This window comes from Neofelis nebulosa, chromosome 3, assembly GCF_028018385.1.
Source record: "Neofelis nebulosa isolate mNeoNeb1 chromosome 3, mNeoNeb1.pri, whole genome shotgun sequence".
Lineage (NCBI taxonomy): Eukaryota > Metazoa > Chordata > Mammalia > Carnivora > Felidae > Neofelis > Neofelis nebulosa.
The window spans coordinates 194,386,585-194,963,300 of record NC_080784.1 but is presented as its reverse complement, the minus strand read 5'-3'; the positions used below and the strand labels follow the sequence as shown (position 1 = coordinate 194,963,300).

Genomic DNA, 576,716 nt, shown 5'->3' with positions numbered 1-576,716 from the left:
GTGCAAGTCAACCTTGGCCTCTCCAGACGCTGACCTTTGCCTTGACCATGCTGGACTCAGGCCGCCTGAAGCTGGGGCTCTGAGGGATGAGTTTCCTGTGGGGAAGGGAGATGGAAGGAGGTCAGAGAGTCTGAACAAATAGTCCAGGGGTGAAGGGCACTGCCCCATGTGCATCTGAGTCCTGAGTGAGTGTGGATCGAAAGCTGACTCCATAAGAACAGCCATAAGAACACGAGCCAGTCTTCTTACCTGGTTCACGTCAGGAAGCAGGAAGTCTGTGTATTTTCTGTTAATGGATTACACCAACAGGCCCATCCAGACTTTGCTGGGCATAACAGCAGCCTCTCACGTATTTTTATATAATATATATAATGAATTATGTATATTACATATATAACTATATATAATACATTTGTGTGTATGTATATATATATATATGTTATGTGTGTGTATATATATATATATATATGCATATATATATGTAATATATTTTTTCCCAGCATCGTGTTATTCATAAGACTTTCCTTGATTTTGACGAGATCGAAGTAACCATTTTACCATGATCCTAGCCATCATTCTCTTTTCTATCGTTCTTTGGGGATTTTTGAGTGACACTTTTTTTTTTTTTTTTTTTTTTTTTAAGTATCGTTTAGAATTGCTTTTTTTGGTGCTTGAGATTCCTGAGTGACTGTGTGGCTCTCTAAATGGAAGACTTTAATATGCATCTGAGTGCTTTTCTCTGTTCTTTCCAACCCCGGAGCTAAATCATGTTATCTGCCTCCGTGCTGGAGTCATGTCACAGATTTGGGCTATCTATGGAAGTTCAACATCAGATATGTAGGAGTGTATAAAAGAGGCAGCACGGTGTAAGAAGAGCAAGCTGGCTGGCATTCAAGAAGCTGACCTTTACTATGTGGCCCAAGCCTTTCGAAAATAATCTTTCTGAACCTCGGTTTAGGCAGCTGTATAATGGGAAGGTTAGGATGGGTCAGTGGTGGTCAATTTTTTAAAATACAGGAGTTGAAACTCCCTGTCTCGTTCTTTAACTCTTCCCATCAATCCTTTTCAGTACAAGGATTTGTCCTCACAGGCCCCTGCTCCTATATTCTTATTTCCCTGACTCTATCCACAGTTGATTCATTTTCTTTCATTCTGTAAAACTTCCAGTTCAAAAGTTACCCCCTGAGAGAGGCCCTTCTAGTCAGTCTAAGTTGTTGAAGTTGTCCTGTCCCCTAAAATCATCCTGTTTGTGCATATGTTGTATACATTGTCTGTCTCCCCCGTGAAGGCTGGAATCTCATGTGTCTCCGTCACTGCTGGACCGTCTGAACTTCAAGTGCCTGGCGTATAGCAAAGTGCTCAACATCTATGTTAAGGTGAAAGAATAACATACTTTTCACAGAATTAACCTCCCTCCGTGCATTCTTTGCTATGATAGTTTAATGTCTTTTTAAAGTCTTAATTTACTGGGGCGCCTGGGTGGCGCAGTCGGTTAAGCGTCCGACTTCAGCCAGGTCACGATCTCGCGGTCCGTGAGTTCGAGCCCCGCGTCAGGCTCTGGGCTGATGGCTCGGAGCCTGGAGCCTGTTTCCGATTCTGTGTCTCCCTCTCTCTCTGTCCCTCCCCCGTTCATGCTCTGTCTCTCTCTGTCCCAAAAATAAATAAATAAACGTTGAAAAAAAAAAAAATTAAAGTCTTAATTTACTTATTTTGAGAGAGTGAGAGAGAGAGAGAGAAAAAGAGAGAGAGCGAGCGAGCGTTCACAGGTTGGGGAGGGGCAGAAAGAGAGGGAGAGAGAATCCCAATCAGGCTCTGCCCTGTCAGCACGGAGCCCTACCCGGGGCTCAAACCCACGAACTGTGTGATCATGAGCCGAGCCAAAACCAAGTGTCAGACACTTAACCAACTGAGCCACCCAGGCATCACAGTAGAGTTTAATGTCTGAATTTCACCAACTTCAGGGTCGTGAGAGGTGGGGAGAGTGTGATGGCTTTTGTATTCTTGTCAGTCTGTCTCCCGGTCTTCTGGTCTAGGCTATGTGGGAATCTCCGGAATCCGAGAGTGAGGCCGGGTGCCATGGGTGGGTTGAATAATCCAGTTGCCTTCTGGCTGCACTGAAGCACTGACAGGGCTCTTGTGACCATCTCTGGCGGAGCAGCTGGAGGACCCAGTGATCATCTCTCGTGGAGGAGAAATCACTGGAAGAATCTGCTATTGCTCCTTATGTCAAACGATTAGTGTAAGTGATTCAGAGTTCACACCATCAGTATTTGGGGGGAAAGAAGGGTGCTAGCATTACTTACATATAAGTCTCATACTAATAAACTGAGGTCAGGGAACAGCTGCTTTCTTCACTTCCTCAGAGAAAGTTCTGCATTCTTCCAAACTCTTCTATACCATACACAACAAAGTATACCAGTCAGCCAGCAAATATTTCTTGCACGCTTCCTCGCCACGTGACATGCTGTGATGATGGAAAATCTCTTGTCATAACCTCCCTCAACTTAAAAGCACCCAGGAAGCCCTTCATGGATAGATTTTTAGAATGATTAAATGGGATCCCAAGCCGGGCTTTAGTATAAGTGCTGGATTTATCAAAAACATCTATCGTTCTTAAATGGTGTCACAAAGTTGTCACTTTCTACCTTTCATTTTTCAAATCAACACCCAAAGGGGTTTGTTCACCTCTTAAAAAATTGGCTCGTGAAATGTAATCCTCTGGTGGTGGCTTGCTAAGGTCACATGGTCCAAGTATTATGGCAAAAATCATAGGCACTCTTGTCTGAGATAAGAGATTAGCATCTTGCTATAAGGTTTTTTTTTTTTTTAATCCAAATGAGTTCTCTTTAGTAAAAGAGAAAAGCATGTGCAAACCTCAAGCAAACCTTATAAAGTTCATACTTCAGAGTGACTCTTTTCTTAAAAGGAAAGTTTTATTTTCTAAGGAGAAAGAAGACCGTAACAGACAACTGGGTACTTTTTCTTTCCACTTCTTGGTCCGTATTATTAGTAGAAATTGCCATCTTATTTCTAGTAGGATCACGAGCTCTGATCAGTAATAACCTGGAGTTTCACAGCTTTGGCAACAGCTTACCCATCCCCATGCCCTTTCTACAGAAAAAAGAGCAAAGGAAAACACTCGACAATCTCAGAAGCACAAGATAAGTTGGGAGAAACATTTCCAACTCATGTCCCAGGCAAACGACTAATTAGGGAACTGTAAGAGAAAGATCCAGGGTTTCAAAACCTTCACTCCTGGTCTCTCCATCCTCTGATGCTACTACTGTACTCACAACCCTCTGACACCAGGTGTCTCGCAATTCTGTGACACCAGCTGCGTGTCCTACAGTGTAGCCCAAATCCAATGCTGTCTACTGGGAAATAGCGTCAGATCCCACAGGGTAAGGGTTCAGTCCCGTGAGACTGCCTCTACGCTCCACTTCAGACACAAATCCAGCCGGTCAAGTCCAGCTGGTCACCTGTGCTTCTGACTGATCGGCTATAAATCAGAAGTCCCCATGACCTCCTCCTTGGGTTTGATTAATTTGCTGGGGGCAGGGGGCGCTCATAGAACTCAAGAAAAGTGTTTACTTGTCGTTTATGTTTAAGTTTATTATAAAAGGATATGCTAAAGGATACAGTTGCACATCCAGATGGAAGGCACGCATAGGACAAGGTATGTGGGAAGGGCACGGAGTTTCCATGACCTCTCCAGGCATGGCATTCTCCCTACACCCCTACTGGTTCACCAACCCGAAAACTCTCTTAACCTGTGCTTTTGAGATTTTTATCTTCATCACATACGCCTGATCCATCATTAACTCCATTTTCACCCCATCTCCCTTCGCTGGAGAATGGGAGGGGAAGTTGAAAATTCCAAATTTCGAATCATGGTTTGTTCTTTCTGGTGACCAGCCCCCACCCAGGAGCCCACCAAGAGTCCCCTCATTAGAACAAAAGATACTCCCATCACCAAGAAATCCCAAAGGATTTAAGAACTTGGCATCGGGAAGCAGAATGAAAAACCAAACATTAGAACAAAGCAAGCTCCTAGTGTTCTTATTACTTACAAAATTACAAGGGTTTTAGGAGCTCTGGGTCAGGAACTGGCTGCAGAGATCAATATACGTGTTTTCTATTATTTCACACTCACCATCAGAAGACAAAAAGGCAAAGGATGTGAACTGAGAGAAAAAAAAGATATAAATGGAAATCTAAACCATGTGAAAAATGTTCTACTTACTCCAACAAAGAGAACCGCAAATTAAAACTATTGAGGAAATGTCATTATTCACCTTCTAGACGGGCAAAAATCCAAAATTTAGAGCCACAGGAGAGCAAGTACTTTCATATATACCCGGAAGCAGTGCAAATTTGCACAAGTCTACAAAAGACAATTTGGAAGCAGCTCTGAAATTTACAAATGCATGCATTCTTTGACCTGGTCCTTCTACTTCTAGGAATTTATCCAACATTTATGCTCCTCTGTGGGAGAAACGCTGTCTGTGCAAGGTTATTCTTTGCATCATTATTTGTACTTGCAGAAGATGCCTAAATGTCCATCAGGAAGGGGCTGTTAAATAAATTTTTATTCATCTGCACAATGAAGTTCTTCGTGTATATTTATAAGAAGATTGCCGAGATGTATTTATTAAAGAAAAAGTAACGTGCAGAAAGTATATAGTAGTCTATCGCGTTTCAAAAAAGGATAAGAACTTCTATCTTTGCATGTATTACTAGTAGGCAGTTAAGTATTTGCTTGTATACGGGTGAAATGGGTAAAGGTGGTCAAAAGGTACAAACTTCCTGGTATGAAATAAATAAACAATGGAAATGTAATGGGCAGCACGACGGCTATAATTAATAACAGGGTACTGCATATTTGAAAGTTGCTAAGAGAGTAGATCTTAAAAGTTCTCATCATTAGAAAAGTGTGTAACTAGGTTGGTGATGGATGTTAATTAGGTGTATTGTGGTGATCATTTCGCAATTTATGTGCATATCAAATCATGTTGTATACCTGAGACCAAGAGAATGTTATACAACAACTACATCGCAGTAAAAGAGAAAAAACACTGACCCCTATGAATCGGGTACCTTATTCATCCCATTGTACAGATAAGAGCACTGAAACTCAGAGAGGCGAAGCTATTTGCTCAAGGTGAGACAGTGGCAGAGATGGAATGTGAGTTCAGATCTGTCAGATGCTAAAAGCCATGTTCTTAGATATTTATCTGCATGGCAAACTGTGTCACCCCTCTGAGACTCAGTTTATTCAGTTCATTCTTTTTTTTTTTTTAATGTTTATTTATTTGAGAGAGAGAGAGAGAGAGAGAGAGAGAGTGAGTGCACCAGCAGGGGAGTGACAGAGAGAGAGGGAGACACAGAACTCAAAGCAGGCTCCAGGCTCCAAGCTGTGAGCACAGCCCAACATGGGGCTCGAACTTACAAACTGTGAGATCGTGACTGGCGCCGAAGTTGGACATTCAACCAACTGAGACATTCAAGCACCCCCAGTTGTTTCAACTGTTAAATAGGGGCATGGATCCATCTCACTAAAATCCTAACGTTGTTTGGAATATGGTCATATATTTTTGAAAAATAAACTAGATTTCTAGAAAATACAAAAAGTAATATATGCTAGTAAAAAAAGAAGTCCAAGAGAGTGAAAGGCAATTATTTTCTTGTTTTTATTTTTTTCTGATTTTTTATTTATTTTTGAGAGAGTGAGAGAGAGAGACAGTGCGAGTGGGAAAGGTGCAGAGAGAGAGGGAGACTCAGAATCTGAAGCAGGCTCCAGGTTCTGAGCTGTCAGTACAGAGCCCAGCACAGGGCGGGGCTCTAACTCATGAACCGTGAGATCATGACCTGAGTTCTGTCCTTCCCAGTGTACCCTCCACTGTGCCGACGGTGTGATTCCTCATGCCCAGATCAACTGTGCCCACCATTGGCTTGAAATGCTTTGAGCTGCTCCACTGCCCTCTGAATCACGTCCAGATTGCTCAGTGCAGCACATAGTCCACTGTGATGTGGTCCCCCACTGTGATGTGGTCCCCCACTGTGATGTGGTCCTGACCTCGTCTCTCCCAGCCCTGTCTCCCTGAACGTGATTCTCCAGCTCTCTTATACCACTTGAGTCTGGCCCATCAGCCTAAAGCTGGTGCTAAAGCCCATGCCTCTGGGCTTTTCTGCCCCATCTCCCCTTCCCTCTTGCTCAGGCCACCCCAACATTTCAGACATGGCTGTGATGTTCTCTTTTTGGTGGACTTCCTCAAGGACCCACTCTCCCCTATCCCACCGCAGGCTAATTTCAGTGCCCTCTTCTATCCTCCTGAACTACTCCATATATGTCCTTGGGAAAAGTGGGGGGGTGGGGAGTTCAAGTTTGGTGCTAGAGAGAACTTATTCTCTCTTATTCCATCTACTACTCCATATCTTGGTGACTTTTGGTCAACTACTCAACCTGGCTATAACCCTGTGATCTCGTCTATAAAATGAGTTAATAATCTTATTTTTCATGATCACCAGGTGGCTCAAACAGGACAATGTATATCAAGCCTGATTCACAATGTCTGACTCCAAATAAGCTCTCGGCCAGAGCACCTCCTGCTGTAGGTATTATTGCAGGTGTTTTCCCTCTATTGCCACTACTGGAGCATTTCTATTTCCCCCATCAAAATATCTGTTGATGTGTTTTGTTCCTTTGGGTTTTCCCTTTGCCACAGAGAGACCATCTTCCATCATCTCTGCATCTCCTGTGCTCAGTGAAGAGTATACCTCTTATTAGGCACCCCGAAGATCTTTACTGAAATCAACCTATAAGGGGCGCCTGGGTGGCTCAGTTGGCTAAACATCTGACTTCAGCTCAGGTCATGATCTCACAGTTCATGAGTTCGAGCCCTGCGTTGGGCTCTGTGCTGACAGCTCGGAGTCCGGAGCCTGCTTCAGAGTCTGTCTCCCTCTTTCTCTGCCCCTCCTCCACTCACACTCTGTCTCTCTCTCTCAAAAAGACAAACATTAAAAGATAAAACATAAAATATGTAATATACAATACCATAACCCAGTCATAATAATGGTGGTGATGGCAATGTATATTTGCACAGCTTTGCAGCTTAACAAGGCACTTTGGCATACTTTTTATTCCTCACTTCATTTTTCGTTACCAAAGAGCATCCATTATTTACCAATGCTCCCACTTAAATGAAAAATGCATTACTTACTGCATCAGTTTACATGTACCTAAGAAATGTATCTGTGGGCTCTTTGATGAATTTGACCTATAATCTGATTATATAAGAAAACATCTCTGCAGGGGCTCCCTGAAGAAACAGGAAAGAACACAGGAGATGAGGAAGAGCTGATGGTATGGAACTCAGCCGGTGCAGGGAGGGGGTGGTGTCGTTAATGAAGAAGAAGAAGAAGAAGGAGAAGGAGAAGGAGAAGGAGAAGGAGAAGGAGAAGGAGAAGGAGAAGGAGAAGGAGAAGGAAAAAACGACGACAGAGGATTTTTGTCTAAAATGAGAAAAGAGGAGAGAGAAAACCAGCTGCATTTATACAAGATAGTATGATTTGCTTCCATTTATGGGCATAATGGGGAAAAATAACTTGAACGTCGGGGTTAAAATTGGGTTGAATTGAGAAGAAATCCAGCTGGATACAATGGCAGATCTGAACTAAAATGTAAGGTGTCGTTGAGATGGCATTAGAAATGTGAGGAAAATGGTCATACTTCAGGATGGGTGATTGCTCTGTGACCCAGAGGAGTCTGGGGTAGATACTCATTTCAACTTGCCTGGTTTCCAGCCTATTAGAGCTCACAGAGAACTCGGTTTTGTTGGTCTCACTCTGTGCCAGGTAAATGGAGGGCTGGACTGGCCTTCCATGGCAATCCGTGTACGAGGATGCCTGTGCCTCTCCACCAATATTTCCCAATCCTGGTGACGCTGCCGATCGGTATAAATTGAAGCACCGCCTGCTTCACCTCCACTTTGTCACTCAACTTGCTGTTATCTGTCACCCAACGGTATCACAATTCTCGTCTAGCCATGACAGAGACCTTGATGCCATTCTCTTCCCTCCTTTTCTCTCAACTTCCTTATCCAGTCCATCAGCAAGTGTGTCCATTTTACCCCCTAAATATGTCTTTGATCTGAGCACTTCTTTCCTTCTCCACTCCCAGGATGTTGGTCCAAACTTCCAACATCTTTTGTATCTAATTGGGCTGTCTGCTTCCTCTCATGCCTTTTGTGTATATATATATATATATATATATATATATATATATATATATATATATATAGTTTACTTATTTAGTTGAGAGAGAGAGAAAGAGAGAGAGAGAATCTCAAACAGTCTCTGCACTGTCAGCTCAGAGCCTGATGTGGGGCTCGATCTCACAAACTATGAGATCATGACCTGAGCCAAAATCAAGAGTTGGATACTGAACTGACTGAGCACCCCATGCATACCCAGTTTCCTAATGGTAGCCATAAGGAGCTCTTAAAACTGAAATCAGGCCTTCAGTGGCTTGAAAACCAAGTGTCCTTTGGCCTACCAACCCTGCATCACGTGACTCACACCCTCCACTCCAACCCCTGCTCCTATCATTTTCCCTCTCATCTAACACACTCTAGCCCCAGCCTCCACTCAGGGTTTTCATTTGGGCATGCATATTCCATTCACTAGTCACAGTTGGGGTTCCCAAGACTTCCTCTCCCAACCTCTCTTGAGTCCTCAATCCTTCAGGTCCATATACACAATCCCAAGGTATCCAACCTTGACCACCAATGTTCTGACTCCCTCACACCCCCCACAGACATGGTTACCTCTGCCTGAAACACTGGTCCCTCCCCCCTCCATTCCCTCCTTGCTAGAATGGTGAAGAGAGACAAATCTAGACCATCTTGAAGTCCCATTTCTCCCCCCACGTAGAGGCTTGTTAGTAGCTGGCATAGTAGGTCTGCCTTCCTCTCTTCCCATGCACGTGCTGCCGTGGATCCAGTCCACCTGTGTGGGGGTGGAAATGAGTGCTCGGGAGGTTGCATGCCTTGTGCTACTTCTCCACATTTTAGCTTCTCCCCAAGAAGCCCATTTCATATACTTACAATGCATGGCCCTAGTGTGTGTGTGTCCGATGACCGGCTTCATCTCATTCCCATCTCTAGAATATACACTACACAGGGGGCAGGGCACCCACCTGGCTACATTTACCTCCATCTTCTCCCCTCCTCCTCGCAAAGTGATCAAGCGTGCTGACTCTGGCACCCAACAACCAGTGCACAATCTTGCCCGAAAACTTACTAGATGTGTCAACTTGAAAAAGTGACTTCAAATCTCTGTGTCTCCTTTTTATCCTCTGTAAAATGGGAAAAGTAACAGAAACTGTGTCTTAGGCTCTTGAGGATTAAATGAGTTAGCATACATCAAACACTTAGGACAGTGCCAGACACTTGGAAGGTCCTATGTCAGTTTGGATTTCCCTTTTCATCATAGATGCTCAATAAATATAGGAAAGAATGAACAAACAAACTATGTAAGTATCACCTCTTCCATGAGGCCGTCCCTGAAATCCCAGCTAAAGCAGGTTCTTCTCCATCAGGGCACATTGTCACGGTTTGTCCTTTTTCCTTTGTGTCTTCATCTCAGGGGTCTCTCTCCGTGACTAGGTGTGAACACTCCAAAGACCAGTCCCTGTTTGCTCCATTGAGTCATTTTCCACACAGTGCCCAGCATATGGTGTTGCTCAAGATCAAGTACTTAATGAAAGAAATGGCACACAAAAAATGGAAAGCTTGTGGAGTTTGTCCAAGTGACTGTGTTTCAGTAATGCAGGACATTGGAGGCCAAGATTGGATACTCTGGGATTGCATGTACATGGACCAACATGGCTTTGGTGATACAGGGGAGCTTTGGGGACCTACATGCAAATGATTACAGGAACTGATAAACTTGAAGGTCCATGTTTCTGCCTTTCAAGTCAGAACAGAATCACCTGTGTCTAAGGTCACGGTCATGGTCTTTGGACTCAGAACTAGTTGTGAATCTTGGGTCTGCCACCTAAGACCATGTGACCATGTGACCTAAGGCAAATGCCTTAGAATTTTTGGGCCTCAGTTTCTCTGTCTACATGATGGTGTATCATTGCCATTGATCTCACTGTTGTAAGGATTAAATAAGAGAATACATGTGATTTGCTTAGGATATATTAGTATCAATTATTTTTTAGTTTTATTTTTTTACATTTGTTTATTTTTGAGAGACAGAGCACAAGCAGGAGAGGGGCAGAGAGAGAACGAGACACAGCATCCGAAGCAGGCTCAGGCTCTGAGCTGTCAGCACAGAGCCTGACATGGGGCTCGAACCCACAAACTGCGAGATCCTGACCTGAGCTGAAATCGAGTCAGCTGCTTAACAGACTGAGCCACTGGGTGCCCCAGCATCAATCTTATGTGTGCCTCCTTCTCTCAGAAAAGAGAGAAGCAAGAGAGGAGAAAACAGAGTATGACAAATAACGACACTTCAGAAGCACCCAGAGGAGGGGTAAATGGCACAGCAGAGTAGAGGAAGCAGAGCCTCAGTGCCCACAGGGATGGGTGAGGGCATAAAGTGAGCCTATGTTGGCCCCGTAGAACCCAAGAAAATTTGAGGACTTGGAAGCACCATGAACTGCTGAAGGCCAGAGGTGAGGACCAAGACTGAAAACACCAGAATGAAAAAAAAAGAAAAAGAAAAAAGAAAACACCAGAATGGCTTGGAAGTCTGACACATAACAGTGAGACCCTAGATCCCCTTCCTCTTGCTGCCAGGAGACAGCCCTTCTTCCCTCCTCCATGGACCGGAGGTTTGGTCTCAGGCCTTGAGGACGCTAGTCTGAGTGCAGTGAAAAGAGAGGAATCAGGTTGAAAGAAGAGGCATCGAGTGAAAGTCTGTAGACTGAATGCTGAGACACTGGAGCCCACCTCCAGTCCCTGCTTCCTGACTCATTTCCAGAACATCAGCCAGGGACCGTCCATCCTTCTCCGATCACCGCCAATGCACGCAAGGAGATCACAGATTCTTTGGAGATATGGGACTGCTGAAGAGAAGAACTGCTACAGATGTGGACACCCTGGCCACGCAGAAGTCTCCCTGCTGAAAAACCCAGTTTGCCTCCAAAGCATCTCGGCGAGGCTCACCAGTACAGAGCTGCCACTCGTGTTTCCGTGGCTCATTCTCTCATTAGCACATCACTCGACACTCGAAAAATTCCAGAAAGATGCCAACATGAAAGACAGAAATCAAAACAAAAAAAGAAACTCAGAAGAAATAAAGACAAAAAAGAAGGCAAAAGAACATTTAAAAAGTTGTATTGTTAACATCTTTAAGGATATAGGGAAGATACTGAATCCATGAAAAAGACAGGATGACTTAAAAAAGGAACAATAAGAAAGGAATAACTCTTCGATTTAAAAAATATAATAGCTAAAGTGAAAAATTAAATAGAAAGATTGGTACAAATGTCAAGAAAATCTTTCAAAAACTGGAGCTAAAATCAAAGAGGTGAACAATAGAATAGAAGAAATGGGAAAAATTAGAGAACCGACCTATGGAATCGAATATCCACCTAACAGGGATTCCAGAAAGAGTAAAATGAAGAAAAACTGGCAGGAAATTTTCAGAGAAATAGTACTGAGAACTTTCTCAGAATAGAAAGACATTGCTTTTCATATTGAAGGCCCCCCTCCCATCCCCATCATGGTGAATGAAAAGAGACCCACGGCAAGGCACAACAGCAAGAAATTTTAGACTACCAGTGAAAATGAGAAGAATTGATGTTTTTAGATGAAAAAGCAAATCAATACAAAAAAATTAGGTTCAGAATGGCATCAGAGAGTACAAGACAAAGAGCAATGTTCTCAAAATTCTGAAGGACATTTATCATTTTCAACAAATAATTCTCCATGAAGTCACCTTTTAATCAAGCCTGAGTATAAACTAAAGCTATTTTTAAGCAGTAAAGGATTTAAAATTTTATTTCCCATGCACCATTCTTATGAAGCTATTGGAAGATGTATTTCAGCAAAACCAAGGAATAGGAAAACACAGGACCCAGGGGATCCAACAGAGAGGGAGTGGAAGGAAGTTCTAGATCATAGCTATTGAGTCCTCCTGGGGATTCATCCAGTCTAAGTTCAGATTTCCAGACACGCACAGATATAGGAAACCAGGAAGAGCCCAGTACACTCGAGGCGTTGGAGAGATAGATGTGGGGGGCCCAGAAGGATGAGGCAATTAAAGGTCACAGAGTATAATATCAACATGCTGCCTGGAGAACTCTGGAGAGGTACAGAGGGTCACCTCCCTCAAATATACATCTGAGTAGCAACCCATACGAGTCTGTGTGGAAGCCATTCAAGACCAAGGAAAGAGCCACCCAAAAAGATTACAGGGAGCAGTGTCCAGAGCTTATACAGGAGTGGGAATTATGCCATTTTTTCCCCGACAGCCAAAGCAGAAAACCTCATAATTTACAAGGCATTTGTGATAAGAGTTTTGCAAGAATATCTATCACCCAATCAAAAATTATCAGGTATGCAAAGAAACAAAAACATGTGACCCAAAATTAGGAGAAATATCAATCAATTGAAACTGATTCAGAAGCAACCCAGATGATACAATTGGTAGAGAGAGCATTAGAAGTTACTACATCTGCATTCCATATGTCTAAGGAGCCAGAGGATCACTGAACGCGTGAAGGAGAGACATAGCAGGGATTTTAAAAAGACCCAAATCAAAATTCTAGATACGAAAATGATAATGTCTGAGATGAAAAACACACTAGACGGGATTAACAGCAGATTAGGCACCGTGCAAACCTTACTCAAAGATCACCTTGATTATTTAATAGCTACAACATATTTTTAAAATCCTGGAGGAAGCAGTTTCCCTACCTTAATTCTCATTTATAATCAACATCGGACTTTCCTATTGACAATACCTGTGAGTTATTAAGAAATAATTCGGCATTGATGTTAAGAAACCTGGCATGTCCTTCATCAAAATAGACTCTTTTCAGGCCATGGGGATAAATGCTACCGGTTTAATGATACTAAGTGGTTGGCTCATTAGCTCGTCAGGAATAAATCCCCTTTTCCAAATACCTGCATGTCATGTTTTTAGCCTTTTGTGCTACAGATAAAAGAATCTAGTGGGCAAGGCCAGGGATTTGGAGGTCTGGTTTTCAGTAACATTCAATAACTATGTATTGAATGTGTTGTGTTTTCCAGGCATGATGTGAGGTGCTGAGGACCCACTGGTGAGCACGTCATAGCACCCATGTCTCACGATGCTCAGAATGTAATGGCAGGAGACACACAGGAAACTTGCTGTTCTGACAGCATGATAAAGCTAAAACTGGAGAGAAGAGGTGCTCATGGGAGCCTGTAGGGAAGCATCTCTTCAGATTTGGAAGCCAGAGAAGACTTGCCTGAGGAAATGAGGTCTCCTATGGAAGCAGAAAGATGAACGGGGGTCCATACATTGGAGAACTGGAAGAAGATGGTTCTGGGAGAGGAATTAACCACAGTCTCACTCAAGAGCAGGCAGGGCATCCATAGGAAACTGTAAGGTACTCAGTGTGGTAAGAAGTTTGAGACTGGATTCAGTGAGAGCTACGCTGGGGGAGGTTCAGTTTGGGTATTGTCCTGAAGGAAAGGGAAGGAATTAAAGGGATTTAGAATGTAATCACGCTTACTTTTTAAAATATTGATGCAGTATGTAGTGTCAGAATGGAAGAGAGGGATGCCACAATAATCCAGGTGAAATGAGATGTCAAACACAACTTGGACAAAAGCTGCAAGCATGGGGGGAAATGGACACTTTAAAAAAAACATTTATTTACTTTAAGTAATCTCTACACCCAATGTGGGGCTCGAACACACAACCCTGAGATCAAGAGTCTCTGCTCCTCCTACTGAGCCAGCCAGGTGCCCCAAGAAATGGACACTTTCAAGGGAAACTCAGGAACTGGATTCAACGAATGTGGCGATTGGTAACTAATGGGAGGTGGAGAGAGTTCGAGGAATCATAGGTCTTTGTCGGCCAGAAGATCTATAAGCCCCATCCCTGGATCAGTCTATCCAGCTTCCTCCGTTGAGTGCCCACCTGGTTCCTGGTCACTACTGCTACTGTGGACCAGTGTGTGTTTAGGTTCCTGGTCTTTGAACTCACCTGGGTCTTCAATGTTTCCTGGTAACACTTGTGCATTTCTTGGGTCAGCTCTCTTTCCAGTTCTCTGCAGTGTTCCACACACCTCCACTCTCCTTAAAGCCTCCACCCAACATCATACCCTTTTTGGTTCACAGACTCACCTCCTATTTTCTAAAAACAATCAAGGGAAGCCACATTGATGTCCTTTACCTCCTCGCCCCATGTGCTCATCTGTCCTTGAAGCTTTGCCTTCAAGGATTCCCATGCTCTGTTATGAGGATAAGCCCATGCTGTGCACCACCAGATGGCCTCCCTTCCTACCTGAGACATCTGCTCTAGTGCTCCCTTAATTATCTCCTCCCTCTTCAGCTTCCCTTCTTCCCATCCTCACCTAAATATTCCCAAGCTTCTGCCACCTTGCAAGACCCCCTCTTGAGTCTTTCTGGTTTCCATAACTTTATCTTTCCATTATGGTTTCCTAAAGACCTGGCAACCTTCTCTCTCACCACTTCTGATGTCCCATTGACTCCTCAGCCACCTGAGGCCATCACTGCCTTTGGTGGGCTAAAGCCAATGGGTATTTTCTTAGCCTTTATATTACTTTTCATAAAGAAGCAGTATTTAACATGGTTGAAACTGCTGGACACTTCCTTAAAATTCTCTCATCCCTTTGCTGTTCCTTTTGGTGAGTTTGCCTGCCTGTCTCTTCCTCTGCTGAAACATAGAATGTTGATATTACCTAGGGATTTGTGTCCAGGACACTTTCTTCACTATTTAAAGGATTTCAAAATTATCTGACTTTCTATTATTTACACAATGAATGCATGAATGTATCTCTTTAAAACCATCAATCACTTCAGATAAAGCCCAAGTTCCCTTAAAATACCACCCTTGTTCCTCTCTACACTGTGGAGGTGACTGGGGCTATTCTTTGGTGAGATTCATTCTTGATTATTTTTTACATCGGGACCACCTATATGATGCAGGATAATCTCCCATTTTCAGATCCATAATTTACTCATCTGCAAAGTCTTTTTTCCATGTGAAGAAATATATTCACAATTTCCAGGCATTAGAAAGTGGATATCTCTTGAAGGCCATTCTCTTGCCCACCTCAAACCCCATAGATTGCCGTCATTTCTTCTTCCATCTTAACACCCTCTCCCTGGCCGTCTTCCTCATTCTTATGGGTGACGCCACACTTGCATCTCCAGCTCCAGATGGAACTATCAGGCCGTCTCCCCTATGATGTCCCACAGCTCCTGGAACTCATGCTCTTTCCCACCTTTAGGTCTTTACACGCTTGGCTATCTTGACATGAACACTCTTGTCTCCTTCTGTCAAGTAACATGATCTTCTTTGTCCTTCAAGGTGCAAAGCATGTGTATTCTTCTCTAGGAAGCTTTTTTCTCAGATTAGTTTTTATATACTTCAGAACTATGCCTATTTTAATTTTCATTCTGTATTGTAAATGCCCGTGTTTACGTGTCAACTTTCTGTGTTTAATCACTCCTCCTAAACCCAGTGTTTGGACAAAGACTCAATAAATATCTGTTGACTATGTTAGGTCAGAAAGAACAGTCCTTGTAGCCTGAACTTATTTTTGAATATTCCCTCAAAGGTGGAGCTGCCTCCAGTTTTCCAATCCAGAAACTTCCAACATTTCCCTACTGATACAGTCGAGGAAGAAGGGATTGCAAATTTGCCTTCATGCCACCTCTCGGTTGACCTCAGATCTTGTCAGATGCCTCTCTCCTTACAGCGACTTGCTCTAAGGACCTAGTAAGTTTGCCTTCTCTTTTCCACTTCAGGATGAGACATATCCTGCTCCTGGATGTCACTAGGTGCAGATCCTGTATTATTCCTTGGTGGCTTGTCTATCTTTGCCCATCTATGCAAATACTCTCTTTATGATCCTCTTCTTAACCTATCCAACTTGAATATGCTCTCTGCTTCTTGTCAAATGGGCAGTGGGCATACTGAATCAGTAACAAGGTTTCAATATTTAGAGTCTGTATCTCAGCACTCAGTTAATATTTATGGAATGAGTATTGAATATTCTATGATAAATATTACAAAGGTTGTTTACTTTTGTCGTGTCATGCGGTAATCATGGAATGTGATACTGGACCTGATCTTAAACATCTCCCAGCTAAGATCCATCATTTTATCTAACAGGACTTTTAGCGTGGCTTATGGCAGCACTGGAGTGTGAAAAAGCGGGATGAGGAAAGACCTTGGAGTTACATAGCCTTGGGTTTGTATCCTAGAGCCACTACTTAGTGGCTTGGGGACTTGAGCATACTCAGTTTTATTAATTACAAAATGAAGACAATAATAATTAAGTCATTGCGTTATTTGAGAAGATTAGATGAGCTAATGCATCTGAGTTCCCAGGCACAGAATGTAGCACTTGGCACTCACTGACCACCATTATCAGCAGAACCCAGATTTCCAGTTCAAGGCACACATTCCATTCCCCCACTGGGCCAATGAAACTGAAAAGAACATGAGAGAGTTCAATAGATAGAAAGGACTTGTGTGTCCCAGCTTCTAGTGTGAACTTCTTTGCTGCTAGATTGGCGATAGGGTGAAGGAGGTTTGCATTTGGTTCCCAGGCTTCTTTTCCTCCAGATCCTGATTTGACATTTGTGTCTTCTCCTCTTTTTTTTCATCTTGCCTTTTTTTTTTTTTGACCTTTTTTGATTTATTTAAATTCAAGTTAGTCAACATATGGTGTAGTATTGGTTTCATGAGTAGAAACCAGTGATCCATCACTTACATACAACACCCAGTGCTCATCCCAACAAGTGCCCTGTTTATTTATTTATTTTTATTTATTTATTTATTTATTTATTTATTTATTTATTTATTTTTTAATATAAGAAATTTACTGTCAAATTGGTTTCCATACAACACCCAGTGCTCATCCCAAAAGGTGCCCTCCTCAATACCCATCACCCACCCTGCCCTCCCTCCCACCCCCCATCAACCCTCAGTTTGTTCTCAGTTTTTAACAGTCTCTTATGCTTTGGCTCTCTCCCACTCTAACCTCTTTTTTTTTTTTTTTTCCCTTCCCCTCCCCCATGGGTTTCTGTTACGTTTCTCAGGATCCACATAAGAGTGAAACCATATGGTATCTGTCTTTCTCTGTATGGCTTATTTCACTTAGCATCACACTCTCCAGTTCCATCCACGTTGCTACAAAAGGCCATATTTCATTCTTTCTCATTGCCACGTAGTATTCCATTGTGTATATAAACCACAATTTCTTTATCCATTCATCAGTTGATGGACATTTAGGCTCTTTCCATAATTTGGCGATTGTTGAGAGTGCTGCTATAAACATTGGGGTACAAGTGCCCCTATGCATCAGTACTCCTGTATCCCTTGGATAAATTCCTAGCAGTGCTATTGCTGGGTCATAGGGTAGGTCTATTTTTAATTTTCTGAGGAACCTCCACACTGCTTTCCAGAGCGGCTGCACCAATTTGCATTCCCACCAACAGTGCAAGAGGGTTCCCGTCTCTCCACATCCTCTCCAGCATCTATAGTCTCCTGATTTCTTCATTTTGGCCACTCTGACTGGCGTGAGGTGGTATCTGAGTGTGGTTTTGATTTGTATTTCCCTGATGAGGAGCGACGTTGAACATCTTTTCATGTGCCTGTTGGCCATCCGGATGTCTTCTTTAGAGAAGTGTCTATTCATGTTTTCTGCCCATTTCTTCACTGGGTTATTTGTTTTTCGGGTGTGGAGTTTGATGAGCTCTTTATAGATTTTGGATACTAGCCCTTTGTCCGATGTGTCATTTGCAAATATCTTTTCCCATTCTGTTGGTTGCCTTTTAGTTTTGTTGGTTGTTTCCTTTGCTGTGCAGAAGCTTTTTATCTTCATAAGGTCCCAGTAATTCACTTTTGCTTTTAATTCCCTTGCCTTTGGGGATGTGCCGAGTAAGAGATTGCTACGGCTGAGGTCAGAGAGGTCTTTTCCTGCTTTCTCCTCTAAGGTTTTGATGGTTTCCTGTCTCACATTCAGGTCCTTTATCCATTTTGAGTTTATTTTTGTGAATGGTGTGAGAAAGTGGTCTAGTTTCAACCTTCTGCATGTTGCTGTCCAGTTCTCCCAGCACCATTTGTTAAAGAGACTGTCTTTTTTCCATTGGATGTTCTTTCCTGCTTTGTCAAAAATGAGTTGGCCATACGTTTGTGGGTCTAGTTCTGGGGTTTCTATTCGATTCCATTGGTCTATGTGTCTGTTTTTATGCCAATACCATGCTGTCTTGATGATGACAGCTTTGTAGTAGAGGCTAAAGTCTGGGATTGTGATGCCTCCTGCTTTGGTCTTCTTCTTCAAAATTACTTTGGCTATTCGGGGCCTTTTGTGGTTCCATATGAATTTTAGGATTGCTTGTTCTAGTTTCGAGAAGAATGCTGGTGCAATTTTGATTGGGATTGCATTGAATGTGTAGATAGCTTTGGGTAGTATTGACATTTTGACAATATTTATTCTTCCAATCCATGAGCAGGGAATGTCTTTCCATTTCTTTATATCTTCTTCAATTACCTGCATAAGCTTTCTATAGTTTTCAGCATACAGATCTTTTACATCTTTGGTTAGATTTATTCCTAGGTATTTTATGCTTCTTGGTGCAATTGTGAATGGGATCAGTTTCTTTATTTGTCTTTCTGTTGCTTCATTGTTAGTGTATAAGAATGCAACTGATTTCTGTACATTGATTTTGTATCCGGCAACTTTGCTGAATTCATGTATCAGTTCTAGCAGACTTTTGGTGGAGTCTATCGGAGTTTCCATGTATAATATCATGTCATCTGCAAAAAGCGAAAGCTTGACTTCATCTTTGCCAATTTGGATGCCTTTGATTTCCTTTTGTTGTCTGATTGCTGATGCTAGAACTTCCAGCACTATATTAAACAGCAGCGGTGAGAGTGGGCATCCCTGTCGTGTTCCTGATCTCAGGGAAAAAGCTCTCAGTTTTTCCCCATTGAGGATGATGTTAGCTGTGGGCTTTTCATAAATGGCTTTTATGCTCTTTAAGTATGTTCCTTCTATCCCGACTTTCTCAAGGGTTTTTATTAAGAAAGGGTGCTGGATTTTGTCAAAGGCCTTTTCTGCATCGATTGACAGGATCATATGGTTCTTCTCTTTTTTTTTGTTAATGTGATGTATCACGTTGATCGATTTGCGAATGTTGAACCAGCCCTGCATCCCAGGAATGAATCCCACTTGATCATGGTGAATAATTCTTTTTATATGCTGTTGAATTCGATTTGCTAGTATCTTATTGAGAATTTTTGCATCCATATTCATCAGGGATATTGGCCTGTAGTTCTCTTTTTTTACTGGGTCTCTGTCTGGTTTAGGAATCAAAGTAATGCTGGCTTCATAGAATGAGTCTGGAAGTTTTCCTTCCCTTTCTATTTCTTGGAATAGCTTGAGAAGGATAGGTATTATCTCTGCTTTAAACGTCTGGTAGAACTCCCCTGGGAAGCCATCTGGTCCTGGACTCTTATTTGTTGGGAGATTTTTGATAACCGATTCAATTTCTTCGCTGGTTATGGGTCTGTTCAAGCTTTCTATTTCCTCCTGATTGAGTTTTGGAAGAGTGTGGGTGTTTAGGAATTTGTCCATTTCTTCAAGGTTGTCCAATTTGTTGGCATATAATTTTTCATAGTATTCCCTGATAATTGTTTGTATCTCTGAGGGATTGGTTGTAATCATTCCATTTTCATTCATGATTTTATCTATTTGCGTCATCTCCCTTTTCTTTTTGAGAAGCCTGGCTAGAGGTTTGTCAATTTTGTTTATTTTTTCAAAAAACCAACTCTTGGTTTCGTTGATCTGCTCTACAGTTTTTTTAGATTCTATATTGTTTATTTCTGCTCTGATCTTTATGATTTCTCTTCTTCTGCTGGGTTTAGGCTGCCTTTGCTGTTCTGCTTCTATTTCCTTTAGGTGTGCTGTTAGATTTTGTATTTGGGATTTTTCTTGTTTCTTGAGATAGGCCTGGATTGCAATGTATTTTCCTCTCAGGACTGCCTTCGCTGCGTCCCAAAGCGTTTGGATTGTTGTATTTTCATTTTCGTTTGTTTCCATATATTTTTTAATTTCTTCTCTAATTGCCTGGTTGACCCACTCATTCGTTAGTAGGGTGTTCTTTAACCTCCATGCTTTTGGAGGTTTTCCAGACTTTTTCCTGTGGTTGATTTCAAGCTTCATAGCATTGTGGTCTGAAAGTATGCATGGTATAATTTCAATTCTTGTAAACTTATGAAGGGCTGTTTTGTGACCCAGTATATGATCTATCTTGGAGAATGTTCCATGTGAACTCGAGAAGAAAGTATATTCTGTTGCTTTGGGATGCAGAGTTCTAAATATATCTGTCAAGTCCATCTGATCCAATGTATCATTCAGGGCCCTTGTTTCTTTATTGACTGTGTGTCTAGATGATCTATCCATTTCTGTAAGTGGTGTGTTAAAGTCCCCTGCAATGACCACATTCTTATCAATAAGGTTGCTTATGTTTATGAGTAACTGTTTTATATATCTGGGGGCTCCGGTATTTGGCGCATAGACATTTATAATTGTTAGCTCTTCCTGATGGATAGACCCTGTAATTATTATATAATGCCCTTCTTCATCTCTTGTTACAGCCTTTAATTTAAAGTCTAGTTTGTCTGATATAAGTATGGCTACTCCAGCTTTCTTTTGGCTTCCAGTAGCATGATAAATAGTTCTCCATCCCCTCACTCTCAATCTAAAGGTGTCCTCAGATCTAAAATGAGTCTCTTGTAGACAGCAAATAGATGGGTCTTGTTTTTTTATCCATTCTGATACCCTATGTCTTTTGGTTGGCGCATTTAATCCATTTACATTCAGTGTTATTATAGAAAGATACGGGTTTAGAGTCATTGTGATGTCTGTATGTTTTATGCTTGTAGTGATGTCTCTGGTACTTTGTCTCACAGGATCCCCCTTAGGATCTCTTGTAGGGCTGGTTTCGTGGTGACAAATTCCTTCAGTTTTTGTTTGTTTGGGAAGACCTTTATCTCTCCTTCTATTCTAAATGACAGACTTGCTGGATAAAGGATTCTCGGCTGCATATTTTTTCTGTTTAGCACACTGAAGATATCGTGCCAAGCCTTTCTGGCCTGCCAAGTTTCAAAGGAGAGATCAGTCACGAGTCTTATAGGTCTCCCTTTATATGTGAGGGCACGTTTATCCCTTGCTGCTTTCAGAATTTTCTCTTTATCCTTGTATTTTGCCAGTTTCACTATGATATGTCGTGCAGAAGATCGATTCAAGTTACGTCTGAAGGGAGTTCTCTGTGCCTCTTGGATTTCAATGCCTTTTTCCTTCCCCAGTTCAGGGAAGTTCTCAGCTATAATTTCTTCAAGTACCCCTTCAGCACCTTTCCCTCTCTCTTCCTCCTCTGGGATACCAATTATGCGTATATTATTTCTTTTTAGTGTATCACTTAGTTCTCTAATTTTCCCCTCATACTCCCGGATTTTTTTATCTCTCTTTCTTTCAGCTTCCTCTTTCTCCATAACTTTATCTTCTAGTTCACCTATTCTCTCCTCTGCCTCTTCAATCCGAGCCGTCGTGGTTTCCATTTTGTTTTGCATTTCGTTTAAAGCGTTTTTCAGCTCCTCGTGACTGTGCCTTAGTCCCTTGATCTCTGTAGCAAGAGATTCTCTGCTGTCCTGTATACTGTTTTCAAGCCCAGCGATTAATTTTATGACTATTATTCTAAATTCACTTTCTGTTATATTATTTAAATCCTTTTTGATCAGTTCATTAGCTGTTGTTATTTCCTGGAGATTCTTCTGAGGGGAATTCTTCCGTTTGGTCATTTTGGACAGTCCCTGGAGTGGTGAGGACCCACAGGGCACTTCCCCCGTGCTGTGGTGTATAACTGGAGTTGGTGGGCGGGGCCGCAGTCCGACCTGATGTCTGCCCCCAGCCCACCGCTGGGGCCACAGTCAGACTGGTGTGTGCCTTCTCTTCCCCTCTCCTAGGGGCGGGATTCACTGTGGGGTGGTGTGGCCCGTCTGGTCTACTTGCACACTGCCAGGCTTGTGGTGCTGGGGAGCTGGCGTATTAGCTGGGGTGGGTAGGCAAGGTGCACGGGGGCGGGAGGGGCAGGCTTAGCTCGCTTCTTAGGTGATCCACTTCAGAAGGGGCCCTGTGGCAGCGGGAGGGAGTCAGATCCGCTGCCGGAGGTTTGGCTCCGCAGAAGCACAGAGTTGGGTGTTTGCGCGGAGCGAGCAAGTTCCCTGGCGGGAACTGGTTCTCTTTGGGATTTTGGCTGGGGGATGGGCGGGGGAGATGGCGCTGGCGAGCGCCTTTGTTCCCCGCCAAGCTGAGCTCTGCCGTCCGGGGGCTCAGCAGCTCTCCCTCCCTTTGTCCTCCAGCCTTCCCGCTTTCTGAGCAGAGCTGTTAACTTCTGACCTCCCAGACGCTAAGTCGCGCTTGCTGTCGGAACACAGTCCGTCCGGCCCCTCCGCTTTTGCCAGCCCGACTCGGGGGCTCTGCTTGGCCGGCAAGCCGCCCCTCCGCCCCGGCTCCCTCCCACCAGTCCGTGGAGCGCGCACCGCCTCGCCGCCCTTCCTACCCTCTTCCGTGGGCCTCTCGTCTGCGCTTGGCTCCGGAGACTCCGTTCTGCTAATCCTCTGGCGGTTTTCTGGGTTCTTTAGGCAGGTGTAGGTGGAATCTAAGTGATCAGCAGGACGCGCGGTGAGCCCAGCGTCCTCCTACGCCGCCATCTTCCGGAACCCTCATCTTGCCTTTACAGTTGTTTTTATAACTCTCAAATTATCATTCTCCTAGAAGCCAGACGGAGGGAAAAATGTGGTTCAAGGGTGCTTGATACTTGTTCCCTTGAACCTTCCTTCCTTCCTAACCCCAAGTTTCCTTCTGGCAAGGCTCTTCCCAAGCTGATGGATTCTCCATGAAACAAATGTCCTATGTGAAGGCTTCAGCAAGCTCTTACTTTCAAGGATAGAGTTTGTGGGTCTGCATTCCTAATCCAGCAAATCTCTTGATATAGCAAACATTTCCTGGAGTCTTATTTCCTTCCCAAGTATTTTGGAGCTTGCAAGCTCAGATATAATGAATGGAGCCATTAGAGTGAACAATCACTCAACAGCATAAGTTATTTTAATGGGCCCATCACTTGAAACTAAACTTCCACCATCTGTTCTACCCTTTAACTGCAAATGCAAAAAAGAACACCATTCCCAATGGCATCATAAAAAGTTAGATATAAGTGATTTAAATGCATGTTTTGGTTCTGTATTCAGTGCAATATAGATTTGAAAGAAGGCTCATATTGGATTTATTTTTTTATGGCAAAATCAAAATTCAGAGTAAGAGAGTGTCTCTGCTCACAGAAGAGTGGCTTTTTAGTTGGCATGGGACATATTCTACCATGTGATTGATTGAGTAATTGATTAATCTATTCATTCAAAAATTTTCCCCCAGAACGTATTTATGGAATGCCACCAGGTGCCTGGGATTGTACTAGATACTGGGAATATAGAAGTTTATAGTGATAATTGGCAAGACCTCTGACTCTTCCAAAGGAAAATAAAACATTTCTGATGAGCATAAACATAATATAAAAACCCAAACATAAATTTTGCTTTCTGCTTCAGAGTGGTAATGTGTTAGAACAGAAAATTTGCAATTATTCAGATCTTGGCTTTAAACTCTAAGGGTGCTTGGGTGGCTCAGTCAGCTGAGTGTCCAACTTCAGCTTATGTCATGATCTCAGGGCTTGTGAGTTCAAGCCCTGCGTCGGGCTCTGTGCTGACAGCTCAGAGCCTGGAGCCTGCTTCAGATTCTGTGTCTCCTTCTCTCTCTGCCCCTCCCCTGCTTGCTCTCTCTCTCTCAAAAATAAATTTTAAAAAAACATTAAAAATAAACTCTCAATTCCTCCACAGTAGGAGCTCTCTGAGTCTGTTTCCTTATCTGAGACTTATTCACATATCTACTTCCTCATCTGGAAAATGGGATCAATAACATCTTCCTTATGGGGGTGTTGTGATTGAATGAGTTATATAGACAAAGCTGCTAGCTCGTAGTTGGCGCTTTATAGCGATCCTCTTTCTACTTTCTAATTTCCATTTTTAATAGATTTTGGGAAATTAGTTTTTAGACATAAAATGATAGACTCACCGAACACCCAACTAGGAGTGAGTCTAAGAAATATTCAGCTGTACATTCAATGTTCCTTATTTTATAGACAATCAAATTTAATTTGCAGTGATGTCTAAAACATTGTGTCTAAAATGGTGTCTAAAACAATTCATATACATCAATCACTACACTAACATATTGTGTACCTTATAAAATACATGATAGAAATAAAGAATGAGGTGGTGATGGGGAGCTTGGGTGGCTCAGTCTGTTAAGCATCTGACTTCGGCTCAGGTCATATCTCATGGTTCATGAGTTTGAGCCCCATGTTGGGCTCTGTGCTAACAGCTCAGAGCCTGGAGCCTGCTTTACATTCCATGTCTCCTTCCCTCTCTGCTCCTCTCCCACTCATGCTCTGTCTCTTTCTGTTCCCCAAATATGAATAAACATTAAAAAAAAAAGAAAGAGGTGATGATGAATTGAACAATACTTGTTGTTTCATGAGTTGTGATGGCTTTGTACTATGCTTAAGGCGTACATCCTAGTCTCTCGGGGAGCATTATATACTTAGGTAAAGTTTATTACTAATATGAGTTTTTTTTTTAGAGAGAGAGAGAGAGAGATAATCTTAAGTAGGCTTCATCCCCAGCATACAGCCAGACGCGGGTCTTGATCTCATGACTGTGAGATCATGACCTGAGCCAAAATCAAGAGTCATACGCTTAACCAACTAAGCCACCCAGGTGCCCCTACTGTGAATTTTTAATTCCTCAGTGCAACAATTTTGAAAAATATTTTTGAGAGATGTTTACTGATTTAATTATTTCTATTTTGTAATGGAGCTCACTAAGACTGAATATCAGAGGGGGAAAATTCAGATCTACCATTTTCTTATTTTTCTCTTGTACTTGTGTTATTTTCAATCCAGTTTCCTTGCAGGAGTGTTTTTAGTCCTTTCTCCATTTTGTGATTATTAAGTTGGTTAAAACTGGACCATAAAATGCTCAGAGTCACTTAGCTACCTGCATGTTGGTATACTGGCGGTGAATTGACATGTGAGGAAGCTGCAGGTGTCTCTCGTGCATCACAGAACTTGTTCTCGGGCTTCCCCTGTGGACATTGAGTGGCAGGCATGTGAACCCTCTGACATAAGGGCCAGAGGAGGGTGAGAGTGTCAGTCTTATATCAAATACTAGTAAGGCTTTTCTTTTAAAAGATAACTAATTAAATAATTGCCCCAGTATTATCTTCTTATACCTCAAAAGATGATTTTGCCTGTTTCACTTTGGAAGCCATTGGGTGCAGGGAAGAGGAAAAACCAGAGTCTGAGTCTACTGATTTCCCAATAAGGGTTTTTTCCTTAAAAAAATATAAAGAGCAAATATCAAAATTTGTATTTTTATTGTAGTATAACATGTGTTCATAAAAACGTACATGTTACAAGTATACATCTTTGTACATTTTCCCAGAGTGAACCCACATAACCAACTGTGAAGGTCAGGAATTAGAACCTTCCCAGCCCTCCAGTGTGGTCTTGTGCTTTCTCGTCCCTGCAGATGATTCCTGTCCTGATCTGTTTTTAAATTTTATATTTAGAGAATCATACAATATGAATTATTTTGAGACTGAATTTCTTTTGTCTAATGTTATCTTTGTGAGATTTGTCTGTGTTGGTAGCTAGAAATTTATTCATTTTCTTTGCTATGTAGTCTTTCATTGAGTATACTACTATGTTCTTATCCATTCTGAAGTTGATGAATATTTGAGTTGTTTCTAATGTCTGGCTATTAGGAATAATGCTCCTGAGCCTTCTTATACATTTGGTGTGTATATGCCTGCATTTCTTTTGGATACGTAATTAGGAGATATATGTAGCAGTGAAATTGCTGGGTAGACATATGTTGATCTCTAGAATGTAGAGCAAATATTAATCAACTATTATTATAATAATGAAACACAATTAACCACATCAAAATGAGTTTCTTACAACAGTAAGCATTTAACACTCACAAATCTGTGGGTTGGCTGGGATGCTGATGATCTAAGCTGAACTCAGCTGGACTTAGATCTGATCTGGACATTCAGTTCAGATCTGCTCCATATGTCTGTCATCCTTCTTGGACCCGTGGCTCATCGAGGCACATTTTTTTTTTAACGGCCAACGAAGCCTCTTCTCAAGGCTGGAACCAAGATGGTATTAATTGCTAAAGCACATTTGGAGTCTCTGTGCACATTATGTCCACTAGCATCCATTGAATAACACAAGTCACATGGCCAAACCCAAGAGATGGGAGAAATTCACTCCACCTCCCATAAGGTATATTTGTTAGGGTGTGGATATATGATTCTATTACACAGAAATGAAGAGTTAGAACCCATAATTCAATTAACCACCTAGTCTCGTAAAGCATTCCAACATACCCTGCCAGCAATGGTGTCAGAAAAGTCTCATTATTCCACATCCTCGATATTTGGGATTTTCAGTCTTTTTAAAGGTAGTCATTCAGTGTCATGACTTAATTTATGTCCCTCAAATGATTAATGAGGTTGCATGCCTTCTCATATATTTATTGGCTTTTTCTAAACTGTTTGCTCAAGCCATTTACCCAGTAAAAAGAGTAGGTTGCCAGTCTTTTTTTTATTGATTCATAAGATACATTCTGAAATTAAATCTTTGTTGGTTATCTTTTTTTCACTCTGTGTCTTGTCATTTTACTCTCTTTACTGTGTCTTTGCATGAACAAGTGTTTTTAATTTGAACGTAGTCCAATTTATCAATCCTTCCCTTTATGATTAATACCTTTTACGTCTGGTTTAAGAAATCTTGGCCAACCCTGAGGTCATGAAGATATTCTCCTGTGTTTTCTTGTAAAAGCTTTATTGTTCTCCTTTTCATATTTAGATCTACAGTCTGTCTGGACTAGATTTTTATGTACTTTATGAAGTAATGGTCCAGATTCACATGGATATCTAAGTGACACAATACCATTTATTGAAAAACCATCTTTTCTCTACTGCACTCCCTTGCCATTCTCATGTCAAGTGTCCGTTATGTGTTGCCCATTCCTGGACTCTCCATCCCATTTCACTGGCCTATTTGTCTGTCTTTAAGTCAATACTATGCTCTCTTAATTAGTGTAGCTTCATATTACATCTTGATATCTGACACCATAAATCCTCCAGCTTTGTCCTTCTTTGAGACTGTCTTGATTTTTCTTGACCCTATGTTTCCATTAAAAATATTTAAACCAGCTTGTCAATTTTTATAGCAATCGTTCTGGATATTGATTTAAATTACAGTGATTAACTTGTGGGGAGTTAATCATTACAGCATTTTTTTTCAATCTATGAACATGATATATTCCTCTATTTTTTTAGGTTTTAAAAATGCTTTTCTCAATAGATTTCTCTTAGAGGTCTTGCACCTTTCTTACACCTTCTCTGTTTCGGTTTCTTTTATTCCTAATCATTTGATGTTTTTGATCCTACTGTAAAAAAGTATCTTTTAAATTTAGTAGTTTGTTGTCAGTATATAGAAATAAGATTGAATTTTTATATTAAGTAATTATCCAGTGACCTTGCTAGGTTTGCTTATAAATTCTAATCTCTATATTATTTTAGATTTTGTATATACACAATAATGTTATCTGGGGATAATGACTCTTGCTTCTTTTCCAAACTCTATCTATTTTATTTCTTTATCTTACATTATTACTTTCAGTATCTTACCCTTAGGTAAGATGTTTTCTGAAGTTTTTTTTTTTTTTTTTGTAGGTGGTCTTAATCAAATATAATACATTCCCTGCTAGTCCTAGTTTGCTCAAAGTTTTTAATGGTGAATTTTATCAAATTTTTGCATAATTAACATGCTCATATAGTTTTCTTGTGTTATTCTATTAAATATGATAGATTACATTCATTGATGTTTGACTATTAAGTTAGCTTTATGTTCCTGAACTAAATATGATGTTGTTATAATGTATTAATTATCCTTTTAATGTGTGGCTGGATTTGTTTTGTTAATATTTTGTTTGATATTTTAAAAATTTATGTTCATGTTAGATATTGGTCTCTAATTATTTTCTTGCAATGTCTTTGTCAGGCTTTGGTATCAAAGATGTACTGGCCTTATATAATGACTTGGGAAATGTACCTTCTTTGATGTACTGTCTTTGTCTATACTCTGGAAGAATTTGTATACTATTGATGTTATTTTTTTCTCTAATGTTTGGAAGAATTCACCAGTGAAGTTATCTTGGTCTTGAATTTCTTTATGGAAATATTTAATTACTTTCATATCTTCAGTATGCATAGGAATATTTAGATTATTTCTTCTTGTGTCAGTTTTGATAAGTTTTTTTAATAAATCACTTACTTAAGTTTTCTAATTTATGGAAACAATTGATCAGAAAATTTTGTTAATTTTAGTGTTTATAAGATAATTTAGGTTTTCCATTTATATTACTTTTTTGCAAATTAGCATTTTTTTCTTGATGTGTTTTGCAAGGAATTAACTAATTTTACGAAATTTTCAAGTATCAATGTTTGCATTTATTGATTCTCTTTGCTGAACATTTGTATTGTATTGCATTAATTTCAATATTTTTTCATTATTTTCTTCTTGACATGTCCTCCTTGCTATCATCTTATATCACTGACTTCTAGTCATTCTTCCTACCTGATGTATTTAATTGAAGCTACACATTTTACTATTTGCATGGTTATAGCCACATACCGTAAGTTTTAATGTCTTGAATTTTTACCATCATTTGGCTTAAATTATTCATTTATTTATTTAAAAATATTTATTTTGAGAGAGAGAGAGAGAGCATGAGTGGTGGGGAAAGGCAGAAAGAGAGGGGAGAGAGAATCACAAGCAGGCCCGACATGGGGTTCGATGCCACGAACAGTGAGATCATAATCTGAGCCGAAATCAAGAGTCAAATGCTTACCCATGTGAGCCACCCAGGCGTCCCAGCTTAAATTATATTTTAATATCCATTTTGATTTATTCTTTGTCTCATTAGTTATTTGAGAGTGTAAGTCTTAAATTCAAAATGTTAGGGGATTTTCCAGCTGGCTTTTGTTGTTCTGTTCTTGTTTAATTTCACTATAGTCAAAGAATATATAGTAGTTTAATCATTTTAAATTTGTTGAGACTTACTTTATGGTATAGCATAAATAAATTTTGGCAGCTGTTATATGGGAGTCACAAAAGGATATATTTCCTACACTTGCATTCATTATTTTATGTAAGTCAATTAGGTTCACTATTCTATATATGTTCAAATCTTATGTTTCCTTAAGGACTGTTTTTGATGGCATGTTCTATCAATTACTGAGAGAAATATGTGAAAATCTTCCACTATGATTGTGGTTTTGTATATTTCCCCTTTGAAACTTTTTGTTTTGTTTCGTTTTTTTAATTTTTTGCTTTATATGTTGTGAAGCTATGTTATTTTGTGCATATAAGCTTAGATTTAAAAATATTTTTCTGGTAGGTTGACTCTTTTATCATTACTATATATCCTTTTCTGTATCTAGTAATATTCCATCCTTTAAAATCTACTTTGTTTCCCATATGTCGCATGATACACAGGTTACATTCTTTTACTTTTATCTTTTTGTATTCTTATATTTAAGGAACATCACTGGAAAGGAGCAGAGAGTCAGGTTTGTTTTTGTTTTTGTTTTTTTAAGTACAAACTAACAGTCTTTTTTTTTTAGCTAGAATACTTAATTTGTTGATATCTTATGTAACTAGTGATATATTTGGATTTAAATCTATTATCTCATTACTTGTTTTTTATTTGTCCCACTTTGTGTATTCTCCTTCCTTTCTTGCTTTCTTTTGAATAAAATTTTTTATTATTTCCCTTTCCCCTGCTATTGCTGACAAATTTTACTTTCTTTCTAAGGCTGGGCTCCCTAGAAATACAACCTGAGATGTAGATCCTTTTTTTGAATAGTTTATTGGAGAAGTCTTCTCAGAAGAGAAATACAGGAAGCAGTATGCGGCAGGGGCAAAAGCTAAGCAAGAAAGAGTCTCAGCTTAAAGTCCAGCTTAAAGGAGATCTCAGGGGGACTCTCTGGAGCACAAATTATACTGTGGAGTTAGACCTACCTTCCAGGAAGTGGGCTGGCTATTTGTACCTCTGACTGTCAGATATTGTTCAAGTTCTGTTCTGGTGGCTGGGGAGAGAGTGAGTGTACGTAACATACATTTCCCTGATTTTTTAATGAGGTCAAGTATGTTTTCATGTTTACTGACAATTTATGTTTCTTCTTCTGAAAAATGCTTATTCATATATTTTGCCCATTTTTCTATTGGATTATTGGTCTTTTTCTGTAATTCTTTGTATATTCTATATATTAATTCATTGTCAATTAAGTGTTATAAATTTTTTTCACTCATGTTTTTAAATTTTTTTCTAAGTTTCTTTATTTCTTTTGAGAGACAGAGCACAAGCAAAGGAGGGGCAGAGGGAAGGAGAGAATCCCAAGCAGGCTCCACGCCATCAGCGCAGAGCCTGATATGGGGCTTGAACTCATGAACTATGAGAACATCACCTGAGCAGAGATCAAGACTCAGTCACTTAACCAACTGCACCACCCAGAAGCTCATCATTCATGTCTTTTTATTAACTATATTGCTATTGACAAACAGAATTTCTTGATTTTAATGTGGTTGAATTTAGTAGTCTTTTCATTAGAGATTGTAATTTTTATTTCATATTTTTCTTGTTTAAAAAACTTATTTCGGGGTGCCTGGGTGACTCAGTTGGTTAAACGTCTGACTTAGGCTCAGGTCATGATCTCACAGCTTATGAATTTGAGCCCCACATCAGGCTGTGTGCTGACAGCTCAGAGCCTGGAGCCTGCTTCAGATTCTGTGTCTCCCTCTCTCTCTGCCCCTCCCCTGCTCATGCACTGTCTCTTTCTCTCTTTCTCTCTCTCTCTCTCAAAAATAAGTAAAGGTTAAAAAATTTTTTTTAAAAAGAAACTTATTTCTACCACAAGGTCAAAAAATATTCTTATGGTGTCTTTTAAAAAATTTATAGATATGATTTTTTAAAATGTTTTATTTATTTTTGAGAAAGAGAGCACGAGCGGGGGAGAGGAAGAGAGACAGAGGGAGAGAGAGGATCAGAAGCAGGCTCTGTGCTGACAGCTGTGAGCCTGATGCAGGGCTCCAACTCACAACTTGTGAGATTATGACCTGAGCCGAAGTCAGGTGCTCAAGCGACTGAGCCACCCAGGTATCCCTAGAGTTATGTTTTTAACATGTAAGTCCTTATTTAAATCCTTATCGGGATTTATATATGGTATAAGGTAGAGCTCCAAATTGAGTTGTTCGATGGGAATAACTAATTGTCTCAGCACCTCTTACTAAGCTGTCCAGCTTTTCCCCACTGATCTTTAATACCCCTCCATCATATATCAAGTCTCTATGTATTCTTGGGTTCTCTATGCTGTTCCATGTTCTCTCGTCTATTCCAGGAGTTAATTTATTTATCGCTAATACCATACTGGCTTAACAAATATAACCGTAGTGTAAGTACTGCTTTTTCACAGGGTAAATTTACCTAATTTGTTCTTCAGGATATCTAGATTTTACTTCGTCCAATGTAATCCCATATAACTTTTAGAAATAAATTTTCATGTTCTTAAAAAAGATAATTAAGTGTTTTTGGATTTTTACACTGACACTATAGAGAAAGGTGGCATCTTTATGATATCATGTAATACAATCCATGAACAGATTTTCTTCCACCTATTTAGTTCTCATTTTATATCTTTCAATAAAGCTTTATTATTTTCCTCGTAATAGCTTCACATATTTCTTGTAGATTTATTCCTGTATACATATATAAATGGTAGAGTTTTCAAAATTTATAATTTTATTTTTTATTTTTTTATTTTAAATTTTATTTTTTTAAAATTCACATCCAAATTAGTTTGTATATAGGACAACAATGATTTCAGGAGTAGATTCCTTAATGCCCCTGAGGCATTTAGCCCATCCCCACCCCCCACAACCCCTCCAGCAACCCTCAGTTTGTTCTCCATATTTATGAGTCTCTTCCGTTTTGTCGCCCTCCCTGTTTTTATATTATTTTTGTTTCCCTTCCCTTATGTTCATCTGTTTTGTCTCTTAAAGTCCTCATATAGGTGAAGTCATGATATTTGTCTTTCTCTGACTGACTACTTTCACTTAGCATAATACCATCCAGTTCCATCCACATAGTTGCAAATGGCAAGATTTCATTCTTTTTGATGGCCGAGTAATACTCCATTGTGTGTGTGTGTGTGTGTGTGTGTGTGTGTGTGTATATATATATATATATACATACCATATATATATATACATACCACATCTTCTTTATACATTCATCTATCGATGGACATTTGGGCTCTTTCCATACTTTGGCTATTGTTGATAGTGCTGCTATAAACACTGGGGTGCATGTGTTCCTTCGAAATAGCACCCCTGTATGCCTTGGATAAATGCCTAGTGCAATTGCTGGGTCATAGGGTAGTTCTATTTTTAGTTTTTTGAGGAACCTCCACACTGTTTTCCAGAGTGGCTGCACCAGTTTGCATTCCCACCAACAATGCAAAAAAGATCCTCTTTCTCCACATCCTCGCCAACATCTGTTGTTGCCTGAGTTGTTAATGTTAGCCATTCTGACAGGTGTGAGGTGGTATCTCATTGTAGTTTTGATTTGTATTTCCTTGATGATGAGTGTTGTTGAGCATCTTTTCATGGGTTGGTTGGCCATCTGGATGCCTTCTTTGGAGAAGTGTCTATTCATGTCTTTTGCCCATTTCTTCACTGGATTATTTGTTTTATTGGGTGTTGAGTTTGATAAGTTCTTTATAGGTTTTGGATACTAACCCTTTATCTGATATGTCATTTGCAAATATCTCCTCCCATTCTGTCAGTTGCCTTTTGGTTTTGCTGATTGTTTCCTTCGCTGTGCAGAATATTTTTATTTTGAGGAGGTCCCAGTAGTTCACTTTTGCTTTTGTTTCCCTTGCCTCTGGAGACGTGTTGAGGAAGAATTTGCTGCGGTCAAGGTCAAAGAGGTTTTTGCCTCCTTTCTCCTCGAGGATTTTGATGGCTTCCTATCTTACATTGAGGTGTTTCATCCATTTTGAGTTTATTTTTGTGTCTGGTGTAAGAAAGTGGTCCAGGTTCATTGTTCTGCATGTCGCTGTCCAGTTTTCCCAGCACCACTTGCTGAAGAGACTGTCTTTTATTCCATTGGATATTCTTTCCTGCTTTGTCAAAGATTAGTTGGCCATACATTTGTGGGTCCATTTCTGGGTGCTCTATTCTGTTCCATTGATCTGAGTGTCTGTTCTTGTGCCAGTACCATACTGTCTTGATGATTACAGCTTTGTAGTATAGCTTGAAGTCTGGGATTGTGATGCTTCCTGCTTTGGTTTTCTTTTTCAAGATTGCTTTGGCTATTCGGGGTCTTTTCTGGTTCCATAAAAATTTTGGGATTATTTTTCTAGCTCTGTGAAGAATGCTGGTGTTATTTTGATAGGGATTGCATTGAATATGTAGATTGCTTTGGGTAGTATTGACATTTTAACAATATTTGTTCTTCCTACCCAGGAGCATGGAATATTTTTCCATTTTTGTGTCTTCTTCAATTTCTTTCATAAGCTTTCTATAGTTTTCAGGGTATAGATTTTTCCCCTCTTAGGTTAGATTTATTCCTAGGTATTTTATGGTTTTTTGTGCAACTGTAAATGGGATCGATTCCTTGATTTCTCTTTCTGTTGCTTCATTGTTGGTGTATAGGAATGCAACCGATTTCTGTGCATTGATTTCATATCCTGCACCTTTGTTGAATTCATGGATCAATGCTAGCAGTTTTTTGGTGGAAGCTTTTGGGTTTTCCATATAGAGTATCATGTCATCTGCAAAGAGTGAAAGTTTGACCTCCTCCTGGCCGATTTGGATGCCTTTTATTTCTTTGTGTTGTCTGATTCCAGAGGCTAAGACTTCCAATACTACATTGAATAACAGTGGCGAGAGTGGACATCCCTGTCTTGTTCCTGACCTTAGGAAGAAAGCTCGCAGTTTTTCCCCATTGAGGATGATATTACCTTTGGGACATTCATGTATGGCTTTTATGATCTCGAGGTGTGCTCCTTCTATCCCTACTTCCTTGAGGGTTTTTTTCAAGAAAGGATGTTGTGTTTTGTCAAATGCTTTCTCTGCATCTGTTGAGAGGATCATATGGTTCTTGTCTTTTCTTTTATTGATGTGACAAATCACGTTAATTGTTTTGTGGATATTGAACCAGCCCTGCATCCCAGGTATAAATCCCACTTGCTCGTGGTGAATAATTTTTTTTAATGTATTGTTGGATCTGGTTGGCTAATATCTTGTTGAGGATTTTTACACCCATGTTCATCAGGGAAATTGGTCTATAGTTCTTCTTTTTAGTGTGGTCTCTGTCTGGTTTTGGAATCAAGGTAATGCTGGCTTCATAGAAAGAGTTTGGAAGTTTTCCTTCCATTTCTATTTTTTGGAACAGTTTCAAAAGAATAGGGGTTATCTCTTCCTTAAATGTTTGGTAGAATCCCCCTGGAAAGCCATCTGGCCCTGGACTCTTGTATTTTGGCAGATTTCTTATTACTAATTCGATTTCCTTACTGGTTATGGGTCTGTTCAAATTTTCTATTTCTTCCTGTTTCAGTGTTGGTAGTGTATATGTTTCTAGGAATTTGTCCATTTCTTCCAGATTGCCCATTTTATTGGCATAAAATTGCTCATAATATTCTCTTGTTATTGTTTGTATTTCTGCTGTGTTTGTTGTGATCTCTCCTCTTTCATTCTTGATTTTGTTTATTTGGGTCCTTTCCTTTTTCTTTTTGATCAAACTGGCTAGTGATTTATCAATTTTGTTAATTCTTTCAAAGAGCCAGCTTCTGGTTTCAGTAATCTGTTCTACTGTTTTTATGGTTTCGATAGCATTAATTTCTGCTCTAATCTTTATTATCTCCTGTCTTCTGCTGGTTTTGGGTTTTATTTGCTGTTCATTTTCCAGCTCCTTAAGGCATAAGGTTAGGTTGTGTATCTGAGATCTTTCTTCCTTCATTAGAAAGGCTTGGATTGCTATATATTTTCCTCTTATGACCGCCTTGGCTGCGTCCCAGAGGTTTTGGGTTGTGGTGTTATCATTTTCATTGGCTTCCATATACTGTTTAATTTCTTCTTTAACTTCTTGGTTATCCCATTCATTCTTTATTAGGGTGTTCTTTAGTCTCCAAGTATTTGTTACCTTTCCAAATATTTTCTTGCAGTTGATTTCAAGTTTCATAGTGTTGTGGTCTGAAAATATGCACGGTATGATCTTGATTTTTTGTACTTATTTAGGGCTGATTTGTGTTCCAGTATATGGTCTATTCTGGAGAACATTCCATGTGCACTGGAGAAGAATGTATATTCTGCTGCTTTAGGATGAAATATTCTCAATGTATCTGTTAAGTCCATCTGGTCCAGTGTGTCCTTCAAAGCCATTGTTTCCTTGTTGATTTTTTGATTAGAAGATCTGTCCATTGCTATGAGTGGGGTGTTGAAGTCTCCTACTATTATGGTATTACTGTCAATGAGTTTATGTTTGTGATTACTTGATTTATATATTTGGGTGCTCACACATTTGAGGCATACATGTTTACAATTATTAGGTCTTCTTGGTGGATAGACCCCTTGATTATGATATAATGCCCTTCTGCATCTCTTGATACAGTCTTTATTTTACAGTCTAGATTGTCTGATATAAGTATGGCTACTCCAGCTTTCTTTTGTTGACCATTAGCATGATAGATGGTTCTCCATCCCCTTGCTTTCAATCTGAAGGTGTCTTTAGGTCTAAAGTGGGTATCTTGTAAACAGCATATAGATGGATCTTGTTTTCTTATCCATTCTGTTACCCTATATCTTTTGATTGGAGCATTGAGTCCATTGACGTTTAGAGTGAATACTGAAAGATATGAGTTTATTGCCATTATGTTTCTTGTAGAGTTGGAGTTTCTGGTGGTGTTCTCTGGTCCTTTCTAGTCTTTGTTGCTTTTGGTCTTTTTTTTTTTCATCTTTTCTCGCCTGAGAGAGTCCCCCTTAAAATTTCTTGAAGGGCTGGTTTAGTGGTCACAAACTCCTTTCATTTTTGTTTGTCTGAGAAATTTTTATCTCTGCTTCTATTTTGAATGACAGCCTTGCTGGATAAAGAATTCTTGGCTGTATATTTTTCTGATTCAGCACATTGAATCCATCCTGCCACTCCTTTCTGGCCTGCCAAGTTTCTGTGGATAGGTCTCCTACACACCTGATCTGTCTTCCCTTGTAGGTTAGGGACTTTTTCCCCTTGCTGTTTTCATGATTCTCTCCTTGCCTGAGTATTTTGTGAACTTGGTTGATGGTCGGTTTTTGTTGAATCTAATGGGAGTCCTCTGTGCTTCCTGGATTTTGATGTCTGTGTCTTTCCCCAGGTTAGAAAATTTTTCCACTATGATTTGCTCACATAACCCTTCTACCCCTATTTCTCTCTCTTCCTCTTCTGTGACCCCTATGATTCTGATGTTGTTCCTTTTTAATGAGTCACTGATTTCTCTAATTCTTAAATCGTGCTCTTTTTCCTTAATCTCCCTCTTTTCTTCTGCTTCATTATTCTCTACATGTTTGTCTTCTATATCGCTGATCCTCTGTTCTGCCTCATCCATCCATGCCGCTGTGGCATCCAACCATGATTGCAGCTCAGTTATAGCATTTTTAATTTCATTCTGACTAGGTTTTACACTTTCATCTCCACAGAAAGGGATTCTAATCTATTTTCAACTCCGGCTAGTATTCTTATTATTGTGATTCTAAATTCTGGTTCAGACATCTTGCTTGTATCTGTGTTGGTTAAGTCCCTAGGTGTTGTTTCTTCGTGCTCTTTCTTTTGGGGTGAATTCCTTCATTGTCATTTTGAAGGGAGAAAAGTAATTAATGAGGTAGAAAAATTAAAATTTAAAAAATTAAAATTAAAAAATATTAAAATTATAAAATTAAACACACACACACACACACACACACACACACAAATCGAATAAATGAGGCTTGATCCTAGGTGTGTTTTGGTCTTGGTGTTGAAAGTGGTTTGACAGATTAGAGAAAAAAGGGGGGGGGGGAGAAATTGTTCGAGAAATTGAAAAAATGAATACACTGAAGTAGACTAAAATAGGATGATGGGAGTAAAATATAATTAAGAAAATATACACGAAAGTAAAGAATATAATAGAAAAACTAAAGAAAAATATTTTAGTAAAAGTTAAAAATAAAAATGATTTTTTTTCTCTTTCTGTATTCAAGAAAAGAAAAGAAATGAAAAAGGGAAAAAAAAGGAAATCGTTTAAAAGTTTGAAAAAGTGAATACACTGAAGTAGACTAAAATAAAATGATGGAAGTAAAATAGAATTTGAAAAAAATTACACCAAAGTAAAGAGTATAGTAGAAAAATATTTAAAAAATATATTTCTAATATATTTTGGTCTGTATTCAAGAAAAAGAAAAGAAATGAAAAGAGAAAAAAAAAGAAAGAAAATTGAATAGACCTGCTAACAGATTGAAATAGGACTGAAATTACTTCATTTTCCCCTAGAAGTCAGTGTATGTAGCACTTTATAGTCTATAAACTAAGCCGCTGGTGAGACTTGTGTTCTTGAAGAGCCAGGTTAGCCCAGTGGGGCGGGGCTCAGTGTAATGTCTCCGTTCTCCACTAGATGGCGCTAGCCTACTGGGGTGGATTGTTGCATCGCTTGTAGGTGCGTATGCGCATGTGCGGGAGCAGTGAAAATGGCATCACCCTGGCACCCAGTCTCTAGTATCAGAACTGTGTTCTCCCTGATCAGCAATCGTGCACCTGTCCTCTGTCTTCAGCTTCATCCATTCCCTGCGTTTTCACTGCCTGTGACCAGGCCCCGGGCAGTACCTCTCTCCTGAGTTTTGTCTCAGATACAGGGGTTTTCCCTGGCCCCTTACTTCTGAAGGACTGTGGCTTTGACCCAATCTGCCCCTCTGAGGGAGGGTCTCACCGAGCAATGGCTGCATGCTGGCTGCACCCAGGAACACCTGCTGGACCCTGCTGCTACTGATGCCCTGAGACTGCAGCCAGGTGCCAGCCTACCCCAGAAAAAGTTTGCGAGACAGTGTAGCAGCAGCTTTTCAAGGATTATGGAAAATCACAACACACACCTGGCACCAGACTTCACCCTTAACGACCTGTTCCAGCATCAGAGAAAGTGGCCGTTTTCTGGGGTCTGCTGGGACCAGGTGGCTTCAACAGTCTCTACCAAATGTCCTTCCAGCAGTGGAACCGCTTTTCCCTGTGTCACCTGAGAACCTCCCGGACCCCACTCTGTTCCTGGGGATTCGCCCTTCCCACCAGAGCACCGCCAGGTATCGAGTTGTGGAGTTGCAGCCTTTGCGTTCCCCTTGTTTACAGTCTTAATGGAATTTAAACCCTCTCCTTTCTCCCTTCTTAATTTAGTCCCTGCGGCTGTTTCCAATTTTCCACTGTCTCTCCAGCTGCTTTTGGGGAGGGGTGCTTTTCCCGTATTCTTCCCCCCACCCTGTCTCCATCCTCTTTCTGCCTGCAAAAGCACCTCCCTTCCCGCAGCCTCTCACTCCCCAAGTTCACCTCTCTGTGCCGCGTACCTGCTGAATTCTGTGGTTCAGGTTGTGCAGATTGTTGTGTTAATCCTCCAATCCGTTTTCTAGGTGTGCAGGATGGTTTAGTGTTGGTCTGGCTCTATTTCATGGACGCGAGACACACAGAAAACTTCCATGCTGTTCCGCCATCTTGGCTCCTCCATTCTCAAATTTATAATTTTAAACTGTTGCTGATGTTTAAATTGTTTGGTTTTGATACTGCATTTGCTGAAATTCTACGTTAGTTATAATAATTCATGTGTGTAGTCTTTTGGATTTTCCCATGTCCGTTATTCTCTCATTTATAAATAATGGCTGTTCTGGTTACTTACTGCTACAAAAAAACAAAAAAGAAAACAAAAAAGAGAAACGAAAAACAAAAACTACCCCCAAATTTAGCTGATACAATAAGCATTTTATTATGTTCATGAATTCAGAGAGTCAAAAATTCAGACAGGGCACAGTAGGGATGCCTTTGCTCTATGATAACTGAGGTCTAAATTGGGTTGGCATAGACTAGATGCTGCTGGCATCTTGCATCACCTGGAGACTTTTTAATTTACATATTTGGCACATGGGATGGGATGTTTGAAATCTGGGCTCACCAGAATTCTTTACTAGAATGCCTACTTGTAACTTCTCTGTGAGGCTTCAGTTTCCTCAAGCACACCAGTCTCTGACCATCTGTGGGACCAAAGGCTCTGAACTTTTGATCCTTCCAAAGAATTTCAAAAGGCTGTCCAGTCACACCTTTTCCTGGAAGCAAACGTCCCAATTTTAGCATTTTCTGTCATCCAGAATAGCTGAACATGTCCCAAGTCGTCAGGTCCTGACTCCATTTTGCTTACTAGTTCTTCAACCTATGTCTTTCCATTTTGTTATAGAACCAAGAAGAAACCAGACCTTAAATCTATTCAGCTAGCTGGCCAAGTTCACTGTTTGTGAGTTTTTCTTACACGGAACTGCAGGACACAAGTCAGCTACGCTTTCTGCCACTTTATAAAGAAAGAGTCTCCTTTCCTCTGGCTTCCAATAACGGATTCCTCATTTCTATCCATCTCTCACTGGCAGTTCCTTTAGTATCATATTTCTACTAATAGCCTGTTCTTGATGATTTAGGTGTTCTCTAATAGGATATAACCTTTCTCTCTCATGATTCTTACTTCCTTCTAAGTTCTCACTAACAGAGTAATTCACATCAATATTTCTACTAACTCTTTTCAAAGCCATCCAGGCATTTTTGTTTTATATCATGCTCCTCAAAAAGTTTCTAGTCTCTACTCATTGCATAATTTTAAAGCCACTCACATTTTTAGGTATTTGTTTTAATAGCACCCCACTTCCAGGTACAAAATTTAAGTTAGCTTCCTGTTGTTGCTGTAACAACTTGCAATAAATTTGGTGGCTTGAAACAACGTAAATCTGTTATCTTACAGCTATGGAGATTAGAAGTCTGAAAGGGGTGTCGGTGGGCCACAATAAAGGCATTGGCGGGGTTAAATTCCTTGTGGATACTCTAAGTGAGAATGTATTTTTTTTTTTGCTTTTTCCAGCTTTCAGTGGTGGCTCATACTCCCTTGGCTCTTGGTCCCCTTCCTCCATCTTCAAAGCCAACAGTGTCCACTCAAGTCTTTCTCGCATTGCATCACTCTGTCTCTTTTGCCTCCTTCTTCCTCATTTAAAGACCTGCGCAGTTACACTGGGCCTAAATAATTCAGGATAATCTTTTTATTTGAAGGTCAACCGATTAACAACCCTAATTCCCTCTTGCCCATACTGTTTTATAACATATTCTGCAGATTAAGAGTTTTGGAATTAAGGTGCATACAAACATGCCTACCTCATGTTGCTGTAGGTTTCTGTGAATATTTTTAAACAGTTTTTCATGAATATTTTTTAAACAAATAATTAAGCAAGTGTCTTTGAAATTTCATGAGACGCAGTTGTATATTCATCCACTCATTTATTCATTCATCATGTGCATGTTTTTGGACAACAGTCTTTGTTTTTAGTACCCTGGGAGGTGTCAGTATGGAAACTGTCTCTGAGAGTCACTAGAACATTGTGGGTAACCCCACAGATTCTAAGAACTTAACTGCCTGGGCTTGAATCCAGAACCTCAGCAGAAACACTATTTATGAGCTCTCTGATCTTAAGATATTCTCCCTGAATGCCTTAGTTTCCTTATCTTAACAAAGTGCTTAAGATAATGCCTAGCATATATAAAAAATAGATAATTTTTTTTGAGAGAGAGAGAGAGAGAGTGCAGGGGAGGGGCAGAGAGCAAAGGAGAGAGAGAATCCCAAGCAGGCTCCATGCTTAGCACAGAGCCCAACTCAGGGCTCATGACCTGAGCTAATATTGAGTCAGATGCTTAACTGACTGAGCCACCCAGGTGCCCTGATAAATGTTTGCTTTTATTATCATTTTCATTTTCTGCCCTCAAGGTGCTCAAGGTTTGGCTGTGCCTTCACAAATAAATAAATTGTGACTATTTCCATGATTGAGGCAAATTTTAGATACAATGAGGCTTAATTAATTCTGGCTACACTATAAATTCAATTTTCTGAAAAATGAATTCTTTTCTCCTCCTGCTCTCTAATCTGCCCTTTCTCCTGTGTTCCCACAGGGAATGTTACCACGGTTCTCCATTCATCCATGTTCGAAATCTAAGTGCTATCCCGCTCTTCCCTGGCCCCCATCCCTCACATCTCATTGGTGGTCCGGTCCAGTCAACTTTCTCTCTTTAACATCTAACCTTCCTCTTCCCTTCTTGTCATTCCTCTTGCTATCTCCTCTTCTAGGCGCTCATCACCGTTAACCTCTATGATTTTTAACATTAGCCATGATGGCTGCTGCAGCTCCAGACCCCTCATCCATGTTCGAGTCAGGAAAAAGGAGGAAGAGCAAAAGACTTCTCTTTACATCTTATTGGTCAGAACTGAATCCCATGTTTACTGCTCAACCAACCACTGGAGAAGGAGAATGATTAGTTTAGGCCAGTCATGATTTATTCCCTAGGCTGGAGAGGGGGTTGGCTTTGATAAAGAGACCTCTGCATGTCACTTGAATTGAGGTTCTGTTAGCAGAGAAGAACTAGCAAATGATGTTGGTGCTATAGACTGAATATTGTGCCCCTCAAAATTCATATGTTGAGACCTTATCCCAAATGTGACGGTATTTGGAGGTGGGATCTTTGAGAGGTGATTAGGTGATGAGGGCAGAAGCTTCAGGAATGGGATTAATTCCCTAACAAAAGAGACCCCGGAGAGCTTCCTTGCCCATTCCACAATTCTGTATCTGAGGACACTACAAGATGTTGGCAATCTGTGACCCAGACTAGGTTCTACCAGAACTCGACCCTGCCGGCACCCTGATCTTGGACTTCCAGCTTCCACAGCTGTAACAAATAAATTCTGTTATTTGTAAGCCACCCAGTCTATGGCGTTTTGTTATAGCAGCCTGAACGAAGACAGTTGAATAAGCCACAGCCAGCGTCTGCCACAGTATACACTCCTGATCTGTCCCAGGGACACCTCCCCAAGCTAATATTTCCTCAGTCATTGCTGCACTGCCAATCCTCCTCTCCATCGCCCCCCCCCCCCGCCCCCCAACCTCAATCTGAGCTTCAGGTATAGGTGATTTTCTAAGGTGCCATTGGTGCATTGGTGCCTTTTCTGTCTGTCTGGTGGCCCTCATCTTCCTGGAAGACGTGTCCTTTTCTTTTTGTTTTTTTGATAGCAGGAGAGTGAGAGTGTTCGCGTGTGCACGTCGAGGAGAGGCAGAGAGAGGGAGAGAGAACCTTAAGCAGCCTCCATGCCCAGTACAGAGTCCGATGCAGGGCTCCGTCCCACAACCATGGGATCATGACCTGAGCTGAAATCAAGAGTTGGACACTTAACCAAGTGAGCCACCCCAGGCACCCCTGAAAGACGTGTTCTTACGTTAAAAGAAAACTGGAGCATCAATCCCTTTTGAAGATTTTCTTAGAGCTGTCTGTACTTTCAGTGTGCCAGAGAATGAACTGTATCTCCCCGAAATTTGTATGCTGAAGCCTGAACTACCAACGTGATTTGGAAATGGGGCCTTTGGGAGGTAATTAGATTTCAATAAGGTCATGAGGGTGAGCTCGTCATGTTGAAATTAGTGTCTTTATAAGAGATGCCAGAGAGCTTCTTTTTTCTTTCTCTTTACCCATAAGCACCAAGGGGAGGACAGGTAAGGACACCATGAAAAGGAGATTGTCTGCCAGCCAGGAAGAGCGCTGTCACCAGAAACACACCCCGCCAAGTCTTTGGTCTTGGACTTCCAGCCTCCAGAGCTATGAGAAACAAACTCCTGTTGTCTGAGCCCCCCAGCCTGTGGTATTTTGTTATGGTATCTCTAGGAGACTAGCACATGCTGTAACCCGCACACACTTCTGTCCCAGAAGGTATTGGATTTGTGGCACGTCTCTTTCCCCTCCCTAGACAGTAACCTCCTACAGGGTGGACCAATGTGCTACTGTCTTTGTACCCTCAGCATAGCACCTGGGACAAAGCTGCTCTCTGCCAGTACTTGGCTGCCAAGGAAGTTTCACAGCAGAAGGGATGACTGAACTGACTGGATGGTGAAGCATGAGCAGGCTTGGCTGGAGATGCCATGAAAGAGGCGTCCCAGCAAGAAGGAATAACCTCCCTTTCCTAAATGACCTTTAAGTTCTTCCGTAAGTCATCTCCCCTGATCCTCGTGCCATGAGGTCACTTAGGTCACCCTGCTACGTTTCCACTTTCCTTACACAATAATTTTTTTAAGTTTGTTTACTTATTTATTTTAAGAGAGAGTGCTAGTGGAGGAGGGGCAGAGAGAGGGAGAGAAAGCATCTGAAGCAGGCTCCACGCTGTCAGCGTAGAGCCCCATCCGGGGCTCGAACTCACGAACTGTGAGAACGTGACCTGAGCGGAAACGAGGAGCTGGATGCTTAACCGACGGAGCCACCCAGGCGCTCCCATTATCACAACATTTATTTCCCCCCCATCACCTTCCCTACCTACCCAGTCTCAGCGAAGGGAACCACCACTCATTCACCCAGTTACGCTGAAAACATGGTACTCTTTCCTATTTCTTTTCTTGCCGAAGTTCCCTACCTTCATGACAACAGCATCCCTTGTCAACTCTGCCTCTTTTTCTATCAGCTATGGTCTTGCCAGTGCAAACCAGCCGGGCTCTCACTGTGTCTTCTGCCATCACCTGCCAACTGGCTCCTCTACCGACACTTTCCCTCCTCCCCCCATCTTAGTCCATTCAGGCTGCTATGACAATAATACCATAGAGGGGTGGTTTGTATTTCCCCAGTTCTGGAGGCTGAAGACGTCTCAGATCAGGCTGCTGATGGGTTCGGTGTCTGGTGAGATCTCACCTCCTGATTTCAGATGACCCTCTTCTCCTTGTTTTCTCAAGTGGCAGAAGCAGCCGGGAGCTCTCTGAGGTCTCTTGTATAAGAGCGCTAATCCCATTCATGGGGCTCCGTCCTCATGACTTAATCATGAGGGCCCCACCCCCCTCCCAGGGGCCCCACCTCCTAATATATCACATTGGGGGTTAGGGTTCTGACATATAAATTTTGAAGGGACACAAACATTCAGTCCATCGCACTCCCCACTCCATTCTTCATCCGGCTGCCCAAATTTCCCATTACATTTGGAGCAAAACCCGTATCCTGGTTCCCAAAGCCCTGTGTATTCTGGCCCCTGCTGACCTCTTTGGCCTTTCTCCTGTCCCTTCCTCCCTTGCTTGCAATGCCCCAGTCCTCTTTCCCTTCTTCCTGTTTCTGGCTGTTCCCTCTGCCTGGAAAGCTCTTCCCTGCGGTGTCTCACAGGACAGGCTCCTTCTCAAAATCCACATCTCTTCTCATTCAGATAATGTCACCGGGACACTGAACTGGTAAACAGTGAGGGATTTGCTGCGAGACTTCCTGGCTAAAATTCATTGCTTCTCAGCCGAGGTGCATTAGCAAGTCACTGAAATGGTCTTTGTGTCAGTTTATTTATGAAGGGGTACGATAACAATACAGCCTATCTTAACTTTAAAATGTGTAAGTACTTAGTAGAGACTTGCATATTTAAACAACATGCAAATGTTGGTTGTTACTGTTGTTTCAAATGAAACATCACCGTTTTTTGGAGAAACTTCTTTTAACTACTCAGTCTAAAAAGTAGCCCCACGTCACTGTCTCTCGTATCCGTCAGGTTGAATTCTGCATAAGACCCACAACATCATCTTGTTTATTTCTGCATTGCGTCCTCCTCTGAGAATATGAGCTTCGAAGAGCAGAGGCCATGTTCCTGCTCTGTCTGCAGCATCGGGAACAGAGTCTAGCACGTGGTAGCTTTCAATAAATAAATGCTGAATTGTAATCACACATACACACACACGCACACAGGCGCGCGCACAGGCAGGCACTCTAATGGTATTGGAGTAAGATCCAGACTCCCCGCTTCATCCTACAAGGTGGATGTGACCTCACTCCTGCCCCTCTGACTCCATCTCTGTCCTCCCTTCTCTTACGTCATGGGGCTCCTTCCTGTAATATTATGATTTATAATAAAATATATATACAGTAAATAGATGTATTTAGTCTTTGTCCCAGTTTCTGGCCCACAGCTCCTATAACCCTTGGTGATGAAAACTATCAAGATGCCTTTTGTTATGTTAATGGAGTGACTTTTGGAAAGCACCTAAGGATGGGGGGCTCGTTGCCAGTGGAACCAACCATGTTGATTAGAGTTAAAACTCTCAGTCCTATCCCCCTGACTTCCAGAGAGGGGAGAGGAGCTGTTGAGTTCAATCACCACTGGCCAATGATTTCATCAATCATGCCTGTGTAATGAAGCCTCTATAAAAACCCAAAAAGAAGGAATTAGGAGAGCTTCTGGGCTGGGGCACCAGCACATTTCCCTGAGCCACCAAGCCAGACCCCAAACTCCAGGAGGACAGAAACTCCTTTGTTAGGGATCTTGCCCTATGTTTTTCTTTATCTGCCTGTTGATTCCTATCCTTTAACATCCTTTCTAATAAAATGGTAATCTGAGTAAATGGGTTTCCTCAGTTCTGTGAGCTGCTCTAGCAAATTAATCAAGCCCAAGGAGGGGTCATGGCGACCTCTGATTTATAGCTGATCAGTCAGAAGTGCAGGTGACAACCCAGACTTGTGACTGGCATCTGAAGTGGGGACAGTCTTGTGGAACTGAGCCTTCACTCTGCAGAATCTGATGCTATCTCCTGGTAGATTGAGTCAGAATTGAGTTCAATTGTAGGACAGCCAGCTGGGGTCTAAGAACTGGGGACAGGGGAAAACACCGACGACACTTTGTGACTGGTGTCAGAGTATCACTTCTTTAGTGTAATTTTTTTCCTACATGACTCCATTGAGCACCCTGCAAATTAGCTGCCTGGACTTTGCCCACCTGTCCTAATATCTCTCGATTTGCAGCCAAAGCACAGCTTAGGTCTGTTGCTATAGAGACCCTACTCCAGCGTGTGCCACGACTTCCTCCCTGAGTCCTATTTCTTTCTATACTTTTAATCAGTTCATGTGTCACGCAGCTCCTGTCTCCTGACTACCCCTCCCTTCCAGAACCTTCAAAGGAGTTTCGTGCCATGCTGTTTGGTTACAGATTGAATTCTAGGGACACTGTAAATAATATTAACATACTTCCTGCCATTCTTGTCTTTATCTTCTATACACTGATTATAGCCAACAACTCACCATGGGTGTATGATTCCAATTCTTTTAAGATATAATTATCATTCTATTTGCGCGACCCCCAACCTGGGAGGTAAACAACTAAATCATTGTGATTTTACATGCCCACAGAGATATAAAATGATATGATAATAACTACAAAGCTATTATGTTGGTTAATTACAACTTTAAAACAATGTATTGGTTGAGGGGAAAATAATTAATAAATAGGTGGGAAAGTAGAGAAATTATGGCACCCTGCATAAATATATCTCTGACGACACTCATGTGTAAATACAATCCCTTTACAAACGGGGTTCTGATGTCAAATATGCTTGGAATTACATACCTGGTCCCAGATTGATACGGATGCGGAAAAATGCCTTCAGATGGGAAAATGTAGGGCCAAACTAGAATAGTGAACACGTTAACCCAATTCTTCAAGAAGAAGAAGAAGAAAAAAAAAAAAAACTGGAATAAAATAATTAAGTACCCTTTGCCTTCTAAATGAACGGCATGCAACTGTATCCAATTTCCCCTCTGCTTTCCCTTTGATCTCTTGAAGCTTTCCCTTGGTCAAACCTCTTCTGTTTGAATTGCACTAATTTGTAACTCCGCGTCTTCCATCTGGGGATACAGATTTTCCACGCTGGGCTAACTTTGCCCAGCACCTGGCTGAACATATTGGTTTCGGCATATTTACCCAAATTGTTAGTAAAACATCAGAAACAGTAGGCTCCTGCGAATCAAATCGCGAGCGGAGCCCCTGTCACTTACGCTAATACAATTTAGACCAGAGTCACAAACAGAAGCGCTGCATTTCCATTCACATCAACTTGGATCCACAACCCCGGATTTAGCCCTTCAGGCATCCACAGAGAGGTAGAGAAATGAGGGAGCAGTTCGACTGGTTCCAGCCTCGTGTTTTGTACACATGCAGCAGATAATTTTTCAACTCTTCCCTTTCACCTCGTTTGAACCTCCCCAAGCCCTGTGACTAGCGCTGTGTTGAGAGCGGTTGCCAATCTCATTTCCTGTGGCCTTTTCAAATCCAATCTTTTTTAGCTCCCTCTGTTTGGTTGAGGGATTAGAGCTTCTTAGCCTTAAAGCCAGTTTTGGAATGCGGGTTGAGGGTCGATGAAGAAGAAACTCTTCCCTCCCCCCTTCCATTTCTGTCTGGAAGTATCCTTTTTAATTTACATGTCTGGAAATCGACAAAAGCCTTCTCTCATGGTTGTAGCAGGAAAATGGCCCAGATCCAGCCCAATCCTTTACAGGAAAGATTCCTTGCCTCTGTTCTGCCTTTTGCTGTAGAATTTATTATTGTAATGCCTTATTTACTTACATTTCTGTCCCGTGATAATGAGCTTTTCGGCCTTTAAGATTTAAGGTCGCTGGTCATAGAGGGAAGGCCAAAAAAAGAGACAGAGTTGGGAGGGGTAGAAGGTCTTGCTCAGGACTAGCTTCTTTGTGCTCATCCTGAACATTATTAACCCTTTGGGTCCTCCCCATCCCACCTAAAGAAGTGTGGATTTGTGAGTGAAGCAGACTGTTCTAGCTCAGGGTCTGGCTGCTGTGTCAGAACTGAGGGTGAGGTGAGTCACGCGGTATCCCTTCTAAGGTGGCAACAACAGGAAGTGCTGCTGGAAGAGGAAGGTCTTCAGCTGGACCTGTCATCTTCTGCGGCAGAGAGGAGACCCCTGCTCTCCCTGCCACCCCCCCACTCCCCCCCCTCCCCCCGCCACAGCCAGGAACGGAGGGCCACCCTTCCTTCCTTTCCACTCTCCTGCAGACCCAGCAGCCTTAGGAAACCAAATACCAGGTTTGAATATGATTTTCCAAGGAACGGACTGAATGTGTTTCCATGTTGTTGTGGTTTTGAGTCAGAATCCGTGTGTTTTCTCTGCCAGTACCAGCCAGAGAGGTAATTTTCCACGATATCCATCGGTTCACTCATCTACTTGCTCTTCATTCATTTCTTCATGTGGTCACTTATCGATGCTTGTGCCCAAGTGCCTACCGTCTTCCAGGCCCTGGGCAAGATCTGATGACATACCAGCACATAATGGTGTATCGATTGGGAGATCGATACAAAAGGTAGAAAGAGGCTGGAGAACCACCCCCATTGCAATTCATAACTAGAAGACATTAGTCACCATCCTTATTGGGATGGTGAGAGGGGGTGGAGGGTCACAGAATTCTATCAAGTTAATTAGGCAACCATATATGTTGTTTCAAGAGGTAAGGGTGAGGTAGGCAGGCTTCTGTCTCCTCACATCAGTGATGAGTTGAAAGAAGTTACCTTAAGAAAGGGGGTTGCAGAGGTAGATCCCAGCCAGAAGACTTGGGCTTGGAGCCCCTTTGATATGGCGGGCAAGATGTAAGAGGGTTGCACTGGGTGCCAGGGTCCAGTGTCCTTTTCCGTTTCTCTCCCCATCATAGGAACCTGCTCCCTCTGACTGGGGAAGCCCGTCATGGAACGCTTGATGATATCTGGCATAGCCTTGCCTGCTGTGGCAAGCGCTGGAGGACAGATTGTAACTCTTCTTTGTGGCTAGTGCGTTGACTTATGCCTTAGATTCAGTTAATCAGGAGCAAATGCCTGAGACTTTGCACGACAGGTGATTGATGTAAAGAACAGAGACAGCAGAGCCTCCGTTCTGGTGGCCAGCGGAATAGCTATGATGGAGCGTCTAGCTTCTGGACGACCAGTAGCCACTCTGCCAAGGGCATTGTCAGGGTCCAGTGCCTGCAGCACTGTGAGGCAATGGAGGCAACGTTGTCATTCATCCTTAGAAGGAAATACAATTTTAGGGACTCTTCTGGAAGCACAGACTCAGAAACTACTTTCATAACCTTCCTTGAGCTCCAAAGAATCCAGTATCTTTTCAGTAGATCAATTTTTGATTCTTTGTTTAAATTTGCCAGTGCTTTTCTATCATATTGATAATCTATCGCTGAAGTTTGATTTTCTTTAAAGATACATTCAAGTTCATAGGAACTCATTGCAAATCTTACTTTTAATTTTTTTATTTAAATTTCTTAAAAAAAATTTTTTTTAATGTTTATTTGTTTTTGAGAGACAGAGAGAGACAGAGTGTGAGCAGGGGAGGGACAGAGAGAGAGGGAAACACAGAATCCAAAGCAGGCTCCAGGCTCTGAGCTGTCAGCACAGAGGCTGACTCGGGGCTCAAACTCACAAACTCTGAGATCATGACCTGAGCCAAAGTCTGAAGCTCAACTGACTGAGCCACCCAGGCACCTCTTTTTATTTAAATTTCTAATTAAGCTTTTTGTTTTGTAAAAACAACTATAAAAAAGTTGCAAGAATATTGCACTCTACCTACTGTTTACCTCAAATTCACCCATTGTTAACATTTTTGCCTCATTTTTGGTTTTTCTCTCTCTCTCTCTGCAAACATGCACACATTCTTCTTCTTCTTTACATTATTCTCATTATTATTAGTAGTAGTATTTTTGCTGAACCTGTTATGAAAATCTGACACTTCACCCCCCAATACTTCAACATGATTTTTCTGAAAACAGTGGCATTCTCTAATATAATCACCATGTGATTATCGAACTCAGGAAATTTCAATTTAATACAAACTACTATCCGATATATAGTCCATATTCCACTTTGGTGATTGTCCCAATGCTGCCATTTTCCTCCCCCATCCAGGATTCGGTACGGGATCGTGTACTGTATTTAGTTGTCATGCCTTTTTGATCCTCTTTCTTGTCTTTCTCTGTCTCTGTCTCTGTCTCTCTGTCTTTTTTTAAACATTGACATTTTTGAAGGGCACAGTCTGTTGTTTCGTGGAACGTCTCTTAATTTGAGTTTGTCCGATTGTTTCCTCATGATGTGATTCAGGTTCTGCAGTCACCACTTTTTGACCAGTCCCTTGACTTGGCAACTGTGGTCTCCAATCTCTGACAACCGTGGATCTGTGATTTTGATTGCTGCCATGGGGCCTGATGTGGTAATTCTATTATCTTTGGTCGGATAAGTGACTTTGTAACCTAGAAAGGTATAAAATGTAAATATATACATGATGGAGAAATAAATTTGGCATTTAAAACTTCATGTAAATTGTGATTATACCAGTGTGATAGATAGTTTTGCGGGGTGCCTGGCGGCTCAGTTGGTTAACCAACCGACTCTTGATTTCAGCTCAGGTCACCATCTCACGGTTTGTGAGTTTGAGCCCTGAATCAGGTTCTGCACCAACAGTACGGAGCCTGCTTGGGATTCTCTCTCTTGCCTCTCTCTGCCCCTTCCCCTCACAGTCTCTCTCTCTCTCTCAAAATAAATAAACTTTAAGAAGAGAGAAAGTTTTGTATTCATTGTGCTGTTTGGATAGAAGATGTCTGAAATATTTAAGAGAATCTGAACATTCTAGAGAAACTAGACTTGAGATTCTAATTTAAAATGTTTAGAGGTTTTATCCAATTACATTTGTTTAAAAGCTTAGGAGATTCTACTTTACTGAATTTATACATTGCTTTCAGAGATACTGAAATGCTTAACTATCTCATCTACTCATTTTATAAGTTCCGATTTATTAAAGCTAAGAGAATCTTGGGGCGCCTGGGTGGCTCAGTCGGTCAAGCGACCAACTTTGGCTTAGGTCATGATCTCACGGTTTGTGAGTTCGAGCCCCGTGTCGGGCTCTGTGCTGACAGCTCGGAGCCTGGAGCCCGCTTCGGATTTCTGTGTCTCCCTCTCTCTCTGCCCCTCCCCCACTCATGCTCTGTCTCTCTGTCTCAGAAATAAATACACATTTAAAAAAAAAGTTAAGAGACTCTTGGAAGAGTTAGAGTGATTTTTGTTGTCAGGATAACACATCTGTCTTGTTGACTATTTGAAGTCTTTGAGAAAATGAAATATTTTTTGATATATGGTCATAGTTTGACATGATAAGAGAATTTAATTAATGATGTTTTAGATAACATGAGAGATTTTAATTTGTTAAGTTTGTAACTTTTTGTGACTTTTATTTTATATGTTTAAGAAAATCTGATAAACTTTAAAAATAATGTTCACGGGCTTAGGGATAATTAATCTGTAAAATTTATCAGATAAATTAGTAGAAATAAAAAATAGAACAAATAATAGCATTTCAAAGTTTCACATCCAATTACTAAATTTATAGGCAAATATATTGGGCTTGAAAATTGAATTTAAAGGCTAAAGGAAAGATAGATTCTAAATTTAAAAATTTAAGTATTGACTATTAGTGAAAACCCAAGGCATGGTAAATATTTCTTTTTCACATGCTGATTCTCCCTTGGACACTAAAAAACAATTTAAAACAAACAAATGACAATAACAACAAAAGTTAAATCATTAAAAAATTTGCCAATTGATAGGTGTTAGGTACACAGTCCCTGACCTGATTACTAAGTCATCGGAAAGAGAGACAGAAGGAACCAGGCATAAGATGTAGAAGAGGCACCTAGGCTGGTCTCAGGGAGGAGTAGGGTCAGGGAATGGTCCAGGCGGATGATATCAGAGCTGAGTCTGATACGGGGAACAGGAATCGGCCAGTAGAAGAATGGGACGGCTTTTCCGATGCGAGCAGCAACATGGAGGGCTGATCATTGTGAGTTGCTGGGTTTTTGAGGTGCGACAGAGGCTGTGACTACCAAGATCTAACCAAGGCTCACATTTCATAAGACTCTAAGGATTAACTTCACATTATTCATTTATTTATGGAGGGGCTACTGTGGGCTAGCGTCTGTGTTTCTTGTTGAGTGTAAAAGAAATTGGAAGATCCAGACTGTCTGTATCATGATACTTATTATATTGTACTCTATTGACATATCTACTTGACAAGGCTGAGAGCATCTTTGGGGCAGGGTTACTGATTTACATTTTTCTGTGTCACCAACACTTGGCGTAGAGCCTAGAACATAGGAGGCGCTAGATAATATGACTAAAATAAACCACTAACTAAATAAATAATAGCAAGTAAACCAAGATTTTTTAAAAAAAATTTTAACGTTTATTTATTACTGAGAGACAGAGAGAGACAGAGCATGAGCAGGGGAGGGGCAGAGAGAGGAGGAGACACAGGATCCGAAGCAGGATCCAGGCTCTGAGCTCTCATCACGGAGCCCGACGCGGGGCTCGAACTCACAAACCGTGAGATCGTGACAGGAGCCAAAGTCAGACGCTTAACCGACTGAGCCACCCAGGCACCCCGCAAGTAAACCAAGATGTTAAGTGTGATAAGGATTAAATTTTTCTTCAACACATGTATAGGCAAATATAGTGCTTATTGTGTGCCAGGCATTTTTGTCTAGAAACTTTGATGCATCAGTGAACAAAAATGTCAAATGTCCCCATGTCTTTGGCAGGATTCCCTAGAAGCAGAGCCTGAAGTGGGTGTTCTTGTTGTAGTGATTTACCCAGGAAGTGCTTATAGGATAAGAGGCACAAGGGAAGCAAGATAGGGAGGGGAAAAGAGCTAAGCAAGAATGTGCTTTTAACTGAAAACTAGCCTTAGTTTGATTGCATGGGGAAACTCTGAAGTACAAATAATGTAATAGGATTAGTCTCACCTTGAGAACAAAGGTGACCAGCCTTTCAAACCTCCATATCAACCAGTCATTAACAAAGGTCTGTCCCCAAGAAGGATATAGGATATAATCTCATGGGACTAAAGTTAGTATGTTTGCCCATTTATAGGACACGGAACTACCAAGAGACATCTCCATGGAGGTGGTGGAAAATCACCTCCATGACTAACTTACTTTTTCTCATCTTGTTATATAGCACAAATTTTGTATCTTCATGAGCATTAGGGTCTATTGCCCTTACTGGTATAGAAACTGCTTCCTGTGACTGTTGGCTTACTGCCACAAAGATTTCAAAAATAACCAGGCAGCACTCTTCTGGGTCCCTTGGTGGAAGCATCCCCTTCCTTGGAGACCAGGGCATTTATACCTAGAGTCTGAAATTACAGGCAAAGGAAACCCAAATATCCTAAATAGCTCACCCTTCTCCCACCCCTCATTCTCTCACCCATTTGTTCTGTCCACTGGACACACATCACCATGTAATAGCCATTCGTTTAAAGTGGATACCACATCTTACATACATGCAATGGAGTATTACTCAGCAATCAAAAAGAATGGAATCTTGCCATTTGCAATTACATAGATGGAACTAGAGGTATTATGCTAAGCGAAATTAGTCAGTCAGAGAAAGACATCGTATGGCTTCACTCATATGAGGACTTTAAGAGACAAAACAAATGAACATAAGGGAAAGGAAGCAAAAATAATATAAAAACAGGGAGGGGAACAAAACATAAGAGACTCAAATATGGAGAACAAACAGAGAGTTACTGGAGGGGGTGTGGGAGGGGGGATGGGCTACATGGGTAAGGGGCATTAAGGAATCTACTCCTGAAATCATTGTTGCACTATATCCTAACTAACTTTGATGTAAATTTAAAAAATAAATTAAGGGGCGCCTGGGTGGCTCAGTCAGTTGAGCCTCCGACTTCGGCTCAGGTCATGATCTCACGGTTTGTGAGCTCGAGCCCCGCGTCGGGCTCCTTGCTGACAGCTCAGAGCCTGGAGCCTGCTTTGGCTTCTGTGTCTCCCTCTCTCTCTGACCCTCCCCCGTTCATGCTCTGTCTGTCTCTGTCTCAAAAATAAATAAACATTAAAAAAATTTTAAAAAATAAATTAAATAAAAAAATAAAGTGGATACCACATCTTAAAGAATATCACTCCATCTCCAAGGGTGTCATCTTCAACCTGGCCCCTCAGCGGTACCCTCAAAAAATTGTTTCATCACTTTAACAGGCCAACAGCCTCTGGATGGTTTGCTATCTGGTGGGACTAATGGGTTCCACAGTGATATACCCACCACCATCTTCAAGATATCCAAATGGCCAAGATCCTTTCAGACTATATAATGACAAGGAATGGGAAAATTAACATAGCCCTAGAGCAGCCTGTGAATTTGTACTATTTTATGTCCCATGAGAATATGAACTGCCTCTGATCCTCCTTTTCTGTAGGTTTGGAAAAGAACACATTCATCAGATCAATAGCCATATACTGTGTATCTTAGGCCATATAAATATCCTCTAGTAAAGACGCCGTATCTGGCACAACAGCCACAAATGAGCCTATGCTTGGTTAAGTTTGTGGTAGTCCACGGACATCTACTGTGATCCATCCAGTTTTTGCAATAGCAGATGGTATGTGAAAGTCATGTTACTGGGCAATCATGACTTTCCACTGGGGTAGCTGACTGTAACCTTCTGATTATCCATATTTACAAATTCCTTGGTTATGTATTTTAATCAGCAGACTTGCTATTTGTCCGTCTGCATGGTATTGTCCCTAAGAATTCCATGTTTTCTGAACCATTTCCAAGATCCCTATAGATCATGTGCCCCTGGCTGCCATATGAATCTTGGTGTCCATCATGGTAAATAGGTTCACTTTATTTCTGGTTGCTAAGTGCTGCCATTTGACCTCTTATCATCCTCATTGCTATTAGGAAGCGCAAGTCTGTAGCAGCATCTGCTATCATTAGTCCTGATCTACAGAATAAAACTACTACTCAGTTTTTCACTTCTTGTCACTCTCTCACTAGAGCGTTCTTCATCACCTTGGTAAAAAAAAATTAAAAACATAAAATAAAAATTGTCCTTGGAGCCCTCCCAAGGAGAATGTCTAGTTGGTACATTTTCTGGTCTCAAAGAATAGACGTATTCTGGTATGCCTTCCTCTCTGAGGCTCGTTATTCCTTCCTTCATGGTTTTCTGGTACCTCTCCTTCCTATAAGGTGGGGTCTCCTTTGCCAAGCTCCCAAGAGTTACCCTGGTACTGTGTTACAACCATCACTTGGAGCCTTTGTCAAGATGTTAAATGCTGTATTACAGAGAAGCATCCCATATGGAGCTTTCTATTATCCAGTGTTACATTCTTCTACGTTGGTCCAGCATGCTCAGGATTCACTCCCAGTCATATTCTCTGGCCCTGGCAGTACATGTTTGCTTGGTCCTACAGCTCCTTTAATACACAATCTGTTTCTGGGTTTAGCAAGATTGGCATTTCTTTGGTCATGCCCAGCTAAGAGTCACCCTAATATGGATTGGTGGCCAGCAGCAAAGATGGAAAGATATTCTCATGAGAGAAAGTACTATGTTGTAAAGTATCTGCTTCATTGTAGACTACTGCGTAGTTTCAAGCAAGGGAGATTTCTTTCTTTTAAGAAAGAGGGGTGGACCACTTCTTCAGGGTCAACCATTCAAGAAAATTTGGACATCAGTGTTCTCACATACATCTGTCCAGATACCTCCTTCCCAAGCCTCAGAGTGCTACTATTTTTGTATCCAATGACTTTTTCATTGGATATTTACCTAGGCTGATGATTCAGACCTCTCTGAAATTCTTTAATTCTTGCAATTTAGTCTTGTGCCTGATCTTAAGCAATGTCTGCCTTGTAGCTATCAGAGATAAAGGTCTTTAAATATTGTCAAGAATGCCCTGTGGCTCTCACACTTTGCTTTAGATTGTTGATTAATAGAGCCAACCCTGTCATTTTCTCTTTTAGCAAATCAATGTTGCTTAGGAACAGCTACCTGATTCCATAGTTCTTATAATGATTATTTCCTCTACATGTCTCAAGTCCCAAAGCCATGTACCGGATAGTGTACCTCTTTCCAACTGTCTAAGGTGAGAATCACAGCTATTGCAATACTGGAGTATACCACGAATGGTCTATTTCACACCTAATACCAGTGATGGAGTCTTCATTGCCTTTCATTCGGCGAGTAATCCAATTTGAGAAACCCATCCTTAGAGCTTCTGAGGGGCACCCCAACTGGGTACCCATAGTTCTGGGGCCAACTGTCTTAGTCTGGGTTCCTTGGAAACAGATGATTTATTGGGGACATGCTTTTCAGAAAAGGTGACATGAGGGCTGCAAGATAGGGCAGAAAAAATGCTAAGCAGGAATATAGCATCAACTGACAACTAGCTTCGGTTCCATCTTGTAGGGAAGCTTGGGAAAACAATTTGCACCACTAACTTAGCTCTACCTCAAGGCAATGGGCCAGCTGGTTTTTTATTAAAATTTTTCTTAATGTTTATTTATATTTGAGAGAGAGAGAGAGAGACAGAGAGAGAGAGAGAGAGAGAGACAGAATCTGAAACAGGCTCCAGGTTCTGAGCTGTCAGCACAGAGCCTGACGTGGGGCTTGAACTCATGAGCTGTGAGATCATGACCTGAGCCAAAGTTGGATGCTCAGCTGACTGAGCCACCCAGGCGTCCCTGGGCCAGCATTTTTGTACCTCATGTCAGTCAGTCATTGGTTGTGATCTGCTCAGTAGAGGGAGGACTAGCCTTGTTGGCTGAGGAAAATTCTATAAAAGCCACAGCACGGACGTGACAGGTAAGCGTGGAGTAGATGAAGGGGGTGTGTGTGTGTGTGGTTAACAAGGGTGTTTTGTTGGTGGCGTTCTTTTAAACTATATTAAATATCGCATGTTTATTTGGAATAACCATGTAAGAAGCGAGAATGTAAAGATAAGTGAGAGAGGAGAATTACTGTAGCTGAGTGCCTAAGTGGGAATAGAATGCAGTTTAAAGGTGAATGGGCTTATCTACGCTAGAAGCATGGCATTTCATCCACAATAACAGCAGAGAAGGAGTATCTGTAGATGCTACAGTAGCGTGTGCTCAGGTCTCCAGGAACGTGTCCTGTGAGGCTACCAAGCAGATGCACCAACCCTGAGTGGTGCTTGTCAGAGTGGAATGAAGTCTACTTGACAGAAGCCATGTTTGGTCTGCATTTAGAGCGGAGTGAGTATTGTTTACATAGAAAAAAGGTAAGAGAACAGTTTATATTTTGTGGTTCTCTTGGCTGAGGCATTTTTATTACTTTCCAAATTAAAGCTTCTCTTCTGGAAAATATCCCACAAACATCCTCCTGAACCAAGGGAAACAAAAGAGGTCAACTTTGGTCAAGACCTACTGCACGCCAGCCTAGCAAGGCAAACCCATACCATTGGGTACAGAATGCTGAATTTCCTCCTGGAACTTCCTACTGGAAATCACAAGGTTCAAAAGATGCAGCCCCGTTTTATGACCTGAAGAGCTTTAATCAGGCTGTCTACTCAGGAATAAGATTTCTTTATAATTTTATTAAATCAAATGTTACAACTCCTTCCCCATACACCCCACCAACTTCACTGGTTCCTGTGTACATCGTGTCCTAATTTCACATTTCTTCATTTTGTTGAGCTGATCGTGTCTCCAGTATAATACCTTCCGATGTCTGCCCTGTTGAGTGGATGCCATGTTAGTGATTAACACACTATTAGCATCATGTGCTATAGTCTTGGACTTCCCGACGTCCCACCTAGTCACACAGGACATGCACATCGCCAAAGTAATGGGGATGGAGATGATGTTGATGATGGTGACGGTGAGGTGGAGGGTCGTCGTGTGCGTTCTCAGTGTCTATAGTGTAGTCGGTACATGGTAGACTTTTGATTTTTGATCGGTTGGATGGATGGAGGTAGAATGCATAAATCAATGGATATCCTGAAACCAGAGCCATCAGACACAGTTACCCCTTATGTGGATACACTCTTTTAAGTGTAAAAGAACCCCAAATCTGTTATCCAGCCATTAGCAAGGTGGCTTTGTCTTTCTCTACAGGTAATTATGCTGCCAAGGGCTGGGCTCACTCTTTCCTGTCAGGAGAGGCACGAAAGGAGAGTGATGGGAGGAAAAGAATATGGACTTAGAATGTGAAGACTGGTGTTAAAGCACGATTCGGTTTCCTCCTAGCATTGTTATCTTGGAAGAGTCACTTAACCTCTCTCGGTCTTTCTCCAAATCTGCGAAAGCAAAACAATAACACACTCTGTTGTACGGGATTTTGGTAGGATTACATGAAACAGTACGTGAGCAGGTGGTTTGTGTGCCTAAAGCAACACAGAAATTTGAGCCGCTAGTATTCTCTTTGATGTGGACAATACCAGTGGTCCTCTCTTTGTTGAGTTATTAGGAGCTAAGCTTTTCAGATTTCTTGTCTTTTCATTTCTGCTGAGAAAACATAAAGATAATGTGAATGCTGCTAATGCACAGGAAAATAAGCAGAATAATGAGAACACGTCACCTCTGCAGAACTGAACAGCTTACACAGTGTGTTCCCACACACTGTCTCATTCAGTCCTCACCACAGGCCCAGCCAGTGGATGTCCAAGCCTTTGTGCCCTGGGCATTCCCCTCTGGAGGGAAGGGCTCCATGGGAGCAGAATCGACCCTGCAACTGAATTTCCTGTTCAGAAAGTGGACCAGAGGAACAGTGGCCAGGGCTTGGAGGTCTGCTGTCTGGCTCACTGTTGACACTAACTGGGATGCTTAATTTGATGTCTCAACTTGACTGGGCCACTGGGTGCCTGAACATTTGGTCAAATGTTATTCTAGGTGTGTCTGTGCAAGTGTTTCCGGATGAGATTCACATTTGAATTAGTAGACTGAGTAAAGCAGATTGCCCTCCTTAAGGTGGGTGGGCTTTAGCCAAGCACCTGAAGACATGAATAGAACAGAAAGGCTGAGTAAGAGTGAACTCCACCCACCTGACTGCTTGGAGCTAGGACGTGGCTTTTCTTGAGTCCTGAGCCTGCTGGCTTTTGAACTGGAGCTTACACCATTGGTCTTAGAGGTTCCCAGGCCTCCAGTCTTTGGCATTATGGAAGATTAGATGTTAACTAAAACTCTTGCCCTAATAGCTCATTTAAAAATGCTGGATAGGGGCAACTGGGTGGCTCAGTCTATTGAGTGTCTGACTTCGGCTCAGGTCATGATCTCACAGTCCGTGGGTTCAAGCCTCGCATCAGACTCTGTGCTGACAGCTCGGAACCTGGAGCCTGCTTTGTATTCTGCGTCTCCCTCTCTCTCTGGCCCTCGCCTGGTCATGCTCTCTCTCTCTCTCTCAAAAATAAATAAACATTAAAACAAAAACAAAAACAAAAAATGCTGGATAGAGGTGTCTGGGTGGCTCAGTCGGTTAAGTGTCCAACTTCAGCTCAGGTCATGATCTCCCTGTTCGTGAGTTTGAGTCCCACATCAGGCTCTGTCTCCCTCCCTCTCTACCCCTCCCTGATTGGTGCACTCTCTCTTTCTCTCTCAAAAACAAATAATAATTTTTTTTTTAATGCTGGAAAAAGTTTTTTTAAAATAAATGTTAAGTTTTAGAACAATATTTTTAGCTTTATAAAAACATAGCAGATAGCACAGAGAATTCCCATATACTTCATACCCAGTCTTTCCTAGTATTTAACATCTTACATTGGCATAGAATATTTGCTACAGTTAATTAACCAAATACTGTTTACATTATTTATTGAAGTACATACTTTTTTCAGACTTCCTTAATTTTTACCTACTGTCTTTTTTCTGTTCCAAGCTTCCATGTAAGATACCACATCACAGTTAGTTATGTTTTCTGAGCGTTCTTGTGGCCATAACAGTTTCTCAGACTTTCCTTGTTTTTGATTACTTTGATGCTTTTCAGAATTACCTGTCAGATATTTTATAGGATTGCTCCTCAATTGTATTTGTCTGTCATTATTCTCATGTTCACACTGAGTCAGGAATTTTGGAAGAAAGATCATAAAAGTAAAATGCCATTTTCATCAAATCCTATCAAGGGTACATACTAACAATGTGACTTTATCACAACAACATGACTTTATTATTTGAAGTTGACTTGATTACCTAGAAGAGGTAGTGTTTTCAGATTTTTTTTCATTTAAAAGTTACTCCCTTCACCCTCTCTTTCCATACGCTACCATTTGGAAGGAAGTCACTATGCCCAGCTCACATTCTCCAAGGAGTCCTGGTTCCTTTTCTTGACGAATGGTGTTCAAAACCAAGGTCTGGGTGCTAGGTGTGCTCATGGCTGTTGGAGCGTTGTTACTTTTGGGTCTTCTCAGATGACAAAACAGGGGAATATATGCATGAATATTAATTAATATACACAAAGGTATCTATAAATATTTCTTTTTTTAAACGTTTCTTTATTTTGAGAGGGGGTGAGGGGCAAAGAGAGAGGGAGAGAGAGAATCCCAAGCAGGCTCTGCACTGTCAGTGCACAGCCAACCCAGGGCTCCATCTCACAAACTGTGAGATCATGACCTGAGCTGAAATCAAGGGTCAGACGCTTAACCAACTAAACCACACAGGCTCCTGAAGATATCGATAAATACTTCTATATGTGACCATCTGTATGGATATTCAGCCAAACATGAGCTCATATTGATGTTTCCAACTCCAGTCTATTGTCGGGATCATTCTAGCATTTCCCCTGGTATGCCTGCAATCTTCCACTCCAACGATGAGAAACCACCATTTGCCATCCATATACTTAATTGTTCAACTTATAGACGATCTAATTGTGCTTATGTATAATTTATGGTGCCTTCAGTTTTACAAACTCTACTCATTTCCACATTTACTTAGGTGAGTACCTTCTCCTCTAACCTCTTCAGGAAGGTTGTTTCGTACATCTGTAGTACAGTTAGGTTGTTTTGTCACATTCTGCCTTCCATCCTGGGATTCCTCTGACCACTTACACAGTTTTTAATTGTGCACATTAAGATGAACTCTTGCAAAGTAAAGTTCAATGGATGCTTAGTGTCATATATCCACAGTATCATACTAACTCATACTTGATAGTTTTACCTCCCTAGAAAATATCTGCTTTATCTATTCAACTCCTTCTCTTCTCCTTTGAAACCTGTGGCAACCACTGATCTTTTATTGTATCTATAGTTTTGGTTTTTCTGGAGTGTCATGTAAGTGGAATCATATAGTACTTAGTCTTTACACATTAATTTCTTTCACCTAGGAATATGCATTGAAGATTAATCCATGTATTTTCGTGGCATCACTTTTTTTTATTGCTGAATAATATTTTATTGTACAAATGTACCAGAGTTTCCTTATCCATTTATCTATTGAAAGATGACCTTGATGGTTTCCAGTTTTGGGTAATAATGAAAAAGCTCTATACATATTCATATGCATGTTTTAGGTGGACATAACTTTTCAAATATGTTGGGTAAATACCTAGAAGTGCAATCATTGGATCATATTTAGCTTTGTAAGAAACTGTCAAACTCTTTCCCAGGTGGCAGTACAATTTTGCATTTCTGTGAACAACGGAAGGGGGTTTCTATTGATGTGAATACTCACCAAAAATTGGTAATGTCAGTTTTAAAAAAAGTTTCAGCTATCCTAGTGGGTGTGTGGTGCTATCTCATTGTTGTCTCAATTTGTAATTTCCTTATGACAAATCGTCTTAGTCCATTGGGCTGCTATAATAAAAATACCATAGACGGGGGGCTTATTTATTTCTCACAGTTCTAGAGGCTGGAAAGTCCAAGATCAAGACACTGGCAAATTCAGTGCCTGGTGAGAGCCCATTTCCTGGTTCATGGATGGCTGTCTTCTCTCTGTATCTTCACATGGCAGAAGGGGCAGTGGAGCTGTCTGGGGTCTCTTTGATAAGGATACAAATCCCATTCATGAGGGCTCTATGAATGACCTAATCGCTTCCCAAGGGCCCCACCTCTTAATACTGTCACACTGGGGACTAGGTTTCAACATATGGGTTTTGGGGGAACACAAATATTCAGTTTAAAGCACAATGATTTGAGCAGCTTTTCACGTGCTTATTTGTCATCTGTATATCTTCACTTTTTCAAATGTTTATTTTTGAGAGAGAGAGAAAGAGAGAGAAGGAGGGAGAAAGAGTGTGTGTGTTTGAGCAGAGGAGGGGAAGAGATAGAGACAGACAGAATCTAAAGCAGCCTCCAGTCTCTGAGCTGTCAGCACAGAGCCCTATGTGGGGCTGGAACTCATGAACCGTGAGATCATGGCTTGAGCCAAAGTTGGATGCCTGACCAACTGAGCCACCCAGGTGCCCCATACATATATATCCTTTGATGAGCTGTTTGTTCAGATCCTTTGCCCATTTTTATTTAGGCTTTTAGTTTTCTTATTGTTGAATCTTCAATATCTTTATAAAAATGTTTATTGACTTATTTTGAGAGAAAGAGAGAGAGTGCATGTGTGTGTGTGTATGTGTACGAGCTAGGAAGGGGCAGAGAGAAGGAGAGAGAATCCCAAGCAGGCTCTGCAGTGTCAGTGCAGAGGGGCCCAATCTTACAAACTGTGAGATCGTGACCTGAGCCAAAACCGAGAGTTGGACGCTCCAGTTAAGCCACCCAGATGCCCCAATATGTCTTTTTAAATGCATGATATACTTGCAGGAAGGAAGAAAGGAAATTCTTAAAATGCATGAAATATCAAGAAAATATTATTCCATGGGTAAGCAAACTCTGGAACTAATGTTTTCTCGGGGCATTTTTGTCAATACCTGGAAATCTGGAATTTGGTGTTAATGTGTCATGCAGTGGAGAACGGAAGAGAAAGGCTAGGGCCTAAATAAAGGGAGGTTATATGGAAGATTAATCCTCAGCCCAGGCTCCATCAGATGGAACCTGCAGGAAATGAAAAAACAAAAACAAAATCAAAAACAACATCTAACCAACCAAATCAAAAAGCAAAACAAAGCAAAAAACTTGTTTTACAAAGGAAGTAGCAAAAATTATTTGTTTTTTTTCAAGTCTCTGTATGGATATATGGGGATAGGGAGGAGAAACGATAAGCAGGGGTAGAACCAAGTCTACACTAAGAATCCTAATAATAACTCCAATTCCTGTGGGTATGGGTAAGAATTCACACCATCCGAATGGCTGCACTCACAAAAATCTCCAACTGAAAAGTCGCTTAATTCTTAGTCATATTTTCTATTAAAAAAAAAAATCTCCCTGACAGTATTAACTGTAACTTCCTCTTATCTACCTTCTAGTTCACATATTCTCACTCTGGACTATAAGATCTTCATTAACCTGCTAGAGGCAAATTCCAATTATTTCTGGATGAAAAAAATTTAAACTTAGACCTCAAACAATAATCAAACATACAATTTTATAGAACATGAGCTCTCTCTCTCTCTCTCACACACACACACACACACACACAAACACACACACACACACACACACACATACCACATCACCAAAAGCACAAGCAAAAGAAGCTATCATAAGTCAGACAGAAGATATAAAAAAAAAAAGTGGAATCACATTCCCAAACTGGAATTTTCAGGTATAGAATAAACATATTTAAATGTAAAAAATCTTAGTATTGAAAATATGGTAAAAATATAAGAGGCTACCATAATTGACTCATCATAATTGGAAGGAAGCATATACAACATCTAGAATTTAAAAAGTAAAAGTGAATATTAAAATTCACCAAAAAGATTAATGTAGATTAGACACAACAAAAAAGAGAATAAGTGAGCTGGAAGATAGTTATGAGGGAATTACACAGGATCCACCTCACAGAGACAAGAGAGGTAAATATGAATGAAAATAATAGAATATAAGAATTTAGAAAATCAAACATAAGTCTAATGGGAGTTCCAGAAAGAGATGATGGAGAGAATCTCAGTCATAAAAATAATGAAATCTTGCCAATTGCAACAACGTGGATGGATCTGGAGACTAAAATGCTAAGTAAGATAAATTAGTCAGAGAAAGACAAATCCTATACGATTTCATGCCTATGTAGACATTAAGAAACAAAAGAAATGAACAAATTAAAAAAGGGACAAACCAAAAAACAGACTTTTAAGTATAGAGAACAAACTGATGGCTACCAAAGGAGTGGTAGATGAGGGGATGGGTGAAACAGATGAAGGGGATTAAGAGTACACTTCACGATGACTACTAAGTACTTGCTGAATCACTGTATTGTACACCTAAAACTAATACAACATTGTAGATGCGCCTGAGTGGCTCAGTCTGTTAAGCGTCTGACTCTCGATTTTTGCTCAGGTCATGATCTCCCTGTGAGCCTGACATTGAGCGCTGCACCGACAGTGCTGGGCCTGCTTGCAATTCTCTCTCTCTCCCTCTTCCGCCCTCTCTCTCTTTCTCTCTCAAAATAAATAAATAAACTTTAAAAAATAATATAACACTGCATTTTAACTATACTGGAATTTTAAAAATTGGACAATGACATGCCGTAATTTTTTGTAACAAATTAAAAATTTATTGAGAGACATTAAGAAGAGTTACGTAGACATAACATGTGTATGTATGGAAAATAGTCATGTAAAGATGCTAATTCTTCCCCAAACTGATCAATAGATTGAGTGCAATTCCTATCTCTATCTCAACAAACTTTCTTGTGGAAGATGATAAAAAAAAAAAAAAAAACTTCTAAAATGTTCACGAATGTGCATAGGTTGGGTTCTCCAGGTAACAGCTACCAAGATGGAGTTAGAGGTGTAAGAGGTTCTTTTGGGTGTGATGCCTGTGAACGATAAAGGGAAGAAGGAGAAGCAGTGGACAGGTATGTTGATGGACAGACTAGTGTGTGGATCTGACCTCTGTCAGAAAAGAGAGGAAGAAAGGAGGATAAGGCAGGAAGAGACTGAGTGGGCAGTGCAGCTGTGGGCTATCTCCGCCAGCCCAGAGGGGACCTTGGGAGAATGACTGCTCAGAGAGGAGTCCTACTCCGGCCAGGTCTGGTGAGCCTTTGCTCAACCACCATTGTGCTCAGTTATCGCATGACACCTGACTGCGGAATGCATGGCCTCAGGTTTAAACAGAAGTAGGTTCTGAAGGAACTTACAGCCGGAGACTGTCAGCTGCCTGCACCCCCTATGGCAGGATCTGTCTAGGAAGAGAGATCTGAATAGTGTGCTTTTATGGCTGCCACAGAAGGAAAAGTGCCAAAATTAATCAAGACATTCTTGATGAAATGATGTCCCCCTGGGGTGTACATTTGCCCTTCTAGATATCAAGACTTGTTAAAATAAAGCTACAATAATTAAGGTATTGTGATTTTGATATAGGGATAGTTAGGCAGATCAATGGAAAAAACAGTCTGTCAGATCTGCGCACATTCAGAAGCCTGTTCGATGACTGAGCTGGCCCTGCAGATCAGCGGAGAAAGAATGGAAAATTCTATAAGTGGTGCCAAGACAATTCTTCATCTAGATGGTAAGAAATGAAAATGGATCCTCACTGTATCTCAGACACAAAAATCAATTTCAGATGGATTGAGTACTTAATGTGAATGGCAAAACTTTAAAACTTTTAGAAGAAAATATGGAGAATTCCTTTATGATCTTGAGATAGGAATAATCTCTTTAGATATAAAAAAGCACATACCATAGAGGGAAATACTGATAAATTCAACTACAGTAAAATTGACAACTTTGTTTCATCTAAATACGTTCTAAACAGAGTAAAATGTAATCCATAAACCAAGAGAAGCTATTTTAATACATGTAATCAATAGAGTACTGTTGTATACAATATGTTAAAAAACAAAACAGGGGCGCCTGGGTGGCGCAGTCGGTTAAGCGTCCGACTTCAGCCAGGTCACGATCTCGCGGTCCGTGGGTTCGAGCCCCGCGTCGGGCTCTGGGCTGATGGCCCAGAGCCTGGAGCCTGTTTCCGATTCTGTGTCTCCCTCTCTCTCTGCCCCTCCCCTGTTCATGCTATGTCTCTCTCTGTCCCAAAAATAAATAAAAAATGTTGAAAAAAAATAAAAAACAAAACAAAACAAAACTCTTGAGAATCAACAAGTAAAAAGCCAAATGATCCCAATGGATAAATGAGCTAATGAAGTGAATAGGAATTTCACAAAAGGGGAAACAGAAATGGTCAATAAACACAAGGAACAATGCTTGATCTCCTTAGTAATGAAAAAAAAATGCTAATTCAAATATGAGATAAAATTTCACAACTATTAGATTAGCAACGAAAAACCTCGACAATACCAAGAATGTAGAGTAATGGGAAATCTTGTACCCTGCAAGTGGAAATGTACATTAGCATATCAATTTGGAAAACATTTTGAGATTATCTAATAAAGTTGAAGATGCCTCCATTCTATGACCTTCAGTTCTACTCCTAAATATATATACTGTGACAGTGGTCTTCAAACTGGGTGTGTATATTTCCTGGGACTTCATGAAGATTTCCAGGGGTTTGCAAACACTGGTGACTTTAAGTGAATTAATTTTTATACCTTCAGTATCTATAAATATTCTTTACTAAAATTGTTCTGACAACATGTTTTGGATTAAAAAAAACCCCAAACATCCTGTTGGTTCTCCTTTTCCCAACTCCCCCCTTAAAATCACCCTTGTCGTGTTAGGAAAGAAAGCCTCTCACTAAACTTCTCTTGCTCTGGTGTAAGAGTAAGAGATATTGCTCTACGAAATAAAAATCCTTGGGGGTGGGGGCACCACAGAGGTAATACAAGACATTGTTACTCGGCAGCTTCCTTCAATTAAGACACCATAAACTGTGGCAGAGCTTTGTGATTTTTCTGGTCCTGTAAACTATTCTAAGAGCAAAGTATTGTGTTAGAAATGGGATACTTTGGGGGGCACCTGGGTGGCTCAGTCAGTTAAGCATCCAACTTCAGCTCAGGTCATGATCTCAGAGTTTGTGAGTTCAAGCCCTGAGTCAGGCTCTGTGCTGATAGCTCAGAGCCTGAAGCCTGCTTCAAATTCTGTGTCTCTTTCTTTCTCTGCCCGCCCCCCACCCCTGCCTCCCTCTCTCAAAAATAAATGATGAACATTTAACACATTTATAGCGATGGGATAATTTGGCTTCTATTAGGATGTTCTGCATCCAGCAGAAGTGATAACTATTTTCATTTAATGACATTACCTCTGGAAATCTCTGACTGCTCTCCAAAATACATCAGTCCTATGAGTAACAAAGACGGCGGCACCTTATTTCATCCGGGTAACAAATTCAGAGCAAGGCTGTTATCTCAATAACTTATCTATCTATCTATCCACCTGCCCATCCATTTATCAATCTTAGAGTTACATAACAAAAGTAAAATGTTTGTCAGGGTTTCATAGTAACACATTTATTTAATTTAAGAATGAAGCCAGATTTTCTTCTAACACAAAGTGTATCTGGCCTGGCTGATTGGTTAAAACTAAAGACTTAGTTTATCTGCTCAGTTACCTACTGGATACTATCCCTACATTGATGGAGTTATAGTCTTGCTTCTGAGGTTTCGATAAAAATATCTTAAGAGACCTTGATAAGATAAAAAGCATTTTCTCAAAGATATTGTATCAGCAAAATTTGATGAAAATAAACAGGGGTTATTTTTTCTAACCCTTTTCAACTACATTAGGTTAAGCAAGGTTACTGGAAGTGAAAAAATTATCCATATGATGGATAGTCATTTGATACATCTTTCTGGAATAGATATATGATGAAGCCTCTTTGTTATGTTTCTGAGAAACTGAAAAACTTTATACCTAAATGACTGAACAGCTTTTACAAGTCAAAGAGTTACAATTCTTTACTTTCAACCAAACTGACAAAGGATCCAATCAAGTTGCCAGCTGATGGGTCACTAAAAATAATGTTTACAAATGCTAGGTTTTTGCATACATTTTTCCATGAAATGCTACTGACTTTTTGCATAAAACTTAGAATTCAAAGAAGTGCGTGACTTTTCTGTAATAATATTACATTCATTTCAAGCTTAAATACCCACGGGAATTCTTCTGTGTCTTGAAACTGTCCAGAATGTCCAGAAAGGTGGGAGCAATTCCAGAATCTCTACTAGAGGGAGGCTGTTTTCTCAGCCTGACGGAAGGAGTCCAGACTAGGAGATATCTGGAGATACAGGAAGTCACCTCCCATCTTAGGTTCCCTGAAACAGGGTCGCCCACTGTTTCCTCATCTAGCTTCATCCCCTCCTTTACATCCCCCTCCCTGTCCCACTCCTGCAGAAGATAAAAGCTCATTGGAGAACAGGAATATGTGGAACAAAGTTCCAGCCACTAATGGTTTTTTATTTGGATTGGCCTGATCACAAAGCCTCACCATATTTACAGTATGACAAATATCATAGCCTTTGCAACTATTTAAGCCTCTACTGAAAATTTGTACTTATTTTATTTTTAGAGGCTTACTCAAAACTATTGAGGAACATTTAGCTTTACAAAAGCTTTATGCAGATAGGCAAAAATAAATAAACAAGCAAATGAAATAAAAACTCGAGGAGCATTGCTCTAGGAAAATTCTTGGACATATGCAATAGGACCCCTATATGAGATAGTTTTGGGGGACACCTGAGTGACTCGGTTGAGTGCCCAACTTCAGCTCGGATCATAATCTCATGGTTTGTGTCAGCTGAACTGACACCTCGGAGCCTGAAGCCCGCTTTGGATTCTGTGTCCCCCTTTCTCTCTGCCTCTCCCCTGCTCTCTCTCTCTCTCTCTCTCTCTCTCTCTCTCAAACACAAATAAACAAAAAAAATTTTGGAAGCATTTTTTGTTCATCATAGCAAAATTCTAGAAATAATCAAATGCCCGTCATAATACGGTTACAAAATAATGTATAATATGTTCAAACAATGGAATACCATACAGCAATGAAATTTAAGAAGTGAGAGTTATATTTTTCATTACAGTTCTCAAAACGGAGTGAAAAGAATGAGTTACAAAAGAGTATATACAGTATGATGTTTGTAACCCAAATTTCAGATCCCAGCAAAACTGACCATTATATTGTTTTTGGTTTACCATGGCAAAATCATAAAGAAGAGCAAGAGAATGATCAACATAAAATTCAGGATAGCAGCTTTTTAGGGGGATCGTGAGGAGGGTGAACGCGTCCATTAGTCGTGCGGAGGGACTTTGCAGGCACCGACAATGTTCTATTTGTTAAACTCCAAGGTGGATACTGGGTCCCTATCTTATTGTTATGAAAATTATAAATATGCATCATATTGTTATGTATAAAGTATTCTCCAGTATGCATAATGTTTTAGGAGTATTTTTAGGAGAAAATGGGAGGGAAATTCAGGAGTATCTTAGGCTCAACACTACAGTCAAGGGATAAACGTAGAAGGTAAAATGAGCAAGAAGCAGATGAAAACTCTTTCAGACTGTGACCTTTCATTTTCTTGTTGGGATCTTCTCCTCTTGCCCTCATCCCCACTCAGGAACCTCCAGGCAGCTGGGATGTTGGGCTCAAGAGGGTAGCAAAATTCTTGTTCTACATGGCTTTCTGTCTTGACACAAGACCCTTTCTGGTGGCTGGGTCATAGAAGCAAAGTCATGGTGAGGACGAGGTCTGCAGGAAGTGAGGAACTGAAGCCCTTATCAGAAACCCAACTGGAAGTTAAGGCAGACACAGTGGTGGTCAGGTGTCAGCGGGCTTGCAGGGACAAAAGACTTCCCCCAGACTTGTTGGATTCCAAGACTGTGACAACAAGAGCAATTCCAGATGCCACCAGCCCGTGAGCCTGGGTCCCTCAACCATAGTCTGCCTTGTTTAGAGCCTTCTCAGGACATTCTTGTCAGCATGCACCCTGGGCTTTAAAAGCAGGCTGACCCCTTCACTCACTATGTCCCCAAGTCCATTTTTCTTAACGCCTTGGACCCATTCTTTTTGCTTCCAGAATCCCTTTTGTTCTTGTTTCTTGCTCATCTTTAGTGGATAAATGGGCTTGGAATTGTTGGATTTTCCTATTGTTTTACTCCTTAGACTTGAAAACTGATGTCCGAGTAAGACACCCTGGTTTAACCTCAGCCCTGCCTAAAAATAGTACTTATATAGTCTCACTCCAGCTTTTTCTCCACTTAGGGGCTCTAACTATGAACTCAAGGCTGGTTCTGACTTATTATAGTGTCCTGAAGGAACTCTTCATGCTGGCTCTGAAAGGCACTGAGGAAGCAAGGATTGGCAGTAAATCCACACTGTGCTGTGTTCTCCTCATGATGCCTAAAGAGTCTACTGTGAGGCTAGCTGAGGACTTCAGTGGAATCTGAGCCAAGAACATTGACCTGAGTCATATTTTGTGGAAAGGGAACACAGGGCTAGAATACTTTCTTCAGTATTCCCCTGAATATGCCATGCAGAGAAAGCACAAAATATTGAATAACCGATCCTCCCCTTGGAAAGTCTTAATGGCTCTGAGAAGTCTTGCAATAAAGATAATTTAATTCTGTGTTTGCCAAACATAAAGGATCATGAAAACTCTTCCTTTCTTCCTCCCTCCCTCCATCCCTTCCTTCCTTCCTTCCTTCCTTCCTACCTTCTTGCCCTCCTTACTCTCTTCCTTTCTTTATTTCTCCTCATGTCCCAAAGGACTGGACTTGTTTAGAATATACTTTGGGTAACATAGCTCTACCAATCCACAATAGCAAGAGAGAGGTGGGCTTCACAGACATTGTGCACTGACCAGCCCCTGACCTTGACCTCCTGGTGCACTTGAGGAGGTACAAATCAACAAGCTCTGTGACATCACTGAAAAGAGCATGTTAGAAGGTCACTCTGACAGATGTTCCCCATGATTAGTTGAGTTGGATGAACTCATTATGCCTAATGAGAATGAATTTATGTTACTTTATTGACATAAATTTACCAGTAAAAATGTGGATCCAAATAACAGAATGGTCCCTTTGCACATAGTTCTAGAATCTTTCGACATATTTCCATGATAAATTACTTAATTGGCAACTTCTGTCATTCTGGTGACATTTTGCCTACTGATCATATAACTAGTTCTTGGTTATTGATGCTCTACAACTGAATCATAGGGTAGACATTCCAAAACACCGCATGGTGTTTAAATCATTTATATGTAATCTTAGAGAGCATTCATTCTTTCTATAAACATTAGGAACATCCTGCGATCATAGTTCCACATTAAGCCAGAGAAATAGAGAATGGAACAAACCAGTTTCACTTCCTTAACAAATTTTGAAAAGAGTGAGCCTCCTGCATGCAAATTGGAGAAACAGGGCCTGTTCCTATTCCTTGAGCATTTAGTCAGTCGACATTATTATCTTCATTTGGCAAATGTGGGACGTAAGACTCGGAGACATTCAACTTTTCCAGGATTACTTATGCAGCGAGGTTACACCTGAGAGGAAAATACAAGACACTCGATGCAGGCTGCACACTTAAGTAAGGAGATTTCACACTACTTGAATCAGCAAACTTTACAAATGATGGTAATGCCCAAATGGTGACTTGAGCTAAGAAAGGGCTGCTCAAACCTCCCTGCTGACTGATTTATGGGTCTTTGACAATCCCCTCCCTCCCCCCCAGCAGTGCTGTGATTTAAGGATTTTATGATTCTCGCCAAATACTGTTTGTAGCCAAATTTGGACTCTTTCTGGCAGTCAAGAGCAATGGTGTCCTAACTTTTAAAGAAGCAGTACTTAACCCTTTCTTCAACTGAACTAGTTCACAGATGCCTGACATATAGTAGCTCTAGGAGGGTCTTCTGTGCCCTTTCTCTTCAACTTCTCCTTGCCCTTGGCATTGGTGACTCCAGCGTGTCAATATGAAAGGAGATTGGGACCATTAATCTGATTTTAAAGGGTGCCAGGGACCTGGTCTTACACTATGATTAAATGGAAAAGTTTTATCAAATATAGGTTATTTAGGATTTTATTATATATAATTTATTATTATTATCATTATTATTATAAGTTATATGTTCTATAACTGTATATACTATATATAATAACACATGTTATAGATTATGATGATGATGATGATGATTGTAGGCCTTTATTAGATACAGGCTATTATATGAGTTTTGTTAGATACAGGATTTTATTAGATTATAGGTTATTGTGTCTTGGGTAACCGGTCGGTATATTGGCTAATGAAGGGTTCGTTCACCCAGGTACCCACCTGATGCCACCTTTGTCCCCGAGTCCCTCTGCAAAACCCCGTGGCAAGCAGTTTGGACAGTTTTGGTGTAGGCTTAGAGCCTGGCTCCCAGCTTTTGAAGATGTGCATCCTGTGACCTCGGCAAACCTCTCTCTCCCCCTGAACACATTCTCTGCAGGCACAAAAAGATTCAGCATCTTCCCCCGAGGCTAACCCCCAGGGTTTTCTGAAGATTATGGAAATCAAGTCCACAAAGCCTTCTCTGTTCCTTGGAGAACAGGGAGATGGAGGGAAGATAAGAGAAAAGTTATCCTTAGATGAAATTATTAGGTCTGGCCACACTAGGGTAACATTCCTGAATCCAGCCTGTTGCATTCGAGCTATCAGTTATTTTATGTACAAAAGGGCTCAGAGCCTCCCCCTGCTTCCCCTTGTACCGGGAAAGAATTTGAGAGTGATTGACAGTTTTGTCTTTCTTCTGGCAGCTTTTATATTCTCCTCCTACACCAAACCCAACAGAGATCTGTGGGCCTGAAACACGGAGGCAGAGGAAGTGCGATCATGTGACCAAGAGCTAAGCTTCCATCCTTGACACAGGCTTAGGGGGTGATCCGGCCTGAGACAGGGATTGGTGAATTACTGTAAAGAGAAAGCCTCTTCTAAATGCTCAGACTCCCTGGCTCTCACCACAGGCTTGAAGGATTTGACTGTGAATACTTCTGGAATCCTCCCATCCTTGTTCTTGATTAACCATTGAGAGGACAGTCTACATTTCAGGGAAAATGGCCCTCACTCTGCTGCTCTAAGCAAGAAAAATGAGATATTAAGCATTGTCCACAATATTGGTGAATTGATTGAGTGATTCATTCATTCATTCATTCATTTATGTATCAGGCATTGCGTAAAGCAATGGAGAAACAGAGATTAAAAGAATGACATCAGTACCATGGTTCTTCACCTGGGCTTTAGAGGTCTGTGGACCCCTTGATTTTGTAATCAAAATGCATGCTTATGCTAATATGCATTTATCCAGAGAGAGAATGCAGAACTTCGATCAGGTTCTCAAAAGTTTAAAAGTTGCTGGTTCATGGGAAAGATCTGTTGTAAAGGCTTTTGAGAGAGATAATGGGTAGGATATAGCGGTCCAATCTGAGTTGGGTGGAGAGATGGTGGGGTGTGCACATGAAAATATCAATTCCTGAGGGTGGACAAAGATAGCCAAGTGTCATAGCATCCAGACAGGACAAGCAGCAACAGTTTCTCCTGGGGTGTCTTCACCCAATGCCTGATAATAAAAAACTGAATGCAAACACTTTGTGTGGCAAGACCTATGTATGGCAAACCTATGGAGAAAGAAGTCTGAATGGAGAATCTGGGTCTTAACAGTTCTGAGGAGTCTGGCAATATTCTGCAAAAACAGAGCAAATATGTTTTCCCCACTACCAACACAGAATCACAGTATTCTTTTACAAACGTGCTCTGGACACCTTGACTGCAAAGGGTGAAAAATGTCCCGCCCAGTGGATGTTTGTGGCACCTAAGTGAGCAGTTAGCAATTATCTCCTAAGCCATTTATTGACACCCTCACTTGAGCTCTTTGAGGACAACCACTGTGTCTTATTCACCAGTGTGTTCCCAGTGTCCACCCTGGACACTGCCTGGATGTCCTAGCCCCCGCCCCCCTCCATGAGCTGCGCTCCCCTGCATCCCGCCCTTTTGCGTGTGACTTGTTTCGGCCAATGGAATGTGGCAGGAATAACATCATGCACGTTTTAGAGTCTAGGACTTAAGAGACCTTATAGTTTCTGTCTTTCCGCTCTTGGAACTCTGAGACACCATGTTCAAGTTATCTTACTAGTGAGACCACGGGGAAAGACAGAGGCTGGAGGATTAGAGATTCGGTATGAAGTGAGAGAGAGAGCCAGCCAGACTGCAGGCTTTCTGAGCGTCTGAGCAGAGGATCCAGATGTTGATGTGAAGTCATCTGGTATCCTACAAGCCCGGCTGTGCTGTCCCAGCCAACACCACAGATACGGCGGTTCCAGCCCAGACCTGCCAAAATTGTAGAACGGTGGTCAATTGAATGGTTGTGGATATTGAAACCTCTCAATTTTTAATTTTCATTCACTAAGTTTTGAAGTGATTTATTAAATAAGAACAGATAATTGATATAGTGGCCGATAGACGATACTCAACAAATATGCATTGATGAATGAATGAATGAGCGGATGAATGAATAAAACTGGTATTCCCTCTAACGAGCTGCAGATTACCTATCGGGGATGCCTGGTCAATGGTATGTACTTGATAACCGCTGAGTCTGTGGGACTCACATAAATAGTCCCATCAATTTATACAGTTCTCATTATCTTTATATCAGCGCTCCCTGGTGGATGTCTGGAAAATTCCTTCCTGCTTAACAGGACAAGGAAGGAAGTGTTATGGACAAAGAGTGCACAGAGCTCCAAGGAGGTGGGGATGGCAGGAGCATATGCCCGCCTGGGGTGGCAAGGTTTCAGAGGGGATGGCTTTCGAATGAGGGGGTTTCCTCATCTAAAGCAGCAGAAAGAGCTTTGCAAGCAGTAGAAGCAGAACGTGCAAAGACACCTAAGCTGGAGAGGTTCCGCAGAGTGCTTAGAACCACGAGTATTGTGTGAGACCGCTGTGTTCACCAGACCTTACTGCCCGTTAAGATTGCAGGTTTGTGAGAGAGCAGTGGGTGGGTAGCTGAAGGGAGGTGCCCCTGGGGGAATGAGTGAGACCCTGAGTTTGGGCAGCCTTTTTGATCCATAGGAACAGACCCTTTCTCTAAAGACACAGGCAGCATGGAGGGATTTTAAGCAAGGGTTTGACATGACCTGACAGCTCTCAGGTTTCAAGACTTAAGAAGCCCTCTAGCTTCCCAAGTTCCTGACCCCACGTAACAGGCTCTGCTTTCTTGCTGACACTGGCAGCCGTGCAAAAAGGGCGCTCCTCCAAGGCGACCCCAAGTCCTTGATCCATTCTTTCCCTCCTTGATAGAGATCTTCAAGGGTTTTGTGTTAGGATCGGAACCACTGCTAATTTATGAACTTGCTCGTCAGGTGTTGCTGTGGCTAACAGGCCCCTGGGCCAGCATTTTCCTCATGTGGTCAGAAAGCAAATAAATAGCGCCTCGAGTCTCTATGAATTCCTGCTTACGGATACTGAAGGCATAGAAAACAGTCTTCGGATAAGGCTTTATTTTCGTACATGATTTGGAAATATTTTTGAGTTAGCAAGTTCTGATTTTCTGCACTAACTTTCTGAGGTCTTAGTACAAAACATGAGCAGACTTTTATGAGTGGGGTCAATGTCATTCTGGAATGTGTTAGACTCCTCCAGCCACAGAGTTTGGTTCTCCCTCTGATCCCTGGGATTTATGACATTCTTAATCAAGAAGAAGGAGCTGCAAGATTTCTTCCAATTCAAATGAAGGCAAAATTTATGTGTGGTTGGGTGAATTGGCCATCTCTTTCTAGAAAAGGCCATTTCATTCCCAGTCTTCATTTAAAGTTGGGATTGATTTATCCCCTTGGTTAAGTGCCACACAGTCCGTCCTGAACCAGGGTGTATGTGAGATGTTTATTGTGGCTTGAAGCTGATGCACCTGCTCCCGGTGGGTCCCCCTGTCTTTCCCTTCACCAAACTGCTGCCAAGCTGAGCCGAGGCACGCTCAAAGCAATGCCAATACCAAACCGAGGATAAGCGCAGAGAAATTCAACCTCTACCAAAGCTTCTACAAGATTTTAAATAAGATCTCAGGCTCATTTCCAGTTAAGCATTTTAAAAGCTACTTTTTCCATCTTTGCCATATAGGCTTTGTTAGCATACGCCACCTCCAAACCCTGCTTCTCTCTAAACTCCCTGTAAAATGCTTTTTCAGTGGGATCACCAGAGATTTTCAGTCTTTCCTCCCTTTTCCTTTTGCAGCTTAGCTATTAGGTCAGTCAAAATCTTCCCCTGCTTCTCAGGATCTGGGTGGAGCCGAAGAAGAGCCAGGAGTGAACGTCACCAGAATCTTCCTCCTTCAGCAAGAGGGCGTCAAGATGGTCAGGAGGAGTTCTGAGTTCTGAGCCCAGGCTTTATGAGGTGTTGGTGCTTCTGTGCTTTTTCAGAGCAATGTCGTAAGAACAGGCCAAGATGCCCGTGGGTGAACATGTCTGTGAAGCCATTCTCAACCAGCCAGGCTGCAGCCTACACACCAAATGATCTCAGACCGTGAGCAAACCTAGGGGAGGTCAGCCGAGTCTGGTCCAGGTCAACAGAACCACCCAGATGTCCCACAGAATTGTGAGAATTAATACATGGTTGTTGCTTTAATCCACTGGGTTTGGGGTTGATTTTTGTTAAGCAGCAATATCACAGCAATAGATAGTGAATGATGGCTGTCTACTGTCTTCGTACATCTTGATTCAGTTCAAGACCTAACTTTAATCTCAGCTTATCCCAAGGGACATCTTTGCCTACTCTAGCCTACCTTGATTTTCCTCTCAGCCAAGTTTCTTTACCACAGAAGTAGGTATCAATGTCAACTTTGTCTCGTGACTTTTCCTATTTTTCTCTTGTACTTACGAGGCTCACTGCATTATCTCACTATGCTATCCCCACCAAAATAAGGTCTGATTGTAACATCTCACGCTGTAACGTCATTATGACCCATAGGGAAAAAAAGGACTTTCTAATTGTCTACGTAAAACCAATAACATCGGTTGCTAAATCTAACTCCTGCCTTTTGTTCTACAACAGTGTAGAAACAGTTGAGTGCTACCTAAGGGGAAAAGTGGTCCACCAGGTTAGAATCTGCTCTCTCTACTAGATGGCAAGCTTCCTGGGGTCAGCATCCTTCCTGTTGCCCTTCTGCATCCCCCTCAAGATCTCATGGGGCACCAGGAACATAGGCTGTCATCAATGACTGCTGACTGACCTTCTGATGGGTTCCTTAAAAGGGGTAGAAACTCTCCCTTCTCCTCCCAATCGATGGATATTTGCAATTCTTGCCTGCTTGTTCTCTTTTCCCTCATTTCTCCTTGATTACTGCCAAGGCAGATTCCACCGTCCTAACCCCTGGGAGTCTATTTCATTTCCTAATTACTTTCCCTGCTGAGAACATTCTTGTATTGCTGTATCTAACCCAAATTTCCCTTTCTGTGGCTTCAGGCCATTGCTCCTTACTCTAAATCCTCTGAAAGGAAGAATAATTCCCTTGATTAATTTATATTGTAATCTCAAAGCTGTTTATACATCACAATTTCTGCTTCCCTGGAGTCTCTTTTTGCTAGATTAGAGGAATAAGATTTCTCTCTCTCCATTTCTTCTCTGTACCTAAATTTTTGGTTTATAAACCTCTAAGGTCTTTCTAGGTGCTGTATTTAGAGATTTTTCTTTCCAAACTGATGTAAAAATAATTGCTCTCAATTATTGACTATTTCCTCTACGTGCTAGGCAGTGGACTAAGCATTTTTATACACATTATTTTGTTTGACTCTTTGAATGGGGTAAGGGCTGTTGTTAACCCTATAAAATCCATGAAGAAACTGAAGCTCAGAGAGGTTAAGTAACATCTGAAAGTTCACACAGCTTGTTGGCTGGTTGCATTTTGATCTTTTCACTCTTAAGTGTGGACTCCTAATTGTTGAGCTGTATTCTCTTCAAATATGGCCATTGCTCATGGTCTTTCTATTGATTCTCATCGGGCTACCTACATGACAACATGGTCTCTTTTTCAGCTATTTTTTAAGGATATTGAACATTTAAAAAAAATGTTCATTTATTTGTTTTGGTGAGAGAGAGAGAGAGAGAGAGAGAGCACAGTGGGGAGTAGCAGAGAGAGAGGGAGACACAGAATCCAAAGCAGGCTCCAGGCTCTGAGCTGTCAGCACAGACCCCAACTCAGGGCTCAAACTCCACAAACTGTGAGATCATGACCTGAGCTGAAGTCAGACGCTTAACTGACTGAGCCACCCAGGCACCCCTCAGCTAATTTACTTTTATATGCTTGAGGAAATATGTGCTTTAAGTGAGTCCCGTGATGGGGATTGGAGTATTACTTTGAGCACCAATTGACTCTCCGGGCCTGGAGAGGTTATTTTTCAATCTGTGAGATGAGAGAGTGATCACACTTCTTGTGACGTTCGGAGAAGATAATGTCTGTGATAAATTCCGATCACAATACCCATCAGAGCAACCTGTTTTGTTACTCCGATGGTATATTTTTCTTACTGTTCTTTGTTACTATCTTTATTACTGTTATCGTTAGTTTCCAGAGTGAGAAATTGGAGAATTGGAAGCTTGGTCAACTCAGGAGTATAAAACAGCCTGTGGTTCTGGGGCGCAACAGCTTAATCTGGAATTTAGAATTCCATCCCTGTCTTTTATCCCGGGCACTTGCACGAGCCTCAGTCGATCACTGATGTTCTGGGTCCACCCATTTACTTCTGTGTCACATCATAATTTCCCCTCCTTGTCAGCGGAAAGGTAAATTCCGTTTGCGGGGGAGATCTCTCAACCTCCCAAGATTTCTTTTCTTAAGGACTGGTGAAGTGGTCTTGGGTGAATCTCCAAGGGAAAGGCCATTTCTCAGGGCCAGTCCTTGCTTGCATGTACAGTTGCTCAGTCGTCCCTCCAGCCTCTCCTCCATCGGGAGACTCTCTCTCTTCCCTGCCAGCCTTGGAGAATCAGAGTATTCTTGTTGTTTATTTCTTTAAGAGAGCCAGCAAATGTCTTTAACGTACTTTAATTCTCTCATCTTCAAGGTAGCCATGAAGTTACCTGTTTTTCAGGTAGGATAATATGAGTGAATGAGTATCAGACTAGTTATGAATCTTTAGCCCAAATGCTTGGCCCTTCTGAACACGTTCTCCCTTTCTGTGAAATGAGATTGTTGGACTAGATGAGGGGTTGGAAACGGAGAAAGCTGTCGTGTCTGGACAAGTGTCTCTGATGATTGCAGCAGGCGGGTGTAGGCTTGGTAAAGGGGAGTCACTGCTTACCCCCCACCAATGGGCACCGTGCGGGATGCACACACCTAGGGCTGACAGCTTCTAGATTTTTCCAAAAAAAGTTAGGGATCAGATTTCTTTGTGATGTTCTTGCCTTTTAAATGTGGGGGAAAAAATCAGTTTATAGTAATTCTGAGCAAGACAAAGCTTGGTAGACCAAACAGAGACCTCGGATGTTGAGCAGCCAGGCGAGGCGGCTAAAGTGGCACCTCAGAACGTGCACATGAATTGCCTGGGGATTTGCTGACAGGCAGAATCTGATCCAGGAGGTCTGGCACTTGAGACCTGAGATTGTGGGATGCTAACAGGCTCCCAGGTGATCCAATCCTGCCGGTCCAGGGACCACACAGAAAGTTGCAAGGGGGCTGGATGATCTCAGAGCAACTTCCTTCATCTCAAGCAGTTGGTGGTGATGTTGGGATTCTTAAACCTCATTAGGCCAATCTATACTTGTCTTTTAAATCTGTACTCCACCCACCTGACCGACATCCTTGCCTCTGTCCCTCTGTGTCATGTCCCTATCATACTAAGATCCTGAATTCCCTTTGACCTTAAAGTATTTACAGACTTATTTGGTGATTTTGGATGCTTGGTATTTCTGGATATTGCAAATGATACATCCTGATGTAAGAGCATTGCAGATTTTTTTCCAGGATGATTACACAGGAATTATCATAGGGTATTAAGAGCCCATGAGCAGAGCTGAGATCACTAAATGGGAAACGTGAACATCTTTGTATATCAAATGAGGGTCACAGCTTCAAATTAGGCTTTGGTCTCTCCCGATAAAGCCCTCATAATAAGGCTTGTTCTGGTGACAGGGGACAGAAATTTATTCATTCATCCATTTAATAAATACTTATTCTTTGTCTGTGACATGCTAAGCAATATCCTAGATGCTGGGGATATAACAGTGAGCCAGACAAAATTACTTGTTCTAATGAAGCTACATTTCAGTGAGAGAAACAGATAAGAAGCCAGTAAACAAACAAATAAATAATATAACGTCAAGCAGTAATAAGTGCTGTGAAGAAAAAAAAAATATCAGGGTTAGAAGACAGAGATTGCTAGAAGAGGTGTGTGAGCTATTTTGAAGAGAGTGAGCAGAAAAGTGTCTCTGGGGAGTGGCATTTGAGCAGAACCATAGATAATATGAAGGAGTAAGCCATACCAATTCCTGGAGGAAGAGCATTCCACACAGGAGGAGTAGCCAGTGCTGAGGTCCCAAGGTGGAAGTAAGCCAGGAATACCCAAGAAGCAACAGAAGGCCAGTGTGGCTGAAGCAAAGTCAGCAAGGGCTGAAGTGGCAAGAGGTGAAGTCAGTAAGGGAAACAGGGCTGCTCAGAGCTGTGGGGGGAGGGAAAGACTCAGTTTCATCAAGTGTGGTGAGAGGGTCACGGGACTGGTATGAGCAGGGGGCTAATTCTTCTTGATTTGTGCTTTTTATGAGATTAAGAGGTATAAGAATCAGTCAGCCCACAGACTATTTTTATAAATAAAGGTTTATGGAAACATGGCCACACCCATTAATTTAGTTACAATCCCTGGCTGCTTTTGTACTACAAGGATAGAGCTGAGCAGTTGCTACACAGACCGTATGGGCCACAAAGGACCCATCTTGTGTCAGTTCATCTTCTCCATGGGCACCAGAGACACCTGTCTGAAGTATAAGCCTGAATACGACAGGCCTGCCTCACTTGTGTCGGTGGGTCTCCCTCACTCAGGGCTAAGTCCAAGTTCCTTTTCATGGTGTCCAAATCTTTCATGATCTGGCTTCAGCCTCACCTTAGACTTGCTACACTACGTTAGGAATGTTGAACCTCATGCATTTTTCTCCTGTTTTTCTTTCTGGCTGTTCCCTCAATCTGACATGCTGTCCTTCCCTAGCCCCTACCCTAATCCATTTGGTTCTTATCCATCTTCTAAGGCTCCACCTGGGTGTCTCCTCCTTGACCTGCCCATGCAGCCACTTTCTCCACTGGGATATCCTGCCACCCCCTCCTCAGTTTTCCTTTTGTACTCTTCAAATATTCAGCATTGCATCCCAGGTTTCTGTTCATTTGTCTCTATTCATTAGAATGAGACGAAGTCAAAATGGTTGAAATCATGAGGAAATACCTAGACCCTCGCTGCTGGGAAGGCAGAGGCTGATTGGACTTCACAGTGGACCTAATCTGGAGGCTTCTGCTCAGTTTATCTGTAATTATTTTGGTTCTGTTGTCCTCTGGCTGCTGGCTTCATCTTCAGGTTGAGCAAATCATCACCATCATGGTTTCACTACATCCAATGGCCAGAGAGAGACGGCAAACTTTCCCTCTTTACTTCATTGACTTCTCTGAGGTCATGTGTCTGCTTCTGAACCAGTCTTGGTAATTGGGAAGACCGGGTGCTGAAGGGCTCAGGCCTGGGTTCCTGCACTAATCAACTCACTGGCAAGGCTTACGGGGTTCCTTTAGAACCAGCATCCCCAGTCCTCAAGCTAGAGATGCGGCCATCTTGTTCTGGGGCTCATGAATAACTGAACAATAACAGGAGTCTTTTAAGAAGGAGGAGGGGGCTATAGATGCTGAGCAAGCTGTCAACAGTGTTTTGTGCTGTGCTCAAATCCACTGCTAAATGGATCACCTTGAAGACAGTGATGTGTGATGTTGCCTCTTTCATTTTCATACTCCCAACCCTGGGCACAGCGGCTCACATATAGCAGGTGTTCAGTATAAATATGTGGAATGACTGATTAAAATGACATTAAAACGTAATTTAGTTAGAAGGAAGACAACCTTCAGAGAAAAGCCATACTTTGGCCAAATGCAAAAAAATCAATGTATCTTTCTCAGCACTCTATTCCCTACCTCCATAGCTGATCTTGACCTTTGTTATTCCAGATGATTTCTGTCCTCTTAATTATAGAAATGTCATTATCAGTGATTAAAATTGAGTAGGTACCTACTGAACAAAGGTTCAGAGGACAATGAGTGCGCTAAAAATGCAGGCTGATGGACCACTAATGAAAAGCATATGGAGGCATGGTTTCCACCTTTGCTGGGTGCTGTTGAGGGCAATCGCTCAAATTAAATGCTGAAGGCAGAAACTCACTGAGTTCAGACTATATCCAAATGTTCTGAAGCTGTTGAGTGAATGATTTCTGAGAACTTTAATCACTGTATTTGAAGTCCCTCAGGGGACAAAAACATTTAGACTTAATTAATATTACTTTCGGCACTCTGCATCTCGCCCTGGGCCTGCCGAGTGGTAGTGGAAATCTGTGCAAATCTCTTCTCGTGAGTCACTTTCCGTACTAGCGTTCCAAGGGACGTGAACCTGATCAGAACCAGCCTGTGATTCTGAAGTTGTTCTCAGAGTTAGAAAAAGGGCAGAAACCTGGGCTTGGAAGAAAGGGCAATTCTGGGCACTCCAGGAACTAGACAGATGGTAGACAGATGGCTTTGACCCCACCATGATGTACTCTTTCTCCCACTTGATTTTCCTTCTCTCTGCTTTTGAGCATCCTTCTCTCCCACTGTTTTCTATACAAGACTGGCCTCATAGCATCCACAGCTTTTTGCTTTCATCTTCTCAGGCTGGCTTCCAGAGAGACAGAAACTCTCAGGAAATACCCTGATTGGCCAAAACGTGGATGATGTCCACACAATCTGGACACTTGAGTGGTCATGGGTTAGGTCCGTGATAAGACCAGTCTGGGTTAGTGGTCTACCCTCAGACTAAGTACTGTGTCTAGTGTGCTAAGTTCATGCACCAACTTTTGCCTCAGTTGTAGCAGAGACCATATGGGGAGATGAGCACAGATCCTAGTGATACCGTGTAGCTGCATGACCCTGGACAAGCTGTTTAACCCATTATGCCCCATCTGTTACCTATTTGAAAATGGAGATGATAATAATAATGTGGATATTGTGAGATATATATATATATATATATATATATATATATATATACATATATATATACACACACACACACATTCATTTTTACATTATATATGTATTATATACATACATTTCATACATATAAGTACTACCTATACACTGTGTGTATATGTAAACAGATCATTTGTTTTCATAATGTTATTATTATTGAGGATAATGAAGATGATTGGGGACAAGGGTGGAGACAATAATACAGATATCATTAAAACTAAATATAAATGTGTATAAAATATATGAGGTGAAAAGATGTATATATAATATAGGTAAGCACTAAAGATTTTGTCTGAGTATGTATCTCTGTATATATCTTTATCTGTATGTATGCATGTGTGTATGTAAAACATTCACTAGTTCTCACTTTGTCACAATGTCCACGCTATTATCACCCCCACTGCTTAGAACGGTGCCCAACACATTATACGTGTCACATAAGTATGATGGCTTATTAGCTATGAACCGGGGAAGGACTGGAAGAAGTGGTTCTTCAACAGGAGGGGGGCCTTGGGTCACTGCTTGACCTTACTTGTTTCTCCTAACTGCAGTGCTAAAATTGTGGCCCCGAAGGGTAGCCTTGTCTCTTGGGCTCAGTTGCCTGTCACTGGATCCCATGAACACTGGCCAGATTTGAATTCAGGAGGACTCACTTCTGGGTCATCTGAACCATTCTACTAGGGCATTTTTAATTCTCCTGATTCAGATCAAGCTTGGTGTGTCGGGCCACATCTGCATGGAAAGTCAAGTGTCTTCTCTGTTCTTCACGTGCCATTGCGGTTGTTGGCTCAAAAATGCAACCCTGGGTTGCATTCTCCAGAATGAGGCATTAATGCGTAACGTGTAAGACCTTCTCGTCTCCTGTCTTTGGTGTGAAGGGTCAAGGTTAAAAATACCACAAAAATATTCTGCTTTGTTCAGCCTGTGTCAGACTTGGGAATCAATCACTACACTTGGGATCACTATAGTTACACTTAAGACATCTTCACTCCTTACAAGCACCACGGACAGAATTGGGAGAACAGGTTGAATCAACAAGCGCACAATATTACATGATACTCTTGGCTGACAGAGGCATCTGACAAATCTCATTTCTATTTTCCCAGAGTGAGTGGCCTTGTGAATGAGTCTCCTGGCTCTAAGGACTGAGTAATCTTTAAAAATATATATGGAACTGTGGCGTTCTCTAATTTACAAAATCTTCAGTACTTCTTACAAGTCTTAAAATTTGCAATCCTTATCAGGGCCTAATCTGTCTAATATGGTGTCTTCCAGTCACATGTCACTATTGCATTTAATTTAAATTAAAATTTCAAATGGAGTTTCTTAGTCGCAGTGACCTCATTTCTGGCAAATAGCCACATTTGTTTTGGGCAGTGCAAACATAGAACATTGCTCTTATCCCAGAAAATTCTATTGGATGGTGCTGTTCTGCATAGCCTAGCCTTGACTACCTTACGACATCACCAGGGGGCTCGCATTTCAGACTCTTTCCTATTTTCTCCAATGCACCCAACTCTTTCCACTGTCACTCACACTTCTGCCCTCTCCCCTCTCCACCTCTCTAGCTCAACGAGTCTCTGGCTAAAAGACCCTTTGCGCAGAGAAACCTCCTATGACCCCACCTCCAATCTAAACAAGCTCCTACTGTTAGCCCTTCTCATACTAGCTTGTACTTTTTGTTTATAGTACTTAGATCTATGGAGGTATTTAGGTATTTTCATGGGTGATGCCAAATGTCCCCTTTCAGCTGTAGGCTCATCAGGGCAGCCACACATCACTACTTTAACCCCAGGGCCCAACACATAGTAGGTGCTCAGTAAATATTTGTTGCCCGAATGCACGATTGAATGAGTTCTCCCATGTGCTATCTCCATGAAGTACAATCTTTCCAGTTTCCAGATGATACAGAGGACTTAATTTTCTCTTTCCATGTCCATCTTCTTCCTCCTTTTACTCTGCAAGGGTCACATTCAGATTCCCTTGGAGTTGGCTGGAGCCTCTCTCTGTGGTATGTCTATGCCATCACCACATTATCGACATGTATGGTTTCCTGGGGAAGAAGAAAGGTAAGTTGGCAGAGTAAACTAAACTTTCTTGTCCACAGTCTACAGCTTGTTTATTTTTCATAATAATAATTGGCAGGGTAGAATATTTTAATTTCCCTATATCTACATAATTAATATGTTCACATTAGAAATCAATTATCCTTGATAATTACCATTGGTGCTATGGCTCATAAGCTGAACACTAGTCTTGCTAACGAACTGAATGAGACATAATTTCTTGTTGTTCAAAGAGATGATCAACTCTAATCAGCAGCAAATTCAATCAAAACTTACTGACATCAATTGAAATCATATTAGAGTTTGTAAAAATAGGATAATTATGCTCATCTTGTAAGTTGCAGGTATTGTAACAACTCTAAAATGTGGGCCTATTTGAATAAACGCTTACGTCTGCTGGCTCTACACTAGCAGATGCAGAAACATATAATCTGCATAAATAAATTAAGAGTCTTTTTTCCCCTTCATAGCTCTTTAGTTTTGTAGGATTCAATTAATTCAACATTTTTTTTTTTAATTTAATGAGCTTAGAATAACGGGCTAAGCAGACGCTGCTGTGTAGGGCACTGAGGTAGGGTAGCCCATGATATAGAGTTGTCAGTATGAGTCCTTCTTTTTTATCTTCCTTGATTCATTAAAGAGAAATTTAATAGTGGTTACAATAGTGGATGCTAGAGCATCCACAGAACCTGGCTGGGTTCAGACCCCAGCTTCATACTCAAGAGCTGCATCTTGGCTAAGTGTAGGGAGAGTGCTGGTGCTCGGCTCTCTTGCCCTTGACTCCCTTCACCGTGGATCCCCTAGGATGATACTTAACTAATGACTGGGGAACACAGGAGTGTAGAAGGCTCGTCTCCCTTGTCTTGGGTTGGCAAAACCGAGATCACTTACAGGCAGAGTATAGGTGCAAGATCAGGCCGATGCTCCTCTCTGCAGACTGCCTGATTTCTTACCCTTTGCTTGTCTTCCTCTTCTTCCTGGTCCCACTTTCCCTGCTCTGTTCTGCTAGGCTGAAAGGCAGTTCCTTAACAAATCACTTGTACGTGAATCTTCCTCAGAGGGTCTGCGGCTGGAGAGCCTCATGGAAGACAGCAAGTTCCTTCAATGTCGTGCTTCATTTTCCTTGTCTATCATGTGGGCATAATAACAAGGCTTTGCTCATAGATGGGTGGGAGTTAATTCATGGAAAGCACACACAGCTGTGTCTGACAGGCCCCATGCAGAAGTTAGATGATAGCAATAAAATGATGAGGACTTTATGAAATAACAATTCTGTCCTGATACAGTACACTGTTGTTTAGCAAAGAGATCTGAGGTGATGGGCTTAAATTTTGGATGTGTTGTTGACTGTGTGTCCTTGAATAACTTTCCTTAACCTCTCCGGACCTCTGTTTCCTCATCTTGACGTAGGGATAGTGATGTGATATGTACGTCTGATTCGGCAGTTGTGAGAATTTAAAGACAGAATGATGGTCATAGGGGCAGGATCACGTCGGGCTCATGGCAGGTGCTCGATAAACAGCTGCTTCCACTTATTACACTTGTTGTTATTAATATGCCAAGTATTGGGAGCATCTGCTGTAGCAGGAGTGAGCACCCAAAGATCCGTCCAAACACTCGAAGGACAGAGCTGGCATCATAGAGTGGTTATGACTGTGGCGTGGGACCAGAGAGTCTGGGTTTGAAACCAGCCCCACCACTTACTGCTTGACTTAAGTCGCTCACTCTCTCTCTCTGCTCTGCTTCCTCATCTGTAAATTGGGTTGTTTAAGTATTAAATAGATGCATGTGTCTGAAGCCAGACCCACTTTTCCATTAGACATTGTAGGCATATGGCTGGAGGTTGCAATACTAAATTTTAGGAGCCCAGGAAAATGTTCTAATTTTCTGCAAAACCAAAAGGGAAAAAATGACCTTTCTTGGTGGGAGAGGGTGGGAGAGAGTATTTTTAATATGTGATACCACCTTTATACCAATGCACTCACAAAATATAATTTTCCATTTTTTGTTACTATTATTATTTTCACGGAGGAGGGGACTCATGAAGGCAACGGATGTGCCATTCACGGAAGTTATAATGTGGTCCTTCCTGGTAGGAAGTATTCAGACCAGAGCTTGGCACCATCCAGGGTAGGTATTAAGCGTCCCCACCTCTAGAGGGCTCTGCAGAGTTAACTCAGAGCCCCTGGGGTTGGGGGATGCCCAGTGCACCCACACATTCTGCCCTCCGGCTCTCTTTCCACAAGAACTCCTCTGCTTTATATGCAGCAAGATAAAGAATATACCCTTGACCAGACTTTCTCTTAGGAAGAGTGTCAGGAGAGCTCATGGGTTGGAAAGGTGGACCTCAAAGCAGAGTTGAACATGGATGGATCTGTTTTGGCCAAGACCAGGGAAGACCTCGCTCATAACTCAGGAGTATGTGTCTGCAGTTGGGGGAGGTGGGGCAAGAAGATGATGGGAAATGCTGGTGGGTGGATCCAGTGGGGTAGAAAATTCAGTGTTTGGTGCATGTGAACTCCAGCTGTGACCCTCCACAGCCTTCAGAAAGGTTACCGAATGCACAGACCTTCTCCAGCCGCATCCCTGAGTAGACTCACTCCGGCACATTCGGGACCGCGGGCATAACTGGGTCATGGTGTGATGTGGCGGGGCTGTGGCTGTGAAGAAAGATGACATTACAATTCTTTATTCCATGGGATGCACTTGAATGCCTCGTTTCTGAAAGCATGGTCCAGCAGCGTTAGCAAGGACAGTGTTGGAAGCACAGAATCTTGCACTTTAACAGGACGGGTGACCCATATGAACTTTAAAGTGTGAGAAGCACCGTCCTCACTCAGGGGCTGTGTGGTCACTGATGTACAACTGGATCTGGGACTCCGCCTACTCGGGAGAGGGTGAAATCGCTGTCTATTTCAGAGAAAAGGGAACAGGAAGGAAAAGGGGGGAAAAGGAAGCAGCCCCTAGAGCACCCACTTTTGGTTTAGGTCAGTGTTTCTCAGCCTGAGGGGCTCGTTAAATTCCCCCAAAGACCAGGTAAACCAGAAACCAGGAACAGAGACTGGTATGTTTTAAAAGTTACCCAGGCAATTCTCTTATGTGGCCAGATTCGAAAACCGCGAATCCAGGCCTTAAGCTGAAGGATTAAGTGAAGGAATTTCAGTGTTCATCACCCTGCAGTGGAGAATTCCCGATAAGGCTTTAGGATCAGATCTCCAGCGACAACAACGGGAGAGTTTGCCTGGAGTATCTCTGCACATGTGATGTCAACCACAGACTAAGCGGCTGGTGGAGGGTAGGGAGTTCGCTCTGTGGCCGGCTCGATGGTCCTCATCCTATAGGAGATAAAAACAGCAGGAAGAATCTGGAGCTGCTGAAAAGAAGACCGCTGACTGGCAGGTGTCCTCCAGCTTTGAGCATCTGGGCAAATCTGAGGCAAAGATTTCCTGTAGGAAGACAGGGCATGATGCCGGGTGAGAGTGATGGTCAGATGAGAGGGGGCCTCTGTGCTGCTTATTCCCGGAACTGTTTCAACAGCAAGCTTCCTGTTTTGTGGAAGAAAAGAAAAAAGAAAGATGTGAAGTGGAACTTGAGGATGTATAAAATGGGGTACAAACTACTCTGTAACTTTTGAGGTGGACAAAATGTCACACTTCTGAATTTATTGAATCAACCCTGGCTCAGATTCCCACCTCACCAAGGTCCATGAGAAGCCCTCAAACGGCCATGGAACGGGGCTTGCCTTGGGACTTCTGTGCACTATAACATGGGGAGGGGGCTGAGGTCGCCTATCAGCCAACACTGGTCACGCTCCTTCTGCTGCACAATTCAGGGGTCAGAAGCTGCTCCTGCAGTGGCCCTGGAGGCATCTCTGCTGCCAGCAACTTCAGAGACATGGCTCGGCAGATCCACGCCACGCCTCGGGGACCCTCACTTGGCCTCAGAGTCCCTGTGCTTGGTGGCTTGACTCTCCCTACGAGCCCCCACACAACCTTCATCTGAGGTCCTGTTGTTCCTAGAGTATTTCTGAGGGTGAACCCCCAGCCTCCACCCTGTGTCCTCCCCTTGTTGGACGGACTCCAGCTCTCTGGTAATGAGCCTCTTCTCTTCCGCTCAGAGCACAAGAGCCACCATCCGAGATGGTGGCCACCAGCTCCAGGTGGCTCTGCTGTTGAGCACCTGAACTGTGGCCAGTCCAAACTGCAATGTGCTCTAAGTGTAAAATGCACACCATATTTCGAAGATTTGGTACAAAAGAAATGTAAAACATATGAATAATAATTTTTATGCTGACCCGATGATGAAATAATATTTTAGGGGCGCCTGGGTGGCTCAGTCGGTTAAACATCTGACTTCGGCTCAGGTCATGATCTTCCGGTTTATGAGTTCGAGCCCCATGTCGGGCTCTGTGCTGACAGCTCAGAGCCTGGAGCCTGCTTCCGATTCTGTGTCTCCCTCTCTCTCTGCCCCTCCCCTGTTCACTCTCTGTCTCTTAATAATAAATAAACGTTAAAACAAATTAAAAAAATAATAATTGTAGATATATTGAGTTAAATAAACATAATTAAAATCAATTTTATTTATTTATTTATTTATTTATTTATTTTTACTCTTTAAAGTGTTTTCTAGAAAGGTGAAAATTCACACCTGGCTCACATTACAGGTGACACTTGAACAACAGGAGTTTGGACTGTGTGGATCCACTTACACGTGGATGTTTTTGATAAATACACCGTGGCATTGTAAATATATTTTGTGTTCCTTGTGCTTTTCTTACCAGAACTTTCTTTTCTATAGCTTACTTCATTATAAAACTACAGAATGTAATATGTGAAACATACAAAATATGCATTAATCGACTGTTTATGTTATGGGTAAGGCTTCTGGTCAATAGCAGGCTATTAGTGGCTAATTTTGGGGAGTGAGTAATTACATGTGGATTTTTGACTGCATGGGAGTGGAGGCCCCAATCCTGTGTTGTTCAAGGGTCAACTGTGTTTCCATTGGGCAACACTGCTCTCTGCCCACTCACTTCATGCTGCCCTCCTTAGAATAAAATGCCAGGGCCTGAAGCCACTAACTCAGTCGGCCGGTTCACCCTCCTTCTTGCCCCACCTTTTCCTGGGATCTCAGAACTCCACACAAAGGTGCCTATTGCCCTGGCCACCTTGAGGCATGGGGGGGGGAGGAGAAGTGGGGAGGCCCTTCCATTCCTTCTATCATGTGTCTGTCAGGAGGGGAACAGGGTTACTAAATTGTGAGCAAATGTCTTGGCCTCTTTTATTCTTTTTTTGTTTTTTTAAATATAATTTATTGTCAAATTGGCTAACATACAGCGTGTAAAGTGTAAAGCTCTTGGTTTTTGGGGTAGATTCCCGTGGTTCATCACTTACATACAACACCCAGTCCTCATCCCAACAAGTGCCCTCCTCAATACCCATCACCCATTTTTCCCTCTGTCCCACTCCCCCCCGCCCCATCTATCCTTAATTTGTTCTCTGTATTTAAGAGTCTCTTGCAGTTTGCTTCCCACCCTCTCTGTAACTATTTTTTTTCCCCTTCCTTTCCCCCAAGGTCTTCTGTTAAGTTTCTCAAAATCCAGATATGAGTGAAAACATATATCTGTCCTTCTCTGACTGGCTAATTTCACTCAGCATAATACCCTCCAGTTCCATCCACGTTGCTGCAAATGGCAGGATTTCATTCTTTCTCATTGCCACGTAGTATTCCATTGTATATATAAACCACAGCTTCCTTATCCATTCATCAGTTGATGGGCATTTAGGCTCTTTCCATAATTTGGCTATTGTTGAAAGTGCTGCTATAAACATTGGGGTACGAGTGCCCCTATGCATCAGCACTCCTGTATCCCTGGGGTAAATTCCTAGGAGTGTTATTGCTGGGTCGTAGGGTAGTTCTATTTTTAATTTTGGAGGAACCTCCACACTCTTTTCCAGAGCAGCTGCACCAGTTTGCATTCCCACCAACAGTGCAAGAGGGTTCCCCTTTCTCCACATCCTCACCAGCATCTGTAGTTTCCTGATTTGTTCATTTTAGCTACTCTGACAGGCGTGAACTGATATCTCAGTGTGGCTTTGATTTGTATTTCCCTGATGATGAGTGACATTGAGCATCTTTTCATGTGTCTGTTGGCCATCTGGATGTCTTCTTTGGAAAAGTGTCTATTCATATCCTCTGCCCATTTCTTCACTGGATTATTTGTTTTTCGGGTTTTGAGTTTGGTAAGTTCTCTATAGATTTTGGATACTAACCCTTTATCCAATATGTCATTTGCAAATATCTTTTCCCAGTCTGTTGGTTGCCTTTTAGTTTTGTTGATTATTTCCTTTGCAGTGCAGAAGCTTTTCATCTTGATGAGGTCTCAACAGTTCATTTTTGCTTTTAATTCCCTTGCCTTTGGAGATGCGTTGAGCAAGAAACTCCTGTGGCTGAGGTCAAAGAGGTTGTTGCCTGCTTTCTCCTCTAGGGTTTTGATGGTTTCCTGTCTCACATTTAGGTCTTTAATCCATTTTGAGTTTATTTTTGTGTATGGTGTAAGAAAGTAGTCTAGTTTCATTGTTCTGCATGTCGTTGTCCAGTTCTCCCAGCACCATTTGCTAAAGAGACTGTCTTTTTTCCATTGGATACCCTTTCCTGTTTTGTCAAAGTTTAGTTGGCCATACCTTTGTGGGTGCAACTCTGGGTTCTCTGTTCTATTCCCTTGGTATATGTGTCTGTTTTTGTGCCAATGCCATGCTGTCTTGATGATTACAGCTTGGTAGTAGATTGGCCTCTTTTATGCTTAATCTTATCTCTCATTTTACAGACCAAGAGGCTGAAGCCCAGAGAGGGCAAATGACTTGCCTCAAGCCACAGAGTGAGTTTCAAGAAGGCAGAGCATCCAGGGAAATTTGTCCACACTACAGTGTCTGCTGCCTTCCCCAAAGGCAAGAGGCAGCAACAGGAAGAGTCAGAGAGGGAAGGGAGAACCCATTAGAAGGGGTAATCATGCATCGTGAGTTGCGGGTATTTATGGCCCATGATGACTCTTCCCATCCCCCATCTTGAATTTGTTTTCTTTTTTTTAAAGTTTATTTATTTTGAGAGAGAGAGAGAGAGAGAGAGAGAGAGAGAGAGAGCCCATGTGCAAGCAGGAAGGAACAGAGACAGGGAAAGAGAGAATCCCAAGCGGGGTCCACACTCACTGTGGAACTTGACACAGGGCTTGATCTCACAAATCGTGAGATTATGACCTCAGCTGAAATCAAGAGTCGGATGCTGAACCGACTGAGACACCCGGGCACCCCAAATTTTTCTAATTTAAATGTTTGCTGGCCTCTATTTTTAGTTCTTGTTTTATAGAAACTATTTTGGTCACAGTAGTACATTTGTTTGTTCATTTATCCTTATGATTTTTGCTGAAAATGCTTCAAACTCCTTGGGGAATAAGGCAAGGAACAAACAACAAAAGAAAGCACAAATCACAGGGATTTCCAAGCATCACCTGTGGTGTTGCCTCATGGAAGAGCTCCTGGGAAGAAGACTGAAGCCCGGGCTCTGCCTTGCATGGCACACAGCTGCATACATCCAGGGGACAGGGGAATGACGGGTATGTTTCATTTAATAAAATACAGAGCAGCCTCAGGGTGAAAGGTTATGAGAGCCCTTGGCAGGCCTGGAGAGAAGTTGAAAGACACAGGATCAGGTTAAATTCCCTGCAAGCTTCCATTACAACTTCAGTTTCTTCCCCCTTCCCCACTCCTTGGGGGATAGTGTTGTTTTTCTGCAAGAGAAACTCTAGGAGGAGAGGGTTGTATTTCTCGGAGGAACTTTACCCTTGTTCTTATCTGCAAGCAACAGCAGAGATTTTTAAGGGCAGACCGGGATTTCTTTTTAGGCAGTAATAAAAATCCTTGAAAGTTCCAGCTCACATCATTAGTTCCCCAATACTATCACAGCACGGGAGTTGGAGAAGGGGCCCTGGGCCCCAAGACCTCGTTGCTGGTGCTTGCTGAGAAGATGGCCCATCACGGAATAGTCTGATTACAGAGAGTCAACTCACTGAATCAGCCCTTCCTCAGACCACATCTTTAAAGAGAACTTTTCAGGAAGAGTGGATTAAATAGGTATTCATTAGAAGGCAGATGAATTATCTCATGGGAACTCAGACATTTCATCCTTTAAAAGTCCATAGCATCATGGTCATTGCCATATTTTAGAGCACCTACTTTGTGCTAAGTCATTGAAGTTCATTATCTTGTTGAATCTTCATGGTACTCTGTGAATTGGGCATTATTGTTCCCCTTTTACAGATAAAGAAACTGGGGCTCAGGGAAATAATGACTTGCCTTGGGTTCCACGGCTAGAGGTGAGAGTGTAAAGTTTCAAGCAAGGTCTGCCCACCTTCAAAGTCAGGTGAGATCTGGGAGTAAGACAGGAAGCATGCTGAGGCCCCTTTCAGTTCTAAAATCATCACTACTGATCCTAATATGATTTACAAAAGCAAATTTGATGAACCACATTCCGTCAACACACATTTTCCATCACATTTCTCCATATTTTCATCAAATGGGCATGTTATTGCTAAAAATAAGTAGAGAACATCTTGAGAGAAGGCTAGCTCCCGAGCAGCCCTCCTGAAGGGCCCCTGTTGGGAGCAGACGAATGTCCAGGGAAATACTAAGCCCACAAAGCCCAATCACTTTGTCGAGTGCTCATGGGACCCGTGAGCTCCCCTGTGAGATCTCTTCTGCCCATACAATGCCTCCAAAAACACTTTACCTTTTGGTGCAGTAACCTGGCCCCATTTTTTTTCACTTGGTACTGTGATCCTTCGAGAACCAGCTCCATGTTCTTTCTTCTATAGTGTCTTTTTTGTCTCTTCCTCATCCCTTTGACCTCTAGGAAGACTATCACTTCATTGCTAAGCTCCTAGAACATGCTCTTAATTTCTGGACTGTCCTTGGAGCCAGGACACATGCAACAGAGTGATTTGCAATTGTTGGAAGGTCCCTGCCCAAGGATTCAAAGCCCGTGTGAGGGGTCCCTTCCTCCTGCCAAATGCGGGGACCATTAACAGTGGGAAAGCACACAAATGAGCATTTTGCTGTCTTCCTCTGTCCCCTACTTCATTCCTTCTGCACTACAAGATAAGACATTGTATTTCTAAATGACCAAATCTCTCTAAATTCAGAAAACAAAAGGTAAATTTTATTTTGCTAATGAACTGGACCTCTGCCTAAAGGGATTTTGTGAAGGGCATAGAAGATGGATGTATAGCCAAGAGAAGAGGCCATAGCTCTGAGACTAAGAGATAAAGAGGGTGTGAATAGAAACCCAAGTGGTGATTGGACAACGCTCCTATTTCTCCCCTTCTCCGCCCTTTTGGAAGAATCCTGACTCCTGCTGAGTTGCTGGGCTTTTGTGCTATAGAGATGGGAAAAAAAGAGCCAGAAAGAAAGAAGTCTGAGACCAGCATGGGGGATAAAAGCAAGAACAGGACTATGGAGTCATGGACTTTGAAAGTATTGGAACAGAGAGTCAGCATTGAAGATTGTAGATACACATATCGGCAGGGTGGGACAGGAGAGTAATGGAGAAGAGAAAAGGAAGGGAAAATAATTTTACTAAGCATGGCAATAGACAGCTAATTTGGTCATCTTTAAAGTCCTCTGAGAGGTGTGTAATTGGAATTCAACCTGGTGGCCTTTGTGGCTGGAATGTGTTTCTGCGGGACACTGAGCCTAGACAGATTGCTTGGGGTCCTGAGGTCCGCGTTGGCTGCAGAAGGAAAACAATGGCTATGAGCTGCAGCCCACAGAGAAAGACGGGACGAAAAAGCATGAATTATGGAGAAGCCATGGATGGAGTGAGCAACTTGCCCCTGGGCATTTTTTGCTGGCATGGCCTTTTGTGTGTGGCTTGTTGGCTTCGCAGAGACTGGACATCAGCTGGCCGGGCCAGACCTCTCACTTGACTGCAATGAGTATAACATTTTGTGGGGCACCTGCCTCCGGGGTAGCAAGGACTCTGTCCCTCCGGATGGGTTTGGATGGGGTGACGCTTGCCTGGGGCTGTTTTGGAAGTCAGGGATGGAGAAAGCAGGGTTGTCAGACACAAGCGTGAGAGAGGACTTCCAAAGTCTAAGTGTGGATAGGAGGAGAGGAGGGGGAAAAGGGGAGAGAAGTCCCTGAGAGTCTCAGCAGGGGGTGGAGTGAGCAGTGGAAATTCCATGGTGCTGACACAGCCAAAGGAGCTTTTAAAAACAACATTGTTCTAATGCTCAATTTAAAATTGCTTGTTTTTCCATGATGTAAACCCCTTCTCCATCTCCCCCGGCTCCCCTGCAAATAGTCAATGAAGTGCGCTGTGCACGTGCACTCACAGATCGTTCCTGTGAGCTGTTTCGTGTCATTGCTGGTGAACTTGAGGAAGGATTTGAACTTCACCTCCAGATTAAGATTTGTAGAACACTGTTTCAGCAGAAGCAATATCTCGAAGGCAGAGAAGAGAGAAGGCCATAATAATATGATTGTCACCCTCCCCCCCCAACTCCATTTTTGAAATATTGGCAGAAAGTTTTGGGATTTTTACAGGTTGTAAAATAAAGGTTCTAATCCTATCAAGATTTCAAGAGCCTGGGAGAAAGCAGACATTTCTGGTCACATGTTATTGGATAAGTCTGTCTGTCTGTCTGTCTGTCTGCCTCTTCTCTGTGATCTCTCTCATCTTAAGCCTGTGTACAAGAATCTACATGTAAAGCTATGGGTCGGTTGAGAAAGATTTTATAAAACCCCTTTTAGGGAGTTTTGCCTGCCAAGAGGATAAAGGGGTATATAGAGGCAGTGGATGGGGAGAACCTACTCTACGCATTACAAATGCTTCTCGATTTTTCTATCATGTACAAGGTTTTGGGTAGGGAACCTCTATATAAGATATAGCACCACATAAGTTAGTATATAAGTGAAATGTACATATATGTTTTACCTTAATTTTGCAAAAATTTTGTTCATTGCTAGGTACCATAGCCAGCAAAGCAGAGGCATATTATACCTCAGCTCAGGATTGGTCATATAAATCTTCCAACAAAGCCATCTATCATATCTCATGCCAGGAGTTATTCAGTGTCTTTTATTGCTCATATAAATTGTCTTTATCAATATCTGCCTTCAGGTCCGGCTCTGTTAACCCCTGGGTGCCCACAGCATGTTGCTAGCCTTAGAAATGCACCGTTATCGTTATGGACATGTTAGTATCTAATCTGGCCATATATATTTCAGGCTTTTCTATCTCCATTTGAGTGACCTGGGCGTCTCCCAGAGCTTCCTGATAAAATACTGCTTTCTTTGCTATAGTAGACTTATAGTTTACTTTTAAAATAACTCACTTGAAATTTAATAGGAGGTTTTAAAAGTCACATCTGATTTAAGCCACATAGGTTTCAGCTTTTAAGAACACCCTTGGCACATCAACCTTGGGATTTTCTGAGCTATGGACAGGAAATCCCAGCTTGCCATTGTGTTGTGCCTCATTACTGTAGCAACTATATATCAAAACACGACACAACACAACAAAAAGACAAACTGGAGTAGCCTATTAATAAACTAATTGACCCACGATAAACAACCGAAGTGTCAGAAACTGTGGACACATCTTTTTTTTTGTGGGGGGCACATCTTGTTTTAAAAGTAAAGTGTTGGAGTGGCACTCTCAGGAGAAGGGAAAGAAAACACAAACCCTTTAAGATATGAGCTTATTAGAGGGGCGCCTGGGAGACTCAGTCGGTTAAGCATCTGACTTCGGCTCAGGTCATGATCTTGCAGTTCGTGGGTTTGAGCCCCGCGTGGGGGTCTGTGCTGACAGCTTAGACCCTGAAGCCTGCTTCAGATTCTGTGTCTCCCTCTCTCTCTGCCCCTCCCCTGCTCATGTTCTCTCTCTCTCTCTCTCTCTCTCTCTCAAACATCAAAAATAATTTAAAAAAGATATTAACTTATTAAAGTCAGTGATCTTAAAAAGTGAAGAAATCACCAGATCAATGATCAAGCTGCAATGTAAAACAGTAACTAATGGGGCTTCTGGTTTTTTCCTTGCAAACCTAAGCATCCTCGAGGAAGGAATGGGAAGGGGTTAGGCGAGCATTCAGCTTCACAGGTGAAATCCTGAGCAAGAAGCCTACACCAACATCCTCTCTCACGGATCTCCTGACACTCCTGTGTGAAGATAGCAATATTCCCATAGTACAGATGAGAAAACCGAGGCCCTGGAAGAAGGGGTGGGATATATTGTCACACATCTAAATCTCTTTGGCTTTCAAGCCCAGCATCTTGCTACTCTATCTAGCTACCCCTGTGCCTTTCTGGTACTCACGGTTCAGTCTTTTTAGGCTCCTCTGGATACCCCTTCAAGATTCAGTAATAGATCTCCAAGCAGAGCATTTACATTCTTAAACAGCATCTCAGCTTGACTGGGGAATAAAGAAATAAAGTACAAGTAGCTCACTGCTCAGTCTCCTTTACAGAACAGCATTTGTTTTTGTATGGTGTTGATTTCATAGCGCTCCCTGAAGGCATCCTTGCTGCTCAGGGAGTTCTTCCTGCTGTTCCCCTTGTTGGATTCCACTTTGATTCCTTCCATGGAGAGAAGTCTTGCCTTTAAAGATACACACACACACACACACACACACACACACACACAAACTCTATTCTAACGTGGCCTTGATTTAAAATATGAGGAGAAGTGTCTGGTTTCAGCTCAGGTCATGGTCTCATGATTCATGGGTTCCAGCCCCGCATCAGGCTCTGTGCTGACAGCTCAGAGCCTGGAGCCTGCTTCAGATTCTGTGTCTCCCTCTCTCTCTGCCCCTCTCCTGCTTGTGCTCTGTCTCTCTCCGTCTCTCGAAAATGAATAAATGTTTAAAAAATAGATAAAATAAAATAAAATACGAAGAGAAATTTGCATGCGGTTGTGAGCTCGGAGAGACACAGACACCTCCATGTTCTGCTGGTAAGTATGTTCGTCAATAAAACTATTTTGCAAAGGGATTGTGAAAACCTCTGAGCTTAGTCATTAATTGTGTTTCCAGAAATATATCTTAAAAAACAGTAATCTCAAAGGTAAAAAGCACTTTGTGCATAAAGAGATTCCCTAGTGGTGGTGTTTTTAGTGGTGGTGAAAAAAATAGGCAACAATTTAACTGCCCAACAACTGGATAATGGTTATGTGAACATAATGCATCTACTAATAAACAGGATGGAACCAGTAAAAATGATGTTTATGTATATTTCAACTTTAATGTGACAAATTAAATATATATATTTGCATCATTTTGTCTCCAAATCTAACTAAAGTGACAGTAAAGGGTTAAAAAAAAAACCCGCCAAAACCATAAAACCATTGAGTCCAAGATAATGATACAGGAGACTGAAGCAGGTGGCAGGTATCAGCACATTTCTAAAAGCTGAAGAGATCTACTGCCAGTCACTGGGTTCTGTGGCTGTGAAAGCTGAACCGTAAGTACCCACGGGGGCAAAGATAAGAAGGAAACAGATCCAAGTTACAGAATCCTGGAAAGGTCAGGGACTCATGGCATCAGGTAGCACTGGAGGCAGGGAATGTGATGAGCTGAAAGCAAAAAGTTTGCTTGAAAGTTCTTACGGGAGCAGTAAGAGCCTAGATTGTTTCCCCAACTAGGCAACCACCTTGCCCCATCTGGTAGAAAACTGGGAGCTTGTTCTCTGCAGAGGCTAAACCACATAGACTCCGTACTCTGGACTCTGGGGCCCGAGACATAAGTAAGAAAAGACAGAAGCACTATAATAACAAAAAAATGTGCATTGTGTGGGAGTCTACGTACTCAGCTGCGAAATTCTCCGGCTCCTTTTCCCAACGGTGCTAAGAATGTGAACGAGCAAACCTATAGCCTCTCACAGGAGGTTAGAGAATTCTCCGGGTAGAAACTAGTAAGCCTAGGAAAAAATCTGCAGATACCAACAGCTGTGGAGAAAGTTGCTGAAGGATGGCCACGTCCAAGTCCCATCACTTTGAAGTCTGTTACTTGGTGAAACTTGCCGACGCACAGAGGTTCCAGGCGGCAAACGCCTCAGTCCTGAATAAGGGTGGGTCATCTGCGGCACCTGGGTGGCTCAGTTGGTTGAGCCTCTGACTCCTGAGTTCAGCTCAGCTCATGGTCTCACAGTTTGTGAGTTTGGGCCCCATGTCTGGCTCTGCCCTGATGGCGCGGAGCCTGTTTGGGATTCTCTGTCTCCCTCTCTCTGCTCCTCCCCTGCTCCTATGCTCTCTCTCGAAAATAAATATATATATATTTTAAAAGAGTGGGTCATCTGACATTTGCAGAAAGCATCTAATGTAAAAAAAAAAAAATAGGCACCCAAACACGCCATCAACAGAAAGAAACCCAGAGGCAATAGACACAATGTGGTAACTAGAAAAAAAAATTCATGACACAATCATTAATACTACTTCTTTAGGAAGGTAAGACAAGGTATTATATCCATGAAAAGATTTTAAAGGAATATTCATAAAAGTTTAACAAATAATCTTGGAGACGAAAAATATATATGAGAGTAAGAAGATTAAAATTTAGCGAAACAGTTGGAAGGTAAACTTAAAGCGATCTCCCAGAAAACAGAATATAAAGTGGAAAAAGCAGAGGCAAGTTCCAGGAAGAGCAAATAGAGGAAAATGAAAGGAGGAATCCATGGAAATCATATAAGAAAATCTCCCCGGGATGCCTAGATGGCTCAGTTGGTTAAGCATCCAACTTCAGCTAAGGTCATGATCTCGCAGTTTGTGGGTTTGTGAGTCTGAGCATCGCATTGGGCTTTGTGCTGGCTGACAGCTCAGAGCCCGGAATCTGCTTCGTATTCTGTGTCTCCCTCTCTTTCTTCCCCTTCACTGCTCACACTTTGTTTCTCTCTCTCTCTCTCAAAATAATAAACATTAAAAAAAAATTAAAAAAAAAGAAAGAAAATCTCCCAGATTTTAAAGGGCACAACACAAAGGAGAGCAACAACAACAAAAGAGACCCTTATCAGTGCGTCTTAGAACAAAATTTCAGAACATTGGAGATAAGAAGAAGATCTTAAGTCCTCCAAAGGGAGAAAGCCAGCAAACTTACAGTGTCAGGAATCAGAACGACATCAGACTTCTCAACAGTTGTGCTGGAGGCTGGGAGGCAAAGGAGCAGCTTTAAATTCAGAGGCTAGTTACTCTCCATTCCAGGGTTCTGTGTCCAACAAATGATTATTCAAATGGGGTGCTAGAACAAAGACATTTGCAGCCATTTGAGATCTCAAGAATTTTTCTTCTCATGCTCCCTCTCTCAGAAGAATATGTCCACAACACAAGTGGAATGAGATTAGAAGCTGGGGGGTATGAGATTCTGTAGAGTAAATTTAACACTGCAGAGCAAGGAGAGGCTTCATGGGGTGACTGGAAAGGATGGTTTTACAGCAGCCTTCGAAGGGTACCGAGCGCCAGAAAAGCTGAAGCAGACGGACACTGTAGAGGTTTTCTGACAGAGGTCCGACTGATGGGTGTGTTGAGAGGGGTTCTCAGAGGGTTTGAAAAGGGATTTGTGATAGGTAAACAGAAAATTTAGCAAATTGAATGGAAGGCAATTATTAACTTGAGGGAAAATAAAATGTTTCAGAAGGGAAGCCTAATAATGTATAAATAACATGTACACAAATCAGTCTGATATGAGTAGATCAAATATTGCTATAGAGCTACACCGGAGACACACAGGGAAGGAATGGTGAGTGCGTGTGCGTGTGTGCGTATGTGTGTGTGTGTGTGTGTGTGTTGATGAACATCACAGAGACTGCTGTTTGTCCTCCCATTCCAGTTTTCCGCTGTGAATTTATCAAATTTGCATCTGCAAAGATCCAGAGGTCAAGGCTGGTATGGAAGCTTCGGGGTCCAGCCTGAAGAATCTTGTGGCCTTAGATGATGAACATATGACAGCCTGTGGACAAAAGATCAGGAGGACCTCCTTGAATATTCTAAATAATTTCAGGACTGGAGACTGGGGGAAGGCATCCAAATGATGGTTGCGATTGGCTTTCTCAACACTATATATATAAAGTTTTGATTATATTTTTATTTGATATGCAAAAAAAGCAATAACATCTTTCATGAACCTCAGTATTATGATGGAAATCACACCTAATAAAAAAAAGTAATTGCAATGCCTAGTGGTGAGGGCTGTGATAGATGAGGCAAAGGGTGCTGTGGAGGCAGGCAGGTATAGCCTAATCCAGCCTTCAGAGTCAAATGCTTTATACACAAATCTATGAGCCTCAGCTTGGAAAAGAACAATCTCCAAAGACTAGAGACTGTCAATGTTACTCCATGAAGTACCAGAGGATGAAAATAGAAATAGCAACAAAAAGAGTTCAGATAAATGACTGGGTGATAGTTCTATGGATGTGTATTTTGAGAAGAGATTGAAGATGTTTAGAACACCTTTTCTTAGGAGGGATACATAAAAGTGAACTCTCTGGGTGTCTTCCTATCTTTTAAATTAGACAGCCGACAGTAAACCAAGAACACTAACAAATTAGCCTTTGTGGTAAATGTCAGAGTTGGAAATACAATGTCACCCACTGTGGGCTCCAGAATCACAAGGCTTTGAATCAGAGGAGACCTTAGAATCTTATCCCCTGTCTGAAAGTGATTAAATGGGTTAGTAGTTCCATTTAGCACCTACCGCATTATAATATTTTATTTGTATACATAATGCTATTATATCATAATCCTCCCCATTGGAACTCTTTGGGGGCAAAATGGCCCTATCATCCAACAATTAGCTTTAGATTGTCAAATAGGCCTGTGAACCATAACAAGAGGACTTCAGCCACTTCCCCCAGACATTCTCTTCCTCTTTGTCTCAGAGACCAGACTTGAGGAGTCTAGGTGTCTGGGGAATGGATGTACTTAAAAAAATACTTCTGTAGTGGAAGGGAAGATGAAAGTCACCCTGTAAATCAGATGATCTAGATACACATTGCTCTTCTGTTTGGATTTCCACTTATCATGTCCTGACCTGTAATAAAGTCTTCTTAGAGGTTCCTCTTTGGCATCAGCAAAGACAGGGCCATCCAGAAGAGAACTGAATAAATCTCACCAAACCCCTCATTTTACCAGTGGGAAAAGGTGGGCATGAAGTACAGAAGGATCAAGTGTTCATGGTCATTGAGAGCTGACAGAACATTCCTTTGTTTCTCTATTCTAGCCTCCAAATTGTGAAGATTCCTGTGGTTTGAAATAGGTAGATCTTTTACCATGAAGCTCCAATGCCTCTGGGAACATTCTTTGACTCCAATTTATTCAGTCATTGCCAATTTATCCAATCAACTATTGCCATTTTTGTGCATGATTCACATCAAAAATTAAGTAAACCAAAAAAAAAAAAAAAGAATCCTAGATAATCTATGTAGTGGTCTATTCTTTTTATGTGTATGAATGTACATTCAATCTTGTGGCCATGAACATGAATGAGAAAAATTTTCCTTTTGGAGTGATATTCTACCCTCAGAGGATGTCTGGTTGCCCAGAACACTTCTGAGAAGCATCTGCCATTAGAGCAAGTCTCACAAACAATGATGCATGGACCAACTTCAGCCCACAGCCTATTTTTTGCAAATAAAGTTTTATTGGACCACAGCCACAATCATTCTTTTACATATTGTCTATGGCTGCTTTCTCAAATGGCAGAGTTGAGTAGTTATGGCAGAGACTAAAATATTTATTATCTGGCCCTTTACAGATATTTGCCAGTCCTTGCATTAGAGCATGCTTTCTTTTTGTAGAATATTGGTGCTCCTGTCATACTGACTGATTGTAAATCAGCTCTTTCTACAGTCTTCTTTTCAATTCCTTCCATGATTCTAAACACATCCAGAGAAAAAAAGGTATCGTGAACAGAAGTTTCCAAATGTGACTGATTAGAATTTCTTGGGGGAACATTTACATTAAATGTTTCTGGGCCTGTTCCCAGAGATTGTGATTCAGTAGGTCTGGGTAGAGCCTGGGAAACTTGCTTATATATAAATGATTCTGGTGCACAGGCGGGAGTGAGTAACCCCATGAAAGCACGTGGAAGTTGGAGACGGAATGAACAAGATATGAATACTGACTCAGTCTTACTGTGTCACCATGGGCTAATCACTTCACTGAGACTTGGTTATCTCATCTGTAAAGTGAAAACAACAGTTCTTCCTGCATAGGAATGTTCTGAGGACCAAATGAGATAATGGTTTAAAAATGTCTAGCACTGCACTCACACATAGTAGACACTGGGTTAATGACCGTGTCCTTTCCTCCACTGGAGTCCAGGGCTTTGGAAAGCACCTCAAGCAGATTTTCTTCACTTTGCCTGGTGTGTTCCATTTCTATCTCTGTTTATGTTAATTTTGCTCTTGTCAGACTACACCTGGACCCACAAGACCTTCTCCATATGTATTAAAGCTAAGGGTGGTTTTTGCAAGCTTGTTTCAGGAGACACTCAGGAAGTTGAATGGCCCTAAATGGCTTGTAAGCCACAAGGCTGCCAACAGTCTTGATGAATTTTCTGCTAAAACATAATGAAGCACAAGCTTTTCCAACCTTTCCGATTTTTGTAAAAAACCTTGATGCAAGATGATAGACCTTTTAAATTCCAAAGACAAAACACTGGACAAATTGGGATGCTATTTAATTAGATTCTCTTTCCATAGAAATAAAAAAGACTAATTTTGTCTCTTTGCCTTGACATTCTAAATAATGTCCAGCAAGCAGTCTCTGAGTAGCAGACAAAGTTGAGGCTTTGCCCGTATGTCCTCTTGCCCTGCCCAAGTTGACCAGCAGTCCCAGAAGACTTGCCAGTGGGCTAGCTACTTGCAACCTCAAGTAGCTTTATCTCTCATTTTTTTTTACCTAAAGACTTTCTCTGCACCTCTGGAGCTTGGTTCCAGTAGTCAGACACAATCTGGAAATAAGGGAACCAGGGGAAGGTAAAGTCCTCGGATAATTATTCCAGACCCTCTGCTTCTACTGGGACAATACTGAGGGGTATTCTATATTGTTCTTTAGAGGGTCCCCAGTGGGATTGAGTCTCACTTTCCCAAAGTGCTTATCTACTGTCTAATGTATCCCTTACTATCTTTCTTTTATTTTATGCCTCAGTTTCCCCCACTCCTCACTCGGGCTTTATGGGATCTTCTTCCAGATAAACTACCCGTTCCTAAGTCCTTGTCTCAGGTTCTATGTTTGTCGGAAGTGGGTAGAAAAGGGGCCTTCCTATTCTCTTTAAATCACAATATAAGGAATAATGACAGGCCATATTTGTTGAGTGGTTACTATATATGCCAAGAATTGTTGTAAGGACTTCACACATAATAACTTATTTAATCCACATAAAAATTTCCTGAATCAGGTACAGTTATAATCCCTATTTTATAACAAAAGAAGTTGAAGTATAAAAAGATCAAGTAATTTGCCTAAAGTCACCCAGCTTGTAAGCAGAAGGTAGAAATTTGAACTTGACCAACTTAGCGCTGAAGGCTATGCTTTCCACCACTACTCCAGACTCCTGCTCTGCCAACTCTGATCCAGCCCTTTCCATTGGTGGCTGAGATTCAACAACTGAATAATTGCTTGGGTTAAGGTATGGCCCCTATTAAATTCAAATGTCAAAAGGTCTAATGTATCATTCTGAAGGTATTTATACCTTATACATAGAGAGATATAGCTATTGACTCAGCTGCCTATGGCAGAGACCCAAAATGAAAGAGGCTTAAAGAAACAAGGAAGCTTAGTCCTCTCTTGTACAAAGTCCAAGGTGATCAGATAGCTTTGCTCTGAAAGTTTTCATGGCCCAGACAGCTTTTGTCTCATTCCTCTGACATCTCCATGGCACTATCCTTACCTTCGTGGTCTCCTACATTTCACCATGTATCCATCTGCCAGGCATCAGCAGAGAGGAGAGACTACAGAGAAAGCCTATGCCTTCCTTTAAAGCACATGTCCTAAAAGATTCTCCTATCACTTGTATTCACATCAACTGGCCAGATCTGAGTCACATGAAAGCTGCAAGGGTGGCTGGGCCTGGATGTCTTTAGTGCAGTTGACTCTGAGATCACCTAAAAATTCAGTTCCTGTGTACCTTCTGCTCTTAACCTGATACCTGAGAGAATCTTCCTGATTCAAGCCTAGTACCCGTAACTAATTCTGTCCTGTGATATGGTTGGAGTCTAAAGTGCACCCTTTACTGGTCTCATCAAAAGTCAGTGTCACTGAGGCAACAGTAAAAGCCAGTTGTCTCTGTCTCAGGTTAAACACTCGCTTTTTCTGTCACTTTGTTAATAATACCCACCTGGGTTTCGAAAACCTAGGTTATACTGGTTTTCTGATGTTGGACTAATAACTGAATCTCCCTAAACCAGTTGTCCTCAAGTAGGGTAATTTTACACCCCAGGGGACATTTGTCAATGTCTGGAGACATTTTTGGTTGTCCTAACTAGGGGAAGGGATACTATTGATACCTAGTGAGTAGAGGGAGGGATCCTGCTAAATATCCTACAGTGCACAGGGCATCACTACAATATAAAGAATGATCTGGTCCAAAATGTTATTAGTTCTGAGTTTGATAAGCCCTGCTCTAAGCTTTAGGTTCTTTACAGAAAAATGGGGTGACCATGAGATCTGCTTCATAGTATGTGTGAAGATCCACTCTACTAACACTTGTAAAAGATTTAGCCGAATGCTTGGCCCATGGTAGGTTCCAGACAACCTCTGTCCTCAGGGACCCTTAATCTCCTTGCTTAGCCTGACTTCTCTAGGCTTGTGTTCTTGCAATATTTGATTCACAGCACATACGTCTCTTGGGATGGGAAATGAGGAAAATTAAATTTTATTGAGGAACTGGTAGATGGCAGGATTTCAACATAAACCATTTCATGTAAACCTCTCCCAAACTGTGTGAGGTTGTTATGACTGTCCCTAATTTCCAAATGGGGCAGTGAGGCTCTCGGAGATCGCCGGACGTCCTCATGAAAGCAAAGTTAATCAGTGGGTGTGCAGAGATGGAAAGTCAAAGGTGTTTGACCCCAATACTTGTAGATTTCAAATTTGGCCCCTCTTAGTCCTAGGATGTGGAAAGACTAGGAAGACAGAGAGGATCTGAGGAGCTAGAATGCTCTAGGGAAAGTCAGGAGAGACTAATGTGGGGAGAAAGAGGCAGACACAGGAAGGCATGGAGACAATACAGACTCATGCTTTTACACCAGGCAAGGCTCAAAAAGGTAGTTTCACTGTCACATGTTTAGGAGCTTTGGCCATATTATCTTGCCCACAATATAGTGGGAAGTCTTATCATCTTTTTTCTTTGTTTCATCCTAGGAATTGGGGTCTGTATTAGTTTCTTCGGGCTATCATAAAAATTACCAGAAACTTGGTGACTTAAAAGAAATGTATTCTCTCACAGTTGTGGAGGCCAGAAGTCCAAAATCAAGGTGTCAGCGGGATACCTGAAGGTGTCTGAAGGCTGACAAGGAGAATCGGTCCTTGCCTCTTCTAGCGTCCGGTGGCTGCTGGCGATGCTTGGCTTCTCTTGGTTGGTGACAGCCTTGCAGTGTCTTCTGTCTGGATCTCTGATTCTCTACACGGCCTTCTCAGGAAGACACCGACCACTGGATTATGGCTCATGGCAATCCAATAGGATATAATTAACTTAATTACATCTGCATTGGCCTGATTGCCAAATAAGCTCACATTCACAGATGCAGGGGTTTGGACTTGAACATATCTTTGTTGAGGATACAATTCAATACACATCAGGGTCTAGACAATATTTTTAATGGAAAGAAGCTCAATCACAGTTCCTCAAAATAAATCAAAAGCCGTGGTAACTCAGTGGCAAATTTGGATATATGAGACGGCTCGAAGAACACTCCCAGTATCCTGGCAGTGCTGGTCCTTTCTCGGGACAGGAGGCCTCCACCACCCCAGCCCAAGAATCTCCTTCTTGACACCTACAGTATTTCAATACATGCTAAACATATAAAACCTCCCCTTAGCATTTGGGAAGAATATTTAAAGGTAGCATTCCGTAGGTTTCTGTTCTTGGTTTGTTTGTTTTTCTCCCCCTCCCCTCATGCTTTATTTATTTATTTTTTTAAAAATGTTAATCTGCAAATGCAGATTAGGGTAAGAACCGTTTAACTTTTGGAGGTGATTTTAAAGCAGAAGTCCTCCCCAGTTCTGGTCTGTATATGGCGTCTTTGAACAGAAAATCTTAATCATGCCAATCGAGACCACATCCTTTTACAACAAACTATGCATTATATTTTCCCTTCTAGACAAAGAAGAACATTTATGCAATTAAAATAGGCTGATTGAAAAAATGCGTGTCAGGCACAAGCTTGGATTTATACTTTCAGGCCCAAATGACTGGGAAACATTAAAAAAACTGCAAAACTGAGCAAAAATGGTCTTTTTTTCAGCACATATTTTGAAGAGGAATGAGCAGTTGGCTTTCCCCTCCTCATTAGTCCACTGCAGAGCTGGGGCTGCTCCCTCAGGCCCTAATCAACTTACTCAAACAGGCTGCAAAATCGATCTGACAGCCCATGAAAGGGAGTTTGGAGGTGGGGAGGGAAGCACAAGAGAGAGGCTGATTTCGGTAATGTGGAATTCTGTAATTTCAAGGATTTGCCTTGTGTCAAGGGCTGTGACATCAGCAGGGCCCTCTGATCTTTGGGCTCCAAAATAGTTGTGACAAGGACCCTCTACTCTGTGTGTGTGTGTGTGTGTGTGTGTGTGAGAGAGAGTTAGGGGGTGTCTTCTGAGTCTGAGGCTTGGAAACACTGATTTGAAATGGTGGGAAAGAAAGTTTTCTTTGATTTAAGCCTGAATCCCTTTGAAGTAAAGAACAAAGGCAATTAGCATGTTGATCATTTACTAAATATTAAATATGTTCCGTTTTTTTCTTTCAATCCCCGTAAGAACCCCTGAGTTTCACATTATCGCCCCATTGTACAGATTGGGACACAGAGGCTTGAGAGCAAGAAGCCTACTCAAAATGTAACAGCCAGAAAAGACAGGCAGTGACCATTTAGAAGCACGCTGGCAGTGGTCCTTGAGTTCCCCCAGGACAGGGTTGGAACGGCTGTGGTAGTGCCCCAAGGAAGCTTGAGACAATGACCATTTGTAATAAGTACAAAAATATTTCGATGACTAGCAGACCATATACCAGGTAAACTGGCTGTGCTGGGGAGGAAAGTTAGCTTCCCCTAAGGCAAACCATTTGCAGTGTGTGACTTGGGATTTGAACTCTGCAAAGATAACACTCTCTTTCCAATGTGCCGTCCTCTTGGCTGCTCACTGCGTCCTTTCTGTGAGGACAGTCTTCAGACACGCTGGGGAGGAGAGGCCACTGGCAAACTCTCTCGTGAGGGGTCAGCGATGTCAGAGCCTTTCCTGTGAATATCTTTGTCAAGGTGATGGAGAGATTCTCCAACAACCTTGAGAATGCGGGAAATGAATCACGAGGATCAGAGAGACAGTATTTCAAAAGGGGAAAAGGTGTCCAAAAGGAGAGTTGGATCACTGAAAACCAATATTGCCTACATCTTTCATTTCCCCCAGAGTTAATACTCCCTTTGTGGTGTGGGAAGTACCAAGATAGATGATCCAGATGCTGCTCTGGGGGAAGGTAGGTGTTCTGCTAACAATACTTGGACAAAATACCACTTATAGATTGGATGGTTATGCTACACGTATTGTGAAAACTACAGTGAAGATTTTGTTTCTGCCTCGCACATAAGACGGAGTTTGGACTTGAGCAAATTCATAGTCTTCCGTGGCTTTTTCTTTATGGATTGATGCAGGCACATTAAAACCTATGCCACTTGTATCCATTCTCATATGTATGAAGAGACATACATATGGACACCCCAGAGCTACCAATGAAAAGGTGTGATTAGATATTAAAGGAGAATGCCCTCTCTGTCCTGTTGAAAAGGAAGAGACATGTAAAATCCTTTCATTTTTTTTTCAAGTGAGAGAAAAATCAATATTCCTCTTCAGATGCAAACAGAAATTTACTCACTGTCTCTGAATAAACAAACGAGCAAACAAACAAAAAACCAAGTCCAGAATGGACACATTTGCCTCTCTCTTGCTACGCTACGTTTTCTTTATTGAGCTAGCATCATATCTCCCTTCCTTCATACAGATTCAAGCCCCTTATGTGATAATCACAGAACTGTAGCAGCAGAAGGCAATCGCCAAGGTGCGGTCTGCACATCCTCAATGGTGGGCCAGGTGATCACAGGTGATAGTCAATTACCTTTTCTTGTTTTAACAGCCATGGATTTATTTTAATGAGTATTAAAGCACAGAATTGGAACATCAAGCTGTGATATTACTGCCGAGGACCATGCTAAGCTTTAAAAGTGACTCTATTTATGCTCAATTAAAATATGTTGAGAAAATAATGGCCCAGGTAGTGTGTGGATATAGCAAAGAACATAAATGATTTGGGAGACAATTCTTTCGAGCATTCTCTACCATCGGCTGTAGTCTTAGCAAATAGACAGCCAGCTTCTGCCCACAAGGAAAAAAGGGGACCACAGAGTGAAGCACACATAGGGCAAATATCTCCTTTCCTGAAGTTTGGTCAGCCTGACATGCTGTTCATGTTCTCAAAGTGAAGTCAAGAGCTTGTTCCTGCTGCTTGCCCACAGAGAGCACAAATTCGAGACTTAGATCCTATCACTCCAACTGGAAGAGGAGTTACTTCTACTGTGGAGAACTAGAAGAATATGCAAGAACCCCAGAGCAAGCTCGGCTGGGGTCCTGTGCCAGGTGTTTCTACGCTGGCTGTGTCAGGGGAGGGGACCATGGGGGCTGACCTTGGGCAGGCCAGTGCTCCCTGCATGTGGCAGAAGAGGTAGCAAAAGGCAGAGGGAAAAGAGAAATGTCGCACTAGCCATAAATTAGCTGCGAGCTGTGGAACTCAGTGTTCTGTTTATGAACGTAAATTGGGTGGATCTTTATCTCAACTGTGTTTCTGTTGGAAAGGAAGAAGTGCTTTGCTAAGGAGCGGATTTACACTAAATGTCTAGTATCTTCACCACTGCGTTACTTAAGACTGAATCACTCAGACCTTGGAAAAGATACAGCAGGCTATTGGTTGTTTGGGCTTGACCATGGAGTCTGTCCTTAATGCTAGAAAAATAACAGAGAGGAATATGGGATGGATTTGTTCAGGTGGATAGTTTCCGGGCAGATCATACAGCTGACGCTAGAACCTCTCTTTCCCAAGATCTTGTCTCTGGGAAAAAGAGTCGGGTAAATGACCTCTTAAACCCATCTCAGTATTACCTCCTCCATCAGGTTTTTCCTAACCATATCTTCCCCCTCTCTTTGCTTTTTGTTCTTTCATCTCCTGTATCTCATTAGCTGGACAACTCTTTGGGCGAGCACACTTGCTGATTATGTTTTTGTGTAAGCCGCTCCATGATCATCCCTGCACTCTGTTTGAGGCCCAGATCAGTGCAATGTGTGGAATAATGACACAGAAAAGTGGGAGTGGAATTGCAGAAAATGGAAGAAGTTCAGAGATAGTGTCACACTCAGCAGGATAGGGCCATGTGGCTACAGAACTGCCCAGGAGACAAATGTGCCCAGCTAGCCCTGAGTCAATGTTTGTTGAACACGTTGCGGCTAGTTACTGCTGGCTGAGTGGAGAGGGAAATCCCAAATAACCTTGGCTGTTCTAGATTCAAGGTTTGTCTGACTCCTGCATGATCACAGTGTGCTGATTATTCTGGAGACGATTTAGATTGTCTCTAAAAATACGCCAAGAGATACTTTGTGTTCATGTACCCTTGACATGTCCCTACTCCTTTGAGTTAGGATCATAGGTCTTAACAGTTTTCATATCTCTGCAGATTTTGTAAAATCTAGAGGTTTTATTTGCAAGGTAGCGGTGGCCAAAGGAACCAGATGGAAGAACAGGTGCTCAGGTGTATGTTGCTTGGGAAGTCAGAAAGGAAGCAGTTTGCCTCCCTCCCTCTCTAACTTTATTTTTTCCCCTTCCCCTCCCCCATGGTCTTCTGTTAAGTTTCTCAGGATCCACCTAAGAGTGAACACATATGGTATTTGTCTTTCTCTGTATGGCTTATTTCACTTAGCATCACACTCTCCAGTTCCATCCACGTTGCTACAAAGGGCCATATTTCACACTTTCTCATTGCCAAGTAGTATTCCATTGTGTATATAAACCACAATTTCTTTATCCATTCATCAGTTGATGGACATTTAGGCGATAAAGAGAGAATTTTAAAAGAAGTAAGAGAAGGGGCGCCTGGGTGGCTTAGTTGGTTAAGTGTCCAACTTCGGCTCAGGTCATCATCTCACGGTTCATTAGTTCGAGCCCCACATCGGGCTGTGCTGACAGCTCAGCACAGAGCCTGCTTCGGATTCTGTGTCTCCCTCTTTCTGCCCCTCCCCCATTCACACTCTGTCTCTCTCTCTCTCTCTCTCTCTCTCTCTCTCTGTCTCAAAAATGAATAAACGTTAAAATTTTTTTTAAAGCAGTAAGAGAAAAAAGAACAATTACATATAAGGGAAGCCCCATAAGACTATCAGCTAATTTTTCAGCAGAAACTTCACAAGCCAGATGGGAGTGACATGATATATTCAAAGTGCTGAAAGAAAAAAAAAAAACTTGAAATCCACAATACTCTATCCAGCAAGGCTATTATTCATAATAGAAAGAGAAATAGAATTTCCCAGACAAGTAAAAGTTAAAGGAATTTATGACCATTAAACCAATCCTACAAGAAATTGTTAAAGGGGGTTTATGAATGGAAATAAAAGACCATAAGCAGGAGTAAGAAAAGTAGGTACCACAAAAGCAGTAAAATTAAGTATATCTATAAAAATCAGTCAAGGAAGTCACAAAATAAAAGTGTATAAAGTATGACACCATATACCTTAAACATGCTGGGGATGGGGTGGGGGAGAGGAATAAAGAATGGGTTCAAACTTAAGTAACCATCAACTTAATATGGACTGCTATGTGCATAAGATGTTATATATAAACCTAATCATAACCACAAATCAAAAACCAGTGATGGATATGAAAAAATAAAGAGGAAGGACTCGAGGTATATCACTAAAGAAAGCCATCAAACCATGAGAGAAAAGAGTAAGAGAAGCAAGAACAGAGAACCACAAAAACAACCATAAAACAAGTAACAAAATGTCAATAAGTACGTACCTTTCAATAATCACTTTGAATGTAAATGAACTAAATGCTCCAATCAAAAGCCACAGGGTGACTGAATGGATAAAAAGCAAGCCCCATCTATATGCTGCCTATAAGAGACTCATTTCAGACCTAAAGACATATGCAGATTGAAAGTGAAGGGATGGAAAACCGTCTATCATGCAAATGGAAGTGAAAAGAAAGCTGGGGTAGCAATACCTATGTTAGACAAAATGGACTTTAAAATAAGGCCCTAACAAGAGACAAAGAAGTACACTATATAATCATAAAGAAAACAATCCAACAAGAATTATAACAATTGTACATATTTATGCACCCAACATGGAAACACCCAAGTACAAAAGCAGCTAATAACAAACATTAAAGAAGCAATTGATAGTAATACAATAATAGTAGGAGACTCCAACCTCCCACTCACATCAATGGATAGATCATCCAAACAGAAAATCAGTGAGGAGATAGTGGCTGTGAATTGCATATTGGACTAGATGGGTCTAACAGATATATTCAGAACATTCTATTGTAAAAGAGCAGAGCACACATTCTTTTCAAATGCACACAGAACATTCACCAGAATAGATTACATATTAGGCCACACAAGAGGTCTCAACACATTCAAAAAGACTGAAGTCATGCCATGTATCTTTTCCAACCACAATGCTATGAAACTAGAAATCAGCCACAAGAAAAACTTTGGAAAGAACACAAACACTTGGAGGTTAAATAATATGTTATAAATAATGAATGTGTTAACCAAGAAATCAAAGAGAATATCAAACAATACATAGAGATATAAACTTAACCAAAAAGGTGAAAGACCTGTACTCTGGGAGTACCTGGGTGGCTCAGTTGGTTGAGCATCTGACTCTTTTTTTTTTTTTTAATATTTTTTTAACGTTTATTTATTTTTGAGACAGAGAGAGACACAGCATGAATGGGGAAGGGTCACAGAGAGAGGGAGACACAGAATCTGAAACAGGCTCCAGGCTCTGAGCTGTCAGCACAGAGCCCGACGCGGGGCTCGAACTCATGGACAGAGAGATCATGACCTGAGTTGAAGTCGGATGCTTAACCAACTGAGCCACCCAGGGGCCCCTGAGCATCTGACTCTTGATTTCGGCTCAGGTCATGATCCCAGGGTTGTAGGATTGAACCCTGTGTTGGGCTCTATGCTGAGTGTGGAATCTGTTTGAGATTCTCTTTCTCTTTCTCTCTCTCTCTCTCTCTCTCTCTCTGTCCATCTTCCCCACTTTCAAATATCTTTCTCTCTCTCTAAAATAAATAAATAAATAAATAAATAAATTTAAAGAAAAAAAAGAAAGGAAAACCTGTACTCTGAAAACTGTAAAACACTGATGGAAGAAATTGAAGACAACACACACAAATGAAAAGACATTCCATGCTCATAGATTGGAAGAACAAATATTATTAAAATGTCTATACTACCCAAAGCAATCTATACATTTAATGCAATCCCTATCAAAATAACAACAGCATTTTTCACAGAACAATCCTAAAATTTGTATGGAATCACAATAGACCCCAAATAGCCAAAGAAATCTTGAAAAAGAAAAACAAAACAGGAGCACTGACAATTCCAGACTTTAGGTTATATTACAAAGCTGTAGTAATCAAAACAGTATGGTACTGGCATAAAAACAGACAAGTAGATCAAAAGAACAGAATAGAAAACCCAGAAATAAACCCACAATTATGTGGCCAATCTTTGACAAAGGAGGAAAGAATATCCAAAGGGGGGTTGGGGGACAGTCTTTTCATGGACATCTACATGCAAATGAATGAAACTGGACCACTTTTTTATACCATACACAAAAATAAATTCAAAATAGATTAAGGACCTAAATGTGAGACCTAAAATCATGTCTCTGACATTGGCTGTAGCAACATCTTTCTAGATATGTTTCCTGAGGCAAGGGAAATGAAAACAAAAATAAACTATTGGGACTACATTAAAATGAAAAGCTTCTGCACAGCAAATGAAACAACCAATAAAACAAGGTTTCCAACAAAACTTAGTGCGGAAGGAGAAGATATTTGCAAATGACATGTCCAATGAAGGGTTAGTATCCAAAATATACAAAGAACTTACGCGATTCAAAACCCAAATAATCCAACTGAAAAATGAGCAGAGGTCACAAATAGACATTTCTCCAAAGAAGACCTACAGATGGCCAACAGACACATGAAAAGATGCTCAACATCATTCATCATCAGGGAAACGCAAATCCAAACCACAATGAGATAGCACCTCACCCTTGTCAGAATGGCTACAATCAAAAACCTAGAAACAACAAGTGTTGGTGAGGATATGGAGAGAAAGGAACCCTTGTGCCCTGTGGTTGGGAATGCAAACTGGTGCAGCCACTGTGGAAAACAGTATGGAGCTTCCTCGAAAAGTTAAAAATAGAACTACCCTACAATCCAGTAATCATATTACTGGGCATTTACCCCCTCAGATATAAAAACACTAATTCAAAAAGACATATGCATCCCTATGCTTATTGCAGCATTATTTACAAGAGCCAAATTGTAGAAGCAACCCAAGTGTCCATCAACAGACGAATGGATGAAGAAGAAGTAGGTATATACAATGGAATCTTACTTAGCCATAAAAACCAATGAAATCTTGCCATTGGCAACAACATGTATGGATCTGGAGGGTAAAACGCGAAGTGAAATAGGCAGAGAAAGACAAATACCATACGATTTCACTCCTATGTGGAATTTAAGAAACAAAACAAACAATGGAAAAAAGAGACAAACCGAAAAGTAGCTATACTGGAATTAAAAATAATAATCTATATTAAAAAATCCTTACATTTTATGCCCTGAGGACTTGGGACAGGGCACAGCGTCTGGGGCCATGTGAAGCACAGAATGGAGTGGGAAAGCACGGGTGTTTCTGTTAGCAGATGGGGTTTGAATCCTGCCCGTATCACATAATAATGTGTGTTACCTTAGGCAAGTTGTTTAACCTTTCCAAGGTTCGGTGTTTTTCTATTAGAAAATAGATTTTATTTTTTTTTAATTTATTTATTTATTTTTATTTATTTTGGGGACAGAGAGAGACAGAGCATGAACGGGGGAGGGGCAGAGAGAGAGGGAGACACAGAATCGGAAACAGGCTCCAGGCTCCGAGCCATCGGCCCAGAGCCCGACGCGGGGCTCGAACTCACGGACCGCGAGATCGCGACCTGGCTGAAGTCGGCCGCTTAACCGACTGCGCCACCCAGGCGCCCCTAGAAAATAGATTTTAAAACATTTGGCCCCAGTGCTCAATAGTAACTATTCTGATTATTATTTTAATTCTGGATCTCATCTAATCCTAAAACAACTTCATGAGTGCTATATCAATAGCCCCATTTTACAGATGGGGAAAGCAAGGTAGTGGAGGCTTGGAGAGTATAAGATTGCCCTTGGCCACAAAGAGGCAGAGCTGGGTTTTGAATACATACTCCCAGGCCAATCGCTGACTCCACTAACCCCCATGGGTAACTATGCCTATTGGTAAATTGTGTTCTTTAACCAGAACAAACATGCTGGATGTGTAAATCTGAAAAGTTGTCAACTGCCATTGTCTTCCAAGATGGTGGAAAGACTCAGAAGTATAATTTAAGATGTATTTCCGCCCTCTTCAGTGGAGTGCCATACTGGATCAAAATCCAGTAGCAGTTGAACGTCTAGTTGTCTGGGAGCAGACAAACCACCTTTTCTCCCCAGACTTCAATGTCTTACTTGAAAAAAAGGGAGTTGACCTTCTGGCTCTAACATTCAGTGGAACACAAAAGGGAGAGATGCTTCACTGGGAAAACAGATCTTGTTTTTGGACAATAGAAATAGGGACAGAAACAGGAAGATGATTAGAGCTTGACAGATGAGGAATCCTGAGTTGTAATGTGGGTGCGAGGGAAGAGGAAGACCATGATGGGTGGGGAAAATGGGACAGATGTATGGTTGTTAGGGATTTCATCTAGAAGATTCTCCACAAATCTCAGGAAGCATAAATGATTTTTGAATAGAGAGGAGTGAAATTATTTGACTCAGAAATGTAGACAGGGTACTCCGTGTGTGTGTGTGTGTGTGTGTGTGTGTGTGTGTGTACGTGGGGAAAATTGATAAGCAGGAATGAGCCACAAAGCGAGCCTCTGGTCTCCTTGCTACGGCTGCTAGGAAACACAAGAGTCCATTTTGGTTTTAGGATTGGAGAATATAAATGAAATTTGGATTGCGATCCGAGGGTGGGTGTAAGAACTGGTGAGAATATAATAGACAACTTGCGTTTATGGGATCGGATATGAGTAGCATAAGCTGTAAAAGCAAGATATGAGTCAGTCTCATTTTCTGCGATTCTTCCAGTTACCCCCAGAGGGAAGAGATAATGACTGGGCACATCCATTCCAATAAATAAATAAACACATACACATTTTGCAATGATTGCTTTCTGCCAATATTTAATATACCTCCCAAGTTGGGAATATGGCTCACAGTCTCTCACCATCTTGCCTACCCTGCTGTCTCCCCAGATCCTCTCCTCCTTTGGGGCTGAAGGCTTCATTAATCAGCTGAGACACTGCTACCCACGTATAAAAATACGCACTCGTTCTCTCAATGACTCCCTATCCCCGATTGTGCTAAAAAGGGCCTTCAAGGCCTCAGATAGGGACATTTTTTTTTAATGTTGATGGACTCACAGATATCATAGACTCCAGTGGAGTGCTGACAAGAGAGGGAGGGGACGTCTGTGCCAGTCTGCAAAGAATATGAGTGGGAAGCAGTGAAGACACCCCCCTGGATTGCTATAATGTCTTTCAACTGGAGTGCAAGGGGAGGGTTATCCTTTGTAAGCCGTCCAAACACGTTTCAGTAAATGTTGAGCGTTTGGACTAAAACAGGATCTTGGCTTCACTTTAGCTCCCAATGGCCAGGGAGAAGGGAACACTCTCTCATCGGGTACAGAGGAGAGGAATCTTGGCACTCTGCCTAGAGTGAGGATTTTTCATTTTAGAGAGACAATTTAGGGAGGACATCTCGCAAGAAGCTGTTGATCAGTGAAATGTGCATTTGCTCAATACGCCCTTTGCCTGCTGAGCCCCACCCATCCGTTCCAGATCTTCCTGGCTGGGTCCTGCTCATTTGGCTGCCCGGTAGCCATGTTTGAGACAGTTTGTAGAGGATTTTACTTTGAAGAGTTTCAAAGTAATTCTGCTAATGCAGGAGCTTCTCCTATTTGATGGATCAGAAGGCATTTGAAATCTGCTTTAGCCACAGTTAAGAGCATCAGAAAAAAAAAAAAAAAGCAGGCATTTATAAAACAAAGTTACTATATGCCAGACCCATTCTGAGTACTTTAAAAACATTAACTTATTTAAGACTCACAACAGACAGTCCTTTGAGGTATGTGTATTTATTATTCCTGTTTTTGCAGATGAGAAAAAATGATAAGTGATTTGCTCAAGGTCACATAACTAATAAGTGATGGAGACATTGTTTCATCCTAAGCTGACTCCAGAGTCCACGCTTGTAAGCACACTACTATGTAAGAAATAATACCTACTTTCAAGGCTTGTTCCAATCACATGGAAGAATTAGGATGATTTATATAATAATGTAATATAGGATAAACTCAAATATTTGAGTGTTTCTGTTCATCCTTCTTGATTCAAAAATCAGAATGCCAAGAACTTATATTTTTTCTCTCTCCCCTTCTCTCTCATTTCCGTCCTTCCTTCCTTCTTTCTTCCTTCTCTCCTCCCTTCCTTCCACATTCCAAAAGGCGTCTTAGTGGGATCAAGGATCCAGGCATCTGTGGCAGCCAATGAAAAATAGAAGGCAGGCAGGTGGGCAGGAAGCAGGCAGGAAGCAGACAGGCTCTCTTTTCTCTTTCACTTCCCTTCCCCTCACTTCTGCGCCTCGAGCTCACACTTCCAAAATAATTCATTCACACATAAGCCTTCGTCTCAGACTCTGCTTTCAGAAGAACCCAGGCTAAGACTGTCTTTTCTTCCCAACCTCCCTGTTCTCCCTTCTTCCCTGATTCTTTCCTTTTTCTCAGTGATATTGATTTGTTTTCTCAGATAAAGAAATATTTTGATCTTAGTGGAGTCATCTGGTTGGAAGGCCCAGTTCAATTGCAGAAGGTTTGGAACAGGTACCCCGTTGGTATCCGCTCGCCTCTGTGTCCCACAACCTAACAATCTGGCACATGGCCAGTGTTCAATAAATGTGTATTAAATTAAAAAAAAATTCAGGGGCACCTGGGTGGCTTAGTTGGTTTAGTATCTGACTCTTGGTTTTGGCTCAGGTCATGATCTCAGTCTGTGAGTTTGAGCCCCATGTGGGGCACTGTGGAGACTGCTTGAGATCTCTCTCTCTCTCTCTCTCTCTCTTTCTCCCTCTCTCTCTGCTCCTCCTCACCCCTCTCTCTCAAAATAAATAAATAAACAAAAAAAATGCAAACATGTGGTTAACCCACATTGCCCAATCCACCAAAAACATAAGGTGCAAGGTTAGTTTTAAATTAACAAAGTTAGAAAGTTATGGTGGGTTTTTTTTCTTGTTTTTTACAGCAAAAAGTGTTGTCATGCCACATTTGGAATTTCAGTAGTCTGGGAAGGCAGGAAAAGGAGGGGAGACACTCTGTGATGTATCAGTTTTGCAATGCCAGAACTTTTTTCTGTCCATGCCTCTCAAGTTACAATTTTGAGGATCACTGGTGCACGGATGCTTCTATCTCTTTAAATTCTTAATCCAGACCAACCGCTTAGAATGAACATTGTTCCAGGAGAGACTGTTAGCCAGAGGTGGTGAGGTATAAGGAGGTCAGCTGGTGAGGCTCTGACAAGTGTGTACTATAAAATGAAATCATCCCACCAGAAGATCAGAAGTGATGAATGGAAAGTGAAGAATGGAGATGTGAACAGAAGAGCAAACTGGCCACCTGGCAAGTCGAAAAACCTAGAATAAAGGACTGATTGTGCTTCATATAATAGAAGTAGTCGTGGTCTTATGTGTGGATGGACTGACTTATCATTTGTGTGACAGGTACTCTGCCATGAGCTGCTATAAGTATTATCACAATTAATTACAACTGAAGGCTGTAGTCCATGACCTTTAGAAGGCTACAGGCTTCTTTGATTTCCTTTATTTCATCTCTAACGAAATGAAGCCGTGATCATAAGGCAATGCCCATCAACCTTTTTTTGCTGCCCTTTTATGTTCGAAGACTTTCGTACATTACGGGTTCACTTCTCCCCCAGACAGAGCCAGAAATTCACCTTTCCACATTTCCTGGCTGGAATGTGACTGAGGCTCTGGAACACAAACAACTGCATGCGATTTCGATCTAGACACCAGCTAAGAGAAGATGCCAGTGCTGGGCAGAGTCTGTGCCGGTGAGGCCAGTGACAGGACCCAGCATGCAAAGGTGGCAGGGGCAGAGGTTCTAGAAGCAGCAATGCCATCCGTGTATCTGTGCCCAGAAGTGCCGGTGGGGGCGACGTCACCAGGGCAGCAAACCTCTGCTATAATTTGGACGTTCTTACTAGATCTGTAGGAGTTTTCAAGTGCTGTTCCCAAATTTTCCTAGATGTCTAATTAAACCAGTTAGAATAATTCTGTAACTGATTCCATGCCTTGCTTATATTTCTAATTTCAAAGATGGTGGCCTGAAAAGTCTTTAAAAAGTCCCCCTTCATCATCGATGCATGATATAAAAAATGTAAAAAATAAATATGTTAAAAATGATAAGTAAATGAATAACACCGGCACTTCATGGAAAAGAAACTGTGAAAAATTGTTTGTAGAAGAGATAAGATGTATCAGTCATCTCTTGCTGTGTAACAAATCACCACAAAATATCAGTGACATATGGTAATAAACATTTACTTCTCATTCATGAGCCTGTGGGCCAGCTACCTGGTGTTGTTTCAAGTGATGGGATGTGAGTTGGCTGGCCTATAGCCAATCTAAGTCAGGCTCAGTTTTTTTCTTGGCTTCAGGCAAAGGGTTGGGTTTAGACATTTCCCCCAAGTTTCTCATTTGTCTGGGACCAGGAGCTGCACACGAATGTTCTTTTAAAGAAAGTGGCAAAAGTTTAAGAAAGCAAGATCAACCATGAAAACAAGTCCCTACTCATGTTAGGCTTGCTAATGGCTCATCAGCTAGGGAGACTCACATGGCCATGCCTAATTTCAAAGGTTCAAGTTTGCATACTCGTTCTGTGGAGGTTGGATGTAGAGGGAGTAAATATTCTTTGAATAAGCATGTGATCCCACAGGATATTACAGCAATTAAGGAAGGTTATCATCCAGCCCAGTTCACATACAGGAGAGCCGAAGACTCACTAAATATCTGAGCGAGGCCCTGATTATGAAACAGACTGTAAGCCTAAAAATGATAAAACTGTATATGTAAGGAGATAGAGTGAGAAGTCAAGAATAGGCAGAATACAACTTTTAAAAGCATATTCAGGGGCGCCTGGGTGGCTCGGTCGGTTGAGCGTCCGACTTCGGCTCAGGTCACGATCTCACGGTCCGTGAGTTCGAGCCCTGCGTCGGGCTCTGTGCTGACAGCTCGGAGCCTGGTCCAGTTTCAGATTCTGTGTCTCCCTCTCTCTCTGACCCTCCCCCGTTCATGCTCTGTCTCTCTCTGTCTCAAAAATAAATAAACGTGAAAAAAAAAAGTTAAAAAAAAATAAGAAAAAAAAAGCATATTCAATATTAGCTGAGAGAGAAAGAAGAGGAATGGAGTAATAAATCCAAAAACGGGTGTGGTGAGAAAAGACTAAGCAGGCAACAAACATAACTAGAGATTTTAAAAATGAAAAAAATATGCAACTGTTGAAATGGAAAACTCAACTGAAGCACCCAACAGGATGGGCACCGCTGAACGATGATTTTGTGAGTTTGAATCTGGTGTTTTCATGTAGTAAGTGGATGTTAGATGAATGCATGAATGCGTAAATCAAAAGGAAACCTTATTAGATCATGCAGTACAATGTGTCCTAGTGTTCGACATGTGTCATCGTTCTACGGGGACCAAATCACTCAGTTATATCTACATATCTCTAATCTTTTCCCAGTGCAATCCACCACTGTCTTTGTCCTATTATCCCTGTTTCCCTGTCTCCTCTCATCTACTGCTGCCCTGTCCTGATCTACTGAAAGCATAAGTCACTCTTTTTTGTTTTTAAACTGCTCCTTGGCTTCCGTCTACAGGGCACCGCACACACTCCCAACCTCATCTGCTACCACTGTCCGCATTGACTGCATATCAACTACACTAGCCTTCTCTTACTTCTTCCAGTCCATCAAAATAGTTCTAGACTTGGGACCTCTGCCCAAGCTGCTCCTTCTGTGCGGGATGCTCACATCACTCCTTTTCTCCAACTTGCTTAGCAAATTTCTTCTTTCTCTGGCTGAATGAGTTTAACCTCATCTTAAATATGTCGGCGTAAATATCACATCCCTATTTCCCCAGGCTAGAATAGGTTTCCTCATTATACACTCCCATGGTGCCTGTCGCCTCTCCTTTGTGCCACTTAATCACAGTCATACTTACCCATTATATGCGGTGCTTCCTTTAAAGTCTGTGTCTCAAATGGGACTGCACAACATTTGAGGGTCGGAACTGTGAAGTTTTGTTCAGCGCTGTATTGTGAGCTCGAAACCCAGTGTTGAGGATACGGTAGATGTTTAAGAAATATGAATGTATGCATGTTTAAATAAACAAATCTATCAGGGTATCCCCAGCTGAATTGTAATAAGAGACCACTGAATTTTGTGAACTTACCTTTTGCGATTGAGTAAATCCTACACAGTAATAAAAGGAAGAGCTGTAGGGAATTTTCCAGTATTTGGTTCATCAAAAATAGGAAAATTAATTTGTCCATCATTCTAAGATTGAGGATGAGTTTTTGTCATAATAATGTTGAGCTTTACCAATGAACTAAATGGCCATGTTAGTCGTAGCGCTCTTCAGGAAATACACTCTCCTCCCTCTCCCCCTTAATTATACTATTTTTACACTATCCTCCGCTTCACAGCTTCTATCAAAACTTGGAGTACCTTCAGGAATGTGGCACCAGGCATTTTTAGTTGCCTACCTAACATCCTACCCTCTTTCTTTTTTTTTTAATTTAAAGATCATTCCTTTATTTTGAGAGAAAGTGTGTGCATGAGAGAGGGGGAGGGGCAGAGAGAGAGTGCTAGAGAGCAAGAGAATCCCAAGCAGGCTCCACACTGTCAGTGCAGGGACTGACATGGGGCTCAGACTCATGAACTGTGACATCATGACCCGAGCCAAAATCAAGAGTCAGAGGCTTAACCGACTGAGCCGCCCAGGGGGACCTCCTACCCTATTTCTTTTGGATAAAAGCCTAATTTTGTTCAGACCTTTCAACTGCAGGGCCAATGGCCTTCTAAGGGGCAGCTAGAGTCCCGGTCTTAGGGGTGAGTCTTGATTAGTCTCACCCAACCATGATAATTAATTATGGATGTATTTTAGGCAATTTAGGACTTTGGAAAAGTAGAAAACACACTGATGTTTCACTATACAAATGCAGCCACTTCGAACATTTTTTTGAAATCCCTTCCAATCTTTTTTTTTATTCAATCGTCTTACCCTATATCTTCATCATTTTATAGATTTTTGAGTTCTATTTACTTGTAAAATATTGTAACCTTTTTTCTAAATAATGACACAGTTTTAACTTATTTTCAGTGGTTGAATATTCCATTGAGAAACTGTTTTTCAATGAACAGAATTATGTGTTATTATCTGCATTGGTTTCTCAGGGCTGGGGTAACAAATTACTACAAACTTGTGCCTTGAAACAACGGAAGTATATGTGCTCACAGTTCTGGAGGCTAAAGGTTCAAGATCAAGGTGCCAGCAGGGTTATGCTTTTCCTGGGGGCTCGAAGGGGGAATCTATTCCATGGGCTCTTCCTTGGCTTCCGGTGGCTGCAATCGTTGGTATTCCTTGATTGTAGATGTATCACTCCAACCCTCCATGTTCACGTGGCCTTCTCTCCATGTGTCTCTGTGTCTCTTCTCATACAGACACCAGTCATATTGGATTAGGGGCCACTCTTCTTCAGTGTGACTTCATCTCAACTTGATGACTCCAGAGGTAACATTTGCAGGTGGTGGAGGTTAGGACTTGAACATACCTTTTGGGGAGATAGAATTCAACGTCTCACACCATTGTTCTGAAGTTGAAGAACTGTTACAATTGTTCACTGTTCCATATCCCACACATTTAACATCTTCATTCACAGAGCGTTCCCTAGATCTAGAATTATTGACTTAGGATAGATTCCCCAAAGTGGACTTTGTGGGTCAAAGTATGCAAATAAGCATTTTAAAGTTCCTATGCAAATTGCTTTGTTCCTTTTCAAAACTACCCATGAAATTGCCATTAGTAATACATGAGGGCCTCTGTTTCCCCTCACTTTTTACCCTCACTTTATTTTATTTTATTTTATTAAGACATACACAGATAAAATGGCTGACCAGCCAAAAATAGTATCCCGTAATGATCACTGAGGTCGAACGCTTTCTCAGATTTTATTTACAGCTTCCTTTTTGGTGGATTTTTCTTTCCACTGCTGACTCATCTACGACGGGAGTCTTCGTGCTTTTCTTATCTGCTGTTCACATTTGTTGCATTATTTTTCTTAGTTTGCCAGTTATCACCATATTTTTGTTTTCACCCCACAAACATTTTAGTTGATGTGTAATTGTCTACAAGAGTGATGTTTAAAATGAAAACAAGTACAATGCGAGTCGGAGTCCATCAGGGTGGGTGCTGCCTGCGTGCCCCACCAGGATCGTGTCTGTCCAGCTTTCCTTCCATGAATTATTTTTAGAATAATTCATAGAATTTGCTAGAATAGAAAGTTCCTCCTTCCCAGACAAAGCAATGAAACTGAATTCTCTTTTAATTTTCATGTATATATGTTATATTCTGTAATTAGTCAGAAATGCCTTTTGGTATCCCAAATGAGGTGCTTATTTAAATATCTTGTGTTCCAAATTGTTAGCAATTGTCCCAGACTTGTTTATTGAAAAACTGTAGCTTTTCTGGGAATTGACTTGCGATGAATTCTTTATCATATATTAGAATACAATATATGACGGGACCATTTTTTCTGGGTCATTGTCTCTGATGTTATTTTTGTACCATTGTCACATTCTTTAAAATTTAATCACTTTATAAAATACGGTGTACTTCCCCTTAAAACATTTCTTAAATATCCTGTTTATTTGTTATAGGTTAACCTTAGAATCATTTTGTCAAAGTTAGGTTGGGATTTTTATTACAACTGTAGCAAGCCACACAATAATTGAAGAAGAATTTAAACCTTTGTAACACTCTTCATCACCATGTGGTCTCTCTCTTCTTGTATTCCAGGCTTTTACATCTCTTGTTAAAGTCTCCCTTTATATAGGTCACACAGTTTTTATCACATTATTTATATCATTTTTGTTGCTACTGGAAATAGGCTTTTAAAAATTATTTTATACATTATTTTTGGCAATCTTTGTTTATCTTGGATTCAAGCTCCTAAGTGTTACTAAATTTTGATAGTTTTTACCACATTCTTTTCATTTCTAGATAAGTACGTGATCTATAAAGAAGAAATTTTTCTCTTTGTAATATTGCTATTTGTTATTTTATTTCTTTTTCCTTTGGTCAGAATTCCTCAACCAATGTCAAATAGAATGATAAGAAGCCTGCTTTCTTGGTTCTTGATTTTGATATTTTACCTTAAAGTGACTGCCAACTATTATTATGAAATATATTGCCTTTTTATGGTAAGCAGCTTTTATATTCCTACTTGAATTTTTAAAATAGAAGTTGGTCAGGGCGTCTGGCTGGCTCAGTCAGTTGAGTGTCTGACTCTTGATTTCAGCTCAGGTCATGATCCCAGGGTCATGGGATTGAACCTTGTGTTGGGTTCTCCACTGAGTGTGGAGCCTGCTTGAGATTCTTTCTTTCTCCCTTTCCCCCTGCTCCTCCCCCCGCCTCCAAGATAAAAAAATTCTAAAAATTAAAAATAAGATAGAAATTAGTCACAAATTTTGTCAAGTGTTTTGCACCGTTTATCCAAATGATATAATTTGTGTTGCCTTTGACCTATGGCTGTCATATGTGATAACAGTAGCTTTGTTATTTGCAAACCATTGTTGAAGTCTTAAATTATATCTTGGATATCCCTGTTAAAAAGATACAGTTGAATTACACTTAATATTTCATTTTATTAATTATTAACAATGGTTCGTTACTAATAGAACGAAAGCAATTCTTTACTTTTATCACATGGACCTCATCTTATATAAAATACTTTTATGAGGTAGAGAATTGGTCGGGTGGAAGAACATGGGGCCACTCCAAGATCAAGGTACTACTCATTTACTTATTCATCGATTTGGCATTCATGTATCCCTTTGATGTAAATTCACAAATATTTTCTGAGCAGTTCCTAGTCTGCACAGGACTGGAAAAGTTCCCATCCTGACTCTGTTATTTACTGGCCGTGTGAACTTGGGCATGTTGCCTAACCTTGCAAACCTCCCTTTCCCTCATCTGCAAGATAGGATAATAAATAGCACTGACTGGAGAGTGGATTCAAAAATAGTATCTGCAGAGCTCTTAGTGTCTGCACAAGCAATCTTCATACATGCTATTGCAATGTTGTGATTACCTCCTGGCAACAAACACGAGTAGGTCTGAGTTCATGCCGGGCGGTCGGGGTTATGGGCTACCTGCTTGATCACCCTGTCCTTCCAAGGCCTCTACTTTCCCAAATTGTATATTACTTGTATATTACTCTGCAATGCCAGTCCACTTCCCTTCCTATTCCTCAAATTGGCACATACCCTCCTCATTGCCCACCCATCTTCTCCTCCATGTCAAGTCTGCTAGATAAGAACTAGACTACTTTGAGAATTATAGGAGAAGGGCAGCCTTATAGCCAGGTCACTTGTGTCAGGAGAGTTGATGACTTCTTAGGGAAGTTGACCTGAATATACCAATGGCAGCTTTCTGTTAAATGTAATATCAAGTCAGTATCCTAGAGCTCACTTCTGAGGGTGATCTCACCTGGCTTTTACAACATACATCAGCATCCTCAACTGCAAGGACAATTCAGAATGTTCCTTAGTGCCGTCCAGATAGCCCCTCTCACCAGCTCAGTTTCAGAGGTCTTGGCCTCGACCGCCTGTAAACGAGCGCCCTTTGTGCTGCACATGCTCTGTCAGTATCATCAAGGATGGCCGGCTGTTAGTTTCCTGGTGATTGGGATGGTTTGTTTTATTTTGCAAAAAAGACTTATTGTTCCGACCTCCCCACCTTTGGAGAAGCTTAGCTAAGTTGTCTTGTCTCCTTGGCCTCTGCTCCAGCCCTGTCTAATAAGTCACGTTTCAGAAGGTGCACCTTCAACCCCCCCTCCCTGGCCATGGGTAATTTAGATCTCCCAAGTTGCCGGATGGTATCAGCCTGGGAAACAAGAAGTTTGTTATGTATATTGTGTCAGCTGCAGACATAATTCACTAAACTACCCCAGACACAGGATGTCACCAAGTGACACTTCAATTTACAGTCTCTCAGAGGTCCTGTTGGCAAATAGTGCCAGTGGAAGCTGGGAGGGTTTCAAAAGCTTGGGGCATGTTTTTCAGCCCCTTGGTTCCCCTCCCCTCCCTCCACCTTGCCTCCTCCTTCCCCTTTCTGCGTGGGTTGTGCTGTGTGCCCTCAAGATTCTAAGGCCAATTAGCAGGTTAGAAACTGTCAAGGCATATTGACCTACAAAATCACAGTATTAGCTGTCACCATAATTTCTCATAATATTGAGGCTTATGCCGGCCCTTTCCGCGGCTTTGTTCAAAGCCTGCTGGTGAGAAGGTCATTTATATATTGTAATCAGAATTCTTGAGCTGAGCCATTTTTTAATTATGGCTTAGGTAGAGGGGGTGGGGATTGTGCAGTTTGGGAAAGGAGGCCAGCTGGGAGTTAGCCTCTCTTTGATCACTAGGGTGAGTGATTTGCTTTGATCACGGAGACAACAGTTGAGAAAAGAGCCTGGTCTCTTCCTGAAATTTGCAGGTAAACAGAGCGATCATTTGAACCCATTGTGGAATGAGCAATTCAGATCCCAGACAATGGTCTTCTTTGAACTAGATTTAGGGGCCTATTGATTAACATAGCAAAGGGGACTGGTGACTTTAGTCCAGGAAGGTGGTCAACAGGCCACCAGTTGGTCCTTTGTGGCTGAACTTCCTGGTCTTGCGTGGACCCTTCTGTGGGGCCCAAATGGTGTTTGGGCAAATCGGTGTAAACATGAGCATCACAGGTAACCCCGAAGGGGAGAGGATAACTCATTTTAAAATAGGTGCTTGGAAGTGTAGAAAGATTGCAGGCTTTGGAGTCGGGGGAATCGGAGATAAAAATCCTTGCCTTGGGGCGCCTGGGTGGCGCAGTCGGTTAAGCGTCCGACTTCAGCCAGGTCACGATCTCGCGGTCCGTGAGTTCGAGCCCCGCGTCAGGCTCTGGGCTGATGGCTCGGAGCCTGGAGCCTGTTTCCGATTCTGTGTCTCCCTCTCTCTCTGCCCCTCCCCCGTTCATGCTCTGTCTCTCTCTGTCCCAAAAATAAATAAAAAAACGTTGAAAAAGAAAATTTTAAAAAAATAAAAAAAAATCCTTGCCTCTCCGTTTATCATGTGGTTTCAGAGGGCTAGTTGCTTAAACCCTTCTATGCCTAAATATCTTCCTCTGTACAAATTGGACATAAATACCTCAACGGTTATTTTTAGGGTTTGATGGCTTGCCTTTTGGGAAAGGAGGCCTGCTAGGTGCCAGGCATTCTGGGGAAGAAGAAAATACTGAGGTGTCTGCAAACCGGACTGGAAAATCGTATCCCTATGCCACAGAGAGGAAGCTTTGTGATGTTTTCTCTGCATGCAACTGTTACCTGAATAAATCACTTGATTTTACCCCCAGCAAATGGTTTTAAAGTGATATTTTTCTGAGTTGCGTTCTGATGCAAGAAGTTTCATTTGTTTAAAGAATTTGAGCTTTGGGGGGTTGTAGAGGGCACTGCCACATGGGTGAAACATATAGCCACTCGTGGTCAGTTTTAGAAATATTAGCTGGAACGGGTATTAGGTAGCATTGGAAGTATTTAAATTCTGTTAGTTGTGAATCTGGAGTGTTCGATTTGGTTGGTTCCCCGGGGCAAGACCTTGTAACAGCAGTCAGCTGCTATCTGACTACAACATACAGATAAGTCGCTGCTACCTGTGAGTCATTGTGAAAAAGACATTGGTCCTGAATAAATAAGCCAGTCCCCTTGGGCAGGAAGGCAGAGGCCCAGTGCCTTGAGACTTCTCAGCTTGTTCAGAGAGAGTGGACGCCATCGGAACAGTGGTCCCCCAGACTGCCTTCCAGTCTTCTTATAACTACCCGGAGCTCCGCTTTCGGCCACTTGTATTCTGAGCCACGGCCAATGCATCTTTCATGGAGGCATCACAGAGGCCCGGGAAAGGCAGGGCCACGTGGGGAGGGGACACCTAAAAATTCCTGCCAGGGAAGTGAGGTGTGGGACTCCAAGCCTGGAAGGGCTGCAGGCCTGCAACACTGTCCCAGGCCGCTTCAGTTGAGTCGCTTTTGAACATGTGTGGCATTAATTTTCTAGGGCTTTCATAACAAAATATCACAGATGCAGGGCTTAAACAATAGACATTTATCTCCTCACAGTTCTAGAGGCCAGAAGTCCGAGATCACGGCATGGGTGAGGTTGGTTTCTTCTGAGACCTCTTTCCTTGGGTTGCAAGTGGCCTCCTTTCTAAGGTCTTCCCTCTGTGTGTCCACATCTGTGTCCTTATTCTAAGGACACCAGTTATACAGGATTAGGGCCCACCTTGATGACTTTCTTTTACCCTGGTTACCTCTTTAAAGGCCTTGTCTCTAAATATAGTCACATTCTGAAGTGGGGGTTAGGACTTCAACCTATGAATTGGGGGGGGGGGGGGCGGGGCGCGGGTTACCATCCAGCCCATTATACCTACTACACGTCAGGTGCCTGGGTTAGCCCTTGAGGGGCATTATAGACCAGACCCTGCTGCTGCTCTTGAGGTCCCAGTCTCAGCAAGTTGGTGAGAGCCAGAACAGCGCTCCCATGTTCCGTGACCCGTAGGATGCCAGGGCCTGACTTCTTTCATCTGGCCGTGCTGAACACACCTGTTTGTCAAAATCTGTGTCTTTGGCGCCAGAGACAAAGTTCATTCGGGCATAGTTCGTCTTTTACCCCTGTGACCATTTCATCTCTGTGTCCTCATGAACAGGGCTTTTTGGTGTTCCTACAGGTGTGTGTTGTCCACTTTTATCTCTAAATAATCTTCCTTGGGGCCTCGAACATTCTACTACTTTGCGGCTTCAAATGCGGTCTGCAGACCAGCCACGTCGGCTTCACCCAGAGCTGGTTAGAAACACTGACTCTCAGGACCCATCCGAGATCCACTGAATTGTTATCTAGATTTCTAGCAAGACTCCAAGGTGATTCGTGTGCCCATTAAAGCGTAGAAAGCGCGTTTTTACTGATGTTGGCTCCCTCTGCCTCCGGTCAACCTCTTATGTCCAGCCTCCAGACTTCTACCAACGTCCAGCTGTCTGTTGAGCACCTCTAAGATGTCCCATGGCCCTGGCCAACCGACCTCCATCCTGTCTCCCAGTGCTGCCCCTCTTCCTGCATTTCTGGTTTCAGGGAACAGAGCCCATTACACCACTTGCGTAGGCATTTGAACTTCTCTTTGTCCTGTCTCTGCATGCAATCAATCAAGTCCTGCTGATTTTTTTTTTCTTTTAAAATATTCCCCTCTCTCTCTCTCTCTCTCTCTCTCTCTCTTTTAACAGCACCTGCCCTAGTTTGGGCTTACATCTCTACCCCCTGGACCAGCTAAAGAGACTTCCAATAGATTTATTGGCAGGCAGGTTTTTTGCCCCTTCTACTGTCAATGCTTCTGTCTGTAACCTCCCGCTAAGCCGCCACCCCCTCCCTCCCCCCTTCCCCCCCCCCCCCCCCCCCCGTTGCCTGGCCACACTCATTCTTTAGGACTCAGCTCAGGAATCCTCCCCAGAACCTTTCCTCACCCTACCCCCACCCCTAGGAACCCTTTTCTCTGTTCCCTCAGTAACTCCGCCTCAGTGTCTGCACCTGTGAAATGGGATAAATAGAAATGTTTTAAGGAGTAAATGAGTTAAGTTCATGCAGCAATACTGACGCAGAGTAAATGTTTAATAACTGCTAGTTATTATTTTAGCAACCATTTCATCTTCCTGACAGGCGGTCTGGAAGTTATCCTTCCCTCTGCCTAGAATGTGGTTTCTGAAAGCACGGTGAGGTGGCCACCAGTGTCCATAACAGTGGGATGGATCCAGGGTGGTCTCCGGTCTGAGAGGCCCAGGCTGGACATGACCTCTTGGGAGCAGGATTGAGTCTGAGGCACCTGCGAATCCTGGACCGACTTCCACTTGCGGCCCATAACAGGTGCTCCTTGGATGTTGACCACGCCAGGTGACAGCTGGAAATTTTAGGTGGCTATAGTATTTAAAAAAATAGAGCTACAAATGACTTTGGGGGCATTTCCTAAATGAGGAAGCTGAGGAGGAGAGTGCTGTCAGCTTGGCCAATTTATAGTTTTGAATTTGTGCCCAGAAGCTGTTTGCAGAGAGGGTATTTTTAGAAATGTGAAAATAAATACAATTAAATTAGAGAGATGTGTCAAGTAGTTTTTTTCTTATTAAGACTGTCCTCTGACCATTACAGCTTAGGTAATGACAACTCTTTGAATAATGGTGCCGTATTTCCTAATTAAACAATCAAGGCTCTGCGATCACTACTTTAGTGAAGATGGGGTCAGAAGCCTAGAACCTAAAATAAAAGAGATTTTACATGGACAGAAATGGCAATAAAAATGGAAATATTTTCCCTGTGTCTTATTAACTCTTTGTATCCTACACACCTTGTTTCTCCTCATTTACTTAAACAGCTTTTTGTCCCTTGATGTAAACGTCAGCCCATGGAGTACAGAAAACACAAAGAAAGGTTAGAACCTGGCAGGCTTGCCTGGGTTTGAATCCTGCCTGATCAGCTGTGTGGCCTTACATGGGTCTGTAAACCTTCAGAATCTCAACTTTTCTCTCCTTCAGAACTTAGTATCAGGTCCATAGTCTGCCATGGGAATTAAAATAGATAATGCATGTATAATGAGTAGGTTTTTTTGCTTCATCATAATCAGGGTATAAGGAATATTGCTTTAATTTCTTTTCTAAAATTAAAAAAAATGTTTATTTTTGAGAGAAGAAAGAGAGAGACAGAGTGTGAACAGGGGAGAAGCAGAGAGAGAGGGAGACACAAAATCCAAAGCAGGCTCCAGGCTCCGAGCTGTCAGCACAGAGCCCGATGCAGGGCTCAAACTCACAGACCAAGAGATTGTGACCTGAGCCAAAGTCAGACACTTAACCGACTGAGCCACCCAGGCATCCTTAATTTCTTTTTTTTTTTTTTTTCTAAGCCAAATCAAATGGACCCAACCCATACCAGAATCGGATGAAAAAAAATCCAAATTTTTAGTGACTCCTTCACAGCGTTGTTACAAGTTGGGTGAATGGCTACAGGAGTTTCTCAGGCTGGTGACATCACCCTGAGATTTGTCTTGCTTAGCCCACGTGGGGCCGAGCTCCTCTGGCAGTATATGCTTCCCACTTACGAGCTCGCTTAGCTATGGAGCTGTTGGCCTCAGCTCTCAAGTGTCTGGGAACAAAGGCAAGATCTCAGGCAACCATGCAATCAAGCCACTATTAGTTACGACATCTGGAATTTACTTGAGCATACTTCCTAATACAACATGTGATTGTGTGTGTGTGTGTGTGTGTGTGTGTGTGTGTACCTGTGTGTATTAGACTACCACCCACATGCTACTCACCTCCTGATCAGAAGACCACCCTCCCCCTCTGAAGAACTCTACTGGTACCAGACAGGAGCCCCACGCTCTGATGGAGATAGACACAGATGTCTGTTCCCCTATTGGATCGATCACTTGGGTTTTGCTGAGCAACCTAGTGAATGTCTCAAATAGTATTTTTCTGGTGACATTAGCTTGCTCATCAGAGCGATGCATGTTAGAAATGGATTCTCAGTGGTGATGAGAAGGGTACGTGGATCTGCTAGAACATTCGGGGACACTCTCCAGTGATGATGCCCTGGGCTATCGCTTGCTGGCTCTAGCTCTCTGTCCCTGTTTGTACCACCTGCTTGGCACCTCTCTCCATGCTCCCTGGCCCGGAGCGCCCCCCATGCTCACACAGCTCCCAGGCGTGGAACTGCCACCCACGTGTCTCCCTCGAGCACGTGGCTCCTACTCTCATCTCTCTCAGCCCCATTGCCAGATGGACAGATGGAGCCACCGCAGGGGTCCCACCTGAAAGCCACAGCTGGGATGCCATGTGCTCTTCGTGGTATGGGGAGCCAGAGATCCTGATCCTGCATCACAGCAAGACCACTGGCAAGCTGGTCCAGGCCACAGGGTTGCGCTCTGCATTGTCCTCTGTCCTGCCCATGTAGTCTGACTTGACTTCAGGACTCCTTCAGGACTCCTAGCTGGTGCATGAGTGTGCCTCCCTCTTCAGGGCAGGGCCTTCCCTCTTTCCTCAGCTTACTCACTCTCTCAGCTGTTAACATGAACTGAACGAGCTACTTTCAAAAAAAAGTTTGCCCTAAGGTTACTTCAAAAGTGTTTAACTAATAAACTAAAGGTAGATTTGGATATACAAACATTTAGCTCACAAGCAACTCCTTATCCCCATTCATTCTTCCCGCATTTTTGTTTTTAAAGTGTATTTATTTATTTTGAGAGACAGAAAGAGAGAGCAAGCAGGGGAGGGACAGGGAGAAAGGGAAAGAGAGAATCCCAAGCAGGCTCCAAGCTGTCAATGCAGAGCCTGATGCAGGAATTTAACTCATGACCTGTGAGATCATGACCCGATGAGAAACCAAGAGCCACCCGGGTATTTATGAACTCTTATTCTCTAATAGTTGCTGGGAATGCAGTGGAGCCCCCAGACATACTGCTCGAGCCCTTGAAAAGCTGTGAGTGTTGTAGGACACACTGGTGAGTCAGCCATCAGCACCAACACGATGTGCTAAGTGCCCCAAAGGGGAGTGGGGTGTTGTGGGAGGATGAGGAGAGGTCCTAGAGCGGACGGGGGGCACTATGAATTATACCACTAACAAGGCGCTTTGCAGTGATTTGCTCAGGTCTGATCCCCCCCATAGGTTCTGTAAACTGATGTCAGGTCCAGATATTCTGCTGCTATATCTTGGGGGCAAAGTGTGGTTCTGTGTGACAGACGCACAAAGTGTAAAATGACATGTATTGTTCTGGGAATGTGGCCATGTAAGTTCCGTTCATGGATGGGTCTCACACAGTATTGTTTTTAAACCTGAACTTGAATGAGCAGGAGGGACTTTGAAATGAGACCACCTTGAAAGAATGAAACACCATTGCTAAGACATCCTGGCAACTGAAAGAAAGAAATTCAGCTTGTGGAAGCAGCTGTGGGGGGCCTGTGCACTCAGAGTTTGCCACTCAGAGTTCCAGAGAGTGGATGACTCAGATGGCCGGGTGCCCACAGGCACGTGCATCGGAGCAAGAGGAAATCCAGGTGTTCTAGCCATACCGGGTGTCTTTCAGCCACATCAGAGCCCTGCCCTGGACGTGCGACCAGACAGCTGGACATCTCAGGAGAGGGAGTGTTTTCTTTGAAGATAGATTCGTGCCTGGCTTTCCTGAAGAAGGCTATTTAGGCTCCAAAGCGCCTTTCCCTAGGTTGGGTGATTCATATCGGCAAGGGATTTATACTGATCTCTGTCCACGTACAAAAGAGTTTGATTTTTGCAGGTGCCCCAGGGATATTTCGATGTGGAAAGCATAATGCGCGGAGCTTCAGAAGGGACTTCTGCTCTTTCTGAGGTTCCGTCTTGTTTACCTGACTCAAACAGTGCAGGGGAGGCGGTTCACAGTCACAGACAGACCACACGTGGCTTGGAATCCCAGTCTTTCCGATTATGGGGTCCCCCGAACTTCAACCCCATAGTCAGGGGTGAGTCTGCGAGTGGCAGAGACACCGGGGCTGGCGGGAAGCATGTGAATGTCAGAGACATGGGCACGGGGCCAACTCTGCCTCCAACTGTCTGAGTGCTTCTGGACAAGTTCTTTAACCTCTCTGACCTTCTGTTTCTTTATCTATTACATACGGACGATGATAACTTTCTATGGCTTATGGTAAGGATTAAATGATAAGAAAAATAAAGCAAATGGTACATAACAGATACTGGGGATGCTAGTTCCCTTCCCTTCCTCCCTTCACCTACCCCTCCAGGAGTCCACTGGAAGTGCCAATGCCAGCAGACCAGGGGTAGGTACACTGGGATAAGTTGCTAAATCAATTCAGCAATTTCACTGAATTGGAGGAGAAAATGTAGACTGAAATTAGGCAAATGCTTAGTAAATTAGTTTTGTGAATTCACATGACACCGATTAAGAACTGGGTAGAGTTTTTACTTTCCAGACCGGGTAGTCGGCGAACATAAATCTTAAAGAAAAGACGGGGTCAGTGAGCTCCCCAGCGGGCAGACGGCACATTCTCCCAGCCCTGCCTCTAACCCTACAGACTAGAGAACAACGTCTTTGTCAGACTTGTCCATGTCTCCATACATTATTGTGTGTGACCCTCAGAGAGGGTTCCGGGATTAGATTGGGGAGGAATCATTATCTCTTTTGCAGAAGATGAAAAGAGACACGATGTTTGGGTGTGAGGAGACTCACAGCAGAAAACAGGACCTGCTGCTTCTGGATTCTGCCCTGGTGGCAGGCACTTCTGCTCGGCTGTTCAGAGTCCACACCCCCTCCTTTGTCCTTTGCAAAAGTATGCACGTTTTGTTCACATATTCATCTTTCTGTACTGGGCCGTGAGCGTAACAAGCTGGATCCCACATCCGGATATCCGAAGCCAACGACGGGAAATCTGGGAGGAAAAGGGATGCTAAACAAAGCCGTGTAAGTGGTGGCTCGCAGAAGCCACGGCTCAGGTGCTCAGGGCCGTGTGTGACAGCAGCCTGACGAAGAGCTGAAAGGGCAGGTAGAAGATTTGCATCCTGGTCGAAAGCCATGGTTCTCAAATTTGAGTGTGCATCAGAATCACCTGGAAGGCTTGTGAAAACAGATGTCTGGGATACCCATCCAGAGTCTCTGACTCACGGGTTCACGGGGCAGGGGCCCGTGAACCTGTGAATCTGTTTTCCTGACATGTTCTCAGGTGATGCTGATGTGACTCGTCTGGGAACCACAAGTGGAGAACCGCTGAACTTACGGAGTGGTTCTTAACACTGGCTGTACATTAGGATCCCTGGGGAGCTTAACTAATTCCAAATCCCAGACTGTATCCCAGACCAATTTAATCCAAATCTCTGGGGCTAGGATTTGAGTTCGGTAGTTTATAAAGCTCCCTGGGTGATCACAAAGTGCAACCAAGTATGAGAACTAACTGGGGAGTTTAGAAGGCCTGGGATCAAGGTCCATGTGTGATTGAGGGAGTTGGTTAGGGGATCACATCAGGGATTCTCCTCTATGGAAGAGGGAAGTGTTGTACCATTGTATCGCTCTTCACGGGCAGACATCACACTTACTCTTAATATAGTCTTAATACTCAATCCATTATGAAATTTCAAAAATTAAATAAGTGCATGGGATTTTGTATGTTGGCCCCGAGGAGGCATGGATCATGGTGTGCAGGAAGGGGTTCACGTGGTAGGCTTGATATTGCTCCTTAGATGGGCCTGCTTTTGAGCTGATCCTTGGCTGGCATCCGAGAACTTGGGTTTTAGAGGTTTCCCTATGTTACTAATGGATAAGGCTATTTTGCATGCCTCGGGCATTGCTGTACAGCTCACCTAGATGGCAAACAGTGTGAGTGGTGAACACCTGCTTTCCTCCTGGGAGTGACCAAGTACCTGGTGACCAGCACCCAAGAAAAGCCCTGCACCCTGGGTCTTAAAGGTGCTTCTTTACACAGAACGTGGTGCATATAGTGATGCAGGAAGGAGCACTTTCTACACGAGCATCCCCTTGGGAGGGGAGCATCGAAAGCCTGCCTGTGGACTCGGGTAGACTCCCTCCACAGCGTTATTTTCATGCTGGTCCTGCTGTGCATCTTTTCATTGCAACAGAGCGTAGAGGCAAGAACAACCACCTCTGAGGCCTGTGACTCCTTTCCATCAAGTCACCAAATGTGTGTGTGGAGCTTCCAGAAAAGATGGGTGAAATTGTTTGCATTAAATTAGAGATAAATTTTAATATGTAACATATACTAAATAGGGAGTTTTATGTGCAGACAGTTACCGAACTAGAGAAGGGAGATGATGCAGATTTAATATTCCTAAAACTGCAGCAAGAAGGACTGGGATGACGTCTGGGCAGATGATCGAGGCTAACCCCATCTATGGGAACATCGGGTGACGGATAGGTGGCTTTACCGAGCATGTGAACTTGTCTCTCCTGCTGATGTGGCTGTGACCAGAGAAAAGAAACCAAGGATTCCTGAATCTGTACCCGGTCCTATCCCGTCTCTCACCACACCTTTTCTGTGTGTGATGGCGGAGCCCGTTTTCTGGGTCATTAGCCATCATGACAGGTGGCCACCTGGCTTTCTCTGCCAGACTCTCGATATGACCAAAGAGGGACCAACCGTCCCCACCCGCTCCCTGACGAAGGAGAATAGAATTGAAGAAAGGGTTTCAGAGGTCAAGAATCACTGGCAATACATTCTCTAAAGATCCTCATGACCCTGAAAGTCTGTGATTCAGAGTCCCTGACATTCTGAGTATTGGTCTTCTCATCTGTACGATGGGCACAATGCCTAACCAGCTGCCTCACAGCAGTGGAGAGAAGATGGACGGATGTTCCAAAGAATAACAGATGATCAGAGCTTAGCTAAGACTCTTCATTAACTCTTTGCTGTCAGGCCAGTATAGAAACAAGTTGGCATCTTTGTATGAGTGCCTACCACGTGCTAGACGCCTTGCAGATATTATCTCACTTACCCCCCACAGCTGTTAAAGATGAGAACACTCAGAAGTGAAGGACTTGCTTAGGGTCACTTGGCATCAGTGTTTTAAATATAGATCTTCTCTCATGTACAGTTTCCTGCAGGTATAATAGAATTGATAGCATTTCCTGAGCGCCGACGGTATGCCAGACATCATACATTATCTCATTTAATCCTTGCATCAGTGCTAGGAATGAATCATGGCCGAATCCTCTAATTTCATCCACTCCGAACGCAGCAAGATCCCCATTAAATCATCACCAAGTATGTGCTAAGTTATTAAATCTAAATGCCAGCCCTAGGGTCCTGAACCCAAGCCAAATGACGGTGATGGAGATTGTAAATCCGATTTAGGGCAGCATTGAGATTAAAGCTTTCTTACTGGACAGACTGTAATCTAATTTCACTGACTGAAACCAGCTCTTCCCCCTAGTGCTCCTGGAAATGCGGGTTTCCATCTCCTTCCAAATTGCCAGGCCAACCTCAAAGGTTAAGGGTTTGGTAGTCACATTGGCCTGAGATTGAATCCTAGGGTTGATTATTCCCCCAGGATCCAGGCAAGTTGTTTTAACTCCGTGAGCCAGTTTCCCCGTTTAAACAATGAGGGCATATGCATTAGAAACTATCCTGTTAACTACATAAGATATTCAACAACTAGTCCAGCGAATACACCAACCCATCGGTGCGGGTGACTCTCCACAGAAGTCCCCGGCTGTTCTGGATAACCAGGTGGGAACAGTTCAGAGTCTCTTGGGAGAAGTCAGGGCAAGCTGCCAGTCGAGCCTTTCCCCTATTTCCTCTATTTCAGTTTCCTCACATATGGACTGTGGCCATGACCTTGGAGTGGGTAGAGAGTGATTTGGAGGAGGGAACCAGAAAAAGGAAGTTGGAAAGTGGCCGAGAGTAGCCTGGGAGGACCACCAGCTGGGAGGACCTGTCCTCGAATAATAAGAGGACATTGTAACTGACACCATGAAACCAGAGGGAGGTGACGAAACTACTGAGTGGCCATTCTAGACCAGGTGGTGTGAGAGGGTTGCGGTGAAACTAGGTAGACAGTCTGGGTGTGATCCCAGTTCCATCCCTTACTAGCCGTGTGAGCTGGAGAAGGTTTCCTAGCCTCTCTGCAGCTCCCTCTCTCCATCTGTAAAATGGACGTAACAGTCGCATACACCACATTTCGATGTTGCAAGAATTAAGTGAATTAATGGGGGTTAAGTGCTAACGGGGGTCTGGAAAAGAAAATAAGGTTTTGAGGGAAAGAAATCCTCTGCATGTTCTGACTGTGGGAAACATTCTCTCCGAAGGCAAGTCTAATTAGACAGCATAGACTTCACACTAGGGAGGAAATGTGTGGATGAAGTGAGAGAGAAGGTTTTCATCAACACATCTAGGAATGAAAACCTGTGGATATTCTGGATGTGAAAAATCCTGTGGCAAGAAGCCCAACATCCCTGTATGCAGAGATTCACAACAAGGTGAAATTCTGCCAGTTTGGTGAATTAGGAGAAGCATGTTCTCCCAAAACTAATGATAGAAGGATAATGATGCTAGAGGGTGATATATTTTTATAGGATAGACTTAATTACAAAGTGTATCTGTATCTATATTAACCGTGGATATTAAGCTGTGAAATCTGTGAATAAATGAAATCATCACGACAATAGGGAAAAGTGTACTGGCTATTAATATTGTCATTAATATTACATTTGCACATTTTACTTCATTTGACGATACCACAAACTTCTATTATGCTCCCCAATTCATAAATGAGAATATTGAGGTTAAGAGAGGGAAAGTAAGCAGGCAAAGGCCACGCACGTGAAAGGATTGATTCAGGGCGAGAACGCTAATCTTTCCAACTCCAAATTCAAACTCTCCCGTAAGCCCGCACTTAGGGAAAAAGTGGCAGGTCATGTCACCTGAAACAAGATGAGAATAGAAGAGGTTCTAATGATATACATGGCAATTTCACGGTGTCTCACTAAGTGAGAAAAAAAAAAAAAAAAGCGGAAAAGGAGGAAAGACCAGACCCAGGTTCAGAGCAGCTAACGATCTCTTGTGTAAGGGGAGGGGGGGGGGGTGGAAGAGACAGGAAGGCTGTGCGAGAGCAGCGTGTCCCAACCCGAGGAGGGCTGGTTGCTAAGGCGTCAGGAATTTTGTCGGCCGGCTGACATCCCCGTGGGAGCTTGCAATGACTACCCCAGGAATATTTACACCACTGACGCTGGCAAACATACTGAAAAGATACAAATGAATACAAAATGGTTAACTGTGATGGAAGAGAGACGGGGGAGGGATAAGGAAGAGAAACAAGCTTGCTCGGAATGGACTTTTCTATAGAGCTTTGACCTTTAAATCATGCACGTACATTGCCGTTTAAGAAATTAAAGGAAAAAAAAAAAACTCTTAAATTGAAAATAAACAAAAGGACCCAACCATATGTCAAGTTGGCAGCACAGCCGCACAGAGAACAAATTTATTTCACGGGCCTGCAGAACACCGTAATCCTTAAGGGGAAACCGTCGAAGAATGAAAAGTGGTACCAAGAAACTTTGAACTTTCATACATTTGATAGCAATTTCAGCACTGGTACTCTGGAACTATTTATGCTGTCGGTTAAAGCAAACAACTAATCGTGTTAATGCTCTTAGAAGTCATTGTTTTCACTGGAAGATACAGTTGTAACATCAGATAAAATGTTAAAATTGAAGCATCAAGAAGCCACATGATTTTACAACACACACGTACACAGTCACGGTTGTTCCTATCCCTAGTTATGGAAATGGTAGCAGTAAGCACTCCTCTAGCATTCAGATTATGGCTTCTAATTCAGTTACCCAATAAAAAGCACTGGAGATTCCTAGAAAAACGGCAAATTCCAGCTCTGGGGCCGAGATGAACTTGCAACATCTTATTGTGCCAAAAAGCAAGGAAATTTGCAAAGTTTAACAGTGTAATATAAAAAAGACCCAGGAGTCAGCTTAAAAGTTGTCATAAAATGTTATGGGATTTGAACAGGAAAATGATAATTATTATAGTAGATTAAAACATTTAATCAATAAAAATCCATGAGTCCGTAATAATAGTTTAAAAAGAGAGAGAAAAAAACCTCATTTATTATCATCTGGGGTAACTTTTAAGATAACTGATTACTCTGAAAATCAGTAATTATATGGGCAGCGGTAAACATTTATCCCACCTTTCCAATAGAACCTACGTTTTGCTATTACAAAACAGCCCTATTTGATGAAAGAAATCTCTATTTTATAGGACAACATTAATTAATAAATAGGAGGAATGAGAAAGTAACAAATCTCATTTTATAAACCCTCTGGAAATATTGATTGAAGTGAAGATTGTCTGCGGGCATTAAAACAATAGATGAATGCTTCCTGGAGAACTGGACAATTGAATAGTGCCAAAGAAATATCTCCCAGGTTGCTTTCTGGATGCAAGAAAAACACTGTACAATGATTTGGGTAGGATTCAATCTTAGCCACCACCGCTCCCCCCACCCCCCACCAGTGATGAGTGTATTAGTTTTGCCGGGGCCTGCCATAGCAAAGTGTCACAGACTAGGTGATTTAAAAAGCAGAAATTTTTTTTTTTCTGACCGTTCTGGAGGCTACAAGTATAAGATCTAAATGTCAGTAGGATTAGTTTCTTCCTTGATCTCTCTCCTTTTCTTCTCCATCCTGTATCTTCCCATGGTTGTCCCTCTGTACCTGTCTGTCTCCTAATCTCTTTTTCTTATAAGGGCATTAGTCATAGTGGGTTAGGGCTCATCCTAATGACCTCATGTTAACTCAATTACCTCTTTAAAGACTCTATACCCAAATATAGTCACACTCTAAGGAATTGGAGGTTAGAACTCTGACATGGACCGGGCGTGGGAGAAGGAAGGGACACATTCAGCCTGTAACACATCTTGCACATGGCTGCCTTCTAGATGTTTCCTCAAATGGGAGAAAGAGTTGGGGGGGGGTGAGCTTTCAGTTGTATCTTCTTATAAGGGCACTAATCCCATCATGTGGGCCCCACTCATTCTAATTACCTCCCAAAGATCTCCATCTCCAAATAACATCATAGTGGGGCTTTAGCATACAAATTTTGTGAAGACACAATTCAATCCATAACAATCTCTCCAAAAGCTGATTGATTGTGGTAGTAGATATAGGAAACTACACATGTAATGAAATTGTACAGAACTAAATACACACACACACGCACACACACACACAAACACACACACAAACAGTACAAGGAAAACTTAGGAAATTTGAATAAGATCGGTCATTTGTATAAGAGTGTATGTCCTGCTTGTGATATTGTACAATAGTTTTGCAGTACATTACCATTGAAGGAAATTGGAAAACGGTGAGGAAATTGGAAAATGGTACATAGAATCTCTGTATTATTTCTTACAATTTACAGTTTTCTCAAAATGAAAAGTTTAATTAATAAAAGATAGTTTACTGGGATACCTGGGTGGCTGAGTCAGTTAAGCTTCTGACTCTGGTTTTCTGCTCAGGTCATGATCTCACAGTTAGTGAATTCAAACCCCACATCAGGCTCCGTGCTGACAGTGCAAAGCCTGCTTGGGATTCTCTCTCTCTCCCTCTCTCTCTCTCTTCCTCTCCCCACCTCACTCTCTCTCTGTCTCTCAAAATAAATAAAAAGTTTAAAAAAATAAAGAACATTGAAAAAAGATAGTTCACTGTTTAAATAAAAGTAACAAAGTAGTATGTGATTTGTAACATTACATAAAAGTAAAATGTATGAAGATGATGTCACCCAGGTGGAAGGGGAAACTCAGAGGTAAGAAACATTGTAAGTTTCTTATACTATACATGGAATTGTATACTATCGTTTGAAGGTACACTGATAAGTTAAAGATGTATACAGTCAACCCTAGAGCAACCACTACAACAAAGAGCTATAGATTATAAGCCGAAAAGGAGATACAATGGAATCATGAAAGCATTTAATTCAAAAGTAGACAGAAAGTAAGAGGAAAAAATGGAGCCAACAGCAGATGGGGTGAATAGAAAACAAACAGAAAGTGATAGATTTAAACCTAGTTATATTAAGAATCATTTTAGCACAGGTTATCAGAATGAATAAAACATCAGGTCCCTCGATATCCTGAGTACAGTGAATACACTTTAAACGTAAAGGCACAAATAGGTTGAAAACAAAAAGATGGGAAAAGCCATAAAAGGCTGGCACTAATGAAAGGAGGCCGGAGGATCTGTATTAACTTCAGACAGAGTAGATTTCAGAGGAAAAACTCTTTCCAGGGTTGAAGAAGTCCATTTCGTAATGGTAAAGGGGAATGTTCATCATGAGAACATGCCAATTTAGAAGTTTTAGGCTGCTGATAAGAGGGCATCAAAATATATGAAGCAATAAGTGATAGCACTGAAGGATCAAGATAATCCAGGATTACATCTGGAGATTTCAATACATTTCTTTGTGTAACTGACAGAACAAGGAGACAGAAGACGCATAAGGATGCTGAGGCTTTGAAGATGCCCAGAGATGGCAGAGGCAGGATCCAAACCCAGGCAGTCCTGCACCAGAGTCCTTACCCTCAATCTTTACACGGTTCTGGCCTGTATGTGGTAGCCATCGGGATATTTCACTGTGTCACTGGGTAGACAGGCACAATGGACGCATTCAGAATGAATTCACTGAGCACTGAGCACCAGTCTTCCTGGATTTTCAGACAATTTCTTTCTTCCTTAGGGAGGAGGCTTGGAGGAGATGTTATCTATGCACGGAGCTTGAAGACCAGGTAAGGTTTCCTTTCTTGTGAGGCTGTCATTCTCCTAGAAGAGGAAAGGGCTCCTGCAACAGGCACTGAAGTTGACATGGTCCGTGGCTTGGTCAGTCTCTGGATGAATTTCTTCCTTGGATGAAACACTCTGATATCAAAGGAGTACCTTTGAGCAATTCGCAAAGCACGTAGAGCTGGTCTTACCTGTTGCAGGCTTCCTTCACCTTGCCTGCAGGTTCACATGCTTGGTGGAGGGCTCTCTGCCTCTGGTCCCGCCTTTTGCTTCCCTGCTTTGTGCTTTTAAGAACTTTCATCCTTGAGCTTTAAAGTGCAAACGTCCCTCACCAGGTTGATATGTTTGGGCTTATGACCTCATTATCTACCGCCATGAACACTGTACTAGGGATTCACGTCTCAGATCTGCTGCTTATTAACCATATATTTAGCTACTCTGGATGTCAGTATCATCTCTTTTCAATTGGGTTCACAATGGTGGTTGTGAATATTGAATGAGATTATGTTTCCTACTCAGTACCTGCTCATCTGGCCCTTACCATTGTTTGCTTTTCTTCCTTCCTAATGGATGACAAATAATAAGGAAGAGACCCAGGACCAGAACAGAGAGGAGAGAGAAGAGGCTGGCGGTCCATGTGAAAGAGCCGATTTTCCTCATCTGCATGGTCGTAAGTTGCTTCGTATCTCATTTTTTCCCCTGCCAAAAGCTACCCTGCGTCAATAAAATCAGCTGAAATAAAATTTTTATTTTTTATTTTTTAAGATGCTGCCAGAAAGTCTGCCTCAAGTGATAATATTCCAGGCTACTGCAGAATTCGCTCTAACTTTGCTGAGTATTTGATCTTGGAGCAGAAAATTAGCAAATGGAATTGACAATGCCGCCCATCTCTGAAAGTAGCTGATGGGTTAATTCACTAAGTAAAGGTTTAAACATAACACCTGAGTTATTTCAGAGCCATTTTCCTAAAGAGGCTGGTGGAGCTACTGAAATAGTGTTCTTAAAAGCTTTTTCGGTCCTTCAACCCCCAAGAGATCATTTAAGGAGAAGAATAAAACTTTATGTGATGAAATGAGCACTGGAGGAGAATATGATAAGAAGTGTTTAATGACGACACCAAGTCAAGTGTTTGCTAAATGTGTCCTAAGTGTGTTGACAGGAGAGACGCCACTGAAAATCCACATGGCCATTCAGGAGGGGGGTTCCTGACTGGATCAGAGTCTTATGAAGTTTTGGAAGCCACACTTTTAAATTAAAGCAGTGCAAGAGAAATAATGTCTTCAGAGGAGATGTTTCTAGTCCTGTGAAGATGTGATATTAATCATTCTTCTCTACATTGTCGTGTCAAGATCTATACAGTGGGAACGGTAATAATGCTCACCTCAAAAAGGTTGGTATGAGGATTACATGAGAAAATTAATTTAAATGTCTTAGAATAGTGCCTGGCATACAGTAAGCACTCAAGAAATTAACTAGTCTTAATCTTATTAATTCACTTCTTTCATCAAGCCAGTGTCACCTCCCCCGTGCTTGGTGTTATGGTAAAACATAGTATATTAGTCGGGCTCATAGTTGCAAAACAACAGAATATACTCTAGGTACTTTAGGCAGAAAGGAACTTCTCAAAGGACATGTGGTAGACCGTAGCATCTCTGGGAGGGCCAGCTATTGTCCAACATTGGCAGCTGCTTCCATGGGACTGCTCCAGTGGACCCTCTGCCTTTGCCACTGAGGGGACACCTCTCCATTTGCAGCTATTACTGAAAGCCAATGTCCACCTTGCTGGAATGGCTTTCACATGGTCTCCCCTTCTTCAAGATACTACATCTGAACTGAAATTTCTCATGAGTTTTTCTGACTGGAGGAGCCTAGCTCATGGGCTAGATGCCCAAGCTGCAAGGCAATCTGGAAATGTGAGTTCTAGATTTTAACTTGGAGTAAGATTCCCCAAAAGCCATGACAAACGTCCATTGGACCGAGTCTCTGCCTTCCAAGAGCCCATTCAACTGCCAAAGTCAGAGATACAGATACATGACTACAACATCAGGAGCATGGGAGTTGGTATTACGAGACAGCAAATACTCACTTTCACTCTGCTTGACGCTATGCTTGGCCGTGTGGCTTGCTCTTGTTTGTGGAATTGTGAGTGGAAAGGAGTGTAGTCTGCTGTATCCAAGCAGAGGTCCTAAAAGGTGTCACACATATTCTTCAACTTTTATTTCGTGTTCCCGCCCTCTACCATGAGAGCGTAACGTTCCTGATTAGGGATGGTTCTTCAGCCTTGAGTGAGAAAACACATGGATCAGACCCAGACTCAGTCATAACCGGGCAGAGCCACAGCCCTTGACCCACTGCCGCTGAAATGCAGCCCGAGCAGGAAAGGCATATTTGTATTTATAAATCTTGGCGATGCAGGGATTGTTCTGTACTGGTGTTGCAGACAAAGCTGACTGAAGACACAAGGAGATACAGAAAGATACAGATACATACCAAGTGCTGAAGGAAACTCAGGGAAGGGAATAAGGAACTGGAGACGCCAGGGAAGGCATGATAGAGGAAATAAACCCTGTGAAAACACTTCGGAAGCATTTAGGTTTTATCCAGATAGAAAAGCACGGGGGAGTGTATTTCAGGATGAAATATCCATATGCAAAGGCACGGAGAAGTGAAGTGGTCACTTACGTCCTGGGAAATTCAGTGAGTCACCTTAGCATTTCCAAATTGTAGTAATGTCAGTATCTCCCATCATACCTGCAAGCCACTGGTGCAATTTACCTCACATTTTTGTTCAAATAAATTTACATCCCTGCCTTGTTCCTTTCCTTGGTATCATTATCAATAAAACTATTTCTAAAACCTCAACTTTGTTAGACCGGTCATTTTTTCCGAATACGCAATTAAACTGAATGCTTAACTATTAAAAGTTAAAACTATAGTTTTCCACGTACCACCAATGCCGTGTGCTCGGCATTGTGTTCAACACCCCTGGAGCCTACGAAATATCCTTTCATCCCTGCTGTCTACCGGCAGAACTCCATTTGGTTTGAGGCGGGACTGGGCCTGGCTAAAAGTGTTCACCTCTCCAGACTCTTTTGCAGATATGCCCTGGGAACCCACCTGACCCAGTTCTGGTCGAGGAAATGTGACTCCACTGGGTTGTGTTGGGGGGAAGGCTACTGATTTCCCAATGGAAAAGGACAGATTTAGCTGGCAGGTGCCTTTTGCATGTTATTGCCCTATTTCCTCTTCTCTTCTTTTCTGGAGCGCAGATTCAGTGTCTAAAAGTGTAGCAACACCACGGGCCTGTGAGCGATGAAAGGCACATGCTGAGGATCGCAGGGCGGGAAGATGGCAGGAGCCCGTTGCCTTCCTCCAGCAGCTCCACTAACCCCAGCTCTATTTTCAGTTAAGCCATCACAGGTGAGTGTCTGTTAGATGCAGCTGGATACAATCTCACTGATACATTGGGATCTGGGGAGGCCCTGGGCTTGACCCACAGAGTGAAGTTTGGGAGAGCAGGAGATGATGCCTAAAGGCAGACAAGGGCCGCGTCCCAAAGGGCCTCGCGGAGCAGCCAAGCAGGTGGGGGTTTCATTCTACGGACAACGGAGTGGAACAGCTTGGAAGGCAGCGCTTCTTGGGTGTAAGGCCTAGTCCTAGTCTTCAGTGTTCTTCCTGTCTAAACATCTCGACTGTATTTAGCCCTTCTTCCACTATCATCAAACTCATCTAGGAGCCTTCACTGTAGATCTTGATTCTATATCCAATTACGTTAACTGTGAGCTTGAAGAATCACAACAGCTTTGGACTTCAGTTTGTTTACCCATAACAGACACATGAAAAGATGCTCCACATCACTCATCATCAGGGAAATACCAATCGAAACCACAATGAGATACCACCTCACACCTGTCAGAATGACTAAAGTTAACAACTCAGGAAACAACCGATGTTGGTGAGGATGCGGAGAAAGGGGAGCCCTTTTGCACTGCTGGTGAGAATGCAAACTGGTGCAGCCACTCTGGAAAATAGTATGGAGGGTTCCTCAAAAATTAAAAATAGAACTACCCGATGACCCAGCAATTGCACTACTAGGTATTTACCAAAGGCTGCAAAAATGCTGATTCGAAGGGGCACATGCACCCCAGTGTTCATAGCAGCCCATCAACAATAGCCAAAGTATGCAAAGAGCCCAAATGTCCATTGACTGATGTGGACTGATGAAAGATGAGGTGATGAAGTGAGATTCTCTGTGAGATGTTGTATATCTATCTATCTATCTATCTATCATCTATCTATCTATATGTATATGCATATGCATATGCATATGTATATGTATATGTATATGTATATGTATATGTATAGATATACATGTACATACATGCACACACACATACACACAATGGAATACTACTTGGTGTTGAAAAAGAATGAAATCTTACCATTTGCAATAACATGGATGAACTAAAGTGTATTATGCTAAGTGAAATAAGTCAGTCAGAGAAAGACAAAAATCACATGATTTTACTCTTATGTGGAATTCAAGAAACACAACAGATGAACATAGGGGAAGGGAAGCAAAAAAAATACAAAAATGGAGAGGGAGGCAAACCATAAGAGACACTTAAATACAGAGAACAAACTGACAGTTGTTGGAGGGGAGGTGGGTGGGGGAATGGATTAAATGAGTGATGGGCATTAAGGAGGGCACTTGGGTTGAGCACTCAGTGTCATATGCAAGTGATGAATCACTAAATTCTACTCCCGAAATCATTATTACACTATGTGTTAACTAACTTGCATTTAAATTTTTAAAAATGCCACGGACGCCTATGTTAGTTTCCTGGGGCTGCCATAACAAAGAACTGCATGCTGGGTTCTATGAATATTGTCTCAGAGTCTGGAAGCTGGGAGTCTCTCATCAAGGCATTGACAGAGTTGATTCCTTCTGAGACCTGCAAGGGAGAAATGGTTCCAGGCTTCTCTCCTAGCTTCTGGGGACCTCAGAGATTCCTTGACTTATAGCTGGCATCCTTCCTGTGTCTTCACATCACCTTCTTCTGTATGTGCCTGTCTCTGCAACCAAATTTGTTTCACAAGTACACAGTCATACTGGATTGAAGGCATTCTTGAACATAGACATCTGCAACAACCTTATTTCACCTGCAAAACTAGATCATCTGCAAAAGCCTTATTTCCAGGTGAGGTCACATTCACAGGTATCTTTTTGGAGGACACAACCTGACCCATAACAATGGCCATCTCTTGGGTTTGTTTGTAGTACCTCTCATGCATTGGTATGGATTGGAAAACCGGGGGCTGTGGAGGGTGAAGAATTTCAATGAATGTGTTCTGGTTCTTTGAAGGAAGAGAACATGGCAACCTAAAGAATCAAAGTGATGGAGAAGAAGCCCCAGGCATGAGTCGAGACACTGTCACTCTCTAGCCAGTGTCTGGGAAAGCCATTTCCTTACTTTTGTTTCAGTGTCTATGAGTGTATAATAAACAATCTCAACTGGTCCCCCTCTGCCAAGTGTTTTGATGTTGTTGGATGTTCTGGGACAACACTTTGAACTTCCATTGAAATCTTTCTTTCCCCAGGGCTTTCTGATGTCAAGCCCTGACCTAAGCCAGGTGGGCTCTTGCTGAGGTGTGAGTAGCAAAGAGCATGATTGTGGTAATGAAAGTAACAAGTTTATCATAATAACGGAGCCAATTGGACCACTCTTAGAAAGGTCTGAAATATTATTTATCTAACTGATGAGAGGATTAGCTTGAGCTGAGAGGGTTTCTGTGGAGCACAGCAGTTGATTAACATGGATGATGGGGAATTCTCTACGGTGTGAGCTGTTTGTTGTGAGAAAAATCTCGAGTAAACAGGTGATGAAAATGAAGGACAAGTAACCCCATCCTCTATCCCTAGAAAAGGTGTTCCATTTCTTGTTCAGCTCCTTTAATTGGTTTATGAAAAAAAGGGTTTTTGTTTTCCAGAGTAAAATGTTTTAAATTTGCCTGGATTTATAATCGGTTAAGGAGGTCATCGCCAACTCAAATGTCCAAAGAGCCAGTCATAAGCATATTATGCATAGAAGCAGTGGGCTACACGGAGCGAATTTTATTTCCAAGATGACAGTTTCATTTAAATTCATCTTGCTCATACGTGGAACGGGAGAGGGTTTCCTGTGAAATTAACAAAGCACTATTTCTTATCCTGCCTTTGCTTTTCTAATTAAGGACTCAGATTTGTGGCTGTCCTTCCAGCCAGCTTTACTCTGAACCAGGAGACTCAACTGTTTGGAAACAGAACGTGGGTTCTGGAGTTCAATATTCCTTGATTCCAGTCCAGGTTCTTCCATTTACAAGTGCTGTGACTTTGGAGAGCTCATTTCTGGGACTCAACCATAATATGGAGACAATAAAATAAAGCAGCAAGTTTAAGTTGACCTCTGGAGTGGATGTACAATAAACTTTTAGTCTCCTTTTCCTTTTACAGAATCTTCCTCCCAGGATTTCCTGCACTAGATGAATCTTTGAACCTGCTTGATTTAGTCATTTGTTTGTCTATCTATCTATCTATCTATCTATCATCATCTACTTACCTACCTACCTTCCTATCATCTACCTATAAACATTCATCCATCCATCCGTCCATCTATATTTTGACCGTATTTGACCTTCCCTTTTTCTACCACTCCAAATTTATTCTTCCTGCGTTCTGTCCTAGAAACTCTCTGGACATCTGAAATGTATCAGATAAACCAATTCATGGGAATATTTATAGGCTTAAAAAATAGAACATTTTAAACCTAGGAAGATTTTGGGGATTTTAGTTTATAGCTCTCAGTTTACTTACGAAAACAGGTTGAGTAACATGGGCAATGATTCAGGCTTTAGTGGGAATACCACACCAATTTGTGTAGGTTCTCTGGCCTTGAACACAGTAAATCTAAACAGATAAAGTATTTCTCCATGCTTGTATTTTATCATGAGGAAAGATAATGATGACGATGATGGTGGTGGCGGTGGTAATGGTGCTGATGATAATAATAGGCATTCTTCTCAGCCCTTATCATATCACCAGGACTATACTTCTTTTTTTTTTTAATTTCATTTTACCCTCCACAAAACCCTTGGAGACATATGTTGCGATTTTATATATGAGAAAACTGAGACAAAGAGAGGTTAAGTGATTTGCCTACGGTAACACAGCTGGTACGTGGAAGAATCAAAATTTGAAAATTCCAACTAAAATTCTTTGTTGTCGTTCAAATGCATATGCTTAATCTCTGCCTTCTTTGGCTGGTCTAGTCAGGCCAGAAAGTGATGCTGCTGCTGCTTCTGCTGCTGAGATGATGATGGTTTATGGTGGTGATGATACCACCAAATGCTTATTGAGCATTTACTATATGCCAAGTACAGTTTGGGGTATGTATTAACACATGTAACCTTTACACCATCCCAACGAGGTCAGCACCATTATTATGCCAAGGCACAGAGAGGAAGTTAAGGAACTTGTCTTCCAGCTGGAAAGTGGTAGGCCAGAATTTCAGCACAGGCACTCTGATTTCAGTGACCCCACTCCAAACCACTGCATGGGGCAGCTTATTTTGCAAAGGCCAGGAGTCTTGTAGAGGCTGGGCTGTGAAGCAGAAAGCAAGGCTGTAGAGCAGTTCCCACAGGAAAGCAATGTAGAAAGTGTAGGCAATGTGAGAAAAGTAGGCAAAGGTATCCTGTGAACTCTAATGCACAGTCACGGTTACCATTGCCCATCCTTAGCCTTACCTATGACGTGACCAACAGCAGTCCGTCAGGTCGATTGCCAGTCAAGAAAACTTAGTGGCTGTCCCTGGGATGCAGACTCTATCTTCTGATGGCTCATAACCAGAACAGTCTGGAACGGGGACTGCAGACACAAATACCCATGGGGCCAGGGGAACAACGTGATTGAGTGAAGGTGCGAGGTAAGAAACGTAGCTATTATTTACAGACGAAACCCATAGGAACAGTCTTTACTTCCTAAAAGAAAGAAAAAAGACTGCTCACATGTTTCTTGGCACACAAAATCAGTTCTTCCTTTATTTTCCAACTTTTAAAAGAGAGAATATTGGAAATATCACTTTCTTCATAATTCTCCCTAAAGGGGAGTGATAAATAACCTACCTGTTACACAGCCTTGGAATTGGAGGCAGATGGGACCTGGGGTAAAAGACTGAGTTCTGGACTCATCAGAGGGGGCAGGGTCTACTTAACAATTGATTGTTGGTATGAGTACCCTATATTGGTGAGGATGTCTCGGGAAAACCAAAACACATCAATCATTTTAACATGGAGAATGATAAGGAATAGTTAAGCAGAAATCAGAGAACTGAAAAGGCATAAGGAGGACACTGAGATAATGCTGAGCTGATAACTGCGAGAGCTGCCATGTTGCTGGTGCTGTGGAAATGAGGGTCAGAGAGAGCGGGACCCCTAGAACCTGCAGCTGCGACATCCAATATGGCAGCCACCAGCTCCGTTTGGCTTTTGAATGCTTGAAATGTAGCCAGTCTGAGTTGTGAAATGCTCGGTGTGCAAAATACATGCTGGATTTTAAAGACTCAATATGGAAAAAAAGATGTAAGTTATCTCATTCATGACGTTTTTAATATCGATTACATGTTGAGATCATTGTTTGGATAGATTGAGAGGAGCAAAATTTATTACCAAAATTCATCTCTCCTGCTTTTTTTTTTTTTTTTTAAATCATTTTTAAAGTGGCTACTAGAAAATTTCAAATTACTTCCCTGACTTGCATCTGTAGCTCATTATCCTTCTCTTGGACAACGCTAACCTAGAAGCTGAGAGCAGGGGCCCCATGGAGTTGGGACCCACACATCTGAGAGGGAACGCCAGCTGGCTGGTACCTGTATCCCAGTGAAGGGTCTAACTGCAAAAGTTTGGGAGGTGTGGGAAAACCACAGACTGCAGCCTCTGCCCTGCCAGGGTCAGGAATTGTTACTCGGGTGGCAATGACAGAAGAGAAAGGACCCAGGAAGGTATGTGTTCTTTCTTCCTCCTCCAGCCTTCCAGACTCTCTGTCTCTAGCACCTTCTATCGGCAGAGCCTAACAGGGAACCAGCGGGCACAACGGCAATGTTAGCAGAGTCCTAGTGCCCACGTCATAGACCAGATGATGACAGGATGAGTTTGGGGCATGGAGCCTATGGTTTAATAGGCTTATGGTTTAATAACATCATGCCTGGCACTGTAAGAGTTACTTATTTTTCAAGAGAAGCGACTCTATACTTTTTTTTTATGAGAAATTTTCCTGGTTCTAAATGCTGCTGACTAATTAAATATTTTCCAAAACACTATGCATCCAAAGTACATCTGCAGGTCACATCGCCTATAGGCAATAATCTGGGGACTTAAGTTGAGATGTCCTGAGATCCCCTCCAGCTCTGAGAGTCTATAGTTCAATGAGCATTTAATTGAGTGTAATAAAGATAATAGAAATTCTCTGGAGGAAGAGCACTGTGGGCTGTGGTCAGGGAAGCCTTCCTTGAGTTGAGGAGGCCTGGACTGGGGCCTTGTTGTTCTTTCTGGTAAGCAGACCTTCCTGCAATGTCCCTGGTCAATTATTTGAAGCTTTTTCATCTGCTTGCCTCCAGGAGACTGCAAATACTGGTTCCAGCACTGATTATACCTGAGGGTGAGATTTACTTGGGTTGCAAGCTGGGCTCCTGATCGGGACCCAAACAAGGAGGCCCACTGACAACTCCCAGAATGCCTCAGAGACAAATGATGACTTTCAGAGCAGGAGTGGGGGCTGCGGGGGCATCTCGAAACCGTTCAGACACAGTGGCTCTTCCGTGTTGAGGTATTTTTGTTGTTGTTCCTATCAAAAGGGGGTGAATCTCACGAATAGGAGTGTTTCCATTTCCAACTGTTTGTGCTCGTTTACTGATAAGGGAGCAATAATATGTAATAAATCTTTCAGAAATTAAAATGCTAATGCTAATCTTAAAAGTTTAATAAGGAAGACACTTTAAGTGTGCTTATGCAAATCTAACACGGAATGATTATTAGCATTTTAAAATTCTGAAAATTAGCCTGGATCATAATGTTGTCCAGGCCAGGCTTTCCTCTAAGGGAAAACAATATGCGTTCTGTTGTTTATAGGAAAAAGTAGTAGCAGGTACACTCTCTGATTGATTCACCCCTGATTTTGGCTCCTTCGTCCTGCAAGAACCCCACTCACCCGGATGTCCCCTTCATTCAGGCGTCTTTATTAGAGCCCACTGAAGGCTCCAACTTAAGGAATCTCTACAGCCCCTAGAAGCTTGGAGCTTCTCATTCTCCACGTGTGCGTGTTTCAGTTTGTGCCCTGTGTCTGTGTGGCTGGTTGGAGGCTACTTCTGAGTCTGGTTGGGATAAGCCGATGGTGGCATCTTTAAAGACCCTCTATTCCCTGGACTTTGCTCCAGGGGAGCAAATGCTTCTCTTCTAAATGCTTCTCTTTTGGATAAACTGCTGATACTTGTGACTTGAAGACGAAAGCAGGTCTATTGCCCAAGCTCCAGCTGTGGACAATGCATTAACATGTGAGCAAATGGTGACTGACCCAGAAGATTGGTTGTGACACGGCCAGCCACCTCCAGCGTGACTTGGGATAAACTCAAGCTAACAGGGATGCTTCATGCTGAGTGGTGGCAACATCAACAGACCGATTCCTATTTTTGTGGAAATCTAAATTCAAGACGAACAAGAGAAGGTACCTCATTCAGGGTTTCTTTCTGAAGCAATGATGAGTGTTTTCTTTGATTTTCTGTTGACTTTAGTACATACTCCGATGTCAAAGTTGCTGGAATGCAGTTGTATGGTTGATTTATTCTTTCACATTTGTATTTATTAAAATGTCTAACGTGGGGGTGCCTGGGTGGCTCCATCAGTTAGGCTTCTGACTTCAGCTCAGGTCATTATCTCGCAGTTCACGAGTTCAAGCCCCACGTCAGGCACTGTGCTGACAGCTCAGAGCCTGGAGCCTGTTTCGGATTCTGTGTCTCCCTCGCTCTCTGCCCCTCCCCTGCTTGTGCTCTCTCTCTCTCTCTCTCTCTCTCTCTCAAAACTAAATAAACATTAAAAATTAAAAAAGAATAAAATGGCTAATGTGGGACAATTGCTTTGCTAGACACTGGGCATATGACCAACCACAAAACAGTCTTTATGATCATAGAACACACTCCCTACCAGTGGGGGAAGACAGTAAAAAGATAACTATAAGACAGTATGTACATTCTGTAGTGGAGGAAAGCACAAGATGATATGGAAGCACAGAGAAGGCAACATACCTGGTCTGAGGGAGTCAGGGAAGCTTCTGGAGGAAGTGTGGCATAAACCAAGGACTGACTTATGCATGGGAGATAGCCATAAGAAGGCGGGCCTTTCTATGTGCAATAAACCTCCATTTTCAAAGGTCACCTGTGCATGACCTTGGGTCTTTAAGAACTTTTTCCCTAGTTGACTAGTTCAGAGTCTAGAGCTTAGTGGCCTTAGCGGATAAATCTTTGATGTAGAGAAACTCTGATCCTAGCTTCCCACCCTGCCTCCAGCCTTGTGTTGGATGTGATTAGAAAGTACGGAGGGGTGCCCACAGGCAGTCATTTTAGAGAAGTCAGAAAAAGACAGTGGGTAGCTTGGACCCTTCTCTGACCTGTATGCACAGAACTTCAGGGAAGGACTAGATCTTAGAATATGGAAAAGACAGTGGCACATTCCCAGAAATTGAACAACTCTTTCTAAATTAACCCTGCCCTTTACTAGCCGTGCACTTAGGTACAAGATGAACCACAACCTCAATTTTATCAATCCCTGCCCTTACACAAAAGCTTAATTCAAAACTCCTCTCTTCTCAAGGTAGAATAAATACTTCTTTCTTCCTGTATGCCCATAGCACATTTTCTCTGTGGGTGGCCTCTGGGTGTCTCCAAAACCCTGAGTAGGTTGAGCACCCCTAGAAAGCAAGACCCACTTTTTTTTTCAGGTCCTTGCACACTGTAGGAATTCCAAAAATAATTTTTAAAATGAATTGTTGAGTTGAATTTGACCTACACCACGGCCACCATCCTCCAGACGGTTAACTTGGCTTTTCTGCTTACTGATATTTGGTTAGGAAGGTATCTACAGGTGAAGAGAATGATGGAGAGAATTTGAAACTTTGAGGGTCCAACACGCATATCCCTCCCAAAACTTGGCTGTAGCTCCACATGACATCTATGACAAAAACCTTGGGCTTTGGAGAGTTAACTTCGGTTCTGTTCCATAATCTGTATCTCCTGCTGTGATGTTGTCACAAGGACTACTTTCCTGGATCAGTGTCTTAGGTGACTCTTACCAGAAGAGGTCAAGGGCTATTATAATGGAGTGTGGTGAAAAGCATGCTCTCAATAAATACGAGTTCAGTTCTTATTCTTATCTCACAAATCTGAAGACTTGGAATCTCATCGGTGAACTCAAATGGCAGAATGGTTTTGAGCCTTCTCCTTCTTCCTTTTCTCTCTATCCCTCCTCAATACCATGACCCTCTGAAACCTCACTATGAGTAGTTCATTCCTTTGTAAGTAACACAGTCCTATATTAAAAGACATATTCTCTCCCCTGTGGGGAGTACCATTCAGATCCTATGAACAAGTCTCAAAGATAATTTTTCCTGTTGTTATCAGTATAAAGGCATTGGTCTTGAAGAACATGGAAGGGGTACATTGCTTTGAAAAGGAAGTTCAGATCATAGCACTGGGAATTCAAGTTTCAGCAGGAGGAATATTTGCTTTCTCAAAAACTGTTTAATCTTTGGACCCTAATGTGGGAGTAGGGTAATGGGATGTGTGTGCCCCATACCTCGTGCAAGGACATCCACTGGCTTAGTGCTCCTGACCTCTGTTACCCTTCCTGCCTGGGCAATGGAGTGTCTCACTGGGTCCATGACTCTGAGAAGGTAAACTAGATACAGCCCTCTGTCCTCTCTTTGCTGTCGTGAAGGAAGCACACACTCAGCTGGCTTGGCTTCCTGTCATGTGGTGAAACAGGCTTCCAGGGGATTCTTCAGGTCTGCAGGGCCACCTCTGACTGGCTGGCTAAGTCTCTCTAATTCACTCCAGGAAATCTGAGTGCGTGCAGATGTAAGTCACGTTCTCTGTATCAGCATTTTCCATAATAAGGCTGTATTTTGATAGCCATATAACCTAATTCATATTCAACTCTAAAATGATTGAGAGTTTGGTTGGGAAAGTGGTTCCTTTGGGATTCCCCCACTCTGACATATAAAAATCGTCATTCATAATTCCCCCATTGCCTTTAACCATCAAGAAACCCAGACCCTAAATGGTTAAGTGGTCAACTTAAGTTTACTCATACACAGCAAAATGTAAATAAAATGCAAAGGGATTTTGAAATAACTTTTCTACTTTCCTCGTATAAAGAACTGGTGAAAGCATTTGGCCAGTTGTGAATAAAAGAACATTTTTTATTTGTCATGGTCCCAATTTCTCTTTATTTGTTGCTCAGGCTCAGCTAGCTTTTGCTAGTTTATCCCTATAACTTTCGTCCTGGGTCAGTTACCCGGGGTGTCTGGTCTTCCTTGATTATTGACATGCTGTGAGATTGCAGAACAAAATCTCGGCTTCTGCATACCACTGTTCAAGACGAAAATCTTAAATATGAGCATTTGATGAAAACTCTCTCCAAAAAGGTATTGTCCCTGGAATGGATGCCCTGTGTTTTCATGTGACCCTGCTCATCTCAGGCTCTGACAATGCTCGATGTCTGCCTTTCTTCCTCTCCAGTCTGGCTGGCACTGTGTTTATAGTCCACTCCTCTTGGCAATAAGAGCAACCGTTTGATTGGGGTCTGATCTGAAAATGGATTCCTCCTTTGAGCAGAAACTCAGACGCTATTACATCGGCTATAAAAATGATTAAACATGTTTCCCTCTTTCCCAAGCACAGCAGCTGGAGTTTTATTGTTTAACCACTTCATGCCCACGGTAATGGGGTTACAACTTCATCTCCCGGAGCCTCAGATTTTTCATCCTCGAGGAGCCAAATATATGTTCTCTGGCCTTGAGCCCCTGCTGTCCCCTCTCTTCCTTTCTAAGTGAAGTCGATCTCCATGGAAACAATTGAAGACTAATACTCAATATAGAGAATCATCCATTGCTCTCTGAACAATACAACAAAAATAAAGATTATATTAGGAACAATCTAATACTTACAACAAATTAAGAGGTCTAATGGCAGAATAGAAGTGGAAAGGAAGAGGCCACCCCTCTAAACATATGCTTGAGCTTCTGAATATAAAAATCATGAAGTCCCGAGACAAACATTTATCAGACAAAGGAGCATCAATTTTCATAAGCCTTGGATTTTGTCACTTAATCAATACTTCCTAGGATCAACTCCTGCCAGACTTCAGGGGTACCTTGGCGCCATCCATATTTATGGTAAAAAGGATGCAGGTCAAGTTTGTTCTACTGTGACCTGAGGTTCCTCACGAGAGCAGCTGCAGGTAGGTTCTAGCCTGCTCTCATGTTTCGGGTTCTTTGTGCCCCATCACCATTTGAGATTACTTATTTTCTTTCTTCCCCGACTACATTTCCTGGGACCAATCTTCTGAATAGTCTGTTTGGATCACAAGCCACATCCTGGGCTATAGGAGAGAGTAGAGCACCTTGATTTCTAGTTCTACCAACATTTCGCCCAAGAAAGTAAAGGAAATAGACCATTGTTACTAGAAGGGAGGATAATGGATGCTACAAGACTAGAAGACAATTCAGGTCAGTTACAGAGTGACAGAGAGAGAGAGAGAACAAACGCAGATGCAGGGGGGCTGCATTGAGCCATGACAGAGGGAAGGGATGGTTCATGGACATAGTGGGGAGTGGCCTGGAATACCTCTGGTTTGTCAACCTGGGAGTGTGAGTTTAGTTAGTAGACTGCACCTGACATCTGAGAGACAGGTACACAGCTGCTGTTAAGTTTATATTTCTTTGATTAATGATGGGTTGACCGTTTGCCATGTATTTATTAATAAGCATAGTTTTGTAAATTTTATTATACTCTTGGCCTATTTTTCGTCTCTGAGTTTTGTCATTTTTCCAATTAATAAATGCTTTTTATTTAATAACAATGGTAACCATTTGTGTAATAGATTTGTAATACTTAATTCATCCAGTTAATGATTTCCTTTTGATTTTCATCTTGTGAAGAAGTTTAAAATTTTATAACATAAGATCAAGTAATTTTTTTTCATGCAACTTTCTTGTATTTATACTTGGGAAGTTGGTCTTTTAGATCAGACATATAATAAAGCTATATTTTCTTCTTATTTTATGCTTTTGTGTTATACATTTAGCTCCTTATTCCATATGGAATTTATTTTTTTCTCTTGTGAGTGCTGAGTACTTACAAGTATGTCATTCGCTCATAGTTAGCTAATTGTGGAAATGTCATTTATCAAATAATTTTTCCTCGCTACGAATTTGTGATGTCATTTATGTCATTAATGAGATTCTTAAATATACTAGAGTTTATTTCTTAGCTATGTATTCTGGTTTCACAACCTATCAATTGTCATTAACTCTAGTATTTTTGAATTAGTGATGCTTTATAATTCATTTAAATAGGAAAAAACTCTCCACGTCAGTTGTTCTTATTTTTCCAAAAACTTTTTTAGCACTTGTGCCTGATTGTATTTCTTAAAGAAAGTTGGACTGATGTTTCTCACAAAAATTGATTTTAGAATTTCGATGTGATGTTTGTGTTAATTTGAGATGAACTTACATCTTCCTAGAAACATAATCATAACAGTGCGTAGTATTTAATGAATACTTTTGAAGTCCAAAAGGGCTACCTAAATATGATCTCATTTAATTCTCAAAATGATCTTGTGGAATAGGTACTATTGTGGGATTCATTTGACAAGTGAAGTCTTGAGAAATTATTTACCTTTCCGAAAATTACATAGCTGATTAGAGGAAGAGTCAGGGCTTAGGCTTAGGTCTGTCTCAAGTATTGTGTATGAGAGATCCTCCAATTGCTTTGTGTTATTATTTTTTTTTTCTCTTAGGAGAGTTTTATTATTTTGCCCATAGATATTTTGTGGTTTTATTGTTTCGCCTATAAATATTTTGTGCTTTTAAAATTAAGATTATTCTGGGGCGCCTGGGTGGTTCAGTCGGTTGAGTCTCTGACTTCGTTCGGCCCAGGTCATGACATCGCAGTTTGTGAGTTCAAGCCCCGCTTCGGGCTCTGTGCTGACAGCTCAGAGCCTGGAGCCTGCTTCGGATTCTGTGTCTCCCTCTCTCTCTCTGCCCCTCCCCCTTTTGTGCTCTCGCTCTCTCTCTCTCTCTCTCTCAAAAATAAACATTAACAAATTAAAATAAATAAAATTAAATTAAGACTGTTTCTAGATATTTTATTTGTACTTTCACTTTTGTTTATTCTATTTCTCTATGGCTATTTGTGACATATCTAAATAGTGCTCATTTTTATATTTCTAGTGTACCTGGCCAACTTACCAATCTGTTTAAAATGCTTTCAGCTGCTTGTCTTGGATTTTCACCAGCAAAGGGTGATCATATTGATATTAGTAAGATGGCAACACTTTCCAAATTGATCTACAGATTCAACATGATCCTCATCAAAATTCCAGCTAGCTTCCTTGCACAAATGACAAACTAATTCTAAAATTCATATGGAATTGCAAAGGATCCAGAATATCTAAAACAATTGTATAAAAGGAAAACAAAATTGGAGAAAACACATTCCCTGATATCAAAACTTACTACAAAGATAAAATAATCAAGACAGTGTGGTGCTGGCAGAAAGACAGGCATACAGATTAATGATATAGAATTGAGAATTCAGAAGGAAAAAAAAACACCTCTTACATTTCTGGCTAATTGATTTTCAAGAAGGATGCCAAGATAATTCAACGAAGGAAGGAATAGTCTTTCTAACAAATGGTGCTAGGACGACTGGATATCTCCATGCACAGGAATGAAGAACTTAGACTCTTACCTCATACTGTGTACAGAACTAATTCAAAATGGATGACAGCCCTAAATGTAAAAGCCAGAAGGATAAAACTCTTAGAAGAAAACATAGGCATAAATCTTCATGATCTTGGACTAGATAATAATTTCTACAAATGATCATAAACTCATGAATAGCTCAATACCATCAGCCATTAGAGGAATTCAAATTGAAACCACAATGAGATAACACTTGACATTCACAAGGATGGCTATAATCAAAAAGATAGGCAATAATTAATGTTGGTGAGGATGTGGAGAAATCGGAACCCTCATACATTGCTAGTGGCAATGTAAAATGGTGTAGGCACTTTGGAAAACAGTCTGAAAGTTTCTCAAAGATTAAACATAGCATTACTGTATGACCCAGTGATTCCACTCCTAAGTATATACCCGAGAGAAATTAAACCTATATCCACCTAAAAATTTTGTACACATATGGGCATAGTGACATTATTCACAATAGCCTGAAGTAAAAACAACCCAAATGTTCATCAGTTAATGAATGGTTTATGAATATGTACATCCACTAAGTGGAATATGGTGATAAAGAGAATAAAGCACTGATACATGCTACAACATGGATGAACCTTGAAAACATCATTCTATATGGAAGAAATCAGTCACAAAAGACCACAGATTATATGATTCCACTTTTATGAAATGTCCAGAAGAGGTAGGTTTATAGAGATAGAAAGTGGATTAGTGGTTGCCTAGGGCTTGTGATGGGCTGGCTGTGGGAAAAGCGGAGTGACTGCTTACGGGTATGGGGTTTTGGCGGAGTATGATGAAAATGTTCTAACATTGATTGCAGTTATGGTGGCTCAATTCTATGAATGCACTAAAAAACACCGAACTGTATATTTTAAATAGATACATTATATGTTTTGTAAATTATATTTCAGTAAAGCTGTTGTAAAAAATAATTCTGTATTTTTTTTCTGATAGCCACATCTATCATTTTCTGTCTTGTTATGAAAAGTCAGAGACCCAGCAAATATCACACATGGAAACATGTGCTTTCATGAATGCTGGGCCTGGACACTTAATGATAACCTTCTAGGTAACCTTCTAGGACTGGACCCTGCTAGACTTTAGCGGACCTGGGTTGCCATTTTGTTTGATTAGGCAAAACTTTTAAAATGGCTGACTTTCTTATATTCTTACTATGTGCCTCTTACCTTTTCAGGTATTTTCTTCTACCTATGTTACTTCATTCAATTTCTCAACCATTATCCTCATTTTAATATGTAAATAAATTGAAAAATATTGAATAAACACAATGGGAAAAATAACAGTGAGAGTGTTAATTCTTATAAAAACTTGAGGGGCCCTCAAACACTGTCACTAGATGGAAATTATTAGTTTCAAAGTGTATCATTCTCAAACAACAAAGAATGAATATTAAAGAGTCAAGCTTCAATTCAGAGAATCCCAAAAGCCCAGGGAAATAAAGGTTAGAAAAACAAAATAGAAAATACTCCTAAAAATAACAGAAATTAATTAATTCTTATATCAGTTTGAAGTGAACTTAAATCTCTGAAGAAAAATCATTATAGTGCTTTCAAAAGCACTCTGGGGTCCTATAGTTACACCTAAACTATACAAACTATTACAGAATCCAGAAAAGATAGGGCACTTTCAAGCTCATTCTATGCAGATAGCATAATTCTGATGGCATAATGGAGTAAAAATAGAACAAAGGAAGAAAACAATAGCCTAGTTCCACTCTGAACACAGACCTATGCAGCATAAATGAAATAATAACAAATATCATGTAACAGCATATTAAGAGAATAATCTACCATGACCAAGTAGAATTTAACCTAGTGAAGTTAGGAAATAAATCCACAACATATATCTCACTAATAGCACAACAGGGAAAAGTAAACTTGATGATGTCTTTAGTTGACAAAATGGCATTTGCTGAAATTTAACTTCTCTTGGTGACTGAGTGACAAGGATTAGAAAATCTGAAAATATTGTCTACATATCATAGGATTGACAGCATTATGTTAAATGAAGAAACACATAAGAATCAATTTCATTGAAACCAAGATTAATACAAAAATGCCTGTAATCACCATCATTATTTAACACAGTTTAAATTTTAGCCAGTGCATTAAGCAAAGTAATGAAAACAGAAGATACATCTATTGGAAAGAGAAAATTTTCAATATTCACAGGCAAATTGGTTATACACTTTAAAAAGCACACGAGAATGAAATGAAAAACTATCAGAATTAATGAGAAAATTCAGTAAAGTTGTCCAATGAAGACATCAGTGTACAAAAATCATAGCAATAACCAGAAAATAGAATAGGAAAAAATACCATAGGTTTTTATGAGCAATGGTTTCAACTTTCTTATTTCAAGATAGCATGTGCATAGTAATTTTATTTTTTCCGTGATCCAATTGTTATTTGGGAGAACATCTTAAATTTTTAAATGTCTGGTTAAGAACATTTTGTCTACATTTCTGTTAAACATTTGTGTTATTATATTGTGATCAAAGTAGGCAAACTGTATAGTTACCACACTGGAAAAATGCCTTAAGGCTTTTTTTTTTTTTGGACTTATTGTTTGGAAAGTTTTTGCATATATTACATCAAAACGTGGCATACTTGTTAATTATCTGTCTAAAGATAAATATGTGTCTATTATTTCAACCTGATTACATTATTTAATATTCTATTGTGCGGTATTCAAATTCCTGATTCTAACAGTCTTTATATTTTAATGCTATGTTACTTGTAATATAGTGGCACTTTTAATCAATATAAAATTCACAATTTTTAAGACAGATTTTAACTTGTCTAAAATTAATATTTTTTAAAATGTCTAAATAATCTCTACACCCAATGTAAGGTATGAACCTACAACTTGGACATCACGAGTCTCACGTTCCACCAACTGAGCCAGCCAAGTGTCCCTATTAATATTTTAACTCTCGATTTCTTTTTGTTTATGTGTAACTCATAAATCATTTCCCAGCCTTTTCATTGTCATTGTGGGTCATTTTTACTTTCATGCATCTTTTCTTTATTGCTGAGCATCGATTCTTTCCGTCTCAGTCTCTCTTTTGTGGCTTGCCTTTTAACAGAGGAGTTTAAATTTGTTAAGCTTATTATCATAACTCTTAACCCTGCCCTTGTTTATATTGTCTTGTCTTTTCTAATTTTTATATGTTCTTGAAATTCACTTTATGTCTTTTACCATAAAAATATTAATAATTCGTAATGATAATTGATTTCTTCGTATGTGTTACATCTTACATATCATATCACATTTAATTCACAATATAACCTTTTGAGTCGGAACTATTAAACAGGTTTTTTTTACAGAGAAGGCACAGGGAGTCAGAGAAGGTGACTAATTTGCCTCAGGTCACGGAGCCAATAAGTGTCAAGATCAGGGTATGGACACAGGTCTAACTCTCTCTGGAGTTCAGACGCTTCACAATTCAATATTGTCTACCAAATGTGTGTATTGACAAAACAAAACGAAACCGTCTTTATAGTCTTGGTGTTTAGAGAAGAGAGGTATTTCTAAATTCCTATTTTAATGATTTGCTGTTTTCTTCTACTGCTTTTGTTGTCTTACGTTGAAGTCTTTAATTCACCTGAAATTTTTACATGTGGACTAAAGTAAGATAATCATTTTGAAATGTATAGCCAATCAATTAACTGATATTTAATCCCATCCTTTTCTCATAAATGTAAAATACCCCGAATTCAGATATATGTGCTGATGTGTTTCTGAGCTCCCCTGGTGCGTCCGCTTCCGGGCTCATTTACGCTCCGCTTTGGGATATCTTAGGGTCAGGCTCCCCTCATCGCTCTTCATTTTCAAAAATGTTTTGGACAGTGCCTTCTGTATTTGGTTTTGATGGTTGTAACATCAGTTGTCCTCTGGTTCAAGGGCAGTGGTTAGAAGTCGTGGTAAACTGGGAGTCATTTTAAATCAGAAGTTATCCAGGAACCTCTTTCCTGGGACTACGAAGCAAGAATTAGTCTGGTTCTTTAAACTGTGGAGCCAACCTTGTGCACATATTGAAAGGATGTAAAGAATGAAGGATGTCGGTGGTCTCAACGGCTAGGGAGATTCAATTTGCTAGTGGAGACAATTTACTCTCTTTGAAAGAATAATGGGTTCTCACTTCCTTACACCATACACAAAAATAAGTTCAAAATGGACGAAAGACCTAAATGTAAAACAGAAAACCATCAAGATTCTAGAGGGGAAAACCGGAACAATCTCTTTGACCTCAGCCACAGCAACTTCTTACTAGATATGTCTCCAGAAGCAAAAGAAACAGGCAAAAGTGAACTATTAGGACCTCCTCAAGATAAAAAGCTTCTGTACAGTGAAGGAAACAATCAACAAAATTAAAAGGCAACCGATGGAATGGGAGAAGATATTTGCAAATGACATATCCAATAAAGGGTTAGTATCTGAAATCTATAAAGAACTTATCAAACTCAACACCCAACAACTAAAACACCCAGTGAAGAAATGGGCAGAAGACATGAGCAGACACTTTTCCAAAGAAGCCATCCAGATGGCTAATAGACACATGAAAAGATGCTCAACATCACTCATCATCAAAACCACAATGAGATACCACGTCACACCTGTCAGGGTGGCTAAAACTAACAACTCCGGAATCAACAGATGTTGACGAGCAAGGGGAGAAAGAGGAAACTTTTGCACCGTTGATGACAATGCAAACTGGTGCAGCTGCTCTGGAAAACAGTATGGAGAGTTCCTCAAAAAATTAAAAATAGAACTACCCTACGATCCAGCAATTGCACTACTAGGTATTTATCCAAAGGATACAAAAATGCCGATTCAAAGGGGCACACACACCCCAATGTGTATAGCAGAGCTATCAACCATAGCCAAACTGTGGAAAGACCCCCAAATGTCCATCAACTGATATGAATGGATAAAGACGATGTGGTATATATGTACAATGGAATATACTTGGTCAAAAAGAATTAAATCTTTCCATTTGCAACCACATGGATGAGACTAGAGTGAATTATGTTAAGCAAAATAAGTCAAAGACAGATATGATTTCACCCATATGTGGAATTTAAGAAACACAACAGATGAACATAGGGGACGGGAAGGAAAAATAAAATAAGATAAAAACAGAGAGGGAGGCAAACCATAAGAGACTCTTAAACACAGAGAACAAACTGAGGGTTGCTGGAGGGGAGGTGGGTGGGGGGACGGGCTAACTGGGTGATAAGCATTACCAAGGGAACTTGTTGGGATGAGCACAGGGTGTTATATGTAAGTGATGAATCACTGGGTTCTACTGCTGAAAACAATGCTACACTGTATGTTGACTAACTTGAAATTAAGTTAAAAATAAAATAAAAAGTACTGTGTCCTTCCATTAAAAATGATAACCTGGGGATTATTGCCACCTCATTGTCTGAGTTCTGCAGTGAGAGGTAAGCAACATTCTGTCACTCTTGGGTGGTGGTATTGTGTAGAGGGTTGAGTTAGAGAAGGGCCCACCCTGGAGACGCCTCCCCCCACCCCCCACAACTTTCTTTCCTAATTATTTGTAAAGAATCTCCCAAAGTGCACTTGGCAAATGCAAACTGTCCAAACCCAGTTGCAGAAGTAACTGGATTGAGTGCAAAGGGGCCATAGATATTGCTAACTGCTTTCTGGACTTCAGCAAAACTACAGGCCAGTCATTACGACAGGCTGGATTAGTCTCCATTGCAATGGAAAGGGACGTTTTCATTGGGCCAGCTGGGATAAACCTTGGCTATCTGTGGTAGGTTCCCAATGTCATTTGTCTGAATACTTCCTCACCGGCCAAATGCCATAGCGCACAGCAGCTTTTTCGATCGTTAGCGTGACTGAGCCAGTGGTGTTCTCTTGCAGCCTAGTGACAGTGGGAGAATACAGGTGTAGACCTGACTTGTACAACCAAGACTCTGGTTCTTCAGGATTTTTTCTGGGTTTCACGATCTCTGATGCTTGACTGTTTCTCTTAGTTAACTTTATATATTGCACTTCCCTTGGTCTTATTTAGAATAAGAGTTCAAAGCCATCGATGTAGCAGAGAAAGCACAGGCTGTGAGCCAGTCACACCTGAGATTGCATCTAAGTTCTGTTGCTTATTTGCTCGGGGTCCTTGGGCATTTTCCTTAATGTTTCTTCACCTCAGTTTTCCTACCAGTAAAACAATAACACTAATGCCCCCCTTCCTTCCCAGAGTGGGTGTGTGAGGTGCCTGGAATGCAAAAGATGCTTTGTAGCAGTGCCCACTGATTATGCATTTGTCTGTTTTGCTGCACATATGGGCTGGGCTGCCTGGAAGTGAGGAATTTCCCAGGATGAGGGACATTTAGTGCTAAAATGGGGAAAGGGGAAAGCAGAGTTTTCTATCATAGGAAAACAATCCTGTGAATTCCAGAGACCTCTACCTTTGAAATGCTTTGTGATTTAGGGCAGAAAGGCAAATCCAGGGAAATCTGAGCCCTCCTTTACCTCAGTGGTAGGCTTTGCCAATATTCACACCCTTCTTCTCCCTGAGTGAGCTCCTCAGAACCTCTCCTGGAACAACAGGACTTGCCAATATTGGTCGGTACTGGCTAGAGGAAGTGAAAGGTGTTTGATCCCTTAGATAGTGCCCAGGTTTTCCAAAATTCACTTTTTCTACGAAATAGAAGTTTTCACTTTTGTGACAATGGACTTCAGGTGGGCTTCAGGAGTTAAAGCCGTTTCACAACCGTTTGAGACTTTTTGCAGATCTTTCCGAAAACATTAACACTTTCATAACAGAAGAATTTGCAAACCCCCAAGGAGCGAATACTACTTTTAACAAATTAAGAATTAAAAGAGAAAGAATGGCTTCCTATTGGAGAAGAGCTCAAGATACATCATGTCCACTCTGGAAGAGACACAAAGAACTTCCTTCAAAACAAGTTTGCTTAACTCAGGAATCAATACTTTCCAGAAATTCTTTGGAAGTCATTGAGAAAGAAGAAATGTTTTCTTTGTCCAAGATGGCAAAGTTCTGGAAAGAATAGGAATGGAGGAGAAGGTAGGGCTGGGCAGGGCCATAGACAATGCTTCACCAGTTCCCTTAATTTATAGTTTTAATAACCTTTCAATGCCTTTTCCAGCTTAATGGCTTCAAGTGCTGAAAATACCTTGACGTAAACAGCAAGAGTGCTGATACATTAGGTTTTGTTCAAAACCCAAACTCCTCAATATCCCCAGCGATCAGAGACATCATCTTGACAGCAGTGATGGATAAAAGATGAAGCCAGAGAGCGAATTGTGAGAGTCAGCCAGACACTCAGATGTGGGTGCGTGTATCGATGCATTGTCCCCTCTTGCTCTGTCACGAAGTCATTCCTGCCAACACTCAGTCACAGCATTTGCTGTTTCCCCGAGGGATTTCCTGTGGCATACCAGCAAAAGAACAGGCTTTGGAGTCATGTGTTGGTTCAAACTTGACCTTGGCATTTTCTATCTATGTGACCTTGGGCAAGGTGTTCAACTTCTCTGAGCTTCCTGGACAAAACACCCACATCCTCCGGCTGTGGTAAAGACGAAGTGAGATGCAAAGCAAGACACAGACGTGGTAGAACACAATGAGTGTGAATCAAATGCCTTTAAACTCCTAGAGGTTTTATTCTCTGTGCTTTGTTGATCCTCTGAATAGATTCAGCCTTATATGCTTGGACAGCATTTTATGTACTTGTTCTCTATGCCAAGTGAATTATAAGCACTTTGAGGGTGGGACCAGGTACAGGAATCCCATACAACGCTCAGAATGGTGCTGGGCACGTGGCAAATACCCAATAAGTGAATTTTGATTTAACAAACTCTAATCAACCTTGGACCAGTTTAATGATTATGAAATTCTAATGAGATGTAAAAAAGGGAGTTGACCAGCCATAAATAAATGGCTTAATACATTATGGTATATTCCATTAGTGGGTCATTACGTGGAAATTAAAATCATGTTTTTAAAGAATAGTTAACAGAGGTGGCTCATGAGACGATATTATATGAAAGGGCAGGATACATCATTGTCTATTCTGTATCTTATCAACATTGTAATGTATATGAGCCAAGAATAAAACTGGAAAGATAAGTATCAGAGTATTAGCAATGCTTATATTGGGGCAGTGGAATTACTTTTCTTCTTGTTCCTGTGTGTTCAAATGATCTACAATGAGCATGTATTACTTAATCAGAAACAAACAAACAAACAAACAAAAAACCCTGGTAAATGTTTCTACGGAGAATGGAAAGGTATCCCATTATAAAATGAATTTCTCAAGGATGCTGCCAATCCTGATTTAGGGACATTGATATTGTTGACCTTGTTCCCTCTGCGGCCCACCCTGTGTAGTATCAGTGCAAGTTGTGTCTTCCTATTGCATTAAATGCTCACCTCGAGGTTAAAAAGAAATGGAGAGAGAAAAAATTTCCTGCAGGGACTGGGTCACTTATTTCTAAATCCCTTGTCAGATGCCCTTGAGATTTCAAGGTCTTAAAGGGGGCCTCCCCACTTTGTTCCATTACCAGGTCAGTGGCAATTCTTGATCTCTGGCAGACTCCTCAACAACCCCTGAAAATACACAGCAAATGGTAGAAAGGTGGATGCCAGGACCCCTCTCCCAGGCCAGAGAACACCTCCAAACACCCAACATGCAGACCGTGTACATGACAGTAAGTCTAATAAAGTGGTTCACAGAGTCAAGGTGACATGATGTTGTCACTTGTGACCTCCATGACTTTGGGGAAGCTGTTTAACTGCTCTGAGTACCAGCTGCCAAATGGAGGAGGAGAACTTTACCTTGCCCACAGGAACAGTGCAAAGATTCAATGCGATCCTGCTTGCCACGTTCCTAACCTAATCCACAGAGGCTGACCCACTACCACTAAACCAGTGTGGCTTGCTGAAAGGAGCACTGACTTTGGCCCTGCAAGCCCACTTTAGTACTTACCAGCTATGTGACAAACGGGCTCACCTAACCTGCTTGAACATTAGTCTGCACATCTGTAAAATAGAGCCAATGATGTTGACTTCCGAACGTGGTTTTAAGGAGTAGAGAGCATGGGTGTAATAGATACAGTAGCCTGTGGAAGCCAGCCAGGTGGAGTGCGTGAGATGGGTCAAGTGTGCCACGGTGGACAGCATCCAAGCAGGGTAGTCATGCCTTGACACCAGCCAACTGTCACCATCCAGGGATTCAGAAATGGGAATCTTCGTTAATTTTTTTTGCATTGTTGTTCGATACGATTTGTTAGGAGCAGCACAAAATTTTAATTCCAAAATCAGTTTTGAAGTGTTGGCAAACAATTAGACGTTTCTTCAGGCAACATTGTGTAGGTCACCAGTGGTTGACTAGATTCCCACTTGTTTATTCATACCCTTTGCCATGGGACTTTGCAGGAGGGAGTGTATATTTCCCCACCCCCACCGATGTGAGGCTTATCCTTGCAACTTGCTTCGGCCAGCGGATGCAGGGTGAGCAGGCGTATGTGTGATTTGGCCTAACTTCTTTTCACTTTTTCCAGAGTCTGCCAAGAGAGGAGCATGCCCCTCTGTCCCAGAAAGAGATCTGAGGGGCAGACCTGATGGATGCCCCAGGTAACCGACAGCCCCTTTTTTCTTTTTTCCTTTTGTTTTTACCTGAAGAACACTCCTTTGATAATCTTGTGCCCCCAAATCCTGATCTCAGGCTCTGCTTCTGAGAATCCCAGCCTAAGACACGTGGCCTCCCATAACCTCTTTTTCAAATTCGCCTTTCCAGATTTTGCCAAGATGATAAATTAAAATCACCCAGCACTTAATACACATCCAACAAATGCTGACTTCTTCTCTCATCTTCCTCCCTGGTGGAAAACAAAGTGGAAAAACACGAGGAAATTTCTTTTAAGAAACACGTCCTCAAGTGAATTTTCTGTAGTCTCATATAGCAACTTTTTGGAAAAATGGGCAAGCAAGACATTGATCTTTAAAAATGGAGATAGCAATGCCAACTTTGTGAAGCTTTGGGGATTAGCTGAAATAATATCTGTGGACCTTAAGAAGGGCTGTTTGGTGCAGAATCAACACTTGTGGGGAAGCCACCGCTCCTCCACTTGCCAAGCTGCAGCACAGGCCAGTTCTTGCTTTCTCATTGTTGTGTCCACGGCAAGCATGTGCCCAGCACACAGCAGACTCTCACACATCTGCCCAACTGAACCACAGTGAGCAGGGAAAGGAATCAGACTTTACAAAGGATGGCATGGCTGTCACAATTCCACTCCATTTGGACTCCGGGCAATAAATCCAAGCTCAATACTTCTCATGATCGTGGGCAGATTTCTCCCCCCGCCGCCCCCCCAAGCCCTCGCCAAATGCTCACAAACAGCCAGACTCAGTTGCTTTGGTCGTTAACACAGTTTATTATTGGCACACTTATCAGTAAAGCATACATAAAATACAGCTGTTTTATAACACACGGAGCCACTGTGTCTTTACATGTGTGGAAGAACATATTAATATGCAAATGGAAAAATTAGTTCTCTTATAAAGTTTCACATAAATACACTGGAATTGCCCCAAAGAAGAATCCCCATAAAAGAAACCAGGTGAGGGCTTTACAAAATATTATACAAGAAATATACCATGAAAAGAAACAACAGTCAACTCAGATACAATAAAAAACACAAAAAAGTTTCAGATTTATTAAACTGCCCACAAAATTAATGGATTACATGGCTTGAAAAGATTTGGATCAACAGCAATTTTACAAACGAGTGGGTTCTCGAGGGGCCAGGTGTCTGTCTTTACATAAAAATCTGCCTTGGTGTCTTCGATGACAAAAAGACATTTCTTGTTTCAGCCCTTGGGCTCAATTGAACCAGCTGGGGTTGGAGAACCGACTGACATTAGCTCACCCAATAATTACCCTGCAAGGCCCTCTTAGCTGTTACCCAATGAAAGAAAAGGTGAAGAAAAAAAATAATAATAAGGATACATTTAAATTACTGTCCAAAGGCTGATTTTTTTTCTTTTCTTTTTTTACTGAAACAAGAAACTCTCAGATGCAAGTCAAAAAGCAGAAAATATTTTACAATATTAAAAAGTCATCTGTAGTTAGGGTCGGCATATAACGAGACCCTGAGCACTGAGGGCGTATTGACAATATGGCCTTCGTCGGGGTGGGGTTGGGGGTGGGGTGTAATTAACAAACACGTGGTTAACACCGAGCCCGGAGAAGCGCGAACTTTCGCTCTTTTCATTAAGATCAGTGCCACTCTCTGTGTTACCTGTGAAGGCCTCCAGGGAAGGGTCAGGGAAGTTTATTGGAACGATCCTCTCAATTCAAAAAAGAAAAAAAGAAAGAACAAAGAAACCCAAACTCAGATCATTGTGGTTTAGAAACAGGTATTTGCGTGGAAGAGTTTTTTATTTCTCCTCCTTCCTCTCCTGCAAGCAAGGATCTGCAAGCGTGAGCGTGCCCCACGACCTACTGACGGCGGGTGCGGGTGCGGGTGCGGGTGCGGGTCAGTGTCAGTGTCACTGGGGAGCCTGGGGTGGGGCGTTTTCTGATTTGGTCTCTTGAGCGGCGGGGGGTTTACTGCTCCACGGGCTGCTGTTCCCCAGGGCCGGGGGGCTGTTGAAGTCTTCCTCGTCGTCCACGCCGTTGGCCGCGTCATATTGCGTGTTTTCTAATCTAGTGATTAGCCTTTCGTCCTCGTCCCCAAACTCACCTCCCATCAAGGTTGGTTCGCCTACCACCATCACATCCTGTGAACAGCAGCTGACATTATTACAGGGAAACCTTGGGACAGGGAAGCTCAGCTTAAAACACTAGCGGGAGAAGCTGGGGGGGTCTAGGACAGACACGCTCGTGTACTGTGCACCGGGGGTCAAGTCTCAAAGTCGGGGGGCGGGGGCGAGACGCATATTGGATTTCTACAGGAAATAAACATTGCCTCCTGACGTGGAACAACCACGCGAGTTTATGTCCTTAGTGCGCAGCCTGACACCGGAGAACGAGCAATGCTAGCAATCTGCAGAAATAAAAAAATGGATTTTTCAAGATTAAAAAAATCCACGCTTTTAACTTGCCGACGTTGGGGACTTTTAGAGAGAGGGCTGTGGAACCTTCTGCTGGGTGCTCTCCACTACCTCCAAAAATCCGCCACTTTTTATGTTAGGGCCTCTGAATGGCTTCAGACTAGCAGCCAACAGGGGGAGGGTGCAATTCTGCAGTATTCACGCAACTCATTCCAAATGGCGTTCTCTCTGTCCCAAGGACGGTATACATTTTAATTGAAGGCAGAATCTCTCTTTTTTTCCACTCAGCCAGGCCCTTTTATGCAGCCAATATCCTTGACATTCTGCTACTTAATTATGGTAATTAATTTAGGTAAAGTTTTCGATAAAAACAATGTTCACACTGATTTGACAATTTGCATAGCTAATTAAGTCATTAGCAAAAACCTGCTGATTGCCAACAAGCCCTGAATTTACCATCTGTTATTTCATGGTGCCTGTCACCTATCCCCACACAGGCAACCCTGCCACCAATCTGGGCAGTCAAGAGAACCAGTCTGTCCAGCTGGTGCCATAAAAGGAAGAAGAAGAGCACTAATTATAATTACATTGATGAAGCTGGCAGTCATCAGAAATGGAAGCGTGCAAGAAGAATCCATCTAATCACTCCTTTAAGCACAGATTGTCCTTCCATGCAAACAAGGAAGCCACCTACTGTAGCCGGGAGCATCGTGGAGGCCACAGCTGGAGAGGCCCCGGGGCCAGGGGAGAAGGGGGCATACACAGGGCACGGCTCCGGCCTCTTTGTTCAGAGGGGGCTGTGTGGGGTTGGTGGGTGGCCTGGGCATGGGACAGGACACCTGTCAGGTGATACTGGGTGATACTTGCTGGGCAGGCTGTGAGCAATAATCTACTCAAAAGTGCGGTGACTCCAGGTGAGTGCCCAAGGCCATCAGCTTCCGCCTCTGCCAAAACAAGCAGGGCTGAGCCAGATGCTTTTGGAGACGTAAGGGTGTGTTTCCTGATGCGGAGGCTAATTTGATGAAATGCCTTGGTAACTGGGCGAAAATTTTGTCTTCACTGGGGCAAAAGAGGCTTTCCTGGGACGGTATAGGAGAATACTGCCTTTGGTCAGGAGACGGTCCATTGGGCCCTCCCGTTTCTTTCTAGAATTATGAAGGTGCCAATTGAACAAAACCCTTGCTTGTCACCTGGTTGATTTTGCAGTGGAAAACCTTGTTTGTTTGTTTGTTTGCTTGATTGACTGATTGATTGGTTCCCCTAGAATTATGGGGAGATAATCAATAGATTTCCAAACTGTGTTTTCTGACTAATCGATCTTGTGATTTGATAAACATGATTTTAAAGAGATATGTCCCAGATTAAGTAAATGCCTCAAATATGCGCTGGGTAAACTCAGCAAATATAGGTACTGGCAGGACAATCAGAAGTGTGCTTCGAAGAACGTACTGACTATGCAACGAAGAGCCAGACACGACATTGACATGTGGGGAGACTCATGAGGGCTCAAGGTGAGGTACAACACAGAGACTCTGATTGGCAAGAATGCCGACAGGACTGGAGATGGAATGTGGCCTCCAGAGAGGAGGGGACATTATCGGGTTAGCCATATGACCCGTTGGGGGTGTTCTGGACAAAAAAGTGCCACTTGGTTACAGGCAGTTAGGAGACAGTGCTTATGATCAGGAACAAAGGTGGGGGGGGGGGGAGAATGGGGCAAGATTGGGCAGAGGATGACACGGGTTCATCTCATTTCATGACTTACGTGCAGCACACGTTGAAAGGGTCGGAAAACACATGCATAAGGTGTCACAGGGCAGGGGAAGGGTGTGGGAAGTGACCACATGGGTCCACATTAGTACTGTGAGTCCAAGGTCATCGAGAGAGGCTGGGGCAGTGTGAGGAGGTAAGCGTAATTTGGAAACAGAGGAGAAAAATCAGAAGGCAGCTTAAGCGTGACATTAGAAAAAGTTCTCGACACCCCAGGTGCCTTCATTGCATCAGAAAATAACAGTTATTCAAGAAAAGCACTGTGAAAATAGTGATTTGAATCACTTCAAATGGGACTGATATAGGCTTGTCATGTTGGGAACAGGCATGGATAGTTGTAAGCATCCTAAATTTCAGAGTGATGCCACATTTGCCTTCCTGATTGTACGAGAAAATCCTTAGCCAGATACATAATCCTGTGTGTACCTGTGCGGATGAGTGACAGATGGCAAGCTATGACAGATGTGTGCCGTGGGCTTCTCATGTGCATAGATACCTGAGGCCGCTTAGGCCGCTATGCACGGGGCTCTACCTGCTTCTTCTAAACCTACAGACTCAAAAAGTGGTTCTCTGCTCGGGCAGTCTCACTTGGTTAGCCTCACACAAAACGAACGGAGACACAGTGCACGTTCTGGGCTGCCTCTACCTAGCGGATGTTGGCCCCGTTTTCCCCACCCCCCCATCTTTAAAAATCCCCCCAACGTTCAACATGAGTAGTGAGAGTTGCATTATCCTTCCCGTCTCTGCTATCTCGTGTGTCCCACAGGAGGCAGGGCTGGTCTGTCTGAGGGTAACCCCAGGATGCCCTTCGCTCCCCCTGAGGCAGACCTCTGCTCCTCGCCGGAGGCCTGGAGGCGCCACGCCCATTGTCACATCTTCTCACTAATCCCCCGTGCAAGGACCACCAACCTCTGAGGAGGACTGGAAGTGACTCCTTTCAGGGCCCCTCAATGCTTCTCCTTAAATTGGCCAGAAGGGGTCACTGCTGTTGAATGACACAGGTCTCCATCCCTCCCAGGGTTGAGGCTGCAGTTCGGGATCGCTCCTAGCCCCTGCTCATGGAGTGAGAAGCAGAATCCAAGGATTAAACCCTAGTCCTCGCCGGACACGCACGTTTGCTGCCGTGGCAGCCAGGCGGACCACAGCTGTGGTCACGGTGGCACAGAGAACCTGGCCGTGCCTTCGAACGAGGCAGCCATTGTGCCTGCAGATCGCGTTCTAGTTCAACAGTCAAATCGTGTCGGTAATTCAGTACACAGGGTTAAAAGAGGGGGTCGCTACAAGCCAGACGATGCCTATCGCGGAAGGTCCATTCAGCAAGAGTGCACCCCGAAATGTGCACATTTTCCTAACGTGGCGGTGGCTTTTTCCTGCCCACCCTTGGCCATCTGTAAGCTTGACTTCATTGAAACGTCTTGAATTGCATGGTGCGGGGGTGGTGCTGGCGTTCTGCTCTCGCTTTCTAATGGTGCCTTGTTCTCTCGAAGTCCAAGGGGTCTCACTTCATTAAAAGCCCTCTCGACACAGGGATCCTCCACTAAGATGTAGTTGTTGGCTTGGAGGGTAGGAGCATAAGGGAACGGAACAGACTATGTGCCCTTTAAAATAAAATTGAAATGTTTCCGACGAGGCTAGGGATGTCGAAATCTGTGACACACATACCGCTATTCTACACCTGAGGCAGACATCACCAATGGATGGCCCACCAAACCCAAGGCTTCAGAATCCTGCTCAGTGCCGTACCCTGCTGGCTGACACCGGGAGACTGAGCTGGCAGGAGAGACTGAGCTCTTCAGTGACCGACAGGGCCTGGGTTTTTGTTCTGGTTGTTTAATCTCGGTATTGCTGATATCTGGTACGGTGTGGGGCACATAGTAGGAGCTCAAAACAACTGTTGAACTGAACTGAATTCTTGCAGTCACTGTGCCTTTAAGGAGCAATGCTACAGTTCCAGAGTTCTCTGGAATGCACTTCCATTTGCTAGAGGAAACTAACAAATGTTAGTTTCTAAAACTCCAGGAGTAGATGAATAATAGGCTACTTGTGTGCACTTTGGGGTTGATTTATTTATACCAGGCCATTTTCTCTGTGTATTTTCCAATTTAACCAGAAGTGGGCCTAACTTATTGGTACCTTAATAAAAAGACTCTGTTTTTTTTTTTCTTTGATTTTTTTTTTTTTCTGACTCTTTAGCCAGTTCAGAAAACAGAGGTGAGTCTGGCATTATTTAAAAACTATAATTCCTAGCGGTCTTAAAATTAAAATGGTACCTTCCCCACAGGCTGGCCACTCTCTCCATGACCCTTTCTTTCTAGTGCAGTGATGATGAAAACCATACCCTCTGTCTATGGAAGACAGGAGAAGAGTCTCAGTGGCCCAGGTGATTCTCAGGTACTGATGGGGTTGCCTCTAGCCAAAGAAAACCGACCGATGGAAAGTGGGTAAAAGTGGGTTGGGGCCAGATTTGAAAGACACATTTAGAAGTAAGTGGAGAATCCCCATGAAAGAAGAATCCACTCTCACATGGGGAGAGATATGAGGACAACAGACCAAGACAGGGAAAAAGGTGTGAAAGAGAAAAGGTAAAATTGTACTGGTTGAGGGAAGTAATAAGAAATAGAACACATTTCCGAAGACATGGTATCCAAGGAATAGCCATGAAGCACCACGGAAGTATCAGGGTTCAAACGACAGTCAAACGCCGGGAGACAGGGTGATGTGACAAGGGCAGCAGAGAAGGACACCCACAAGTAATCGTGGAGGGGACGAGGGACGAGAAATGTTTACAGGAGCATGAGAATTTAAAAGCAATAAATGATCTAACACTGGGCTGAGGAATCTGGAGTCAGGAAGGAAGTAGGCAGACAGGACAGAACTTGAAAAAAAAAAAAATGGAGATGAAGAAAGTGCCCACACGGGCAACGCGCTATTTGGGGACACCCGTCAGCTGTCAGCCTCGGAGTTCAAAGAAGCCCCCTTCTAAGCGGCCCATTTCCTCTGTCAAGACCCAGAAATGAAAGAAAGGGTCAAGAGGTCAGGAGAGTTGAGACCAAACCAAGGGCGGACCCTCCCCCTGAGCTAATGAAATGGGTCAAGTGGCATCCACTGAGCTGCGATTTTGGTGGCCGAGTTAATTACCTGAGTCTCAAAATGAGAAGGGCACCCATGTTGGGAAGGCCCAGTCAAATTACAACATGGAGCCTGAACGCCGGAAGCTAGTTTCCAGTGGAGCACAGGGGTCCCCGGGGATGGTGCCGAGGGCCCCTTCTCTGCCGCCAGGCATGGCGCTAAGTGATCTTTTAATTAAACCTTACGTGACACATCTCCTGTCTGTGCCTCTGACGGCTCTGTAATTCAGGTCCCTGTGCAGCACAGACGCTTCATATTCCTTCCTAATTCCCAGTTTGCAGGGGAAGGTTTCCACGGTCGAGCTCCTCCCGCCCACCCTCCCCCTGCCCTTGCCTGGCCCTCCCCCGCCCCCAACCCAGAAGGCAGGAGCGGCTAAAGGGAACTTTCCCTGGGCCCCCAGCAGGCGGAGGACAGGCGGAGGCGGGATTTCGGGCCTAAGAGGAAAGCGAGACTTACAGGTACCTGACTGGACAGACTCAGGTTAGCGGCTGGCGTCTTCTTCTTGCTGCCGGTGCTGTTGGCGGTGTTCCCGGCGCTGCTGTTGGACGTGCTGCTGGTGGAGTTTTTTCTTTTTCTCCGCTTCGTTGTCGGCTGCCGTGTGGGTTCTGCTGCAATACGGACAACGGATGGAGGGTCAGATCTGGGGCAACCGTCACCATACCGGCCCCCCAAGGAAGCTGTGCTTGTAAATGACAAAGAGCAGACTCTACATTGTTGCCGTTTCTTTTAGCTTCACGCTAAGTGAAGGGAGGAAGCCGTGGCTTTATCCTTTAAGCACCAAATGGGTGCAACTCTTTTCTTTGGTCTCTCGATCAAACGATTTGTGCTTCACTGTTCTCTCTACCGTTAGACACGTGCCTGCAGTCTAGTAAATGTATTTTAGGGGCGAGCCGCAAATACCACTGTTAGAGTCGCGTGAAACATGTTATCACCGTTACAGAATTTGAGAAAACCCTTTTCTCTGGACTGTTGGCTCTTTAAGGGGAAAGGAGGGCTCTGCGTTCCCCCGGGGGGCCTCTGAGGAATGACAGAAAGGGTTAAAACGAGTTAAGGTGGTAGGCCAGCATCTCCCAGTCTGCACTTGGTTGCAGGCCAGCGCAGACCTTGAGATGCTCAAGTACAGAAAAGAGGAAGCATGAGTTCTATCAGCTGAGAGTGTCACACGTAGGGTCCCTGGCTCAGTACAGTTCTCAGGTCGCATGGTTTGGACGCCAGCGTTTAAAGAATGCTGCTCATTTCAAAGTTGCTGGGGGCAGAAGGTCGAAGTGTGCTAGGGCCAGCATCTGCACGAAGGGGAACTAGATCTTTGCATCCAAGTCCCGCTTAGAAACAGAGGAAAATGTTGCGGACCCGACAGCTGAACAACGTGTTCGTGGAAGCAGAGGGACGTGTGGTGATGTGGGGCCGGAGGAAGGTTATTTGTTTACATATTAGGTAGTGTGAGTAGTACACAATGTTTTCATGCTCGTAATGGTTTCATCTGCTTCACGTGTTTTATGTCATGACTATCGTATGTTCCTGGCAACTCTGTTAATTCGGTTCTATTCTGATCTTTGTTTTGTAAATGAGAAATCTGCGGAAACTTTTTCCAGGCATTTACTAAGTTGGAAATGTCATGTAAAAGCATCCTTTTTGCTAACCCTCTTTTGAACCAGCGCTGATGGAGAGAAGGTGAGCCAGGGACCCAGCGAGAGAGCCTTGTAGCATTTTCTTAAAACATTTATGTGCTTCTGATGGGCAGTGGGGAGGATTTCCTTTAAGGCTCATTTCAAAGGCCACTTAGTCCACCAAATTACCCCTAACATTTGAGGAAGAAGAGGATTGCGTTCCTATTTATATACCAATTCTTCTTTTGTAAATATTTTGTCTCTTATGTGCAAAGATTTTCTTTTTTCTTTTTTTTTTGTAAACATGATTAATTTTTTTAAGTTTATTTATTTTGAGAGAGAGCACAAGTGAGTGTATGTGTGCAAGCAGGGGAGGGGCAGAAGGGGGGGGGGTTGGAGAGAGAGAATCTCAAGCAGAATCTGCACTGTCAGCACAGAGCCTGACACGGGGCTCGATCTCATAAACTGCGAGATTATGACTTGAGCCAAAATCCGGAGGGAGTCGCATGCTTAACCTACTGAGCCCCCAGGTGCCCCAAAGATCTTCATCAAAGGTCCTAACATGTCTATCTGTAGAGAGTTATGGGTGCTGCTCCTAAAAGTTGTGGAAACAGGAAACAGAATTTTTCCAGCTCATGATGCTGGAAAAGAGCTGAGTGACACATTCAAAGTCAATCAAATACTTAGTTCCCCTGACAAATAGCTTCTTCCATTACCTCAAGAATTAAAACTGACTACTTTTTTTTGGGGGGGGGGGTATCTGTATTCTTTCATGAAATTTGGGGGAAATATATCGAAACTGTGTGCTCTGGATTATTCCCATTGGCAGCAGGTAGCTGAGGTAAGAGAGTCATGAACTCTGGAGACATAAAAACCTATTGTGACACAGGCCTCCTTCATTGATGAGCTATGAGACTGACCTTGGCAAATTACTACTTTAAATTTCAGGCCCTCAGGGCGCCTGGGTGGCTCAGTCTGTTGAGCCACGGACTTCTGCTCAGGTCATGATCTCACTACTCTTGGGATCTTACTGCTCATGGGCTGACAGCTCAGAGCCTGGAGCCTGCTTCGCATTCTGTGTCTCCCTCTCTCTCTGCCCCTCCCCCCTCGTGCTCTGTCTCTCTCTCTCTCTCTCTCTCAAAAATAAACATTAAAAAAAATAAATTTCAGGCCCTGTATATTTAAATAGGAAATAATAAGTACCTCATAAGGTTATAATGAGGATTCGGCAAACGAATGGAAGGTCCGTGAGGGCTGGGATTTCTGTTTCATTCAGGGCTGTACCTCTAGTGACTAGAACAGTGCCTGGCACCTAGGAGGGGCTCAATAAATAACTATTGAATGAATGTTTTAATTAATAAATAATATATAAATTATATATGCATATGTTGGAAAAGACAGGTTCTCAAAGCATTTATTGAGTGAACTATTTTTTCTCATAAAGCCCTATTGATATTGCAAGAGAATATAATTTAAGCACATTTAATGTGTTTGAAAAATAATGCTCTAAATGTCTAAAATTCCTCTAAGAGGGGGATGTAACTATTCTATGTAAAATAATGCCCATTTTCTCAGATGTCTGAATATGTACTTGGCTAAGTCCATCTTCATTTTATAGAAAATGCCTCGCCAATTACCAGTGGAAGGTGACCATTATATTTTGTGATTCAGAAAGCTGTGTGCTTCGTGTTAATAATTACGCTTTATAAAAATAATTTTTAGCGAATGGATACGTTTTGCTTTTATGATCAATGAGGCTCGACACACGCCCGGGAGTAAAAATGTATTAGATAGAATGACAATTAATGATAACTGGAAGCAGTAATTTCAGAACCTCAGCAGGAGACTGTAGTATCGAAACTGCCTTCTAAGGAAGTGAGGAAAATGGAATCTTTTATGTATTCTCTTCATGATCAGAGTACCCTTTGATATTAGATCTATCTTTAAGAATGAAACAATTTATTTATTTTTTTCTGTCTTTCCTTTTTCCCTTCCATCCTCCCTTCCTCCCTCCTTTCGCTCCTATAATTTCTATGATTCTTAAGCAGGCAAACAAACAAAAAAACAAGCAAAATAACAACAGACTGTGAGAAGCCGTCAGTCCTGTCCAGTGGAACAAAGACTAGACCGGGAGACAGGAAACCCTGGTTCTGATTTCGGCTTTGCCAGCGACCTTGGTAACACTGAATAAATCAGTTGGCTTTTGTGGGTCTCAGGTCCCAAGGGAGATTGCAGATGATTCCTAGGGATGTTTTTATTTTACAAATTAGATGTCCGCCAGTCTAAATACCCATAATAAGCTACCTTTCCTGATCACTTTATGCTTCCTTCCTTCCTTCCTTCTCACGTCATTTCATCCCCAAAAGAGGCCTGCCTCGGAAGACGCGTTTTTAGAGCGGGAGGGAGGAACGAGGTCGTACCCGGTGGTGCTACCATTCGCTGCCACTTCTGAAATAAGCAGGTCTTCAGGCAGTCTCGTGGACTGAGGTGGTAAGTCTTATGTCTCGACATCAGCTCCTGCATTGGCTCCAGTATGACACACAACTGCAAAAAAGTGCAAAGACGTTGGCGTTTCGCTACTTGATAATATTATTCGCGGTAAGTAATGTCAACAGCTGGAAACAATTAGAAAGCTTAAAGGTGCTTCTCTTGTTCTGCTGCTTTTGATTTTCTCTGTGCAAGTTTGGAGGAAGAGAAATACTACCAATACCTGATAACGCCCACTTCATTTACTATTATTTATACTGCCATATTATAGCTGAGTGTGATTTATACCCGCACACACGCACGCGTGTGCATATCCAAGGACACATTCTGTACAAACTCTTGGGTGGATGTATGTAGCTCTATTCTGAATTCAAATGATTCTTTCTGGTTAAAGGAAAAAAGCTCTCTTCCGTGGAGCACAGCATGCTCTGATTCCTACCCTGGTTTCTGCTGTTGTTCCTGTTTGTATAACCACACACTGTGAGTTACAATGCTAGTTTATGTAGATTACGTGGCAGTGAAAGCCATCTTTTAAACTCTGGAGAACAAAGTGGCAACTGGAAGTACTTTTTTGATCCTCAGTCGTATCCAGGCCCATGATGAACACTATTTTATTTTTATTCATGTGCTCATTTGTATTTTACACATAATGATAATGTCAGTAACATATGCCCACATTAGTTGAGCGTGGGGGCTTTTTCTGTGGCGCTGCACACTGTTGCTTTCTTCCCTCCTTTGGTTAGATGTTTCAGATTTACTTGGGTCCAAGACATCTGATGACAAAGATTAATGAATGAAACGAGACCGTAAATCCATTTAGGATTGCCTTGAACTTCTCTGAATTCCTTCTCCCGTTAGAAGCTCATCAGAACACTGCCACATGGAGAGTGCCCTATCGAAGAAGACAAAGACCACAACCTGCAATGATGTATCCAGTACTGTTGCAATTACAACCACACAGATATTGGCAATGCACCCTCCCATGTGGAAAAACACTAGTTCATTATGAAAGGCAGATGTGCAATCTCCTCCTTCCTCGGCCCATCGCTCTGACTACCCCCTTCCGTTCTGTCATTACTCAGCAGACACGCTGGCTTTTATCCACTGGTTTCCCTCTCACCTGGAATTCTCCCCTCCCCTCTTCTTGGCCAAGAATGCCCACTCGTCCTTGCGACAAGGTCGCTGCTCCTGTTACGCCTTCGCCTTCATCTCCAGGTTTTGCATCTCCCTACGCAGGCTGAATTGGGTGCCTCTCTATGGTTCTCTCCATGCACCCAGCCCTTTCTGCTTTACGAATGTACTCACCCATGTTTTGCAACTATCTGCTTCTAGTCTTTCTTCCACTTGACCTTGAACTCTTTGAATGCTGAGACTGTGCCTTGTATCTCTGTGTCCCTAGGTTTGGCTCAAGTGAATGGATGCATTTAAGGTGTCTTTAGAAAGACCAGAGGATTTTTCCATGCCAGTGTTCCTGAAAGTATGGTCTAGGTAACACTTCCATCGGAACCAAATGAGTTGATAATTAAAAATGCAGGCTTCTAGGGGCACCTACGTGGCTTAAGTCAGTTAAATGTCTGACTTCCGCTCAGGTCACGATCTCGAGGTTTGTGGGTTTGAGCCCTGCGTGGGGCTCTGTGCTGACAGCTCAGAGCCTGGAGCCTGCTTCCGATTCTGTGTCTCCCTCCCTCTCTCTTTCTTCCCCTCCCCCAATTGTGCTCTGTCTCTCTCTCTCTATCAAAAATAAATAAACATTAAAAAAATGCAGATTTCCAGGTTTTTCCCCTTCTGTTTCACTGGGTCTGGAGCTGGGGTCCTGAATCTGCCTTTTGGAAAAGCATGCCCCTGTCGTATTCTGATACAGACTCCCGAAGTCTGCTGCCCTACATATGTGCTAGGCTTTAGAAAAGATACATATAAACAGCAAGACATGTGCAAATTCCCTGTGGTTTCCAGCTTGAATTCCACTCTCTTCTCACTCAACCCCATTTGCCCATGCTGCTCCTCTCTTCTCAAGCCTAAGCATGATAATCAAGGTTACCTTCATCTAGAAAACATTGTCTGCTCTTTTTACCTAACAATGATCTAAACTTGACCCAAACCGCTAACTCCGTTGAAAGACAACTGTAATCTCTTTCCCATTGCAGTTTCTCAGGAAGAAGAGAGGAAGACTTCAAAGCCTAAATGACACATGTACAGTGTCAGCCAAAGAGACAAAGCCACTCAACCCTAGTGGATCAGGCTGTCAAGTAATGAGATCTGGATGCGTGATGGTACATCTTCAATCTTGTCTATCTTCTTGCTTATTTGGAGTCCTCCCTGAAACGTAAAGTGTTAGTAAGGAAGACCCCATGAAAGAGGGGAGATTCCTGTGCAATGAGCTCCACATTCCCACACCGTGAAGACTCGATGTGGACATTACTCCATTAAGAATTCCTCGCTGGAAATCAAAGTACGTGCAAGCCATAGACGGCCGCAGGTCTCCCCCAACGGCTGATGCTCAGCGGACCAGAGTAAAGGATTCCATAGTCATCTCTACAAACAGAGATAAGGGCGGATTATCCATCAAAGGAGGACCACTGCGAGATGCAGACCGGGTCGGAAGATGTTTGCATCTATTACTAAGCTAGGTTAGTAAGAAAGGAAAAGCTTTCAGGGAAGTTCTAAGGGCTGGGAAAACATTTTTTTAATTAAAAAACCCCACAACGTTAAGTTTTCAGGCCGTTTCCTTTTAGCCCGCTCCCCGTTCTTGAGAAATGGGTGTATAGTGGTGGTAAAATACATAGGAGGCGAGAGGTCTAGGTATGGATTTTAATTCTGCACTAGGTATGCACCCTTGGGGGAGTCCCTGAAGAGTGCCGGGGCTCTGTCTCACCTGCAAAAGAATACCCATCTTGTGAGTTGTTGTGAGAATTTGAGGTAGTACGTCTGACACATCAGAGGTCAACAAACAGTAGATATTACAATTACGTGTTAACACGTACAGCACAGACAGTCAAACAGATGACATTTCTATTACTTCACATCCACAAGCATTTACTGCGCTTTCTTCTAAGTGTCAGGCACTCTTGCTTTGGCGCTGGGGACCTAATGAGGAGAATAGGATCTCTGCCCTCAGGGAGTCTTCGGCCCCCTTCGGAATGATTTCAGGATAGTAAGAAAACTCCCAGAGTTTCCACGTCAAGCATCTCCGGGAATCACATCTCTGTGAAGCAAGTATTTTCGTTACACGACAAGTCAGATGGCCAAAGTGACCTTTGTGGACCCAGAGGGGCCCTGGGCAGGATACATGCTGGCACACAGGAGAGTTGCCTTTATCCTGAGAACCTGCGAGCTCATCATCTACTTCTTTTTGTGGTGCCTTCCTTTCCTTTCCTCTCTGGGCTTTGGGGCAGCATTTTTTTTTTTTTCAGGTGCTAATCCTCAGGATTGATCCCTCCCCCTTTAATGTAAAAATACTTTGCCATCACGGCAACCCACCCCAAAGGAACTCGTATCTCTGAATACTAATCAGGAATCCCTGAAGCCATGTTTTTGCCTTCCAGGGGAGGGTTCCCAGGATGGAGAGGCAGCCCTCCCCTGGATTCCTGTGTGCAAACAAGCGCGCCTGCTGTGGAGGTGCGCTGGCTTTGCTGGGCTGCATGCTGTAGGTGGCAGAACTAACTCAGACAAGAGCCTGCCTTCTCAAGCAGCAAGCCAGTGCCTTCGGGCCACAGCCAAGGCCTGGGGCGTTATGAAACGAGATCAGGAAGACAGCTGGGGGAGCGGGTTCCCGCAGCCACTGGCCAGTTCCTTCTGGAGCCAAGATTCCTGCTGTCCCTGGGGTCTCGGACCCCCCTGGGAAGCTGGTGCAGGCTAGGCAGCCTGCCTCTCGAATTTTGTACAAAATAGCTGGAGGTTTATGAACCCTCTTATACTCCCAACGATAGACTCTAGGGAAAGAGTTCTCTGTGTGTCATAAGTGTAAACCAGGCTACGGTACACGTGCCTTTTGCTCCACCCCATGCACGCACACGCGCGCGCGCACACACGCACATCAGTCGACTGCATGTTAATGGAGCTAAGCATAGTAACAGAGTCCTTTGATTTAGAGGCACAATTTCATATGCAAACTTGGACCTGCTGCAAACGTCTTAGTGGTTGGGTCCCTTTGCCTGAAGAGGAAGGTCCCAGACAGCATTTGAGCAACTTCTGTAGCACCTTGCGTGCAGGGCTCTCATTTAGTTTGGTTTCCTCCAGTGGTGGTGTTGGGGGAGGGGGGGGTACCAGGAGGAATTCTAGAACACTGTGGAAGGGGGCAGGAGTCAGCAAGGCTTGAGATCTCATTTTGAGTACGAAGCCCCTGAACGTTCAGCCCCCACCAGGTCCAGCTAGGATCCCAAAGAAAGCTATCGCCCACCCCAGCAAAGCTGCAAGGACACCTTTTTGCAGATTTAGTGAGAATTTTAAGCTAGGCTTGATCTCCTTATGCTTCTGACTTCATGTTCTGGGATTCTGGCCCCAGCACTGACCCTTGGGTATGGAATCAATGCCTGTAGCTACAACAGTGACTTGCTGGGTGAGTAAAAGGATAGATGGATGGAAGGATGGATAGATGGGTGGATGGATGGATGCGTGGATGGATAATAAACAGCTTGGCCAGATTTATAGCAAGGAGTCATTTGCTAATAGCAGACAAATCAGGCATCGTCCCGGGGGCTTAGAGGTGATGAATTTGTCCATTTGATAAATAACCAATTGCCTCCTCTATACAGAAGGCTTTGCTCAAATGCACATGCATGTACCCAATTACTACATGTCCAGACCAGGTAGGAAGATCTCAGCTAGTCCTGGGACTTGTCACGGTAACAAAGGGCCGAGCAAATGTAGACAGTGTTGTGTTTTGCTTTGTTTTCATCGGACGGTTCTCCCGGAGACATTTGATTCTCCTTGTTCTTCTTGTTCAACTCCCTGCCCAAAGCCAGTCCCAGAAATAGGTGATGCTTGTCAGAGGCAAGCATCTCCTCTGGCGAGGAGAAAGCTAACGCCCTGGGGCTGGCAGTTGGCTAACTCCCAAACCTAGGTCCCGTCTACTGCCAACATTCTGATCCACTCTTTTCTGGATGATGGATGACATCCTCTGAGCCTGAGCCACCTAGTCTTTGTATATAGGTTTGCCCAAGGTTACTCTTTCAGTGCCAGCTCAGGCCTTTCTTCATGTTGTGCTTTTCACCTAGAAGTCCTCCCCTCATTCCCAGTCCTTTTAACCAGAGGTTGGCAAGCTATAGTCTGTAGGCGGAATATGGCCATGCTTACGCAATGTTGGTAGCTGCTTTTGTGAAGTGACACCAGAATTGAATCGTTGTGACAGCATTCATATAGTCCGCAAACCTGAAAATATTTACTATCTGGCCTTTCACAGAAAGATTGCTGACCTCTCTTCTAAACCGGTGCTGCTCAAAGTAGGTGGTCTACAAACTCTTTGTTGTGTTTCTGTGACAGGATAAGCAGCTTGAGGCACAGTGTAATTCAGTTCACTGCTTCCTTCACTAAGAAAATCTTATGTCAAAAAAAAAAAAAAAAAGTCAGATGAACTAAACAATGTGTTCAACGATGCAGTTGATTTATATTCCAGAGCAAGCTTCCTTGAGTTTACAGTCTGGTACTGGCCTGAAAACCACATTTGAGTCATACCAATATGACCATTAATGTCCTCCAAGGTGCAGCTCAAAGCCCACATCTGTCTTTGACCATCCCCACCCACAAGGGACTTCTGCTTCTATAGCACTTATTACGAATCTAGGTACGTCCTCGTGTTTATATTTGCATTAGGAATATTCCTTTCCTGTGGACTTGTTTCATCTGCTTATCTATAGCAAGCCATATTTCACTTTTCTCTCCCTTCTATTTAACACAGTATTAGGCATACTCAAATATTTGCTGAGTCGTAACTTAATAATCACGGTGGAGTATCTAACCTATGCCTGTCCCTGGAGTACGTACCTGACGTATATTAGATCATTAACCCTCACCAGCTACTGACCCACTTTCACAGGTGAGGAAACTCAGACTCAAAGCCATTAAGTCACCTAGAGCTGATAGTAAAGAGTGTGATTCCTATACCGTACCCAAGGTTTTACAGCTATTCGAAGGGCAGAGAAGAGGTTTGTAGTCAAGTCTGCCTGATTCCAATGATGTGTTCTTAACAACAAACTGTTCTGTTATCTACCTTTCTAAATATGAGTGGCTTAAATCGCTACTAAGATACCAAGTTCAAAGGCTCTCTCATTGTGAGGTGCCTGGGTGGCTCAGTCAGTTCAGCGGCTGGCTCTTATGTGCAGGTCAGGTCATGATCTTGCAGTTTGTGAGGTCAAGCTCTGTGATGACAGTGTGGAGCCTGCTTGGTATTTTCTCTCTCTCTTCCTCTCTCTCTGCCCCACTTGTGCATGCTCTCTCTCTCTCTCTCTCTCAAAATAAGTAAATAAACTTAAGAAAAGACCTCTTCCTTAAAACATGCGTGTGCGCGCGCGCACACACACACACACACACACACACACACACATGCTCTCATTGCCTTTATATGGCTCCTTGTACACGGTATTGACCTCTATACAGAGAGGTAGGTCATACACGAGGGGTGCAGGCTTTGGAACCAGATTCATGTGGGTTCAAACCCCCAAGTGTGCCATTTACTACTGTGTTCTTGGCCAAGAATTTAGCCTCTTTGAATCTGTTACCTCATCTGTAAAATGGGGATAATGATACTTATATTTGACAGTTTGAAATAACGTATTTAAATATTTAATGCAATGGCTGGCACAAGGCCAGTACTCAAAGGATGGAAATTGGTATTATGATAAATACTAGTGGCATCAATGGCTCCTCTGAGCCAGATCAATGTGTGATGTGATTGGTTAGCTACTGGGGAGTAAATCAGTTGGTCTCCTTGAGACTTAGGGGGTCACTAGATATAATATTCCAAGGGGTGTTAATTACAATTACATTGCATTTTAGCGGCTGATGTCTCTGATAAAAACCCATTTTTACAATTCAGTGATAAATACAAAATGTTCGAATCCACAAACCAGAGATTTTTTTGCCCCTGCTCCTCTTCCTCCAGTAACTTGCTTCTCTGGCTAAATTTGAATTAAAAAGATACCAGAGTGTGGGGGTGATTAAGAAATAAACTCTTATCTAAGATGAAGGAGTATCTCTTAATTAAGAGACATATCACAGAAATATATTTTACATTAAAACAATAGAAAGATACAGAGAATCTAAAAGAAAAACAAAACGAAACAAAAAAAACCCAAAGCAAAATAAACAGATAATCACACCTAGAAGCAGATAAGAATGAGTAACAGACATCCACATGAGTAAAACCCACTGTGCCTCAGAGGATGAGAAACAAGAGAGAAGGAAATGCTTTCCCTTAGAAGCTAGGCAATTCTAAAACATCAGATTATGATTTGGGTTTATTTCCTGATAGGATTAAAGGTAGATTGGTTGTCAAATTCAAAACATTCTCTCTCTCTCTTTTTTTTATCTGAAGATTCAACCAGGGGAGGCTTTGCCTTTTCTCAACTGTTTTGCAAATTGATTGCAGGGAAAGTTATCACATCCAGCCCTGGAGAAGGCAGCCTCTTCTGCTCTGGGAGAGGAGGTGGGTGGTGGCCCGGGGGAGCTGACTTTCCCCAGCAGCAGCTGCCACCTCAGGAGCCATCCTCCTTCCAGAGCAAGGAGGCCAGCCATGCACATCTCAGTATCTATGCCTTGATCTCCATTTTGAGGCCACCAGAGAGGACTCCTGTGTGCGACCGCTGGCTGCTTTTCTCACCACCCCCACCAGAAAAACGCGGAGCTCGGGAGGCCCCAACAGACTAGCCACACTCAGCGTTTCTGCCGTACCTGTCAGGTCAAGGAACAGAAGGTTCAAGGCCCTGGAAGTACATTCTCTATCCTTCTGATCCTAAGGACTTGATTTTCCCACCATGTCATTTGGTATGGGCACCCCCTTCCATAGTGCCCCTTCCTTCCAGCTCTGTATTGACGAGGACAGACCCCTGCACACTATTTACCAGCTCTTTTGCCAGCAGGCTTCACGTGAGGTTGGGCCGGCTGGAGGCACCAGGGAGAATGGAGGGAAGTGGGTTGGGTTAGTTTCCTAGGGCAGCTGTCACGAAGTGCCACAAACTGGTGGCTTTAGCCAACAGAAATGCATTTTCTGTCAGTTCTGGAGGCTGGGAGTCTGAAACCAAGGTGTTGGAAAGGCCACACTCCCTCCAAAGGCTCTAGGGTAGAATTCTCCCTTGCCTCCCCCAGCTCCTGTTGCCTCCCCCAGCTCCTGGTGTTTCCTGTCTTGTAGCTACGTCACTCCAGTCTCTGCCCCCGTCCTCACGTGGCCCTTTCCTCTATGTCCCCGTGTCTGCTCCTCTTCTGATGAGGACAGTGGCCATTAGATTTCCCAGTAAGGACACACCATGAGGTTCCAGGTGAACATGAATTTTGGGGAGATCCCATTCGATCTACTACATGGGCAAAGAAAGAAGGAAGGGTATTTCTTGTCTTCTCTGGTTCAGACGGCCTCTCCCACAGCTGTCACCAGAGGTCCTATAGCTTCTATCAGGTGGCAGGCAGTAACACCTCTTGCTTTGTCCCCTGGAGTGGCAGTTGCTACTCTTGGGGTTTCTCATCTTCTGCTGGCTTTTCCAGCTCCAACATCTTTGTACATAATTCACCATATTAAATTTCCTCTATGAAATTACTTGGTAATTACTGGATAGACTGATTGACATTGTGGTTTGTAAGAAATTAGGTAATATATAAAAGATGAAGGACTTTGGGTGTAAGGAGGCATCACGTGTAGTGGGGTCGAGCATGCAAATTCAGCTTGGGTTCAGATTCCAGCTATTTAGTAACTGAGTGACCGTGGATGAATTATTCAGTCTCTTGGTGTTTCAGGCTCCCCATCAGGAAAGTTGGGATAACCATAGTAGTCAACTAACTGGGTTGTTAGGAAAAACAAGAAAATCCACTTAAAGTACTTACCTGGGTCCTATTCCTAGCATATGGAATGTGCTCTGTGCGTGTTTATTATGATGGGGTATAACCAAGCTGGGGGCCAGGGGCTTTCTGGAAGACATTTTGAAACTTGTCAAGACATACTTGTTAAAAATTTACAGATGTTTCTTGCCCTATGTATATGTGTATGTATGCACCCAGCCTAAACATTAGACTTTGGTGAAACAAGGGATGTCTCAAATGTTTAGTCAATTTGCGTTTCCTATAAATACCTTGTCCTGACCACGGGGCCATTGCCTCAGATACCCTGTCCAGGTGTTCTGCCAGCATCTCTAAGTTCTACAGCATGGTCCTGGAATGTTTCAAAGGAAAGAGAAAAACTCTGCTTGGAAATACTCTACAATGATTAACAAACATTTAAGGAGTTCTGTCTGTCACTTGTAGGGCTCGGAGTAAATTTCAGGTAAATTTTAAAAATTCTTCTTGACCCAATGGTGTGCCTTTGGATGAGTCAGGTAGTGAAAATGAATACCAGTGGCTCAGGATTATGAAGGGGCCTCCTGCAGACACTGTCTCTTTATTGCCCATGACTGTATTAGTCAGGGTTCTCTAGAGAAATAGAACCAATAGGAAGTGCATGCTTCCTGTGTATTTTAAGGGATTGGCTTTCCCACGATTGTAGGGGGCCAGCAAGTCTGAAATCCAGTTTCCATGGGCTGGAAACTCAGGCAGGAGTCAGTGCTTCAGTCTAGAGGCAGATTTCCTTCTTCTCCAGGAAACCCCAGTTTTGCTTTTAAAACCTTCAACTTCGGGGGCGCCTGGGTGGCTCAGTCAGTTAAGCGGCCGACTTCAGCTCAGGTCATAATCTCACGGTTCCTGAGTTCAAGCCCCGCGTCGGGCTCTGTGCTGACAGCTCAGAGCCTGGAGCCTGTTTCAGATTCTGTGTCTCCCTCTCTCTGACCCTCCCCCGTTCATGCTCTGTCTCTCTCTGTCTCAAAAATAAACTTAAAAAAAAAAAAATTAAAACCTTCAACTTTGTCAACAAAGCTCACCCAACAGTAAATCTATTTTACTTCCAGTCAGCTAGTTATAGATGATAAACACACCTACACAATATCTTCATAGCAAAACCTAGATTAGCATTTGATGAAGTAACTGACACTATAGCTGCTATGAACTGAATTTGGCCCCTCAGATTTATATGTTGAAGCCTAACCACCAATATGACTGTATTTGGAGAGAGGGCTTTTAGGGGGCAGTTAAGGCTAAATAAGACTGTCATCTGACAGACCGGTGGCCTTGTAAGAAGAGGAAGAGACACCAGAGAGCTCTTTCTCCGTGTGCGAATGCTGAGGAAAGACTAAGCAGGAACGCAACAAGAAGGTGGCCATCTGCAAACCAAAAAGAGAGCTCTCACCAGAGTTGAGCCTGTGGTCAGAGTTGACCATGATTTTGGACTTGACGGCCTCCGGAATTATGAGAAAACAGACTTCTCTTGCTTAAGGCACCCAGTCTATGTTTTTTTTTTTTAATTTTATTTTTTTAATTTACACCCAAATTAGTTAGTGTATAGTACAACAATGATTTCAGGAGTAGATTCCTTAATGCCCCTTCCCCATTTAGCCTATCCCCCCTCCCACAATTCACGCACATTGTAATTGTAGTAACTTGGGTAGCAGGGATGTAGTGGCGAACACTGCACAATCCCTCCCTGGAAGCCTCCATCCAGAAGGGAGACAGGTGATAAACGAGATTTCTAGTAACCCTCTGTTTGTTCTCCATATGTAAGAGTCTCTTATGTTTTGTCCCCCTCCCTGTTTTTATATTATTTTTGCTTCCCTTCCCTTGTGTTCATTTGTTTTTGTGTCTTAAAGTCCTCATATGAGTGAAGTCATATGATATTTGTCTTTCTCTAACTAATTTCGCTTAGCATAATACCCTCCGGTTCCATCCATGTAGTTGCAAATGGCAAGATTTCATTCCTTTTGATTGCTGAGTAACACTCCATTGTACATATATACCACATCTTCTTTATCCATTCATCCATCGATGGACATTTGGACTCTTTCCATACTTTGGCTATTGTTGATAGTGCTGCTATAAACATGGGGGTGCATGTGCCCCTTCGAAAGAGCACACCTATATCCCTTGCATAAACACCTAGTAGTGCAATTGCTGGTCGTAGGGTAGTTCTATTTTTAGGTTTTTGAGGAACCTCCATACTGTTTCCCAGAGCGGCTGCACCAGCTTGCATTCCCATATGGTATTTTTTTAAGGCAGACTGAGCAAACTAAGACAATGGCCTAGCTAAGCTGACACATAAAACTTCCAGTTTCCCGCTAGATGGTAAAGAACTGGAAAGCTGGGCTGTGTCCTGTTTCTTTCTTTCATTCATTCATTCATTCATTCATTCATTCATTCATTCAATATTATCTCACACCAAGCAATGGATCTAATGTTTGTGGAATGAATGCATGGTTGAATACATGAATATGACCGGATGGAGAACAAACCCAAAAAAGGTGATTAGACATCCGCAAACAGGTCAGCTCTTGCTTCACGCACGTTGTAATTGTAGTAACTTGGGTAGCAGGGATGTAGCGGTGAACACTGCACAATCCCTCCCTGGAAGCCTCCATCCAGAAGGGAGACAGGTGATAAACGAGACTTCCAAATGGATTGGCTACTATAAAGGAGAAGGATGAGGGCTGTCAGGAAAAGTTGCCAGGAAGAACTGATATTTAAGTTGAGACCTAAAAAAAATGACTGAAGCGTCGGCCAGGCGAAAGAAGAGGCAGCTGGGACAAAAGTTGGGTGGACATCTTCAGCAGGGGGAATACAGATGTGACTGCAAGAGAGGACACGGTGTTGGAGACGGGGAATGATTGGAACGGAATCCTTGGAATGATTGGATTCCATGATGGAATCAGGGAGCCAGCGACAGTGGCGAGGCAGGGGTCAGGTTTGTCAGGGCCTCAGTTTCCGGCCACAGCAGAGCTGAGAGGTGCAGCTGATACAGGCGAGGGCATTCCGCGCATGACGTGGCCCCACCGGTGCCATCAGCGTGGACGCTGCCGTATGGTGCATATCAGACTGTTTCTCTTTCACCCACGTTTCCTAAGCATGAGAAAAGCATCACCACTCTTTTGATGTGTTTGGCTACACAAAAGCACCAAATATCCCCGAAGGCAAATATTGGCTGCTCGGAGGCTCCCGGCGGTGGAGACCGCCCCCCAGGCTGAGTGCCGTTGATCACAGCGCTGGGGGCCTTCGCGCTGGTCCGCGCTGGTCCTCACCGGAAATAGGGAGCATTTGTAGCGTGCTGGTTATTTCTCCCAAGGAACTAAGAGACTGTGCGCTTACAACGAGGTAACATTTAAGCACTAGCATTTATAAATGGGGCCTAATAATCTTAATACTGCGAGCAGGGGAATCTGGATACGGTCCTTGGGAGCCGTCAGTGACAGTTTCCAAGGAACAGGGCTATCTTGTTCGTGCAGTTATAATCCCTCCTGAACATTAACTGTGTGGTGATGCCTGCCTCCCGCCCTGGTACAAATACCCACAAGGCTGTTAAAGACAGCATTGTGCTCTGGGGTGCGGGCCAGCATCCCCATGGCCACCGTTTAGGGCAATGTGGGGATAGGGACTTCTTGGCCCTGAGCACCCAGTGCATGGCTGTGTTTTGAATGCCTGCCTGCCTGCCTGCCTTCTTGGGAGTTTCTGCCAGGCAACGGCCCTCCAGCTCCGCTCCGACTCAAAGGAAGGAGCAATTGTTCAGCAATGCAGCGTTCAGCTGCTCGGTTGCTCCCGCCAGCCACGATCAGGTGCACCTGTGGAGCCTATATATGCAGCCTTGTCCCCACCCAGGAACAGAGGTGAGGTTGGCGAAAAGCAGGGTTCATGCAGACGTCGGCGATGCCGTATGAAAATGGGGTTGGCAGAGATTGGGATGCATTCATTCGTTCACTCATTCAACACATATTTATTGAACTTGTACTAGGTGCCCCCTGTTTGGTCCAGCTGCTCAGATTACGGTAAACAGAAATGAAGAAAATCACTGCTCTTATGTAACAACATTCCAGGGAAGGAGACAGATAAAGAAATAAGCACGTGATATATGTCAGCGACAAGTATCAAAGAGCAAAAGCAAGCAGGGAAAGGAGGTAGGACATGTGAGAGTTGGGAGGGTTTAGAATCTGGGTACTCTGGCTAAAGTCACTGCTTGGAGGGGTGGCTCGGCAGAGGTGTCCGGGCCCTAACCCCTGGAGTCTGGGAATATGTTAGGTTACTTGGGAAAGGGAATTAAAGTTGCCCATCAGCTGATCTGGGGAGGGAGCGATTAGTCTGGATTATTCAGGTGGGTCCAATATCACAAGAGCATCTAAAAGCAGAAAAGGGGGCACCTGGTGCCTCAGTCGGTGAAGGGTCCGACTCTTAGTTTCAACTCAGGTCTTGATCTCATAGTCATAGGATCGAGCCCCACATTGGGCTCTGCCCTGACAGTGTGTGGAGCCTGTTTGGCATTCTCTCTCTGCCCCTCCCCTGCTCTTATGCACACGTGTGCCTTCTCTCTCTCTCTCTCTCTCGAAAATAAATAAACTTAAAAAAAAGTGGAAGAGGGGATCAGAAAGGAGAGTCAGCATGAGAAGGACCTGAGGTGACCTTGGGGCTTTGAGGACAGAAAGGGGTCAAGAGCCAAGGCCTTGGCTCTAGGTGGCCTCTAGAAACTGGACAAGGCAAGGAAAGAGATTCTACCCTAGAGCCTCCAGAAAGGGAACACAGGCCTGCCAGCACCTTGAGTTTAACACGGTGAGACCCATGCCAAGATTTCTAATCTACCGTAAGACAATAAATCTGTAATTTGTCCCGGCAGCAATAGAAAACTATTACAATCACCCAGAAAGTGACATCAGAGTAAAGATCTCTGGTGAGGTTATCATATTTGGCAAATAAAAATAGAGGGTGCCCTGTTACATTTGAATCTCAGCTAATAAAGAATAATTTATTATAATAATTAAGAAATAGAATAGTAATTTATTCATTTTTTATCTGATATTTAAATTCACCTGGGAATCCTCTATTTTATCTGGCAATTTTAATCTCAGAGGAAACTAGGAAGAGAGGATTTTTGGGGGGAAAAACACTTCAGGCGGAAGGAACAGCATTCTGAGTAGAGGGAACAGAAAGGGCAAAGGCCTGGGAGCTTTGAGAAACATCTAGGAGAGAAATATGGCAGCCATGGTGAGAATGAGAACAGGAGAGAAAAGGAGTCCAGAGAGGTTGTGAGGTGTTGAATCATGAAGGTCATCAGGAGGATGTTGGCCTTTGGTCTGAGTGGGATGGGAAGACATTGGAGGGCTTGGGGCAAGGGAATGCTGATGTTTGGGGTCTCTGGAGAATGGAGAGATGCTGACTGTAAGCGACTTGAGGACAAGGTCTAATCCACTTTTGCATTGCCCTGGACCTAGCACAGAGGTAGGTTATCAAGCACCGTGGAGCTGGGAGGGCAGCAGGCCCTTTAAGGTATAACTCAATGCTGGGCCACCCGCAGAAAGGTATAGGGACATGTGTGGTAGGAAAGGGGAAGATTTTAAGAGGAAAGAAGTGGTTCTTCAAGAGAAATCCAAAGCATGTAGGGAGATCTGTAAGGATGGGGAAAGGACACGTGTGCGGGGACTTCCCGGAGGCAAAGACATTATGCACAAAGCTGGATATGACTCCGGAACTCAAGTGTTAAGAAAACTCAGGAAAGAGCATCACGTCCACCGTCTACTCCAGTTAATTCCGAGCAGCAGAGTCTAAACCAGGACGTGAGGAAGCCAGATTTCAACTCTTCGAACACGTGAAGGTTTCCTCGAAAAAGTTACAAGAGGGAAGAGAACTGTGATTATAAAACTTTTTGTAGCAGCCTGCTAATCTGTCACTCACTACCCCAAAACATGGCGGGCATGTGGTATTCATGCCCGTGGGTTTTCTCCCTTCATCTTCTAGTATGTCAACTACATACAGATGAGGAACGGGAGACCAGAGAGGGTGGGTTACTGGCCCAAAGTCACAGAGCTTTCAGGGATTCCTTAGCTTTGACTTCCTTGCCTTAGCCCCCAAACCAACCAGTTACTCCCTCTCTTACCTTTAAGCCCATGCTTACGAACACGTCTCTATCACCCAGCATTATAACAAGCTGCTTCCCTAACAAGACTGGGATTCTGGTGGAGTTGCCCACCTTTCCATCACCAGAAATTGGCACTGAGTAGGCAATCATAAAAATGAATTGATACCGAATGAATGAATGAATGAATGAAATGTCCTCTAAGTCTCAATGCACATATTTCAGTGTAAAAAGACTGATGAGGCCGGGCCGCAGGTAGAAGCAGGTGCTTGTTCCTTCCTTCTCAGCACTGAGAAGGCACTGAGGCTCCTGCCCCTTTGCTACTTTTCTTCTGGAGTTACGTGAAAACTTGAAGATGCATCGCCTCTAATTTCCCTGTGCTTATTTTCCCACAGTGGGTATTAAAAGTCTCAAAAGGGATCACAGATTATAGTTCCTGTTTTTATTTTTTCCTTCATCTATCTACAGTTCTGCACACTGGAAGCTTCCCTTCCTTATCTTTCTTCATGTGCTTGTCTAATTGTTTTCCTTTCACTTCTGTGCTCCAAGAACATCTCTGGACCCTTGACAGAAGATCTGTATACAGTGATTGAAAATCTGCTCCTGTTCTAGCCATTAAATTGATCTAGCCTGCTGGGGCTTCAGCCTCCATTCTTTTCGTGTGTGTGTGTGTGTGTGTGTTGAAGAGAGTTTTATGGGAGACATCTGCCTGACCTTGCCCTCTTTGGCCCTTCGACGTGAGAAAGAATGTGTTCCTCAGGCCCTCTGAGAACAGTGAGGAGCTTGGGGTGAGCATCTTCAGGGGAGCTGGTGGGACCAATTAGCAGAACTACCACGGGGGCCTTCCAGCAAGAAATCACAAAACCTAACTACAAGTTCATACTAGGCTACCACATTTGGATGGAGTCACAGAGTCTCAAATTATTTATAAATCAGTAAGCAGATAGCACGAAGCTCCTAAAATGACAGGCTTTTGAAAGCTGGAAATCTCTTAGCCGTTTTTACAGCCGTGGAGACAAAACTTCATAGGGTTCAAGAAATTCTGCCTGGTCTCACACCGTTGTGTTGCGGTCAGCCGGGGAACTGTGGTTCTTTTCTCTTCTTGCTCAGGGTCTGTGCTTTCCATCACACTGTGACACTTGGTAAGGTGTTCTCCTTAACAAATAGGACATTTTCTTTTGGGTCTGGTTTCCGCCTTCTTGGAAAATCCTTGCAACCTGAGATTCTCTCATGGCATCCAGAACTTTCTGTGTTGCTCTGCTGTCATGTGTGGGCAAATCTCAGTTTGGCCCCTAGGAGAAATAAATTCCCCAGGGGTACCATGCAAGCGGTATCTCCATGACCCTCATGATCTGAGGCAGAACTTAATACCCTAAGTCCTGAAGAAGTGTCAGATCATTTTGGTTAAAAGCACATATTCATTTGGTGTGAACACAGACAGGTTGGGGGACATCATTTTTCGCATGATTAAAGCACAATTAAAGCCTGGAGAACTTCCCAATGTGACAAGTTCCCATTTCCCCCCCAGAAATGCTCTCAAAGTTTGTTCTTGAATTCTGTTCACCTGAGCCACTGTCAAAAAATCCTAAAAAAGGCCATCCACTATTTTGGGAGGTCTGGCACACAACCAGTCGCTGCTACCCCATTTAAATTTCCCAATAGCTTAGGTATTACTATCTTCATTTTAGCTTAGGTATTACTGTCTTCATTTTGCAGATGAGTAATCTGAGATAAAATTTATCTCATTTTATCTTAACCAAAAGTGGATTAGGACTGATTATCCCCATTTCCAGAGGCTACCATCAGAGTTTTACAGAAGCTAAGTGCTTTGTCCCCAGACCCGCAGCTAGACGTTAACGGAGCCAGACGTGAGCCTAACTTCTTTAAATCCTATATCCAGAAAGGTGCTCAACAAATAGCAGGTGCTCAATTAACATCACCCGAAGAAATGAATTATCCCAAAGGCCACATTCTTTCCACGACCCTCGACTATTGCAAAGCTGCTACCTCTTCCTTTGGCACATGGTTTTGAAACCAAGGCTGATCAAAAGGCATCCTGCCAAGTTCTTGTTTCTCCGGCTGGCTCTCGGCTGCCCGGTTCTCCATTACCTCCCTGTAACCCTTGGCTCCCAGCGGTATCTTTCGGAAGCAGCCTAGGAAATGACAATTTCCCAGTCTGCCATCTTTCTTCGCTATCTTGTGCGAAGCTGCAGAATGACACTTCCTTCCTCTTAATTTCTCCAAAAGGCAAACAACACATTATTCAGAGGTTCTGCGTCAACTCCAAACACCTGATACGTCTGATATGCAAACTGTTCACTTTTTCTGTTTGTGCAGCATTGAGACCTTATCACTCTTGCCGCTCTTCGTTTTGATTATGAAATGCATCCCCTGTCCCTCTTCACCTGTGTCCTTGGCAGCCCCCTCAGGTTCACATGGCTTCTCAAATGCTATTTGTCTTGTTCGAGTTCTTCGGGGTCCAAAATAAATCATGGATTTAGGGAAATCATCACTGTATCATCCAATGCTTGCGTGCTGGCATGGCTGATAGGCAGACAGACATTCCAACCAGGGATGGGGGTTCGGAAAACCTTACTATCGGAAAACTTTTTATCTAGGAATTTTCTGTCCAAAAGCACCCAAAGAGGATGTAATTTTGTAAGTCGTCATATAAGGAAATTTGCCAATCAATCATTTTTCCATGGCCACTTTGCAGTTCAAACTGATGAAGGAAAGGAGAATAGGACATAATATGAGTGCAACACAGTTTTCATTTAGGGAGAAGAAAAGGCTCTAATAAAAGGCTCTTCTGGGGATTCATTCTAGCTTGGCAGGATCATTTTGTTCACTAAAAATAAACAGAGATTATGCATAGCTAGGGTTGTGGGGGGAAAATCTGCTTCTGTTTTTATCTTTCTCTCTCCACTTTTCCTTTTCCTTTTTTTTTTTCTTTTAATTTTCAGTATGCCAAAAAAGAAGGTTTCGGGAGAATAAAAAATGATAGATTTCAGGCATCATGATTTTTTCTCCGGGAGCATGCATACACACACACACACACGCACACACACACACACACACACACACACACACCCTTCCATGTTTCTCTACCATGGCTAAAGCAGAAATGCAGTGTTTTTCACAGAACTGATGCTATTTTTAGACTAAATTGTAGGAAGTCTGCAGCATAATAAGTGGACAAGAAGCACAGAACCACGGTGCAGGGTAATATGCCAACGCAAAAGCTAGCTTGGCCTCTAGCCAATGAACTGTGATTCGATGTTGCAGCAATGAAAGTAAAAACACCGCTTACAAAGGAATGATTAATAAGCTGACAAACTTCCAGGCATTTATTTCCTATTTCTTAGTGCCAGCTATATGAATACTAGCATATTTTCAACTTTATTAGTAAAGTCTTACAGCCTGCTAGTCTTTGGTGTGTACATGGAGGGCTTCTTAAATCGGCTGCAAATCATCTGCAGTGGTGAACATTTGATAAACATAGCTTTTCCCCCCGCCGCCCCCATCACCCTGTAGACCAGGTCTGTTTATTTGTCTCCATGACACCTTGCACTGAACAATAACTATTACGTTTCCCCAAACCCAATGCTGGAGGAAATCTTCTCCGACACAGGGATTAGCATCTGGTGGTAGCTGGTCCACGGGCCAGTTAGTGTGACTTTTCTGGGTCATGATTGTTATGGGAGAGTTCTGCCCCTCACGGTGACAAACCGCTCCCTCCATGTGTTAGTTAGACATCCTTTGGACGTCAGCCACTTCCTACAGAGGGAGCCAGTCGATAGACTCCAATCCACTCTCTTGGATAAACTCGTGATTTTAGTCATCTGGGGAGATGGAGTAAAATGAAGAATTAGGGATGGAATTAGGGTGACTATCTCAATCCAATTTGCTTGGCATTGTTCCAGAGTTTAAAAGTGGGAGTCCCACTTCCCAGGTAAGCTCTCAGTCCCATCCAAATGGGACATTTGGTTACCCTAGATCAAAGAGTCACCAACTTGGCCCTATGAGAAGCCGGGAAGGGGCTTAAGCTTTGGAGTCAGATCTAAGTTCAAATCCCAGCTGGGGTCTACCAACTCTGTAACCCTGGTAAGATTTCCACGTCCTCAAGCCTCAGCAGTACCAAAATGCAGTAACGATGTCGAGTCTTAGATGGTTATGAGGTTTACGTAAGATACGGTATTTAAGCTGTAGAACACAGTGCCCTCCCTCCAGCCCATCCACACGCCACTTCTGAAGTTATAAAACCATTCATGTCTGTAAAAATGAAAATAATAGCGGCTACCCCACAAATCTGAGGGGACAGAGCAATATCGTGTGTGTAAAAGTGTCTTCTCATTCAAGAAACAGCAAACTTTAGAACCCAGGTCAATGGGCTCCAAAGTGGTTTGAAATACACTCTCAAGAGAGCATACTAAAAAAGTGACAATGAAAGACGGAGCAAAACCATATCTTCTGTGGCGTTCTCCTCCTTTTGATTCTGAATGTGGTTTTGTTCTTATCCATAAAGTTGGAAGTTTTCCTGGAGAGCAAGACTCACGGAGAAGGCCAGCCCCCAGCACCACCTCCTGGACACCAACAGAGGCCTTGTCTAAGGACATCACCCTGGCTGGACAGATGGGTGCTTATATAAAAGGCCCTGACCTCCAATAAAATTCCATTTTGGGGTTACATAAAAAAAAAACGATTGCTAGGAAGTCAAAATTTTTAATTAAATGTATTCAAAGGGAGTACAGATTAATGCCTCTAAGCAAGAGAGTATTTAATGCTTACGGACCAGCTCATGCTAAAGCAAAAATCTCGCTGCCAGCAAAGCTTTTAAGTATTGATATTTCCTGCATTAATAATACTCTAAACCACATTCATAACAATATAATTAGCAACACAATTCATGTCATACAGCACACGAGGACTCTGCATTATTAATTGCGCCAACAGAGCCTTTTTGCTGAGCACCAATGCTCTAATTTTAGCCTTCAAGGTAAACGATCCTAAACTCGGGGGTGGGGGCGACACGCAGAGAATGAAGCCTCCGCACAGTTCATGTCTCTCTGGTGATCACTAAATAACAGTGAATGTTCTGTCCACAAAGCCTTCGGGGATGACACCCGTTTTAAAGCCCAAGCCTGAGTGAATTTGGCTGCGTTCCCAAATGTTCTATGTAGCAAAATAAGACCGATGCCCTAGCATTGCTTATTCAACTTCAGATTCCATCTTATGACCCGCAGGACATCATGATACTTTCATGTGGATGAGACCAGGATCTCAGTTAGGGTCTTAGAAACGGAGTCTCACCCCAGTGGGCTCACCCCACCATCTCCACCCCCCTGCTTGAACACTCTGGGCTGCGCGTTGCAGGAATTCTTGTCTGCAGTCCTAGGAAGCACTGGGGGAAGGGAGGTTTTATCGTCAATGGTTCTGTTAAAGGCCCATGCTAGTCCTGAGTAGGGGAAACAAAATATGGAAACGTATAGCTGTGCTAATTTATATTCCAAAGGGGCATCCCTTTTCGTATATCTTCCCCAACACTGTGTATTATCATTTAAAAAAATAATTGCCGACTTGATAGATGAAAAATGCTATGGGATTGGGTATTTTCATTTTCCAATGTGAATTTGGAAGAGCACAGCTCAGCTGAGATGCCAACAAGAAGGAGGTTGCTAGACCCAGATAGTCTGAGGACAGACTCTGATGAAACTTCTGGAAGAGTCCCCCTGGTTACCCGCCTAGCCCCACACTGTACTGCCTCCCCCATAAAGCCCTTCCTGAACCTCCCATTGACTCAAGAACTCCGGGCTCCAGACCGCCATTGCAAGTGTTCCTCCTCCAGCAGAATCTAGCATTTCATTGTTTCCTTACTCTTTGAAAAAAAATTTTTAATGTTTATTCTTTACTTTTGAGAGAGAAAAAGAGACAGAGCACTAGCAGGGGAGGGTCAGAGAGAGAGGGAGACACAGAATCTGAAGCAGGCTCCAGGCTCCGAGCTGTCAGCACAGAGCCTGATGTGGGGCTTGAACCCACGAATCGTGAGATCACGACCTGAGCTGAAGTCGGATGCCCACCAACTGAGCCACCCAGGCGCCCCTTAAAATTCTTAACGTTTACTCATTTTTCAGAGACAGAGCATGAGGAGGGGAGGGGCGGAGAGAGAGGGAGACACAGAATCCAAAGCAGACTCCAGGGTCTGAACTGTCAGCACAGAGCCCGATGTGGGGTTCAAACTCACGAACCGCAAAATCATGACCTGAGCCGAAGTCCGACACTTAACGGACTGAGCCACCCAGGGGCCCTGTTTTCTCACTCTTTACATTAAATTCAAGTAAAGGATCAAAGAAAGAGTGTTTTTCAAGGATCTACTAGACATTAGGTGGATATTAGGAGAGCTTCTGGAGATGCCCATTTCATAAGCCCTGTTCTTTAGCCCAGAAGAGCTCACAGCCTAGGCAGGAAGATGGGCAAGTAAAGACTAAATTATAATTTGGTGTGGAAAACAAAAGCATAAATAATCACAGAGTGATTATTCTTTCTTACCCATCTTGAGTTACAATGTGTGAGTATGTTCAGAAGACAGCAGTGGTCTTCACTAGAACGTTATGATCGGTCCAGAGTAATGGGGAGCATGTTGGCTGGGGTCTTACCAACTGGTTGAAACCCCAGTGAGGTGTGGCCCACTGGGGCCTCTTAAGAGTGCTCTGGTCCCTCTTATCACAACTGGCTCGGCAGGGATCCGTTGGCTCAGAGAAGGGAGTTGTTGTCTTTCCTGGGTGAGGGTCAGAAAGGAATCCCCAAAGAGGAAAATCCACTGAATGAGGTTCTGAGTGTGAAAAGGAATTTGGCAGGCAGAACAGAGGGAAAGTCATGTGCAGATGTATAGAAGGACACGGTGCTGTTGTCTACTTGGGGGGTGTCTGGGATTACTGGGGGAAAGATCGGTAGGAAATGAAGCCTGCTTTCATAAAATGTATATTATCAATATTTCCTATAATGTATTTTGCAGATATTAAAAGTGTTAGGCAAGACAATTAAGAAAATCCCAGGTTGAAGGAGTTGGGGAAAATATACTGAGTGAATTAAAATTAAGCAACTTTTTCTTTGCTGCAGGACTTGGCAGAACTTTCAGCTCAATTCCCAAGAGGAGAATACAGGATTTCCGAAACTTCTCACTTTACTGGGTTGGATTTTTGGTAAATCAAAATTGCCATTTTGTAGGTAAATTAACAGTCAAAGAGTGGTAATTTTATATGATTCAACCTAACATTTTGCCACCACGCTATTTGCTCAGGGACTTCCGTTTTGGAGAACAGTTTATAAAATGTGAACACAAATATTTTATCAAACCAGAACATAATGCCCAATGAAGAGACACATGTCATAATTTCTTTGTGTACCACCCCCACTTTGAGATGAAGAGTTATTTAGTAAAGTTTTTTTAAATCAGGCAAAATTTGGTGGACTTTTCTACGGGACAAGAAGACCTGCCCACTGGTGGCTGAAATGTTTCTAGGTCATCCTTGATACACCTGAGGATATAATATGCAAAAATGGAAGTGGGTCAGCCACAGGCCCAAGGTCAATGAACTGGCCTCGAGTGTTTACGACGAAGGCAACTGCCATTGGACCAGCACACCTCACCCCATTCTGGAGTCCAGAGCCAAATAACACACTAACGAATGTGAGAAAATGAGAAAGAATGGTGACAAATCTGATTTGGGCCTTGTGCCGGTCTCAGCTCTTCCCCAAGTGACACATGCCTTTCATTTTTGACAGGTTAAAAGAAAGCAAGATTTTCTTTAGTCATAGTAATTGCAACAAACCCTTCCACGCATCTGGGATGAGGGGTCCGGTGAGCGAGCTGCTGGGACTTGAGTGAGAGGAAGGCAGAAATGACTTCGGTTTCCCAAACAGAAAATCAGTCGGATGACCAAAGGCGAACCAACGACTTTCACAGGCAGGAGAGACCCTCCTCATAATATGATGCAATATAAAAGGCATGGATGGAATTTAGGGGCCAGCAGACCTGACTGATGACCCTGGCCATCTCTTCCCATCATTGTTAAGTCTCGTCTTCTCAGGCCGCCTTAATTAGCAACTTTGGTGCTTTTACTAGTGTTTGGGCTCTTGAACATGGCAGAGGCCACAGGCTCTCCTTGTATTCTGTAATTAATTAATGAACTCATGTAACAACTATATTTTGAGGGTCCACATTCTGTGCGACAGGTTCTGTTCCAGATGCAGAAAACAAAGCAGACCTGATCCCTGCCTTCAAGACTGGGTGATACACAGTATTATGGGGGAATGATAAGAGCTGTGGAAAATACCAGGGAAGGACACTCACGCCCACAACTGGTGGAGGGAGGCTCAGTGTCTGCAAATGCTTCCTGGGAGAAAAAATTATCAGAGTTGAGACCAGAGGTTTAGATGTTGATTCTGGTAAATGTTGAATAATAACAGTTTCCGTACTTAGTTGATGGTCCCAGCGAGGAAGTGCAGAGCTGGGAACCGAACTTGGCAAACTGAGTCATCAGAGGTCCTACTGCATTATACTGCTTGTCTGTGAGCCTTGGGAAAGATCCTTGGAACACGATCTTGGGAAGAAGCACTGAAGCACCATTTGCAAAGGAAGATGGGGCAAAACAGCATGGAAACCCAATCCCAGGGATCTAAGGGCATAAAGAAAGTTGGAAGGAACACCAGTTTACAAAGGGTGACATATTAGCCATGAAGGATGGCTGGTTCTCCTCCCAGCCACCACCTTTGTCTTCTGTACAGGACACAAGACATGTGGCAAATACGGAAGATACTCATGTATTTTCTTTCTGTAGGAGAAGAAGTAACAAGCATCAATCCTTTTTTCCATGGCTACATGCAACCATTATGATAGAACTACATGGGGAGACGTATCACTCATGCTTCGGGGTGGTGGGGGTCTGATGGCCGTAGCTTCTCAAACTTTGTATGGGTCACCATCACCGTGCTGCCTTCCTATGCTGTCTGTGGGGTGTCTGCTCACGCATGCTGGTTGGTAGGTCAAGTGTCCCGGGTGTTCAGCCACTGCCCAGAGAAGTCGGCGCTTCTTTCGGATGCTTTTGCCTCAGGTGACACAAGAAGCCCTGAGAGCTTGGTCAGGAGAAGAAGCCAGAGGTGTTATGGACAGGCACTGTGTAACCTCCAATTGGCCTGTGTTGAGGACATCGGTTCCCTTAACACCGTTGGTTCCTGCGGTGGAGAGAACCCTGGTTGTGCCATTCTCGGGAATCAAGTGACTTGGGTGGCTCTGGTGAGGGAGGATGGCCAGTCAAGGCTGCTGCAACCCTTCAGAAGGCTCAAGGGGCAGGGAGGACGGCCGAGAGAGACGAGCACAGGTTAGAAGTCACACAAGCCCGGTGGTTACTCCTACTCCCCATTTATGGACTGTACAGGCTGGGGGCACTTATTCAGTCTCTCTGGGCTCAAAATAAAGTGCCCTTCTTAGGGCTGCCCTGAAAATTAAGCAAGATGATGGATGTGCCCCATACAATGCTGGCACGTAGCAGGCGCTCATCATCAATCGCAATCTAACTTGAGTTTTGTTTTGTTTTTTCCTGAAGTTATATTTGTATATTGTCCTTTTGGAAGTTTTTTAAAAGTTGGTAATTGACTGTCGTATGCATGTGTGTGCGGCTACGAGTCTGAGTTTTGTTTTGGGGAGAGGGACTTTCTTTCCCTCTAGCCACCTGGGTGGCTCCTTTGGTTAAGGGGCCAACTTGATTTCATCTCAGGTCCTGATCTCATGGTTCATGCATTCGTTCAGCCTGGCATTGGGCTCTATGCTGACAGTGTGGAGCCCTGCTTGGGATTCTCACTATGCCCCTCTCCCCCCCAAAATAAATAAACATTAAAAAAAAACCTCAAGATCTTAGAAACATCATCTTGCCCCCACCTGACAAAGCAGGAAAACAACGTGAGAATCTGACAGGCAAATCTGGTTTGGTTTTCACTAAGTAACACTGAGTTTCCCTTGATCTCCCTTCTTCTAGAAGGAAATACACAGATTTCCTTGGTTTCTTCCTTCTGCATGAAGACGTAGCCATAGAGATCTTGCCTCCCAAGAAGGGATAGTTCAGGAAAAAACAATGCATGTGTGAAACACATTCCAAGCGAAAACATTTTTACAGTCCACAACAGCCTGATAAGTCTTATATTCTTCCCTCCTTTACAGACAAGACTGTAGTTTCTGAATGACAGCAGCATAAGGGGTTGGGAACTTGGCATAACACAGGGTCTGAGGTCGACACTCGCCTCTGTCCTCTGTCTTTATGTGAGCATTGATCATAACAGTTTACAAAGAGCTTTCCTAGAGGACGGTTTATGGTTCCTGATGTCCTAAAAATCCCGAGAGAAGGGTCAACGAGGGGCTCCCTTCATCCTTTTACAGGCCCTCAAAGCGCAAGGTACAGATGTTATGTGCAACACCCCCAGGTCCCTAGCAGGTCAATACTGGAGTGGGGCTAGAATCTGCGTTTTCTGTGGTCTGTCCGTGGCTGCTGCTGGTGTCTTAAAGCACCCTCATTCCACTTAGTTGCCTAGAGTACAGGACAAGGCGGTCACTTATTACTTACAGAAGTCATCTCCAAGGGTAAGAAGGGCAGCCAAACTGTCAAGGGTGGGAGGTCCTTGGATTTCTATCATGTCACTTTATCTCTTTAAACGTCAGGGCCTGGGACAAGGGACATGGGCGTGGGTGACCTGGCACGTTGGTGACCAAAGAACTTGATTGTGAAAAAGGGCTCTGAGAGTGTCTACTCACAGACAGAAGTGATGCTCAGGGTCCCTCCTGCGTTTATGCATTACACTTAAACCTCCCACTTGTTTGGCTTGTGTCCCAGGACTCCTTACCTCCCCTCTTAATGCAGCAAAAGAGGAAAGTGTAATCACTCTCTGAGGGGCCTGGACCAAATTGCTAACAACAAACCCTGTTTTGCTTTCTCCCAGCATCAAGGAGGCATTAAGAATAAAGACTGACTTTGTGAGCTGGGCTGCAGAGCGTTGGATATGACCTGTGAAATGAAAAATCCCTGCTCTGCGCCCAGAGCCTTCCAATCCTACTGCACGGGCTGTTTTCCTTTTATATCTGCTGGAAGGAAACCAGAAAAGTCCAACCAGCAAAAAATATCACAATAGTAAAGATTCAGCAGGAGACGAGGCATGTTCTCCTGGGGCTTCATTCAACACATCCTTTCCTTTCCCACCGTTCTGATCGGGGTCATCAGTTCTCATGTTTACTTCACCCATTTGTTGAGCACCTGCTGGGTCCACATATTTATCAGGAGGAGGTTTTAGACTCAGACACTCCCACTAGCTGTGTGACCTTGAGTCAAAAACCTCCCTGAAGCCTCAGTGTCTTTACCTGTGACATAGTGCCTCCTGAGACTGAGTCAGTTAATCACCCATTCATTCTTTCATTTGCCAAATATTTACTGAGCGCCTACTCTGTGCAGGTATTATTAAGCACCCTGTGTGTATTTTTTATTTAATCTTCATGACAACCCTGAGGTAGTCCGTTTTGTTTTTACACCACAGATGAGGCAACAGAGGCAAAGATGGGTGAAATTCCCCATCTGGGGTCACACACCCTTTCGGTGGTTGAGTTGGGATTGGAATTAGTCTCAGTCCTGAGCCTGCTCTGCTGAATGGAGCATAAGACTCTGTCCCTGATGTGAAGATGCTCACAACCTCGTAGGGGAGACAGACACATAAATGATTAAATGACATGTAGGTAAAGTTTCACAACAGACATGACATAGGGAGGAACCCTAAGCTGTCTTAGGGTTGGGGGTCAAGGAAAGCTTTATAGATCAGGGGATTTTGAGTTAAGCCTTGAGGGACACATGGATATTTTTTGGATGAAGGAGGGGAAGGGAAGGGGGGAGCATTCCAAGCAGAGAAAGAAGGATGGACAAAGGCAGAGAAAAGATCAGGCACGTCGGGAAATTCTCAGGAGTACAGAACAGTTGGAGCGCAGGATACTTAGAAGAAACAGAAGAGAAACAAAGCTAGAAAGATAAGCAGGGGCTTTAATTCTCTCTGGTCACATACACAGACCACGGCAGTCTCTGCCCTCCTCCACTCGGTAACCATGGTGATGATAGTGGCGATGCTGATAATAGATTAGATTTGCACAACACCTAGCAGTTTATAAAACACAATCACCTACATTACAGTATATCATTTGATCCTGTGAAGAAGGCAAGGCAGGGAGTATTTTTATCCTCATATTACACAAAAATAGTTTAACTTCCAATTGCTTACATGAATTTGTGCCAAATTTACTCTGCCGGTCCAAAAAGCATGGTCAAACAAAGGGTTTTCCTTTTCTTTTTTTATTTGGAGTCCAGGAGTTCACTGCTCTCTCTCTTCTCCAGTTAGGAAACAAACAAACAGAACAACTAATCAGATTCACCAAAGGCTCCCCATTACTCTGGCAGAGTGACTGCTCACCAAATATCCACGTGCTCCACTGGGTCCCCCAGCCTTGCCTGCCATTGAGTTGAAGTCACATGACTAGCTGTGACCAATGGGCTGCGAGTGGGAGTGAGGTATCACATCAGGCTAAAGTAGTTCATTGCTCTCCCCTAAATGCTTTTTTCCCCCAGGCGGCAATCTTGGATGTCATGTCTCAAGATGGAGGTGGTGGCCAACCCAAGCTGGACTTCCACAGTAAGAACCAAGTCTTCACTGGGTTAAGCCAACTGAAGTTTGGGGTCTACTCTTTACTCCAGCATGCCTTCTCCTATCCTGACCACTACAGTTTTCAAAATGTTGGCACTTTTTCCTCACCTTCTCTCATTCTTCACCTCAAGTTGACGCGTGCCTTCTGCAGAATAGCGAGAGAGAGAAATATTCCAGGAAACACCGTAGAAAACAAGGTACTGCTAACCTTATACTCCTGAAGACCAGCTGAGATCACTTCTATTTTCTATTCTTGCTCAAAAGTCCTCAATGACACTTAAATGCTTAAGCAGATAATTTCTGAATTACAGACCCTGACATATAAGGTATTTAATGATCTACTTGTCTTTATATTTTATTTTCCACTAGCATTTCCTCCCCAATGTACCTTTTTTTTGGGGGGGGGCTTGTTGGACCACTTAGGTTCCCTGGATATGTCCTTCAAGAATTATTTACAGCTAGTCTCCTCTTCTCCTACTTGATTGTAAATTCCTTAGGAGCAAAGCTGTAACAATCATTTGGGAAAAGAAATAATTCACAGGAAGAGTCTGGCACATACCAAAAAAATCTGCATAGGACCAAATTTCATTGAAAAAAGGAATTTTGAGAAAGGACCATTTTGCTTGGGACACTTTTAGATACCCACGGCAATTTAGTGGGTTTTAGTAATGATATTATTTAATGTCAGATGAGTCTCTGGCTAGTTTTTTTGTTTTTAATTTTTTTCATGTTTATTTATTTTTGAGAGAGAGAGAGAGAGAGACAGAGTGTGAGTGTCAGAAGGGCAGAGAGAAAGAGAGAGGCAGACACAGAATTCAAAGCAGGCTCCAGGCTCTGAGCTGTCAGCACAGAGCCTGACATGGGGCTCAAACCCATGAACCGTGAGATCAAACCCATGACCTGAGCCGAAGTCGGACGCTCAACGTACGGAACCACCGAGGCGCCCCTCTGGCTAGGTCTTTTAGTCTTGGACAATGTTTATACCTTATCTTTGCTGGGCTTTACATGAATTCTGAACAAGAATTCTGGCCTTTACGTGAGAGGCTGGGTACGCTACAAAACAAAAAATAATGGTGTCTACCAAATCTGTAGCACGAAGATTGATTACAAATAATGACAATCTGTTAAACATTAAAATTGTGCTCACAACACAAGAGAACCGAAGTATTTGGATAGTTATGTGTGGGGCACAGAGCTGGTGAAATCCGAGTATCACCGTGATTGGGGTTCCTAAATCTTTTCTTCCTCTTCTATGACAGACATGATGGATGGCAGCCAAGTATACCTCACCCTGCTTGGGACATCCCAAACAAGGGCTGGACAGTAGGCCAGGAAGCCTGTCCTATTTACAACCCCTAGCACACCACTTATCACTTCATCCCTCAGTGGTGCAAGAAAACTTATCAGAATCTAATGAAAGAGAAGAATAGTAAAAGAACGACCTTACATCTCACTTGGTCTAGGGCATAAAAGATAAATATCACCCCAAATTTGGTAATTTGCCTACCCCCCGTGGCACCTCTCACAATGAACTGTGATGCCTCAGAGCTGGAAAGTGCTATTCCAGGAAACGTGTGAGGAGCTTCTATTTAAAAGTTCTTTTTTTTTTTTTTTCCTTCCTAAAGGAAGGAAGATTCACCTCGTTAGGTTTGCTATGACAGTTTCTTTTCCAAACGATTTTATGCCTCAGTCTTTCCAACTTCCTGGAGTCCTTTCTGGCAAGACCTGTAGCATTCTGTTCTGTTGCCCAGGGGCCCAACTCACTGCCTTGCACAAAACAGCAAATCTGTAAATAGCCCTCATCTGTGATGTTATCAGGAAAGGGCAGGAGAACACAAGGAAAGTCAGTGTCCCGGAAGGCAGCCTCAGTTACTCGTTCACTACACGAAAGATGACAGGATACCCACCATGTGTCAGGTGGAGGTATAGGCCCTTGGCACGCCCCACTGAGCAGGACAGACAGAGAAGGCCTCTGCCCACATGAAACTCATGATCTAAAGGGGGAGATAGAAAAGTTAGGAAATAAACAAGACGTTTTGGATGTGGATAAAGGCCATGAAGATAATAAAACATTATGTGATAGGAAGTAGGTAGAGAAAGGGATAGCAGGATTGGTGAAGGTCTTTCTGAGATGACATTTGAGAAGGGCCCAGCCATGTCATGACCTGGGCAAAGAAGCTTCCAGTAGGCTGGAGGGACTGCAGTAGACTGGGAAAGTGGAGGAGAGGCAGAGGCCAGGTGATGGCAATCCTTCAGATCCATATAAAGATATGTGGATCTTTCTGTAAGCACAATGGGAGGCCATCCAAGGGTTCCTCTTGGACATTATTATTAAGGGTTTAAGTCTCAAAAGACCATCCTATCCATTGGTCTGCATTTCTGAACTGAACTTTAGGCAATTTTTGAGAAAGGTTTTTCTTTGTCTCCTTCTCTCTCGATCATTCATTCTATTTTTATTCTCAGTACTGACATAACACCCAATCTATACCAGATACTGTGCTCCACTGTGGAGACACAACAAACAGTGCACAAAAACTAAATTCCTGGGGCGCCTGAGTGGCTCAATTGGTTAAGCATCTGACTTTGGCTCAGGCCATGATCTCACCGTTTGTGAGTTTGGGCCCCACTTCAGATTGTCTGCTGTCAGCACAGAGCCTGCTTCAGATCCTCTGTCTCTCTCTCTCTCTCTGCCTCTCCCCTGCTCACGCTCTCTTTCTCTCTCAAAAATAAAATAAACACTTAAAAAAACTGAATTCCTGATTTCATGGGTCATATAATCTAGTAAAGAGAGAGAAGCAATAAAAAAAAACATATATAGGGGCGCTTGGGTGGGTCAGTCGGTTAAGCGTCTGACTTCGGCTCAAGTCATGATCTCAAGCCTCAAGAATTCGAGCCCCACATTGGGCTCTGTGCTGACAGCTCAGAGCCTGGAACCTGCTTCAGATTCTGTGTCTCCTTCTCTCTCTGCCCCTTCCCCACTTGCTCTCTCGTTCTCTCTTTCTCTTAAAAACAAATAAACATTAAAAAATATATATATAATGGGTTAGGAAGTATTAAGCTTTACAAAGGAAAAATGGAAGATGCTAAGGAAGACAGTGCCATGCATGTGTGTAGGTGCATGCTGGCTGTTTTTGACTGGGGATCATGGATGACTTCTTTGATGGGGCGATTGGAGAAAGGGTTGGAAAGAGAGATCCCTGTGAACACCCGAGGGAAAAGCAGTCAAGGAAGTGGGGACCCCAAGTTCAAAAGCAAAGCAGGAAGAGCTGAGGAAAAGCAGGTGGCTGGAGGGATGGAGAGTGGCCGGGGAGGGTCATGGGAGTGGCTGGAGTCCAGACCGTGTTGGCCATCGTGGGCCGAGGACTTTCACTCTGAGATGGGAAAACACTGGAGAGTTTTGAGCAGAGGTGCTGCAGCATTATTCAATTTAAGCTTAAAATGATCACATCAGGCTGCTGCACAGAAACCAGAGTGAGTGGAAACAGGGAGACTAGTGGGACTGGTCTGGCCACGGGAGATGGGCAGAGTCATCCGACTCAAGACAGAGTTTGAAGATGAGCCAGCAGGATTTCTCAGTAGGATGGTTGGGGGCTGGGGAATAAAGAGGGGAGCTGGGAAATGCCCCCGGTACTGGATGAGAGTATATAGAAAAGGCAAGTCTGGGGAAAGGGGTGGGGGAATCGGTCCAGTTACGAACAAGGGGAATTTGACCTTGTTCTGTTAGACCTCCACGTGAAGATGTTGAGTTGGCAGTTGGATCTCTGGGGCTGGGAATTAAAGGAGAAGTGAGGGCAGGAAATATAAATTAAAGAGTTGTCAGCTTAGAGAGAGCATTGAAAGGCGTGAGGCTGGATAGGGTCTCCTAGGAAATGGGTTAAAAATGAGCCAAGAAGAAATCTATGCATGGAGTCCTGGGGCAAGGGATTGAGACAAGGTAGCCAGTGTGGAAAGAGGAAAACCAAAAGAGCATAAATCAAGGAAAAAAAAAAAAAAAGGTTTGGAGAAACAACATGAACTGTATCAAAGGAAAGGATAACTGGATTTTTAAAAAAATTTCCTCCTTCCCTTCTTCCTCCCTCCCTTTCCTCCCCTTCCTTCCTTCCTTCCTTCCTTCCTTCCTTCCTTCCTTCCTTCCTTCCTTCCTTCCTTCCTTCCTCCCTTTCCTTCCTTCCTCCCTCCCTTTCCTTCCTTCCTTCCTCCCTCCCTCCCTCTACCCTCCCCCTCCTTCCCTCCCTTCCTCCTCTTTTCTTCCCTTCTTCTCTCCCTTCCTCTCTTCCTTCCTCCCTCCCTCCCTCCCTTCTACCCTCCACTCCTCCCCTTCTCTCCCTTCCTCCCTTCCTCCTCTCCTCCTCCCTTTCTCCCTTCTTTCCTTCCTTTCTCCCTTCCTTCCTCCTTTCCACCCTTCCTCCCCTCCCCTCCCTTCCTTCCTGCCCTCTCCTTTCCTTCCTTCCTTCCTTCCTTCCTTCCTTCCTTCCTTCCTTCCTTCCTTCTGTTAGTCTAAGATCCCATAGGCTAGATATTCTCTGGTCCTTGTCATGGAACTGAGGACTCTAGTTTTCCTCCTGATCCCCCACCCCCTGCCCAGTTCATGCAAAGACACAGCAGATAAAGATATCTAAGCACAAAATAGATAAAATCAGATCTAAGCACAAAATGCATCCCTTGCACTCTGTTATTATATTAAAAGTGCTGCTGGTACTTTCCTTCCAACTTTTACCCATGGAGAATTGAAAAGGCACTCCAAGTGAAGGTTCAGAATCATCAAAATGTGTACACGATCAGCATAAATGTCTCATTCTAGATGAATCCACTTCAATTATATATTTAATTCAGCCAAGAGCTCCCCAAAGAAGGGTTATTCTGTATTCACCAGCAAAAGTACCTCCGATAGCCTCATGGGGACAATGATTTGCCAAAAATTCATGCAACCTTTTTTATATTAATGCAGAAAAACTTGAAGGTTATTAAGTCCATGCTTCTGACAGCCCCTGCAGTTACAAATAAAGCAGCTAATGAGAAGAAAAACTGCTCCTACCGCCTTATTCCCAAATCCCCAGCCATCTTTATGCAAGAATGCTGTGACAAATGATACTTTTCACCTTTCTCCCATGCCCCTTCTCCGATTATAGATTTAGATGGATAACATGACCACAAGAGTTAGGCCCCGAAGCAGATGATTGCCTCTGGCACCCGCCGTACGCAATTCGGGTGAAATTTCCAAGAGCCAAATGAAATAATTGTAACAGGGTAGGTCTAACTCTGCAAGTGAATTTATAAAAATTAAAAGGTCTGAGAGGTAATGCTCATGGACCCATTTGTCACATTTTTGCTCATTAAGATTTAATTGAAATGAACTCTGGTAACTGTAAGAAAAGTTACATTCTTATTTTAGACTAGCAGATAAGAGAAGGTAATTTTTTAAGCCTCCGAACTTGGGATCAGCTCCGTGCAAGCCACTTCACAATCGACGCTAGTGCAATCATGCTCGAGAAATGTAACGTATCGGAAATATCGCTTAATGCTATCAGAAATGGAGCTGAGTTTTGACATCTCCGGAGCACGGGTATCTGTGTTTGAAGGCACAATTAAAACAGCTTCTGAACAACCTCTAAAACATGAATTGGCCCCCTACCACGTAAAACTAATTTAGAGGAAATGGAAAGTCAAAATATTGTCATCTAAAATAATTGCCTTATATAGGCAGTCATTCATATATATCTGCACTTTGGTATGTTTTACGAGAGAGTATTAATGTAAAGCACGTTCTTATGTATGCATAAGAGATGGAGTGTGAGAACGGGAGAGTGTCCTCACCGGGGTTTTTCTGAGGCTGCTAATGTGTCTAATGCCATTTAACAGCTTGCAAATGGTGTGATAGCAATGGCTACCAGAATTTCCAACTCCAGGCTCGTCCCTCTCCCATCAGGACTATCAGGCTAAAAAACAACACAACACAACACAACACAACACAACACACATACACACAAAAACCCAAACCAACAAACGAACAAACCAAACTGTTCTTGCCAGAAACCTCCATACTTCTTGGGGGTACCTGACCTTGCTGCTCAGGCCGTGCTTTTTAAAAAAAAAAATTTTACATTTACTTATTTTTGAGAGACAGAGAAACAGAGCACACATGAGGAGGGGCAGAGAGAGAGAGAGAGAGAGAGAGAGACATAGAATCCAAAGCAGGCTCCGGGCTCTGAGCTGTCAGCACAGAGCCCGATGTGGGGCTTGAACTCACAAACCATGAGATCATGACCGGAACCGAAGTCAGATGCTTAACCGACTGAGCCACCCAGGCACCCCTAAGCCGTGCTTTTTATATATAATACACTCCCCTTGCTTTTCTAGGTCTCCTCTCTCCTGATTACTTCCTCTGTGTCTGGGGGCTTCTTTCTGGTTGCCTCTTGGCATTCTCCATTTGTCTCTCCCCTCAGAGTTGATCCTCCCCCTGTGTTCTGCTTAAGTTCCACTTGCCTCCTTGCTCACAACCTCCTCAGAACGAGCTCCTCCCTGTAGTGAGTTAACTCACTCCCTGTAGTGAGTTAAATAAGGTCCATCAAAGAGATACACCCAGGTGTCTGCAAACCATTTGAAAATAGAGTCTTTGCAGATGTAATGAAGGATCTCGAGATGAATGATATCCCGCTGGATTTAGGGTGGATCTCAAATCTAATGGGAAATGTTCTTACAAGAAAACAAAGGGGGCACAGAGACACAAAAGGGGAAGGGGGCCAGGCGAAGATGGAGGTGGAGGATGGGGATATGTGGCCACAAGCAAAGGAATGCCCGGGGCCACCAGAAGCTGGGAGAGACAGGAAAGATTATCCCCTAGGGACCTGAGAAGGAATGTGCCAACTCTTCGATTACACACTTTTGGCCTCCGTAACACAGAGAGAACACGTTTCAGTTGGTTTATGCCTTCAACTGTGTCACCATGTTTTGAAGAGCCGTAGGAAACGAACGGGTTCACCCTGAGGAGATTTTAACAGCTACCTTGAACCCGGTGGCCATCAGTTCCGTGGCTCCAACTCAGAACTCTCACCCGAGTTTCTGACCCTCCGGACCTGTCTGTCCAGTTGTCTTAAAAAGAGCTCCCTCTTGAGATGCACCTCCGCCTAAAGGCTCTGTCTGCTCCTTGACTCTGCTGCTGCAGCCAGCCCAAGACTGTTGGCATTACTCAAGAACTATCTGCACAACCAAACTGCACCCCGATGATAGAGACAGAAGCAAGATGCAGGAGCAAAGAGCATGGATTCTGGAGCCCGAGTCTTGGGCTTGAATCCTTTTTCAGGCACCTGCCAACTGTTCCTACTTGGGCAAGCTGTCCATCTTGTTACCTCAGTTTCCTCACCTGTAACACAGAAGAACTCTACCTACCCCCAGTGAGCACGATGAGAATTGAATTAATTGCCATTTGTAAAGTGTCCAGTCCCTCAAAAGTACTATTTGTTTATTTATTTAAGTTTATTTATTTTTGACAGAGAGAGAGAGAGAGACAGACCGAGCATGAGTGGGGAAGGGCAGAGAGAGGGAGACACAGAATCCAAAGCAGTCTCCAGGCTCCAAGCTGTCAGCACAGAGTCCGACGCGGGGCTTGAACTCACGGACCGTGAGATCGTGAAGTCGGACGCTCAACCAACTGAGCCACCCAGGCGCCCCTGTTTATTTTGAAGTAAGTAAAACTTTTACAAGTACCTGGAACTTTCTTGGTTCTTGACCCAAACTCAAGGTCAGCGAGCCCTCACCCTCATCTGGGAAGGAAAGCATAGGCATTGACCAGATGGCTCTGAAGGGTATCTCTGGGTCCATCTGTGCAGTGCGCCAGAAGCCCACATTCCACAGTTTACCGTGTGATCTCTTTCCTCCAGGGGGTTCCTTGGCTTCTGGCCCCCAATCCCTTTCCTTTCCCTGAAATGGTCTTCCTTTTCCCCTGCCATTCTTTCCTGTTCTCTCACCCACCTTTTTTTCCCAGGTTGGACTCAGCTAAGATGAAACCTCTTCCAGACACTGTCCACTGACCCCAGGAGCTGAAGTATAATGATCCGTCTATTAATCTGTCTCTTTTACTTGACTGCCAGCTCTCTGCAAGCAGCGATTGTGTTTTCTTCCTATCCGCACCTCCAATGCTTGGAACGCTGCCTGAAGAGAGAGGAGACGCCAGCAATCCTTGTGAAGTGAATCGCCATTTGTTCAGCAGCTTCTTCCCTCTGGGTGGTGACTGTCTGGTGGAGGCCTGAAAAAGGACCTTGGCCGCCAAATTAGAGCCCTCAAATCCTCTATTTTAACAATTAGCTAAAAGCCTTCAGGGAAATGTAATAGTTACTCACTATTTCGATTCCTACAAAGCGCAACACCCTACACTCACGGTTTAGATTCCTACAAAGCAGTCCTGCCTGATTAGATGCAGAATACACTTCACAAAGCACAGCAAAGTGTGCCAGTGGCAGAGATGTGATAATATGGAGATTAATGGCAAGGAATCGGATTTCTAGAAGATTAAGGGCATAGAGCAAGACCCCAGATACTTGTGCCTTGAGGCAGATGAAGGAAATAGAAGCATGGCGTCCTCTGTGAGTAGGGGGCATTGGAGCGTCAAGGCCTTCATGGGTCCTGAAACCAAGTTGATTGAGTTGTGACCTAGAACTAATGCAGAGATCTGACACCTGCCATTCTCCTATTCAGAGTTTTTTCTAGATATCATGGAGCCAATGAGAAAACAACTAAGAGTCTCTTGCAACCGAGTGTCTATTCAAAGTTTTTTCTAGTTTCATCTAGATGTCCAGGCCACAGCCTTTAGGGGAGCTCAGTGGTCTTGTTTTGATGCCAAACTGATGGTGGAGGCAAAGCAAGGGTCTCTGAGAGGAGACACCTTGTGTCAGGTGTCTAGTCTTTTGGTTGTTTTCCAATGTTTATTTATTTTTGAGAGAGAGCAAGAATGGGGAAGGGGCAGAGAGAGGAGGGGGGGCGGGACAGAGGATCTGAAGCAGGCTCTGTACTGACAGAGGCCAGCCTGATGTGGGGCTCAAACTCATGAACCATGAGATCATGACCTGAGCTGAAGTTGGAGGTTTACCTGACTGAGCCACCCAGGCGCCCCCTCAGGTGTCTATTCTTAACAAGGCCACCTCCACCTTTTTTCAGCAATTTTCTGAGGAATGAGTAGGAAGCTAGGAATGGCTGCCCCTTTTTCTCCTTAAGTCCACATGGCGTCTCCCAGGGAACACTGTTGGTGTTACAGTGAATCCAGAAGGCCATCGCCACTGCCATGACTCAGCTCCAAACCCCGCCATCTTACGTCTGGATTTCTGCAACAGCCTCTGGACCTGTGTCCCTAGTTCTACACTTATCTGCCTCCCAGGTATTTTGCTCAGCAGCTGGTCTTCCTGCCGAAATTAAGTCGGACCATAGTGTTCCCGTGCTCAAGACTTGCAGTATCACCCAGATCAAACTCCAGTTCTCTCTGAGGTCTGCAGGACCTTCTACGACCTTCCTCTAGAAAGGATTAGAAAATCTACTTCTCCGTGGCCTCAGTGCCATTAAGCTCAGCTCTGAGAGAGGAATATGGCAGACTCTTGCTGACACCGCATTCCCCCTCCTACGACAGTCGCAAAATATTTTGCTGACCGGCAGGAAAAAATTAATGACTCTGGCTGAGGGGCCGAAGCCAACAGAAAATTCAAATGATGTGTGTGAGTCAAATCAGACATCTGGGTGAGTCATATTGTGTGAGGCATGCTCTTTCACTCTGTTCAGAGCTTACCCAATCCGTGTCCACAGGACTTTGGTACCAATGGCGACTTTGGGATTTCTTAAGCAATGTGCAGTCTTTGGGTCCACACTGACATTAGAGACAAAGATCCAGGTTCAATTCCTTCCTTTACCATTTGCTCACCCAGGTGTGTTACGGTGAACCCCCTAGACCTCACTCTCCTCACCTGTAAGATGGGATAACAGTAATACTTTAGAGGATTACGTGCATTCGACCCTATTTATCTTGAATTCTGTTGAGACATCACTTTCTGCTGTAATAGAATCAGTTTCTCCCTTCTGTGATTTCCCTTCCTACTCGTAATAAATTATCAAAGCATTTATCATGTCTTCGTATTTGTTTTGCATATCCGCCTTCTCCTCAAGAGTTCCTGGATAGCAAGGAGATGTCTTACTTGTCTTTGTATTCTCAAACTGGTCATGTTTGTCGACTAAGTGCATGAGATCTCAGGACTAATTGGAAGGTATATTTCTTGTATGAAAGTCAGTTGTGATTTTTGTATTTCCAAGAGATTTGTTCCTTCATGCTGGCAGATTATATCACTGTGCTAGAAGAAAAGGAACTGTCGTAAATGGAGAGAGAAGGAAAACAACGCGAAACCATTTGATATTAGTATGATTGGTGAAAATCCCAAAGCTAACTTTTTACAGGACAGGAGCGGTGGAGACCTTCACACACGCTTGGTGGGAGTGTGAATTGCTACAACCCATTCGGAAAAAAAAGCTGCAGATGCACATGTCATTTCACCAACCATTCTACTCCCAGGGATCCGCTCTTGAGGACCCGTGCACGCACAAACAAGGAAGTTTATATGAGGCTACTCACAGCAGCACAGTTTGTAAGAGCGATAAAATTGGAAACCATGCAACTGCTCATTAATAGCAAAGCAGATGTAAACAGTGACATATTCCTACACAACTCCTTACAGCAGGTGACATGAATGAATGAGAAGAACACTGGTTTGCAGAAATAAATCTCAAAATCATACTGCTAGGAAACAAAAACTGAGTTGCCAAAGAATGTATGAAATAGGGTACACCATTTCTGTTAAGTTTAAAAACAGAAAGATAAAGCCAAATATTATTTCTGGTTACACACGTATATGATAAAGTGCCAAACCACCCAAGAAATGGTAACCACAAAATTTTGAATGGTAGGGTTGGGAAGAGGGAAATGGGCTTTAGGAAGAATCTTCTAACCCAACTGTAATGTGGTTATTTCACAAATAAAAAGACTCAGAGAAAAATATGCCTGAAGGCTACAAGTTTTAAAGGTTGTGTGGTAAATGCGTGATCATTCATTACAGTCATCTTAAAGTATCTCATACAAATTTAAAAAAATGTAATGGTTATTCATTGTTGGGGGCGGTGCAGAAAGAGAGGGAGACACAGAATCCAAAGTAGGCTCTGAGCTGGCACAAAGCCCAACACAGGGTTCAAACCCATGAACCGTGAGATTGTGAGCTGAGCCAAAGTCAGATGCTCAACCGACTGAGCCACCCAGGAGCCCTTATTTCATAAAAATTTTTTAAGAGAGTTAAACAAAAATCTAATCTCAGCCATGGAAATTGCTTGCCAGCTAATTATTTTCGATGCACCTGTGAAACAGCAGCCTTCATACGTTTTTTTAATATACAAACTCTACTGAACAAGTCCCAGAATGGACCAGCTCCGTGAAAAACCCTTCTGTATATATTTGTTCTTTCCTTTCCACTATTTTTCGCCTCATATTTTTGTAATGGAAATATTTGGGAGGGCATAATGCACTTGAGTTTCTTGAAGATATCACGAAGTACATGGTTTTAAACACCCCCTGCATTCTTTATAGAATAATTCTCTGTTCCTTTCTGCTTGATAAGTCTTATGTGTATAGTTCATTTGTTCGTTCATTCACTCATTCTTTCATCACCTGCCCAACAAGTATTTGCTGAAGCAAAACTATTTACACCCTCTTCCGAGTCCTGAGCGTAGATTGTTGAAAAAGGGATCATCTGATTCAGTCTTTGTCCTCACTCGCTTGTTTTATAGTTCTTGTATCTGTTTCAGCTCCTTGAAGGCAGCAATGGAGAACTTCTCACTGTCGCGCCCAACACAGAGTGAATGCTCGGTAAATTGAATATATTAACAGATGGCGCTGACTTAAGAGTGTGTTCACAGCATTAACAAATCCTAGTCTTTATTATTTAAGTTCCCTTGAATTTTGCCTTATTGGGAATTTTTCCATCTCTTATCTAATGTCCTCAATGATAATTTTACGAATAAAAGTATTTTCCTTGAAAAATACCTAACACATTAAAAATAACCAAGCCTTTTCTGTTCCTTAATAATCAACAATTCCAGCTAATTAGGATTCAGCCCTCTTTTCTCTTTGGTGCTGGTACTGATATCTGTCAAACAAAAGATATCCACAGGATATCTGATGATACGTCAGGTATATGTCAGATATACATCAGATGATGCATCTTCAGAGGGAACAATGCTTACTGTTCTCCCATCTTTGCTCCACCCCCACTCATCCGAATATCACGATTTCTCCTATTCCCCAGATGATGGCTCCTACCACACAGAGTTCCCAGCAGCCAACTGCTTTAATACCCAATGCAAGCAAAGACACAGACCAACCACTCTCAATGATCCCTGTATCACCGTTCAACAGACGTTTCTCCAAACGTCTTATTTTGATACTCTCTGGACTTGGATGGCTGAGAACAAACATGTTGAAGTACAAAAAAATGAACAGGTACAAGGACGGGGTCTCTACAGGCAGGTGACATCACTCTGGCTGAGAAAGGATCTGTCCAGTTTAGCAGGGTGAGACATAAGACAGGCTGGGCCAGGGAGGGTCCAGGAGGTGGAAGGAATCAATTGTACCCAGGGCAGGCTCCTTCATTGGCCTGAAATAGGGTCATCCCCCAGGATCTCAATCCCTCTCACACATTTAGCACAAACAAGCATCACTGTGAATCCCATGCATTCCTGAGAAACACGTCACAGCAGGAAATCGCATCAGGTAAGCAAAGAGGGATTTTTTTTTTGGGGGGGGGGTAGATTTAATGTTCCCAGTAAACTGAACACAGGGTATTTTTATGATTGCCATTCTCCAGGTGAGGAAGCTGGGGCACAGAGAAGTGGTTTTATTTTTAGACCTTGATTGGGACCCAGACTGCATAGCCAGCAGAGGTACAGAAGAAGCTGGTATTCCTAAAACTGAGAGCTTAAGAAAGGTCCTTTTCATATTGAGTGGCTTAGGCTTAATTTTTTTTTTTTTTTTTTTAAGTTCCCTGCCCTGTCCCTGCCTTAGCTGCTCTTCACAGGAAAGAACTGGCATTTATAAAGGGCATCTGATGCATCAGTTTCTGTTCTGAGTCCTTTGTGTGAATTAGCTCATTCAGATCTCATGATAAGCCAGGTCTTGCTGCTACCCCATTTTATACCTGAGCAAACTGAGGTCTGAGAGATTAAGTGATGCACCCAAGGTCAGCCCGGTAGTAAACTGGCTGAGCAGGGATTCTCAACGACACCCTCAGTCATTTAGCCACTGCTGTCTGGATTATGACACCACCCTCAGAAAGCGGGAGTTAGTCCCCTGTGTCTCTTGCTCTCCTACCCCCCCCCCCCATTAATGAGACGACTAGTATCATTATTGTAATTCAGTGGCCTGAATGTTTTTGAAATCCATCCTCTCTTTTCTGTTCCCATTGAGTGCTGCCTCCTCCAAGATCTCACTCTTCTTTATTATGGAAGCCTCCTGGCTTCTAATCTCTGCCAAGCACCCGGGGAGTCTCTGTCCCTAAACCACCAGCGCTCAAGCTTGGTTACACATTGGAATCACTTGGGAAGCTGTAAAATGTCTGGGCACACCCACAAAGGTCCTGATTCAATTGGTCTGGGATATATCTGAGCTTCAGAAGTTTAAACAGCCCCCTGCCCCTGCCACTGATGGTGATAATTCAGTGGAGCTAGAAATACTCTTCCAAATTTACAAATATGAGTTTATAAGAGGTGCCTCACCTATTAAAAGACCTCAGTTACTATGGGATAGTCCTAATTCCTTAGCGTGGCTGATGGTCCTGCTTTGCTAATGCCCTGAGCTGAATTTCTAAATGCATCTTTTTTTTTTTTATGTTTATTTTTTATTTTTGAGACAGAGAGAGACAGAGCATGAACGGGGGAGGGGCAGAGAGAGAGGGAGACACAGAATCGGAAGCAGGCTCCAGGCTCTGAGCCATCAGCCCAGAGCCCCACGCGGGGCTCAAACTCACGGACCGTGAGATCGTGACCTGAGCTGACGTCAGACGCTTAACCGACTGAGCCACCCAGGCGCCCCCTAAATGCATCTTTTAAGACGTCCGACTCCAATCCCCCTGCTTGTGTGCACGTATGTATACACACACACATGCACACCAGCTAACATTCACACGCTACATATACTCCAGTCATACGTGCCTTCTGAACACACCGTGTTCTTTTATGTTTCCAGGTGTCCTAGTCTGTTTGGGTTCCTGTAACAAAATTCCACAAGCTGGGTAGCTTACACACAACAGAAATTTATTTCTCATGGTTCTGGAGTCTAAAAATTCAAGGTCAGGGTATCGGCATGGTCTGTTAGGTCCCTCTTCCGGATTGCAGACTGCTGACTTCTTGCTGTGTCCTCACATGGCAGAAAGGGTGAGGGATCTTTCTGGAATGTCTTTCACAAGAGCACTAATCACATTCACGGGGGCTCCAGCCTCACGATTTAAACACTTTCCAAGGTCTCATCTTTGAGACTTAGGATTTCAACATGTAAATTGGGGGTGGGGGGCACAAACATTCAGACCACAGCACCAGGTCTTTGCACATTCTGTTCTCTCTGCATGGAACAGCCATTCTCTCTTATCTTGATTACCAAGCTCCTGTCCATTTGTAAAAACCTACTTTTATGTCCCTCTACCTGGAAGCTTTCTCTCATCTCCAACCGAATGGCCCTCTCCCCTCTGAGCTCACAGAACAGTCAGCACATGACATGACTCCGTGATGCCCTTCTCCTGCCCCCCCCCCAGTTCAAAGCAACTCATCCCTCACTCAGTCCATTCATCATTTCCTCAGGGAAGACTTCTGAGATCTCTCCTAGACCAGAGATGAGTTCCCTTTGTAATATTCGCTCACAAAATCACGTTCCAGTGTGGAATTTACTTAGCAATTCTACACACATTTGTGTGTGATTATTTGGTAGGTGCCTTTCCACTTGATCATAAGCATAGGAGAGCAGGAATGTAACTGTTCTCGTTCCTCTTTCTACTTCCAGCATCTACCGCCATGCCTGGCACCTAGCAGGTGTCTGATAAACATCCGTTACAAAAGTGAATGAACGCTCATCACATAGTAAGTGCTCAGCATATTTTAGTTAATACTCCTAAGCTTGGTAAGAGCAAACAACACATCTTCATTTTTATAATCTCCAGATTTCGGAGTACAGGGACACTCAATAAAAGGTTATTTTGTATATTATCAAACCTAATGACTATTGTTTCCACTTCATCTAATCATCAGCATTTTAAGTATATCAAAAGTATTTTTTTCCCCATCATAAAACCAGGGACAATAAACACTGGGTATTTGCATAGTCATTGCCACAGCTAAGTATTGCCTAGAGCCACTGGGAAATTAGTAAGAAGATAATGGTTTTCAGAGGGGTGAAAGACCTCGAAGAAGAGAAAACCTAAGTGAACATATGTAGTAAAAAGTTGATCAACATGTAAATATAATTACAGAAACCATGGTTATAACTGCCTTTATTTAAATGAGGTATTCTCTTCACCAATTTATAGTTACATTTAATAAAGTCAGTCTACCAAACATTTTTTTTTTTTTTTTTTTTTTTTTAGAAAAAAGAAATAACATGGAGACATTACTTAGACTCATAGTTGGGGGAAGGCAGATTCTAGAGTTTTCTGGAAAACTCTACATCCAGAAAACCAAGTTAACCTTTGTTAAATAAAATTTTAAAAAGTAACTCCATGTGTTAATATTATCACATCCAGAGATTATTCCAGAGAGTCATATTAAAACTATATAACACTCCCTTCCATAAATAATTTGTGGGGTTTTCATAAGCAGGCAAATCTCCCTCAGGATTCCAGGCAATGGCTTCTACATGTGCATCTGGACAGCAGAACTTTTTTTATAGTAAAAGCCTCTATGTCATGTTCAAGAGGCTTTTTGTGTACATGTACTGAATTACAAGACATTGTGTTATTAAAAACATTAAAAAAAAACCCTCAGAGATTCTAAAACAACATAACAAAAAGACTAGAAGGCAGTCACATCACTTTACATCTGACCCAGGACACCAAATGTCTCCTTTAGGAGAGAAGCCCAGAGCCCCCAAAGTCCCCAAATCAGAGCTGGTCCTTTAGAGGATCTCTAGACTGTCCCTCTTAGAATCCCCAGAAGCCCTGAAAAAGAATCTCAGTGGCTAGCAAAACAGACCAATTCCCCATCTGATGGGATTGTTCAAGAATAGCACTCTTGCAGAGACCCAGGCTCTCCTCTTCCTTTCTCCTTCCTTCCTGGGCTTCATCCTTCACGATGATCCTCAAGGTTTTAATGATCAGATATTCAGAAGATTCACAGCTTATATGCAACTACTTTTTTGACACCTCTAGATGTCTCAAATGCCTTCAAAGACAACATATCAAAACACACACACACACACACACACACACACACACACACACACAGAAACCAACTTAATGTCTCCCTATACTTGACCACCCCATGCCCACCGTACATGCAATCTTCTTCCTATCTCTGCTCTCATCATCCGGCCTGTTCTATAAGCTAAAAACAAGGGCACATAGTTGATAATTCTACCACTGTCAACCTCCTCATCCAATCTACTCACCCAAAGGTACTAACTTTTCTTTCCTAAAAACTTTCAAAGGCACCCGCTTCTCTGAGCGAGCTTTCCTTCAACAGCTTCTCATTGTTTTAGGGTAAACTTTTTAACATTGGATGGGCTTAGCTGCTATCCTCAGCCTCAGGTTGAACGATGCTCGCCATCTTGCTCTTTGTCGTCCAGCCACATCAACCTTCGTTTGGTTCCTTAAACATATAAAAATCCCCTAGCCCTGCGGGGATTGTATTCATTTTGGAAGGGTTTCTCCTCCACCCTTCTTCAAGCTCCAACCTCTATGACTTTTACTTTCTCTCATGTGACATGTGTTTCTCTCCTTCCTGGAACTACTGTGATTGTGATTTTACATTTCTAAGTTTTTTTCATTTAATGTGCACAGCTCCCATGTGTTAAACTATAATGACAGTTAAAAAAATAATCTGATTAAAAATGGGCAAAGGACCTGTAAAGACATTTGTGCAAAAGAAGATATATGACTAGCCAACAGGTCCATGAAAACATGCTCAACATCACTAATCATTAGGGACATGCAGATGAAAACCACAATGAGATATCACCTCACATCTGTTAAGTGGATAGCATCAAGAAGACAAGAGATACCTGCTGGTGAGGATGTGGAGAAAAGAGGACTTCTGTGCTCTGCTGGTGGGAATGCAAATTAGTGCAGCCATAATGGGAAACAGTATGGAGGTTCCTCAAAAAGTTGAAAATAGAACTACCTTATGATCCAGCAATCCCACTTTTGGGACTACATCCAAAAAAATGAAAACACTATGTTGAAAAGATATCTGTACCCCAATGATCATAGCATCATTATTCACAATAGTCAAGACATAGAAACAACCTAAGCATTCATAGTGAAATATTCTTCAGCCATACACAAACAAATAAGCAAAAACCAAAAACCAAAACAAAATAAAAAACAAGAGGAAATCATACTGTTTGAAACAAAATAGATCTTGAGAGCATTATGGTAAGTGAAATAAGTCAGATGGAGAAAGGCAAATATTGTAGTATCTCATTTGTATGTGGAATCTAAACAGAATATAAATGATAATAAATCCATAATAAAAGAAACCAGATTTATGTTACCAGAGGTGGAGAGTAAGGGGAGAGGAACTTGGAGGAAGGTTATCAAAGAGACCAAATTTGAAATTACTAGATAAATAAGTACTAGGGATGTAATGTACATGATGACTATAGTTAACATTGCTGTATGATGTATATGAAAGTTAAGAGAGTAAATCATAAGAGTTCTCATTATATGTATGTATACATATTTATATATTTTTCTTTTTATATATTTTTTGTCTATATGAGGTGATGAATGTCAACTAATCTTATTGTGGTAATCATCTCACCATATATGTAAGTCAAATCATTATGCTTTATGCCTGAAATGTATACACTGCTGTATGTCAATTATTTCTCAATCAACCTGGGAAGAAAAACTATACTGAAGACAGGATCCAAATAGACCAATTTCCTAGAACAAATAAAGAAAATTTATCAGAAATCCCCTTTCCACACACACACACACAAAAAAGCCCAAGGCCCAGATGGTTTCACAGGAAAATTAGGCTGAAGTAATCTCATAAGGAATTCTACAAAACATTCAAAGGCAAATAGCTTCATTCAAATTATTCTGGAAAAAAAAATTAAAAAAAAAAATGTTTCCAAAATGTTCATGAGGCCAGGATACCAATAAGACTCAATACTGGCAAAGACATTATAAAAAAGAGAATTTAGCTAAATTTTTCCTTTGAATGCTGATGCAGAAATTGCAAATAAATATTAACAAATGGAATCTGTGACCCAGTAAAAGGAGGATACCTTCTGAACAAGTAGGGTTTGTTCCAGGAATGAAATTATGACTAGCTATCAAGAAATCTATTAAGATGAACCTCTGTACAGTGTTTATACACAAGGCATTGGCCTGGATCCAATCTCAGCTCTGCCACTTATGGGTGATCTGATCTTGTTCAAGTTACTTGACCTCTGTGAATTTGAATTTTCTTAACTTTAAAGTGAAAATCAGAGTAGTAATGAGTTCTAGATTGGGCAAGGATTAAATGAGTTGATACATGTAAAGAATTGAGATACTGCCTTGGATATCAATTGCACCAAATAAGGATCGATCATTCTTACTAATAATCTTAATCATAATAATAAAAAGAAAAAATAATACCATCTCCTTGGACACCATAAGTACATTGGATAAAATTCAATATCCATTTTTTTTTTACTTTAAATAGCTCTTAATAAAATAAGAATAGATAGACATTACCTTAACATGAGAAATATATCTATCTCAAATCATAAGCCATCATCCTGCTTAATGAAAAAATCCAGAAGCATTCCCATTAAAGTCAGAGACAAGATAAGGATGTTAATTATCCTCACTATTATTTAACACTTTTCTGATGATACTAGCCAATGTAATTAGAAATAAAATATAAAAATTGGAAAAGACTTGGTAAAAGCATCATTATTTGCAAATGATATAACCTTGCTGGAACACCCAAGAGGATAAACTTAAAAGAAAAAAAGAAACTATTATAAATATTACGAAGATTCTCTAAGGTGCCTACGAATAAAATTAAAATACAGAAATCATAACTTACATAAATACAAATAAAACCAATTAAACTATAAAATGGGAAAGACCGTATTTATGATTCTAAGCACACACACACAAAGATTATCTAGGTGCAAACTAAATACATACATCTGTAAATAAAACCATACACATGGGGTTCCTGGGTGGTTCAGCTGGTTATGTGTTTGACTTCAGTCTCATGGTTCATGAGTTTGAACCCTGCATCAGGCTCTCCACTCTCAGCGCAGCACCCACTTTGGATCCTCTGGCCTTCTCTCTCTGCCCCTGCCCCCCTTTCTCTCACAAAAATAAACACTAAAAAAACCTGTTTAAAAAAAATAAAATAAATAGAATAAAACCAAGCACACATGCACAAAGACATGCCCTTATAACACATACAGACAGACAAAGAAAACCCCCAAAATATTACCAACCAAAGAACACAAAAAAGACCTCAATCCCGGAAAGGCTACCCAAGATTTTGGATACAAAGAATCAATATCATAACGATAACACTTCCCCCCAAATTAATTTGCAAATGTAACAGAATTTCAACGGAATACCACTAAACTCCTTTTAAAACCAGATAAGCTAACGTACAGTATAGATGAAAAAATAAACACAGATTTCAGAATCCTAAAAAGAAGAATGATGATATGATGCCAGCCCTACCAGATCCTAACATGTATAATAAAACAAGAGCAGTTTGTTTTGAAGTGTAGCATCAAAGAATATAAAGACAAATTAGCAGAACGGGAATCGGGGTCCAGAAACAGACTCAAATACCTCTGGCAATTTAAAACATGCCACACTAGCATTTCAAATCAGTGAGAACAATGTGTATTAATCAACAAATGATGTTTGAACAATGGGGCATTTAAACAGGCTCCCCACACTTCTTGCCCCCCAAATTCCATGTGGATTGAAACATAAACACCCCCCTCAGTGTTCAAAGCGGCATTAGAAAACAAAGAGGAATATATTTTTATTATTATAGCTCGAAGAGGGCTAATGCTAAATACAAAATGCAAAATAGAAGACACTGGTGAACATTGCTTCATTTAACACACACACACACGCGCACACGCACACACACGCACACACACAAAACTAAAAAATATTCCGTGAACAGAGCCACCTTATGCAAATTTTGAAAAAATAAAACCGCAAACCTGCAACGTAATTTCAATTATATCACGACGAAGTGTGTACTTCTTTAAAATATAAAGCCCTACATATCTCTAAGAATAACAACCCAATAGAAAAATGGATAAATTAGGAGCAAATAATTCACAAGAAAGGAAATACAAATGGCTCTTAAGTATATGAGAAGATAATAAATCTCTCTTGTAATAAGAAAAATGCATATTACAATGAAAATGAGGTATCATTTTTCACCCATAATATTGGAAAATAGGAGAAAAATTCGATAACCTCTAGTTGTTGAAAAGGGTGGAAATAGTCATTTTTTACATGTTGCTGGGGAAACTGAAACCTAGTACAATCTCTAAGTTGAACAGCTTGACAATATCTACCAAAATTACAATGTACATGGTTTTTGACTTGGCAATTTTATTTCCAGGAATCTCTCCGACAAATTTAGTTTTGTAGTTGCTCCTGCGAAAAACCAAATCTGGAAAGATATTCTCACACAGTTGTTAATAGCAGGAAAAGATTAGAATCAACCTAAGTGTTCGTCAATAAAGCGCTGGTAAAATAAAATATGATGTATCTCTCAAGTAATATACCTCCTCGGGATATATGTCTGCTGCTTTTATAAAAAACATTACTGCTCAACGCTTAGAACTCCATGCGTAGTAGATTATCATTTGTGTGCAAGTGTGTCTATGTGTGTGTTTAAAGCAAAATATGTTTGCATGTGTATAGAATGTCCAGGAAAAAAAAATGCAAGAAACTGGCAATGTTGAGTGCTTCTGGGAAGGGGAACTCAGACGTTGGGGACAAGGACTGAAGGCATAGATTTTAAAGGTTTTTGCACTTGAGTTTTGCACTAGTACATGAGTAAAATATCTGTTTACAATATAAATAACTAAGTTTGAAAGTGAGATTAGCAAGGTTAGTTAAGTAATTTTCAGTTCCTGGCACAAAGTCACCAGACAATAAACGGCTATTGTGTTTACAATCATGACGCTGAGTAGGAATTGGATGATGATAGTCGGAAATGAAAAAAAATCGTAAGGCCCAACAATTGTTTCCTTTTTCTATAGGGTCTTGTTTCTTAAATATTAGCATGAACCATATGAAATAGCCAACATTTGGCAGGGTTTGACATGCAAAAATAGCAATTTCTTATCATTCAACCCCAAATGATTTTCTTCTGTAGAAACTAGACTGTTAAGTGATAGTGGCAATAATGGCGGCTCTTAGCTCAACTATTTCTTGCCATCCAAACTCATGTGGCTTCCAGATTTGGAGAGCGAGAATTAAGAGACTATGCCGGGTGATGAGGATCCCGAACTGTATGAATCAGTTTAGTTCCCGAGGTCTGGACAACGAGTAACTTGAATTGCAAATAAAAGATACATTTACAATTTTATTAAAAACTCATGGATTCCTGAGTTAGGATAGCAGAAGTTTGGACACGGAGGGTTTGGGTAGTAACTGAAAAATAATCTGTTTTCATAGGAGAACTTTACAGCTTACAAAGCATTTTAGTGTAAGTGGCCTCTTGTATTCTTCAATCTCTGGAGGTAAGTATGAGTCCACCCTCCACCCAATTTCACAGAAGCGGAACAGTTTCCGCTTTTAACTGTAAGCAGAACAGATGTAATACAATTGGTGTTGAGGAAATTGACAAAGGACTAGACCGACTGCCAGATCATGGCCACCTTCAATACTAAGACTATGTTTCTTATTCTCTTCAAAGCAAGCACTGGTCCTTCCTGCTCCTGTCTGTTAGTGAGATACCCAAAGTCCTAAAGTTCAGGAATTGAGTGTTAAGGGTAGGATTGCTACCATTTTGCAACTGTTTGTAAATTCTGCTTATCAACATCAGGAAAGCTTTCAATTTTCCCCTTTAGCTTCCAACTCATGGTAAAACTGTTAAAAAATTATGATAGATGGCCACAAATTTCTTCTGTAGGTAAAACCCTGACAGAATCAAAAGAGGGTGCTGGGAAAGGAAGGAAGAGAAACAATTTCATTGACTGGCTCCTAAGGCTACTGATACTTTCCTATGAAATCCACATTGTGAGGTTTCTGGAGTTGAGTTTTACTCGTAGACCAAAAGTTTCTGTGATGATCCTTGGCACTATTGAACTGAAAAGGGGTGACTCCCTACCTTATTTCGCAAAGATTGGGAGAGGCAAGACGAAAAGAGGGAGAAATTAGCAACCTTCTTGGGATGACTTCCAGTCTTATGCTATGATTGGCCTATAAAAGATTTTAAGGATATCGGAGGCAATGTTTGTGAGATTCTCATTAGCCCAGACATATTTATTATCAATATAGAAATTGATAGCTAGAGACCAGAGTAGACTTAGACATAGAGTAGGTGATCAGTAAACATTTGTAGATTAAATGGATGTGAATGGTCCTGCAAACAGAGTATGAAACGAAAAGAAAACCAGAAACTATCCTACACTAATAGGCAGGTAGACTTGGGTCAGCCTCAAATCACTTGGTTTGTTTCTTCATTTCCAGCATTGGGTTTATTAATATTTTACTTGTGGAATCAGTTAATACTTTTGTTTTGCCTTCCTTCTCTTTAATGTTTAAGGAGAAGTCCTTAGAGGTCATGCTTATCTCCTTTTTCTTACAGATGAGGCACATTTATCAAATAAAGTGAATGACCCTCATCTACTATCCCAGACAGGGCTGTTTATAAATTGCAAAGAAGAACATCAAATCCTTGGAGGAAAGTGCTGCAGGCATTCAGTCCAGGAAGTCAAAGATGGCTAACAACCTTTCCATGAACATTCTCAAGTATTCCAAGGCTACACTGGGGTTTGGGATTTTATAACTGGTTTTCTCTTTAAAACTTCTGACTTGTTAAGGAGTGCATCTGGAGTGGAGTAGACTTAAACTCATTGACTTTCTAGTCACTGCATATCTGGTCCTGTTACAGACATCATGGAAGAAGAAACAAGATTTCTGCTTTCCAAATATATTCCAGTGACAGACATGAAAGGTCAGAAGGTAAACAGCGGGACAACAGAAAGGTAAACTGATGATTGTGTAAGATAATTCAAGCAATGAAGACGCTACGGGAAAAGTAAGACAGGCAATGAGGTGTGATGGCAAGTAGCTGCGGTGGCAAGGTCACGTGAGATGGGCTGACCAGGAAGGAACTCATGGAAAAGATGACGTGCCCGAGACCTGAATAATAATGAGCCAGCCATGCAAAATCTGGCCAGAGCATCTCAGGCGGTAAGAATGATGATGATGATATAGCAAATACTTACTGAGCACTTACCGTGTGCCAAGATTTATTTGAAGCCCTTTGCCAGTACTGTTTTGTTTAACTTTCTCAAAAACTCATTGAGGTCAGGGACTATGGATGAGGAAATTTTATTGATGAGGAAACTGAGGCCCTTGAAAGAGTAGACAATTAATTAGCCAAGGTTCTATAGCTAGATAGATGGTCTGATACAGAAGTCCAGAGACTCCACCAGAGAGAGGAATTTGGTATGCTGGAAAAGAAATATCAGGCTGTGGAGCTGGAGACTTCTGTGAGATGAAGGAGGGAGGTCCTATCCCTTAAGGCTTTATAGACCAACCTAAGGATTTTGGATTTTCACTGGATGGTTTTAAGCAGATGATTTTAAGGGCCACCTCGGAGGAATGACACATCCTGACGTATGTTTTTAAGATATAAGTTCAGGCACTAGCTATACTAGTCCAGGTGTAGTAGGGGTAAAAATATGTATGATGGGTAACAGCCTTGAGGCCTGGGATTTTTCAGAAGTCTGAAAGAAACAGGGACTGTGAGATGGGTCTGGTCAGGGCCTTGACCCCATGACACTCAAGTGTTCAGAGTTGTCGATCCATTGACTCTGTTGACAATTTGGCAGAACTGCTTGGTCATCTCAGTGGAAATGAGCAACCTCATCCAGGTTTTCAACCCTGCTCTAGTTAGGAGGTGACATTTCTGTAGCATGACAGAATGATGAGGCATCAGGCCAACATGGGATCCAGTCCCAGCCTGGCAGTTTACCCATTGAGCCAACACTTTTATGAGTCTCAGTTTCTACTTCGGAAAAATGAAACCATGGACACCCGCCTCCCAAACTTGTTGTCAGGACTCAGTAAAACCAAGTCAGCATCTTGCACATAGTAGGCAATCAACGTTTCCAGGTCAATCAAGGCTTTCCCTTGTCCTTTGGTGGAATATGCCAGACATTGCAAATTTCACTCGTTTTCTCTTAATTATGGTACACATTTATAGCCATTCCCAAGCTCATTGTGCAGATCAACAGACTTTGGCCTCAACTGCCCCCCTCCCTTTCACATATTTATTATCTCCCTAATATGTTTCTTGAACTCTACTCGGGCCATGCGATGAGGCCGTACAATCCAATAGCTGTTACTATATTCAAATAATTTGAGTTTTCTGTGTGCAGGAAGACGGTGCCTATGCAGAGGTGGGGAGCATCCCAAGGCCAGATGCAGAAAGCTCTCAGGCTGAGCAGTGAGACCTCCGAGCCCCTCTTCTTATTTCAGGCTACTTCCCTGCCTAAGCTCTTAAATTCGAATAGCTCTCCCCTTCCCCCCTTTCCTGCATTTTCCTGACACACTTTCTTACCCATTCTAGACAATTAGGAAGGCAATTTCCCAGCAGAATTAACTCTAGGCTCCATCTTGCACTTAACTACCGTCCCTCGGCTTTTCTTCCCCCAGAGTGCCAATTTCCCACCTGGCCATCTCCCTTGATTTTCAGTGTCTTGTTAAACAAAAATTTCTTTCTCTTTCTCTCGTGCCCGAGACTGAGAAATTACTTTCTTTAATCCGAGCCCTATTTGTACTTTTAAAGCCAAGAATTTTAGAAGCATTCATGGCTCTGAAATTGTTTTCAGTTAGGATTGCTCTGCTAAAATACTGTTGTTGTTGTTGTTGGTGGTGGTGGTGGTGGTGTGTGTGTGTTTCTTTTAACGTTCTGATAGCCGTTCCCTCTGGGTTGACTTTAGAAATCACTGTTTTCTAGACACTGCGATGTCTGTATGTTACGGTTATTTCACTTCCTTAAGAGTTAACTACTTTAATTCCTTTATCATACAGTCATATGTACTACCTTTCTATCTCCAAATGCAATTAAAAGTGTCCTTCGGGTGTTCCAAGTTTTAATCATTCTGTGTGTGGAGCATTCCCATGGCTCAGAAGGGCTTTCTCTGTCTCCTCTCAGATGGAGCCTTTCTCGGAGGAGAAGGAGGAGGAGGAGGAGGAGGGGGAGGAAGAGGAGGAGGAGGGGAAGGAAGAAGAAGAGGAGGAGGAGGAGGAGGAGGAGGAGGAGGAGGAGGAGTGGAAGAGTCAGAATGAGGTGTGACAGCTTTGTTCCAGAGGCCAAATTCCTCACTTGTTATAGCATTGGCTCTCTTGCGTGGGTCGATGCCAAGAAACCGTTTCTCATCAGCAGTGGCTGTGCGTAGTGGTCTTGGGGGACAGGCCACATGTGAGTCCAGGAAAGCACTGCTCTCTCCGACTGGCTCTGTGATCATAGGCAGTTACTGATTCTGACCTGTAAAATGGGAATTATAACACCTATCTCATTGTTTTATTGAGGATCTATAGAAGTTCCTCCAAACTGATGGTATTATAATGATATTTGTTCTTCAGGACGGTCCTTGGGAAAAGCTGGCCCTCGTCTTTTAATCAGGTTCATGTCAGTACTCTACATACAAGTGCTCATCAATCTGTGTGTGACATGCGCTCCTCTAGCCCTTGGTTGGTGGCCGCTTGCGGTGCAAGTTTGACGATACCAGAACGGCCCTAGATCCCAATCAGTGCGATGAGTCTACTGGTCGTGCACTTGGATGTCCTGGCAAAATGTCAAATTGCTATCGTGGTTCTCACGTTCTTACTCTCATTTTTCCGGACTTCCTCACAGAGTAGTAACAAACAGTTTCAAACCTGCAACGATCCATGGACCACGTCTTGAATACATACTTTCAGCTGTGAGCCTGTCGAGAGTCTAGAACACGTAAGCATTGTGGGAGGTGCAGAAGGTCTGCTGGCACGGCTCTGCCCACCCCCTCAAACGTCAGTGCTTAACAGGGTTTGTTGCCAGTCTGAGTGCGTAAATGGTAAATGGTCTGCCCTGATGCCAGCCTGTTCTGACCACCAGTAAGTATGCCTCATTTCCATCACTAAGCGGGGATTCCTATTCCATCCTCAGGCTTGGCTTGGCATTTAGGTGGGAAACGGGATTGGATTGTCATCCCTTCTCATGTTATAAGACCAAGGAAAAGAACCTGCTGGCAGTCAAAACCTTACCAAAAAAACCCAAGACACACTGGCAGGATTCCAAACACTGACTCCAACTACACTCACTCTCCTAGAGGCCACTTCATGTCGTTGGTGTTGGGGATCACTTTCCAAGGCCAACTACCTAATTCTCCAGGGCACTGGACTCTACTCATTTGCTACCAGTAGAGGCTACGTGTGGGGACCGATGTTCTTCCAGTACGACAATAACAACAAAAGTCTTCATTCACTCGGGAAATTCAAGGTACAGCGGCCAAAAGCATTAGATGCCTTCATGCCCAGCTGCTGGTAATGCTTACTTGAAGAGTTAGACTTATTCAACAACACCAACAGCAGAAGGTTATAAATAGTGTTGAAAACACCCAGTGATAATGATTATATCCTTGTAATAACATTTGTATTGGGAAGGGGGGTAGCAATATACGGCACGTGTCTCAGACTCCCCCTCGCCTCCCTCCTTGGCAGATATTAATCAATCGCTTCTCTGTCTTCTGATCTATCATAGGGCTTCAGAATGTCGGCATAGAATTCAAGGCCATGGCCAACATATAGGAGATGATGAATGGGATGAGACTCCCTCAGCCTTCTAGTGTCGTAATTTAGAGTTAAATGTGCTTTTCACGTGCATTATCATTTCAGCCCTCACCTAGGATGCTGTTACTATGATTCACAATGTACATAATCAGAAAACTGGGGCCCTGAAGAATTAAGGCAGCTGGTGGATATCATACAAGAAATAAGTGGCCAAAGTGAAAGCCGAGCCCTGATCCGCTACGCTCAGATAGCAAAGGAAGGCCCTAGTATTTATTATGCTCCTTCGGAGTGCAGGCTTTTATAAACCATAAGTCATTTAATCTTGTGAATCATAACTCATTGCAACCTGTGAGGCATTATTCATCCCGATTTCAGGAGGAGGAAAGTGGGGCTCAGAGAACTGGAACAACTTGTTCAAAGCCACTACAGGTAGTAAGGAGGGGAGGATTTGATCCCCCTTTCTCTGAATTCAAAGCACATTTGTTTCTCTTAGCACGTGGACCCCACAGTTCAGCCTCTGCTTACATGGAGCACTGCAAATGCTGTGGCATTTGCAAGGATGTGGCAAAGGTGTTCAGAGGAACAACATTAGAGACAATGACAACTTGAACATGACTTCAGTGCTTGATACTTAGAGAATGATTAAATAAACACTGTCAGAGCACCACACTGGAATATTTGCCACTATTATAAACGGATGATATGATGACTCTGTAGAAACATGCAAAAGTGTTTACCAAATAACATTAAGAAATCATATGTATACTGATTACATTTATGCAGAAATTATGCATATGAATGGATAAACGGTAAGGGGAAACACAAAGAAAATATCTCTTGGTTGGGATGCAGGATAATAAGACGTTTTAAAGTCATGTTAGGCATGCTGCGGGGGCTGGGGGGGGGGAGGTTTATGTACCTCAGTATGAAGAAATTCTGGCCAAAGAAAATAGACAAAAATAATCACCCATTAGGAAATTTGTCTTTAAGATTTGAAAGAACACATTTTTTTTTAGTTTTTTTTTTTTTTAACATTTATTCATTTTTGAGAATGAGAGAGGCAGAGTGTGAGCAGGGGAGGGGCAGAGAGAGAGGGAGACACAGAATCCGAAGCAGGCTCCAGGCTCCGAGCTGTCAGCACAGAGCCAGATGTGGGGCCCGAACCCACGAACCGTGAGATCATGACCTGAGCCGAAGTCAGACACTTAACCAACTGAGCCACCCAGGCGCCCCTGAAAGAACACATCTCCAAAATAATGAAAAGAGCGTAATGGCATTTAGAATAAAAACTAAATACTGATTCAGAGCAAGTGGACGTGGCAGTATTAGAATAAAAATTTCCCGTTGGGAACTTGGGAGAATTTCAGTGGAAAATTTTGCACACGAGGGGGATCTGGACGTCCCATGCCTGTTTCCTTTCATTTCCTCAATGTGTTCAAATTTTCTGCTCTTGAGATATCATGGTGAAGTTCTAGGTAGTGATTTTGAAAATCAATCACACATTTTTCCCCCTAGATACTGTTGGGCCAGTGACTTCATCTGAATTCTACTGTGTGTTTTTGGGGGGAAGAGGGAAGGGGGTCATTCAAAATCTAGTTTCCACTTACCAAACTCCCATCCACCAGCCATCCATTCAAGAGACATTTACTGGGTACTTATTGTGATCTAGAGCTTATGAAGCTCTGGAAACACAAGACAATCCATCCATGTTCTGGTTGCTGAGTCTAGAGCAGAAGACAGACGAGTGCAGTGACAGTTCTTACCCAGGACCTACCAAGAGCTAAGCGAGAGACCGTGTGCAAAGAGCTCCAGGAGTAGTGACGAGGGGCAGCTGCCCTGGCTGAGAGTCTCAGAGAGAGAGTCTCAGAGGAGGTGACTGACAAACAAGTCTTGAGGGATGAGAAGGAGATGGCCAGGGAACACTGGGAATACTGGATGGGAAGAGAAAGGTAGGAACAGCGTTCCAGGCAGTGAGTCAAGCAAAGTCATACTGCGCTGACTCACGGAGGCAACAAACAACACATTAGGGGAGCGGCCAGTGGTTTATGTGGCGATAGGACGGCATGTGAGACGGGGAAAGGATATGGGGCGAGGCTGGGTAGCAGCAGAGGCCTGAGCATGGAGGGCCTTGAGTGCCACGGTAAGACAGCATGGGGGAGCAGAGCAGTCAACCAGTGCATGGGAAACCACAGAGTCCAATTGAAGTCATATGCTGAGACCAACGAGGCAAGGTTTCCTCGCGGATATTACGAGAGAAGGAAATTGGGAGATGACCCAAGTCCTCCACCAAGGAGGCAATGCGAACTGTAAGCAGACCTACTCGTTCTGGTACCTTCAACAGCTAGGGAGAGGGAGTATACCTTATCCATTCTTGTCAACACCCCACCCCATCCCCTTTTGTTCCTGGCACACAGTAGATGCCACCAAAATGTCTCTTGGTTAGATGATCTGACTTAAAACTTAAAAACAAAACCAGAGGGGTGCCTGAGTGGCTCAGTCGGTTGAGTGTTCAACTTCAACTCTGGTCGTGATTACAGCTCGTGAGTTCGAACCCTGCATTGGGCTCCGTGCTAGTGGTGTGGAGCCTGCTTGGGATTCTCTCTCTCTCTCTCTCTCTCTCTCTCTCTCTCTCTCAATAAGTAATTAAAAAAAAACAAAAACAGAGCACCTTAAATACCCAAGGTGGGAGAAAACTGTTCAAGCCAACATCACCCTGCCCGTGTTGAGCATACAAGGATCGTCCCCCTCCGTCATGGATGGGAGATGAATGAAAACTGTGCTTGCCACTCACGGCATCTTGGGATTTTGCATCCTCCAGGTCTTGTCTAAGTCCTTATGGACACGATTTCTGTATTGCCCACTCCCATTCTCTTTGTGGAAGAGGAAATGAAATCAACATCAATTATTTCTTTTTCAGTTGGAAAATCAAATTCATTAAAGTCATTCAAATTTAGGAAACTGCATACCGTAAACACTCACATACAAGAAGTGCTTACAGGAAATTTGAAATGATGGCAATTTCAAACCCTGAGTGAGAAAGGACTTTCACTTTGGCGAAATAAAAGGCAAGAGTTAGGAGGAATTGTGTTGTCCTCAGGGGTTCTTCTCAGGAGCTCCAAATCCAGGGGAATCCAATGAACAACTCAACTCTTCCCAGAGACCCTCACGAAAGCACACTTGGCAAATAAGAGATGGGACCTCCATGTACCTCTATCACTGCAGTCCAGTGAGGGGGGTGTAATACCCATTTTCCAGACAAGGAAACTGAGGCTTAGAGAGGTTAAGTAACTTGTCCAGGGTCACACAGCTGGCAAGTGGCTGAGCTCAGATACATACTCCTGCCTGCTCCCAACCCACGTGCCAGCATGAGGTGCTCTCCCTGACTGGGCTGTGTTCTTGCTGGAACAAAGCTCTCTCCAGAACTGTGCCACTCAGCTCAGCTATACATTCTGGGTCACAACACCTACCTTGTGCCGGTGCCTAAAACAAACTTAACACTTACATTTCAACCACGGGAAACTGCCTGGAGTTCCCCAAACCCACTAACTTTCTCCATCCTTCTGTGTTGCCACGTGAGGTAGCCCCTCTGTCCAGTCTACCTGGGACCACCTACCTGCCTTTCAGAATCAATTCAAGGGTCATCTCCTCCGTGAAGGGTTTGAGCCTCCCCTGTCCACCCTCCAACAACCGTTCCCTCCTTTGTGCCTGGACTCAGGCCGTAGGATCAAATCCCTCCTCTGCCACCTACCAGCTCTGTGACTCTAAAACATTACTTCTCTGTGCCTCAGTTTCCTCACCTGAAAAACAGGACTAAAAAGAATCTCCAGTTCATAAGGTTGTCGTGAGTATTAAGAAAAGACTTCCGGGGCACCTGGTTGACTCAGTCAGTTAAGCATCTGACTCTTAATTGCGGTTCAGGTCACGATCTCATGGTTCGCGGGTTCAAGCCCCGCGTCTGGCATCAAGCCCCCACGTCTGACATTGTGGAGCCTGCTTGGGATTTTTCTGTCTTCCGCTCTCTCTGCCTCTCTCTGTCTCTCTATTTAAATAAACAAATAAACATTAAAAAAAAAAAAAAGACTTCCTAAAAAGTCCACAGCAAGAGTACCTGCACATACTAAGTGCTCAATAAATGTTAGCTATTACGTTGTTCACTGTACCGAGGACAGATTTCTTGCACAAATCTGGTTTTCTTGTGTACTTAAACATACAGAGACCTCCTTGAAAATTGTGGAGACCTGGCACAAAGACGGTGTCTAATAGTTGCATGTGGAGCGAACAATGAACAATGAACAGCGCCATCTGGCAGGAACGACAAGGTTGCACAACCGGGTCTCAGGGACTCAGATGCCACGATCCTATCAAGCTGCTCCCTGCCTCCCTGTGGTTGCTGGACTGGATCTTTTTCTGAAATGCCAGGGGGATGGCAGGACTTGCTGTTTTCCAGCAATTATGGCAAAGGACACATTGCCGAAATCCTAGCTCCTTCTCCCCACCTATAGGTCTCTGGTTTCCCCACTAGAGGGGTTCTATCACCCTACACAGGGAAACAACCTCCCTCCCCAGGAGTTGGCGGACACATTTTGTGAAATGCATCACATAGTTTCTAGGAGTGTCTCCCAGGCAGGAAGCAGTCCCGGCTACCGTGCTGCACCCGCCCCTTCCTCCAGCGATGACAGTCACCCCAATCGACTCTCCACTGTCCCTGACCACCGGCCGCCATGAGACTGATTCGGAATGTCACGGCAGTGAATGACGCTGTTTTGGCGAAGCTAGATGGCTGTAACTGCTTACCTTCTGTGCTGCTTTATTTTGTGACATAAAAGACACAGCATATTGAAATTTAAGATGTCTGGAGTATTTCAAATCTCTAGCCCTTCTTTCTAAAGCAGGATGCACCAATTTAAAAAAAAAAAATTAAAATCTTCTGCTGGTTTAGAAGGCCGTGGATTAATATTTGCCAACACTCGTGTCTGACCTCTTTTTCTGATCTGGGCGTGGTTTTGGAGCTCTTCATTAACAATCTAAACAATGCTTCAGATGACCCCCTGAAGCCAAAGGCAAGGTCCTGGCTCCTCAGAAGGATGGGGAGCTCCAGGTTTTGTTTTGTTTTGTTTTATTTTATTTTATTTTATTTTATTTTATTTTATCTCATCTTACCTTATCTTATTTTAAAATTTATTTTCAAATTAGATCTTGAGAAACTTAACAGAAGACCATGGGGGAAGGGAAGGGGGAAAAACAGTTACAAACAGAGAGGGAGGGAAGCAAACCATAAGAGACTCTTAAATACAGAGGACAAACTGAGGGTTGATGGGGGGTGGGGTAGAGGGGAAAACAGGTTTATAAATGAATGCACTTGGTGACTGCTCAGCTGTCTTGCGAATATCAGCTGATAAGAGCACTAGGGAAATCTGGGATCCCACTTCTAATCCGAAAAGAAAAGCTTCGTTTGTCATTCTTAGCAACCACTAACCAGGCCAGGTCTCATCACGGAAGCCAAAACAGTGGTTTTGGGAACTGAATGTGAGGTTCCGCTCGGCCTTGACCTACCAAGTGGTCCACGGCGGCCCCGAGTATTTGCTAGGAGGGGTGGCTTCTATCCGGAGACCAGAGGACCCCTCCCTGGGCTCTCATGAATCCTGTGGGTCCTTCTTTGTCAGCATACCTCACTGGAATTGTGGCCAACCATACCCTGCTCGCCTCACCCAGCCCTGGAAGGGGCCACATCTTCTCCACACTGAAGGCCCAGCACCTGGCAAGGCCAGGAAGACAGAGTAGGCTCAATGAAAGAGTCCTGAGACAATCAGTAGATGAAGAAGTGATCAAGGGAGTGAAGAAAGGGAGCAATGGAGGCAGGATGGTCAAATAGCTGCCCACCCAGGATGCATGAGCAGAGGAAGTAAAGGAGTGTTAGGTGGACCCAGAGTGGGAGTAAACAGCCAGGTGCCATGTGGATCTCTGTGATTCCAATAGGAACCACGATGATGGACACATAGTAGGCGTTCAATAAATTATGCCAATGAACAATAACTGGGTGCCTTCTGTCCCTAGACACTGCTCTAGGCCATTTATAGGGATTGTCTTGCTTAACTTGCACATGAAAACCTACCAGGAGCTGGCATTACTTTTGGCAAAGTGGATTAAGGGCCCATGATAGATGTTGACTCCCCTGGGCAGGAGAGACATGATCCAGTTCCTGTCAATATCATCATCCTTCATTCTTACTAGAAAAGCAGCAGGACTCTGCATGGAACACCAAGGATTCTATAGCCAGACAGCCTGAGTTCAAGTCCCAGCCCAGCCACTCAGTGGTGTAAAGCCGGGCGACTGAGTTCATTCCCTTGCACTCTCTGTGCCTGGCTCTCTTACATGAATGGTGCTTGTGCACATGGGCCATTGTGAAGGCTAGTGAGTCAGGACACGCATGGATGGCGAAGGCATGCTGTAAGTGCTACATTTAAGTGGTAACCGTGGAAACACTGTTCTGTATTGCCCAAACCCCCACATGTTTTCTTGTATCACTGCTGGGAGAGGGGTTGGTACCAGTCTCCCTCAATTTGCAAATATGATCTTCTCAGTCTCTGTGGGTGAAAATCAGAGAACCACAGAACGTGGGATCCAAGTGGGTCTTGTTGACCCCAAAGTGAAGGTCACCATTTTACTGATGATAACAACAGGAGGAGCTAGGGAAAGGGGAGGAAGAGAATTTAGCATTTATTGATTTGCATTAAATGCGGCTAAAAGACTTAATAAAGAATCTGTCCAGATTTCACCAGAGAGTCAGTGATCAAGTCTAGAATAGAATCTAAAATCCCAGACTCCTCCGTGGAGTCTGTTGAGGACACAGAGTATGGAACTTCTTTCTCTGCCTGAGAAGAGGCATCTTCAGATAGTTTAAACTAAATCTCTCATGGTCTCTAGCATGATGAAATGCCTAGCAGTGGAGAACAGCCTTCTGAATTCCTATGGCTAGAACATGCCAGAGACCCCCATTTCCCCAGTCCTTGCTACTCACTTCTATTGCTCCGGTAGTCCCATGGGGGCAATTCTAAATACAGAGCCTAGAGATTTGGAAAAACCTAGTTGCAGCTACCCTGGCTGGGGTCACTTGCCTGTCCACCCATCCTCCTGGGCAGACCCTGGATTCCTTCTGAGCAGGGACCACAGGACTATTTACTGAAGAACAACCCAGTTCAGGGCTGCCAAAATGGTGGTGGTGTTGGAGCAAAGTAGGGTGGTGGGCAGCAAAGCTGATCCAGCTCTTTCCTTGTCTGGATTTGGCTTTGGGGCATCTAGGCTGGATGGAAAAGGGCTCTTCTCCTTCTACTCAGATGGGGGACACAACCATACTCATGGTTGATCCTTCCGGAGGCTTCTGGCCTGGCAGCCCGAGCGGCCAGTTGCTCCAAGACCTGGCTCCCAAGTTACTCTCCCTCCTGACTCTCTTGGCTTCTCACTCCATGTCCCAGCATCATTAAACTGCTTGGAATTCCATCCCCTAACCCATCATGCTCCTTCTTTTCCCTCTGATGGGAGTGTCTTTCTTCCCCTTCCTCTTGTTTGCCTTTGTTCATTCTTTCATACTCAAGTCAGGCACCATCTCCTCCATAAAGCTTCTCTGATGTAGTCTTCTGAGAGGTCTCCCTTCTGCACTCCCATTTTTCCACTTGGAGCTTTCGGTCATGGCATTTACCATTTTGTATATAATGTTCTCTCTATGAATCTAGCCCTCATAGGAGTGGGTTTCTTCATGGCAGGTGCCATGACTTTCGTCTCTGAATCTTCACTGTCTAGCCCAGGGCGTGGCCCATGGCACTGAGTGCATGACTTGGAAGCATTTATTCAAATCATTGTTAATTCACAGAAGAGAAAGTCCAGCCAAAACATTTCAACATTTCCACATATGCAAAATGATTGTGCATAGAGGGTTGTGAATTCAAAACAAAATTCTCAAACCTACACAGCACTCAGGAATAAAGAAACAACAGCATGAACTCCATGATGGGGTGGGGGCCTGAAGAAGTGGCTGCAAGTGACAATGATGGAGCTCAGAAACAAAGGAATGTGGAATGTGGCCGCTGCCTTCTTGTGGAGTTTGGAGGACAATGCTTGCCTTATGATGGAAATCATATTCTCTACCTGCAACATGGCGACCGCAATTCTACATTACACACCACTGTGACATATGTTACCCTTTTAGACCAAATATGGAAGCTAGAATTATTATGTAGGCAGAGAATCTTGCCTAACCCTTAATTTTTAAAAATAAAAACTGACTTCATATCCAACCCAAAAAATCTGTTACGTGTTACCCAGAGAGTTCTTAAGAAGACTTAGAAATAAATGTCTGTGTTACACCGTTGGGCTGCCCTCTTTCTGGAGGCACACAGAGTCTCCTCAGAGACACTCCTTGGGTGGAGATGCAGAGGCAGTGAACTCAACAATAGTACATTCGAAACCCGAGACAACCACAAGGGGCATAGCACCCAAACATTTGATGAGCAGACATTGCTAGCCTTTGAATAATGAATTCCAAGAGTCATACAGAGAGAGAGAGGGAGTTCAATCCTGATGATGTCTAAGTTTGCTGTTTTGTTAATTAAACCCCATCCCCCATTGGACACACACACACACACACACACACACACACACACACTGTGGCGTAAGACAACATACATATTATGCTATATTGCCTCATTTTAACTCCTTGGTTCAAGATACATATAAATCTCTAAAGCACTTTTCAAATTCATCAGGAAATGTAATCATCCCATTGGTCTTACCCTGAGGTAGTTGAGGGTGAAATTTGTTAGTCCCATCCTGGTGATGTTTTTGGATAGCTGATCCAGGACCTGAGGATCTTGTGCCTAAAACAGGAAAAGAAAATCGTATTTTTTATCTCTGCATCATGGTGCCAGGAAAGTCTCGGATTCTACTACAGTTGCTAAGAAATGAAATCTTGACACTGTTGGTTTTTCTCAGAGGGGAGGTTGCTGGAGATAATTTAATTTACATTTTGAAGACACTTGAATATAATGGCTCAAGAACATTTTTGGATCACTGGTGCAAGATCTATGGCCAGGTAGAACCAAAATGAGTCAGACAAGCTTTCAGTCCTTGGGAGAAATAGCTTTACTTCCTTCCACCAGTGAGACGCCACGCGTCTTCAGGAGGAGGGTCATTAAGCCAGGACACTTTCAAGTCTTTGGCACTCGCCAGAAAAGGCAGGGCCCCTGGATTTGGTAGAGCCATGCTTTAGGACTGGCCTTTGTTTTGTGTTGTGGTAGTGTTGTTTTTAACAGCTTGGAGTCCAAGACTATATTTGAAAACTTTGCCATTTCTACCAAATGGCAATATATATATATATATATATATATATATATATATATATATATATTACCATATATACCATACATATATATATATATACATATACACACACACACACACACACACATATATATATATATATATATATTTAAGAATTCTAACATTCCTCCCCATTAAGCTAAGGCTAGCAATAGATGTTCTCAACAATTTTCACCCCGCACATCCTCCAGGACTGTAAGGGGAAACATCACATTTTCCAAAATATCCGCCACGTGTAAAAGAGCACTGTGGCATTCCATAGGCTACCCCAGTGTTCTGTTGGGCTAGAAAAAAAAGAAAGTTCTTTTGGATTGCCTTGTAAAGTGAGTCTCTTGGTTGATGCTCTTTCTTTCGGTTTGTCTTTTCTTCTTTCTTAACTGGTAGAAACAAATTGGAATGAAATAGACTCAAGTAAGCACCCTTTTGTCTTCCTGCCTGCAGTCATGAGACAATCTAGGTTGTTCTAACACTTTAATTTATTCTTTCCTGTACTTAATTCTCCTCATAGTCACACAACCACTTGGCGTTGTGTATATCAGTAAAAAAAACAGATGTCAGCAAGAAGAGAGCTGGTCACTTCTCATGTCAATTTCTGGAAAGGGCGTCTTCTGTGAGTATGGAGCCAGTATTTATGGAACCCCTTTCACGAGCCAAGAAAAGCTGGTTCTCTAGATATTCTCTAGTCATGACCGACATCAAGGAGCTTCCTTTGCACAAGGAGGACAGGATAATAATAAATGAATGGAACTATGTTGCTGCTGCTGTTAAAAGCCAGTCACCACTACTTGAAGAGGACCTACTGTGTGCCAGGCACTGTTTTATGGCCTTTACATGCATTAACTCTTAATCCTCATACCAATCAATCCTCTGAGGCAGACTCTATTACTGTATCCATTTTACAGATGAAGATCTAGAAGCACAGAGATGCCATGCCACTTGCCCAAGGCCACACAGGAACAGGGATACACCTATGTGGTCTCATTTTAGGGCCCAGGCTCCCGACCACTAACCTCTGCTGTCTTTCTGTCTATTTTGAAAACAATAAGAGTGACAACTCCAAGCTGCTTCAAGGGGAGCAAAGGATGTGAACTGGGCTTTGAAAGTTGAGAAGAACTTGGGGGTATGGATAGGAGGGAAGATTGGAGCAGGGGAGTAGGGCGCCACAGCAGAAAGTGCAAGGTCAGTGAAAAAGGTAGAGATTGGGTTAACCAGTCGGGAGGAGAGGGTCGAGGACAAAAGCCTGGGGACACAGACTGGAATTGGATGGTTGGGAGACAGCTTATCAGCCTGGGTTCTGGAGTCGGTACCAGCTGAGTTGAAATCTTGATTTCCCACTTTCGGGCTGAGAAGCATGGAGTAACTTATCAAGCCTGAGCCTCAGTTTCCTCACTTCTAAAGCAGGGAGAGTGATAAGGCACCTCTCTGGGTCACTGGGAGGATTAAATATAATGTGTACAATACTTAGCACAAGGCCTGGCATAGCAAACAGCCAGTAAATACTAGCTATTGTTATTGTATTCTCTTTTGATTGTACAGGGTCTTAAAAATCAGGCTCATTAAGTCTGATTTTGCTCCAAAGCTTTTTCACAGAAACTGCTGCATCATGCATTATGGAAGAGGGATTTATTTAGTCAATGCCTTTGACGCCTTCTTCAGGGACTGCACTCAGCTAGCTCTTAGCAAGTCTTACCCCTCACACACATCCCCAACTTGGCATTGAATCTGGCCTTGCACCTAGTTGGTGCTCAATAAATGTGTCATGGTTCATGGTTGAATGAAACCGAGAGAATCCCAAATCGTCTGCTTCACTCCAACACCATGGTTAGGAGGGACGTTGACACAGATCTGAGGTACATGAGCCCCACGTCTTGTCAGCTGGTTCTAATCAAGACTGGAAACTGTTTTTCTTACTTCTTGTTTTATTTCTTTCCCCAGTTATACATAACAGGTTTAATAGCCCAGGCAGAGCAATACTTGATAATGACTCCATGGAATTTAAGAAAAGTACAAACTGTTTATTGCGGTAACCTCAGTTTGGAGTTTAAAATAGTAAAGTATCAAAAAAAAAAAAAATCTCACAACACACCAAGCTCACAAACAAAGGAGAGGGAAAAGGGCCTGTGGAATAAAATGGTTGAGGGAAAAGCTCAAAATTGAGAGTTCACTGCCCAGCTTGTGAAGATTGTTGGCATTCTTTACAGAGAGAGAACCGGACTTTTTCTCGTTGAAGAAAGAGGGAGTAAAAGAAAAGACAGTAAAATAGTGATGAAATTACTTACGTGCATGGCTAGAATGCTCCTTGGGACTAACTCTCTGTATTGTCTAATGGTAAAGTGCCATGTTTTTATTCTCATGAGATCATCAAAGGTGAACTCCAAGATCAGTCTGCCTTCTGTACATACCTAGAAGCGACAAACATCACACTCATTGGCTGTGCACCTTGTGAATGCCACATTTTTGTAACTCACACGTCAGCTACTCAGCGGGGTCTCCCTGACTGTCCTTGGGCAGCACCGTATCTCAGTAAGGATGTGACACACAAGTGCTTTATCCACAGCACAGTGAGGCAAGTGTGAGCCCTAGAATCTGTGGGTCCCGAAGACGGCACAGTTGCTCACTAGCCATGATTTACTAGTAACTTTACTGGTTGCCACGAAACTCTATGAGCCTCTGTTTCTTCATTTGCACATAGGGGACCAAAACCCACATTATTGTAATATTATGTCAAAAGTGTGTACCTGCGAAAATAATACCCTCCCCACCTCCTTTTACTTCTGTTGTCATCATCTTTCTACCATCAGAGCTTGAAATCTTGTTCTAATCGTGGTTGCCCTACTCTGGGAGGAAGTATCTCCTAAAATTATTTATGCTTACGTGTGACTTACTACAAGGTTACCCAATCAGAGGAAGTTTTCATTTTTAGAGACAAATTCCAGGCATGTTTAGAGTGTATTCCTTCAATCACATGCTATGAATAGTGACAAATTTTGCTTGCATAGAGGCATGCTCTCTTTCGAGGAAAAATATATACTATTAATGAAACAGAATTTGTGAGGCTCTCTTGGGGCCTCTGGCTGGCTCAGTTGGTGGAGTGCGTGACTCTTGATCTTGGGGTCATCGGTTTGAACCCCATGCTGGGTGTAGAGATTACTTAAAAATAAAATCTTAAAAAAAAAAAGAATTTGTGAGGCTCTCTTCCGTGACGAAGTGATCTTTGACACGGTAGTAATTTTTTTCTTCTTTTGATATTCAGGTCAGTTTTAGCATGTAGTTCCTATTTTATTTACCTATTTTGTTTCACCGTTAATGACTGTGAAATAGAAAATACTAGGTAGTCAGACACCACTGATCCCACTGATCCAACTTCAGCTAAAAAATAGTGGCAGTGTATGTGTCCAGTTTACATAATTACAACTGCTTATTCAGTTGGTCTTTGCTTTAGAGCAGGTGGAGGCTTTGATATCAAAGTCCTAGATTCACATCCCAACTCTACTTTGTACTTGTTTTGGAACTCTGAGGCAACTGAATACATCCCCCGCGTTCCAGTTTCCTCCTCTGTGAAATGACAATAATACTAACCTTACTCTGGGTTGCTGGGGAAATGTATGATGATATTGTGTGTGTCGATTGCCCAGTATTATACTTGGCACACAGGAGGATGATAGCAAATGATAGCTCTACAGATAAAAGAAACACAACCGAAGAACCCTGGACTGGTGGTTGTCATAAAGTGCTCTCTGAGACCTAGGGATCCACGGAGGCGTCTCAGGGGCTCTGCTGGGAAGAGTTCGGCCTTCTCCTAGACCATGTGATCTCCACCCATTTTTTCAATTCAACCAGAGCAGCTTCAGTTCTACTGTTTCAATACATTGGACTTCTGCTCAAGCTTTTTTGGAGAAAGCTTTCCTATGCTAAGAACAAACATATAAAACTTTGGAAGCCACTGCACTACACAATTTTTAAAACTCATAAATAACAATTCATTCAACAAGGGGCATGTTCATTCTGAAAATTATACTCCCTGAAGGTAATTAGCAATTTACCTAACTTTTTATGAGATGTTAACAATCATTTCTCCCTTTGGGAATCTAATACGAAAGGCCGCCATTCATTGAGTTCCAACTATGTCCTAGGCACTGGGTTAGGTGCTTTCTGTTTACTCTAATTTAAGGTAATGTTTTTTTTAAACGAACTAACAACCACTACAAAGAGAATTAGTAACATGTGTTGATAGGGCACTACTTAAGAAAGATGCTATTGCCATGTGCCATTTTCATTTTTTCAAAAGTCTCAGGACTGTGGGATGATTACTGATGACATGGGTGAAGACCTCTAACTGAGCTGCTACTAGCAGAATCTGCGGGTAATTTCTGGCATTTAAGGCACTTTGCCCCAAAACTGCTCGAAAGAATGGTCTTCAGGGCTTCCTTCTGACATCTTAGCCATGATAGTTGTACACTCTGAAAGAGGGGAAGACTTTCATGTCCCCAAACCACTCCTCTAGAACACCCTTAGCACTGGAATTAATTCACCAAGGGTTGCATGGAAATTAAGTTACACAATTCCCCCTGGGGTGTTAGTAGGACAGAAGCCACCTGCATTGAAAGCTTTCACAAAAGGGAGGTGACCGCAGCCAGCCCGTGACAGTTGAAATATCCTGACAGTAGAGGACAGGGATATTTGGATGCTACACCTTTTTAAAGAAAGGGTATTGTTAGGTGTTTAAACAAATATTAGCCCAGTTAAATGTCATGCTTTTTTTTTATTATTATCTAATCTATTTGTTTTGTGTTTATTAACCACAAACTCAGGGCAGACGTAGGTTCTGGATTACTTCTACTGGAACAGAATTTCATAATGATAAGGTATGGATGTAGTCCTTCTGATGAATTACTCAACTGTAGTGTCTGTAAGGTCAAGTAAAATTGTGTTCTCTGTTTACTGTGACGTAGCAAACCAGTTGAGGACCCTTATTGCTATCAAAGCGTCCTGGGTCTACAAAAGGGGAAACTATAATAAGCCTTGGGCTCCTCCTTTGTCAGCCAAAGCCAAGAAATCAGCTTTCTCCCAAGCAGGTCACGTGCAAGAGAGGAATCCTTGAAAGTGAATCCACATTGACTGTTTTGGATGTTTTCCTGAAGGAAAATTCAGTGACTTCCTTGAATGGAAGAATGGAGAAGAATTTGGTCACTGTTGGTCTCCCCCAAGTAGTGATACCATGGCCTACTCCCAAGCCCTATTCTGCCTCACTGCCTCCTGCCCCCATCATGGCAGTTGAAGGCTTTGTGATTTATTTCATATGCAACAATCAGCAAATGGAATAAAGGCACCTAAGGGGGGGGGGATATATATATATATATATATATATATATATATATATATATACATTCCTTGTTTGGAAATGGTAAAAAACAGACATAGCTTTTAAAGGGGAATTAATATTTTCTCTTTCCAGAAAAATTCTGTGCATTGCTCTTAATCAATACAATTAACATAGCTTTTATCTAAAGTTGGCCTTTTTTTTTTTTTTAAGCTGCCTTTCACTTGGAATCCAAAATCAAAAGGGTCCCCAATTAAGAAAACATTTTCTGTTGTGCTGAATTCATGTTACCGTACTGTGAGCTCTGACATTTTGTTTCTGTGGTAACCAAAATCAGCTGATTAGTTGGCATGGCAACAGAAAAGATGTAATCCCAGCAGACACGCTCTAATCAATGCCCCCAGCACAGATGGTCTCCGGAGGATCAACAAGAAAGAGGCTGGCAGGCATTCAGCGGATCACGTGCTAGCTTGAGACTAGGCCAGGAACAAGAGAACTAAAAAAGAACATTTCTCAAACTAACCGGTAGCTTTTTAACCCTTTTCTTTCTTTGGCTAATTGCGAAGCAATGTTGACCATGCCATTGCACAATACAGTGATTTTCATAGAGCTGTTACGAAAAGAAAATGTGCTTTTCAGGTAGAAGTGTTTACTTAATTTGCTCAGTCTTTATGCATGAAATACTGCTTTCAAATTAACAAGCGCACAAAGCTCATTGTATTTTATGTAGAGATACTCTATCTGTAAATGTATATTGAAATGCATATATATACATATATTAGGGCAATATGATCGTTGATATTATAATAATTTGATTGGAGTTGGGCTAGGAGTAGAAACATATAAATCCTGGAGGATGATGTTGTAGACAGGCTAAGATAAGAATGATGTCAAAGACATGAATGAGTGTTCATCTAGGAAAAGTGGCTGGGGCATTTCCATGGTACTTTTCTATAGTAATAAATAATTGCATAATAAATAATTGAGACCAGAGAAAGCATAAAGCTGTATTTACAGAGTGATAAGGGTGTTCAGTCCTGGCTGTGATTATTATTTCAGTTTGTAAAATCTAAAAGTAACCAGATGTGTACCCCAAAGAGGAGCCCAAAGAGGGCTCCTCTCGGCATCTGCCGGCATCCACACCCTCAAATATAATTCAAGGGTCTTTGATTCTGAAAACCTTGGTGATTGCCCTTCAGATTATTGAGCCTTGTTTTCAATTTGATTCAAAATTGAATACAGAAAAGAAAGGCTTCGTAATGTGTGTCTTAAAACTCTAATTACATATTTATCCATAATCTATAATGTTCCTAGGATCAGGAAATTGCAAAATGCACACTATACTCCTGGGTAATATTAAATATTACTGTTGATTAGGACTGCAGCTGATTTTTGATTCACCAGTTGACCAAATTTTCATAAAAGCAACTCGGAACCACTGGGTCAAATGCTATTGGGGGAATTAGAGTATATTGATAGTCTAAATTAGAACGATGTGATACTGCCTGTACTTAATGTGCTAAATAATTCCATGTACAGCAGCCTCCCCTTTAAAAATAGAGCATCGGCTTCCAGGCTATATTTTTCTTTGTGGTACTGAAAGGTCATTAGCTCACTGTTTCATACTAAATAGTCATATTTTATTACATGAAGATGGCTTATTTTTAATTAACATAAGAACAAAAGAAAAACTGGAAGGATTCCTTGGGTAGTGTAATGATCACCAAGGAGCAAAAAAAAAAAAAAAAAAAAAAGGAATGCTTTAGAATTTTCTAAAAATAAATGTGCATAATTAGCATCTGGACTAAGTCCACATAGCTAAGCTACATTTCCCAGAAAGTGGTATTTTTCATCATGGTATGGAAATATTCATTACAAGAGTTGGGAACGTATTGCCATGGAGGAGAGGGAGTGGTGATCTAAATAACTGAAGCTTGGGGCCGAAAGAACTGAGTTCAAGAGGATGCTCCCACCGTCTTCCTGGTGACTATCTCGGATGCCTGAACAAACCACTCGGCCAGCTGAGAGGGGCGCATCCGCAGATGAGGAAGAGTCAAGAATCAACAGAAGAAAACTTTAGCTTCTTGATTTGAATGAAAAAAAAAAAAGAGCACTTTATTATTGATTCATCAAAAGAATGGGATTTTTTTCAAATTTAAAACCAGTCCTGACTGTATGGCACTTTAACCTCAGAGCAACTGACTATGCTCATTTATGAGATAGCTTTGGCCTGAAAAGAAAGACATTGGAAAAATATGAATGATAGGGCTGCCTTTTATTATATATTTTACATGCATATAAAATGTTATATGTTTTATTTTAAAATTATTTATTATAATAAAATTATTATAAAATATTATATTATTTTACTTCCATAAACTATTTTATGTGTTATGAAAGGGCTACCACAAAATGCATTTTTACTTTCCATGGCTGTAGGCTTTGGAAGTAGCTTCTTCATTATAGCTGTTTTATTTAATTCTCATGGATTTCTTTTTTCCCTTAAAGCATAAGAAATTGGTGTGTTTTTCTTGATTACCTAAATATAATGCTAAGTTTAGACAAAAACAAAACAAACAAACAAATAAAACCATAATGAGCTAGCAGAGAAAGCTTTTCTCTGTGGGGCTTTGACTTTGTAACATTCAAAATAGGTTGTATAACCCATCTAACATACAAGATTATGGAAATATTTTACATCTCCAAAATGAAGTGAGGCATGGGCAGATTAAACCATCACCCAGGTGATCATTCCTTTCCACATATCAAAACTCTCTTCCCAGAATACAGTGGGAATGTACTTTGTCCCTGATCAGCAACCTTCCTTTCTGCTCAACCGTTAAAAAGGAAGAAAGAGAAAAACCCAACTCTTATCCTGTATTTAAAAATGTCTATTGACAAAATCAAGATACCATAAGATCGATGACATTTGATGATTTGCTTGGCATTTTAGAACTATTTTCTTTGCCCGTGTGTGTGTGTGTGTGTGTGTGTGTGTGTGTGTTTTAACATCATTGTGAGCACCAGAAAGATTAAACTGTACCAACAAGATCAATGGATACTTTACATGATAAACATTTTATTTCTATTCTTTCAGCAAAATTGAGCACAGGTAACAAATACATCTTCAGTTTGGTAATTTGGGCTTTTTGCAATTAACCCTGATAATTCAACTTCTGAACTATAAACAGAGGATCATCGTGTGTGTTTTCAACTAAAAGAGATAGGTGCTATCATTAATATTACAAATTAGTTCAAATTGAGTCTTTGTGAAAATGCAATGAACTAGTGTGCATTAAAACAAATTTCGGTTTGTCAGAATCTCTAGCTAAATATTTGTTCTGAGGAATGTTTCTACTTGGGAGAAGACATAAAGGGATTGTCTGTAGTGTCCCAGAAAGGTCTTTGCCCAGGGGGACGTTCCATCTGTCAACTGTCTGTGGACAGGAAGGGGTCATAGGTGTAGAACGTATAGAAGCCAGGTTGATTCTCTATCTCTTCTCTTTCATTTTACATCCTTCAAGGTCCTTGAATTCTGCCTCAAAGAATGTGTCACTTGCTCCTCCCTCCACAACCCTTCCCCTGTGTTCCTATTCTCTCACAACCAGCCTTTGGCTCTACTGTGCTCACTTGCTCACTGACCAACCAGCACTTCCTAGAATTTGGGGAAACAACCTTTAAACTCTGAATTCCCTAGTTTCATTTATGTTTTTATGTTCCCTAGAGATTACAACTAGTTCAGTTGTAGTCAGTTGACTTTTTCCCTGTTTGTTAACATTTGAATTTAGCTTTAAAAAGTGTGTCATTTCAGAAACAAAACACAAATACTGACCACACAGCAATGGGGAAATGTTATTTTAGCTGTAGAAAATTCTTTGTATTACAGTCAAAATTCTAATTTAGCAACTTGGGTTCGACAGACAGCCAATGCTCTCTCCCTCTTAGTTCCGAGGCTCTGTCATATTTGACTTTCAGGTGCTCTCTACCACCTGCACATATCTTAGAAGAGTGTTCACCAAGAGTCTAGCCATGCCACAAACAAAAGAGATGATCTCATAGTGCTGAGAGAGTCTGAGATGTGAGAAATCAGCTCAAAGTTCCAGAAGAAAACCACAATCATTATCCTTCAATACACCCACAGAGAAACAAGCCATGTTGCTGAGGGTGTCCTGTACCTTGGTAAACATGGGCTTCCCATGCTGGGTGACCATAGCACACTGGTCGCAGTCCACTGTGATGGATGAGTTGTGGTATGACTCTTTCGAGTGTTTGAGGATGTAATACAGGTCAGTCACCCCTCCTTCAAACACAGTGCTAAAGTAACGAGGGATAAGGGTCCTGCCGATAGCTGGGAGAGAAACACAGAGAAATAAACCATTAACACAAATATCCAAAGGTCCCATGCACCCCACATTGTTGCCAGACCTCCAACAGCTACGAATCATTTCAGGAAACCAATCATACCAGGAGACAAATGTCTTTCGTTTATAAACAGCCATGACCCTTCTGGGTTACAGTTAGTAAAACAACATCTCCAACTATTCAGGGAATATTTGTACGTTCATCTCTTCAGATTTTGTGTCCACTGAAAGTTGATCATGTAAGGGTTGATACTTTAAAAATAAGGGGAACAGAATCATTGACTCCTTTGGATCTCATAAGTATCCTCTAAGTGGACATATTTTCTTTTTTTTTAAGTTTATTTTATTATTTATTTTTGAGAGAGGGAGAGAGACAGAAAGAGAATCCCAAGAAGGATCTGTGCTGCTAGCACAGAGCCCAGTGCGGGGCTCGAACCCACAAACTGTGAGATCATAACCTGAGCTGAAATCAGGAGTTGGAGGCTTCACTGACTGAGCCACCCAGGCACCCCAAGTGAAAAAAAACAACAAAAAAACCCACGTTCAACTGACTTGGAATTTTCAATGAGCTGTTTATAGAGCAGTCATCTAATCATATTTGATTCATAATAATGTAAATTTTAATAATGTAATGCTTTTTAGTGTGCAAAGTATTTTGGGGTGTTATTTCATTGGATCTTAAGAACAACCTCAAGACAGTAAGGAACTGGAACTCAAAAGGATTATTATGCAAAAAACCAAAAAGGTTATTAGGACTGTATCAGAGTCACATGACTTATAAGTAGATAATTGGGGTCTCTAACTCCAAATCTGCAAACATTTGCTCTTTCCAATACCTTGTCTCCAAATGCTTTAATGAATGGAAATTTTTAAAATGCGATCAGGATCAGAATATACGAAGAGGTCCATACCTATGTAAATACTGATTATTCTATCTGCTTCTGGAGCTGGATAAGATTTCTTTCTAGAACAAAAGACCAATTTTAAGAGAACCTGATACCTTCTACTTGGTCTAAATTGGTCTCTTTGATTGTATGTGTCCTGCCTGTCCTGCCCCATTTTAGTTTGAACGATTGGTAAGTAGCTGGGACTCTCTGATATAGGAAGCCTAGAAACACCTAACAAGCCCTTGCTTTAGCAGAGATTTTAAATCCTCTTATGCTGAAAATCCCAACTCATAATATCAGGAATTTTGCCTATGTGCAGATTTTAAGGCAAAGTACTAAAGCACTCTCAAGCGATCCAAGGTTTTTAATAAATCTCTTACATTCACTGTGTAATGCCTTCTGAAAGACAAAAATGATATTTAAGGTAAATAAATTACCAAAGAGAGCTTCAGTATGAAAGATCATGCAATCTTCACTTGAATGTTTTAAAATGTTTAATTTCATTTTCAAAGAATCAATATGAATCCATTCCATATGTATCTATATCTCTTTTGTACATGGATTTGGAAAGAAAAAAAAACTGTAAAAAGAATATCCTGCCAAACTGTGCTCTGAAGTAATCTCTAAAGAATCCTGCTGTGGATGACTAGTCTCTGAATAATTTATATAGTTGTTATTGCTTCATATTTATTGCAGTAAAATCAATCAACAAGTGTGTGCTAAATATTCCAGGATTTTTGGCAATTCCGTTCTAAATAATCCTTACACATACATTTTCCAAATACTGCTTAATCCCTAACAGCGCATGTTCATTTGCTAAATATAAAATTCAAACAAGAGTGATTTCAGTCCATCATGTCTTTAAACATATGCACAGCTGATACCATAAAGAAAACTCTGTTAATGCAAAAAGCCTTATTGTACTTTGCTAAACAGATAAAATTAAGTTAATGCATTTCAAATATTCCAACCTAAAACGAATTTCCATAAAACAGCTCTAGTAATTTGACATTTTGGGATCGGTACTGTGGAGAATAAATACAAACCATAAAAATGTAGATGCAGAGTGAAAATATTTCACGACAATATCAAAGGAATTGTCACACTAAAAAGGTTACTCCAAATAAACACCACTGGAGTAGCCACATTATAGTTTATTCATTATGGATCCTGCACCATTTAATTCCTTTGCAGTAATCTCTGTGATGTATTATCATCATTTTCATTCACAGAAAAAAAAATTGAGCAGGGAAAAAGTTTGTGACTACTTAACTTTAAACCTAAATTTTAATTACCTCTCCAATTCCAGAATACGTACGAACTATATAGTAAATATACTTAGAGGGAATGGAGCTTTGCTTTATTTAACATTTTCAGGCACTCTTGGAACTGACTGTTAAGGACACCTGAGGTTTGTGTCCGGTCTCCTTTCTTTGTGGGACGGCCCCTACAATTTCCCCCATGGTCTTGTTTGGACCATCGCTCACAAAGCTCTATCATCCACTGTGGTAGACTTCTACAGGTGGCCCCGATGAACCATGACAATGACGTTTACATCTTTGTGGATGCAGTCTCCTCTCCTTACATCTGGCCTGGATTCTGTGATCCACTTTAGTCAGCAGACTGTGGCACAAATAACCTTCTTTCAGTCTGGGGCGAAATCTCACCAAGGCTTAGAAGCTTCCACTTTGTGTGTGGGTGAGAAGTCAGTGGCTATGTACAAAGTTTACTCTAAGACAGCCATACTTTGAGAAGCCCAACCATTTGGAACAGTCACATGAAGAACCGAGTCTTCCAGCCGACACCCCCAGCTGAGCTCCCAGCAAACAGCCAGCACCGACCTGCATGAGGGAGGCTATCCTGGAAGTGAATCCTAGAGCTCCAATTAGCTGCCTCGAGCTGGTGTCACATAGAGCGGACAGGAGCTGTCCTCCATATGCTTTGCCCAAATCGCAGAATCATGAGTAAATAAAATAAATGGTTGTACGTTTAGCCAATAAATGTTTCATGTAACAGTGGATAATCTTAACACCCTTTCAACTAATTTCCTAGGCTACAATGATGAGCAAATCAGAATCCTTCTCTGAAAGATAGAGAGGGCAGTCTTGCTCCTAAAAATGTGAATTATAGAAATACAGAAGCTTGCATGGAGAGGAAAGCAGATTAGAGAGACAGAGAGTCTTTGTAGACTGACCCGGGACCTCATTATAGTTAGGACTGAAAGCCAGCCCCGTCCCTGGGAGGTCCCGCTTCTGTGAGATCTGCACCCTGCTTCTTCTGCTGATGTCAGTTTGTGTTTGCTTTTTGTCATTTATAAACAGAGGAATCCTCATAAATGCTGTCCTACTCTAGCATGGATAGGGTAACGAACACTAATGTGAAAATAGAAAGGAAGTGAATGAGAAAAATTCACTACGAGAGGGAGCGGAGTCTTTTTGTGCGACATCTTGTGTTAGTAACTGATGAGGATACACAAGCTGTGTCAGAGACCGTATTCGTTTTTCTGTTGCTGCATAACAAATCACTGTACACTCAGTGGTGTAAACTCTCTCTATGGATTATCTCATCGTTCCTGATATTCTGACCTGGGTCTTGCTGGGCTAAAATCAGGGTGTCAGTAGAGTTGTGTTTCTTCCTAGAGGCTCTAGGAAAGAATCTGTTCTTGCTTTTTCCCACATCTAGAGGCTACCTGCTTTCCTTGGCTACGTCCCCTTCCTACTTCATCCAAGCCAGCAATAGTGGTTTGAGTCTTCCTTGTCTGCCTCCCCCTTCTGCTTTTGAGGACGCTTGTGATTGCATTGGACCCACCCAAATAATCCAGGATAATCTACCATCACAAAGCGACATATTCTCAGGTACCAGTGATTAGAACCGGACATCTTTGGGTGCCATTGTTCCACAGAGGCTATCTTTGTTAAAGAGTTTTTGTTGTACAAGAGAGTACACTACAAAATACCATGCGCACACAGACACACACACACACACACACACACACACACACGACAAGCAATATATAGATAATGTGCAGTGAATGGGACAAATAGCCAGAAAAAAAACCACTTGTGCTTAAGGAAATCACTCTACAACTCATTCATAGATTTCTTTTATAAACATTCACTGAGCCCATAGTAGGTGTAAGGTTCCTTGGTAGGCGCTGGACACACAAAAAGAGATTTTTGTCCTTGTCTTTCAAACTCAGTTGTAGCAAGAAAGTTAACAAATATGTAAGTATTTATAATACAATGTGATAATAGATTAAAAAAATGGACTTGTGATTTTGAACTCTTTGCCAATTTCTTCTGAATCCTGATTTCAATGTACAATTTTATTATATCTGAAGCGCTGAAAAGATGAAAATGTCCTTTTAATTTAGTAAATCGTGCAACCACACTGCACACCCTCATATAAATTGCTTGAAATCAGTGAACATTTCAGAGTCGAATTTGGTGGTCTCCTAACTCCTCAGGTACACCAGTTCTGAATCGATTTAAGTTTTATACTGTCATGTTCATAGGCTTCACTTACACTTTACATTTATATTTTAATCCTTGGAATTAAAAACCATTTCAATAACGATACACCTAAATCTGCATCGTGCTCCCATGAAAAGGATTGCATCTTTCAAATATTCTTGAATAGATAGTAAGACTATAGTAGATTCTAAAAGAAATTCCATTGTTCTTATACATTTAGGTCAAAGTTCCAGAAGCTGGGAAGGGGAAGTGAACATGACAGCACAGGGAGATTTTCTGTGGGTGAAATACAGGGAGATGGAATACAGTATGTATTATTTATCTATGTACTTATGAAAGACAAGAAAATGACAGATTAAATTATTCAGGAGCCTGAAATGTGTATAATGTCTAAATAACACTCTACATTGCAGGTAAACATTTAGAAATAGCTAAAAATATACTCCTAGGTAATTTAGATGCTGAGCTCTGAATTCCAGTTCCTTGGGAGGTTTTTGTTGTCGTTCTGTTTTGTTCCCAACCATTGACTCCCACTCTCCAGAAGTTCTTGCCATTGGAGTTGGGAGGCTGACGGTGTTGTGGAGCATTATCTAGCTCCCATCTTTTCTTGTAGGTGTTACTTATAGGACGATATCTACACCTGCAGATATTAGCGATTTTTTCCCCATTTAGAAACCAAATGGTACACACTGGGAACTCTTAATCACTGAGAAGCTATAAACCACCGTGCGTCTGTTGTTTTGAGCATTCCGTCTCTGTTAATCATAAGGAAATACTTTTTAAAACTCAAGCATGTGTGTAAGTAGTTCACATGAAAGAAATTCTGAGCAGAAAATAATTGTATGGGAAAATGTTCGAACTGGCAATCAAAATACAAAATAAGGTAATAACGACAAAAACATAAACCTGGCGAGGTTGTGGTAAAACAGACATACCTAAGCACTTCTGGGCGATTCAACGTAGCAATTACTCCTCATCTTGAGAATCTCTAGTTCTCTAATAGCTTATTAGGTGTAAATACTCTTGCCCAACTGCAGTTCTAACGTGCAGCTCTTACGTGCTCTGAAGTTCTCCAAGTCCTCTGAGAAAATACTGTCTAATGTTATGACTTTTTGCTTTGGGGTGATGATTCACTATTCTAAATGCCTATATTTTCTAACTTTCAAAGACAATTCACTTCAAAAAAAATGAAAAGGGTTGAGAACCCTAATTAAAATGTGGAATAAAACGATATACTAGTATTGGTACCACTTAACACTTGGCAATTACTTAACTAATGATTTTTCTCCTGGCTGGAAAGAGAAAGCCATATAACCACATATTTGTGTTTTCAATTAGGCAAAATTAATTATAATAAAATCATCAATTACTACGGTTTAAAAAAAACCCTTTTTTTGGTAGAATGATAAGGACACATTGGTTGTCTGAATCTGGGTAGTTTTATACAGTTGTTCTAAGGCTGCAGTACCTCAGAAATCCACATCAAAATTCTACTACTGAGATAAATAATAAACACAAAGATTCATTCAACTTAAACTTATCAGTATTCAGAAATAAGTGAATGCATTATTCTAACATGTAAATGGAGATGCTCTTCTTAGCGAAATAAACAATACTGGTGATTTCGTCTATGGTAAATAGCATAAATAGCCAAAACAAAGGACATAACATATGCTTGAAATTAAAGGGGGGTGATAGAGGTTCAAAGCAAATTCCTTCGTCTTGAAAGGAAAGCAGGTCAAACGAACTTCACTTTCATAAATTGGCATTTGGAATCTTTTATTAGCATATCTTTTAATTCCAACACCTTTTACTTCTTTCCTCAATCACACCAATTTGATTTCAATATCTTCTTTCTGATCACGTCTCTTACTATTCCAAAGATTCATTCATTTAATATATGCTTATGAAGCACCAATTACGGGCCAGACATTGTTCTCGGTGCTGGACATAAACAGCAGAAAAGTGGAGAGGTAGATGACCTTGGTGGGGAGGGAGGGCAAGCTGGTTTAGACTGGATGGCCTAGAAGGCGGCAGTGAGAAGGTGATAACGGAGCTGATTCCTGATTGCACAGGGCCATAAGATCTGGGAATGAAGAGGTCCAGGCCCCGGCACCGGCAAGGGCAAAAGCCCCAGGACAGGAATGAGTTTGGGTTCAATGAGCTTGGTGTACCACAGTATCGGGAAGAAGGCAGCTTGGCAGGTGCACAGTCGAGGAGAATGAGATGAGCTCAGAAAAAAAGAGGCGGGACCAGATTATGTGGGGCTATCTAGACCATGGCAAATGGCTTGCAATCTATTCTTAGTGCAAAGAGACCTCACTGGAAAATTTTAGCCAAGGATAAGATCTGATGAACATACTCTACTCTTCTTACATGCGTTATTCATCTGCCAACAAAATCCCAAAACTCCGCAAAAAATGTTTGATCCTCCCAGAAATCTAATAGGCATTTTTTCTTCCATTTTCTACTCACGAAACAGTTAATAACTTGACTAAGGCTTTACCCACACCACCTTGCGTTAGTTGCTGGAGAGACAAGGATGACCACAGTAGATCCCATCTTGCTCTTAGGGAGCTTCTGATCAAGCAATTCTTAAAGCTATTAATTCACTAATTAAGGACAAGTGAGATGTGTGTCATGGCTCTCTCTTGTTCTGCACTGTTTATCCCATACTTGACACACAATTAGGATCTATCACATATCTGCTGAATGAGTTGATGCGATCCACGAATGGATTTATGGGTTTCAAGTTATAGAAACTCACATGTAAGTCTGTCTCATTTCATCTCATTTAATTCAACAAACACTCTGGCATATTCAGGTAATACTGGTTTCTGATTCTGTTAGCTATATCACGGGGTATTTCTCTCAGATGTGTGCCTTTCATTGTGGGCAAAATTCTTTTACCCCTTTATCCAAGGTACTGACAATAACATAGTGCAGAATGGTCCACAGCCATGGCTGGACTTCCTACCATGAGCCAATATCCTTTGGGTATGAATTCAAAATCCTTTACTGACTCACAGAATAAGGCCATGCTCTAGTTACTGATGCCTTAGGGACCTGGTGCAGGGTCATTAAGGTGTTAGAGAAAGACCTAAGCTACAGGATGAATTGATATCAATTAGGTATAGGGGGCCAAGGGAGCAGCATGTGTTAGGGAGCACGGTGCATTTCCCATGATTTGGGCTGCTGCCTAGACCAGACATTATATATTTATACCTTAGAGGGTCTTATCTGGATGAACTACTCTATTACATAGATTTGTCTCACTAACTTCCTGTGACAATACCTTATTCTATTACTTATCCAAAGTTTATCATGCAGTTTACATCTGATAGATTTGTTTCTGCCCTCTGCATTATTTTTATTTCAACACTTTCATAACTATGTTCTCTTCTTCAAGATGGGCCTTATGATAATTTTGAAAGCTTCCTTTCTCCTCCCACCCAAAGTTGGAAGGAGGTTAATTTAAATTAAATTTGATTTACTAAGAAAGATTGACATCTCTAAAATAACCAGTCTTCCCATACAGGAACATGAAATGTTTATCCATTTGTATAAATCCGTATTGCTATCACAAAAAGATTCTGTTGTTTTTCTGTAGTTTCTTAATATATAAATAGCTAAGATTTCTTGTTAAGAGAGTTGTTAAATATTTTAGTTATGTTGATGGTTAATATAGTTCTTTCATTATATTTCTATTTGGAACACAAGACACCTAATTGAATGCTCTTATCAATTTTAATAGGTTTTTGGAAGATTTGAGTTTTCTAGGTGAAGAAATTGATCATTCCCAAATATTGATAGTTTGGTTCCTTTCTTTCTTTCCAATATATTTATAGAATTACTTCCTCATCTTATTGCAATGTTTAGAAGAGAACTTCTAGGAAAATGTATTAAATAACGAGGGAAGTAATAGGCTTTCTTTCTTTTTTCCCCCTGAATTTTTCAGGGAGTGCCTCTAGGATTAGGGGAAGTGCTGTATGTTGATCTGAAATTAGATCACATTACTTATAATGGGAAGAAAATCAAATTATTCTTCTAATTTTTGTTTTAATGATTTTCTTCTTTTTTATACTGATGGATGTTTAATTTGATCAAATGACTTCTTGGTTACTATTGAATTGGTTGTCTAATTTACCTTAGAAAGCTATCTATTAAGATATTTTCAAATATTGAATAATGTTTTTATTCAGGATAAACCTTGCTGTCTCGTGCACACACACACACACACACACACACACACACACACACACACATTTTTGTACAAATTTTTGCATAAATTCAACTTACAATTCACTGATTCCTTTAACAAATATCCAGGCAAGTGGTGCCTTATATAACGCACTATCCTACATACTAGATTAGAATGTTAGAGCCAGAAAAGATCTCAAGTTTAGTTCAGTGATTCCCAGTAGCATTTTCTAATTCTAATGGACTTCTGGAGATTTTATTTTTATTTTTTAAAATGTTTTTTAAATTTTACTTTTGAGAGAGAGAGACAGAGACAGAGCACAAGCAGGGGAGGCGCAGACAGAGAGAGAGGAAGACACAGAATCCGAAGCAGGCTGCAGCCTCTGAGCCGTCAGCACAGAGCCTGATGCAGGGCTTGAACTCATGACCTGCAAGATCATGACCTGAGCTAAAGTTGGATGCTTAACCGACTGAGCCACCCAGGTACCCCAAGGGCTTCTGGAGATTTAAAAATGTACCCCTAGATAGTTCCATGTTTCCAAAATGCCATTAAAACCAAGACTATGTTTAGCATGTTTCTCTGATTTGAGTAGGAATGAACTCAAATTATGGCGATACTGATTAGCTCCTGATGAGTGATTATGAATAGTGCTTAACATGTGTGGAAAAAACACAATACAAAATACTAATAATTATTTAATAAATGTAATTATGTTATCCATGATTATATTCCACACCATCATTTTACTGCAGAAGAACGTAACAGCTAGAGAAGTAAAACTGCATTAGCTACCTGGAGCCAATGTGGGATAAAGTAGAATGCTTGTTGTTTTTAATCAACCAGGATTGGTTTATTTTTATACCTAAATTTGATTTTTATTAATTTTTAATAAATCACTGTTTATTATATCTGATTTCTTTTTGTAAGCATAGAGCCAGACCTCACTTTCTAACTCGAAAATATATTTCACCTTGCCAGCTGGGTGCTGCCACATCATGGAGCTGTCACCAGTGTCCACTGGGCATTTCCATTGTTTTCATTTTTTTCCACCAAGTAGACATCCAGAAGAGAAATTCAACTTCCAGACATGGCAAGTAAAATCCTTCTGTGTAACTGGCACACTGTTCCCTACCTCTGATGACCAAATCCTGAAGACCTGGCAACGATTCCATGGACCCTCGTGGATGGAAGAGCCAGGAGATGGGAGGTGTATGGATCCCTGAATTGCTAAGGACCAGCTGTCACATATTGGGAAAACCCACTTGAACTTTGGAGCAAAAAAGGCTTTTCTATTGCATTAAGCCACTGAAATTTCAAGATATGTTTGTCTAAGCAGCTAGGGTTAACTAATACAATTACTATAGTTCTAATGTTTCCATGACCCTTGATGGACCCTTGTATCCATCAAGGCGAGTGACTTCACCCCTCCCTTTGTTATCAGTATGTTAGGTAGCCTTCTAGATTTTTAAATTATACATTTATCTCCATATATATGTCCCCATAGAAGACACATATCATTTTGTGTGGGTACTTTTTGTCTTGTTTTACGTAGAAGTTATCATAATAAATGTATCTACGTGGAACTTGTCTTGTTTTACTCAGTAATATATTTTTGAGCTCTAAGGCTAATTCATTAATTTTAAACACTGCATCGTATTCCAGAGTGTAGCTATTTCACACGTCATTTCGACACTGTCATGTTGAGGGATGTAGGGATTGTTTTTTTAATTATTTCCAGTGGGGTAGACACTGAAAGAGGAAAAAAAATATATCTATTTAAATTTAACTAGTTACCAGTAATCACCCTTCCCAGTGCTGTGACAAATTTACTCCTTACTAGTCCTGATAGTAGGAGTACGGGTTTCACTCACAACTTCACCAGCACTGAATATTGTCAAGGTGTACATTTTTTTTTGCCATTCAGATCACAAAGTGTGTCCCTTCCAGAGGGACGGTGGCAGTCGTCTAGTCCTCAAAGCCTTCTCTACATGTAGATGATGAAATTAAGTAGTTACTCCAGCTCAGGTGGTTATTGCTGTGAGTGAATCATCCACATTTAATGTTTTCAGATGATTTGCGGGATTTTTTTTTTTTTTTAATTTTTCACACAAAACCCATTCACTTGGCTCAAGGGAAAAAAAGGCCCCAGGAAAAGAAGTGAGAAAATGACATTCCTTGTTTTTTCAAAGGTGCCAAACTTCAAGAATTCTTACGACATTATTTCAATATGATTTATTGGGCCATCTCAAACTCAAACCCATGGGGACACCACAAGTCATTCAATTTTATGTTTTAATATCAGCACAATTCAATGGGGTTAGAGAAATGTTGCCAGAGAAACAGACAAATGTGTGTGATTCCAAACTTAATAGAAAGCAGGGCTTGGCAACCTTCAGCAATGAATGCCGAGAGACGATTTCCTCCCTGCAGAGAGGTGCAGACTTGGGTAAAGGGGCCTTCCCTCCAGGCTGGATATTATACAAGACATTCCCTCTAAGGTGCTAAGTGGTCACTAAAATAGAAGCTAATAAAATTTGACCTTTTAAAGTGGATTTTGAAGTCAAAGGAAAGGTTTGTAGAATTAAAATAACAAAGGGGCTGTTTCCGCCCACCTTTCTATTGACTCCACTGCAGTCCCATCCATTTCTAGTGTTTCCTTCCTTGCCGAGCTCCTCCCAAGTTTTGCCCCAGAAGCATCCTCTGCCTCAGGGTCCTAGATCCTCCTCTTTTGCTTCATCCTAGGTGTGAAGCATCCTTATACCTATCTACAGCACCACAACCTCTGGTTGAGCAAGATTACAAACTTGGGTGCTGCAGTGAAACTTCCGGATGCACATACCGGCTGGGCCATTTAGTCATTTGGTGGACGCGGACAGATGACTTATGCTTTTGACACCCCAGTGTCTTCCTTGGTCAAACAGGAATAGAATACTCACTAATTCGGCGAGCAGCTACAGGTATTAATAACATCACTGCACGTGTAAAGAGCTGAGTACGGAATCCCACTCCGCTAAGCATGAGTCAAAGTCATTACCCCCTGAACACTCGTCTCTGCACAGTCCGTGAGACTTACCTTACTGCACTGTAATCGCCATTTTATTGTCTTTCCTTCAGTGACTGTAGTTCCCCGAAGGCAGGGAACATTCCCTGATCATTTCAGGACCACGGCACATTCATGATGTAAACAGCTACTTAAGAGAGATTTGGCACAGGATGAACGCGGACTTGGCATGTCTATGGAGACAGTCAGCCAAGCTCAAGCTGGTTATGCGCACATGCAGGTTTCTGACAGAGGCAAAGCCACTTCCAGGGTTTTGGGCAGAGAATCAAAATCACAGGGAGAAAATAAGTTTTTAGGGGCCCGTATCTGGAATTTTCACGTCTGAATGCTCTAGTCGTGATAATTAAGGATTAGAGACTAATCATTTTGAAAGATTCATTTTGGGGATTAAGGGTAATTTTGAATTTTGCAGGTAAGAAAAACGTCCCATCTGAGGAGACTCCTTAGTTACAATGGGCTTCTCTCTTATTTTGTTTTTGTACAATTCATGCACATTTGAAGTTCATAAAAGAAAAAAAAGATGCTTCTTTAAAAAGAAAACACAAGAGGGGCACCTGGGTGGCTCGGTCAGTGAAGCAGCCAACTCTTGTTTTCTGGTCAGGTCATGATCTCATGGTTTGTGAGTTCGAGCCCCGTGTCGGGGTCTGCACTCACTGCATGGAGACTGCTTCAGGTCCTCTGTCTCCCTCTTTCTGACCCTCTCCTTCTTGCACTTTCTCTCTCTCTCTCAAAAATAAATAAATGTTAAAAAAAATGAATTAAAAAAGAAAAAGAAAACAAAAGAAAAAAGAGAGAGAAACAGAAAGAGAGAGAGGAAGAAAGAAAAAAGAGACAGAGGAAGAAAGAAAAGAAAGAAAGAAAGAAAGAAAGAAAGAAAGAAAGAAAGAAAGAAAGAGAAAAGAACAAAAACGAAAGAAAGAGAGAAAGAAAGAAATCCTCCATTTGCACGCCAAGTCAGCATTCCAGGGGCACTTTACAGGGAAGTAAAAATCCTTGGAAACGAGAAGTAGTCAAGGAGGGTCAGCTTCGCATTCCACACAAGTCCACTGGGGGCTGTGCCTCTGACCCTTAGATTGTGTCTACAAGAAAAGGAACAACCATTCTGACAGTGAATTAAATGTTGCAGAGTCTTTCTGACAGCAGGACGTAAGGGCCAAAATGCACCCACCCAAGTTTGATAAAACCGCATGGGCGCCAGCTGTTGGAGTCTCACATGCTGCGTGCAGACTTTCAGAAAGACTGGAGGATTCAGGCCAGAGGAGGAAGCCTCTGGGCATTCTGTGGGGTTCCGCAATGGGTCCAGTTTGTCTGAGCCTTGGTACCAGCGTAGTTACCAGGGCTCGCACCCACCTGTAACGTTCCTCGTGGGCCAAACAGCATGAAGAACTCCCATCACAAGCCACCGCTCCGTGACAGTCCCTTCCCTGAAACTGGGCTGTTCCTCTCCAGTGAGGGGACTGTGGTCCCATTCCCCAATATGAAATGACACTCCTGGCCTCTGTCTGCACTCCATTGCCTTTGGGAGGAGAGGTAATTCTCTCTTTCCGCGATGGATCGCATGCGCCCGAAGCAGGGCTCCCGCATCTCCGTGTGCAGGGCTCTGGCTTCTCGCTGGCTCCCACCTTCCTCCTCTGTCACTATTAAGAACTGATAAAAAAAAAAAAAAAAAGTCCAGGGACCCTTCTGGCCCTGCTCCTCCCAGGCCTCACCAGTCCTGATCTCCTCCCTGGAGAGGGCGGCAGGGTCAGAGTGTGGAACTAGAGCCCCCCTGCCTAGACTTGAATCCCAGCTCTACCCCAAAGCAGCTGTGTGACTTTGGGCAAGTTACTTAATGACTCTGTTCTCAGGTCTCTCATCTGTCAAAGGGGGGACAAGAACAGTGCCAGCCTCCCAGGGGTGTCATACAGAGCACATAGAAACATCTACAAAATACTCTCGTTTCCAGCCTGACTCTATCCCCCCTACCCTAATTAATTTTTCTTCATAATGTTCATCACTACTCATACAAGGTTATTTTGTTATGTTACCTCCTTCTTCGCAAGAATATAAGCTCAAAGAAGGGAAGAATTGTACCTGTTTGCATCTGGCTACATTCTCAGCACGGAAAGCAACACGGACCACATAGTAGGCACTTAGCAAATATTTATTGACTGGCTGGACTATGTACGCCACTGAGAGCCGTCACTTTATTATATTATCCTCAATTATTATTATTATTACCAGCTTGCCATGAGAATTAAATAGCATGGAGAATACCTGAGTATCGTGTGTGTGTCTGTGCTCAACATACAGTGAAAAAAAACTCTAGAAAGAGAGGAAGAAAGGTTGGGAGACGGAAAGCGAGAATGGACGGAAGGAAAGAAGGGTAGGCATGTTCCCACACAGACGTGCAGAAGAACCAACCCCGTGTGTGGGAGGCGCTGAAGGAAGACAGTGGTCAGTCCTAGGAAGCGGGAGCCACGTAAATGCTTGGCCAGGCTCCCGTGGGGGAGTGAAGCTTGGGAATCAGGAAGACGAGGCCACCAGAAAGTTTGGTGGAGGGACCAGACTTTTTCTGGTGGCCTCGTCTTCCTGACTAGGGCTAGGAAATTTCCCAGGGCTAGGAAATCAGGGAGACAGACCTCGCTGCCTGCTCAAGTGAAAGGTCCCCAGACTTTCCTGTAAAGTCAGCTGGCTCTGCTCTCTTCCACTCTCTTACTCACGAGGTGGCTGGAGAAAAATCAGCCTGGCGCTGTGCAAAAAACACGGGCTCTGGAATCAGACAAACAGGACCGAATCCCACTTCTGTTGCTACAGGGAGCCATGGTTGAGGATAGTTGACAAAAATGAATCCACTCGTCCTTTTTATCTGCAACCTCCCACCTACAGCCCCATATAAATATACATGTAGCATGTACCTAGCTGGCTGGTCACATGCTAGTTCCGTGGGTATGATTTTGTTTCTAGATGACCTTGATGATTCACTGACATAGAAAAAGTACATTGAGTGTCTAGCCAAGCTCCTAGGGCACAGCCGTGTTCAACAGATCTTACCAGCTAGGGAGGCACAGTTAGGGCCTTTGCATACAGCAAGTATTCAATAACTGCTCACGGAAGAGGAGAAGAAAGGTTAAAATACAAACACAACATCAAGGATCATATAAATCTTGTCTACATCCCGCCATCTACACATAAAAAAAAAGGGAATTCTAAGCGTTTTCCAAAAGGAATTTGCACGATGCTTGTTAGAAGATTTACAGATGTCAGCACACGGTCCCCACATCATGCTTTCTCCCTTTCTTGCAAACCCAGGACTAATTTCATGGACTCATCCACAGTTCCTGACTTGTCCAAGATTCTAAAGACTTAAAACAGCAGGGCAGGTTAACCTAGGTGCATTTCTCCTGCCTTTCTCTTATTATTTTCTCAAACCTTTGGAGTTTGTACGTGTTCTTTTTGTTTGCATTTGCATGACTTCTAGTATGTCCCTTGCTACTAGAACATGTCTTCAAAAATTTTCCCCCTCCATCTCACCCTCCCTCTGTCCCCTCCCCCCTTCTCTTTTCCTTACCCCCAAGGCTTTTGTTGTCAGAAATTCACCCCCTCCTCAGAGGGAACATTTTAGCAGCATGGGTTTATGGCTACCGTAAAGAAGAAAGTTTGAAAGGCAAAGCCGGAGACGTGATCCCCAGCTTTATAACAAACTCCTGTCAAAACATAACAAACCACAGCCAGACATGAGCCGCAGTAACAGAATGCAAGACCATAAAGATGATGGAGATCAGACGGGACAGGCACTTTATAGAAACAAACACCTTCCTTGCAAACAGATAGAGCGAGCCTAGCACTGAAAACCCTTTCTGAGGACAAAAAAAATGGTCGGAAGAAATAAGGACAAAAACATAAAATTCAAATGACAACTCAGCCCAAGGAGATAAACCCAAGGCAGACAAAGAATCCAATTTTACTAAATCAAGCCGACATCGCCTCCTGACTTTAATTGACCTCAGTAAGCTGGATCCTGAACAAACATAAAATTAAGAAGCGGGTAGAAATCCAGTGGAGAAATGGACCATCAGTTTGGAGATGTTTGAAATTTCACTCTCTCAGGATATTCTTGGTTCTGTATAGGAGATGTGACATCATCCATTTCATTGGTGGTAGTCATAGTGCTTGGAATGAGATCAGAGATTCAGTGCCTGAGAGCACCACACAGAAGCTTCCAGATCTGAGGTCTGGATTCTGCAAACTGCCCAAACAACAGTTGAGGTTTCGATGGTGTTGTCACTATTGGAAAGAAGTAAGTGCAAGAAGAGGACATGAAACAAATGTATGTAGCTTATCAGGATGCCAAGGAAAACCTGGTCTTCTATTACATTGGAAACATTACAAATGGAGGAAGCAGCACACTGGTCTCTATTTACTGGAATCCCTTAGTGACTAAGCGTCGTATGTTTTGAAAAATCTGTCCATAGTCTCTCTGGCATTCCTCTGCTGGGCATTCTTTCTGAGTCTTCTTCCTTCCTTTATGTCTTTCTGGATACTTCTTTTCTTCAGCTCCCAACTTGGGGACTATTTCCTCCAGGGCCCCCTCTCTGATTTCCACAGGCCATACTGGCTAGGTATATCTCCTGCAAATTCCATTGACAACCTACGCTTCTCTGTTACAGTTTATCACATGCCAGTGGCTCTCAAACAAACTCTACCTGGGGAGCATCTTGGGCTAAAGATCCCCAGGTCTTCCTCTCAAAGGCATCTTCGTCAGTAGGACTGGGATCGGGCCATGGTCTGGAATTTGTACCAAGTGTCCCGGGTGCTTTAGATTCCAGCTATCCCCAGACCACATTCAGAGACACTCTACCTGATTTGAATTGTCTCTTTGTTCTCTTAGTATGTAGGTTCCATAAGAACAGATGCCACATGTGCCACATTTTACAGTTGTATCCATAAGACTTGCTCGAGCACCCAGCATATACGTATGTGTGCATATGGTATGCACATATATGTGCGCATAAATGTTCCTATCTGTATACATGTAGATGCACACATGTACACATCCATAGAGCTGAGTGAATGTGACATGAAGTTGTGTTTGGTATGTTATAGTTCGCCCTGTTCAACAGGGATTAAAATGACCATGGCATCAAGTACTGGGTGTGGTCTCTCATAGCCTCCAGTTATCACGGATTCCTCCATGATGGGTTGTCAAGAGAATGGATGCGGTTCTCAGAAAACAAAACAAAAGCAAAAACTCCCACTTACTGTTACTATTAGGTAACATGCTGGCCACCTCCATGCTGCCAGAAAGTCTGCATCGTTTACCCTGCTGATTACTCCAGGGCACAGACCTTGACCAAGGGAACGCGGTACCACCGAGTGGGAGCCTCCCCTAAGGGCACTTGTACGGAGAGGGCAGATATTTCCATTTCAAACAACCCCAACTGCGGTGAGCCCACATGGCAAGATAATTGTGGGAAACAGATCTGAAAGGTGAAGTCTCTTTTCTAACATCCCCAAACTGTTCTATTTCTGAGACTACCCACACTTCACTTAACATGTGAAAATACAATTGAGTGCTGAGCTTTACCCAAGGTTCATTATAGTGGGGACTTTGCATGATGAATTTGTTGGAGACGAGGGATTTGCAGTAATCCAAGAAGGTAATTCCCAGAGCCACCAGGCCATTGTGAGCATGTATGAATTGATAACCAGGGTGATCATTCGTGCAATTTCAGGCTGTGGAGATACGAACGATATCTCACTAGTGGATAATATCAGTTGTCAAGCATATGTTTTATAACCCCCAAAACTCCCTCTTGTTTTTGCAAGCTGCTGGTGGATAGCTTTGATTTTTTTTTTTTTTTCTGGCTGCATAAAACTTTGGGAAGATATTCTTCTTCTTTTTTTTTTCCCTCCTTCTCCCAGGGAAGTTAATAGTAGAGAAATTTAAGAAGAAAGAAACATCAAAATAGTAGATAAAAATATTATGAATAACCATCTTATCAGCACGTTAAATACCATTGAAAGGATTTTAAATGCACATTTTAATATCTACAGCCAATGCGGGGAAGACCTTCTCTGTGTCAGATGTACCGCTGTCTCTTCCTGCGGAATGTTCAGGGATGGGATGTGATCGTCTGCTACATCTCTCCAGGTCCTGATTGTCCAAAAGTTCCACGAGGGAAGGGAGAATATCTATCTCAATCATCCCTACATCTTCAATGTCCAAAACAGTGCTTGCCACAATAGCCATATACTTAATGTGTTCATTCATCACATTGGGTCTCCAACAGTCAGAAGACAGGGCTGATTAGGTAGATAGGATCCAGGAAAAGGGATGAGCCTATAGGTGGAAGGTGTAGGCAAGAGAAATCAGATGGGAAGGCAGTAATTTCTGAAATGTAAAAATTAAGAGATTTAGGCCACTTAGAACAGGCTAAAATAAAACATGAAGAACACAAACAGGGAATAGGTAAGAAGTGGGTTCCAAATCAACAGAGAACTGGGTGCCAGAGAAAGTTTTTTTCAGACTCTTAGGGTTCTTTGTTATGAATGAATCTCCATGAGGTGACACTCCCCATCTCTCTCTGCCTTTTCATTCATTCCACCTGGGGGAAGCAGGGAAGCGAAAATCTTAGTGTTTCAAGTTCAAAAGGAGAAAATGGGCATGTGTAATCCAGCCCTTTCCTCTTCCTTTTCTTGTAGACAGGCCCTACAGGGTATGTGTGTTCTGTTCACCTTCCCCAGGGCAGACTCTGTCCTGAACAATGAGAAAGTGACACTGATGACTAGGTATGGGGGTCTACATGTTTTTGGATTTAATATTAGGAAAGCTATGTATAGCTATAGATATAAGCCATGTTCACAAATAACTGTTTGTGGCAGAATTATGGATGGTGTGTATTATATGTGCCATTTCTTTTGTCTTAGTTCCCAGTTGGTTCAGATCAGATCCCAGTTGGTTCAAAAACTGTGTCATTTTGTGTACTCTCAAATCACACAAACAGTTGGAAGGTAGCAAACAAATTCCAACTCAATTCAATTTCCCAAATGTTTTTCACTCACCTATTATGTGTACAGTGTCATGTTGCATTTCAGAGTGATTACACCAATACTGAGACAAAATTCCAGGCTGGGGTACCTCCATAATGTTCTAGACTCAAGAGAGAGGACTGGGTCTCTGATCTCATGACCAATGACTCAGTGACAAAAGCCACTGTCCAGTGTCCAGGTTCAGATATCCAAAATCTTTAGTGGACCCCCTTCTGCAACCCCAAATGTATCTTGTAACGTGAGCTGCTTGAAAGCAAGAACTCTGAGTCCCACTCTTGGTCCCAGTGTGTAGAACAAGGCTTGGCAAAGAGTATTATAATGGGATGATTGGCTGGATAAATGGATGGATGAGTCCTGCCAGATATCAGAAGATGTGTGTTGAAAAGAAAATAAAAATCATCTCCACCTCAAATGATCATAGAAAGATTTCAGCTCTCCTAACAATTTCACTTCCAAATAAATTACGTAAATTTAGGAAGGTGTTTTCAAAATTAATATAGTGGGGATTTTTCCCAGATTAAGAACCATATTTCAAGAATACAAATGGAGGTACTTCGAAGTTAAGACAGATGATGACTGCTAGGCAGGTGGATAATAAATCTATATAATGAGCCCCCGCCTTTTCCTACCATGAGTCTTTTCTTTTGGTCATACAGCCAGGAAATAATCGTGGAACAGTGAAACTAGCATTTTGATAGGGAAGGCTACTTTGATTTTCTAGATGAATGGGCCAGTACCAGTTGGAGAACCAATGGTGAAGGCTTATTTAGACTCAGAGAAACCACAGATGGAATTAGATATTTCCATGGGAACAAATAAAGACAAAAACAAAAACTATAAATATCTGGCACACAGGAGGCATTCAAGAAGTTTCGGTTGAATGACATACATGAAATAGATGTGTGTGTCCAGAAAGAAAGCCAGGAAGGGTACAAATCACACATCACTGAGATAAGGCCGTGCTTCCAGTTACGGCAATAGCTTTTGTATAATTTCCCCTCTGCACCAAAGCCCCTGAGTCTTCAGGAGGCCTTGGGGATTAAAGATAAAATATCAAAACCAGCAATAGCTATCGGCTAACTTCATCCGGCAGTTTTGAATGAAAGCTTTAGAGTCCATCTTTACTCTGCATACACAAGTTATTAACCAGTTGCAGCAAGGCAGGAGTAGATCTGGATTTAAATATTTCTCAGCTTTAAATTTCTATGACTTTTTTATTTTTGGTAATAGCCCAGTATGACTTAGTTTTCTCTGTTAATGTTCGTATCAAATGACTGAGGAGCTAAGAGGGAATTTTATGGATCTGGTGTGGGGTGAAAGCACGCGTTAATGGGGAAAACATGCAAATCCCTATGTGCAGAAAGAGTCATTTGTGTAACTCTAGAGACTCAATCAAAACCTTACAAAAACAATGTCATGAAAAAGCTTTGTCCTAAGGTCTGGGATCCTTGATAATAGCCTCATCCCGATGACCTTATTGCTGTATCAGAGTCTCGTTTTACTATGTTTATTTTTTATAAGCCAGAAGTACCTCTAGATACTTCTAAACAACGCCAAAAGGCTATTACTGCTCCCTTCCCAAGCCAAAGCTCTGACTAGGATGTAAGTTGCAAGAGAGAGGGCCGTTGTCTTTTGTTCATTCCTCAATCTCCCAGCACCCAGCCTGCATCCTGGCACAGGAGTACGGTAGGCACTCAGTAACTATTTGTTGAATAAACAAATGAATGATGACTGCTATGACTTTAGCGAAATGACACTCATTGAGAGTAACCGGAGGAAAGTGAGGGGGACAAAAAGGTTATGCAAAATAACCAGAAGGGACAAAATGCTCTGCAAAGAAATGCCATTTTATTGCTTTGACACATGCTCTTTGTAATCCATGACTATCAAGTGCTACCAATTTAAGTGCTACTTGGAGAACTTGAATAAACCAATATGGCTACATTTATAATGACCATATGGCATATGTGCCTAGGAAATGGCTTAAAGTACTTGAAATGTATACGTAGACATTTTGAAAGAGTTTCACATCTCCAACTCCTCTGCTATCGCCAGACTTTCTGTTAGTCATTCCCGAAGCGATCTGGTTTTGGTCCCATGGAGAAAAGAGTTTCATAACTAAACCAAATAGCCATGATTTTGAATTTTAGGTGTCCAAATAGAAGATATTTCATTGCAACTGGTAAAATCATAGTAGTAACAGCCTCTCATTGCTGTTACAACAAACTCTCTGCCGTTCTCAGCTTCATGAAGGTACCAATATGATTACTAACATCCCCACCATTATTACTGAGAATGAGGCGAACAGCTAACTACATTTAAGTTCTTATCATGCACCAGGCGTTAGATTAAGTGTTTTGCTTGTACTGTCTCTTCCAATACTCTCAATGACTTTACAGATAGATATTATTGTCATCCCAATTTTATAGGTAACGAAACTGAGGCTCAGCCAGATGAGGGGCACACACCTAAAACCACCTGACTCCAAAATCAATCCATCCATCCATCGATCAGTCATCTATCTTTTGTCATCTCTTTTGATTGTGCAGGACAGCTATGAGTCTCTTGCAGTTTTCTTTAACTTTGTGCACCGTGGAATCCCTGCTACACCCAGTAGGGTGTCTTCTAAGTCTTGCTAGAAAGTTTCGCTAGATAGATGCATTCTGTGAATGAAAGTTACAAAAATCCAACTGACGATTAAAAAACGTATGAAATAATTTCTTTCTCTGGAGAACATTTCAAAGAGAATACAATAGTATCTGTTTGGGAGGTGTTGAATATCTAGGGACCTTCAAGATCATCTAGTCTAACCACCTGCCAACTGCATCCAGCCAAGGTCAGTAGCCTCTGAAATCTTTCAGTGGTGCCCTCATTGCTTTCAAGATGAAATCCAGACTCTTGAATAGGAGTCGTAAGGATCTTTGTTGCCCTGGTCGGTCCCTACTTACCTCGTCCACCTAACTGCTTGCCACTTCCCCTGCCTCTCTGTCTCTCCTCATCCTCTCCTGCTTCTCTCTGGGTCCCTGCCTCCCACCCCCCCCCCATCACAGACAGACATGCACTCTTGGTTCTAGCTACGTGGAACTTCTCTGAACCCCACAGCTCTACTTTACTCCTGCCTCTCAGTTCATGAGGTTCTACCTGCTTGGAATGCCATTATTGGTTAATTTATCCTTTACGAACCACCTACAGGAAATTTGGAGCCAGTGTCTCTTAGCAGTGTTTCTGCTGTTCTCTCTGCTCTCCGGCGACAGCATGTATCTCACACTGGATTGAACCGCGTACTTGATCCCCATGAGATTGTAAGCGCTCTGAAGGTAAGACTACAAGTCTCCATCTCATTGCTGTAGCCCTGTCATGCCAGGGACAGAGCAGACTGGATATATATTTGGTGGATAAATGAGGTAGACCTAGAGACCAGGATTTCAGATGCCTACTAAGTTCTCGTCCATGAATATATTAGCTTCTCAAGTGGGAAAAAAACCCAAAGGCAATAAAGTCTTTGTGCAGTACAGTCTTCTGAACAGAAGGGATGGTTTTCATGTAAGAGGCAGTTTGAGCTACCCTGAAAACTCACAGAGGCTTAACCACAGCCCTGAAGCATCCTAGTTTCTGTGGCTTCTTAGCAATGGGAAGCACTTCTTGACCTGAGCATGCCCTTTCACCTGTGATAGCATCCTTTATTGTAAAGGATGCCTTGAAGCTTCTTAGGAAGACAGGTCACTCCTGCTTCCCACAATGACTACATGCATCCCTCATTCTCTTCTGCTGTGTCCTGGAAGCATGAAACAGTTCAAAAGAAGGGTCTCTGAAGACCATCTTGCCCAATACCGTCATTCCACTATGGGTTGATACAGGACAGGGCACTGAAATGCTCAAAGGCCCCTAGGTAGTGGGCAGAACAGTGCGTATTTGAACCAAGCTTTCGTGTCTTATCTTGGTTCATCGACATCACAACCTTATGAGGTAAGGACCGCTATGGACCCGTTTGTACAAATGAGGGAGGGGAGGCTTCAAGATCAGTGGCTTGTCCAAAGTCACAAAGCAGTGGGACCATCTAGTATCCTACTCTTTCTGTCCACTGTTCCAAACCACTGCATTCCAGTCAGAATACACATCGGTTCCTGGACTCCCTAGAGCGGCTAAGCTCTGACCCTCATTACCAATCTAACCCCTGGCTTTCATTTGCCGCATCGTATTCTTTCTCTCACTGTTTGACATAGAACAATGCCGGACGTCATCGTACTCGCTCTCAGTGCACCTGCCCTGGGAGATATGTCATCAGAAAGCCTAACAGTCAGAAATTGGTCGTGAGTGAGCAGCATATGTTGACAACTTTGATAAGACCTTATTCCCCAATCCTACTCATTCTGCCCTCTAATCCCATACACCTGAAACCTCACCAGGTTCTCAGAAAAGTCAGGTAAGTATAGCTTGTACCTTTTCCCGGTGGTCAGTTCTCTGGCCAAACCTTCATTTTCTTTTTTTCAAAGCTTCATTTTATTGCAAACCATCACAAATATTTTTTTTTATTGACTAGCAAGTTTGCTCATCCTTACCATATCTTATTTTGTCATCTATTAAATTGAGTGACAAGAACTCCTACCTCAAATGACTGTTGTGAGTTTTAGACAAGATAGCTTATGTAATGTCTTCGAGTGACTCTCAGATTTAGGTACCTGGTGTCTCGAACCAGAAATATCCATTCCATAGTGCAGCTCACAATACGGCAACTGGCTTCCCTCAGGATGTGCCAGCAAGGCAGGGCAGCCATGATGGCTAGCCTCGTATATAACCCACATGAGCATCAGGAGAAAACTTCTCCGGCCCTCCCCTCAGAAGGGATGTCAATATCTGGATGGAAATGCTGCGGCAAACAAACCCCTTTGGGTGGGAGTAAAGGGAGGCCTGGACTATAGACAGGATTCTCTAAGAACTGTGAGAGGCTGAGCAGAGACAGCTGCATGGTAGTCCTATTAAAGGCTGCTGCTGCTCTATGGAAAAGCATCCATTCGTCAACTTCTTCCCTGATGGCTGTGTATTCATAGCCAGGACTCTTTGGCAGTGAAACACAGTGCATGAGTCACATCGGGTTGCCAGTGACTAAAGAATTATTCCCTTCAGTGTCCTGCCTAGCACACCATAATTCTACTTTCCACTCGCTACTTTATGCACTTGAAACTTCTGGAAAGTAACTCATTATTGAGGTTACTAGAAATATATGTGGTGGTTATTGGTATGGTCCATACTACTGGGGCAGTGTGCTTCTATTCCCTTCCAGCTTGGTAGAAGATGAGTAATGAATGTTAAAAGAATTAGGTCCACTCACTCAATCTACCTGGCCATACAAAGGAGCACCCCTATAGGTGCTCATGAGAACCTCCCCCTACCTCTGGAAACAAGGAAAGAAAAACTAACATTCGTCATCATCAACATCATCATCATCATCATCATCATCATCATCATCATCATTATTTTTGACTGCCATTTATTACATATCAGGTCCTTGACATTACCTGTCTCCATTTTGTGGGTAGAGAAATGAAGGCTTAGTACAATTAGATTCGGCCAACTTCACACAACTGCTAGGTGGCAAAGAGGTGGGATTCCTCCTGTGATAGGCAGCTTCTAAGATGGCCTCCAAATATCTTTGCTACCTAGAGTTCCTTCCCTTGTGTAATCCCCTCCCCTTGAGTGCGGGCTAGATTTAGTGACTGGCTTCTAGCAGTAAAATAGAACGTGGCACAGGTGGTGGAATGTCACTCTCAGGATTTGCTTACAAGAAGACGGTGGCTTCCATCATGGTTGCTCTGTGTTGCTGGCACGTCCTGAGGGAAGCCAGGTGCCATATTGTGAGCTGCACTATGGAATGGATGTTTCTGGTTCGAGACACCAAGAACCTAAATCTGCTAACGGTCTCAGGAGTGAGCCTGGAGATGAACCCCCGCCCCCACCCCCGGTTGAGTCTTGAGATGAGTGCAATCCCAGCTGACATTTTGATTACAGCTTTGTGAGAGACGCTGATCCAGAAGCACCCAGCAAAGACACAGCGGAGTCCTAAACTACAGAAACTGTGGGATAATAAGTGTTTGTTCTTTAAACTGCTACATTGTGGAGCAACTTGTTATGTAACACTATTTAACTAATATACTAACTCCGTTTGGTCGATTCCATAGCCTGGCCATTGGGCTCATTGTACATGTCACAATAACCTTGAGACACTTGCTTTTATATGAGAATGCTGCAAGTCAGTGTTCGGGGAACCTCATTTCAGTGATGGTCCACAATAGGGCATAACACAGCAAGGCGGGGGCTGGGAAGCAGAGAAGAAAGAGCAAAAGGAAGCCGGTTAAGAAATTCCAAAGACTGACACGTCTGCTCTCTACCATTGTTGAGCTCTGAGGAGAACTGGGAAGCAATGAGTCTACTAAGTACTGGAGCTCAAAGGGTCTCCATTTCATCGCCAGCTGTGGCATACGGTAGGTGCTGCATCATCTGGACAAAACTGTTTGCCTAACAATACACCTCTATAGGCCTCAGTGCTTTTCCCTTGTGGCACCTTCCACCAGGACTGCTATCTCCTCCCACCTCCCTTTTTTCCTTCCTTCCACATTTATTATCTTCCTGGTGAACTTCTACATATACTTCAAAACCTAGTTCGAAGACCTTTTTTTTTTTTTCTCAGGAAGTCTTTTTTTTTTTTTTTTTTTTTTTTAATTTTTTTTTTTCAACGTTTTTAATTTATTTTTGGGACAGAGAGAGACAGAGCATGAACGGGGGAGGGGCAGAGAGAGAGGGAGACACAGAATCGGAAACAGGCTCCAGGCTCCGAGCCATCAGCCCAGAGCCTGACGCGGGGCTCGAACTCACGGACCGCGAGATCGTGACCTGGCTGAAGTCGGACGCTTAACCGACTGCGCCACCCAGGCGCCCCTCTCAGGAAGTCTTTACGGACCTCTGGTGATCAGCTCACACCCCAAATCCCAGGCTGGGTCAGAGAAACCACCTGTGTCTTCCCATAAAACCAAGTATTTCTTCTAATGTAATATGCGTCACACTATTATAATTATCTGTATGTATGTCTTTCTCCCCTATTAATGGAGTGCCTGGAAGACAGAACCTATGGCATGCATGTCTGTATCTCAAAAGTATTTTTGAAATGAATAAATGAATGTGAGGGGAGGCCATGGGAGGCAAAGCAACCCCACGCAGGAAGACTGGATGCTTGGCTCCTGAGGTGGGACTGGACAAAGACTGCACAAAGACGCTCTGGCGTCTTTTAGTGACGCCACGAACGTGTCACGGAGTGACGTCCACTCCGTGAAATTCACTAATTTTAGTGAATTAATACACGTCCTACTGCAGGGTGAGAGAAACTGACTTCTCAACACTGGCCTGACCACCCAGTCGCTGCAGATGTGGAGGGCCAGCCGCTGACGGGCCGATCTGCCCCTCTTTGCTGTGTGTATACCACTGCAGCAATACATCCTGATCCCTGTGTGGGTAATAAAAACCCAGAGGATGGGGAGCCTGGGTGGCTCAGTCAGTCAAGCGTCCGACTTCGGCCCAGGTCATGATCTCACGTCCGTGAGTTCGAGCCCCGCGTCGGGCTCTGTGCTGACAGCTCGGAGCCTAGAGCCTGTTTCAGATTCTGTGTCTCCTTCTCTCTCTCTGACCCTCCCGCATTCATGCTCTGTCTCTCTCTCTGTCTCAAAAATAAATAAACGTTAAAAAAAAGTTTTTTTAAACCCAGAGGAGCTTAGAAAGGCTCATGAATGGGCCAGAAAGTCCCTGAGCTTGGGGTTAAACACCAGGAAGGGAAAAGTAGGCTCTGTTTCCAATGTTCTGGGTTTAGTGAAACTGGATGGTGCACCTTGCCCAGCACCTCTTCCTCTGACTTCCAAACCCTCGTCCACTCCGTGAATCAGAAACATACGAGTCGCATTCCTCTGACCCAACTCATCAAAATATTTTTTGTGAGGATTATGTGAATTTCAGGGAGCCTTTGAAAGGTGGCATTCCTTTATCTCCTGCCCCTGATGCTCCAAATAGTCCCCCAACATGGGAGGGCGTCATTTGACCTAGAATCTCTCCCGAATCGCACTATCCCTTTGACTCCTACAGAAGGCTTGCCCCAGAATATTTGATTCTACCCCAAACTGATAGCCAGTGAGTTTGCCTCAGATCAGTTTGCCATGCTCTGTCTTCTTAACGATTTTAGGACGAGAAAAATAATCTGGGGGAAGGCCTTTCTCAACTTTCTTACTTGACAAAATCCTACTCATCCTTCAACACATCTAACCCTTGCTACCATACCTCACCACCATTAGGGAAAACCTGTCTTAAATGTGGAAAAACCCTATCCATTTTTTTAAAAGTTTATTTATTTATTTATTATGAGAGAAAGAGAGAGAGCACGAGCAGGGAAGGGGCAGAGAGTGAGAGAGAAGCCACAAGAGCCTGACCCGGAGCTCGAACCCATGGACCGTCAGATCATGACCTGAGTCAAAATCAAGAGTCAGACACTTAACCAGCTGAGTCACCCAGGTGCCCCCAAACCCCGTCCTTTCAAACAGTCATCACTTACATGGAAATATGGAGCGGATGGGAGTTCCTGGATTCAGTTCAAAGGACTGGAAATTAGTGCCCGAGTGCCGTGTGGAGAAAGATTCTGCAGCCAATACAAGGATGTCTCGAATTAGCATCAATGAAAAGAGCTATCAAGATTGACTTCCGGTGTCGGCTTTGTTTAGATACAGGCGGAGGGAGTGATGAGGTGTGTGCCATTCGCTGTCTGTGGATTGTGCTGTAAGGCAGTCATGCCCTTAAGGGCTACTGAAAGGCACGCGGGGAAGTTCATATCTGTATCAAGCCATCACGGCATTTATGCTTTTGAATTCTGGTGTTGGGGAGAAGGAAAGGGAAGAAATCGATTCTGTGTCCTCTTTTTTTTATGCCATCACCTGACTCTTTTGTGTTGGCTTGCCAACGGTAGCTGCCTTTTATTTGCCGAGTCTCCCATTAATTAGAGAACCAGGTACCCAAGCCTGCTGAAAATGTGCACAAAGAGTAAAATAACAGTTTCAAATCAGGGCTCGTGAACTCCGGTATGAGCGAAATACAGGAGCTTTGCTGCATGGGATTTATCATTTTGGAGAGGTGGGCTTTTGTCATTTTTTTTTTTTTATGTCCTAGTTTCTCAGACGTGTTCCATACAAGCAGCAGCTCTCACTGAGAACAGTCCCTAAAGGCTGGAAGAAGCATGACCATCCAGGTGGTTAGCCATCTAGAAATTTTGCAGGGTTTAGGATTGTTTTAGACGAGGGCATATGCCGCGGAAAGTACCGTCACAAATTACTAAAGTGGCCATTGAGTTACACTGAGGGTCAAATCCTGAAAGTTGCGATTATGCCAACCCCATCTCACAGATGAGAACGCCAAGGCCCAGGGAGCTAAAGTGGCCAGCTTAGGGCCATATCACCATGTCAGAGGCAGAGCCGAGATTCCAGTAGGCCTGGGTCCACGGGGAGTGTGGCACGAATGCAGAAAAGCCCTTATCGTTCTCTGCTGCCCCGCCGGCCCACGTTTGCTCTTCCTCTCCGAAAGTCATCAGACCAAAGAAACTGGAACCAGGGGCGCTCAGCGATCACACTTCACGGGCACGAGGCCGAAGGCAGCCGACCTTGATGCCCGGCTGCGGGAGTCTAGGGCAGTGTCGTGTTTCTGATAAGGCTCTGATTATTAAGGCGGGACGCTGATCTGTAGACAGTAAGATCCTGTAACTTACCTGACGCTCGTTCCTGCTGTATGACAATTCCTATTTGTGTACTTTGTTTTCATCTCTGCATCTTTATTCTTTGAGGTTGATAATAAGAATCATTTTGTTGCCCCAAATCCTCTTACATGTGGATAGGGGAATGCAGGGGGGAGGGGAGAAGAGGGAGCAGTCTGAATTGGTGAGAAACCTAAACCATCTAATGATTTTAGAGAGATGACATGGTTTTTAAATTTATAATTTATCTGCCAGCCAAAACAAGCAGAACAAAAAGGCGCAAAGCAGTTTGGTGTATTAAACCTCATATACGTCAAAGCAGTTCAAACACGATTCACACAAAGGAGAGCTTAGAAGCCATATAGAAGGAAAAGCAATATAATTGCCCTAAGACATTAGGAAGCACTATCTGTGCTGCGTTCAAGTTTACTCTGCAATTTGCACTCCCTGATAACAAAGACTCTCCAGATAGGAGTCCGGTCGGTCGGATCTGCTTTAATGGAAATCGGAACCCCACATCTGATCACAACCCATTTAAATGCTGAGATTCCTCAAAACCATTTTGCTGTAGGAAAAACAAAACCTGGTACTGTCTTGTTGTAGTAAATCACTGACTTTGGAAGCCCATTCTTCAGCCCAGCCCAGCCCAGGTAAAATATTCAGTCTACATTTATGGAGTCTAAATCAATGAGGTTTTAGTTGTTTTCCTCAATTTGGAATCCCAGTTCTCTGAAAGAAAGGTCTGAATGCTCTAAGAAAATCCTTTCCCGGGCTGTTATTTTATTTTATTTTATTTTATTTTATTTTATTTTATTTTATTTTTTGCCACATCCCCTTCCCTTCTAGAGAGGGAGACTTTTGAAAGAGGGCTGGTATTCATGTAAGCAACTAAATGGGTGCTTAAGTGATACACTGTGACTAAAAAGTTAAGGATGAATGAAACTAAAAAGTTTATTCATGAATTTCACAAATGTTTCTGGAGTGCATACTGGGAGCCAGGTGCAGGGCTGGTGACACCATCAACGGAAGGTTCCCCTATCTGTCCTCGTGGAGTTTAAAATCTACTCAACAATAAACCAGATGATTGTGCCCATGAACATATAGTAATGAGTTGTGATACAAAGAAGACTGGATGCTCAGGAGAGTGTAATAGGGGTGGGGGGCTTCGTCAAGATAGGGGCGTTAGGACTGGCGTGGAAAGAAGTCAGGAAATAAGACAGTGGGGACAAGGGCATAAGAATGAATTACTCTTCAGTGTCTTAATTGTGGAGTTTTCTTCTTCCATTCTTCTACTGAGAATTGGCCAAGAAATAGTAGCTGAGGCTGATGTTGAGATAAAAACTGAACTAGCCATGCCCTCTGTCAAAGCACAGGGAGCTGAGCATACTGGGCTCTGGAGACAAGTGCCAAGGTTCCAATCCCGGCTCTGCCACTTAACTGGCTACACACCTTGGGCGAGTGACTTCACCAATCTCTGCTTCTTTTCCTCTTCTTAAAAACGGAATGTTAATGGCATTCACCTCGTTGCATTATAGGATTGTGAGGATTCAATGAATTAACACGCATAAAGTGTTTTAAAACAGTCCTTGGCACACAAGGGCTTTGCACGTGTGTGTGCGTGTGCGTGGGTGTGGGTATGTGCGTGTGCTTGCAACTATATATGGAGTGTGTAACCTCCAGGGAAAGAATAGTTACAAATGTCACTATAACCTAAGTGAGGGAATGGGCTTTATGACCTATGTACTGCGAGAGTGCAAAGAAGGGAATAATGGGTTCCACTAGAAAATGTATCTAAAAAAGACTCAGCATTGCAGAAGGAAATACGTTAGACCATGCTGAGCGCTCTGTTCTTTCTTTTTTTTTTTTTTTAACGTTTATTTTTGAGACAGAGAGAGACAGAGCATGAACGGGGGAGGGGCAGAGAGAGAGGGAGACACGGAATCGGAAACAGGCTCCAGGCTCTGAGCCGTCAGCACAGAGCCCGACGCGGGGCTCGAACTCACATACCGCGAGATCGTGACCTGAGCCGAAGTCGGACGCCCAACCGACTGAGCCACCCAGGCGCCCCGAGTGCTCTGTTCTTTGATTTAACGTCTTTTGCTTCCATTTTCCTCCTCTGTATAATGGGCATGACAACTTTCTGGACGGCTGTAGCCACAGGATGCTACCCATGAGAGCTCTCCACGCGGAGGAAGCACTCAGCCAGTATTTGTTGGATGAGCACTCAAAGCAAGAGGGGAGCTCGGGAAGTCGCCCAGCCCAGCTCAGTCAGGTCTAGCTCAGGCTTCCCCGAGAAAAGAGGAATGAGTACTTTAAAGTTTTTTTTAATGTTTATTTATTTTTGAGACAGAGAGAGAGAGAGAGACAAGGTGCGAGCAGGGGAGGGGCATAAGAGAGAGGGAGACAGAATCCAAAGCAGACTCCAGGCTCCGAGCTGTCAGCACAGAGCCCGACACAGGGCTCGAACCTACGAACCGTGAGATCATGACCTGAGCCGAAGTCGGACGTTTAACCGAATGAGCCCCCCAGTCGCCCCAAGGAAGGAGTATTTTAAACAAAACTTAAAGAACTCGCTAAATGAAAGGGAAATGGGAATAACTTTAATGATATCCCATGGGTCAATCTTTTCCTCTATTTTCAAATGAACTTTTGCAGCTTCTTTCTGTTTTGCCAACCCTTTCCACATCGCACTTTTTTTTTTTTTAACGTTTATTTATTTTTGAGACAGAGAGAGACACAGCATGAACGGGGGAAGGGCAGAGAGAGAGGGAGACACAGAATCGGAAGCAAGCTCCAGGCTCTGAGCCGTCAGCCCAGAGCCCGACGCGGGGCTCGAACTCACGGACCGCGAGATCGTGACCTGAGCCGAAGTCGGACGCCCAACCGACTGAGCCACCCAGGCGCCCCAACATCGCACTTTTAAAGTCTGCGTCTTCTTTTGTTTCTGCACTCATTTGGCAAATATTTACTGTGAATTACTTGTACCTGCCAAGCACTGTTTTTAGGGCAGAAAGGTAGGCACTGTACATTTCCTGCATTCAAGTATATCATCTGGGACTCCGCATAGATAAGGAAGGATTGTTACAATAAGACACAAACATATGCTCTGTGACAGAAGTGAGCACATGATTTTATAGAAGCAGAAATCTCCCGTTCGGAATTTGTAAGATACCGTTTTTTTAAGTTTATTTATTTTGAAAGAGGGAGAGCTAAAGTTTATTTATTTTAAGAGAGAGAGAGGGAGAGAGAGAGAGAATCCCAAGCAGTCTCAGTGCCATCAGCCCAGAGCCCGAGGAGAGCCCAACGTGGGGGCTCAAACTCACAAACTGTGAGATCATGATCTGAGCTGAAATCTAGAGTCAAACGCTCAATCGGCAGAGTCACCCTGGCACTCCCGTAAAATAACTTTTAATGCTTTGTTCCCTCCTCATGCAAAAGACAACAATAAACTCAGGCTTGGATTCTTCAACTTTGAAATAAAGTTTCAGAGACAAGTTTGAGAGCTTTAAAAAACATGGATAACGTTTGCAGAAGGAGGAAAGCAAACTAAATAAGAATTATAATTTTTACTTGGTTTCACATTTCTCCTCCTGAATAATTACATGTAGAATTAATTCTAGACAAAGTGTTTCTAACATTGTCTAGGGGGAAAAACTTGCAAATTTCTGTTGCCACGTGAAATAATTTAAAGGTTAAAAAGCTAATTGTGCTAAATTGGGTCTATAGGAATTTGGCATGGGCATGCCTTGGCTTCAGAGAGAGCTCTAAAACAAAATCCAAAGATAGGTCTAACATTCCAAGCACATACCTGGTGAAAACAAATCTTTTAATGAGAAAAGTATCACGGTTATGATGAAAGAGAATAAGTGTAGAGGAAGCTGCAACCAGAGAATTTTCTTCAAGTGTTGAAGGTAGCTCCCATTTCAATTTATTTCTTCAACGAATACGTAACCAGAGCCCTAGCTGTGCAACGAGCAGGAGACACAGGGCAGGTGGATCTGATGCGACTCTGCCTTCAAGGCACTCGCCGTCTTGCAAAACAGCCAGAGAAGACAATCACATCCATCACGCATCTATTTCCAAACGACTTCGTAGTCGTCTCACTTTGTTAAGTGGTTAATCCCCAAATTTTCATCCATCCAACTTCTGTTCATCATCCGTTCATTCATTGTTAGACAGCTACTAGGTGCCCCCCTATTTTATATATTTTTGTAGGATCCCAGACCTTTCCTTTATAGTACTTCGGTCAATTAGCATGCACTGCTTACGAGTCTTATTACCCCTTTATTCTGTAAGGAATACAAGGTGACTTGTGGGTCTGCAAAAAACAATTTACACAATGAGCAAATAGGTCAACTAATAGACTAGTGAAGAAAGACATGGGTAAATGGAGAACCATAATGCAGCCTGGGAAATGTAGTAACAGAAATTCTCCAAACAGGTGATGGATTCTACAAGGTTAACCGAGTTGTTAAGAACCACCTAAGTGTGCCAGGCCATTGGAGAAGCTTCAGAGATGGTCCTGACGTTAAGGAGCAGAAATACCCCACAAGGCCAATACTACAGATAATATATCTATCCACCCCTTCCTCCTCCGTTCCCCAGATCCATGGAAGAAAGGAAAATAATAGTAACAGCTAATACTTTTTGACCACTTACTGCCAGCCAGGTACTATTAAAACCACTTGCTACTTGTAAACTAATTTTTTTCAAGTTTTTATTTATTTTGAGAGAGACAGAGACAGCATGAGTGGGGGAGGTGCAGAGAGAAGGAGAGAATCCCAAGCAGCCTCTGTGCTACCAGCATGAAAACTGTGAAATCACGACCTGAGCCTAAACTAAGAAGAGTTGGATGCTTAACCGACTGAGCCACCCAGGCGTCCCCAAACTAATTTAGTCCTCACAACAGAGTCTATGAGGTGGGTATTACTATTATCCCCTATCTACATATAAGAAAACTGACCAACAGAGAGGTGTGGTAAACTGGCCCTGATCGTACAGTTGGGAAGTGACATATACAGGATTCAAAGTCGGCTTGTCTTGCTCCAAATTTTCCTCTGGAAAAAGCAAATTCTATTTTAAAAGACTCCTAATAAACTGTTTATTATTTCATATCTAACGTAAGACTCACATTTGGAACTGGTCCTTATTAGAAAATATTGTCATTTTAATTTATTTTTTATTTTTAAAAAATTTTTTCAACGTTTATTTATTATCGAGAGGCAGATATTATCATCAAGAGAGACAGAATATGAGCAGGGGAGGGGCAGAGAGAGGAGGAGACACAGAATCTGAAGCAGGCTCCAGGCTCTGAGCTGTCAGCACAGAGCCCGACACGGGGCTCGAACTCACAAACTGCAAGATCATGACCTGAGCCGCAGTCGGTTGCTTAACCATCTGAGCCACCCAGGCGCCCCATAAAATAGTCATTTTTCTTTCAAAGTCAACCATGATAGCTAGATGACACTTTGCATTTACGTTGAGCCCATTTTTACTCGAGGCTCGGAATTCTTGCCTTCAAGATGCAGTGGAGCAAACCAACGTCTCACCGGTCTTCTGGAAGGTTCAGCCTCGCTTTCATCGTCAGTCTCGGGCAGTTAACAGAGTACAGCCTACACCAAAGCCTTAAAGCCTTAAAGTGCTCTTCACTTCCTAACCCAGGACTGCACAGTTAAAAGACAGGGGATACCTGTTCCAACGCTAGCGGAGAGTGGAAACCTATAAAGAAGAGAAAAATAAGGCTAAAGAGATGGAAACTTTCTGAATTTGGGCTTCCCTCAGGGGGCCGGACGTACAGAAGGGGGAGATGATATTTCTCTGATGAGTAAACAGCTTTTTAAGGGAAAGAAACAGGAAGGGCACTGTGAGAGAAGAAGACTTCATTTCAGGAGATGACGGTTGGGAAACAGGACGTTGGTATCTGAGGAGGAGCCAGAGTGGCCAAGAGCTTTTGAATAAAGGGGCTTACCTTTTAGTATCAATGAAAAGAGCAGAAAATGAGTCTACGCGGAAGACATCGCATTCAGTGAGAAAGGAAGAAAAGATAAAGTTTGTAGTGGGAGACCCCAGTGGTAAGTATGTTGGGAAAGCAGGTGGCTCAGGGGGGAAAAAGACACACACAATCCCATAGGGGGGAAAAAAAAAGTCAGAGAAGTAAGGACAGGGACTAGGGCGTACCTTAATATGAAATTATATTAACAAAGAAAAGTAAATAGCAGTGAAAACGCCCCACAATTACTCAGAGTAATCAAAGTAAAGGGGAGTGACCTAGTGTAATGCAATTTAAGAACCAGTAGCCGAGGGGAAAAAATGGCAATTCTGAAGTGGAATGGAGAGTTGAAAAACAGCATGTCTTCCAGAGCTGGTCTCATCTCCAGGAAATCATTGCCTTAGAAAAGAGAATCTTTTAGAAGGGAAAAATCAAAGCAGTTTCAGACTGTGTAGGAGAGAACAAAGGGGTCGTGCCCGCTCCGTCAGGCCAAGTAGGAGTCTGAACTTCCTACCGTGATTAATATGACAATGAACTACATGGTAATTACAGGAATATACGAGAGGAAAATGATGTTTTTTAAAAAGAAAAGGAAAAAAGAAAGAATCCAGAAGGTAGAAGCACAACAACCCCCTTCTAAGAAAAAAAGAAAGAAAGAAACAGGGAATGTCCCATAAAAGCTACATGATATAGAACAACTTGACAAGAACATGAATTCAGCAAACCAAAAACTTAGAGACAGGATGAAGAAATACCCGAAGGAGATAAATTGAAAATTAAAAATAAAATCTAATAAAAGACACCAAGGAATAAATAATAATAAGTACACCAAGGAATAAATAATAATTATCCATGTATTTTCCATAAACCCAGATTCAAGGTCCATTTGTTTTCTCACTGCCAATGACTCTCCTGCAGGTGGGCATGACCAAACACTTGGAGGTATTTCTCACAGAGAAACCCATGGACCTTTATTCCATATTGTAATTCTGTGTTTAACGATTGTCCTATCTAGACTGTGTGCCCCTGGAAAGCAAACGTTCTCTCTTACTATTCATTACATCCCCATGAGTGAGTGCAAACACTTAGTGAGTAGATGTTGAATAAACAGACAGATAATTGGTCTTAAGACCAATGCCTCATTTTCATGCAAGCTTAAGATGGACTAAAAAGGAAAACAACAAAACAAAACAAAACAGAAGAGGGTAAGCAAAATAACTTTCTCTTCTTTATTTTTCCTAGGAAATGGGAACGTTCTCCTGCCTGAATTGGAGGGTTGGTTAAGATCCTGGACCTCCACCTTTGGTGCTAGTGGAACCACCTGTATGGGAACATGTTACATCCTGGACATCACAGATTTGTATATTTATCACAACAATTTTTCCGGTAGAGGGCGGTAGGCTGTTTTGGTCTACATAATCAGTTTATTATAACAACTTTTTTTTATTTTTTTATTTATTTATTTTTTTTTTTCTTTTTTTCTTTTTTTTTTTTAATTTACTTTTGGGACAGAGAGAGAGACAGAGCATGAACGGGGGAGGGGCAGAGAGAGAGGGAGACGCAGAATCGGAAACAGGCTCCAGGCCCCGAGCCATCGGCCCAGAGCCCGACGCGGGGCTCGAACTCACGGACCGCGAGATCGTGACCTGGCTGAGGTCGGACGCTTAACCGACTGCGCCACCCAGGCGCCCCTATTATAACAACTTTTTAACAGATGGGGATAGAAGTATCTTGAGGGAGAGGCACTTTGTCCTAATTCCCATGGAGACTCCATATGTGCTAATTGCAACAATGCCCAGGGCCTGGATTCAGACGTAACTATGTTCAAATCCTCATCCCACTGGTTACTAGCCGCAAGATCTTGGAAAAGTAACATAACTGTTTCAAAGATCCTCCTTTATGAAAAAAGTTGATACAAGTTCCTTTCTCCTAGAGCGGTATTAAGAAGTCATTAAGACAACACAAGTAAAATATTTAGCACAGCTAATTGTCACAAAATAAGACTTAAATGTTGCTTGATATCATTGTTATTACAATTACCATTGTTATTCTATTATTCTATTATTATTATTCTATTCGATTATTCTATTCTATATTCTATTATTATTGTTAAATGGTGCTAAAATCTTGATTCCTTTGCATTTTCCCCACACAAAATGGATGTGAAGATCATGGCTGAAAGTATAGCAGTTATTTCAAACTAGTCAGATACACTCTATGTTATAAGCCCCTCAAAATATTTTGTTATTTGCATATAGACGTTTTAAAATAACTTCCACATTTTGGGCTTTGATGGGCAGTAATTAATTTGTGATCTTAAAAAAAAAAGATTTCCAGTCATTCAGCGCATCTCAGAAATAAAGTGTAAGGAATCAACTTATTGCATCATAGTATATTATTTCATTTACTGACTTTTTCTTACAGATTAGAGTCTTGAAATGCATTCGGAGACATAATGTTTTAGTGCAATGGCAAAAACAGCACTTTGACTGGTTCTTCCTCTGTTTCTTTGGTATCTCTTAAACAACAGACAACTTCTCCAAGTGCTGCTTTTTGAGTAATTGTTGTTTGTCAATGTTTTGTCAACTTGTCAATTGCTCACACAGTTTATGAACACTCTCGTAGCACAGCTGTCTACAGTCTGATGAAGAAGCTCATCCCTTTGGAATGCCATCGAAGATGGCAGCCCTGTTTGAGTTAGTGCTGTTTACATCTAAGAAGAGAGAGAGAGTTCCCGGGAGATTTATTGCCGCCATTTTGGCAAATTCTGATTTTGACAGAATTTCTTTGAATACTGAATACCTACCGATGCAGAGACACAAATGAATGGTGTCTGTGCTTCAATAGTTCATCCCAAGCTCCAGGTGTTTCCTTAAGGAATGGTTGATCTAATGCCATTAGCTCCTACCTCCAGCAAGATACCATTTTTCACCACCAACCTCATCATTAGGTATTTCACACAAACCGGTTTCCATCGTAGACTTTCTGATGAGGCTCCTCTCTTTCATAATTCCACCATTTACATCCCAGTGATCCTCTCTTGTTAACTGTATCTTTTCTGTTTTCCTTCCCTATTAGATATTCAGGCCAATTACGTTTCCATACATCCTTGCTTTCCCCTTCTTCCTTCCTCACCATCACTCTGTTACTATTCCAGCTACCTTCTGATGATCCCATTTGCTCCCAGGCACAAGAACAAACACTTTTTTTTTGGGAAAAGAACAATCCTAAGTAGTGTTGAAATAAAACAACTTCCTGCTCTACATGACCCCTGTGTTCAATCTGGGGACAACTGAAGCCCATTGATAAAGGACAACACCTGGTAGGCAGTAGATTAAACCCCAATAACTCAGATTGCAGCCATTCAGAGCCTAAGCGAATTCACCTGGTAGTTCAGGTGTCCTTTTATAACAACTCTGATGAAAAAAGAAAGGGTCGATTAGGTAGATTCAAAGTACAAGCCAGACTGTAGGAGGAATGTTTTACCTACTTAATGACAAAGAGAAACTAGGATAAAATGAATAAGAGAAGGTAGATTCTGGTGAAGAAAGGCAGATTCAGAACCAACAGAAGAAGGACTTCTATCGCAAAGCATCTGGGGTTGTGGCTGCTCTGTGTGCCTTGGAGTCAGAGAGCCCCACGCTTAAATCTCAGAACTGCCACTCCGTAGCTGTGACTTTGGCCCTGATCCTCCTAAGTGTGTTTCCTTGTTTGTACAATGCGATGATAATAGCATCTACTTCAAGGGCTTCCCTGCAAATAAGTAGAACGTAAGTAATTATTATGAGAATCACCCAGGGTGGCTTGCAGAGGACCAAGCTGCCTCAGGAAGAGGCTATCATCCACCCTGGAGCCAAGGTGTCCTTTAGCATATTTTAGTGATTCAACGGACAGAATGAGATGTCCCTTAAGGCTCTTTTCACCCCCAAATTTCATTATTCTGTGAAGTGACCAAGAATTCAAGGACTCCTCGAGCCCTAAAATGGAGTATGTAAAATCAATGGGCTAAGTACAACTATTTTCACCTTTTCATTAAAGCACATCTCCAGAGACTGGCTTCTAAGTTACTATGACTTTCTCACATTTTAATCTCAAAAAATAGGCTATAATTTGGAAATCTCTCTTCCTTTTCTTTCTTTCTACTTCCCCATTCGCCATTTTGTCTTAGAAAAACTCAGTTTTCGGGGCGCCTAGATGGTTCAGGTGGTTAAGTGTCTGACTTCGGCTCCGTCATGATCTCACAGTCTGTGGGTTCGAGCCCCGCATAGGGCTCTGTGCTGACAGCTCAGAGCCTGGAGCCTGCTTCGGATTCTGTGCCTCCCTCTCTCTCTCTCTGCCCCTCCCTCGCTTGCTTGCTCTCACTCTCTCTCTCTCTATCAAAAATAAATAAACATTACAACAATTTAAAAAAAAAGAGAAACTCAGTTTTAGAGTACTGTAAATTCCATACTGACTGTGGAATATTGGATCATTCTCCCCCATCCTTTATTCCATCCTTATAATAGGATAATATAAACGCACGCTTTGCCATGTGACACTGCCGAACTTTCCCGAAAAATAGGCAGAGCAAACTTACTTATACCATTGACTTTTGGGGGGCTTAGCTGTGTGACTTGCTTTGGTCAAAGGAATGTTAGTGGTTTGACACGTCATCTGCCGTGCGGATATGACCTGGGTAGCCACTAGCCCCTGAATGAATCTGACCTACAGACTCCAACCAAACCCTACCAATCTTAGCAGAAGCCATCAGAGTTACAGCTGACCCGTAGATCTAAGAGCAAGAAATAAGTATTTGTTATTGTATACCACCGAGATTTGGGGTTGTTATGCAGCACGATCACCATAATGGCTAGCCTACTGCCTAGACTCGCAAGTGAAAAAATACTGAATTTGAGCTGTATCTCTTTCCTCTGGCGCTCTTCCCCAGACGCATGGTTACAAAAAATTGCCAAGATATCAGGCGTTAAGAAAAAAGGGGGGAAATGGTATAGTCACTGTAGAAAAGGATTTCCAAAGGTATAAAAATAGAATTACCATACAATTCAGTTATACCACTACTGTCATCTACACAAGAGAAATGAAAACATTGGTCTACACACACACTTGTACGTGAGTGTTCATAACAGTGCTATTCATAATAGCTCAAAGTGGAAACAATCCAAACATCCATCAACTGAGGAGTAGATAAATAAAATGGGGCATACGCACGTAACGGAATAATATATGGTCATAAAAACGAAAGCAGCACTGACACGTTTATACTATAATATGGGTGAACCTTGAAGACATTATGCTAAGTGAAGGAAGTCAGTGACAAAACACCACATATAGTATAATTCCATTTATGACATATCCAGAATAGGCAGATCTATAGAGACAGAAAATAGATTAGTGGTTGCAGGGGCTGGGACAAGTAAGTAAGGCAGCTGACTGCTAATGGAAATGAGCTTTCTTTGGGAGGTGAAAAATAATGTTCTAAAATTGGACTATCACCACAGATGGTTCCACAGATCAATAAACATAGCAAAAACCAAAGAATGGTGGACTTTATTTTTTAAAGTTTATTTATTTATTTTGAGAGAGAGCATGCAAGTGAGGGGGGGACAGAGAAAGAGGGTGGGGGGACAGAGAGAGAGAGAGAGAGAGAGAGAGAGAGAATCCCAAGCAGGCTCTACACTGTCAGCGCACAACCAGATGAGGGGCTCGAACTCATGAACCACAAGATCATGACCTGAGCTGAAGTTGGACGCTTAACCACCTAAGCCACCCAGGTGTCCCAGAATTGTGGAATATAAATAGGTGAATTGTATGATACGTGAATTGTATCTCGATACGGCTGGGATATAAGAAAAGCTAAAAGAAAAGAGAAAAATATTCCTGAATAGTGTACAATAAGAGATGTGCAGCCAGATCCTGACGTTGAACTTCTTTGGGTCCCAGCAGTGGGTCCCAGGTTCCATTTGACTGTACATCTCCCCCGGTCAGGGTCCCCAGGATGGAGCCCATGCTCCTGGAAAGGCAATCAAGTTTCCCCCACCAGACTCTGCTTCAGCTGGGCAACCCACAGTTCAAATACCAATACTGTTCGCAGACCCTCTCTGTGAGTCCTTGTTGACTCTTAGACCCACCTTGAGAGAAGGAATGCATCCAATGTTTAGTATACTTGCAGCCAGAGTTAGCACACCCAACAGGCTTCCTCAGCTTTGTCCTACCCCAACCCTACCCTCTCGACATATTTCTATCGTTTTATGTCTCTCAATATACTCTCATTATCTCCCAGTAATTAGAGAATACTGGTCGGTCCAATATAGAGGAAGAACTAGTCTGTCTTCCTTAGTCAAAGGTAAATTCCTCCAGAAGTGACTTTCTTCTTTTAGTAACTGAATTAATAAATGTGACTTTATTATTTAAAATTTTTTCTCACTGAAGTACAGTTGACATATAATATTATACAGTTTCAAGTGTGCTTCATGGTGATTCAACAATTATATACATTGCAAAATGCTCACTATGGTAAGTGTGGTTACCATCTGTCACCACATGAAGTTATTACGATATTACTGACGATATTCCCTACTCCCTACGTTGTACTTTTCATCCCCATAACTTCTTTATTTCCAGAAACATTCTTAGTCCTTCATACAGCATTGCAGCACATAGCAAGCATCCAATATATGTCTGTAATTAAAGCAGATGATCTCAGCTGTGGAGACATAGCCACTTTAAGAAGTGGCTGTTCTTGGGGCACCTGGGTGTCTCAGTCAGTTGAGCATCTGACTCTTGATCTCGGCTAAGGTCAAGATCCCAGGGTCATGGGACTGAGCTCCAGTCAGGCTCTGTGCTGAGCGTGGAACCTGCTTAAGATTCTCTCTCTCTTCCCCTCTGCCCCTCTCCCCCACTCACTCTCTGTCTCTAAAATTAAAAAAAATAATAATAATAAATAAAAAGGTGGATGCTCTTGCCTTGTACATGAAGGAGTCAAATGGTGAGAGTGTTCAGTAACTTGCTAAAGCCCCAGAGCTAGTGAGTGTTACATCCGGGACTGAAGCTCAGAGCCCCAACCTCAGATCCCAGTTCTTTCCACCCCCTCCTGAGAAATGAAGACATTTCTACCAGATATGAGGAAAGTGCTTTAAGCTATTCAAGCCACAGACGTTGATGGGAGGAAAACATAGTCTAAGGTACGTGCTCTTCGGCAGGCAGGCATTGTTCATCCATCTTTGTCCCTCCGCGTCTCTTCCTTCTTGGTTCCCCAGCCTGGCGAACCTTCTCGCCAACTGGTACCAGGAAAAGCTCTATAACCTATTATGTGCTCATCCTTTGCGGTGGTAAATGGTCACAGCTTCCTTTCACGTGTCTGCAGGTCAAGTGAGAGAGATGCTCCGGAGTCTGGTAAACCCCATTCAATTCCCTCCACCTTGACAGTAAAGCTTATAAGCTGATTTGAAGAATCTCAGGAATAAAGTATCTATAACATACGAGCCCAATATTTTAATGCAAAAAGACTGTATCCTATTTAATAGCTCCTTTCAACTTAACTCCTTGTTTTCTTCCTTAAAATTTCTCTATTTTTTTAAACTGAAAACTCCAAATCTCTCTAGTTTTTTTTTTTTTTGTTTTTTTTGAACCCAGCCATGGCTGGGGCAATTTCATTTATATTTATAGCTAAATTCCAACTGCATACACTCTGCCCATGATTAATTCACAGATGAAGGGCTCTGAAGTTTGAATGTTCTGAGTAACTACAAAGCAGGGCAGAGTTAAAAAAAATGGTAGCTGAAGCCAATAATTTGAATTTATAAAAAAAATAAGAAATCACAGTCTCTGGTTTAAAAATTTATGATCTCTTAGAAAACTACTTTTTTATGTAGAAAAGGAAAATATTAATCCTCTGTTAACTAGGTGAAATGAAACCAAATCTGAGCTTCAAACTTCATTTCTTTATATCTTCTCTTGGCAAAACCCTAGTGGAATATTACCCAGAACCTTCTGCTGTCCAGAGGTGACTACAATATTTGGCCTTCAGGGTAAAGCTGAAGTAAGAATTGTAGGTCTAGCTAGGCTTACACTGGGAATGAAATACTTCCATTCCTCACGGTGAAGTATAAGTTTGTCCAAAATGTTCCCTATAAAATATGTGACCGAGGTCTAATTGCTCCAATGTGTTATAAACTTTTCACTTTCCTTAGGTTTCTGCACACACAGACAGATTGGCATAGATTTAAAAAGAAAGGAAGAAAGTTTAACAGATTTCTCTTACACAAAGAACTGCAAAACCGTGATATATCTTCCACGTTTGAGTAGAGTAAGTTAGGACAAAGGGTACTTTTCTTTACTCTTTTTTCATTACAGGTGCATTAAGACCCACCAGGAACCATGGGAGTGGCTGTACATCCAGGCTGCCCGGATCCCAGATCTGCCACTCAATTAGCTCTCAACACCCATGCCTCAGTTTCCCCATCTGTAAAATGGGAATGCCAATAATTGTGCCCTACTGCACAAGTCTATACAAAGCGCTTAGAACGGGGGCTATAGCTCAGGGGCAGAGCATTTGACTGCAAAGCGCTTAGAACAGTGCTTGGCATATGGAAAACACGGAATTAATAGTAACTCATTATTATTACTATCAGAACTTAGAGACTAACACAAATTACTGAAAATTAAATACTGAATGCCACACTCTCAAACTACCTCAGAAGCGAGGGCTGTTGAGAACAGTGTTTTAAGGAATTTATCAAGCTGGTAACTGTCACAGAGAAAACAATCCATTTGAAAGAAGATTTATCTTTTCCCTCTACCCTGTAGATGCGTGGGGGGGGGGGAATGGTAGGGGTAGGGGGGCTGTCTCACTTTTTTCCCGATTCTGCTCCCAAGTGTGGCCCATGTCGTGGATCTTTCTGAGATTGCTCATTTAACACAAGAGAAAGCACGCTCCCCTCGAAAGAAAGCTTTTCTGCTACTTAAGCAAAGGGGTGGTTAGAGGCACAGTCCTTGGAACCAACATGACTAATCTCCCCTCCTGGTACTGCGACCTATACGTTGTGTGACCCTGCGGAAGTTCATTGACCTCTCTGTGCCAGGTTTCTTCATCTGTAAAATGGAGATAATGACAGAACTCAAGAGCTATGTGAGGGCTCAACGAGTTAATACAGGCAAAGTACTTGGAACTGGGCCAGTAACACAGTAAATTCTAAACAGCACATTTACTGCCATTATTATTATACACCTTCTCTGTGCCTTGTCACTTTGCTTGTTGTAATTCTTTCATTCACCCAGTAAATTATTTCACTTCCTGAGGGTTAACTAGTTGCACCGAGGTTCATGGCTCCATGCATCGGTGCGGAGCCTGATGCGGGGCTTGATCTCACGACCCTGGGATCATGACCTGAGTCAAAATCAAGAGTTGGATGCTCGACCGACTGAGCCACCCAGGTGCCCCTGTGTCTGTGTTTTGAAACACCAACCCTGTGAGGTGCGGCAACGGTTGATAGCATTGCATTGTGCCATCTCTTCAAGTGAACACATTGCAAGACATCCCCCAGATTCTCAGAGCCCCCCCCCCACATGTGGCTCCTCCTGATACTGTCTTTCATATGCTCCTACCATACTGTCACATAAAGGTTCACTCTCCTTTATCTCAGAGGAGACAAAACTTCCCTCTCAAGCCCCGGTTCTACTTCCTAAACTGAAATGAAAAAGCCCTTCTAGAATAATAGTCTCTTCATTCCTAGGACGTGTGGGTTATCCCATTTACGGGCAATTCAGTTTTTGCCAACTTTCCTCCCACTTTCTTCCTATGTCCCTCCATCCCCGGAGCGTCACACATTCATTTTATCCATACAATTTAAATAAAATCAACTTGAGACTTTGGCAGGATTTTTATATCTGTGTTTTACATAGTTTTGAGAATGGCTGTCTTCTCTAGGTTTGAGGAAGATCTACACTGTGTGTTCAGTTCTGCATCAGGAATCAGCCATTCACATGGCTGGAATCACACACTCGTGTGTCTGTAGTTCCATCCACTCCGTCCAGGCACTCATCTTAATGGTGGTCAGAACAGGTGAGGTGAGTGTTAGATGTGACAGCAATTAAGACAGTTAGGATGCATTTAGGACTTCGTTGCAACCCCACTGTTGGGCTAATCAAGTGTGTATTTTAAGTACAACTCTTTGCTTTTACTTAAGTCTTTAATGCTCATGAATCAATTCAAATGCTTTAGACTTTCCATAATTATTTTCACATGCCGCTCCAGAAGGCAAATTCCAGTCAGTATTCCCCCTGGGAACAGCGGTCCGGGGAAGGGCTCTGTCTGTCCTGGAGTTAACACGGGAGCACCAGAGCGAGTTGCTTTTTACTTCCTCGGCTGAACCTCTTGGAACGTGGGGGTTGTTTTCTTCTTGTAAAAAAAAAAAAAAAATGTCCAGGCTTATAGTAAAATATGAAAGCTCAACATATTTCCCCCAGGTAATGGGATTGAGAATAAAGATGAAATCTTCCCTTGGCTTTGCCATCAACAGGATCTAACCACGGGCTTGTGTTCTCTTTCTCTTTGCCAAGGGATCCAGATTATTCCCCTAATGGACTTGGTCACTCAATCCTGACTAAAGAATATCAGCAAAACACAAGGTTTCACTTTGCGGAAGATGGCAAGCCATAGTCCCGGGGTATCATTAGGGTACTTGCCCTTCGAGAAACCCCCTTATTAGCCACAAGATCCAGACAACGCTATGAAGCCTGTACTTTTCTTTTTTCAAGTAAAAAGGGTCATTTCGTTTGCGTGCTAGCAACATGTACCCAAAGCATCCCAAACTAATGGACCTTAGAGAAACAAAATGCCTTCTGCAGAACTGAAAAGCCACTTAAACGGATTGGTTTATTCCAAGACCGAGAACCGGAAGGTCAAGTGTGAGGCCAAAGACAATGTTTTGTTGCTGCAGGAAAAACCCCGAACAATTCTGAACATAGGACACGGCCAGGCTGCCAGAGTTTTAAACTTGCCCCGGTCCTAACAGAGGCTTCTGCCCCAACCCCGGGGGCTTGAGGGTGGGGCCGGTCTACAGAGACACAGATCTGCAAGGAGATGCCTGAAACGCTGGACACTTCGGGGATGTCCCCAACCTCCACCTGTCTGCGGGCACAGGGGAGGAAGGAACAGCTTTAATGAAGCCATACCCCCGATACAGCGGGTGCGACGCAGGAGGCACAAGGAACTCCCACCTTTCCAGGGAAGGGGGCTACTTCGGTGGCACTTGATTACATTCACTCGTTCACGCAGCTCCCCGGAGGACACGGTTTTTATTTTTAGAGGAGCCTCCATTTGCTGACTGTCGTGAAGGGAACACTCAGGAGGAGCTATTAGCAGTCACTTGTTTCAGTAAACATTGAATGTAACATATGCCTCTCAAGTAATGTGTATCCAAACATACAATTTACAAATAATTAACATCATGTTAATTAGTCACATTAATTTATGCCACTTTGTGGAATTATTTCCTCAGAGTGTTTAGGAACGCTGCCAGGAGCTTGAGCCAAACAGTGTGAAAATGTGCTTGAAGTTGACTGTTGTGAGTAGCTGTGAAACACAGCTTGAGCACGTTGCTGCCGGGGCCCTGCGCGGCCGGGAACGCGCCCACCGCCCGGCCGCCCCGCCTGGCAGGGCCCTCAGACCCCTTTCCTGACTCACACCCCCTCTTTCACGTTCAGGGGTCTGCTGATCGCTGCTGAGTGCCCGCTGTCCCCGCCACCGAACACACACTGCCAGGTACGTGCAGGTGGGGGGAAGGCAGACGAACGGCGATGAGTTTCACACGCAGCGATACTGTGCTGACAGCCGGTGGCTGGAGATTGAAAACGAAGACAAAACTAAAACTAAAATTATTTCCCGTGAACAAAGCTCCTTGAAGGCACCGTGGCAGAAGCGAAGGGTTAAGTTTCCAAATAAAGGGGGATCTGCAGAAGCATTCATCTGTCTTTGAAACGTTGGCAACCTCACAAAGACCGAACCCCCGCCCCCCTCTTCTCAAAGTGCTGAAAATCGGGACAACGGGATGGCTAACTCCAGCCGAGCAGCCGAGGAAGAAAAAAGAAAGATATTTAGAGAAAGCAGACTTGAGAGACTTTGCAAACAGAGGGCAGGCTCGGTAAGAAAAACACAACCGAACAATACGATGAAGTCGAGATAAGGGTCCCAACGGGGGCAGGTTATGATTTAGGAGTCTGTGAAATAGGCCACGATCGCTCCTTCTCGGATCTGGTCACTGTCAGCACGTCTTTGTGTTGGGGTAACTAAGTGGATAAGAAGGGATGAAATTCAGAATCCCTTTCTGAACTTTGCAGGATGAATTCCAGAAAGTTCCAGACAAGACATGCAACCCCTTCACCACTGTGGTTTGGGCGATGATTCTGAATTAATGATACATAGCAGGACTAAACTATCTATAATTGACGTACACTCTCAAGGTGCAAAGAACTTGCACGAAAAGGTCAGTGCAGACAAGCATTTGAGGATGAAGACATTGACCAACATAAGGCAGTTGTGGGCAATACAAGGAACGGGGATCTAGGAATCTCTCTTGAATCTCCGCACACTAGTGGAAACAAGATTAGAATGGACTGTCAGCACGATTCCTCCCCTCCCAACCCTGTTTCATCTGTTTATTTGCAGAATAGGTCATTGTAAGCTGCCCTACCGGAGCCACATCACCTTGTAGACTAAGCCAAGGGACAAAACGATGAAGAGTCTAAGGGGGCAACAGAGAGGCAGTGAGGTGTCAACACCCAACGTCATCCCTGTCCTCGCGGAGTTTAATAACCTAGCAGAAGAGGCAGGTGTGCGCATGAAAAAAAAATTACATAAAGGATGATAGAAATGCCAATAAAGTATTATATAGATGCCAAAAGCGAGCCCCAAAAACGTATTGTGGGAGGTAAAGAAAACCATGATCCATTCAGAAAGTTTGGGAAACTTGGCCCAGAGAAAGTTCCTTTCTTGATATCTGTTCCTAGCTATCTAAAGAGATAAATTCGGAGCTTTATTTCCATGTGGACACACGGAGACATATAAGTAGAGCATATATATATTATATATATATATATTATATATATATAAATATATATATATATAAAAAATATATATATATATATATTTTTTTTTTCCCCGTAAGAAAAAGCTGGAATTGGAATTCATTGGAATGAGAATCACATGTAGTCTATAACTTCCTCAAAAGTCGCGGTTAATAACAATATATTTTAAGTGTTGCTTTTTTAAATTTTATTTAGGGCCTATTTGATTCATTTTAACTTGGATTCAATTTGGTTCTCTTTAATATTTATCCAATAATGTTTCAGAATCCCAAAGATGTGAATACATGAAAGCTCTTCCCTAATGTCCAGGAAACCATTGAGAATATAAAAGCAGCAAAAAATCATCCTAGGGTTTAAGGACGTTCTGAAACTTCAAAGAGATTCGAATGAAATCTGCACCTATTTTGCCCAATCTGAAATTGCGCTCGGCGGGAGAAGCACTTCTCCCCATGCAGAAATGTGAAAATGCATTTGAAAAAATAGATCCATATTTTAATTAAAAGGGGCCATTCGGAGCCCAGCATGTGAAAGCATGGCATTAATATTTGTGACACTAGCCATGGGGGACAGGGGGGCAAAGAGGGTCTTGCATCAGCAGCGGGAAGTCAAAGTTGATCCTTCTTGAAATCCAGATTCTCACAGACATTAAGGGGTCTGTTCTTGCTTCAAAGTATTACCCAAAGACAAGGCACATTGATGGCAGGTCTAGACACCCGTTAGGGGGGCTGCGGCAGGATCAAAGTTGAAACAGGGTAGTGCTTCTGGAGAGGAAAATGCTTATGGCTATAGATAAGTGTGGGGCTGTGTGTGTGTGACAGCCAGCAGTAACCCCACCTATCACACAAACACACGAATAAGTGTCAATCCACAGTTATACAAATTTTAAAATGAGTGTAATTTGCTCAACAGACTTGAGAAATGTTACAGTCTACTGAATACCGATGGCATTTATTGGCTTTGTTTGTTTGATAGGTTGTGACAGCTGTTGAACAGCCCCGTGTTTGGCGTTTGACAGAAACGCACGTATTCAGCAAACCAGTGGCCGTGACTCCTTACAGCCATAATATGGACACCTGCCATAATGGCTGGTAGCCAGTCCTGGCCTGTTCAGTGTTGCTGGGTTTATGGACATGTATATTTACACCATGACAGGTAAAAAAAAAAAATCATGTTCGTGTGCGTGGGTCAATTTTTGATGTCCAATGGATCATTTCTTCCTTTTAAGGAAAATGTTCATTGTTCTGCGGGGAAAGCACCCTTTAAAAATGTAATCTGGTTCCTAAGAGCTTGGTTTCACATTCCCCTGACTTGTTTGTTAATGGAATGCCATAAGCACACCCTGGTATTTCAGTTTTGGGTACCCCAGGAGAGAAGAGCGGGGAGTAAGCTGGACAGTATGACATTTAGAACCTCTTCTCTGCTCTTGAGGCACAGGAGAGGTGAGGGCAGGCCCACCCAGCTCTACCCCTCCCTGGAGCAGCACTGTCCAATATGGCAGCCTCCAGCCCCACGTGGCTGGTGAGCCCTTTAAATGTGGCTAGTGAGACTCAAGAACTAAATTTAAATCTTACTAATTTTTTTTTTAATTTTTTTTTCAACGTTTTTTAATTTATTTTTGGGACAGAGAGAGACAGAGCATGAACGGGGGAGGGGCAGAGAGAGAGGGAGACGCAGAATCGGAAACAGGCTCCAGGCTCCGAGCCATCAGCCCAGAGCCCAACGCGGGGCTCGAACTCACGGACCGCGAGATCGTGACCTGGCTGAAGTCGGACGCTTAACCGACTGCGCCACCCAGGCGCCCCTAAATCTTACTAATTTTAACTGATGTGAAGTTAACTTTAAAAACGGGAGCAGTGTGCAGTATTTGTCCACCAAGCACCTGACATTTCCGTTTCACTGCTGCATCACATAAGATAACACTGTCGTTTTTGCAGTGAGTGCGTCAGGTACATGAGTCATTTCTGCCCTCGCACATAAACACCAGGCAACGTGTGTTAGTCTCTGTCATCAGATTGACTCAGCTACAATGACTTTTATCTTTGCACCGTGTAACATTATAATGTGTGTATTTAAATACGTTATGCAGGTGGCACAAGTTACGCGTTAGTAGGTAGGGATAACTGTGATTCACAATTCGGAATTAAATAAAACTAATTTGTTCTAATTATAAATTATTAGATTAGTTTCTCGTGAAAACAAGTAAGTGTAGACAGATCTTAAAATGTCAAATGATGATACCTGTGCAAAATCGAGGGGCAGATAACAAAACAGTTCTGGAACCAGAAAAGTTAAGGAAAAAAAATGATTAGAAGAAGGAACATTCCAACTTTCAGGAGGGATGTCCATTGCACTTAGCTGCAGCGCAGCAAAACAAGGTTGTTTGTTGCGTAAAAGAAATTTAAAGATAATAAAGTGAGCAATACAGAGATGTTTTTTAGTAAACATAGAGTAAATTTGAAGTTTTTCCCTCAACATTCAAACCCAAAATGTTCCTAGAATGCAGTTAGTAGAAACTTTAAAGTTACACATGTGGTTAGCGTTATCCATCCGTTAGACAGTGTCAGTAGATGATGGTGAATGATCAAAATCTGTCCCGAATCTGCTCCCACTGCTGCTGTCACCCTCTGGGTGTCCCCCACCACCTCTCGCTTGCTCTAAGAAACCACTATGTGGACTCCTGGCTATACTCTTCCTTCCTTGTAATCCATACAGTACAGAGCGGCCAATGGGATCTTTAAAAATCAAAATCGGGGCACCTGGGTGGCTCAGTCTGTTAAGCATCTGACTCTTGATTTCAGCTCAGGTCACGATCTCACAGTTCATGAGTTTGAACCCCGAATCGGACTCTGCACTTACAGCATGGAGCCTACTTGGGATTCTGTCTTCTTTTCTCTCTGCCTCCCCGCCTCTCGCTCGCCGTATCTTTCTCAAAATAAATAAAAATAAACTTAAAAAAAATCAAAATCAGGTCTCTCATTCCCCAAATTTCTGTTTCCCTAAAATATGGAAAGCGTGCCACAAGGCCCATGGGCCCTGCATAAACCAGCCACTGTTGCCACTTCCAATCACTTTTCTCCCCCAACCTCCCTGGCCTTCCTTCTGTTTCTTGGATCGTGTCCAGCCTGTTCCCATCTCAGGACCTTTGGAGTCTCTGTCCCTTGTGCCTGGAAGACTCCTTCCCCAGCTCTGTACAAATCTGATGGTTAAGAACATAAATGGATGTGGGGTGGGGGGGGAAGGGTGAATTGGATTAGACATTGAAATTTCATCCGTCCGTCAATGTTTTATCCATTCATCCATTTATTTTAGCGAACAGACATTACTTAGTCTCCACTACTTGCCAGGCGCTAAGCTAGGAGTTGAGAAGCCAGATGTTTTAAAAACCTTCCCTTTATAGGAAATAAAGGGGAAACTGGTTTCTGCTTGTGTTCTCTGTTCTCCCAAATTTTAGGAAGACTAAACTTATCTATAGCTAAATCACGGCCATAATTTTATGCTGTCAGTGTATCGAAAAAAACAAAAAGACAAAACAAAACCTAGGGCCGGACCAGATGATGTCCTAAGCAGAACAGAAAAAGTTAATGCTGTTGTGAGTCTCACCCCGGGTTGGAAACAGAAAACAGAAACTCCAACCCAGAAGAGGTCAGCAAGAGCAGGTTCCTCTTGGGCTGGGGCCATATCTTATTAAGTACTGCCTCCTTGGTGCCAGGTCTGTAGTAGGAATTCAGTAAATTCCTGCTAGATTGAGATCATCACTTACAATAAGCCCTTAATGAGACTATGAGTTCCTTAACGGCAGGGTCTATGGCAGTAGATGTCGGAATTCTTGAGGTCTCCAATGACCAGAGTCTCCATAATTGTTTACGGGCATTGTGGCTAAAACCTTAAGTCCTAAACATTTCAGGCCCAGGACATAAATGTGTGAAGCAGGCTGAGAATCAGAGCAAGGCAAAGCATCAGAGAATGATGGAGATTGGGACCTAGGGAGTATGTGCTCCATCTACATGGTCCCAGTGTTGCTAGATCTTCAGATTATTTTATTCAAAATCCTACAATGTAGATTTTTACTTGACATCTCCAATTTTTTTTAAAAGCATAATTACGTATTTTGGGAGAGACAGAACGCAAGTGTGGGAGGAACAGAAAGAGGGAGAGAGAGGGAATCCCAAGCAGGCTCCACAGTGCCAAAGACAAGCCTGATGTGTGGCTCAAACCCACAAAGCGTGAGATCATGACCTGAGCCAAAATCAAGAGTCCGATGCTTAACCGACCGAGCCATCCAGGCACCCCTTAAAATCTCCAATTTTTTAAAATTGGCAGTTAATTCAGAATGTTTGAAAGTATTTTGCAGATAAAAATACATGCAGGCCACTTTGGGCCCATGGTGTGGTCAAATCAAGAGAGGGGAATCGTCTTGTGCCGTTGGTGGGAATGCAAACTGTCGCAGCCACTCTGGAAAACAGTATGGAAGTCCCTCCAAAAATTGAAAATAGAGCTATGCTACAATCCAGCAATTGCACTATAGGTATTTACCCAAAGGAAACAAAAATGCTGATTCAAAGGAGCACGTGCACCCCAGTGTTTATAGCAGCACTCTCAACAATAGCCAAATTATGGAAAGAGTCCAAACGTCCATCGACTGACAAATGGATAAAGAAGAAGTAGTATACATATATATCTACAATGGAATTTTACTCAGAGATCAAAAAGAATGAAATCTTGCCATTTGCAACAACATGGATGAAACTAGAATGTATTTTGCTAAGCGAAAGAAGTCCGAGAAAGATCAAATATCATATGAGTTCACGCATATGTGGAATTTAAGAAATAAAACAGATAAAAACAGAGGGGAAGGCAAACCATAAGGGACTCTTAAATACAGAGAACAAACTGAGGGTTGCTGGACGGGTGTTAGGTGGGAGGATGGGCTAAACAGGTGATGAGCATTAAGGAGGGCACTTATTGGGGTGAGTACTAGGTACTGTATGCAAGTGATGAATCACTAAATTCTACTCCTGAAACCATTATTACCCCATATGTTAACTAAATTGGATGACAGGTAGATAGATAGATAGATAGATAGATAGATAGATAGATAGATAGATAGAGAAAGAAAGGGAAAGAAAGAAAGAAAGAAAGAAAGAAAGAAAGAAAGAAAGAAAGAAAGAAAGAAAAAGAAAGAAAGAAAGAAAGAAAGAAAGAAAGAAAGAAAGAAAGAAAGAAAGAAAGAAAGGGAAAGAAAGAAAGAAAGAAAGAAAGAAAGAAAGAAAGAAAGAAAGAGAAAGAAAGAAAGAAAGAAAGAAAGAAAGAGGGAAAGAAAGAAAGAAAGAAAGAAAGAAAGAAAGAAAGAAAGAAAGAAAGAAAGAAAGAAAGAAAGAAAGAAAGAAAGAAAAGAAAAAGAAAGGAAGGAAGGAAGAAAGAAAAGGGGATGGGAATAAACACCTTTAAGTGTCTATTCATGTCGTAGCCACTGTAGGATCCATTCCACTTCTGTTCCATGTCTCCTTACCTCCCCCAACCTTCTGGAGTGGTGCGCATCATTAGCTCCACTCATAGGAGAGAACGATAGGACACAGAAGGGGTATGTAGTCCACCCAGATCACACAACCAGTAGGTTGGTGTGGTAGGGTCTGAAAGTGAAAGCCATTGATCTTTCAACTATATGGGCTGCCTTCCAATTACAGACACCAGACCAGTTCTTAAACAGAGAGAAAACAAACAAACAAATGAACAAGCAAACAAAAAACCACACCAGTAGCTCCTTACTAACAGGCCTACCAAATGGGCTTGAAGTTTAGGATGGGGTCATCTTTACAAACAACGGGAGCACCACCAGGAAATGCTCTCCAAAGACAGGGATGTCGAGGTTCTGCTGTACTTTTTCAAGCATGGAGAGACCAAGCCTGCTTTTAAGTACGCAGGCTGTATTTATGAAAAGGGTCTGAGATACCCTTGGCAGTTTGATCTTTCTGTCTCTGGCTTGCAAAGGCTCATTTTGCAGACATGTGTTTTTGCTTAGAAATGCACAGAGGTGGATAAATCACGGGATCAGCGGCCCCAGAGCCAGCTCCATTAACTTTCTTGGCATGATCTCACCACTTAAGTCAACATGACTTAAGAGTTTATATAACATTTTATTAGGCTTTAATTCCATACTTTTCCTGAATTTCAATGTTCATCTGTTGGGCAGAAAATAAATGTTACTCATGACTTAAAGACCAAAGTTTTCTAACTTTAAGTTATTTTTAATCAATTTATTTGGCTAATTTGAATTTCAAGTAGGCAGCAAGGAGAGAGTTATGAATACTTATGAAGGAAAAAATATCATAAAGTATATATTATATATATGTGTATATATATATATATGTGTATATACACACACACACATAAACACACACACACATAACAAAATCCAATGGAATCAGCCTTCTGAGAAAGATAAGTGGACAGAAGTTCAAAGTTTAATACAAAAAAGAAAATAGAATCATTTTGCTGTGATTATGAGTCATGCGACCCTGGTGATTATATTCGACTTTGCCTCCTGGCCCCTAACCTCTTGTTCTGTAATCCTTTCCAGACTTATAGTACCTACGTAGCTCCGTGTTCTCATTTAAAAAAAAATTAATAAATGAAGTAAATAATATAACCAGAACTCAGTTAATTGAAAATTTACCATTTGGACAAAATCATTGGATCTTGACAAGGGACAATTTCGCTCCCCAGGTGACAATTAGCGACGTCTGGAAACATTTTTGTTGTCATGACTTGGGGGAGTTGCTACCAGCATTGGGTGGGTAAGTGCATTCTATAATACATAGACAGAGTATAACGGGAGAAATTCCCTGAAGAGATTATGCAAGCATCTTTGATCTCAGCAGGAAAAAGAGGTGCATATTTCTCTAGTCGCTCTGAAGCAAAAATCTTATTTTGCAGTTGTATATTGGCAATGCCTCCTACAGATATAGAGAAGGCACAAAACTTGAGAAGGCTGAGCCCGGGACCCACATTTTGCACAGGCCACCAAACCGTCTCGGACAAGGTCTTTAACTAATTGAAACTTAACTTCCTTGCTTATAAATGAGGCTGATGAAGATGATGATCCAATGATACTACAGGACACTGAGAGATTTCAGAGACAATGCCTCGCAGGCATTGTTGGAGGTCAACACCGCCCTCACCACCATCATTATGCAGGAGAATCAGAGATGCCCACAGAAGTAACATACTTTTCATTTTCATTCATTCCTTTTTGTCATTCATTTATTCAGCAAACATTTACTGTGCACCTGCTGTATACCAGGCATCCTACTAGGTTCTGGGGTGATGATGAAGACATCAATCCCTTTACTGCATCAATTCTTATTCTCCGTGTCTTCTTATAACCGCTGGATAGAACAAGAGAAACAAAGATGGCAACAGATGATACAGATGAGTCTCGGACTCCTTATTTCAGAGTCCCCTTCACTACAGTGATCATCAGAGAAGGACACAGATAAGTGTGTGGCTGGAGACATGCATTGGGTTGGGTTAGGAATCAGACTGCATAAATCAGCTGGGGTTTGGCCCAATCAAAGCCATCACAGGCTCACCCCAATCCAGAAGCACTGGGAAGATAGCCAGCGTCCTACATAGGGTTATAGAGAAGACTTTCACGTGAGAGCAAGGCTCCCAGGGATGCAAATTGGATTCTCCTGAGAATCTGTAAATAGACTTCTGATTTTTAAAGCCAAAGTCCACCCTGTCCTTTCCAACCTTCCTTCCAACACTCAGGAAGAACTGCTCTCTCGACAATTAACAGTCCCTGTCACAATGCTTCGCACACGACTTGTCACATGGCACATGGTGTGAATGTGTGCACACACATTTGCATATTTAACGTATCTGTCTCCACTGTCACCCAGTGAAATTAAGAAACAAAAGGTAAAGACTAAACACATCTGGACAAACAGCCCACTATACGCCAGGTACTATCGCCATGGAAATGGTCTTCAACTTCGGAAATACATCAGAACGTTTGCGGAAGCTTCATACAAAGATGGAGGCTGAGTAGCACGGCAGTTAAGACACGGACTGAATGGGGTCAAATGCCAGCTTCCACTTACTAGATTTGGACCTCGACCTCTCTAGGCTGCAGTTTCCTCCTCGTTGATGGGGATGATAAAATTACCTACCTCCCAGGGTTGCTGTTGGGATTCCATGAGGCAATGTATGCACAATAGAACAGTGCCTGCCTCCTGATAAATGTTGGCTGTAGCTGCCGTTACTACTGCAGCTACTATTTTTATTGTCGCCATCATCATCATCATCATCATTATCATCATCACAGAGGCCCTTGGCATCAGCCCAAATGCATCCCATCAGTTTCAAGGGATCAGGGCCTCAGCATCAGTATCTTTTTAAGTGGTCCCCAAGGTTGAAAACCACTGACTTAGCATGCAGTAGGCACTCCATTGTGATTGGAGAATAAATGAACGATTGAATGAAATGACCATGTGCCACGGAAGACCTCCAGAGCAGAGTGTGAGTCGGGGAAGAATGGAAGCCAGAGGGACCTCCTGCCAGTGAGAAATCAGGCCCTGTAGGATATTGGCCAAAGAGCTCATGGAATCTTCTTCTCTGGGAACTTTAATTAATGGGGCAGGTAACATTCATTCTTGGAAGCTTTCCACGCAGATTCCAGCCTGGAGCCAGAGGAGACTTTGATGAACTCTTGGGCCCCTTCCAGCCTTGCAATTATTTATTTCTCCTTTCTCTAAGGCATAGGTAGAAAGGGGGAAGGTAAGCGACTGCTGAAAAACTTTGGGTGAATTCTAGGCAAACTCTTTGTAGATATCTTTCTGTTTGCATTGCGCCCAGTAATAGTTTGGCCACCACCTCTCTCAGGCATTTCCTCACCACTCTGCCCATTACACTGTAGGCTCTGGCCCTTTGCCACACCCCGCCTCGTCCTGGGAATTAGCATCTTATTAATCTTTGCCCCAAACACAGGAGATGCTCACTAATCACTTGTTGAAAGATGAAAACAACCCAAAAGAAGCTTGTGGGGAGGGCAGCTCAACACCCAGTATTGGACAGAGACTTGAGAAGCCCCTGCCTGCCTATTCCTGCCTTTTGTGAAGGCCACCGTCTCCCACACAAAGCCTTGCATAAATTGATGTGTGGTGAAAATATGTCACCTGATCATAACAAATAGCGAGGGGTATTTGAAAACAACACTTTATGCCACATAGTTTTTATTTTTCCTGGATAAGAGGATGACTTGGGACATTACAATAACAAGCAGAAAAGAGGATCCCCTCCCCCAATGCCTTCCTGGAGCCTGGAAGAGAAGTGAACTACCCCCAGCATTTGTTTCCTTGAGTCAAAGAATAAAGGAAATACAGCTTTTCTTCCAGGGAGCTAAAAGCTTTTCCTTTTGTGTACTTTCTGAGGGTCTCACAGTTTCCCTTAGAAGCATGTGTGATTCTTCTCACTGCACCACAGAGATGCTAAATGGTTTGCTCCCAAGTGAATTACGAGTCAAAAAGAAAGAAGGAAGCATTACCTGACTTTGATAGAATGCTGGTAAATGTTGAACAACCAGGTCTCCAGAAACAAAAAAGCCCTGGTTTGCGGTGCTCACCAATTTCTGTGGTGTAAATACTCCCCACGTGGCTGCTTTCAAGCTATGCACTGGACATAACTGAGGACAGAGTTGGGAAAACATTGGCTGCTGTGAACCGTTGACAGCTGGCCCCAGTGTCCCACCGTCTGAATTCCAAGCCAGCTTCGTTCTTATAGATGTCACGGGGGGACGACTTCCATCCCCTCTCTCCTGCCTTCATGACATGTACAAATACAGTTTTTGAAGCTGTTCTATTTCAAAGCACAGTGCCTAGGGGCACCTGGGTGGCTCAGTCGGTTAAACATCTCACTTCGGCTCGGGTCATGATCTCACGGTTCATGAGTTTGAGCCTCAAGTCAGGCTCTGAGCTGTCAGCACAGACAGCCTGCTTCGGATTCTGTGTCTCCCTCTCTGTCTGCCCCCTCCACCCCCAAATAAAATAAGCATTAAAAAAAATTCAAAGCACAGAGTCTATTTCCATGAAGCTCTCTGAAGGCGAGATTCAGCCCTTTGTGTTTCTGGTGTTCAGTACAGTGTGGCTGGTTAATAAACAGCTGCTTCTAAGGATCATATATATAATTTAAGATCCTTTAAATGAAACTCGTCATGCCCCCCCCAAAAGTTCTCCTTTTCCTGTCTGCTTAGGTATGTTCTATTTACCCTATTTTGTCCTGATATACGATCTAAACTTCCCAGAGTGTCAGGTTGGTAAGAGTCCATTCTCAAGGCAACTCCTGGGAGCAAAAATCTGTCCTTGAGGGCCACAGTCTCCCCAAGTGACAGCTGTCACTATGGGAAAGGCAGTCCAAGCGATGAACACTGTACTGACATGATGGATGTGCGCGAGTCACTGTTTCCTCCAGCACTCTTGGCGCTCGGGTAGAGGCTGGAGGGGCAGAGCAGTGAGTGGTGACAGAATAGGCTGTGATAAGAGTAGGAGAGAAAACGGAACTTGGAAAAGATGAGGAACAGAACATTGGGGCAGGGGCAGGACGGCAAGGGTGGTGGCATAGCTGCAGGAACACAGAAAGGGAGAGCTGGGTGGGAACCAAGACCCTCATTGTTTGATATCAACTCAGAAAAGAGTTCTTGAGTTTCTATTTCTTCTGCTACCAGTGAGTTTTTTTTTCTTTTTCATCAGGAAAGACCACCCGGTATTTCTTCACCTTCATAGATGTGATTTTTTTAAGATCCCCACTATTTAAGTTTGCATTCCTTACCTTCCTATTCCTAATGCATGCCGAAAAGACACACACTTGTACTTTGGCGCGATTCCAGAACTTTCTGACTCGCTTCTCCACAGAGACTCCCAAGGTACTGGGCTGTGCCTCCCTTCCTTTGGGCAGCGAATGTTAAAATAGTAGGAACGCCTTCATGAAAAAGAGAATGCTCTAAGATAATCCATGCACCTAAAGTAGGCCTTTCCTTTTTTCCATTGGAAAGAGGTGGCAAAAGCAATAACCAAGAGCAGTGCACGCGCAAGATGGCAGGACACAGCTGTGTGCAGACGGACATGGAAACCGGAACCACTGGATAAACAGAGACCATGAGTGAAGGCGTAGGGACCTGGGGAAGAGATTTCTTTGGAGATGACTGCTGTCTTCATAAGAGACCCCACCCTTTCTCCAGGGCATGGGGTTGGCCATCTTTGGACCCCAAGCCTCCAAGGGGAGGCTTCAGGGACACGTACTTCACAAATCTTGGCGTGTCCCTGGCAAAGATTTGTGAAGTACATTTCTGACAGTTGGAAGTCGCAGATCCCTGGAGGCTGACCTGCACCCGAGAAAGTCAGAGAGAATCAGGGATGGGATTGTGAGCCCTGGGAAGGGGCAGAGGATGCTGAACGGCTACTGGGAGGCCAACCAGGAGAGGAATCCTCAGCGGGGCTGAGCTGAGCCTGCATCCAAGAGGTCATGGGGGGCAAGTGTCATGTGCATGCTTCCCACGAGCCAGAAGTGCAAAGAGAGCGAGCGCAGGTCCAGTAAAGCCGTTCTGCTGGCAGTGGCTGAATGCCGGGTCTCAGAATCAGTTGCATCGAGGGGATTGCTGGAGAGAGGGGACCAGTGTGGGACCCACAGGAACGTCCAAAGGCCCCGTGCTTTCATCAATAGTTAGGCCTATGCAGAGTCTCCCCTTTAGATATTGGTCAGGCCCAGATAACATGAATCCACTCAGCCAAGTGGGAACTATCCCAGCGTGCCCACCTCACCCACCTCAGAGCCTGAAAAAGAGTGAAACGGCAGATGTATGTAGGGGGAAGGAAAGACGTAAGCAGAAGAGAGTAGGAAGCAGAACAGTGTTTCTCTTTCCCACACACGTCTTCCAGTTGGACTCAGGGCTGAGCTGCAGGGGAGAAAGACCCCAGCTCAACTTTGAGCTTTGGCTGTTACTGAACATTAGATACTCTCGTTACTAAAGGGAGACCATGTTTGAATCTCACGGTGGTTGAATCCTACTGGAGAATGAGCAGAAAAGATGTGGCCAGCAGTCTCCAGGGATATGGGAGAAAAACCTCCATCGGGGGGTAGAATAGTAGCCCCCGAATGACGCATCTACCTGGAACCTGGAAATGTGACCAGAAATGGGAAAAAAAAAAGTGTTGACAGATATGAGCAAGTGAAGAATCTTGACGTGCGATCATCCTGGATTCGGGTGGGCCCCAAATCCAATGACAAGTGAGAAGGGAAAGAAGAAAGGGAAAAGAGACACAGGACACAGGGAAGAAGGACACGCGAAGACCGGGACAGACATTGGGATGTTGTGTCTCCAAGCGAGGGAATGCTGAGGGCCCAGGAGGCCACCAGAAGCTAGGGTAGGGGCATGGGACAGCTTCTCCCCCATGCCTCCCCGCCCACCGGTCACCTTGATTTCACACTTCTATTGTCTCCAGAATTGGGACACAGGAACTTGGTGTGATGTGAACCAACAAGCGGTCATTTGGTAAAGCAGCACAGGAAGCAAGTACAACCCAACACAAATTTGCAGAGATGATGGGAACAGAAAATAAGGCCGTGTGTCATCACGGTCCACAGGACAAGCACGGGCCATACACAGATTACAGGGGTTTTTGTTTTCCCTGCTCTGGCTCACGTGGGGCGGTAATCGAGAGATGAAGCTTCACCGAGCCCAGCTCTTGTCCCCAAATGCTGCCCGAGGCAGAACCAAAAGGCGAAGGGGCAGCACTGAGAAGGACAGGAAACCTCTGTGCCTGGAACTAACTGCCAATTTGCAGCCTCACGGAAGGTCAGAGGTCAGAGGTCGGAGGATCATGACTCTTCCCTGAAGCTCTTCTTTCTACCTCTGCAAGCAAGCAGGTTACCAGAGCGCGTCGACTACATGCAGATACCAGCAGCTTCCTGCCATCAGAACGAGCTGCTTCCTTCTCTGCTGGTTCTGGGGGTCTTGCTGTGCATTAAAGAGAATCAGGGTTCCACCAGGTTTCCCCTGTGGAGATGCCTCCCTAAGCTTGGGCTTTGTGCTGTCTGGGGCTTTACTCCAGTTACCTACTGTTAGGTGACAGTTTTATGGAGATAGGCCGTTAGAAAATCCACGATATTTTGCAAAATCTAAGAAATGGAAAGACTCGGGGCGGGGGGGGGGGGGGGGGCTGGTAAACGGCAACAAATTGGACATGTGCCAGTGCAAAAGCAGAGTTATAATCTCTCCCCCTTGACTCGATTTTGACGGAACAGGCGGCTGTTGTTTTCTGACAGAGCCTCATTGTGTTTTAAAAACTGGGGGAAAAGGCAAAGAAAAGGACCTCCTTCCATCCACATTGGTGGCCCAGGACTCGCCTTTTGAAAGGGGGTTGGAGGATTGGGGGTTAGCACATGCAGAAGGTGGGCGGGCCCCTGAGCACCATGTCTATCTGTCGATTGAGATCACCATCGCAGAAGAAGAATATCAAAGATCACCTACTCCCACTTTTAATAATTTTTTAATGTTTATTTATTTTTGAGAGAGACACAGAGCACAAGCAGGGGAGAGGCAGAGAAAGAGGGAGACACAGAATCTAACCGAAGCAGGCTCCAGGCTCTGAGCTGTCAGCACAGAGCCTAACATGGGGCTCAAACTCACAAACTGTGAGATCATGACCTGAGCCGAAGTTGGACGCTTAACTAACTGAGCCACCCAGGCATCCCCATTCCCATTTTTTTAAAAGATGATTTTAATTTTTTAATTGATTTTGAGGCAGAGAGAGTGTGTGAGTGGGAGAGGGGAGAGAGAGAGATTGGGGGAGAGAGAGAGAGATTGGGGGAGAGAGAGAGAGACAGAGGGAGAGGGAGAGAGAGAGAGAGAGAGAGAGAGAGAGAGAGAGAGAGAATCCCAAGCAGGCTCTGCTTGAATTCATGAACTGTGAGATCATGATCTGAGCTAAAATCAAGAGTCAGAAGCTTAACTGACTGAGCCACCCAGGTGCCCCCACCCACTCCCATTTGAATTTTGCTTACAGAGAAGTAACATGAAGCACAGACACTGATATGCCAAAAGACACACAGAGACACGGAGGGGACCTGCATCACAGCCCAGAAAGCTTTCATTTCTAGATCTGGCCCTGCCGAGTGTTTTCAGGGTGACCTTGAACTAGTGCCTTACAGAGCCGAGAAGAGGCATTCCCATCGAGCCACAGGGTGTCCCAACTTGCTGACCCGATGGTGGCCGGGCAAGGACATGGGCATTTCTTGAGCACTCGCAGTGGCCAAGGCCTGGGCTCCACGCTTCCTGCTGTCCTTCTGACGAGCCCACAGGTAACGTGTTGCTGCTATTCCAACTTTAGGATGCAGCGCACTGAGGTCAAGAGGAGGAATGATTGAGCCCGTTCCCAGCGGACCTGGGACCTCCTGATTCTGCACTGGGTGCTCTTTCTGTTACACCTGCCAGTCCTGGCCCTGCCAGATTGGAGGAGGCAGGAAAAAAAGAATAAAGAAGGGCTCTGGAACCAGGCGGAACTGGCTTTCAGACCGGACTCCGACCTTGATCAACTGACTCGTGGATGGCAAATAGTTTTCTTCTTAGGGAACGACTGTTTAGAGAGAGCGGTTGAGAAGGATTTGGAGGCCAAATCCAGGCCTGGAAGGAAAGAGCGTCGGGATCAATTAGCAGAGCCTGACTGGATGCAGCTGAGGGAGTAGAAGGGCCTGAACTGGGCAGAGCTGTCCCTGACTGGCCACAGGCTTTGCTTCCTGTGTGCGCTGTGACACTGTGGGAACCGGCTACAGGTCACTGTGTGCCTCTCGAGGCCAACCACCTCCCTCTCACTGTGGATCTCTGCTGGCTTTCTGTACGTTCTGGCCTCACAAAGGACAGCGGCCCCCAAAACCGGTAGAGGAAACGAGTGCTTCAGCTCATACTGAAGCTCATCCATTCAGACATTCGGGAAGATAAATGTCGTGGTAGCCCCAATACCCAGGAGAGGATATTCGTTTCTCCCTTCGCTTTCTAAAAGTGCCTGAGATTTAAGGACACTGGAACCTCATCATTCCCTGACTTCTTGCCTTTATTTACTTACCCCGGCCTCTCTCCTTCTCACCCACCCTCCAAGGCTTTCGTGCTTTGTGAAAACTTTCAGGGCCATCCAAACATCACTCCCCGCTGAAAGTTTAGCCTTGTCCCTTGCATCTGAGTCCATCATATGCTAGCATACGACATGTCTTGTATTTGTGGTTATTTCAGGCTTCCTCCATATGGCTTTATGTAAATGGTGTAGCAGAAGGAACTTTGTACTCAGATTCAGTTATGGATCTTGCCCTTTTTTATTTGTGAGATTTGCAACAGAGGGCATGTCTTGTAGCTTCTCTGAGTTTGTTTTCCTCACCTAGAAATGGGGTGGTGATATAGCCACACTAGGTTCTGCAGATGAGTACACGGAATTACGACGCGAAGAACCTTTGCTCATCACCTAGCGCAGAGTAGGTGCTCAAAAATGTTATTCAGTAACAACACATCTGCCTCCAAGGATGGTTTCACGACAGTCTGGAAATTGCAAAAACCACACAACAACATGGTAATGAAAATCATTACAGGGCCAGATTCCCATGAGACATCAGCAGAAATGTAAAACGGTCAGGGCAAAGAAGATTCGACTCCTTTAAAGTACTCGTGAGATCATGTAGCCCACGGAGGGTCCTTGTGAGCTGGGATGGAAAGGCATGGAAAACCTGGATCCCAGTTCTGGGACGTGGGGATGAGATGTCTTTTTCTGGAAGCCTCACTGCTACAATGGTTCTTAACCGATGGCCCCGTCCAACCCACTCCATTTGTGAGAAGGGACACACTGAGATTCAGAAAGGGTGACCTATTAGTGTTGCACAGCGATCCTCATAAGAGCCAATCCTGGGAGTGAGATCCCAGCTCAGGTCTGTCTTCACTGCTCCCAGATCTGCTTCCGAGCACCTTCTTGAAGCCTATGGCTCCCTGGGGTCCATGAGACCCAAGTTATGCATGTATGTCTATGGTTTTCCAGCTTCTCTGTGATCACCAGTGCAAGAATACAGTCAGAGAGTACCCGCTGTAAGCCTGAATCCTTAAAAACAAACAGACAAGCCATCATACCAAAGGGGTTATGGATGAAATATCTGTGTCCCCTCCCCAATTCATATGTTGAAATCCTAGCCCAGCTGCCATTGTAACGGTATTAGGAGATGGGGCATTGGGAGGTGATTAGGTCATGACGGGGGAGCCCTTAGGAGTGAGATTAGTGCCCTTATCCGTGGATGAAGGGACCGGAGCTCTCCTGCCACGCGAGGCCACGGGGAGAAGGTGGCCATCTGCAACCGGGAGGTGGCTCTTCCAGACACCAGATCTGCCAGCACCCTGATCTCAGACTTCCAGCCTCCAGAACTGTGAGAAACAAATTTCTGTTGTTTATAAACCACCCAGTCTATGCTAGTTTGTTACAGCAGCCTGAACTAAGACAGATGGACATAGAGATTTCGTTAAGGTAATTCTCAATCCTGGTTACGCACGCTAAACCCTTCCGAGGCTGCACAGAGAAAGAAATGGTAGATAACGTAAGAGGAGTTAAAAATACCCTTTATGTGTGAAGAGACTTAAAACAGACTCTTAAACAGAGTCTAAAACAGAGTCTTAAAACAGACTCTGATACACAGCAAGTTACCAATGCAATGTGAGTAATAATCATAACGACCATATTCCCAGTCCTCCTATCACACTGCCACCCTCCTCGTCGCTGCTGTCCTCACCATCACTGCTACCCTCACCCTTACCACCAACCTCACCATCACCACCAGCCTCATCACCACCACCTCCCATCCTAGACTAGAATATCCTACGTAACACTATTTTTCGAGGCGACGTCGGGATACGTTAGAGTTTGTGGAATCAGATTGTGGAGTCCAGACCGGCACCTTGAAGAATGACGCAGAACAGAACAAATAAGACATAGTAGACTAGAAAGCGATCAAAATGCATTTCATATAGGAAAAGGACAGTTCCGTGAAACAAATTTCCATACATAGGTATGTACTTGCGTACTGGGTCGCATGTAAAATGCATTGAATACTGAGTCACGGTCAAATGTTTGGAAAACAATGTTGGGCAAAGTGCTGGTGCTGGAAACACCTAGATCCTGAAAGGGCACGACGTTGCCTCAGACAGTGTCTGTTCCCTCCTGGCCGAGAGGCTTGTCCTGAGGCAACTCCTTTCCTCACCCGGCCTGAGCTCTGCCTTGTGGAGCGACACGGCACAGAGCAAATGCTTCTTCCCCACGACAGCGTTCAGACCCTTCGAATTCTTTTTTCTCCCAAGCCAAGCATCTTCCTTTCTTTCACATTCTCTTCCTCTGACGGCATTTCTGGACCCCACTTCCCCGTTCAGACACCGCCAGGGCTACTAGTCTTTTTCACCATCCCTTTAGCATTTTGCAAAGTACTTTCATAAATAAGAAGCATGAACACTATATGATTTCGAACCCTTCCTACCTGCCAGACACTGTACCTGCTTTACATATCCTATTAGCCCGTATCCCTCAGTGCCAGAGACAGAAAGACAAATCAAAGCGGCTGAAGCAAAGACAATATTTGCTCACATGACTGAAAACTCAAGGGATTCAGGTGCAATTAGATGCAAATAAAGTCGTTATACCTCCGCTTCCTTTGTTCCAGGTCACCTCCGCTTGGCTTTGTGCTGACCTCCCTTACAGGTGGGCTTTCCACAGGGTGCCAGCAACTTGTGACCCACATCCTAGCTCCTCTAGCAGAGAAGGAAAAGGGCCGCTTCTTCCCAAGAGCTGCAGCCGAAGTCCCAGTTATGGTTCTCATTGACCTTGCTTGGGTCATTACCGGAAAATGGATAGAAGATCCAATTCCATGGATCTTCAAAGGCTGAGCCTGGGCTTGCGTGATGCTCAGAAGAAAACTGAGAGGCAGAAAGTTTCCGCTAAGAAAGGGGGACACCAGACACCAGATCTGCAGATTTGCAGAGCAAACTAAAGCAAGAGCCACCTACCAGGGTCCTCACAATTTTGTAAGCAAGATGGTATTTTTAGTTGTGGAAATGAAGGGTCAGGATGGTTATGTAATTTGACTAAGATCTCATGCCAAGAGGTGACAGAGCTGGGATTCTAGCCCACAATTCCCGGTGCTTGTTCTTTGCCTTCTGCTATGCTTCTTTGACCACACTGACCTCCCAGTTCCGGTTGGCTGGGCCGATTGACCACCAGTTCCCTTGATCCCCACTCCCCAACCCAGATGTGCATGGGCAGAGATGCAGCTGCCTTCGGAGGGGCCAGACCACATGGCTGGTTCATCCCATACTTTTGGTCAACAAAAATCTGGACGCTGATATTTAATCAAGTTCTTCCAGTCCAAACCTCTGTGTGTTACCTTCTGAAGATAAATGGAGGAGTCTATATTCATCCTTGTGGAATTAAAAATATACTTCACGTTCATATATTGATAAATATCGTGATATATTTGGTCTTTTCACAGATCCACAGAGGAAGGTTGATATTCTCTATGTTACAAAAGACACATGTGTGATTCAGAAAGATTAAGTGACTTGAGTGATTTGTCAAAGTTAGACAGGCCTAATTAATGGTAGACCTAATTAATGACAGAGGCAGAATTCCAATCCAGCTATTCACATAATTTCTAATGCTTAATACCTGACATTTTCCTGGACCATTGAGAGCTTTATGATCTTCATTTTCCTCACCCACCTTTCACCGAGCCCTCTTTCCTAGGTTGTTGCCATTACTAGTGTCATAACTCTGCCTTCCGTGCCTCGAACTAAATCTGAGGTCGGCAAACTATGGCCAGGGGTCCATCTCACTGGATTGGCCCACTGCCTGTTCTTATAAATAAAGATTTATTGGAACATAGCCATACACATTCATTTAAGTGTCTTTCATGACTACTTTTATGCAGTAATGCTAGAGCTGAGTAGTTGTGAGAGAGACCTAATGGTTCGCAAAGCCTAAAATATTTACAGCCTGGCCATTTACAGAAAGGTTTTTCTAATCAAAACCATTGATGAAGAAGATGGGCCGTACCTAGTCAAAGATCTGCTCTATTGCCTGCCACTGGAGACCTTCACCAGGGGCCAGGCATTAGTACTGAATAAGTACAATTTACTGATGTGAGCCAGTCGAAGCAACTCCAGTTAAAGCAACTGTATTCATCCATTCGATAGTGTGTTTTCCACTAACATAAGCCAAATGATCCTGAACAGCATCTCCAAATGCCTACCACCTCCTTTTGTTTGGGAAGACATTTCTTTCCTCATTTCTGCGAATCTCTTATTTTAGAGGCTGACTGCCATGCATGTTCACACAGCAAATACTAAGTCCCCACCACTGGGCTCCTTGTTGGGCACTATCCTGAGCAGCTTCAAGGGCAAAGTCACAGCCCAGTGCCTTCACAGTGATCTGTGACACATCCATAATTACTGCTTAATAACAATAGTTAAATCCTGAGGTTCAGGACTAACTGACCTTAAATTTTTTTAAAAAAATAGCCTATTCACAGGGCGGCTGGGTGGCTCGGTTAAGCGCCTGGCTCTTGGTTTCGGCTCAGGTCATGATCTCACAATTCATGGGTTTGAGCCCTGCCTGTGTCCAGCTCCATGTTGACAGTGCAAAGCCTATTTGGGATTCTCTCTCTCTCTCTCTCTCTCTCTGCCCATCCCCTGTTTGAGCTCTTTCTCTCAAATAAATAAATAAGCTTAAAAAAAAAAAAACCACACAGCCAATCAGATGCAAAGTAAAATGTGACACAAGGTGCAGAAGCAGTTAAAGATCAAAGACCATGAATTAAGTCAAACCTACCCGAGTTTAAATCTCAACTCCACAGCTTTCTGCTTGCGTGGCTTTGGGCAAGTCACTTACCTACCTGTGCCACAATATCCTCATCTGTAAAATGGGAATAATGCTAGTACTCATCTGCAAAAGGTTTCTGCAGAGATTAAGTTAGTTAAAATAGGTGTCCCCACAGTAAGAGTACTCGGCATATTGTAAGGGCTGTATAGAGATTTAGCTACTGTCACTCATGGAGTGCTTATGATGTGCAGTCGTATGCTAAGAGCTTTGCATAGATTATCTTGACCTTGTACCCTGGCCTCCGTCACCTGATTTATGACACACTTCCACAAGAGAAAGAAGGAATTAGTTACAGCTGGTGTGGGGGGGAACTGTGTGGCACCCACAGCCTGTGTTATCTATACCACATTCAGAAATAGATCTTTAACCAGATGATATCATTACTCAAATGCTTGGAGAATTTATTTTTAAAATACCACATACACAGAAACAAGAGCTTAGAGCTTAAACCCAATTTTTCTTAACTTCCTCTTAAAACTTTTGGAGGAGGGCTTATTAAAATAATAGATATATTCCTGAGCGTATCTCAACCATGTGAACATCATTCATCAAGTATATCTTGCAAGAAAAATTCTTGCAAATCTCTATTCTGGGGTACTTAGAATCACATTTCCCCTTCAGTCCTTCAGGAGTTCCTTCATCTGTAAAGAGGCTCCCAGGTCCGTTGTGAGGAAGAAATGAGATTCTCCAGGTAAAGCCTGTTTCCCGCAGCCCCTGGCTACTGACGCACAGGCTACCGTCGCCACCAGAAACCTCAGGTCATCTGGCACTGTCCCATCAGTTCTGGGCTTTCCCAGCAGCCCGAGCCCAAGCATGGTCCCATCCTGGGGCTCAGCCAATGCCCCCAGAAAATCAACCTACAATTAGAACTCAGGGTTTAGAGCCTGCAAAAGAATGAGTACCTCATGCCAACACTGTCTGGGGACCCATAAGGCCAGAATTCTAGACTCTTGAGTCGGAAGGGCCTGGCGGATGAATCACGGGGTCCAACCTCTCCCCCACTACAGGCGGCGGCCAAGCCACTGAGAAACACGCAGAGCTCAGGGACAGCCACAAAGTACAGAGATGCTTCCACATGCGTAAACCTTTTGTACCGAGCTCCTCCACAGCAGTGGGGTGATTGGGCCGATTGCATCACGCACGCCAGGTTCAAAAATAACAGTTGTTTTCTGCACAGGACGAAAGTGGGCTGCAGCTGGCTTGCCCTTCTTTTAATGATACACCATTAAAAAAAGTTATTTTAATGTTGATATCTTTTCGACAGACACACACACACACACACACACACACACACACACACACACACGCATGCCATGTGAGTGTGGGAGGGTCAGGGAAAGAGAGAGACACAGAATCCAAAGCAGGCACCAGGCTCTGAGCTAACAGCACAGAGCCCAATGGGGGGCTTGAACTCACGAACTAGGAGATCAGACCTGGGCTGAAGTCAGACGCTTCACCGACGGAGCCGCCCAGGCTGAATCACCCCAGTGATTCACCCTTGTCTTAGTCTGAGCAGGAGAAAATATTGCCCGGGGTACCCGGAGGCAGTTTGCAGACCTGCCTCCCAGCTCCCTGGCCAGGTGCATGGAGAAGACCAGGCCTCCAGGGACACAGCCTAGCTGAGAGTGATGATAGCAACTGTGACCGTTTACGAACCATTTCCTGGGGACCTCAAAGCTGCTTCTTCCATCATCGGTCGGAAACACGCCCTTCGAGGAAGGTGCCGTTATTACCCCATTTTTACCGCTGAGAAAACCAAGACAGGGAGATGTTCACCAGCTACCTTGAGGTCACATGGCTTGGGAGTTCCAGAAATGTATGAGAAGACAATTCTGTTTGGTTTAGAGACGGCAAACCTAACCTCTAACTTTAATGGCTCCCGGGATAAAGATGTGTCCAGTAAGACATTATCTTGTGGCCAAGTCAGAGGAGGAGGAGGAGGAGAACACATGGGGGAGGGGGAGGGGAAGGAAAGCTCGAGGAGGGGGAGGGGGAACTCTGCGGGTAGTTCTGGGGCCCTCTGAGCCCCGGTCTCATGACCAGAGAGGCAAGAGTTAAAGGAATGGAGCTGTGCCCTTGTTTACTTGTGTTCTAGTTTCTTTTTTCAACTATACTACTGGGAAGGACTACAAGACTTTCCCGCTCCTTATTAAAAACAGAAAATCTGTTTACAGCAGCTACAGCACAAAGGCAGATAGATATATTACAGGCAAAAAGGAGCCAAGCTACGGGCAGGACGGCATCAGTGCAGAAGGGGCTTGGCGTCAGCCTGTCAACAGACCTCAGGATCTCTAATTAAATATTCCGCCTCTCTCACGGTCAGGAAAATGAGAAACAATGGCAAGTCTCATTCCCCACAGTGACAGAGAGACAATGTTCCTTCAAGGAAAGAAAAGAACTCTTGCTTCCCTCCTGCTCCCCTGCCCTTCCCCCTTGCCTCCCCACTTGTTCCCTCCCTCCCTTCTTTCCCCTTCCTTCCTTCCTTCCTCCCTCCCTCCCTCCCTCCTTCTTCCTTCCTTCCTTCCTTCCTTCCTTCCTTCCTTCCTTCCTCCCTCCCTCCCTTCCTTCCTTCCTTCCTTCCTTCCTCCCTCCCTCCCTCCCTCCCTCCCTCCCTCCCTCCCTTCCTTCCTTCCTTCCTTCCTTCCTTCCTTCCTTCCTTCCTTCCTTCCTTCCTCATCTTTTAAGATTCTGGTATGTGACCATAGGGGCTGGGATTCTGAAGGAAAGTGGTACTTACCACTCTTTTCATTTTTAGCAATAAAGGAATGACTCTGCCTCGCAGGAGATACTTTTGCTTAAAAAATCTATAAATACCAAGTCGTTATTTGATGAGATTTGCTGACAACCCAGTCCAACTTCTGACCCTTGGGGGTTTCTAGGCCCCCAGAGCATCAGCATGTACATATACCACTAAGAGACTGTGTTGAAAACATTTGCGGATACTCAATAATTGTTGAGTGAAGAAAGGAATACTAGAAGTAGAACTCCCAAATCAAGGCTATTCCTGCAGCTCTAGCGTGGGATCTTGGAGCTGGGATGGTGTGTCACGTTTTAAAATAACTATCAAGAGGGGCACCTGGGTGGCTCAAGTCAGGTAAGTGTCTGACTCTTGATTTCAGCTCAGGTCATGATCTCACATGTTCATGAGATCAAGCCCCATATCAGGATCTGTGCTGGTAGCATGGAGCTTGCTTGTGATACTCTCTCCTTCTCTCTCGGTCCTTCCCCTCTGCGTGCAAGCGTGCACTCTCTCAAAATAAATAAATAAACATTTTAAAAAACTAAAATAAAATAAGTACCAGTGGGAAAAGTTCTTCTCACAATGTGCCCTGTTGCCATATTCGCCCTCCGTTGAAGAATAAGTTTTGGTGACCTCTGAAAATTGTTCCATTAGCTTTCTGGAACCATCAGATTTTTGCAGAGGGTTTGGGGCTCCTTATGCTGCTGAGTGTGCTCTTTCTCTTTGCTATTATAATCAGTGAGCCCTGGGGGGCGTGACTTACTATACGGAACATCTGGCAATGTCTGGACACACTTCTGGTGGCCACAAGTGGGGGGGTGTAATAGGGCATCTAGTCGGTGCAGGCTAGGGATGCTGCTGGACATCCGACAGTGCACAGGACAGCCCCTCCCCCCGACCCTGGGACAGAAAATCACCCAACCCAGAGTGCCTGTCGTGCTGGGGTCGGGAAACCGGGTGGTTCTGACAAGGGGGTCTCGAAAAAGAGGTGAGCCGTGAATATCAAGATGAGAACATCGTTCCCTCTTTTGCATTTCTTCCTCACTTTCACAATACCCTTAAATTCATGGGATATCTGTGCCCAGAGCGCAGAGAGAGTCCATAGGGAAATTAGAGCAAAGATCAATAATAATAATAACAGTAACGACTCACATTTGTATGTCGTTTTGCTGTTTACCAAGGACTCTCTCCACATTAACTCCACTGGAGCTATGCCGGGGAAGGAAGTTGGAGAGATTTCCCTAAGAATATTTCCCATTTTATGCGTTTCCAGAATTAACGGTTTAAAACAAATTAGAAATAGATTAAACGAAGTACCTTTGGTCAAACAGAAAAGCAATTACATGATAGGAAATTGTAATAATCCATCACAGGCATCTGCTTCCGAATCCCAATGCCGGCTGCAGTTTGTGCCGGCATCCCTCATTGGATGCACAACTACAGAGAGACCACCCCTTCCTTCTTCTTTGAGACCCCAAGGTAAGAGCAGTCACCATGGAAGACGTGATCCAAGAGGAGACCTGGCTTTTCCCAGTGGTGATTCAGGAGCGCCTGTCTTTGTGCTCAGTACCCACATAATGGGCTGGACTGACCTTTGGGTGGGACTCACCTGCTATAGTCTCATTTCTGAGCACCATATTTTTGCTGGGTAAGAAGTGTCACTCACCCATATTTGATGGATAAACTAAGAAGTTCTACAACTGCTCAGAGCACACAAGAAAGAACAACTGGGAGCCGGGATTCAAACTATCGTCTGCCTCACCCCCCACCCCACCCCCAGTGCACACATTATCTAGAACATCACTTGAGCTGTGCAAACACTCAGTATCCAGTACACAGAAGGTACTGAATTAACATTTGTTGTTATTGTCATTTTCCCAGGGAAAATTAAAGAAGAGATAAAAATCTATTGACAACACACACACAAACACACACACACACACACACACACACACACACACACACCTCCTTTCTTTGGTGTAGTCCGTGTCAGTGGTAAAAAAGTAGTATATGGCTGGGGCGCCTGGGTGGCTCAGTCGGTTAAGTGTCCAGCTGAGCTCCGGTCATGATCTTGCAGTTCACAGGTTCGAGTCCCACTTCGGGCTCTGTGCTGACAGCTTAAAGCCTGGAGCTTGCTTCAGATTCTGTGTCTCCCTTTCTCCTTCTACCCTGCCCCCACTCGTACTGTCTGTCTATCTCTCTCAAAAATAAATAAGCATTTTAAAAAAAAAAAGAAGCAGTATATGGCTTAGTATATGGCTAAGTATATGCTAAGTATATGCTATATGTACTTAGTATATAAGTATAAGTATAAGTGTGTGTCCCCGTGTTCACAGGTTTAGTTTTATGCAATTTTATCACACGTGAACTTTATTTTGCTTTATTTTGTTTTGTGTACTCAGTGTAACTTCAGTATATATCATTAGCACCAAACAATGATGAGGCACATTTCTAATGTAGATAGAACAGTTCAATTGGTTCACTGAAGATATTCTCTGTGCCAGGCACTTATACAAGATAAAAAATACTAGATGTGAAAAGAAAGAAAACACTGAACTTGTGGTCTCCAGGGAGAGGCAGGAACACAGACAACCACGGGACCCAGTGAGTGCAAAATAAAAGAAGCCCTTCAATTAGTTGCAAAAATAGTCAAGTTGAATAAAATTATGTATTTCAGTGGTTATTACATTGGCCTTGATCCCAAAGTCATTTAAACCCTTAACACTATACATGTCTTAATATATTACGAGTGCTCATGCAACATATGTTTAACATTGAAAAATATTAGCTCTAATGATCCATCAATATGGTGTCTGTGTATCTTTTCCAATTGCAACAATTCAATTCAATATGTTGAAATATAAAAATATATCAACTCCAGATTTGATTTATTCAGGCACAGACTTCCCCATTTCTTTATTATCAGATTATTTAGAATTCCATAAAATACATATATCTGTCTGTGTTTCATTAAACAAAGATGGTTGTCAGATGAGAAGGGAATATCTGGCATATTGACAAGTGCTCTTTAAGCTTTTATAAATAATGGTAAGAAGAACAGTATTTCATGTTCACATGAAAGCCTCTTTTGGGAGAAGCCAGAGGAGAAGCGTTTTATAGCAGAGAAACATCATGTCTGAATACGTGACACACTCAGTTTCCCATGATGGGCCGTGTATCTGTGTGTTTAGTCGCCTCACCTACCACTGACTCCAAACGCATTTTTTTTCTCTTTGTTACTAAAGCCGGTCCACTCTCTCCTGGAGTCTGTTCCCAGTTCAGGGTTCAAGAGCCACGGGAGATCGTGGGAGATGTTGACGCAAGGGGTAAGACAGGACTGCAAAGCATTTCGCCTCTTTTCCACTCCATCCCCATTACTGCTAGAGAGTAAAGAGCTAATCCAATTGTGTTTTAACTGGGAGAGACCTGAAGTACACGAAGGCATAGCCTCTAGGCCAGGATCACAGCACACACTGGTGACCTGGCTGGGATGACAGCCGGCATCTCTACGTTCCCATGTTATACAAGGCACAAGAGCAGTGGCTATGGGGGATTTCAAAGAGGAAAAATCTATCAACCGGGAAGCACTATTCACTACCTGTGGACTAGATGGCACAGAGCTAAGTTCCAAAGATAAACAGCTCTAAGAAATCATCTCTACCTTTCAGAAGTATACAGGGTAGATTCAAAGCCAGAAATTAGAAGCATTTCCAGGGTGATATAAGAATGACATAATACTTGATTTAAAAAAAAAATCATCTGCTCTAAACTATAAACTATAAGAATACCAAAAAGAAAGGAGAAACAGGTGAAGTGTGCCTAGAGTTGGAGGGGGAGGGGCCAGGGGCCAGCAGAGGCCAGAACAAAGACTCTGCCTTTCAGTGTTTGGATCAGATGAGCTGAAATTTGATTCTTGGCCCTTCGCCTATTAACAGTGAGTTTGAGAAAGTTCCCTAAACCCTCTGAGACTCAGTTTCATCTGTAAGCGGGGATAGGATAGCACCTACACGATGGGGCTGTGGTGTAGTTTGCATTTGTTAAGGCCTGTGAGGCACTTAACTTAGTCAAGAAGTTATAGAGGAAGACAGCTATAAGGGTGAAGGAGACAGAAGAGGAAGAGGAGGGATGAAGGGCAGAAGGATGGATGGTGTTCGAGGGGGATCTGAAGCCAGGCAGAAGAACTGAGCTTCTTTCCAAGCTGCAAAGGGTCTTCTGATCTAACCTAACTGAGTAAAATGAATAAGCAAATGTGCATCAAATAGGTAACAAATTAAAAATCATTCACAGCCAACAAAACAGAATGGAGAAAAGCAGTGAAGTATATGGGTCAGAACAGCAAACGATAAATGGAGGGAGGGACGGAGGGATTGGATGTGAACGAAGATCAAAGCTGAGAGACATTTACTGGGAACAGAACGAGGGTGCAGTCAACATCCCCCAAATTCAGAGCCTCAACTCGGCGGCATGGCTATGCCAGTCTCTATTAGACAAGACGCCTCCTCAAGAAAGTTCTGATGGTTTACTAATCTGAGGTGCTACCCGATTCCATATACCTCCAAAACATGTTTTGTTTTTAGGTCAAATATCTTGTTCCATATAATTAGAGTGTTTGTATCGCGTATTATCCGAAGTGGGGGAATTTTGTTCTGACAACTGCTAAACCAGATAGGATATCAGGAAAATGGGGGTAAATTGGAACTCTCCAGCCAAATTGAAACAAGTGCTTGAATTGCATACAATCCACATAAATAATATTAAATTTCTGGTTTTGGTCTATTCTAGAAACACCAGGAAATGGCTGGACATATTTCACCATATTTGGTGGGTATATTTAGAACTGCCTGAATTAGAATATGGATCTCTGTAAAATTTACATTGAGGGATCTGGAAAATACCTCAAAGATGCGGACAGCATCTGAAATGATTATGAGAGGTTCTGGGAACTTCTATGTGGAAGAGACGAGCCATTGTATGAGGACCAGCAGTGGATAGAGACAGCAAGCAGTGTTTGCTCGGTTCCAAATCAGAAGTCCCCAGGCAGGATGGCCACGGCTGCCAAACAATGGCTGCCAGAGACCCAGTGAGTCACTTCTTGATTCTGTAACTCTATGGCGCATATTAAGGATGAACTGTAGTGACATTTATCTTCTCCAGAGCAACACAGCAAAAGCGCACTCAAGAGTTAACATTCGTTGTGCAATTATTTTGTGCCAGGCCTGCTGGTAGATTTTTTTCGTTTTCAATAACTGTACTGAAGTGTAAGGGACATACAACAAACTGAACACATTATTGATTTGGGGGTGTTCTTAATTTCGTTTGGTCACAAGGTATCCCATTTACGTGTGCCACAAACATATGGTGTGCAAAGTATAACACTGGGCACGGGTGGGGTTTCAGAGGTCTGAGGGGCACCTTGCCTCGGGCTTCAGGTTTCTAAGTGGAGTGGCCGACACTAGAGCAATGCCCTGGGCCTCTCTTGGGACCCTCCCTCACTCTGTCTCGGGAGATGTGGAATGAACTATTTGGCAAATTCTGGAAGTGACTGACAAAAATCTAGCTTGGCCCCCTCTTCTCTTCCATGGGAGGGACCTGCAGAAAGGACCCAGTCTCAGCTCCTCAGTCACATGCTTTTCAGGGCAGGGCTTGGACAGAGATTGGTGCAGGATTAGGGACTGTTAGCACTGCCCCTGTAGGATGAGGGTGTCTCCTCCGGGGTCCCCTATAGGAAAGCCCGCTTGGTTCAGGGGCCCTGAGGCCCATTTTCTAACACAGCTTTTTTCTTTATAAAGCTGATTTTCGATTTCCATCTGCTTATGTTCTCTTTTATTTTCAAATAAGTGTAGGGACAAGGGGTGCCATTTATGAGGTTTCCCCAAATCTCAACAGTAGGTAATCGAAAAATATAAAGCACAGTCTCTGATCTTATTGCCGGGTTGTGGAGGCAAAACATATCTGTATCTGTATCTATATCTATATCACATAAGCCATATATATAAATATATATAAATATACAAATTAAGAAAATTGGCAAGATGTTAAATACAAAAATCACATCTTCTCAATGCCTTGTAATGATGTAAATGGTACTAAGGTGAGTGTTTTAAGCTTCACTTTTCATCCTTTTCATTCATACGATCAAGAACCGAAAAGCAACGCAACGAATAAAAGAGTTTTCGCCGAGTGACCATGGATGAATGGTGCTTCTAATTTTCGATGTTTTGAAACTGGGTAGGAAAGACAGGGAGTGGCCAAGAGTGAGAGAAGGAAGAAAAGAAACAGCAGGAGGACGCAGGAAGGGGAACTTTTCTAGGTTGGCTGGCTACAATAGCAGTAACACTAACAAAGCTAACGTCTGCCAAGCACTTACTATGGGGCAGGCACTACTCTTCCTTCCACCTTCATGAGCTCATTTCATCCTCACAGCAATGCCATAAGGCGGACACTGGCGTTTTTCGTGTCCGTTTCAAAGACGAAGAACATGTGACAGGTGGAAGTCAGTGACCTGTTTGCAGTCACGCGACCAGTAAGGGGCAGGGCATGAGGGGAATCTCCACAGACCACCTTCTGCCCACGTGCTCCTAACCTTTATGTTCTGCAGCCAATGATGATGGGCCACCGAGAGGAAGTGGGGAGGATATGGGTGAAGGAGGGGCAGATGAGTGTTCCAGAAGGAGGAGGTGATGTGAATAAAGGGTGGGGGGGGGGGCGGCCAAAGGACCTTCCGCGGGACGCCTGCCAGCCAGCCCGACTAGAGTGGAGGTCTGTGCAGGGGGAGAGGACACAGATTATCCCTTTTCTGCTTGGAAATGTTTTCTTTTCCTTGTTCCTTCCCCTCTTTCTCAAAGCTAATTTCAACTTTCACCTTCCTCTAGACTCTGACATGGAAGCTGAGAAATGCCACCTGTTTCTGGCTTATCTTTCTTTTACCAACTGCATTTAAAGACCACCCCTGGGAATGGGTACCAGTATTTGCATCCTTTTTTTTTTTTAAGTTTATTTATTTATTTCGAGAGACAGAGAGATAGAGAGTACACGTGTCCATGTGAGCAGGGGAGGGGCAGAGAGAGAGGGAGACAGAATCCCAAGCAGGCTCTGGGTAGGAGCACAGTGCAGGGCTCAGACTCATAAACCATGAGATCACGACCTGAGCCAAAACCAAGAGTCAGATGCTTAACCAACTGAGCCACCCAGGCATCTCACCAGTACTTGTCTTCTTAAAACTCACTATGTGAGCAGTTACATTAATCGCCATTTACAGGATCCTTACAATACACAGGGATCCGCACCGAGGAGTAGTTCCACTTACTGCTTGGGAAGATCACCCAGGAAGACTCTGTATCTGGTTTAGGGAGAGGAAATGGAGGCTCAAGTAGGCTAAGGAACATGCCCCAGGCCACAGAGCTAGCAAGTATAGAAACAGTGGATTAACTCCTGTCCTATCCCACCCCAAATTGAGGCTCTTACATGTTGTCGCACACTTAACCTTTCTCCACTTTTTCAGGAATTGGCAGAGGATGTAAGATGGGCGGAGGACAAATGTAAATGAAAACAAAAGAAAAACAAAGACCCTTCGTACAAGCCACTCTGCGCCCTCCTAGCTTACTACTTAGAATGCACAGCACCCAATGCTTCTGTAACCAACAACAGGCAGAAACATCCACACCGAACTGACGTAAATCATCAACTTGGGAAGTCGCCATTCAGATGAAAAGTCACACGAAAACAAAACGGTGGTAGGCAGAGTTCGAGGACGGCACTGTTGGGTCCCGAGCCCTGCTTGTCCAACGCAATACTGACCTCAGAGCCACCGCAAAGGGATTTGAAGCTATCGTGAAGTCCCAAAGCAATCGTCCTAAGATGTAGAGATTATCCAAGGGCATGAATCCAATCACGTGAGCTCTTCAAAAGCACAGAATTTTCTCTGTGCTCGGACCACAGCGAGCAAGAAAACGGACACCTTCATCCTACGACCACGGAAATGGAATTTTTCCAACAGCCTGAACGAGCTTGGAGCCCAACCCAGTTGATACCTTCGCCTGGGTCCCGTAAGAGTGTAGCTGAGCCTATCTGGACGTCAGACTTACAAAACCTACAAAAATAAATGAGTGTTACATTAAACCCTTAAGGTCGTTGTAATTTGTTAAACAGCAATAAAAATGAATGCAAGGACTTCACTGTGATGGTGTGAATTATTGAAATGCACTCTCTTCCTCATTTTAATAAAACGAATGCATTCCAGCTCTGCAAACTGAGAGCTGGGGAAATCTTCTCTACTTTCAGCGGCATTAAGTTTAACCATCGGGAGACCTAGGCAACGGGAGCCTATTTATAAATGAAGACTTACAGTAATGTGCAGCAATGACTGATTTTCCAGGCAAGCATGTATCTTTTTTAAAAAAAGTTCCAATGTCATTTTGAACATTGCTCATTAACATGTTTATTTTATAAAGACAGAGGGGAGACCATTGTGTGAGATAGTTGACAGGATCTGAGTCTTAAACGAGAGAAAAAGTGTGTGTTCCCACATTGTTATGGTTTTAATCTGCCAAGAGAAAAAAAGCAAAGCCTGAGGAACATCTCAGGAAGCAACCAGCACAAGTTTAAGTCTGCCAGCCCGGGAAGAGCAGGCAGTTTCATCTTGCAGAGGAAGTAAGAGTGACTCCAATGCCTGACCAAAGAAGAATATGGGAGCACCAGGCTCTGCCAGTGGGCTCCCCCTTCATTTGCCCACCGACCACTGAGCCTCTTCACAAGACGGCCAGGAAGACAACCAATGTTACTTCGTAAAGCACTTAGAATAATGAAAGTATTGGCAGATACTCAGGAGAGATCCCTCTTCTCTCTCTCTCTCTCTCTCTCTCTCTCAATCTCTCTCCCTCCCGCCCACCCCAATGCAGGCTAAAACTCCTGAACTGTGAGATCAAACTGCTGAACTCTGCTCCTAACGTTTCTTTCCTGGGACACCAGCTCAATTAATTTAAGACCATTGTTGGGGCGCCTGGGTGGCGCAGTGGGTTGAGCGTCCGACTTTGGCCAGGTCACGATCTCGCGGTCCGTGAGTTCGAGCCCCGCGTCAGGCTCTGGGCTGATGGCTTGAAGCCTGGAGCCTGTTTCCGATTCTGTGTCTCCCTCTCTCTCTGCCCCTCCCCCGTTCATGCTCTGTCTCTCTGTGTCCCAAAAATAAATTAAAAAACGTTGAAAAAAAAAATTAAAAAAAAAAAAATTAAGACCATTGTCATGCTCAGCTCCGCCCCTCCCTTCCCCCTTCAAGAAGTCAGCTGTTCTTCCAGAGCCCGACTCAGCTCCATGGGAGGGGGCTTCCTGGAGAACAGTTTTGCCTGCCCCCTGTTCTGGGATTCTGAGCCAGGAGCCCTCATCCCAAGTCCTCTGATCTGACTTCTCAATGATAAAGGTGATATTTCAGGCTAATTTTTCCAAGATCAGATGAGATTGGGCACATTCCGTGGTATGGCCATAGACTCAGCCGAATTTTTAATGCTCTGTTTTATGTTTCCACATGTTCAGAACCAAGATGGGAAATGGGGTGCTCGTTATTGGCATTTCTATTCTGAGCTCCCAACAACACGTTCAAGAAACTATCACTCATCTCTGTTTTTTTTTGAGGTATGTGATTAGGCTACCAAAAGCAGACTCTCTGATTGTAGAACATGTCACTTAGTGGATGTCCCTTCTTATTTATAAATGTCTCTGATAAATTATGGTAAGCAATTTCTCCACCTGACAACTCACCCAAACTGGGAGCACTTTACCCCAGAGATAAATGGGAAGTGAACTTGAATAAATGCTATGGGGTCTAGAAGGTAATAATATTGCACCCTAAATAATCCATTACAAAATGAACAAGTGTATGAATCTCCAAATATATTTCTGTTTTGGAAAATCCCTCTGGGAGATAACTGTACAGCTGAAAGATGTCACATAGCCTACTTCCTGCCTTAATGCTAATATTACATTTTCCCCAACCCCAACAACTAACATCATTTCAAGAATAAACTAACATAAAATTAAACGGTATACCATGGTAATGTTAAAAAAAAAAAAAAACCCTAAATTTCATTTGGGTGGGGGGAGTGTCAATCAAGACACCTGAGATCTAGAGCCTGTGCTGCTGGTAATTAGCAATGGGAACTTGACCCTATCACTAGATGTCATTTATAAACTTCAGTTAATTATCTGTGCAGAAGTTGGTTGGACTGTGATTTCCAAAGTCCCTTCTGGCTCTAAAATAGTGCCCTTTGTTAGGGCCAATTAACCAAGAACAGAAGAGTAGAGCTGCTCAGAAACGTGGAGAAGTGTCTGTCCAGAAGAGGGTTGGCTTCCGTGGTGAGAACCACTGTCACTGGAAATTGTTCACACTAGAGGGATGCCATGACAGAGAAAAACAGAATTATAGATTAGAGTATTAATTAAAGTAATGTTAGCTGCTGTAGCAGATACAACTCCCAAATCCCAGTGGTTTAGCACAACAGAAATTTGTTTCTGGCTCACTGACTCTCTGATGGGAAGGTTCAGCAGTGACTTGAGGACCCCCGATCCTTCTGTCTTGTGGCCCCATCAGAGTTTCTTTTTTTTCTAAGTTTTTAAAAAAAAAATTATTGTTATCTTGAGAGACAGAGCGCTCATGCACAGGGGGAGAGCAGAGGAAGAGGGAGAGGGATAACCCCAAGCAGATGCCATGCTGTCAGCACAGAACCCCATGTAGGGCTCAATCCTATGACTGTGAGATCATGACCAGAGCCAAAATCAAGAGTTGGATGCTTAACTACTGAGCCACTGAGGTACCCCCCCCCCCCACCTTCAGGGTTTCTAATCCTTCAATTCCATACAGTATGGAAATACAGAGTGAAGAAGGCACTCCTTCACCACTCAACTAGAAAGCACCACATATCACTTCTGTCACATTCTATTGTCAGTAATTGGTCATAAGACCTTGCCTCAACATACGGGGGCAAGAAAGAGGGTATGGAATTCTAGTTCCTGACTGGGCATCCACTTAACAGCAATAACTTCCCTTTATGGAAAATGGCAGTCAGTCTTTGGGGATCGAGAGCCATATTTTTCCCAGTTAATGTGATGTGCTCCTCACAGATAGGAACGTCCTATTTTCTATGGCAACTTCCACATTAGTAACCAATTTCTGCTTTATCTGGCTTTAATTATGTGACACAAGGGTGCCAAGTGAAACAGCACCATTCAGGACGAAAATTAAGCTAAACTCAGCTGAAATCTAGTGTGTGTTTTGCTCTGTGTGCCTTTTTGTTTTCAATGTATGTAAGCAGAAACATAAGCCAGATGACGGTAAGAAGAAACGTGACAGCAGTTACTTTAGTCAAACTGTAATAAGAATGAACACATGAAGAATGACTGGATTCAGGTAGAATTCAACTCATCAAGAATATTCCACAAAATATGTATATATTCCTTGATTGCTCATTCATCATATTTTGGCTTATTGAGCTGCTGACAGGGTTATATTTCTCATTTGGTGGGGAAAAAATACTTTGAAAAAGTGTCGTGCTATTATCTGGATAGCTGAGCCTTGTTCTAAATTTGCTCTCTAAGGCAAAGAAAAGTCTAGATTTAAAAATGCAGGTTTGTGTGGAGCAGAAACATTTGGGCCTTTGGATCTGAAATTTGATAACATCTCCACAACACATCGTCGTCTATCAATGAAAAACAAGAACTTACTAAAAATATAAATTTAGACCTTTGGCAAACAAGTATCAATTATAGCATGGGTGGGGAAACTTTCTATAAAGGGCAAATAGTAAATATTTTAGGTTTTAAGGGCCATGTAGTCTCTTTCCCAACTACTCAACTTTGCCCTTGTAGCAGGAAAACAGAAAGCAGTCATAGTTGCTATGTAAACAAATGGGCATGGCTGTGTTTCAATAAAACTTTATTTATAAAAACATGCAGCAAACTGGATCTGACCCACAGGCTGTAGTTTACTGATCCCTAAACCAGAGGCAAGATGGCAGAAAGTCCTAAATGGAAAACTTCCTCTGCCGTGACTGGGAGAGGACCTCAGTTTTCCTCTTCCATTTTGGAGCTGGACCTTCAAAGTTTGTTTGGAACTTCCTTTATAAAATAAATAACATTTCTATTATCAACAGGTGATGAAGGGGAAGGATATGTTCCAGCTCGTACTGAAGACAATTTGAGACCCAGGAGACCAAGTTCTAATTCTGGTTCTGTCAGGATGGAAGATGTGATCTTGCCTCATTTAACTTCAATAGGCCTTTGTTTCTGCTTCCCCAAAATCAGGGAGTTAGGTGAGATTACCTCAAATATCCTTTACATCTCTCAAATCCTTTTTAGACTGGAAAGCTAACTGTGCTGGAAGAGACTTCAGATTTAGACTTATAGCCCTACAACTTGATACACGTACCACCCCAGACGAGTTACTTAAACCCTCTTTGCCCCAATCTCCTGAACTGTGCAATGGACTCGGGGCTCCCCACCCAACAGAATCAAATGAAAAAAAATGTATGTGAGAGTAAGCAGCGGGGGGCCAGGAGCAGATTGGATGTTCCCGTGTGAATCTAATCCAAATGTGGATTCCAGGACCAATGTAAAGAAAACTTCACCCCAAGAACCCTGCAAACACAGTCAAAGCTACCCCTACCCCCTTAAAATCTGGATGCATCCTCTAGCAAGTGATCAGCCAAAACCGAGTAAAAGTAAGTAAAAAATACATAAATGTGACAGGTCGAGGCTAGTCACAAGGTCTCAAGAACTCAGTTCCACAGGGAAGAAGGCTCCAAGCAGGGAGTGGCCATGAATGGAGATCCCTCCAAATCCTCAGTAGATGTTCACAGAACAATGGTTCAACTTTTCCCTTCTTTGCGGCTGTTCCTTTTTCATGGACTAAGTCAAAACCCCACATCGTTTTTAAAAAATTTTTTTTTAATGTTTATTTATTATTGAGAGACAGAAAAAGACAGAGCATGAGCGTGGGAGGGGCAGAGAGAGGAGACACAGAATCCAAAGCAGGCTCCAGGCTCTGAGCTGTCAGCACAGAGCCCGACGCAGGGCTCAAACTCACAAACCTCGAGATCATGACCTGAGTGGAAGTTGGACGCTCAACTGACTGAGCCACCCAGTGCCGAATGCACAATTAGGATAAAGTTTATTGCCTCCATTGTGACAGTCACCACACTGGCATCTTAGGACATTTCTTCTCACTGGACTTTTACAACCTTGACCTGTACTTGGCATGACAATTCCCATTTTCAAGGATGAGCTGGGGCTCCACAGGCTCCATAACTTGCCCAAAGACAGAACATGCGGGAGGACTGTTTGAGTCCACAGATCGTGCTCTTGCTTGGGCACTGAATCTCAAGAGAAGGTAAGACTCTGGGCAGAAATGATGACGAATTGAGGCAGGGATTCTGAAACCAAACTTCCCCATGAACCTAAAAACCAGAGACTGTCACCAGGCAAAGCACAGGACTCTCAGAAGACAGATAAAGCAGGGAGACAATCAGAATCCAAGTCAGAAGTAGTACCAGATTGTTCCTGACGTTGGAACAGAGCCTTGTACATTGCAGGGGAACTCCATGGTTTGAATCAATGAATGAATGAAACCATGAAGAACTGGCCTCTATTCGGGCTGCCAGTGCCACACGGTCCATGGATAAAAATGACCGTTGTTCTGATTTTTTGTTTTTGTCTTTAATGTATGCCCTGGCTCTTGCTGCAAATCACACTCTCGTCCTTATTCATCCAGCTTTCACCCTTTCCAAACCTGACCTGTTTTCTTTGGCCTCATATTTTTCTCCCTTTGCTTCTGCCTTTCACCCTCCTTCATCTTTATCCCAAATGCTTCCGGAAAGAAAGCTTGAGTACAAATTACGTTTTCTTTTTTCACCAGCAGAACACGGAGCGAGAGGGATTTCTCATTTTTATATATATTTAGATCGTACAACTTTCCTCTATAAACTAAAAGAAAAAAAGAGAAGCATTAATTTGAGTTCATTAATGGGATGCCATGTGCTTTGTGTTAAGAACCCTCTTCTCAATCCTGGGAATAATAATAAGGCAGAGGATGATTTAAGGAATACATAAATTAAGTTTGGATTTTGCTCAAAACCAAACAATATCAGACCCTACTGGGAGATATCCACTTATGCCGACTAACGTGCACTCATTTATGCAAGGAACCACTTTCCCCTCCAGTGCTTCCTCTGTGTAGGATGCTGTTCTGGGTCTGGACCAAAAAGGACTCCAGGAAAAAATTTAAAATGTGAGAAATATGTGATTTTAGGAACTGTCCCATGAGTTTTCAGGACAGAGAGTCTAGCAAGTTTGGGGACTGGGATTAACCTTGTTTATCATAAACAAAAATGTGGGGAGTAACTGCTTGAAAAAGAGTCCTTGTCCAATTTAACGCACATTACCTGTGTAAGTATTGGGAAACACTTTCACGCTTGTTCAGCACCTCTCCAGTGGCAGGCACCGGGCTCGACTTTCTATATTAAATTTTAGCTTCAGAACCACTTTATGAGTCAGGTTTTAAAAAAATGAAACATAGGGGCACCTGGGCGGCTCAGTCATTTGAGCGTCCGACTTCGGCTCAGGTCATGATCTCACAGTCCATGGGTTCGAGACCCACGTCAGGCTCTGTGCTGACAGCTCGGAGCCTGGAGCCTGCTTTGGGTTCTGTGTCTCTCCCTCTCTCTGCCCCTCCCCTGCTTGCATTCTCCTCCCTCTCTCTCTCTCTGTGTCTCTCTCAAAAATAAATAAAATATTTAAAAGAAAGAAAGAAAGAAAGAAAGAAAGAAAGAAAGAAAGAAAGAAAGAAAAAAGAAGGAAAGAAAGAAAGAAACATAAAGACTTAAGTGAATTACTCTAAGTTCCAAAATGTGGAAGCACTTGAATGGGGATTTGAACTCCAGTCTGTTGGACCCCGAAGCCCATATTACTGTGGCAACCACTCTGCATCCGTGAGTGGCCTCTACCCAGCAGGAATAGAGGCATTCAACAGCACATGGATGCAGGAACTTGGAAGCAGACAAAGGAAATGCCCACGAAATAAACATCTGTTGAATAATGTGGGTCTTGTTTCAGAGATCACTGATACCACCAGATTCAGGCCGGTGCTTCTGCACAGAGGAGGAGGCAGGTCCCAGACACTGGGCAGCTGCCTGAGCCTCCAGCAACACTGCAGCACTCGTGGGGCCATGGAACAGTGAAGAATTGCCTAAGTGAGGGGAGGGTCAGCACACTCCGGGATGTTACTGAGTGTGAGCAGGACAGCTCCCGTTTAGGGTTTACCATGGGACAGTCATGCTGAGTTTTATCAAGCACTTTGCACGTATGATTCCATGTCTCCTGCATCACCCTTGGAAGAGGTATCATTATTCCCATTTATTTATTTATTTATTTATTGATGTGTTTGTTTGTTGATTTATTGTTACTAACTGAGGAAACGTTTGCTTGGGGGTTTGCTTTTCCAGAGGCCACAATTTGGTTGGTAACAAGGCCAGAATTCAGGCCCAGCTTTGCCTCATCCTCAAATCTGTGCTCGTCATCTTGAATCTTGCTTGCTGGGGTACAATTTGGAGCCCATTGTGGAGTCTTTTCCAAACCACACAGGACACCCGCTCTTGACTCCATGCGCTGGGATCTGGATTAGTCTGCCATGTGGGTGTTTCTTTTGGGAAGAGGAAGACAGACAGACAAGAAGAGGAAAGCGGCCTCAGGATGACATCTTAGGAGCTCCTGAGGAAGTTATAAGGAAAGGAGAAAGCTCTTTAGGTCCAAAAGAGGAAATCAAGTAAATTCTAGTCCTTTCTGAGCAAGGCTGGAAAGATGCTCTTCTGTCACCTGGAGGGAGGAGGAGAAGGTGCTGGAACACTGGTAAAACTAAGGAGACACCGCTTGTACTTAAGGGACACTTAAGTGTTGAAATCTGCTCAAATGACAGAAAGTGACAGAGGCCACAGCAGCCACTGCCATGGCCCACCCACTGAACAGATATGAAATTATAGGTTCTTGCTTTCCCTTTTATTCCATTTTCTTAAAAAAGCACAGAATGGCATTTTAGTCCATAATTACTGTTCCAGCATTAGATTATATTATGGGATCTGAAGATAAATTTTTTTAAAAACGTTGTAACGTAGCTTTGCTGGCCTGAGCATCACGTGTGACTTGTCCAGGAGACCTAGTCTGGGGCTGTTTCAGTTTGGCTGTGTTTCAAACAGAGAATGGGTAGAATTTCAATAAGGTAGTCCCACAATGTAAAGTTCTCCACAGCAAATCTGCAGGCTCAATGTCAAGAACAAACAGGCTCTGTAGCCTAAATTCAGAACCTCTGCCTTCTATTCTATTCTTGTCCCTAGCAGCCCTTGCTCTCTCCAAAGTCATATGACCCTGGTCTTGCTGGGTTCTTTTAAAAAACAATATGCCAGTTTGATAGTCTGGGATTCTGCATCAGGCAGGGTCCACTCAAATAAACAAACACCACCTTCGGCATTTCAAGCAGAGGGAATATTATGCAGCAAACTGCTTTCACTGAGACCACAAATAGGGGACACTGAGCAGTGTAGAAATTACCCACAGCAAGAAGCTCTCTGACTCTTGGAGCTGGAGGGAAAGACAGGAACTTGCGATCCAAAGGCACGTGATAGGCGCTGGAACCTAACATGAGCTGGGCCATGGAGAGAAGGACATGGGAGCTGGGTCAGGGGAGATACAGCTTCTGCTGGGGACAACATCCAAAACAGAGGGTGGGGGGCATGCTAGCTTCTCCCCTCCTTCTCTCTCCAGTTTTCTGCCAGTTTCTACCTGTGGCTGAGCTTGCCTGGTACCCAGAGGGCAAACAAAAAGGGGAAATTCCAACTGATTCCTTCTGGTTTGTTTCACATACTACTTCCTCTAAGAATCCTCCCCTTTGCATTCGTCAATCCCTTTACATAAACTTCCTCATGATGCCACAGTGGCCATCCGTGACGGTTATGTATGTAGAACAGCTGTGAGTCCCCAAAGAGGAGTCCTACAGAGGAGTCTTCGTGATATTCTCAGGCCTGCGGCATAATAGATACAAGTCTGATAGACTTGGCTTCAAATCCTGACTCTCCCATTTATAAGATTTCTGATTCTTGTTAAATTATTAAATCTGCCTCAGTTTTATCATCTATAATAAGGAGGAATTAAACTCATTGCTTTAGGGCCAATGTGAGGATTAAGTAAAATAGCACCTAGCTCTGGAAAAGAGGAGATTCTTACTGTAATGCGGTCTTGCCTGGATTGCAAGTGAATTATGATGCATTTGGAGAGCTAATATTTTCTATTGGTTCATCTCCCTCAATCACTCACTGTATACTACCTAATGGAGTTGACTGTGCCTGGCTAGAAAGTTTTAAGAATAGTTAGGCCTTGAAGCTGTAAATGTGAAAACCTATTTGCAGAGCTCTACCTTCCTTAACCTCATCCCTAATGAGAACATTGCAGTAGACAGCAGCTTCAGAAGGAGGCTGCAAAAAGGGTCAACCCAAATTTGGGTGTAACACATACATATACTTAGTGAGTGAGCTTCATTCAGCTCACCAATCAGATACACAGAAATGGTTGTGCTACTCTCCATTGGCCACGATGCTCTTTACAAAGAAAGCAAGGGAAACAAAGCAAAAAGAAACTATTGGGACTATACCAAGATAAAAAGCTTCTACACAGTGAAGGAAACCATCAACAAAACAAAAACACAACCTACTGAATAGCAGGAGATATCTGCAAATGATATATCTGATAAGGAGTTAATATCCAAACTATACAAAGAATTTATACAACTCAGCACCAAAAAAGAAAAAAAAGGAGAAAGAAAGAAAGAAAGAAAGAAAAAAGAAATCCGATTAAGAAATGGGCAGAGGACCTGAATAGACATTTTCCAAGGAAGGGGTACAGATGGCCAATAGACACATGCAGAGATGCTCAACATCACTCATCATCAGGGAAATGCAAATCAAAATCAAAATAAGGTATCACCCTACACTGGTCAAAATGGCTAGACTCAAAAAGACGGGACACAACAAGTACTGGCAAAGATGTGGAGAAATAGAAACCTTCGTGCACTGTTGGTGGAAGGTAAATTATTGTAGCCACTGTGGAAAAAAATAGTGTGGCGGTCCCTCAAAAAATACAAATAGACATACCATATGATCCAGTCATTCCACTACTGGGAATTTACCCGAAGTAAACAAAAACACTAATTTGAAAAGATAGGTGCACCCCTAATGTTTACTGTAGCATTATTTATAATAGCCAAGATACGGAAGCAACCTAAGTGTTCATTGACAGGTGGATAAAGAAGATGTTGTATATAAATGCAATAGAATATTAGCCATAAAAAAGGATGAGATCTTGCCACCTGCCATAACATAGATGGACCTAGAGGGTAATATGCTATGTAAAATAAGTCGGAGAAAGACAAACGTCATGTTTTCACTCATATGTAGAATCTAAAAAACAAAACAAAACAAATGAACAAACAACAACAAAAAACAGAAACAGCCGTAAATACAGAGAACAAACTGGTGGTTGCCAGAGGGTTGGGGTGGAGAGATGTGCAAAAGGGGTGAAGAGGAATGGGAGATACAGCCTTCTGTTATGGAATGAGTAAGTCATGGGGATGAAAGGTATAGCACAAAGAATAAACAAAGGAGGTGGGCGGAGACACAGAAAGAGAATACACTGTCCTCACTAACTCATGGGGGAGTTTATCACAAGGATACGTGACATAAACAATGCCATACCAGCTACTGCCAAGACTTTCCAATCAAGAACCAAATATTTAGAAGATCTATGGATTTTTACACTTGCTATGATCATCTTGAGAGCTGGGATTGGTCTTAAACCAATGGACAGCCTTCAGGCTCAAGAGAAAGAGAATGAACAGAAATGTAAATCGTATCAGCCCAGTTTGGCTAAAACCTTCAACACAAGATTTGAAACATGCGAAACTTACCAGGAAGAGAGACAAAATTATGACACTTCCTGAAGTTTAAAATAATGGGATTCTAGAGAGGCTTTAAATATAGTTTAAGCCCACTCTGTAACTGACTAGAAAGAAATAAACTTGAATCAGATAAACAGTTTCTCCTGAGTTTCAGAAAAGCCATCTCAGATTTCCTCTCCTACCTTTTAACAATAAGCACTCCCCACCACCACGTACTAATCATCTATTTTTCACCAGGCAAATTATGTTCATTAATGATTTCTAAGTCTTCTTGCATAAGTGCAAGGTATGAATCATTATCCAAATTTAAGAGATGGGGAAACCATAATAATAAGAGAGGTTAGGTAGGCCCCCAAGGTCAAACAGCTTCCAGGTAGTGAGGTATGATTCCAATCCAGGTCTGCTTGTGTCTAAGGTTCTGTGGACTTTCCTCTTTCAGCTGGACCACGGTAGCTAGGTCTCTTATGTGAGACGGCATTATTCATTCACTCATTCATTCAACAAATAGTTAATGAGAGCCCACCATGTGCATGAAACTGTATTAAGTTCTGAAACAACAAGAATAAACATGGCTGGGAGCAGCTTTGCAAAAGCAAATTATTCACAGTCACTGTTAAGTTCTCTGCCCTGAAGGGAAGCAGGTCATTCTGTAAATAAGGACTGCATGTGCTATTATACGCATTTACATGGTTCTATCCATCAGGCAGATGAGACTTGTTAACCACGGGACAGACAGAAGGAGATGAAATCAGGAGTATAAGAACCAACATCACTCTTTCTTCCAAGTACAAGCAATGCAATATCCAATTTCAAGAATAAGAACTCTGGCTAGCACATCTGAGGATCAATCTCAACTTGGCCGGTCAGTTTTGGTGGCTTTTGTTTTAAGCCTTTTTTGGGGAATAGAGGTAGTTCACCATCTTCTAAACTCTGATTCTACCATTTTATTATTCTTAAAATTTTTTTTAATGTTTATTTATTTTTGACAGAGAGAGAGAGAGAGAGCGAGTGAGCATGAGTGGGGGAGGGGCAGAGAGAGAGAGGGAGACACAGAATCCGAAGCGGGCTCCAGGCTCCGAGCCGTCAGCACAGAGCCCGACGCGGGGCTCGAACTCACAGACCGTGAGATCATGACCTGAGCTGAAGTCGGACGCTCAACCGACTGAGCCACCCAGGCGCCCCATACCATTTTATTATTCTGAAATGAAAGTTCACCTATATTCTTTTCGTGATAATGACCACCAAAAAGAGTTTAGGTGCCTGAGGCATACGGGTTTTCATTCCCTCTGTCAAGGACCCCTTCCTTTGCTTAAATTAATGATCCTTTAAGCATCTTCTCATGTATTCGTTGGCCATCTGTAAATCTTGTTTGGAAAAATGTATACTCAGGTCCTCTGTCCATTTTTTAATTGGATTAGTTGGATTTTACTGTTGAGTGGTAGAAGTCCTTTATACATGTTGGATATTAACCCCTTCTTGTATTTGCAAATATCTTCTCCCATTAAGTAGGTTGCTGTTTCATTTTGTTGATGGTTTATTTCAGTGTGCGAAGCTTTTTATTTTGGTGTAGCCCCAGTAATTTATTCTTGCTTTTGTTTTCCCTCCCTGAGGAAACATATCTAGAAAGAGGTTTCTATGGCTGATGTCAAAGAAATTACTGCCTATGTTTTTTTTCTAGGAGTTATATGGTTTCAGGGCTCACGTTTAGGTCTTTAATCCATTTTGAGTTTATTTTTGTGTATGGTGTAAGAAAGTGGTCCAGTTTCATTCTTTTGCATGTAGCTGTCCAGTTTTCCAAACACCATTTGTTGAAGAGATGTCTTTTCCCCATTGTATATTCTTTCTCCTTTTGCCAAAGATTAATTGACTACACAAGTGGGGGTTTATTTCTGGGTCTCTATTCTGTTCCACTGATCTTTGTGTCCACTTTTGTGCCAGTACCATACTATTTCGTTTACTATAGCTTTGCAGTATAACTTGAAATCTAGGACTGTGATACCCCCAGCTTTGTTCCTCCTTCTCAACATCACTCATCATCAGAGAAATGCAAATCAAAACCACAACCAGATATTACCTTATACCTGTCAGAATGGCGAGAATCAAAAGACAACAAATAACAAGTGTTGGCTAAGAAGTGGGAAAAAAAGAACACTTGTGTGTTGTTGGTGCGAATGCAAGCTGGTGTAGCCACTGTGAAAAATGGCATGAAGGTTTCTCAAAAAATTACAAATAGAACTACGATATGATGCAGTAATTCCACTACTGGCTGTTTACCCAAGAAAACAAAAACAAAAAACAAAAATTTGAAAAAAAATATACACACACCTGTTTTTTTGCAGCATTATTTACGATACCGAAGATATTAAAAGCAACCCAAGTGTCCATCAATAGATGAATGGATAAAGAACTACTATATATATGTGTGTAAAACCTTGGTTTGCGAGCATAATTTGTTCCAGAAACATGCTTGTAATCCAAAGTACTTGTATATCAAAGTGAATTTCAAGAACCATTGGCTCATTTGTGATCATGTGACATTTGACATCACACACTATTTGTATTTCAAGATGTCGTTCATTTATCATATTGCAAGACATCGATCATCTATCAAGTTAAAATTCATTAGAAATGTCTGCTCATCTTGTGGAATACTCACAGAACAAGTTCCTCCCAATCCAAGGTTTTACTGAGTGTGTGTGTGTGTGTGTGTGTGATGGAATATTGCTCAGCCATAAAAACGAATAGGTCTTGCCATTTGCAACAACCTGGATGGATCTGGATCTAAAGGACATAAAGCTGAGTGAAAGATATCAGAGAAAGACAAACGCCATACGATTTCACTCATAGAGTTTAAGAACAAAAGACAAACAAAAAAACCAGGTTCTTAGATACAGGGAACAAACTGGTGGTTGCCAGGGGAAGGTGGGTGGGTAACAGGTAAAATAAGTGAATGGGATTAAGAGTACACTTATCGTGATGGGCACTGAGTAACACAGAGAATGAGTGAATCACTATACTGTACATCTAAAATTAATATGACACTGTATGTTAATTATGCTTCAATAAAACATAAGATAAAAAATATGACAAATGCACAAACTAACAATAAAAAAAAAAAAAAAGATTCACGATGCTTCGAATAGCTGCTTCCTGTCCTGAACTTTATTTACATCCTTTCTCTGCCTGCTAATTACCAACATTGTTTGTGGTTACGAGAAGTTGATTTCCTGACCTTTTCTCTTTGATATTCCAGTGACTTTTTTCTGGCATGGGTGACATCCTGAGTTTCCAGTATTAAAGCAACATAAATATAGTGTAAAAGTAGTACCATTTGCTTGATCTTAAGAGGCAAAAACACGTACATGGAGAGAGAGATCCTGTATGAAAAGAAGCCTCACGCGAGGATCAAAACATCAAAATGTATATGAATTTATGTGGTCATACCTCCTAATCTGATACAGTAAAAGCTAAATGTAAATACAATGGCTCATGCCTGGAGGGTAGAAAACAGAAAACAATCTTCCATTAATTGCGGAGATCTTCAGAATAAACATAGTCGAGGTCCTCTTATCAAGTCTCGCTAATATACAAACAAGCAAAAAGTTAGGTGCAACCTTGTCACTAGAAATGCATCAAGCCTAAAATTCTATCACAGCAGGAAAGGGGTTATTTCCAACCTAGCCTCAGAATGTGGAGATATACCGGTACCAGTTCCCCAAGCATGTAATATTTATAACAGTCATACAACTTTAATTTTTTCTTCTTTGCTGTGGAAAGAAAGAATACTTCTTTTTTTTTTTCTTTTTTGTTACAGCTTAGCACTGCAGGGGGAAGGGGAAAAAAAAGAACATCCTTGGTCTGGAATTTTCCATTGCCCCCATCAGTCTAGTTAGGCGAACATAGCAGGGGACACAGAGCCAGAAAGAAGTGCCCAGGCAAGGATTTGTTGGTGAGTTTCAGAAATGTTTCACTGTCCCCACGGCTGATTTCACCTTTGCTAAGTTAGTGATTATGCCTGATTCGCTTTTGCATTCTTTATGGATACTCATAGTGGCCCATACGTACACAAGCAAAGCGTGAGGCTGACGTGTGGTATAGAAACCCAAGGCAATTTGTTCCTTGCTGTTGGATTAATTCCTGTCTTCCTTTGGGTAGAAATTAGTATAAAAGTACTGACTCCCCAAAATTCCTTTTCCCCCAACTCCAAGGCCCATTTATTTTTACAGTGAGAATTAGGTAATTATCTGGACCAAGCCCCCTGTAATTCTCTTAAAAAGCAAGCAAATAAAATGAGATTCAGGGACCTTGGCTTGGCTTCGTGTGGGATATTGGCAGCTAGGACACCAGGTCATGAGACTTGTAAGGAGTGAGTCCCAGAGAAAGAGAATCAAAGACTTGAATACTTATGAATCATGATTTTTATCTGAGCCTCATCAATTCTGGTACCTAAGAATCATTCTTAATTTATTTATTTGTATTTTTAATACTTTATTTTATTTTGAGAGGCAGAGTGCAAGCAGGGGAGGGGGAGAGAGAGAGAGGGAGACACAGAATCCGAAGCAGGCTCCAGGCTCTGAGCTGTCAGCACAGAGGTCAACGCGGGGCTCGAACCCATGAACATGAGATCATGACCTGAGCCGAAGTCAGTTGCTCAACTGACTGAGCCACCTAGGTACCCCTCTGGTATTTAAGAATCTTTGGAGAGAAGAGCCAAGCAGCCTAGAATCTTCTGGCAATGTTGTACCTGTGTACTATGAAGTACTTACTCCCTAGAGCAATGATTTTTACACTTTTTGTGGCCTGCATCCCTTTGAGACTCTGACAAAATCCCATACACACTGTCCCTAGAAAAACGCACAAACACACAGACATATTAAAAATTGTTTACATGTTTCCAGGGCACTGACAGGCCTCTGAAGCCCCCTCTTGAGGTTCCTTGGACCTCAAGTTATGAATCCATGCTACAGGAATCTATGAAATAATAAAAACCCACTATTCACCAAACTCCAAAATACCTCATCATTACCATCATCATCATCATCATCATCGGCAGTGGGGAAGGGAAGACAGAGAAAAAGGAAAGGTAAATACAGAGATTCCTGTACACAGAGTTTCTGTTCTTCGATCCAAACCGTTGCTAAAAAGCCGTAGACATCTTGCGTTGATAAAAAAATAAAAGTTATAATCATAACCCTAGTGTTACATTTAAGAATGTTTACATGATGTTCAACAGTGTTAAATAACGATTATGTGCCGGCCCTGTCCTACACCTGTTGGCTTTCAATCTGCACGAGGACCCCGGCAGGTAGGTACTTTGTCCACTCGCATCGGGTGGGTAAAAGGAAGAACAGAGAGAAGAAATTATGAATCGAGGCCAGATGATGTTAGAGCCTCCATGATGGATAAGGCGCCACTGGTTTCCACGTGGTTCTGTCTCCGTGGCAGGGCCTGCAAGACACAACCCATTGGGAGTCGCAACCAAGAGCCCTGTCAAGATTCGGGAGAGCCGGAGGGGACGATGCCTTGTAGGAGGGGGTACACGAGCCAACGTGGTGGGTCTGCCCCAGAGGTGGATAGCTTGGATGCCTGATTCAGTGTTTTGCTTTTTGCATGGAAACACTCTTCATGAAAATAAACATGAACTACTTCCCTTTCATGCAGCGAATATTCTCTCAGTCATCTGTTCTACCACCAGCTGTGATCGTTCAACGTTCTTAAAACAGAGGGGAAGGAAATGTGGAGAGGAGGGGGCGGAGGATACAGAGGAAACCTCTTTGGAGTTTCTTCTCCAAATCAGAGGAAAGTGTTAACGTGCAAGTAAATACGGCAACGTGTTTGTGAAATGCTGTCTCACAAGCAACTAACAGGGTCAGGAATCCATTCAAATCATTTCACTAAGTTATCCCAAATGTGCAGACCAAATCCTAGCTGAAGAAGCTTCCTTACTGGGTGGGCACTCAGCTCAACTCTGCAGCTTTGGGGCAGAATACAATAAAACCCGCCCAGATTGCACTGACAGCCTCTGGGGCGGTCAGTCAGAGCCGTGGTTTTCAGCTTTCATTTGGACTCAGTGGCACAATGTGGCCAGTCAAGAGAGGCAGCAACAAACAACTCGAACTGTTCAAAGTCTGAACGATTCATTTTGTGTAAATACTGAAGCTGGCTTAAGTTTACACCCATAAATTTGCATCCTAGTTTAATTCCTATAGAAGGAGGGAAAAGGCTAGTGGGTCAGGTCATCTGCTGTGCCTTGCCCTGGTTAGTATCAGCACGGGAACATAGGCCTCGGTTAAAAAAAAAAAAAAGAAAAAGAAAAAAAATATATTTCTATATACACACACACATACTAATGAGAATTGCTGAACTCACATTCCACAGGGACATGAATACACCAGGGAGCGCTGGTTCTCAACTTTGCCCCTGTCCTTTCTAAATCTCTCTGCAGTGATCGGGATTTGTCATAGAACCAGAGACACGAGAAAAGCTTTTAAGAGAATGGAAAGCCCAATAAAACACCGCAAAAAGAAGTTATATCCCCAAAAGTGCAGTGCTCTAAAACGTACCTAAATAGTTTTTAGTATGAGTACCATCTAATCAGAGGAGGTTGAACCAGGGATTGGCAAACTTTTTCTATCAAGAGCCAAATGGTAAATGTTTTAGGCTCTGTGGGCCAGGAGGTCCCAGTGAAGCCTACCCCAATCGACCATCCCACGGGGGGAGGCACCACAGGCCATGTGGACGGGACTGGACATAGCTCTCTGCCAGTAAAACTTTACGGACACTGAAACTTGAGTTCCACATGTTTCATGTGTCATGAAATATTCTTCATTTAATTTTTTTCCCCAAGTATCTAAAATATAAAAACCATCCTTAGCTTGCAAGCCATACACAGAGACCGAGTCTGCTTTGAGCAGTAGTTTGCCAGTATCAGAATGGTGGGTTCCTGGGGCACCTGGGTGGCTCAGTCAGTTAAGTGTCTGACTTCGGCTCAGTTCATGATCTCCTGGCGTGAGTTTGAGCCCCGCATTGAGCTCTGTGATGACAGCTCAGAGCCTGGAGCCTGCTTCGGATTCTGGGTCACGTCTCTCTCTACCCCTCCCCCACTTGCACTCTGTCTGTCTCTCTCTCAAAAATAAATAAACATTAAAAAATTTTTTTAAAAAAGGAATGGTGGGGTTCCTGAGTGACAATGATCTCAGGCAATTCTGGGGTGACGCTGGGGCACCAAAGGCCTACAAGGAAAGGGGAAAGGACAGTAGGACTTGCCTCAAAGGGGTCTTCTCAGCCTTTCTTAATGGTGAGGGGCACAAGGGAGCCTCCTACGTAGAACAGGAGCTCTGAACTGCTTTTGATTCTGAGGGAGAAAGGAACCATTTTTTCTCCACCACCATCCTGGCTCCTAGCAGGCAGTGAGAGGCTCTGCTGAAGAACGGGTTCTTTACGTGGTCAGACGGTACAGAGCCTAGAAGGGGGCTTATCCTTGCCCCTTCAGCCATAGCAGCTCGAGTCTGCAGGCAGCAGATGTTCTGGTGAACAAACGAATGATTACTCTGACAAAATTAAATTTAAAAAAAAAAAGGAAGTTGCCACTTACGGTTAAGAAACTTTTGGGTGGGGGGGTGTCTGGGTGGCTCAACTGGTTAAGCGTCCAACTCTTAATTTCAGCTCAGGCCATGATCTCACGATCTCACGATTTCTGGAATCAAGCCCTGCATCAGGTTCTGCATTGACAGTGTGGAGCCTGTTTGGGATTCCCTTTCTCTCTCTCTCTCTCTCTGCCCATGCTTGTGCTCTCCCTCTCTCTCAAAATAAATAAACACACATAAAAAAAACCCCACTTTTTTTGAAGGAGTAAATAGATGTGGGGGGTGGGGGGAAGTCAGCCTCAAGAATCAGAATGGGTTGTCTCTCCACAGCCTGGTTTTGACGCTTTAGAAACCAGGGCCGTAATTCCGGGCTGAATACGAGCTGGGCCGAGATGTAGGAGGGCACCAAAGACAGGTGACCTCACCACAGCGGCAACAGCCCCCACCTCTGTCTGTTGTAAATTGGTCATGGAAGAAAGTATATTATCTGTTTCTGCCCATCAGGATGTCATTTTGTACCTTCTGTGTTTGTGAAAGAGTTGGGCTTTTTTTGTGTTTTGGGGGTTTTTACCGAAAAGCTATCAAGCCCATTCCAACCACTCCATATCCATATCCATATCCAACTCACTCACAGAGCTTTGAAGCAAGCAGATTCTCAGGGTCCACCCAGATTCCTTCGGATTCAGTAGGTTGGGTGTGGCGCGGGGGGGGGGGGGGGGGGGCGGGAGGGGATGTATTTGAAGAAAATAATAATAACAAAAAGTCATCCGGTCTAGTATCAGTAGGCTTGGAGCTTACTTCTCTAGTTGTTAACTAGACTCTGTAAGCTAGTGGGGGGGAGGAAGGAGTTTGGAAATGGTAGCTTAGAGTCTCCATGGACATCACAGTGGCCAAGAACAGAATGAGCTTCAAGGACTGCCAAGTGTGTTATTTCTGTCTTTAGTAACACTGAATTATAAGTTCTTCAAAAATCTCGTCTTTGCTCAATCCACCACACCATGTGTCTGCCCCAGGAGAACTATACCCTCCCCAAATATATTCATTTATTCACAAATTCCACACCCCCCCCCACCCACCGAGTATATCACTTTCAGTCCAACTACCAAAAAGCATTTGTTGAGCATGAACTATATGCACAACTAACCTGTTGCCTTCACTTGTGACCCCAGGTGCCATTCTCCACGGCCATAATCTCACGCTGTCGAGCAGAGCACAAGTTCCTAATTACGTCGCCAAGATGCTTCTTCCCTCCCCCACCCAGGGCTAGAGACGTGCAGCTCCCTCTGCCCAGATTGATGATGTGCTCCTCCATCAGTGAGTAACTAACCACTACCTGCTCTTCCAAATCAGCCAAACGACCGCATCCGCCTCCAGGAAGCTCTCCCTGCCCTCCCTGGTCTCTCACCTGGACCACTGAGATGGCCCCAGCTGCTCTCTGCCGCGCCTTCCCCCTCCTTCAGAGCATTCTGCACATAGCAGTTGGAAGATCTTTGAAGAACACAAATCACAAGTCACTCCCCTGCTAAAGACCTTCTGGGACTTTCTATCAAACTTGAAGGATGAAGCCAACTTCCCGCCTTGGCCTCTGAGGACCCACAGGGCCTGGCCTCTGCACCCCCAACTCGACACCTCCCTGTGTCTCCTTTCCTTTCCCTCCTCCACCCTCGCCGGCCACCCTGCTTTCCCCAAATTTGCCACCTGTGCTCCCACCTTCTGGACTTGGGGCTTGCCTCCCCTCTGCCCGGAAGCCTCTACCCTTTGATCCAGACAGAGCTGGCTCTTCTCTTTGTTTCTGACCCTGTGTGCCTCCACAGGGGGGCCTCCTCAATCCCAGGCCCAGTGTTGGCAATAGGATGGAGGACAGGAGGGAGAAAGCTCCCGCTCTCTTCCATTGACCCTCTAGTGGGAGAGGACGGACAGAAAACAAGAAATGCGTAAGACTGGCTTAGGCAGTGGTAAGTAACGTAAAGGAAATTAAAACAAGATGATATGATAGAAACGTGTTCACCATTGCAGTGCCAGGCACTATAAAAGTACTCGAAACACTGTAGGCATTGAATAAGTATTCGCCGCGAAATGAATTCCCCTTTATGTACGTACAGTCTTTCTTTATATTTAAACAAAATGGATCATAATTTATGCACCGTCCTATGTTCTCCTTTCTTCTGTTAATAATATATCTTGGAGAGTTTCCCACATAATCGCATGCAGACCTACCCTGTTATTATTGTCTTCCTCCTACTGAGTTGCACAAATAGTTTCTTTGTATTTATCCAGTTTCCTGGTGACAGATTGTTTCCGGTTTTGTTTTTCCTGATTTTTGGGTGATTCCAAACGCTTCACCAGACATGCTTGAATATCTACCTGGATACACTAGGCACCACATTCGTGAAGAACATTCCTGGGGTAAAATTATTGAGTCAAAAGAATATGAGTAATATAATTGTGATAAATATGGCCCAAATTATCCTCAAAAACCAAAGGCGCCACTTGAACTCCCATAGGCCCCCAGCGTCGGATAACCACGTTTCCATCCACTTCACAGGTGCCCTTATTATCAGACTCTCAGTTTGTCGATCCCATAATCTCTCCTTGTTCTGTTTGATTTGCATTTCTTTAATTATGAATGAGGTTGAGCATCTTTTCATATGTTTATTGGCCATTTACATTCCTTTCTGAACTGCCTTTTCATATCCTTTGCCCTTTATTCTATCGGACTCTTCATCTTTTTTCCTTCTTCTTTTCTGTGGGTTCTTTGTCAATTAAGGAAATTTACTTTATGATTCATAGTGCAAATATTTCTTCCTGGTTTGTCATTTTTTTTCTTTTCGTTTCTTTATTTCATATTTATTTATTAGTGTCTTTTTATTGGGCCTACAGAGAAGTTTTTAATTTGTATAAATGCAAACATATTTTCTTTTATGGTTCCTAGGCAGTGATTTATTTTTCATGCAATAAGTGTCTCATCAGAAACAAAGTAATTGTCTTAATCCATCTGGGCTGCTATAACAAAATACCGTAGACTGGGTGGCTTGTAAACAGAAATGTATTTTCTCATCATTCTGGAGACTGGGAAGTCCAAGATCAAGGTGCGGGCAGATTCGGTGTCTGGTGAGAGCCCGCTTCCTGGTTCATAGACCTCTACTTGCTGTGTTCTCACACGGTGGAAGAGGGAGGGGGTACTTTTCCATCTCTTTTAGAAAAGCTCTAATCTCATGTTTAAGGGCACCGCCCTCATGACCTAATCATATTCCTATAGGTTCCAACTCCTAACGCCATCACATCAGGAATTAGTTTTCAACATGTGAATGTGGAGGAAACATTCAGACAATCGAACAACTGAACACAATTCAGTGGAAACAATTTAACAGAGACATTCAGTCCATAGCAAATATATAAAAGAAAGAAAAACTCCCAGGGCTTTGGCAATAAAAGACCTCTTAAAGAAAACCAAGGAAGACAATCAAGGATGATCCCTTCCCTGATATCTCTGGTGGAAGATTAGCCAGATTCTCCTTCGGTTTCCTCAGGAACTAAGTGTCCCATTTTCAGAGACAGCCCTTTATGTTGGTAAACAACTTTTTATTCATTGTTCAAATAAGAGGTAGAGTCAAGAAGGCAGCACACACAGAGGTCAAGGGCAGATGGTGGTGTCTTAAGGGGTTACACATTCTTAAGTTTTCATGTGGCCTAGCTCCTCCTGATACGCAGCCAGAACCCACCCCCTCGTGTTTTCTCATGATTTTGTGACAAAGTGAACATATTTGAAATAAAAGATTCCACCAATCTTTTTGAACCATGCTGCAAAAATCAAACCAACACTGCATGATAAGGATCATCACTAACTAATTGCATAGTAAATTCTGGCACAGATTTCAGTCTCTGGTGATATTATCAGGTAATAAGTATTTCTTTCCAGTTCATGGGAGTAGGATGTATTTCCTTGAGTTTGCCTGTTAAAGAAGTTCTGTATATCAATACCATTTCCACTGACTTTTATTATGTAATTAGGTATATGATGACCTTGTATCAACAACCATTATGCAAATAGAGATATGTTCTCATGGAGAATATCTGAGATGAAGAAGTATATAGAATACCTAGAAAATATAAAGAAATTGCACAAAGAATTGTGAGACAAATAAGGCAATAACTCCAACCCTCAAAAATAAAAACTGTAGAGAAGAGGAACAAGGAAGAAAAGGCCAAAGATAGATTTATAGCTTAAAATGATCATTACCCCAAAGAAAATCAGCCCTTCATTGCTCATTTCTCTTCTGTCTGGGAGGGAATAGACAGAAGCACCCGAGAGGCTAGCGTTCCCATGATGCACTCTGCTCCCAAGATAGCTGGCACTGCATTCAGTTAGCATACATGGATGGTAGGGTTGCCAGATTCCGCAAATAAAAATACAAAACACCCAGTTAAATTTGAATTTCAGACAAACAGTGAAAATTTTTCAGTGTAAATATGTCTCAAATTCCGTATTCTCTCTGGCGAACCAACGTCTGGTTTTCCCTTTGGAAATTCCAAACTCCATAAAGATGACTCTGAGGTGACCCAACACATACAAGCTCTTTAAAGTATGTGCTAAATACATTTGGTTGTCATCTAATAAGACATCCTTGTCCTGAAAACTTCCAAACATCTTAGAACCACGTATTTCACTTACACGTATATACATATTTCACTTATACATAAACACATTCTGACCTAAGAAACGATTATCACTTCCTTCCCACTGCAAACTTCCAATGGGTTAAGAAAAAAAATCACCCTATTTCTCCTATTTCAAGTGACGTTTCATATTCAATCACATCGTACCTGCAAATAAGGTCTTGAATCAGTGAGGTGAGTTATGGTGAACAGAAGCCAGACTATATAGTGAGAAGTCCATGGAATCCTCTTACCAATGTTTCCTTGTAAACATACAAAGTGTGAAGACTGAAGATGAAAACAAAATCTCATAAGATTGTAAATAAAAACAATCACTTTTGATATTTCGTGGACCAGTCCGAATACAAAAGCAGTTTAGGTAATGACTTCACAAACAAAGTCCCTTATTCAACAGGTAAGAGTAAATATCCTCATCAGCTAACACAAATGAAGGGACAAATGAGTGAGCAAATCACAGTCTGTGCCAAAGAATACAAATATAAATAGCTCTCATTTTGCATTAAGTGTGTTTTATATATATTAACTCAATTGATACTCAGACTAGTCCTGTGAAGGAAGGAGTCTTATTGTCTCAGTTTTACTGCTAAAAAGCCTAAATCACAGAAGAATGAAATAATGACCCAGGGTTACACTGCTAGGAAGTAGCCAAGATGGAATTCAAACCAAGGCAGAGGATATGATGTTTCCTTTTTGTGATGACACTTTCTCCTCAGACTATCCGACAGGCAAAAGAAAAACAAAATTTTCTCACTATGCACGCAGAGCAAATCCAGCATTCTCTCCAGAGGCTTCATTCTGATTCTGTCAAAATCCTTACCAGGCAGGCTCAGCGTCCACAACAAAGACCTAAATGTTCACTACATATCCTTTTAGCTGATCAGCATAGTGTTAGTCTACTGACCAGCTTCACCACTTATTATGCTCCCAGAAGCAAAGTGATGGCAAAGTGATGCCAAAGAGTAGAGTGGATTGAATGTCTGAGACTTGCCTGCAAGCCATGTGACTCTGGACCAGTCACAGGCCTCCACATTGTAGTGGTTTCCTCACCAGAATGGAAACTGACAAAATGATAATGGCGGTCAGCCTAGAGCAAGTTCCTGCTATCTGTAGGCACAAAGCCAGGCATTTAGCATACATAGCATTGAGAACACTGGAAGCATAACTTTTTAGATATATTCTACACAAGCTGACTATTACTATCGCTGTCACTATATTCATGCCCTTCCTATTTTGCCACATTGTGTCTCTCTTATAAAGGAATGATTTACAGCTCAAAAGGTCTGTAATTCCTGAAATTCTAGAAATCTGGAAGTGTGAGGAGAAAAAGAAAATGAAACAAAGAACAAAGTTTCTTAGAAGGGAAGAAATCCTTATGAATGGCTGCTGGGAAAAGATCAAAAACAGAAAAGATCTGGAATATCCACTCCTTTGAATTTCAAATACTTTATTCCCATTTGCTTCATGATATTGAAATGCCAACCCTACGCATGAACTTTGAAAGTTCTCTCCTTGGTTATCAATATATTTCTTAAGAAGGAAGGAATATATGTATCGATATATTTCATTTTGAAATTAAACATCCAACTGCATGCCCTGCACACTCCCATTCTTTTCACCCCTGCACCTGACAAGACACATCGCCCTGAATCGCCTGAACATAGATTGTTTTAAAAGTCAGCACTGGAGGTTCTGTGGGTCCCTCTTATTCAACGCCTTCTCTCTTGCAGGGTAGTTGCAAAGGGTAGGTAAGCGGGAAATAAAAGTGAAAGAAGCTGCTCTTGGTTTCTAGGCTTTGCTAGACGTTAGTTTCCTAGCCCAAGTGCCTCTGCCCTGTGGACTCTGTAATGTGGGTTAGAATCATTCTCTTTTTATCTACTTCGTTCAGGAGGAGGTGGGATTGATGGCTGTTGGAGGTCCAGGTGCCTTGGTCTGCATGGAAATCAGTGAGCGAGGCCCAGTTCCCAGCAGTGTTTGCACAGACACGTGCCCTTGGAAGAACACCAGCAACATGGCTGGAGCTTCATTCCTTACCATGATGTATAGGGCTACTGATGAGTGCCCTTGATGACCTTTCATGCCCTCTCTCTCCCACTCCCCCAAACTGAACTGCTCCCAGCCCTTGAATGCCTGATGCACAATCCCTCCCCCTATCCATGTCTCTTACAAATAATTCTTCCATATGGAAAGCTCTCTTCCCTCCCTTGCATGCCTCTACCCATTCTGAATGGCTAAGTGCAAATGTGGCATCCTCTAGGAAGCCACTCCTGATCACCAACCTGGATGAGTTATCTTTTGCATGTATTTAAAATCCCAAGCATCAGTCACCCCGCTTTGTCAGCATCGTCTATGTGCTAAGCCCAGCTCTAAACAATAGAGAAAATAAGTTTGAATAAGTCAACATGGGGAGAAAAATAGCAACATAAGTGAGACCATTTCAGGTAGGAATAAGATCTATAACAGTTATAACAGGATGATGTGGTAAAAAGTAAAAAAAAAAAAAAAAAAAAAAAATCTTACTACAATTTCTTGCAAAATTGGAAAACCAGATACAGACTTTCTAAAGAAAAGGAACTAATATATTACCAGAATCTTAAAGGCTGAGAAACAGCCACCCATGGAAAGATCTGGGGCAGAATGTTCCAGCTAGACGAAGCTATGCAAAAATGCTGAGGCAGTAATGGGTTTGGTACATGAGCAATGAGTTTGGACAGAGCTTCTTAGAGGAGAATACTAGTGGCTTATTGGTATGTCAATAAAATCATTGTCATGGTCAATTTACATTCACTGGTCATCTGATAGGTGATTGGACATATGAGTAGAGCTTTAGAATAATGGTCACCTCCACCATGTATTGGCTGTGTGGCCTTGAGCACGTTATTTAACCACTCTGATCATCAGCTTCATCGGCACATGACAGTTCTTAAAAGCAGACCTTAGAGTCAGTCAGACAACTGCTCTTTTGATAACTGAGTGGCAAAACATTTAACTTTTCTGAAGCTCACGTTACTTACATGCAAAGTGTGCTACATATATAAGCCTGGAAATTTAGGATATGATCAATACATTGTGCACATTATCGTTGTTGTTGCTCATTAGTGTGAAAGGAATAATACCACCAACTCACAGGTCTTTTGAAAATTAGATATAATTTATATACAGCGCCCCAACTTTAGTATTTACCATGTTAGTGTAATGGATGTCTCCTGCTTTGCATCTGCTGTGCAATTATTCCCCCAACTACCAGGGCCAAGAGTTCCTTTGCAGAGGACTTCTTCCAACGGGATATATTCAATGGGACTGTTAGCTGGGTGCCCCCCATTTCCCCGGCCAAGTGACCCACAGAAGTCAAGCAGATACATTTTCCTGGGAATCTGAGTGGAGCAGTCAACCAGACCGAAAAACGGTGGCATTCATTCATCCTGGCAATGGCACCCAAGTAATTCTCTTCCTGTGAAAAACCACTGTTGCGATTTTGGTTTCCTCTGGTCTCTTATAAGGCCTGTTCTCCTTTCCCTATTCACTCTAGAAGCTTCCCATAGCCTTGAAATACATTCTCTTTAGCTTACAACAACCAGGGTTATGTTCTTTTGCTTGTACCCAAAAACTGGAATCAATCCACATAGCTATGTTCTTGTTCTTCTTCTTCTTATATTACTCCTATTAGGAAAGAAAGTTTAACTCACATTATTATGGTTCATTATGTCTTTTTTTATGGTGGGGGGATATAACCTGCCCACAAATTTCTTGCCCAAATTGGGAGTGGATAATAAAATCAAAAGCAAGTGACATAAATCTTTACTCACTTCCTCATTTATGCCCACACCTGCTCTTTACACACATCTATTCACATGGCCTGTGTGATTTGTAGTTAAAGAATAAATCTTGGCTGAAGTTCAACACCAAAAAAATTTACAAATCATAGACCAAGCTGCTGGTTTCCTGTCTATTCTCAAGGTCAGTGACACAGACACACCTAAAGAAAGCCTCTGATCAAATATTAGTAGTAAATGATGCTAGGCTGGGCTCTCTGTAGGGAAGACAACATGGGGTGAGGTCTCCCCTCCATGTGAAAGGCACAGACAGCCATCGCGAATGACTCTAATGCAACACTAAGGGAGGGAGATGGAAAACAAAGATGAATAGGTAGCGTTCCAGAGGATCTAGAAGGGTCCTGTGTGCTTTCTCTAGGTCTGCGACTCTGCGGGTCTATGATTTTATTGATTTTTATTGATTTTCGTGTGTGTAGATGCATGTGCCTGAGGATCATTGATTTAGAAGGTAATTTTACACTGTAATCTTAACTGGCTCAAGTTTCTTATTTCTATACTACTAATAACATGACTCCTCTTACGAGCTGCAAAATAATTCTATACGGTCCTCTCATCATTTATATAACTACCATCCTGTATAATGTACAAAGTTGTTGTAAACAATAAAGGTAGTCCTGTGCCTGTCCTGCCTCACCACCGTGGCAATTGTAGACAAACCACTTCTCATTTTCTCCCTGTATTAGCATCACACTCTCACTGGCTTCTGACTTTGCCGCTCCTCCTTTCAGAATGAGTCCCTATATTTCCCTGCCCATAGAGATTGGGTATGACCACGTGACAAGCTTTGGCCAATGGAAAGAGGGCAAAAGAGAGACGGTGCCCCTTCTGAGCTGAAGTCTCCGGAGGCAGAATTTCCACTTCCCCTCCCACAATTTGCTCTGAGAACTGATGTGCCCCAAAGCTGACCCGAGGAGAATGGCTAAATCCAACCAGTGGCCTAGAGCTCAGCCCAGCCAACCGGCAGCCTGATACGGAGCTGCCCCAGCTTACCCAGACCATGATGCAAATAATAGTAGTAATAATAATAATAATAATAATAATAACGTTTGCAGTTTTAAGCCTCTCTGCTTTGGTTTACACAACAAGATTGTGACAATAGCTGGGAAATATTTAGCCCTTATCACACATGATATCATCTTTTGAGTGGTTTTACACTCAGAGTCAAGATCTATCTGGTCCATTGTTGTTTCCTCCATTCCTTAGGATAGGTCATGGCACATATTTCATAGCTTATGAGTCTACTGCAGCATCCCTTAGCTTAGTACAGTCTTCTCCCATTAATAAGCTGTGAATTTAAGGGGTGCCTGGGTGGCTCAGTTGGTTAAGTGATGGACTCTTGGTTTTGGCTCAGGTTAGTGAGTTTGAGCCCCATGTCAGGCTCCACTCTGAAAGTACAGAGCCTGCTTGCGATTCTCTCTCTTCCTCTCTCTCTCTCTCTCTCTCTCTCTCCCCCCCAACAAAAAAAACAATAAATAAACATTAAAAACATAAGCTGTGAATTTAAGAGAAATAAGCAATCCTACTTTAAGAATGATATCCACAGGGGCGCCTGGGTGGCTCAGCCGGTTAAGCGTCCAACTTCGGCTCAGATCATGATCTCACGGTCTGTGAGTTCGAGCTCCACATCAAGCTCTGTGCTGACAGCTTAGAGCCTGGAGCCTGCTTTCAGATTCTGTGTCTCCCTCTCTTTCTGCCCCTCCCCTGCTCATGCTGTGTGTCTCTCTCTCTCTCAAAAATAAATACACATTTAGGGCGCCTGGGTGGCGCAGTCGGTTAAGTGTCCGACTTCAGCCAGGTCACGATCTCGCGGTCCGTGAGTTCGAGCCCCGCGTCAGGCTCTGGGCTGATGGCTCGGAGCCTGGAGCCTGTTTCCGATTCTGTGTCTCCCTCTCTCTCTGCCCCTCCCCCGTTCATGCTCTGTCTCTCTCTGTCCCAAAAATAAATAAAAAACGTTGAAAAAAAAAATTAAAAAAAAAAAAATAAATACACATTTAAAAAATGATAACCACAAAATACACGAGCTCATCATTCACTTTTCCCGATAACCGTATAATGTTTTGCTGCTAAGTGAGCAAAATAAACAGGCAAATCTTGTGGACAATAGCTCAGCTGTCACTTCAAAAATGTTGGAGAAAATATTTACTGCTTCTTTGAATGGTGGTAGCTCCAACAATGCTGGGAAAAATCATTGTGAATTTGTGTATTCCTATATTCACTGAACAAGTCTTCTGATAGAGAACCTACTTTGTGCTGAGCCCCATATTAGGTCTTTGAGATATGGAGAGTAGGTTGATGGCTGTTGGCCTTCAGTCACATATACTACGGCGGGAGACGCAAACCACAGGCACTTGAAGCTTGGTGCATTGTTTGGATAGAAAGTGAGTTCTTCCTTTTTTAAAAAAATGCTTAATGTTTATTTACTTTTGAGACACAGAGCATGAGGCGGGGAGGGGCAGAGAGAAAAGGAGACACAGAATCCGAAGCAGACTCCAGGCTCCGAACTGTCAGCACAGAGCCCGACATGGGGCTCGAACCCATGAACTGTGAGATCATGACCTGAGCCGAAGTTGGACACTTAACTGACTGAGCCACCCAGGCACCCCTAAAGTGAATTCTTCCTACGGAGGCATAAAAGAAGTATCCAACTCAGACCTGGAAGAAATCAGGCGAAATCTCTTTGAGCTGGTGATAGCTGGCTGCATTTTAAATGATGAGTAGGAGATAGCTGAGTGAATAATAAAATTGAGAAAACTAAAATATCATGCACAGCAACTCTCCTCAGGAACATCATGGCTGATACGTTAACCAGGATCTCTCAGTTACAAAGCAGCGCATGTTTGCAAAGTGGAGTGTTTAAGCACAGTGTTTTTTCGGTTTACCTTTATTGACCACAATTCTTTCCCATATATTCCCATCCTCTAGGAAAATGTTTTCTATTTTGGCAAATAATCCAGAATGAGGCAAAGTCTGTGACACTTTTAGACAAAATATTCACAGTTTCCATTTATTTGACCTCCATAATAAAATTAATAGTAATCCTATCCTACTTAACATAAGGGACAGAGGCTTCACTTGGAAGTCTAAACACTGACTTAATGAATCTGATAATTCGTGAATTATCATATAACTCCAAAGATAATGATTTGGGTCATTTTATGTCACTGAGAATTTCACCTTACCACTTGAGCCATAGAACTCAACTGCCATCTTTCTATTATATACATTTTGGCAAATCACTGAGCGTAATGATGAGACACAATTCTAATTTTGTGCTCTAACCTCTTCGAGGAAGAAAAAAAAAATCATATAATTAAAATATTATACAAAATGACCAAATGGACGCAGGGGTAATGTAAAATAAATCCCGGAATTTAATGAGATTTTTAATCATCACTAGTTAAGACAATTGGTTGGGCCTGTTATTTTCAGTAGCAAGCTAAAAATCATTTCACGTGATAATTTCGAGGGTTAATTGTTGCAGTTTATTCAATGCAATCTCCTCCAGCGGCTTTATTTTTATCTGCCAGTACACCAATACGCCATGATTAGCATAAATTAAACTAAATGAATTCTGTGGGTTACTAAATTATTTTACACTGGTCTTTTTTTTTTTTTTTTTTTTTTTTTTTCCTCTCCAAACATTTAAAGGTTAGGGATGGGTGAATGGTCTGATGGAAAATTCCAACATCCAGCTGCTCAGCCTCGGCTCAAAAAGAGAAAAAGCCTTAAAAACCGGGTGATTGATTTTCAGAAATCTCGGGTAGAAAAATACATCGTGAAAAATGTCATCATGCAAGATGTTGTATCATTATACACTGACCTTTTACAGAGGCCCACATGACTCACGGCTGGGAAGCAAGGAACTCGACATGCAAACTTAGATAATGCAGAAGGAGAAAGATTCCTGCGTGTGCCTCAAATGAGAGATTTCCAGTGTTCAGACTGACACACAGTGACCTTGGATGGCTCTGGTAACATGTGTGCTTAATAAAGTGAGTTTTATCTAATTTAGAAACTCTGTTCTTTTAACCTTGCCTTATTGGCGGTTACTCATCTTTCACCGAGAAGCTCACCACAGGGCCCCTTGACTTCACCCAACTTTATTTTTTTTTAATTTTTTTTAATGTTTTATTTATTTTTGAGAGAGAGAGAGACAGAGCATGAGCAGGGGAGGGACAGAGAGAGAGGGAGACACAGAACCCGAAGCAGGCTCCAGGCTCTGAGCTGTCAGCACAGAGCCCGACGCGGGGCTCGAACCCACAAACTGCGAGATCATGACCTGAGCCGAAGTAGGATGCTTAACTGACTGAGCCACCCAGGCGCCCCAACTTCACCCAACTTTAGAAAGAAGGTCTCTTACAGAACAGTCAGTGCCCCCAGGACCCGCTTCCCACCTACCTTATCACCATCCAGGGCCATACCCATCCAGGGCCCCTTCGCTCATCCCTACATATCTGGTCCCATGGATATGTCCTCTTCCCACCCACAGATATGCCTTTGTCTTCACCTTCACCTGTGTGTGCATTCACCTGCCACCTACCACTTTTTCTCCCCTGCAGATGTGGCCCCAGAGAAATTCCCTCCTCAGGCAGCAAAATTTATTGTGCACCTGTGAAGTGCCAGATTCTGGCCCCAGTGGTGCTGGGGATGCATTGTTGGACAAGGTCCAAATGGTCATTGCTTCACAAAGCTTAGAGTCAAAAGGAAAGATAGTAATTACAATAAAGGCATAGAAACTCTACATCTGGGATAGTACTCAGACCTACAAAAACAGAAGAGTGCCTCTCCTCTCTTTTCAGGTTTCCCAGGTTCTCTCTGGAAGCCACATCTCCCCGCCACCCCTGCTTCCTCCCCTAACAGCAGGTGTGAGGGCCGACACTGTGGCTTTCATTGGAAGGGCACAGTTGACAACAACAATGTGCCCCTCCCGCCCTGGTGCTTCCAAAGTGTTGGAAAGCAAGCCAAACCCTTCTTGACTTCCAAGGTAGGGGTCGAGGGCCGATAGCAGCTGTCCATGCTATGGAAACTGTTTATTCTGCCCATCACTGGCTTATCATGTGTTTGCCCAGTGCCCAATAAATATGTCTTGAATAAGTTAAATGAATAAACATTCATTAAATTAATGAATTGTTCTAAGAATCATCACATAGTCAAAAATGGTGGATGGTGTTTGCAGAGACCACAAAAGTAGACCACACAAAATTGTTCTGCAGTGTATCATAACATAAAGAAGTTCAAAACTATCATGAATCTACTTCAAGACCCAATGGGAAACTCAGCCTATCAGCTGTATACCAATTGCCTCTGACAAAGGGGCCTTAAGTCCCAAACACCTGGCTAAGTCTGCCAGTTCCATGAGCACAAAGGGGTCTATCTTATCCGACATTGAGTCCCTATCACTTAGCACACACCTTTAGCGCAAAGAAAGTGCTCAATTAACATTTGTTGAATGTATTAAAGGAAGGAGCCAAAATAAACTTTTGGCTCACATTGGCTCCCATGACATTTGTATCTTCAGGATTTCTCTACAAGAATTTTATCTAGAGGTCTGCAGAGGCGCTTGGTTTGATGTGCACACTGGTGTTGTTGTTGTTTTATTTTGAAATTTTTAACAACATAAAAAAATTTTAATATAAGAACATCTGACATTTAAAAAATTTGACTTTAACATTTCTTTGAAATATCAAAGGATCCAAAAATAGCACAAGTGGAAATAATGGCAAATGGGGGATTCGTCTGGAACTTTGTAGGGCGATCTTGTTCAGATGGGGCATGAACTGTATACTTCACAATGGCCCCTACCCTGCCTGCCTCATGCATCCATACACCCTTTGTGACCCTGACCTAAATAAACATACTAAGGAAGAAGCAAGAAAGATCATTTGAAATTACGAGCCCTAAGGCTCTCTCAAATTCTTAATAATTTGTAGTTTAAATCCTTTGCCTATTTTTTTCCCCCACAGAGAGTTTAAAATACAGAGTGATGGGATGGGAAGAAACGCAGCTTTAAAACATATTTCTGCCTTTATAAATAAAACCAGAAATACTCCTAAACTAGCCAAACCAGCTGAAAAGAGTAGGGTGGGGTCAGCTACCTTGTTCTCCACATAGTGTCTGCTGGCCTGTGAGGCAGAGAACGGATGACCATGAACACACACGGCCTAGAAAAGGCTAGAAGAATGCATTGTTTGACAGTGAGATCAACTGGCACCTTTAAAAAGTGGAGTGGTTCCATTTCGAGTCTGGCATCTGACAGTCAAATTATTCTTCCACGGGTTACCCTCATCAGTAACATGATGAGGGAAAATTATGAGAGTCTGTGGATCCAGACTTCCTGAGAAGTCTAGAGTCATTTATGTGTGGGTAAAACCCTAGAAGGTGACACGAAAGACAAATATTAGCTATTGAGATAGGATAAAAGAGGCTCTCCATGTGGAAAGCAACCTTAGAAAGCCATCCCTTGAATAGCTGACAGGAAAGATTTCCTGTGCCTCGAAGGACATACATTTGATTTACATTGGGACATAAGACTCAGCAATTTATCCTTAAGCAATATTCAGACTGAGCTCTATCATTATGCCAAGAGCTGTTCTTGTTTCATTTTTTCACTCTTCTTGTTTCTAGTCCATTGTTTATTGGCTCAGAGCCATCTTAGAATATGTTGAGTCAACAGGGAAAGATGCAAAATGGAGGGTGGGGAGGGATAGGCTCCAGAAAGGGCCAAAAGACAACTGGCTCTGCACTCGTTGCCTAAGGCTGGGAAACAATGTTATTACAAACTGTGATGGATCCAGACTCCACAGATCTTGAGGTATCCTTGGCTAAGTACGCCATTTCTGAAAAACTCTAAAAGATACAATTCAAAACACACATTTACCCATTCATTCATTCAATGATGTTGTTAAGCATCAGGCATTGTAAGGACCAGTGCCGAAACTCTTACAAGCTAGAGGGATGGATAAACAAGTAAACGTGTAATTACAAGGCGATATGATAAAGAGTGTGATAGAAGCATTTCTAGGGCACCTTCAAGCCCATGGCAACAGGGGAAGATAAGAGCAGAGAAAAACTTCTCTGGAGTTAACCAGCTAAAACAGAAGAAAACCAGCTAAAGAACTTCTGGCAGGAGTTAACCAGCTAAAACGAATAAGATGGTGTCCAGGCAATGACTACAGTATGATTCATGGTGTGTTCACCTTATATAATGGATATTTACCTTGCGTCAGGCACTGTGGTTGGCTCTAGGCCAGTGTGCTACTCTCTGGCACTTAAGGATCCTAAAGCATATGGCACCATTAGGAAGCCTGGATAGCCCAGCCACACTGGAATAAAGGGTGAGTGAGGTAGAAAGAGATAAGGAAGAAGGGATAGGCGGGGCAACAGTGCCAAGGTAAAGTGTAGGAGTTTTCATTAAAATTAGAGCAAATGAAAGTTTTTACACAGAGATGACAAGTCAGATCTGAGTTTTAGAAAGATCTCCCTGGATGCTACAAAAGGCAATGGGTGGAGGCAGGGGAACCAGTGAGGAGAATGATCTGGTAATCAAGGGAAGAACAGATACGTACCTGACTTCAAAAGTTACTATAAAGCTATCGTAATACAGTATGGTTCCAATATAAGAATCGGCTTATATATAAACGGCATAGAATAAAAGTACAGAAGTAAATCTTTACATTTATAGTAAATAGATTGAAACAAAGATGTCAAGACAACTCAATAGGAGAAGAAAGTCTTTTCAACAAATGGTGCGGGGGTAACTGGATACCCACACACGAAAGAATTAACTTGAGCCTCTATGGCACATCAAACATAACAAAGAACTCAAAACAAACAGTAGATCTAAGTGTAGAAGTTAAAACAAGAAAACATTCAGAAGATAAGGTAGACTTTGGGGTAGACAGAGATTTCTCAGGTATGACACTAAAGCATAATCCATAAAAGAAAAAAAAATCAATGAATTTGCAGTCATCAAAATTAAAACATTTTGTGCTTCAAAAGATGTTATTGAGAAAGTGAAAAGGAAACCCACAGACAGGGAGAAAAGATTTTAGAATAACATATATAATAAAGGACTTGTACTCAGAATATCTTAATAACTCATTTTTTAAAGTTTCTTTCTTTCTTTTGAGGGAGAGCATGAGCGGGGGAGGGGCAGAGAGAGAGAATCCCAGGCAGACTCTTCACTGTCAGCACAGAGCCCGACGCAGGGCTCGAACTCCTGAACTGTGAGATCATGACCTGGGCTGAAATCAAGAGTCAGTCACTTAACCAACTGAGCCACCCAGACGCCCCTATTAGTAATTCTTCTATTAACAACTCATAAGATAAAATAATAAAAAGACAACAAACAAATGAATAAATAACCAAACTAACAATAAAAAGACAAATGATCCAACTTGAAAATGGGCATAATGAGTGAGTGTGCACGTCTCCAAAGAAGATATGTGAATGGCCAAAAAGCACCTGAAGAAATGCTCAACGTCCTCAGTTATTAGGGAAATACAAATCCAGACCACAGTGAGATGCCACCCCACACCCACCCAGTTGGTCACAGTCAAAAAGAGAATCACCGGTGTTGGAGAGAACGTGGGGAGACTGCAGCCCCCACACACCGCTGGTGGGAATGTGAGATGGCCCAGCTACCTTGGAAAACAGTTTGGCACTTTCTCAACGTGGTAAACCCAAAATTACCATGTGACCCGGGAATTCTACTCTTAAGTATCCATTCAAAAAAATAAAAACATATTTCGACACAACTTGTTCATAGCGGCATTATTTATGAGAGCCAAAAAGTGGAAATGGTGCAAATGTCCAAAGCTGGTGAGTGAATGAATAAAATGGCGGCACATGCACGCATTGGGCTACTCTTTGGCAATGGAAGGGAATGAAATGCTGATACCTGTGACACCATGGCTGACCCCTGAAAACATCATGCTAAGTGAGAGAAGCCAGGCACAAAAGGCCACATATTGTATGATTCTGTTTATAGAAAATGTCCAGAAAAAAAGCAAAAAGAAAGGCAGAGGGTAAGATCAGTGGTTGCCTGGGGTTAGCGGTAGGAATGGGGTGGGGACAAATGGGCCCCAGAGGTCTTATTTGGGGTGATAGAAATGTTCTAAAACCGGACTGTGGCTCCAGCTATATAGTTCTGTAAATACGATTAAAAAATTATTGAATTGTATACTTAAGATGGGTGAATTTTATGGTATGCATAAAATAAACAGTAAAGCTGTTGAAAAAAAAAAACAGATAAGAAATGGAAAGAAGTGCTAGGAACCAACAATAAGAAAATAGCATCAGCAGACCTTGGGAACAAAAAGGATATATAATAAGAGTGCTTGGCCAAAAGAATTCTACAGTTAAAAGCAAGGACAATACTGATGGCTAATCTTAATTGAATGACCATTATGCTGGACACTGTTATTCGTCCAATATGAATCAGTGCAAAGTTTTCATAGAAACCTTATTAGGACTCATGGACTATTATTATCCATGTTTTAAATGTGAACAAACTTGGGGCGCCTGGGTGGCGCAGTCGGTTAAGCGTCCAACTTCAGCCAGGTCACGATCTCGCGGTCCGTGAGTTTGAGCCCCGCGTCAGGCTCTGGGCTGATGGCTCGGAGCCTGGAGCCTGTTTCCGACTCTGTGTCTCCCTCTCTCTCTGCCCCTCCCCCGTTCATGCTCTGTCTCTCTCTGTCCCAAAAATAAATAAAAAACGTTGAAAAAAAAAATTTTTTTTAAATAAATAAATAAATAAATGTGAACAAACTCTGCTGGGGCACAGAGAGGTTAAGAAATTTTCTGAAGTTCACACTGTAAAGCGATTTGTGGAACAAATAGGACAAGAGGAGGGGATGCACTTCATAGGCTACCCTGGCAAGCCATTATAATGCTCGACAGTCCTCTGTCTCCTGACATTCACACAGCCCATCTCGATCTACCCAGGAGGGAGGACATTCTTCTTTTCCAGCCGTGGACCCTGGTCAGAGCAAGCCAATGCCGGGTTTGCCATCATCTTCTGCACAAATGTCCACTGACAGATTGATTATTTCTGCCCAAGACCGTCAGGAATGCCAAATGGTAGGTCAAGGACAACAGCCAGAAAGAAATTAAAAGCAAATAGGGCTCACTCACTGGTGAGAAGATATTTAAAAAACAATTAGCTTCCTTCTGACAAGCGGCCCAAAATAGTCATGGAGAAGTCATGGGGTGGAAACCCGCTTCCTGCAGGAACTAGAAAGGCATCTGATACCTATTTCCTGCTAAGAAGTTTGTCTTGAGAAAAAAACTGTTTTTGTTTTTCCTTTTTTAATTATCATTCAAACCAGGGTACCATTTTGTTTGGAAGATGATACTGGAAAGTAATAAGTACATGCTCGCTGTGTTCCTTCAGCAGGAATTTTACCTGCTCAAGAAATGAACAGGTAGTTGTGAGAAAGCCCACTCAACCAAGGCTCTGCTACCCTGACCAGGCACGCTTCTCCTGGGGAGATTGGCATGGTGTGGGCAGCGTCCAGAAGATACCAGCTGACCACCCGGAGGCCTTCTTTGCACCTCAGACCCTTCCAATGTTGTGCTGCCTGTGTGACCTTGGGCGGACCCCACCACATGTCTGGGCAGAAAATGGGAAGGCCGGAGGAGATGGGTCCCAAGGTCTCTTCTAGCTTAAATGTCCTCTTCTATTTTAGTCTGTGCAACAGCCAGGCTTCCAGTCTGTCCCCTTACAGTTAAAATAGTATATTAGTCCCCTAGTACATGGTAACATATCACCACAAAGTGGGTGGCTTAAAACAACCGAATGGTATTCACTCACAGCTGTAGAGGCCAAAACTTCAGAATCAACAATTTCCACAGGGTGAATTCCTTCTGGAGACTCGGAGGGAAAATGTGCTCCACGCCCTTCTCCTGCCTCTGGAAGCTGTTGGCAATCCTTGGTGACCCTTACTTTCTACACACATCACTCTGACCTGTTCCTGTCTTCACGTGGCTTCCCCACGATGTTCCTCTCTGTGTCTCAAATCTTCTCCTTTCGTCTCGAATGAAGATATTATCTTGAGATCTTTACATCCGCAAAGACCCTATTTGCAAATAAGGTCACATGCACAGGTACTTGGGAATATCTTTTGGGGGAACACCATCAACCTGCTAACAAACCGCTAGCATTAATTAACTTGAACACATACCTGCAATGTTTTCAGATGCTTCGGGTGTATTATGACATTTAATCCGGACAACAACCCTATGTGGTAAAAACTTGCGTTGTATCCATTTGATAAACGAGGGACCAAGAGGTTGAGTGACGTGCCCACGCTACTCAGCTACTAAGCCAGGCATGCAGAATGCCTCCCAAGTACACTCTCCAACACGGACTCTGTGCTGCCTCCCATGCAGGCATAAGCACAGGGTGCCAATGTCATGCAGGTGATAGGTGCTTCCAGATTCCAGTCTTTCATTCATTCAACAAACCACACAGTGGGGGCTCAACACACATTTGTCGAACGGAGGAATGCCTGAAGAACCACAGGCTCTGTACTGGACAACAGAGTACAGATGTCAACGGGTTCTAGTAGGCTGTGGTCAAAGATCAGAAACGGCTCCTCTCCAGCGAGGCCTCATCTGGGGTTGGATTAAAACCAGCAGTAAGACAAATATTCAAGACTCCCAGAGCCAGAGATGTGACGCCAGAATAACCCCCTCTATCCATTTTACAAAACGGTATCAAACCATAAATATCATGGGACTGTGCATTATGGGTTTTTCACATGGGTTTCTGCCGCCTGTTTGTGAAGTTTCTCCCTCTTTGTCTCTCTCTCTTTCACACTAGGAGGATCACCTCAACTTTATTCTTTTGTGAGTTGGGGGCAATCACTAAGTTTCGACTTACAAGCAAGGGTCTGCTGTCAGGAACGTGGATGCCTGACAAAGGGGTGGGAGTAGTATCAGACCTTTTTATGACCTCTTATGGGCAGCCTGAGTGGCAGGCACGGTCTCCACTCAGAGCTCCCTTAGCTCGTTGAAGGCCGAGTTACTGTTTCGGTCCCTCTTCGTCCTTAGTAATAACATTTGAAGGGTAGCAGAAATTGCTACCCCAAATAGCCGCTTACACATAAGGATTGTGTTGAGGGAAAGACAATTGAGAAGAAGCAGAAAAGTAAGAAAAGTTCTTCCGATTTCCCCTATTTGCCTAAAAGTATATATATTCAAAGCAATCGATGGTTAGATTAGTGTGGAGTAAAGGGAAAGTTTGACCAATGTCAATAATGTTAGTTTCTTCACTTTTTGTCAAAGTGGATAGCAAATAATGATGATAATCATGGTGATGATGATGCCTAGATTCATTTCTCTCTCCTTCCTGGCTCCCTTTCTACTAAGACTAGAAACAGGTAAACTGCAGATGACTCAGCAGAAGGAACAGTAGCTTTGGATATTTTACAAGCCAGAAAAAAACAGGCCTGGTTAATTAGGCGTTAGCTGGAGAAAACTGGATTCTCACCCTGAATACAAAGCATATCCTCTTCCCCCCACCCCACCCCACGTTCATCAGATGCATTCTGGAGAAGTTGTCGGTAATGCAAATAACTGCATATGGAGTCATTATTCATTGACTTACTTACACTGGCAGGGAAGTTTTCCCAGAGGAAGAAAAATGATCTCAAACTATGATTAAAACTCATACTTTAAGAAGCTTGATAATCATATCAAAAAGCCTTCTGTATTTCTCAATGCATGAGCTTTTAACTACCCAACAGCCCTGCAGGTGAACTGTGAATCCATGGGATCATCTTACGTTCATTTACTGCTATGTTTCTATTACATCCAAATCTCTTATTTGATCAACACCCCCCTTGGATGGACTGATTATGTTGCTTGGTATTTTGCCTGAATTGTCAAGTCAGTGATTCTCCACGTGCATTTGTCCCCTGTAAGTATTCCTGAAAATGGCAATGGCGGCCTCCAAGGCTCAAAGCACCTAAAACACATTATTTTCCCCCAAATATGGCTGCCACGATTAACTAAAATATCACGTTTCTTTGCTTTAGGCAGAAATTTTAGAAACTCAGTGTGATAACAGTGTTTATCTCCTATAATCAGAAGCTCTATCTTTCAATAGCAAACAATGGGAAAAACAAGTTCAATGCTATGTAATAAATGCCGTTCAGTAGACAAAGTCCTCCAAAATGTGGAACCTGGGGAGGATTAATAAAAGATACCCATGTAAGTTTAAAAATGCAAATAAATAAGAAGCATTGTTCCCTCTGGGGAGAAAAATAAACGGTAAAGGAGAGTTTTATTGGTGGGGGAAGAGAGGATATTGATGGTGCACATTCATTTACCTACTAGAGAATTATGTATTCAGGTTCTGCTGGGTGCTGGGCATTGTTCCAGGAAACTAAAGGAAATAGAAATAAGACATAAGAAATTCCTATCCTCAAGGAATTGCCAATCTAGAAGGGAAAGAGTTTTAATGTGTAAATAAATAAGTATATAAATGTGTGTATGCATACATTCTTCAACTCATTTAATAAGTTGAGTCTAATGCAATGAAAAAAAAATGAGAATAGTTTGAAAGAATTTTCAAGACAAGATTGAGTTTATGAATTTTTAGTGGCTTTAAACCGAATGTCATTCTGACAACTTTTATTCTTGCCACTATCTTAAGACATAAGACAAATTGGCAAAATGGAGACCTGCACATTCGAGGCAGCCAATCCGTGTATGTGTAGTCATTGACCTAATGGCTGTTCTATCACTTCTCAAAGTATGTCCTGTAGATTATCACCCTCAACAAAACAAACCAGAGGGTGGGAATCACTGAACACTTCCACTCCGTCTTAGAGATCCATGACGGAACTTCACATTTTAAAGCTGTATAAGGGTACTGCATTAAGGAACCTCATTTAATTTATGAAACCCGTCTTTCCCAAACGTGCTTCGTCATGGATGGAGTTTTCTTTTTTGTTGCACCTATTGACATTCCATCGAGCTAATGCTCCCCAGAACATTCTCTTGGACATGCTGTAGTAATAGATAGTAAACATACATCTATCGCTCTTAAAAGAATACTTATAGCCACTTGTACCCTTGACCCCAGTGACTTTACAGAGATTAAACTGCCAAACTCTGTCACGCACATTTCCACAGCCTAATGTTTGTATATCGAAGCAAACTGTGGGAGTTGAAACTCAAGATAAGTAGGTACCTAAGAAGGAATAATCTGTAGCATGAAAGGTTGTGACCAAATGCAAAAGAAAAATGGTTTTACACAGAGTAGCTAATCTGTTGTTAAGCAGCCTTTATGAACTCTTTGGCTTTCCTTATTTCTTTCTTCTTGACATAAACATGATTCACCTGTTTGAATTAATCTTTTACACGAGAACTTTGTTAGCCTCAAGTTGGGGATTGCTCCTTCAGAGAAGGCTCAAAATAATTCAGCAGAAGACATGGTCAGCCAAAGGTAGTCAGGTTCTTCGGTTTTCAAGAAAGAACCTACAGAAAGCCATGGGGAGTGAATTAGCCTGACAGAATATATTCATAAGATCAATGAAGTAAGTCAAATAATTCTATTTCCATTATGTTAGTTCTATAGACAAAAAGTATCCCTTTAGCCCTTTGTTCTTTGACAAGGCCTTCCGTAGCATCAAAAATTACTTAAAAATAGACCTCATTCTCTGGGCGCCTGGGTGGCTCAGTTGGGCATCCAACTGCAGCTTGGGTCATGATCTCACGGTTTTTGAGTTCGAGCCCCGTGTCGGGCTCTGTGCTGACAGCTCAGGGCCTGGAGCCTGCTTCGGATTCTGTGTCTCCCTCTCTCTCTCTCTCTCCAAAATAAATAAACATTAAAAAAAAATTTTTTTTTAAATAGACCTCATTCTCAAAGGGTATAGGTTTCAGTTCTGCACGATGAATAAGTCCTAGAGATCTACTGTACAGCATAAAGCCTACAGTTAACAATATTGTCTTGTATATTTAAAAGTTTGCTAAGAAAGCAAATCTCAGGTCAAATGTTTATATCACAAAATAATAATAAAATAATAAATATAGGAGGACATTTTTGGAGGTGAGGATATATTTAGTGAACGGACTGTGGTAATGGTTTTACGGGTACATACGTATATCCAAACTTGTCAAATTGCACATATTAATTATGCACAGCTTCCTCTATGTCACTCATACCTAAATAAAGTCATTTTTAAAAAGAGGTAGAGAGGTGCCTGGGTGGCTCAGTCAGTTAAGTACCCGACTTGGGCTCAGGCCATGATCTCACAGTTCCTGAACTCAAGCCCCGCATCAGGGTCTGTGCTAACAGCTCAGAGCCTGGAGCCTGCTTCAGATTCTGTTGTCTCCCTCTCTCTCTGCCCCTTCCCCGGTCACACTCCGTCTCTATCTCTCAAAAATAAACAAACACTAAAAAAAATTTTTTTAAATAAATAAAAAATAAATAGATAGATGGAAAAAATGAAATAAAATAAAATAATACACTAAAAGTTACTCCATCATCCATCCAACTGATTCTGTTGAAAACGCTACTGTCCTAGAATCCCACTCTTTGTGTTCCTGGCCCAGTGAGGTCTTAGTGAAATTTTCTCTAAGATGACTATAGTTAGAGTTATAGTTATTAATATTAAGAGTAATGTTTACTGTAGCTCTTACATGAGGTAATATAGGTGATACATCTATACCAGCAGCTGCCCAGAGTATATGTTGCCTAAATGTTGGCTATTATTATTATTTGTCAGTAACTGAAATTCAATCTCTTCTTCATTCCTCAGAAACATTAGGTAGATGCTATTGTTCTCCCCATCTTTTTTTTTTAATTTTTTAATGTTCATTTATTTTTGAGAGAGACAGAGCATGAGTGGGGGAGGAGCAGAGAGGGAGGGAGACACAGAATCCAAAGCAGGCTCCAGGCTCTGAGCTGTCAGCACAGAGGCCGATAAGGGGCTTGAACTCATGAATCGCGAGATCATGACCTGAGCTGAAGTCGGACACTTAACCAACTGAGCCACTCAGGTGCCCCTGCTCTCCGTATCTTATAGATGAGGAAACTGAAGTTCAGTGATACTATACAACTTGAAGCAAAAACCAACCAGTTAAGGATCCTGGGGATAATTTTAAACGTAATCAAAGGCCCATTCAAATATCTATCTTTTTGTAATTCATGAAACTCTATTATATTCCTCCTTTCACAGATAAGAAAAATTAATCATAGAAGGGTTTAATAGCTCCCTCTAGGTCATATAGTCAATGGTGGAGCCTGGTGTGATGGTCAGTGTTATGTGTTAATTTGGCCTGGCTCTAACCCTTTGTAATTCAATGAAATACTAATCTAGGAGGCCTTGGGAAGGTATCTCGTAGAAGTAAGCGAAGTCCATAATCAGTTGACTTGAAGGAAAGGAAATTATTCTAGGTAGACAGATGGGCCTGATTCTATTAAGAGCAGGGCCCCCGGGTGGCTCAGTAGGTTAAGTGTCCGACTTTGGCTCAGGTCATGATCTTGCGGTTTGTGAGTTTGAGCCCCGCGTTGGCCTCTGTGCTGACAGCTCAGAGCCTGGAGCCTGCTTTGGATTCTCTCTCTCTCTCTCTCTCTCTGCTCCTCCCCCACTTGTGCTCTCTCTCTCTCTCTCTCTCTCTCTCTCTCTCTCTCAAAAATAAATAAAGTGTAAAAAAAAAAGAAAAAAAAAAGACCTTAAGAACAGAGCTGATGTTCCCCTAAAGAAAAAGAAATTCACCTGTGGACTGCAATATCAGCTCATGCCTGGGAGTCCCATCCTGCCCTTCCCTTCCCTATAATTTTTGGATTTGCCTAGCCAGACTCCACAATTGCATAAGACATTCCTTACAATAAATTTCCTAATATATGCCTGCTACTGATTTTGTTTCTCTAGTTGAACCCTAACTGATATGCCTGGATTCAAATCTGAATCTCTGCGTTCAGAGACAGAGTTCAATTCTCAACCTCTAACATCATGGTAACCATCGAAACTGAACTCATTTAGGTCAAATAGATCTTGACTTTATTAGGTCCCCATTGACTCAGTTAAGCAGCTTTATGCATATACACCATGAATAAGCTACGCAAACGTTCTTTTTATTTATGTACCACTACCTTTTGTCCATTAGTTCTAAGACAATAATAGTAATGCTAAGAATAATTAACATGTACTAAGGAATTGCCATGTTCCAGCCAAGGACCAAGACCGTTGAATTCATTATCTTGTTTAATGGGTGTAAGCTATAAACAGGTAAGATTCTGCTCAACACAAAGAAAAATTTCCTAGGCACAAGAGCAACCTAAAGATTGGCTGAGCTGATCCAGGAGAAGGAAAACTCTCCATTGGTCAAGATATGCAAGCCCAAGTTCGAGTCACTTGACAGGAAAGTTAAGGAGGAAGTTCAGCATTGGATGGTAGCTAAAGATGGCAATCCCCAAATTCCCTTCTTCCAAAACTCTGTCCTCTAGCAATTTATATATTTAATCCATATCATATCTTTATTAATCTGCCGACAAAACTGCCCTCAAATGACCGAGTACATACATGTTTGGACCCTTTCTTTTTTTTTTTGCAAAATTATTAATAAATCAGTGAACCTTTTCTTTTGTGGTCTCCCACAAGAGTAACTACAAAGATCTATAAACAGATGCTCAAAAAATTCAGGTTAAGTTAGAGTGAATTTTCAATTATCCACATTGATAGTTGAAGCAAATGGACCGATAATCCAAATAGCAGATACATGCTGGAAGTATTTGTATTTGGCCTTTACATTCTGCACCCCACTCGCTCCACAATCAAAAGGTGACAATGGCTCAAAAAGTGCATACTTCCTTGGTAGACTTCTAGTCCCTCCTACTTTTGAGTCTCTAGATGAAATGTACTAGAATTTTTCATTAAATCATTAATAAGAATTAGCACCAAATTAAAAAAAGATTTTTTTTCTCCTGGCTTCCCTGAAGGTCAAACCATTCAACTGAAAATTTGAGACAGAAAGGGCAAAATGATTACACACAAATGCTTCCATAGTATATGGGTTAGCAAACCTAAATTGTGAAGCTAAATGTTTTGTCTTAGATAAAAAGTTCTTTGCATCATAACGATGGCTCACAACAAACCTGCCCACTTTGGAAGGCACCTTGTCTTATCTTGACCCGGAAACTTTTCCTGCCTTTGCTCTCTTGATAGGATTGGGCTGCCGGTCAGTCAGTTTCTAGATGGTTCTAAGACAAAAAACTAGAGAGTACCAGCACAGAGACCTTTGCAGGTGGTTTCAGAGTTCTAGGGTGATAGATAAAGAGATAGAGCCTGAACCAACCGAATTCGTTTTCCAAAACATGAGCCATGACTGGGTAAAGTGAGAAAAAGTTTCAACTTCATTTCTGCTTTGTTTAAAGAAAAACTGAAAACACCACAAAGTATTCCAGGACAAAATGAAACACCATGCTCAGGAGAGACCTCTGGACCAGAAAATAGACGATCTGGGTTGTAGACACAAAATACTGATCGGCTGAGAATTACCTAGAAGGCGAAAGGCAAGTTGCTTCACTTCCAGGCTGCAGTTTGCTTATGACGGCAACCCCTGCTTTCTTACTATGTCACAGCAAATTTTCTAAAAATACGTTTGCATTTCAACTCCCAGAATCCTCCCCATGACCTTAAAAATATGTACCCTTAGTAAGCCCATTTTACAGATGGCCAAAGAGAGGCATAGAACATGACTTGCCAATGGCAATGCCATATATTGGGATCAAATAAGATTCCAACCCCCACTCAACCGTCATGCTCTATTGCCTCTCAGCTAGAAAACAGAATTGAATTAGATGTCCTCTCTGGATTCTTTAGCTCTTGTGTTCTGTGATTCTATGACACAGCAAAAAAAATCTATTAAATAGAAAATTTGAAAGGGCCAGCCTCAGAGAGAACGTCTATTAGAAGAAATATTCATCCTTCTAGATCCAGATCAAATGTTACCTCCTCTATACCTTATACACATATGCCGGTGTATCCTAAGTGAGATAAGTAGTGCCTTAAATCCTGGCTTTGACACTCATGATACCACAAGGTACTGCTGTTGGCTTCTCTTCTAGGCCAACACCATGACTCATTCATCTTTGTGTGACCCCAGAAGCTGTAACATAATAGGTGGTCAACAAATATTTAAAGTACTTATTAATAGCATATAAGCTGCAGAGGCATTAAGGAACCAGTTGTAGCCAAAATTTTCAGGAAAGAATATTTAAGAATAGGGAATTATAGGGGCACCTGGGTGGCTCAGTCGGTTAAGCTTCCGACTTCGGCTCAGGTCATGATCTTGCTGTTCGTGGGTTCAACCCCGCGTTGGGCTCTGTGCTGACAGCTCGGAGCCTGGAACCTACTTCAGATTCTGTGTTTCCCTCTCTCTGCCCCTGCCCAGCCCCCTCACTCTCTCTCTCTCAAAAATAAATAAATGTTTAAAAAAAAGAGTAAGGAATTATAATAACCTGGCCTCCTTTTCCTCACACCCATGAAATCACCCTATCTTACATCCTTACCTGAAAGGCCCTTCACTTGGATCCTCGTCACTCATTTTAGATGGGTGCTAAAATGCCAATGAGTCAGAGTCCTTCACTGACCATCCATAGCAAGGAGCAGCACCCCGCACCCTGCTCCCTCCCCACAGCTGCCTCTTCTTGTGGATGGCATTGCCTACCGCCTAAAACAGGACAAATACGTTTTCATATAGCTTGCTTTTCCTCCAAATCAAATAAAGGTGCCATAAAGTTAGAAACCTCCATCTGTTCAACTACTGCTGGGTCCCCAGTGCCTAGAACAGTACCTAGCACACTGTAGTCAATCAAATACTGCATAGGTAAATGAATGAGTAAAATGTTTTTCATCATACAGATATTGAAAATGTTCCTTAAGAAGTTTGGTATAACAGCAGTAAATTTAAATGTGAAACATTAGGATAATAACAAAGTCCATCTCTGCTCAGTTTTCTGGGCTGTGGCTTGTTATGAACGTAAATGTTCTTAACAAATATTAAGAAAACTACCAACAGAACATGCAGCTAGTTTCTTCGTTGTGATGTTTGGATGTAAACGGTCCAACACTGAAAGGTAGTGTGAGTTATATGGGTGCCTTGGATGCAGCCACCTCCCCGGGTAGAGGGGGAATCACCTTAGTGCTGGCAACTAGGTAGTTGTGTTACTGAAAATTTGCCTCTCTGTGTACTCCCCAAGGTCACAAATCCTGTCTCCATGATCTCAGCCCTTAATGATGGGGCCTGGCAGGCAGAAGAAATGTTTTACATGCTCACTGAGTGGACAAAGCCAGCATTGAACTCAGACGTCTCCCCCTGGCACTATTTCAAGTTCCCCATGCCTGGGGTGTACCCTCAGCTGGGTCATGGCAAAGTTCTGAAGCCACGTCACTTCCTCTGGAAAACTCCCCTCCTGGATTCACATTTATAATCTATACCTTCTAAGCCAGATCAATACTTTTTGAATACTCCCACCCCAATAGTAGGAAACCAAACTTATGAGGAAGGACTGTATACAAATATGAGCTCAGTCCCTGCACACAATATGGCATTTGAGACTGAAAAATGCTACCTAAATGAATAATTAAAGATTTCATAGAAAAGCTCCCCTTAGAGATGGGTGAACACTTCAGAGGGAGTTCCCAGGGCATGTGCATGCTGTTCTTGTCACTTAGTTCACTGGTAGGTATTGGGATTTTTCTTCTACAGGTATAGGGAGGGAAGCCCAGAGACAGAATGATTTGCAGGTGGTGACACCACAAGGCGTTGGTAGAAGCAGGAGAAGTCTGAGGTCTGTTTACTCTGCTTCAGAAACCAGAAACTGATTTGAATAAGGACTTGCCCTGTTCTCTCTTTTTGCCGGCTGCAGGAGTGTCCCTGGCTTACTGCTACTTACTCACTGTCACAGACTTGAGTTATTAGTAATGAGAAGCCATTAGCACATAAGATGTCCAAATGTCTATCTCTCTGGAGGAAAGAGAGAGATAGATGATAGATAAATGATAGATAGATAGATAGATAGATAGATAGATACAGACATATCACATATACATGGAATTGAATCATATAACAAATATATATATATAGTCCCTATCATATATATAACGTATATATACATGTATGTATATAGAGAAAGAGAGAGAGAGGGAGAGAGAATATACATATGGACAATGGTCATACCATATATAAAAATAGAACCTTGACCCACAATCTATAACAACCTTCCCAGGAACCAGACCCCTTATCTCCCATAAACTACCCAGGAAGCCAGCCTGCTGTAAGTCACTGTAGGAAGCCAGATTTCTTTTTTTTTTTTTTTTAATTTTTTTTTAATCTTTATTTATTTTTGAGAGAGAGACAGAGTGCGAGCGGGGGAGGAACAAAGAGAGGGAGACACAGAATCCGAACCAGGCTTCAGGCTCCGAGTTGTCAGCACAGAGCCCGATGCGGGGCTCGAACTCACAAACTGTGAGATCATGACCTGAGCCGAAGTCGGACGCTTAACCGACTGAGCCACCCAGGCGCCCCAAGGAAGCCAGAATTCTGTCTCTAGCGACGTTCCAGAAAGCTAAACAGTAACTTCTCTGATAATCAGCCTAAACTGGCCAGGTCTTGATTCATCAACAACAAAGCTTCCCTAGGTTTTGTCCCCACCTCCAACTTAGGACCAACTAGAGAAAGCCAAATACACACTCTTGACCAATTACATGGTCCTTGACCAATTGGTCCCTGACCAATTACCCTGCTCCTAGTCAGCCTACCTCCAGCTTCCCCATGACCACAGCTTCCAGTCAGGGCATGCCTGAAGCCTTCCTGTTTTCTACTATAAAGCTTTCCCATTCCTCTACCTGCTTTTGAGGAAGTGATGGTGGCTCACTCCCTCTCTGAAGCAGGCTCTGAATAAATTTAGGCCTCTGCTCTTCTCATGTGGTTGGAGTTGGTTTATTTATATATATGTAATTAGTATGTAAAATATCTGTATGTATATACGTGTGTGTGTGTGTGTGTGTGCGCACGCACACATATATAAACTTATTTTATACCATAGATATGCATATCTAAATTACTTATATACGTGTGTACATATATCTGAATTTATACCCAACATAACTAGTGAATTATTGTTTCTTTAATATTTTTCTTTACATATATGCCTTATAAAAGTCTTTACATTTTAGTTTAAATTTTTTTAGTGTTTATTTATTATTGACAGAGGGAAAGAGAGAGAGAGAGAGAGAGAGACAGAGAGACAGAGACAGAGAGAATGAGTGGGGGAGGGGCAGAGAGAGAGGGAGACACAGACTCTGAAACAGGCTCCAGGCTCTGAGATGTCAGCAAAGAGCCCGACACGGGGATTGAACTCACTGACAGTGAGATCATGACCTGAGCCGAAGTCGGATGCCCAACCGACTGAGCCACCCAGGCGCCCCTACATTTTAGTTTAAAATTAATTTCCACATTACCATCTTTAAACAGAACAATAGTAATTTTCTAATATGCACTAAAAACAATGCCTGTTAAGTTAATCTGTTGCTTCAGTTACCACCTCAAAACCCTTCACATACTACCAGTATTTAGTGTGCACAACTTCGTTAGGCAAACACTGAGTGCAGGAACAAAAGCCCTGTGTTTGAACTCCATTCCTCTCCTCACCTGCTGCGTGGCCTCGCACAAGTGACGCAGGCTCTCTGAGTCTTGGGTCCTCACCTGGCAAATGGCCGTGAAAACTCCAAAATAATAAGGTCATGGTGACGATGACATTCAGTGGCACTTGTGAATGCCCCAGGTATGACAGGTGCTCAATAAATACATTTATATTTTAACAAATGCAAAATGACGGAAAGTAAGAAGGATGAGAAGACAGTGCAGCCAGAAGAATAAAGTTCCTTAACTTTGTCCAAATCCAAAGGAGTATCTGCAGTCCGCCATGGGTCAGCTGCACAACAGCCAGTTAATGTTCATCCACGTTAAGCAAAGTGCTGGCAATGAAAAGCTATTTAAAGCACCTTAGCCTCACCAGGGTATTAGCTATGAATAAGGCTTTAAGGGGAGGGAGGACCAGCCTGTGGTTGTTGACAACCAGTCATTACCAATAACGTGAGTTCAATGGCCGCTTACAGTGTCTTTGAACGTTGATCAGAATTAAACCGAAGAAAGAGAAAAAAATTCAGCAGATGACAACAGTCTAGACTCCATCTTGGCACATTCTCCAGAAAAGATTAAGTCTCTTACAAAAGCCTCAAGCAGACCCTAGCAGTAAGAAACCTGGAACATGGAAATTGCGTACGTACATTATAGGTCTATGCGTATAATTATTTTTTAACGTTTGCGCTGATGCGGGTCAGGTTGCTTTCGAAAACTGGCATAATTAAGGTGGTTTGATGGCAAGTTATTTCATAAGTAACTGCACAGATTAATAAATCAATGGAAATGCATTTAAATGATGGGCGAAGGGGCTCAGTTCTCTTGGGGTAACTTGGAAGCAGAACCAGTAAGGTAGATGCTCCCAGGGTTCCTGATTCATGGACGCAAAGGGGATGCAAAATGCCCGGCCACCAGAAGATGGAACAAAAAGAGCAGTGTTACCAGGAGGTGCCCCCAGGAGAGGAGCAGAGGAGGTTCTATTCTGCAGAAAGAACAAACCACGCTGGCAATTTCCAAGCTAAAGCTGATATACCAGGGGCAATATAAAGCAAGACCAGAAGTTGTCTCTGTCCAAGGAACCCGAGTCTTTATTGAGGCACACTCCACAGCCCTCTCCATAAACCAGGTGGACCAGGGCACGGGGTTGAGGGCAAGTGGTTGAGATGTGGCTCAGAAACCCTTTGTCCTCACCTGGCTTTTCTCCTCTATTCTGTTTTATTCTTCAAACACAAGAGCTAATACTTTGCCTTTAAAGAGAGATACCTTACAGCCACTTACAAAATCTTTGTTTTGCCCTATCAATAAGCATGTCTATTTTTCTAATATCCCTCAAGCTAATTTTTAGCCAGCAGCCCACTCTTCCTGTGCTAACACTAACCACACTAATTTCTAAACTGTGGTTAAGGCTTCACCTTTCATTTCTCTGTTTTGCTTTTTAAATTGGAGGTAGATCAAAATAATAATAAAAAAAAATAATAATAATAATAAAATAAAGTGGAGGCAGATCCTATTTAGTTAAATGGATGGGCATATAATAGAACATTAATGTGGAGAAGGAGCCTTGGTTTTTACCTGGCTCCAGTTTTACAGATAAAGAAATGGAAGCTCCGGAAGTTTTACTTTCTAAACATTCTCGAGGCCATAGGATCAGCCAGCCATTGACAGACCTTTCTCATCTTCCCACAGTCTGAAAGTTGTGTTTGTTGCTTACTTCTGCGTGTAAGAATGAAGGGCCTAATTAAAGGAATGAGGACATGTGACGGGGGTGGGAGGAAAAGAAAGAAAACATGGGATAACATAGGGAAAGAAGGAATAACCGATGAAATCTGCCTGAATAGAAAAACAAGGAAACACTTGGAGGCCGAGACAGGCCAGATGAGCTGTCAGAAGTGGAGCCCCCTTCGAGAGGCTTAAAGAAGGCAGCTTTTCCACGAATTCTGCCTTTTTAAAAAATGTTTGCTTATTTATTTATTTTGAAAGACAGGGAGGGAGGGAGGGAAGGAAGGAGAATCCCAAGCAGGCTCCACACTGACAGCGCAGGGCTCAATCCGATGAACTGTGAGATCATGACCTAAGACAAAATCAACAGTCAAATGCTTAACCGACAGAACCACCCAGGCACCCCCAATTTTGCTTTCTAGTATATGAGAGGAGAGGGAAAGAGAATGAAAATTAAACAGTACAGTATTAAGCACCAGGCAAAGCATTCATAGTAACCTGAAGCATGTTTAAGGACTCAAAAACTAGCAAGGGGAAAAGGGAACTATAATTTTGTTTTGCTTCTAAGAATATGTGAATGGCAGTCAGATGGATATAGATATAGATAGATATAGATATATAGATATAGATATATAGAGACAGATATGTATACATATATAATGAATAGTCTGTAACATATAATTAATAGTCTATAATTATCTATATAATTAATAGTCAATGATAGAGTCACAATTTGAGCATCATTATCACATAGCCCACTAACTAACATAATGTGTCTATCCTTCATATTGATGCCATTTCGACCAGACACAGTGTGGAAACATCCGGTACCTCAGTCCCCGTGGATTACCACCAGAATGGCCTCCCTTGGAGGGCAGGGGCCACATCACATGCATCTCGGTATCCCTCAACAGGTACAGCCAAGGCTTTGTGCAGCATGAGAACACAATAGATATTTGCTACATGACTCAGTAAGAGAAAGCAATGGTCTCGCTAACAAATAAAGGGGGAGCGAGTCTAAAAGGACGCCACGCAGGACTGTTTGCCCCAGCAGCCTGCATGCAAATAAAGTGCTAAACCCTGTCAAGAAATCAAAGCCACATTTAAAAATCAAATGAGATCCCTTTTTTATTGGAAGGACTTGGGTCTGGATCTGTGGTCTGCTAATGCGTGAAAGATGGTCCATGTCATTATCAGCCAGATCCTGAAAATATGGATGACAAGCCCCTGAATTACACAGAAGGGACAAGTCTTTGCCTCACTAAAAATTCAAGAGCCTCCCTTTTCTTATTGTATTCCCGATTATTTCCAATTTCAAAGCAAACTTCATCACTCACGTGAAAAATACAAGCCCTCTGGCCTTTTCTGCTCAGGCTGCAAATGCTTCTCATATGAAAAGAGGCTTTATAAGTTCGGCCTTTATTTGCCTCATTATTTATCATAAGGCCACACTGTATAAGGATAATATGTATTTGCTTACAGGGGATCAGCCAACGTCACAGAGCTGGGTGACGTGACATTCCGGCCAAAATTCAAGTTTAAAACTAACCATTTTCTCTCTGAATGGCAACGGAAAGAAAAAAGAAAACACAACACACACCGGCTCAGCCAGGGAGCAAGAGGGGGAGGTGGGGAATTAGCAAATCTCTGAAAAATAAAGCTGCATAATCTGCTATATTTCAGGCCGCCTTTATCCTCCAAATACCCCATCTTTGTTCAAGCTACAAACGGACTCTATAAAAATCAGCTCACTGGCCTCCCCTATTATACACCTCCCTGCACAAATCAAATGAAGTCTTGCCTGAAAAGCTGATAAAAAAAAAAAAAAATACATCACCACAGGACACATGAGCAAGCTGATGTAGTTAAAAAGTGGTTATTATTTGTAATTCTTTCCTTTCTCTCCGGGGACTGGAGCATCTTCCCGAGGAACACACAAAACTCTGGCACTGAGCACACTTCGCCCCTGCATTTGTTTTGAATGGGGATTTTCTAAAATCGCCACCACCCCAAAGTGTTTCATCATCAGCATTGATCTTTAACACCTCGGGAGAGAAGTGAACCGTCGTGGTGTAACTGTTTAACATCGGGGCATACCCAGGACCACCTGCGAGCATCTGCTTTCAAGATCCAGCTTTTCCTGGAGAAACGCGTTCTTCTTACACTGACATCAACACTGGCACGCACCTTCCAGGTACTGGGGTCTGTCCCGTCTCATTCCACCTGCGTTTCTACTTAGAATGAATTCTCAATTCCGGCCAGCAATGTCAGAAGCATATGGCTTTCTTGTCCTGGCTTTCTTCCTGATTATTGGCATAGTGGGAGACCCTGACATGCTCAGCGTCCATTGCTCTGCTCTCCAGGTCCCCAATCCAAACCCCCGTGGCCCTTTGCCCGGCGGCACAGCACCGGAAACCTCGGCTTCACAGTCACTATCATGGCAACAAGTGCATAATGTTTAACCTTTGACTAACGCCTATCTCGCCTGTGACACTGGGGGTTCCACAAGGGAAGAGCTTGAATCCTCCCTGCCCGGCCCAGTGAGCTAGGCGTGATAAAGACTCAAGAGTTCACCACTTACTACATTACAGATTTTTTTGGTAATAATAATATCAGCTAATATTTACAGAGTATGTACTATCAACCAAGCGCTTCACACATATCGTCTCACACATGCCTCCCCCCAAACTCTGAAAGGTGGCCACTGGTATTATCCTCTCATTTTTCAGATGAGAAATAGAGGCTTCAAGAGGCTAAGTCATTTGCCCAGATATTAAATCATGGGATAGAATCGGGGTTTAAGTTCACAGAGGCCAGCTTCAGAGCCCCGGGGCTGACCCGATACATCTATCTCTTCAAGTAGCTGCGTCCCACACTGGGCCAAGAAGTGATCAGGATGAGACTGTCGTGTCTGATTCATCATTGTAATTCCTGATACCGGGTACTACGCTTCTTGTCCTGACACTTTCCTGGCACATGAAACAACCCCGTCCTATTAAGTATTATCGCTGTTATTAACCCCATCGACTGTTAAGAGCACGGCCACTCAGACATCAGGTGAGTTCTCTGAGGCTGTATGGGATGTAAGAAGCAGAGTTTAGTTTAAACTCATGTTTTTTGGGGGCAAAGTTTTCCCAGCGTTTCCAAAGAGGAGCTGGAATTGGGGAAGGGGGTGTCGTGGGGAGAATTATTCTTGCCCACCAAAAGTAATCAAATAGAAATAGGGAAAGGGTATACTTAGGAGAAGGAAGAGGAAGTCAAAGGACACAGTATGCTGGGCTCATAGCAGGGACTCAAGGAGGCATTGGTTCAATTAGCATGGAATGGAATGGAATGGAATGGAATGGAATGGAATGGAATGGAATGGAATGGAATTCAAACACCTGGCCAGCTTCGCCCTCGGCACAGGCCTATTCCAATTTCTGGCATATGGGTTGACTCACCGCCATGGACTGAATTCATATGGCCCTAACCAGGACTTCATCGTCCTCAGCGTGATGGTATTTGGAGATGGGGTTCTGGGCAGCTCATTGGGATTAGAAGAGGTCATGAGCAGAAAGTCTTCATAATGAGATTAATGCCCTTGTAAGAAGAGGCTCCGGACAGTGTGCTTGCCCCTCCCGTCCTACTGTGTGTACAGAGAAGAGGTCATGTGAGCACAGGGCAAGATGGTACCACCTACAAGCCAGAGGAAAGCTTTCACGGGGAACCAAGTTGGCCAGACCCTCGATCCTGAACCTTCCAGCCTCCACAACTGTGAGAAAATTAATTTGCGATTCAAGACACCAGTCTGTAGTATTTTATTACGGCAGCCTGAGCTGACTAATATACTCAGACTTTCCTAAAAGGCCTTTGGGGCCCTCTTCTGCCTGCTTCAGTTTCTAAATCCCTTGGCCTGACCTAGACTGTCTTCAGCTAGTAACGTTCTTTGGGAATGTTTTCTGCCCATCTGGTCTGCCTGCTTCCGTTCTAAAGTAGTCACTTCAGGAAAGCAAACCAATACCAATCCAAAGCTCTCTGAGGCAAATCTAACTCCTTTTTCAAAACCTACCCAGTTGGAGATTCTGAGAATGTCCCAACAGGAATTCAGAGGCCTCGCCTTGACAAGTAGATCTGTTCCTTCAAAGCAATTTTTTGTAAACAATTTAGCCTATCAATCTCAAGTTGTGCAGATTCCAATCTGCCTTATTATGGATTCGAACCTGCTGTACAGAGAAAAAAAAAAGTCTCCCTCCCTAAAGATCCGTTATTTCAAACACCCAGCTTTATGATTTTTCACCTCCCAGCTCTGCCTTTTCAAAGGAGCTTGGGACTTGGTTGGAGCTTTCTTTTATAAATGAAATGCAATTATTACTTATGCATTTCAATACATCCTAAAATGGTAAAGAACAATACTACAGCACTCACAATAACAATACCTTCCTCTTTATCCCCTGCCGAGCTCCAAACGTTACTTCGTTAGTGCGGATTTGATCGCAATGCTCTTTGCCACCATAGTGTGTATTCCAGAGCCCAAGGAAGCTGCAAATGCTGGATAATGTATGATTATTAACCTACATCAAGCAAATCACAGTGGCTCAGTATACTGTTTTTTCTCCCAATTCAGTCCCTCATTAATAACTTTAATTATTATGCATGGATAGAATAGGATTTATATAGTTGAGAAGCCTGAAATTGCCATGGCAAACTCATTACCATCTCCAGCTATAGTTCTATACAAAAGTCAAGTTGGAAAATGTGAGAAATCGCCTAATACGGAAAGTTGTATTTTGATAGAGAAAGCCGAGGTGGTTTCTCATCTGCTTGGACAAATACACAAATCTGAAGTATCAGCTGTTGGGACAAGGTTGAGGGTGGTGCAGAAAGTGGGATGCATTCTTCCCCGGAAAGGGGTTTGCCAACAAAGCAAAGCCAATGCAAGCTTAAAATGAACACTCTGCACTTAGAAAACCAGATTATGCAAATCCATCCACTGTCCACCTAGCTACTGTTATGCTCTCCTGGCTGACGGCTGACTTTGTTAAGTTGGGGAGAAAGGCAAAGGGGGTGTTTGTAATCATCTGCACTAGTGGCTGCGGTTACACAAACCACAGTTGGGGAAACTACCCTCGACGGAAACTGGACACACATCTTTAAAAACCACCAGAACAACAGAAAAATGAAAGTGTAAATGAGGACAAGCACCAAACCCAGGCCCCTTCTCCGATGGAGAGTTCAGACGAAAGGTCAGCACAGAGAAAGATAGGGTCCCAAATCAAAGGACCCTGCTTCTTACCTTGATACAGCGTATTTCCCCAACTTTAATAATAATGCAAAGGAAGGAATAAAAAGGGATCTAATGTAGTCATTCATGATTATAGCGTGAATCGAGGCGGGGGTGGGGGGACGTACAATTTCATCCTGCAGAAGATGCTGTCAGCAGCATAATTCAGATGACTTTTAACAAATACCCCATTTTTGTACAGGAATACTTGGCATCTTGTATTGACTCTTGAATCTTGAACTTGATTCTTGAAAAGTTCTGGAAGTTCCTGACAAATACAAGGTGCCCAAACGCAGTCCAGGAATTGGTCTTGGCATCAGGGATCTGGCTGCTGACAGAGCCCAGGCAAATGACTCTGGGTTATAAAACCGACCATCTACAACTTGGGGGGTTACTCTATCTGCCTCAAAGGGAAGCTTTGGGATACGATGGAATAATGGAGGAGAAAGCCCCATGGAAACAGCAGCGCGGGGTAAAAACTTACTTGTGTGGCGCCAGTGAATCCAGAGTTTGCTCATTTTCCAGTTATCCACTAATAGGACGAATGTTGCCTTGCGGAATAGCAGGCAACGTGATCCGATGCTTTACTCTGTCTTAACTATCATACACAAAGTACGCTAGTCATCCAGGCAATAATTAACTTCATTTCTATGTTGCCTAATTGCCATGTTTACTTTTCACGTTATCATCACATAGTGTCTTATTTTTAAAAATATTGTTATTAGCGGTAACAGATAAATAAAAATCTATTTTTATTTATAGTTGGGGAAGCTACATGGGAAAGATAGAACTGCAGAAGGCAAGGTATTGTTTTAGGGATACATCTTGACACAGCAAAAGAGAAGAGGGTTTGGACTGGGTAGAAAAAAAAAACAAAACCCAATAATCTGAGTTCAGATTTTGACTTGATCTTCGTTTTCCCATCTGATAAATGAAAATAATAATAATCATCTTTTCAGAACCCGACAGAAGAGATAGAAAAGATGCTTTATGTGATATTCCTAGCCTAGTTTGTGGATCATAGTAGTTCTCCTTAAGTGGCTATAATACTAATGATGATGGCCAAAAAAAAAAAAAAAAAAAAAAAGCCCATTGTGTCTGACCTTTGCAGTAAGATGTTTGAAAGCCCACACACTGAGGCAATTCACCCAACAGTGACATATTTAATCTTATTGATTTAGTAAGTAAATGCATGAATGAGAGAAAGAATCCTATTGATTTAGTAAGTAAATGCATGAATGAGAGAATGAATGAGAGAAAGAAAGAAAGAAAGAAAGAAAGAAAGAAAGAAAGAAAGAAAGAAAGAAAGAATAAATGAAAGAAAATTTAAGAAACACACCAACATTACTAGTCACTAAAAATTTCAAAAGTTGAAGCTCTGCTCCTTAGAACAGTGCCTGGTGCTCAGAATGTATCATAGTGAATAAAACGAAACTGTATTAAACAAAATTCCCAAACACACATGGTTGCACTGAGGGCCACCATTACCTGGCCTTCACCTTATGCTACGCGGACGTGTTGACCTGCACACTCCCTCTCTTGACCAGCCCCTATCCCTCTCTGCCATCACTGGTACCGTCCCTCTGGCTGTTGCCCACATCCAAGAAGCCCCGACTTCCTCGCCATTTCCCACCAAGGATGAAGCAGAACTGATTCCCGTCTTCTAAGGACTCATGCAAACGGTCAACATTCCTCAAATGTGGGGACTGATTATGTATCCAGATGGGGTATCAAACTATGAGTGCTTGTTCATCTCAAGGCCCCTCGTAGTTTGTGTTCCGGTTCACCTTCCTCTCCTGAACTACTTGCCCGTGGCCCCCTGACACTGCCATGGTGGGAGACAGGGAGGGGGAAATAAAAAGGGTCCTGGAGGGCCTATAAAGACAAGAGCAACCATCCATGAATCTGGGCCTGTAGGCAGGTGCAGGCATGGCGCCACAGCCTCTGAGCGGCAGCCTGTGTGTGTCCAACGACACCAGCCACGGCAGATGGAGGCCACCCCCAGCCTCCTGCTCCTCTCCCAGGGCTCCTTCTTCTCTCCCACTCTCTGGGCCCCTGATCCTCAGCTCTAGGCAGGAATGGCCCATCCACCCATCTGCTCCCTGTGGCTTTTCAATAACGCTCACTGCACAGACTCCATCTCACCTACCTCATTCACTGGCATGCATTTGCTCCTTAATGTTCATTTATTTTTGAGGGAGAGAGAGATGGGGACAGAGCGCAAGCAAGGAAGGGGCAGAGAGAAAGGGAGACACAGAATCTGAACCAGGTTCCAGGCTCCGAGCTGTCAGCACAGAGCCAAACATGGGGCTCGAAACCAAAATCATGACCACAAGATCATGACCTGAGCCAAAGTTGGACGCTTAACCGACTGAGCCACCCAGGTGCCCCTCACCACCATGCATTCTTCTCTAAACTTCCATCCCTCTCAGACAACTACAAGAAGGAAGGAAGGAAGGAAGGAAGGAAGGAAGGAAGGAAGGAAGGAAGGAAGGAAAGAAAGAAAGAAAGAAAGAAAGAAAGAAAGAAAGAAAGAAAAGAAAAGAAAAAGCAATAAAGTAAAAACCTTTCCAGATAGAAAAATTAAACCTCCCCACATAGTCTTCCTGAGTTTGTTCCCTCAGAACACAAGAATCCAACCTTTACATTATTGATTTGCCCACATTTTTTAAAGGCTCGTTCCACCCTCAACTTTGACTTGACTCTTTTATCTAATACCTAATCTAACATTTCTGCAGTTCTTTGAATGGCATGAATAAAGCACTGGGCACGAGGGGATGTTAATACTGCTAGTAGAAAACAATTTAAGCAGAGGGGAGCCTGGGCAAGTCACAGAATCTTCATGACCGCACAATATCAAATTGTGCAGGTTTGAAATATAATCTATATCATATCTGCAGACCTTCAGACTCAGAAGTATTGACAGTTTATTCTTCAGTTTATTAAACAAACAAAATTCTACAATTTACCTCCCTTTGCTTTTAAATAAAATGTGGTAGAAATTCCTGTCAATAGAGACCTCTACACAAAAAGATTTGCTATCAAATATTTAAATTAAAAAAAACACAGAAAAACTTTCAAGTGTTTCTCTGAGGTCTTAAGTTTTTTTTTTAAGTTTATTTATTTATTTTGAGAGAGAGAGATTCAGGAGAGGGGGAGAGAGAGAGAGAGGGAGAGAGAGAATCCCGAGCAGGCTCCACACTATCAGTGCAGAGCCCAACGAGGGGCTCGAACCCATGAACCATGAGATCATAACCTGAGCCGAAGTCACGAGTTGGGCCCTTAACTGACTAAGCCACCCAGGCACCCCCTTTTTTTTTAAGTTGATTTATTTATTTTGAGAGAGAGAGCATGTAAGTGGGGAGGTACAGAGAGAGAGAGCAAGGTCTTAATTTTTATCTATTCCCCCATAAGAAATTATGTTAACTAATTTATACTTAGTTTTAAATATAAATATTGGCAAAATGGATATTTTTATATATGTAATTACAGGGGGTGAGAATAGAAATTTAAACTATATTTTTTATAATAATAACTAGTGCTGCTAGGTATATAAGAAAATAGACTTCTGTATATATGTTTTTTAATTTTTATTAGTTTTCTTTATTTTTGAGAGGCAGAGAGAGACAGAGTGCGTGTGGGGAGGGGCAGAGAGAGGGGGAGACACAGAATCCGAAGCAGGCTCCAGGCTCCGAGCTGTCAGCACAGAGCCCGATGCGGGGCCGAACTCACGAACCGTGAGATCATGACCTGAGCCGAAGTCGGACACTCAACTGACTGAGCCACCCAGGCACCCCTTCCTTATATATTTCTGACAGGAGTTCAAAGTGAAATAAACTTAAGGAACAAAATTTGCCATATCCATTAAAAATCTTTAAATATAAAAATAGTTTTAAAATCTACACTTCTTCTATCCAGTACTTTCTGTTTTATGAATTTATTCAAAGGAAAAGAGTACCTTTCTTCTCAAAGATTTAGTAAGGGGATGTTCATTCAGACACAATGAACAACAGTACAAAAAAAATAAAGATTCAAAACAGAAGATCAGCTAACTATATGAAGTTCTTTCATGAAATAGAATATTACACAGGTACTTAAAGGGATATTGTAAAAGAAACCTCTATGAGAAAAGATGCTGATTATATATTGAGCTAGGATAAGAGCAACTTACAGAAGGCATACAATGTGATCTCAGTTTTGTAAAAAAACAAATAAACATTTGAACATGGAAAACAAAGATCAGCAGTATATAAGCCAAATATTAAGTGATTTGTCTCTAAGCTATGCATAATTCTATTTTCCTTTTTTTCTCTTTTGTCTCTCTCTCTTAATAATTTATTGTCAAATTAGCTAGATACAGTGTATACAGTTAGTCTTGGCTTTGGGAGTAGATTTCTGTGATTCATCGCTTACATACGACACCCAGTGCTCATCCCAACAAGTGTCTTCCTCGATGCGCATCACCCACCTTCCCCACCCCCCCAAAACTCCCACCCCCATCAACCCTCAGTTTGTTCTCTATATTTAAGAGTCTACTATGGTTTGCCTCCCTCTCTATTTGTAACTTACTTTTCCTTCCCTTTCCCTATGGTCTTCTGTTAAGTTTCTCAAATTCCACATATGAATGAAAATATACAATATCTGTCTTTCTCTGACTGACTTATTTCACTCAGCATAATACTCTACAGTTCCATTCACATTATTGAAATGAGCCAAAGACATGAATAGACATTTTACCAAAGAAGACATCTTTTCTCTCTTTTCAAAATTGTCTTCAAAGACCATATATCACTGATTTTTTAACAAATGTATTATTTCTCAAAGAAGGGACTTTAGACTAAGGATTTACCTCTTATGGTCATTCAATAATTGTTGAAAACCACTAGTTCCTAGAGTCATTGAAATGGGTTTGTTTTAATCCGAAATTACTTTCAACCTAGTTTAATAGTTAAGTGTAGTAGTTAAGCTGACGGGTATAGAGTCAGAAGTACAGGACTTGAGGGATCCGTTTAGAATATCCAACCAGTGGTATCAATGTGTGGTGTTGTCAGCTGTTTGGGAGGGATCCATAAATGGGCTATGTTGCTCAGATAGAATATTGGGAAAACATTTAGTAATTCCATTAGCTGTGTCATATGTATATCATTGTTCCTCACCGACCTCCCACCACCAAAACTTTTGTCATTGTGAGACCAAAATAATGACAGTGATATTTCTAAAAATGAAGAAGAGGAAGGAGGAGGAAGAGGAAGAGAGAGAGGAGTGCTTAAGGATAAAACACACAAAGAGCTTTGAACACTGGAAATTATTTTTCCGCAACCTCCATATGATATATTGCCCAAAACTCGAGACTATCACCAGCCTTGATGACTTTTGATGTTTATTCCTACACTACATAACATTAATTTGTATTTTGCTACACACATAAAAAAAATCCAGATTTATTTATGTCAAATGGAAAGACGTGCATTTGCTTTCAAACAGTCTATAAAGGCTTTTAAGGCTACCAGAGGTGTCCTCAGAGGGACGTGAAAATCTAGTTCATATGTATTAAGTACAAGGAGACAGAGAACATTTGGCAAATTATTGAACAAATGTTAGGAGTGTTAAGTGTAGAATGAATGAATATGCAAATAGATGAAATAACATTTGCAGTCCCATATTGAATAAATTCTCATCGTGGATTGTTTACCCGTAGTTTATGCAAATCTTCTCAATTCACGCTGGCTGATATTTCTAGAAATTTGGGGTCCTTTGATGAAGGGGGCAGCTAAAAATTCTGAACCCACTTCTCCAGAATTGGAAAATCTCTATCCCTTTAATTATCTGTCCAAAAATCTTTGTGATAGGAGAAGAAATGAAAAGTTAATTTTTAAAAAAATTGGAGGAAGAGGGAAATAGTGAGAGAGACAGACAGCCTTCCAATTCTTCCAAGTGGAATTTTCAACTGGGCTTTTCTTTAATTAAACCAATCTAGGGAACCCTCAAAATCATTTTCCTTTAGAATCTTGAATCTTCACCCCCACCCCCCGCTCCATCAGTTTCTGAAACTCCTTTTGATGATCTAAATATTTTAAATTGTCTTTTGCACATAATTTTTTGGAGGAGTTGACAGAGAGTACAATGCAGAAAAGAAAAAAAATGAGTCAATTGTTGTGGTTTTAAAGTACCCTAAAGCCACTTATTTTTTACTGAAGTCGATTATATTTTATATCAGAATTCAAATTTTTATACTTCTAAAAATTATAGTAAAAATGCATGGTAAAAGCATGTGTTCACTTGTTAGATTATATGAGGGCGGTTCCTCAAATATGAAATAAAGGAATCACGCCGTAACATGGTTCAAGTCATATGATTAATGGCAATAAAAAATTTAAAACTTAGGATGGAGACGGGAAAGAGATACCACAGATTTTATTGCAAGACCTCGACGACTATTTCTCGGTTTTGCTGGAGTAGCACTCAACTATGACGTCTCCATTTGAAAGAAATCAGCTTTGTTTTGGATTCTCTAAGAGACAGTTTCCATCATTTCTTTCCTGTGGATGCTTAACTGTTGAAATTCTTCTTTCATCCTGTTGCATTTGGTTATGTTCCCAGCTTACCCTGCCCTAAACAGGCCTCTTGTGAGTCGTGGAGGTCCATAGGTGTCTATCAGGATGCTGTCTCTAGCAACAGTTGCTTACCTACATCGCAGATCTTTGGTTCTTTGCCCATGGATCAATCCCACCAGGCATCCAATAGTGTGAGCTGTTCATTTGATTGCCCCTCGATATCCTTTGCCTTTCCTGCTACTAAAATCAGCATGTCAGGTACTAATTCATGAACTTCATGTATCAGTCTGATTTTTGTCTCATGCTAACGTGATACCTGCCTAATATAATTCATGGCCTTCTGGAGCATACCCATTCCTTGGGATTCTCTTTGCCCTTGGAGAGCTGCGTTCGGGATGACTTTTTCTCAATGTGCATGAATGCATATTTTTCTTCTATACTAAGTGACACAATTATTCTGTCTGTCTTGATTTCTTACTCTGCCCTACAGGTGTATATTCATTCATAGTTTGACAGACTTTTCCGTTCTAATGACTACTTGGACTATTTCCTTAATGTAATCGCTGAAACTTTAGGTATACTTAAAAAAATTTTATCTCCTGTATCACAAATGTAACATTCAGAAATGAGACCAAAATGCATAGCTCAACTCAGAAATATATGGCCAGGAAGGACTCTCCCTATCAAAAAGTCTACTTGTGGGCGTAAATTGAGCCCTTTAAAGAAAACGCATAAACGTTCTCAACTGATCAGGATCAAAAACATAATTTGATAATTGATAATAGTTATCATCGAGTTTTACCAATTCTATTTTAGTTCTGATTCAGACACACAGAATCATGGGACTTTTGTTGCCTCCGGGGATGCTGAGCTCTGCCTCTCATTCGGAGGCAGACCATTTCATGTTGGACCACTGTTTTTTTGAAAGATCTTCCCTTTAAAGCGTGACAGCCTATCAGCATGTTAACTTCCATCACTCCCAACTAGTTCTGGTTTATTCATTCAACAAATACTATTCAGTGCCCACTGCAGTGTCAGTTGAAGTATCAGGTATTGGAGAGGAACGATGAAAAGACTGTAATCACTGTCTGAAAACACCTCCAATGAGGTCCCACCTGAGCCTGTTTATCTCGTGTAAACAGATAACCATGAACTACGAGAACTAGGCCATGACGGGTGCCATGTGCCACATGTCACAAGCACAGAGTGAAGGGAGCAATTTAGTCCTCTGGAGAGGTGGATCGTGAAGGATGAGAACTGGGACACCAGGCAGGGAAGACACGGAAAGCACCCAGGATGGTTCATTCTATCCCCAGTTTAAAAATTCTTGATGGATGTAGGACAACCCTTGTGGTCACTCTAGTTGGTCTCTTCTCCCCGGTATGCTTACTTTCCTAGGTTCTGTTCACCCTTTGTAACTTCCTCAGGGAGGTTTAGCTTGGCCTGCCTTCTACAGCCACTTCTGTGGAGACCAGTTTAAGCCTCCAATTTGCTCTCATGGCATCCCGTATATTTTGGTCACAGCACTTATCACAACTGAAATCAAAGACGAATGAATGTATCTTCATTTTATTGGCTCTCTGTCCCTCAAGAATCTAAAGTCTAAATCATATAGAGTTATCTAGACACCAGAGTCTAGATTATAAACCTCATGAGAGCAGGGACCATGGCTGTCTCGTTTACTGTATCTTCAGAGGAAAAGCAGACAGGAGGGCCCAGAAGAACACAGTGCGTATTTATCGAACAGACACACGAATGAATAAGCGTGCTATTTCTTACGCAGCGTGGTTTGGGATTCTTTAACCTACAGCGGGCTCCAGTTGGTTTAATGTGTAGGTTTACAGAATTGAACTTATGCTTGCAGACTTGTCCATCCTGCTTCTAGACACAGGGGACAGGCCTCCAGAGAATGGCATTTTATGAACAGTAGATGCCTCAGAATTTAGAATTCTCTGTCAGAAAGGGTGGAGAAGAAGTAACTGTTCCCAGGCCCTGAAGGGCGATGACCCCAGAGAGGATGAGGAGCCTGTAAACAAAGGACACACGGTCAGCCCATCCTCCCTCATGGACCAGTCAGTACAATAAAAAGTAAAGGACACTCATGGAATCTGACAGCCCTCCTCCAATTTTCTATAGGTTTCGTGTACTCAAAACCCAACAGCCTCTTAAAAACCATGGAGAAGTTCGTTGAAGCCAAAGCAGACCATATATCATTTCTGCAAACTGCCTCCTTTGCCTCCCTCGGAATGTGCTTCTTTCACTCTATTCCCTCCTCACTGACACCGCTCACCATGACCTCTGCCCCAATTCTACCCACTGTCTCCTCCAGGCCTAGCAGCCCCCACCCCCCTGCCAACAAGAAATAGCTTCTCTTCGTGGGCTTGACGGGGCAGTTGACACTTGTTTGATGACACTTGGGAGGAAGCCTTGCATCATAGCTATGTACTCGTCTTATACGCCTGGTGGGCAGAATGCCAGGATGGTCCCCAAGATTCCCGTTCCCTGGTGTATGTACCCTGCAAAATCGCCTCCCCTCGAGTGTAAGACCTGAGACTATAATGTTATATCACTCCGAGATATGTTACATTAAATGGTAGAGGGACTGTGCAGATGTAAATAAAGTCCCGAAATGGAGGAGTCTGTGTTCATCCAAGGGGAGATTGCTGTCATGGTGGGCCTGACCTAATCGGGCGAGTGGAATGGCAGAGAGAGTTGAAGAGAGAGAGAATTCTGTCGGTCCTGCAAGAACAAGCTGCCACGTTGTGCAGGGAACCATGTGCCAGGAAAGAGTGGGAGGCTCCTAGAAGCTGAAAACATTCTCTAGTTAACAGCAAACAAGAAGGTGGGAACTTCTGTGCTACAATATCAAGAAACTGAATTTTGCCAGCAACGTTGAGCCTCATGTAGGATCATTGTCCCAGCTGAAACCTTGATTTCAACTCCGTGAGACCCTGGACAGAGGATCCAGCTAACCCGTGCCCGGACTCCTGACCCACAGAAAATGTGAAATAATAAATGTGTCTTGTTTTCAGCTGCTACATTTGTGATAATTTGATATACTGCAATAGCCAACTAAAACACCTATCAGATAGGTTGTCTACAATTTTTTGCACATCATTGAATTCAATGAGTTTATTGAACTTTCATATTACAGTTGGCTTTGAGAGATTTCAAAGATGATTCAAAGAAGAAAATTAGGTAATATATGGTCTCTAGAAACCACGTTACTTCAAGACTATATCCACAAAAAAAAAAAAAAAAGGGAGAGGAGTGTAAAAGTTTTAACTAGTCACTAGGTAGACTCTTGTGTTTTATAAAGAATCGAGAGACATGAATTTGAATCCTGGCTCTATCACTAACCAGCTGGATTCCCTTGAACAAGTCAAAGCCAAGGAAACTTCTTGGTATGTTATCTATGAATAATCATTATAATAGCTACTTCTTGCTGGTAAACTTCCATGTACCGGGGACTGCATACATATTATTTGCAAATAGCATTATATCACTGCCAGATAAGCATTATGTTCATTTTACAGATGAAAACAGTGAGGCTCATAGTGAAGCTCAGAGATCTTAGGTGTAACAATCAAGGTCAGATGGTTATTGCAGGACAAGGTTGATACCTAAAGCTTGTCTATCTCACAGTCTGGGTTATCTGCCTTTAAAACGAGGGGTTACTGTAAAGTCCTCTCTAATCAGACCATCCTGGAAATGCAGACTGAGTGTGCAACTTGCACAGCATAAGGCAAGGAGAGGACGCTCCTCCCCCGCACCTCAGAAGGGAGTCACATGTGAGTTCCTGGCACTCCAAATATGGCCAGGCTGAGACAATGACAGAGACCCAGAGCCCAGGCAGGGAAACGGCACGGATTTAAGAACTCGTTTACTTAGAACAGTGGAAAAGGAAGTCAAGCGTGAACTTCTGAGCTTCAAAGATATTCTCAGGGCCCATTTGGGAATAAGCATAAATCTTCAAATTTATCCAAAGTTTAGCAAATTCACAATGACAAATGTAACAGTTCCCCTAAATTGAAGTTCATCTCTTGGCAGTTTCGAAGGCTTGGAGAAAATGCCAGCAACAAGGACTTGGAAGGAAATAAATCTTTAGATTCCCTGAAAACATAGATAGTTATTATGGAAGACATATGGAGGATCCCATACTGCGTTGAAAAAGAAAATTTATAAATGTCAGCTTCGTAGCAGCAATGTTGGAGGGATTTAAGCAATCCACACTTAACTATGATGAGAAAAATATGCTGGGGGTATGCATTTGCCATTAAGAACTAATTATTCTTAACCTGTGCTGTTTCTGGGAGAAGCGGATGAGGAAAGAAGGAGAGAAGGCTCCAGAATCCAGAGCAAGAAATTAGATTATTTTTTTTTTCATCCAACAGATGACATTTAAAGATTCTCTCCTGTTTAAAAAAGGTGCTGAGAAGCAAGATAAGGTCCACAACGCAGGCTTCTATGGCAGGAGAGTCGAGCTCTGAGACTCAAGGGGCCTCACTTTCTTCACCTCTGCGGTACAAATGGTCAATCCAACACCTGGGAACGTAGTAAGGATGGGACGAGACACTGCCATGCAGTCCTGCTTAGCCACTATTTACCACGGACCTCCTCTCTGTCCCCTGGAGCAGCAGGCACAGAGGCTACGGAGACGAGTAGCCTCCACGGGCTTACAGATGGTCCTGATCTATGACAGAATTTTATAAACTGCAAAGCATTATCAGAACGCTGGTCATTTGAACTCATTCACCAGCCCAGGAGATTACCACTGGACACATTTGAAAAATGCCAACACAAGAATCCACTAAGTATCTGCTCATTTTTCTTTCAAATGATAATACCATAGCAAGAACTACTTATTTTGGACTAAAAATTGGAATCTGTGCCTCTTTTTCAACAAAACCATAGCTAATATTAGAGGGTCTTGTTTTTGTTTTTTGGTTTTTTTTTTTAATTTCCTTTCCAAAAAGAAGTAATAAAATTTCAATTCAAAACCAGGGAAAGTAGGAGAAAAGGTATCATATGCGCTCCCTGTGTCCCTGAGGGTCGGTCATCTTTCCTTCTCTTCCTGAAGGCTCTGAATGCAGATGCTGCCAATTAGTGCCCTGGTTACAGCAAAGCTCAGAGCTAAGAATGGGAAGAACACAGTGGAAATGCCGACTGTCAAGAGATGCAAAGAGACCTCAGAAAGATACTACAAATATCTCACGAGAAATACACTACTTTTGAGAACTTCCATAACGAATGCCGATGAAGCAATGTTGCAAATGAGCCTGGGTTTAATAAATCTTTTAATATTTCCACAGCTGGGCCGGCTTGCACAGGGCCGGCGGACCATTTTCTTCAATAAGGCATGGTGTTGGTCTATTAGTTTATCAAGGCAATTATCAAGTGAAAAACAGTGGCCTCGCTGCCGTGAACCTGAATAGTAACTCTCATAATTACTGATTTGGGGGCCCATCTTTAAAAAAAAAAAAGATAGATCTCTAAGTACTAAAGCATTTTATAGGAAATACATTTGGGTACAGTGTCTAGAAGCATGAAGAACAATTAAGGGTATATTTCGCAGTTTGTTTACATAATCAGTCAGACACCAGGTACCATTTCTCTTATGGTTCTATTGAAGAGAAACAAATAAGCAAAGGAACATTGCTATTTTATGCAGTCAACCTTAGAAAAGTTGACCGTTACTATTTTTTTTTCAACATAAAAGTTGGACTTTCTTAAATACATCCACAAAAACGTGAATAAACGTAGCTGGCGTCATCAAATGCGGGTCCTACTTCACACGTATCACATGACAAACGTTTCCAGAGGAAATTTCATGTGGATTTTAACATCTCTCAGGTAGCTAACTTCCACGTTCGAACTATTTTCAAAGCTGGCCTTAATTCCGAGACACAACACGCAAACAGTCGTTCTTTCACTGAGAACCATCGGAAGGGACAGAGAGGAGCGGCACAGAGATATCATGTGCAACTGTGAGGCAGTACCCTCCCCAACACGACTGACTAGGCTCGCCTTCTGATAAGATTCTGGAAGAATGCTTTGTTTTTTCATTGCTCTCAAGGTAACTAACCCAACCTGGCAGAGCAAATAATGTATTTTTCAAAGTAAAACGAAGATGAACGATCAACGCGTAAGATTATGCAAAGGCAGGATGAAGACACACGTACTTTTAGAAAAGTTTGTAACAATAACGTAAGGCTCTGTTTACTCCAGATAAGATGGAGAACTCGTCTCATAAAAAAGGAGTAGCTTTATTGCCATGCTCCCAAGTGACCTTACTTCCTCCTTCTACAGATCTTCAAAATGATTATGAGCCTCAATTGTTGTCGGTTTGAAGTCTTCCTGACTTATTGAAAAGCCAAAGATACATGTTGCACCAGGGAAGCTATCATCAGAGAGTAGATTAAAGACAACACCAATTGGGAAAGGATCAACTTCATGAAAATAAACAAGTACATCATGATAGTTGCGTGAAGCTCATTCTCTCAGAATGAATAATAAAAGCAAACTACATGAAGGCACCAGGTTCTATAAGCTCCTGATTTCAGATATTCCAACATGACTACCTTGATTAAACAATAAATAATGAAACACACCATGATAGGTGATCTAAAAATCATGGACCCTCTACATTCTTAATGAAATCCACCTGAACGTTGCTTAACACAGTTGTCGAAGAATGCTAATTTATCCCGACTGTAACAAATCCTCTATTTGACTTCATTTGCATAAATAAGGTGCATCCACAACCTGAAAACACAGCAAAATGTGACGATTAAGCTATACACTGACTAGGGGGGAAGATGCTTAAATAAGCTCACCCCACTGAACAAGAACGTCACAAGCCAGAGTCATACAAAGGAAATACTGCACACATCCCAGCTCAACACTGGGTTTTCAAAATGCTTTATGTTAAAAATATACCAATATTGCATTTGGATATACAGTCTAAAAATAGAGTGGTGACCCTTATTAAGAACAAGTTCACAATCAAAAGCGGAAGGCATGTATTTTAAAAGATCTGGCTAAAACCTAACAGTCAAGTCCTACAAACAATAGTTCACTAAACCTTTAGCTCCTCCAAGGCAAGCGATGTTGCTCATTCGTCTTCTTATTGCCAGGGCACAGAAAGATGACACATGGAAAGTCCTCGAGAAATGTTCAATGGATAAATAAGTGTTTCAACTGAAATTCTGTCCATTAAGATTCACTCAATGAGACTCATGCACCTAGTTAACCATTGCTGAGGATTACTTATTCTATGAAATTTGGTGGTACCATCAGACCTAACAGATTAGCAGACGAACCAAGTAGTGAAATTACCAACCCATAGCCCAAAGCATTAAAGGGAAAAAAAAATCAATCCTGGTGTTGTAGGTTGGGTAGATGTGAATCTCAAGTCCTTATTCTGCTTGTGGCTAAATTTCCAAATTGCTCTTTGACATTTTTGTTTCTCCATCACGCAAACTGAGTTGCTACAACTTGAGATTGTGATGGTAGAAACGTATTAAACCAGGGGGAAATCATATGTGCAATAATGTGTTTGTGGTCTAAATAATCAGACCCCTTGAGTAATATTTGTACTATTGACCAGAGCTGCATTATTCACTCAATCCATTCTGAAAGCCTCATATTTGCAAGGTATTGTGGCATGATGGTTTCCGTCACAGCTGTAAGAAACAAAGGGTTTTAGGAGTTTAGAAAGAAGTCTTTGCCAGCCTGAGTCTTTTTTCCACTAAAAGCATATTTGATCACTCATTTCTCAATGCCCCATGGTACTTTGCTCCGCCTACTCCTCCAGTGTTGACGTTATTGCATTAGAGTTCATTGTTTATGTGTCTGACTCCCTCGTTAAACTATAAGCTCTTTTAACACAGGCGATTCTCACACTCATGCATGTATGCCCAGCATCTGCACAAATGTTGGCAAAGTCAACTGTGGAATGCCTGCAAGGTGGACTTTGGATTTAAATTTAGGCAGGCTTCACCCTGAACTCCCACCCTCTATTGAGGTGTTTTATTCTTTAGGTGGGGCTGGTGAGTGAGTACATTTGCTGAAAATAAACAGAAGCAAGACCACTGTGAATAACAGGAACAGGTAAATCTCTTAGAGTTTTTTTTTTCTTTTTTCATATGCTGAGTCATGCTCACATTGCTTTGGAGCTGCTCTGGAATTATCAAGATTTCATATCTAAGAATAAACTGGGATACTTGAAGGATCAAGTATGGCTCCCAGATTTAAGAAAGAAAAACACAGGATACCTAGTGAATTTTGAATTTTGGATAAACAACAAATAATTATGTAGCATAAATATGTCCCAAGCATTACGTTTGTGTACTTACATTTTATCTAGCAACACTGTCTTTAAGATGATGAATAAATTGGAGGTAAAGAGCATTTGGTGAGATGTTTCTCGATAATTTTTTGTTATGTGGCATATTTATTTTCTTTAGCCCCCAGACAATAAATAACACTAGCACCTCCTGCCATTGTGATAACAAAAAACATGGCCACACTTATCCCTCTAGATCGTATTGCCATCTTGGTCTGAGAGCCATAGGAAGGACATAGGAATAGGAATGTATCCATGAAACCAAGAATCAGGAAATGCATGTGCCAGGATCCCATAGATATCTTAGTCACACAGAGTCTCAAAAACAACACATAATGTCCATTTCCTAGTTAGTACCTCATTCAGACCTCCCAACTAAGTTCTTAAGGGCAGTCAGAGGCCTAACACCCTCAAGTCTGTGTATTTGATAGTGAATTTTAACCCTATGAAGGAAGATCCAACAATCATCCCAGGTTTCTTAACAGTTTGACATATAAAGGGAAAATTAAAAGTCACCAAATCCTAAAGATCAATTATAAATGCAATGATATTATACCTTTAACTTGTATAGCACTTGAAATTTATTCAAAACACTTTTCGGTCCATTAGCTCACGTGACCATTAGTATGGTACTTATTTATTGGTGAAGAGAGAGAATGTAATGTCTGCTCAATCTATTGTTACCGCCTATTTGCAACTGTTGATATCATCAATTTGGAACCACAAACAGGAAGGTATGTAGTCTCTTTTTCTCCCTTTCAGAAGGCTGTCTGTTCATCTATCAGTTGTGAGCTTTCTCTTAAGTCTTTTTTATAGCTGGTCATAGATTTTGTATTAATGTCCCAAGAATATTTTCTTTTTGAGCTACTAGCTGATTGTATTAACTTAAGGTAAGAGTTTTAAATAGAATGAAATCAAAAGTAGATGGAAAAAATTCGTGATGAACTGTCCTCCTTTCAAAAATTGACTGTCTCTTTATGACAATGTCTGGCAAATAGCAAACACTTGTTGAGTTCTGAATGAATGAATCAAGGAATGAGTGCAGGAGCAAATGAATTTCAAATGAAAGGCTGCTTTCATCCTAACTTAATTTACTCCAAATCTTGCCAGCTTAATGAAGACTGCTATTTAAAAGGGCTACATGCTAAAATCATAACTTCAGAGGCTAGAGTCATCCAGAAACCATTTAGTGCAGCTCCACGCAAAGGAAAGCATTTTTCAGAGTCTTCTGAGGCAAAGACATCTACATCCATATGAAACAAAAATGCCAGAGCCATCCAGTAACTTACCATCAAGGCTTACTCTGAGTGGGTGCATTCTTTTCCGTAAGATACAGGGTTGTTTTTATGTTTTTTTTAAGTTTATTTATGTATTTTGCGAGACAGCACAAGTGGAAGAGGGGCAGAGAGTCAGAGAGACAGAGAGAGAATCCCAAGTAGGGTTCCATGCTTTGTGGAGCCCGACGCAGGGCTCTATCTCACAACCACGAGATCATGACCTGAGCCAAAATCAAGAGTCAGACGCTCAACTAACTGAGCCACCCAGGCGCCCAAGCGTTCAACACTTCCTTGCTCCCTGAGCAGAACAGAGGATGGAAATCTCACCCTTCACTGGACAGGTCACACTTGTAATAACTTAGGACTTGTTTATTTAAGTCATCATCTTCCATTCAGTTTTTCTCCCAATTGGTCTTTAAATTCTTAAGGTTTCCATATAGAAAGAAGACGGGTCTGATCTGCCCAAATCCCAAGTTTTCCCTGCTATGTGCCAAATGACTGAATGAGTAATGGGAATTATCCTCTATTTTCATTCCGTTTACTTATTCATACAATAAATATTTATCGTATGCTCTCCATGGGCAGCACTAAGCTAAAGTTACATGCTATTCAATCTTACTTAATGTCCACAAGTATTCTCTGATGTTGGCATTATTATTATCTTAATGCTGCATGTGAAAAAACGGAGGTGAAGATAGTTTATGCAACATGCCGAACATCCTGTCACATGCCTATATCACACAGCTGTAGGGGAACAAAGACTCAAAATGAATCTGCATGGATCCAAAGTCCATGATTTTGATCTCTACCACCATAATTTTTTTTTAAATAAGGAGTTTTCAGGGGTCCCTGGATGGCTCAATCAGTTAAACGTCTGATGTGAGTTCAGGTCATGATCTGACAGTTCATGAGTTCGAGCCCCATGTCAGGCTCTGCACTGACAACACGAAGCCTGCTTTGGATTCTCTCTCTCCCTCTCTCTCTCTCTCTCTCTCTCTGCCCCTTCCCCACTCGTACTCTCTCCATTTGTCAAAAATAAATAAATAAACTTTTTTTTAAAGGAGGAGTTTTCAGAGAAACAAAATTACTTGACTGAGGAAGATCCCAGGGACCAGCTAACAAACGTCTCTTGAGAAAGCACAGGGTTTTTAGGTCTCAGCTACACAAACCTGTGCCTTCTAGATCTCAGGTGAACTCTATAGAGGTGTTATTCATAGAAAATACACAGGCACAGATTCTCGCCTTGTAAATCCCTTCTCCCCATGTGCTGTAGTGCATGCTCTTTGCAGGTAACTTTTCAAAATGGCCACATCTGTGCCCCAGTAGTTATTAAATGCCGTGTCCAAATGCCTATGCATATATTCGAGGAATGATTTTCTCAGAAATATATTTTTAGTCATTCAATATGATATTGGAGAAAGAGAAAGTTGGGGAGAGAGGGGAAATGCTTTCAGAATTCCTGTACAGCAAGCACAATAAAAACACAGCTGGATGAGGTGAACCAATAAAAAGCAGGAGAAAAATAGTAGCCAGAGATAGTGAAGCTAGTTGAGCCTCATAGAATTTCCCTACCTTAGGGGGAACACATCCGAATACACAACACATAAAAACACATATTACAAGACAACGTTGAAGAACTTAGCCAATATTGCAATGGTACCAGAGCTTTCGAGAAATGGCAAAAAAAAAAAGGGATGTGAGAAAGAAAATGTTAAGGAGAAACAGCAAGTGTAGAAATGGCTCCACAGAGAGGCCGACTGGCCGGTCTTCACAATATCAATGGGACTTGATGGCTGAGGAAAACAAGAAAATGATGATATGGAGGATGATATGTCTTAGAACAATTTTCTTTTGTTGTTGTTGAGTGAGATGTGCCCCGAGCAGCCACAGAGAGAAAAACAACAGTCTTTGGCTAACATGACTGTGTGAACGTGTAGTCGTGCCAGAAATCCTTAGTCCAGACAGAATATGGAAGTCAAGATGAAATCACAAGTATATGATAGAAAATTACTGGGCCCCCCAGCCCCAAATTGCGAATAATAGTTAAGGGATTAATGACAATTTTATCTGAATTGCCTCGGATCTCAATCTAGAGTCAGCAAGGCACACATTAGAATTCAATCAAAAGACGGCTACTTAAGAAACATTTTCAAGGAGCTGGAAATATACATCACTGCATCAAGCCCTCACTGTTCACATGAGGCCACTGATGCTTAGAAAGTGATGTACACCAAACCACACAAGTAGCAAAAGGCAAAGCCACATTTGAGCTCAGGTATCAGACCCAAAGCCCCTGCCTGAACCCTGTTCCTCGCAAAGTAGGCCGATGAGAAGTGCCTTGAAACACGATGGTAACTTAGTAGTTACGTCGCTTTTTTCCCTAATGTCCAAGGCAATGCCAACCTACACCTGGTTTAGCGTCTGGAGTCTTCAGCCCCCAGAGGTACAAAGCCCCACACATTCTCAATCACCCTTGCCCTATTTCTCCCTTCCTGAACATAATCTACATGCCAGAAATAACAGTGAATGTGTGTAGTTGAAAGCTGGGGAGGATATAGTCTTCAATGGGGCATTTCAGTAGAAACTGCCCATCAGTGAGGTCGTGTACCTCCCAGCTGACCTGTGAGTCTCTGCACTTTGAGCCCACTTGAAAAACACCTGCCCAATGGCACGCCTCTTCAAGGCACAGAAGCTACAGTAATGCCAAGGCCGTGCACTGTTATCGATAATAATAGTGCTAGGGGCGCCAGGATGGCTCAGTCAGTTAAGCGTCCAACTCTTGATTTCGGCTCATGTCATGATCTCATGATTCGTGAGTTCAAGCCCCATATCGGGCTCTGCGCTGACAGTGTGGACCCTGGCTGCGGTTCTCATTCTCTCTCTCTCTCTCTCTCTCTCTGCTCCTCCCACATGTGTTCTCTCTCTCTCTCTCTCTCTCTCTCTCTCTCTCTCTCTCTCTCTCAAAATAAATAAATAAACTTAAGAAGAAGAATAACGGTCAGTGTTTCAAATGGTCTGAGGCTCTTGGACTATATTATCTCACTTAATTTTCACCCCAAGCCAGTGATGGTAGTCTTACACCTTACAGATGAGGAAATGGAGCTTCTGTCCACCCATCAAAGCATGATATGACAACCAAAAATGTTCACATGGGATCCTCCTGCCCTTTCTGCTACACGGTGCAAACTCCCAGGCTCTCCAATGTCGTGAGAGCCAGGAGCACTTTTTCCTTGCATCTCTCTCCAGCAAAGAGTGAAGTGGGAACAGATGAAGACCATGGCCAGCGTGGACCTGGGCACAGCCTAGGTCTCTGGAGGGGCTTACCATACCGTTACCCAAAGGGTGTTTGTGACGGTCACAGAGGGAGAGAATGGTGCAGGACACAACTCCACGACATGCTCAAAAAGGGCCAGAGGACTCGAAGTGCTTTCTGGAGGCTCCCCGGGAGGGATCAACCTGAGAGGGATCACTTCTGCACACTTAGGGAAGGGAGACCACACACCCCATGGGATGTAGAATTAGAAAGTAAGTGTGCAGGGGGCTTTGAGAGCCCCAGTCCTCCGCTTCCCTTGCCTCCCCTGTCAACTAAGCCACAGTAATTATTTGTGATTTATGTTCCTGGGAACGTGTGAATTGACAAATCCATTCCTTTCCCTTTAGCTATGGGATGGTGTGGAGATAGGAAACGGAGAGGGAAGGAAAGGTGCCCTGACTTTGACTTTGGAGTCAAACGGCCTGAGGCCCAGTGACTCACCAGCTGGGGCTCTCTGGACCAAGTTTCCATTTTTGGAAAAGACGCTTTGCAGCTCTAACAGTCTTTAACTACCGATCTGCTGACAAAGAAGGAATTGCTTGTCCCTGCTCTCTTCCCCACCTGAGATTCCGTGTCATCCAGGGAGAAAACTACCTCTCGGAACTGCCCACTTCTCCAGCTGCTGAAGAAACACCTCCCTGAACCTTCCACAAGGCAGGGGCAGGGACGCACAGCTCAATTTCACAGTCTGGTAATATTGTCCACCTGGCACCTGTCCACACCAACCTCACCCCCAGCCCCAGTCTTCCAGGAAAACATCAGCAGTCTCCACCTGCTGCAGCCATATCCCACCCTGGCGGGGGTGGGGGGGGGGGTGGGGAGGGAGTCCCACCCCCCTCAGGAGAGGAAAGGTCTAAGGACTAGAGTGGTTGAAGGAACATGATCAACACAGAGGAGCTTTCTGAGAGAAAGAGTAATAGATCTCGGAAAGCATAATGATTTCCTGAATTATTATCTCACTAGTTCCCCCCCCTCTCACTTCAAGTAGATCAGACCATATCCTATGGCCTATGAGAAAACACCAACGGAGTGCTGTGGATCACGTTCTTCCCATTTTAGAAAGTCCAGTGATCTCGGTCAAAGAATTGTTTGGCCAACATTCTGTTTGGTGTTACGAACTTCCCCCCAAATGTCCATTACTCGTTCAACAAATACTTACTGAGCACCTATTATGTACAAGTCCCAGTATTAATCTGAGAATTCAGCAATAAACAATATGAAGCTCATGTTCTCAGGGAGATGACATTCTAATAGGATGGCGACAGACACAAAACAAATAAGCAGACACATAGGATTTACTCTAGCTTGGAGATAAGATATCTTAGAGCCAGAGGGACCCTCTAAACGCATAGAGATGCAAAGAGAGAAGGAATTTTTTTTTCCAGTAAGGGCTAAATAAACCCCATCTGGCATATTTCTTGGTACCCAGGATAAATGTAATTTGGGGTGATTCTTTACATATAGAAACATAATAGTCAAGTCTTGTTTTCTTTCTCAAAAACGCAAGGCTGTCAGCTCCCTGGGAGGCTTCAAGGAAGAGCTGTAACCTCCAGTCCAGGGCCGGCAGGTGTTTTCCCAACCTGGCACGGACCGCCTGGTGCGCGCACGGGTTAACGTGGCGTCGCCAGAGCTCAGAGCCCTGCATAAACAGTGTGCATCAGGCGTTCTAAGCATCCTTCATCTCCCCTGTCTCCCCGTCCTGGGCTGTCAATCAGCTGTCACTTGCCCGCACATCAGCAGCATGTGCACATCACCAGGCTGTCAGCAAAGCAGCTGATGAGACTCCACTCCAAACTGTCAATCATCTTTGTTTCCCTTCTCTGCTCGGGAAATATTTTGGCTCACGGAAACAAAGGAACCTGGACAACAATGGCTTAGAGTCAGGCGTTCACTCCTGTGCATGGATATCAGTAAGATCTTAAACGGATACTGATCGTGCCTCACCCTCCAATGGTGTTGGGGTGGGATGGTGGGCAAAGGGAAGATCGAGCCCTTGCTGTATTAGTACAGGCTTCAAAACTGTAATTCTAGTTCCCTGAGCAGATTCTGATGGATTCACAAAAAATAAAAAATAAAAAAAAAAAAAAGGAAAAAAAAAGGAAAAAGCACAGGAACATAAAACAATGATAACTTGAAGTTATCTGAGCTTATGCCTCAAAAGAAAATAAGAAGGCTCAGAGGATGGACGACTGCATGGCTCAAAATTATTCACCATTGATCAGGCAGGCTTTTGGGGAGAGAGTAATTGTTGGATTGCTGAGTTCATTTATCTCCCGGGACTTCGGAAACAGCAGCTTCTCTGCACCGGACTCTTTTACTCCCCAGGGCGTGAGGCTGCCTAGAGGCACCCACACACAGGAGAGCGAGTTAACTCTTCAGGACCCCACGAGGTGGGCTCACCAGTGCTTATGACAGGAGTCAGTAAGTTGAATGTCTCTGAAACAGCCCGCTGTCTGGCAGACCCACAGCCCCCCTCACCCAAAATGCTTACTGGAAATGCCCATGCCCTTAAAAGCCCACAGCAAAGAAGTCTAAAGACATGCTCATGGCAATGAGTTCCAACTGGGCAGCGAGTTCAAGTTGTCCTGCCGTCCCCAGTGTGCCATTGGGCAAAATCACCATACATATGTTAGCGTAATTAATCAGCCCGTCACAGAATAAGTCCAAATACCATTAAGTTGTCCAAACTCCTCTAAAGTTTAAAAAAAAAAAAAAACACTCTAGCAGCCTTGAAATACATATAGCAACAATCAGACCTTTTCGTCATGTTTATCATGAGCCTTATTATCTAACAATTGCCCAGTGCTCTGGATTGACTTGTTCAGACATACAGTGGTTGGTTCCATTGTCTCCGTGTTTGTGACATTTGGGATGTCTTATCCTCTGACAGAGCCTTTCATACGTGCAACGCTGATTTCTGAAAACACATCTCTTTCTGATCTAACCAGACGTTAATTGCTTTTGTGCTGATGTATCTTTGCCTCTTGGTCTTATAACACAACTAGCAAATCTGATCTCTGACAAGTTAGCTGAACCTAATCAGGACAGATCAGCTGTTACCCAAGGTGCCACAGGCAGTAATTTGAGGATCTTTACAGAGTTATCACTCTCTGGAAAGACAAGGAACTATAATTCTGTCAACACTAATCCCAAACTGTATGCTCAAAGCTGCTGTGGCCTCCCCTGCCCCTAAGAAAAGATAGCACTTGTCAAATAAATACCGGAGATAATTGATAAGAAGAAATTAGAAGGATGTGGCTGCTACAGTGACTGAAGATTTCTTTTTTTAAAGGAACCTTCAGAAGCAGAACATTGGGTCTCAAGTGCCAGCTGTCAAGGATAAAGGAGGGTCACAGGAAAGAAATGGATGGAAACTCCTCAATCCAGCTCCCACTTATCATTGGGTGATTTGGTTCGTATTTGTCTCGCTCTCTAAACAGGCAGGTGCCCAAACATTGTAAGCCTCGAAGGAAAGCTCTCACAGCCGACTCTGCCTGCCACCCGGCGACAATGCCTTGATCGGAAGCAAGAGCCTTGTCAGGAGCGGAGAGGATACTGTCGGCCTGTCAGCCTTGTGCTATTCTTTGACGACCCCTGTGGTTTTCTTACAGGCGCAAAAAAAAAAAAAAAAAAAAAAAGGAATATTAGAAAAATAAACTGCTTTCTTACTGTATCGCTTTGGTCCATCTTCCAAACAAAATGAAAGGGTTAAGGTGGCGTCATCTTCAAAAAACTCAGTGGCAAATGCGTCCCACCAGAGGTTGTCGCTATCCTGCAAAGAGACAGATCATTTATTTAACAGGCAAGAACAGAAAATATCTCAAAAGAGGAAAAGGAAAAAGAAAGAAAAACCCAGTCACCATTCGCTTGTTACTTAGCATATGTGTGTGGGTGTTCTAGAAGGCGGGTGGGCGAGCGTGTGGTCACTCTTCAAATTAATTGCCTCAAATGGGGACCAAATTCCAATTCGATAAATGAGTTAATGCAAACTGGATGAAAATTAATTCTTGAGGATGTGTTTGGGGAGATTTCATAAATGTACTTTGGAACACAATGTGACATTTTTTAACAAAAGGGTTTACATTCCACGTAAAACGCATTCAACTTCTTTTTGTCTCTCCCTGTCTCTCTTTGCTCTTTTAAGAATTTGATTTTACAAATGGAAACCACCATATCACAAGTAGCTTAAGGGGAGTACATTTTTAGAGATAATTAACTCAAAAAGGGGTTGGTGTAACTGGTGGCCCTGCCCTGTGCAAATATGCCCATGAGATACGTGTTTGCCACATGGGTCTATCCAGATGATACACAGGGATATACAGCGGCAGAAACACCCATCACATGCATGTGGATTGTTCTTGAGAGTTGTTTTAAGATTACGGGCAGTCTTGTTGCCTTGTTATGAACATGATTATTAAAAATAGAGCAGTCCAGCAGAACGCAAACTATCCATGTGAACTGTTTGGGTTGAGCCTTTCTCTTGCTCGTCCAGAAAACACTTGAACATTGGCCCAGTTGAAGGCAGTTAAAATCGTTGTTAATCGTGATGGGGCAGGGGGCTCCTATAACTGTGAATTAGGCAGAGTGTCGTATTCAAAAGGGGAAATCATACCTGGCCTCGTGCTCTATGTCTTACACCATGTGCCGTAAATACTTTTTTTTTTAATTCATTTTTGAGAGAGACAAAGAGAGCACAAGTGGGGGAGGGACAGAGAGAGAGAGAGAGAGGGAGACACAGAACCCGAAGCAGGCTCCGGGCTCCGAGCTGTCAGCACAGAGCCCGACGCGGGGCTCAAACCCACAAAGCGTGAGATCACAACCTGAGCCAAGGTCGGACGCTTAACCCACTGAGCCGCCCAGCCACACCTACCCCTCCCCCCACCCCCCAAAAAAAAAATCTGAAGCACAATCTTTTTCCAGAGAATGACTGGTTACTGGCAGACTTTAGGAGGAAATGCTCTGCAGCTGTCTGTCAGATGAGGGAAGGGAGGGAGGGGCTCGCAGCCCCCACTGCTTGGCCGGGGCAGAAACACCGCAAGCCTCTCTCCTTCCCGTTAAGTTGCTCTGCTTATGACAACATTAAGCCCTTGACACTGGCGGGCGTCAGGAATGAGCCTTCAGTCCTGGCAAGAATAATTAAAGGGCCACTGAAGGTTGATGCTGTCTGTCCCTTGTTCCAGAAAAGCAACTGCTCAGGCAAATGAATCTTGGGGTCTCTTTTTTTCTGGCTTCCTCCCAATCACCATACCAAAAGCGAACGCTTTTCTTAGTAAAACACAGTAAATATAAAAGCACCCGGGGCAATCCCTGGCTCCACATACGAACTACCACCCCGCCCCCTTTTTCCCCCCCCAAAAACAAATATTTATTGAGCACTTACTACGTGCAGGCTCTCAGAGTACACAGCTGATTGAGAGACCGCTCCCTCCCCTCAAAGGGCTCAAACCTACTAGCAGGAGACAGCCAAGTGAGCAACGAACAGACAGCCTTCCTCCAGGCCCGAGACCCCAGCACGAAGCCTGGGTGCCGTGGAAGCTCTCAGGGTTTCCAGAAAAATCGGTGGGCTTAGAAGTGGAGGAGGCATCTGGGGAAAGAAACCCTATCTGAGAGCCTGGGCACACTGGTTTATTTTCTTTCAAATTGCTACACAGATGGGAAAAGAATAATAGTTAACATTTATTGAGTGCTTACCACATGCCAAGCATTATTCTAAGTGCTTCATGTGTATTTTCCCTCTCACTCCTTAATACCTCCCTGTTTCTTTTTTTCTTCTTCTCCTTCCTCTCCAGTTCATATCATTTTCTTCTGAGGAGGGGCTGTGCTGTGCTCACTGCTCTATCTCCCAGGCCCCTGAATGGCGTCGAGCCCATGGTGTTACTCAATAGCAGCCGTTCAGGGAATGAATGAAGCTGCTCACATCATGTATCATCCCTACTGTACAACTGCAGGAACCGAAGCACGGGGGGTAAATGGAACTTGCCAGGTACACTCAGCCGATACGGAGTGCAGCTGGGATTCCGACTCAGACCCTCCGACATCCAAGCCCCAGCCTCTGCCTGCCTCCTTTCTCTGGCAGACTTCACCGAGGCAGGGGTTAGGATTTAGAAAGAAGGGAGGGAGAGGGCAAAGGAAGGATTTTGTCTCAGATTGGTTTCTCCGTCCGGCTCCTTGCCTCGCGGTCCTGTCCCGGTTGCCAGGACTCACGCCCCGGAGGATGCTCAGCATCCGGCTTAGCTCGGGGCAGTTCGGCAGGTGATACTCTGTCAGGGATGCAACTCGCTCCTGCCAGCAACCCTCATTCCCAGGCTACATCCCTCTTCCCAGCTAAGTGAGCGTTCACAATGTATCTCACCTTCCTGAGCCTGCCTCCTAACTTGCACGTTGAGGGTAACGATAGCAAGAGCACAGTAACAATTCTCTGGCAGAGCACGTGGGTCAAGGGCAACAAAGCAATAATCATCTTGTGGGATGGGTGTGAGGATTAAATACATTTGTGAGTCTAACGTGCCCAGCAGAATGCCCAGGACACGGTGAAGATCAGTAAAATGCTCCTTTCCGGACTCTACCTTACCATCTCTTCTTTTTTTTAAATTTTTTTAAAGTTTATTTATTTTCGAGAGAGAGAGAGAGAGAGAGAGAGAGAAGTGTGCGAGCAGGCAGGGGCAGAGAGAAAGGGGGACGCAGAATGCGAAGCAGGCTCCAGGCTCCGAGCTGTCAGCTCAGAGCCCGACGTGGGACTCGAACTTACCAACCAAGAGATCACGACCCGAGCCAAAGTCCGACACTTAACCAACTGAGCCGCCCAGGCGCCCCTGCCTTACCATCTTTAGTATCATTTTTAAGGGGTGAGACATCACACGTTCTAAAGAACTGCACCCCAAATGTACTTTATAAAGCTGCCTGTTGGTAAATCAAAAAGGTTTCCCTAGAATTTCAACTATTTGTAGCCCATTTACCTGGCAGTGGCTCCTGTCTGCAACTCGGAACAGAAATGCATCCACTCTCTTTTGCCCTGGTGATTATTCAAAGGCCCAGTGACTAGATCAGATCCTGCACCTCCATTGCTCCGTAATCTAACTCTGGGTTTCTGGCATTTCTGCCAGGAAATGGAGCAGTGGAAGGGAAAAGCCCAGGGAGAACCAAGGCTGGCCGGAAGTCACTGGGAAAAAGGGAAGGACTCCGGTGAAGTGAGGGGTAGCAAATGCTTAGAAGCAGCCGCACAGGGGCCACGTTGCCTAGACGAGTGAGTGTCGGCGAGAGCCGAGCATAACGATGCAAGAAGTGATGATTCAACCAAGTGCAAGGGAACATAAGACGAGTCTGCGTCTCAGGAAGTGTCAGGACAGGTGCGGCAGGGGCAGGTTAGATCAGGGAACCATACACACGAAAAAAATCCATTGGTTTTGGTGAAGAATCTTAGAAGAACTTCTCAAAACTAAAGATGAAATATGTACTTATCCCAGACACAGAAAAGGTACAAAATACATATATTGGGGGTTGGCGGATAGAATGAATGAATGAATGAATGAATGAATGAAATTCTTTATTGTACCGTCACAAACCCAACTCAAGAAACTCACTCTCCAAAGTTCTCAAGAGATCTTGATTGCTGTGACCCTACTTTGTCTCTTGGCTGATATTTCTAAAATGGCACAATTTTTTTTATATATTTTTAAATTATCATTGTCAACTGCTGCTAAACAGACATATATAACGCTTTTGAATTAGTCCTTAATTATGAGAGGACAGGTGTTTATGTAGGAAAGGGAATAAAAGGAGAGAAGCTTTAACAAAAAACTTGCTAAACGTCAAGTATAGGCCAGTCTTGCGTTGAGTGTATGTGAAGGAAGCAGATTGTGGAAAGAACACGTGGTGGTGGGGAGGTAGGATGGAGGGGGAGGGGTCTGGGTTAATAGTAGTATCCATAACCCGGTATTTTCTAAGTGCTGTACATGACTTGAACTCTCTTGTATTCACAACTGTCCTGATTGCTACCAAGGAGCAGAGCAGGCAGCCTTATAGAAAACAGACATCTTTAACCTCGATGTCACATTGAACTTCATACATGTAAATTCTGCCTCTTATCAGCTGGAGGAACTTAGTCAAGTCACCTGACTTCTTTGCATCTATTTGCTCATGTGTAAAGTGGGAATAATAATTTCGGTGGACTCTGAGGACTGAAAAAGTAACTGTCCAGCACATAGTAGCTTTTCAAGAAATGAAAGCTATTATTATCCATTATTGTTTCATTTGACCCTTAAAATAGTTATAAACACAGAATCTGAATTTCAGAAAAGTTAAACTGAATAAAGATCAGACAGCTACAAAGTGGTAAATCTAAAGTTCACTTAAAAGTCTGCCTAACTCCAGTCCATTTTTTAAAATTGATTTCCTTTTGCAGAGCAGTTTTGGTTCACAGCAAAATTATGACAGACTACACAGATATCTGTTATATTCCCTGCCTCCCCCCAATACAGCCTCCCACATTCTCAATATCCCCCACCACAGTGGTACATTTGTTACAATTGATGAACTACCAGTCCATGATTTTCCTCAACAAATTCTACTTGAAAAGTGGTTTTTCACCTTAAGTTGAAGACGAAGGCAGCTGGCATTGCCGAGAGGAAATTCTGCCTGAGCAGATCTCTGACTCAGGTGTTTTCAGATGTTGTACCCTTTCCCCCAACTTCATGACGTTCTCCTGGCAATAAACTTCCTCTTTGCACACCTCTTCCTTCCATTTTGCTGCTGACTATCCTTCCTGGCATCCCTTCGGCAATTTGGGGGAAGACATTTGCATAATAATGACGCTAGGGGTCCAGGCTGGCTGAAATGCAGCCACAAAGGCTTCCGAGAAACCAAATAAGAAACCTCTGGCAGAGATCTCACAGTGCCTAGTGGTAAGAGCTCACGGCCACCTCATGCGCTGTGGACAACGATGACAAATCAGTCCCTCCATCATTCAACTTCACGTTGTCAGTCACCTAAAATGACACCAGCCTTGCAAAGGCCGAAGGCGCTCTGCCTGGTCACAGGAAGAACGGTAAGAGGCCGAGGGGATATAAAGAAAGACAGACTGGTTAACATTCTACAGTTGAACCTACAGGTTAGCACCCCCGCCTCTTGACCAGAAACCTAGCACCTCCGTCTTTGGAGAAATGGAAGAACCACAAAATTCCCAGTTCTCCTTCCAGAGCAGAGAGCATAGCCAAGTTTAGCAAGTTGACCAGTAGGAGGCTGTGTGAGTAAAGTTGCCAAGCTGCTTAGAAGCCAGGATTCCAGAGAGAAGCTCACTAAGTCAGAAGTTTGAAGGGGACGAGGTGTGGCTGACCACTCTGACTTCACGCAGGCGATAATCCCCTCACGTCAGACTAACTTGGAGATTAGCCAAAAAGCGCCTTGAGGTTGACGAGTGAGTCAAGACCAATGTTTTGGGACTTCCAAATAAGGGTTACGGTAAATGACCTCAAAAGCCAACCAAGGCACAAGGTCTTATTGCTAGGCGGTGGGTTGGGGCACGCACCTCAGTTACTAGCAGTGATAATAGACACGACATTTGGAATATATATGGTAAAAGGCATTCCATCCAGGGGCACCTGAGTGGCTCAGTCGGTTAAGCATCCGACTCTTGATTTTAGCTCAGGTCATGATCTCACAGTTCATGAGTTCGAGCCCTGCCTTGGGCTCTGTGCTGTCCTGCTTGGGATTCTCTGCCTCTCTCTCTCTCTCTCTCTCAAAATAAATAAATAAATTTAAAATTAAAAAAAAAAAAAAGACATTCTATCCAGGGAAAAGCTATTCTTACCACACTATAAAGGAGCCAGCACTAGTCGTTTTCCTGTGCGTAGGCAATGGACCTCGGGCAACTTACCTTCCTGAACCAAGGGTTCCTGGTTAACAGTGGCCTCCCCCCCCCCCCCCCCATCTGTGAATAGGTTGCTCTTTTGGCCCAGAATGTGCAGCAAAGGCCAAGTCCCAGTCTTGGGACTCCTTTTGCACTGAATCTTGAGCTAGGAAACTTCGAAAACGACGCCCCCGTTAGAATGCAACTCAAATTATGATTGAATCACATTCTTATAATTGTGTAGTAAATGGCTTGATACTTAAGGGAGGGACTAGGCATTAAGTATTGTTCATCCTCAGCAGGGCTCCCACCTGTCGATTACCCAATAAAGGAACAGAAGAATGGAATACGCACACGAAGACGCCATACCCACACAAATTCTTCCTCTAATTTCGTAGGAATCTTTTGAGAGTGTAAACTCAGTGGCCAGGGAACCAAGATGGCATCCCAGCTAAGCCCCCTCTCTGTCACACCTCTGTTGTCTCGCTTTCCATCAGCGGATATACCACCCCTGCATGTGAGAGGTTCACATGGAGACAGAAATTTTCAAAATTATCTCACACCCACGTTGCCATTCTACTGTGCCACCTCTTGGGTATTTTTCTTGTCCTTTTCAGCAAAACGTTGGTTAAATGAATATACTTTACTGACTGTAACTTAAGTAAGTGAGGTTTTACCTTATTAATTTTTTTAAAATTTTTTTTTTAACGTTTATTTATTTTTCAGACAGAGAGAGACACAGCATGAACGGCGGAGGGGCAGAGAGAGAGGGAAACACAGAATCGGAAGCAGGCTCCAGGCTCTGAGCCATCAGCCCAGAGCCCGACGCGGGGCTCGAACCCGCGGACCGCCTGATCGTGACCTGAGCCGAAGTCGGACGCTTAACCGACTGAGCCACCCAGGCGCCCCATTACCTTATTAATTTTTTTAAAAAACAGAGAGTAGAAGATAATGTAAAGACCCATGGGTCCATTATCCAGAATTAACAATTATTAAAATGGTATCTTATTTTCCTCTTTAAGAGGAATTAAAAATTATAAATAAAAATAAATGCCCTGGGTCCCCATATCCTGCTGTTTTTTTTTCTCCCCTCCCCCAGGCTCCCATAAACAACTGTCTCCTAGAGTTCAAGTGACTCTTCCTCCCCCATCTTTTATATTCATACACACACATGACTCCATTCATATACAGTCTTATTTTATGGTTCTAATATTTTATTTGAATGGTATCATACATTATGTTCCTTTCTTTAAGCTTGCTTTTTTCATTCAACACTGCTTTTTGGAGACCTATTTTATATATTAGAGCCTCTTATTCTCTTGTATAAGCTACATGGTAGTGCACTGAATGCATGTAATATATTTTACTGAAGCATCTTGCTACTTATCTCTAGACAGCTTCTAATTTTTTGCTATTACAACATTGTTGTGATAAGTATCTTTATAGTGTCCCTTTGTGCACCTGTGTAAATTCTCTGGGGCATATATCTAAAGTCCCTGTGCCGAGGCACAGGGTATATACTGGTCTCTATTTTGGCTCATACATGACGAGCATTCTGTTCTTCCAAATGGAAGATTTCTGGTCTGACTGATGCGTGGGCAAAGATGAAACAAGGTGCATTTCTAAGCAATGTTTTTCCAAGTGGGATCTAATAAGAGGATCAATATAATTACAAAACAGAGTCCAGCCTGCCCGAAGAAGGATGGGCATCTAAAAGTCCAGAGAAGATTCAATAATGGAATAATAATAAAATATTAAATTAAAAATGAAATTAAACTATTTGCCCATTATTCTCTGAAGGCAGAGTGTGTCTCAGGGGCTTCATTAACCAAAAGGAGGATTATTTCTTGACACTGAGAGAGGAAAGAAAGCATAGGCTCTTTGTGGTCCTTCAAAATAACTCCCGAAACTGAACCAGCGTGGGAGGAGGTGGGGATCTCGCTGTGTGCATCCCGCCACAAGGCTTCTGATCAGGGCCACACCTTTTCCACACAGACAGGTCCTTCCAATCCCTGCTGTTGTTTGGTGTCTGAACAGTACATATTTAGCGTTTAGTGAATATTAATAAGGAAAACTGGATTCTTTTCCCACAGCTGGAAAACGACAATAGCACAGAGTAGCCTCCAGGTAAATAAAGACGAAATTAACTCAGCCTAAACACAGGAAGGGGGAGTGGTATCCGTGATTCTCATATATTTTAATTAGGCAAAAATGCCACGGAAGCTTCTCCACTCCAAATAAGCTTCTATATGCATTTCTGTGATTAAAATCCTTGGTCCTTTTGTCCCATCACAGGTGAGTCCCAGAACCACTGGCAGCCAAATCATGTATCAGGATGAGAGATGCACTCAGGTCAAATAGCAGAAGAGAGGCTTAATTACGTTCAAAAATCCACAAAAGCATTTTCCTTCCATCCCAGATTCTCTCCTGCTCCCATCTCTGTCCCTCTCCACCAAAACCAGGACCCCGGTGCGAGGGCTGGCCCCCGGCATCTGTAACTTAAGCACTGACAGGTTATGTGGGATTTTTGCCAGAGTAATTATTTTTCAATTCAACAATAATGAGAAATTACCATGGCAACCACTGGTCACATGACACACATACACCCCCTCCAAAGAATGAAACCATACATAAAGCATCTATTTCTTGAAAAATGTGTGTGTGTGTGTGTTTTATTAAAACAAACTTAAACAGGTCAAAGTGGAGCGAGTGCATGAAGGGGTCTGGAAACAGGAAGATGAGAAGAGCATTGACTTTCTTCAGTATCTCGTGGTTCTAGAAAATAATGATGTCTTATAACCCTACCTCCTTGTACACACACATGGACAGCACTCTATTAATTTGTATCTTACCATTTCGGTCACTCCCATTTTGCACATGTTGGCCAACCCCTCTCAGGAGACACTGAAGGAAGAATGATACGCTCAAGGACAGAGGCAGAAGTGTGTGTGGCCATACCGGCTTTCCCTAAATTTATTTGCTCGTCACACTCCTACTAGATTGAGACAGGAGACAGTAAAGGAGCCCAATCTCGTGCCTTTCCTTTTGTGGACGGCCCCTCGTGCGAAGGGAGCGCAGGTCAATGATGTTCTCTAACTAACAAAAGTCTTATTCACTTCCTTAATCCCCAGCTGCTTTTTCTTCAAACCTGGGAGCCTTGCATCAAACCGTGTTTATTCCCAACTAACCACATTTAATAACAGTAGACAACAGTTTCAGAGCATTCACTGTGTGCCAGCCACCATTCTGAATGTACTGGATGATATAAACCCTGTGAAATGTCATAGCGACCCTATAAGTCCTTCTAAGAAGCCCATTTTATAGATGTGAAGGCTGAGGCACAGAGAAGTTCAATATTCACTTGAGATCACACAGTGAGTTCAAACACACGGATGCTGGCTTTTGAGTTTCGCTCTTAACTGCTCTATTATGATGTTCCTTCAGCCAGAACAATATTCTCCGAGACATCTACTGTCCTCTTACTTGTTTCAACATCCAGTTAGGGCTAAGTGCACTGACTATTTGGGGCTACCCCTCTTGAAGACACAGCCCAAAGCAAGGCTGTCCGCCACATCTGTGGAATGCTACATCGAGACCCAAGGATGAGAGGAATAAGGAAGCATCATTCGCTCCAACCAGCTGCTAACTGCAGGAACACGCGATGGACGCAGGGAAAGCATTCTACAGCCCCTTTGTTATTTATCTTTGTGGGACTGTGTTTATTCTCCCGGCCCTGGGATTGCATTTTTCTTCTCTCCTGCCATCTACGATTCCGCTCATTCTCAGCTAAATCGCATCTTACTTAACAATAAACACGAGCGATCATTTTAACGGAGAAATTTTAAAATGCCACGTTATCCAACAGTAAACTAGGTGTCTTGATAGAATATCTCAGGGTTCAACTCACAATGCAAGGCTTCCCTTCAGAAAGTGCTCCCTGAATTTCACTCTTTAGTGCAAGTGGAAGCTGCCTTGGGAAAGAAGGGCCGGAAAACAGGCAGAAAGACAAGACTTGGCAACCGGCAGATAATGGCTCTTGAGCAAAAGACACATCAGCGCCTTTTCCCCCAAACACCTGGGAAAATTCATGTATTTCGATCTTCATCCTTGACCTACTAAACCGTTAATTAATTGTGAGCATTCCAAAGAGAAATGTGACTTATGATAATCTAAAAATAATAACTAAAATGGATACATGTTTTGTGCACCCAGAACTCAGTGGGGTTTTTTTTGCCACCGGACTTATCATAACTATAATAAAAGAATAACTTCCTTTTAAAGTTTGGGTTTCCGTAAGATTTATGAGGGTAGCATCTATATGCAACTCTTGTACATTTTGCCTCCATAGCCCAAAACACCTAGCTGGTAGGCCACAAATAAGTACTTGATGCTGTGATTATTTAAATTACATAATTTAAATATTTATTCAGTGAAAACGAAGAGTATTTCAGGGCGCCTGGGTGGCTCAGTTGGTTAAACATCTGACTCCAACTCAGGTCATGATCTCATGGCTTGTGAGTTCGAGCCCCGCATCGGGCTCTGTGCTGACAGCTTGGAGCCTGGACCCTGCTTCGGATTCTGTGTCTCCCTCTTTCTCTGTCCCTCCCTGGCTCACGCTCTCTCTCTCTCTCTCTCTCTCTTTCTCAAAAATAAATAAACATATTTTTTTTTAAAAAAAGGAAAAAATAAAGAAAACCAAGAATATTTTCCAAACTCTGAAGAAAAACAATAGTTGTCTTTTCATGATTGTGGAACACTTCCACTCTCTGCTCACATGCCTGTTACACAAGGGTGTTAAATATTTAATATATGAATCAATGAAAATGCTACGAGTTTTGCAATGAACTATTTCCTAGTCTTTACAGTATTCCAATCAAAGCGGTACTTTCGTTATCCCAATTTAAATGAGGAAACTGATGCCCCAGGGGGTACCCAAGTACATAGACCAAGTAAGACACAGCACTGGGATTTGATTCCTAATCATTCTGATTCCTAGACATGTGGTCGTATCCACAGGGCTTGAGTACCTGTTCTAATCTGTATTATGCTGGCGTGAAGGAGGACTAGTGTTTTCTCCATAATTAAATTTCCTGTTTTCTACTCAACACGGAGACATGCACTCTAACATATCAAAAATAATATATCGGGGACCCCACGATAATCCACTCTGAAAATGACACGGTGAGGCATTACTCTAGAAGCAGCGGTCTCATTGGTGGCCCCTCTGTGGCGGTGAGCACCGTACCTCATATTACATCACATCACCTAGGTGCAAGGGGTCCTGAGATGTGGCATAATGGGATGAGGCAGCAACCTATATATCTTGAGAAAAGCTCATCATAAAATAAGGCACAAATCTTCCGTTCCAACATACACACAGCAGGCAGGAGAACATTTCTGGAAACGCTTGCAAGATGCAAAAGCTTGTTTTTGTGACCTGCCCAATTGCACCTGAATCCAGTGACAGGAACACTTCCTGGAGTCATAGCTAAAAATTGGAAGACCAGGCCAGGGCTGAGGCATTAGGGAGCCACTGGAAAAGAAAACTCAAGTTGTTCTTTCTTCCTACTTGAGAAAAAGGCAGAAAGGATTTTTGTTCACAAAGATAAATACAAGAAAACAAACATATTCAGAAGATAAATCTGTTATCAGATTCTCTCTGATTTGCCAGGGACAGCGGACGTCTGTGTCACGACCCTCAGGTACTCTCTGGGGCTCCTCAACTGTGGCTCCAGCTGCCCCACTTGTGAACCCAGGAGACATGGCAGAAGGAGCATGTGTAAAGCCGGACCTACTCCCCTTTCCACCCCACTCCGAGCCTTTTTTCTTTTCCATCTCAACAATGTAATTCCAGTTTCCCAGTCGCTTAGGCCAACCTTTTCGGGCATGTTCTTCCTTCCTCTCTGTTGCTAACCCCACACTTCGAAACTGCCAGCAATCCCCAGGAATCTCCTTTCAACATTTAACAGAACCCACCCACGTTTTTCTCTCCTTCTACCCCCGCCCCTTGTCTGGGCCCCAGGAACTGCAGCCTGGACAACAGTAACCGCTTCCTAATCCTTCCCTCGGCCAGGCCCCCGGTTCCCCTAGAGCCTGTGCTCTGCAGAGAAGCCTGCCTGACCTTTAAAGAACGTCCACCGGTTGCATCTCTCCCTATTAGAGCCCCCCACCCCCCATGGCTCCTCCACGCCATTTCTCCAGGAAGCACACTGCCCTGCGGTTGGGACTCCGTCTTCCTCTCTGGCTTCGGTTCACTTCCCTGTCAGCACACATTGCAGATCCTGGCCCTGGCTTCTGCTCCGGGGCCACATTCTGCCCCTCCACAGGGCCCCTTGCATTTCCCATTCCGCCACCGAGTGGATGCCTTTCCTCTACTCTACTTGGCCTGGTTTTCTCTTCCTTGGCATTCAGCTCTCAGCTTCCTTATCATCTGTGACCATGCAATCTATAGGATCCAACTCACTATTGCATCAGTGTTTTTCCTCCAGGAAGTACTTATCGCTCGATTTTATTTGTTTATTGTCTTCCTACCTCCTTGAAAAACGTTAAGTTTCTTGGGAGCGCAGGACTCTGCTGCCTGCTTTACTATGGAACCTTGCACATAATACCTGCTTAGTAAATGGCCAAATAAATAAATATACAAACAAGAAAAAAGAAAAGCTAAATCTGTTGAGGAGTCCACGTTCATTGCTTCCACAGGGCAGCCATTCTTGGACTCAGACTTGTCGTGGCCCAGTTGACTACAACTACATAATAAAGTACCAAGAACTTACCAGAATCTTTATGCACTGTAATTTTTAAAATAAATATATGCCATGAATTAAGAGCATTAAAAATATTTATGCCCTTTGACTCAGTAATTCTATTTCTGGGAATCCATCCAAAAGACATAATCCAAAAATATGTAAATGCTCTATACACAAAAATATTCACCATAGGAGCTTTCGTAACAGCATAAAAACTAAAACAATGCGCAGCGCTGAAAGAGAGGAATGATTCGAGAAATCATGGTAGGTCCACTAGGAAGAAAAGAGGAATCTTTAAAAATAGTGTGTGCCCATGGTTTATAATGACACAAAGGCATTCTTACGTTATGATGTGAAAGGAAGAAAGCAAATGGAACTCAGAGCGAGACAGCATTGCGGCCCGGGAAGCCGGGAAGCCGACAGAAGCTGGGTTCATGGTCAAGATGGCCATGCTGGGGACGGCGGGGAGGATGGACTGTTTGATAAGCAGTGTTGAAACAACTGGCTTTTCACATGGAATAAATCAATAAGTTTGATTCTACCTCACATGACCAAACGCACATTCCAGATGGATTAAACATATAAATGAAGAAAAACACAATGTTGAAGCTGTTAGAAGATAGCAGAATACCACATGCGATCTCAGAACAGGGGAAACTTTTGTCAACAACACACTACAAGGATAAAGCACAAGAAACAAGCCACCCACTTGAATATATCAACACAGAAACAGACCGTATGACACAAGAGACCTTAAACAATGCTTCAATATGAGTGACAGGCTGGGAGAGTAACTAGAATATATAATGAACTGTAAAAATCCAAAATCACGTTGAATCGCTATAGTGTAGGCCTGAAACTAATATAACACTGTATGTTAACTAACTGGAATTAAAATAAAAACTTTATATTGAGGAGGGCACCTTTTGGGATGAGCACTGGGTGTTGTATGGAAACCAATTTGACAGTGAATTTCATATATTGAAAAAAAATTTTTAAAAATAAAATAAAAACTTTAAAAAATCAGTAATCAATAAAATGTAAAAAAGCAAAAGATATGAAAGTATCATTCTCAGAAAATGGTCAATAGAGCTATGAAAAGATTCTCTATTTCACTTGTAATCAAGAAAAGGTGAGTCAAAAGTAAGCCATTGTCCACCCACGTAGTTGTCAAAAAAAAAAATCAAAACACTGAACAATACCTCATGTTCTGGACGGGTGGGGGGACACAGGAACTCACGGACTGTGGACGCGTCTCACCGTGGTCTGACGGCAGCACACAGAGGGGCGGATTCCAGGATGCTCGTCCACTCATCCCCTACCGCCCTCCTCGTCGGCCCTGAAACCCGACAAGCTTTGCCCTTCATCCCCTCCACCTGCAAATTCCTTCTCACCCCACACGCTCCCCGCACTCTTTCCCAACCATCTGTGTTACTTCGTGAGGACCTCCACCTGAGTCTTGCCTCCAGCCGGAAGCCCCCAGGCCTTCCAACCTACTGAAAAGTCACCATTTTATAGACTGAGATACATTTTTTTTTTAATTTTTCAACTGGTGTGAACTTCACGCTGAGTACTCCTCTAGTACCATATTTTTATTTTATTTTACATTATGTCTAGTTATTATATTTTCACGTCTCAGCAATTAGACTCCAAACTCCATGGGCAGATACATTATCTTCCTTGGGTTGTTCTTTGTATTCCCATCGCTTACCTGGCACACATTTACTGTGTGTTTAATTATGAACTGAACACTGTGCATTATCTACTTGAAGCATTTGAGCATTTCCAGGCAGCTACTGTTATTAACCTCATTTCGCAGATGGAAAAACCAAAGCTCAGAAAGGTTACTTTATCTTCCCAATCACACATCTGATACACGTTGGAGACAGCGTTCAAATCCAAGTCTTCAGATTTCAGAACCTGTCCCTTTTAACTGATGTGTGTGTGTGAGAGAGAGAAAGGATTGTGGGAGAATATCAGTAGTAAAAGGTCCTACATAAGACTTGTGCATGAATGTTCATGGCTTCATTATTTATAGCAGGCAAGAAATGGAAACAATCCAAATGTCCATCAAATGATGAATAAATAAACCAAATGTGGTATCTTCATATAATGGAATACTATTAGCAAAGAAAGGAATGAAATGTTGACAAATGTTATAACAGATATCTTGAAAACATTATCCTAAGTGAAAGAGGGCAGACACAAAATGCTGTATATTGCATGATTCCATATATTGTATGTATTGTACAATGCCATATATTGCATGATTCTGGATATCGTATATATATATATATATATATATATATATATATACATTATACTATACATTGTATTATATATCCATATTATATATCCATATCATATATCCATATTATATGTCCATATTATATGTCCATATAATATATGCAGTACCAGAGTTCTGGCTCCACCATTTACTACTAGCTGTGTGATCTCAGGCAAATTACCTCAACTCTCCATGTCTGTTTCACCACATGTAAAGATGCCTCATCTTGCACTGTGAGGATTAAAGTAGAGAATGCATGGACCAGGGACTGGAACAGAGTAAACATCCAGTAAAGAGCACTATCGTTAAGTGGTGGGGAAAGTCCCAAGGCCAGGGCTACTGCGAATCTGAAATAATATCCATCAGGACCGCACCTCATGATACAGCCCGCACACTTGCATCCACACAGCCTGGGTCTAGACACCAATGCCAGCCCTTTTTTTGCTCTGTGACTTGGGGCAAGTTACCCAGTCTCAGGGAAGAAGAGAACAACAATGGTAATAATTGTAGAGCTGTTACAAGGTTGAAATGAGCTGATACATCCAGGTGCTTAGCACAGTGACTGGCAATAAGCTAAGTTATTACCCGTCATTATAGTTCTGGCCATCAGTGTTATAAAACACACCCAAGATAGGGCTCCCTGTTCTCGGAAAATGTATAACCCAATTAGTCTGTCACAGTATCGCCACTGACCACGGATTACGAACAAGGCACAGCCTTCTGGGCATCCACCTCAGGAGACTGAAAACCCCTTGAGGGCGGGATCAAGTGTTTTATTTGTGACTGTGTCAATTGTGCCTTACACAATGCCTGCCTGGGAAGAACAAGGATGCACATCTATCAAAGTGAGTTTTCACGCAGCCCGACAGAAGCAAAGTCTATTTTGCACGCCAACCTTAAATCCACAGTTGCGTGTGGTTGGGGCTAATTTGCATCTCAGCATCTCAGAAAGCTCTGCATTTAGCTATTCGATTTGCTTCCTTGTCAACTAGAGATCACAACTCGCACGGCAAAGAGAGGTTTAGAAAACTGGTTTGCCTGCCAGCTCCCATATATGGTCCAGCAGGATTCTTCACTTCCCCCCTTCCATCTCCATGGGAGGCAAGAAACTGGTTCTGATTCTAATCCTGACACTATGCTGGGTGACCTCAAGCAAACACAAATCAAAGGAAAAAAAAAGAAAGAAAAAAAACCAGATTCTTAACCATTATGCCAAATCAAAAAAAAAAAAAAAAAAAAACAAAGAACAAAAACCAACAGAATCTTAAGTGTCCATAATGTCCTTAAAGGATGCACTTGTGCCTTGGTTTCTCCATCTGTCAAATATAAGGACAATTCTTTTTTTTTAAACATTTATTTATTTTTGAGAGTGAGAGAGTGGGGGAAGGGCAGAGAGAGAGGAGCCAGAGTATCAGGCTCCTCACTGTGAACGCAGAGCCCATCGGCTCGAAATCACAAATCCCCTGTGAGATCATGACATGAGCTGAGACCACGAGTCAGATGCTTAACCGACTGGGCCACCCAGGTGCCCCAAATATAAGGACAATTCTCAGGGTACTTTTAAAGGCATCCTGCCAGAACACTGATTTAGTCAGGAATTTACTGCTCACCAAAAGAACCTGCCCACCTTCCCCACTCTGGCCTTTAGGGAAAACATTTTGGGGGGGGATCTTGGTCAGAGCTAAAATGGAGGCAGGATCACCACCAAAGGATATAAGAGGAAAGATTTCTCCTGCCATCACTTTCCAGGTTCAAGAATGGTCTCCACAAGGACGGCAAATGGATTTCAACCCAAGGGGCCTCTCTAATGAGCTGGTGATTGTTACCGATGACTCTGAATTCATTCATACATGCAATAAATATGTACTGAGCACCTACTATGTGCTAGAGAATGTTTTAGGCATTAAGGATAAAGCAGTGAACAAAAAAAAAAGGATACAAATATCTGTCCTCATAAAGCATACATGTCAGTGGATGACAAACAATAAGGAAGATAAGTGAAATATATCATTTATTATAGAGTGGCAGGTTCACAGAAGAAGAACAAGAGAGCAGAAAATGAGGATAAAAAAGGGGAGGGTGAAGGGGCAGTGAAATTTTACATCGGGTGAACAAGCACGGCCTTGATGGGAATGTCTCTTCTGAGCAAGATTTCTCAACCTCAGCATTACTGATATTGGAGGCTGGATGGTTCTTCGTCGTGGGGGCGGTCTTATGCACTGCCAGATGTTTGATAGCATCCCTGGCCTCTACCCATGAGATGCCAACAGCACCTCCCTCAACGGTAACAACCAAAAATATCTCCAGACATTTCCAGATGTCCACCAGGTTGAACATCACTGGCTTAGAGTTAAAAACCTGAAGAAAGGGAGAGAGGAAACCACACAGAGATCTGAAAGGATCCTGGGTAGGCAATGGAGGCCGAGTGGCGAACGAAGCTGGCCTCAGCCCCGACCTAGAGGCAATTTATATCAAATATAAATATCTTGTCAAGTATACTTGCCCTCAAGATGGAGCTTGGTCACTTTAGGCAAAGAAACAGCAAGGGCCCCAGCCCAGAGATGGGAGAACTGTGATGCATTTAAGGAACTGAAAACAGGGCATCTGAGCCAACTACTGGGAGCCAGGAGACAGAGGCCAAAGATGAGCCTGGAGAAGGCCTGAGGTAACTTGTCACAAGCAAAGAGACCTCACAGGGAGGTTTTAAGCAGGGAAGTATTGTGATCAGTTTAGTATTCTAGGTTCCAGGGACCTTCTATGACAAGCCCAAGTAACCTCCACTCCCGAAGAGCTGTGTGACCTTGGGCAAGTTCCTTCACTACACTGGGCCTCCATTTCCTCACCTATGAAATCGGGAACGGGGACAAGAAGAGATCTACTTCGTGGGTTTCTGGTGAGGACCGAATGGGTGCAAAGCACTCAGACCTTGTGCCTGGTACACAGAACATACTTCAGGAAACTCTTAGTTTTGATGAATATCACTCTTCTTTCCTTTCCTTCCCTTTCTTTTCTTTCCCTTTCTTCCCTTACCGATGCCCAAGTGACATTTATTGCTAGGTTAAGCTTTCATATCTACCCTCCTTGTCCCTGCCCTGTCTCCTGCACCCACCCGTCAGGCCAGCTCATGCCTCCGCTCCCAGGGCCCTGGCTTTCTATTTCTATTGCACCACCTGCCTGCCAGCTTCTTTGCAAACCTGGCCTTTGTATTACCTATCAATAGTCTTTACCGGGGGCAAATGCTTCCACTTGAAAACTAACGTCCAGGAGGCCTCTTTCTTGCTTCAATACATTAAGATCCCATACGTGTGTATCTTAAATCTCTGTCCTATCTTGGGAAGGTCTTCTTAAACAATCAACTGTCTTTGAGGGTCATGAAACCACACCCCACCCAGTTAACACGCACAAATGATATTGCACTATGTCCTTATAATCCATTAATGCCTACACAACTCCCCTACATGTACAGCCTCCCTTCCCATTTTGTGGTCCAGAGAATTTCTACTAGTCAACACCTACTGGCGTTTCCCTTCCCAGCCTCCACCCCCACGCCCACCCAATCCCTTTTCCCCGACACCTTTAGTATCACTAATTCCATTTTGCTTAGCTGGAAATGCCAGCTTCTGGCTCTGGGCCTGGCACTAAGCAGGGGCCCCTCCCTCCGCCATCAATATCCACTGGAGGGTTGATGCACACACAGCAATGTCACGTACCACATCCCAGTTCATCCTTACACCACGCTAGTAAAATCAAAGGCATAGGTGTTGTACATGTGAGACCAGCAAGGCTCAGAGAGGTTGAACAACGTGTTCAGAGTTACCCAGGAAGCAAACAGCAAAGTCATAAGCCATATAAGAATTTCCTAACTTCCACTGGTGAGATGCCTATTTTGTTTTATTTATTTTTTTAAGTTTATTTACTTATTTTGAGAGAGGAGAAAGTACAAGCAGGGAAGGGGCAGGGAGAAGAAGAGAGAGAATCCCAAGCAGGCTCTGCACCGTCAGCGCAGAGCCCGATGCGGGGCTCGAACTCACGAACCGTGAGATCATGACCTGACCTCAGACCACGAGTCAGATGCTTAACCGACTGGGCCACCCAGGCACCCATAAGACTTCTATTTTGAATAAACGTGCCATCTGCCAAAACCTTACATTTTAGATTCAAACTGTGTACCATACACGTGTAAACAGAAACATTACCTATAAGTTGCTGGACTTACTGTCATCACAATAATGTGGTGATTATAGCAAATTATATCACTAACAATTATTGAATATTTTCTCTGACACAGGCAGTGTGCTAGGCCCTATACAGAACTGTCTCATTTAATTCTTGCAACATTCCTGTGAGGTAGATATGATCATGTCCAATTTACAGATAAAGAAGATAAGGCTCAGAGAAGTTAAGTAATCTGAGCAAGGCCACCCACCTAGTGAATGACAAACAGAAAATTTTTTTCCACTGTGATGGTTAATTTTGTGTGTCAACTTGGCTGGGCCACAAGGTAGCCAGATATTTCTAGGTATGTCCCTGAGGGTGTTTCTGGATGAGATTTGAATCAGCAGCCTGGGTGAAACGGATTGCCCTCCTTCATGTGGGTGGGCCACACCAAATCAACTGAAGACATGGATAGAACAAAAGGCATGAGTAAAACTCCACCTGCCTGACTGGTTGGGTTGGCACATTGGTCTCCTTTTGCTCTCAGGCTGGAACTTACACCTTTGGCTGAGTTGCTTCTCCAGCCTTTGGATCAGACCAGAGCTACATGATCAGATGCCCTGCGTCTCCAGCTCACCAACCTACCCTAGAGATCTTGGGACTTGTCAGCCCCCATAACTACATGAGCCAATTCCTTATAATAAATATCCTTCTATACACATATATCCGATTGGTTCTGTATTTCTGGAGAACCCTGACCAAAACAGTGGTATACACCTAAGCCTTAATATGTTACTATCTCCTACATTAAGTAACAATAGAATTCCTTTTACTCCAGGTAGAGAAGAAACATTAATTATCAATAGCATGCAGCAAGGAACTCACTCAAACACTTTATTAGATGCAATTTGTTTTGTGCCAACATCTCAGAAGCAACTTGTTCTCCCCCTGCTCACTTATATTTCAGGAAAATACACCACACCTGGGAACAGAGAGATGGCTTTGAATTTCCAGGAGCTTGGCTGGCCTTGTACCTCTGACACACTTTTCATGGATGAGCTTGGATAAGTCATTTTACCTCTCCAAGGAGGTAAAATGTGGATTACTTACACCTGTGTGCCCCAGGGTGCCGTAAGGTTTACATGAGATCAGATATTGATTATTTTTAATTTTATTCTTCCCCAAACCACACACAAAAAAAGTTAGCAAGCAACGGGAACCGTTGACTTCAGGAGCAGTGCACGATGCAAAGTAGATGCTAATTCTGTTTAATCTGATTCTTGTCCAGTCATCCTAACTGAAGGCTAAAAATGATTCTGCAGTAATAAAGGGAATTATAATACACAATTGCAGAGGCTTGGAGAGCAATTCCAGCACAGAACCAAGCGATTATACATTGCAACAAATTAAAAACTCAAAAAAAAGCAGGGGAGGGGGGAGGAAACCAAAGACCACTCAAATCCCTTAAGAAACGCTATTTAATAAAGCAAACTCTATTTTCCATAGAATTCCAATCAAGGAGCATGTGGGCTCCTTGGAAGCAATTAGAGACATGTATGATTTAATGAAAATGCAAAAGCCAAGGACAAACAAAATAACTGTGTAACAAGAGGCCCCTTCCCTATCCCTGCCTCCAAACCCACAGAACATAGAAGAGGTGAAAAGTTTGTACCAGAGATACACAGCTAATATCAGCTAACATCAGAGCCACAATCCCCCAAAAGTCAGGTCTGCTTTGCCTTTTGTCAGAACACAAAGGAAATGAGACTTTCAAGTCAAGTCCAGGCTTAAATGCCACAGCGAGTGAGGACAGCCTCCATGGGTGGCCATTTAGACCTGTGATCTCAGGAGGAGAAAATGTGAGGTCTGGCATCTCCTCTCTTTGGCCTTGGTCAAACCCTAGCCCCGTTCCTCCTACAGGGTCTGGTCATTTTTGGGGTTCCCCTTTGTCAACCATACACCTCAAATGTAATATTGATTTTAAGCAACCTCCCTCACTGCAGAAACACATAGGTCGCTGTCCTATGACTGGAACTCTCTGGGGTTCAGAGGAAGAAGGAGGAGACAAATTTGACACCTGATGTGATCCCCTACCCCTTGGTCCGCATGCCTTGCTCACCAGCTTTCTATTCTCCAAACACCACGTGGTAACTTCTGTTTCCGATCAACCTGACCCCTTACCAACCGCCCCCCTCTAGCTACTGAGCCCCAAGAAAGCAGAAATGATGACCTTTTATTTGCTCATCATTGTGTCCCCAACTGCTTGTACAATTCCTGGCACTGAAGAGGCATTTAATGACATCAGTAGAATGAATACATAAAATGATGGGTTGCTTGGAGCTTTGCAAAGTCTTTGGAAAGACTGCTTTATTTTCTTTGTTCGTTCAACATTGTTGAGTGTCGAGTATGTTCCAGGAGCTGGGGATAGAGTGATGAATTAAGCCTGGATCTCTGCCCACAAGGAATTCGGGGTAGAGGAGGAGAGAGAGAGAAGGAAAGAGTCCACCAGAGTACGATGTGAGGTGAAGAATTAGGGCACAAAGGAGTGGCCAGCACTTGGTAGTTGGTAATGCTTCCTGGCCTGAGGAACGTAATTCCGAGGTCCTCACTGGTAAGTAGCTGGGTGTATTAGTTTCCTGTGGCTGCTGGGACAAATTGCCACACATTTGGTGGCTTAAAAACACAGAAACTTGGGGCACCTGGGTGGCTCCGTCAGTTAAGCGTCCAGCTCTTGATTTTGGCTCAGGTCATGATCTTACAGTTCGTGGATTCAAGCCCCACACCGAGTTCTGAGCTGACAGTGCAGAGCCTGCTTGGGATTCTCTCTCTGCCTCTCTCTCTGCCCCTCCCCTGCTCATGCGTCTGTCTCTCCCTCTCCCTCTCTCAAAATGAATAAATAAACTTAAAAAAAAAAGAAATATAACAACTTATTCTTTCCTAGCTCTGGCGTCTGGAAGCCTGGAATCAAGGTGTCAGCAGAGTGAGGGCTGGGAAGAAGAATCCGTTCCGTGCATCTCTTCTAGCTTCTGCTGGTTGCAGGCAACCCTTGGCACCCCTTGGCTTGTAGTTGTGTCACTCCAATCTCTGCCTCTGTCTTCACATGGGCTTCCTCCTGTGTGTCTGTCTCTGCGTCTCAGTTTTCTTCTAAGCACACTGGATTCGAGTACATCCTAATCTAGTAGGACCTTAACTGAGTACATCCACAAAGACTCTGTTTCCAAATAAGCTCACTCATTCAGAGATTCCAGGATCCATGGTGGTACAGGGTGGGGAGGGGAGTGAAGAAAACACTATTCAACCCAGTACAGTTGGCTATGTCGTAGTCTTTGATTCTGGAAAGTATATTTACTTTCACAAGCACCAGTTGTCTGATGGATTTAGTGTGACAGCATTTTACTCTCTGCTGAACACATGGATATGCCACAGTGTGAGGAGTGACCCACATACTTCTCCCCCTGATCTATTCAATGTTCCAGAGGGGATGAGGAGCAAAATAGGTCACTGGCTGGCTGCCGACTCTCCTTACTGCCATGCCTTCCCTCCTCCGGCCTCCCTGAGCTGAGGGCTCCTTAGCTTTATGCTCTAACTCGGCAGTCTGCTCTGGGTTCAACCAAGGCAGCTGTACAAGCCCAGTGAAGTGCTCCTTCTTGGAGATGCTCTGGGAGAAGACTCACTCTGAAGCACCCAGGACAGCTAAAGAAACTGCCACAAAGTAGAGCCACTTCCGTGTGGCCCCTGAAATCCTGGCCACGCCCCCTGCTGCCTCTTCTTGTTTGTTTAGCTTGGTTCCTGGTCCTTTGCTCTCCCACCCTTAATCCATTTTTTCAGGGCTTCCTTCCAAGGCACGGTCTTATCCCATCAGTGATGGGAACTGAGGTTTCTGAAGCCCGAATTAAGGGTTAGTCATTGGTCCCCTCAGTGCAAGGGATCTCAGCCACCTCTAGGTAACCCGAACCCCAGAGATGTCCAGGAAGATCCACAAAGAGAGCCTCAGTAAAGAGATGATGGAAATAGAAATCGAAAAGCCCAGAGTCCAAGTCTGAGCTCTAATCTTTATAGACATCTCACCGTAGGTCAGTTGCTTAACTTTCTTAGTGGCTATTGATTGTCTCATTTACGTTAATTCCTACCAAATAAGATTAAAATATACATAAATTAAAGAAAAATAAGAATGCATTTGGCACAGTTCAAGACACACGGAATACGTTCAATAAATGTTTTTGAATTGCACTAAGAAAATTGGAACACCTATATAGAGCTAATAAAGTTTAAGGGAGTGAATATACCGGATTGAGGTCTGGAAAGAAATACGTATATTTTCGTTATATACAAAAACATGTTGTTCCTCCAGGGCTTGTACCTTCTTGTTCTTCGGGTAACTTAAATATCAACTTCTCAGGGAGGTCTTATCAACCTTTTACCTAAAAGACAACATCTGCCCTCTATTCTCTGTCCGTCTTCCTCATACCACTCATGTAAGCGATGATTTTGTTAGTGTGTCTATTGTCTGTCTCCTCCTCTACGCTTTTTGCTGCATGAGGATACTAAGTTCATCTTGCTCTAATCCCAGTGCCTGGTATAGAGCCACATGATCAATACAATTTGTCAAAAGAAAGAATTAGGAAGTCAATAAATCCTGTCACAGCAAATAGAGAAGGTGCCATATTTTTATCATTTTAGCTCTTTTTTTAAAAATGGAAAATGTTGGGGCACCTGGGTGGCTCAGTCGGTTGAGCGTCCGACTTCAGCTCAGGTCACGATCTCACGGTTTGTGAGTTCGAGCCCAGCGTCGGGCTCTGGGCTGATGGCTCGGAGCCTGGAGCCTGCTTCCGATCCTGTGTCTCCCTCTCTCTCTGCCCCTCCCCCGTTCATGCTCTGTCTCTCTCTGTCTCAAAAATAAATAAACATTAAAAAAAAAATTAAAAAAAAATAAAAATGGAAAATGTTTGGGCTGCCTGGGTGGCTCAGTCAGTTAAGCCTCTGACTCTTGGTTTCAACTCGGGTCACGATCTCACAGTTTGTGAATTGTACCCCTATATCAGGCTCTGTGCTGATGGTGCAGAGCCTGCTGGGGATTCTCTCTCACTCCCTCTCTCTCTACCCCTCCCCTTCCCACTCTCTCTCTCTCTCTCTCTCTCTGTGCATTTTGAAGAAGAAAATGAAAGAAGTCAAAGTAATTGCTGCTAGTGGGATTATTAAAGCCAATTAAGAATGTCAGGAACCTAGTATATAATCTAGAATAAGTATCCAAGGGATGCCTAAAATTTTCGGACATTCCTGGCCATTGTGTTTACAGTCAAATGAACTGAAGGTAAGACATCAAGGGGACGAGGGAGAAATTAGCTTCCCCTATTCCCTCATCTCCCTTGGCTACTTGGCATTAGGGCTGGTTTACCACCTGAGGGCCCTAAATATTAGTCTCTTAAAAAAGAAAAAAGTAGCAGTCAAACACTGGGGGACACAGCCATGGTTCCCATGACCCTTCCTCTTCTTCAAGCTAATCATCTCTGGGTCTTTGAACTCTTTCTCCGGGGCCTGGGTTTTCATGTTTTCTCATCATCCAAGATGGCACCACTAAAGTGAAACAGACATTTAACTTGCCACCCAGTCTCCTTCCTATGCGGATAACAGTGTGAGGGGAAAAAGACACATAAACCTGGGCCATCCGCACTTAGCAAGCGCATTTAGATTTCCATAAAGCCATAAAAGGTTTCAGATGACACATGTACTTCAAAAAAGACAGATTCTTAAATGAGAGCGGTTTCAAGAAGATCAGGCATCCTGTGGTGCCCTTGGGCAGGGAGAGCAAATTGCACAACCATTGCTCATCTGAGCAGCAGCGAGAAGTCCTGCCAGCAGGGACACAAGTTCAAATCCCTGGGCCACCTAAGCCAAGTTTTGCAAAGAGATTCCCCTCTAGCTCACTGCCCCCCACAGCTAGATCGCCACACTAACTCATTCTTCCCGTTGCGTTTCCCTGAAAAGGGGAACACAAGAAAGATAGAAAATGAGCTTTGTGAAAACCATGCATCTGCCCTGAAATTTTCCTCCTCTGAGTTATAGGTAGACAATGAGATTGAGACGAAAGAGCACTGCCCTGCGAGTCAGGCTCTTTATATCTAATTTTAGAACTGGAAGGACCCTTCGACACGAGCTAATTCAGATCTCTCATTTTACATTCAAGGACATTGAAACTCAGGCCACCTTCATTAAGTAGTTATCCATGTGACCTTAGCAAGTTGCCACGACTTGCTGGCCTCAATTTCCTAATCTCTAAAATGGAGATGATGACAATGCTATCTACCCTTAAGCAGTTGTGATGATTAAATGACATGGGACAGTGCACGGGACGGGTCTGGTAGGGAAGAAAACACTCCATGACGGCTGGCTCTTTTTATTTTTCATTCGGCAAATAGTCATCGGGCTTCTGCTATGTGTCAAACACCACTCCAGGGAATGGGGACACAGCAAGAAATGAAGGGATATGGGAAGACAGACATTAAAACACAATTCGTAGACAGTCTTGATTACAGCTGGCTGAGTGTCGGTGCTTAAGATCACACAACCTGGAACTAGAATCCAGGTCAACCAGCTTAGAGAGTCTTAATTTTCACAAGTGCTGTTGTCATCCCTCCCCCCTTCCTCATCTGTACCGGCGAGGGAGCTCGGTGAACTATAATGCCGGGTGGTGTTACGAGAAGTCCCCTCTCCTCATATTTGATGGGCCTGCTGTGGAGTACTAACTCAGTTCTTAGAGCCCTCTCTGTAAATGAGATGTGGCCCATTTGGAACACAGTCTGCGGACCAGGATGGAAAAACAATAGTATACAAGGAACTCTTTGGAGATGGAAGGGAGGGGAAGGGAGGGGAAGGGCTCTGGTTTCAGAACCAAACACTACTTTTTTTTTTTTTTTTAACACAAACTTAACTATACTCTCCACGAGCTATGTGACCTTTAGCCAATTATTGAAACTTGCTAAGCCTCAGTTTCCTCATCTGTAGATTGGGGCTGGTGTTTCCCACCTCAGAAATTTGCCTTAAGCATTAAATAAGAAAGTGCACACAAAGTGCTTAGCCCAATAAAGCATGCATTAAACATTCAATAACTGCCTGCCAGGGTTAAGCAGGAGAGAGGGGAGTAAAAACACGGAGTTCAACACAGATCATGTCCCTTCTCTACAAAAACCCTCCTAGTAGCTTTCCAATTGATGTAGACGACAAAGAAATCTCTAGAATCGTCCATAGGCCCTCAGCAATCCAGATGGTCACTATCACTTCTCAGTCCTCATTTCCATCTACGTCCTCTTGCACACACGTTAGTCTAGCCATACCTCATTATGCCTGCACACACCCCCTACGGGCCACCTCAGTGCCTTTGAACTTGCCAGCCCTCCTGTAGAAGGCAGGGTAGCACAGTGGTTAAGAACATGGGCTCAGGGTCAGATCCCTAGGTACGTATCCCAGCTCTGCTCCTTACTTAGTGTATGATTTGGGCAAGTGACTTAACTTCTGTGTTTTGATCTCCTCATCGGTGACATGAGCATAATATCACTACTACCTATCACGTAAAACTTAAGCTCTCTATAGCGGAAAAAAAAGAAAGAAAGAAGACCGAATGCAGTTTGTTGAAGAGTGACTAGCTGCTGGAAGGTCTAGCCGATATATGGTACCAGCACTTTGCATACCTCACACCTAATCCCCAGGACAATTCTGAGATAGATTATCCCTTGTCTCATTTTCCAGATAGGGAAACTGAGGCCAAGAACAACTAAAGCACATCCAGGACTCAGACCCACCATGGCTGACTCCACAGGTCTCTGTACTCTCCGCCCATCCTAAATCTGTTCACGCAGCTTCAGGCTCCAGTCTAAACTACGAGGTCTTCAAGGGCACACATTTGCATATTGCCCCCCTGGGCCTGTGTTTCATAAAAAGGACCTACATCTTCTTACCTGTCCTGTGGGCACGAGTGAACTAGAAAAGTCTCGGGCTTTCCTGCCCTGCAGAGGCAAAGTAGACAGACCCCTGCCAGAGGAAGACAGCTCCACGCGTCTGGGACCCACACTGCCTTGTGGTCAACTCATAAACAAGTGGGTGGAAGGCTGAAAACACTTCTTTGGTGACTTAAATCCCCCCAGCCTTTATCGAGCCCCCAACCTCACAAAGAGTGAGTATCTGTGAAGAGCTTGGCACATTCCCGACGGTGTCGGATCTTGCTTTCCTTTCCTCCCTTGGCCAAGTGTCTATCACCTCCACCCCCTCTGATCCAGGCGGACAGGAGAGAGCCCTGCACGTGTGCACGTGTGTGCAAATCACAGTCGCCAGAAGTGCTCATCTGGGAGGGCCGGGTTGCTGGAAATACAGGGCACTACTGGGAAGTGTTTTATGACCAGGTGGAAGAATGGGAGAAGGTACAGACGTGCTCTGGGACAGAGCTGAAGTCTCTAAAACCCATGTCCTAATCCTACTTGAAACATGGCCACATACAGGAAGTCCTGTTTCTCTGCCCGAGGATGAAAGGAATCAGTAGGCTAACTCCACCACCGTATCAAAGAGGCCAGGGCAGGAACAAATACTTCATCATCATAACCCAATCATGGAGCGCCCCATGGCCCTCCCAAGAATGGGTATGAAATTGAATTATTTCTGAAAAATCATCTTCCAGGGCCTTGGGATGGAAAATGTTAGATCAGGAGGATTACCAGCAGGCAGGGAGCTATGCTTAAGGACTTGTTTCTGTGCTCACGGCAATGATTCGAGATTTTCCTTTTACTGGCCATTTGACATTAGATTTCATCAATACCACTAATGTTAGATTACCTCCACTACAGGAATAATAACGATAACGATGATAATGTGTGATGACGATAGTGATTATAGTTACCGCTGTCTGAACACTTTTTTACATGCGCCAAGCACCAACACTAAATATTCATGCTCGTGCCCTGTGCTATTTAAACCCATCAACAACATTGCGAGGCAAGTACTCTGTTGTCCCATTTTACAGATGAAGACAGCAAGGCCTAGACAGACAGGCATCTCACTCACAAAGATGAGCGCTTACAGCCATTGCTGTGTCTCTCTAATTTGCTCCACTCCGTGGATCTTTTTTTCGATCTGCACAATTATGGGGTTATACACCAGATCAAGTGATTTCTAAAGGAGCGCGGGACACCAGCATCCCAAACTTCCAGATCGTTATGCAGTCTTCAGAGGGAGATAGAAAGCACCATCGCTTTCCAGGGTCTCAGAGACAGGTCCCACGCCTGGGAGTCTATGTCAACAGCCTCAGTTCATTTCTTTCTTCCGTTCATGAAGAATGGCTCAAAACCCGGAAATGGTTTCAGAGGTCAAGGTGGCCAAAGTCTGCGAATCAAGAACACTGAGCTTTGATTTAAGCCCACACCTAATCCTTCTCTCCACTGGTCAGAGTCTTGAACAAAATTCCCTACCTAAAAAAAAAAGTTCAAATTCCTCAGTAGACAAGGCAGGGCTCCCTGGGTTCTAATCTCAACGTGCGATGGTAGTTTATCAATCTCTTTCCTTCCAGCTTCTGCCCACAACTCTATCCCTGGCCCATTCCAGACCACAAGAGCTCCTGCCCATCTTTACATTCTCCCTAAAGTAGTGACAGAAAATATCGTTTTAGCAGTGCTAAAAGATCCCGTTTAGTTGGAGGTCTGGCTCCCGAGGCATAAATTGCCACATCCCTTTGCACCTGCCACCCTTAAATATTCTCTGTTCCCCTACAGTATCTAATTTTCTGTAATAAATGGCTGCTCTGATCTGGATGCTTGTGTCCTCCCAAAATTCATAAGCTGAAACCTACTGTCCGATGTACTGGTACCAGGAGGTAAGGGCTTTGCTTAGGTCGTGGGGGTGGAGCCTCATGAGTGGGATCAGTGCCCTTATAAAGAAACCCCAGAGCTCTCCCTAGCCCCTTCCTTCCTTCCGCCACGTAGGGTCCCAGCAGTAAGAAGAAGGTGGTCTGCAGGTAGGGGTGGGTCCTCACCAGAGCCCTGCCGTACTGGCACCCTGATGTTGGACTCCAGCCTCCAGAACTGTGAGAAATAAATTTCTGTGGTTTTTCTGTCTGTGGCACTGTGTTATAGAAGCCCAAATAAACTAAGGCGATGGGTGTTGCCTTACGATTGAGGAAAAGAGGTATTTTTCAATTGTTAATAACGACATGGGAAGATGCTTCCGATAGAATAGTGAAGAAAGAAGCACCATGTAAAGTTAAACGTATACATGCATGTGTATCTTTAATGCCCCCAATTTCGTAAATATGCATTTGTCTTTTAAAAGCCTAGAAGAAATTCTCTGGGTGGTTAAATGACCCAAAGACCCCAGGCCACAGTAACCCCAGTGCTCAGAAAGAGCAGAGAGGGAAGAAAGCCCAAGTCCATTCCAACCTTTTCCCAGTCACTTCCAGGGCCCTAGTTCCAGGGCCAAGGCCACCACAGAAGAGGGCAAGGTCAACTCCCAGGGGAACCCCTCGCGCTCCGCTGAGATACACAGGGGCTTGGCGGTAAGGATGGACACATCACCGTAATACACAGTTGCAAGTGCCCGTTCTGGTTCCACGAACAGGCCAAACTGTAACGTGCAAGCATCGTCTAGCTGTGACTTCAGTGGCAGGGAAGGCTCTGCATGGGGTGAAAGCAGAGAAAACAATGTTCTATAATGTTCCGTCGATAATAAGCTCTAGCCAAGCGTGGGAAGTGGTTCTGGAGACACGCAGGATGAATAAGCAGGACGGCGTGGAGGACATATTCGCGGGCTGGCAGGCAGGCTCGCACGTGGCTGCTGGCTTGCTGTCTCCCCTCCCCCTCCACACCCACACCAGCTGAGAGAATGACCTAGCTCCTCTGTCGTTACTCAAGAAATCCACATTTCAGGGTCTGTTCCCGGAATCACATTAGTATTTTTGCTTATCCAGAAAGGTTAAAAACTCTCACGACCCCCAACCAGCTTCATTTGTCTCCTCAAGTTCTGAGAGCAAAACTCAAGGGACTTTCCCCAAAATGAATTATGCAGAAGATATGATAAGATGAGATTCCACCTGCTGCTAAGGGACTCGCCTTAGAAAAATGTAATCAGATATTCATTTCCTGATATTAACAACCACTAAAAGGGAGCTCTGCTTTCTGGAACAAATACCTTAAGAAGAAAGTTTAAACATATACATTTTAATTGAATTTCTTCCTAGCCAGGTTGTAATTGATAGAACCCTCTATCCATCATGATCCACAGGCGTCTGTAACTCATAAGTTGGTGGATCTACCAGTATGACTTTTCTAGGTTCTTAACCCTCTTATCAACCACTCAAGTTTCCAGGGAGACTCATTAGCAGAGCTGGCAAATGCTGAAGTCGGCATCATTACCGACCACAAAAGTTTGGAGCATCTGCTCCCCTCTATGTTTGTTTATCGTCTGTCTTACCCCAAGTAGAATGTGACCACAATGCAGCAGACATTTTTATCTGTTGTGCTCACTACAGCAGCCATGTAGCACCTGGCCCTCAGGGGTAACTAACACATATTTGCTGACTACTGGAGACGACTAGAATCCGCCACCCCAAGACTATGCCACTTTGGCCTGAGGATAATTTTGAGCTGAAGGCAATTGAGAGGAAGCAGATACAAGAAAGCTCTGTGCCTTACCCCATACGACTAAAAGCAAGACATAAATTTATAAAGGTGATCCTCCCTCCTTCACCAGGAAGGACAGAAGTCAATCACTGAGACAACTCTAGACCCATCTTAGGCCAGAAACAGCCCCAGAGGAAACTACATAATAAACTTTGCTAGCTAGCAAAGACCTGATCTTCCCATTTGTTCCCCTATATTTTTACCTTCCCACAACTGTCACCCCAGAAGTATGAAGTCCTTTTCCTTTGTCTTGGCACTTCTCAACAAATGTACTGTTCTTTTAAGATGCTATATAAGCCCAAGTTCTAACCACCTCTTTGAGTTATTCATCACTGAGTGCTCCCATGTATATGCACAATGAAAATGTTAATCAACTTGTTTGTTTTTCTCTTGCAAATGTGTCTTTCATTTGGCCTATTTTGCAGAGCCCCAATCAGAGAATCCAGGATTCTAAGAGGAAAAAGATTATCTTCCTCCCTTACACTAAAAATTTCTTCTGTACTGAGAAACTGGAGCCTAGGGACTGCACACAGGTCCTACCATAAATGAACTTTCAGTCTCCCTGACTGGGTGGCAATGGGCACACGTGAAAAAACACACATTCAAACAGAAATTACGGCAGCATATTCTAAGGTTCAAAAGCTCAGCACAGACATTAAGATTTAAGCAGGGGTGAGGGGCACCTGAGCGGCTCAGTAGGTCAAGCATCTGATTCTTGATTTCAGCTCAGGTCATGATGTTGAGGTTTGTGAGATTGAGCCCCATGGTGGACTCTGCTCCAACATATGGAGCCTGCTTGGGATTCTTTCTCTCCCTCTCTCTCCACCCTTCCCTGTTTGCATTATCTCTCTCTCTCTCTCTCTCTCTCTCTCTCTCTCAAAATAAATAAATATCTTTTTAAAAAAGATTTAAGAAGGGGTGCCTGGGCAGCTCTGTCGGTTAAGCCGGCTGACTTTGGCTCAGGTCATGATCTCACAGCTCCTGGGTTCAAGCCCCGCATCGGGCTCTATGCTGACAACTCAGAGCTTGGAACCTGCTTTATATTCTGTGTCTCCCTCTCTCTCTCTGCCTCTCTGCCCCCCCCTCTCTCTCTCTCTCTCTCTCTCATAAATAAATAAATAAATAAATAAATAAGTAAGTAAACAAACATTGAAAAAAATTAAAAAATAAAAAAGATTTAAGAAAAGGGAGAAATCACACTCTCAGGACAAGAAGTTCTCTTGCTGCATTGTCTCCTCCTTAACAGTGTTGACATAAGACTTAGAACAACTGGGAACTCCTCAAATCGTCGAGCCTTCCTGTCCTTGGAAAATACTACACATGTCACACCCAAATCCAGGGACGTCTGCCTCTCCTTACCATACAGAATGGAGTTCCAAGTCCTGCAGACCCTGCTCCTGAATCATTCACGAAGGCATCCCCGCCTCTGGCAGAGTGATGACCCAGCATGCCTCTCTTCCCTCTGCCGTCTTACCTCAGAAGCAGAGTTGCCTTATGAGCACTGAAAGGGAGGGGAATCATTTGTTGATATTTAAATAAATTACACCACAAAACGGAAGTGAAAATCTTCCCTCTGATGTTCTCAAGGCTGCTCTAGAGAGGGGAGGAGGTACCAGGTGCTGAAGAGGCATTCATTCATTTGCTTCCTTTTTCACACGGTAAATGTGTGGTGGCCAGCTGTGCCCAGGGTGGGGACACAGGCGGAACCGTAAGGACACAGCCCTGCCTCAAAAAGTATACGGCTGACTGAGAGAATACACAATAAGGAGGTAATACAAATACAGTGTGATAAGACTCATTGTAAGTGAAACCCAGCGTGCCAGAAGAGCAAAATAGGGGCATACCTCCCTTCCAACCCTAGCTCTACATGAACCCTAGTTTATTTAGAAGGCGTCACTTCCTACTGACCGGCCCTGATTTTTATTCAAAACGTGGGAACATTTTCCTGTCTTGTAGCACTACGGTAAGGATTCAGTGCACTTCCATAACTAAAGGGCTTAACGAAGTGCACGGCCCACGGCAGACAAGCACTCGATACATTGTTAATATTGTTACTAGCAAGAGGAACGCAAGGACCTGAATTGAGATTTGCTTCCCGCGGCTTAGGTAGGGGTGAAAGCTTGGGATGTGGGGTAAGTGTATCTCATGGCTCCCCTGCTGCCCGGCTGCAGAAATGCTTCCCTTCTTCCGTGTCTGATGGGCACTCCCCGTAGAGCATGGAAGTTTGATCTTTAAGGGGGGATTTGAGCATCAGGACTCAGACAGATGTGTGCTCTCTAGCTTTAAAAAAGCTAGACCTAGGTCACCTGGGTGGCTAGGTCAGTTATGTGTTAAGTGTCAGTTAAGTGATCTCAGCTCAGGTCATGACCTCACCGTTTGTAAGACCAAGTCCCACGTCAGGCTCTGTGCTAGAGCATGGAGCCTGCTTGGGATTCTCTCTCTCTCTCTCTCTCTCTCTCTCTGCCCCTCCCCTGCTCTCTCTCTTTCAAAATAAATTAATAAACTTAAAAAAATTTTTAAAAAGGGCAAGAAAGTCCTGAGGTCTTCCTTACTGCCCTTCAGCCATGGTAGGAGTGGCCATGTTGCTCCTTCCCATTCTATTAAGATGAGGCTGTGACCCCCAGGGGGGGTAGGATGCCCAGGGCTGGCTTAGGAAGGATTTGGGGGGGAGGGGGAGGGGTGATGGGAAGGGAGAAGAGGGGGCTGTGCGTTGTCTGTGTCACATTTCTCCACCTCAAGCAGCCCAGATGAACATAAAGTCAAGGTAAGTGCTTGCTGTGTTTATTTTTCAAACGCAGAATCATCCCGTCTCTGGACGATCCACAGGGTGGGGCCTATCGAAACGTCTAACCGGAAACCAAGAGAAACCAAGAGGCAGCTTAGATTCTAGACCAGTCTTCCAAAACGTGTAGGCTCCTAAGACACCCCATCCCCAACAGAGTTCCCCCCGGAACCAGCTTCTGCTCTCTGCTGTAATTCTAACACCCAGCACATCCTGGCAAATAGCAGAAGTTAGATGAACATTAATAACCACAAAAAAAAATGAATGAATGAGCTCAGGAACAAATGGATAAAGGGAAGAAACAGCTTGGGATTGGGAACTGCCTTCTTTCAAAGGACACCAAGGGCGAATCTTCGAGAAGCAGGGAATGTGTAGGGCGGATGTTGTCCTGACACTGCAGGCAGCAAAGGGGCACCACCCTGCAATTAACTCTTTCCGGTAGGGCTAGTGGGGAAGGGGGCGGCCCTCAGCAGCGCAGCCATTACGCGCCCAGTAGGGGGTCCAAAAAGCTGCCAGACCGGATTTCATTTCGGAATGAACTCTTATGATTTTTTTTTTTTTTTCTCTGCTGTTCCAGCAGCGGCAACAGCAGATTTACTCCCCTAATTATGTTTGGCTTTGGTTAAATTAGTTTGCATTCCCTGAGCACACACAGGGTGGGGGAGGGGGAGCAGGCAGGAGTAGGAGGTGGCCGGAGAAGATGCCGAGAGGTGGAGAGAATCTTCTCAGAGAATGATGCACACAGCAGAACAATCCATCAGGCCCTGGGCAGCGGCTGGACAGACAGCTACTGCGCGGTGCTCCAGGGATCCCCAAGGGATGGAGAAAGTGGTGTTCCGCCTAAATCTCTATTCATTCATTCATTCATTCATGCTACAAATATTTATTGAGGACTCAAGATGAGTCAGACATTGATGTGAAAGGTGCAGGGAATTGCAGTGAACCAGACAACTAAAGGCTCCCTGACCTCATGAACTTATATTCTAGGAGGGAAGCGAGACAAGAAATAAGATAAGCAAAACTTTCAGATGCCATGAAATCAATGGAACAGAATAAGGTGATGGGGAATTTCATTAAGTTGTTTTTGCTGGCAGTCTCACCCAATAACAAAAATAACACAACCACCATGAATCCACGTACTCAGGGATATTCTAGAACCCACATATTCTAGAAGCTCACTAACCTTTCATTGGACCTTCACAGAAAACCCTGAGATGAGTATAGTTACCCTTGTTTCACAGATGAGGAAACTGAGGCCCAGAGTGTTTTAGTTACCTGCTGGAGGACATACAGCAGGTGACCTCCAATGCAATGTTGCCCCTGTGCCTTTCAAAGTTCTACAGTCAATAACAGTAACCAGTGATTAAAGCACCCGTTAACTACCAGGCATACAATCCTTGCAGCACATTCTCAGTATCAGCTGTCGGCAGTTTTATCCATTGCCTTTTACCAGCCAAGACCCGGAGAGCCTAGTCAGTTGACCCAGCATGATAAGTCCGTGAAGGAATAAAGGCAGGATTGGGACTCACATCTGAATGACCCCTCAGTCTTGTCACCGCCCCCACCCCAGAACATAATACAAAGTAGCTGCTGAAACTAATATATTTTTTTCCTTGATAACCAGGAGGAAAGATTCTGATGTTAGAATGTCCTGTGGTCGCCATCCAGAGAACCCCTGGCTAGGACCAACATTTCCTCTGACTTTTCTGGCTGTTGTTCCAGGTAACCAGCCGGCAGCTAAGCTTAACACTCTTGCAAACTTACTTTGGGGAATAAACCAGAAGCAGAAAAATGCCTAGAACTCAAAGCAATGGTGCAACTCTAAAAGGGCCTCTTGTTAAATCGTGCTGTCCTCAACAAAGACACAAATAGGCAACCCAGGATTTAGTGCTGTGTGCAGATGAAAACTGCCTGTATCTTTACGCCAGGCCTTCCTTAGTATCCTATCTGATCAGTGACCTACGTTCTTCTATGCTCTATGGAACTGCCCCTATTTTCATAACTACCTGTCCTTACCAACTGCTGAATTAGATTCTCCATAGATAGCCCAGCCAACATCTCAAACCACCTCAACAGTTAAGGGCGTTTCAGAATTTCTATGATAAAACCTGTTCTTTATTCTTTTTAACACCTTGTCTATTTTTCACATTTGTAATGGACTCAAACCTGAAAGGGGAATTGTCAAATCAGAATTTTTTTTTTTTTTTGAGCAAAATGCCATTACAACCAGAATCAGCTGGTTTTGATTTATAAACACTGTAATCTTCCCCAGGCCTTAGATTTTTTTTTTTTTTTTAACAACATTCAGATCAGAACCAATTTAATTTTGAAAGATAGCTAATCAAGTAATTTGTTGCAGCACCTCTCTGGTTCTTGCTGTTGCAGAGGGGGTTGGTTGCTGCGTATGGATAAACTAACACTTTATTGAAGATTATAAATGGACCCTTCAGGTATCATGAAGTGCTTACCTATAATCTCCAGAAACACAATAACTTCTATACGTTCATTTAGCCACTAACTTGAACATTTCAGTGATTCACACGGAATGATCCACTTATGTGGTTAAGACTTGAAGCTCCAAACGTGTTTTATATGCAATAATTCTTTTTGTTATTAAAAATGTTTATTTACTTTTGAGAAAGAGAGAGAGCAAGAGGGGGAGGGGCAGAGAGAATGGGAGACAGAGAAACCCCGATGGGAGGCTTGAACTCCCAAACTGCGAGATGACCTGAGCCAAAATCAAGAGTCAGATGCCTAACCGACCGAGTCACTTGGGCGCCCCTGCAATAATTCTTTTGAAATGTACTAACTTTTTAGAGACGCATATAGATGAATTCCCAATTTTGGAGAAGAAGAGTACATCAATCTCCATCTTGATTTTGCAATTTTCTTTATAGTAGTCCCCCCCCTCACCTTATCTGTGGGGATACATTCCAGGATCCCCAGTGGATGCCTGAAACCACGGATGGTAATGAACCCTATATATATTATTTTTTTCCTGTGCATACATACCCATGGCAAAGTTACTTATAAATTAGGCACAGTAAGAGATTAACAATAACCAATAATAAAATAGAACAATTATAACAGTATATTGTAACAAAAGTTATGTAAATGTGGACTCTCTCTCTCTCTCTCAAAATATCTTACTGTACTGTACTCACTCACCTTCTCCTCGGGATGATGTGAGATGATAAAATGCCTCTGTGATGGGATGAAGCGAGGTGCCTAATGTAGGCAATGTGACACAGAGAGTTAGGCCACTACCGACTTTCTGATGACACCCCAAAGAGAGGATCGTGTGTGGCTGACTGCAGGCAAAGGAAGCTTCAGAAAGAAACCGCCGATTGGGGGCGGGGGAGGGCAGGGCTACTATACTCCCGACACCCTAACATGTACACACTTAATGAGAAACAAATGGGACATGGATTTGAGAATTCCACATATTTGGGGATCGTTATAGTCACCCCAAGCTTTCCATTCACCATACTTTCATTAAGCATGACTACATGATGGAATATAGCCTACCCTTGGAACTCGTGTTCCAATAAAGACAGATGGTAACCCATTGCCTTCTCCTTAGCAAATACCTACATTCCTATTCGGTGCCAGTCTCTGTTCTAAGCGCTTTATAATTACTGAATCCTCGAGGCGCCTGGGTGGCACCTGGCTCTTCCTTTCGGCTCAGGTCATGATCTCATGGTTGTGACATCGAGCCGTGTCTGCTTAAGATTCTGTCTCTCCCTCTGCCCCTCACTCACTCACTACAAATAAATAAATAAATAAATAAATACTGAATCCTTGTAACAATCCTGTGAGGTAGGAACTGATTTGCCCCCTTAATTTTTTATTCTTTAAATTTGATCTGACTTAAGTCCTAGCCATGATATTCTGTTCCTCTTTACTGCGTGGGATAGCCAGGGCATCACCCAGGATAATTGTTTTCAGACCTGTTTCACATTCTAAAGCAGATGAAAGCCTCATGGAGTTAAAGGCTGCTCCTGGTGTGGTTAGTCTTCTACCCCAGAAGCAACTAAATAATTCCTCTTTCTGAGCAACTTCTCATTTCCTTTCAAAGGAGGCACGGGGATTGTGGAGAAAGTACCAAGCCCAAAGACATTACCCTGCCAATCTGGGCAGATAAATGGGAAGACCCGGCATTCCTCTCAGGTGTCCACGTCCCTGTCACCTTCCCTTTACTCTGGTCATCTCTGAAATTAAGCGGTCTGCTGGTTGACTTGCAGGCAGGAATTAGGAAAACTCCTGCAAGAAGCTTTCACGGGAGGAAGGAATGAAAGCATGCGCTGATACATTGTATTAATGTGCTGGGAAAGTGTTTTCCACGTTTTATGGTAGAAATAAACATGGGCATGGGCTTCAAATTCCAGCTTTGCCCCATGCTTGCCCTGTGACTTTGAGCAAGTAATTTAACTTCTCTGAGCTGTCGCCTTGTTTATAGGAAACCTACTTAATAGATTTTTATGAAAATTGGGTAAACTTCAATTATATGATACAATATAAGCATAATGGCCCCTTGTGGTTGCTTCATAAATGTTGGGTCTCTCCTCATTTCCTCCTCCTTCCACGTATGTTTCCAAGGCAACCTGCTACCACAAGTACCAGATAATAAATAACAAGTGACGTTTCAAAAGAAAAAAAAAAAAAAAAGACCCTCCTCACCCCCAAAGTCCTGGGAAGGAAATGTTCTGATTTTATAGATTTGCCAAGGTGGGCTGATTTCCACCCAGTATACCAATTCTGTCCCATTTTGCTGCCTCTATAATGAAGAAGAAGGAGAAGGAGAAGGAGAAGAAGAAGAAGAAGAAGAAGAAGAAGAAGCAGCTAACATTTATTTTCTCATTTATTTGCAATGTAGGGAAATAGTCCCAAGTGCAGGAGGGAAGGAAAATGGCAGTTTGAGAGGTCCTGATGTTACCACTCTCAGTGACAAGGTAGACAATCCAGAGCCTTCCTCACACCCAAAAGGAAAGAAATTGGACCCCAAAGCAACTGCTCCCTTGGCTGCAATGCCTTGTAACAGGATTACAGGTTATGTAAGTCAAGGTCGAAGACGGCCATTTTCTTTGTACGGCTCAAGCATTTAATTTTCCAAATCAGGAAACTTCATTTCTCAATGTGCTCAGTAGAATCTATCGGCTTCCTTCAGCAGACAAAAGAAAAGCAGCTGAAAATTGGCATGTGTGTTGCCTTTAATTTAAGCTTTTGTGCCCCTATTCTTGGTCCTTACGGTTTAGGAGGTGCAGCTCTTGCCCCCAGGGAAGAGAACGGTATCAAAGCACCTTCGAACCAGGGCTTGAGGAGTCTGGTGACCTTAGAGCCTCAACTCTGAATTTTCTGGCTTCCGCGGGTTTACATCCAATCCACAGTGTTCCTTTAGGTGGTGTTTTATGCTTAATTATACTTAAAGGTTCAGCGGGTGGGATTTCATCCAAAGCCCAAGACTTTGAGCCATCAGCTCCTGGGGATGTCATTTCAAGCTTCTCATTTCTAATCACCTGGGTCTTTACCCAAGATGTGTTTTAACTCAAGTTAAAGGGGTTTTTGTCTTGTAAGCAACCATTTTAAAAAGCAAAGTGTTTTGTTTGTGGAAAAAAAAAAAAAAAAAGAAACATCTGAATAGATCTAAATCCTTCCTGTAAATAATTCACAAATTATTATGAAGGGATTTGTAATGTTTGAAACCTGTGTTTGCAGCCTCAGTCACTCTGTTGGGGGCGGCATATGTGACATGCTTCTGGGAGTGATCTGAACCGTGACATGGTGAGACCCACCAGGCAGACTGGAGGTTCAGAGAGGCCAGAGAAAACTAGAGCAGGCAGTAAAAGGATGTCGAAGCCATCTGAGGTCTTCGAAAGCTATATACAGTCATTAGAGCAATTAAAGCCCTTTTCTCAGCTTTTTCAGTAAAATCTTAGCTTTAACAGCTAAAGACCATGAAACCACATTGCCTCCCTCAGTAAATATTACCATATCCAAAGTCCATTTGCCTTCTTCCAGGAGAAGGGCCTTGGCAAATGGGGGGGAACAGTCCTCTGCCTTGCCAGAGGACTTGAAAGGGACTTGCCCTTTCTGAATCCGTTGAAGACCCTGCTTGAATCCCACAGCAAACAGCACAATAACATGGCCTCCAGAGGGTGAGGTGGTGGGAGGTTGAAATGCTGGGGCAGAGCTAAGATGCGTTGGCTGTAAACCCCCTGGGATGCCAGGCTGTGGTCCATATGTCCTTAAGGCACCTTGGTTGACAGAAGGTGAGGGCGAGAGGTGTCCAGGCTGAGGGAGGAGGTGTGATAATCTCAGGAGGACCATCTGAAGGAAGATGGCTGTAGTTCGTCCGAAGCGGTCACTTCACCTTCAGCTGGCCCAAAAGATCTCCAGGAAAGGTGCACATCTCCTCCTCCTATCCCCTCCTTAATGCCTCTCCAGGTGCCCCAGCCTCTTTGCTTCCAAAATAAAACCTGAGCTTCAGAGTTCTGAAGCAGACATCCTGGGATGGAGCCCTGGTTTTGTGGCTGGGATGTTTGACCTTGGGTCTGTTATTTCCCTGTGCCTCAAATGCTTCATTGATCAAATGTAAATAATTGGAGTATTCCCCTAATTGAGTTGATAACATCAGAAATGAATTCATACATGAAAAGAACTTAAAACACGTATTAAATGTTTGGAAATGTTAGCCATTATTAGGTTGAACCTTATGAATAGTCAGCCATTTTTGGCTAACTGACAATTTCATATGGTTCAATCACTTATTAAAGTTCTCAGCCTTCGGGCTCCTGGTTGGCTCAGTCAGTTGAGCATCTGACTTAGGCTCAGGTCATGATCTCACAGTCCATGTGTTAGAGCCCTGTGTCGGGCTCTGTGTCGGCAGCTAGGAGCCTGGAGCCTGCTTCAGATTCTATGTTTCCCTCTCTCTCTGACCCTCCCATTCTCGTGCTCTCTCTCTCTCTCTCTCTCAAAAATAAATACAAAATTAAAAAAAAATGTTTTCAGACTTCCTGAAACCTCATCTTTTCTTCTCTTGAGAAACACTCAAGCATCACCTGCTCCTGGAAGCCTTCCATGATGCCCAGTCTGTTCATTCCCCCATATACTCATGTGTTCACTTACTCAACAGCAGAGTATTGAGCATCATGGCCAAGTACCAGGAACTGAGAATTAACGATGAGTAAGGCCAAATGGTCTTTCCCTCAAAGATCTCAAACCCAGAGAAGAGAGTCAACCATGTACTGACAACTGATGGAGTAAGTGCCTCTCCAGGCGGGTAGAGAGACTATGAAAAAAGTTACTTAACAATAGAGTCCTGGGGCGCCTGGGTGGCTCAGTCGGTTAAGTGGCCGACTTCGGCTCAGGTCATGATCTCGCAGTCCATGAGTTCGAGCCCCGCGTCAGGCTCTGTGCTGACAGCTCGGGCCTAGAGCCGGCTTCTGTTTCTGTGTCTCCCTCTCTCTCTGCCCCTCCCCCATTCGTGCTCTGTCTCTCTCTGCCTTTCAAAAATGAATAAATGTTAAAAAAAAATTTTTTAAAAAAACAATAGAGTCCTGATGGAGTACATGGGTTAAGAGCAGGGAAATCTTGGAACAAGTAATCCTTACCTAAGACCTGACGGGCGAGTTGAGATTGGTCAGATGAAGAAGAGACAAAAGATTGTTCCAAACATCTAGACTTTTCTGTGAAGGTCCAGAAGTGAGAAAGAGAGAGAGAGAGAGCTCGTGGAAGAGAAGGGTGTTGGGTGTGGCTGTAATGAGACAGAGGCTGTCCTGAGAGGGCAGTGAAAGGGAACACAAGCAGCAGAGGCCCAGTCATAAAAGGCCTTGTAAGTCACCTACAGACTTTTGGGCAAACTTTAAGGAGGCATTTTCTCTCAGGGCTACCCAAGGTTCTACCTGACAGCAAGTATCTCCTTAATATCTGCCCCCTCAGTACCTCATTCTACTGCTATCTCTGTTGGGCCAACAGGAAGCCCTTGAAGGGATTTCAAAAGGAAAAAGACACCTTCCCCCACTCACTTTGGCTCAACTTGGCTGATGAACCAGAGGGAAGCAAGGGGAGTCGGGACAGAAAGCTGGGGCACTTATTCAGGCAGTGGGGCCCTTTATACAGGTGCCCAGAACATACCGGCTTGCTTCATACATATCACCCAGGATGCTGACCTTCAACTGTCTCTCTATATGTTTATGTTCCGCTGGACTGAATCCCTTGAGAATAGGGACCTAGGAGTCTGTCCCACCACCTTACCTCCAGGACCAGCACCATGCCTAGGACAGAACAGATAGTCAATAAATAGTAACTATTATTATTATGACTAATGTTATTTAATACTTACTGCTGAAATCCAGACACACAGATGCTCTTGCTATGGTTCCACATGGTAAAGTGATTCCATGGAATACTACTATTCTGAGAAATGTTAAGCAAAGTTTTGGCCATTTGGGGGGAGGCCTATATTCAAAGTTTGAAAAACATTTGCTTAAAAACATGAAATGGGGTTAACTAAACTGTGTCTACTGAGCGGCTCTAGAATCAATAGCATCCCAGTAGCAACATGCTCACTAAGCACCCAGATTCTCCAATAAAGAGGAATCGGGGTTCCTTGAAAAAAAGATAGCTAATTCTAGAGGTGGAATAGTGAATATAAAAAAATGAGCCTGGAGTACCTTGTAGTGTCAGAAAGTAAGGAAGTGTTAGGGCGCCTGGGTAGCTCAGTGGGTTAAGCAGCCAACTTCAGCTCCCCTCACGATCTCACAGTTCATGAGTTTAAGCCCCGCGTCAGGCTCTGCACTGACAGCTCGGAGCTTGGAGCCTGCTTCGGATTCTGTGTCTCCCTTTCTCTCTGCCCCTCCCCTGCTCATGTTCTGTCTATCTCTCTCTCTCTCCAAAATAAATAAACATTAAAAAAAATTTAAAAAAATAAAGGAAGTGCGTGCACATGCACACACACACACACACACACACACACACACACTGATGGACATACGAGACCCGGGAACCAAATGAAGAGCTTCTAATAGCCATTGGTGGAACAGTGAATAAAAAGATAAATAACATAGCATTGGATTATAACCCAGGGTATAAAATAAGTATCCATGAATCCATACTGATAGAAATATATGGTTGCATAAATAAAAAGGAGAAAAGGGACAGATCTCTCATGCAGAAGAATTACAAACAATTCTTCTAGATACTCCTTTGCACGGACGTGGGGTATAACTTCCTCCCTCTTGAGCACGGTCTATGCCTAGTAATTCCTTTCCAAGCAGTGTGGCACAGGAAGAGGGAAAGGAAAGCGATTTTACGATGAAGAAACCTGACAAATCCTACTTCAGCCAGGTGACCAAGCTTAACATTCACATTAAAAAACATATGCTAAGATGTGCTTTGATATCACGTGATGAGCGTGGCACTATACGTCTGTGGTTTTCCTCCCCAGAACAAATACCCCTGTCTAGCCACGAGAAATACAACTGACATACACGAACTGGGCTGTATTCTGCCAATCACCTGACCGGTACTTCTCAAAACTGGCAAGGTCATCAAATACAAGAAGAGTCTGAGGACCTGACCCAGCCCAGAGGAGCCTAAGGAAATGTGATAACTAAATGTAATGTAGTATCAGGGCGCCTGGATGGCTCAGTCGGTTGAGTGTCCGACTTCGGCTCAGGTCATGATCTCACAGTTTGTGAGTTCGAGCCCCACGTCAGGCTCTGTGCTGACAGACAGCTCAGAGCCTGGAGTCTGCTTTGGATTCTGTGTCTCCCTCTCTCTACCCCTTCCCCACTCGTGCTCTGTCTCTCTCTGTCTCTCAAAGATGAATAAACGTTAAAAAAAATTAAAAAAATAAATAAATGTAATGTAGTATCTTGGATGGGAGCCTGGGAACATTATATAAAAACTGAATAAATCTGGGCAGAGTATGGACTTTAGCTAATAATAATGCATTAATACCAGTTCATTAGTTGTGACAAATGTTTCGTGCCAGCATAAGATCTTAACAACTAGGAAAATAGGCATAGCGTATGTGACAATTCTCTGGACTATCTTTGCAACTTTTATGTACATTTAAGAGTATTCTAAAATTTTTATAAGACTATTTTTAAAAATTAAATAGTACCTTTACTATCCAACTTCTCGGATGCTTTAATATGCTGAGATACGTTATGAATCTTCCCAAATTAATAGGATTAAGGGACTGAATAACTGTTACATTCTCTTGGGCCCTGCCTGGTGTTCCCTAGAATGGTAGGGAATAGTAATAATAATAATAATAACAACTAACATTTTTAGAAAGGTTCTGAGCACCATGGTTAATGATGTAGCCCCATGAGCCAGACTGCTTATTGTAGTGTCAGCCTTTAAAAGCGGCACGACCTGGGGCACCTGGGTGGTTCAGTCGGTTGAGCATCCAACTTTGGCTCAGGTCACGATCTCATGGTTGTGAGTTCAAGCCCTGCGTCGGGCTCTGTGCTGACAGCTCAGAGCCTGGAGCCTGTTTCGGATTCTGTGTCCCCCTCTCTCGCCGCCCCACCCCTGCTTGTGCTCTGTCTCTCTCTGTCTTTCAAAAATGAATAAACATAAAAAAAAAATTTTAAGGCGGCACAATCTTAGGCAAATTCATTTAATTGTGCCTCTGTTTCCTTAGCTGTAAAATGGGATTAATAATGCTACGTGTCTCACAGTGTTATTATGAAAATTCAGTGTGTTTTTTTGGATGAATGTGTGGTCAGTACATAGAAAATTGCTCAACACCCTCATTGTGACTTCTTAAGGGCTTTCCATACATTGTTTCCCTACATAGCAAATATTATCATATGAGGTAGTAACCAGCTATGATTTTAGAGAGAGAGAGAGAGAGAGGGAGGGAAACAACTAAATTTGCCCCAGGTCTCACAGTTAGAGAACTATGGAATCAGGCCCATCTGGGAGGAAGCCCAAGGCAGAATTACAAGACTCAGAATCTTGGAAAGAAGTAAAAGGACCCTCACTACCAAAACCCCAGGATGAGGAGGAAATTCCAAAGGATAAGTGAGAGAAACTAGAAACATGAGCACGCAGAATCAAAACTCATCTTGCCTACTCTGCAATTTCATAAACACCTTCCCGGTTACTAACTGCCATCTCTCAAGTCTCGATAGAGACACCACCTCTGCTAATGCCATAAATACCCCAGAGTCTCTCCCCATATTTCCTAAGGACCAGTGCCTAGTGGACCTTTCTCTACCCAGCATTCTCTGTAAAGACAGAATTTGCCCCTGAATGTCCAGTTCTCCTTGAAAACGTGGAAGACTTCTTGCACACTTTCCTTTCTCTGCCTCTGGCCTGGGAAACTGGACTCTGTAATCTGCGGTCACTTGAAATGAAGTGACAAGAGATTCTGCCATGCTTACTCATCATAAGACTGGGGTTTCCATCTGTCAGCCAACTGCACAATTAGGAAAAAGAGAAAATTCAAAGCAACCCAAAAAAGAATGACTAAAGCCTATAAAAGTCTGGAAGAACCAGAAATGGGTTCCTCTAACATGGTGTTCTGAGAATCCCCAAACACTCAACACGATGCCTGAAGTCCCTCCTGACCTGCAGCACACACATGGTAACCTAAGGTCGTAGGGTGAGCCGGGTGCTTATTAGGGATGGAGCTCTTCTCTAAGGCCAGCAAAGTGCTACCCCTGTAATGTAACTCACAGGCATGCTTTCCTCTCCCACAACAAGCAAATACCTGTCAAAGCCCATCACAGACAAACATGGAGTGGGAGCAAGAGAATGGAAAATTCTCTCCACTGGCTGCTTTCCCTCCTTCTCTTCCCACTCCCTTCTCTTTCCTTCCAGGAGCTTAGGTTCCGATCAACCCGTAGCCTATGTCTCAGTTTGATGTTGAACTTGATCTCTCCCTTCACATCTACTGAGGATTTATGAGTAACTAAACAAAACACCAATCAAAAGTAAAAACTTAAAAAATGGCATCTCCAGCTTCCTGAGTCTTCTTGAATTGACCTTCTTCTCTTGGATTCTTAATTCTATAGTCTACACCATTTGCTTAACATTTGGCATATAAGTAGGGTTATCAGATAAAACACAGGTTGCTTAATTAAATTTGAATTCCAGACAAACTAAGAATAATTTTTTTAAGCGTAAATATGTCCCATTCACTATTTGAGAGCTACTTACATTAGAAAAGTATTTGATATTTATCTGAAATTCAAATTTAACTGGGCATCCAGGATTTTTATTTGTGAAATCTGGCAACCCCATATACAGTGTAAACCACTTCAGTAGATTGTTTTGTTCGAATGGTATCACACACAGTTGCCCAGTACCTGAACAAATTAAGATGAAAAGACTGAGATCCAGAGGGGGAAGGTGACCGGACTCTGCTAGGTCCGTATTAGAGTGACAGAGCTCAGAAATGAACACAGACACGTGTTTCTTTCCTGTCAGGAAGCAAATGTGAAAACCTGAAATGGGCATAAAAGATTCCGAGTTTCTGGTGCATCTGGGTCATCTCCACCTCGTATTATCTTTGGGCCATCCTACAGCTGTGTAAGTGGCAGAAAACAGATTAATAACGTAAGTGACTTTTGTTAGTAGCTGCGTATCAGTTGTGAGAGATTGATCACTGTGCTGTGGCTGGGCTGGTCTCTGCATCTATTTATATACACTTACCCCAGCCGGGCCTCGTGGCACCTAAAGACGTCTTTCTTTGAATTCTCCCTTGAACTGGCTGTAACGTCTTTCCTGTTCCCTCATTAATGAATGAGTTAAGCGAATCTTTGACCTGTATTGATAAGATTCACTCTGTTACCTTTGATTTAAAAAAAAAAAAAAAAAAAAAAATCACCTTTTGGCAGTTTGTCATTCTTCTCCGAAAGGAGGTCTCAAAGGGGGTGCTGCCGAGGCAGGGGCAGTGGTGTTACCGGGTCGCAAAATGAAAGGTAACACTGGGTGGAGAGGAGTGGAAGAGAACACATTTCTGAAACAGAAGTCTGGTCACGTGGCGTTCCCCGGGGAAAGCCCCACCCCCTCCCACTCCCCCGTGGACTTGGCCCTGAGGACCCAGTGGGAACTCGCTGCCCTGGGGGCTTGCTCCTGGGCCACTGGGCCTTCGCACGAGGCGGACGCCCTCTTTCCCCACCTCTCGCTGGGGCTCCCTCCAGCTCTGCTTCCACTCCTGCTCTGGCGTCGATGGATGCCCAGCCTGTGGCTCCCGTGAGCCCCTGGGGCTTCACGAACCATAGCACTTTTCTTATTACGTTGCAATTACTGTTTAATTGTCTGTAGCCTGCATTAGACTGCACTCTGGGAGGGCAGGGACCAAAACTTGCTTTGATTTGTTTACCTGTGCATCCGCACCCCCGAGTAGAGGGTGTTGGCTCACAGTGAGACTCAAAACAGGAGCGTGGAATGAATAAATGGAACCGGAAGCATAACAGGGTCACTTGTGAACACGACGAGAAAGGGAAGGAAGGTACAGGGAGGGGGACAAGCGGACTCGGACCAGCTCTGTTCTCTTAGAAAAACATTTTAGGGGACAAGTCACTAAGCTACCTGCAACCCCCAGGTACTGACTCACCCTCCCTCCACTCAGCGATTTCCTCCCATCTAACGCACAGAACTAATTAACATATTACTCAAAAGAACAGCATAGCAATTTTCATTCTGTTTTATATAAAATTAAATTATAATACTGGGCAGGTCCACCTAAAAGCTCACAGTGTTTTACAGCCTTTCTAAAAAATAAAATAAAATAAAATCTCCCTATTTAAAAAGAAGAAAAAAATATTTTTTGAACCCTACCTCTCCCCAGTCTGGGGGAAAAAAAAAAAAACCAATCCATTTAGAAAGAGTGCTTCCGGGAGAAAGACAGACTCCCAAACCTTTTTCCTAATGGGTTTTCCCATCCCTCCCTTCAATTACCCAGTAAAAGCTACCATAGAATTCCAGGATCCTGTAACTCCTCACAATTCCCCAAAGGCAACCTGGTTTCCAGCCCTCTCTTTCCAAAGTGCCCGCTCTGGAGGCTGTGGTTCCCATTTGTAACAGCCAGTTCCTTTATTGTGCCGCCCAGGTGAATTAGGGAGATGCTGTTTACAGCAGAGCGGAGTCTCGGCCAATATCAAGGGTGCCCACCCCCCTACCCCCCTCGCACACCACGCCGTCTCCCCGCGGGTACAAGCTGATTCCTCCTTGGGAGAGGGAGATCTGGGACCGAGTGCTACAGGTGCCACTCCACCTGCACTGCCGTTCAGACAAGGTCCAGCCAGCCTCAGAGGGACAGCAGTCACTTCTGAATGCCTGGCGTTCCTCCGCCCTTCAACAGCTATGAATCCCCGTCCCTCCTTTAAATGAATACAACCTAGTGGCAACAGAAATCTCAGAACAATATGCAACGGCCAGGCTGGAGTCAGGATGTGGTTTTGATCCTTCTGGAGGGAGGACTCAGGATTGTGCACCACCAGGCGGGTGAGTGGGTGCCCAGGGTAGAGCTGGTGAGGGACCCCCATTGACAGGTCTCGCTGGATCGCTGCATCACACTGCCTGCTCAAATGTCCACATTTCAGGAAACAAGTTAGGTCTGTCAGAAGAGACACACTCCGGTAGGAAAGAATTCTAGGAAAGAACAAGGGCTAAAATATACTGAGGGCTGACCATGGGCCAAGCACTGGTGCTAAGTGCGTTATATGCATTGTCTTACCTACTCCTTACCAGGTTTATGTGGCGGGAACCATTTCCGTTCTCACTTGAGAAATGAAGAAAATGACTCTTGAAGATGTTCTAAAACGTCCCCAAGGTCTTATAACATGATGGTGGCAGCAACAGAATTAAGACAAATCAAAAGTTAGGGCCCAAACTCATAACAATTAGGATGTATTTGTTTGGAAATTAGGTGCTAGAGTTTTTATGTCTGCTCTCTCATTTATCTCTTGCTGATACTCTGAAGTGTTTGATTCCCTTACAAAGCATAAGGAATGGAGAGAACTGGTCCCAGACCACACAGCTAGGAAATGATGTAGTAGTTTTGGGGAGAGGTCTGCCTGTAGCCAGCTGTCAGTGGAACTGCAGTGGGCATGGGGTGGGAGGTGGGGTGTGGCGGGGTGGCAGGGGGGGGCATTAACTCCTGAATTCATGAAAGAGGCTCTAAATGCTCCTATTAGTTCCTGGCCACCAGAAGCACTGATCTTAGGCCAAGGTTTTAAGAGAGAAATCCTCTAAGCTGGAGGAACTTGACTTCCTTGAGATGGATCTGAGTCATAGGACATTCAGAGGGCAGTCATTGGGCCCAGAGGCTCCCTCCATCCCTGGCTCTGAGAACAAATACATTTCCCATCTCATGGCTTACAGGAGAAACTTCACAGGGCTGGCATCCTAGGGAGACTGTTTGAAGGAAATATATCCCCTTGTAAGGACCCGCCCCATTGGACTACATCAGGAATAGCTCAAGTTATTTGTGCATTGGGCAAGAATCACTTAGCTTTGATTCAGAAATCATGTCATGATCTCACAGTTCATGGGTTCAAGTCCCACATTGGACTCACTGTTGTCAGTGCAGAACCCATTTTGAATCCTCTGTCCCCCTCTCTCTCTGCCCCTTGTCCACTTGCACACTCTCTCTCTCTCTCAAAAATAACTAAATAAACATTTAAAAAGAAGTTTCCAAGCCTGTATCAAGGCACTGACTCAACTTACTGAATTCATAAATTTCCTAGGAATCAGATAAAAAAAAATATTACTGCTCTTAATAGCACAAAAGAATACTGACTTTCCAAGAAACCAGCAATGTTATAAATACTTTGTAAGAATGTTTGGAAATGAGAGGAGAGTGAGATTTACACCACTAAAGAAAAATGGTTCAGAGTTCAAATGATAAAGGAGGATTTGGCCATGAGAAAGTTTGTTTTCATTCTAAAATTAAATCAGAGCTCATTAGGCATATGAACCCACCAAACTGCTAACAACTGATCGGGAAGAAAATGTATCTATCTCATCTGCACATATAACCAAACAATTTTTCAACCACGTAATCTTGAGAAACAGGACAAAAATGACATGAGAACTGAGCTAGAGCAAGGAAATCTGGGCTACAGCTCTATGCTTTTATTCGTTGCTTAACCTCACTGCATCTTGATTCCCTCATCTGTAAAATGGACATAATCACACTTATTTCAGGTTTGCTCGTGTCCCGAGTGAGAGGAAGAGAGCAACAAATTCAGCACCGTGCTGAGCGCAAAGTAATTGCTTAAGTAACATTCACTCGTTAATAAAAATGCGTGCCATTCTTTTAATTTTTCTTCTTAATACGGGTCTGAAATAGTTTCCAAATCAGCCAGGTGTTAGGAATAAAGAATCTACACCCTTCAACCTTTAAGAACTGTTCAAGTTACCACGGGAATCAATCAGATTCCTTAAGACTATGAATTGATTTCACCACTTGACTGAGTGCCCTTAGAATATAATCATGAATTGCACTTTGGAGAAAGTTTGTAGGGACTTTTTTTTGATCCATGTGGATGTGTAAATTGAGAAGATAGATGGATACATGTTTTTATTCAAGTAGGTTTTATGTATATTATAGATACACAAATATATGTATGTATACATACTACACATACATATATACATGCAGATGCATGTATGTGTAGACACATATAGATATTCATGCGTATAGATACATATATATACCTACACACACTGTCACGGGAGTGCACATATATAGAGAGAGATAGAGATACATACATACACACACACACACACACACACACACATGCACACACACACACACACACACACACACAATGAGAGAGTGAAACAAAGGAAAAGAAACAGAGATTAGGAGACATTTGTTAAAGGCCCCTGCCAGGGGATGAACAGGATGAAAAATGACAAGACCTAACTCCTCTCAGTTGCCCTTTGCACCTTACTGTTGACACATTTATTGAGGCTGATTATGAATCACATAAGCAACTTTATTGTGTTTGATTTATGCAAATACAAGGTTGCATAAATCAACCTCTTCAATGGTTGCTCTTCAATGGAGGTGTGTCCCCAGCAAAGAATTCTAAAGCAGGAATACAAAGCTCAAATGACAACACTTGTCTCGAAGGTAATGTGCAGAAAGGTCTGCCAAGTGCCCAGCAGAGGGAGGCAGTAGGAACTAGTGAGGCCTGGGGCACACTGGCTGGCTGGCCAGCGGAAGGAAGGAAGCCCGGACGGAGTCCGGGCAATTGGTTGCCATGTGGGAGGAGAGCCAAGTTATTTGCTCAGCTTTCTCGCTTTATTTTATTTTGTTTTCTTGTTTATTGTTTGCTAGGTTTTCCTTATGCTTTTTTCTGTGTTTAGTGGCTGTAAAACTGGATGTATTGGGGCACCTGGGTGGCTCAGTCGGTTAAGCGTCTGACTTCAGCTCAGTTCATGAGCTCACGGTTCGTGAGTTCAAGCCCCACGTCAGGCTCTGTGCTAACAGCTCGGAGCCTGGAGCCTGCTTTGGATTCTGTATCTCCCTCTCTGCCCCTAACCCACTCGCATTCTCTCTCTCTCTCAAAAAATAAATCAACATTAAAAAAATTTTTAAAAAACCTGGATGTATTAGCCCAGACTAATATAACCAAGCACCATGGACTGCCTGGCTTAAAAGAAACAGTTGTAGAGGCCGGAAGCCTTTGATCAGGATGCCAGCATGACCCAGTTCTGGTGAGAACTCACTTCCTGACTTGCAGACACACACTGTGTCCTCATGTGGCAGAAAGAGAGAGGGAAGCTCTGGTTTTTCTCTTTACAAGGACACTAATCCTATCATGCCCCCACCCCCCATCACAATCTCATTTAACCCTAAATTACTTCCCAAAGGCACCACTTCTAAATACCTACACATTGGGAGTTAGGGCTTCAACTTATGAACTGTGGCTGGGGGCAGGGGAGGGGCACAAACATTTAGCCCGTAACATTATGTTCAAATATTTGAAAGTACTGATTAGACCAATAAAACTCACTCTGCATCAAGAAGTGTTCATCTGACTGGGCGCCTGGGGGGTTCAGTCTGTTAAGCGTCCGACCTCGGCTCAGGTTGTGACCTCGCGGTTTGGGAGCTCAAGCCCTACATCTGAGCTGTGGCGACAGCTCAGAGCCTGGAGCCTGCTTCGGGTTCTGTGTCTCCTTCTCTCTCTGCCCCTCCCCCACTCATACTCTGTCTCTCTCTCCCTCTCAAAAATTAAAAAAAAATGAACATTAAAAAAAAATTAAAAACTAAAAGGAGCGTTCATCTGACTCAAAGTCATGGGTTGGTCAACCAGGTATATTCTACCCACCATGCTTCACCATGTTTTATCACTTTAAAATCACAACACACACATGCATACGCATATACACACGTACACACACACACACACACACACACACACACACAGTTGCCTTAGAAATTCTGTCAAGTGTTTATGCAGGGGTCCACTCTGTCTTGGGGTGGGAGACATGGAAACTTATGTACAGAGTCATGACCAGCTTCCTTGATTGAAGTGAAGGGAAAATCCAGGGTATGGCAGGAGGTGAGAAAAGGCTGTTGGGTAAGACAGAGGGCTTGGAGCCCGTGATCAATTTCATTCACGCTGATTCAAGAGGCAATTGGGAGCCACTGCCTACTTCTCAGGTGGGAAAATGCTATGATAGCAATTACGGCAATGAAAGCTGATTCCTCTGACTGTATGTGGAATCGACTTGAGTAGGCAAAGCCTGCAGAGAGAAAAGGCAGGTGGAGGCTACTGGCAGACAGTGTTTTTAGGACTGTGCTGTGCGGACAAATTATTCTGTAGGTTCGTGTGCACCGACTTCCGGTGTGGGAATTTTCCTCCCTCTCCCCGCCCACCCTCTCTTCTCTGCCTGGCAGCCTGCTTCACGTCAACCACAGTGCCGTCTGTGAAGTGTCACAACCTCCGTGAGGCTCTTGAGATGGTTACTATTGTTATCATTACATCTCCCAAACACTTGCTGTGTGACCAGTGTAATAGAGACATCTCTCCCGGGATCCTCACTGTGGCCTGAGGGAGGTAGAATTATCATCTCCATTTGCCAGGATAAGAAATTGAGTCGTAGGGAAGAAAAGTAGCTTTCCTGACCATCTCCCAGGTACAAATTGACTTAGCCATGACTTGAACCTGAATCTCTCTGGTTTCAGTTCCTGAGGAGACAGCTAATACCCTACTGCCTCGACTCCTAGTTCTTTAGCCCAGATCAGCCCCTCCACTCTGGCTCAAGGAGATCACTGCTCATAGCTCTGTTACAGCATGTCCTGCATATCTTATCACTAATTACCTGATTCCACGTCTCTCTCCTCTCGAGACTCTGATGTCCTTGAGGGCAAAGACCGGGAACTCTTCATATCTCTGCCCTCGATAGGCCTAGTTCAGTGCCTAGCTCGTGGTAAGGACTCCGTATGTGGCAGATGACTCTGTGAATAAATGCCCATCGGAGGGACAACCGGACACTGGCAATCTGTGAAGCTGGATGCAGATGCACCCCAGTTTTTAAGGCAGGGAACTGTTGCAGAGGACCTTTCTTATGGGGGATTTCGTCTCCACATATCTACAAACTGTTTCCGCAAAAGTTCATTAGGACTCAGGAAAGAAGATTGATAAGTCTTAAATCTGAACTCTGAATCCTCAAAGCCGTGGAACACCTTCAAGAACTGAGCACGGATTTTGGAATTTCTAGCTGTTTCATGTTGAGAGGAGGTGTTGCGTGGAGGTTAAGAACACAGGCTTTGAAGAGAAACTGCCTGGATTGTGTTCCGGGCTCCTTCCCTTACCAGTTAGGTCACAAAGGGTAAGCTACTTAACCTCTCCTTCTCTCCACTCTCTCATCTATAAAATCATGCTAATAATTATCCCATAGCATTGCTTTGAAGATTAAATGAGTTAATATGTGAAAAATGCTTAACAAAAGGCTATATATGTGTTAGCTATTACTGCATTTTTCTATTTCAAATCTTCTTGGCAGAAAGAGCCATGGATTTGGAAGTTAAGAAAACTGCTTGGTGTCCTGGATCAGCCCCATTCTGGAACCACACTGACAAGCCCTCCTTCCATGGGGTTTAAGTCATCATCCATGAAATATACACCTAAGATACATGTATCATTTCATCATCCCATCTGTAGAATGGGCTGTAAATCCCTGCCCTGTTTTACTTCACGAGGTTAAAAATGAACGTGATCATGCTTTGAAAAATGTAAACAGTTATGGTGTTATTTATTATTATTATTATCATTATTATTATTGCATTCACAAGCAGAACACGTCAAGAGCCATATGGCCTTAATTAATCATAGCTAACAAAGTCATCACTCTAACCAGGAATAATGCTGGATGCTAAAAATAGCCCATACACAAGGATGGAATACAATGAAAAAATTCTCAGTGTGTCAGAAACAGAACTGTGTCTTCTGCAGGGATGTGAAGCATGCTTTCACTCATGCTTCCCTTGCTTTACACGTCCCCTTTCTTCTTGCTTTCTTACTATTCCAGCCCTGCCTGGCATAAATTTCCCTGAGGAATAGTAGCTATTGGTGAATCACAGAAGATTATTGGCTGCTTACAGCTAATGAGCTCTTTCATTTGCTACGCTGCAGAAAACCCACCAGATCTTTCATTCTGACTCTCACGGACAAGTGAGCTGTAGAGAAATCAAACCCTCCCCCCACTGGTGTCCTCCTGAAATATTGTATTTAGAGAAACTACGGATGGCTAACATATGAGACACCAAGACCAGCTTCCTCTTCTCCCTCATCCAATCTTGGTTTGCCTGTGTCCTTCCAAATACTCATTTATCTCTCGGCCCCAGCAAATGAGAAATGTCAGAGAGTTCAAATCATGGCAGAAAGACAGAAAGAAAGAAAGACCACTTAGGAAGTGTATCTCTTGCAGGTCGGGAATTTTCCCCCTGAATTTCAATATTTACATCCACCTACAAAAGGTGAAGGTGGACTTTCTCCAAAGCAATTTTTTTTCGTCTCCCAACTCCATATGTCAAGGAGTTTCTATGCTAAAAAAGAAAAGTATTAGAGACTAGATACCTTTAAAGATTCATTGTAGTCTGTATGGTCATTGAAGAAAAAATTAAGAAAGAAGAAGAGGAGAAGGAGAAAGAGGAAAGAAGGGAGGGAGGAAAGAAGAGACGGAGGGAGGGAGGAAAAGAAGGAAGGAAGAAAGGAAGGAAGAGAGGGAGGGAAGAAACTCAACAATCCTGAAGTTAGTAGACATCTCTTTCTTCAAATATGCCTCTCTGGAAAACTCTGGGATCTTTAATTACAGCAAAAACAATAGCAGAAACTTCTGTCTTTGGATCTCAAATGCAACTCTGGATGGAGTTCCCCAAGAGAGTGATAGATATAAATTTATTAGTTTCAGCAAGACACAGGCATAACTGTTCAGCAAAGAGTTTTATAAGAGGCAAAGAGAAGGCAGAGATAGCAAGAAAGCCCTGAGACAAATAGAACTACAGGCAGACTTTATTAATGACCGATGGATCCCGGGAGCCTCAAAGTTTAGTGCGGTTGCCTCTTTTGAGGTCGTATTTTAAAAAGAGAGAGAGAACGTGAGATGATTATGAACTCTCTTTCGGTCTCCTTTAAAACTGCTAAACTGCTGCTGATGACAGAACTTTCAAAGGAGAGACTTAAGACACAGTTTTGATGTAACAACTTTTATGCCAAAAGCAGAGGTTCATGGAAGCCCAGAGAAATATATCAGCATTTAGGGAGTTTTGCCATGGAGATTAGTAATAAAAGAGAGAGAAAGAGAGAGAGAGAGAGAGAGAGGAGAAAGAAACCTGCATAAATTCTGCTCACTTAGGGCAGATGGCCTGTCTTCCCCATTTGCTAGAAAACTTTGTGAAGAATCAAAACAGTGTCTTGTCCGTATTCGAATCCCAGGCAGTTCATAGGGCCGCATGGGACACGTCTCCACAGAAAATTTATGTTCCCTTTGCAAAATGAGATTGTCACTGGGAGATGGCTGCCCAAGTAGGACTAATTGACAAGTCTCTTTTTGCCTCTTGTGGTCCTAGTTTAAGTTCAAAGGTTTTGAAAAGGAGGTATATTTCTCTTACTCTGTTTTTCTACTTTCTCAGACTGAAAGTCTCAGATCACTCAGATACTAGAGGATTGCCAAGCCACCGATAGACGAAGTTTGGGCTCCTGAGTCATTATGTAAAGGAAAATCACTCACTGTCCAGAAACCACTATGTCGAACCACATATCACATGGCAGACATGGACATTTTGAAGGTTGTTTGTTACAGCAGCTATCCTTCTCCTAATACACTATTTTTGTACATGAACTTGAGTTGTGGGTATTTTGGCTTAGCGTGAAGGTTTAATTCAGCTCCGTAACAAAAACTGTAAAACAAACCTGTTCAACAAACAGATATTGAATGCCGGTTTTAAAGGCTGTCCCAGAATAAGGGTGAATAACTGCAGCTAAGTTCTCAGGCTTTCTTTGAGATCGAGAGGAGCTCAAGATTGGGCAGGCGCTGACACGAATTACCATGCACTGAGACTTTTAAGTCACCACTTCACTTTTGAAGGCGGCCACCCATTACCACCTTCCCTGAGTGGGTCTCTCTTCCTTACAGGGATTTACAAAGAGTCTTTGAGCAAAGGACTTTAATCAAGGTCAGTGCCTCCAGGCACAGTGACTACCAGCCTTGCACCCAGACCATGTCGGTTCTCCTGCTTTGTGAAATAATCTTAAGCCTCTACAGGCCTGTCAAAAAAAAGAAGAAGAAGAAGAAGGAGGAGGAGGAGGAGGACAAGGAGAAGGAGAAGAAGGAGAACTACATGGGAATCGCTGATAAACTGGTATTGATTTTCACAGATCACCCTTGTCAAAAGGATTTATTGATGTGTCAATGCGTGTTGTCGAGAGGATCATAGCAGGATGGCTTTGAAGGATTTATAAGAAATCTACAGGCTTTAATACACTTGGCGGTAAATAACTAACAAGTACTGCGTGTATTGATTCTTGTCATGTGGTCAATGCAATCTTTAGCCCACTAATTGTCAGTATTGACAAACAGTTCATGATCTAAATGAGCAGCTGGACATCTGTTCTGAGCAGAACATTTCCAAATGGCGTTTTCCTTGCAGTTCTCAGCCTAATGTTGGAGCAGTCTCGCAGGTAATCGGCTGTAGGCAGAGGGAAACGTGTGGTAATTAATTCTTCCTTGCTGTCAAATAGAAGTAGGGAGAAGGGAGGCAGGGAGAGCCTGGTCACGGTGCACAAGGCTGGAACCCAGTTCTCAACCCATGCACAGCAGCATCCGTCAAGGCCCATCTCAAATGCCTCCTCCCAGGAAAGACCTTCCAAAACCACACCATGCACGGGGTTTCTACCATTCGCGATAATTCATCCCACATTATCTACATCGCACTTGATTCATCCACATGTGTGAACTTTATTTTTTTGTGTTATGACTAAATCCTATTCTTTTAAGTTTTTTTTTTAATTCTTTAATGTTTATTTATTTTTGAGAGAGAGAGACAGAGACCCAGCAGGGGCAGGGGCTCAGCTCTGTGCTGAGCTGTCAGCACAGAGCCTGATGTGGAGCTCAAACCCACAAGCTGTGAGATCATGACCTGAGCCGAAGTCAGATGCTTAACCGACTGAGCCACCTAGAAGCCCCTATTTTTATTTATTTATTTATTTATTTATGTATTTATTTATGTATTTATGTATTTATTTAGGAGAGAAAGAGCATGAGTGGGGGAGGGACAGAGAAAGAGGGAGAGAGAGAGAATCCCAAGCAGGCTCCTCGCTGCCAGCACAGAGCCCAATGGGGTGTTTGAACTCAAGAACAGCGAAATTGTGACCTGAGCCAAAGTCAGATGCTTAACCTACTGAGCCAACCAAGTGCCCCTAGATCTTATTTTTTTCATTGTGTACAAACTCTTGAAATTTGTTTGGAAGATGCAGGATGTCAGTATGGATCTCCCTGAGAAGATGATGGAGGCTATGAATGGTTTCCCTAGAACGATTTATAGTTGAATTAAAAAAGAATTAAAAAAAAGGCTTTCAGGGGTTTCACAGAAGGTCTAGGGAGTCCATAACCCCCCCCCCCCCCGCACATATAATTAAACCCAGCATCAAATTCCAGTTCCATTACCTCCCAGATGTCTGACCTCCAATATGTCTCTTAACCTGTCAGCCTACCCATCCTTAATATAAGAATAAACAGTTACGCTGGGTGCCTGGATGGCTCAGTCAGTTAAGCATTGGACTTCGGCTCAGGTCACGATCTCACGGTTCTTGGGTTCGAACCCCATGTCGGGCTCTGTGCTGACAATTCAGAGCCTGGAGCCTGCTTCGGATTCTGTGTCTCCCTCTCTCTCTCTGCCCCTCCCCGACTCATGCTCTGTCTCTCTCTCTCTCTCAAAAATAAATAAACATTACAAAAAATAAGAAGAATAACCAGTTACCATGTAGCTATATTCTAAGGATTAGGTACACTAGTTCATGGGAGGTACTTGGACATAGTATCTACCCCCCCCCCAAAAAAAAAAGAAAAAGAAAAAAAAATCACTGGTATCATTGAAGATTTCTGGGTTCATTTCTTCATGTTATAAACATTTGTTGAGCACTAACCAGGAATCAGGTGTGGACCTAATTGCTCCCCCTTAAACATACAGATTGAACTTCACAGAATAACCATTTCATTTGTATTTTAATGCAGACATATATCAACTTACACCTAGTTCTGCTGTAAAACATTTTGCTCTCCATTGGGGAGAGTACTATAAAAATGCAATTAGCAAGTGAGGTAAAAAGAGTGAAGCCAATGTATGTAGACTTGATCTCTGAAGGTGCTTTTTTGAACTTGGAAGACCGACTTTACAGACACAAAGAATACTAGCTGATTTTAGTCGACAAAGTTATCAGAGCTCATTTGTAGGCTTATGGAACTCTTTCCCATTGTTTTCATCAATTATTTTCCTTGTAGGCTCTCAATCCCGTGTCATCATGCCTTCATCTTTATTTTGCTGACGGAGAAACTTGGCATTTGCACAGATAATCTGAAACTCTATCACCTAGGTGAAACTTCCTGTCCCATCTTTTATAATTTCCCACCATATGTTCTGATACTTGAGGTTTAGTACACTGACATTAGCAAGGCATAGAGCCCCCATGTGTCTGGAGACAATGATGGACACTCCATTGTCAGAGATGTAGCTTCTTAAGGAAGTGATATCCTGTCTGATCTTACAAATGTCTCCTATGTCCAATTATCACCAGCCATTTGGGTGAGTGACAAGAAAGATATCAAGGGGAAATTCTTTCCAGATCAGTTTCTCTCCCTCTCTCCTTCCCTTTTCTCTGAACACAGGAAGTGCTCCTTATTATGGTCTAAGAAGCATGACATTAACTTTGTGGTTGCAGTTAAAGTTTTAATATGACACTGCTTGTTTGCTTCCCCCAAATCCAAATCTGCTCATCTGACCACCAGATGAATTACCACCCTTCTTTGACCCAGGACTTAATCTCTTATAGCTCTACGCCTCTAACCTTCATGGGAAAAACACGAGCAAAAGTGAGAAATACTTAAGACTGGAATCCATAAATGATATATATGTTTATAAAATTAGGGAGAAAAACAAGAAAGGGCAGTATTCTGAAGTGTTTGGCTTTAAAAAGTAAGATGGTCGGGAGCCAGGATTGGGAAGATTAATTAAAGAGCACAAAGTGTAAAAATAATACGATATCTCATATTTCATTATTATGAAAACGCACAATAATTGCATTCACCAGAAGCTTTCTTCCTAGAAATTTCCTCTTTAATCTTCTTCGTAATGTGGCAAGATGGTTAAAAAGCAAGCACTAACATTCGGATTTGACCAATGGGATACAGAGTGCAGTGGATGATGTTGAGGGGAGGTACTTCTGTCTCTTTGGTGTGCCTCACTTTACTATCTGTAGGATAAGAATGTTCATAGTATTCTACGCAGAGGGTTATGGTGAGGATTAGAGGAGTAAGAACGCAGAAAGAGGCCTAGATGAGATCCCAACACATAGGGAAGGCTAAGTAAATGTGAGATAGTATTATTACCAGGATGCACGATACACAAGCAAGAGAGAGTCACCTTCACGTTTCCTTTGGAGCCTCAACACTCAAGACAGGAATAAATCTCTCAATTCCGTTCTGCAACCACCTAGTCAACAATGGTGCTGCAGAATGCAAAAAAAACCCATAAAAAGAATATTCTGCGTTCATATAGCCCTTCTCGTTCACAAAGCACTTCTAGATATGTTCTCTTCTATGACCCTTGCAACCATCCTGCAAGGTTTTCAGAGAAGCCAAGGTTATTACATTTAATGAGTGGGAAAGCAAAGAACCAGAGAGGACAAATGACACGCCCAAGGTCACCGGCCTGTTAGAAGTCGAGACAAATTCAAAACCAACTTCATTACTGTGGCGTTACCTGCAACGAGTATCTCTGGGCTTTTTTTTTTTTTTTTTTTTTCCTACCCATACTGATCTTACTAATAGAACTTTGATTTCCTTCTTGAAAACTAGGTCAGCGTGCGCAGGGCTGGTTTGCTGCTAAATGGCACCACCTACGGAAGCTGAGCGCCCTTCATGCTACTCTTCCAGGTCTCTTCTCTTCGTGCCCCCGTGCAGCCATGTATCAGTAGGGGAGCCTGGATCTGAACGGTCGGACGCTCTCTCCTGTGACTCTGAATTTTAAATAGCCAGAAACAAAGCTGGAAGAAAGTGGTTTCAGTCCAGTGGCTGCAACCGGATAAGGGCATGAAGTCATTTCCGCTGCTAATATCCTATGGCGCCGACTGTGGCAACTCTCCTATGTCTGATCCCTCTGCCTCCCTGCCCATTCTCCCAGCAATCCCCGCGACCCTCCAATAAATGATCTCCTCGCTTAAGTTAACAACAGCTGCACCCTGTTTTCTGCAATTTAAGAGCCCGAGCTGATGGACCGATGCTCTCCGCTTCTTTCTCTCGTCTGTCCCATCAACAGACAGACTGAGAATTTATGAATTTATTAGAGAATTTATCAGCTGCCATGCTAGGAATTATGGTATGGAACACAATCAGAATGAAAAAAAAATGCAAGCATCTAAGTGAGTTAAATTAAAAACTAATAAGAAAATATGAGGAAGTGCCACAATCGGGAATACAGTGATGGGCATCAGAAAACACGCAGATCAGAGTTACCTAGAGAGGAAACGAAGGCTTCCTGCGAGGAGAGACTTCACCTGCATCCTGAAAAATGAGCAGGATTTGCAACACATTCAAACATGCAGAGTCTAATACTGGGAAGAAAAAAACAGTGCAAAAGCAAATTTATTTTCCCTCTAAGAAGTCATGACTGATTTATGGAGAAGAAGAAGATTCTGGGGAATACAACCCTGTATATTTGGAACATTCAAATGTGTTATGTAGAATTTGTTCACATCGTGCCTGACAGTGATCAGAGCAGGAGAACGTGAACTTTAACAAACATTTGTAATTGCAAGTCCAAAGCAAAGTATTATGTCTTTCATTGCAGTCATCAGATCAATCACGGGGATGAGTATAAAATCCTGCTGGGCTTAAAACCAGATTTTTCTGACTAAAAGCCATAATTATACTATATTGGTCAGCACACTAACCAGACCAAATACTTCAGATTTAAAAATCACCTCTAAATTTTCCCTGATGTGACTGACGACTTTAGGGGCAAAGAACCATAGAAGAGGCTTCTTCGGTGTTTTTCCTACATTCAAAAGGGTTTCCACCATCCAGAAACTGTCATTAAGGTCTTAAGTACCTCTCAACTTTTATTGAAGTTAAATGGAATAAATCTAAAAGGTTTTATGGTATATACTGAAATCTGTTACCCCTTCCAGCAGATCTCTATTTTTCCCAAAGCGTATTTTGTAAGCTCCCCATACCACAGGGCCTTTGTACAGGCTGCAGTTTCTATCTAAACTGCCCTTCCTTACCCCTTCTCTTCCTACCTCTGTAACTTTCCTTCAAGCCTCAAGTCAAGCATCATCTTTCTAGAGAAGAACCTCTTTAGAAGTCCCTCAACATCAGATCCCAGTTGCCTCTCTCATAGCTCACTTTGCTTTTCTGTCTTAAGTGAGAAAGTTATGATTTGATTAATGATTCTCTCCAGCTGGACTGAAAAAAGTTGGAAAAGCAGTGCCTATGTGTTACTCCACTGGGTCAGCTTTGCTGAATGAATAGAGAAGAAATAGAGAGTTCTAATATGTCTGCCTTAAAATCCTACTGCTTCCAAAGACAATGCAAGTGCCTTCCATGTGGATATCAGTGAAGTCCGTTTTCCTTTACTCAATGTATTTTTCCCAAGTTCAAAAATGTCTTTGTCGTGGATCACTTTTCTTCAATTATGTCTTGATTTGTAACTCTCATTCTCTCTGATGACAGCTTGTTAATTCACCCTGTTTTCTTTTCTTGTCCTTCACAGAAAGAAGGACAGAGCCAAATCGGCTTCTCAAATGTACAAACTCTTATAGGCTTCTGTTTCTCTTGCTCTCTATGTACCTACGCTCAATTTCTTATTTACGTCTCTAGTTTTCACATATTTTGTTTCTATATCCATTGTCATACGCATCATCCCAGAGTAGAAGCATTCACTCCCTCGTGTGTGTGACATCTGTACGTACTTTTATTCTTGCACCCGTCACCTTGTATTATTTGTAGTGGCTTCGGTCTGCGTTACCTACAGGACCACGAGCTCCTTATAGGGAGACACAGGCCGTATCTGCGTAGGGGCTCCCATTTTTGAGCACAGCGCCTGGCGTGTGCCACACCTTCGGTAAATGCTTGTTCAACTGAAATGCTTCAGATCATTTTTTTGGAAAGGATTGCTACGTTGGCAGATCCAATTCAAAATCTTGAACTTGACTGCATTTAATCTTACTGTTTCATTTTCTTCCCAGCTCACCTTCCTACTCCCTCCGGATACAGAGATGTAATCCCTGTTTTCTCCTGTCTTCTACATGATTTGATGTCACAAATATGATTAATGTGCTACTCAACCTCTTGCCCACATCACTAATAACAACATTAAAGAATAGCGGGCCTGTTACTAAATGCCACTCCCGCAAATGGCATGTCTCTCTGCCCCTTGTTTCCAGTCCTCAACCTCTTTGAGGTTCCATGGGGATATTCGTTTCTATAACCAGTTTGAATTAATTCTGCAAGTCAGATTTCAAGAGACCTGAAGACTCAGAACAAAGGCCTGTTTGCAATCCAAAAGTAGTCCTGGCTGGTCCTGAGCGGTCATCTAAAATCGACATTCAAACCAAACGTAAATTTTTGTGCTCTAGAATAACACCACATGTTTACATGGCCCTTTCTCTGTGTACAGAGCTCTGTTCTAGGAACTTTATAGGTACCGGTATTAATATTTTTTTAAGCCCCAAAGGAACCATACGAGGTAGATACTACGATCATCCCCATTTTACAGATGAGGAAACCGAAGCACAAAGAGATTCAGTAATTAACTGGAGGATTCGGTCGAGGTGGTCTTGCTTCAGAATCGGTACCATGCTATACTGGCTGTAGGAAACTGCCCACTTGAATGGTAGTAACTCAAATCTCTGGTTATCCACTGTTGCATTTATATTATTGTTTTTAATGTTTATTTATTTTTGAAATAGAGAGAGAGCGTGCATGAGTGGGGGAGGGGCAGAGGGAGAGGGAGAGAGAGAATCCCAGGCAGGTGCCAGGCTGTCAGCACAGAGTCCAACTCACGAACTGTGAGATCATGACCTGAGCCGAAATCAAGAGTGGGGCCCTTCACCAACTGAGCCCCCCTGGCGCCCCCAGACCCCACCTCTTGATGGCAGAAAGGTCAGCAAATTTGTTGCCTGCTTTTATTTAGGCAGTTGAACCAAAATACAATATTGTGTATTTCGTTTCCTATTTTTCATTCTTTCATTTTAACATTACTTATTGGGAAGTAAGGTAGAAAAGCAGACATTTTTATCTATCTGGCATTTTTATTATTCATGATGTTTCAATAACCACCTGACTGAGCTATATCGAGGCTCGTTATGGCGAAGGTTTCAGTCTCTCCATAAAAACGAGTACAGTAAGGCTCAGAGAGGTTGGGGAACTTGCCCGTGGCGACGTGGACTTAAACCCAAGAACCGTGTGGTGCATATTTTTCTTTTTAATTAAACCGCAGCTGCTTCTTACGATTTTATTCGGTCACTGATTGGGGTGAAAGGGAAGACACGGTATGTGGACCCCCTCACACAACCTGGCGACAGAGTGACTTGAATCTGGTGTGACCTGAGGAAGGTAACCTCCCCTCACTGTACCTTTGTCTTCCCCATTTGTAAAGTGAGTGGCCTGAGCCACGTAAGTGTTTTCCAAACTCATGTGTCTTGAAATCAGCGTATAATAAGTGAAGTATAAAAAAAAAACAAAACAGAACAGAACGTATCTTATGTAGGGAGGGGGAGAACTGTGAATCTTTAGTTTCAGTTGTGGGTGCCTATTTGTGTGTGGGGCGGGGGGGGGGATGGTGAGAACTGGATCATACCAAAAAATGTATTTCTCCCTGTAGATAATAAAAAAGAAGGAAAGCAAACTGGGTTAGGTGACATTTTATGATTCCTTCCAGATCAAAAAGCTATGATTCTGGGAATGGTCATTATGTCAACCATAATTTTGTATAAAACAGAGACTACATCGAACTTGCTTTGAATAAGACCCTGAATAAAATGACTATTTGTTATAATATACTTGACATATTTATCAGCTCGTGTATTATTATTATTCAAAATCAAAAACTTTTTTCTAGTTTGGGTCAAATTTTGGTGGAAGGAAGGAAGGAAGGAAAGAAGGAAAGATGGAAGGAAAGAAAGAAGGAAAAGAAGAAGGAAGGAAAGAAGGAAGGAAGGAAGGAAGGATGGAAGGAAGGAAAGAAGGAAGAAAGGCAGAAGGAAGGAAAGACGGAAGGAAGGAAGGAAGGAAGGAAGGAAGGAAGGAAGGAAGGAAGGAAGGAAGGAAGGAAAGAAAGAAGGAAGGAAGGAAGAAGGAAAGAGGAAAATAAAAAGCATCCCTGTACCAAATCTTCCTGAACCTCAGGGCAAAAAAAAATCTCTGCCAGCAAATATTCCCAAGCCCTAACTCACACATTCTCTATTCATTTCAAGCAGTATTTTTTTTTAATGAAATTTTGCTACCTCTAGAAATCAAATCTCAAGAGAATCTTTTAATACATAAGTGTGAGCAATAGCATATCAATGCTAAATTAATTCAGAGGATACAGTCTACAGACTTAAGGAAGTGATTTAGGGATACAAGTGTCGAATTTGGGGACTGGGTGACTCAAAGAAACGAGAAGTTTCCTTTTATGCTGAAAGTCCATGATTCAGCAGTTCTACAAATGTTGACAGGCACACATTCCGAAGTGTCAAGACTCAACATGAATTGTGGATAACCTTGTTTCTCTGATCCACTGGATTTTGTTGGCCAGAATATGGGGCCTGGTCATTTTTCTTCTCTCAAATATAGAACAATGAAGCCTCTTCTCTGTATATTTGGTCAACAAGCAAGATATGCATTTCACTCTAAATGCAAGGGCACTTTATTTTGGAAAGTATTGATTTCCTAAACTTCTAGAAATTGGCACTCAGTAAACAGCACCTGAGAAGTAAAGTTAAAATAGCTTTTGTGTAAAATACATAATACGGTGTGCTCAAAAATTTAGAAATGACATCACAAATATCATCTTGGTTTTTTCCTGATTTTAATTTTCACATAATATATTTATGGGGCACTTCACTCTCTTTAAGGTACTTTTTTTCATTCACTCATTCAAAGATATTTATTGGGTACCGAGTTTATAGCAGGGCTTACTCTTGGCAACGGTGTGGCAGACAAGGTCCCCTGGAGTTTCCAGCTCAGCAGAGGGGGATGACAAGGAACAAGAAAACAAATAAAAGAACCAGATCATTGCAAATTGCAGTAAGTGTCACGGAAGAGAAAATCAGCTTGTGATGCTCAGTGATGACTTCAGATGTGCAGGGAAATGCTAAGGAGATAACATTTGAGCTGAAATCTACAAGGCAGGAAGGAGGGGCGCCCAGGGGGCTCAGTCGGTTAAGCTTCTGACTCTTGGCTTCCGCTCAGGTCATGATCTCACGGTCTGGGAGTTCAAGCCCCACATGGGGCTCCGTGCTGACAGTGCGGAGCCTGCCTGAGATTCTCTCTCTCCCTCTCTTTCTGCCCCTCCCCCCGCTCACTCTCTCGTCTGTCTCCCTCTCAAAAATAAATAAATAAACTTACAAAAATTAAACCAAATTAAAAAATAAAAAGCAGGAAGGGGTCAGCTCCATGCAAACCTGAGGACAGAGTTTTCCTGGCAGTGAACTTGCTGGGGCAAAGACCCTCCAGAGGAAACAGACCTGGGGAAAGGCAGAGGACAAAGAATCTCACATACCCAACACTCCCTTTCTGTGTGAATATGCTGCCTTTAAAAAGCTTGCTCTTTTTTTTTTTTTAAGTTTATTTATTTATTTTGAGAGAGAGAGAGAGACAGAGAGAACACAAGGGGGGAAAGGGCAGAGAGAGGGAGAGAGACAGAGAACCCCAAGCAGGCTTTGCATCACCAGTGCAGAGCCCGAGGCAGGGCCCGAGCTGAGGAACCATGAGATCACGACTTGAGCCAGCCAGTCATACCTGACTGAGTCACCTAGGCGCCTAAAAAGCTTGTTCTTAATCCTTCTAACCCCAATTCCTGGTGTTCTATATTTTGCGAAAAAGAGAGAGAGAGAGACTGAGAATTGAGAAAAAGTATAGTAAAGTTTTTCTGCCCGGTACACACTCAAAATAGTCTGATAATTTTTTTTTAAATTTTTGTTTAAGTTTATTTATTTTGAGAGAGAGAGTGGGGAAGGGGCAGGGAGCAAAGGAGAGAGAATCCCAAGCAGGCTCTGCACTGTCAGCACAGGGCATGCAGCAGGGCTCGAACTCATGAACCCTGAGATCATGACCTGAGCTGAAAACCAAGAGTCCCACGCTTAACCAATTGAGCCACCCAGGTGCCCCCAAATAGTCTGATAATCTCTAACTCTTATTTTTAAGGTCTCTTTAGGACAAAGATCAGACTGATAACATCAGATTGTGTAAGAATATTCTTCTTTCCCTGGAGCTTGATTTCTCCAAATGCCACGTTTTCATTCGCATGGTCTTGTCACGTTCTAAATATTGACAAGCTTTTTTATTTCCTAATCATCATTTGATAATTTAAAACTTGGGTTGACCAATCACCAAAAGCTTTACAGCTGCAAAAGAAAAACGAAAAGTACTATTTTTGTGACTGTGCAAAACGGAGTCAATTTTCCCCAAAATATTTCACCCCTTTGGCGCCTTCTGCCTCCTCCTCCATCACCACTCCCGCTCATTCTGAGGACCAACCAGCAGCAGCAGAGATCACTTACTGGTGAAGTCTGGGATTAGCCCTCCCCAGGGTTCTGGTACCAGTAACGCATTTCCATATCCCGAGCAAGCTCTGTTTTTGTCTTTGTTTTTCCAAATGCTGAAACTAGCCTTTCAAGCCACTGGCCTCGGACATAGAATATTTGCAAGAATTTTATCCTTGGTACCTGAAAATGGAAGCCATTCCAATGTTTTTTTCTTTCTTTCTTTCTTTCTTTCTTTCTTTCTTTCTTTCTTTCTTTCTTCTTTCTTTCTTTTTAAATAAGGAACTTATCAGGAAAAATCACTGGGCAGATTGGTCAAGTTTCCTGAGCCTCATTTCCTAGAGCAAAACCCGTGTCTCTATCATCAATAACACAATGGTAGAGTGGAAAGGAAAGAATCCTAGAACTCATTTCTGTCCTAAAGCTTTGGACATGCCGCTCTCTTTCCCTGGAATATCCTGGCTCGCTCCTTTCACCTGACATACTTTTAAAGAACTTTCAGATGCTGCAGCTTTGGCCCCAAAAAGAACTAGACTCAAACCTCAGCTCTTCTGACTTTGGGGCTCATTTGTAAAATGAGCGTAAAAGATGACTTATTAGGATTGTTAAAAAAAAAAAAAGGTTAGATGGGATAATCTATGTATAACTGTCTGTGTACCTCTGCTGTTTGTGCCGTGTATCTGCCCCGTGATACGAACAATTATTTTTTTAAATTTTTTTTTACATTTTATTTATTTTTGATAGACAGAGAGAGACAGAGCACAAGTGGGGGAGGGGCAGAGACAGAAGGAGACCCAATACCAAGCAGGCTCCAGGCTCTGAGCTGTCAGCACAGAACCCCACGCGGGGCTCGAACTCACAAACCGCGAGATCATGATCCGAGTGGAAATAGGAGGCTTAACTGACTGAGCCACCCACGCGTCCCTGAACAATTATTTTTGCAGTAGATTCTCTTTATTCTGGAATAAGAGGCCTGATAATTAGTAGGTTAATGGAGCATTGGTAAAGCAGGCCATGAGCTTTGGGCAAAAACCAGTATGTTCTATAGAAGGAAGGAAGCATGTCCGTTAACCTAGGAAGCATGGTACACAGGGGATGTCTTAAGCTCTTCCAGTCTATCGGGGCGCCCAGTGGCTCAGTTGGTTAAGCGTCCAACTCTTGGCTTTCGGCTCAGGTTGTGACCTCACAGTTTGTGAGTTCGAGCCCTGCGTGGGGCTTTGCACTGACGGTGCGGAGCCTGCTCGGGATTCTCTCTCTCTTCCTCTCTCTCTGCCCCTACCTGCTCACAGACACTGTCTCTCAAAAATAAATAAATAAGCTTGGGGAAGAAAAAAGATCTTTTGCTATATTTTTTTACAGGTCTCAGTTTAATATTTTCCTCCCAGAGTCTTGCCAGACATTCTAGGTAATCTTAGTTTTCTCTGTCTCCCCTACTAACAGCTAGGATTTATTGAGCACACACGATATGCCAGGTAATATTCTATGTATTTCACAACAGCCCAATAAGTAGGTATTGGTGTTTTCTTCAAGGTGACACGGCTAGCAACGTCAGTGGTGGCTGTGACACCACACAGTATGGCTCCAGACCTCCTGTAGGTAACACTGCGCAGACCTGGTAATCTATCACACCCGCACTCTGTCAGGATCCGGACTCAGCACACTTGATCCGTGCGCACTTCATCTGTCTTCCTGGGCAGCTGACCTCCACCAGGTGAGAATCACCATAGACGCTCAATACACGTGAGGTTTCCAGACCCTCATTTTCACAATTAGAGAGTGGGGTCAGGAGACGTTTAGTGACCTGCCCACTGGGCAATGCCAATCTTAGAATGTGGGGCTCCTCACTCTACCCTCCACTCTCTCTGCACTTCATCAAGCTCCGGCTTGTGTTGGTTTCCTTGCTCAACATCCTCCTACTTGCCTGACAGCATCTTGTCTCTGAAGTCGCAGCCCCGATCCCATCCCCGACCAGGTCTTAAATTCTGTTTCCTGAAACCTGATTTAAATCTACGATACAATGAAAGTTTTTAGTGCATTTAAAAAAAGGGGGGGGGGGGTTGCTAATACTAAAACATCCAGAAAGAAATCGCAGGAGCCTAGAGCCTACGGTACCAGGTTTCGTAACTACCTCTCTGGCTGAGGTCCCGCAAAGCCATCCCTTTGAACTGAAAAAGAAAAGCAAATAAATAAATAAGTGGGTCTGCTGATTAGCAAGGTATTGCAGCTGCTGTGGAAAAACCTCCCACATCTCACTTCCCTCATATCATCATCCCTGATGTTTGTTTCTTCTTCCAGCAGAGATGAAGAGAAAACTGAATTGTGCTTCTAGGGTACAATCTTACCTAATTATGCCAGCTGATCACTTAAAAGTAATGTTTGCACACAGATCGGGAAGATGCTTACAAGAACCAGCTGGTTGATAAAGGCTATAAGTGAGGATTTGATTCCTTTTCAAAGAAGTGTTAACTATTTACATCTATTTTTAAACACGGCATCACAACACCAGTGACTGTGTGGCACTGAGAGGCTGTGCTGTACTCCTGTTCCACAGGGCGGACAAACAGGGGTGAAGGAGAGCCCCGCGTGTCAACTGTGTGATGCCCTCATTCGCCGCCGAGGACATCGTTGAAAGGAGGACAGACGACTGTCTTTTGGTTTTAGACCCAAAGGAAAGATTAAGAAGATCACTGGGAGAGAGAGTGTGTATGTGTGTGTGCGTGTGCCCTCAGGAGCATGGGTTTTTCTTACAAAGCAGAATGGTGCCCAATCACCGCTGGCTTCCAGACGGAGCCGACTAGTGTTAGAATACGGGCCACACCCCATGCCACCCTCACACCTTGGCCGAGTTACTTCGTGGGTGTTTGTGATGAGTCCGTGTGCTAAAAACCGTCTTAATCCCTGTGACACCGTCTTACTGAATGCACGTAGCAACCTTACGTGGGAGGTTATCACAATCATGTTTTGTAAGTGGGCCTCACACCCAGCGGAGGGTCCAGTCCGGGGCTCGAATTGATGACCTTGAGATCCAAGACCCGAACTGAGATCAAGAGTTGAGCGCTTCACCATCTGAGCCGCCCGGGTGCCCCTGCAAATCATTTTTTTTTTTTTTTTAACTTGAAGAATATTAAGTGTCTTTGTCCAAGAGGCAAAGTGGAATTTGAACCTAAACCTGTGTGGTCTCAACTTTGCACCCAAAGTCTGTGTTCTTAACCTTTAACTCCTCTATTTGATTCTCCCTGCTCTCTCGCAGGCCAAAACTGTGGCATCTTGGATCCATCCAGTTTCTGAAGTATGGCCACAGCTCGGGAATTCATCCATGCTTTTTATTTATTTATTTATTTATTTTTTACCGTTTATTTTTATTTATTTATTTTTTTTTGCAACGTTTTTTTTTTTTTTTTTTTTTTTTTTTTTTTTTTTTATTTTTGGGACAGAGAGAGACATAGCATGAATGGGGGAGGGGCAGAGAGAGAGGGAGACACAGAATCGGAAACAGGCTCCAGGCTCCGAGCCATCAGCCCAGAGCCTGACGCGGGGCTCGAACTCACGGACCGTGAGATCGTGACCTGGCTGAAGTCGGACGCTTAACCGACTGCGCCACCCAGGCGCCCCTATTTTTATTTTTGAGACAGAGAGAGACAGAGCATGAATGGGGGAGGGGCACAGAGAGAGGGAGACACACAGAATCTGAAACAGGCTCCAGGCTCCAAGCTGTCAGCACAGAGCCCGACGCGGGGCTCGAACTCACGGACCGCGAGATTGCGACCTGAGCAGAAGTCAGCCGCTCAACCGACTGAGCCACCCGGGCGCCCCTAATCCATGCTTTTTAAAATGAAGGTCAATTTTCTGAAGTAGACACATGCTTCTGAGTGTGCCAACTATGTCTCAGTACAAGCCTGGGTGCTGGGGTATGAAAGAGAATAAGACAGTGGGCATCTTAGCCTTCTTAAGTGCCACAAAGGGGAGACTTAAGGACAGCAAGCATCACACTGTGGAGTAACACATATTAATGGCACCTAAATGGTACCTGGCACGTGACAGGTGCTACGTAAATATATATGGATCACAGAGAAGCATTTGCAGTGCAGTGGGAGCTGAGATACTATGTCTAGTAAGTTCAGAAAAGGCAGGCTTCCTGGAGGAGGTGGCTGTAGAGGGAGCCGTTGACAAAATGAGTAGTTCACCAGGGAGGTAACGTGAGAAGGACACTCCAGGGGGAAGAAAGAGACCTGCTTCACTGTATAATGAGATTTAAGGATTTGGGATATACACAGCTCCAATTATTTTTCTGAAATACGAATCTGAGAGGTGGCCATTCATGGAATAAAGAGATAAACCAAAAAACAAACAAACAAACAAAAAATAATAGTGCAAATGATGACTCTGAGACTGGAGCTAAGGTTTTCCATATTAGCGATTCAAAGGGTGAAGAACACTCAAAGACCCTGCCCTTTGCCGAGACTACATCCCCAAGTCAAGCATGGTACCCTGAACGTCTGTTGCCTACATTCAATCTGTGATCCATGTGGGTCTTTGGGTGAGCACACGATATCCAAAACAAGACCAATGCAAGACCTTGAGGGTAATGCAATGATATGTAAGGCAAGACCTTGGGGATTAAGAAGAGAAGCGTTCTTTCCTTACGGTAATGAGGCTGATACACAATTTAGCTCTCATGCTGTTCATATAATCAGACATAGGGATCACAATTCAGCATGCATAAGAAGGGTGGCCACTCTTCCTTCCCATGACATCACTGCTTGATCTATTGCTGTCACCTGGAATGTAAATTCTTAAGGGCGGGGAACTTATCTATTCCTTCCCTGGTATTTCCCAGTTCCTAGAACATTGAGCACATTGTAGGTGCTCAATAAATATTTGTGGCATGAGTGAGTTGACCACTACTCTTTTTTTTTAGTATTATTATTGAGCCTAGGGTTACTGCACTTCCAGAAGCTAAACCAATCAATAGGAGGGACCTCCTGAGATGAAACTGATTGGCTTTTCTTGTGAAACAGAAAACACCCTGGACTCAGCTTAACAATTTTGGGCAAACAATTTCACTCTCCATGATTTGGTTTTATCACGTCGGCATCATAGAGTCTTTATAAGAATTGGATGATATATGACCAGGGGGTGTGTGTGTGGGGGGGGGGGGGGCTCAGTTGGTTAAGCATCTGATTCTTGATATTGGCTCAGGTCATGATCCCGTGGTCATGGGATCGAGCCTCACCCAAGTCAGGCTCCACACTGAGCACGGAGCCTGCTTGGGACTCTCCCTCTCTCTCCGCCCCTCCCCATCTCGTACGTGCATGCGCGCACACGCACATACTCTCCCTAAATAAATAAACATTAAAAAAAAAAAAAAAAAGAATCAGATGATATATGAGATGTGATATGAGGCCAAAGTCTTTCCCAAGATGGTTAATAAATGACAATTTTATTTTCATTTTCTCTAGAAAGTCTTAATAAAATTGAAAAACTCCAAATTTGGTTTATTAATCACTCATGGACCGATTTTATATACGGGTGTATATACAACACACACACACACATCTATTCATTATATATTATCATATATAATCATTCTGCATATGGAAGGTATTAAAATCAGTAATATTGCTTTGGCTCTAATGCTCGATCTCATCTACTTGTGGATTATAGATTAGATAGAGAAATGGGTAGATAGAAAATGAAAGAAAGAAAGAAAACAATAAAGAAAGATGATAGACCCAGATAGAAGATGAAACAATTACAGATCGTAATTGGGCAGACTGATTTTAAATCACACACTTATCACAAAATGAAAGTCATCAGAGCACATTTAGTCCCAATAGTGCAGCATCTATAATCTTCCAGGCTTTCTCTCAGTGTAAACAAAAGCAGAAGGACAAGAATGTAAGTGAGTTTCGGTGATCGTGGCCATTTAAAACAAAGAAGTAAATACCAGATTACAGAGTGCCTGCCAATCCACCTCTCCTACTTCCACAAACGTGTCCATCCTGAAACTTCTACCCCCAGAATATGAATATTCACCCGCAAATGGATGGATTAAATTGTTATGCAAAAGACATGGTCTCTCTGACGCATTGCAATTCCCTTTGCCTCACTCTGGTGAGCAAGGCTCCTCCCGCAGATGGTTTTCTAAGATAGACACAGTTCTTCCACAGCATTTCCAACAACTGCTAAAACGGAGTTCCAGTGTATGCCGTGGAAAGGGGAAAATCCTCTTTCTAAGCCCAGATATAATTTATTAGCTGATTCATTTCACTGCAAGAGCTTGAGAAAAATCTGCTTTTTTTTCCCAACAAGCTTAAACATTTTGGGCAGGGCCAAGGACAGAAAGAAAAAAATAAAAAAGGAAAAGAGAGAAAGAAAACGAGAACAGAGAGGGTCGGCTAAATGCAAATGGAAAGAGCTTAGGGAGGCTTCTGGACTACCATTTGAAGTGCAGTATCTTGGCGGGTAATTCGAGATTGATTAAATACTGAACGAGGCTTGATTGGTGTAGAGGTTCAATCATAATCAGGATTCGGAGACGGAACCTAAGAGGGGGAGGAAGATTCCCCCCACCCTGTGAAAGCCTCAAGGTCTGAAGAAAGCACCCACCAGATCCACAGGAAAGGCACCTAGACAATTCTCATTCCCTGTGCATCTCCACAGCCCGCCCTACCTAGAGGAGTGCCCATAAAGGAAAAACAGTGCCCCCCCACCACCAGGACACATGAATCCAGCCCTAGAGTTGTGTTCTGGGGCAGACACGGCCTACCTCTAGCCTGGACCCGACTGAAGATGGTTACACTGTGGGTGGTCTTACAGAGACAGCTGGGGGGCAGCACATAGGCTCAAGGGCAACGTGGAGGGGCTAATGCAGGCTGACCCTTTCAAAGAGGATTTGGAGTCAAGAAAAATGAAAGAAATAACTCCTAACACGCATCTGAAAGACACTCTTAAACATACTAAGAGTTTTCCTACCCGACTTGGGAAGGAAAAAAAAAAAAAAAACAAACCATACACACAGGATGAGAACAAGCAGCACAGGTTCAGGAAAGTCTACAGTTCTGACCTGCTCAGCAAGAGGCTTGCAAGGCTTTCCATTTCGTTCCTAAGATTTACTAAGCAGATTAGTGCTGAAGAGTCCTTATTTTTGCAAATAGCAAAAAAAAATAAATAAATAAGCAATCTGGGATGTGAATAGATCATAAACGTTCTCTTGTCTGCATAGAGTTCAATATTCACATTTTGCCAGAACTGCAAAATCAACAATATCTTGTTTTTCTTATTCCAAAATTTTGCGCATATGTCTGTGCTTTAATAACTGGAGGGGTGGGGGCGGGGGCGGGGGGAATCCAAGCAGGAATCACAAAGAGTCGTGGAAAATCCCCAGGGTTATCAGCATCTGGGATGTCACCCTGTCCACGTGACACACGAGACCTCAGGCCCTTCGGTGATTTTCCAGCCTCTTATCTCCCAACTGACACAAACTCCTCAGGTCAGGCAGGCAAGCACAGCTGGTTTCCCCTCTTTGACTCTTGGTTGTTGCCACGTTTACGCCCCTGGTCTCTTCCTGGAACCTTTCTCTTGCCCCAACTGCAGTTCTGCCAAACCATTTCCTTTCCTTTCTGGCCCACAGTTCATTTCCTCCCCTTTCCCAGCGTGTTTCTCTTTCTTTCTTTCCCTCTCTCTCTCTCTCTCTCCTCTTCAGTCCTTCCCTTCTAGGAGCCTGGCTTGAGAAGAGCTCTTACAGACATTCCTTATAACATCTGTTTGTAGGAGGATGTCAGTGGCAAGCCATCATCTTAGGACAAAATACTACCCAAACTTCTAATCAGACATTCAAGGCCCACCTCCACTTGGAGCCCAGAGGGTTTGTGTATTAATACTTCCTTTTATGCACTCCTTTCCTCAAGCCGATGGACCCACTGTTTCTTCTCTGCCCCTGCACCTCCCTGTCTTGAGGATTTTGTGCATATTGTCCCCTCCCTGGGGACACTCTTCCCTCCACCTTCTTCTGTATCTCTCTGGATTCCTCTGGGTAGGAAGGGCTCCTCCTTCCAGCCCCTAATCTGTAAATTCGCTCTTGGGTGTGCAATTATGTGCCCACATTAGAGGTGCAGAATCTATGGGTGGGATTTCACTGGGGTCAGATTATGAGACACTTGAGGGCAGAATCCCTAGAAGGTTTTTCTTATATCTCTCCCAGAGTGTAGGCAGAATGTAACAGATATAGAGAGATAATATCCTGAAAGAAAAAGCAAGCCTAGAACCTTCCATTTTAGAATTGTGGCCGGACCACATACATTTTTTTTTTTTCTAATTCCATCTGAAGACACAGGGAAGGAATACAACAGATGCAACTTCAGGGGTCAAAGGGAATGGAAGAGGTAAAGTAGGTAAGACATTTCAACCAGTTTTGGGGAGGTAAGAATTGAATGGAGAAGTGGGAGTATCTTTATTAAAAGTGGAGACACCTAGACCATGGCAGTCTGCAGAAAGAGAGAGCAAGAGAAGTGAGCCAGTACATCCTACACAGCCCCAGAAAGGCTCAGAACTTAGATGCGTGGCTGAAGGAGGTGTGTGAAGTGTGGAATTAGGAAGGGGTCTCTGTTTATAGGGCATTTACATGCTTAGATATATCCCTGGCCCCAACCTCCTCCCACCTACCTAGAACTCCTGTCTCCTCACAAGAACAGGTGTTTCACACCCTAAGCAGAGAGTTGGAAAGTTCTTGTTTGTAGAGACTTAAAGGATCCAAAAACAAAAAAACAGAAAACCGACTCTAGAAACTCATGTGGGCCTCTGTAGCGAACACACCAGCTGGCCCCCCAATTCCCCAGTGGTGTGACCCACCAGGCAAAACGCTTTACTCATGCACTCAGAGCTTGTAATTCGCTTTTTAGCAGCACATATTTAATACGAAAGGATAACCAAGGAACCCCAGATTTTAAGCAGTTTCCAACATGAAACGGAGAAACAGACACAAATAAAAGGGGGGAAGGAACCCAAGGGAAAGAGACAATGCAGGAAGCAGAAGAAAACATTTTTTTGAAGTACCATCCGATTTTTGAAACTATGTGTCTATATGCTGCTTTGATAAAATATATGTCAATATAAAAATAGAGTACATTTTTGGGACTCTAACAGATTCGAGTTTGAAGTATGATTCCCATGCCTAAAATCTATGTGTGATGTTAAAAAAGAATTGAATCTCTCTGACCTGAGACTTTGCATCTGTAAAATTACCATGGTGATATACTAACTCATAGGGTTGTTTTGAGTATTAAAAGGAACGATGCAACATAGTGTGTATAACCCACACTTAATAAATGATAGGTAACCAGGGAAGTTTTTAATACCATTAGTTCTCACCATGTTCTGGAGTGGCAGACCCCTCGGAGAACTTGATAAAGACTCTGTATTCTCTCGCTAGGAAAACAAATACACATACGTACACAGACAAGAGTTTACACATAATTTCAAAGGAATCTCAGACTCTCTGAAGCCCTAACAAGAACTCCCCAGGTTAAATAACCGATCTAAACAAAGAAGTCCTTAAGGGCAAGGATGTTCCTTTTCATTTCCTTTAAATCAACTGCAACGTTCAGTAATGTTCAACTCAGTGAATGGGGTAAGAACTGCATCTAACTTTGCTTGTGCCAAACGGAGAGGACTCTGCACAGGTAACAGCAGAAGAGTCCTCTGACCTGAGGACGTCCGACCTTAACTCCCAAAGACTGTCATTCTATTTGGTCCATGAAAGGAAGATGGCTGATCCAATTAGCCTGTGCTGACCTCATGCCTGATGATGCTTATAGTTTTCTACAGCTAAAGGGTTTAAAGAAGGGGCTCCTAATGGTTCTGGCAGACATAGAACCTAAGAAGACATTGTTTTCTCCTGCAGAGGTACACATGGATCTCATAGAAATGCTGAGCAGCCTTTTCTCAGAATGGACCGACTGCCTCCATGGAACCTATCACTAGCAATCAAGCATTCATTAAGTACTTATGCGATGGGGTTGACTAAAAAGATACAGAACTTGTAGTCAGACTGACCTGGTTTGGGATCCTGGCTCCATCACTTCTAAGCTGCATGACCTTGGGTGACTTACTTAGCATCTCTGAGCTTGTTCCTCTATCTGAAGCGCAAACAGCATAAGGAAAGTCTGTACTTCCCTTACGAGTATAAAAAGAGCAGTGAGGAGGCTGGTGTGGCTGGGGTATAGTGAGGGGGAGTGAAAGAGAGAGAAACTCAGAGAGCTGGGTCATATGGATCTCACAGGGCATGACAAAGATTTCAGATTTTTTTCTGAGGAAAAGAAGAAATCATTGGAGGGTACTGAAGAGAACAGAGACGTGATCTGACCTACATTTCAAAAACTTACTCTGGCTATTGTGTGGAAAAGACTGTGGGCACAGAAGCACGGGTTCCATCGGTGGCCTGGACAAGGGCAGCGACGGTGACCGTGCTCATGATAAGAAGACTCAGACTCAGGATATCTAACGTGTATTCCTACACGCTCTAAGATGAAAGAAATAAAGAAGAATCCAAGTAGCTGAGGACAACTTTATAAAAGAATGTGGCTTCTGCTATGAAGAATGTGACAGGAAAGATGCCGCTTGTTCCATTCTTAGTAATTAGACACCATGGATTTTGGCTGAGACAACGGCCCAGAAAAAAAAAAAAAATTAGTCTATATACCCCATCTCCCCAGCAACCAAGCATGACTGTGTGACCTTGTGACCATGTGACCATGTGACCATGTTCTAGCCAATGGGAAGGCAGTTAAAGTAGTGTATGCATCTACCAGGAGATGTCACTAAGGGAAGGGGGCACTGCCTTCCCATTTTCTTTCTTTTCTACATGCTGATAATACCTGAGCTGGAGCAGCCATCTTGGACTTAACGCGGAACTAATACGTTGAGGCTGCACCCCTTGGGAAAGACTTTGTCCTCACTGACCCTAATGCATCCCCACTAGCCCCGGAGGGCCAACATCATGTGAACAATAACTAAATTTACAACTGTTTAAAACACTATGATTTTGGACATCGTGTCGCTCAAAATGGAGCCTAATCATAACTAAATCAAATAATAATAGATTTTAAGGTATAAAATTGTTGAAAGAAAATGTTTTGGTTATTTGCCAAGCACATGGACACTAACTCTACAGTGTAACTTCAAAATTCAGAGTGAAACAAAATTACACACCCTAAGTCTTGGAAATTGATTGAAATAGAGGTCAATCGCTGGCTTTGAATTTTTGAGCAGCATTTTGACAGTCTCCCTGCAATGCTCTAAGAAAGAAAATTGCTCAGATTAGGATCATCAGACTCGAGGGACCTCTCTAGATGCCACGATTCTGCTGACAAATGGGGACGCGAATGACACAAGAGTTGGCTGGGGATGAAATTTTGAGAACCTCTCCCATGCCTAGAAACCAAAATTGCAGGACCATCTGAACAATTTGAAAAAAACAAAAACAAAAACCCTGTAAGTTGAGGGACTCAGGAAAACTAAGTATCTCCCAAGCACCTACTGCATGATTCCACAACTTGACTTCAATATTCCTAAATTAATCATAAAGAAAGTGAAACGGTGATAAAAGATCAGATAAACCTCAGACTGGGGTTTAAAAATAATTATTGTATGAATGAGTAAACTTTGCAAGAGATCAAAAACCTAAGCAGTTGGCCTGTAATATGTTTTGGGAAAAAAGTACATGAAATCTCAAACTTTCACAACCAGGATTTCCAGATTCTCTTGAGAAATCAGATCTGGGGGCGCCTGGGTGCCTCAGCTAGTTAAGCGTCCAACTTTGGCTCAGTTCATGATCTCACAGTTCATGGGTTCGAGCCCCGCATCGGGGTCTCTGCTGACAGCTCAGAGCCCGGATCCTGCTTCGTATTCTGTATCTCTGCCCCTCCCCCACTTGCACTCTGTCTCTCTCAAAAATAAATAAACATTAAAAAAAAGAAAAAAAAAAAGAAAAGAAATCAGATCTGGCAGGGGTGCCTGGATGGCTTAGTCAGTTGGGTGTCCAACTCTTGATTTTAGCTCAGGTCATGATCCCAGGGTCATGGAATCAAGCCCTGCCTCAAGCTCTGCACTGAGTGTGGAGCCTGCTTGATCTTCTCTCTCTCTCTCTCTCTCTCTCTCTCTCTCTCTCTCTCTCTCTCTCTCTCTCCTGTCCCCCCTGCCTGTTCCTCTCCCCTACCTGCTCACTGTCTCTCTCTCTCTCTCTCAAATAAATAATAAACTAAAAAAAAAAATCGGATCTGGCATGACTGGGCCCTCATGCCACCAGGACATGGTTTCATTGAAATGAAATAAGGGCTGTTCCCTTTACACCAGCATATGTCCTGCAATTTGGCCACCTGCCCAATATTGTCTCAACCCCTATAAGCATGTGACCCCTATAGGCACTAGATTTAGAGGGTAGGATCCATGAGGGAGGGGAAGAATTTCTCTCGTCCACATCCTAATTTTAGTATCTGCACAGTGACTGACACACGAGATTATTGGTTGAAAGAACAAATGAATATATTTCCGAAGAGGAAGTTGAAATTCAGAGAGGTTAACTAACTTGTCCAAAGTCACAGAGCTGGTAGATGGAATTCAAACACCACACCCCTTGACTCCAATTGTTTGTTACCTGTTTCACAAAGACAGTGAAGGAAAAGCTCATTTCAGGCATTTCCTCTATTCCAGAATATGGGCCTTGATTTTTTTAACTGAGGTCATATTTGAATACCATGAAATGTTTGGATCTCAGGTTTACAATTTAAGTTTTGAAAAATGTATATACCTATGTAACTGCCATCCTTATCAAAATGTGAACATTTCTATCACCATAAAACATTCTCTTAGGCTCCTTACCAGTCGATCCTCTCTCCACCCCCCAGAGGTAGCCAATGTTCTGGTCATTCACCTGTTCATATAAATGGAATTATTGCTATATCCTCTTTTGTTCTGGCTTCTTTCATGTAACATAATATTTTGCGATTCTTTCCTGCTGCTGCATGGATCAGAGTTTGATTCCTTTTTATTGTCGAGTAGTGTTCCATACCATGGACACACCCAAATTACTCATCCTTTTTCCTGCCATGATTTCTCATCATTATTATTTTTTTGCATGTGGCTATAAATATTTGTGTACAAGTCTCTCTGTGGACATAGATTTTCATTTCTTTTAGGTAAATATCTAAGGATGACATTACTGGGCCACAGAGGTTGATGTAAATTTCACTTTATAAGGAATTGCCAAAGGGTTTTCCCATATGGTCCTACCCTCTTATACTCCTGACACCAGTATGCGAGAGTTCTGATTACTCCGTAATCTCACCAACCAGCCATCCTGTATATGTGGTGCTTTGCTTTAAGGTGGCTCAAAAAATAAACTCGATTTTCAGAGGTAGGACTTTCCTCCCAGCTTCACCGGATAGCTGTCCTCCTCAATGTCACACTCGTGTGAGTTGTACCACAGAGATGTGCTGGTAAACGTTTAACAACTGGCACTTCAGGGTAAAGACCATGTTGAACTACCAACACTAAACACAGAATTGGGAAGAAATGTGCACACTGGGCTCTTGTGTTACTGTCTGGTGCTTCACTGTGAGATTCAATTAATAGAGGAGAAACTGCGTTTTCCAATGACAATGACCGTATGAATGAATGTGCCCGTGGTGCGAATCAAGGCCACTAACAAAGAAGAGAGAAGGGGTTTTCCATTCTACTATGGGCTCCACTTGCAACATTTGAAGAAACTCAAATTATTGAACTTAAGGGACTCAAATCTAAACCTCGTTTGCGCTAATTGAAAAGCTTGGCTGGGAAGATGAACCCGGATAGTAGAGGACCCACTGCACTTGGAGGATGACTGGGTTTGAAATCACATGCCCATTGGAGTTGCTCGCAGGTCCCAAGGAAGTCCTTAAGTCCATTTACCAACTTGGCGAATTTAGCTCCTCTCCCTGGACATCCGGGCTTCTGAAACCTGGGCTTTATCTTGCCTAACCATTGTCACTTTGTGTTAACACCTTCTATAAACTGGCTGCTCTTGTGGCTTAGGCAGAAGCCAAGTCGTATTTGCGGGTAGACTTCTTCCCTCTGTCCAACATTGCTCTTCTACTCTTGCCTGAAATATCCTCTTCTTTGCTCTTCCGTTTTCCCACCCAAATTTCTCAGGCCTACTATTTATTGACTTTCATCTATGTACCAACATCATGCTCAAAACACTACGTACATAGCATCGTTAAACACTCAGAACAGTATCCCCATTTTAAAGACGAGATCACGGAGGCTCATAAAATTGAAATAATCACAAACTAGAAGTAGCCCTTAACTGAAGTCTTTTTAGAACCAAACTTAGGTTTTGAACGTCGCTCTTTTTATAACCAAAGCCCGAAAGCTTCCCGTTTTGCAGGAAGGTCAAATTAAAATTCTAGAAACTCACTGAAGACGCTCCCAAATTATTAGCCCTTGTGGTCAATCAAACTTTTGCACACAGAGAGCTGCTACACTACCATTGCCTGCCTGCCACGGTTCCATACCTTATCTTTTGTGTCCCAAATAGTTGCTAGCCGGGCCTGTATCGATCCTGGTTTGTGGACTTATTCAGTTCAGGGTTAAAATCCTGGCCACTTACTATCTCTGTGGCCTTAGGCAACTTAACTAATCTCAGAAAATTTGGAATAATAATACCTACCCTGAAGAACTATTCTATAGATTTCATAAAATAGTGTACGTGAAGCATCAGCTCCCTTACTGGGCATATGGGAGGGACCAAATAAGTGAAATGGTCCCTATTACTACTTAGGTCAGAGCCTATCGTTGATTGGTATAGTAATGGTCCCCAGTAAATGATGCCTCCTATATCCAAGCCTTGGCATTGTCTCTTCTCACATTGACTCTGGGCTTGGGTTTGGTCCTTGGAACATCAGTAAACAGAAGGAAAGTACAGACTGGAAAGTCACTTGTACCCTGGGATTGTTTTCTCGGAATGCTGCCTCCCCTCTGGGCTAGGCTGCTGCCCAATATCCAACACCAATTGCCAGATATGTACACCAGGCCATGTGCAACCATCCAGCCCCAGAAGAGCTGCCAGAAGACTGCAATCACATGAGAGATTCTGAGGGAGACCAACAGAAGACCATTCAGCCCAGTGTGGCCAAAGTTGTTGATGCACATGATGCACAGGATTTTAAACAAATAAAATGGTGGTTGTTTCAAGCCACTAAATATTGGAGCAGTGCGTTAGACTGGAATGTGTCCTTCATATGTGAACTTTCCATCACTTAGCACTCTAGCTCATATATGGAAGCCATGTGATGCACATTCAGTGAGTTCTGTAAAGGACAAAACTCATGCATGAGATTGATATCTCTGAAGGCAAAAGCTAGGCTTCATGCTTCCACGATATCTCACACAGCTTGGACAAAGAGAAGGCACAAAATAAGAATCTTCTCAGTAAAAGAAGCTTGATTCCACTTGCATTTAAAGAAAATCAATGCGGGGCGCCTGGGTGGCGCAGTCGGTTAAGCGTCCGACTTCAGCCAGGTCACGATCTCGCGGTCCGTGAGTTCGAGCCCCGCGTCAGGCTCTGGGCTGACGGCTCAGAGCCTGGAGCCTGTTTCCGATTCTGTGTCTCCCTCTCTCTCTGCCCCTCCCCCGTTCATGCTCTGTCTCTCTCTGTCCCAAAAATAAATAAAAAACGTTGAAAAAATAAATAAAGAAAGAAAGAAAATCAATGCTTTGTTTATGTGAACAGCTAGGATTGTTAAGCCTCTTCTCGTGCAATGACCTCTCTCACAACCTGGACTTTTTCTGACATAGAAATATGTGAACTAAAGTTTTCATTGAAAGGCACATTCCAGCCTCAATGCTGGAAGAAGCTGATTTCTCCCCTAATTAGGGGAAATCAGAAATGGATCAACTCGCCTGCCTTTCCTTCATCCGGGCCCCCTACCACAAATCCCTCAACATGTGACCACGAGGGCACTTTTCACCATGGCCGTCCTGACGTTTCCGTGGCTCCACATCTGGCAAAGCAACTTTTAAACTTGATTTCACAAGCACACTTGTGGCTCCCTTTTGGCCTTTAAAGACATAAGATACATAATTATGAAACCTACAGCTAAGAGCTTCGCACCAAGATTTAAGAAGCACTGTTGGGACGTTAGCGGACTTCCTCTTGGTGAGGGTTCACAGAAGGACACCCAGAGTGGACTATCACCCTCCACAGAAGGCACTGGCAGAAGCACGTCGCTGCAGAGCTCCCAACAAACCCTGAGATCATAAACTCTGACTCAACCATTTCTCTGCCTGGCAAAGCAGGAAACTTCCAGTGTGAGGCTTAGGACATTAACCTATCTTCTGTTAGTGCTAATATACGATCCAGCCTTCCATACAAAAGCAAAAACATCGTTCTGTGCATTCTGGAAGAATTTATTCTAAATGTCTGATAGGCCTATAGCCGCATTAGTGACTCTGCCTGAGAGACTCCAACTGTATTCGTTTTTTTTATGTTTATTTTTTTAGAGAGAGAGACAGAGAGAGAGAGAGAGAGAGAGCGTGCACTGGTAGGGGCAGAGAGTGAGGAGAACACAGAATCGGAAGCAGGCCCCAGGCTCTGAGCTGTCAGCACAGAGCCTGAATCAGGGCTCAGACTCACAAACCGTGAGATCATGACCTGAGCCGAAGTTGGACGCTTAGCCAGGCGAGCCACCCAGGCGCCCCGTCTTCATTTTTTTTTTTTAAAGTCTCCTTCCCTGGGACCGACGAGGAGTTAGAATTGGGCTCTGTGTTCAAGAAAAAGTCCCACAAGAGAGAATCACAGCTTCCCCAGGACTACAAATATCCCAGGAATGGGAAGGGAAGGAAGGAGAGAATTAACCATTTTCCAAACTTCTTATGTTCTAGGCATTCAATATACATGCTTATATTCCAGCCCAACCATGTCCTGGCTTGGTGGGAATTATTTTCATTATAAATAAGAGGAAACTGAGACTGAGATGGTTAAGTAATCTTGTCAAACTGAGTAATATGTCACGATTTAAGTTATATGTCTTTGTTAAGGAATTTGTCATGATTCACCAGGGTGGAGGTGAGCAGCTAATTGATGGCAGAACAGGTATTTAGAATGAATCCAGCCAATATTCTTTATAAGAAGTTTTAAACTGAAAAAAAAAACACCATTATTAAGAGTTGCCTCTGTGCCAGGCACTGTGCTCTGAGCTTCAAATCTGTTTTCTTATTTAAACTATGAGGGGAGCCTGGGTGGCTCACTTGGCTAAGCATCTGACTCTTGGTTTCCACTCAGGTCATGATCTCATGGTTTGTGAGCTCAAGCCTCACATCAGGCTCCCTGCTGACAGTTAGGAGCCTGCTTGGGAACCTCTCCCCCTCTCTCTGTCCCTCCCCTGCTCACTCTGTCCCTCTTTCTTTCTCTCTCAAAATAAATAAGTTAAAAAAATAAACTGTGACGAATGAGGAAATTATTACCCTTGATTTGTAGATGAGGAAACATCTCTGTCTGAATCTGGCTGTCTGTGAACAGACCCATTAATAGTGCACGCACACACACACACACACACACACACACACACACATTTGGAGCTTTTGAAAGAGGCCAACATATTCACGGAACTCAGTAAGTCTTTGGGTAGAATGGGACCTCAAAGGTCTTCTAAATCCTTGTGTGCTAGTAATAAATACCTTCTGTTCCTTTAGCCTTCTTTAGTTTATAAACCACTTGCAGAATCTTGTTTTAACCTTCCAACCACCCTATCCAGAAGGAAATGTAATCACTTTACAGATGAAGAGCTAAGGATTTAAGAAGTTGAGTAACTGACTCCAAATTCATCAGCCAATATTGGCAAAGCCAGGCACTAGTCCCAGTGGGTCCTCAGCACCAGTGGTAAACTTGACAGAGACGTGACTTTCAGTGACAAAGTGTAACCTAAGTTTACATACGTACTATGATCATAGCTATGTAACCATATACACACCTCACATTTTTTGAATGAACCTGATTACAAATTGATGCACAAATACATGCCAATATTTTCTATCTCATCTTTCCCAGCCATGAAACATTTATCCGGGAAACTGTACAAGAAGAAAACTCCCAGAAGGTCAACACTGGGGAGAGGAAAGAGTGTAAGAGGAAAACCCATGCCTACCATGTGCCTTTAGCAGCACATAGACAGCACAGAGGCTGTTTTGGATTGCATGACTGATACAACAGTTCAGTGGTTAGACTGTGAACTCTGACCCTGGATGACACATTTGACATCTCTCTGTCTCAGACCAAGACACTCGACTCACAAAGACGATCAAATGTATTAGAACGCTGGCACTGTGTGTATGACGTAACATGCACAGAGTATGCAGAACCCAAGAGCTTTTAATAGGACGAAGCTCTCATGTCTTGTCTAAGAACAAAGAGATCTCCTTCTCTTCTACCTGAAGCAACTGGGGTGATACTCCATTCTCAGCTTACTGGTTCCACCCTGAGGAGACCCTACAAGGAAGCAACTGCCACCAGTGACATCCTCGATTAAGAGTATCCAAGAGTAGGGGTACCTGGGTGGCTCAGTTGGTTGCACGTCCAACTCTTGATTTTGGCTCAGGTTATGAGCTCATGGTTAGTGGGATCGAGCCCCACATCGGGCTCTGCATGGACAGCATAGAGCCTGTTTGGGATTCTCTCCGACTCTCTCTCTCTGCCCCTGCCCCACTCACATGCTCGCTCTCTCTCTCTCTCTCTCTCTCCCTGAAAAACATAAATAAACTTAAAAAAATAGCCAAGGGTATTTGCTTGGTTGCTGTAGTGTTCCCGTTTCTGCATGCACACCCAAACCCAGGTTCCACGAGACAGACTGCATCTCATGCAAACTCATAACCTGTGAAATTGTGTTTTGATTGGGTACACCACATATGCCTAGCCTTATCTACCCAAGTCCCTAAGGAAAATTATAGAATACCACTTTTTTTCCTTAGCCCCTGTAGAAAAAGATTCAGTTATTACATTTTTTAAAATTCAGGGCAGGCATAACCATAGCTAGCCTTGACATTTCTGAACAGAGCTGAATTTCCAGGGAAAGCATAGCTAACACAACCAGTATACCAAGGTCTATTTCAGAAGACAGAAAATGTGAGCGGATTCACAATATCCCAGGAAAATCAATATTTTCCCTTAAATATCTGAAGCAGATGAACCAAATATTTAAATTAGATGATGACATGATTTATTCACATTCTCCCACCTGGTGAAACAACTTTTTCAATGGCATTATACATCATGTGTGCACCTACTTACCAGGTGGTTGATAATCCTTTAGAAGACGTTGCATGTGAGTAAGGTTCTAATTCTCACATAGTTACCTTTGAATGAGAACATTACTTTCCATCTTGAAAGCAAACAACACGCAGAAAAATACCAGACTGCCCTGTATAGTAGGTATTCAAGCCCAGATTTAACGGGGAATCCCCCCGCCCCAACCTTTACCCTTCTTCAAGACAGGGCAGAGTGTGTGAAAAATGGTTTGTAAATTTGGAAGCCCTACACAAATATCAGTTGTTGTGCTGGAAAACAAACTTTACATTTACCTTAGAATCAAACAACTACAAAAACTCCAGAGTTGGGAGAAAACCAGGAGGTCACAGAGTCCAACCTCTCATTTTCAAGTGGGCCCCTACAAATGAAAACCAGATGACATTTTCAACAGACCACTTTCAAATTAAATGTCAACTGCATATGATGCAGCCTAAAACATCATAAACTCTTAGAACACAAACTCTTCCCCATTTTCTCCAGGAGGCCATCAAGGCCCACGTGGAATTCATATATTCATTCTAGAAGTCTATAAAGGCATATTGCTGGGTACCTCTTGGGGAACTCATCTATTTTCATGGCTTTGGTGAGCACATTTTAAGGTTATAATCCTTCCACATGCTTTCAAGAGTCACCTTTGTAATTCTACCCACATATTATATTTGACTCATAGTCAACAGATATAAAGCATAATAAAGCAACCTAAGCCTGGAATCCCAACTGCTGGTTGGGAGTTTAAAACTCTGGCTGCCAAATACCTCCAAAGTGCAGATTAGAGTGGTTTCTTGACCTTGAAGGGGCTTGTTCAATGAAAGGAAAAGGTCAAGAAAATCATAGATGGGTGGGACTGAGAATGTCCAAGAGAGAGAAAGGGAGAAAGAGCAAAGAGAAGCTGACTCAGCAGAAGAAACTAATTTTCAAAACAGACTTTAACCAGGATAGTTTTTCATCAATTTAAAAAAACGTTTCGTGTTCGAAACAGTTATTTAAAATACATAAACTAGCTAATTTACAGTTGTGTATTTAACAAAAATGTGCTTAATTTTTTCTTAATGTACACATTTATTAAGACACTCAAAAACCGTTTTGAATGGAAAGGTAAAATGACTGACATTTGAATGGAAATGTAAAATTCACCGAAGACACCCGTAAACATCATTGTGTGTGGTACTTTCCACAGTAGCCTTTGGGCAGTGGGTATTATTAAGACCTCCATCTTACCAACCACACTTAATAGCTTCAGCTCTGGGAACCACAGCTTGGATTCATATTTTTAAAGCTCAACCAAATCTCTTTGAAGGAACAACTGGACACAGTTAAGAGGTTAGTTTCAGGGACTAGACTTCCGGGTCGGAACTCAAGCTCTACAGTGCCCAGTGTCCTCACCTGTAACGTCTGGCTATAATGAAAATTAGATTAGCGAACGTATGTAAAGCTCATGAAGCCTAGCAGAGTTAGTTTACTGGAAAGGAAAACTGTTGTCCTTATACTAAAGCAAAATGGAAACACTGCGGAGTGAAAAAGAAAGTCCACCATAATCTCATCACACAACCATTTTTGTTGTTGTTGTATTTTTTTTTTCCTTTCCTCATTGTTAGCATAATTGTAATCATCCAGTATATACAAATCTGTGCTCTGCTGTGTTTACTTAATATAGCATAAACACTTTTCTCACAAACACCATGTTCAATATCTACATCCAGAAAATTTATTATAAGTAATCATTTCGTTTTTAAACAGTGAAGATGCTTCCAATTTCAGTGTTAAACATAATGCCGTAATAAACATCTTCGTGAATTTAGCATTTTCCACATACTAGATAATTTCCTGAGGATGCATTCCTTATGTGTGCTCTTCTTAAGGACAGAAACCATATCTTTCTTCTTTATTATTAACTCCCCAGAGACCAGTATAAAGTCTGGTTCCAGATAGTTGTTGAATGACTAACTGACTGACTGAATGAATGAATCACTTCAACAGATTCTTATATGTTAAATATTGGGTGAAAATGTATACATCATTCTTTAAAATGTAAATGCCAAGTCATAAAAAATATAGCATATTTTTATTACATACATTGTTGAAGGTATCGGATGGCAGAAAAATGGGGCCACGTTGTTTTTTAATTTTTATTTCTTTGAAAATCAAGGTGTTCCTTCCCTGTTAGAAGCAATTATTGGTGGGTCAGCAAGTAGGTGTATAGATTAAAACTAAATACCTCATTCCTCTCCTTTTCCCTGGGTGCCTCATTTCAAATTCCTTGGCCAATGATACCCTTTCACTAAAAAGACACCCTTTCAATCAAGCTTTATTTACATTTCTGCAGTTCTACATCTGGAAAAGGGACTTTTAAACTCTTTTTTCACGAGAACTCTTGTGGCTCCCTCAAGGCCCTTTAAATAGTAAAGATATTAAAGATTTGTCTTTTATTTTGCTTGTAATTTTTTTTTCTAATTCTGCTTTTTATGATGTAATTGGAATATGTCCTTGAGGCACAGAAGTTTTTAATTTTTAAGGAATCAAATAATTGACTCTTTGCCTTCACGAAAACATTTCCCATGCTTTTCCTCACCTTGAAGCTTTTTGTCAATGACTTCTGAAGATAGTGGTTCAAAGTGCTACCTCCCTGATCATATTGCCCAGCTTCTTCACTGCATTAGCACATTCTTCAGAGCCCCTGAAAACATCGCTCTTCCCTGACCTCTACAACCTAATGTTTTCTTCCACCTACATTTGTTTGATTTCAAGCCTGATACTGTATTAAACGTTCAAAGCAAATGGAATGTGGTCTGCGGTTAAAAGGTACAAGAGGGAAAACTATATCATGTCCTGTTTCTGCTAATGGTAGGTCAGGAGTAAACATCCATAAGCAGATGCAGTGAAATCCACCACCCGCGGTGGGGATAGGTCACTCTGGCTCTTTAAGAGTCAATACAGTAGACATGTTGAGTGAATGTTTCATCCACTCAAATTAGAGGACCCTTCCTCAGACTTGGGGTCTCAACATCACTAATCTAAAGCTGGGGGATGGGGTTGTACCACATTGGTGATCTTTGTTCCGCAGTTCTTGAAGATCTAGAGGCCTTACCCGAGAGAAATGAGTGCAAGATGTGAGCGGACCCCCTACTCCCAAGTTGACACTGAGCCTCCATGTTACAGACTAGCTCCGGTAACCGCAACCATAATGTACCAAGTGCCCCTGAAGCCCCTTTACAGCTCTGTCACGTGAAGATTCTATGAGCACCTGTTTCTTTTGAGCATAGAAGTGTTAGCCCTCCCTCTCAGTAACAGCTTTCCTATCAAAGGAAGCCAGACAACAGTGCAGAGAACTCACTCTCCTCTCTTGCCTTCCATTAACAAGACCAAGGACCGGGCGCATGTTAGGTGCTCAATAAATGTTTGTTACGGTTGATAATATGAGTTATAATAGAGGCTACTTACAAAATACAAACTTACCTATTATCCCACACGCACTGCTTCTTCCAGCAACAAATCCCATGATTACAGCAGTTGTCGGTAATAATAATCATACCAATCATAACAGCATAACGACTTAAGGAATTCCTGTCTTATATACACTATCTCATTCAATCCTCAATTTTCAAGCCAGGTAGGTATTATAAATCCTGCTTTATGGGGTCACTTATGAGGAGACCGAGTGCTAGAGAAGTCAAACTGTTTGCCAAAGAAGAAATGAGCTAGTAAGCAGCAGGTCTGTACTTTCAGGCCAAGTCTCTCGGATCTCAGCTCTCAGACTTTTTCTACACGCCATATTGTCTCTAAGACTTTGGTCCGTTCCTGACATTCTTCACATTACCTAATACACTGGGTTTGCCAACAGATGACAAGCCTCACCTGTAACTTGCAAGCCCTGCAACACGGCTGACTCAGGTTTAATAATTTCACGCAACTGATAGCCCAGTCGTTGCAGGTTTTATAAATAGAAGGCAAAATAAGTTCTTTCTTGGGCTGTTGATAAGCAAAAGATCAGACTCTCAACAGAACTAGTTGCATTTTTACTTATTGGAAATGGGGCTAAAGATTCTATCTATACATTTTTTATGGCCTACATGCATAGAAATCAGAGTTTTGAAGGATGTGTTGTTACCTTCTGTGGTAGTTTGAGAGAATATTTCCCGAGCTATAAATGCCCCGAATATGTAAATTTTGGAAACACTTATATGTTAAAAATACCATAAAGCCACCATGTGTAAGCATTGCTCAAACAGGTAGAAGGCAATGCCACATTTGCAGTTCCTAGGCTCCCTGCAGCTCTTTAGTAATTCTATCGTGTCATTTACATGAAAATAGGCCCTCCTTTGTATTAAGAAGCTAAAGCCACATCACATGGACAATGCAAATGAGTCAGCAAAGAGAGCTTTGTCATAAAAATATATAATTTATTTGCTTAGCAGTTTCTGTGGATTTTTGATATCAAAGTCTCTTTATGACACTGACAGTCATCAAGCGGATGTTTGTCAAAGTACATTTCCCAGATGTCTAAATAAAACGGTTTTTGCTTTGATGAGTTTTATACTGAGAGCTGGAGAAAGACTGTGCTCGATTTGAATTTCTCTATGTTTGGAGTGTGTGTCATATCTTTCTCTTTTCAATTTGCCTCTCACCGAAAATTTGAAGAGTTAACGTTCAAGTTAGTTGGACTCCAGTTCATGAAAAATCTCCTATAAATGTTTTTATAACAAGTGAGGGAATAATAATGTAGAGGGCAGACAAGTGTCTTAAAAATAACAGAAATTCAACTGATAAATGGAAAAAAGCAAAGACAGACAATTCAGAAACAAAATTTAATGACTGATAAACATATAGGAGAAATACTTATCCTCACTAGTAAGCCACAGAATACAAATGAGAATATCAACATCAAACAGGTTTTGTCTATCAAATCAGCAAATATTTCTTGCAGTGATATTCAACAGAGGCCAGAGCATGCTCAAATGGCCATACTAATGCACATGCATACTAATAACGGGATCAATTGTATCACCTTGTTGGAAATTTGATGGTGATACTTAGTATGAAGAGCCTCAGAAATGTCCACACTCTCTGAATTTGTGCCCCCCCTTAACGACGTTACCCAAACTATGGAAAAATCCTAATAATCAAAGCTCTTCACCATTGCAGCATTAAAATAACAACAATCATTAAAACTTTAGCAATAAATTAAGTCATCTTATTGACTAAAAAAAATAATAATAGTAAGTGTGATGAGAAATATTCTTTGAGAAACTGTTTAAAGGAAAAAAATACTGCAAAAAAAGTAAGTCAAATACTGTCAAGTTCTTGGGTGGTTAGATGCTGGATGGTATTTATTTTTTCAATCTAAATACTCATCTCTGTTTTTCTTATACTCTACCATAAGCATGTATTACATTGAAATTCAGTACAAAGTGAATTATAAAAAGCAGAAAACAGAAAACAAAACAAAACAAAATTGCATAAAGAGTCTTGATGAGGGGTTCCTGGGTGGCTCAGTTGGTTAAGCATCCAACTCTTGACTTCAGCTCAGGTCATGTTCTCACAGTCATGAGATGGAGCCCCAAGCTGGGCTCCTCTTGGGATTCTTTCTCTTCCTCTTTCTCTGCCCTTCTCCCACTTTCTCTCTCTCTTTCCCTCTATCTCCTTCTCTCTCTCTCTCTCTCAAAGTAAATTTTTAAAAAATAATAAACTTAAAACAATTTTTAAAAAAGAGTCTTGATGAAAAGTCATCACTAAACATTGATCACTCCACCTGCATCCTAATGCAGTCCCCGGTGCTGTGGAGTCACCAGGTGGCAGCTCCAGCCATCAGACCCAAGTTTGGAAAAGAAAAGGGGATGTCACACCCAATGGCTGCATTTTCTGGGTCTCTGAGCTGCCCTATATCTAATCAGTGCCACCAGCAAAGGGTCTCCTGTGCACTGGCCTCAGAGTGTGTGCCAATAGGGTGTTGCCATCACAGGGTCCCCCATGAGGGGTAATGGCTTGGAGGATAGAGAATGCTCCTAAAAATGCCTTCCAAGAAAGTGGCCAAAGAGACCGACCACAGGGCACAGCCTTATTCATGGGCAAATGGCCACGACCAGGGTCCAGTAGTTACCCAGTCAATGAAAAGAAGCCACCCAAGTTGAGACAACAGAGGGCTGGCAAAATGAACCAAGGCGGTACCGACCCTGCTGAGAGCACCTTCCAACCAACTCCAGGCAGGGCAGGAAGCATTCTCTCATTTAATCCTCACAAGAAAAAGACCAACAACACACACTTATCACTCCATTCAAAACTAGAACTGGATAACATGGCTCCACACAGATCACACCGTCGGTTTGGAGAAGTCCCACATACACACACCATGATTTAATTAATGGCATTTGTACCCGAACTAATTTGAAATTTTAATGTGTTAAAACAATGTCAAGAATCTCAGTATTCAAATATTTAACAAAACTTTCTGAGAAGACAGCAGATGTGTTCCATGTGTTTCCAGAGGAACAAGAATGGAAACATGGATGGAGCTGCAAGAAGGTGGAGCCTAGATTAGTATGTGGAAGTCTTTTCACCTTTACAGACACAAAGCAGTGGGCAGCCTAACCCTCCTCCACTTGGACAGGAATTTAGCAGTAGCTGCAAGGCAGCGTGCTACGATATGGAAGCAATCATCTCCTCTCTAAACTTTCTCCCACCTCCATCTGAGTAATCCCCATCTTGGTAAGTGGCACCAATACCCACATATTCACTGAAGTCAAATATTTGAATCTTGTCTTTCCTTTACCATCCACATCCAGTCCATCAGCAAAATACATCTCAAATTCACCTACTTCTCCCCAACCTCACCACCCCTACCCTCCTCCACACCAGGATCTTGTCTCCAGTGCAGACGGGAGGAGCCCCCTAACTGTCCACACTCTTTCTCTACTCCCTGAAATTCCTCTCTGCACAGCTGCCAGAATGATGTATCAACAGCAAATCAGATCATACCATTCCCCTACTTGTCACCTTCCAGAGGCTTCCTAAATCACCACAATTAAATCCCAAATTGAAATCCTTTTTCCTGCTCTATAAGGACCAATAAAATCCAGCCCCAACTGTCTCTTCAATCAAACCTCAGACTATATGCTTCAGTCTTATTGGCTTGCTCTCTCTCTCCTTTTCCTTCTGTGTTTCCCATTGGTTTCTGTTTAGAATATTCTCCCCCAAGATGTTCATGGGGCTGGCTTATCCTTGCATAGAAGTCTGTTTCAATATCAGCTTCTCATGGAGGGGTGGGAAGGGACTTCTCTAACTTTCCTATCTAAAGTAGCCCCAAACATATTCTCTCCCATCCCTTTTCTTAGATCACTATCTGATATTTTCTTATTTTTCAAATTGATTTAGTTCAAAGCAAGCTCCACAAGAAAGGGAGTGTATCAATCCTGTTCATTGCTTCATTCAAAAAGTGCTTTTGCCTGGCACAAAGCAGTTGTTTAATTAATACAAATGGAATGCATGTTAGATATACTGTATCATGACCAAATTCCACACAGGGTGAACACAAAGGCACTATCTAAGGAGCTCAGTGACTCACTGGGGAGCGTTCCTAGAGAGCTGTGTAACTTCCTTCAAACCCTTCTGACACAACTGATGTATGGGATTAACGCTTTGGGAGCCATTGACCAATACAGTGACTAACGTAGTCTCAAGTGACACTTCATGACAAGACTGCTTCCTGATTATCAAAAAATAACACATTCTCTGAAGTGTAGCCATTGAAATATGACTATCAAGACCACGTGGGCTCTTGCTCCTACCGTCCCTCCTCTCACTCTCTGACCACTTCATGGGTGGAGATCCTGTCCCCTACTGGAGAGTCAGCACCTCGAAGGCAGCCTTACTTCTGTTCCCTATTACATGTGATCCCTCCCAGGGCACAAGCTAGTCTCATGGAAGACATTTCCATACTGGTGACTGACTTTTTTGAAAGTGTGAAAACCATGCCTTTAACAAGCCTTTCGAGAAAATGAAGCCCTTTGCATCTAAAAACTCAAAATACTAATGAACTTCACTAACAGAATGAATACTCTACCCATCCAGGTATTTCAGCAGGTGCTATTGCTACATAGGTCCTCTGGTGGGCATTAGGGTTTGGCTGTAGGAGAATATGAAGACACTAGAAAGGATGAGGGCCTTTTCAGGTCCTGCAGAGGGTGAGGGTAAGAGCCCTTTCTGGAGTCTCATTGAAGCTGCCAGTGAGCAGTCTCCTGCACATAGTAACACCTAACCAGAGACAACATGGCATAACGAAAGGGTCACCAGCTTTGGAGTCCAACAGGCCTATCCAAATCACAATTCTACCATCTAGTAGCTGCACTCTGTGGCCAAGCTATTTATTTTAGCTGCAGCTCAATTTTTCCTGCATGCAGAAGTACTCTGGGAATAGCTATGTCATAGAAATATTCAGAAATTAAGTAAACTTATGTATGGAAAAGCTTCTAAAAGTCTTGGCATCCAGGAGATGCTTAATTTAAATGAGCTTATTTCCTCTCTTTCCTGAGCACAGAGGAGGATGCCATTTTCACTGCAGAAATTTTGCAGGACCTGAGGATGTCAGATTTCCCACTCTGCAGAAATTCGAACAGTCTAAGAATCAGAAAGAGAGCAAAACCATCACTCAAAATCACCACTTGCCTCACATGACCACCCCAGGAACTAATTCCTAGAATGATAATCCCTTTTAATAATGTCTTCCTGGGCTCGGCATGGGCGAGGAGAGAGAGGACACACAGAATTTCTGGAAGGGAAGGGAGGTGGATAGTGGAGCTAGGAAATGAAGTAGGGACATAGGAAAAAAACAAGATGGTGAGTTCAGTTCAGGACTTGGTGAACTCATGGTGTCTGTTCAACATCCAAATGAGCATTTTCAGGAAGTGTTTGGATATACAGGTCTGAAACTCTGGAATGAGTTTAGGTCTGCAGGGAGATACTTAGATGTGATGGTACAGGTGACAGTTAAAAGCATAAGTGTGTGTGTTTGTGCGTGCGTGTGTGTGCGTGTGTGTGTGTGTGTGTGTGTGTGTGTGTATGTGTGTGTTGGGGAGGGCAAGATATCACCCAGAAAGAATGTGTCAAGAGAGGAGCAACTTGTTAAGAATTGAAAATACTAGGGCACCTGAGTGGCTCAGTCGATTAAGTGTCTAACTCTTGATTTTGGCTCAGGTCATGATCTTATGGTTCGTGAGTTCGAGGCCCACATCGGGCTCCATGCTGGAGCCTACTTGGAATTCTCTCTTTCTGTCTCTGCCCCTCCCCAGCTCACTCTCTCTCATTCTTGAGAGAAGGAAGAAAGAAAGAAAAGAAAGAAAGAAAAGAAAGAAAGAAAGAAAGAAAGAAAGAAAGAAAGAAAGAAAGAAAGAAAGAAAGAAAAAGAAAGAAAAAGAAGGAAAGACCCTCCTTTATGGGGGAAGTTGAAGCATTGGGGTGCTGGTGAATACTTAATGCCCTTGGGCTTGGGGGGGGGCTGATTTTTAATACTTGCTAATTTCTATGTGTAAATACTCCACCGGAGCCAATTTCAAGCTACCAACATGACATCAACAAGCTCACAGAGTTTCTTAAAAATTCACAGTAGGTTTTCACAAGCGTTTAGGAACCACACCCAGCATGCCACACGTGGCAGGAAGGAAAGGCTGAACAGTGAAATAGTCAAGGAAGTAGAAGGAAAAACTAAACAACGGTGCTACGAAAACCAAGGGTCTTGAGTTCCTCAGTAGAGACCATGACAATTGCAACAGAAAGGCTCAGGAAGTCAACACAAAATATACCATTCGATTTGCCACCATGTAGGTGAGTGATGGCTCTAAGAGGCAGACTCGGCAAAGGGAGAGGAAGGCAAGTCGAGTTGCCATGACTTCACAGGGAACAAACGGAAAAGAAGTGGAGACAAGTGTGGACAACTCTTTCAAAACACTCGTTTAGAAAGGGCAGGAGAGAAACAAAGCCATGGCCACAATGGGATGCAGGCTCAAGGCAGGGTCTGACAATAACCTGAGAGGCATGACCAACTAAATAAAGAAGAGCATAGCAACCAAAACATAATTGAGGACAATGGCCACCATGTCAACAGGATAAGAAGCAAGTCAGGTGGTCAGGAGCGCCACCGTATGCTAGAGGAAGAAAAAACTTCTGAGCAATGTTCCTCCACCTGCTCGGCTCTCACTATCGCGAACAGGAAAGAAGCGATGATGACCCTCCTTGATTTCTGAAGCCAAAGACAGTCGGGAGCAACCCTGATCCTGTCACATTTGAGCTTTGTGATCTCAGGCAAGACTCATTTCCTCCGCTGGAAATTGGAGACAATAACGACTTCACTCAAGGGGTTTTCTTGAAGATGCGACCACTTAAAACATCTGAAGGACCTATCAGAGTGCCAGGCGCACCGTAGACCTCACGTACCTTTTCGTCTCTCTGCTCCAACCCTTCACAAGAGCGTTAAGACATTTCAACTAAAATTACAAAGGTATCCTGTGTTCTACCCATGACTGGGGAGGAAGGAAATGTTTCTTCTGCTGGGTAAGTCAGGCAGCTCCCAGGGCATGAGGGGATAAACAGGACGGACTTTTCCTCCCCCGCCTCACACTCATCTATTGCACAATGAAGTGGTAAATTTTTATACGCACGGGCTGAGCTAGGCACTGCCACGGGCAGGGGAATCTATCCATAAAGCACTTGGAGAATCATCTGGACAAAAGATGTTGCATGGAGGTCCAGGGTCATTACCAATCACGTGTTCTGTAAGGTATGATTCATGGGAAGATAGGAAGTGTGTATGATTTCAGAAGACCATCAGACCTAGGGAATTAACTTGCTCCAGCTTTTCCTAATTTGACATTAGTTATTTTTAGGGTTTGATGATCTCATTTCTTATATGAACTCAACACAAGAGTAACATTTGTTTTGTTTTAAATCTCTAAATGGTGCCTTTGGGGCCGAAAACTTAACTTTATTTTCCTATGGTAAAGATAAAGTCAGGTGGTTACAAAAGTGTAAAAGTCAGACACTAATATTTAAATCCAACAAACTGATCCAAATATTCTAAGTAACAGTGGTTCCCGTACCCAGGATTGCATATAAATATTGAACTAGGCTTATTTACATTACTTCGTCAAAATTTGGAAAATGGAGAAAGGAAAGGTCACTTTAAGGTTAGTGAAAACTGGCCCACATCCCCATCATGGGATAGGTAGGGCATCACTTTTCAGTAAGGAGCAAGCAAAAGAAAACCCGTTAGCTTCCAAAACTCAGTTTTGCTTTTTCAAGTGTGTATGCCCTCCTATTCTTCCTATCGCATAGGGAAATCCTAGTCCTCATGTGTTATTATGCTAGAAAGATTAGGAAGCCATATTTCTATAATTTGAAGCTATCTTTAAATTCTATTCTTTACATCATATTTAGATTCTATAATTTAAATTTGTAAAATTTTAGTATTTTAAATTTTAGTTAATAAATTCACAAATACAGCCTCCTTATAAAAATATGAAAATATCCGAGGGCTCCTGGGTGGTTCCGTCGTTTGAGCGTCCGACTTTGGCTCAGGTCGTGATCTCGCTGTCCGTGAGTTCGAGCCCCACGTCGGGCTCTGTGCTGACAGCTCAGAGCCTGGAGCCTGCTTCGGATTCTGTGTCTCCCTCTCTCTCTGCCCCTCCCCCGCTCATGCTTTGTCTGTCTCTCTCTTTCAAATAAAATAAATAAAACATTTATAAAAAATTTTAATGTGAAAATATCCAATCAAAAGTCACAACCAATATAACTCTCTGTTGTGTATCCTCTTCTTCCATCTAAAAGAATGATTATCATTTGTGTTATAATCTGGGTGTTTATATTGTTTATTTTCCTGTGCATTTAAACACACACATTATCTGTACATACATATGTTTATATATGTAACAGTTATGGGTGTGTATACATGTAACTGTTTTGTATATACAACAGTTATACAATTTTACATATATATCTATACATACATAGAAAAAAACTATTTTGTATGAAGGAAAGCAATGTATAAATAATACACTCTACATTTCCCAAAACTTGCCATTTTTTTTTAATACTAAACAATATCTTTTAGGCCTTTCTAGGTTAGTATATTCTATATTATTCCATGTAATGCAGTGTTTTACTCTGTATGGATGTACCTATTATTTAGGCTTTGCCCTTTCGGTGAAGAAATATTTGTAATACATGTATCAAAGAGCTCTACTCTCAATATACACATCACTTCTAAAAATCAGTAAGAAGAAGACAAAAAATCTCAATAAAAAAATTGGCAAAAGGGACTCCTGGGTGATTCACTCAGTTAAGCATCTGACTTTGGCTCAGCTCATGATCTTGCAGTTTGTGAGTTCGAGCCCCGTATCGGGCTCTCTGCTGTCAACACAGAGCCAGCTTCGGATCCTCTGTCCCCCTCTCTCTCTGCCTCACCCTCACTCATGCAAGCACGTGTGGTCTCTTTCTCTCTCTCTCTGAGAAATAAACAAAAAAAAAATCCTTTATAAAAAGATTGGCAAAAAATATGGATAGCCAGTTTGCAGAAGAATACACGGGCAAAAATATACTCAACCTCAGTATTATCTAGGACAGCCATTCTCAAATGGTCCCCAAAATCATTTTAAGAGATACATGAGATCAAAACTATTTTTATCAGAATTTTATGTCATTTGCTGTTTTCTCTGTGTTGGCTTTTGTGGTAATAGAGCACAACAGTGGTGGGGGGAAAAAAACTGGGGAGGCTTAGCACAAATCGAGGCACTGGTCTCAAACCTATATGAGTAATTGTATTCTTCACCACCAGGCACTTACAAACTAAGTTTGATGAAGCAGTAAAAATGATAAATCATATTATACCTCTACCATTGAGTATTTGCCTTTTTATCACTCTGAGGGACAAAACTGAGAAAAGCATGAATGCTTCTCTAGAAGGCACTTGCGTGATTGTTGTAAGGTCAACTAGCGTTCCACCATAGTTATTCAGATGTGTATTTGGCAGATACTTTCTCAAAAAAGAGCAAAGTGAGCCAATCACTTTAAGGAAAACAACGGACAGTATTTGTTGCCAATGATAAATGTTGAGCTTTCGAGCAACAATTAGATGATGGGAAACTTATATCTGCCCTTCTGAGCTTGACAGCTTCCCAATAATACTTAAAGACTTTTCTGAGGAGATTGGTGGTGATATTAACAAATGTGATTTTTTTGCTCTTGCATAATGAAAAGTGTCAGATTTGGAAGACGGGCAAAATTCAGTGAACAGATATCTTCCAGATAACCTATATGCGGTGTTCCAAATTCACGAGTGAGTGGAGTGATCCATTCAATGTGCAAGACTAATGAATTTTAATATTACAGAGCATGAAAAGTTCAGTGATATGGTTTCAGATTCCACGTTGAAGCTCGTCTTCAAGAAACCATCGCTTGTAGAGTTTGGGTAGAGGAATGAAGAAGAATTATTTCAAAAGCCTATTAGAATATTCTCCCTTTTCCAACCACAAATCTATGCAAGGCTCATTTTCTACAGACTTTCTTCAACCAAAACAACATATCAGCAGATTGCCTGCAGAAGCCAGGAAGAGATTCCATCTATCTCCTGTAAAGCAAACATTATATTTGCACACGTGCAAAACAATGCCAATCTTCTCACTTAGCTTCTAATTTGTTTGAGAAAATATAATTTTTTAATTTAAAAAATGTCATTTATGTTAACACGTAATAGGTTTAATATTGCCATTTTTAAATGGGGAGCAACTATTTTTTTTTTTAATTTCTCAGCTTTAATTTCTTTTTTTTTTTTTTTCCAACGTTTTTTATTTATTTTTGGGACAGAGAGAGACAGAGCATGAACGGGGGAGGGGCAGAGAGAGAGGGAGACACAGAATCGGAAACAGGCTCCAGGCTCTGAGCCATCAGCCCAGAGCCTGACACGGGGCTCGAACTCACGGACCGCGAGATCGTGACCTGGCTGAAGTCGGATGCTTAACCGACTGCGCCACCCAGGCGCCCCTCAGCTTTAATTTCTAATATGGTGATTCTTGATAGCGATATCCCACAGAGGCAAAAGCGCTTAGGGGTACTCAAAATTTTTAAGAGTGACGGGGGGAGGGGGTTCCTGAGACCAAAAACTTTGAGCACCTCTGGTCAAAGAAATGTAAATTAAATTTAGATATTCTGTTTGATCCATTAGCCAGGCTAAAATTTTCAAAATTAATAATATCAAGTGTTGGTAAGAGTACATACTCGGATTGCTTAATGGGTTATAAATTGGTACAGTCACTTTAAAGGACAATTAGGCTGTGTCTATTATAGGGGCTGGCAAACTTTTTCTATGAAGACTAAAAGAAGGGGGGGAGCCTTATTTATATTTAAAGGCTTATTTATATTTAAAATAATTATATTTTAATGTTCAGTTGCTCTGCTCTTAAGTGCCTACGAAAGAAATACACCTGTATCGTTATCTACTATGGGCTGAGAATTGTTTTCATCAGTTTACGTATATTAATCGACACAAAGGTCTTCGCACAACAGTCTTATCAGGTAAATACTGACAGTTTCTCCATTTTATAGATGAAGAAACTGATGCCCAAAATGTTAAGTAACTCGTCTAAAGCCACATAGCTAATACACAGATATTGGCCAAAGCATTACTCTGTATAGCAAAAATCTAGGAACAACCTAAACATTTAGAGATTTTAAACACTGTTCTGGTTGGGGTGTTTCCTCATATAGACTTCTTTAGGCGGTTCCCTGCCTTCATTTCTTCGCCCACTGAAATTTGCTGTTACATTCAAAGTGTCATGTCCTCAAAGCTCTGGTTGACCCGGCTGGCCCATAACGATCCCCATTCTTCTTAATCCCCAGAGATGATGACAATGATGAAGATATAATCTCTGAAGTGTATGGAGTTTACTATTGCCTAAATAGGTCTTCTCATCCCCTAGCAAACCACCAATTCTTTAAGGCTTGGGAATAGATGGATCTTCTGCTCCCTTTTATTCCCTAGAGTCTGTCTCCATTTCTACCACCTCCACTGCCACCAACTCTGTCCAAGTCACCATCTTAACTTGTCTGAACCGAAAACCCTCTCCAGATCGATGACCCCGTTCCCATCTTGCCTACCTGTGACCTGTTCCCTCCTCAGGATCTAGAGTGAGGTTTACATAATGTTAACTTTAGACAAAAAGAGTAGCCCTGAAACCTTCTAATGGCTTCTCATTAGATAAAATTATAAATCATCACCATGGGCTCCAAAGCTTGACTTCCTTTGACCTGACCTCATTTCCTACTGCCGTCCTGTCTCACTCAGCTCTGGGTTCTCAGTGTCATTCATTCCCTGTGAGGGACTGAGTCACTCCTGCTACAGAGCCTTCGTGTATATATATGCTGTCCTCTCTGCCTGGAGACTCTTCCCTGAGATGTTGGCAAGGTCCATTCTTCCACAGCATGAGGGTCTTGGCTAAAATGCCCCTTATCAGGGAGGCTGTGCCTGGCAATTGTATCTAGATGAGCAGACCACCTCCATCCAGCTCCTTTATTCTCTTTTCCCTTCCTCAGCTTAATCTTACCCCTTACCAGAATCCAGTTTACCTTGCACATGCATTCGTTTACGCTTTTTCCCCTCCCCCAACCTACAATATTGTCTGGGACACAACTGCTCCATAAATATATTGATGGAGTGTGCCTCAGTCTCCTTACTTCTAAAATGGAAAGAATACTGTCCCCCACAGGATTAGTGTTAATAATTATTATTGTTTCATTCTTAAAGTATAGCAAGAAATGCCAGGCACCCTGCTAAACCCTTTCCCTGCATGACCCCAGATAATCTCCACAACAATCCAACCAGGGTGTTATAATCATGATCTCCCACTTTACAGATCAGGAAACTGAGGCTCAGAGAGGGGAGAGTCATTTGCCCAGGTTCACAGCCTGCGGGAAGTCATGAAGGTCACAGCCAGGAGCTGCCTCCAGAGTTAACTGGCGTGAAGAATGAGCGAACACACTGGAAGCGTGGAGCTCTCTCTGAAGGCGAGGGAAGGCTCTTTCCATGACTGCTTCCCGCAGGGCTGCGTGCAGGATGCGATAATGGTCCTGAAGCCGGATGTGCGCCCGCGCTGACGCTCCAGGTGAGCAGGCCTCGGTGCGTCACCGTCCCTGTGCGCAGCCCTGTGGAAAAGGGCTTTTTCCCCACGAGGGACTTTCTTAAACAGACCTTGGGAAGGGTGTTTGCTGAGACCGTATTCTGATCAGATAACAATTTGACACTAATTCTTCTATTTTCGGCTGGCACCGAACCCGGTCCCGGCTTTATCGCCCGCTGGTTATCTGTGTCGCCTGGAAGGAACTCCGGGTAAGGTACAGGAAAAAGGCGGGGGTATTGTTGGGGCTTCCTGCTGGCCAGCACACTGGCCTATTGTTGAGTTTATTTTTTTAGACTATCACATCACAATTATTTTGGCAACATCCTTTTTCCATCCTGGACCCAATACAATATTTATTGAACTCTACAAACTGCGTCAATACGTGGTGCTTTCTGTATCGTTGCCCACGTTCTTTAGGACATTTTTTGCGATTCATTGCAAGACTGTGCAGATTGCCATGGGATCAGCCATCCCTCCACCCTCGAAATCATATATTTTTAAACCAAAAGAGGCCTCCAATAGGACCTTGCTCAACCACTCCATTTAAATAATAATAATAATAATAATAATAATAACAGAATAGCATTTCTAGAGATTATGATGTTCCAGGCACTATGCTCTACATCATCTCACGTCCATGACTGTTGATCTATTTCCCATTTTACAGATGACAAAAGTGAGCTAAGGAAAGGGGTGTCATTACCCTCTCAGTAAGTCACAGATGCGTCCTCTGGTCTCTGGAAGCCCTCCTGCGGACCTCCTCCCTGGAGATGGGAGGAATTACTTGTCCTTGAAACATTTTGCCACTTTAACTCATGACCAACTGAGTTGTGTGAGTAATGGCCCTGCAGAGACAGGATCCCATTCTCCTTGTCAAGACTGGTAGTATGTGTGCATGATTCACCCGGGTCCCGGTTAATAAGAGCCCGTTAACTGCATTTTGAAAGCCCTGAGCAATATGGCAATATGGGAGCTGCCACAACACCTCATTCCTATTTTCCCATCCTAATTATTTCTATTTGATTGCAGGGGTGAGCCTTCCCACTGGAATCAACATCGTGAGAAATATTCTTTTCTTCAGCAGGTTCACATCACTCATCACTTTTTCCCCCAACACTGTCACTTTGGATTGTTTAGCTGCGGTGTGACCGGATCCACAGACTCAGAGCCTAATTACTGAGAATGTGTGTGGGTGGGTGGGGGGGGGGGGGGGGGAGTGGCCATCTTCATTTCCTTCAAAATAGGAGGCTGAGGCCCCAAGAGGAGGGTCCCTTTCTCTGGACCACACAGTCACGTGGTAGCAGAGGAGTCACTCAAAACAAGACAGGTAGCCTTTGTTGAAAACCTGTTATGTGATGACACATTTCATAATGAAATAATAATATAATAATAGAAATAATAAAAAACGAAAGCTAATAGGGGGGCGCCTGGGGGGCTCAGTCGGTTAAGCATCCGACTTCGGCTCAGGTCATAATCTCACGGTTCGTGGGTTCGAGCCCCATGTCGGGCTCTGTGCTGACAGCTCAGAGCCTGGAGCGTGCTTCTGACTCTGTGTCTCCCTCTCTCTCTGCCCCTCCCCCTCTCATGCTTGCTCTCTTTCTCTCTCTGTCAAAAATAAATAAACATTAAAAAAATTTTTTTAATGAAAGCTAACAAAAACTGAGCTTTTATCATTTGTCAGGTATTATGCAAAATGCTTAAAGCAAATTTTAAACAAATCATCCTCCAATTTAAAGGCAAGTACTAACATCGTCCCCATTGACAGAGGGGAAAATTCTCAGAGAGGTAACTTAGCCATGGGGATAGGATTCAACGACCCAGCCATATCTGTCAACATGGCCCTTGCTTTACTGCAAACATGGGGAAAATGCACATAGAATGCTACCCTCCAATGCCCTAACCTAGCTGAAAAGGATCTTCCTAACTATGGATTTCTGCTGAGACAAACACTGAGAAAGACAGATGGGTTTCAGTAGCCTGGAAAGTAATATTATCTGCCAGCCCCACAGGCACTTTCCTTTACCTGTAGTTTCCTGTACCATTTAAATACTGATGGGGCTTTTAAAAAATGTGTTATAGAAGGACTTCGAGACCAATTCAAAGCCTTGATCGTTTGGGTACATAGAGACCCACCGTCACAAAGAAAACCAAGTAGTCCTCTTGCATGAACATATATGCAAGCCCTTCAGTTCAACGAGTATCATGGAGACCCAAAGGTGTCTATGTAACTGATCCAAATCTGCTCCGACAAAGAAAATGATGCCTGGTCATCTGTGAGTACAGAATGCCAGCACGGTGCAAGTGGTCTGGTTTTAAACATCCATGCCCTTACAAATAGGGCCCAAAGACTGCCACCCATCAGCTGTATGACCTCATACAACTCACTCCACATCTCCAGTCCCCAATTTGTGCATCTGTAAAAGTACAGATGGACTGGACAAAATGAATGGTCTCTCCCATCCAAATGCCCTGTGGCTCCTTGACAGATTGTTCTACGATGATCTCATTCAAATAGCACTTGTGTCATGACCAGCCTATTCAATGAGAGACTCTATAATGCTGCAGCAATACTGGCAGTGATCCACAGTTGTGGACTAAGTCACAGTTGGTGAATGTATTCACAGTATATTCACAGTATATGTAGCAATACACTGATCTCAGCAACACTGCGGTTCTTGACTACATGGATCCATATCTGCCTAGTGGGGGAGGGGAAGAACACCCCAGAGGCATAACTATGGCTACATTAAAAAAAATCAATCTAAAATAATTTGACAAAAAGGTAAGTGCTAGTCCTGAAACAAGGATTCTGGTGCTTAAATGTAATAGATAAATTAACTAAAAGGACCCCCCCACCCCACCACCACCAAGGAGTTTACTTCTGGAGAACTTCTTCCCATGCTTGTTTAGAAGTCTATAAAGAACATATGCATTAATCATGGAAAAGTTCAGAATGATTTTTGTCTTACCACTGGAGTCTTTCTAATATCTTCTTATACCTACATTACAGGTAAGGAAACTCGAGCACAGACTCACTACACTGATCAAAAGAGGTTAAAAAAAAAAAAAAAAGACTGTGCAGATTGTGATGTTCCGTCCTAAACCAGCCAATTCTACCCAAATCACCGTAGCTCGGGGTTTCTCAAACATGGCACCATCGATGTTTGGGGCTGGGTAATTCTTGGTGTAGATGCCTATCGTGTATGTTGTCTGATTTTTAGCGGCATCTCTGACTTCTGCCCATTAGATGTCAGTAGCTCTCCCCTCTGGTTTTGACAAGCAAAACTATCTCCAGACATTGACAAAGGTTCTGTTTTCAGGCAAAATCACCCCAAGCGAAAGCCAGAGATACAGATGTTCGAAGAAGGACAGAATGGATAGTAAGTCTTCAGCTCCCCCGGACTGAGGTCTGGCTCAGGACTCCTCACTCCTTCCCACGTGACTCCATTCGCTTCCAACTCTCTCATCAATACCAGCCCTCCTTCTAATCACAGTAGTGTCATGCTGAACCCCTGTTTTAAAACTCACAAGCCTTTCCTTCATGGGCTACAGAATCATAGTAGCTGCACGTATTCCCCAGACACACTATGCCTTGCCACTCCTCCTTTGCACATACTATTCCCTCTGCCCACGATGCCATTCCCATCCTCCCAGACAGATACGGTGTGATTCATCCTCCTGAGCCAATGCACCTTCTACGAACATTCCACAGGTTCTCAAGAGCTATTAGAATTGAATTGAATTGAACGGAATTGACTTGTGGCTCCATTGCCGCAACGTCTTCGAGGTCCATTTGCTCATCTGTAGGATGGGCACAGTGATGCCTTCCTCACAAGGTTTTTATGAGAAATAAAGCACATCAAGTGGCTGCCACATAATAAGCTTTCAATTTAAAGTTCTTTTATCTTGCTGTTCTTACCAACCCATGAAAATTGTTTTACAAGAACGGGCTCACTCTCTCGGCTACAAGATCTTCACATGTCTGATTTACAGAAATAGAACCAAAAGCCTTGAAGTCTCCTTATTTTGAATCCTGAGTAATATTCAACTTTTTTTTTTCCATTTTTGGTTTTTGGATCTTTCCCCTAAATATTCGGAGACAGGAATACAAGTTGGATACCAGTGTAACTATAGAAACAGCCCTATCTTGTGGGAATCAAAAGAGCCCTCCAGCTCTGGCCCTGGGTGAGTTCTCTCTAAACAGTGCTATCTGCGACCCACACTGTTTGCAACTGTCAGTAGTTTTCAGAAGGCTTCCAGTTTCCCACGGGAATATAAGGAAATTGGAATTATTAAACCAAACGATAAGAGAAACAGGAACAATGCCACAGCCCTCCGCCCCTGAAGTCCAGCAAATTGGAAGTTCTTTGTGCAACACTTATAAGGATGCCAAGCCCTGCAGAGATTGGTCACCAGGAAAAGGAAGAGGACGAGGAAAGGAAAGAGGATACCGAGGGTCACAGCCACTTGAGCAAAGGAGCCATCCATCACCAGCGCTTCCCGGGCAGCACGCACGTTTCCAGTCACAGAGGGCACCAGATCCGGCCGGCCAAGGACAGAGGAAAAAAACAACCTCGTCTCGGCTTTATTAGTTAAGTGAACACACTCCTCAGGAGTATTGATGTATTGACTAATGATTCTGACATCCAGCGTGCTGAGAGCTTACATGTTTAAAGGGCAAGAGTTACAAATCAACAAGTTATTAATTTAATTCCTCTTTGAAGAGGCGCCAAAGGTAGAGAGAGCAGAACTAGAAGAGCGTGGTCACGTTTGCTTCAGTCTAACCTCACCCCCCACCTTCTTAGCTTTGTGAATCTTCAACACCGGGGTGTTGAAAGCAGAGGCCCCGGGCAGCAGGTCCCAGGCCCACAGATCTCGGTTTGGGCCAGGAACTTTGCATCCATACCAGTCACCTCCCGCGCCAAGGAGTGATGCAGGTGGGCAGCAAACCCCTTGGAGAAACACGGCTCCACAGGTGACAACCGTGTTCCGTCTCACTTGACAACTGTTCCCGGGACCCGACTTCCTTCCCCTTTGTGCGGAGCTGGGGCGGTTGACCGAGTTCTGTCCAGGGTGGGGAGAAGCAATCTGTACCACTTCTAGGCCTGGCGCAAAGACCTCCCACACCATCGTCACCCTGCCTGCGGTCGTCGGCTGGTGGGACGCAGAGGACCCCAGGGGAGCCCTGGGCCCGGGAGGCTGCACAGAGGTCCCTGAATGATTAGGGGGAGCAGAGTCCCATCCCCATTCCCACCAACCCACACTGGACCGTCACGGGAGTGGGAGGGAGAGGGGGAGAAACCACAACTTGATTTTATGAAGCCACAGAGATTCTGGAATTTTTCTTAGCATAGTTAGTCTAACCTGCCAAATACACATGACTCTTCTCTCTTCTGCGATCTTATCAGAGCTTCGTTCTAAAGATGCAGTGTAGGGGCGCCTGGGTAGCGCAGTCGGTTAAGTGTCTGACCCTTGTTTTAGGCTCAGGGCATGACCTCCTGGTTTTGTGAGTCCGAGCCCCGCGGCAGGCTCTGCACTGGCAGTGTGGAGCCTGCTTGGGATTTTTTCTCCCTCCCTCCCTGCCCCTCCCCTGCTCATGTTCTCTCTCTCTCTCTCCTAAAATAAATAAATTAATTAAAAAACAAACAAATGAATAAAGATCCAGGGTAAGTGTTTTAAGGGCAAAACTGGTAAACAAACAGAGGAAAGTCCAAGTTGATTCATGACATCAAAATCCAGTCTTACCCTCAGATATGAGAATGAAAATGCCTTAAAGTGTCATAGGTCTCTTGGACTTTCTTTGCTCATCCCAGTTTATACCTTAGACCTCTACCAATTTTGGTGCCAAACTAATACACTAAATGTTAGGCTCTGGTAAAATAAAGACCGAGGTAGGTAATTATCCCCAGAGAAATTAAAGGCCCCTTTTGGGCACCAGGAATACAAAGGAATCGGCCACAAAGCCAGGAACTAGGGAGCCATAGCCATCTCTTAGGAAAGGCTTCACTTGGCCATCCTGAGACCCCCATGGCCTCCATGAACAGGTACTCAGAATCCACTGCCCTCAGCCCTATGGCAGGAAGAGACTGCCTTCTTAACTGTGTGACTAGCCTGATGTTTCTGATGTTTCAGAGCTCAGGACTCTCCATAAGTCCCGCTGGAGACTCATCCAGAAAGTCTTCACGAGCCGGGCCCAGCAATGGTGAGGATACCACACAGCCCTGGCCCTTCCAAGAGAAGGGCCATTTTCCATCTGGTGAATATGCCCTCGCCTATGAAGCCAGCCCTTCAGGTGGAGGAGAAAGCGTCTCGAGCTCTTTCTTCCCTTTGGCTTTAAACCAAGTCAGCCTCACACCAGGAGAGCGGCTGAGGTAGAACATAACTCAGTTATATATAACTCAGCTGTATCCTAACTCAGTAAAGTTGTCTGTGGTCACTCTGGGAAGGATCCAATTTGACTTTGGAAAAGAGAAGAGAAGGGTCATTCGTCCCAGAGAGCTCAGGGACAGGATGATCCACTCACGCCTCCAGCCACAGTGGTCCTCTTCCTGCCCCACATGTGTCCCAAACTCATTCCAACCTTCGAGTTTGCTCCTGCCTCCATCTACAATATTCTTCCCCCAGACCTTCACATGGTCCATGCCTCTGCTTCCTGCAGGTGACCTCCACTTGAATGTTCCCGCAGCGAGACTTCCCCTCATCGCCATTTCTAAATCAGTTGCCCCCACCCCAGTCACTCTCTAACCCCTTGTCCCATTTTATTTTCCTTCAAAGGCTTTATCGCTCCATGGAAGTATAATCATTGTTGTTGTAGTCTAACAGGATATCTACAGAGGACTGGGTGATAAGAGCTGGAGAAAAGGAAGGTGATTGTGCAGAGGATTTTTTTTTTCCTAAGTGCCGTTTAAAAACAATCAATACACAAAAAGGCATCAATATGGAAAGTGCACGTGAAACAAGGTTAATGAAAATGTGGGTTACAAAGCAGCACACTTCTCTTGCAACTACACTGGAAACGATTGGGATAAAATAGATACATATGAGATTTAGGTGATGGAATAATAAGTAATAGTTCTTTATTTTTTGAAATTCTACATACTACTTTACATTACTGTATTAACTTTAAGAATGCATTTAATAAATAAGCACATAAGTATGTAAATCAACTAAATCCCATAAATAAACCAAAGACTATTGTAACCTTGCAAAAGACTATAGCAGCTATCTGCCCTCACACCCTCACTTACCAGATGAAGAAAGGAGCCTCAAAGGAAAGTGAATTACCCGAGGTCACAGTGAAGATTAGTCAAGGAAGAGAGAGAATCAAAAGCAGAACATGGACTCCAGGCCCAATGCTTTCCCCCCTGCATTGTGTTTCATAGTCAGTCCAGCAAAGGAGTCTCTTGAGAAGGGAAGACCAAAGTAGTCATATCCGTGCACATGCAGAGTCTAATGGAGAAACGTGTCTTGTTCACATGGGGCCCTCACTTCCTGCCTGAGACCTTCACCTGGGTGCTTTTCTTTAGCCCAATCACTTAACCTCTTTGGGGTTCTGTTTCTTCTCCTGAGACAATGATGATGATGGTGGTGGTAATGATGGTGGTGGTGATGATGCTGGTGACGATGATATCAACGAGAAGGAGGATAATGCTGATGATGTCACTGGTGATGATGACTGGTACTACCCTTTGCCAGGCACCGTGCAGAGTGCCTCGGTGCTTCATCAAGATTGCTTCGTTCAATTTCCATTCCACTATGAGGTGGGCATGGTTATCATTACTGTTATCGCTGCCCCCTTTTATCAGGTAAGGAAGTGAGGCCTAGAGAATGTAATTAACTTCCCCAAAGATACTCAAGTAGTAAAATGATTAAAATTAGAAGTTAAGCTCAGGCAGACCAGCTACAGAGGTTGAATTCTGGTACACGTATAGCAAAAATCCTAAGAAATGGTTTGCAAATGCCTGAAGTTTCAGGAAAAGTGGATCATGCTATGCCAACCCCACTGAAATGGAGGTCGCAATAGTGGCCAACCTTCTTCAAGAGAGGGAACTTGTTATGGACTTCATATCTGTGTCCTCCCAACATGTATATGCTGAAATGTTAATCCCCCAGTGTGACGACATTTGGTGACGGGGCCTTTGGGAGGTGATTAGGTCAATAAGGTAGAGCTTCCCTGATGGGACTGATGTCCTCATAAGTAGACCAAGAGCCGGCATTCTCAGCCATGTGAAGACTCAGCAAGAAGGCAGCTGTCCACAAGCCGAGAAGTGTATCTCACCAGACACCAGATCTGCCAGCACCTTGATCTTGGACTTCACAGCCTCCAGAACTATGAGAAATAAATATTTGTTGTGTACGCCACCCAGTCTATACTAGTTTTGTTACAGCAGCCCAACCTGACTAAGACAGATGTGGTTCTAAAGAGAAAATGAAATCATAGGTATGATGGGGCTTCTGCAACTACCGTGTTCCATAAACACTATGTAACAGCATTAATTTATCTAATCCTAATAACTTCCCAAGGTAGTTACTATTACTACCACGTTTCATTTAAAAATGAGGAAAATGATTCATAGTCAGATAACTTAACCAAGGAATGGTTGGCCTGGGATTCAAATGCAACAGTCTGGCATTACAGCCTGAAATCTTAACCAGTGCATTATCAGTGTTTCTAAAAATTATGATTATTATTGAAGCAGGAAGTTCCTGGGTCACAAGAGTACGTTTCCGTGCTTCATCTCTTGAGTTTGGAGTGTGGTCATATGTAGATACTCACTCTCCCCAGGGATGCCTTCGATCATCCTCCACCCTAACAACATAAAGAGTACCCAGCTGTTGTCAGTTCCTCATTTGGGATCAGCCTAGAAGAGCAATGTGGAGATCCAAGAGAAGTTCTCAGTAAGTTCCTTGAGTCGATTTCCCCTCTTGCCGCCTTTCGTCAGCCAGGCATCTCAGTCTTTGGAGACTTGCTCATTCAGGGTGGGAGTGACATGAGCTGATGTGAGTAGGTGCCCACGCGGAAGGTCGGCCAGCAACAACATTTAAAATGAATAGGGCTGCTCTCCATGAGCCCAAGTGCTTAACTGGCAAAAGCAAGTCATTGGTTTGTTCTTTTTGTTTGTTTGTTTTGTTTTGTTTTGTTGCAACACGGCTACAGAAACAAGCCACCAAATTCAGAGGCCAATAGGAGATGGGCAAAAGGCAGGGGATTCACGGTGTTTGAGGAAGAAAACAACATGGCAGAAGTGCAGAGAAAGCCCAGGAATCTCCACATAGTCAACAGGCAGCAGAACCCACTGCATCCCTTTTCGCTATAAGAAAAGGATTTGAAGTCTTAACTAGACTCAGAGGTTGGTAGAATCGGAAGGGGTCATAAATGCCACGTTGGTGCACTTCCTCATCCTACATGTAAGAAAAGGGATGGCCAAGAAGGTAATGACTCCTTCAAAGTCATAGCTGACTAAGGGCTCTGCATCTACGTAGAGGGTGGTGTGTGTGAACGGAGGGTGGCCTCACCTGGAGGGTACGGAACCCTGTAGGTCATTCCCACTTCCCTTAAAATGGCCCCGCCACCGGGTGCAAAGTTCCTTTCTGATCTGGCCCCATTATCTCTGCTGCCCACCCCCCTCCTCACGTCCACTCTGTGACCATAACCCCAACCTCCTGGTTTTTCTGTAACCTATCGAGCCTGCTCCTACCCGGGGGCCTTGGCACATACCTCTTCCTCTGCCTGGAATGCTCCTTCCTCAAATACCTACACACCAACTCAGATCTGGTCCCTTATTATCACATTTTCAGGAATTTTGTGCGACAGTGGTTAGTTTACAGTTAAAGAAGTTACTATGTTAAAAACTAAGGTAATAAAACTCAACGCATCCGAATTATTTTGCTCCATCTCACTGTTACTTGTGCTTCTGAGGTTCTTTATGGGTATTGTATCAAGATGGTAGGAATACAAGCCCACGTCCACGACTTCATGTTGGTAGCTGGAAACCGGCCGCCGTGGGCGGATTTACACCGCAGAAATTGGCACAAGCTACCAACCAGGGCTGGCTTTTTTGTTCCTCTAGATTTACCAAAGCAGTGGACAAAAATGCCAGTAATGTAGAGTAAGCATAAAAGTGTGGCATGCCGGTAGCCGTAACGTTGTAACTAGCATGACATTTGAGGACCTATTTTTCCAGCGTCGGGAAACTCTTATCCTGTTCAGAAGAACGGGAACTCCTGACATTGATGAACGGGTGAAATTCAGATATTCATCTCTGTTGTTTCACTTTTTCTTATTCATTAAGGTAAAAGAAAATATCAGCCAACGTTCGTGTCAGAACTACTCTTGCCGATTAAAATCATATAAAATGATTACAAACACGAGTTTAGCAAAAATCAACAAAACCATTTTGGGAGAATTCACTGGCCATATAAAATTTGTAATAAAGAGTATTGTGTTTTTTATTATTACATATCAACTGTGAACTATCTATCTTTCTGTCAGCAAAACTTATTTTTAAAAATTCATATATGTATAACATGTTTGTTTATGTATTTGTTTTTTAAAGAACTAGTTGCTAGTTATCAGCCCACCAGTGGTCTCTTGCATTTTGTCTCTGAGTCTCTGCTCAACCTCCATTGGCCCGGAGAAGTCTTCTCGGATCACATTAGTGGGGTCCATCAGGCTTTCTATCCCCTGACCCCACTTTATTTGCCTTCATACGATTTTATCACTACTTAATGCTATATCATTATACATCTCTGTTTACCTGTTTATCTGGTTCCTCCACTGAATTATAAGTTCTAAAGCAGCAAAGAAATAAAAACAAAAATAATTTGTTTTGGTTACTGTCTATGTTTCCCCTTGCTGAGAATAGATGCCTGGTACATAGCAGGTACTTAATAAATATATTTGAAAAAAATGAATGAGTGCAACTGGCCTCCTCGGCTTCGTAGGTAAATTCGTGGCATCGTTTGCTGTAAGTCAATGCCGGCAGGACTCTAGACCCCTCTCATAGTGTTACGCTCAAGAACATTTGCAAATAACCTAGAAATCAATACAAGAGGGGAGGAATAAAGAAAGAAAAAAAAAAACGTTCTTATGGCTTCTGATCAGTGTTGTGTAACTAGCCTGTGACTATCCTGTAACTTTCCATATTGTTCCGTAAAAGGTGACAAGGTCTACAACTTCTAATGACATCTGTAAACAAAGCGGGGAAGCCGCCACCGTATTTGAACCAAGACTGGCCACGTCCCCTGTGGGGTGGCTTTTCTGTATCTAGGCCACATTCTAAGAGTCACATTGACAACCCTGTGGCCAGGAAAGGCAACCAGGCAGGAGAGATGCCGCTGTGCAATGGGGAGTGGGGCAAGTCAAGAGATAGGATGTCAAAAACGCTGTGAAGGAAGACAGCACGCGTGCCTATCCGGGGTGTCGCCACGGCACTGGACCAGCTGAGCCCCTGCAAGTAGGGAGCCCAGCGATGAGAGGACGGGGAGCCAGGAGCTGATTGGCTCCCGATATTGGGAGAGTGGAAAAGACAGAATGAACTTGTTCTGTACAAGCTCAGAGAAGGACTTATGACTGAAAGCAGCTAAAAAACTGAGTTGGGTTTCATTTTTTCTATTCCTTCTAACAGCTGGAACTCTCACACAATGGGAAATATTGTCTGTTCACCCCAAAATTTTCTGACAAAACATACTCTTTGTCCTTAATGCTTCCTACACTTTTACCTTATACTTTAGGGAGAAAAAAACCAAAAAACAAACAAACAAAAAAAACCCAGAAAACAAATTATTTGAATTCTACAAAAGTTTTCTAAAAAAAGTAGCATTTTAACATTCTATAATTTGTATTTTTAGCAAATGCCTAGTCTTAAAACTCTATATTCTTTTTTTAATTAAAAAAAATTTTTCTGAAGTTTATTTAAATTTGAGAGAGAGAGAGGGAGAGAGAGTACACTCAAGCTGGGGAGGGGCAGAGAGAGAGGGAGAGAGAATCCCAAGCAGGCTCCCTGCTATCAGCACAGAGAGCCTGATGCAGGACTCAATCCCACGATCCTGGGATGACAACCTGAGCTCACATCAAAAGTCAGACGCTTAACCGACCGAGCCACCCAAGCGACTCTCTATTCTAAGAAAACAGCAAGGGTGGCAGATAGCTTTTTTAAAGGTTTTCTTGCCGTATAATATACAAACCATAACATTCATGTGTTTTCATTTGTAGTAAATATACCAAGTTGTGCATCATCACTGCAACCAGTTTGATCATATTGTCCTCATGCTGATTGCAGGAACTCCTGCCCTCACGCCATATCCACCCACATAATTGCATGGTATGTATGTGTGGTCTTCTGTGACAGACTTCTTTAGCATAATATCCTTGAGGTTCGTTCATGCTGTAGCATGTTGTTCCTTTTTGTTCCTTTTGATGGCTTAAAAGCATTCCACTGAATGGATATACCACATTTTGTTTATTCATTCACCAATAAACAAGCATTTGGATCATTTCTGGTTTTTGACTGTTACGAAAAATGAATAGCATCATTTTGAAATATCTTCAACTCCCCGCATAAACCAGACAGAGTTGCGCCATACCAAAACCCATGGAAAATACTTGCAACAAAATTAGAAGAAGATCAAAAAGGTGTTTAATTACATGCACCATGGTAATACATAGACTGGAAAGCATGTAGATTTTACAGTGCAGTTTTATCTCACACTTAATGAAAAAAAAATGTTTGGGATATATTTTCAGGTGCGAAAGCAGGTTTCAAAATAAGAAGTGCAATAAAATTCCAAATATTTATATCTGTATATATTACATATCATAAATTCTATCAATGGCTCTGGGCTCTGAATTCTCAATGCACGTTTTACAATAAGACTTTAATTTGCCATCTCCGTCACCATTGTTGTCATTGCACATATGCAGATATTAAAAAAAAAAAAAAAGAAGTATCAGAATTTGCAGAACAGGTGTAAATGACTTGGAAGAAAATGCAAGACAAAAACGGATCACTCTTTAACCTCTCGGAATGGATGTTTCAGAGTAAGAGTCAGGGCTATTGTACATCCAACAAGATTAGCTACCTTCCAAATACTGAATTCAAAATCAGGCAAGCTCCACATAATGCAAAGCCTGCTCAGAGCCCAGCACCAATATTTTTTAATGCATTATTTTGAAGAATGCTGTCTCACCAACACGTTTCACGGCACAGAGATTTTACTACATGGAAAATCTTGGACAGCTATGAGTCAAAGAACAACTCTGAAAAGTTAGACCCTGCATCTGAAAATTCTTAGGAATACATAACCAATTTATGTTCCTGTTTACGTACGTACAAGAGTAATGTTGGATTTTTAAAACATGTCAAAGGCTAAAGGAGCTTTTTTAAGAAGCATAAAATAAAAATTCTGTGATAGGAAAAGATGACATTTGGGGGTGTGGTGAACTCCCAGTCACAAGCAGGTGGACAGACCGCTAACAACTACAAGACATGCATGTTGGCACAGTCTGGGCAGGAAGAAGCAGAAGGAGGCTATAGCTCATTTGATGGCACAGAAAATAAGGGAACCAAGAATAACCAACAGGTATCCGCTGGAAAGTGAGGCAGACCAATTTGAAAATAGCAGCTGAAACTGGAGGAAAAACACTAGAAAGTTAATACCAGAAGAGTCCACTGATACTGTACAAGGAGGGGATGTGGCTGGGACAGGGCTTCTGGGCTGGCCGCAAAATTCTGATCTCAGGCATAGCCAGATACCCTCTTCTTAACTCCTTAAAGCTGTACAAAATTAACTGATTGATTTAAAAATAAATTTTTAGAAATTACCATGGTTACTTGATGAAAAGCAGATCCTGTGCCCTACTCCAGACTTACGATATCAGAGAGTATGAGAACAAAGCCAAGGAATACTTAAGATGATTCAAGTTTCTGCGGGGGGGCGGGGGGAAACCTCATGATTGATATTACTTAAAATTATTTTTAAAAATCAACTGCGTTTTGGAGTGAATCATAAGTTTCGTCAGTACCAACCCTTCTTCCAATTTTCTCAAAGGAATTTTTGTCCAACAAAAGAGCGTCTATCTAGAGCCATCTCCCGATCTAGACTGACAGAGAGGGAGGACTGTTTCTGGGCGATGACTCACCAGAGCTCTCCACCAGAAGGGCCGGGAAGGCCAACAGAGTGAGGAGACATCCTGTTATGCAAGCCACAGCCAAGGACAGGCTCTCCCCAGGGAAGACAGGCTAACTTTACGGGTGGGGGCGCTTGCTTATGAGGCACCTCACACACTAGCAATGCCATCATCCACGTAGGAAGCTTTAGAGTCTAGAAAGTAGATTCTCCTCCTTCTCCTCCCGTTCTGATGTGGGATAGCAAAAACCTCTGGTCATAGATAAAGGATACATAATAGGAGGAAAATGAGGTTCAGTGAGGGAGGCCAGATGCACAGAAATGGGGGGAGGGAGGGGCTGGGGCTTTGACCCACATCTTTGCCTCAGGTTCTGCTACCCACCTATTGGGCTCCCCGCCGCCCCCCTCCCCCCCCCCACCCCTGCCCAGCCAACTCAAAGCCACAAAATCATCTTGCGTTACCACGTTTTAGTTTGGATAAACTGACTATGGAGACAGAAATTCTTAAGTACCCTATGTGCAACAATCTCTTAAACATTTAGTATTCTGGGTCTATTTCTTTCTCTGAAACAACTACCGAGTTGATTGATAATTTATGCAAGGATGATGTTCTGCTCATTTAAATCTAGGGGTACACACCTCTGCCCAATGTTGCCTCTAATTTTTCCTACCTCCTTTTCCTTGAAGGAGTCAAAACTTGGTAGATACAAAAGAGGAAGAGCAGCTAAAGCCTGAAGTGTAAAGATAAAGAGCCACTAAGGTCACCCGAATGTATCCATACTGCACCTGTTCTATATAGTATTTTTCTCTACTAATAGACGATCAAATGTAAATCCTAATGTACACTCCATTTTACATGCAATATGGGTTAGTTACTGTTGCTATGGAAACCTTCACTTTTGCATTTACTGATTCTAATTCTGTGACATTTGCTGACTTTAGTACAATGTAAAGTTTATAAATATAACATAAAGGTTTGCGGGGAGTTTTTTTTTTAAGTATTCAATTTGCATAGATAATTCCATCACAAATCTCTAGGCACATTAGGAGGAAGGCATTAAACTGATGCCGGCTAACAGTAATCAGCAAACAACAGGCTATTTCTAGAAATAACTATGTCCATTGATCCCCAAAAAGCTCCTTTCACTAACCAAACGTATACCATTGCATAAGCCTTCCAACCACGGATGCAGTGATAATTTCCCCGTATAGATTTGTAAGGTAATTTCATTTATTCAACACACTTTCGTATCTGTTACCTTATTTTCACCTTACCATCGACCTGGTGAGACAGACAACCGAAGAGTTTTGAGGAAAGAACTGACTTCGCTTTAGGGACTATAGTCGACCCTTGAACAACACAGGTTTGAACTCCAGGGCACCTCTTATGCACAGGTTATCTCCCATAAATACCATGCAGTACTATATATGTATTTTCTGTTCCTTATGATTTTCTTAATAACAGTTTCTTTTCTCTAACTTACTGGACTGGAAGCAGACTACGTGTACTACATATGCTGTACAAAATACGTTAATCAGCAGTTTATGTTGTTAGCAAGGCTTCCAGTGAACAGTAGGCAATGCGTCAGTTTTGGGGGAGTCAAGATATATATGTGCATTTTCAATTGCACGGGGGTCGGCGGCCCTAACCTCCGTGCAGTTCAAGGGTCAACTCTACTCCCAGCCTGGAGCAAACAATCCTTTGACTTTCAATTGGAGCTTCATGGGGATCGCTGAACAAATCACCCCCTTTTCCCTTTTTATTCCCAGTCGGAGTCATCCTTGCGTTTTTGAAAGCTAGCACAATTTCCACCCGTGGAATAAATGCCTCCTCTCTAAATGTCCCTACATTGTTCTAATTCCTTGATTATTGTCACTTACCAGTCACAGGAACTAAGACCCATAATTATTATGCAAACATATCAAAAGTCATCTAGCAATGAACAGGGACCATAAATGCATTGATAAAAGTTGATCGAACTGACATACAGTTATGACGTTCACCCAACACTTTTGAGGCATTCCCACAGGCAGGGGTGAAATGCTACCTCCCTGTTACAGTCACAAAGAAAGGAATGATTTTGCGAGCCTCCCCAGGGAAAGCCAGGATTCGGGGAGCCACGCACATACATATTTGAATATAAAAGAGAGCATGTACAAGAAGCATTTTAAGTGGTTCCATCAAAGCCTGTGCATGCAATGAAAGGAACAAATTTAACCAATATTTATTGAGCTTCTATATTGTGTCAGACACTGCTTAGCAATCTTAGAGCGGTGAAGTGTCTATAGTTGTACCTGAAGAAGGAAAGAGGGGGTGAAAGAAAACTATAATGCCATACTTAAGGCTTATAGCGGAAAGGAAGACAGGCCAACAAAATGGCAAATGGGTTTAAGAGAATCACAAGAGCTTTTCAAAGATAAGAGGCACTTGAAAGAAAACAGGACCACTAATCACCAAGAAGAAACAGGGAAATAATGAGACTCAAAAATGGGGAAGAGAATGAACTCAATCAATCTTTGCTTTAAAAAAAAAAAAAGAAAGAAAAAAGGCAAAGAATGTTTAAAAACTGGTAAGTAATAAAGATATCGTGACAGTAGAAGGTAATCGAAAGCAAGCTGGGGGAGGAGCTTGGGAAATGCACAGCTCAGGGGAGGCGGATAAGGCTGTGAAGGGGTTTGGCAGAAGTGATGGACACAGAGGATGCTGCTACAGCCATTTCAAGTGGGTTCTGCGAAGCAGGCAGAGTGGAAAACAGTAAACCGTACACCGATTTCCAGCTTGAGGACACAGGTACATGCCGTTGACAAGAACGGATAGAGATGAAACCTAAAAAGACTCCCTGCTCTCATCCCAGCCTAGAGACCTCTTCTGCTCAAAACCATCCATAGTCAACCCAGTGCACCAAGCACTGTCCCATCCGTGCTCATCTGTCCCCTCTCCTGGTGGCCCAGTGCACGGTCATCTTTTTCTTGGCAAAGTGTAATAGCTTTCTCTAGCCTATCTTCTTGCATCTGCTGTTAAATGCCCCCAAATCGTTCTCCCCTCAGCAGCCTGAGCAATGTTTCCAAAATGCCATTCCAAAGCGGTGCCCTCTTTCAAGCTCCCATTCAAAGGAGGACACTTCCCACTGCTCTTAGCATGACTTTCTAAATTTTATTTATTTATTTATTTTTAAGGTCTGTTTTTTTATTTTGAGAGAGAGAGAGAGAGAGACAGAGAGAGAGAGAATCCCAAGCAGGCTCTGTGCAGGCCACCAATGCAGACAGAGTCCAATGAGGGACCCGAACTCACGAACCGTGAGATCATGACCTGAGCCAAAACCAAGAGTCAGATGCTTAACTGACTGAGCCACCCAGATGCCCCAGCATGATTTTTTTTTTTAAAAAAGCCAAAACCCTTAACATGTCTAACCACAGTCAAGCATGATCTGTCCCAACATGTATCTTTAGCTTCATGATGCTTCTATGATCTCCTCCCTGTACTCCGCACTCCAGACAACCTGCCCCCGACTACCACAGGACCTTAACGCTTGCTGTTCCTCATCTAAAATGCCATCCCGGTGTCCCAAATCCCATTATTTTTTATTTCAGAGAGAGAGAGAGTGCAAGAGTGCACACAAGCAGAGGAGGGACAGAGAGATAGAGAGAGAGAACCTTAAGCAGGCTCTTCCTTCAGTGCGAGCCCAACACAAAGCTCAATTCCACGACCCTGAGATCTTGATCTGAGCCCAAATCAAGAGTCAGACACTCAACCAACTGAGTCACCCAGACACCCCCCACAAATCCCATTTTTCTAATTGAATCTCATTTGTTCTTTTTTTTTATTTTTTCCTGTTTATTTATTTTTGAGAGAGAGAGAACACACACGTGAGCAGAGGAGGGGCAGACAGAGAGGGAGAGAGAGAATCCCAAGCAGGCTCCACACACTATCAGCGCGGAGCCCCGGCACCAAGCTCCACTCAATCTCACGACTGACCGGGATCAAGACCCGAGCCCAAACCAAGAGTCAGACGCTGAACCGACTGAGCCGCCCAGGCACCCCTGTTCTTTCAATCTTAGTTGAAACTTCACTTCTTCAAAGAAGGCTTTCCTTACTACTGCTCCCACCAGCACTGACCAGGTTTCTTTATATCATGCTTTCCAAAAACAAGCTTGATTTCTCTGATGCATTTATCACACTGTGTTATATAGTACACATTTTATTTTTTTTTAAATGTTAATGTGATTTAATAGAACAACTGAATATAAAAAAGAAGTTGAGATACATATACAACAGAACACTAGAGGACATAAGACATGCTACTTTTAATGCACTGCTTTTTTATTAAAAATTATTTTAGACTTCCAAAAAGACTGCAAAAATCGTAGGGTTCTTCTAGAACCTTCGCCTACCTTCGCCTAATGTCAGTATCTTGTATATCTGTAGCACAATTGCTGCCACGAAGAAATTAGCATTGGTACAATATTATTGACTGAACCACACATTTTTATTCAAATTCTGCCAGTTTTCCCACTAATGTCCTTTACCTGCTCAGGATCCAAACCAGATTCCTACACAGGATTTAGTTATCTTATTCTCTCAGTCTCCTCCAGTGAAGGACAGTTCCTCAGTCTTTCCTTGTCTTTCACATTTAAATATGCAAATCCAAATGTAATGTTGAGTTTTTAAAAACAAATGAAACGGCATAAATGTAACATAGTCCACCAACCACGCAATGACAACTGTTTATACTGAATGAAACCTTATTGCTTGAATTATTTCCAATGTTCTTTCTGGTCTGGGAAGTTTGGTGTCAGTGTATGACAGAACCTGGGTTCCAAAGTATGTCAATCAGTGTCCAGATTCCAGGTCTGTCCCCTGTGACCTTTATCACCACATAGTACACATTTTATACATTATAACTGTATATCAATTTCTGTGATCATTTACTTGCTGTATACCTCCCTGACCTGGTTGTAAGTTTCCTACAAGAAGGGCCTGTGTCTATTTTTATGCACCACTGTATGCTAAACATCCTGGCCCCTACTCAACATAAATACCACACTGAATGAGGAAATGAATAAGATTTTAATGGATCTGCTCAAGAATACGTTATGGTTCCTATCATTACAAAGTGAAATCCAAACTCCTCGGTCAAGCTTTCAAGGACCTTCATTACCACTCTCTCTTATAGCTGAGAAGACAGACATTTAGCAGGAAAAAGCGTGACGGTTAATTCCATGGGTTAACTTGACCAGGCCACGGAATGCCAGATTATCTGGTTAAACATTATTGCTAGGTGTGTCTGGGAGGTGTTTCCAGAAGAGACTGGCGTTTCGGTTGGAAACCTGAGGAAAGCAGAGGCCCTCCCCAGTGTGAGCGAGTATCATCCAATTGGGTGAGAGCCTGAATAGAACAAAAAGGCAGAACATGGTTGAATAAACTTCCTGACTCATTGAGCTGGAATACTGATCTTCTCCCACCCTTGGTCCTCCCGGTTCTTAGGCTCCAAACTGGAATCTAGACCACTCGCCCTCTGACTCTCGGGTCTTCAAACCGCATCACCAGCTTTCCAGAACCTGCAGCTTGTAGATGACAGATCATGGGACTTCTCAGCCTCCATAATCACATGAGCCAATACCTTCTAATAATAAATGTCTTCCTAGATAGATGGAGATACAGAGACAGAGAGAGAGAAAGAGAGAGAGAGAGAGGATGAGAGATATCCTCATAGTTCTGTTTCTCTGTAGACCTCTGAATAATACTAAGTGGGCAGAGAAGGAAGGGTGTGCCGCTCAGAAACAAGAAGCAAATTTAACAAGTCTGTGAAGCCCCATTCACACTGCATTCTGTGGACCGTGGCACCCAAGCATGGGATGGATGAAAATGGTTTCTCTTTCAGACATGCTATCTCCTTCACACCTGCAGACACTTCCCCGAGCAGAAGTCAGGCAGCTACATCCTCTTCCCACCCCATACCTGTTGGCTTGGTGGCACCTCAGGCCTTTGTTCCTTCCAGCTGGAAGGACTTCTTCAACAAATCCAAATGTTATAATTTTCTTACAGGACCGATTCAATTCCAACCTTCTCCGTGACACATAGCACAAACGCTCTACTGTAGTTATTATATTATAATGCCAGAAGACAATTTAGCACTTCTTTAAGTGTTCAATCAATATTTAGTGGAGATCAGTCAGATTCCAGGTCCTGTATTAGAGCCTGGATGATTAAGTTAGATAAAAACAGGACTTCTCGTACCGTCGGGCAGTTTCCACGCTGCAAAGAGACGACTGGCCGAGAGAATAGGAAGAGGGGGCTGAAATCCAAAACACTTTGCAAGGTAGTTTGGGGCCGGTGTCTGCCTGACAGGAAAACCAGAAAGCTTTTCATTTGTACAAAAGGACCGCAGGCTCACCTGGAGGAACACCTTTTACTAATTCACATAAACATGTCCTATGGGCTGCTGTGCCTGGAACGATAGACATAGTGCTGTGTGGAACTTACAGCTACCTTGGGTTTAAAATTCTGAGCTTGTTGTTTCTCTCATATTTCTTATTTAGTCAAGAAAGGTCTACAGCATTTCTTCTGCACTTGGCCCTGTGCTCTGGGCCTCAGTTTCTTCATCTGTGAAGTGGGGCACTGTCTTGAGAGTCAGTAGAGTTGAGAAGGGAAGATCAACCGTGGACTTGGGTGCACCCGGGTTCAAGCCACCGTGTGATTCCTGCTCACTATGAAACCCTGCACAAAGCACTAAACCTCTCGCAGCCTCAGTTTTTTCATCTGAAAAATGGAAGTAATAATACTACCTATTACTAATATTATGATTACCTAATAATCCTACCAATACTATTGCTGTGCGGCTTGAGACAATGATGTAAAGCACTTAACTATGAGACTGGCATGAAGCAAACACTCAATACATGTGCACTTGATTTTCATTGTTCCTGCTGCTGAATTTTGCAAGATTCTCAAAATTCTCATTAAGTCTCTGCCTTCAATTTTATGGATACCTGACCATTCAAGACTTTGCATGATTTGTTTCTTCCTAAATTTTTCTCAGTATTGTCTAGCTAGATGGTGGGAGGAGGGGGGATTTTTTTTTTTAAGATTCGCTAAGTAACACCCTAAAAGTTTCATGAAAATTTCTACATTCAACACCCTGGTAAGGATGAGGTTTTCTACCCTACACGCAGACATTTTCTCATGACCAAGGAAAAACAAAAGGATTATTTTTGCTATATCTTGGCCTTTAAGCAGACTTAGAGAGGTTGCCTTTTTTCTTTCTCTCTCATCGGAGGTTTAGATTCTAATAGGTTAAAAGGCCTGGTTGCAGCCATCACGTTAATGCTGCAGCCATCACTTTAATGCTGCAGCCATCCCTTCGATCTGTCGCCATCACTTTAATGTTGCAGCATCCCTTCAATCTGCAGCCATCACTTTAATGCGGCATGGCTTTATCTCCCTGGGTTTGGATGCTTAAGCAGCTCAATTCCTCTAAAGATCACCAAATACACAGCATTGTCAAAAAGTTAGTAAGAGTGCCCTAGATTAAAACTATGAATATTTGGGTCACAATTTACTACATATTATAACCAACTTAGAGTGTGAACATGCACATGTATGAGTGCACGTGCACACATGTATGCATGCATGTTTTATGCATGCTCGTGTGCATGTGTATGTGTGCATATATGTGTGTGTTACAATATTGTGGTTTCTGCTGGGACGACTTCTATTCTCACTGTTCTCAACAGTCTGGTCTTGCTCATCAGGGGTCACCATACACCCCTACACTGTAAGTAGATGTTTAACTGGCTGCCTTCCCCACTAGGCTATGAGCTTCCTGAGGGCAGGGTTTGCTTGTTGTCCTCCATCATTGAGCACGTAATTAAAAAAAAAACCCAATCACTTATTGAGGGATGAATAAGCCAATGCAATCCCATCATAGACACTACAGGGTGCCACAGTAAATGCTGCGTCTTTAATGGTTTTAAAATCAAAGCCATCATAAAAGTAACAGCATTCTCTCTTTTCTCCTTTTCCCCTGCCTCCACTTAAAAAAAAAAATCACAGGAAATATAGAATGAGGACTGGAAACCGTTCCCCACTGTTTCTCTCCCCACCCCCCACTCTCCTGTTATACCAAGAGTATCTGGTATCCCTTCAAGGAGGTCTCCGGAGACCTGGTAACACTATATATATGGTTAAGCTCCTTGGAAATACAATGGACTGAATTAAGGTAGAGGTTTCTAACTGTAAATGTCTTGACATATTTTCCTTGCAGACAAATGCCTGGAAATATAATAAACTATATTTTAATGTTTATTTGTCTCAAATACAGGGTTTTTTTTCAACAGACAAATGTGAAGTTTTGAGTCCAGAAAAAAACAGGTTTAAATCACCACCCAGCAAGCGGTTTTTAAAATAGTACACACAAGTGATCATTTCAAAGCAGTTTAATGCACTTAGCCAACAGGCATTAACAGTCTTTGCAGAATAACCTAACACCTTAAGCTTATTTTCTAGTCTTGGTTCAGATGAATTTTAACCTTTCTTAAAAAAAAAAACAAAACTGACAGTGCAGGGCACCCACTGATCTCTGTAATTTTAGTACATCCTGCATTTGCATTTTGTGGTTCTTTTATCATGACCGGAAAAAAACAATCCCTGGACCTTCTTTCATGCACAGTTAAGACAATGGCGCTCACAGCACTTGGAGACGAAGTGTGGTTCTCCAGCTCCAGCCAGTTGGTGAGGAAAGGCAAGGCGTTGTGACTCAGCAAGTTCCCCTCAGCAATGAGGGTGGGAGAGAAAGAACAGGAGGCTTGACACAGAGTCAATAACACATTATTTGCCTCGATTTTATTTTTAATGTGGTAGATTAAAAACAGAAGCAAATAGTCCACCTAATGGGAGTCAGAGACTCTGGGGCCGACAAAAGAAACTTGCCATTCACATCTCGTCTACGCCAGAGCTGTCGGAAGAAAAATCAGCCTCAGGAAAGGGAAAGATTTATCCAAAGCCATAGGCTCAAGTTTGGGGAGGAAAGTAGCTATGAGAAGAGTTCAGGAAACCCACCCCTAAAACGAGAACAGTCTACAGTCGCCGTGACATCGCATCAAATGCCATGGAGGGAAGGGAAGAGTCGCTACCCAACACCGCCCCTGTCTTGGCAATTTACCTCCATGGTCCCACTGAGTGTTCAAGATGTGCCTGATGTTGATGGATTATTTCTAGCCTGCCACCTTGGAAACTGGGTTTCTGAGACTTATGTTCCCCGTCCTGGACGGGGTAGGATTTCAAATCTCTCCGTCTTGTCTCTCCCCACTCTGCCTTTTCACTTGACTAACTGCCACATCGCTATGGGGTCCTCTGGCCAGGCTGGCTACCATGTAAGGAGGTTTTCCCAAAAGGCATAGTGCATCACTTCCGGTTTCCCAAATCTGTCAAAGGCAGAGGGAAAAGTCAGGGCTGGAGACATGGGGACCCATCTTCTAAAATGACTGCTGAAAGTTCCATGAACCACATCATGGGCCTCACTGGTACACAAATAAAGTGGCCCTGGGCAAGTTACATAACCCTGGCTCACGGTAATTTTGCATCTTTTTTTTTTTTTAATTTTTTTTTAATGTTTATTTATTTTTGAGACAGGGAGAGACAGAGCATGAATGGGGGAGGGGCAGAGAGAGGGGGAGACACAGAATCGGAAGCAGGCTCCAGGCTCTGAGCCATCAGCCCAGAGCCTGACGCGGGGCTCGAACTCACGAACCGTGAGATCGTGACCTGAGCTGAAGTCGGACGTTCAACTGACTGAGCCACCCAGGCGCCCCGGTAATTTTGCATCTTTAGAAAAAAATGCCGTGAAAATCCATCCTTTGCTTCAGACACACTGGGCTAAAAATATCTCCATCAGCCAGTAACTGTGTGTAATTTTTCCTTTGTGCATCTCCCCATTCACGGATTCCCTTCTCTCAGCAGACAAGTATGTTCCAAGACAGACCGCTAGTCCCCCCTCCACAAAGTGACCAGAGGGATCTTGCCCAAAAGCAGATCAAAGTGTTACACACACACACACACACACAGGCAAAAAACTACCTTTATCAGTTCCCTTTGTCCAATACGGTAGAAGCTAATGTTGGTTTAATCTCTACCATTTATCAGGTGCTAGTCTAGGGACCTATAGGCTTTATCTCATTAAATTCTCCAAAGCAATCCTGTGAGGTGAGTACTATTGTGGTATCATTTTCCCAAAGAGAAAACCAAGGCACAGAGAAACTAAACAATCACATCAGGGTCCTGCTTGTACTCACCGTGTGAAGTCCAGGAAATAAATAGTCTCTCAACGATGAAGACCACACGTCCTGGCTCAGCACACCAAGGCCTTCACCATCAGAATCCCACTTCCTTTCCATGCTTATCTCCTACCACCCTCACCAACCCCACCCGACACGAATACATACATATTGACCTGACTCCCCAGACCCCGAGCCCCAGCCATGCCCAAATCCTCACCCTTCCTCAAACAGGATATCGCCTTTCAAAGCTCAATTTCTTTGCATGTGCTGTTCCTTCTGCCAAAACCTTCTTCCCGCTATTCTTTTCAGATTGGCAAATCCCCCCTCATCCCACAAGACCCTCCTTCCTACAGATCCTTACTGTGCCCTCGCTAAACTCCTTCCCTCTTCATCTCTAGGCCAGTAAATATCACATAAGGTAAGTGTCCAATATCCACTAAACAAATAAGCCATAGTAATGATAGTTAATACTTACAGAGGAGAAATGCCATGCTAACCACTTTGTAAGAATGATCTCACTCAATCCTCACAAAAACCCAAAGACTTGTTTCTGTCATCATTCCTACATTACCCGGGAGGGCAACTGAGACGCAGAAAGGTAAATTAACTCACTCAAGTTCATACAAATAGTAAGAAAAATAAGTCTGCATGACTCCAGAAGTTAATCATTTAATGCCAGTGCCGTGTCGGGGAGGGTATTGCACACCACGACATTGTAATAGAAGCATATGTGTATGAAGCTTATCTATAAAATGTATATTACCCATATTAAAACAGTGATAACTCAGAATCTAGTTACAAAATGGCTGTCTCTGTGAAATGTGCCTTTAAAAAAAGACCACTATTGGCCACAGAGAATGTAAATTGTCATGAAGGATACAAACATGAATAAGATAGTACCTGACCCCAAGGATCTCTTCGATCCAGTGAAGAAAATAAGATAACACTGCATACAACTCATGACACAGCCCACTTTTTGAGATATCACTTTTCTCCTTGAATCGAATATATGTCCTTCAAACGGTGTCATAAATTAACTTGCTATAGCCCAGCCTACTGGTTCTAGATCAACACTAACTCTTAACATTAATTCAAGCTCCTTCTTCCCAGTATAAATTGTGCAAAATCTTTTGATTTATAAACCTTACACAAGGTTGCATGCCTGCTGCCTCTTGACTCAGAAAAAATACAAGAGAAAGAAAAACAGTCGGGGGGACGGGTGGGGGTGGGAAGGATCTGCCTTCAAGCAGGAGGGAAAATCATTCTTAAAAGGAGACAGAGAGCCCTCAGTGAAGATTTCTGACTAGTATTACATGCTAATGGTAACCATAATAGTTACCACAGCTAAGTCCTTAGTACCAGTATCCTATCTCAGAACTGGGGGACAAGACAGATTGTTAAAAATTCTACTTCTTTGAGTTCAAATCATGGCGCAAAGGAGCCAATTTTTTTAATATTTAGATGCTATCTTATGTTTCAAAACATAAGCATAAGTGTAAAGAATTCAGGGAATTCACAATATATTTGAAAAAGGTTTAAGAGCGTGGTGAAACACTCCTAATGTTAGTTTAGAAAGCTGGATTCAAAAGGGCACCCACTATGCTCCTAAGCATGAAAAGGTTGATACACATGCTTGTGTGGATTCCATTTACATACTAATATGTTAACAGCCATTTTTGCTTGTATTTTAGAGAAAATGTGTATATGCCTCTTTGCACATTGTTGTATTTATAAATACTTTATGTTAATAATTCACCATGTTTTTAAAATTTGAAAAATTAAATATATGTTTTAAAACATACACAATTTAATTTTAAATAAATTGGCAGAGAAAACAATCATAAATTCTAAATTCTTTTATTTTTTTTTTAATTTTTTTAATGTTTATTTATTTTTGAGACAGAGAGACAGACAGAGCATGAACAGGGGAGGGTCAGAGAGAGAGAGGGAGACGCAGAATCTGAAGCAGGCTCTAGGCTCCGAGCTGTCAGCACAGAGCCCGACATGAGGCTCGAACACACAGACCATGAGATCATGACCTGAGCCGAAGTCGGAAGCTCAACCAACTGAGCCACCCAGGCGCCGCATAAAGTCTGCAGCAATGTAGACTAGTGATGTGTTTTTCAACATCAGCAGCATGATGTTAAAGACTGATACTATTTTAGCGCAATCAGAAAACCGGAAAAGGTGAAAGGGATTTCAAACATACAAGTTTTTGTAGGGGGCACCTGGGTGGCTCAGTGGGTTAAGCGTCGGCCTCTTGATTTTGGCTCAGGTTATGACCTCCCGGTTCCTGAGTTGGTGCCCCACATCCAGCTCTGTGCTGACAGCGTGGAGCCTGCTTGGGATACTCTCTCAAAATAAATAAATAAACTTTAAAAAAAAAAAAAGGAAATTTTTGTAAGATTGGTAGTAGTTGGTAAGATGGTGTTTAATGTGGCCAGTTCCTGGTTATTCTCAAGTAACAAGTGTTAAGATTTAGAAAACCTGAGACCATTTTACAGCACTTGGGAGCCCAGGTAAGCCCCGCCTATGCGTCGTTTCTGCACTTCCAAAGTCAGGAGCTATAGGGCTGGATGATCTTTCATGTCTATTCCAGCTCTGAAATTCTAGGATTCGGCTATTTTGAGAGTGGTAGTCTCCACCAAATGTTCTCCATCAGAACCTTTCAAAGGCAGGAGATATTCACCAACTGCTTCATTTCAGTTTTAGGCAAGAAATTTTAGTCAACTGCAGGGTAATCGTGGCTGAAATTATAAGGCAGAAGAAGACATGTGTGTGTGTGTGTGTGTGTGCATTGCCAAAGGGTCAGCCTTGTTTATTAGTTTAGCTTTTGCTTGTCTACACAATTTTCAGTCTCAAGATAAAATCCTCATGAGTCCTAAGAAATGACCCTATCGGGAAGCAAAATTTAACAAACACTACCTTCTCAAAAAAAAAAAAAAAAAAAAATATATATATATATATATACATATATATGCAAATAACTTAATGTTTGAGCTATGCAAGATACTTGACTAGAAAGATTTATAAAAAATATTAATGTGGAGATCTAAATAAAAATCGCAGGTGAGTTGGTCAAGGAGATGTAATGTAGGAAGCTATGCGTAGTATAAAGAATTCAGTAAGGAAAAATCAAGGAAACTCTACCCTGGTATTAGTGGGACATACCAGCACATTGGAACGCCCAGGTGCATCTCTAAGGAAAGCAGAAGGAGGCAGCTTTCCTCCCCATCAACCTGAGCCCTGAGGCCAGAAGGATGCCGCATGGTGCCATTCAGCACATCGCCACTTCCACTCGTGTGCATTTTCACTGTTAGGGAGCAAGCCACAAGGTGTCACAGCGGATGATCAATTGGCAGGGCTGTTATCAGTCCAGACACGGAGGTGGCGCTTCCGGCTTCCAGCCCTTGCTGACACAGCTCCCTTGGAGAAGTCTGTGCGAAGCTGCGTGTTGAGAAGGGCGCCTCTTTGAAGGAGATGGCCAGTCAAGGCCAGCAGGTGTGTGCTCTCCATTTAGGTGGCCCTGCAAAGGCTCTCTGGAACAAGGGACCCTCTCAACATTCTGTTCTCTCCACTGAGTTCTTAGCCGGAGCAAATCCTGAACGTAGCTTCTTCCCAACAGAATGGAGGACATGTGTCCCACACTTCGGTCAGTCCTTAATCCGAGACTACGGGTATGTCTCAGAGATCATTACAACCCGGATTTTGGGGGTGATCGCGGCCAGCAGGAGGTATATGATTATCACGTGAGCACTACTGTATGGCACTGAAAAACCCTGGTCACGTTAGCATATATTGTGAGAATACCAAATCCACAAGTCTTATAACATCATAGCAAATTTTGCTCATTAAACGGAAATATGCTAGTACAAACCATGCGAAAAAAATATTTTTAAAGATACTTTCAGGAAATCAAGCAGTGTTTCATTACTTACACTACTTGATTTGCTGATAGGATAGAGAATAAGAGCAACAGCTTATGATCATTATCTTGGTTCACATTTATTGAGCACTTACTACACATAGAAATCCTCCCTTCCATGTGGGAGATGCATTCCAAGCCCCCTGATGGATGCTTGAAATTGTGGATAGTACCAAACCCCATATTTACCACGTTTTCCCCTATCATACAGAACTATGATAAAGTGTAATTCCTAAATGAGGTCCAGAAAGAGATTAATAATAATTAACAAGACAATAAGACAGTGATAATAATATGCTGGAATAAAAGTTATGTGAATGTGCTCTCTCTGTCTCGAAAAACCGTAGCATACCGTAGTCACTCTTCTTCCAGTGATGATGCCAGATGACAAAACGGCTATGTGATGAGGCGAAGGGAGGTGACAGACGCAGGCATTGCGATATGGTGTTAGCCTACTACTGACCTCCTGACAACATATCAGGAGGATCACCGGCTCCTGGACCTCTGTTGATGGCAGATAATTGAAACCGAGGAAAGCGAAACTGCACACGGGGCCGGGGGCGGATTACTGTTCCAGGCATTGTACGTGCCTTAGCCATTCCCCTCCCAACCTAACACTCAGGCTAGGAAAACAAACCCTCAGAAAAGTTAAGAAACTTTCCCTCAGATCACACAGCAGGCAAGACGCAAAGCCCGGGTTTGGATCCAGATCTGACTTGTTATCAGTCATACTTGAGTTCAGATCTTTACACTCCACGCATGTCCCTCTTGTTGCTCCAAAGGAGCAGACACTGGTGCACATGTTTCCCAGCTGGAAGGTGCACACGTACACAAACACAATCTGATTGGGGCAAGGATCTCTCTCTCTGTGTGTCTGTCTGTCTCTCATGCACACACACACACGCACACAAACGCACGACAGTTAGCAAACACAGTTATCATAAACCACAACATCATATACTAATATAACTTCTCTTATTTTCTGTTGGGCAAATCACTTCAAACAAGCTAATTAATGGCCCTGAAAGCCCTTTCCCAAAATGCAAAGTGCTCCGGGAAATGTAAGGTGTGGTCACGATTCATATCATAACTCATGGCTGTGGCCCCCTCGGCAGATCCAAAGAGAGATAAGTGGTAGATATATCAGATGAGGAAAAACACTAGGATAAGTATAAAGATTTTTAATCAGAAGTCAGGAGACTCCCCACAGACTCACACCACCCAGAAGGCAAGATTCTCAGGTCAATGCTTTCTTCACAGAAGAAATTCCCTCTTCAGCCTTCTTTTTTCTGCAGGTCTGGCTGAGCATTCTATCGGTGAACATTCACCGGGCTATTAGGCTTACAGATTCTTTTCCAGCTGTAACTGTTGGTAAGACTCGAGGTAAACTCCAGTGTGAATCTGGGTAATGTTGGTACAACTTAATTTCCTTTATTCAACTGATATATTTTGCATATCAACTATGCGTTATGGGGCATGGGGAGGTGCAGCGGGGAGGGGGGGCTGTGATTGACAACTCTGAACAAGACAAATGAGGCCCCTGCCCTCACACAGCTCGTATTCTGGGGGAGAAAAACAAACGCTTAAGAAATAAACTAGAAGCAAGAAAATATCAGCTTGCTGTCATTTTTGTGAAGAAAATGATCAGGCCATGTGATAGAAAGTGAGTGGGGTTAAGGGAGGGAATTTTAATTGAGGTGATCCAAGGGGAGCTTTTCTGTGAAGGGCACATTTAAGCTGGTCAGTAGAGGACCTACTAAGTGCTGGACGCTCACCCTTCGTGGTCATTGCTTTCTTTGAGATATTTAATTGATCACCTGCAAATAAAGTCAACATCAGGCCAAATTCTAATTCAAATTAGGCCTGCTAATACTTCTATGGATTATTATGGAGGAACAGAGCTATCCCACCACCGAGGGCAAAGATGTTGAGCCGTGAATGAGCTCGAAGAGTTAATGGATCCAAAGATGGTCCCTGTGGCTGGAGTCCACTGAACATGTAGAAGGAGATGAGACGAGACCTCGGGATCAATTGTATTCTCACAGCTAGAGCAAGGAGTTGGGAGCTGACGCTAGGTGTGAGGGAAAGCCAGAGAATGATGTGATCGGATTCACGCTTCAAAAATATCCCTGCGGCTGCTGGCGGGGAACAGATTTTAAGATGGAGAGAGGCAGCAGGGAGCACAGTTGGGTGGCCCTCCAAACCCTGAAAAGAGTGGATGGGGTTGGGATGTCACCAGGACAGAGTACTCCCCACCTCTTCAGAGGGGTCTGTCAAATCTCTAACCCTGAGCCTCTGTTTTCATTTGGAAGGCTAACACTTCAAATTAGGTTCGTCAAAAGTGGTGGTAAAGTGAGGGCAAGTCAGGGCCTCCAAAAGGGGTGGGGAGCCCTTCCCACCTGCCTTGGGAGAGAACACTGAAGGCAGGGGTTAGAAGATGGCGTCCCCAGGGATGCCGGGGTATGGACTCTGCCTCCCCGTCTCTGGGTTTCACTTTTATCTGTTAAAGGAGAACGAGAATGCATGCATGTCAGGCTTGGGGTGGATAAATGAGGAAACCCATCTTATGTCCGACAAGTGGCAGGCGTTTACTGTAAAGACGGTGGCCTCACTGAGAGCCGAAGTAGGGGTGCAAGGGTAAGGAAGGAACATCACCTCCCACAAAGAAACGCAGAGACACAGGGTGTGGAGACTGCCTCGTAGAAGAGGATCGGGATCAAACTAGGTGGGTAGGAAGCCCCTGGACACCTTATTTTCTCTAAAATTCCTTTTATTTTTAATTTTTTTCATTTTTTTTTTTTTTTATTTTTGAGAGAGAGAGAGAGAAACAGGGAGACAGACTGTGAGCAGGGGATGGGGTAGAGAGAGAGGGAGACACAGAATCCAAAGCAGGTTCCGGGCTCTGAGCTGTCAGCCCAGAGCCCAACACAGGGCTCGAACCCAGGAACCGGGAGATCATGATCTAAGTCAAAGTCAGATGCTTAACTGACCGAGCCACCCAGGCACCTCTGAGATTCCTAATTGATGCAAAGGAAGCTAACACCATGACAAACTCTGACTGTGATTTAATCTCCTTATATTTGAATTGTTTAAGACAATTAAAACACCATCTTCCACAGAGCCTGCCTGAGAAGAGTCCAGCACAGGATGGAAACCTAACTATTTTTAAGTAAAAGAATTAAACTTTGAGGTGACTTTGCATCACAGTCCACAACACTTTCAGTGACTTCAGAGAAGACCACTTCAATGAATACCGAGGACACTCATTCTGCCATAGGGAGTATCATTTTGGTTCTTTTTGTCAACAAACAGGGTATATTTTCCACCTCCGGCATCATCCTTTGGGATTTCACATCATCCCTTTTGAAATCAGTCAAGAATTTGAGAGACAAGTGGCCAAGTCAAGTTACGTAGACGAGGTCCACTTTCCAGGCAGTGCCTAATAAATTTCTACAGGTGAAACCAAAGCCCTGGCTAGTATTTCTTATCGCAAAAGAGGTGTTACAGCAGCGAAGTTAACAGCACAATCTCTAAAACTAAACTACCATCTGTGTGACCTTCAACAGTTTACTTAACCCTTTGTTTCCTCAGTAAAAATGCAGTTAGTAGTACCTACCTCATGAGGCAAGTACAAGGATTACAGGCACTGACCCACAGAAAGCACTTAGCCCCATGTTCGACACATAGCAAGCACCCCAATGATGTTAACTATTATCATCCTGACGACCTTTCAGAAGGGTCTGTACCTTTCAGTACATGGACACACCCATAATACACTATGAACCTATCATGGCACTTCATTGTAAGACTTGGTTTGTATGTCTTCCTTCATTACCAAATTGTAAGCTTCCAGAGGACAGAAAAATATTTTAATCACCTCTGTATTCCCAGATATTGCCATTGTCTAAAATACGGCAATTCTCGAAGAGATAACCGAATTCTGTTTTAAGTATTGATAGTTGCCTATGTGCAGATGCATGCTCCTACAATGTGAGTTTTTAAAAAAAATCTAGGCTCAAACTGATGGAAGGAAGGAAGGGAAAGAAAGAAAAAAGAGAAAGAAAGAAAGAAAGAAAGAAAGAAAGAAAGAAAGAAGAAAGAAAGAAGGAAAGAAAGAAAAAGAGAAAGAAAGGAAGGAAGGGGAGAGAGAAAGAAAGAAAGAAAGAAAGAAAGAAAGAAAGAAAGAAAGAAAGAAAGAAAGAAAGAGAAAGAAAGAAGGAAAGAAAAAGAGAAAGGAAGGAAGGAAGGGGAGAGAAAAAGAAAGAAAAGAAAGAAAGAAAGAAAGAAAGAAAGAAAGAAAGAAAGAAAGAAAGAAAGAAAGAAAGTAAAAGAGAGAGAGAAGAAAGAAAGAAAAAAAGAAAGGGAAGCAAACAATATCTTTGTCAGATAATGACAAAGGTATATGTAGTCTCCACATCAGTTGAACATTTTTTAAAGCTCTGTTTTCTGACACTTTAAAAAAGAGATTGTTTTCCCAGATCAATTATATTTTTGAGACCCACCAACCAAATCCAAATAAGTTGATGAATCTTGTTCTTGACTATGGATAAAGTTGGATATTCAGGGTTGTTTGTTTTATGTTTTGTTGGCTTGTTCAGAAAGGAGGTGTTCTGTGTTTCTCGTGAAAAATGAGTTAATGTGGACAAATGTAATAAAAGGAGATTTATAGCCCTGTTCTCCATACAATTTAAATTAATTTCTTTCTGAAACCCAAACAAAAAGCTAAACGCATAAAAAACGCATACTGTTTTAAATCCTATATTATCATTTACACACCAAAAAGGGAGAGATTTAAATGTGCATTGATTTTAGACAGATAAGAATCTGTGTTGAATGGGAGTTGAGAGATTTTTTTTCTTCTTCTTCTTGGCCTCCCTACTAATAGTTAGTTTGCAGCAATTTTTAATTAAAAACAGTTCCCATCGCAAGAGCATGGGGGGAAAATAAAAAGACGTCAGGAAAATAAAATCGGTATGAGTCCTGCAGTTTGTTTTCTGAGGCCATGCAGAGATTCTGAAAAATAAGAGAGTTTGGAAGTTCTCCTTTTTAAAACTGCACTTTGGTTTCATTTAACATTTTCAAAACCGCTTTCCTTACCGCTACCAATGCCCCCTCCCCCCACTCCTCACCAACCCCCTTCGGAAAAACTTGGAAAGTTCTGTGTTTAACACTGAAAATCATTCATATGATGCGGAGCAACGACAACATGTTTCTTTCTAAATTTCTAGGGAAAAAAATCCAAGTTATCACAAAGTATTTCTCATTTTTTTCTACCTATCCAAAATACCTAATCTCATTTTAACTAGACTCCGTCTGATCAGGGATATTCAGCTACCCCATGAATAAACATGATGTTACAACGGGAAACCCTGTGACTGAAGTATATAAAAATGTAACTGAAAGAGAAGAATGAGAGCCCCCCCCCTTCAGTCCCCTCCCCCCCCCCCCCAGGGAGTTTGAGAGAAGGACCAGGAGGGGTACAAGCAGCAGATTTAAATTTCAAGGTCTTCAAACATTTTTCACGTTCATATTAAATCCTGTAAAACCAAAAACTGTAATTCTAATAAAAACCTTGTGTGTGTGGCTTCCAATTGTAATCACGGTTTTCTCTTTTGGAGTGGGATGTGTAATGTTGATAAAAGAAAGGGGGGAGAAAAACCCTCGAAACAGAACAAATACATAATGGAACCCACACTTTCCTGGAGTTTGTGGTATTTTATTAAAAGGAGCGCATTGCCAACAGGAAAAAAAAAAAAATATATATATATATATATACTTAAAAACAGCTTTATTGCAATGCAGACGAGTTTGGTAGTTTGAATGAGGACAAAGTACAGAAAAGTTACCAACGATAAGGAGATTTTTATAACTTGATAAACTTTCTGAAATTCTAGAGGAATCCAACACCAGTGAAATCTTTTCTCGAAAAATGAAGGTCACTATCATGTGTTTCATATTTTACCTATATTTTCATTTCACGGAGCTCAGGAAGTGGGGGGAAAATGCTGTTTTTGTGATTACTGAAGCTTTTCGGAGAACAAATTCTGATATCTGTACACCATGTTTTTATAGCCTACCTGATCGCACTCTGTGTGCGATGCTAAACTAACTGTATAATTGGGCACTTGTGTCCCTCCCGGATACATTTGGGACAGCAAGACCATCCATGAATTTTGGAAGACACGGGTAAATCATGGTAGCCTACACAACGGAAAATGTCACCCCCTTCCTACTGCCTGGGAATTACTAGTGACCAACTGTGACGCAAATCTCAAAGAGTTTCTCTTAACTTCATTTAAAAAGTGGGGGGGCGGGGGTAGGGAGGACACCCACGCATTTCTTTACGAAATTCCACTGCGATTCTGATGTTGCAAATAAACTTTATTTCCCAGAACAGCCAATAGCATTTAAAACATATTCTTGTTGTTTTTGTTTGCTTTGTAATACACTCATATTCCTTTAAAAAGGTCCTATAATCTCTTAGAGACTTGCTTGCTTTTGCCACAAAGATTATGGATCTAAATTACGTCATGGTGAAATAAATGTGGGGCGTGTGGGGAAGAGAGAGCACTTTTAGGGTGGGGGAAGCTGATGCCCAAAGCAGCTTCAGGGAGCACCAGGCCCCCAAAGGCATCAGAATTAATTCCAAGGACCTAGTTCTCAAACTTTCTCTCCTCTTCCATGTAGTGATGCATCCACTGGCAAGTTAACAGATGTTTACTGAGTAACTACTATGTCCCAGGAACTTCAGGCTCCAAGTGCTACTTTAAACAAGGCTGGCAGGGTCTCTGCTTTCCGTGTTTTCTCCACTATCACCCCATTATTTCAGTGCCATTTGTGACTTTGAACTGAATACCCTGAACCAAGAAATAATGTCTGTGCTCCTCGTGCTGGCTTGCAGCACTCTCTCATACAGAAGAAAACCAAACCCAGGACTTTTGCAGAATCTGAATTTTTAACTTAGAGGGGTATTGCAAGGTAATTTTCAGATGAGGAACCGTGATATCTATGCCAAATAGTAAGTGACAGAAACAAGTTAGGAACAGGAGAACTCCCAATCCAGTGCTCTCAAAACTGTAACTACTCTGCTTCTGATGGACTTTGATTTGATTTAATTGGAAGAAATGCACCAATCACTTGAGAGAATGCCCCAGGGAAGGGGTTGGGGGTCAGCTACTGGGGGAGAATAGGTAAACCCCTTGCTTCCTTACCACCTTCTTTCCTTTCCATAAAAAGGAGGTTACTAGGAAATTTCTACAAACTCGATTACAATTTATTCATTCGACATTGATTTGCTACAATTTCTTTCTACCCGAATCTATGTTTAAAAGGAATAGGGACTTGAGAGTATTACCCAGATTGTGTGTGTGTGTTTGTGTGTGTGTGTGTGTGTGTGTGTGTGTGTGTGTGTGTAATGAGGAGTCAGTGAAATAGTACCATGTAATATAGGAGCAGGAACCAGAAGACAGGAGAAAGAACTGAGTTTCTTTTGTCCAAAATGATTGAATGCATTGGTTAAGTTCCAAAAGTCACTCAATAATCTATTTGATTTTGTGTGTGAATAACCTGATAACTCTTGCTGGGTATTATTGTATTTTATGTCAACCGTCTACAGGGCTCAGAACAACTTTATCATCAATAATCATTGTTGGTAAAGGCACAATGTAACTTTCTCACGAAAAGTTTTTTTTTCCGAAATATTTTCTTTTCCAATTACAAACTATGATCAAAATGTAGTATTTAATGTTAATATTTAAATGGCTCAATAGAAATTATTTTATTCTCTCCTTTTTACATATGAAATAAAAACAAATTTATGGCCTTGGGTTCATGACATCATTTACGGCTTGGCAAAGAGAAAAGAAGTGTCAGGGCAATTATTTGGATAATTGTAAAAAAGATCTAATTAGTGGGGAAATGTTCGGGGTTGGCTCTAGAACATACCAGAAAACAGTTCGCAGTGCTTTTTTGTCACAGTCAGAGAGGTTTTTAAAAAAATCTTTAAGATTTGTCAGAGCAAGCTTTTCTCTCCAGTTTCTTGAGCTATGAAGCTGTTTTTTTCTACTCAGGGGAAAATCTTTAAAAGTAATACCCCATAATCCAAAAGGTAGGAGTTCCTGAGTTCAGCTCTCACAAAAGATAATGTGACATTTTTAAGAAACATACCACAAATGGGGGACTTTTCGAAGGTGTTCTCTCAAATGCGAAACAAATGTGGGACTTTTCTGCAACTGTAGATTTTTGTGAGGGTTAGGACACAGAAGTGCCCCAGATAATCTAGCTGTGACCTGGCCAAGTGATAATTTAGGAGCACAGGGGAACATAGACATCAGAGAAATCTGCCTGTTCTTCTGACCAAGGAGGATGGGAGAAAAACCTCATTCCATAACTTCTCAAAAACTTTCCAAAACGCGAGCTGGACACAGGTTATTTTTTTTAAATCCTGTAGCTGTTCAAGAATTGAGCCTTCATGGCCCCTGTTCTCTTGTTTTCAACCAAGTATATTTTTAAGACCTTTTTTAACCTCAAATTTGTATAGCAATTAATGTGTGCCTGAACTACAAGACATTTTCTATCCCCCTAATTCTGATAAGCAGGCTATGACAACCAATAGCTCATGCAAGAATTTAAGAGTCCAACAAATAGTTGCAAAAACCTGAATGAAAGATACCAACTGTCACACACACACACACACACACACACACACACACGAATATCATTTCCTGCCAACAGGTCGCCACCCTAAGCAAAACAGAGTTTACACTTGTGTAAAAGCTACTGGCTTCTGGGGAGAGAAACAGTATCATCAATTATATTTAACTTCTATGATGTATTAACATATAAAGAAAACAGCAGTACTAAAGACAACCCAGTTTTTTAAAAAACATCAGTCCTTGTCCAGGAGTTAGCCAATCAGAAAGCAGGTCACATCTTGTTAGCTGTATTAAATGCATTAAACGTCATGAATTCTCCATGGCTCTGTTGACAATTTAAAGCAAGTGTGCTTTATTTTATCATACAACATTAACAGAGTCCCCTTCCAGAGCTGAGACTTAGTGTTCAATCTAAAATTCCACCAAGGCTATTTCCTTAAAGCTCTGTGCCATCAGCCCTCTGGGTATTTTGTACTCCGGCAGAGAAGACGGAATTCCCAGCGATTTCTACTTCCCAAAGTCAGTTTGGTGCACCCATCACTAACTCCTTGTCAAAACACTTCAACACAAAGCCCCAACTTACAGGCAAATTGGACAGCCCAGCAGCCCAGCAGCAAGACCCGGCCAGGCTAGCCCAGAGAAAAAGTCAGCTGGCATTAAATATTTAAATTGCAGGAAGCAGTCTGGAGTTTTGCATTTACAAAGTTCTGAAAGTCCTGTTCTCTCGGCTCCCAGAGTTGCTGGCCGAGGAGGCAGAGGCTCACTCCCCCCTCTCAGGCACAAGATTACAAATATGCAAAACTCAAGCTGACTTGAAGGCTGAGCCGGCTCCCGGGGAAGGTAGAGCTCCTTAGGAGACACTCCCAGCAGCGATAAGAGAAGTCGAGAACCCCCTTGCCCCAAGCAACTGGTTTCTGAATTTAACACGGAAATACACAAACAATGTGTCCCTCCAGGGCTAGTTCAGAAAAGTGTGTGGGCTTACCCTTCTCCCCCCTCCACCTCGATTTTGATGACTTTGAAAAGCAAATGCAGGTCAAAGCAGACTTCCTCTGGGATTTGTTAAAAATGTATTTTGCCAGATGCAAATGATCGCAAAATCCCTTGGAATTATATCTCACGAAACACTAACGGGACTGACTCAGAGCCTGCAAACCCCAGAGTTCTGGAAGAAGAGCATTTCTGGAGCCCCGGCAGGCAAATCAAGTGCTGGGCTGTCTATTTCAAGATTCCGGCAGAAACTGTCCCCAGCTCCAAGAGTTGTTGTGCCTGGAAGCCCGGCGTTCAAACTAGTGGATTCATCCTGGCGCTCATTTCCACGTACGTGGTAGTATCTAGTGGGACACTTCCCACAGAATTCAGCCAGCAGCCCAGGAAAACCCATGCACAGTTTGAAAAAAACACACAAACATACACCCAAGGTTGGAGTACTTACCTCTGTGCGAGCCTGCAGCCTCTTGTTCATCTCATAGATTCGGTATTCTGGCTGAACCATGTATGGTGTATGTCTCCTATAAAATGGGCCGAAAGGAGAAGAATAGAAGGGGTCATGTGGTGTGCTGGACATCTTGCCTGCTTGTCGAAAATCAAGCTAAACAGAGTATCAGTAACGTCCATGCAGAGCACATGGGCTGTGTTCCTCACAGTACAAAGTAGACGCACGCACACGCTCACACACACACACACACACACACATACACACACAGAGGCAGGCAGGCAGGCAGGCTGAACACACTGGCTGGGAACTGCTGTTGGAGCCCTCTATAGCAGGAGAGGAGAGAGAGAGCGAGAGGAGGGAGGGAGGGAGGGAGGAAAGGAGGGAGGGAGGGAGCACGGGAGAGGAGGGAGAGGGAGAGAGCAGGAGCTTCAGAGAGGAAGGGAGGTTGGTAGGGAGGAAAGGAGGGAGGGAAGGAGGGAGGGAGGGAGGGAGTGAATGAGAGAGAGAGAGAGAGAGAGGAGGCTGGATGGCTTTAGGCACCACTGCTTGTTTTTAAAGAAGCAGTTTGTGGAGAGGTCATTTCCTGTCCACACTGTAGACTAGTTCAAAAATATAATTCTCCTCACAGTCTGACAGAAGTCTAAGGTTTGGTTTTAATTTTTTTCCTCCAGCCAGGACCCTTCACAACCAGATTGCTAAGCTTGTTAGCATATAGGTGGTTTAACCGCTGCCTGAGCCACTCACCCCTGACAGTCACACTGTTGTAATGTATCAGAAATGTGATTACCACAAAATACAGCAACACTGCACTGTGGTCCCCTGTATTAGAGCTGGTGATTCACTGGCAAGCCAAGATTTCCTTCTGCACTAATCTCCCCATATAGTTTTGGGTTTACTTGCTGTTGTTCCAAGGGCTTGTTACAGCCTTTGCATTTCCACCCCCTCCTCACCCCCAGGCTCCCCAATCAACCCTCTTCCCAGCCCCTCCCTCTTCTCCCAAGGCTTCAGTTCAAGCAGGTTTAAGGGGGGCCTGGGTTCAGGTTACCAAAGCATTTTCAGGTAAAACAATCATTCCGAATGTGGAATGCCTAGGATACACCCTTGGAGCAGTGGGCTTTTTTTTTTTTTTTTTCAAGAAGAAGAAAAAAAACAAAAACAAAAACAAAAAACCTCCCAAAGCCGACCTCCAAATAAGATAGGAAAAGCAACAAGGGGGAAACTCCCACAAAAATGACCATGGAAAATTCAGTTGAGTAGGAAATTGCAGATAATTGAATGGCTCATCCCCAAATAACATGTCCAACTCTGATGGAGGCAAAGTCTTTATTTTCCAAGATTGGTCAAGAACATAAATCTTTTTGCAACCGAGGTACATGATAGCTGGAGGAAAACGGGCACAGCTCAAGGGAGGGGAAAGGATCTCTACAGAGAACTAAATGATCCATATGACAATCACACTCTACTGGACCCAATGATAACCAGACGTATACCCCTCAAACAAAGCCTAGATGCAGAAAATGTAAATGTATTGAGCTAAGACCTAGCTAGGTCTGTGGTATTAAGAAGAGAAAGCAGAGACCACCAAAAAGGGTGATGCACGCAAGCCCCTGAATGTAAATGCATGCAAATGAGACATTTCTTCTTTTTAATAAGCAGATTAATTAACTTTCTGCCCCAATCATGGCTTGGGGTATCTCCAAGTCACTAGCCAACAGGGGATAAGGTATTGCTAATTCTGTAATTTACACTCTTTAAGAATACTCAGGAGCAGAAATACCCCCAAATTGCTGTCTTGATCAGCCCTTTGTCTTGATTGGAGGAGATACCTGTAGGGTCCACCCCAAACTTGTAGTGTAACTCAACACAGTAAAGTCCCTTGCCAGGATGAGATTAGGGGAGGCATTACACTCGGGCTGCTTGGAACTTGTTCGAGAAGACCCCAGGGCAGGCCAGCATGCTTAGTTTCAAGTTTCATTACAAATCCAAAAGCTGGACTAAATTTGCTGCAAGGTTTGTCAAAACACACAACCTTCTAAAGACGAGATTTCAAACAAATTTGGCTTGATTTATGTTTTGGAATGATGGCCACTGCAAAATCTAATGGTTCCTTGTGTTTAGATTCCCAAACTAAGGACGTTCCAAGAGTTTAGTGCCTGCCTGAGTTTGTGTTTACGTGGCTTTTTCAGAAAAAAAAGCAAAGTAACACCTAGCAGGCATGTGCAGCCCAATATTGATCAAAAAAAAAAAAAAGAAAGAAAGAAAGAAAGAAAGAGAAAAGAAAAGAAAAGAAAAAAGAAAAGAAAAGAAAAGAAAAAAGAAAAGAAAAGGAAAAGCTCAAAGATCTATTTGGGAAACTTCTTTCTAATAGAAGGTAAAATTTTGCTCTCATTAATTCTTGCAGACCATTCCAAGTTATCATTGGAAATACTGCTTCCTGTTAATACCTAAAGACTAAATCCAGAAAGATCGGAACCCTTATACTGCTTGGGCCACATAGCTTCTCATCTTTGCTGCCTCAAGAGTCTGCACACTGGCCTCCCTGCTCAGATTCACAATTCTTTTCTGACTTGGGATTGGTCTTTGTCATTATCAGAATGCTGGCTGCAGAAAAGAAAAACTGCTCTTCCCTCATGGTTTCCCTTCACGGTTTCCCTGCCACCAGTAAGAAAATGTCCATACTCCTTGGTGAGGCACACAGGGCTCCTTAAGACCTGCACTCACTCCCTCACTCTCTCTGTCTCCCTCTCTGTCTTTACACACACACAAACACACACAGACACACACACACACACACACACCCCTTTTGTTTGTTTGTTTGCTTGTTATCCTTGGTCTTCCTAAACTTTACAATCCTGTTCCACACACATGTACACATTGTACTTTTAGCCCTTGTTCACCTGTAAACTCTTAGTCGACCTCTGTCCAATTAAATTATCACCTCCCCTCTGAATCTTTTTTCATTAATCCTTCATGAATTCATTTGTTGCACGGGTATTTCATTCACGGTAGAAGGGGGCCCGGAGGACCGTAGCACTGGTCAGAGCACTTTTCAATTCTGGTTCCACCACCTGCCTGCCCTGGGAGCTTCAGCAGGTGACTGCATCTCTCTGTGCCTCTGTCACACTGTTTTCAAACCAGAGACAATGAGAGTAACAACCCTTAAGATTGTTGCAAAGGATTAGATGAGATAACATGCTGCAATGTACTAGAACCCATACATATAGGGGCGCCTGGGTGGCTCAGTCGGTTAAGCACCCGACTCCTGATTTTGGCTCAGGTCATGATCTCATGGTTCGAGGGATCAAGCCCCGCATCGGGCTCTGCGCTGAGTGTGGAGCCTGCTTGGGAGTCTCTGTCTCCCTCTCTCTCTGCCTCTCCCCGGCTTGCTCACACTCTCTCTCTCTCTCTCTCTCTCAAGAATAAGTAAACTTAAAAAATATTTTTTAAAAAGCACCCACACATATAAATTCTCAAAAAATATTATTATCGTTAGGTACCTAACATACACTTAGGTGCTAGGGAACACCGGGAGGCCAACGTGGGTAGCGGACGTGCTCCCTGTCCTCTTGTCCCTTGTAGTCCATTGGGGATGAGAAAGGACACAACACCGGAGAACTAAAAAGCCTTTGGGAACCTAATTTCAAACTGTAGTGTGTGCTATGAAGGAAATACAGTGGTCTCCACCTCATCCGGCTCCCTCTCTCCAACGATCTTGCTGTACTGTACTCACCCCACTTGTGATGATGTGACGTGATAACATGCCAGCAAGATCAGATCTGAAGGAGGTGAGTGACGTAGGCATGTGACACAGCACCAGCCTCCTGTTGACATCCGTCAGAAGGAGAAGCTTCTGCTTCCAGCTGGTACTTGAAACTCCAGAAAGCCAAACTGTGGAGAAGGGGGGAGAGGGACTGCTGTAAACAAAAGGAAGGGACAGAAAACAATGTCCCCATCTCGGTCAACACTGGATCTTCTGTTTTCTTCCAGTGGAGAATTTACATGTCAACGTGCTCATTGCTCTCACTTATTAAGTCCTTGCTACGTGGGAAGCACTCTGCTCAGTGGAATACACCAATATTCTTTATTGATCTCAAAGTAACCCTACGTGATTCGTTTGACTACTGTCCCCATTTTACAGATATGGAAACTGGGGCTTCAAGCTGCTACGAAACTTCTTCAAAGTCATACAACTAGTAAGTCACGGGGGCAAAATCCTTACGCACTTCGCGGCTCGGCATCCAGGTCCATGTTCGTCTTTAGGGCGTCTCTGTTCTTTGGCCTCGGTGGCTAGTGTGGTGCTGGGCCCCCAGCGGGTGCTTAAACCACACACACCTGAGTAAGTGGAGGAAAAGACAAGAGGATGAAGTGTCTTCTTTGTCCTGCTTAAATGCAGGCACCCCTTGTCCCCCGCCCCCACTTCTACCCATTCTCCCTGAAGCCCGGCCTCATTACTTCCCCTTTTATTGCTGCCCCAAATCTTCCAGAAGGTTCTCCCCACATTGCAGGTATCTGTTTAACCCTATGCACCATCAGGTCACCTGGCTGGTTTTGCCAGTTCCCTATTTCTTAAGGGACCAGCTACGACTCATGTTATTCTGGCCCAGGGCTGTGCATAAGTAAGAGAAAGGATGTGCTCGTGTTAATGCTGCAGATCAACTCCTTCAGGAAACCGTAGAGAAATCCAATAGCCATGTTTGTATACCGTAAAAAAGTGAACGAGTCTAACCCCTGTTGTGACAGTCTTGTTACCCCCAAAGCCTGAGCCATGAGTTTACATATGATTTTGCATGATGTGTATTGAATAGACTCCAAAACTCTTCACACAGACATTCAAGGCGATTTAAAAGCTGACCTGACCTTTATGCTAGGGACCTCCTCTTGCCATATTCACATTAGATTTAGCCCACAGAGTGTTTATTTTTCTTTTAATTTGGAATACTTGCCAACAGTTTACAAAAATAAAGAGTTTCGTAGGAAATTCAGATTTTCGTCTTCTCTGGAAACCTCATGAGCTCTGGCCACCCTTGGCCCCATCCCATGTCGGCGGCGTGGGGTGGGACCTGATCGTTACCGCTTTTCCCTCCATCTCTTGATGGCCTTCTCCAGCCACCGTCCCTAATTTCCATTTATCCGCCTGATCCCTCTGGGTATTAAAGTCATCGTCCTTTTTAAAATCTACCCAGCTGCACCCTCTCCAATTCCTTTTGCTTGCTTGTTTCAGAAAGCCGGTTTTCTTAGCACTCTCTGTTCCCCTCTTGGCCCTTCCTTATCTCTGTGCCCCGTCTTTTCTTTTCTGCCCCTTCATTCCATAAGCATTCAGCTAACATACATGTGCAAGACACAGCGGAGATGTGGCAGGGGAATGAAGATAAACGAAGATTTAGATGGCGTAGCCTCTATTTTCAGGTCACTAAGAGAGATATGAAACCTGTACTCGCTTCATTCACGACAAGTCGATATTGAGTCCTTACCCTGTACTAAGTACTGTGCCAAGTGCTGAACATACACTTTACTTGCAGAACTAATTGCCACCTCCAGGGTCTTGACCACAGAGAAGCAGACTTGATCGTCTTTTAGAGGATGAACTTTGGAGCCTCACTGACTTAGTTTAAATCCAGAATCCTGCATCTAGCTGTGTGACCTTGGGCACTTGACTAACCTCTCTGTGCCTCTGTTTTCCATTCTGTAAAAAGAGGCTTAGGGTACCTGAGTGGTTCAGTCGATTGAGCGTCGGACTTGAGTTCAGGTCATGATCTCATGGTTCCTGAGTTCAAACCCCGCATTGGCCTCACGGCTGTTAGTTCAGATCCTGCTTAAGATCTTCTGGGGCACCTGGAATTAGCAGTGGAGACAGGACAGGAAAAACCTAAGGCATAATATAGTAGGCATCTGCAAACTGATGAAGGAAATGCTAATCTACAAAGAGCCTCCAAGGAAGGAGGGATTCATTCAAATTAGTAAAATCAAGGAAGGCTTCACAGAGGAGTTGGCATTTGTATTTAACCTCAACATATCTTTCAGAGAGAAAGGCCACGCAAGCAGAGGAGACAGAATGGAAATGAACATGTCTGACACCAAGCAAAGTCAAGAAATACTGTGAAAGTAGAGACAGTAAAATGCTATCGAAGCCTGTTTCTAGAAGGTTTAAGTACCAGTGTAAGGAATGTGAGGTTTATTGCATGGATGGCAGGGAGTCAGAAAAAGGCAAGAAGAGTGCTTTTTTTTTCTTCTAATTTTTTTAATGTTCATCTACTTCTTTGAAACAGCCTTTAAATGTTTATTTAGTTTTGAAAGAGAGAGAGAGAAACAGAGAATGAGTGCGGGAGGGGGCAGAGAGAGAGGGAGACACAGAATCGGAAGCAGGCTCCAGGCTCCGAGCTGTCAGCACAGAGTCCAACGCGGGGCTCGAATTCACGGACCGCGAGATCTTGACCTGAGCCGAAGTCGGAAGCCTAACTGACTCAGTCACCCAGGCACCCCGAAAAGTGCTTTGTTTGAGCAAGATGCTTTGCAGACACGAGGGGGATAAACTGGACTCAGACCCAAGAATTGAACTCTGCCTTGGGAAGTTGATTTCAGTCAAAGGCATCCCTCGCACACTTTGCTCAGAAACTTGTCTCTTGGACGTAGGAAACAGAAGAACCAGAGCAGAGGCTGAAAAACATCTCCTGTTGCTCTTGGCTCTCCCCAGGAATGAAAATGACTGATGAGGCTGTGGGATTCCTAAAGGCCATCTTCTCATCGGTACCAGTCATCGTTGCCCAGGCCATTAAAACTTACAAATGGAGTCAGTCCGTGGTTGAGGAGGGCATTGCTAACTACGCCAAGGAGCTTGGAAATCTGTCTCCACCCTGCAGTTTTGAAGACATATTGAGTTTCCTTTCTTGTGGCGTCCACTGTCATTCTCTGATGTCCTCTTGACTCAACCAAATCTAGTAAGTAATTGTAATGACCAAAGAAGGCCGTAGCCACTGAAAACCCACTCATTTCTCAAGGATCAACAGTAAAATCCAACCCACAGCACGGGCCATCCAACACTCACTTAATCACTCCAGAAGTATTCGCCGAGGGCCCACCGTGTGCTGAAACCTCCTCTCTCAGATTCTGTGTGATCTGGCCCTTTCTTATCCTTCCAGCCACATCCAAACTCTGTTTCTTCCTGCCCTGCTCCTTCCACTGCATTTCCAGTACACAGCAAACTCATTCCTCCAAATTCTAGAATCGTCCTCTCTTCGTCGCTGCCATGACCACCTGTCTCTTCCTTAGCCTTCGTTCTCAGCTCAAGATGTTACCCCTTTGAGGAGGTCCTCCATAAGCAAATGATCTAAAAACCCATCCATGGCCATCACTTTCCATCACTGAATTTTGTTTGTGAGGTCTCCAACACTGACCACTACTTGTAATCACGTCTGCATTTACTATTGACTTGTGTGTTGCCTGTGTTCACTACGAGATTGTAAATTCTAGGAGTGTGGGTGATGTGTCCATTTTATCCGCCCATTCGCACTCAGAAGTTGCTTGGCACATGTGGGTGCGTGGTATATTTTTGTAAAACAAATGGATGAAAACTTATCAAAATGAATAAGGACAGCTAGGAGAGCTGTCCTAGCAATTTGCCTCCCTAATTCCAGACCAGACTCTCCATTTAAGAAGGGTGTGTAAAAGCTATTATGCATTCATTCATTTATTCATTTAGAAAGCATGTATCGGGTACTTACTCCACGTCAGGTACGATGCTAGGTCCCGGACAAACAAAAATAGGCAAATTTTATAGTTTCAGCGACTCCCTTCCCAGGATCCAGTTACCTATGAGGACCTTTGTCGTCATGAATTATTCAGTATCCAAAAGATCTCAGAGCTGCTGTTGAGATTCCTGTAATCTATTTCCAACCCACGGGAGAGCATGTTGGCCAAGGGTCAAAGACGCTGCACTCCGGACCCAGTTTTGTCACTCCCTCGCTGTGTAAACCGGATCTCACCAATTACCGTACTGCTGAAGTTAGCTTTAGTTTCTTTATTTGTAAAATTTCATAGGGCCATTATGGGAATCAAGGAAGAACTCTTCATAACAATAAGTAATCCCTTATAGAGCTGTTAGGAAATGCCAGGCACTATTCTAAGTAGTTTATAAATATTGACTTGTTTCGTCTTTACAGCAATCCCAGAAGATAAAAGCTATTATTGTTCCTATTTTGTAGATGAGGAAGCGTAGGCCCAGGAAGGCTGAGTAACTTGCCCAAGGCTACCCAGTCAGTCACTGGGGGGTTGGGAGCTGGAGCCAGGCGGTCTGGCTTCTCTCTGTGGACACTGTCAGCCACCAGGGTCCACAGCCTTTGTCCATGCCTACACTAGGTTGTGACCTGCCGGAGAACAGAGAACAGACCTTCTCTAGCATACGGCCACATAGACCTGCAACACGTCAAGAAGAAACAAAAGCATAAATGAGAGGATACAACGTAACATTGGAGACGCTTTGTTTACAAGTAAAAGAAAAACCACTCTAAATGCCATAAGCAAAAAAGAAAACAAAAGTGCATTTATTGGCTTATGTCATTGGAAAAGTTAGAAGAAGCTGAGTTCAGGTACAGTAGGATCCAGGGGCCCAAAGTAAGCCCTGAAAGCTTTCCTCATTCACAGACAAGCTTTATCCGTATGGTGACTATAGGCAGGGCCGGGCTAACCTCTCCAAATTAGCCCAGCGGAAAGAAGTTTCCTCCATGGGAGTTTCAGTAAAAATGCCGGTGTTGAATCTCATTGCCTGATTTGGACATACATGCCCACATCTAAACCAATCACTGTGGCCAAGAGAGTTGGCCAGTGCTAGGTCAAAGGTTCACCCTTCCAGCCCCGGGCCAGAGTGCACCCTTCTGAAGCTGGGGGCCTGCCCAAATGTCAGGATCCTCACTAGAAGATAGGTGTAGTGGATTGAACGGTGTCCACAAGTCCTAACCCCCAGTACCTGTGAATGTGCCCTTATGTGTAAATCAGGTCTTCATGGATGTAGTCAAGTTAAAATGAGATCTTATTGGATTAGATTGGGTTTATGTCCAGTGGCTGGAGACACAAAGGCACAAAGAGGGAACACAGCCACGTGAAGAGGGAGGCACAAACTGGAGTGACGTCATTATAAGCCAAGGATCACCAAGGACTGCCAGAAACCACCAGAAGCTAAGAGGCAAGGAAGGATTCTTTGCTAAAGCCTTCAGAGGTAGCATGGTCCTGCCTTCCAGAACTCTGAAAGAATGCATTTCTGATGATTTAAGCCACCCACTTTGTGGTACGGAGTCCCTGGGACTTTACTAGACAGGAAATGGATCTGGAATGCAAAGCCTGTGATATCCGAGCACAAAGATGCCTGCTTAGCTGAGTTGGAAGGAAGTGCAAGGAGACCCCGTTTGTTGTCTCTCCCTGTAATAATAATAACAATAATAGTCTCATTTACTGATTGCTTGCTAGTTGCCGTGCAAATGTAGACTGGTGCTTTACATAAAATTATATCTTCAAATCTTATATCTTCGTAGTACCCCTGCTGAGTTAGCTATCTTTCCCTCTAGGCATGAAGGAGCTACCATACACAGAATATGGTCCTACTTCTGAAATTATGGGTAAGATCCCTGAAGGCAGCTTCTATATGTCACTAACCTTTATACGGCACCCTCCCCCCAAATCACACACACACAAGTGCACATGTGCATACACACCTGTATCACAACACCAAGCCGTGTTTGCAGCAAATAAAACGGACGGCAAATACTTCACAAATGAGGGGTGCCTGCCCGGGTGGCTCAGTCGATTCAATAAATTCATTTTTTTTTTCTTTTTTGCTTATGGCATTTAGAGTAATTTTTCTTTTACTTGTAAACAAAGTCTCCAATGTTACATTGTATCCTCTCATTTATACTTTTGTTTCTTCTGGACAATACATGTTGCAGGTCCATGTGAGCGACTGACTCTTGGTTTCGGCTAGGTCATGATCTCGCGGTTCATGAGTTCCAGCCCCACATCAGGCTCTGCACTGATAGCACGAAGCTTGCTTGGGATTCTCTCTCTCCGTCTCTCTCTGTCCCTCTCCCGCTCGTTCTCTCTCTCTCAAGATAAATAAACGTTTTTTAAAAAGAAATCAGGGGCGCCTGGGTGGCTCGGTGGGTTAAGCGTCCGACTTCGGCTCAGGTCATGCTCTCATGGTCCGCGAGTTCCAGCCCCGCATCGGGCTCTGTGCCGACAGCTCAGATCCTGGAGCCTGCTTCTGATTCTGTGTCTCCCTCTCTCTCTGACCCTACCCCGTTCATGCACTGTCTCTCTCTGTCTCAAAAATAAACATTAAAAAAAAAAAAGAAATAAAAAATACTTCACAAATGAATAAATAGCAGTCTATGCTAGCTAAATGTCTTAACGGGTGCACCAATTTTTTTTTCTACCATGCTAAAAATTACCGTCTGTGATAGCACGTTTTTCTCCTGCTCTGTTTTACCCCCCACCTTATTTTTAGTGCTGCCCAACCCCCAACCCAACCTGCCAGAACTAGCTTCACTCATCTGTATTTCAGCCCCGCGCCTCCTGCCTCCCTCTCCTCCCCTTGGAGCTTCACAGGGATACGCGCAGACCCCAGGACTCTGACAGACACTCTGAAAGCTGGAAGAAAGACAGCGTGGCTGCACAGCCTCCTAAGCCCGCCAAGGATGGACCTGTATGGCGTAACTTGGACCTGGACAATCATTCGTGAACAAAGGAGCCCAGATGCCTGTGCCTGCTCAGAATTGACTTCTGAGTCCCTCTATTATTGAAACTGACATCGGAAGTGTGTGCATGTGTTTCTTTCATAAAAGCCCTATCCTAATCCAAGATCAAACAATTTATTTTGGAAAATAACTGTACATAATGGTACATTTTCTAGAACTGGCCAGGTTTCCCCCTGCCATTTGCTGTCGGCTTTGAAGTATTTAATAGCTAAGGTAACTTGAAGAAACTCCCATGTTCCCGAAAGCTGCACTTACTGCCTCTACTATTTGCTAGGGACTTATCATTTACCCACCGCTTTATCAGTCCACTTTTTGCTTTTATCTGCTTATTTCCCAAGTGGATTGTCATTACCTAGTTTTCTGCACATCGTTTTTAAGACCTGTGGAGGATTTCCTTACATAAATCGGCCTTAACTGATCTAACTGTCCCCTAGAGTTGATATTTGCATTATTTCCAATTTTTTCTCTAATACAACAATTCTTGAATGAATATTATCATATCTTTTTCCCCAGATTTATTGAGGTATAATTGACCAATAAACATTGTATCTATTTAAAGTGTACAATGTGATGATTTGATATATATACTCACTATGAAAGGAGTCCTGCAATCAGGCTAATTAACACATCCATCACCTCACACGGTTACCTTTTGTGTGTGTGTGTGTGTGTGTGGCGATCCCTATCTTTTGGACATCCACATTTATCCACAACAAACTCCTAAAAGTAAACTCATTTTGAGGCAAAGGGTATTTACTTTGTAAACCTTTAGTTGTCTGTTGCCAAGCTGCCCTCTAAATGAGTTGGATGGAGATAGGCCACCAGCAATTTTGACTTAGTTTTTATGTTAGGAGGCATGATTCATACTCATGAAGGAAGTTTTACATAATACTTCATGGTACGAAGAAAATTGTGAAACGCACCTGGTTTTCTCCACGCACACAGGATGAGACAGGACCGAGGAGCTCGTCTCTGTGGGTGGATGTGTAGACCTCCCCCTCCCCCCCCACCCAGCTGCGATGCCCCCTCTGAGAATTAGTGGAAGACCATCCATTGTGTAACATGCAGTTTTGGGGTTGACAGATGCCTGGCTCTTTTCTGATTTTTCACAATTATAAAAAAACAACGAGTCGATAATCATCCTTCAGGTCTAGATGTAAATGTCACTTTCTTAAGGGGCCTTCCCCAACTCCCCAGCCTACATTTCAACTTTTTCTTGGACTCTTTAACTGGACTAAGAGGTCCTAAGCCCTCTGAATAGAAATTGGCACCCACGCGGTCTCTTATACTTAGTACATCATGGCAAGCTACGTCTGCATGACCCTACTGATACGTACCAATCAGTTCCAAACATACGTGCCATGAGATGTCTTATCACTTACCACCTAATTTCAAAATGGATAGAGATTTTATATACACAATGCCCTGTATGCTCAGTTCAGTTGAATAAACATTTATTGGCATTGGGATGTATCAAGTCCTAGGCAAGAGTTAGTGACTGTGATGGTTAATTTTATGTATCAACTTGATTGGACCAGACATTTTTCTGTCTGTGAAGGTGTTTCTGGATGAGATTAATCTCACGTGAATTGGTAGACTGAGTAGAGCAGATTGCCCTCCCCGGTGTGGATGGGCCTCATCCAATCAGTTGAAGACCTAAAAAGAAAAAACTTGACCCTTTCACAAGTAAGGAAGAATTTTTCCTGCGTTTAAATTGAAACTGAATCGGCTCTTCCTGGATCTCAAGCCAGGCTTCAGACTGGAGCTGAAACAATGGCTTTCTGAGTCTCCAGCTTGCTGACTGACCCACAGGTCTCGGGACTTGTCAGCCCTATAATCACATGAGCCAATTCCTTCTGATAAGTCCCTTATAGAGCTAGAGACAGAGACAGAGATGAATATCCTATTGGTTCTGTTTCTCTGGAGAATGAGACTAATACAGATTTTGGAATTAAGGGTGGTTCCTGAGGAACAGTTTCAAGGATAAGTTTCCAAATTGTGGTTTCTGGAATAGAATCTCTAAGCTGATCAGATTTAAAGATTCTAATGACTATATTTAGGGTAGTAAAGCGAGCACTGACGGTGCAAGGCATGATCTTATCTTCCAGCAGAAAGATGCACAATATCACCAGTGGGTACTCCTACTAACCCACTTACAAGAAGCAATGATCTGAGCGACTGTGTATATGACACTGTTAAACATTTCTGTCAAACTAACAAATATAATAAGATTGATCATTGCTTCTAATGTCACTGAAAAAAAAGCGGGGAAAGAAAGGGATGAGCTCAGCGGTGCAAATTCTCAGCTCCAGCACTGAGTAAATGACCTGAAAGCTTCTGTGTATGTTCTGGATTTTGTTTAGCCACAGGGCTGAGAATACTGCAAACCAAACCTGAGGTGGCATCCTGTGACTGGTTGAGTGACACCGCGGGTGAGCACCCAGCCTCATAGCCTGTTCATTGTGAAGGTGAGGACACTGGTTGGGAAGAAATGGAATCTTGAGAGATGCAAATGGGAATATGTGGTGGAACTCTGATGAGGCTGGGGACACTGAGCCCCTGAATTCTGCATAAGTCTTCTTTATTAGTGGAATAGTTCTCTCCACTCTGGACATGAGCCGGCTTCTCCATCGGCCCAGGGGAGGTGGAAACAGCAGTGGCCTCCCCTGAGACAGCAGTTGTTATGCAAGACAACAGTGATTCTCCTCGGAACCAACCCCCACCACCTCTTTTTGCTTCTAGACCTATAACTAGACTCGAGTCCCAGAAGGCCCTTAAAGGAGAGGCACAAAGTGTGACCTATGGGGACATGCCTTAAGTTGCAAAAGAACTGCTTCAATTTTACAACTCTGGAAACATAAGCATAGATATTAACGGTATGGGATAATGGTGGAAGGAACATAAAGTTGGATCAGACCACACTGGGCTCAGAGAAGAGATTCTGCATTTAATGCTGCAGCTTGAGGAGTTAGAAAGGCTGGAACAATTTGGTTCATCGGCTGAAACACGGAGCCCAAGAGAGCCCACAGTGTGGGAGGTGGAAATGCTGGACCTGCTTGTTTCATTGTAGATGGAGGGATTTGGAGGCTCACAGAGCCTGGGAGTAGATCTGTCATTTTAGACCTACTCACCAACTCTGCAGGGGGCGGGGGTGTGTCCACAAGACCTCTTTCACAATAACTGAAGTAAATCCGAGTGGAGCCTCAGCAACCTTGTAAAGCCCTGTGATCACTGGTCTCCATAGGTCTGACCTTGTGGTGGGAACTGCAGTCACTAAACTGGGAAACTTAAATTCAGTGGGAACAATTGGGTCCCAGGGTGACAGGGACCAAATGGAAGCGTTCAGTTGTCAAAGGCAAGGTGGATGTGGTTACCGTAATGGAAAACAGAGTCAAATCAGCAATCGGGATAGTTTGACTCACAGAGACCGTGAGCACTGACTAGGTGATCATGGTATTCCTGGAAATAAAATAAATGGGAAGCCTGCTAAATTCTTACTTGACCCGTATAAGCAGAAAAGTTCTAGGTTAAGTAAAGAAAAGTATAACTTGATTCTTAAAAATTGGAAGTCATGGCTCTTGAATCAATTCTCAGACTTGAGCCAGGGTACAGAGCCAAAACACCTTGAATGAGGGGGAGGTTGGTTCCCTTTGAAGAAAGATCGCAGTACAGTGCCGAAAATGTATACTGTTCATCTTTCTCCCAACCTTCCCCCAAAGGAACTTATGGTCTTCTATCTATAACTATGCATTGGGGAGGAAAAAAAAATAATCAGGCCTTTTGGAAACTACTGGACACGGTCTCTGAACCAACAGTGATTCCAGGAGACCCAAAACATCCCTATGGTGCACCAGTCAGAGCTGGCGCTCAGGGAGTGCAGGTGATCAACGGAGTTTTAGCTCGGGCCCCTCCCATACTGGGTCTCTGAACCATCCCGTGATTATTTCCCCAGGTCTGAATGCATAATTGGAATACACATACCCACTAACAGGCAGACTCTCCATGCTGGTTCCCTGACCTGTGGATGAGGATATTATGGTAGGACAGGCCAAGTAGAAATCAACAGAACTGCCTCTACCTAGAATAATAGTAAAAACAAAAGCAATACCGCATTCCTGGAGGGATTGCAGAGATCAGTGCCACCATCAAGGACTTGAAAGACGCAGGGGTGGTGATTCCCACCACATCCCCGTTCAACTTGCATGTTTGGCCTGTGCAGAAGAGAGATCTTGGAGAAAGACAGTGGATTATTGGAAGCCTAATCGGGTGGTGACTTCGATTGCAGCTGCTGGATGAGGTCTAGTTTCACTGCTTGAGCAAATGAACACATGGTGTGCACTGTTGATCTGGCAAATGCTTTTTTCTCTGTACTTGTCAATAAAGACCGTCAGAAACAAGTTTGCCTTCAAATGACATGGCCAGCAATGCACCTTCACTGTCCCGCCTCAGGTGGACATCAGCACTCCAGCCCTGTGCCGTAATGTAGTCCGCAGGGATCTCGACCGCCTTCCCTTCTATACAGCTTCACATTGGTCCGTTACATTGATGCAATCACGCTGATTGGTCCCAGTGAACAGGAAGTAGCAGCCACTCTGAATGGATTGGTAAAGCATTTGCATCTAAGATGGGAAATAAATACAACAAAAATTCGGGGGACTTCTATCCCAGTGAGATTTCTAGCAATGCAGGGGTCTGGGACACGTGGAGATAGATTGTCACAACTGCTACAAAAAGGAGGCACAGTGCCTACTGGGGTCTGTGGATTTTAGAGGCACTGTATTCCTTATCTGCATGTGTCATTCTGGCCCACTTAACAAGTAACTCAAAAAGTCGATAGGTTTGACAAGATCCCAGAACAAAAGAAGGTTCTATGATAGGTCCAGGTTGCCATCAAGCTGCTCCGTCACTTGGGACATGTCATGCAGCAAATCTAATGGTGCCTGGAGTGGCAGTGGCGGACAGGAATGCAGTCTGGATCCTTTGGCCGGTCCCTTAAGGTGAATCGTAGCACAGGTCTTAAGAGGGTCGAGCAAAGCTTTGCCGTCTTCTGAGAAGACAGCTCTTGGTCTGCTGCAGGACCTTCACAGAGACTAAATGTTTAACCACGGGCCACCAAGTTCCCATGTGACCTGAACTATGCATCATCAACTGGGGGTTACCTGATCCACCATGCCATAGGGTTGGGCATGCACAGCAGAGCTCCATCATCCGGTGGAGGCATGAAAATTGTATAGCATTCAAGCCCAAAGGAACAGAATATGCAAAGTCATAGAAGGATAAGTCAGTATTATGTACTGAGAAACTCAAATTCCTGAAGAATTATCAAGCATCAGGGTGCCTGGGAGACTCAGTTGGTTGAGCATCCGACTTCAGCTCAGGTTATGATCCCATGGTTTGTGGGTAGTTCGAGCCCCACATCAGGCTCCCTGCTGTCAGTGCAGAGCCTGCTTGGATCCTCTGTCCCTCTCTCTCTGCCCAAATAAAATAAACATTAAAAAAAAAAAAAGCATATCTGCATCAAAGACTGTCCACACACTGGGGTGCCTGGGTGGCTCATTTGGTTAAGTGTCTGACTTCAGCTCAGGTCACGATCTCACGGCCCCATCCATGAGTTCGAGTCCCACCTCAGGCTCTGTGCTGTCAGCTCAGAGCCTGGAGCCTGCCTCAGATTCTGTGTCTCCTTCTCTCTGCCCCTCCCATGCTCACACCCTGTCTCTCTCTCTCTCTCAAAAATAAGTAAACATAAAAAAATTATACATAAAAAAAAGACTATCCACACACAGTCTCTGGTATGAAATAACAGAAGTGGTATGCAAATAATATTACTTAAATTAAGTACTATTTTTGGTCCCACTGTTAAGAAAAAATGTACGTTGCTTTATTGGTGATAGATGACTCAATTCAACGGCTCAAGCCATAGTCAGATGCTCACTCTGGTTGCAACTGGGCACTATACTTAGAGTGATAGAAAATAAATGCCCTCGAGGTGCTTACAAGATAATGTGTGTACCTAGAATGTGCTTCGCAGTGAGAACTGCTGATTGATCAGGATAAAAGCTGAGGATATTGGGAGTTCAGAGTAGTTCATTCCAATCCCTGGGAACTGGGAAGCCTTCCCTTAACAGTGAACAAGACTCTACGGGTCATTTTTAATTGGGATCGCCATATCACCCTCTTTAATTTATCTCCTCTGAAATGCCAACACCCTCTCCCTGAGACAGCTACACGAGAACTAGTCAAGAGTTGAAAAAAGGAATGAAGTGAGAGATCACTTGAAAATGTAAACAATAAAATAGAAAAATCCCCTAGATATACCATATATTTTATATGTCATATTTAAATAAAACTGAAGGTGCAATCTGGTAAGTTATAAAGTAGTTTTCCATTTATAATTACAGTAATAATCATTATAGAAAATTTTGAAAATTAAAAAAAAATTAAAAGACAAAAAAGAGGAAATTCTATCACCCGGGAAAATAATTACTAACATTTTGGCATATTACGTCCTAGTTTAGGCACACATAGACTATTTTTTTAATATGCTTGTGGTAATATTATAAATAAAATTTTGTATTTTTTAACTTAATATTATATATATATAATTTACATAAGCATATATATTATATAAATATATATATGAAACCATTTTCTCATATCATTAATCTTAAAAACATAATTTTAAATAACTGCATGATATTTTAGTTTAAGGGGGTACCACAATGGATATAACCATTTTCCTATTGTTGGATTTTTAGGAAAATTTCCAATTTTTTGCTCTTTCGAAAAATACTGTGATGAATATTCATTTCATTCATTCAGTACTGTTTCTTAATACCTCCTTTAGAGATACCATAGGCCAGGTTTTCTGAGAGGCAGACACAAGACAGGATTAGAAATTCAAGAGATTTTTTTAGGGGAAGTGCCTGCAGGAAAACAGGAAGAAGCTGGGCAGGCCAGGAGCGTCTGCCATCAAGATGCAGATCTAACCTCTACAAAAAAAGAGGGGAAGGAAGGAAGGTTGGGTAGAAGAATATTGCACAGGCAGTTCCTAGAAAATGCCAGAAATCTAATGGGGAGTACTCAGGCCAACGTTGTCCATCAGAGGGGTCCTGCATTTTCTAGTAGAAGCATCCTGCCTAAGAATCCCTGCTGAGTTCAGCCATTGGGGGTGGCAGCCCATGGCAAGAGTGGCCTCAGCTGGGCCACAATGGTGGATTTCAGAGAGCAGCACCGTTCGGGATGTCAGTCAATTACGCTCCCGGCATTCAAAGACCTGCGAGGCACACTTTTGTGACCACCATGGGAGAGATTCCCATGAATGGGATTCTAAGTTCTAAGACAGAACCAATTTTAAGACTTTTGAACAATATTAAAAATTCTTTCCTACTCGATAAACATTCTAACAATTATGAGTACAAAAAATTATTTTTAATTAAAAATCTCCACTCTGTCTCTAATCTTGGGACTATCTGCTCCTTCCCAGGGTCCCCTTTCTTGACTGTGTCCTTGGTACCTCCTGGGCGAATCTTTGCAGTAATCTTCTGACCGTGCTCTCCACTTCTAGGCACCTTATTTTATAATCTATTCTACACTCCACTGCCAGAATAATTCTAAGGCTCAATTCTGACCTACCACATCCCTGTTCAGAAGTCTTCTAAGGGTCAAAGGAATAGAACTTCAGTATGGAATTTCTACAGTATAGTATAACCCAGATTCCCCCAAAGATTGCTAATTATCGAATGCATTTGTTTCCTAGGGATATGTACCATATGGGCATGCATTTGTATACATAAATATATAAAAATTATTTATAGTACATCACACACACACACACACACACACACAGAGTTCTGGAGGCTAGAAATCCAAAAGCAAGGTATAGACAAGGTTGGCTTTGGAGCAGAGTGCTCCTACAGAGAATCTGTCTCCTGCCGCTCTCTCTCCTAGTTTCTGTAGCCCCAGGTGTAACTTGGCTTGTTAATACATCTCTCCAATCTTTGTCTTCACATGGTGTTCTCCCTGTGTGTCTCTGCCTTCATGTGGCTATCTTCTCATAAGGACACCTGTCATATTGGATTAGGGGCCCACCCTATTCCAGTATCACCTCATCTTACTTTAATTATATCTGCAATAATAATATTTCCAAGGACACTTTCTGAGGTATTGGGGGTTAGGACTTAAACCTCTCTTTTTTCAGGGATGGACACAATTCAACCTATAATACTGGGATCTTCTAGAAAGTCTTCCCAGGGAGTAGTAAGAAAGATTATCACATAGGTTTTAAGTAAAGCTAAATGTATTCCATTTGAAGGGCTGTACTTTTTTCTAAGATCATATCCTTCTTAGCTTTTTAGTATTGAGATGTTCTTTGTTTTAGCAAATGATACTGACAATAAACAATATGGGATTTGTAAAGGAAAAAATGAAAAGCTGACAACTTGTGAAACCCATTTTTGAAATTTTACTTATTCAAATAAAAATGGACTCCAAAATCTTCTGCTTATACAGCCCAATTAGGAAAACCAATCTAATGAGTGACCACAAAAAATGTGTTTTGTTTATTTTTTATTTATACCTGAACACTAACTATTCACCGCATAGAAATTTTAAAAGATTAGATAAAGTTAAAACAAATGACACTCTTAATGATAATTTGGGAGAAATCTTACTAAGGCTATTATAAATAAATGCCTAGAGATAACAATAGGTTTGATCATTCTTCAGTATTTGGTAGATCATAGTTTAACACAGGGATATAGTATTTAAAAACTAGATTTTAAGTACAATTTACTTATATATTTGATTATCATAGGTGTCAGAACTGAAAAATTACCTTGGAAAAGTTCATATCGTGCAATATGTACGTACTCAAAAAGAAGTTTATGGTTATTGACAATGGACATATAAATTTATATCTTAAATAGCTTTCTTTATAATATCAAATTTGGAGTTGGGCATATCAGCAGCTTTACAGTTTTTTTTTTATGTTTATTTATTTTTGAAAGAGAGAGAGAGTGTGAGCAAGGGAGGGGCAGAGAGAGAGGGAGACACAGAATCCGAAGCAGGATCTAGGCTCCGAACTACCAGCACAGAGCCTGACACAGAGATCAAATTCACGAAACATGAGATCATGACCTGAGCCGAAATCAGAAGCTTAATTGACTGAGCCACCCAGGCACCCTAGCAGTTTTATCATTTTTAAACCCTATATATGTATCTTGATTTATAGACCCAAAGAAAGCAAAAGTGAAAATCCAATTAAATATTAATAAGCCTAAACCCCTCTCTTATAGTTTGATAAAATTAGAAAATCACCATTAGGTGAATACCACAGCAATTATTGTTGCAAGAAAGGGCTAGTGGTGCAGGTTAACTTAGTGACCAAAGATAGGATGAGAATGGGCTATATGCAGAGTTTCAAACTCTCTCCCCATCATAAGCTTTTTAATTGTTGAAAAAAAAAATACTAACTACAGTGGACCTAGCAGGTGCCATCGTAACCAAGTGATCAAAGTCAGCATTACCCATAACGAGACACATTGACATCATGTGTATACGATACGATATGATGTAATGAGAGGGGCACATCGCTTCTGTGCAGTTCTTGCCAAAACTTCACGACCTCAGTCATATCAGAAGAAAACATCAGACGAACCGAAACTGAGGGACATTCTACAAAGTGCCCACTAGCTTTCAAAGATGAAAAACAAAGACCGAGGTACTCTTATAGATTGGACAAGACTAAGTAAAGATGACAATTAAATCAATCCTGAATTGGACCCAGGACCAGGAAAAAAGGATGTTAGTAGAAAAATCAAACTTCAAGCTAGGTCTGTGTATTAGTTGATAGTACCGTATCAGCGTTAGTTTCCTGGTTTAGATCGATTACGTGAGATACAGTGTTAGATGAAGCTGGGTAAAGCACATAGAACTCTCTGTACCATTTTTGCAACTTTTATGTAAGTCTAAAATTTTTTCTAAATAAAAAAAATTAAATACACTAATAGAATTTGTAATATTACCTTCCTGGCAGATCCTCTTGCCCGGTCTATGTCAGACATCTTGCTCTGTAGAGTCCTCAAACCGTAGCAAACTGTACTTCCGGTTCCTGTGCTTTTGCTTAAAGTATTCTCATCAACAGAAACTCACTCTGCAGTTATTTGAGGGCCTAGCGTGTGTACAGGTAAGTGATGTCCGCGGGTGTTGAATTCAACGCTATCATTACCAACCTACCTCTCTTTCCAGGTGGCTAAACTTCTCCCTCGGCTGTGTGATGATTCCAAATTCATCTGGCCAAAAACCCAGAGAAGGAGGACAGATAACTATATTCTTATGTTCCTTTTACAGTTGAAGAAACAAATTCCAAGATTTTAGGCATGTCTGCTGCAGACTAAAAGAATATTTGCTTTCGCCCTTCTCTTTAGCCATGTCTCCAAGTTTAGTGTTTACAAAAACATCTTCCTTTGAGGAATTCATCACGTCACCCAGTCTGAGCTGAAGACTGGGTTGAATGTGTTCTCACCCAAGAACAGTCTCTACAAGCAGGTTGCTGTGATCATTAATTTCATGTGTCACTTTGACTGGACCAGGGGATACCCAGATATTTGGTCAAACATTATTCCGGG

General features: G+C 42.7%; 1 protein-coding gene across 11 annotated transcripts; it reads right to left on the bottom strand.

Moving 5' to 3' along the window:
• Positions 1-171,383: 171,383 nt before the first annotated feature.
• Positions 171,384-555,826, bottom strand: LDB2 (LIM domain binding 2). 11 transcript variants are annotated; one of them, XM_058723022.1, is made up of 9 exons: positions 555,350-555,824; positions 414,202-414,304; positions 255,965-256,137; positions 248,749-248,871; positions 245,884-245,967; positions 181,951-182,074; positions 178,380-178,531; positions 175,704-175,846; positions 172,640-172,751 (listed from the first exon to the last, which is right to left on the bottom strand). In XM_058723022.1, exons 1-8 carry the CDS (start codon positions 555,479-555,481, stop codon positions 175,742-175,744), a joined length of 996 nt encoding a protein of 331 aa, XP_058579005.1. In that variant the 5' UTR covers positions 555,482-555,824; the 3' UTR covers positions 172,640-172,751; positions 175,704-175,741. The 11 variants fall into 11 exon arrangements, with proteins under 11 accessions (XP_058579002.1, XP_058579001.1, XP_058579000.1 ...); XM_058723024.1 differs by lacking the exon at positions 172,640-172,751 and adding an exon at positions 172,758-173,017 and having other exon boundaries at positions 178,380-178,528; positions 555,350-555,826; XM_058723021.1 differs by lacking the exon at positions 172,640-172,751 and adding an exon at positions 172,758-173,017 and having other exon boundaries at positions 555,350-555,825.
• Positions 555,827-576,716: the final 20,890 nt, after the last annotated feature.

Excerpts from the sequence above, each read along its gene's own strand:
- LDB2 (XM_058723016.1), bottom strand. The coding sequence starts at position 555,481 with ATGTCCAGCACACCACATGACCCCTTCTATTCTTCTCCTTTCGGCCCA. Across the intron at positions 245,968-248,748 it reads GGAGCATTCTAGCCATGCAC|GCACAAGATCCTCAGGTCCT; the intron begins GTAAGTAATTTC and ends TTCCTGTTTTAG. Across the intron at positions 172,752-178,379 it reads GTCTGTCCAGTCAGGTACCT|GATGTGATGGTGGTAGGCGA; the intron begins GTAAGTCTCGCT and ends TGCTGTTCACAG.